The sequence below is a fragment of the Ammospiza nelsoni genome, chromosome Z, assembly GCF_027579445.1.
Source record: "Ammospiza nelsoni isolate bAmmNel1 chromosome Z, bAmmNel1.pri, whole genome shotgun sequence".
NCBI lineage: Eukaryota > Metazoa > Chordata > Aves > Passeriformes > Passerellidae > Ammospiza > Ammospiza nelsoni.
Window position 1 is genome coordinate 69,916,829 of NC_080669.1, and position 576,716 is coordinate 70,493,544.

Here is a 576,716-nt window from a genome sequence, read left to right on the forward strand (position 1 = left end):
GACTTGCAACTCAGTATGCAACTTGGTAACTTCCAGAAGGTGAATTCAACTTACCTGCTGTGAAAATTATTTTAATTTTATTTACCTACAACCATATACATCTGGAAGTATTTTTTGCATACTAGACCACTGCAACCAAGAGCACTGAACTATGCTGATATCTGCAAGAATTTATCAGACCTTTTATTTCATGTTTAATCCTTATGTAGACCTAGCAAAGTAGCATCCAATGGTCCATGACATTCCCTAAACACTTCAAAAAGAAGTGATGTGACACTGTAAACTTAACAGTAGATCGAAATTCAGGACAAACAAGGGCTCTGTTCCTGGCTGACAACTGTGAGTATAAACTGATGTTATCAAACAAGCTGTTTCCTTTCCTACTACTATAAACTCGTTTCAAGGCACACAACCCTCTTAACGTGCACTTTTGTGAAATACAGTAGAAATGAGTAATGGCATACGTACTATCAGGTAATACCTTTTGAAGTGCATCATGACACATGTCTTGAAATATGAGTTGGTGGAAGGCAATATGAACTTGGAAACTGAAACTTTCATAGTGGGTGGCACAGGCGAGAGCGGGACTACAAAGCACTGGGCGAAGGAAGGAGAGAGCGGACACTCAGAATAAGCTGAGTTAGAAGGGATTCATGAGGATCACTGAATCCAGCTCCTGTTCCTGCACTGGACAGCCCAAAGATTCACACCATGTCCCCAAGTGTTGTCCAAATGCTTCTTGAATACGGACAGCCTAGGTGCTGTGACCACTTCCCTGGGAATCTGTTTCAGTGTTCAGTGGCATCTGTGTGAAGAAATTTTTCCTTATCTTTAACCTGCACCTTCCTTCATGATAGCTTCATGTTGCTATCTTGTGTCCTGTCACTGGTACACAAGAATGAAGAGGTCAGTTCTCGCCCTTCTGCTTCCCCCTGTGAGGATGCTGAGGACGTGACAAGGTCGTCCCTCAGTCTCCTCCAGGCCAAACAGACCAAGTGATCTCAGCCACTTCTCATAAGGCTTCCCCTCCAGATTCTTCACCATCCTCATGGCCCTCCTTCAGATTGCTAATAGCTTAAATATCTTTTTGATATTATGGTGCCCAAAACTGCACACAGTACTCAAGGTGAGACACCCCAGGGCAGGGCAGAGCAGGACAATCCCCTCCCCTGAGTGGCTGGCACTGATGGGCCTGATGCCCCCAGCTGCCAGAGCACATTGTTTACTGATATGCAGCATTGCACTAACAAAAAACCCCAAAATCCCAAGTCCCTCTCCACAGCACTGCTTCTCAGCCTTTTGTTCCCTGATCTGTACACACAACCAGGTTTTTCCCACTGAACTGAATAACAGAGGAATTTGGGAAGAGGTGGCAGGATCCATACCAACAGGAGCACCTAAAAAAGGCACAGCTTTGATATTTAAAGCAGATACACTGTAAAGGAAACAAACTCTCACTGAAGGATGAGCTTATTCTGATTTCTTAAAGACCTAAGTATTTTTGAACCTGAAGTGTGCAGACCTTTACACATTTTTCTAGTAAAGACATGGATTGCTAAGTAGTCCTGGGTTTGCTTTCCTAGTTGCTTTCTCTTGTGTGCTTACCCTCAGGTTAGAAAGCACTATTCTAAAGAACACATACTGAAAGCTACATAAGAACACAGTCCTGATCAAACCTACAAATTCCCTGTAGAGTTTTAGAGCTAGGTGTTGAGACATGCAGTTTTTAAATAGTCTCAGAGCAGGAGCTTGAAACTACTTTTCCCATAATTAAAGCTAAGGTCAAAACCTGACAGCATGTAGAAAGCACAGCTGTTTGGTACCAAAAATGGAAAGAACACAGTTGCATATGAAGAGCTTTCAAACTTTTCACAGAGCTTAAATATTATCCTGAAGTGGCATAAAAGTAGGCCAACATTGCCTAGAGCAATTAATTCTTTTGGATTTAACTATGGAGCAAGACATTAAAACAGTTGTTCTTTCTTCTCTTGGTCTATGTCACATTCTGACTGTACAGTCTTGACATTCAGTATCCTCCCAGAGGTTAAGGTAACAGCTACAGAAGATTTGAGCTGCTTCTTCTAAAGTTTTCATACAAACTTCACAAAACTTAAGTGAATCATTACATATGACCACCTTATAAAACTTGAAAATCAGCAACATTTTCTCCCCTAGAAGTCAGCTTCACAGTCATACTGTAAGTCTAGCTCCATCTACCCATGGTTACCTCTTGCACTTCACCAGAGTGAGTTTCATCTAGGATCTCCTTTACACCCAGAAGCTGCATCACTAGAGCAGGCAGATAGACCTGTAGCTATTATAAGAGTTAGGATGTTCCTGCTTGAAGGCACTCTGCATTTTTTTAGCTGACCAGCCTGATATAACTAGTTGCTGACCAGCAACTCAACAAATTATTTCAAGACTGACACAACTGATACAGCTTCCCTGACAATATCAGTGCTCTGCTAAGTGTTAATAAAAATATCCCCAGAGAAATTAAATGTATAGGTATCTATAGATATCTATAGATATCTAAAGCATAGACGTCTTTATCATGCAAAAGCTGAAAATCCTGTGAAAGAACAAGCTCTTCCAGAGTTCTGCAATTGAAAATAAACATATTTTATAAGAGATGCTTGATCAAGGCAGTAAATCTACATATCTGTTTTTCAAAAAACTCATGCTGAAAACAAAGGAAAATACTTCATCTTTCATGGAGACTTTTAAGATCACTAATGGAAAGTCGACCTAAACATTCACAAGAGAAAGGTGCACCAACTTGTTTCATCACACATACTGACTAGTGTTCTGCCTAAGCACTACTTAAATATGTATTTATTTTGGTCACATAGTTGTCAAAAAACATTTTCTTCACCACTCCTTGAACAAAAAACAAGTCAACTAGCTACCATTTTACTTCCTTGTTGTAAAATGTCTGCTTGATTTTGGAGTTTGCTCATTCTTTTTTATGGAAACAATAAGTTCAGTGATAATTCAACTTCATTCTGCTGTGCAATAAATTTTGTGGTTTTTTTCAAGCCACAAAAAAGAAAAAGAAAGAAATGGATACATACAGGTAGATTAGCTGTAGCTTTAATTTCAGCTACATGAAAATGGCGGGTACAAAAGTTAAGAACTGAGAGCATAAACCTTTGCATGTAAACTAGAATGGCAAGGGTGGTTCTAATTGAACTAAAGCTGCTGAAGGTTTTATTTTTAAAAAGCTTATGATGAACTCATTGAAACACTCCCCCTATTCCAATTTTTGTCTTCTTTTTAACAATTAGTACCATTCTTTGAATTGCAGCAACTTACAAGTGCTTTATAAACAACCATCTGCCTTATTGTATCTTTTCCGCTTTTCACTGTTTATCAATTTAAAAATGTAAAACACATTTATCAACAACGTAACAAACTCCCATCTGGGTTTATGAGATGCTCATCATTTCTTTCAAAAATCATGCTAACAATAATTATAAAACTATCTCTGAACCTTTCGAGAACTGTCATGTTACTCTGATGAACCAACGTACTGCCAATTGCTGCCTGCAAACTAGAAGAGTTCACTGAAGCACATCTGACATAATCATGCCACTAAAAAGTCTTCACAAACACCAGATTTTGAAAGCTGATTTAGCATATGCAAATGAATATACTGCATGTAATGAAGATTCATATTTAAATTTCCGTAGGTACTGTTAAGTAGTCCTGAATCCTAGCTGTCCATTTACTTCACTCAGAAAAAAGAAATGCCGAAAATTAACGAACTGTTAAAAGCTCACATCTTCAGAAAATTACAAAGACTGTACACATATTTAATTTAAATTTTTTTCAGCTGCCTCTTTCTCTGTTATCAGAAACATTGATTCAAAAATGGGAAAAGACTGGAACTTTCTAGAAACATATTACTTAGAGCTTAGGAACTACTATTAGAGAGAAATTCCGTATTATGCCCCAATTTTAATTGTTTTACCTGATTTGTTTAAAGTCTTCTTTGCCATTTTTCTATTTCACACTTACCTAGCAAAAATTGAAAAAAATCGAACTAGTATGAAAAAAAGCCCTATAACACATAGGGCATGGATTCCTAAAGTACTGCATTTATAACTGCCTTTGCTGTCCATAAAGTGATATGGCTCATTCAGGCTCTTCCTTCAGCTGGTATACTCAAGATTCTCTGTTCCACATAGATTCTTCTCTATGTAGTAAGAAATGAGATCACACCTTCACATATTTTAAAGATCCTGGCTATCTCTCTCATCTGCCTACCTTTATACTTCTGTCCAAACATTGCAGCCATAAATGTTTTTTGTGGCATTGACTCCACATCAAAATTTTGTTAAAGCAAAAAACCTTCTGCAATATTGATTAGTAGATGGGTGTCCTGGTCTGGCAAGAACAGAGGTTATTTTTGGCAAGAACAGAACATTTTTGCAGTAGCCTGGAAGGGGCATGGCTGGGACCCAGGCTTTATTCTATACCAGCTCACATCATTGCTGTGCCATCAGAAGGGGACTCTCCTGCTGGGAGAAGGGGTCTCTTCTGGTTAGGGTACCATGGCTGCCAAGGGGTCAGATCCAGCTACCTAGTGAACATTTTACATGTAAATCATAATACTACTGCTGTTATTCTATATTTAAAAAAACCAAACCAAACCAAAAAACAGCTGTTAATTTTTTGCCTGTCACTATTCAATTTCTTCAATAAACTGTTATATTTTTTCCACTTACATCTACTCATACTAATTTCCCCTTATTGCTTAAGTACCTTATTTTAAGTGTCCCTCTTAAATTATCTTAAACCAAGACAATAATAACTAAATCAGCTACATATCTGCTTTTCATTACAACAAAACTGTTCTAAAATAAACTTACTTATATATACTTATAGACACTGATGTCTCTGTCATTTCACTCAAATCTGTCCTAAGAGGATCTATCAGCAAGAACCTGCATTACCCTCACCTTCAAGGGCAGGTTGTAATAGAGGGTATTTCAAGGACCCCAAAAGGCCATTGGTAGGCTTTTGGGAGAGCTGCTGTGGAGACAGAGAAAGTCAGACAGCTAAGTACCTTGCCTGTTCTCTCAAAGGATCCTTCTGCTATGGGACTGCTAAGGGTTGAAGAACAGCACGTACCAACCACTACCAAAGGAGTGCACCATTGATAGCAGCACGTCAGCCAGGACTGTGAACCCCAGCCATGAGATGGGCTCTGGAGAACCACTCTGGTGAGTGGCCAGCAAGGCTCACTCACCCTTTAGTAGTCCCATATGGCCAGTGTGTAAGTGCAGTGGAGACTGACAGTGGACTATCATGGCCTGAAAAAAGTCACACCACCACCGAACACTGCTGTGCCAGGTGTGCTGGAACTTCAGTATGGAGTCAAGGCACCAAAATGGTGCCACCACTGACATTGCAAATGTGTTTTTCTCCGTATGTTTAGCCATGAGTGCAGGCCACAGTTTGCTGCCATCTAGAAAGGGATAAAGTACACCTGGAACTGGATGTGCAAGGGTTGGAAACCCAGGCCCACTATTTACCTTGGACAGACCCAGACTGCACTGGAAAAGGGTGAGACTCCAGAACATCTACATTGATGACATCACCACATTGCTGGGGAACATAGCAGAGAAAGTTTGTGAGAAAGAGGAGAACATAATCCAAATCCTTCTGAAGGTTGCTTTTGCTGTGAAGAAAAGTAAGATCAAGGGATCTGTCCAGGAATTTTTTTTTTTGGGAGTAAAATGGCAAGATGGACACCATTGAACTTGAATGGACATGGTCTACCAAGTAGCAGCTATGTCCCTGCCAACCGTCAAGAAGGAAACACAGGCTAAGAATAGATGCTGTGGGTTTTTGGAGGATGCATATTGCAGATTACAGTCAGATTGTGAGCCCTCTCTAGCATGTGATCTGGAGGAAGGATGATTTTAAGTGGTGTCCTAAATGGCAAGCTTTTTAACAAATCAAACAGGAGATTTTTCATGCAGTAGTTCTAGAGGCAGTAAGAAGAGGAGAGGATATGAAAAACATGGTCTACACTACAGTCAGGGAGAATGATCCTTCCTGGAATCTCTGGAAAAGTACCAGAGATGAGGAGGATGAACCGCTGGGGTTCTGGAGTTGGGGATACAAAGGATCTGAGGCCCACTACATTACAACTGAAAAAGATTCTGGCAGCTTATGAAGGGCCTTGAGCTGCTTCAGAAGTGATGACCACCGAAGCTCAGCTCCTCCTGGCACCCTGACTGCCAGTGCTGGGCAGAATGTTCAAAGGCAAAGTCCCGTCCACACAACATGCCACCAATACTATGTGGAGTAATTGGATAACTCTCATCACACAGAAAGCTTAAACAGCAAATGCCAGTGCCCAGGGATCATGACTCAGCGTGAAGGAAAAAATGTGGATTATCATTAGAAGAGGAGGAGGAAGTTACATATGCTGATGAGGCCCCATCATATAATAAGCTGCCAGAAAATCAAAAGGAATATGATCTCTTCACTGAAAACTGAAAGCAGCTGTACATGGTGAGTCACAGAAGCTACAGAGGGACAAGGTGCATCAGGTCAGGTCACAGAGCTGAAAGCCATCCAGCTGGCTTTAGATATCGCTGAATGAGAGAAAGGGCCAGTGCTGCACCTCTGCACTGACTTGTGGATGGCAGAAAATGCACTGCAGGGGTGGCTGGACCAATGGAAAAAGACCACTGGCAGGACAGAGGTAAACCCATCTGGGCTGAAGAATTGTGGCAAGACATCACTACTCAGGTAGAGAAGCTGGCTGTAAAGGCATTTAATGTATGCAATACATGCACACAGGAGTCAGGATACTGAAGAGCATTGCAAGAATGGACAGGTGAATTGGGCTGCCAATTAAAGTGCCTCAGGTGGATCTTGACTGGCAGCATAAGGGTGAATTATTGCTGGTTGGTGGGCCCATGATGCCTCAGGCCAGCAGGGAAGAGATGTAACAATACAGATGAGCTTGTGGCTTAACTATGGGGTGGATTTAACGATGGACACCATTTCCCAGCTGATCCATATCTGTGAAACATGCACTGTGATCAAGCAGACCAAGCAGGTACAGCCCCTGTGGCGTGGTGGATGATGGCTGAAATACAAATAGCGGAAGGTTTGGCAGGTTAATAATTACATTGCCCTCACCCTAACCCTGTGCCTCACAGGGAGCTGGAATGATAGCTTGGGCCTCAGAAAGCAAATCCTATGGCAACATGGCACCCCAGAAAAAATGGAGTTGTACTGATGTTTTGCCTTTTCTTTTATATACCTCTTATATAACCTTCAAGTATGCTCAGTATTTTTAGCACGCATACTTGTAATTCCTTATGTCTGGTAACTTAACATAGCCCTAGTATTTTGTTAGGCCAGGAGACCAAACATCGTAGAAGCGTTATAGGAGGAGGCTGGAAAACCCTACACTATCTGGGAAACAAAGGTTTTCTCTAGAACATATCCTGCAAACTAGAAACTTGGCCCATCCAGGGGGGAATTCCTAGAATGGGGGAATACCATGCCATTCATCCAGGCCTTCCATTGGGACATATTTGTTAGGTATGCTAATTAGTAAAGTCTATAAATTGTATACGCTATCTATAGCGTGTGTGCTTTGCGGCACATCCCACCTTGATGAAATGGTGCACCACAGCATTCTTATTAAACTACCGAGGTAAAAACCCCTTATCCATCAAGTGTGTCTGGCTCTCAATTTTTTAAGACCAGGAAAAGGCATCAGTACAATGAGACTGGTTCCAAAAATAGCCTCATAGACCACATGCCCAGAGATCACAATATTGAGTGATTGAGTGGGTATCACGTTCCCTGTCATGCACCAGCCTCTGGTGGTTGAATGATGCAATGGACTATTAAAACCACATTGAAAGCAATGGGTGGTGGAAACTTCAAACACGGGGATCTACATTTATTTGAAGACTACCTGGTTAGTTAACACTACAGGCTCCAATCTAGCTGGCCCTGCCCAATGAAAACCCCTACATACCACAGAAGGGACAGAGTTACATTGTGCATATGAGGAATCTGTTAGGGGTGACAGTTTGGATTAGTTGGCCTCCAACAAAGGCAAACCCATCAGTGGGATTGTTTTTGTTGAAGGACCTGAGTGCATTTCATGGGTAATATAGATGGATGGGGAAATGTGATGTGTAGCTCAAGGAGAGGTGCAATTGTAAATATTTTTTGTGACATTGATTCCACTGTAAAATTTTGCCAAAGCAAAAAGACTTCTGCAATGTTCATTAGTAGATGGGGGCCCTGATTCTGATCAGGACAGGGCTCATTTGCACAGCAGAGCAGGGGCATAGCTAGGACCCCAAGATTATTCTGCACCTCCCACAAACAGGGAAGGGCTCACTTCTGGAGCAACGGAGCCTGGCTGCATGGATCAGACCTCCATGGTGAGCCTTTTGCATGGAAATCACTCTTTTGCTTTTGCACACTCTTTGATATTAATATTTTTGCTGTTTCTGCTGATTTTCTTATCTCACTGCTGTTTCCAGCAAATTGTTCTTATATCAACCCATCATATTTACTTTTTTTGCCCCCAGTGCTCTCCATCCTATCACAGGGGAAGAGAGGGAGGGGGAAGGAAGGAAGCAGCACATGGTTTGGAGTGCCTCAGTGGAACGACTGAATTGAAGAGTACCACTCCTAAACCACCAAAATGGGGCATAACTTGCAGAGAAACAGCACTATCAGAGGAGATCACACAAACCAGAAATTAACCGCTTTCAGAAATCAGGACAGGGGAGATATTTGAATTAGATGCTTTCACTCTCCCTCTGAAACAGGAGTTTTAGAAAACCTTTTTACTACCTCCATGGAAGTTCATCCTTATTTGGCCGTAGAACAAGACACTGAAAAAATTCAATTCACAGACACCCGTTAAGTATTTGGTATCTCATCTCTGAACAGCAAAACCTCTTCAACAGGCCAAGCCAAGCAGGCATTCCACAAAGGCAAATGTTCATTAATCCAACAATACATTACATCACTATAAATTTATTTCATTGACTCAGTAAGAGTTTTTCTAAATACTAAATAAGTAAGAGCAAATCTGTTTTAAGAAGTTGAGGTACACATGCAATTTTGCTCGATCATAGTGTGAAGCATGTACTTTATATCAAAGTGTTGCTAGCCAGAGAAAATCTGGAATGTTCAATGACAAATTGCAAAGAAACTGAAACTAAGAGTGTAAGGATTTCTACTAATAATCTGCACATTTTATTTGAAACTTGATCCTGAAGCCCTTATTCATAAGATCAGACCTATTGAGTTTATTCACATGAGCTTTGGCTGCAAGATTGGACCTTAAGTACTATCAGGTGCACGTGCAGCCTATCATCAGATTTTGGGTTATTCATGCAAGAAGCTACTCTTTCAAATGCAGACTACTTAATGCTTCCTTCTTCATTAACTTACATGTCCTCTTCTGCTGCTCTATGCTTTCATTTGTGCTATGTAAATAGCCTCTCAGTCATCAAAAACAAATAATGATCTTTGCAACCAAGGAGGAAATTAGTAGCAGGTGAACACTTATTTTTTAAATCATGTTGAGACCAAGCTGTTCTTTAACTTAAAGGAGATCTGGAAATAAAAATCCAATTTTACTCCCAGCCATCTGAATTATGGGTGTCAAGGTCATAATTTTACATACTTATCACACGCACACTAATCAAATATTAACCTTGATGGCAATCTACTTTGTGATGAGCTGGATCTAACACTTGTGACATACTTTAAAGCAGTTTATTTAGTGGAAGAAGACTTCTTTGATGACATAAAATTAACTGTATCTTATCATACATGACACCAGGAATTTCTGATTTAAGTGTTCCATTTCTTTGTTTAACGTATCTGTTCTACATAAATACAAAATATTATACTACGGTGAAAGCAAAAAACCATCTCAATTCTTTTGCTACTACCTGCCTACAGGCAGGTAGATCCTTTTGCAGGTCAGAACGGCTGCAACTGCAAGACATGGCATTAACTTGAATAGGATCACAGCAGAGATATTTATGTTAATGTCCACATTATAATCTACATATTTACAAATCCTCTTTGAATTTTCCAAGACATTGGTAGAGAAGTAAACTGTCAGCACACATAAAAGTCTCTTCATCAGTGAAGGCATTCCCAAAAATATTAATGCCAGTGTTCAATGGCCTCCAAGTAATCAACAAATTATAACTGCCTTTAGGCTGTAAGATACATGCAAAGCAACAGACAATATCTACCTTCTGATGCTAGGATACTCTGGATATTACATGAGTATGAAAGCAGAAAGTCAGCAAAAGCCTGCAATAACTAAACTGTTGCACAAAATTTTTCTCAATCATACTTCAAACTTGCCACAAAGATTAATCATCAGTTCGAAGCAGCTGCAACACTATGTTCTATGCACTTCTGCTGCCATTTTAATTTTTAAAAAGCAAATGGAGAGGCTCTCTACAAAATTCAATGCCACAATAGCAATGACTGAACCAGAATCACAAAATTATTAACAGTTCACTAAATTGTCTATTAACAACACATATCAAAAGGCTGCAGGAAAAAATTGTGTGCCTGAAATAACTGATCAGTGAATGAAGAAAAAAAAAAGATATAAGGAGAGGAGATGTATGGAAACCATTTTGATTTTTGAAGAACCAATTTCCACACAATCAGAAAAATGACAGAACATCACAGACAGTGTATTCATGATTTTTATCAGCAAAAAAACCCCATGGATAACCAAATTGAAATTTATTAATGCTCAGAAAAGAGAGAATGATGCTGGTATTATAAGGCCAGGGAGCACACTCACTTCTTAAAATCAATAAAACACATTAAAAACACTCCACAACAAACAAATATATATATATATATATATATATATATATATATATGTATATATGTATATTATGTATATGCACAGTAAAAAAAAGCTTTCTTGTGCAAGATATACATATTCTTTAAAAATTAGAAAACCAGCATGCAATGACTGAACTAACAATGGAAACACTGAATACATAAAACAATTTTGTTCAGTGATACAAATATAGCTACTTCATTATCTCACTGGATGGCAAGCTACATAACTGAACCCTAAATGCACATTAAAGAACTCCTACAACCAAAGGATGATGTTTCAAAGCAAAGGCCTAAGGCCAGATTTTACTACATCACTTTACAAATCATTTGAGTGACTGCTTCTTAAGCTACCACAGTTTGCTAAACACATCTTCACCTTAGACTACAAAACAGCTTATCAGAGGGTGATACACCACTCCAGTATTATTCAACGTTTGCATCAGTGACCCACTAATTTATGGCGCAAAACAAGATTTTATTTATGTGAATAATTACCAAGGAACAGCACCTCCTGTGTTCCCAAATAACTACATCAAAACCAGACAATGGAGCAACTATAAATCTGTGGCTTGTTCAAACAATTATGTGGTACTGAGCACCTAGTAGAAAAAGACTGAAAGACATATTAGGGAGTTTTTTCTCTAAAAACACAAAGCAGACAACTTAGAACAATTCCCTGTCAGATATCTGACCTTAAGCCTTCCTTGATCTTTACCGACCAATATAAACAAAGTGCATTTTAAAAGATCATTCAAACTGGAACATGGAGAATGACTATAACTAAGGAAAATGTACAACACAGATCACACACACAAGATGCCTGGTCCCAGAAAAAGTGCACCAAAAAAAAAGTCACAAAAAGCTTTTCATACTACTGTGGGTTGAAGTACACATACTTTTCAGATGCACAGAATGCAAAATCCGCCATGTATTTCCAAATATGCATAGGAAAGTGTGGTGACACAGGAAGCCCACACTGATCTTTAGAGTCATGTCTTGTTCAACTCACTCATTTGGAAAATGGAAATATTTGAACAGTGCAGACACACAAAAACATCCATACACACAGGCCATGCAACAGTATTTTCTCTCAGAAGAAGCGTGTATCAAGACACAGCACTACCCCTTATTTGGAAAAGTATACCAAGCGAAACATGTGAGAAGCACCTGCAGTAGCCCCACTCACTTTCTACTCCCTGCCACAGTTCTTGGCAAGAATGATGAGAATAAGGTAAAAAGCAAGCTTCATCAATCCCTGGCAACAAAGCTCTGGCAGGACAAACAGCTGGGCAGCTACAGCAGAGAGCCCAGGCTGAGAAAAGCTGAGCAAGCAAGCAAGGAGCACCCCCAGAGGGCTGGAACACCTCTCCCATGAACCAGGCTGAGTGACTTTGGGCTGCTCAACCCAGAGAACAGACATCACCAGAGAGGCATTACAGCAGCTTCCAGTAAAGGGGCTCAAGAGAGCTGGAGAGGGACTGCTGACAAGAACATGGAGTGATAGGACAAAGGGCAATAGCTTCAAACCTAGCAAAAGCAGGTAGCTTTAGATTAGATCTTAGGAGGAAATTCTTGACTGTGAGGGTGCTGAGGCGCTGGAAGACTGCCCAGAGAAGCTGGGGATGCCCCAGCCCTGTCAGCCTTCAAGGTCAGGGCTTCAAGTACCCTCATGTAGTAGAAGGTGTCCCTGCCTATGGCAGGGGGTTGGAACTAGATGACATTTAAGGCCCCTTTCAACCTAAACCCATTCCAGGATTGTACGGATAAGGCACTTTTCTTCCTAAGGCACCATTATGCACAAACAAGCCCTGCTTTCCTGCAAATGGCTATATATCTGCCCGCTGATGTAAAGAAGTGAATTGATTTCTTATTGTGTGCATAGCTTTTATTTTACCTATTAAACTGTAACTCAGCCTGTGAATTTTTCATTTTTACCCTTCTGATTCTCTCCCCTATTCCACAGTGAGGAGTGAGCAGGTAGTTATGGGGGGCTGAACTGCCTAGAAAGTACCAGTAGCATCCAAATACACCAACAGATAATGAAGCAATTAATCTTCAGATTTCTGTTTTATTTGGTTCTTGGTATCTCCTAGTAACATGAGAAAATCAACCAATGCATTTATCTTCAGCCAAAAAGAAAATTGTCGCAGCTTTTTAATCCATGAGGTGACTAAGGTTAAAGAAAATACTGTACTGTGTAATCTGACTTACATAGGTAGATGATATTCTATTATGAAGATATACTAAAGTCAAACAGTAATCTAAATCACCACATAAGCTATATAGCAAACAATAGAAATTACTGTTAGAGCATTAATATGCAGTAAATCCTGAAATACTTTATATTAAATGACTGGAACCTCACTAAAACTTTATTAATGTATGCAAAAATATTGCATCTACAGAGAAACAGAACAAAATCCATAGCACATGAACACACACACATATATACATACCCACATATACATCCACATACACACCTTTATATGTACACATATACACATATATACGCGCACATATACTAAATGTGTGCATATATTTAAATGCTACACAGAGGGATATATACATACATGCATACACCCACACAAATTATGTACCTCTCCGAGGGCTTCATAGCGCTTTTGGTTCCATCTATGCAAATCTTCACGATAATTAAAAACAAATGGCTCCCCAGTTTTAATGTGTCTTAATTGCCCTTCTGTAAAAGAAACAAAATCATTATAGTTAATATACTTCATTAAAAGTAAGACACACTCAATTGCTGAAAATTTTAAATGAAGTCTACATCTAAAAATCCAGCCATTATGAATTCCTCCTCATTTTTGGTTATAGGCTTTTTAACAGAAAACAATTGTAGCATAAAAAATTGCACTCCCATTTTATTGTATACACTGCTAGATTACACTAAACAGAAATTATGACAGTGAAATTGCACACAGATATCAAATGCCAGAGTACTTCACAAGACATATTTACATCTCAACTGCTATGAATTAACAGTGAAATGTAAACATTAGCAGTTAATATTTGATCTGCAGGTGATTGAATTGTAACTACAAATCTTCTAATTCAAAACTAACTGCATTATAAAGAAATGCAAATACAAAAGGGAGCTGGAACCTGGTAGTAAGGGAAATATTTATCTTCAAGCTTAACAACTTTCTAAGCTAATCTGAAAAGAACCATGTCTGCAGTTAGGGAAAATATCTTAACCCCAAGATGAAATCAAGTAAGACCTCCTAGATTTAGGGTTCACTGAGACTACAACAGTAGAATAAAGCAGAATGCTTGTTCAGAGCAAAACTACATGCTACTTTTGCTCTCATTGTAACTTCCTGTAGTTGACCTTGTTTATAGCCAAAGTTAACGCCAAACACAACCACTTGCGAAGTCATGGACTGTGTTAAAACAATGATAATAATAAAAAGGCAACCAGTAGGAAGCCAACTACAAGAACAAATATTTTACCAACAATGTTTCAGCCTATCAGACAAAACACAAGTTATGACAGAAAACTGCAGTATATCAGTGAAACAGTGATACGTGCCAGTAAACTCTCAAAGCTGAAACAAAGGTTCCTCTGTATTGTTTCCTCTTGGATAGAAAAAAATTACTTGGTTCATGTATTTACAGAACTTTTACACTTTGATTCCAGATGCTTTAAATAAAATGTTTAAGATCTTATGTCTATGTTATGTTATCTGACGTCTAGTAGTTATGCTTATCTGCTGATTTAACTTTTTTCCAGACCTGCCTTACCTCATGTACTAGATACCACGGAAGTATTTCTCCACAGTTTCCTACCCCTGTGTTGGGTTCAAACATCCTCCTTCTCATATTTGTCATAATAATGTTACTTTCAGCTGCTTCTTCTCAGATACATACTCTTCAAATATGGCATTCATGAACATGAACTGACTCTTGCCACAAGTAACAAATATCTGCTGTATTTTTCGTTTTGACTTTCTGGAACCCCTGCCTCATTCAGATTTAAATAATCTAACAAAAAACTTCTGTACTTTTCCACCATAAAAAGAAGCATGATTAAGACATAAAAATACATGACTGAACATTTGAATTAAATATATAAAAGCAAAATGGTGACTTTTTTGCTTTGCTGACCCTTAGCATATGTAATAGGTTTTCCCCCATTCTATGGAAGTCACTCAGGCTGTGAGGTTTAGTAATGGAATATTCAGTAAAATAATTCATTCCCCAAAATTTAAATTTCAGCCCTTTTTATCAGCCACATATGAACCATTAACTCTGAAGTCAATACGGAAGACAGACACTGTGCAGATCTAAAAATAAGGAGCTGAAAAGTGACAGAGCTGAACTCCTTCCATCAAAGAAAGAGCATCACTTTCATGACACTTTTAGTCTCTAAGTACCTACCTGTGAAAGCCATCAGGGTATTAAAAAGCTAAGTGTTGCATAAATGACTATCATTTAAAGGAAAGCTCTTTTTTTTCCTTTAAAAGTGGAAGATGTGAAACAGGCAGATTTAGAAACTAAAGTTCCTCTGTTCACAGAGCAGGCACTGCAAAGAAGTAAAATTGTAAACATTCCCATTTGTTCTACAGGTTTTAAACAATCTTGAAAGAGTCACTTCTTGCAGTCTGGTATTACTTTAGTTCAGAAGTTTGTTTCTCACCTGGATTTTAAAATGTATGCACTGGAAATTATAAATACTAAGTCATTTAACACAGAGACTGAGCTAGCTGGAAGTACTTGCTTGCAGTTGTCAACACACTTGGCTGCAATGTAAAATTATGTTCCATACCAGAAGAGACAGTCTATCATATTGCTTATTCTTCTATCAACATACATAGGTGTTTTCCAATTGGTATTAATGGAATAGCTGGGACAAATTATTATCTAAAAAACAACTTCTTCTGTGGAAATGAAAATTTATCAGGAAATAAAACATTCCTTAAATGAGTGACCAGTCTTTAATTCTGATTTTGAAATGCTACAGAAATTACTTTCAGAATTTTTGTATCAACAACATTTTTGTAACAGAAAACAAGAAGTCATAAAAGTAGGCCCAGTACAACTCCACAACATTGTATGAAATGAGGGATTTTTGTGATAATTGTATGAAATAAAAAACAGGCCTCAGATTTACAAGTCTATCAGCACTAAAGTTTAAAATTTCAATCCTAACAGGAAAGTATGAAATTTTAATAGGGACTTATAAGGTATAACTCAACTTCTGATAACTGCTCAACATTATTCTACATTTGGTCTTTACAAAGCACGTATGACTTACTTTCATTAAAAATGTACTCAAATCCTTCCAAAGTATCAGGAAATTCAAATGGTGGCTCATCTTTTTTCATTAGTTCATCCAAGTCTATTCTAGACAATAAATCTAAAAAAAGGAAAAGAAAAAATACATAACACATGCTGTGTCTTTTATTTCATTTGTAAAACTAAAAACATGCATTTGCTGATATTTGTAGATCTTACAGACAGAAGAATATCCCAGTATTACTAAACACAGGACACTGTTATGGAAATCCTGTTCAAGGTTCAAAAGCTGGACTTCACTTCCTGTATACATACTCATTTATTTACTTATTTATTTACCTACCTATTTATCTCTATGTTAATCTAAAAATGTCCAGAGGAAAGGGAAGCCACCAAAGACTTAGCGATTTGTTTCAATGATTCATTACCTCAATGTTAGAAAGTAAGTCTCTGAGGTATGCATCATGGTTTTAACATAAAGTTCTCTAGCTTCAGTTTCAAATAATTGATAGCATCTTAAAGGCCTTCTTGAGGAGTTCAGATTATCTGAGGACATCATCTCACTGACATTCACCAGATGTGTGACCACACCAATCTTCAGCCCCTCCTTTGATACCCAGACTGTTAGGCCTAAATCCTTCGCTCAGCCACCCCCTTTAACAGCCCTCAAGGTAGAGAAACTTCCATCCACTTTACAGCAAGCCATGGCATACACATGCTTTTCAGATTAGGACTGTATGGCCTGGTACAGCCTACATACAGTCACCAATGCAAGTACACTAAAATTAGCATAATCTACATTCTTTACCCTAGATTTAAGGATTTACATTTAAGCAGAGGCAGACTTGTGGAGACATCTTTGCATCTACCAAACAATTACTGCTACACAGGTAATAGTGTACAATGATCTCTTCTCCATGCATATCACCCACACAATGCAGTGCTATGTGTCTAACATATTTTCTAATTATTAATTAAAAAAAAAAAAAAAAACAAGAAACAATTCAGCAGGATTTCACCAAAATACATTTTCCTACTTGTTCATTAGATGAAATTGAAGACCACACAAACATTCTGTTCCAGAGTGCTAAACTGACTTGAACTATAATTATTTCATAAATCAAGATACTGTGTTTTACCAAGGAAATACATTAAGTATTCCTGATGTTCTAAGTATATGGATTTTTACCTTTATTATTATCCAACGCTGTAGCTCAAGAAAAAGAAAATTGTTTGAAAAGACTAATTTTCTTTAAGTTTCATTCAGCATTAACTATGTTTCCATCTTTGTATTACTTAAAATGATTATTTTTATATTTTGTACCACTATTTTTGCTTGGTCTTGCTGCCAGTAGGCTACCCACATTACCTAAACTTAGGATTGATACATTCAACACTTTGGAATTTCTACTGTTTAAAATGTACTGAAAATTATCTTTAACATTCTTGAGAGTTCCTTGACCTGCACTTCTACAACTCTTCACTTTACATTTATTCCAGCATCCATGACTGTCACCAGCTCTTCCTTCTGAGTGATTCCACTGGGCAAAGCTGGAGGACCAAAAGCCATCTGGTATGGTTGTTGAAATTCAACATCTCTCCAACAAGTATTATGGCTTCTCAATATCTCTGTAGCATCTAAATGTCTACATAACACCAGATACTGATTGGATGATTCTAAATCTGTCTTTGTCAGCCACAGCTCACTTTTACATCACATCTGTTTAACAGCAAGTCCCCTGAAATCCAATTCATGCAAGCAATAACGTGTTTGCTCTTGTACACTGTCCTTTGGAAGTTCTGCAGAAGCTCCCTTGGTTCTCAACCAAATGATTTGGAAAAAGAAAAGAATTTTGTCAAAGTCTCCCACAACAGGATGTAAAAAATGTGTCCTTTCTTCCTTTGTACTTTAACAAGATCAAGGTAGCAAGTCTTTAGCACATCTTTCTCTCCTTGGTGAGGAGACTCCAGTGACACTGCATCCCTAGAATTTAATTTCACTTGAGTTTCCATACCATCTTACCATGATCTATTTTGAGATGTATTTACACAGAAGTGTCACTTACTATACAAAAAAAAAAAAAACAAAAAACCAAAAAAATCAATCTCCTGAGTATCAAGGACCATAGTATATGAGGTATATTATGCTTATTCACAATAGGTACAGCTTGTCATGACTTACAGCTTTCATCAGTCACTAAGGAGAACTGCACCTGTTCTGAGCTGAAACCACTGACATGTTCACTTTCTTCTTGTGCAACTTTTCAAATTAAAATTATCTAAAGTGTCTTACAGCTTGGCAAATCTTTCCAAATCTGATCTACCATTCTTACCTAAGGTCTTGGACTTTCTAACTCAATTTGAAATAGTTCAACAGAGTTGAAAACTGAGTGATCTGCAGGAGACCTTCTATAGCTAAATGGAAAATCACTCAATCACATCATTAGCACTAATCCTTAAAGATAATTAAATTAATGCCATGTATAAAATGGGAGTTTACTTCCAAAGCTGAACTATAGCTTCCTCAAAAGATACTAATTGGACAGAATTGGCACAAAGTATTATAAAAGCACTACATGGTTTTCACCAAATACTTCACAAAAACTCAGTTGCAACTGAAGAAATGCCATCTATCATCACATGTAATGGAACACTGCTTTCTAATAATGCTTTGATAGAAATCCAGGATGTACACTTGAGTGGCAAACTGTTATTTTTTCTCCTTTGAAAGACAGTTTAGAATACAACTGTGTGATGCAAACACTTTAAATCAAGGTTTGGTTAGTTTACTTGTAGGTCTTACCAACTTCCTGTACTTCCAAAGCTGAATGCCACTATCTAAAATATGCTATTTATGTAAATTATTTTTACCCCTAAGTCATTTAGATGTGTTTATTTTTTAAAACATACAATGGAAACTTTATTAAACCAATATGGATATCAATGTCCTGAAAGCCTTTTCCCTTTTAGCACTCTAGTCCGAGAGCTTTTTAAAAGCTGTAATATGCTTTTAAAAACAAAAGCATCACGCAAATTAAATCAAAACTTCTGAAAACTAAGAACATAAAAGTCAGTCAACTTTTTAAAAGGACAATTATGAACATTTTGAAAAGCAATGAATAGTTTATTCTGTTACTCCTTACCATATATCATTATGTTTTATACCATCTTACGAAAATACTGATAAATGGACACACTGTTAGACAATAAGCAGCATCACAGGTAGACTAAGAGTCTCTTCTAGTATTGTAATTCCCAAGCTCTAACTTATAATCATGTCATATTATTTTCCTTTCCTAAACAATAATTTCTGAAATGTCAATATATGTAAAAAAAGGCAAGAAAGACTCATACCCTTTAATGCAGTGGTCTTCTCTTTTTCATCTGGACCTCCTTGCTGGGGCTGAGCCATCATTTACCCAAACTATGAACAAACTCTGAAATACTGAGGTAACTGTAGATTAATATTCAAAGGACGACCTAAAAAAGAACAAGAGTTGGAAATGAACAAATTTACTGAATTGTCCTTCAACAGCTCTTGTCTTCTACTGTTTACATCATCAAAAAATATTCTTATTATTATAAGCCCAAAGTCTGACCAAGTTTGGGTAAAGATTCAAGTTCACAAGAATGAACAATATCTCTCACTAATCCTTAAAGTACTTCTACCTAATCAAAACTACTCCCTTCATGATTCTATGTATCATCATAATCAATAAGCCTTTTACAGAAGTGCAACACCTGCAAGTCAAAAACAGAAGATACAAGAAAAACAAAAGACAATCAACTGAACTTCCACAATCTTTATGGATCTTCTTCCTCAATAACTCCACTTTGTTGTCATGACTATACTACATAGTTTTGTTTTAGTAAAGGTACATGAAGCACACAATTTTAAGCCACTGTGATTTCCACAATACATTACTGGTATTGAAATGCATTTGTATTGTAAATGTATTAAAATATAAAGCTACATTTGTCCAGCTACAGAACAAATCTCGGTGTATTCAAGACAAGACTTTACATACAAAATCTATTTCCAAATTTCTCCTTCTGAAGAGAAGGCAAACCAGACATTCAAATCCACAAACTCTTTCATCTTGAGTCTGACACCAAGGGAGTGAACTACCAAATCACAATTGCTTCTTCCTTCCCAATAAAAAGACTTCAGAGCATTGAACTCTTATTCCCTTAATCTTTTTTTGGTTCTTTGTTTCATGTGTCAGTCATTACCAACTTGTTTTATTCTTCTCCCTCATGTACTTCATCATTGATGAGCTTGTATGAACTCTATTGTAACTTGTCAAAACAGTAACAGGATTCACCAACTGTACTATTGGATCCCTAACACTTAGACCTGCAAGAAGGAACGCCAAAATGATTAAGTAACAGTAGTTCATTCCATAGACAGCACAAAAAACCCAACAACTTAGCATAATAAAGACTAGTTCTCTATTCTACATAGACAAAACCTATTAGACATTTTCTTGTATATTAAAGGAGCACTTGTATATTGTATATTAAATACAGCAATTTAAGGAGGTGTTAGTTATTAACTAAGGAGAGGGTCTGAAGGATTGTTGTGATTTGGTCTTTTAAACTTGTGGGTCTAGAAAATCCAATAATCCATTTTACAAGTAGGAACTATGGCAGATTTTGACACCTTCCTTTGTAAAGGTTGTTCAGACAAAGCTGATGGGAAACAGCAATGCACTTGACAAGAGTCTTTATAAGACATAACTTCTAATGAGTTGGAAAGGAAAGGTCTGTTTATACTGAGTACTTCATAAATTATGACATGATTCCGTTAAAATGTGCATCTTTTGTCCAACCCTTCAGTGACCACTCATAAAAGCAATTACAAAAACAACAGCAAAACCACTGAGATTTTTTGTGCATTTTCTAACCTATAATGTTGTCAATGTAAATATTAATAATTCTTAATTATTATTAATATTATTATGTAAATATCTGTGATTCAAAGGTTGATTCCCAGATATGGATGGTATTAAATATTTTCCTCAGATGCTTCCAAGCAGTCATAGAAAAAAGACTACCAAATACAAAATCTTGTCCATCTTGTTTGTACATTTGCAACACAAACCCACTATATTCTACATAGTAGTATATTCTAATAAATTCCAGCATATTCTAGTAAAGCATATAGAAAAGAAAGTCATTTCAGTTTAAATTATTCAACATGCTAAAAAATGACAATGATAGTGTTTTGTAATAACCCAGATTAAAATTACTCTAGTCATATGAAATTGAGTGTTTCTCCCTATACAACATTCAAAAATTCATAATTTGGTATAAGTAAGTTAATGCAGTTAAGAAAATACAAACAGGTCCTCAAATATTTGTTGTTAGCCAAGGGAAGAAACATAAAATCTAAATTAAAAAATTTACCTTGGAAAGTGAGACCCCACCCCCTGATCAGATAAATCAGTGCAGAGACCAGGAATCTTTGCCATTCTTATCTCTGCCAGGGATACCATTCTTCTGCCTTTATTAGATGAAGACCCTGCCACTGAGTAGATAACAGTTCAACTGCAAAGCTGAAAGCACCAGAGTAAATAAATCTGAATTTAGCTTTGTGAGGCAGAATTTACAATTCTTTTTGACAATGTAAAAAACTGTTACAGCAGCCACTGGAGGCAGGACTTGATATCATAATGAGGATGGAACAAGTACACAGCACGTTATGCATTGTTTCTGTGAATACAGGATGTTTTGGAATCCCTCGGTGATACTTGTTTAATTAACTAAGAGAATAAATTACTTGAGAGAGTTGGAATTCTGTTCTTTGACAGAGAGGTGCCAAATCCACTACTGATGGTATAAAAATAAACAATGGAAAATTATGAAATTCTGAATGGTTCCATATAGGCAAAGCAGGAATTGTAGGCATTCATTTCAAACTGCAGTTTATTCTAGTTATTAATTTCAAATCCCAGATCTTCAACTGTATATACTGACCACTTAACATAATTCCTAAACGCCATCAAGTTTCTTGCAATAAATACAGACTTTAAATGTGTTATGCTTAAATTTTTTATGTTCTTAAATGTGTTATTCAGACAATTATTTAGATTAGTCTTTTGAAAGCGCCTCTATGGAGTTTTTTTTTATTAGCTACATACAGCTACATAAAGCTACATACAAGTTACACATGTAACTTGTGCTTACTAACTTGTGCTTAGTAACTTCCTAAAGCACAAGTTACTATTTCAACTGAAGAAATAGTTACAGCAAATAAGTTTAGGTATATTTACTTGTATGTATCTTGTTTATGCATGAAAACTTACATATTCTGACACAAAGTATCTTATACACATTCTGTGCCTCTTTAACTCCATCCGCTGCAATACTTAAAAATAATTTGACACAGATATTATTCTTTCATGGTTTCACATGAGCCAATAAGGCTGCATTTTCATTATACCCCTGCTTATGTCATTACAGAAACTGGCAGACTCAAAACCAATGGTCAAAAAATTAATTTTTTAAAAACACACACATAAGAGAACATACGCATATTTCATATTGTTGCCCGTAAAGTGGTATTAGAAGCTTGGACTACAGACCTTGTGATGGCATAAGTTGTATTTTTTTAAACCAAACTGATACCATATGACACCATATCATATCCATACACATAGTACACATACGCAGGTTTCAGCATACTTAAAATACTCTTCATTGTGCAAATGCAGACATAAGAGTGACAAAAAACATATTTTGCTCTAAATTAGCAATACCTGAAGCTAAGTCAATATGACAAATACTCCACAGAAAAGCTATAAATTACTGTAGCATTAACAAGACAGAAATAAGAAAAAAACCATACAATTATCTTCAAAAAGCACGAGTCCTTCAGGCTTATCTGGATACAACGACGAGGTGTTATCAGAATGCTTCTTTGTACTGCACTCCTTTATTAAAATATAATAGTATGAGAGTCCTATTCTTGTAAACTGGCATCCCAAGCAAGCTAGGAACAAGTATGGGTTAGATCTGTATAATGTGGCTGATGACGGATTAAGACCCAATTCTTCTGTAAAGAGATGACTGGGTCACAGTTTGCCTCAAGTCCCTAGTTGGTATTGTCTCAATAAAGCAAAAAACCCAATAATTTATCTTAGCAGTATTTTCTCTCTAATTGGATTTTCTTTTCCCACTTTAAGGGCACTACACATGGCATCACTAACTGCATCAATTAAGGCTGTACATCACTTTCCCTCACTTAAAAGAATGTATTTTTAAGTGCTTACTGGTTTACCCAACCCAGCTCTGAAAGGCTGTTATTTCCAGTCTGCTTCAGATTAAATGGTTTTGAAAATGTCTACCTCTAGTATAAGAAGATTCAGAGACAGCATCTTGTGGTCGGTTCTGATGATGTTAATGAGCAGCTACAGCACCTCCATGTTAAAGACAGGATTTCTATGTTTGAGATCAGAAATTTAGGATCAGAGGACCAGCTTAGTAGTATGTACTTCTTGCCATTAACTACCCTTAAAGCCTGTCCTGCTCTGTTGAAGTTAAAATGGCCTTTCTCACGCATTTAGCACAGACTTACTAAGTCTTACCAGAATTTCAAGAAACTTTACCTAGTTGTCCAGAGCATGTTCCATACCACTGCAAAAGGCAGAGGAAAGATGCACAGGAAGGGATTAATAAATGATAGAAGGGCAGAAGTAACCACTTAAAATACAAAGAAACTGGCAACAATCCTTAAGCCCCTGCATCTCAGTAGATCTGTGTACACTACCAAATGATGGTAGAACTTGCTAATAAAGTACACAACAGCAGTCTGCTCTAACGTTTGATATAGTAGCACAGCAACCACCTTCCAGCTTTATTTACCCCATAAATTCAAACAACGGATGACCAGGAGCCATGTGCATTAGCAGGATGTGTCAACAACTCATTACACCAAGCGGAGTCAACCCAACTCCACATATTAAGATTTTAATGATTTTGGTTTAACTTCCTTGAAATGCTGAAAAACACCTTCATAAGAATATCCATATTAACACAAGCAGGAGAGTCAGTTTTCTTCATAGTAGCTTGCAGGGTTTGGATTTGTGCTGAAAACAGCATCATTAACACTCTGAGCAGTGTTCACTCAGCATTCAAGGGCTCCCCTGGCTTCCATGTGCTGCCCTACCAGCAGGCAGGCAGGGGTGCACAAGAAGCTGGGAGGGGACACAGCCAGGACAGCTGAGACCAACTAACCACATGATGACACACAGCAATAAAAACTTGGAAAAGAAGAAACTGGGAATGTGTGGAATGATGGTGTTTGTCTTCCCAAGTTACCATTACATGCGATGAAGCTGTGCTTTCCTGAGGATGGCTGAGTATTTGCAACTCCTTGTTCTACTTTGTTGGTGTGTACAGCTTTTACTTCTACAAAATTGTCTTTATCTCAATCCATGAGATTTCTCACTTTTACCTTTCCAGTTCTTTGCCCCATCCACTGTTTGGACACTGAAGGTGCAGCCAGAGAAGGACTTGCCCACCTACTGTGGCTAATTCACAACATCACAATACAGTACTTTCTTAAATATGCAAACTATCAATTATCAGGTATACAGGACCCTACTTCTGTTGACCTAAACAGACAATTACCTAATGAATCAGGCCATCAACTCTGCGGACAGAAAAAGTGACCCAGCAGTAGGGTGGGAGAATACTGCCCAGAGAATCCTATTCAGAGAAGAAATATGCAGGTGACTTGTACCCAACGCCTGAAAGATAAAATGTTTGCAGATAACCTCTTTGTATATTTCTCATTTCCTGGGCAGGAAATTCAGCCTGGATTCCTGCTTTAAGAAATAAAAAGAACCTTCTTTAGCTTTCCTAATCTCAGCACCTGAAATGAATGGACACTGATGAATAAGACATTAATTTCAAGATGCCTTCACCATCACCTTCCTCTAAAAAGTTGAAAGAAATCCTTCACAAACAGCAGATGTGAGGGAAATTCCAAAGAATTAATGTTTATGAAGAACTAACATCCCGCAATTGAAGCATCAGGAAAAGTCCATGTAATATACAATAATGCTATAATTAGTGGGTGATTTCCTTTCCATTATTTAATGGGCCTATATCTCAGCTGATAAGGAAAGTAAAAAAAAAAAAAAAAAAAAAAAAACAAAAAAAACCCCCAAAAAAAACAAAAAAAACCAAAAAAAAAACCAACAAAAACCAAAAAAAGAGACAATAAAGCAATTTGGAAAACAGTTGTGTGCCTATTTGTTTATGCTCCTTATTTACAGAATAAGGTTTTCCAGGCACTGTACATTACAAGGAGTTATGAGGACTTGGTAGAACATTACTTCATAACGTAACTGAAATTGCCGTGTGATAGTTTATAAAAAAACTGTGTTTGGATGAGATTTAGATGCTTGTACTTTGTATTGCTGGTTTAAACAGGATTTTGACTTGAAAGATGGAGTGGAGAAGACTGACTCTCAACAGCCTCATCTCTGCACATAGTAAGCAGTTGCAGGACAAAGCCAGAATTTTTTTTTTTTTTTATTGTCTTTTCTCAAGAAATCCCATGAGTCAGTTGGGAGAGAAATATGCCTCTGAACAGAGAAAAACTTGAAGACTATTAATAGAGTCTTCTCTTATGAGAGACACCAAAGTAATCTTCCAGAGTGCCAGAGAAGAAAGAGAGAAAAACTGGAAAACTCTAGGGAAATGGTTTCTGCTCAGGCCACCACCAAAAGCTGCTAAAAACCCCTAGACATAGGCCTATATGTCTAGTACTGTAAAATTCCTTTTTTTCTCTCTCCTCCTTTGCTCTTCAGTAACAACACAACTTTATGAAGGATTGTCTGCCATGAACTGAAGACTCCTGAAAAGATCACATGCAAATCAGATGGAAATGCAGTGCATCCAGGTCTATAGCCCAGATCTTTATAAACAGCAAGGTATTTGTGATTCTGCCTCAGACTCTGTGCTGAGAGGTGCAGTAAAGGAGGTAAAGAAAGGTAAGAGGCACATTCAGTTTTCTACAACACATCTGTTTCCTCCAACATCTTCTGCAATGTGCAGATGCAAATATATATCACCACCTCACCTGACTACTCTGCATCTAATGCAAATACTGCAGATGACACAAAAATATACAAAACAGCTGAACACTATGCAGAATCAAATCATACACAACTGAAAAGAGCATGCAGGGCACTGGAGACATCAGTTCATCATCAAGTTATCTTATTTCAGAATCACACTAAAAAGCCCAAATCCCCATAGTGTACATACCTCTTCTTTGTGGCAACGTCTGCCTCAAGAGATCTGCCGTACAGCTCTTCCCACAGCTTTTCTTCCTGTAGAACACTTGCTTCTTCTATGTTTATGATTTCTGCAAGCTTTACTAATATAGTACCTCAACTGTCTTTGCTCTGCCCCCTGCCTGAGAGGCAGCATGTGCTATATGGCCAGTTGAACCAAGTACTGCTTAATTTCAACTACCTGGCAAGCAAAGCAAATAGCCCTGTGAAACACCTGCAGCCTTCAGATTTGCTTCTGCTAGATTGTCATAATATAGCACTACAACACAGATATATATACATATATTATATATAATTTTAATAATATAAATACATTATTCCTTTTAGCTCAATATTTAAATAATTTGATATTTTAATTCTGACTGCATCAAACTTGCATTTTTAGCTGTCTTCGATATCAGTACATATTTTCTTTCACGTAACATTAAAAAGAACAAAAACATAAAAGCAATGAAAGTTTTATTTTCTTTACTGGTTCAGCTTTAAAAACTAAAAATATAGTATTTATATAAAAAAATATCCCATCAAGTACCTGTCAGTAATTCTAACCACACTTATTTACACAGTTTGCTACTGCCTGATCTACAATCTTGCTATCTCTGTCCAGAGCCAAGCCTGATGAAAAAGTTGTGACCAGAGCGTCATGGAGTAGTCCAGGCAGGAAAAGATATTGGGAAATTATCTAGTCTCCAACCTTCTCTTGCACCTTATTTCACTAGGTTTTAACACGGCTTTAGATTAAGTAAGCTATGGTGCTGCCAAGATGAGCCTTAAAAATGAGGGAGATTCCACCATGCTTTTCAGAAACTTACTCCAAGATTTCCTTTTCCCTACGCTGAGATGAAATTTCTGCTCTCACTATTCATCCCTTTGAGCAGAAAACAGCTTGTCTTTCACAGCTTCTCTATCTTCTATGTACTGGATGACTGACGAAACCTCTCCAAGCTGTCTCTCCAGTGAGGTGCTGGACCATGTACACACAAAGGCAGCGAAGCTGGTGAAGGGTCGGGAGCACAAGTATTATGAGCATTGCCTGAGGGAGCCGGGCATGTTTAGCCTCAAGAAAAGAAGGCTCAGGAAGGCCGCCTTGCTCTCTACAACAATGTGTGGGTTGGGCATTTCTCACAAATAACAAGAGAAAATGGTCTCAAGATGCACAAAGGGAGGTTTAGATCAGATATTAGAAAAAGTTCTTCTCTGGAAAGGCTGTCAAGCACTGGAACAGGCTGCCTGGGGTAGTGGTAGAATCACCGTCCCTGGAGAGATTTACAAGATGTGTGGATGTGGCACTTAGGAACATCATTTCAGGCGGACTTGACAGAGCTGGGTTAACAGCTGGACTTGAAGATGTCTTTTCCAACCTAAACAATTTTCTTGAACTTTCTCCAAATGTTGAGTTCTCTAACATGTTAATCATCCTTCTAACATGCAAATCATCCTGGTGGATACCTGCTTGACCTTCTCCAATTTTTCATCAACATCTCTCTTGAAATCAGGGGACAAACCAGACACAGCACCCTAGCACATCTCCTACCAATACCAGAGAATCGATTTGACTTCATTGACACAAGGGCACATTGTTCAGTCTGCCATCCAGCAGCACCCCCAGCTTCTTTTACACACAACACCTCTGCCAGTTGTACCACAGCCTGCTTGCTGTTTGGGAATTATCATTGTCACAGCACAACTTCACACTCTTAACTCTGTTAAACCTTATGCAATTCCTCCTGGCCTAGTCTTCCTGCATGATGGATTACAGGTGTCCACAAATGCAGATGATAATTATGACAATTATCTGGCAATTTCATTTACACCTTTGATTTGAAAGCCTGAAGGAAAAAATGTGGACCAAGTGCTCTCTTTTTATTTTCAATCCTTTTGCCATACATAGTCATACTTTTACTTTCCATGCTATAAAGCAAAATCCTTGAAGAAATCAAATTCTACTTGTTTGATGAACTACTTCAATGAGGCTATACAGATGCATCTACAGGACTGGTTTAGCCTTAAGCCTAAACACTCTGTCCTAGCAGTAAGCACTAAAAGACATGGGCTAAAAAAACTTGAGTCATTCTAAACCAACATTGCAAAATTCTTTGTCCGTTTTGTTGAAAGCACTGTATTTCCTACCAGGTTGAAGGAATCCCTACTAAGGAGAAAAACTGTCGTTAATTTTTATAAATGCAGAATGTGATTGAGCAGGGATCAGCCCATGTACTGCCTAACACAAAGGTACAGATAAAAGCAAGAGGAGAAAGACACGGGGAGATGCAATCTAGTTTGGGGGGAAAAAAATCATTATAAATTCCCCATTTTTTATTGGAAGGCTCACAGTTTTAGGCCTGACAGTCCCTCAAAATCAAATACATCCTCTTAAACAGAGGCCTTCTATTTTCCTCAGCTACCCGTCTCTAAGACCAGTAATTTATGTTTAACTACAGCAGTTCTTACAGAAAGTCATCCATGGCAAAATTCAAGTTATTAAGAGCTAAACAGTCCATCAATTGCTGTGATTTCCGAAAGGCTAGTCACTGTCCTTTGTACTTTATTTCTGGCTTCAGGCTTCAGTCACTAATTATTGCTACACCTTTTTATGTTATGTTTTCTATGTTTCACTTACATGATTAGACACCACAGCCAAGTCTTATCTCTTTCTTTGGCTAAACTAAAGAAGCTTAACAGTCTCTTTCTAAGAAATTTTGATCCTAACCCAAAGTAAGTTTTTTCCAGTTTGTCTGTTCCATTCAATTCTTAAAATCCCCACTAATTGCTGTTAAACACAACTTAGAAATTAGAGTAGCATGGTAGCTGAAAAATAAAGTAACTATAACAGTGTTTATTGTTAAACAAACTGTAACTACAGGAAAAGAGTACAGAATGCATTGAAATTATTTTACCTCTAGGTTATCTTTTGATCAGATGGATAATGTTTCACCCTAAGAAGTCATGAACAATACACATTTTTACTAAGGACTAATGTTAAAATTCTTTACGTCAGTCTCTATAGCAGCTGATCATATTGATTCCCAAGAAAAAAATTAATACAAGAAAAGGAGAGATACATTAAACAGTTTCCTGAAGGAGAAGAACACAAAGCAGCATCAGCTCCACTGAGCACAACGGACTCCTGAAAAGCATGTTGCAGGCAATATAAACATTTTCTCAAATAACTGACAATTCTCAAAATATGTGCTAAAATAGCACTACCTATAAAGTATCCTTATGTAAACAAGATTTTTTTTTTTTTCTGTAATTTAATTAATGCTGTATTGAGCACTACACAGTCACATTAGCAGTATGCACACAGGACAAAATGAATGTTCAAAGGAAAGTACTATATCAACTACAGAACAGCAAGCAAAAATATGCTGCAGACATGCACACAATAATGTAGCAAACCCTCAAATATTTTACATGTTTAACCTACCTCAAAATGAAAGTGGAAGAAACATTTCAGTTGCAACAGCTTAAAAATGCGACATAGGGCAAAGAAGCAAAAATCATCTGTCCTAAATTTCTTGTGCTAGAGAAGAAGGAAAAAAGGAAAAAAACCTCTTAGATAAACCAAAACTTTCAGACTCACCACGTTTTGTTACTAAATGCTACTGTATAAAGACGGGTGGAAAACAGATGAAAAATACTTTGACAAAAGCCTTACACCAAACAGCAACAAAACCCCAAATCTTGTGAATAAAAGACCAGCAATGCTAGACAAAATACATGCTCCCTTGATGTACACGAAGTTTAGCAGACTTTATAGAAATTTGGAAAGTGGATCAAAAAATCTGATGAAGATTAAAAAAAATGGGAAAAGGAAGAAGAAAGAGAACATAGTCCTCAGAGACAATCAAAGCTAACAGAATCCCAAAATGTAACCAGAATAGGTAATTATTTGAACATAAGACTCGAGTGCTTTAAAACCAAGCCCTGAAAAGCACAGAAATACTAATTTTATATTTCTGGTAAAGTATGTCTTAACTAGCCAGGTGTTTAATTACCCCAAGGATAACGTACAAACTAAATGGAAAGCAATTACCTACTTAGGTTGATATGTAAAAATTACTCTGCTTCAAAATATTCCTCACTCTTTCAAGAATCAGCTGGAGCAAATTTCTTCCCTCCAACAAATACACCTTTTCTCTTACTGTCTCTGCAACTTCACAAAACACAATACTATTTCAAGCTAATAGAGCTTGGAAAGGGAAAAATCCAAAATGTAGAAAGAATAGGAAATATTTTCTAGACTATATATAATGTTTCCCAGTCGTTTAAAATGACACCTGAAGAAACAAAGCAGTGAAGATCCCTTCAATGACATCCGCTTTAGGAAAAGCATTGCTTGTAGGTGGAGGGACATGATCCTTTTCCTCTACTCTGCACTTCTAAACACATCTGGAATACTGTGATGGTTTCAGATGTTCCAGGCGCAATACAGACACAAACATACTGAAGTGAGACCAGCAAAGGGCTGCAAAAATGGTTAAGGGCTTGGAGCATCTGGTATCTGAGCACAGGCTGAGATAAACAGGACTACTCTACTAAGATAAACTACTACTACAGGGAGAAAAGTCAGGGTGGAGTAGTAGGAGCATAATCAGTATTTATTAAACGCCAGAGGAGACAGAAGACCACTGAGCTAGTCTTCCCATGGTTGTTCAGTGAGAAGGTAATATACAACTGGACATTCAAACATTAAGAAAAACTTCCTTAACCTAATGGGGCTCAAACACTGGAGCAGGCATCCAGACAGGTATCAGAAACTGAAATATTGTAATTTATGGCGTAAACATTTTACAAAGGATTTTTGTCCATTAAAAATGTGTAGTGAAGCTGCATCAACAAAGCTGCAGCAACAAAGCTGCAGCAAAGACCACTGCATCCTGTCTGGGCTCCCTAGGCTGAGCCCCTAGACGGTAAGGTAATTTAAGATAAAAATGATACTATTTTTAGATCTGGGCTGGGGGAGAAGAATACTTCCACAGGAGGATGAAGCCCAGCAGCTGTCTTGTGTACTGAGACCAGGTTTGTACCGCCCCACCCACCAAAGAAAGGAGGAAGAGGTTTTGGGTGCATGGTGAAAAACCTCTGGTCAGAGGCAACACACACCCATCTTCTCACTCAAACTGGTTCAGTCATAAAAGCCACATCTATGGGACATTCATGTTAGGGGCTGCTCAGGGGGTGTCATGGTCCATTAAATGCTCCCTTAATGGTTCCCCAGACCCCGCACCAGAGCACTGCATGTGATGGAAAATCATGCAACTGATACACAGTCCTGCAAGGGACAGGGTAAAACTTGCCCCGTCAGGGTAAGTACCTGGGCACTCCCACCTGACCCAAATGTTTATTAATCCATTCTTTGTCAGAGGGGGACCCTCACAACCTAGAAGACCAAAGGATAAATGAGACATCAAGACCCATGGAAGAGTGATATGTTTCTATGTAACATGTGTCTGTCACTCTTCCTGTCCTCCCACCCCTCACCTCTTTTTCTCTTTACTTCTTTTCTATTAAATAAAACATTAATTTTTGTTATCAACATTTAACCTCTTTTGGTTCTAATCTTGTTTTGGGGAGCATTCAAACCTTTGGGATTCTATCCACAATCCACAGAGAGCTCACTTTGCTCCTCTGTGATTAGAGTGGATCATAAAAACAGGTAATAGAATCTCTGTCCTTAGAGAGATTCAAAACTCATTATACTCTGCCACAAGTAATCTGCTCTAGCTAATCCTTCTCTGAGTACTGGGATTGGACTATACAATTTCCAGAGGTCCCTGCCAATGTCAACAACTCTACCATTCTATGAAGATAAGAAAAAGCAAAAGTGCAAACCAAACATACAGACAGAGTGCATGTGTGTGTGTGTGTGTGTGTGTGTGTGTGTGTGTGTGCGTGCACACATCAATTTACAAGTTAGTTACCTCCCACAACAGCAATGACCGCACAAGGAACATGAGAATCATTATGAGCAGTGTCTGGTTGAACAAGAATTAAGAGCTCATGGTCTTAGGGGTCTGTTTTCCGTTCTCAGGAATTCCTTTCTGATTCTGAGTAAATCTGCATGAAAAAGCCAAAATTTGTGCCTTCCTTACCCAAAGGCACAGTACCAAAGCAATGCTTAGTCTACATATACCAGGGAATACCAAAATTAGGACCACCTGCACAAAAAAGGTTCAGCACTTGTGCACCAAAAGTCCAGTCTCATACAAAAATTAACATGGAAAACACAAAGAGGAAAGAAGTGATCTCTATTCTCAACCACTTCTCTAAGGTAGTGTCATCTATGTTTCTCTCCAATACAGTCTTGGGAAGCACCATCCTGCCCCTCTGTGAATCTCCATGGGTTGCAGGGGTAGAGCCTTGACCAGCAGCAGGTGCATCTTGGAGTTGACTGGCACTGGGTCTGCTGGACACGTAGGAAGCTTTTGCAGCTTCTCACAAAAGCCTGCAGACCTTCTCACACCCGCACACCTCAGCAACTAAAACCCTGCTGCACAAACCAAATACAGAAAGCATACTCACATGATTTTTTCCACTGCACTTCTGCCTTTGTCAATGCACTGAATGAAGATACTCAATAAGAAGCCACTCAGTATTTTGTCTAACCTTCCTGAGTTTGAAGTACAACCCTCATGTTTCTCCCAGCCCCAGTTCCTCCCTTTCCACACTTAGGTATCTTTCAATCATCCTCTCCTATTTCTCTCACAAGCTCAGTGTCTTATTTGGCCTCACATTCTATCCTGAGAGTTTCTAGCGCCATTCTGTTCCCTTCCCAAGTTCTCATTTGTCTTTTCATATAAAGAGCTTTCACAGAGACACTGCCAACTCAAGTCCTTGTTCCCAAGCTCCCTTTGTCCACACTACTCCAGTCCCCTGGTTTCATTCATCCTGCCATTACAGAATGAGTACAGAAATGACATCGCCAATTAAGAGCTTTCCTCAGACCACACTCCCTGTTGTCCACTGGCAGCATCCATCCTCACCACAGCCCTGTGGCAGAACAAGCAGAGTCAGTTGTTCTGTGGTGCTGGCAGGCATGCCCAAACAAGGACAGCACAGCATGTCTTCTACAGGTGGAATCGCTGGAGATTCTTACACACCAATTCTGAGGTTGACACCTGGCGCAAAAGTTGACTGTACCAACCACCTTCCTAATCCGAAACACAGCACCACGTACATGGTAAGGTATAACTTGCATGCATCTATACATACCTTTGGAGGTCAGCTGAAAAGTGTTACCAGAATGTGCTGCTTAGGCACTTGTCAAGTTTTGAAGATGTGCAACAACAGTGATTCCACAACCTCTCTGGGGCCCACTCCCATGTTTGACTACCCTCACAGTACATTTTTTGGGGGGAGGTGTATCTACCACCATTTTCCATAAAGTAAAACATTAAAAGTTATTTATCTGCTGTCCTATACTGTGAAAGATAAATGCAATTTAGAACAACCAACCAACTATGCTATCTACACCATGCTCCTCTTTTTGAAAGCTAAATAGTTAAATATTCTCATAGAAATAAAGCTGTCTTATATCTCTGTTAGTAGCAATCTCTAAAGACCATGATTCTCCGGAATTCTTAAAACAATGTTCTTGAAAAGGTTGCCTCTGGACATCACTGGGAAGGCAAAATCAGAGCTTCTCAAAATGAACACACTACTAGCTTTGAAAAATTCAGTGTCTGAAATAAACCAGGTAACAGTTTTATTTTTCATCTCAAGAAAATGCAGGTAGGGGTTGACATCATTACAGATTTGGAGTTTCCATCTCTGTATATTTCTATTCCTTCATTCCTGCTGCAACCAACTACCTCAAACAGGCAAAAATTCAAGCTTCTGGGTTTTTTGGTGTAGTCCTCTCACAATTATTCCTTAGGGAGTTACCCTAATTTTCATGACTACTTAAATATTCACCAGAAAGGAAGACAAGGATAATAGGACTAACAGAACAAAGAATGAAAAGACAAAAATTTTTTAAAAATCTTTAATTGCCCAGAGAATTATTTTGAAAGATAATGAACAAGAACTTAGAGCTCTCCTGCAGGAACATACATGCAACCTATTTGATGTTAGTGAAGTTGATAGGATGATTCACATGAATGTAATGCTACAATTCAAGAGATATAACCTATTTAGAAAGAGCAACAACAGAGAACAAATGGTACTGTGTGCCAAAAATGTCACCGTCTGTTTCTGAGTCACTGACAATAAAAAATCATGTCTTAATAAAGAAAGTACAAGTCAGGATACTAGCTGGGGTTTGCTACAGATACGAAAGCTCACACAGCAAGGTGGTTAAGCACATATTGCTTCTTGATGGAAATAAAAGTTTCATTATCACAGTGGACATAACATAGATTGAAATAACCTGGAGTCTTCATGCTGCTATTATCAGAATATGCTCAAAGTTTCTAAAAATTGAGGACAATTTCTTACACTGAGAAATGTTAAATCCAAACCAAGGGAATGCTATGTTCAACTTCATCCAGGCAGATAACAAGTACCCCACTGTTTCACAGAGAGCAAATACAGAACAAAGACCCTTCCTGCCCCCAGGTCTTAGAATCAAAAGATATATTCACAAACACACCTTTGCAAAATGACTTTAGCAGTCCCACCCCCTACCTATGCTGTCCCCTCAGCTGACAGAACTGTTTGTAGCAATGCGCAGAGAACCAGTTCAGGGAATCATATCTGAGTTAAACCAAAACAGGGGCTTGATCTGAGTTAAAACTACCATCCTTTCTTGCTTTTCCCTCCCCCTCCTCTTTTTTTTTTTTTTTAAGAGGACGCTTTTAATTTATCAATTTTCACCCAGCGCAACTGAGGTGACAGAACTGGGATACAGTTGCTGCCTAAAAACTTTTTAGCCTGATTTGCCAACATGCCAAGAAAGAAATATAGAGAGCGCAAAAGAAGGACTCAAGCAGTGATCACTATGGTAGGAAGTTTATGCTTCCAAAATTCAAACTCTGCTATTCCAAAATGCAAACATTTAAAATTAAGTACAAGGAAACCTCCACCAATTTTTTTACTTATTGATTAGCACGTATCAAGAGCAAGTTTGCATTTATAGTAGTTTTGATGGCTATGCTTGTTCTGAGATCTTCCCCTTAGCCTTGCAGACAGGCTCCGCAGCATGGGAGATAACAACGTACAGATACAGAATTCTCTTTTCATTCAGACTTTATTTCACAAGATTGAATCGTATGCTTCAGTGGGGAGATACTGTGTCAGTACAATGATAATTATTCAAGAAATACAGACTGTGTGCCTGAACACATCTATTTTTCTCTCATTTCACCAAGTTTTAATAATGATTTTATATAATGGCTCTTTCACTGCCAAGGCTTCCTGTAAACTTATTTCTTCTTTGAAATACTTTCCTTTTGACTGTGGTGCCTGTATTTATTCAAATCTAGCCCACTTAACATTTTCCCCCTTGAGGTGTGTCTGTAACACACGTTCTGAAGAGGAATGCGATGCCCATTTGTTAGGAAAAAAAGCAAGATGTTTTCAAGATTTGCTACACATTGTGCATAAAAAAAAGAAGGAAAGATGCAAAGCTAGTTTACCATCTTCTTAAGTTAAACAAGGAGACTTAGATTTGCATGTATTGTATGCCAAAACACGACAGCCACCCAAATGCACACTTCAAGGCTTTATATAGCCTGGCCTGCAGAACTTCAAAAGAAACTATAAGCACTACATTATTTGTACGGTTTAGTCTTCGACACACCATTGAAGACAAGCTGGAGAGTACCTGGCACTCTAATAATGTGAGCAATCAGAATTACTTTGTCCATATTCTCAAACAAGCCATTATTACTCCAAAAACCAAAACACAGAAGTATAAAACAGCTCCAAAGTACAATCATCCACCTTTCTTTATACACCTAAAACAGAACAATGAGGGGGTCCACTATGCCCATTTCTAAGAGAAAATATACCTCAGTCAAGGGATGACAAGAAACCAGAGAGCCCACTTTTTGCCATGTCCCACCAGCAGCTTTCACTATAGACCAGATACAGTGAAGAAAGCTCTACAGGTCAGCAGAATATGTATCTTGCTGCTGAAATGTCCAGAGAATTCAAATTAAGTTCCTTAAAAGATATACTGCAAATGGCAAATGGCAACTTTATGGAGCTTGTAATTCAGACAAAGCCAGACTAGCTATCTTGGGAAATAGTTCACCATTTCCAAAGCTATGTCCCTATTAAATTTCATACTTTTTACCTACATCTTGGAGTTGCTTAGGGATACTTAAGAGTAATCAAGAATACTTTTAATACAATCAAAACATTTTCATCACATCCATCTTAAAAGAAAAAGAAAATTAGCCTAAACTTTGACCTGAAATTTATAGTAAAATCCCTTACTACCAACGATAATTACCAACACTAAAAAAAGCAGAAACTGGGAAAATATAGTATGATGGGTCTGACTTTAAATGCACAAGCCTCAAAAAACATAAGCACTAACATTACTGGTGCTTCAGACATGGGACCCACTTCCACTCAACACTGAAACTGGCTAAATTTGCAGTACAATTGACAACATACACAGCTAATTCTTATTTGAATCATCATCTCTTTTTCTAGACATGCAATATAGAAAATTCTTTCATCTGCCTGCCTGAGTGTCCTGGTTTTGGCTGGGTTAGTGTAGCTGCCTTTTGGATTTGGGATGAGAATAACGTTGGTGGATGGTTCAGCTGTTGTTAAGTAGTGCTACCCCAAGTCCAGAGTTTTCTGCATCTCATGCCCTGCTAGTGAGCTGCACAAAAAGCTAAAGGCAGCAGAGCCAGGACAGGTGATGTGAACTCGCCAAAGTGACATTCCACACCACACAACATCATGTCCAGTATATAAACTGGGAAATCTACCCTGAAGGGGGGATGGTGGCTCATCAGGGATGGGCTAGGTATTAGTCAGCAGGTGGTAAGCAACTACTGCACATTACTTGCCAGACTCAAGTTTTCCCTTTCTTTCTCCTCTTCCTTACAATTACTATCATTAGTAGTATTTAATTTTCTTTCAGTTATTATACTGCTTTTATCTCAATGCACAAGTTTTACCTTGTTTTCTCAATTCACTCCCCATTCCACTGGGGCAGAGGGAAAAGGGAAGGGAGTGACTAACAGGCAGTATGGTACTTAGTCAACTGGGGTTAAACCACAACACAGAATAAACTGCTTGCTGACCGAAGAGTTTCTTAAATTAACCACCATACCAAATATATTGATTCAGCTAATAGTGCTTTTGCTAAGACAATACTTATTTCACCAATGCATTTAAAATCAATACCTATAACAGCCAAATATCTATATAGCAAGCTTTGCACAGACTGGTCTCCTGAATTTCTGCTGGCCAACAGAACCTGGAAGAATACAGAAACCACAACAGCAGAAACACCTAAAATTTGTCCGATAAAGTCTTACGTGGTTTATCTTTCCTCTTTGGATACGCACTCAACAGAATACAAACTGCAGCACCAGAAATGTTCCATGCAGATGGAGGTCAATACTCTTCAGGAGAGTGTAACAGGATTAAAAGCAGTGAAGACTTGACTAGACCACAGAGCAGGCGACCAGGCTCACCAGCAGTACCACTACTAATTAACTCACTAGAAAGATTGCTCAGAAAAGTGGCTGAGAAGCTTTCACCACAGTAAAAGTACAAGGTGACTCAGGATGCAGCTCCACGATCTGCTGTAGTCTGTACGATACACTTTCAGCCCTCCTCCTACTTCTAAATTCTCCACTCCACTCCTACATCATTTCTTACAGACTCATAAAAGCATCTGGGTTTTGAGACACATTGTAGTTTATCTAGTTCAATGACCTGCCATGGGCAGCATCACCTTTCACAAGCCTAGTTTGCCCAAAATATTTGTCTGGCCTTCCACATCATGGCATAGGGCACCCAAAGCCTCTCTGGACAACCTGCTCTAATGTCTCAGCATGCTTGCTGTAAAAAATTTCTTCCTAGTAGCTAATCTCTGTTCAGTTTAAAGCCGCTGGCCTGTGTCCTATCACAACTACTTGTAATGGCATTCATGTCAGTGAGCAAGCTAAAGCAATAAGAAGCATTTTCTACCTCTAGTTTTTTATCAGCTGGATCTGGTTCTTTACCTGGCTCACTGTGCAGCCAGCTGACCTTCTGCTTGGCTTGGAGAGATGAGGCAGGAAGCAGAGAGGAGTGCTCCCCATTCCAGTAACAGGGATCTAATGTGAACAGGCTATGAAACTGCACCCTGGGCACTTTTTTTAACAGAATGGGTCTGTAGCTGGAGGTAAATAACTTTTGGTCCCACTCTGATTCATAGAAACACTCAGGCATAGAACAAAAATCATTACCAAAACCAGTGTACTAATAAGTAACTGACAATTAGCTAAGCAGAAAGGTAAAGATGATATAAAAGCACGTCTTTTCACTTCCTAATAAAACTCAGTCGCATTACAAAAACAGTGTAAGGAATGCTGTGAGTACTTAAATATTCAGCTCTCTGTCCACACAGCAAATGAAATGCTGGAAAAATAACCATGAAAAATAACAAATTTAAGCCTATTAAATTGTATTCTGGGAATTCCACTCAGTACAAATCTGTGAAACTCATCTGCAAGCTAAATAGATATATGTACAATGATACCTGTGAAGAGAAAAAAGTCCTTCTAAAGCACCAAACAAATTCACAGAGCAGTATTAAATTTCATAAGAGGATGTTTTTATGTCCATTGTTTGTTTCAGTAAGCTTGCAGAAAAAAAAATTTAAAAGATATCTATTCATTCTTTGTATGTATGCTTTACTTCAAAGAATTCCAGTAATCTATTGTAAATCTAAAAAACTCCTCAGTCACGACAGCACATTGTTCCCCAAAGGAACAGTGGTTCAGATTCAAAGTACCAGCAAAAGAGTTGTATTCAGGACTTTTTCTATAGAGCCTGGAATGGGCAGAACCTCCAGAGTCAGTGCTGAGTCTTCAAGGGAAAAAAATAGGGTTGTGAACTTAAAAGAAGAGATTCTAAAAGATAAATCCCCACTGAGTAATTATAAGGAGAAGCTCTCCCAAACATTTGCTAACTAGTACATAAAAGGCAATTCAGTAAAGACCATGGTCAAATCAACTTGCTGATTTAAATATAGTCATAACTGGCTACAGTCACTAAAAAGGTAATCTCAAGAAGACAGACAAAATCCAGGCACTGGTGAGAAAACTCCAATAATTAAAGGTATTTCACTAAGAGAGCAGTCTGAGCGTGCAGTGTGCCTCTGAAAAGATGATGCCCTTGTCTGCCTCCAGCTGCTCAGTACTGTTGGCCTGCTGGAAGTTTTAATCTTATTCCTATGCCTACCCACATCTGCTAACCTACTGCAGACAAAAAGAGTCAGGTCAGCTTAGACACAATAAATATTACACCCGTCTTAACCCACCATGTTCTGACAGAGGTGGGCTGGGCAGTGCCTAGACTGACAGCAGCGGAGGAGGCACAGCAGAGCTCCAGCTGACAGGCAGGCAGCAAGCACCGGCAGTGACTTCAGCAACAGCCCTCACCCGGGGCTTCTAGCTGGAGCTACCCTGTGAAGACCAATACTCTGGTCAGCAAATAATATTTTTTTTTTTCTCTTTTTAAAGAAAGTGAAATAATATCTAAAACACTCAGAACAGCAGACTTAACCAATTCTAAACCCAAATGAGCATATAAAGACATTCTTTCTGCATTTTCACATTGACTGCACTGTGACACACCCCAAGCCACTATCCTCAGTTGTTAAAGTTTTAGTTTCCTCTACACAAGAGTTTTTTCACTTTTTCCCATGTAGTTACAAAATACCTATTTTTAAAAACCTGTGGGCATTCTGTAACCAAGATGCTATCACAAGACTGCTTTACTGTTTGTAACAGAACACCACGCCATTCTTTCACCCTCTGCCTCTTTAAGGATGCCAAGAAAATACTAAGGGTTAGTAAAAGGACACTACCTTTCTGCTGTATTATGGGTATTTATTCTCCGTTAAAGGCAAATACTGTTAACACCCCACTCTTCAGTGTCACCAAATCAGTGCTGCATTAATATCAAATTTATCCAGTTAGCTTTGTAATTGTTATTACTTTTACAACACTTTTTTTGCCAATGATGGTATGTCCTGAAGAAGGTCTGTTACCTGCTCATGCAAACTTATTACTTTAGCCAAAAAAACTTCATGCAAAAGAACTGTAAAGTGGAAGACGCATTTTGTGACAAGCTGGCTTATGTGGTTCTGAGCAGCTTGGCTTATATAAAACCAGCATAAAAAGTTAGGTACCTGGAAGAAAACCAGTTCAGTCTCTCTCAAAAGTTTCAATATTTATCCTTGAAACAAAAACGAAGGAAACAGTTCCTCAAAAAGCAAAGAGAGTGGGTTTTGGAAAGGGACTATACATGCCCATTCTCTCTTGGTTTAGTATTACAAATTTTGAGTTTTCTCCCTACCAAACCAAAACCAAGTAAAAGTAACAATTTAAACTGAAAAATTAATCTCTACATTTGGATAAGTCAGAAATGGCAAGTATTTCATGCAGCTTTCTAAGCTGCTGGAACAACTACAAGAAACTTAAGTCTAAAAAGAAGTATTCAATCCCACCCAATTAGAAGAGCAATACCTGGAATGAAAACCATCACTCAAACCCAGCTATAGCATAAAGTCAAAAATCACGCTCAAATGACTTTTTATCATTTATGGCTACACAGAAAGCTTGCATTAGGCAGCGGGGAAAACTGGCAAGTCTCGTTTGGCAAAAGCAGCTGATAGCACCAAAACCTGCTGCAATGACTGTAAGGATACATTCGGAAAAAAAAAATCCCTTCGATTTTATGTAGAAAACTGAAATTATAATTGTCAAATGTGGAGCGGCAGCAGGCTCAGCGCAGCGCTCGGCAGCGCCTGGGGGCCAGTCCCGGGCAGTGACACCGTGGCCATTCCCCGCAGCCCCGGTGACACGGGCACACGGGTACTTCCACACCCGTTCCGGCAGCCCACACGTGGGCAGCGCGGGCGGCTCGGAGGCAGCCGCCGCCGCCCCGCCCCCTCCCGCCGCCGCTCCAGGCCTGACGCCAAGCACACGGGACGCCCGCGGGCCCGCGGTCTTCATCCCGGGGCAGGGCTGGAGAGGCTCCTGGGCGCCGCCCCCCCGACTGGCCCGCCGCGGGGGCCGGCCGTGCCCCTGCTGCCCGAGGGCCCGCGGCCGCCGCTGCCCCGCGCCCCTGGCGGGCGGCGCTGCCGGGCCGGGCCGGGCCGGGCCGCCGCACGTACCTGGCGCTGCCGCCGGCGGAGCGGGGCGCGTGCGGCGCCGTCACGGGGAACGCGCGGCCGCTCTGGGCCTAGTGCCGCGCGCGGCTCCGCCCGCCCCCTGCTGGCTCCACTTCCGGGGTCCGCGCGCGGTGATGTCAGCGCCCGGGGGCGCGGCGGGGAACCCGGAAGTGGAGCGCAAGGGGCGGCGGGCGGGCGGGGCTGCCCTGGGAGCGGCCCTTGAGCGGCTGTGTCGCGATAAAGTCACGGAGGGAAGGACGGGGCTGCGCTAAGAGCGGCCCTTGAGCGGCTGTGTCGCGATAAAGTCACGGAGGGAAGGACGGGGCTGCGCTAAGAGCGGCCCTTGAGCGGCTGTGTCGCGATAAAGTCACGGAGGGAAGGACGGGGCTGCGCTGAGAGCGACCAGGCGGATACCAGCATCGAGATACCGGGCTGTTGCTGGTGTGCTGGTAGATCACGCTGGGAATGTCATGTGTCCACTCCCAGCTTTCCATTTTGATCGCTTAGGAGTTTGTAAAAAAGAAAAGACGATAAAGTTTTTCGTGTTAGATGTTTCAGGCCTCTTTAGAAATACATGAGGACTGTGTCGCATTGGCCTACAGTAAAACACTGATGACCATAAGCAGTCCCAAGACGTTTGTACTTACACAGTGAGAAGCACCTGAGCTTGGTTTCAAGGACACAGTGTGTTCCTTGAAAAGCTCTCCGGAGTTGCTCAGACGATGCTGACAACCCGCACCACGCCAATGCTCTCATGGTTCTGCCAGCACAGGATGGTTGTGAGGCGTTCCTGTTCCAAGGACGTGTAAAACTGCCACATGCCACGTGTGCAGCTGAAATGATTGATCCCCTCTTATACCCCAATCATGACTGACAGTAAAATTCAGCAAACTAGAGCCATGGACAGGTAGGTGTCTACGTGGAAGAAACGTTTTTAATCGTTCACTCCCAGCTGCTCTCTCTGTAATGACCCAAAGCAGCAACATTGTATTTTTACTGTCAGTGCAATAGTTTGGGTAGGAAGGAGCCTTTAAAGGCCATCTAGTCCAAGCCCCTCAGCAATAAGCAGGGACATCTTCAAACAGATGAGGTTGCTCAGATCCCTGTCCAGCCTGACCTTGAATGTTTCCAAGGATGGGACACCTACAACCTCCCTGAGCAACATATTTTTGTGTTTTCTGCAATACCTAAGGAAGGAGCAAGTGAAATACTTTTCTTCTTTGGTGTAGAAGATAATCTAATCTCTTGGAGAAGTAGTATGCTGACATTTTAGAAATTATGTTTGAGCCTCTCATATTGAGACTATTTTCCCTGTATTTCCCGTGTTAGAAAAATGTTGCACTTAGATGTAGGTCTTTTGGTGAGACATTAGGGATACTGTTGATGTAAGCAATCTTGTCCTCCCATTTGAAGTTCATTCCATCTCTCTTTGCAGAGATGGAATAGCAAGTACTGCTAAATGGCAAAGTGAATTAGGTTAGTATTGACTCACATTAAAAGTAGGTGACGTTTTTTATTGGGGTTTTAATCTGGTTCACTATCATTCTTCATCTCTTGCAGTACCCAGAAAAAAAAAAACCCACATCCCAAACAATAACTAAAACCAGTAGAATATAGAAGTCTAGATCAAGTTTCAGGAATAGTTATTGTTAAGTAGTACAGCTAAAAATGTGCTGTGTCTCTGATCTTGATACAGCCTTTTGTAATTACAGGTCCAGGGAAGGATTTAAGGAGGGCAACTTTATTGAATCAAGTCAGAGGATGTTGTAGGTTTGGAGATGCTTGACTCACAAAGAGATGTTGACCACAGATTTGAAGCTCTTCAAAACTTCAGAGCTCTACAAAGAGGTAACAGTTTGAAAGGGCAGGTTTCCAAGATTCGTAGGACTGACCCTGAAACTCCAAATATCCTAGTGAAAAGGAACCAGAGGTAGTGTGTAGTTAATAGCCTTTTGCTGGAAGCTGAGCTTTTATCTTCTGTTTGCATGCAGAACTGTGAAGTTCTGATACCTTCACAGACTACTGTGAGCTACAGTAATACCAGTAATAGACTAAAACTAGCAAAAACATCTGCATGCCTGTTAAATGCCAGGTTGGATAGGGCTTTGAGCAGCCTGGACTAGTGCAAGGTTCCCTGCCAATGGCAGAAGGGTTGAAACAAAATCATCCTTAAAGTTCCTTCCAGCCCAAACCATGTTATGAGTTTCTGATTCTATGCATGTCTGGTAAGGTTCTTGAGCTCACTTTTTAGAAATACAAAGTTCAGCCTGTGACCTAACACCACCCATTTAACTAGACAATGGCACTGCAGGGATGGTGACTTCACCACCTCCCTGCGCAGACCATTCCAATGCCCCATCACTTCTTCTGTGAAGAAATTCTTCCTAATGTCCGGCCTAAACCCCCGGTGCAGCTTAGGACTGTGTAGTTTTGTCCTGTTCCTGTTGCCTGGGACAAAAGACTGAGCCCCATCTGCTACACCCACCTTTCAGGCAGTTGTGACAGTGACAAGGTCTCCCCTGAGCCTCCGTTTCTCCAGGCCAAAGACCTCCACTCCCTCAGCTGCTCCTCAGGACTTGTGCTCCAGAGCCTTCACCAGCTCTGCTGCCCTTCCCAGGACACGCTCCAGCACCTCAGCATCCTTCCCAAACTGAGGAGCACAGGAATGGGCGCAGCTTCAAGGTGCGGTCACACCAGTGCCGAGAGCAGGGGAAGATTGAGTTCCCTGCTCCTGCTGGCCACACTGTTCCTGATACAGGCCAGGATGCCATGGGCCTTCTTGGCCACCTGGGCACACTGCTGGCTCTCACTCAGTCTGGCACTGTCCATTTCTGTCAGGGCACTGGGCAGCCAGTCTGTCCCCAGCCTGTAGCTCTCCAGGGGATTGTAGTGGCTAAAGTGCAGGAGCTCACCCTGGGACTTGTTAAACCTCCTATCTTTGGATTTGGCCCATCTACCCAGCCTGTCCCTTCAGAGCTCTCCTACCATCCTGCAGATCAACACTCACTCCCAACCTTGTGTCATCTGCAAATTTGCTGATGGACTCAGTTCCCTGCTTGAGATCATCAGTAAAGATACTAAACAGGACTGGGCCCAACACTGATGCCTGGGACACAGCAGGTGACTGGCCACAAAGCGGATGTGGCACCATTCACCACCACTCTCTAAACCCACAGAAGAATGTATCTGTCAGTTGTCCAAGATTATTAAAACTGCTTTCATTTCAGTTCACAGTTTAAACAAAAACATAATTTTCTCATGTGGGGTAAGTGAAGGTAAGTTTGAAACACTCATGGTAGAAATTAGTTTCATAGTCTTAAAAAACTCAGACTTTACCCATGTCTGGTAAAGAGAGCCGCATTTCTAGAAATGTAGAGGAAAGAATGTGGTTCATGAAACAACAATCCCCTACAAAAAGCATATGTGACCATATAACTAAAACTGTCTTGAACTGCATTTGGTAAATGACTGTCAATGTCTCTAGTCTGTAGAAGGCTACAGACCTAGTTAAAAATGAAGAGTGAATTCAACAGTGGTTACATTGTTCTTCATAGACATAGATGGCCTCTGAGACTGTCAAGGAAATGTAGGGAATATGACAAGGCTAAAACTGCATAACACATCCTTTTTGTATTATTTATTTCCAAATAAGCTGGATTGAACCAATTTATATTCAGTCACTTCCCTTGGCATGACCAGTTACTCCATACGAAGCATATATGAATAGAAAGTGTGATAAACTAGTTTTGGCTGGATAGTTAATCTTTATCTTAGCTAGTATAGTGTGCTGTTTTGCTCGTAGTATGAGAATAATGTGGATGACACACTGGTATTTCAGTCATTGCTCCGTAGTGCTTACCCTACATCCAGGACTTTGCAGTTTATCATGCTCTGCCAGCAAGGAGGTACACAAGAAGTCATGAGCGGGTATGGCCAGGACATACTTTTTTAGTATGAAAATTTAGTAGAAAATCTAGTAGACATCTCTCTAGTATGAAAATCTAGTATGAAAATCTAGTATGAAAATCTAGTATACATCTCTCATTTGTTTGCCTGGACTTGTTCCCTAAAGGAGTCCTTTCTGTTACCATGTCTTTGTTCCCCCTCCCCCCCCAAAAATATAAGTAATAAAACAAAGGCCAGACATCTTGTTCCTTTCCCATGAAATAATTAAGAAATTGGATTTGAAAGAGGGTGTCTCAAAGAGAAAAAATGTCAACTGCCAGTAGTATGAAATAATGGCAACACTGTACTGAAAACAGCATAGAGGGCTAAAAAAATCAAACCCAGAAACAAGACTCAGATTTTCAAGGAAATAATTAAAACAATACTTTGGAAGGAAGGGTCCCCGGGATGCACTGGGAATGTGAAATAAGCAAGCCAGCCAATTGATGAGGTTGCCAACTGACCTGGGCAAGTGGCTTTGCCAGTGTGTGTCTGCATCAGGGAAATGAGAAAAGCTGTTCTAACTGAGGGAGGCAGCCTGTATAACAGAGCATACAGTTATCAATGCTGTCAGTATGAAAATTTTTTTTTAATTTAGAGCAAAAAATTGTAACTCGAACTGTATGAAAAATGGGAGAGGTTACTTTAAGACTTCATCATATCTAAAGGGAAGTACACCAAGGGCGTAAGGTATTTGTCAATAACAAGCAATCATGCTCTGAAAACAGTTTTTAGAATAACAAATACTACTGTAACAAGGATTATTTCAGATGCCTGAGAAAAGACATCTCATCAACTCAAAAAACTGAATGGAAAAAATGAATGAAAATATTGTGAATGAAACAATTTTAAACCCCAATATGTGAGCTTCTGAAGTTTAATATTGTAGCTCAGTGAAAACAGGGAAGAAGCTCTTAAGGTCATGAATATATGCAGGATAAATAGAAAAACATGGAATTTTTTTCCAAGAAAACTAGGAATTATTTCAAACTTATGTGAGATAAAAGTCAAAGCATAAAAAGGAAAAAGCTGCAATAGGCACTATTTTTAAATTCACATTCTGCAATGCACTTTATGATGTGTTCTTTGTTGTCCTAGATCTTATTTGTTTCAATTTATTTTATTTATATTTTTTGGGTTTTTTTAAAACTGCCTGAAGAACTTCAATCATCATGACAATGCTGAAACAGAAGGTGAGATAGGATGAGAAATTTGGAATGCAGAATATTCCTTGTCTGTGGTTTTGTTGTTTTTTTTTGTTTGTTTGGTTTTTTTTTTTGTTTTTTGGTTTTTTTTAGTTAATTTTTGTTTATTTGTTGGGATTTTTCTTATACCATCCACTCACAATTAAAACTTTGTCTACTCCAGATAACACAGTAAAGGTGGGCAGGATTTTAGAAGCAGCTGATAGATGATTGTAGCAAGCAGGGTGTCTGATTTTAATAGCTATCCTGCAATGCAACTTTGAGCTGTAAGGGCCTCCTGTAGCGCTCAATGCCCATAGAACACCACGATCCTTTCTGCAGAAGTCCCAACATTTCTGCTTTCAGTATCTGGCACTGTGAGTTACTAACACTGTGAGTCACAGTTCTGCTTGTTAAGGGCATGCTAACCCTGGCAAACAGCTCACAACAGCGCTGTCTGACTGTACTGCAACTGGTCACTTTCTGGTTGTACAGGTTGGATTTACATTTGCAATAAATGTGATCTACTTATTCCACTTAAGCTCTGCTCTGCATCCTGAAATTGAAGGATGTGATCCAGTTTAGGAATAATTTTCTTTGACAAAAGGACTCAAATGATATCGGACTGGAGAAGAATCATACTGAAAACTGCGTTGTCATTTCACTTTGCCCTATGGACCATCCCATGTCACCTGCTTAATGAATATCACAAGACACTATTTAGTGCTGAGCAATGTGTTTACACAATATAAGTCTCCCGATGGAGCAACTTAACCCCAGCTCTTGTCAAACCTCAATCTGGAAAAAAATAAAAGTTTTTAGTCTTAAATTTGCTTTGGTTAATGACAGTTCCTACTTCCAGAGATTAAAAAAAAAAAAATAGTCTTGTCAAAGTGCCTTCTGAATCAAAGCTCAAAAGAAAAGAGAGTGCGAGAAAAAGTAATTTTCTTTAGAATTGCCTTTGCAGTTCCTTTTCATTTTCTGTTTTGGCTTGACATTGATGGAATTGGCTTTTTGTGTACAATTTATAGTGCATATAGAGAATGCATTTAAGGAAAAATAAAAATCTGTTAGTTTTCCTGACAAAGATAATGTTTTACCTTTTCCAAAATACTTTTAATAATAGTTGAACTGGAAACTTTAGAGAAAAAATCGAAAAACTAAAAAACTCATTAAAAAACAACACTTTTGTTGAGTGCTCTGCATGGCTGGAAAACCTCTTTTTTGGATATAAAGATTTCTTAATTCAAAATTCTTATTTAACTTGTTGTTTACACTCTGAATCTGTTTCTTACATCCTATGCCTGGATAATTTATTTTGGTTCTTGCTATTGTGCCAAAAGAATGATATATAAATATTCTTAAATTCATCTTCAGCAGTTTTTGCTGAAAGTTGAACATAGATAAATCTGTTGTGACATTCACTCTTATGCTTCATTATATGTTCTGAAGAGTTTTACAGTCTTTTATGTCTTTGTTTTTCACTTACTGCTTTTGCATTTGTTGTAAAGATTAAATATATATGATATATATTTCAAGTTACCACTCATAATTCTTTGGTCCTGTACATAGTTTTTAAAAAAATGCCAGACTGATATGAAAAGTTTTGGCGGAATGAAACAAAAATTGAAAGCAACATTCATGACAGAACTTTATGATCTGTGTTCTACTACCTACTCTGTAGATATATGGGTTTATGATGCAAACCTTGCAAAGTTATTTCACTGCTCTTATATGTGCAAACAATTTAATTGTATTTTGAATTTTGAAATATTTGATCTTAATATAATATTACATGATTTATTTTTGCAAGAATGTACTCAGCATACCTATAATTTTTCCATTCTAAACTACCAATCCCTCAACTCCACAAATGATTTTTGAATAAATTTTGCATTTTAAATACTTTAGATGATTGTTTCAGGGTATTATATAACTTCAAAAAAATTGTACAACTGCCATCTAAACATTTCTTGTGTACACAGAAAATGGAAAAGCAATTACATGTGCCTTTTCTGTTATGTACTTTAAGGGCACCTTTTGATGGAGGTGCACCTTACAGTGGAGTTATCTATGTGCTGACACCAAAGTCTGATGGTGGTACAGCCAGTAATTATACAGACCCAACACAGCTCTTGGAAATAAAGAACAGACTGCCATGTTCTGGTTAAAGCAGGCCAGATGACTAACATTACACATTTGTGTTGCATTAATGCAACAACCTCTCTCAGTTTCTTCATTCATAAAGTGGAAAGGTGTGTGTGAAATTTGGGAAACTTAACTGAAATTTATTGTTGTTTGAAGACATCTCATCCATTTCCCTCTGAAAAAAAAATCTTCACAGCACTTGTTTGGCCATTAATTTCCTGAAGTTAATCCATACCTGCAGGTGGGATTTCTGTTAACAGAATTTCATTCCCAAAGCCATCTGCCATTTCAATCTCTTATTTCTCCAGTGTTTGCACATTCTCTAGAGAAAAGCATAATCTTAATCTACATAATAAAATCCCTTTAAAACATATTAATTATATGGAATATGTATATATTTATGCATATAAGAAGTGTCCTGTTACAACTCGTTAAAGATTAAATTTCTGAATTTTACAGACAGGTGAATATCCAAGTGAAAATGGCTACTGCATTTCTTGAATGATAACCTTGCAGGTGGTTGGTCTCAATTTTACATTTATTGAATTCTTGATTCGCTAAGACCCTGTATCAAGTTTGAGAAGGCATAGGCTTTACTGATTAGTATTTAGATATTTGCAGATTGTGAAAACAGATGTGCTACGGATTTCCAAGGGTGAATTTAAAGTTCAGAGAAATTAAAGAAAATAAAACCTGAATCAAAGTACATTAGTCACTAGCAGCACAGCAGCCACTATCCCAGATAACAAAGGTAGCTTAGAACAATGCAAGACCATATATTCATGTGGAACATTAGGAGCAGAAGTGTTCGAATCCTAAACCTGAAAATGATTCTCTGTGTAGGACCCACACAGCTTTAGGTCTGTAAAACAATCAAGAAGATTAAATATTTGTCCACGTATAACTGAGTGGCAGCAGTACTCACTCTGTAAATTACAGCAATACTAAGAAACCAGTAAGTTTGTCAAGGATGCCAGTAAGGCAGTATTGAGGTGGAAAAAAAAGCAGTCAAGCGGATCCATGAAGAACAATGTGACCCTATTTCTTTATGGAATCCAAATATTTAAAAATTATTGACTTTTTACCTCAGAAACACAGATTATGGGAAAAATTATTAAATTTTTGGACATTAAACAATCACAAGTGTATCAAAGTTACTTGTATAATCATATTCCATTCTCTAGTGAATTAATCTAGGGACCGAGTATACATAAACGTGTCATTAACAGGTATTGTAAAGAACATTCCTGGGAGCATTGCTAATCATTCATCAGGTGTTTTCTAATGACTGAGTGCTTGTATTTACTGGGAAAGCTGAAAAGATTTTTTTTTTTTCCTAAAAGGTTGCCCTAAAAGAAAGAACTTATGTGCTGTTGCAGCAAACCTCCATCATCAATGAAGTTTGAAACGTGTATGGTATGGCAGACATGGTATTCTGTTTGACATAGTAACTGGAAAAAATCAAACCTGTTGAATAAGATCATGATTATGTGGGCTTTTGCCTTACTTCCAGATAGAGTATGGATGTAACTCAGGGCAGTGCAAACACTGAGGCTGTTGTCAGTGAGAGCTTGGATCAATTTACTGCAGAGACTCTATAATCATGGTGAAGGCACCAGCCCTGGAGGGACTGAAAAGATGTGCAAATGTGGCTTGGCATTGCTGGGATAATCATTAGACTTTATGCTTCTAAAGGGAAAGACAGAACTGTCCTACTGTTACACAGTGGATTACTGCTGAATTAATGTATCAAGGAGAAAACCTAGTGAATGGGACACAAAGGTCTTGTTGTGTTCTTTTTTTGTGTGTGTTTGTTCTTTTGGAGGTTTTTCTTTTTGTTTGTTTGTTTATTTTCTGGTTGGGTTTTGTTTTGGTTTTGGTTTTGTTTGTTTGTTTTATTGGGGTTTTGTTGTTTGTTTGCTTGGTTTGTTTGTTTGTTTGTTTTCCCAGTGTGACTGTTTAAAGATTACAAGGTGTGTGAATTTAAAAGACAACAGCCCATTTGGAACAACTCCATGTATGGACATTTATATGTAAAAGTAAGTGAGGGGGTTTATTCTGTTTTAGATCGTTTCACTTGCAAAATGTATCTTATTCATAAGAGTTCCCCAGAAGAGAAGGTTTTTCGCAAAAGGTATTTCAGTCAGTTTTACTTCATAGGCAGAAAATGTACAATGAGCGGACACTTTCTCTGGTAGGACATATTACTTTGCATCTTTTAAGAGATGCTTGCAACCTACTAACAGCTGACATTGTCATGGATATTAAGGTTTTCATCCAGTAGTGAAATTCGTACCAGCAATGATTTCAGTGACTTCTTGTCAGCTTAGGGATAGTTGTCTGTTAAATTTAGAAACACGGTCTTAATTCAGAAGAGCACGTTGCTCATTAGGATTTGGTAATTGTCAGTTCTTCCCGAGATACTTGTTATAGAATCACTTTCTTCAGGGGAAAAAAAAAGTATTTGGATTTATTTTTACTTCTTTGCATGAAGCCTTATATTTTAGAGTGTTTTTATGTCAGCACTGTATTGTTTCACTTGTTGCAATAATTAGTAACAGTCTATTCTCAAATGATGCTGCCAAAGAGGAATAATCTGGTTCCTCTATCATTTTACTGATGGATATTAGCTCCACCTGCACAAGACCTTGCATGCTTTTCTTATATTGCCTTCCTGGAAAAGTCAGTCAGTTTAGTCTGCATTTCAAGTGCTGGAGTCCAAAGGTAGATGATAAAGTAAGCTCACCTTTACTCACTACACCTAGAATACTTTTAGAGATTCTGCTTCCCTTCATAACGTTGTTTACAATATGGAAAATTGCTACAGAAAAGTGGCTTTCCTCCAACAAGAACCTCCTCAAGATCTATCTAGTCACTTAGAAATCTCCCTGTTGCCATCAAGTTATTCTCTCATTTCATGTCTAATTGGGCAATGGATCTAATTCTTCTGTCTTTCAACCGTTGCCTTGGGAGTGTGAGTAGTGTTTGTCACTAGAAATGATTGCACAGATTTTAGGGAGCTCCATAAAATAATATTATATAATTGATGTTTTACTGTACATAAGACTCACTAACACTTTGTGAAGACCTTCCAGCTGAGAGGGAAATTGAATATTTCTACCAGCAGAAGCTAATTGGAAGAAGCCAGCCTCATGTCGACCATGCACTGCTGTGATGATGTAAAGTTGAGAACATCCATTTGCCATTGTGCATTTTTCCTGGGCAAATAGCATAGATACGCATCAAATTCCCTCTCCTAGAATAAAGCATGTCCTATGGGAGTCTGTCAGGACAGCAGTAACAAGAAAAGAAGGCTGTAAATGTTAAGCTGTTCCCAAAATATCTTTCTCCTCTCTTTTTGAGTTCCATTATTATTAATGCAATTTCAATTTTGCCTTGCTTCTAATTTCATTAATTACCTTTCAAAAGATGAAAGATGTTAAGAGTTGGAGCATTCTGAAGGGGACATTAAACAAACCTAATTAGAGATATTCCATGCCACGAAGTCTCCCATTGAAGCCTATTTTGTAAAAGTAGCTAAGTATATTTAATTGTTAAATAATAATTAGGTGTGAGCATTAACGATAATGTATAGTTAACCTAGTTTGTGCTATCTGATCCAATTAATTTCTATAAATGCAATAACTTCCTTTTGAGCTAATTCAGTCGAGATACTGAGGCCAGCTCTTGTCCTCTCAGAAAGGTCTATTGTACACAACAGACTCTACTTTTATTTTTTATCAACTTTACAGGAGGAATTAACATGATCAGATTGCAGTAGTTATGAAACTTGGGGCACACACTGTAGCCAACAAATCTGACTTCTGTTGCTTTCATTTATTTAGGCTAAACATACATGTGAGACATTCCTGGATCAGTAAGTAGTGTCAAAGAGCCAAGACATTGCATCATTCTTAAAAATTAATTTAATCTTAAATCAGTATTAGAATCAGCAGAACTTTTTAAAGAATATAGAACTATTGTTTTCTGAAGAAAAGCCATAGAAAGCAGCAGTCTTACAGTTACAGAAGTGTTCCTAATTTTACACTCAAGCATCTATGGAATACATGTACACAGTGGAAAAACAGTCAGCTATTTCAATTTTCAATTAAGTGTTTACATCTAAAGCAAACAGTCCTGATAAATTAATGGCATGTTACTTAGCAATCTTGTTACTTAGCAAGTTGTACAATTCTTATTATTACTGTAATTTTATTGAATAAATATGAATGTTGTAGAAGTGTGTATTCAGCATAAAATAATATTGCCAAGGTGATGTCCCTTTTATACCCTTAAGGTTATTTGGAATGGATATATTGCCAGCAAGACCAAAGAGGAATAATCTGGTATTTCTCAGTATGATATTTCTCAATTCTGATATTTCTCAGTAAGGATTGTGGGTCAAGTAGAATTTAACATACACACTTGTTTGCACTCAGATACCATAAAAGATGCGCATATAGGTTTGGGTAGGAAAAGCATCCAAATAAAATACTGTGCAAAGGTTCAGCTTTTATGCTGTTAAGTTCTTGTGCATGTTAGTCATTGGCCAGTCAGAAGTGGGATTCCCCAAGGCTCAGTATTGAAGACAATACTGCTTAATATCTTTATCAATTTGTTTTTATCTTTATTTGGACCAAAGACTAGAGGGCATCCTCAGTCAGTTTACACATGACACCAAATTGAGCAGGAGTGTTGACCTGTTGGAGAGTTGGAAGGCTTTACAATGGATCTGGACAAGCTAGATCAGTGGGCTGAGGCCAGTGGAATGAAGATCAACACTTGTACTTGGGTCACAAAAACTCAAATCAATGCCACAGGTGTGGGGCAGAGTGACTGGAAAACAGCACTGCAGAAAAGCTGCTGGCCAACAACCAGCTGAACATGAACCGGAGTCTGCCCAAGTACTGAGAAGGCCAATGGCATCTTGGCCTTTATCCGAAATTGTGTGGCCAACAGGACCAGGGAAGTGACTGTATGGATATTCCCACTTAAGTGATGGGTTTTATTCTCAATTAGCTTATTCACTTGCAAAATTTATCCTCTTCAGAGTAGGTATTTCCCAAAAGGGCAGCATTTTCACAAGAAGTATTTCAATCAGTTTCATCACATAGGCAGTTTATGTGACTATACAAAAAGTTAATTATATATAATAGATTTTGATAAAATAGCAGAGAATATTCTGAACTCCAATTTCCATGTACACTAACACATTATTTATATGGCTTGGAATGTGTCTGCCTCATTTGTCAAAATACCAAACCTGCTTTCATGGAAGAACCTGTAGACATGTTTTAAACCTGAAGTCCACCATTAATCTTTAAAGGTGAAATACAAGGCAAAAAAAATGGTTTTCATATTTCATCACTTCCTTTAAGATCTGAAATTACTACACTGGCAGCAGAGGAAAATGTCTGCTTCATTTTTTAAATAATGTTTTTAGCATTTTCTAAGATACAGTGCCTCACAGCCCTTTTGTGTTGCTGTGTTGTAACAGGATCTTTGGAGATTTGTAAGATGCAATTGTCCACATTTTAATTTTAAATGGTCTGATGTTTTATATGGAAAGAAAAAAGAGCAATTAAGAGGAGAAAAAATAGCATTTCAGATAAGACCTTAAATCAGCATTAGTAATATGGTTACCCATGATGTTGCTGAAACCTTTAGGGGAAAAAAGCATGCCTTCATCCTACTGAAGTAGTCTAAGTTATGTCCATAATAGCATATGTGTGAAGATATGCTGGGAACATAAATAACTCTGCTCAGATTGTGCCCTTAGCAAGATCCTGACAGAGTCCTTCATCAGGTAGAAAAAGTAGTTCCATTGGACTTCTAAAGAAAGAAACTTACAGAAAAATTATGTATCATTTCTGTACAGCTAAAGAGATACAAAGCAGACCTTCTGTATTAAAAATGTTGATAGTTTTAACCAGTGTGTAAGAAAAATATTTGGTATTCAGAAAATTTTGAATATCAAACCAGGATTACTTTGAATATGAAATTTTACTTTATTTTTTTTTTAAATTATTTATTATTTTCTCAATTCACTTTTAAGATAATCCTGTGAGCACTACATGCAAAAAATTATTTTAAATAAAAATATGCTTCTCAAAACTTCTAAAATTTCTCTATTATGAGAAATCCAGTGTTTTTTAAGCCATAAAATACACTGGATGTTAAGTAAGTATTTGTGAATGCAGTAATGCTGATACATTTTTGATTTGGAACAATGGCCAAGCATACTCATCCTGGAGCAACTCAAAAAGGACTGTAGCTATATAGTCTATACCTTTCCCTTTCATGTATTTTTTTGATGTAATAAACAAGCATCAAAGGAAGGAAAAGGTCCTTGAGTTACACAAACTGAAGGCAGGCTGACTCCAACTACAAAGTGGTGAATGGAAACCAGAAACATTTGCTTAGCTTGTGTCCTAAATTGCATTATTTTCAGAGTGAATCTTGTATTTTTGAAACAATTCTTAGTTTGTCATTCAGGTTTTTGCCTCTGCAGTACTGAGATACAAACTCCTTGTTTGTGACACTGACATTTTCCTGTACTGTTCCTCACCTTATGCATATGTGAACAATTGCTTTCTGGATAGGGTGACCAGACAATAACAAGGGAACACTCTCTAATTTAAAACTTTTTACTGAAGATACATATTTCTGAGCTTTCTAATGCTGTGAGTTATGACATTAACTTAATCCTGTTGAATACAGAAAAAAGGTGCTACCCGAAACCTGTCAAGGTAATTGTTCTTCTTTGTCCTCTGAGACAGGAGTCCTTTGTGTCAAATAAACATTTCTTAAGTGTTCTACCATAATGTGCTCCTCATCTTCAAGATCTGCATCTTCTTTCATCTCCCACCTGAAAGAAAAATCATTTTATTAATTCCTAATGTGTTTTAAACTAGTCTTTAGAACAAGTTAAAAAATACAGAACTTGTTTTTATCAATTCATTGCCCTCCCCAGCCATGGTTACTCCAGCTGAGATTACTGAATCATGCAAAATACAACCCCCAAAAACCTTGCCACACAGAACTTGGCATGGGCATGAAGCAATTGACACAAATTGTCAAAGCTACTACAAAATCTTATATTTACTGCAACAGTATTTTTTTTTCCATTTTTATGTGTCACACATACATTAGTAGAGGTGGAAACCTTGTAAAACTTGCAGAGAAAAAGTGGAAGAGCTAACAAACATTTTGGAAGTTAAGCAGATGCTCTCAATACTCTCTAAGTTTGCAGTGAAATATGACCACATGAAGTCCAACCCAAATATTTAATGTGAGTTGTCATAATTCTCTGGCATTGACAGTACTATTTCACAAAATACTACAAAAGTGACTGGCTCTTTTGCTTCTTTAACCATCAAGCACAACAAAACAAAAAAATAGATTACATCAGATTCTTCCTTCCCCATGTGAATACTCATTTCTAGTTTAGGATTAAGAGCTAATGTCACTAAAACTGCAAAAGTGAAGGACTGTGAAGATGCCTATTTTTTTATTAGTAGTAGTCAAATATAAAACCTTGCAAGTCATGCAGTATTTTGTTAAAGATAATTAGGGTAAAAAAAGCAGCAAGAGTGCTGATACGTAGTCAGGTAAACTTTGTATCATTGCAATTACGCCTACACAACGGTCACTTCTTTTACAAGTTCTGTGGATATTTTAAGAGTTTCATATCCCTTTAATATTAATCTCCTTCACTTCTAAGTAGATAATAGAGTATAGGCTCAAAGTTCAGACCACTTGAAGACAAGGTAAAATACCAATACTAGAAAATAATAGAAATCACATTATCAAGTATTAAAACTAATAGGTTGTAAATGAGCCATAGAATGGTGCAGAAAAGTAGCTGTAAAAAATGAGCCAAACAAGGACTTTTGCTTTTAGGAAACTGTCAGGAGCAACACTTTAGTCCTGTCCCCACACTTCTTAGGTCCTCATTCATACTGCAAAAATCAGAAGCCATATGCAAGTTTAGATTGGTGAATAAATCAAATATAATACAGAATGGTGGAACGACTATATTTCATTACCTTATATTTGGAAGAAGAGAACAGCTAATTTTGGCAATAGAGCATGGTGTATACTTTGTATCTATTTTAAAGCTTACTAAAACCAGAAGGAGCAAGTGCTCTGTTAGCACAATCTCATTGTTAAAAAAACAATTAGGAAAAAATATGTTCAAAGACCATACATAAATTAACATATATATTTCACACCTTTACCTTGAAAACTGAACCTGACAACCCATATTACTGCCTGAAGAAGTATCTGAACAAGCAAAGCATACAACGAATAAAATTATAAGCACTGAATGCTAATTATGGTCAAGGTTTTGCCATAATTAGCTTCCTATTACTCCACTCATATGTGACTGCTATCATACTTAACCTTATGTGCATATTAGCATTAGGTACAATTAATTGCTCTGTCTGCTTCATTCTCTGGTTTATGATATAAAATCTGACTGGATGAGCCTTCAGTGCAATCACTTTTACAAGCCTTCCCAGTGAATGGTGTTTAACAGGGTGACTGGTTTCCCCTTTTCCTTTTGGTAATGTATATCTTCTCTTCAAATCTAGGAAGAAGTTGTGCATGCCTTAATTTGAATTTATGGTCCTCAGCATTATTCAGAAACACTACTACATGAGCTAAACTAATTAATTTTAATTAATTTGATTTGTTGCATATTTTTACCTAGAGGAGCTGTTTGCTTAAAGGACTGTCATAGTTACAGAGATAGGAGGTAGAGTGTAGCATGATGTAGCATATTTGGGCGACCCAAAATCATGTATTCCATATCTTCTCTACATCAATCTGTGCAAGGTAGTTTACTATCTCTTTAAGACCCAGAGTTGGAAGCAGAACCTTTGTGTTTTACCCCAGTTCACGGAAAGGGGAGGGGTGATGGGAACAGACACGTGGAGCTCTCTGTTTCGTCCTTTCCAGACTCTTGAGAACGTCAGAAAATGGGGCGCTCTGACAGGCTGCTAGCTGCGGCTTCCCAGGAAACGATGAAAATAAATGACAGACAGCGACCCTTGCCACAGTTGCTATAGCAACCACTGCTTTTGGAGACCGGGGAGATGTTTCTTCCTCTGGACTTTCCGCTGCTGCTGCTCAGGACAGCTGCCTGTCGTCAAGAGTTGGAGCCTCTCCACAAGTTTCCAGCTGCTGAGGGGGTTGGTCCTACATCTCCTGAAAAATTTCTTCCAGTGTTTCAACAGCACTGACTCCTTTAGGAGAAAAATATGTTTTCTAGGTTCTATTTTTCACCTCTTCCATTGTTGCCTGGGACATAAAGCAGTTTTGGAACCATGGATGCTCATTTGGTGTGTTGTTGCCTTCACGCCCTGTCTTGGCCACATGGTGCAGAGAGTGGAATTGACACCATTTTGTCTGTGTTCCCCGGAACAATTCGAGGGACCTCCTCTGCATTTGTGGGTGAGGGCTTAACTGTTTGCCTCTATATTTCCTGCTGTTTTCTTTTAGTAAACTGTTTTTTCTTTTTCACATACCTCTTTGCATTTGTCTCTCCTCATTGGTAGAGGGTATAGGTTGAAAACTAAGGGGAGGGAAGTTATTGCAGAATCTCTCCCCTGTAAAATTTCCTTAAACTAAGACATATTTGGCACCAAGCTAAAAGGAGGTCAAGAGAGAAAGTGAAAAAATAACAAATTTGACCAAATAATTTCTATATTGGGTAGAGAACTCCCTGGTTACCACATTGCTTGGTCTGATCATGGCATTGTGGCACCTAACCTTGTATATGCATCCAAATATGTGGAAGGATCTGCCCATGATAGCGCTGTTCTTCAGATCAGGGAGAGGAACCAAGATACAGTTGATACAGTTTGTGTTACCAGTTTATGGAATGATAACATCAAAGGCAACGAAGATCATTTGGTAAATGTATTCATTGTTGTTTGCCTGTCCTGATCTGGGTTGCTGTGCCTGGGGGTTTATTAATAATCACACACAGCCTGTGGGGGGAAGAGGAGAAGATGATTTTTCCTTTTGCCATTCACCTCCTTCAGGTCCGACACGTTACTTCTTGAGAAAGCTGAATTCCATCTGGATGCTACGGACACAGCAGGAGTTCAACTGGTGGGATGGATAGGAAGCTGGCCTTCGTCAATAATGGAGGCATCAACTTAAGGCTTTGGGGATGTGGAATATTAAGAAATCTAGCTGGGCCACCCTGTTCCAACCCCAAGCCTTAGGGAGCTGAGACAGGGAAAAAAAGAACACCAAGAGGCTCCAGTCCAGCTGTTTGTCTGCTGTGGCGAGGGGGTCAATGCCAGAGAGCCACCGGGTTTTTGCCTCCTTCTGGAGCTCCTCCATATCTACTTTCATGCTGAGGGTATATCTACTACCCTCAGCAGGAAAGCTTGTGCTGTTTCATACTTGTCAGGGAGTTTAGTTTGGAAGTCTCCCTCTAAACAAATATAAAACTCTGATAAGGTAGCAGAATGTTTGAAATAAAATTGCTGTGTCCGTTCAGAAAGGGGCAACTTACTGCTCTGTGCTGGGCTCTAGTTAATGCTTACCTGCATGCTTCTTGTTACTTTACAGCAACAGATACAACCAGAAGGGAAGGAGAGCAAATTGGCAGACAGCACAGTCACTCAGGCTGCAGTTAAACAAGATGAGCAGCCTAAGCCAGTAGCAGTCGCCCCTGTCCAAAGGAGGTGCTAAAAAAGTCCAAATCCAGTTGCCCAGTAAGATGACCATGGGGAGTTCTAGGGAGAATGTTGAAGGGGAAAATCCCTTCAACACATCATGCCAACAATACTACCAGGAGTAAGCAGATTGCTCTGATCACACAGCAAGTTCAGATGAGAAATCCTAATCATTCAGGGATCTTGGAAATTATCACAAACTGGCCTGAAGGTGAGTGTTTTGGACTATCATCTGAAGAGGAAGCAGATTAGGTGGCACATGCTGAGGAGGCCCTACCATATAACCAGCCACGAGAAAGTAAGAGGCAACACACTTTCTTCACTGACAGTTCCTGCCTTATCTTAGGGACAAGTCAAAAATGGAAAGCTGCCACATTGGAGCCTAAGCAGCAAGTCACAGAAAGTACTAAAGGACAAGATGGATCAAGCCAGAATGCAGAGCTGAAAACCCATCTGGCTTTGGATATTGCTGATTGAGAGAAGTGGCCAACACTGTACCTCTATACTGACTTGTAGATGGTAGCAAACACTCTGTGGGGCTGGCTGGAATGATGGTAAAAGGCGAATTGGCATTGGAGAGGAAATTTGTTGAGGCTACAAAAATCTGACTTGACATTGCTGCTCAGGTAGAGAAGCTGACCACAGAAGTTTGTCAAGTGGATGCCTAGATGCCTATGAGTTGGGCTAATGAGGAGCATTGCAACAACAAATAAGTGGATTGGGCTTCCAAAATTAAAGGTAGACCTGGACTGGCAACAGGAGGGAGAGTTATTTCTAGTTTGGTGGGCCCAGGTCATGAGGTGTCTCAAGTCATGAGGGAAGAGATGCAACATAGTGATGGATTTGTGACTGAAGGATGGATTTAACTGTGGACACTACATCCCAGGTAATCCATGATTATGAAACATGTGCTGCATCAAAGCAGGCCAAGCAGGTAAAACCCATTAGTACAGGATACAAAGGGCTAAATATAAATCTGGAGAAGCCTGTCAGATGGATTGTATCATACTGCAGCAAACCTGCCAAGGCAGGCCCTATATATTCACAGTGGTAGAGGCAACCACTGTGTGGCTGGAGAAATACCCTGTGCCTCAAGCCTCTCCTGTGGCAACATGGCACCCCAGAAAGAACTGAATAAGACAATGGGACTCATGTTAAAAAGAACGTCATGGACACCTGGGCAAGAGAACCTTGTAATCAGTGGGTGTATCACATTCCCTATCACCCATGAGCCCTTGGGAAAGCCAAAAAGTGCAATGAATTGTTAGAAACCATGCTGAACACAATGGGTGATGGAACCTTCAAGCAATGGGATCTGTGTTTACCAAAGACCACCATGGATACAGTGTTTGACCTAAGACCTTGGAGAAGGTTTGAAGGTTCAGAATGGAATAGTGAAACCGACACAAAGTAATAAAGATTCATAGTTTAAGCAGAAATATGTTTTAAGTAGATAATTTCACTTATATGAAATATGGCTCATATAAGTGAATAAATATGTTAAACAAGATAGTAGAAAATGTTAAAGTTTAGCAATAGAACTTGTTATAGAGTTAGTAAAAATAGAAGATACAGCAATAAGTTTCTGTAGATTTATATGATGGGATAAAAAGAGAGGCATTGCTGCAAATTGTGTAAAATGCAGCAATTAACAATTGGTATATGAAGATGCTAGCGAGCTTTGTGGAAGAAGCTGATTGGATAAGAAATTTATAAAAGACATTGTAAAATGTAAAACAATGTAAAATTATAACGCCTTCTGATGTACATACAGCTTCGGATGTGATGGCATGAATGGATGTAACAACCTTACAGTCTCGCCCTTCCATGAGACTGATTTTGCAATAAACCATTTTTTAACTCCCTCATCAGTCAACTCTGTCTACTTTGTATCCCAAAAACCAGCCGAGTCTGGCTGAGCTGCAAGGGAATCCAGCCGGGGGCAGGAAGAGGTAGCAAGCAGTAGGAGTGACATCCCAGAGATGCACCCCACAATCACACAGAGGGAACAGGGAAAACTGGCACTCCAGGCCAGGACCTGCCTCAGACAATGACTGCACATCCCATCTCCCACCAGAATCAAACCATAGCCCCCTGCATTCCTGGGGTTTTTTTCTTCCAGAGGGGAAGGTTTAGCCAGGAGAGCCTCTCTACCATCATGTCTTTATACTCTGGGGCACATGAGCTGCCTGGGCGGCAGCCATCTTGTTTTCTTTGTTCTCAGAGTAACCAGCACCTGTGTATCTAGGCATTTTTGTTGTTTTCTTTGTTGTTGCTATTTTCTTTTAGTAAAATGTTATTTTCTTCACTTACATCTTTTTTGCATTTGTCTCTCGTTATCAGTAGACAGGGAGAAGGGAGGTAAATTTCAGAGTCTCTGCACCATAAAATCGTCTTAGCCTAAGACAAGGACAATAACCGAAAATGCTAAATGAAGTACATTCAAATCAGTTATTGGCTAATGGAAGTTTAACAATAAATCAGCAGATTCTTTTTGAAGATCGTGATTTCATACCTCTCAGCATATTTCATTGACTCTTAAACACTAGCATTGGTAAAAATCTTCAATATCATCCAGTCTGGACATTCTCTAGCGTTCACTTTATAAGAGGTTATCCTAATACATTTTCATTTTATCCAAAAGTAATCTATTTTTAAAGCATTTATGCAGATCCAATGATGTGTATTCGCTTAACAGCATCCATGAATTAAAGATCTATGAAATGAGCTTGACCAGCATCTGGTCCCTTATTAATTAAGAAATTTTTCCAGTTTTCTGCTTTAAGTCTGGAATAATATAGTTTTTTAAAAGACTTACTGGACTGTAAGGAAGAAGGCTGTAACACATGTTTATTTTTCTAAATGGGATGAGAAACTAGCTGTTTGTGTTTAAGTGGAAAAAGTCAACGTTTACTAGAAAAATTTTGTCCAAAATAGATTTATTTACTAGCATATCAAAACGATGTGACAATTGTTCTGGCAATACTAATTGACACAAATCTAATTAGCCAGTTCAAGTAATGTGAATATGAATAAAATTACCATCAGGAATTACTTTTAAAATGCAAGGTTCATCAACTGAACAACCAACTTGCACACTTCTATTGTTTCAAATCATTAGTAACACAGATCTTAGAAAAAAAATTTCAAATTCAGAGGTTGTGGATACGGGTTGTGGAAACAGGATATAAGATGAAACAGGACAAAAGGAGCAGCAAGTGTTAGCACATGACCTGTGCAGAGTTCAGCGAAAAGTAACTCAAGTAAAGGAAAGGAGGGATATCCATATATGGTGAACTGTGATGTTATTGGTTAGCAAGACCAGTATGTTGCTATATAAGGCAATGTTTAAGGTCATTGGATGATTGTTGTCTTAAGAGGTCCTATATAAATGCCATGTTGGGCCAAATAAATTGGCTTCTAATCAGTCAGACTCCCAAGTCATCCCTGCCTCTTGAATACCAAAACATATACCACAAGAGGTGGTATATGTTTTATTTCAGTCTGATATATCTAGGAACATTAAATAAAATCAGGATTTTAAAAAGATATTGGAATTATTTGAAGCAACCCATTACCACCACCTACATTTTGCTTAGAGTTCACTTAAACATAAAAAGGCAAATTCAAGTGTCCAGAATGCCCAATTTTAGTATACTATTGATATTTAAAAGAAAGCACATGTTTAGAATAAAATGCCATCACCTTTGTAATCTTTAGGGTAGCACCAAAAATTTTCAAGCCAATAATAACTTGTGAAGGTAGATAATTAAAAATAAATATATTTTCAGAATATGCTGAAATATCAAACAATGTAGGTGACACACTGTGTGAATATGATGTAAATCACTTAAACACTTTTCTCTGTATATTGTTCCTTTCTGTGTTGCATGTGGCTAATCAAGGGGGAAAAAAAGTAGTGTATTTTTCAGATAGATAAAGCAAAACACATCAGCACAGATAAATACAGGAATCATTGAAGTTTTCTGCTTGTCAGCTTACACCTTAGATCATGAGGTCAGAGGAGAGAGCTTCTGTTTCTCCTCATAAATAAGAAGCAAGAGAGGAAGTGTTGGCTTGCACATCCACAAGCTAACAGAGTGCAAGGAAGAAGTATTCAGTAATCCAGGAAGATCAAGTGATTCCAGCTCAGGCTTCCTTAGCAATGTATTGATTGTGCTCTTGTGCTCTCCTTGCTTATAAATAGCATTAATATATCCATTTATACAAATCACTACACTTAACAATTTTTTTTAATCCTTTTGTTTCTTTTTATTGAATTGCAGAAAGTAAAGAAGTTAAATCTGTTTGCAGAGATGCAGAGAAAAATTCTCAGTGTACCAGTAAAAAGCATGCTGGGCGGTCCCCATTATTTTCTTCTTTAGACTAGGCCCATAACATCTACTGCATGCATGAAGTTGCTTATCCGAAATTATGAACTAAGAAATGCGCAAATGCACTAATTGTGCAAATGCATTTATTTCAAATACATATGCATAGAAAATACTTTTTTATACCTATATATACATACATACATACCTATACCCATGCAAGTAACAGAACAACAAAGCAGGCATTCAAGAGGACTGATTTTATGGAAGAATGGGGTCAGTAACACTATGTCTAAGCTAAGTGCTTGGAGGTAAGTACTCAAAGGATTACATCTTTTCAGTAATTTAAAATAACTCGGTTATTGTGGATTGAATTTAATTATTTTGAGTCTTAATTTAAATTTTCAAGAATATCAAAGAAGGAAATAAATTATAATCAGCGTGCCAAAGATATATTCATTTGGGAAATGCATACGACTTACCTGCCTATGATTACACGATAGAAATGCATCTACTAAAAATACCCTGCTCTTCACATGATAAGCTATTTGTTCCCTCTGTTTATACGTCACCTTTTTATTTCAATTTACAAAGCCTTTCCATTATGGATGTTGAAAACCCAATGTAAATATTTTAAAGGATTAAACTTTCAAATATGGTTACTGTGGCATATGTATGTTCTGTAAATACAAATACAAGATATATCTGCTGAGAAGCTATATTTGATAATCTGACAGCATTGAGGCTTAACAGTATAAAAAATTCATATTTTGTCAACAAGAAACTTACTCCATTTTTTAAGCAGAGGCTACTACAATAGCACAAAAAGATCAACATTTTAAAAACGTAAGATTATTATGGCTGTATTATAATCCCCTTCTTAATGCATTGAAATTTTAACAAATACTAATTTTCTTGCTTTTGGAAGGATTTTACTCAGTTCATAACTTGCAGAAAAAAATGTGCTGTGTAAGGAAGAACACTTAGGGGAACCAGGACGCTGACTTGTATTGGTAACAAATGGTTTTACTCAAATTTAAGCAAATGCTAGCTGCTAAAAACATCATTCTTTCATGCCCATTGCTGTTTGACCAGCAGCCAGAAAACTCCAGTTTTTTTGAGGAGCAAAAATATTTATTTCAAAAAGCTCAGAAATTTAGCAGATGCTTCTTATTTTATTTTCAAAAATTGGTACCTGTTTGCATAATCCTGTCTCACTCTTCCTGAAGATTCCCAGGGACAGACTGAAAATGCAACAACTGATTGAAGCAGATACCATCCCAAAGAAGAGCAAAATAATCTGTAGATAAAAATCTACAAGTCCAACAAATAAATTTCAGACTAGCATACTAAAAAACCAGAGAGGAGATGGAGATAGACAAACAGAATCTCTGTCCACAGTAGGCTTCACTATTGGTCATTCAGGTCCTTCACTGCTGAACTGCAATCTTTTACAGAAAGAGTTGGTTTCTGTTAGGAACTGAAAAACTAGCAATTTCGCCCAGTTCATTCCAAGAAAGATGATATTGCCTACATCAGTGTAACTAATATTTACATCCAGAAACAAGAAAGCCACGAAAGCTAAGAGAAAGGTAGGTGAAATGATAACCGACAGTTCTGGAAATTCATCATACAGACTTGAGACCTTGCAACCAAGTATAAAGGGAGAGCACTAGAAAAAACAGCACTTCTGAATGAATTGGCAAAGACCTTTACTTTCTCTGCTTAGTCCAAAGCCACTCCTTAAACTGTTATTAACTGGAAGAAAAAAGATGAATAAACAAAGGTGAATTTCATTTGTTTTTAACCCACTAATAAGAGGGTTAAGACTGGTGACTTTACCGAACAGCATGCTGAGCTCTGGAAGGGAAAAGTGAACTTCTGGAAAGCATCTATAGAAAGTTAACTTCATAATGCTGTGTATTAAATACATTTTAAAAATCATGATGATTAGTTTACTCAAAATGTATACAGATGGAAATTTTTTAACTGTAAATAGTTTTTCCTATATTTCAAGATACTTTATTTAGAGCAGTTTCTCAATATGGGAATGATTAAACAGAAATATGACATAATGAAACAATACATCTCACATATCTTAATATATCTCATATTTACTGTAATTTTTTCCACTCCTCCATTCTTTAGAAAGTTAAATACTACAGTTTTGCTTTAAAAATAATAAGAAAAAAATACTTAAAATCTTGTCTAAAAAATCATAAGGCTCTAGTTTTCAAATTAACTGAGTAGAATAATTTAAATTATAATACTTGCTTTACTAGTGAAAGCAGAGATTGAAGGATTTTCTTCTACTTAATAACTACAAAATGAATTGGGCTATTACATTATTTTTATTAATCTGTTAGGGTTGTGACAGCCAAAACCTGGTGGCATATCTGCAAAAACTCACAAAAAAATTGTGTTTACAACTTCTACTGACTGAAATCCAATTTGGTGAACACTTTTTTACATGATTTTCAAGAGGAAAACACATTTCATAGTTAAAAATCTAGAAAGTACTTTCAGAAAGTTTAACAGGTTGGCCTTTGCCAGCCAAGACCACTGAAGCTTTGGTCAGAGATGTGGGGAGAACAAAGGAAAGTGTACAGAACACCGTCATGCTGCAATAAATTGGTAGAGTAAGGATTTGACTAATTCCTTAATACAGGAGAAAGAATGACTGTGGAATGGTTATATCTTTCTTTGACATGGAAGTGACAGAGAAAGGGTCTCTTACCTACTGGTGAAGTCCCCACCTGCCAGGCTCCTACCTTTGTCTCTCTGCGTGATGAACATTTTCCCAATCTTGGAAAAGGTTGGGAAAATGTTTCTAAATCTCAGAAATCCTCTCATTACAGGAATATAATTTATCTGTCAAGTGTATCAAAATCAGAGACTCATAGAAACATTAATGTTGGAAAAGACCTCTGGATCATCAAGTGTAACCTTTGACTGAACATCACCATGTGAGCTAAACCATAGCACTAAGCGCCACAATTAGTCCTTTCTTGAACACCATCTGGGGTGGTGACTCTACCACTTCCCTGGGCAGTCCATTCCAGTGTCTAACAACCCCTTCAATGAAGAAATTCTTCCTCATATCCAAACTGAACCAACCACAGTGCAGTTGAGGCCATTTCCTCTTGTCCTGTCGTTAGCTGACTGGAAGAAGAGCCTAACCCTACCTCGCTACACCATCCTTTCAGACTATTGTAGAGAGTGATAAAGTTTCCCATGAGCCTCCTTTTGTCCAGCCTAAACAAACCCAGCTCTTTCATTCAAACTGTGACCCTTCTCATATAACCTGCTTCCTAGACCCTTCACCAGCTCTGCTGCCCTTTTTGGACACACAGAGGGACAATCACTGCCCTGACCCTGCTGGCCACACCATTTCTGATAAAGACCAGGATGCCATTGGCCTTCTTGGCCACCTGGCCACACTCTGGCTCACGTACAGCCAGCTGTCAGTCAGCATCCCCAGGTCCTTTCCTCCTGGGCCACTCTCCAGCCACTCTGTCCCCAGCCTGTAGCACTGCATGGGGTTGATGGCATCCAAGTGCAGGAACCAGCCCTGGCCTTGTTGAACCTCACAGCACCGGCCTGGGCCCCTCGGCCCGGCCTGTCCGGATCACTCTGCAGAGGCTGCTCGTGCTCCAGCAGATCAACACTCCTGCCCAGCTGAGTGCTGTCTGCAGCTTCCTGAGGGTACACTCAATTCCCCCATCCACACCAGCAATAAAGACAGGGCTGGAACCCATACTGAGCCTTGGGGATTCCCAGGAGTGACTGACCACCAACTGCAGCACCATTCACCCCCATGCTCTGGGCCCAGCCTTCCAGCCAGTTCTTAACCCAGGGCACTTGCCCAAGCCACAGGCTGCCAGATTCTCCAGGAGAATGCTGTGGAAGACAGTATCAAAGGCTCAGCTGAAGTCCAGGTGCACAACATCCACAGCCTCTTCTCATTCACTAAGCAGGCTACCTGGTCATAAAAGGAGATTAGGCTGGTCAGGTAGGACCTGCATTTTCTAAACCTGTGCTGGCTGCACCTGATTCCATGGTCATCCTATAGGTGCTGCATGATGGCATTCAAGATTATCTGCTCCATAACCTTGCTGGACACTGAAGTCAGGCTGACAGGCCTGTAGATCCTCAGGTCTCACCCTTTTATTGGATGGGCATCACATTGGTCAGCCTCCAGTCATCTGGGACATCCCCAGTTAACCAGGACTGATGATAAATGATGGAGAATGGTGCGAAGTCCACTCTTCAGAAGTCCAAGTTAGAGGCTTTGTTGACAATCCAGACACTAATTGGGCATTTTTGAGCATTAAGGAAAAAAAAAAGTCAAAAAAAAAAGAACAAACAAAGCAGACAGGTGGAGCCTAAAATATCTGGAAAAGAAGTATTATTTAATTCCATTTTCAGCATTTTAAACAGGAACGTTAACTTCTTTGCAGCTGCTCACACATTTCAGGAGAGCATGGCACTAAGCAACAGCATTAGATTGACACTGACTGGATAGGTCTGAGATATCAAAAAGATAAAACCCATAATAATTCATTGCAATATTTGAACTCCTGGTAATGTACTTTGGACTTCTAAAGATCAGAAATCAGCACAATGCTCTGTGCTTTCACGAAAAGTATAATCCCTGCATAAAGAACAGTCAAAGAAATAAAGAAATTAGGGATATTACAATAAATAAGCCAAAGTTAGTGCAATGTTTCTCTTATGAAATTCTAATTTTCTCCAAATTTCTGCTTAAAGTAAACAGCATTCTGGAGCATCATGTGCACTTTATTCTAGGATAAACTATTAAAAGACTAAACAGTTGAAAAGGTACTGGAATAGTTTTAATTATTCAGTATTTTTAATGAGCTTGACATATTTGGAAGTTACAAAAAACCTTAGGACCACAAAACCTACTGTGTCTGCTGCAGCTGGTACCTGGAATGTCTATTTCATCCTAAGCAGCAGATTTTCTGATTTCTAAGTATGTAAACTAGTCACAGATATGGCTGAAACCATGAAAATAGAAGTGGACACTGTGGAAAAGTATTGCTTCTTGTCTAATTACAGCATTTCTTAGTGACCAGGTTACTTCTGATGAAGAGATGATATGTTTGTAACAGCTATTTAAGATTCTTATGATCCTAAGGACTTTTGAGAAGATAAGGAGCTCCAGCACCAATTGCCAGATGGCTGTGGAGCCACCGTGAGAAAGAAAAAGATGTGGCTGCAGATGGAGGCCATGCAAAGGTAGGGCAGCACTTATCCAGGACACATGTCCTGTTCTGGTTCCTGAAGGTAATTACACACAGCACAGCACAACCACAAGAATGAGGCCAAGAAGTGGGCACAGACTGCAGGGGGAAAACAAGGCCACCTGAGACTCTCCCAAGGCCCTCCAACCCATTTCCAGAAAGATCTGAAAGAATGGACTATGCCTGGCAACTAATTCGCATAGGAAGTGAGATAGCTATCATTAGGACGGGAAAAAGCTGTAAGAATGTACCTCCACCAAGCCTGGATGCATGCCACATGTCCCTGGCCTTTCTGTTGGCTACACTGACACTGGAACTGATTGATTGATTGATTGATTGATTGATTGATTTCCCTCCATTCTCCATGACAAGCTTATAATTTATAATAAAATTTGTTGAGTTTTTGTGTACTCTCTGACTTTTATAATTTCTTTTGACCACAAGAATCTACAAATTTTGGGCGCTCCCTTTTGCCTAAGAGTGAGATGTCACACAAGTCAAGCAAAAAATGCTGACAGGTCTGTCTCATTTTTATCCTAAACTTATTCAAATTGTGGTTAAATAAACAGCATACCTACATTTTCTAGCTTAAATAGTCCCTCCTAACCAACATTTAACATCTCTATTCTCTTTTTCAGATGTGGGCATACTGATGTTTAAAACCCAACTGCAGTGCTGCAGAAAACAGACAAGTATAGGAGAGGAAATGTTTACATATACATGTACATTTGTACATTCAATAAGTTTTGTCCATGTTTGTGCCAACCAAAAATAACCTTCTCTCCTTCTCACATCTGCTACTACTGCTGTAAATTCTGTGAATTTAACTATCAGATGTGAGAAGCCAGAAGAGACAGCATCACTGATGGCACAAAATATGGAAAAGGCAGAAACATCGAAACAGACACTCTTAAGCAGTTCCTTTATTTTTGGCAAAGCTGCCAGATTTGCACACAGATCTGTCTTGAAAATTTGTAAACTAGGAATATTTACACATGCAGAGATGTGTGAATATTGATGTGCAACTCCTTGCACAATACAGCATCACCAAGGCATCTATTCAACAGACTGATCTCCCAAGACCGGGCCATGGCTGGGCTAAATAAGTAATTAAAAAAATTTAAAACTAGAACACTGAATTGAATAATATCCCAAGATAAAGCAAAGGGTTAATAAATATATAAATCACAAACAGGTAAATCTTAGAACAGAGAGTGAGAAGGGTATTTGTCTTGGAGGAATATATTAAATGGATGGAAATATAAGTAGATAGGAAAAGTAAATTATACAATTATTTCAAATATGAAAATATTTTTAAGACTGAAAGCATTTTACAACTTCATGGAACTAGCTGAAATTCCCCCCCCAGAAAAGAAGATGTAAAGATAAAAGGAACAAAACCTGTGTGCACAGAGAGCTGGGTGAAACAAAAACAATTATATGAATCAGCACAGATTGTTTGTTTATGCCAGAAGAAAATTGTGTCTGGATTAATAGTCTCAGTATCTGTAAATGGTATTGCAGATCATAAAGCTGTTAATCTTGTAAAAATCTATGTTTGCTAGACAGACATATCAATTATGGAAATGAGTAACTCATAATAATTTTTTACAAAAGTCAAAGAAAAAACAATTAAAAGGCCTATGGCAAAACTGTATTAAAATTTTTAAGTATGTTTCAATGTAAAAATATAAACCCAAAGAAAAAACCACCACAGAAGTTCTAGTAACACATTTAGAACTCCATTTGGTACTACTACGCTACATAGTAGTGCATAGCAAAACAGAATGGGCACCTTCTGGAAAGTTGTGTAGAAATCTGAAAACAAGACTATTTGACTTGGTAATAAATAATGCTCAAAATAAAAAGTTTAAATACCTAGAAGAAAAGTCCAGTTGAACAGACAGAAATTAAAATATCTTAAGCTTTTCCATGTGACAGTACACACATAAGATACAAAGATGACAGTACACAAATGCTATTGTACATGTATCTCCTTGCAAAACGTGAGTGCAAGTGACATTTCTCTTGCACTTAAAAGGTGGGCAGTGAATGAAACAAGAGTAATTTAACAGAACAGAATAAATTTTCATGTTCTTTTGCAAAAGGAAGAGGAGAATTTCTGTACCTAGCACTGCTGACACAAAGCAGGGCTTGTACTGGCTGCTGGTGAAAGCTGCAACCTTCCAATATCCTTTCCTGGGTGAGACACTAAAAACGTTGCTGTCAGGAATGACTACCTCATGGCCACCTATCTACATGCCCAAGGAGATCAAGTCACTGCATGGCAGTTGTTGACACCTTATGCTACAGTTGAGTATTTTTTTTACCCGAACTATCCTTTCAATTAGGAGAAGACATTTGACTGTTTTGTGGTCCTGAGAAACAATATTGGTGTTTGCTACTTTCTTTGGGCTCATTATGCTTATATTAGCTCATCTATTCTGTATTAAAGACTCAGCTTACTATGAGCTCAGCTTTCATTAATAAAAACCACATACAAACACACACAAAGGAAAAAAGCAAAGAAACAACAATTTATTAGGACTTAATGTGTCCTGCTTCTGAACAATGAATTGCAAGGCTCAGCATGTGACAGTTAATGGTCTTCAGGCAGGTTGTGTGATAAAGCACAGGACGTATTAAAAAGCCCATTTTTTTCCCCTTTTAACTGCTAGTTCTATGGCCTCTTTATTTTTCTAAATTTGCTGAGCCTCTCTCTTTCTTTATGTTGTGTAGTGAAGCAGATTGCTGATAGCACAATACTTAGCACAACACATCTTCTTTGGCAATTTTGCAGGTAATATTCTCAAGCACAAAAGAGACAACACATATAGGACAGAGCTGGTCTGTAATTTACTTATGCATAACAAATTATCAATTTTGTCACTCCTCTAACAAAATCAAAATAATTTTCATCTCTTAGATTGATTTTTAACTGTGCTATTGCAATATTATTCAATACAAGAAGTATCATGCATATTTAATTTTATTTCAGAGATAAAACATTTTTGTGGAAGGAAGAGGAGGATAAACTGACAGAAGGTGCAACAATTCTTCATGTTAAAAATATCCAGCATGAAAACATAGTTGCAAGGAAGGTAGATTGTAAAGTATGCATTTATCCAATAATTTTAAATACCATAATTACACTGACTGCTCATCAAAAGACTTCTAAGGCTCATTAAAATCATAAAAGATTTCTAATTAAATATATATTTAAATGAAGTTTCTATAACATATCTGCCTGGTACTTTAAATCAGGCAATGAGGTTCTGGTGAAAAATCACATTGAAGTTTAGGTAAGAATTAAAGCTTAAAGATGGCACAGTGGCTGCCTTTTAATTCAAATGGAATATTACTGTGTTGTATCCATCTTTAGCCCAAACTTGTGCATAAAATAGTCAGTCTTCATAAAATTTCATGTGCCAAATACTGTAGTACTTTTTTAAAACTGAAATAGTAACTTTCCAATTTGATGCAAGTGGCATTTCCTTATGTCTGATTTAACTGATGCTATTAGAAGGGGACAAGGCCTGTGTTCCTATTAGTCAAAACAAGGCTGAAGCACAAGCATCCACCCTTGTGTGTTTTTAGTCACTCTATTTAATCTCTTTCAGACATGAGTGCCTCTTGGCCAGCCAAGGCACAATACTGGAGCTTTGTCCAGTGCACTGAGATGCACCTTCAATATTTCTGTATTAACTAACTGCCCTTCTTTCAGACTACACAATTTCAAGTCCTTGAGAACTTGAAATCACTATCTATCTTCTGATCTCAAATAGCTTTGGTGTTTCTCAGGTTTATCAACAGCATTGCACTTTCTCAATCTTATTAAGATGACTGCTCCCTTTATTCCTCCAAGGATGTCACTATGATGCAAGATTACTTGTCTGCTAAAGCTCTTTATTGTCATTTTGAGAACTGGACCAATGGACTTTAACAAGTATTACAGCCCAGTCTTCAGCCAGGTTCCATAGGTTAAAGCTCAGAATGTATGCAAACATTGTCCATTAGAGTCTGAACTCCTTAAGTGCTGCTCACCATCAGAGCTGGAAGGGATGTATATAAGTCATCTATCCCTGCACTAAAACCAGGTGTAACTATGTTGGTTTGCTCAGGTCCTTGTTCAGATAATCCTGAATTCCTCTATGCACAGAAATTCCACAGCATCTTCGGACACTTGCTCCAGTGTTTGATCCTCAAACTCAGCCTAAATATATGTAGGTATCCCTACCTATTTTCAACCTTTGTGGAACTGTATATCATTTGCTAACTATATTTACTAATTTTTTTTCAAATTTTAGATGTAGCTCTAGCAAACTAGTAAATATGAAGCTGTGTTACAACTTTTTTATGACTAAAAAAGGGAGACTTGGCAAAGCTTGGCATTTTCCTCCATGTATATTCAGTGAACACGAGCAAGTCAATCTGTAGCTTCCTTTAAGGATGCAGAAATACAGTATGGAAGCTCTCACTGGCATTTTATGACATGCAAGGGTACAAAGGCTCCCTCCCATGGTCTGATGAAACAAGGGAAAACTCTCTGTGGGAACACCACCTGCAGGAGGGGTAAGGATATCCTTTTACAAAAAGAACCTATTCAAAAGAGGCTAAAACTCATAGATCTCCAAGGGTATAGAAGTAAAGCATGTACCTAAGATGGTTAACAGAAGATTGACAAATTCACATGGAAAAGGAAGAAGGTTTGTACACAGGTAAGGGCAAAGCTACACTGATATATGAAAATGGGAAGAGAAAATATATGTCTTTCTGTCTTTGAGGAACTCAGAAAATCAGAATGGTCAAAAATAACCCAAACTGCCTCCTCATAAGAGAACTGGCAATGCAGTTTTTGGTCCTCTGTATGGAGATTTCCAGTGGCACAATAAACCCATGCACCTGATTTTTTAATGCCTTATTCTCAAAACAGCCACATAGAGAAATGTATCCCTATTTGCAGACTGCAAAAACAAGAAACAGAAAGATTACAGTGGCCCATTGTTCACAGTCTTCTAAACTGTATTCTGGTTTTCACTGAAGAAGGAAAGGAACAAAATAATCCTTCAGCTCAGTTTTTTCCCTGTGCTCTATTTGTTCTCTTTGCTGCAAATGGTTTCATTAGAAACAAAGAGGCATTACTTTCATAAAGACCATTTGGGGCAATTTTACTCTCTTGTTAAACGGATCACTGAAGAGATGTTTGCTCTGGCTTCCCCATCCCTCCTGGTCAGTGTCAGGTGAGCTCCTCTGCAACTGGGCACTGTTTCAGCAGCAGGTGAAGCTGGTGAGGCAAAGATGCATTACCAGAACTCAGTTTCAAAGGAAGAATATTTTATAAGGAATCTCAGCACATCAGTATTGTGAGAGGTCAGAAGTTTTGTCCATCTTTCCTGGCTCTTGAGAGCCTGTATTCCAGCAGAAAGGGTTCTCTGTCCAGCCTGAGCAAAAAGAGAGGTACCACCTAGCATGTCTGGGCACTGCTGGAGATTCTGTCTTTTCAGACAAAATAGGGTAGCATACAGAGTAAATGATTTGAACTATTTTGTAGGATTTTCACTCTTCATTGTCTGCCAGCTATATGATTGCTGATTTCCTATGGGATGTCTACTATGTCATTTCCTCCTCCTCAGTCCATCCATGTTTGAAATTCACAAACTCATATAGTGGTTTGGGTCAGAAGGCATCTTACAGATAATCTCATTCTACCTCCCATCATTGGCAGAGATACATTCCACAAGACTAGGTTGATCAAAGCCCCAGCCATCAAACTGCTACCCTTGACATTCCTCTTTTTTCTTATCCCCTCTCTTTCTCTTCAGTCTTTTCTCCAAATGCTCAAGGGGCAAACGGCAAAAAGTTAGGCCTGTCTCCTTCTCTATACATATTCTTTTGTGTATGTTTACAAACAGAAGGCTAAGAATGTAACACAAAAAGAGCTACAGATCTGAAAAAACGAAAACTCAGCTGCAATTTTAGCAATCAGCCTACATAAATTCCAGTGTTTACAGAAATACAAAGACCTCCTCGAATCCTCCCAAAGATTAATTAGAAAGTTGGTGTTACAGATTTTTCTCTCATGTGTAGTCATCTTGTGGATGACTTGTGATGGACCATTAAGAGCTAATAAATAAATGGTTAGTCAAGTATAAACTGGTTGATAGCTGGTAAAAAGAGTGATCTTGGGGTTTATGCAAAAAGGCTATCCTGTCATGTTACTTTGGTGGACAAAACAGTACCAAATAAAAGTCAGTTATTCAAGTGCCTGGTGCTATGAATTATTCAGAAAAACTCACTATTGTATTTCCAATATTAGTGCAACAAGCCAGAAGAACAGAGCTCCATACAGGGTACTCTCTTTTCATATTATTTTTGCATTAGCTGCACTAAAAATTTCAAACAAAACCGGGAAACCTACAAAAGCTATAATCTAGTATAAACAAACTACATATACTTTATGTCAAAATATATCTGTATATTGAAAGGTAATGTTACATTTTCACTGTTCAACCATTGTATTCTCAGTATATAAATTCATATCAAATTTACTGACATCATTAATGCTTCCCACCGATTCCCTGGCACATCAAATGTTATATACTGTCTTGCACAATATGATAATAAACCATCATCAAACTTAACTATTTTGTCCACAAACTTCCCAACATAATACACAAAGAGGCAGGTTAAGGCTATCTAAAAGCCATAATAGTTCCAATTCTACCTCTCTGATTTGCATTTTCTCGAGTAAGTTATAATTTTAAGAGAAATAAGAAGAGAAATAAATACAATTTTTACATACATAATCAAATATGCATTTGGTCATTATATTTGAGATGACTTAAACCATATTAAAACACATGAGACCCTTTAACTTGCTCTGAGTAAATAAAATATTATCTTAGTAGACTAAGCAGAACAATTTTTTGGAAGTGTGACACAGGAAAACCGTAATTTTGTTATTTACATATCTTGCAATATAAAATCCTTGCTTGTTTAAGTACAAATTATTTTTTTGCATGTTTAGGCAAAGAATAGGGAGGTTTTGTTCCAGCACAAGCCAGGCGGGAGCGATGCCTACTTTACAACTTTCCTGAAGATAAATGAACTTTGCCCCTCTGGTTGTTTCTTCTCTTTTTGCTTTCTCCACGGTAGTGGACAATATGAAAAGAAAGTGTGAACCTCCACAACAATTGAGGCAATGCCTAGCTTCAATTCAGAGGATTCAAGAACCTCTGCTTAAGAGAATATTTGACTTTAAATACCAACAGGAACAAAAATCATACCTAAAAAAATGAGCAGATTAAAATGTACACAGCATCCTTAGAGTCAGACCTTAACAGTATTTTACTTTTTTTTTTCCTACAGAAATAAAAAAAAAATATATAATTGATAAAATTAACGGGACAGGTTTGCTATATCCTTTAAAATAAAATATCCGCCTGGATTCTGAAATAGCATGGGATGTCAGACACTAAGCACATCAGTGGGTCTTGGCAAAAGTAAATTTAAATAAGGTATGTAGTGTGTCATGCACTGGTAGGAAGCACATGAATTAATTTGACCTGTCAGCTGAAAATGGAAGGGGGCATGCCCAAACTTTGATAAATCCTCATGCTATTTTTATTAATTGACATCTTTAAAAATCTACCCCTACTGAAAGCACCCTTAATATTTTACTTATTTCTTCTTCTAATCTCTTTTCTGTACCTGGAGTTATGTGATGGAAATTATATTCCTGAATTTCTCACATGACTGCATTTTAATCTTTCTTTTGTTTCAATACACGTTTTGACAGCACACAAATTTTGTGAGGAAATGCCTGGGCTGATACTTTGAACCGATTCACCACCCAAGTGGCTACATTTGGGCTAAATGAGGTGTGAAGAGCCTCATCTAGGGCCATCTCTGTCTTTCTTCATGTAGACTCAGAATAGCAGCTTCAAAAAATGATTTGTCACCACCCATCAATAGAAAATAAATTATTACCATTCTCACTTGTCAATGTGCTTGTCTTCACTTTGGCTGGCCTAATGATTGGCAGCTCAAAGGGAACATTTCCAGCCTTGCTGGAGCATGATTATGACTGAGCACACTACTCCTCTATGCATCCTGGCCAGTAAAAACATTCAGGGAAAGAAAATTATTTCAATGTTTGGCATCGACGATTAGAGCAATAGCCATGAATGCTAGAGAAGTTTATATTTGACAGTCAAGACTCTTCAGTTCTGACACTTTTCCTCTCATTTTATTGCCTCTAGTAAGTGCAAAGTTGCAGCATTCATATATGTGCAAAGAATATGCCAGAGCATAATAATATGGGTGAAGAGAACGACTTCAGAAAGATCACAAATCTTTGTGGTACAAGGACAAACTATATGCAAAATGAAAAAAAAAATTAAATTGCTTTTACAGTTATTTTTTCAGACATATAAATATGTCTGAAAAAATATGGCTGCTAACTGTTTAAATGTTTTTCTGAATTTTAAGAAGTCATAGCTGACCTCTTTGGATGAACCCTGTAATGAGAAAACAGCTTTTTAAAATCCCTTTGTTTTATTTAAGACACAGAAAATAAAGTTGTAAGAGTATTTTCAACAATTGCCAACAATCGCCTATACTCTAAAAAAAGACACATATTCAAAATCTCCATTAGGGCATCAAATTTCACTAACTGAGCACTTGGAACTGTTATGGGGAAATAATTCTGTAAATGATGCACTTAACCGTTACTTGGGATATTGGATTATTTTGTTTCTTCTGAAGGTAGCAATTAGGTGAATGTTATGTCTGTATGATACGATCACAAAATGTTTGGTATTTTTGTTAGAAGAGTGGTGCCAGCCTGTAACCCATCAGACATCAAGTGGCACAGAAGCAGAGCATGGAATGCATGTGAGGTTAGCGAAAGCACTCAGTCTGTGATAAGAGATCCTAGCCCTTTCAACGTCTAACATACAATAGATCAGGGTCATGACTCTCAGTAACCATGTTAACTACCTGTCATGGGTTGGGAATGACATTCCCTAATATTAATAACAGAGTGTACAGGACAGGCAAACCATTAACACGGGAGTATGCCCCACGTGAAACCAACACTTGCTCCACTGTACTACCTGACTGGCCCTTTCCTGCCACCCCCTGCACATGATGTGAGGTGGAACAGAATAATCACAGGGTCCTGGCCATGCGCCTCCTGGCCCCTTCTAGCTACTGCAAAAAGAACCCTGCTCTGACTGGAATCCAAGAACAGTCACAGCAAAGTGTGAATTGCCCATGGATCTGTGCTTCTTGGAGGGATGAGACTCTAATAGTTTGCAGGAAAAGCTGAACATGTGTAGACTAAAGACTCAACAATAAGAAGACAAGCTAAAAGAAACTAAAGTGAGCAATTTCTTTAAATCTCACTAGAATTAGCTGTGGTTGGGTTTGTAAGCAAAATAAATGAAGAAATTATATATTAAACCATAACACAAAAGGTAATTCTTTTCTTTGTCTGTTAAGACTGTACAGATATGTAGTCTGTTGCATAACTGGGGATAAAAACTGAGCCAGAAACTATATTAAAGATTAAGACAGATATTATGTGGATAGGTATTAATTTCAAATATGTATCAACTCAACAATTTTAGTAATCTGAAGTTTGCAGTTAGAGAGAAACACGTGGACAAATATATATTAAAGAGAAACTAAATACTTCCCCTGTTTTTACAAATGCTCTTTGAACTGCCTGTCCAGAATATTCAGTGTTCTGATTTCAGTTCATCCTATAAAAGACTAACTCATTTACAAGCGCTTTCCCCTCTCATCTGCTATGACAATGCTACAGTATAAACAGACATGTAAAAATTCGTGCACAGATTGAAAAGCTTCTTAGAAGTTTTAATGTCAGGTATGTGAGAAATGACTGCTCACTTTAGAATTTTAGAAGGTTTATTAAACCTTAACAAATACAACAAAGGACTGAATAAGGGAAACGGGCAGCCCCGGGAGCACTGAACTAAACCGCCACATGCCCACCCACAAAATGGCTGCTCCACCTTCTCTGCCCCTGAGCTGGCATCAGGTACCCCTGGCCCCTCCCAAGGTCTGTCCTCAGCTCTTCTTTGCCATTTATCGATGCAGACTGCTCTCTTGTCACTAGACTGGAGGTCAGGTGTTGCCGTGCCACGACCCTGGCAAAGAGCTTTTCCATCCCCAGGTGCCCCATGGAAAGACATGCTTCCTCTGCCCTGTCCCTGACAGCCCGGGCTGCACCAGCACAGGGCGGGGAAAGGGGACTGTGGGGAGAGCAGAGGACATCTAAACAGCAAACTACAAGAACATAACCATTCATCAACAAAACCTCTCTTAACATTCACACGATATTTATCCCCTAACTGCGAGAGCCAATTATCAGATTACCTATCTGTAACAGGTTTGTAAAAAAGTTTGAAAATATTGGCACTAACAGAAACCATTAATTTTAATAATTAAGTTCTACTTAGTTTTGTCTTTTTGGGCACAGAACAGAGAAAAATCTCTTATTTAAATATTGTATTTTCTACTAAGGATTCAATGAATGACTTTATATTTAACTTACCACACACTTTAAAGCTTGTATTATTATAATTATTATGTATTTTCTCTCATGCTTTCCTCTTGCAGGCATCACTGCCCAGCTGCTTCACAAACACTATGCCAATATTTTTAAAATATTTCAAACTTTTAAAAGTACTTAAAACATTTTAGAAATTATTTAGCCAACATATTTTGAGAGGAATAGACATTACCCTATTTAATGTATTACCAAACTGGAACAAATTTTACTTCCTAGTTTGAGACACCTTTAACACATTATTGCAGAATATTTGGCACCACACGATGGTTTCCTTTCATCTTAGATTGATTTAATCTACTGATGAATGCTCACATCTGTCCCAAGTAACCTATTATAATCCCTGTTTCCAGTAGCCTGATCTGCATACTGCACAAACTGCCCCAATAGTTGGCAAGAGTGGAAGAATTCAGCACCCCATTCAATTTCTAGGATACCACCTCTTTCTGCAGCAGCCTGCCCCTTCACACACTCCAGCCTCAGGAGCCAAGAAGCAGAGGTTATTCATACAGCAGCTCAGTTCATTGTAAATTTCAGTCCAGCAACAGCACAAACCACACTCTTCACAGAGTGAAGGTGTAATTATATGAAAAGAAAGTACTGAATCCTGTAATTACAGTTCTTCTGTGCTGTATGCAGAAAATGCTCATGTGTCAGGGTATCAGCTCTGCAGTACTCTCTACAGATGTATGTATCTGAGGATAATACATTTTTCTTACAAGCATACGAATCAAATACCTAATTAAATATTTGGGTGAGCATTTAACTTTATATGGTAATCAGATACACTTGAATTGGAATTTTATAGCTTCATATAACAGAATTTTCTAAAAATTATCCAGTACAATAATTCTTCTGTCTCCTGACATAACGCACGAAAATGTTAAATATTCTCTTCCTGTTATACTTTCATAATACCTGCTATTGTCATCAGAAACATAATGGAAGGACCTTACTGTGCATACATTATTTTCTTTTGATTAAACAGGTGCGCCAGAATTTAAATAATTTAAAATCATAATTAAATGCCCCATTTTTCCATTGCCTTTTTTATAAACATATTCTGGCAATTAAATTCTGAAAGGAAACTCTTTTCCTCCTTTTGGAAAGTAAGATTTCTAAATAATGAGAATAGTCAGACTTAATTCAATCTGGAAAGCTGGAAGACCTTACACAGACTGATCTAGTTGTACTGTTCATAAAGGGAATGACTTCCACATTATCTGTAGTTTTACTTTAGTCCTTCACTGTATTTTTGACTTGCTTAAAGTTGCTCATAATTTATATGCTTCTAGATCAAATAAAAATGAGGGTTCTAAAACACTCAGGAGAAAGATTAATATCCACATCACAAAGAAAGGGTTTTTGATTGCAACAAAGGAGGGGGGAATTAGTAAAGCATGGCTAAATACTTTTGTGGTAAGAAGTTGCTACAGTAGAATCACATATATTTTAAATAATTTAATATGAACTTAACCCAATACCCTGTATGTCCAGAAATTACTGTAGAACTTAGAAATTCTAAACTATGTTCTAGAAAGCCTACTTTTTGTAGTTAGATGCTCCACATCATTTTCTCACAGGTTCAAAGTAAAGCCTTTTAGAAACGTCTGGAGGGTAACACCAAAAAAATCAACAGAAGGTATTATTCACTTTCAAAGGATAGGCCAAAATGGCAGCAGTCCAAACACAAAAGGTGGGAGCACTCCCACATTAAGATAACACACACTGGCTCTGGAGTGAGCTAACATAACTAATGCTCAGATATTGTGTTCATAAATATGCAGGGTTTAAACACTTGAACAGCCTCTGGCTGGCTTTGTAGTGCTCTGACTTGTGCTACAAAAGAATAAGAAGTTTAAAATGAAATAGCCACTATTGAAGATGTACATATGACAATCTTTTTGTAATTGTTTTAGTTAATGATAAGTACCTTTAATTTTTATCAAAAAAATCATTATCCACCCCCACCAAAGAATAATTTTAGCTTTAAGGTTTAGAGAAAGGCCATCATCTCAGCTTCTTCAATAGCAAAGGCTACTATTTCTGGGTGTCTGACTCTACATGCCACAGGTTTCATTCACCTATCTGCCTTTGGGTACCAGTCACTACTATCTTTTTCTAAAGCACACTAGTTAGCAAACAAAAACAAAAAACAAGATTAAATTGGAAAAAACCTTTGTTCTGACAACACGACAAAGTATTGGTGGGTTTTGTAGAACTGGCATGAGTTATAAGAAGGGTAAATATCCATGAAAGCTTTTGTTCCCATAATTGGAATTCAATAACACATTACAGAGTAGTAGGGTGCATAAGCAATATCACATGATGAATATATGTCAGCAAAACCCATTGGAAAGGAAGCAACACAGGTTATATAGGCATGCAATAATGACCTTGAGAATGGCACTTAAAGAAGCACCAAAAATCATCAATTCACAGTAACATTTAAGATGTTAGATGTTAAGATGTTAATTTTGTAGAAAATTTCAAGTTATGAAAGATGCAAGCATATGTTTATGGAAAAAAAACCCCATAAATTATAATTAGTTGAAAGAAATAAATTACAAGGATTTATTCTTGTAGTATTCAGGTGATTTTCGAATAAATAAGAGTTCACAAAACAGTACACAATCTTAGGCTATTCTGCCGTCAGTATTTTCATAAGTATGATTTTAAAAATAACTGTTCAATTATTCTTTTCCATATGATGAAATTTAATGGTGAACGGATGCCAAATCCCTTACACCCAAAACTGAAGGCAACCATGTTGCTTTATGTATACATCTCTATACATGTACTACAAACATATATTTGAAAAAACACCATAAAACATTTACTTGTAAAAAATACCTTGGGTTTAAAAAAGATTAATCTTTTTTATGATTTGAAAAGGTATTTATAGTGTTCTCAGTAGTTCTGAGCAAAAGCTCAGATATTAAAAGAAGACTTAATCACAAATCTCTTTTAAAGGATAAAACTACCTTCTTTAATTATTACACTGAGGATTTTGTAATTCAACAATATAATTCTACTAATAATTCTGTCTAGAAGAAATTTGCATGTTTGAAATTGGAGACATTTTAAAATACCACAGTTAAATCCTGACTGTAAGAGAAAGTTCATTTTTATATTTATTTCAGCTTCTAGCAGGTGGCCTTATTTTTTCAATAGTCACTAACTCCATGTATCTCATTTGAAGCAGCTATGTCCAACCTATAATTATTTTCTTCTAAGTAGAGTAATTCATGGTTAATTATTCAAAACGACTCTTCTTCAAAATCAAAGCCACTTCTTGCCATGACACTTTTAAAATGCATATTATAAATAAAATACTCCTCAATGCAAATTTTTGCAAGAAGAGAGTGTCTATTTTGCCTTCCTAAAATAGCATTAAAATCTTTGTATAGAAGTAAGGACTCTGAGAATACCAAAATCACAGACAAAATTATTTGCTGCTGTGTAGGTACACATTTTATATGCACATCATCCTGCATAGGATCTGTGTCTTTAACTGGTAGTGACCAGACTAGAGTGTTTTTCTGTGCATAAGATGGCTCCAACAGTAACGAGGAATATCCTGACACCTCAAAAGTACTGCAAGAACCTAGATTTTCGTAACACAAGATTTGGAAAAAATCTCATTCGACTATAGTTTTGCTTATTCATAGTTAATGTAAACTCCATTTCATATAATACAGCCACCCTACCTGACTCAGACTCCAGAGAGATGTCACTGAAGTTCTGAAATTCATAAGTGGAGGTATAATAAATATGACAGAATTTTAACCAAGGCCTATAGTAAAAGGACAAGGGGTAATAGTTTCAAACTGAAAGAAAATAGATTTAGATTAGATAATAGGAAGAAATTCTGTACTGGGGGGAGAGTGAGACACAGGGACAGGGTGCCCAGAGAAGCTGTGTATGCTCTATCCCTGGAAAAGCTCAAGGATGAGGCTCTGAGCAACCTGGTCTTGGTCCAAGGCAGGAGTACAAACTGCTGCTGCTTATGCCAGGGGGTTGGAACTACACGGTCTTTAGGTTCCTTCTAACATGGAATTCTACAATTCCATGATTCTTTGCATTTTGAATTGCTACTGGAAAGTCTGAATAGTTACTCACTGTCTCCAAAAGAATTCTCTTCTGAACATTTTTAAGAATGAATTGGTGTCTGCACTGAAATTATTCCTTCATTTGGCTGTCCCAGTTGGTGAGTGCTGCTCTTCCTCTTCGCTTGAGATGCAATGATGCAATATGAATACTCCAATTTTTTATGGCTAAATCCATCAGATAAATTTGATTAAAACTACCTGAGAATTTCAGGAGCTCTGTCCTGAAGGTTTCAGAAATTATGTGATTGGCTGAATTTTACTGTTAGCCAGTGCATAGTCATCTCTAAATTTAGAAGGATTTCACCACTTATATCAAGAGATAAAATTAGGTACCAATTTAATAACCTTGCTTTGAAAGCCAATTGCATGCTACATTCCTGCAAATTACATTTGGACTGTGTATTGCAAAACAGCATAATCTGCATGACCAGAGATTTGACACCAGTGGTAATAGTGAAACTCAGTGGGATGAGTCTTGTGACTGCAGTGCCTTGATGGATGTTTCCAGGCTCTCCAGAAGGAATATGCAGGGCAGAAGGAGTCACAGTGTATGCAATAGAAGGATTAGGATGTATGCAGCTCACAGTTGGCAATGGCACCAGTGAGAGCCTCTGAGTAAGAACCAAGGGGCAAACAAATAATGATGATGTCATCATGGGAGTCTACTACAGACTTCCCAGGCAGGACGATAATGCTGACAAACTGTTCTTTGAGGAATTAAGGGACACTTGCAAGCCAACTCTCCTTGTCCTTATGGGTGACTTCAACTGGCCAAAACTTAACTGGGAGCATCACACAGCTGGTACAACCCAGGCCAAATGATACCTAAGAAACCTAGATGACAACTTTATGGAATAGGTCCTAAGGGACCTGGCTCAGGAAAATGCCCTCCTTGACCTATTGCTCATCTAAAGAGAGAATTTCATAAGCAATGTGGGATTGGCAGCTGTCTTGGCCACAGTGACCACAAGGTGATTGAGTTTAAAATCTCTGTTGAGAGGAGGAAAAGTGCCCGGAAAACTTCAGCTGTGGACGTGAGGAGAGCAGACATCTGGCTGCTCAGGATACAAGTGAGTAAAATGCCCTGGGAATATTTTTTTGCAGTTGCTGGGGTCCATCATTGCATTTTTTAAACATCACCTCCTAAGGGCACAGGAGCAACAATTCACAGATGCTGGAATTCAAGCAGGCAGGGCAGAAGGCTGGCTTGGCTGAACAGGAATTTTTTCTTGGAAATAGGGCAAAAAAGCAAGCAGAAGCAAGGTCAGATGACACAGAAGGAATACAGAGAGGCTGCTGCCACTGTAGGGAGAACATTTATGTGGCCAAAACACGGAGTTGAAGCTGGTCAAAACTGTGAGGGACAATAAAAAGTTTTTTCAAATATATTAATGACAATAGGGAATATAAAAACAACATTGGCCCATTACAGGATGAGGATGGTCACCTCACAAAGGGGTATGGGTAAGGCAGAGGTGTTTAATGCATTCTTTGGTCTCTGTCTTCAACATGGATGATGGACCAAGGAGGTCTCAGTGCCCTGAGCTGGAGGACCATGACTGTGAGAATGATCCACTGCCAGCTGACCCTGAAATTGTGTGGGATCTGCTGCTCCACCTGGATCCCTACAAATCTATAAGACCTGATACGATTCATCCAAGAATCCTCAGAGCTAGCTGATTTCATAAGAAAACCTCTTTTGATGATTTTTGGGTGGTCTTAGGAATCCAAGGGAGATGTCCCAGCTGACTGAAAGCTGGTGAATGTTGTCCTGATTCCAAGAAGTGCAAGAAGGAGGACCCTGGAAACTACAGGCCTGTCAGTGTCACTTCAGTGCCTGGTAAAGTTATGGAAAAGATTATTCAGGAAGGTATTGAAAAACACTTGACAGACAAGTCACTGGTCAGCATGGCTTCATGAGAGGAAAGTCCTGCTTATGAAACCTGATTTCTTTTCATGATAAGGTAACCCAGCTGACTGACCAAGGGAAGCCAGTGGATGTAATCCTTTCGGATTTCAGAAAAGCTTTCAATGCTCTCTCTCATAGTGCTGCACATTTTATCCATAAGGATAAAATCTGCAGCACACAGTTGGGTAAACCCATCATGGCATGGGTGAGCAACTGGCTCATGGGTGAGGCACAAAGGGTTATGGTGAATGGGGTGACATCACACTGGTGACCTGTCACTGGTGGGGTTCCACAGGGCTCCATCTTATTTTATGGCTGCACAATGACCTGCAATGATAAGGCAAGTATACACACTTTCAAGAAAAACAGATAAGCTCTTGTCCCAGAATTCAAGTGAACGTGTGCTGGTACTTTTTTAAAACATGCTTGAGTTATTGAGCATCTAATACATTACTAAGTCCTATAAGAGTCTGCTGTAGAACAGAATTTACTGTATCTTTTCTTTTGAAGCAAACAGAAATTTGCTCTTTCGTGGCAAAAATGCAGTTAATTTCATTTGGAGACACCAAGTGAACATACTCCAGCACACCTGTTTTAAAATTCTTGATCCAATAAGTTATTTCTTGGCCCATTCCAGAACCTACCCAAAAACAATAACAGCAAAATATAAAGAAAGCTGCCTTCAAAAATTACCATGCCATGGTAATTTTTATACCATTACCATGTATCAGTACAAAGTTTTCCTCAAAATTATGAAGCACAGATAAAAAACGGAGCTTGTAATTCCCATTTCCTATCTTGGAAGTGTTTTTTCATAAAGATGAACACACAAATGATGCATGGACCTGCCTTTGAATCTGGCCCTAAATCCACAGAAAAATCCAGCACACTTTTAGCAGCTTTGTAGAGTAGATGTATGGTACCCAAATAAGAGGATTTGCTACTTATCTGCTACCTCTTTCTGAGAGTTGCAGATCATCATAGTTTTCCTCCAGCCCCCCAAATGCTTGTCTTGGGCTTCTTCCAGTGAAAGATTGCCATTGAGACAGCTTTCCCACAAAGATGGCATCATATAAGCAGCATATTTTTAAAAAAATAATTTGACTTTTTGTTACTAGAAATCAAGTACTTTGAGACAAGGAAAAAAATCACTTTGTTAAGTTTGTTTGCTTTTACTCATGGCCCCTCCTTATCTATGCAGCATCTGAAAGCCTTCCACTGCTATGCTGTATTTGCCACTGCCTCACATTTAGCCTGTCTGAGAAACACCTGTCAGCCCTCCCCAGCTGGCTGACTGGAGCCCTCCAGGCACTCTGGACTTGCCCAGCCTCTAGAATTGTCTATGATACTTATCAGAATCACATACTTATTACGATTCAATTATTGAGAGATGCCTCTGCCCAAATTAAGGTGAAAACAGGACCACAAAGCCAAAGTCAATAGCATGGATTCCATTTAATAGTAAATGTGAGGTAGAGAGATAGAAAGTAATTGGGGTGGGGGAAGGGGAGGAAGAGGAAGAGAGACAGAGGGTGACTAATCAGAAGATAGTCACCACTCCATAGATCCAGTAGCATCCTGTTGGTCCTTCCTCATCCTGGGCTTCCAAGTGGTGGGGGTCCCTGGAGTTGCTCTTCTGGGGCTGCCACCTTAGCAAGTTCCTGGTATCTACAGGGTGTAGACGCTGTTCTCAGAACTTGTGGTGATATGTGTATAAGCAGTTGCTTCCTTTCCCACAGTTTGCCACAAGAGGAATTTTTGCCAGGATGCATTAACTGGGATGCCCATACCAGATCTCACCTCTGCTAGGCCTGAAATTAGCACCTTCCTGCTCCAAAGTCATCTCTTCTGTGCTTACCTCAAGCTCCCTCTGTGGCAGTTGTTCCTATGGCAAATTCCTTCTGTGGCCTTTGACAGTGTTAGAGGCAATTGTGATCTTTAAGTCTCCTACAATATCATGATAATAAAATGAAATAAATTGCCTGTTACTAATAAATTAAAAGGCAATGCCAGACATTTCCAAGGACAGGGAACCAAGACTGAAACTACCAGAATTTCTGCTGTCAGATCTTACTGGATCCTGTCTGTAAACAAAGCTCTGCAACCAAGCACCTGGCCATATTCAGTACTGCTGGAGTCTAGCAATCGTTATGACTAGTGGGCTAACTAAACCCTGGTGTACAAGAGCTGTTTATTTTCTGTTATGCATCATAACACCAGTCTGATGTAGCACTTCTATTTAACAAGCCCTTTTTTGCCCTTTACTCCCACTGGTCCACCCAAAATTGTGTCCTAACCAATCCTTCTCCAGTCTGAAATCTCATCCTACTGTAGCACGTATGACCAGGGATCTTTTAATTTACGTTGGCCTCTGATAAAGTTTTCTACCCTATCAGAAGGGTTTCTCTCAAAATCATACTCAACTCCCAATGCAGAAAGAGATGTAAATCCCTTAAAAAATCCCTACGAAACATAAACCAGGAAAAAAAGAAATCTATGTTTTGGTTCCTTTCTACACCCTCATGAAGGCTGACAGGAACTAAAAATCCCCCAAAATGACATATACAATACATGTAATTTCCAGAATAAAGCAATCTAGACTCAAAGAGAGAGAAACTTATAGAGAAACTCTTCTATCTTTTACATGGAGAAACTGTCTATTTAACAGCGTATGCTGTATTAAAATGTCTATCATTGTTCAGGATATGAAGTCTATCAGTGATAAAGAAAAATCCCCTTATTTTTCTGCTTATTCACTTTTGGGGGTTTTTTTGGTATTGTTTTGTATTTGTTATCTTGCCTTTTTGTTTTTTGCAAGAAGACTAACCCAGGATTGTTTTGCAAGGAAGTTTGACAGTGCTGACATGAACTGCACCAACACAACAGCAGCAGACTCACAGATTTGAAAAGGAGCACATCCCCCAGTGGTGGTCTCCTTACTAAGAGAAATGTTAATAGAATCATATATTCCAGCCTGCAATGAATTGTTATATGTTATCAGTACTATCCACAGTAATAAGCCTCATAAAGAGTGCTTTCAGTCTTGCTTTCTTCTGCATTGTCAAGAGCACTGATCTATAGGTTTGGTAGTCAGTGGTGGTCAGGAAGGCAACACAGATGATTTCTCAACCAGTCCTTTCTTGCTATCAGATAATCACTGCTTCTCACACTCTTTCATATCCACAGAAAAAATTATAATTCTTTATTTTCAGCTACCTGAAAATATCTTCCAAGGATGTTTTTTAAGGCTTAGACTAGTCATTTGAAAAAAGAGAAATGCATACTGATGAAATTAAATCATAGAATCAGTAAGGCTGGAAAAAAATCTCTAAAATCATCAAGTCCAACAACAAGCACAGGTCCTCTATGTGCATGACTTATCAATGTCCCCAGATGACACACCCTTTTGAGCACTTTCATGGATGGTATTACCACTGTTTCCCTGGGCAGCATGTTCCCTTGCTGCTATTTGATATTAGAGAGTTTGGTAAAGGAGTTTAGCAGTGAAATGGAAAATCATGGCAAAAGATTTTGATTACAAACCAAGAAAAATAGAGATACCTGAAAGGGAATGGGCACAAGATTGTCCCTTGCAGATTATCACAAACCATACTTCATGTTTAGAGACTGCAGACTACAAGAGCAGTATTTTAGTGGGCGACGGAGCTTAAAACTGGACCCCAACAAGAGCTTAAATGTAAAACAGGGGAGAGATTCATGTATGAATTGACACTTACAGGCAACCAGGGTGAACAGCAAATCACAGCCTAAGTGCAAGGAGTAGCTTATTTCATTACCCTGCTGACAAACAACACTGGGCAGCAGAGGGACACGAGGACGCAGGCTCTGTAAGGCTCAGTTCATCCCAGGGCGCAGCACAGAGGCCTGCTGGCTGCCCCAGTAAATCAAAGGGCTTCACGCGTGCGCAGTTATCACAAGGCTGTGCTTTTATGATCTCTGAGCTTTTGATCTCTCTCTCTCTCCCTCCCAGGAGGAGGCTCAAGCATGTCTGTGAGCGTGTGTTATCTCTACATAGGAATTCTACTTCTCAAAAAAGGCAGAGAATGAACAACATCAGGCATAATAAACGGACTTTTGCCCCCCTGGTATTCTTAGCATTCCCAGCTGCAAGGTCACTTGAGTGAATTTACTATCTTCCTTGTCACTGTTCTGCTTTTAACCCTTTCCCCCCAGCATTATGACACAGGCATATATATCACAAAATATGTCTTATAACTATACTCAATATCTTCTAGGACCTCCCTTCATAGGAATTTAAGATTACTTTGCTGTATAGAAAATTCCAGTCCTGCTGAAATGACCACTACTTTGTATTTGCTACAAGAATCCTGGATGGCATGTCCAAATTTTACGAGCAACCATAATAACCATCCCTAGATTCATATTTAAATCTACCAAATCAATTAGCAATTGGCTGCTAGCAGTTGGGGTAATAAGTTTCCACTAGAAATGCTCATGAATAAGGAAATCCCACATGACTTTGCAACACAGCAGCTTCTGGAAAATCCCTTCACACACTTCATTAAAATGGTCTTCATCTACCTCATATTCCATAGGCAAGGGTAATCCCACAAGTCCTGAATTGCTTCTCCTTGCTTAGCTGAATGAATCCAGAAGCTGTGGCTCATCATGTAAATTTACTCCACATTTCTTCCCCCTCTCACTTAGCCACAAAGGTCAAGAAAACATGGAGCCAAACACATCTGCCTGTCTGCCATCTTATGACACACCCACGACAGTTGCCTGCATCCATCAGTGAGACCGGTAACACCTCGCAGAATATCTGTAGGGTTTGGTAAGTATTTTACACTGCATCATAGGAAAAATCACAGACAATACTGCTGAGGAATGTTGCAGCATGAACTATCTGCTCACAACACTAAATGTTTAATAATGAAAGTGCTCACCTGATAGATCCAATAATTAACTGATCTAATTATTAGTTTTGCTTGCACAGTAAACTGGTATGTAAACAGTTCTCTTTGAATTTCGGCACTTATAGCAAAAAAAAAAAAAATCCCAATATATATCATGAATGATAACATGAGCTGAGTTCCATGTGGGTGGGAAAATGGTGATCCCTTATCTGAGACATTGTCCAGTTGTAATCCTAAGAGAAAGCTTTACTTGGTTTTGAAAGATGTATAGGAATCAATAAATTATGAGTACTGCACGTTTCACTGTCTATGCACGTAAATTGATGGATCATGAGAGTTAGCAATATTTGAAATCCTTGTATTACTGCACTGCAATTTCTAAAACAGTAAGGTGAGATTGTACATAACCAGTCTGGAAGAAACACAAATCCAAGCCAAAACCAAGATACCCTCTGTTTTCACAGCCACTAGCTAATGCTATGGTGTGGTCACTGGAAGTAGAGAGGCTCTGCAGTCTTCATTCAGAAAGGTTTTCAAGAACAGACTGGATAAAGCCTGACCCCATGTTAACCTCCACAGCTTTTTTCCAACCTGAATTATCTCACAAGTCTGTGAGCACTCCAAGTGGTTCACCTATTATTGCTGGATTGTACAAAACAAGTTTGCTTTTTTGCATTACTTATTTTTTCACTTGCCAGAAGTCTATATTTAACTCATTCTTGCCTTGTTAAGTACGGTGCCAAACAGAAGGCACATCTTTCTATGTTAGCAACATTCATTCTCAAGTACTTACAATGTACTTTAATTTCTTCTATGCCAATTAGCCCACATATTCCGGATTCCAGTTCCAGGTGGTGGGTGCTGGAGATAATGGAATCACTAGCATTTATGAAAGGTTAAGACTGTTTTCTCAGATACTCCAGCTTGCTCCTTTTAAAAGAAAGTTACTGCACAAATAAAAGGTGTTACCATTCTATAAAACATATAAATAGGGAATAAATAATGTATTTTTCCATCTGAATTTTAGGCAAGTAATGAATTGTTGAAGAAGGTTATGTTCAGTAGAGTGTTCTGTCCAAAAATTTATTGGTTTTTTTGTTTTTTCCTGTCATGACTCATGTTCAACCATTGCTTACCAGAATAAATTTTTTCAAAAACAATTGTAGAGATTCTGCCTGTTTTTCTGGATATATATGCTAGGCACATTTTAAAATTCTCAATTAAAGTGGATAGCCAGTAAATTTACAACTTTAGTTTCTCTCTCCAAAACAATGTGTATCACTGAGGTGGTATCTACTCAAAGTTTCATTTTATATTTGAACAAAATTAAAGCATTAACAGTCTGTATTATGAGTGACTTTTACAACACCATTCCATTCGAGCTGTTCCAGCACTATTACAATAAGGTTCTCTAGTTTGTAAAGGTATACTATTTCAAGATGCATTTTGACCATTATGACCAAAAAGTGTTAGTGTTTCAAATACAATTCCAAATCCCGCAACACTTTAGAAAGCTACTGCATTTTCTGTTTCTGACTGAAAATCACTGTGTATAAATTAATTTTACAATATGTCGCATTTTGATTTAGAGAAAGAAAACAAAGGAGGCAGACACATCCTCTCCCTTTTTACAAAAGAAATGTAATAATAGACAACTGCTCCAATTTCTATGACTTTTTAATCAATAGAATTAATGTACCTGTTTCTTAAGAATATTTCTTAAACTGTTCTTTATATTTACCACTACTTAAATACTTCAGTTTGCCCAAAATAAAGGTCACAAAAACAATCTTGAATCTTGACTTAGATTTCTTGACCAACCTGCAAGTTGTAAAACCTTTAACTGTGTTCCATTTAATGCATTTAATAGACGTAAAAGCTCACAAGCAAAGATATGAAGGATAATTTACGCTTGCAATGCATTTTTGTCCAATTAATAGATTGCTTGTGTGTTGCACACTTTGCATGACAAAAGAGCAGAATATTAAACTGCCATTTATGAATGCATGAAATTGCACTTTGCAAATTAGAAGTGCCGAAACAGAAATTTTTCACCCTGTTTAGGAAATAAACAGTCCTTAACCAATTAAATTGCATTGTAATAATTCTATGATTTATTGCAAGTTGTTTAACTTTCAAAAGTTGGCTAACCCATATTAAGGTCACAATCCATCATGTCTTGCTTGGAAAGTCAGCAAATAATGGCTGTTGTAGTAGCTGCTTTTGATGATAGTATGAAAGAAGTATTAGCACTTGTCAACAAAACTGCTTACAACTTAACATTAGCATGCATGGGCTGCTGTACCTATTTATTATTCTGGCAGCTTCACACATATTGTTACAAGCTTATAAAACATTTTGTCGGGTGGAAACTGAATGTACACTGTTTGGTTTTCTGATAGACTGGCAGCATAAATGTCTGGGCTGACTTAGTTTAGGTTAAGTGTAAATAGAGACACAAATTCTTCAGCCTGTTCTCTTATTGATACTGAAAAGTACTGAATTATTCAGCATCCAACTCTTCTGTTTGTGTCTATCACAGTTATCAATTACCCATCAGTCTTCTTGTCAAAACAGAATGGATTAATCTGGCTGAAAACAAGACAAAGAAGTGGATACAATAACAGAGGTGCAGGGTTGCCAAACTGTCAAAGGGAAATCCAGGCAGTGACAATTACCGTCAAAAGTCAGATATCTGGCTTAAGTGAGCAAGTGATTTCCCTTTACAAGCAAAGAATGCACTTAGCTTAATCTAAGTAAATTAATCTACCTACTTTGCCTACTAATGCATTATCAGCAGTGATAGTCACAGTGATTTTGTCAGTCACACTGCTCAGATGCCTTTATAGCTCATGCTCTGTGTGCAAGTTGATACTTAAATATGAATATACACAAAATGTTATTTTATTCATTAAAAGAGAATTACTTAAACACATGAACTTCTGATTACTTGTGTTAGCTTGATCCATTGTGCACATTAATTGGTAAGAGAAATCAAGTAAATCTTTGAACTCAGGCCTGTGAAATACACTCAGCTTCTGTTAGATCTAGCCTTCCATTTTCCTCCCAAGCTCTACACTTTGAAATCTTGCTCAGTGAACTCTTTAGGTCCATTTATTACTCTTGAAAAAGCACGCAGGTGGATGTGATTTCATTTGTATCTTTAAGTAAAATGTTAGTAACACAGCCCCCATCTGGAGCAAAGGTTTGGCACCCACTGAGTCATGTCTGGGATTCTATCAGAGGGTTCTGGTTTCTTTACCTTCTCCACCTCCTCCTCCCCCCAGAGTAATACTATCAGAAAAGACTCCTCTAAACTATTTTACTTATAAAATAACTGAAGCCTTGTAATCATGGCAGAAGATTTCAAGATTTGGGTATAAGCCAAACTTTTCTACTGTATACTGCACTAAAAGCTTTTCTATTCAGCATATTTTACACTTATTTTAGAAACTTATCTGCTACCTGATTTTAATTCTTACATAGACATGGAGTACAACATTCTGGACTTTTAAATGCATATTAAAAATTACCAGTATTTCCCACTATGTACAAAATGATATCAGTATAGCACATTATTCACAAAATCTTGGGACAAAACTTGCACTTGCACATTAAACAGTTTGACAGACCAAAAACTGGTATCCACATATTTCTACATAAATTATTGTAATTCTTTAAAAGTCAAAATATGGTCAAGATTATCACCAGAGTAATAAATTTGCAAAAACAAAAACAAGCCCCCCAACTAACAAAATAAAATCCAAACAAAAACACACACATAGAATGCAAACAAAGAAACAAAAACCAAACAAAAACCAACCAACCCCCTCCCTGAAATTAGCAGAGATATTTTGCAATCATTTACCCTACAGGCCTGACTCACTGCGTATCTCTCTCTAAATATTCACTAAAAATACAGTGAAAGCCATTGTGTCCCATTATTTCAGTAAACTAGTGACATTTATCTGCTCTATTTTAATCTTCCTTTTTTTTTGTCATTTCTATTAAGCATGAACAGTACATGGCTAGTTCTGTTAAGCACTTGGTATCAAGCATCAGGATTTATTGGCAGACATTTAACAGTCAAGAAAAATTTGCACTTTTGTAAAAGTTATTCAGATTGTACAATTCAGCATTGCTAGACATCTGCTCAGTTCTTTTAATAACTTTAAGACTGTAATGTTAGAATTGATAAACAAGATAATATTCCTTGTTCTTCATTTGGAGATATGCTTATTGGGGTCTCTGCAAATTTGTGTGGAATTAGCGTCATGTCCAGGTCTGATTAACTCTCTTGATCCCTTTTAAGTGAAACAGTGTAAAGAGATCTCAGGATATCTTTCAAGCAGACTTTTCCAGTTCCAACAAGGAAACAATATAAACTTAGCTGTTACTTAATTCTTGACAAAACTGCTTTGTTCTCTTGAAAATTAAATCATTTTTCCCCTGTAACTGGTGAGAGCAACCATTACTATTATTATAAAAGACAAAAAATAATTTAAACAGAAGAAATTCGTTGCTTCATGTCAAAGGTTTTAAAAACTAGTTACAGAAATCAAACACTGCAATGAAAAGAAAATTGCAACAGAAGCACTTATCCACTTCAAATGTCAGAGAATAATTTTCATTTTAATATCAGGTTTTTTGTCTTCAAGATCGAGCTTACTCATTTGTTTACTCAAAAAGTTATTAATTATGGCTACTAGATCTATCTGCATGCCTGAAAACTGTCTATTTTTTTCATGTAATGTCCAATGGATTTGCAGAAAAATCAACCCATAAGCTTCATTAACATCTGTCGTATGAGACAATTAGGAGAATAATGTTGACATTACCAATCTGTTGAAACACCAGCCCAGATTTAACATTAAGGCAAAAATTGCACCAGTTGACATAGCTCGTATAACTTCTAAAGATTGTTTCTTATGGTAAACATCTTTCAATTGTAATCTTACTGTGTTTTCCCCCAAAGATAGGCACATATCTGAGGACTAATAGGATTAATTTTTATTTCTAATACCTAATTATATGAAAACTGCTGCTCATGAGGCATTATCTAGGTGTGCATATGAAGCAGCAAAATGGTTGCACCTGTTTAACTTTAATTCTGCAATTCAGAAAAAATAGTTTAACCAAAACCAAGGGTTGAATGTAGGTCCGTCACTATGGTTTTTCTGATAGAAAAGCAGAAAATGCAGAATTGAGAGGCCCCTCCAGTGGCAGGGACTTCAGGTTGATAAGGCTGCTGGAGTTTAATTTGAGACAGTCAGCAAACATAGCCTCCAAGCTGCAGATGGAGAGCCCTGACCAAATCTCAGTATGAATATAATAGTGTATGAATATAATGAAAACCAAAAGTATGCAAGAGGTAAATAAGTATCAGAGCAGTTGGTGGTAGATTAAATTTCATAAAGCATATTGCACTTGATGGTTTCTTGCATTGATTGTCAAATGTTAGGTACACTAACGCACATTCACACTAGCTAAAAAACTAAAATCTAGTATGCATATTATCAAGCAGCATTTGAGGTAATCAAGCTTTTTACATAAAACTGCGAAATTATATTTTGACAGTTTAAGATTATGCAACAATAAAGAAGAGCATTTGTGCAGATTATCATGAGGTTGCAGAGGAATTTTCCAAGCCTAAAAGACAAAACAATACAGGAAATTGAGGTAATCCCAAACCTACCCACAGAACTACAAAGGCTAGGATGCTGCTAAGGAATGTTTTCAGAATTCTTAGTAACTTTCATTATCCCACTTTCAAAAACTAAGCAAAATGCAATTGTGTCAAATTATATTATCTTTGCATGATTTGAACATTTAGTTCAGAGGTAGCTTCTCCAAAGAATTAAATTAATTATGTATAAACTAGTGGTGCTAATGTTAAAAGATTTTCTAAAATGCTGACAGCTCCCAAACAGAAATATTTTGAGTGTACAGAATTTATATAAATGCTTGATATTATTATTATTATTATTTTAATCACAAACTTAGGTTAATAAAACACTGGAATTATTAAGCTGTTCACCATACCTGGTCCTGTTACTCACCTGCTTGTTTCAATATAGTAGAATCTGTCTTGTTTAAAGTATCATGCCAAGCACAGTTATTATCAACTACTTGGCTGTGAACAACATTTGTGAACACACAAGTCCAGATGACACAAGAATTTTCTAATTTCTTTTTAGTATTTCAGTGTTTGATGTGTTACTTCAAGCTAATTCTATGCATTTGCAGAGGGAAAAAACCCAGCAAGTTAAAGAAAATAGAAAATAAATTATTGTGAACTGGTGCATTTGAACAGTGCTTTATCTAATGCAGTCTGTGCAATTCTGCCCTGTCTTCAGATAGGCGATTATCATTCTGAATCATCCATAAAAAGAGGACAAGGATCAGAACTCCCTCTGTGATCACAGCTTATTCCAATTACCATCCTAAAAATACTCATCTCTCACTCTTCAAAGCTTGTATGGAAAGAGAATCCCAAGGGTGGTCTAAAGAACCCCTTCCCAACCTACAGCCTGTTATAAATGATAAAAACAAGACCCTGGCTAAGAAACTGACATTCTTAACTGCAGTAATAATGAGATACATGAACTGAAAATTGCTTTTGAAAAATCAAACTGATCAACTGATCATGGCACTTCAATTGCAAGTCAAAGTATCAGGGTAAGCAAAATTTCCCTTTCAACCCATAACAATACTTAAAGAAAGAAGAAAAAAATTCTGCTGGGTATTGGAACTTTTGGGTTCTTTTCATCAGGAGCCCACATTGGTATTAATAGTGTGGGTTGCATTGAGTCAGAGTTACAAGTCTCGGGAACCACATCTTTGTCAAACTCAATAGGAAGGGCTGCTTCCACCTATTCATGCTTTTCACTTAATGTGTTATTTTGAGATGTTTTATTGGCCTACAGGGGAAACAAATACCAATCTTTCTATGGAGCACTAAATGTTTGAGAATGAAGTGTCTGACAAAACATCATAATTATGACTAACTTGCTTTCAGAACATACTTATGGGCATTCATATACAAGATCTGTATATGTATGCCCATATATACAAGATCTGTCTATTTTTGCTAGCATAGTTACATTTAGAATCACAGAAACATTCCAAATTTTTTCTCACCTTGTCATATAAACCTTATAAAAACATCATGGAAATGAACAGCAGTTAAAAATTAAAATCATTGATCAAAAAGAAAAACACTGATAAAATTAACCATAATTAGTGAGTAAACCTGACACACAACTTCAATGTTTTTAGTGAAAAAATATATTGGTAGAAAATGTTGTTTAAGCAAAAGTTAAATCCTACACAGGGATTTTTTTTTTTCACTAGAATCCTTTAAAGCAGAGAATAGAACTAGTAACAACTCATGCTATTTCTGTCCATTATTTTCATTAAATTGAACTGTTTCATCTTCCATCAGTTCAGCAATCATGTAAGTTTATTGAGCTGCTCATAGATCTTAGATAGACTGTGCATTTATTGAGTGCCTCATATCTCTCATTATTTTTTATGGGGAAGATTTTTTATGCTGCATCTTTAGGTTAGTGTAAAGGAAATTGAAATGCAACATAGCTAACATGCTCCAAATGGAACTTTTCCATTTAACTCAAAATGGAACATGAGCCATGCAAAGATCAGCTCAGAATTGTTCCATACTGAACTGTGTTTGGGAACACTTCAAAATCTTCTGGTTTGGAAAAATAAGAGTTTTATTTTCCAGTGTTCATAAAAATTGTCTTAATAAAGAGTATTGATATCAGAAAGACTAAGCAGGAATTAAATATATAGAAACTCAAAATTTTTTGCCCTATGTGAACTTAATTTTTTTATCAGTAGCTCATAGGCTAATAAGCACTCACATTGAATTCAGTAATACATTAATGTCTGTTTCTATTTTGAAATTTTAAATTATAAGAGAGATGGCTGATTATTTACTTTATTAATTTAGCATTGATTAGGTTTTTTTCTTACCTTTTTCTTATCAAGGTGAGGCTAGCACACAACAGCTAAAACCTATTTATCAATAAACTAGGGTAGGATTATTCAGAATTCAAGAGGTGTGAGAATAGATTACGTATTCATATGTGAACTAGATTTAAAATAGATAGCCTAAGAAGAAATAGAAAACCCCGTTATATAATTCTGGGCCCTAGCAAGAAATAAAAACACAACTGGAGAACCTCAACAACGACAACAACAGTCTGTTGCTGTGGCTATAGTGCAATCAGTGACTACTCAAAGTAGTTTATAATAGCTTAGAATATGGATGGTATACAAAAATATTCTTACTTTGGGACTACAAAGATAAATTTAAAAATTACATGTATTAATATATGCAATAATTTGCATAAACAGAAAATGCTTTGCAGTTTTGGAGAGGAGAAGAAAACAGATAGCAAAAGGTATGAAGAGAACACTGGACTAACTAGTCAAGTGAGACAGGCATGGTGCAAAGCTCTGCTCTGCAGAAAAATACTTTAAAAGATGACAGAAAGAGAAACTTTTTCACAACAAGTTTTCCAGAAACATTTTAAGAGAAAAATTTAGAAGGTAGGCACAGAAAACCTAATGCAGGATGTTGACATCCCTTTCCATTAAATACTTTTCCCAATCACACCTGCTTGAGAATGATGCAAGGCTACCTTTTATCTACCCAGTTTGTGTCTCTTCCTTATCAATAACTATTAAAATGCACAGTTCTGAAAGAACTGACAAGACCTAGCTTGCTTACTGAAAGCGTTCGGTGGAAATTACCTTCAGGCTACTTTTGTGCTGTATAAAAGTATATTTTATACTTGTTAAGAATTTGCTATTTTTCTATTTCCCTTGTGTTGTTTTCCAATAGGGAAACAGAAACTCTGTGTATAAACTGCACATTATCTGCACACACGTTTTCACTGTTTTCAGGTACAATATAAACTTTCTAACCTTGCATGACCCCTTCTGAGCTCTCGTCTGCTTGACTCATTATGGGAAATACCATTCAAAATCAGAGAGCTCCTGTATCATATTTCTGCATTATCCTCAGCATATTTTTTTTTACATACCCTAATTTACTTTTGAGCAGCCTCACTTTTAACAGAAATTTCCATTCTTTCTCTAAATTAATATTGCCAATAGAGTAACAATTGAGGAAATATATAAATACTTCAAAGATTTTTTTCCTCCTTTACTTTGCACTTGATCTGGCACTGTTCATTTAACTTGGTCATGATTCTCCTCTGGACTTGACTAACTCAATCCCTGCCCCCAACAAACCCAGACTATATCCTCATGAACAAAACAAGACCAAAGCCAACCTCATCACCATCAGGTTTAAAATTTGTCATCCAAGAGCTGAATGACAAGGTTGTTTTTAAGTGTCAGCAAAACCAATTTGTGATCAAAGGTTTTTCTGTGGTTGGAGATCCATGGCACAGGAATCAGCCATTAATATCTGGTTTAGGTATTCTGTATCGCCTCAGGGCTACGTAACTCACATGCAGGCACAACAGGACTAATCCTGCTCTTGTGGTAGCATCACTGAAACTAAGCTGGGCCCACCATTCATGTAAGCCACCACAAAGAATCATTAGAATAGCTGCCCAAATTTCAAGGTACAATTTAGACAACAATCCCTTTGAATTATCTCTTTCCCAGATCTCCTGCTCAACAAGCAGCATGCTCTATTTAAGGTGACATAAAAGCCTGGAATCTCATTCTACTGAAATTAAAAACAGGATCTGCTTCTTTATTCCTAAAGGCAGGACATTATCTTTAAACTCTATTGATTTATCTATGTATTTATATCGATCTATATTTTTAAAAAGCTACAGGTTCTAGTGCCAAGACCGTTTTATCTGCTGGGTACTGAACTAGCCATCCTTTAAAATTTAATTTCAAAATAATGAAAAAGCATGTAGCTGGATATTTCCAGACATTATTTCACTAAGTAGAATTCAAGTTATAATCTTTCTCAACAGGACAGACTAAACAATAATATAGACTCTGATTCATCTCAGGTGTTGGTCTATATGAATTATGAAGTGTAACTGTTAAAAGAAAAAAAATGCAAGTTTTATGTGAGAACACACAGTTGTTATACAGCAATAATCTGTTTAAGCATGCTCTGACACAAGATGCACCTCATCTTTGACTAATTAGGAAAGACAAAATTGAAATTAACATACAGTGGCAGAAAAGGTAGATCAGCTTCCTTACTGTCACTACAAAGATAAGTGTTAATTGTGAATTAATTTTCAGATCATTTCAATACATAAAATCCTTCTCAATTAAAAAAATATCAATTGCAGAAAACAAACATTTTCCCTTTGGTTCTTTTGAATGCTCAGATTCTGCCTATTTCAATAGTTTATTTATACTAATTGTATGCACATGTGTTCCCAGGTTCATTTAATAACTGGAATTAACAAAATAAACATAAGCACTAAATGCCCGATGAAATTCAAGATATCAAATATGATGCTCTGTGTGAACTAAATGGCAATGTATTTGCAATTTAAAATATAACTCATCATAATGAAAATGTAAAGCAGTAGTTCTGCTTTATTCAGTATGGCAGGTCAGTGATCCCTGTGAAGCTACATTGAAGCAAAGAGTAGATAAATAATTTAATTTGGTTCAGGACTGTGCAAGTGGGGCACTGCAACATATTATTCTGTAACCAGCTGTTGACCCTAATACGGGTCAACCAATTAGACACCTCTATTTAACTGTTGGTGACCCATGTAAAACTGACTAGGAATTTTTGTTGTAAACAAAACATACAGGCCAAAACCAATCCCAGTTATCCCCCTGGTGGAGACAGCGGGTTTGATAGAGGCTCACAAAGAAGCTCAGCAAATGAAAAAATTGCTAGATCATTTTAGGCTATGTTCTCTGAATGAGCCTTTTTTCAATCTCCCTTGGTGAAGCAACAGCCCTCTCAGATAAACCTCCACAAAGCAAACACCACTCATATGAAGTTATGTTTGCTCCTTGTTATCACAACTTATGCCACTTAATTCATTATTCAATGAATTCAGTTTCTTATTTATTAGATGCAAGGTAGCCACCCATCCCTAAAGGCCATGTATGCAAAAGACTGCTTGTAATGCTGTCACTTCAAACCTCTTTAGGCTTTTACATTGCTTCAAGAATTAGGAAAAAAGGAGCAAACAATTTAGATTTATTCATGCTGATATTAAATCTGTATATGATAAAGGCAATGAAAGAAACATTACATAGCTAGCTTAAAATCTGTTGATAGAGATCAACAGAATATCTTACTCCCTGTAGCTGGGACACTGACTCCTGCAGTATAAAACCCACTAGACAGTATTTTATGTTTTTTAAGAGATCTAATTAAAAAAAAAAGTATTGGTTTGCCACATTCCTTCCTCCCATTGAAAGGTACTTCAGCCTCTTTCCTCAAGTGCATTTGATATATTCAGTCCACCACCACTACCAGAATTATCTGCTCAAGTGCTGAATCCTCATAATGAGCATATAAAAATCAGGGATTAAATGCCACAGATATTGACGTCCAAAATATTTAAAATATCCTTTTGTTATATAATGGACTGTAAGACATATTGCAGCTGAGTTTTGTAACTCACAAATGTGTGTTCTTCAATGTTTTTAAATGTATATTTTGCTAATGACATTTAATAGCACAAAATAAGATCTTCAACTCTTTTTGCACTGCAGTAGCAGTCAACAAGATGTTTCAATTTTACTCTGTAACTTTAGGCTGTTAGAATAATTAAAATGCAAACGAATTACTGAATTAAAAAGACTTCCAATACACTCTTAGCACAATTAATATAGTATAAAATTATCTGTGTAATTACACCAACATTGACATAAGGCATTGTAAAAAGTCACCAATAAGAAACTTGATGTAAAACTGGCAAGAAATTGAACAGGCATCTACATATGAAAATATACGAGGTAGCTTACAGTTAGTACTCCATGTGGCTATTATTACACAGTAGATTCCACATTTCAGTCATTGAAACATTTTAAAAGTAAGCATTTTTTCCTAGGAATTCAATCTAATGATGTATAATAATGTACGACTTACAACAGTTTACAGTAGATATTTTCCTGACATTAACTCTAATTTTAAAATTATACTTAGTGACCTGACATTACATAAACAATTGAAACAATAAGAAAAAGAATCATATATGTCAAATATATTATATAAAAATACTTTTATATATATATATAAATCATATATATATCATATATATCAAATCTATACACCTCAAGAAGTGATCGAATGACTCAAAATAGCAGTCTAATTATAGCAATTTATTGCTAAAGTTGCAACAACAAAAACTGCTTTTTAAAACACTATATTTTTCTAAGAGTGTGTTATATGGCTTGTGACTTTAAAAATATATGTATGATTCTTATTAATCCTGCTCTTATAGCATCAGTTAAACCATCATAATTCAGGAGCTCATCCACCTGAATAATTAACCTTTTATTCCTGCAATAACAAGTACAAGATGTATTGCTTTCCTTGAATTCATAATGTGGCAAGTATAGAAATTCATAAAGTGTAATACAAGACCCAGTTGTTTTCTCTATGTCATGTAACAGTGTCAGTAGCTGGGCTGTGTGGGGAACTGTATTCACATTCATCTGATATTCTGAAGCAATTCTGAAATCTTAGTAGGGAATAATAATAATAATAATAATGAATGAAAACTTTTCTGGTAATATAGAGAGTCCTAACTTTATCCTATATTGTGCAATGTTTGCATTTTTGCACATGGGAGATTTTAAAAGTCACACAGAGATTTTTGTAGTGCGACCGTATGCTAGATAAAGACATTTAAGCTGTCAGTATAAACTGCTTCTGTTTTCATTTTGCATTTAATTTCAATGCCAGACTCAAGGCATAAATTTTTCATCACCTGCAATGGTATGAATAAAAGATTAAAAAAAGAACTGAGAAGAAATTCTAACACATGCAGTGCATGCAGCACATTGTGCAGACACAGTGTGCATAACTACATGTTTAATTTCCATCACTTTTTCCTATGTCAGGAACACTATTATTTAGTTCATACATCATGCAGCTAATTTCCAGGATTTCAACTCTGTGGAATTCAAATTTATCTAGCTCTGGATAATAATCCATTCAACACTCTTGAAATCTGAAGATGATACACGTATTGGTAAATTCACATAGTACTTTCTTAACATTAAATAGAGTATGTCTCTTGCCATCTAGTGTTGGTAAGTTAAGTACTATTAAAATTTTTCAACAGCACATATTCTTGCCTTACTTCTTGAAATAGCGAATGAATAATTCGTTTCCTATGTTCCAAGAAGGAAGAATTACTACAAAATTCTGAGTTGATTTCAATTTCTCGTTAAGGCTCACTTCATATTTTAGCTGAAGGATGTTATCAGTCCCAAGAGGTGACGTCATGGTCTCATTCTGACAGAAGTTTTTTTTATTTAGCACTTAAGAGAGTTTTTAGGAGCATCTTTTATTTAACTGTATTAACACTCGGAGGGGCTTGGATGAAATTCTGTTTATCTCTCTCCAGCAGTCTCGGCGGAATAAAGAAAAGTTCTGTGGAATATACCTTGTTTAGCATTAATGGCAGCCCTCTATTTTTCAGAAAATATCTGAGATTCTTAGTTTGACTTTCACTTAGCAGCAAGCTCTCAGGCATACAATACATTTCAGTCAAAAGTGAAAATATTCGTCACTTTTGCACCGTTTTTAATAATGTACATCTGTGTAGTAATCTCTGTACACTGAAACTAATTTAAGGGGAAAAAACACACTGCACAATTTTAACATAATAAGGTGTCAAAATGTTTCCTAAAAATAAGTTCAAACTGTGGTTTTTAGTGCTTCACTATCAAGAGACTGAAACATCTGAGCAGAGGCAATAATGGTACTACTCCGGCAATAATGGTACTACTCCAGTCCCTGACCTTTTCAGTCTGGGATGAGCACTTTTAATGGGAAAGATACATTTAATGGATGGTGACTGTTTAATGTGATTTATGGCTGTCAGAATCAAGAGGAGGGAACTACAGCATTTTACTAGTTGCTTCTTTGACTTGTAGCAAAGCTGATCCAAGTCACCACTTTTGAAGAACTTCTAGAAAGATTATGTATAAGTTTTCATTTCTAATGCTTTTATTAAGAGTTCAAGCAGATAAAAAGAGGTAGAATATGAATAATGAACTTTTTTCACTATTTTCAGTGGAAAGTTGTCAATTTGAAATAGACTGTGACATACTGCTGGGGCTGTGTGACACCTGCACTTATGACACTTATTTGCATTCATTCTCTACTTCCTCTAAACAAATAAAATTACATTCAGTGTTTGAAGCTGTCAAGGCACAAAAGTGAAATTATGTATTTATTTTTAATGGATCATCACCAGTGGGAGCAATGGTGGTGCAATTTTTTACTGGCAATTCCCTCCTCAGTTCCTGGCATCAGCTCTGCAAGTTGCTAAGTATTTTAGCCTTGATCCAGCACAGATCTTTGCTTTACTTCACATTGGATGAGGAACCATCTCCTATGAGCACCTGAACTCTCTTTTAACAAATGTAACAAATTATAGTCTGCACCACGCAAGTACAGTCTTATCACATGAGACAGTAAGCAAAGGTTAAATATGAAAATTTAGCTTTGAATTTGCAGATTTCCATATATTTAACCTTTTCCTATAAAATTTGTGATAATGATAAGATACACAGTTACATTGCAATCTCATTTTTTAACTCTTTCCAAGTCTACGAGTAACTTGGGCATCTGGCATGGTAATTGTGAACTTGTATACATTCATCCATATTTATTACATATGTATATATAAAACACAGAAATTAGAAAATGCAAAAACAGAAGTGTTGTACTTTAAACACACTTTAAACACACTTAGAAGTGTAGGATTCAAGGAAGTAAATTGGGAGTGGAAACAAGAATAAGAAAATATCTTGTAAAGAATATCTAAAACTACTTCTAGTTCTTTACACCACTGTTTTCAATCAATAGTGAAAATTGAAAATTAATTGGCAGTTAGAAGGTAACATTTTTTCCATGCCACATTCTTTAAAAAACAACTTCAGCATTTTGGATTCTAAATTGTTTCCTTCACAGAAAATATTGCATTTCAGAAATGGGATGGAGAACAGAAAGTTTTTGTTAAATGTTTAGGAAGAGGGATATGAGCAATCAAACAAACTGATCCATTAGACTCAAGGCACTTTCTGTTTGTTATAATTTTTTCTATCCACCAGCCATTATTTTTCCCAAAATGAGAAAGTGTGGTGCAATTTTTATAGCTTTGTCTATGGATGAAGTCACTAAAGGCAGTGGTGCACAAGACGTAAATGTACAAGTTTGTCTTATTCTCTTGTTTGCCTGGGGAGGTTATTTTGATGTTGCTTATACTGTATTCAGTTCTGAATTTTCTAAATATGAAACTGGAAAAGCTGGAAAATTTTAGCCATTGTTTGAGTGTTGCTGTGTAAGGTTTCAGTTTAGATTTAGATGTTACAGATTTATATTCAATATCAATGATACTGAATTTTGGTGTGTAAATAATTATTCATATCATTGAATTACAGCATTAGCACTTAATTCTAAAACTGCAAAATATTATAAAAGTACAGAAAATGTTTAAATTAATTTGCATTGCATCAGCTGGTGAATATCTGCCTTAAAGTTTCTTGGCTAATTGATATAAATTTAGGAGTTACTCTGTGATTTCATTATGAAGTACAGCACAGAATGTGATGGCTTCTGTCATTTTGAAACCAATGCTTATAGTGTGGTTGTTTCATTCACATTTCTTTTTTATTTTTTATTTATTCTAGACACAAGCTCAGGAGACTTCCAAGCTTTGAGTCTAGTAGTAATTTCAGCACAGCAATTCCATTTCTAAAGCTCCACCTATCTCATTGCTAAATTTTACTTAAAATCATGATTTAGTGACAGTTCACCATTAATTTTAATATATAATTAATTACTAATGTATTTTGATAGTATAAATCTAGTTTCATTTACACGTTCTAAAGTACAACATGAAGCTGATAAAAATAATTTTGCAGTATTCTATTTCTGCTTGCCTACTACAAATCAAAGATTTTCTTCTTTTCATAATACACTATAATATGGTTACAAGTGCATTGAAATTCATCTTGTTAGAATGGTAGTAATATATCCCACCAGGACTACTGTTCCTAGTAGCAATTTAAAATAATTATTGTGAGACTTGATGCTAGACATCAGGTTTGCAATAGAATTACAATGAGGGAAGCATATTAGAGACAAAACATTGCTGGAAGAAAACTTCATAATGGTGCAATTTGGAACTAAGCCTCAATTTTACAGTAATAGATTCTCTTTATGATGGCACAAAGGAGTAAATGCACTTAGCAAATTTAAATCTATTATTAATCACACTTTGTCGATTGCAGTGGAGAAAGAAAAGATATTAGGTTTTTAGTTATATTTCTTATATAAAACAAGTTCTGCAATGAAGAGCATTTTAGAAAAATCTCCTTGTTCTAGCTCTGAAACACAGCAAGTCTTCATACCTGCAGAGAGTTAAACAGGTTCAAAAACTTTCTAAAATAGTTTTGTATATCTTCTTTTCAGATTAGAAGTTACTCAAGATGGTACACCCTACATCACCAAAACAATTTCACTTCTAGAAACAAAATATCCAACAAGAAAGTTGAAGTAAATGTGATATTCACGATTGCTTTCTCTAATCACTCTTTTTAAATGGAGGGAGGCTTGTACTAGTCCTGCTTAATTATGTCACAATTTTAACAAAGCAAAGTATACTCATTTAAGTATCTAAGATTGATTCACAGTTTAACAGACCACTGGATGCTTACAGAAAGATATTTCAAAGATAGTAACAGAAAGCAATACAATGCAGATTTTAGAAAGTTGTCATAATGCACTGGAAACATTTCTTATTCTATTATTGTGAAAACGTCAAGTTTTTATACTCTGCATTGTAATTTTACATCTAGCATTAAAATAACAACATAGATTTGGTACCTCTTTTCTATTAAAAATGAATCCCTTTTTTAAGAAAAATAAAAAAAATATATATATATCAATATATTAGACTGGCAGATGAAGAGTTGTTTACATTTTGTTGGTTTGGGGGTTTTTATCACTGATGCTTTCAATAAACAGCTGTCTGATGGAGACAATTCAGATGAAAATAAAACTTCTAATTTCATCACAAAGTAATGTGATAAAGATATCTACCAAAGCACCAGCATATAAAGGCCAATAGTCCTTGCAAATCCTTATTTTAAATAATATTAATTTGACATTTATTTTATAATCAGTAAATAAACATTTAAAAATATATTTAATAAATTAATATCTCTTATCTTTGAGAGGAACATTAAGTTCACATTCACCTACATTTTACTGCCTTTGACATTTGCCTGTGGAGACTGCTTCTGAGACTTTGGGATAGACTAGAGTCTACAAGTGTGTGAAATAGATAATAGAGAATAATGTAGTTTGGTTTTTGTCACAGGGTGAGAAATTTAGAGTTTTGGGATTCTAGTATAGAAGTAGACAGGAGGCAGGATTGAAGATTTTGGGCGCTGTCTCAAGTTGCTTCTTCTTCATCTACTCCATTTTCTGCAGTGTTGGTGGCACGGGGTGATTGGTCACAGGAAGCTGCAGTGCAGAGGTTACGTGGACGGACAAAGGATTAGTTATTGGTAGAAAGGTAGAAATCAAGTATGTTTTAAGAGTTAATTGGATAAAACAGCTTTAAAAGACCCTGAAACTGTACATCTTGTACAACTGTACATTTTTGCTGTACTTTCTTGCACACTACGTCTGGTGCAGACAGCATGCCAAGCTTCTGATAAAATAAACAGCAACCTAAAAAGTCCCGTGCATCTCTCAATCCTGGCACAGCACTGTTAAAAGGAGGTTTTCCCCTATCAGGGGTGCCTCTGGGGCCCAGTGAGAGGGACAACACCCACACTTGGCCATTTACACTGTGTTTAAAATTACTGACAGGCAGATAATCTTCTGATCTTTAATGAATTTAGTTCCATGCATACTCCAGCCATCAGCAGACAATAAATGCACACCTACACTGCAGCTTGCAAAGAATTTCCAAAGCTATTTTTAGATGAGCTGACTTGGATACCAGAAGCACTTCAAGCAGCATAAGCTCATGTGGGCTAATTTACTCTGCTTCAGCAAGGAAAATTAGGCTGTGAGGAGGTCCAGACTGTAAGTTCCTGGTACCCAAGGTACCTCATGCATAATTTCCCCTGTATTATTTCACCTATCCTGCAGTCTGTAGCATAGCCAAGGCTGGAGGAAACCAGTCAGTCCCTCCTTGAGCCAAAATTCTAAAAATGGTTCCATGTCAATGGCTTAACGTGAATGAACATGAATTACCCCCCCTTCTCACATAATTTCCTTGGGGATGCTGCACACTAGATGACCCTAGTAAGGTCTGCAGAATAACACATCTATAACATCACAAACAAAAACTTCAAGTACTCAAACCAGTTTTCTGAAAGAGGAGTTGAAGACAGACAAGCCTACTCTTTTTCTATTCCTTCTGAAGAAGACATCATTTAAAGGAAAAAGGGGACAGAGGGAACTATCTGAATGCAACACCTAGTAGAGGTGGCATTACTTGCTTCCATAATTACTTCTCAAGTCTTTCATAGTTCATTCTTACCAAAGTGAAGAACAACTTTCATTCTTTTTACAAGTAAAAACATTCGACTATCAGCAAAATGTGATACACATCCACAGATTTAAAAGCAATTACATAAGCAAAAGGAAGAAAAAGAAGTCCATAAATTACCAGTATCCTTAGATAAATTAATTACTCAAACAGTGAATGTTTTTTTTATTTCTTTTATTTTTTTATTTATTTCAGAGCTTAACTTAGTTTAAAACTAATAACTCAGCCAACATTTTGGAAGGATGTTAGAAATTCCAAGTTATATCTTCATTGTCTTTTTTATGCAAGCATGTCAATATCAATTGATAATTTTCTTAATGGAAACAAACACTTCCTATAAACAACTGCTTAGCATTCCTGAAAAATATCCCAAACAGCTGAAAATTTCCTAAAACCTCACAAATGGCCAGAATGACGCACACTGAAACCTCAGGATAGTCAGATTTTATGCATCTGACACAGCTTGTTAAAAAATACTGGTAGTACTGTATAAGTCAATAAAATAACAGTTCCATGTTTCAATTATTTCAGTAGGAATACTGTTATAGTCCTATTCATTTTCTTCACCTAGTCCATACACAGTCATCAATTTATAGTTTACAGCAGAGGTGATGATAATGCCTGTGTGTTTATTATAAAGCCATGCCTTTTGACTACTAAATAGAATTTAAGAATGCCTGCCTCTTGCAATACTCTTTACATCTTCAAGAAGTCCAGCCCCAAAGCACTTGTGATGCAGAGCTGGAGCATGGTGTTTCAAAGCCAGCCTGCAGCCAAGGATTACACCCATGCTGTGTGTCACATGAACTCCATGAAGCATCTCTTTTCCAAATGCCATCAAGAATGGCATTGCTCACACATTTTCTTTCCTTTCTCTGAAATATCCTGCCTGATGGTCTGAGGTCACCAAACTAAAATACTAGAGAAAAAAACCAAAATCCTGTCAGTTTCTCAGTATAGTTTATGAATTACAAGATGCTATGCTAAAGAACAAGAAAAAATAAAAAATAAAATATAGTACCAGTTCCCAAGACTGAGGAAAACAATTCTGACAGCATGCAACTTTTAAAGCTGCAGAGCACAATCTGGAATAATACAGTCTAATGGGGCAATCATATGCTTCTAGTACATAGTTCTAAAATTAGGTGGCTCTTGCTGAATGCAGGTTCTTTGCCATGGTGGTTCACGAGCCACATCCTTCTGACAGTTGAAAAAATTTCTGGAGTATTCCCATTACATGTTCTTGCATCTCTTAAGCTATATAACTTGTACATTACAACACTCCCAATACAGCCACTGTCTTCCTCCTACTCGTATCTTCAGTACCGCAATCTGCTTATTCTTCTATGGTATCTTTCCCACCTCTGCTGCCATAACTGCTTTCTACTACTGAATGCTCTTTTCTGCTATCTATATCTGTACCTGTAACCTCTTGTCTCTTTATGTTTTCCACTTCCTTCTTTCACAGCTGTGCCTCTAATATAGAACTTTATTACTTTCAGTATGATTCCTCTGTTATTCCTCTCAGTCACATCACTGAATGCTGACCACTGCCTCTAAAAAACACCAACCCTTGTCCATTTTCTTTTGTGTTTTCTCTCAGTTTGCCAATTTACTGCACCATCCTGAATGTCATGATCTTCTAATTTAGGTTAAAATCTTTCTATCCCCTGTAAAAAAATCTCTCTTCATTTTCAAGGGACTGCCCACACTTATTGGCTCAGCATCCTCTAAATGATACTTGCTATTTCACTGGTCTTCATCCAAACTGCAACCAATTTCTGTCACATATAATTTATATAATAAAAAAAAATCTTTATTTTCCATGCCCACAGTCAAAGCACAAATCTTAGTACATAACTCAATGTAAGAGGACTCTTATGGAGCGATATGTTCCACAGACCACTTTTTTGGAGACAGGCATGAACCTTTTTCACTCCAATGGCCCCCTCCAAATTAGTGTGTCAATGGTTCTCCTAAACTTCAGGATAAAGTGTCTTTACTTCTCCACTCTCTCTCAGCTTTGAGTCCAAAAACCTATGTCTCCTTCCACCCAGCTACTTTTCTTTGATCCTAATTCATGTGCTATGAAGATGCATCTGCACATAATAATGGCATCAGTAGTGCATTAACCCTCTTGGCTAATCCCTTTTTTGCCACATGCATAAGAAGGTCACATTTAAGGCCTTTTAATGTGTTTTCAGAAGCATTTAAAATTCAATTATTTGTATGGCATTTTATAAATTACACTATAAGTCTGTTTTTGTCTGTAAAATACTGTGTTCCTAACTGTTACTCTGTAAATGAGCAGTAAGATAGAAATAGGAACAGCAAAAGAAATCAAACTTCAGGTGAGAAGAGGAAAGCAATGTTATACAGCATAAACATTCACGATAAATCTACTTTTATGGATACTGTAAAAAGCAAGTTTTGGAGGGTTGCTAAGAATTTGGTTTAGCTGGGACCAACCATTTGGTCTTGACTGCAGCTGTGTTCGTGATCAAGATGAGAACAACTTCATAGGGGAATGATGTTGCTGTCTGACCAGAACTGTGACATGCTGTGTGATATGCCAAGGGAGAGCTGACAACAAGGATGCTGTGATATTGGGAGACATAGTTTACTATCTTGCATGTGGATTGGAGAAATATAATTTTGTGCCCTGATGATATGACTGGATTTGTAGACCTGAATCAGCAATTGATTGATGGAGCAGTCTGTTTAGTGGCCCATAGAAGAAACCACCTTTGTTTTGGTTTTGAGCAGAACAACAGATTTGATTTGAAATGTCAAAAAGCCAGTCTATAACAACAGCTACAGTATAACCTTTTTTGGCAAATCCCCATGACCGTGCCTTCACTCAAAAAATGGCACCCAATTTCAGCAACACCAGCTCAGCTACACATGAGGACAGAAAGCTTTGTACACCTGAGATAAGCAGCATTAAATCCATAGAGGCAGTGCAAAGGCAAGGGGCATCTTGTGGGAGGCAGAAAGCAAATGGTCATTTCAGAGAACTGGTACACCAAGCAGAACTAAAAATAATTAAATAGGAGAGGAAAGGAAGTTTCTAAAAGAAAGAAGGAATGATTCTGTAAGTTAAAAATAGTATCCTAAACTGTGATAAATTAGTTACAAAACCCAGGGAGGCAGTCCAGAAGGGAGTTTGAGTAACAACCCAGGCTATCATCAAAAGCTTACAATAGAATAATAGGTTTTCAAACGTTTCAGGAAGAGGTATTCTGCTTGAATCTTCACATGGCTAGAAGAATATTAGTGTGCCAGTGCCATGAGTTTTTTGCTGGTTTTGCTTTTCATGGTGGTGGTAGTTTTTTGTTTCTGAATAAGATGTGGAAAACTTGAGGAAGTTCCTACACTTGCAGTTTTCTTAATAAATGCCTTAGTAGAAAATCTATCTCAAAATAAATGTCTGTAAAAAAATTATGTGAGAAATAGAGGAATAAAAAAAGATGAGTAGCAAAATTCCAGTACCAAACAATACCTGTTTCAAAGCTGAAATGATTAACTGAACAACTAATTGTAGTGTGTGACCTACTACTTAAAGCCTACTTAATTAAGAAGTAGAGAGCAGTAAATGTGCCACTCATCTTTGAAATGTAGTCCAGAGAGTACCTGCAAACAGGTAAGTCTCAAGACTACATCAGACCAGTTAATGCATACTACAATAAAAAACAGAACATATGTATGTATGGATAAATTGCTTATACCAGGTAAGAATCAGCCAATCCTTGGTAAATGGAAATAGTTTATGAAAAATTTATAAATTATTATGTTTGTAAAGGAGATCTGCTCCATATAGTCTATTCCAGTTTTTAAACATAGTCTTTCTGACATACTTTCTGACATAGACTTTCATCAAAGCCTTGTAAAGAAACCTATCATGGTGGAAAAGAAGGAGCTGCAACACAGATAAATCTGGCTGAAGGACAGGAATCAGTCTGCATGGTGCATGCCACAGAAATTCCACAAGGAGCCAAATGTTTCTCTTATTCATGGTTGCTGAGGAGAGGGTGAGTCAAATGTGAAATAAGAAAGTTTGCTGATGATTCAACAAGTGATAAGGTGAAGAACTGATACTGTAAACATCAAGAAAGCCCTTATGACTGAACTCCTGGGCATTAGGCTGGTCAGTGAAACTCAAGAGAAATGAAGTTATATATGCACAAGAATCTAAATTCTTACTGTACTAGTGAAGTGATGGGCTCCGAGTACATTGTTACCAGTTATGCATGAAATCTTGAGGCCTTTAATAGGTCTGGGAAAATGTATGTTCAATGAGGACTAAAAATGGGGGAAAAAATAAAATAAATTCAAATCCAATATAAAATTAAAAAAAAAAAACCAGCCTTGGGTTTAAGCATTTGTATTAAGTAGGAAAATAAGAGTAATATACTAAGCAATCAATATAAATTCATGGCTTGCTCATGTGTTAAAAACCTGAACACATTTCTCATTTCATCCCTCTATCTTGTAGGAAAAAAAAGATATAGTAGGATTAAACTAGGTGCAAAATTATACGTGATTAGCTAAGGCTGGAAAAGACATGTCAGAGCAGGACATAAAAAAAGTCCACAAAATCTAGAGTAGTGTGGAATGAGAAAGAAGGAATCTACTTTTCAACCATCTCTTCCAAATTATGAGTTGGTGGGCCTCAAGCACAGAGAAGAGCATCACATCAAAACCAAAACAATTGCTTCGTGCAAAGTGCAGTAAAGTTATCCATTGCTGAAGATTCTAAAAGTTTACGTGGACTTAAGTGGAAAACGGACAAGTTCATAGATGAGAAATCCTTAATTACCTAGTAAATATATGGATGCTTCCTCTGTTTATAGGAAGCTGTGAGCCAAAAGCTGTAGCAAACTGAATCAGAGAACATTCTGAATTGGAACAGACCCATGAAGATCATTAAATCCAACTCTTAAGTGAATGGCCTGTAGAGGGATTAAACCCACTGCCATGGCATTATTAGCACCATGCTCTGACCAACGGAACTAATCTCAGTGTCTGAGTGAATATCCAGGGATATTTTGATATGTCAACTGGCATTTGAATGCTTGCTACACCAGAGCATTCTTCACTGTAGTAATCAAGTGATGTTGATTATGAAGTTGAATAAACAGACTCTGTTTTTAAAAAGTCTGTTCATTCAGTAATGAGATATTCCAGTTTCTCAGATTTCACAATAGTAATGTATCACTTAAGTTTATTATGCAATATTAAAGATGGCATCTAAAAATGTCTTTTTTATTTTAATTTAATGGAGAGTTACTAGTACCATCTACTGTGTCTGCTCAAGTAATCTAATTTAGATTGAGTCAGAATACTTAAAATTAGTGCTACCTACATACAGGAGCAGAAGCATTTCCAGATAGACCTAAATTAAATGCATAAAGAAAAAAAATTCCATAAATATTCCCTCCAGTGTTACTTCCACTTTACTTAGCATTTCTCGTATATTATTGCTTTCCACATCTATATCTACTCAATTATTAATAAAAAAATTATTAGGATGAAGTATTGGCATTTTTTAATGCCTTTTGTTGACATCTCCATTACAGATCTATCTCAAGGTTAAACAGATTCTAACAATGGCACTTTATGAGAGAAATAAATTGCCCTTCTGTAATCTTTTGCTTTTGAATATATTGTTTCATAAGCTAACTTAAAACATCACCTTTAACAAAATCTTTACTACAAAAATACACATGAAACTCTACCTCTTACATGGTCTTTTCTTTTTCAATAACTTTGCAAATAGAAGAGTGCATCCTTCAGGTTGTTCTGAGGCATATCAATGGCATCACCTACATGGCAGGTATCACATGAAACTACACAAATTATGCTCTACTTGGCATCTGCCATGATTCCAGTTTAAAACAAAGTGCAGCTTCTCCCACATAGCATCCTGATTAAACAAACAGACTATGGCGCTGACTGCAAATGTACACACCACAGTGCAAAAAATTAACAGATACAATGGCCAAATCTCTATTTAATTTTAATTAAATTTCATTCTGTAGCTCAATTAATCCACAACTCCAAATGTCAGCAGGGCTTAGGCAAATGGAATGACATCTGCTAGACTGCATGCTGACTGTAAAACCTTCACTGCATGCTACAGCTCTGGAAAAGTACCAGGAGAAAAAGAAAAAAGAAATGTTCTCAATAAATATATATCAATGTGCAAAAGTCTAATTTCAACAGAACATAGGAAAGGTACTTAATAGAAAACCTAGGAAAATTTCTTTATTTTACAACTCTGGCTAATAGTGCATATCGAAAACTGAATACAGTGTTGTCCATTAGTAGTAACGTATTTACAATGGAATTGCGTTGGTTTTCAGTAATCTTCTAAGAGATACTTTGTAGCATCCTTTTTAACTAAAAGATCATATTGTAAACACTCATGTTATTTCTAATATAGCTATGTATCTGCATAGAAGTATTATCCAGAAGTTTCTGCTCATGTTTGAGAACTGTAGGAAGACATTATTTTTGTCACAGAGAAACTGATGCACATTTTCAACAGCATTAAAGTACTTCAGTGATAATCTGACATCTAAATATGCTTACAGTGCTGGCCACATGACAGGTGGATTAGAAGAGAAGTTGGGGAATTTGAGGGAGGAGAAAAAAAAAGACACTAAGGAGAAAAAAAGACGCTAACAGTGAAAGAAACTTTACAGATTTTCTGAGTCACATAGCCATACTGATATTAGTCCTTCATTTCTTTTTATTTTTTTTTTTCATTCTAAAAGACTGGCCCCATTCTAGCCATAGTTTTGGACTGACTTTTAGGACAAATGACAGATAAAACAAAGTAGGGCTAAGGGATGAGGCCTGTATATCTCTGAGATTAGGGAGAGGTTTCTGTAATAGTGGTTGTGAGGTAAACAACTGATTTTTAGTATTACTACCCAATTCAATGGACCTTATTTAAAATACACAACCAAGGCAAAAAGCAAAAATGAAAGGAAAAGCCTGTGTGCATTTCACAGTACTTTATGAATAAAAATGTATTAAGATGTCTCAATTTTCCAAATGCTGACTGTCTTTGATCAAAAAATATAAAATAATGCTGAACTGCAGGATAATGGATTCTCTGTCAAAAGATCTGATTCTGCAAATACTCAAGTCAGTCACATAATGTGTTTACAAGACACAGCCTGTCATTTATTTTTCAATTTACTGATCTCTGTAATTATGTCCTCCCCCTACTGATAACTACAACATTGAGCATGTGAAAAGTGAAATAGAATCTTCCATGTTTTTTCAAATTATCATTACAAGTCCTTCCAGTACTATTAACTGTGGTTTGTGCAGGTCTTGTGTATTTTCAATGGCTGTAAAACTATCAAGTGAAGCAAGGAATATATAAAATTATGTACTAAAAATTGAACTCCATTCTTCAAACATCTATTTTTTATTCAGGTGGGTAGATTATATGGCTTTAATAAAAGTGCTTATCTATAATGAGAAAAAAATTTTTTAAAAATCCCAGAAGATGCAGACAGTTTTGAGGACTACATTCCTGTCAAATAATCCAATTATTTCTATTCCTTTTGCCCTTTCGTCCATACATTTTGAACTTATTTTATATCAAGTGCCTTCAAAAGATATATTTAAATTTCAATCATGGAACTAAACAACTCTAAATATGATTATACTCAATTTTTATTATCATCATTATATAATGAACTAAAGTACTGTCAAAAGTTCCTAAACCTACTTTTATCTTTCCTTTATTTTTGCTTTAGCAACAGCTGCTTTTGTTGTTACAGAGAGCATTCCTCTAAAATACGAGCCTGCTTTAGAGCTAGTTGTATCTGTTGATATAATTCAACTTAGTTTTAACACATTTAGGATTTCTATCTAATAGAATAATTCAGAATGGCCTAACAGTTCAAAAATATGGCTTCACCATATTTCATTACCTGTTAGCAACAAAAGTTTTTATTTTTATGACTATATGTAAGGGTAATATCTTCACACATTTTAAAGAAGTATCTTAGATACAAACAATATATTCTTATAACTATAAAACTATGCAGAGTATTTAACTATCAGGATTTTATCCTTGAGGCTATATAGAGACATAATTGACAGTTCACAGTATCTTCTATGGAATTCGAAAGACATGGGCCCCAACACCACTGAAATCAATGCTGAAACAGCCATTCATGTCAAAACCACTAAGGTTTGACCCCAGAATCTCTAAGTTTAACTTTCAGGTCTGTCTTAGTCTAATTCTACTATTGGAAAATCTACCACCTCATTCGTACTGACAATGTCAGACAATGGTGCGTTCACTATTGAAATAAACACGATTTGGGTTTTTTGAAGGAAAGGAATGTGATGCCATGAAATTACCAGATGGAACACCTTTGAGCTTAGTGACTGCAATTGAAAACAAATATAATAGAAACACCTATCTTCACATTTCATTCCAAGAAGATCAGGTGACTGTTTCCCAGAATATCCACAAATTCCCCAGCTTGAGCACTTTAGTGTCACTGCATACCTATATCCAACTGGGATCCAGACTGCCCCCTCCCCCACCACAAACATCCACATTAAACATGATGCTTGTATAAAAACCCAGTGCTCAGGAACACTGACTTTATGGAGCACAGTGCGTGTCCCAATACATACACAAAATAAAAGCATTACTGGAACAGCAGCTAAGACAGTTAACAAACCACGTTCATTTTATCTTGTGTCACAACCCTGCAGTATACATAAATTAACATGTTCAGTTATTCAGCCTCCTCTGTGACAGTCAGCAGATTGCTGATTACTACTACGCACCAAGTACAATCTTCAGATGTGTGCCTAGTTGCTCTCTTCCTTAAGTAGGAAAATTGTGAGCTGCCCAAGTGACAGGAAAACCTGGACCATATCCACCCTCGTTGCTCCAGCCATCAGCAGATGTAAAGGAAGAACCTATTAAAGGCTACAAGAACTGCAGTGTCTATTCAAGTGAACACTCCCAGGTCTTCAACTTTTGATATCCAAAAAGCTGCCCCACCACATCTGCTGTTGGTGTCACTGTAAAATTCCAGATAATGAGGTAAGAGGTTAGGGGCTCACATGGGTTCTTTATACACCAAGATGAGGAAAATTAATTTTAATGGTACAAAGATGGGAGTACTGGTACAGACAGCCACTAAACATTTCCAGCTGCTTTACTGTCCTGGAATCTGGAATGGGAATCCTATTATAAACATTGCAAGTACAGACCAGTTTCCTATGTTCCATAAGTGCAAAGTGGGCATAGGGTGCTAGATAAAGAGGGAGGTTAGGAAAAATAAAATAGAAATGAAAGCAAGATACTCCTCTGCAGTAATTGCAACAAATAATACTGCTCAGGGGAAAAAAAAAGTTAATACAAATGCTTCTGGAAAGAAGCATGATAGATTCATCATTGTAATAATTCTGTGCTATTGAGGTCAAATTCCGAAACAGATTTTTGGCTTTACAGCATAATTCTACTTCCTAGTTCACGGCTGATTAGAGAAGATGTAACTTGTGAACAAATACTAATGCTTATTGTTTCTTTTATTTATCTCTTAACTGTTATGTTTAGGCAATGTAGCTCATATAAACTAAAAATCAATATGGAAAATTTAAAATTTAGCATTATATGTTTTCCTTTTTTTGGCCTTTTTTGAACTTGTCTTTTTTTAATGATACAAAGGAATGATGGAGTTCATGGCTCTGAGCGCTTATTTTTCCTAGGTAAATGATGCCTAATATTGATTTTACTTTTTCAACAGAAAATAAAGTTCCCTAAGGTTATTTTGAATGGAATAATTTTATTTTCATCCTTTGTAACAGACATATCTGCGAGAGCTACAACTTGCTACTAGGCATGCAGGTACCACATTGCCATTTTTATAGATAAGATGGACAATTTTACTTCTTAGTAATAGAATTCAATAATGATTTCCAAAATACTGACCCCATTAAAAAATTTCAGAAGGACTACTTTTAATACATATATAAAATTGAATTCAAGTATTAAAAATTTTAATACTTAAAATGTAAAGATCTTTCCAGAACCATGAATCAAATTTTAAGATGCTGGAAGGTAAATATTAAAAGGAAGGTTGCAGACAACAATTCTCTAATTTTTTTAAGGTAAAAACAACTGATTTGTAAAACAAAATTAAAGCAAATACATTTCCTAATTACTAATGGTAACACTTATAAACCGGTTAGAAGTCACATCTAGAATCTAAAAACTACATAAAAACTATAATTTGCCTTTTCTCCAATTCCATCATTATTAGTAGTACAATTAATACAACTGTAGCATCTAACATTTAGTAGGAAAGATACAAATCTTTACAGAATGTAAAAGAACCAAGTATAAATCTCAAGTCATGTAAGTAATCTAAAGAACATAACCGCTAATGTGTAGGCTTTTGTCTGATTAGACTTTACTCCAGATTTTTGTTGTTTAGATTTTCTTTTCTCCAAGGAGAAAGGTGTGGTTTTGATTTTACTTTGTGAGCCATGTTCTAACCCAACAAGTTGTGCATATTTCTAGACAGACCAAGCACTTCTAATCTGCCTACCACTTACTGTCAAGTTTCTGCCACTCTCAGTGTGAAAATCAGAAGGAATATCACAAACTGATGCACAGACAGATAAAATAAAGACCTAATTTTCAGTTTCAAACTCACCATGTAGCTGCCATTATACATTTTCCAAAACAATTTTTTACACTAAATGTACATATGTGAAGAAAAGAAAAAAGGAAAATTATTTTAATGCACTATGTGAAAACTGTACTAAACTATTCACAATAGGATAAAAATATATAACTCTCATATTGACTCTACAAATCATTGCCCTTTATTTCAGGATAATGTTTTATTAGTGTTAGACCTCTAAAAGGGAAATCAACATGGAAAGGCAAAAAAAAAAAAAAAAAAAGGAGAGAAAAGTTTGAAAGGATCTCTGCTCCATAGATACAACAAGTTTACTACTGTTTACAGGCAAATTATATTCATATCTTGCAGACTCTGATAACTTTACTCTTTTCTACCCATCCAGAATTAATTTTTCCTTTTGGCAAAAAGAAAATCAGGTTCAAGTCAATTTTCACAATGGAATTGTGTGAAAAGATGCCGTTCAAAACCTGCACATTTGGTCTTTGAATAACAGTTAACTTTTATGGCGTCTGTCCCTCTTTAAAAATATAGGGGTGTATTTATGTGTGTATTCATACACATACAGTTTGAAGTCAGTTAAAAGGTATTCAAGTCATATACAATGTCTAAAATTACTAGTAAAATGAGACTGTAAGGCACAGTGCTACACATTACAAGAGTCAAAAAGATCATCAGTTTGCAGCAAAAGCAACACCCATAGAACTCGGGGAAGAGTGAAGAAATGCAAAAAAAAAAGATTTAAAATTCTGTCTGTCTCAATGACTTTCTCAGCTTTCATTTTTACTGTTCACTCTGAGCCTTCATTCTTTACACAAGCTTCTCATCATTAAACAATCTGCCTAATTTTATAGCCTGGATGTGTGCTGGAACAGAGTTACCCATTTGTAATTTCATGGTAGAAAATTATGCAGTTTGTTCCAATAACTGAATGCAAAGATGTTAAATGCTGTGTTATAATTATTTTATTCACAGGAAATTCTTATTCTTACCTAACATGGTGCAATATCATCAGTGGATGGTATCTAGAGACTGCTTGGAGAAATTAGTTGTACAGAGCTCAAAATGAAGTGAAACTAATAAAATAATGCAAAAGCAAGGAATTATCACATTAGCATTTTAGTAATGAGAGACGTCTAAAGAGAGAGACTTTAAGTATTTCCTTATCATGTTAGAGCTGTGATCTATACAAAAAACCTGACACAAAAAGACTACCAGTCCAACTGTAGCAAAGTTTTCATTATGAAGAAGGCAATATAAAGGAATTCATGCAACAATCCATTTTTTTATGCACAAGTTCTGAGGGCAAAGAACTTACGAGAACCTCTGTGGCCCAAAGTCTTCCACCAAAGCTATGCAGGCAGACCTGTCCTTTCCCCACATGGAATTTTTTTGGGTTATGAGGATGTCCTTCATGAAGGAAATGGCCAGTGTGAATATGGCTGGCAGACAAGAGTTCTCTCCAGTAGAAAGATTCATAGACTGACTATTATGCCTTTTTTACCCTGTTTCTTCTTAGAAGCTGTTCATAACACTTATTCCAATCTTGAAACTGTTGGCTAACTATGCAGAGGAAGCACAAGTGCTTGTAAAACACTCATTGCAATTCCATGTAAGTACACTGACCTCGCAAGAACATGTTTATTATGGAATAAGTACCTTGCATTACAGATGCTATCACTTGTCCTTATGCCCAGCTGTAAGAATAAAATATTATTCTGTCTCCAGAGGTTTACCTGAAGAATCTTTCTAACAAAATCAGATCCAAACAAAACAATGGATACAATTAAATTCAAATTAGTGACTCAGGACTACAGTCCTTGAGTTGTGTTGGGCACACTAAATGGAATACCCATACTCTTTTACATGAGAAAGCAAAACCTACTGGAAGACTTACTAAGACTGACTTATTAGAACTAGCACAAATTCTTTCCACTGAGGGTCAAACATATACCCTACATGATCAATATGCTAGCTTCTTGCTGGGCAACAACTGAAAAGTAGAAAAACTTAAAGTTTCTTAAAATTGTATTTTTAAACCATACTAAAAGCAAAATATACAGAAATACAAATTTCCTGAGGATTTTTCTAGAGATATAGTTGTTTGGGGCATGATAAGGACCTCATCAAAATACACTCCTTTCCAAATTAATAAATAACTATAAAACTATAATCTTAGCCTCTGAACATGAAACTTGAATTCAAGAACAAAAGAAATTACACTCATAAAAATTATGTAAGGACAAATTGGTTCCATTATATTGTATGCTCAGGGTGACAAAGGATGCCTCAACTGTAAATATGCAGGTTTTATTAAAATAATGAAGTAAAATTATATAAATGTTAGAGTACTTTCAAACGTTATTTATATTATTAATAGCCCCGTGAAAATAATACCATTAAACACAGTATGTAATAAAATACATTTAAATGTCTGAGGTATAAAGGTTATTTCTCATTTATACTCTATTAGATGCTTCCCTTTCTTCCATAACACCGTTCATCTGGCTTACACTTCATGCTCAAGTCATGCAAATTGGAGCTGACTCTCAATTACACAAAGTCTTTCTCCAAAGATGACAGACCAAATACAGTAGAGATAAAATACATCAAGGTTTAAAATAGGTCCGTTCAGCCCCACTGCCACTTCATCATGAAATGATATAATTCACTGATGCCTCTGCCTAGCCTAACATATGTTCTATTCACAGCCTGCGTCACTCTTCATTTGTAATTCTTTCTCTTTTTTTCCCCTCATCTTGTAATACTTTGCTTGGTTGAAGACAAATACTGAAAGGAAAAAAGAGTATTATCATATGATGACCTGTTCCAGGGTGTTAAGTCCCTGTCAAGGTTTGATTTTAACATGGGGTATTGATGACAGTACATGAATTCAGGCATCATGTCTGGAATTAGACTATATTAATTATCACTTGAGTGCAGTAGGCATGAAAGTGCTGTTTCATTGACTAAAAGGATTTGACTGAATAAAATCCATTTCTCATCCGGTTGCTTATGGATGAAGACATTTTTTCCCTTTGCAGTGGATTTTTCTTTATTAAATATGATATTTATAAGATTGAATAGACTGTCTCATTCAACGACAGATATAAATATTTTTAAACAAAAATATTAAATCTATTGTTTTGCTGACAAGTGCTTATATATCAAAGTTTACACTTTGGTCATTCCATAGAAAATATAAAATGTACACACAAAATGCATTTGTATGTAATAAAATATTATTTTAAAACACAAAATTTTAAAAGATTAATTATTCTTTTATAAAAAATAATTTTAATAATGACACGTAGGTAAAAATTATCCTATAATTTTATTTCCACTTAGTAAGAAAATGCATTCTTATACTGGGAGTTGTTCTTTATTTTCATGCAATCAAAAAATTAAGTTTAAATAATTAAAAAAACCCTAGGTCAGTGTAACCTAGTTACTTAGAAACATTTTACTTTTAGCCCTTACTATGTAAACCATAACTTAGTTAGAGAGAAACTGGAAGGAGATCTGAACTTTCAAGAGTAAATATCCTCAAAGATAGGTAAACCAGCATATGACAATATAAAGATACTAAAATATTTAGCAGTGCAATTTTTTTTAATTTATCATTTTCAATTTCCACCCAGAAAGACATGTTTCTCACTCAATGTTACATGCTAGCTGCCTCATGTACTTGCACTGCCATAGCGAAGTGCCAGGAAACATCACCACATGATTGCCATTGCACAGATGTTGCTCATGGTATATAAATTTTCTCTTAGTATACCAGGAATTCTTCATCCCTCTTTTTAGCATCCAGCTGTGCTGGGAGATGATGTTGGGACAAACAGAAACTAAAAGAGTAGGACTCAATGCAGATCGGTGTACTTAACTGCTAATGCCAGATGTGGGTATGCAGGATAATTAGAATTATGAATAGTTTTGTTAGTTATATTTAATCAGCCATGCACCTTGTATCTACCTACTGATCTTTCTACATCTGTATTTATAGTTTTCCTCAGAGTCTCTAAACAGAGGAGAACCTTATAATGCTGTTACTTTTTAAAATCATGCTCTATGATTAGAGATCTGAGGAAATGGGAGAAACTTCTTTCTTTAATAGGTATCAATTAAGTACAGGTAGATCCACCAAGAGCATGCACATTGAAACATTCCAAACCTTTTAAATCTTGCTTAATCACAGTACTAAACTGTCCTAGCTGACCTAGGTGACTCTAGGCATCAGGTGACCCAACATCATGTATTCCATGTTTCTCTCCACATCAAACCATGAAAGTTTGCTGTCTCTTCAAGACCTGCAGCCAGAAAACTGAACTTGTGTGTTCTACCCTGGTTTACAGCCAGGGAAGGATGCTGGGTCCCTTTTAAAATGGGGAACAGACACGAGAAGCTCTCTCTTTTATTCTCTCTGGGCTCTGGAGAGCTCTGCAATACTTCCACCGCTGCTGCCTGCTGTTTGCCAAGGGAGGAGGACCCATAGCTGCCCACCACCATGGATCAGAGCCATTCTGCAGGTTTCAGCTGCTGCCAGCAGTTCACCAGTGCTTTTTTAACCAGTGCATTTTAGAGAGAAAGCCTGCCCAGCCATGACACAGAGCCTGTACCAGCACCCAGCAGCACTGGCTTGTTTTTAACAAATATAGCTCTTCCCAGGTTTTGTTTTTTCCCTGCTCCTATTGTTTTGTTTATCTGGGGGAAGGGAGTTTGTTTTCTTGAACTGTGGAGGTTCATTTGCTCTGTTGTGTCCTTTGTCCTCTCTCTCAGCCCCAGAGCCTGGGCAGGGGCCTCTCCCCCACCTTGTCTTTGTCCCCTGGGCCATCCCGGCAGCAGCCATCTCGCCTCCCTGCTTCCTCAGGGGCCATCTGACCCAGGGGCTTTGTATTTCTTGGGTTTTGCTCTTCTCTTTTTGTAAACTGGGGGGTTTTTTCCCACTTGCAGCTTTTTGCATTTGTCTCTCCTTATTGGTAAGAGGGGAGAGGTTGAAAACAAAGGGAAAGTAACTTATTTCAGTCTCCGTCCTGTAAAATAGTCTTAAAATAAGACATCAACTACAATCAGAGATTAGCTTTAGCTGGTTCTAAAGAATAATTTTAAAGGATTAAAAATTATAGCCATTGAGAGAAGTACACTGAATCATACCTTCCCAGATGTTTCAATAATCAATAAGTTAACGATTTTCTCTAAAGGGATAATCTAGATGATGATGCTGATTAAGGCAGCATCAGAAAGGCACTCACAAATCACAAGGTTCAGGTAGGAGACAACATCTTGTACAGCCATAGGAGATGATGCAGAAATTTTTGCTTTTAAATCAGCTAAGTTTTATGGAGAGTATTAAACCTTCAAACACAGGATCATGTAGGATCAACAGTCAGTGTTCTATATTTGGCAGGAAGGAGTAGTCAGACTATTTACACTTTTTTCCTTTCTACTACTTGACTCTCCTTCCCTTTTCAGGCCACAAATACCAGCAGGGAGTAATCCTATACTTACTCTTGTCTATCAGGTTGTGATTTAGTTCTTCCATTCCTGCAATCCTTTCCTAAGCCCCTGTCTTCTCTCATTCTTACTACTCTAACCAAGGAGCTCATTCTACCTTCCCCAAAATGACTTGCAGACTGTGACTGTACCTGAGCCATGCTGAGCATAGCATAGGTGTGATAACAGTTGAAGCAAGAATGATGGTATCCAAGAACTAAAAAAAATTACCAGATGTAAAACCGTATGCTTGGTCTCTTTCAGAAGAAAGCAAAAAAAAAACCCAAAAAACCAGCCTGTAAATGTGTAGGGCAATGGTTTAGTAATTTTGGAATATCTGCAAAAAAAAAAAAAAGACTGCTTTCCCTTCTGGAGGAGCATAGCAGGACAAGTGGCAGATTAGAATGATTATGCCTGCTCTGCCTTCTCCATTGCATGATCCCTACTAAAAAAAAATTGTCCCTTCCTTTTTCTTCTCCAGTTATTTGGTTTGCACAAATTCTTTGTCTTACAGTTCTTGCACATTAGAAGCCAACTGCTTGATCCCTGCTTTAGAATAGTATCCGCAGAAAAGTATGATGTGAATGAATGGCACTATTCATTCAAGTCAAAAGAAAGCCAGAGAGCATACTGTACAAAATGGAGGTTGATTGACAACAAAATGCTGCATAGGTTATGCAAAATCACAGAGGCTACAATGTGGGAATGAATGAATGGGAGTTGTGCGCTGAATGGGTGACTCACCACACCTACACCCTGCAGTGAGGTGCTTGCAAATATCTTAAGAACAGCCTCAGTAAAACATCATTATGCCAATGGTTAAGCTCCATCAAACTCTAGGAAACTACAGAGATTATTTTAATACTTCTAAGTGTAATTATGGGCATTGTTTTAAAATACTTTTCCTTAAATACCAACTGCAATCTGCTACCTCAGAAAAACTGTCACTAGAGCTCCCTGCTTATTTGGATGACTCAGTAATCAAATGAAATCACATTATCTTTGATCTTTTCTTTACAGTGATGTAATTAAGAAACTTGTGATTTGGGAGCAACATCTTTTAGCTTGCAGCTGTCTTCTATGAATATTTACAACATATCCATCTTTGTATGGATAATATAATCATTGCTTCCTGATGAGAAGTAACACATTTTTGTATCTTTCATGAAGTAAAAGGCACATGGTATTCAACAAGCACTTCTACAGAGGCTTGGTTTGGGGTAAGAAACAAAAGTAAACATCCATCAAGACAGCCTAAAAGCAAACATATTCAGATTGCTTCAAAATGTCTGAACCCAGCACCATTACAGTTACAAAAACATTGAAGAAAAAAAGAAAGATCAAACTAAGAATAAACAAGACCACTAACAACTTAACAATTCTGACGGGACTTGCCCTAGAATTGAATCTGCACCTGAGACACAAATACACCAGATCTTCAGAGCTCACATAAAATGATGCACTTGAGATGCTAATCATCTAGACTGTATTAAATACACTAGTATTGTTACTAATATTGCTATTCAATACACAATATAAAAAAGAACTGTTTACCAGATATATAATGAAAGGGAATATATGCCATCAGTGTCTCTCCCAAAGTACAGATCATAGGACACTTCCATTTGCAAGGAAAAGTGGAGCTGGGAAAGTCCACATAACAAATTTTCTTCTGACTTCTCCTTGATTCTAAAGAAAGTAGATATTACCACTTCCAATGTTTTGCACTATCGGTGAACATTTGAAATTAATGAATCTATATCTATATAGAAGGATTTATGGGAGGGCCCATTGAAGAATTTAAGACTAATTATCCCACTCAAATGAAAATTGCTGGCATGTATATGGGTCTTTTGCCCACAGTATAGTACACATTTCACATTTAGTATATGAGACAGATAAAGGACTATGTTTTTATGAATATCAGATTCCTGCCATGTTTCCCTTCTCATGCTAGAATTACACTTATTTAAAGCTGCTGGTTTTTGTATAGGGTGTTTGAACTTTTTACTGTGATTCAGGACAGTCACATCTCTTCAGAAGCATTTCTTCACTGTGCAGGCAGGTGAATAATGACAGTTTGTAGACACTTGTTCCTCTGACACTTCTGACTTATTAGTATAGTCTAACAATATAAAACTTAAAGAACAATTAAATTATCTGAGAGATATTCCATAAGGCATTAGAAGACTATTGATTTCTTTACTGGCTAATGAGAGGAAGATGGGGATGAGTCTTAAAATACGATTGGTAATGCCCTGGGTAGAAAAAGTGTATTATTTCTAGACCTGATATACTTGAATCTGTAGTGAACAGGCAACATCAAAACTCTTAATAGAAACCTGCATAAGTATGAAATCTACATCAGTGATGTTTTGAATTCCAAAACATAATCTGAGATTTTATGAAAAATGTAGGGTTAAACATTGTACAATCCAGACCAAAATGTCTGTCCTGTTTTAAATTTCTATAATAAAATTATTTCCAAGTTGATACTACTGCTCTCATTTTTTCCTAAGCAGTCCTAATAAAAATGCACTATTTTACTGCTTCACTAGTAAAACTTTCAAAATTTCATCAGTTTAAGTGAAAAAAATGTTGGAAATCATGATGATACTTCAATAGTTATGAAGAGCAGAACAACTGTATAGAAAAAACAAGAACAGAAATCAGACTGGTTATTCAATAACTTAATGCACACCTTTGCATGGTTAAGACTTACAAACTTCAGAAATAACTGACCTCACACTGAGGTAGGAAAATTGCAGCACCAAGATCAGGCTGAAATATCAGATGCTTTTACCTAATCCTACAAAGATTTTGAAAAACAACAAAAAGACAAAAAGAAGCCCAAAAGTATTTCAAACATCTATACAGCTGAAATACTTCCCCACTTTATTTTTTATATGAGAGCATCATGCCTTCTATATATGCAAATGCTTACCATTAAATCATTGATCAAATCAAATATACCTTCAGCCATAAGAGATCTGTATCACTCAGAATGCCAGTGCTGATAAACTGTCTTCGTTTGCAAACAAACAGAACAAGAACTTCTGAAGAAATTTATGCATCTGCATTCTTATTTCTTTGTCTGGCATCTTAAACTTTATAAACTAACTTCTGACTCAAAGCAAGCAGACAGATGAATCTAGATGAATTGCTGATTGCAGAGATCAAGATCCAGGACAGTCCACTCCACCCAGATGAGCTCAGTTGGCCAGACCATGGTGCAATTAATGCCAGGGTTGTGGGTGTGATCCCTCAACAGGCCATTCACTTAAGTGGCTGGACTTCACGATCCTGAGGATGTCTTTCAACTCACAATACTGTGTGGTTCTTTGATCTTCTAAAGAGATTATTCTCTCTCATATTAAAATAACAGCCAAAGAGTATCCTCCCCATGGTGACAAAATTAATTAATGATTCAGGCTTGACCAGAAATCTCATATTTAAATGCATTCATTTCCTTGCTAAAACAATATTAAGCTATTATAAAACAATTATAAACTAGGTTGCAAGAAACTACTGAATAAAGTAACACTGGCCTCAACCATAACCCTAATAACCAGTTTGTATATATTTGGTGACATTTCATAAGTACTTTCTTTTATTTACTGAAATTCTATATTGAAGAAAAATTGTGACAAATTTGTGCATAAACAGCAGAACATCAAAGCAAGGATGTAGTAATTTTCTCAAAAGCTGCAATGAAACTTCATTATAGGGCAAGATTACTTTATATCCGCCTCCACTGCATCTAGGAAAGTCTATATCAAGAAGTTATTATTATATGTTTTTTTAATCAATCAGGACAAGTTTCAGTTTACACCATAGCCAAACACCCACCATCTTGTGAAACGATCACGCTGCTCTGAGTAGAACAGTAGAAGAGTATTGAGGAAATTGAAATTGAGTATTCTCACAAAATTGTTTTCTTATATTCTAACATTTTCAAAATTCCTTACACTAGTTCTTCACATAGTATTGTACAACAGGTTTCAGTCCAGTATTTGTCACCCTTATGTCCTCCAGCTTTAAATCCGGGTAATAAATATCAGCTACTGGTACTGGATGAAATAATGAACATATTACTTCAGGGAAAAAAAACCTTTCCTTTCTTTTTCAAAAATGAAGGATTGCCAGAATGAAAGTCTGGCAAAAATACACTGAGAATATAGTAATTCAAGTTTACTGTGACTGACCATTAACCTTCCCCTTTTCAAGCAAACTCCTAAAAAGCTTATTGAAAAGCCAAAAGAAATTGATCTAATGAATAATGTTATAGGCTCAGTGCAAATGGGACAGGCTAGTGGCTCTGCTGTGTAGTTTTCTGTACTGGTAGAGAGAGGACTTGACATTCATATTAATCTTAGTATGTCTCAATAGAATTAATGCTATTCCCATAATTCATAAAACTATTGACTATAAATAATTATCCCTCTTAAAAGAGCTTCATGAATTCCCAGTTAACTTACTAAAATGGAACGAGTAATTTCTCAGTGTTCCTCCTCTAACAGTAGACAATATACTAAGTTCCAGAACTTTCTGATCCTTCTCATTTCAGCATGTACCACCCGTTGAATTATTTGGGTGAAATACCACAGAAGGAAGGACCAGCAGTATACTGATGATGCTGCAGTGCTACCTATCCATCACCACATACAGCTATATCTAAATACTGTCTATCAGCCATCCAATGGATGAAATTAGATCAGAAGTAGAGAGAGAGAGCGATCTGTGTGACAGGGAGTGAAGAGCATGTCAGATGTACAGAGAAAAAGCATTTCAAAGGATTCACAATTAATGTAAAATTTCCCCTCCTTTAAGGGAGACATACATAATATTGGTCAATTCAACTTGTAGATTAGAATTCTGGCATTCTTCCCTGACACTAAGTTTCAACCATTACCAGGGCCTTCAGTTTCTTGTTGCTAGGAAACTTCTTCCAATCCTGGCGGACGATCATAAGATCATAAGAAAATTCAGGTTGGAAGAGACATTAGGAGGTCTTTAGCTAAACCTCCTACTTAAAGCAGGGTCAGCCATGGGGTCAGACCAGGGCTATCCAAAAATGGCTGAATGAGTGATGTCCTAGCCTTATTACATCCACTCCGTGGCTGGACTATATGCAATAATTGGACACATTTTCATTCTCAAAACTGCCTAGTATAGTGCATTCTTACTTAACAAGATGTGCATTCTTACCAGTAGGGCTTTTAGCTGGTGTATTCTTAAATATGAACATCTCCACTTGCCACAGTGGCTTCCCCTAGAGTTGTGATGTTCAAAGTCTGTACAAATATTAAAAAGGCGTCAGCAGGCTTACCTATAAGACTGACTAAAGCCAGACAGTAGACCTCTGACCTAAAGAAACTCTAAGAAAAAGGAAAAAACATGCTTTGGCATAGTCTGAGACTGCAAAATGCCTTCCCATAGGAACTACAGATCATCAGAAATCCCACCCCAGCAAGTATATGTTCTATTCTGTGATATGGTATTGTTATAGTTAATATGTATACTTATATACACTTCTATATGTAACAAACAGTATCTACATTTACTGGTGCATGCATCTTGCTCCATAAATTTGCAGAGTTTATAAAATTTTTAAACAAAAAAATCCCCAAAACATTAATTTATGTATTTCACTGAACACACATTTCCATTTGTAAAAAATCAGGGAAGAAGCACACTTGATAGCTTAACAGATGAATGACACCAAACTAAAAGACTTTGTTTTGCGTTTCAAAGCCATGGTCCTCATCATATACCTTGATTTTTACTAACTTCCAGATAAAAGTCCACATTCATTAGCCATAAAGATTTCACAACTGAAACTTTGAAATACCTTGGCAGAAATGAGGCAGTTTCCAAAGATAGCCATCAGATATTTAGAAATAGCTACAACAGAAATGCACACTGAAATACTAGCTTTGCCCAACACTAGAGTCACTCAGACAAAGGAAAAACTATTACTATTAAGAAATATACTATATAACTTTGTATCCTAAAGTGTACTGGCTTAACTTTTTCTTTACATATTTCAGTTCTGAAGTCATGTATTCTGAATATGGAGTAAAATAATGTGAAAAATTAATAAATTCCTCAAGTACTGACAATACATGTAGTATGAAATTGAGACTCAGGTTAATCTGTTACCTATGCAACTAATTTATTCACATATTGAATAAAACTACCAGTACAACATGTTCAGCATGTTTTATCAATTTCATGTAATTACCTGGTATGAATGATGACAATTAATTTTTAATTCATATTTCATTTCTTTGTATTTTTATGTGTACATAATGATAAACTCTTTTGCAAACCATGTTGCAAAACAGACAGTGTAATAACTAAAACCACTTCCACCATTATTAAGCATTTCTGCTTTCTCTTCCTTAGGAGCCTTTACATTCAACAAAAATTCCGTTTACTTCAACATCTGCAAATTATTACTGAAGTTTCTCCTTTCTATTGCAAGAGTTATTGTCTACTTACACTAATATTTTTATTTCCAATTATGACAATTGCCAAGTAAAATTTAATTTAGATTGTGGCTTATAAAAACTGAAAATAGCTCAAATATCTGCCATGGATTTTTCATGTTAGCATGGAGGGAGAAGTCAGAATAAGTAAAAATTAATTTGATGCAATGTATGACTTTTTGATGTCATATGTCATCATAAAATGAAAAAATATCATTAAAAACCACATAACACATTCCTTTAATTCTCATTTTCCTTAATATCATAAATTCCCCAAACTGATACTGATCTAACTATGAGATTCTCATTATTTTTTCCTGCGATGAAATAATTCCTATTTAGAAAGAAATTATAAGTATCACAGAAGGTTTTCTAACCTGAGAGATCATATTGTAATACAATAAGAAGATTCTGTAGGTTTTTTTCCCAGAAATCTACAACTGAACTCTAATTTATTTTCAAATACTATAGTTACACTACCACTTTTTCACTTATCTAATTTGTATCAATTGTATATATTGGTTGTCTCTTCTGAATAAGAATACAGATTGACAGTATGTCAGCTTATTTAACTGCTACTTTTCACAGATCTAATTTTTGATTTTAGGTATGACTCAGTGATCTCAATGCATATGCACTTTTAAAGAAATTGTAGATTAAAAATTTTACTACTGGTTTACTTAAATTCATACAATTCCCTAGATCTTATGAAATCTTTCCCTCAGAAAGCATTCTATTATGTTGGGTTTTTTTGTGTGTTGTGAGTGTCTGTCAGTTTAAGTTGTGGAAAAAAAATTCCCAGTAGTCCCAAAGTTTTTGTGAAGAAACAGTTTGAACTGTGAATACCTATACTGGGCCACTCCTTGGTTTTTGGACTGGACTCCTTCAATGGGCAGCTAGGGGGGCATGACTTGCCCATGCTGACATGATGCTAGAATAATGGGGAACTGGTGGGATGAGTTTGTTGATGTTTCTCCATCAAAAACAAACTCTCCTAGCATTTTCCACCTCCTCACTGTCTGTTCAGTTAAAGCTACTGGAAAGACATCTCTTGCTAATTGGTTATGATAATGTTACACAACATTTGCAGGGCTATTTCAGAATTGCAACCTTATTGATATATCCCAACAGACTAAATTCATACTAAAATTTTATCTGGTTAGCACAGTCATGTTTATTGCAGCACATCAGCAAGCAATTAGGGCCAATTTTATCCTCACACAAAAAATTTGTATTTTACTGAAGACTAACTCAATTATAGTGACTTAGCAGAATGACCAAAATCACCCAAAACAAAAATCAAACAAACCTACCCACACAATATTTTCCCTGTACTACTGCGTACAACATGTTGCATACAGCAACAGGTTATGGATGTCTGATCTATCAGAAGACTTTCTGGCATGGAAAAGATTGAAAATATAAGGACACTGGCTTAATTTTAAACCTCTCCTTTGAGATCTCTATGACTTCAGTGGACAGATTTTCTCAAGACCTTTCAGCTCTGTTTTTAGGCTAATCAACAGTAAAACTGGCATATTGCTCATCAACTGAATAAAACATTTAATTGCACATATGTAAGGGCATAATAGTTATTTTGACGGCACTTTAATACTTCTATATGCCTTTGGATGGGCCCTAATTTAACAAAGTAATGACAGTTTAGGTTGCTGTGCTATAGAACAAGCTTCTAAACAAACTCTAACTTTCCTGGAGAGTGATAAAAGGAATTGCCTGTAGCAGGCAGTCTGCAATGCAGACTATGGAATCCTTGTGGGACTTCAGGCAAACACATGCCAAAAAGTCTTTCTGAAGGCCTCTACATATACTGCATACTGCTTAAACAATTAATGAGTTAACACGGTAACAAGCATGTACTTGGATTACTGCTTTTATTGCTAGGAGTATATTTAAAAGCTCAGCGTGCATTTTAAAAGGCTGCTTGCCTTTATTTTTTTAGAAAATCATAAAGCAATTTGGAGTAGCAAGGGTGACCTCCAGTGTGCAATTAAGTTTATGTCATTACATCTTATAAAATATTTTCTTGGCCTATTACTTTTGGTTATTTTCTTGGCCTATTTATTACTTTTGGTTATCCTACAAAGCAATTATTTACTTTCTTTCCTGAGCACAACACAGAAATTCAAATCATTGCCTTCTGCTTTGAACTGTGATTTTCTCACAACATTCTGAGCTTCTCTGTATTATAGGGAATATTATAAAAAATAACTGCCTTAACAGAAAAACTAGAAAATTTCCATGTTGCTCCTGTCCAAATGCAGATTATCAGTCTACACTATTCTTTTAGAATAAGAGTAATTAAAAATGTATTACGGTTAGTGTATTACAGAAGATTTTGCATTTTAAGAATAATAGAACATTACAGGTATTGCTACTACTGTAAAAAATACCTCAGCTCACAATTCAACTCACATGCACTTCATTGCAAACCTGAGAAAATTCAAAAATATTCAGAAATTCTAACAAGTCAAAACTATCCCAAGAACTTTGGGAAAATATGTGTTCATATCTCTTGGTAAGCTAATCATTAGGTACAGTGTCTAATATACTCCACAAATACCTATATTGAATATGACCTATTCAAGAAAAAAGTTAAGCTCGTGTTCCAAAAGCTAAATTCATTATATTGATGAGTTGTGTCAGATGGATATCTTTGAATGAAGCCTTTAGTCAATGGGGTGTTTTTAAATTAAAAGAAAACAGATGTCACATTATGAATTCAAATCTAAGAACATTATTTTTACATAACTTTTCATTTCCATCATTAATACACAATTTAGTTTTTGATTACTAATTTTGAGGTAGTTTTTCTAATAAACTAGGGAGCATTTTTTTTAGCTAACTGCAAGGACACAAAAGATCTATTTATGGGTACCAAATGGGGCTACTATGTCACTGCAAGTGGCATTCAGGCTCTGTGAGTGCTCCTTTTATACACCACTACTTTCCAAGGGTTATAATGTGAAAGTTAAAATTTGGTTCAGGGCTGACTCCTGGCATACTGTGTAAGGTGTCACACTAGATGTGTTTTGGCTTTTCGTTTCTTTCTTTTTACTAATTAAATTTTCAAGGTTAATAATTATAACCCGTAACTACAGAGAAGAAGCTAGTTGAAAACCACACTTTTCTAAATAACAATAATATAAAAGCATCTTACTGCTTGAGAAACTTGAATGCTGCATACTGATTATCAAAATGTAGAAGAAAGACCTCCATTGCAACAATAATTCAAAGCAATTCATTATTAAGGATAAAGGAAGGTTTCATCAATCAGCAGATTACATATTTGTCCACAACCTTCAAAATACTCTACTTTCTAATTCTTTCTTTGGACTTCTTGCACGCTTTTATAAAGGAATTTAACCATCAGCAGAAGTATGCAAATCCTTTTTTAGTATATATCCTACTGTTTACAATGTTCATAAAGTAGACAATCATAAGTTGTCAGAAACTAACTTTCTCTGCAGTAGAAAGAGGTGTGCCATCAGTTCAGGGCGTCGGCACTCGTGCACAGTTTGCGTGCCCACGCCAACACCGGCACAGCACGTGAGGGTCTGATGGTAACACCGAGCGCACGGAGCTGAGCGCCCCACGGCTACAGCACTCAGCAAAGGGGTCACTCAGCAAACAAACGGGTCACACTGCAAAGGGGTCACACAGCAAACAAACGGGTCACTCAGCAAAGGGGTCACACTGCAAAGAGGTCACACTGCAAATGGGTCACACTGCAAAGGGGTCACACTGCAAAGAGGTCACACTGCAAACGGGTCACACTGCAAAGGGGTCACACTGCAAAGAGGTCACACTGCAAATGGGTCACACTGCAAAGGGGTCACACTGCAAAGAGGTCACACTGCAAACGGGTCACACTGCAAAGGGGTCACACTGCAAAGGGGTCACAGCAAACGGGTCACTCAGCAAAGGGGTCACACTGCAAAGGGGTCACTCAGCAAATGGGTCACACTGCAAAGGGGTCACACTGCAAAGGGGTCACTCAGCAAACGAGTCACACACTGGGCCACTGCACTCCGTGTGTTCCATCAAGGTTAAGAAAGGTTAAAATGACAGCATGCAAACAAATCTTTTCTTTCCTTCCAAGACTGACAAACCTACCAGCATCTTCATAATGAAATTATGAACCCATAATATTAATTTTAGTTCAAAGTAATGCTTTTCTGAGCACAATCAGGGCTAAAATATGTTAAAGTAACTGAAAATGTCTTTAAAGTAGCATAATTCATATCTATGTCTTATAATATCGATTTATAACAGTGACCATCATCTCTTTGAGGAAAAGATTTTAATCTTTCACAAAATAGGGGTTTGAACTTGATGGAGTCTTGAACAATAAAATAATCCAAAAATAGCAAGTACCTGTATTTATACTTTGTGTTTTAAAACTCAGAACTGTTTATTTGTTAATAGGATTGCGAATGCAAGAAAACATGTCTTTCTAGTGTCTTTATATGCTAGATGTTGTTTCACCTACAACATCTTGTAGGTTCTTGAAGTGTTCAATACTACCAAAAAAACTGTAATCCAAAGACATAAGACTGTAATAATCCACTGAATTTATATACAGGTTGCTTTATTTTCATTTTAGTAGTTTCTTTACTTTGATAGATGCCACGCACCTACATATGTTCACAACATGAAAGAAGGGAACTGCATTCAGTATCTCACATAATACTGAAATAATACTGAAATAATATGCAATACAGAAAATAATGTTGAAGTAATACATAATACTTTCATACTGAGGACCGGTTCAAGTAATTTTGAGTTGTTTTAGAGCAGTAGTTATGAGATTAGGGGATTTTAATGTAATTACACTTTAAACTTCAGATTTCCTTCTGCATTATCTTAGCACATGCAAAAATAAATGAAAATCAAAAGGTTGCTCAAAAATTTTGTTGGAGGCATATGAAGTACTTATGCTACCAGTATATAAATATCCACAGCAATTTTTGTGCATCCATCTTTCAGAAAAGAAACATTTTTTTTCTGAACTAAGTTTGTGTCTACCCATTGACTTTAACACAACATTTTAACAATCTGCAGGATTTTTAAGTGAGGACCTCCCCTCACCCTCTATCTGTGTATCAGGACACCATTTTAATTCACTCACAAAATCTCAAAGGGACTGGTATGTGTGGTAACATAGGAGGCAATATTGCAGCTATCAGTTTTCATACAGCCTGGCTGGACCTTTACATTAGAGCTGCCCCACATTGATTGTTCTTTCATTGCAGCTGTCAGCATTGCCTGACAGCATATTACGAAATACATGGCTACAAAGTCAGTATCAATCAGGACATGATCATGCAGATAATAGTAGCAGACTATTGATAACAGACCTTAAATCAGATCATCATATATGAGATTCTTAAAAGCCAGTAGCCTTGAGAGCCTTCCTGCTCAGTTCTATCTACTGAAAAACTAACTTACAAAACACCTAAAAACTTCATAGGAATATGTCATTAGCGACACTAAAAATAAGTAACAAAGTCCTATTACTTTCTGCAAATCAAGGGGGGGATTAACAGAAATTTTCCCTAACTGTCTTCTAAATGATGTATGGTAGAAATAGTACACAATACCTGCCATTACACTAATGTTCTTTCCCACTCCACTGGAAACAGCAGTTTTGTTGTGCTTTGAAACTCTCTCACTTCAAAAGCACTTCAACTTGATATGACCATTTAACAAGGAGAACGGAAAATGTGTATAGTTTAGCAGCACTCTTCACCAAACTGAAAGCACCATGTTAAAAACAAAAGGATCTAATTTGTCCTAGACATAAATAATAAAACAAAACAAGAGTTGCATGCAAATTTAGTAACATAAAATTTTAGGTGATAAACAGAATGGAGCCTGGCTTCTTGTTTAGTATTCCTTAGTTATCACCATAATTGCTGAATGTCTGTCATCACCAGGAGAAGAAAAAAGTGTCTCTCTCAGCTGTTCCCCTGCTTGTTTTGTTCACTGTATTCTTGTAAAGTGGGAGAAAATAAGTGTCATTTAATGAATAGTGCTATTCTTTGTCTGACAGCTTCATATCTGTTAGGTGTAGGAGGCCTAGTACTTTCCTTTCTGATAATGTTTTTGACAGTGTGCTAAATTCCTCCCCCAAAAGGCCGGTGTATATATTCTGCTAAAAGAGGCTTCATCTATCCTGAATGAATGCCCTCTTTTAACCCCCTTCAGCTTCTGTTCTTACATTAATTGAGCTGATCAGATTGAGCATATGAATTTGTCTTTGATGTATTCATATGTTTAGTTGATGCTGCTCGCGCTCCCATTGGCAAGCAGGCAGAGCTCTCAGACAAATAGGGCTGTTTCCATAGTAACAAGCAATAGCTAGGGATCTCTTGAAAAATATTTTTATTTCAAAATTCAAACTGGAAAATTCTCACTGGATATGGGTCTAGTTCTAAATGTGTCATATCTAATGATGGATGCAATTAGGAATCCCACCAATGTTTTAAATAATAAATTAGGCTAATTTTCTAGGCCTGGCATGATGACACACAAATACTAGAAAGACATCTTTTTTTGTTATCCATGACAAAAGACTTATTAATTACTTTTGTTTTTAGGATTTCAAAACTAATTGAATGGTGAAATAGTCAACTATATGCCTATGTGCTGTAGAAGAGAAGCCTAGAGGTAAATTCTTGTTTGAAAAAATACTTTAAGCTGCTTCGATATTTGGTTATTCCATGTAAAAGCAGGTGAAAAAAATCATTCTACAAATGCTATGGCAGTTGGTAAATCTCAAAGGGTGAGAAATGCCCATAGCCATTTTTAATTACTGAGCATGAAAAAGGAAAGATGTTGAAAATAAGTTTTTTAGACCCTTACAATCTGAGAATGCCAGAATTCTCTAATAAAATATAATTTGAAATACAAGGGAACAATAAAAATACGGTGGTTGGGGGGGTGGTGAAAAGGGGGGGAAAGAAACGGAAAGAAAGGGGGGAAAAAGGAGAAAAAAAGGGGATTGATTACTGTACTATGATGGTTTGTAATTAAAATACATATTTTGCATTCATCTGTCCTAAAAGTTTTTCCCTGAAAATTAGATGCTTGACACTGGCTTTTAATATACTGCCTGTCAATGTGCAGTAATAGAGTTTCAGGGTTCTGCTTCAACATACTATTATACTACACTGAAATCCATTGATATTATCATCTTGCTGCTTCCAATTAGACATGTTCCATCTTGAGAGGTCAATTATTCATATCTCAGCATTCAGGAAAATTCAGTTAAATGTTAAAAATTTGACAATTCCCTGAGAAACAGGGTTACATTTTAAGTACTTCACTTGAAATCTACAGTGTATCTGCAGTTGTCATACAGGGAAAACAGTTTTAAGGAGTAGAAGGGTCATAATCACATAGAACTAGTCGAAATGTAGTGAAGAAAAACTAAAAATCCTCCACTATATTAATTCTAAGACTCTTATGTATGGATTTTCATTCTTAAGATGTTGCTTATTAGAAGAAGGAAAACCCCTTTTCTGAATCCCCGCTCTTCTGTCCTCTGCTTGTTTTACAGTTAAGGAATTCTATAAATTCTAATGTGTGCTACATTTTCAAAGACATTTTTTACAATACTTCAAATTTTCAAGGAAAAAAAAATCAATCATACTTACTCACCCAAGAGGAAATCATAGCTTTACTTAAAATGGAACACTGTCTTCATTAGACTCACACTTTCTGTAAGGGAATGTCTTTCATTAAATCAAGGGAAAACAAAGTCTGAGACCATTATGAAAGCCCATTTAAGAGGAAAGCATACTGCTTTACCAGTTTGTTGTCTTCTAATCTTGTGAGATTACAAAACTGGGCTCTGGATTTACTTCACACAATGCATTTTCAGCTCTTATGATAATTCCTAATGCAGCTATTTTTTATTTTATTGCCTAAAAAAGAGACAAAAATTATATGATAATTCACTTTGTTCAATTTAATAAAGCGTTGCCTGTTTTAGAAATTTCTGGCATTATACTTCTGATCAGGGTCAATTTAATCTTTTAAACTTCTATACATTGGAATATCTAGTCTGTTGATAGTTTTGAGCTACAAATTCTGCATTTTTTTATAAAATAGGGGTTGCTTTACCTCAGAAAAAAAATGTGTTGTACAACATCATGTACTGTGAGGCAACAGCTGACATGGCTTTCCAATGCATGATCTTTCCAAGCACTTCCTTATCAGAAACAATCCAGTAAGAAAGAAATTTTTGGTCAACACAAACACTAATAATAGTTAACAAAATAAAAGATACAATGTAATTTTTTTTTCACTAGTAGCATTCATCAAATTGGAGGATGTAGTCATATGAGTGGATGATGATCAGAGTATCACTTGGCTGGACGCAGCCTTGAGGTCGATGGAAGAGATGTGTGGACCTGTCTATCATGGGACTGGGGCACACAATCCACCATGTAAAGCAAAGGGGATCTGCGTTCCCCCAGGTCTCATTATAAACCTAACTTGAGATTTAGGAATGGTACCCCCAGTGAGACTCTCCCAACCATACTGTCCTTTTTCACTCCTCCTTTTCCCCCTGCCCATCCCCACCACAACAGGTTGGAGAGAACTGGAGGCACAAATGGCAAAGATCATGGGCTGAGGTAAGAAAAATTTGCTGAAAACAGCAATGAGGTAAGAAAACAAACAGCAATAGTAACAAAAATGACAGAAGGATAAGAAAAAGTCCACATGCAAAAGCCACTCCTTCATAATAGACAATACGAGACGGGTCCCTCAGCCATTCTTTCTTGAGTGGAAGGAACCCCTTTTTCCCAGAAGAAAGTCCCTTTCCTCAGCCCCAGCAATAAAGTAAGGTGGTACAGAGTAACATCCAGGTCCCAGCCATGCCCCCTCCCAGTTACAGCAAAAATTAACCCTCTCCTAGCTGGAACCAGGACAACATAGCTTCACAGTCCTTCACAATCTTAGATAGATCAATACATTTATCTTGTCATGGCACAAAATCCAACAGTAACATTGTTAGCACCTGAAGCCAGGTCTGAAAAAGCACACGAAGCTGCAATTTACTTAATGAATATAGGACTGCATATGTATTTTTTAAGTCTGAATCAGATCCTCTTCCTTTAGCAGAAAATTAGTCTCTCAGTAGGGGAATACCTTACAGCAGTCAAAAGAAGTGTTCAAAAATACATTATGCTAACTATTAGCAGCAATAATTCATTATACTTTAAAGGTATTTTAAATAGGATGGAAAATTACAGACTTATCCTGTACCAATGAAATCTATGTCTACCCTACAAAAAATATGTGGACGTGTAATTAATTAAGCTTTTCTAAACCCAAAGTATTTGGTTCAATTTAGCAGATACAAAAAAAGTTTAAATCACAGTAAAAGTCAAAATAAACACAATATGTACACAACAGAGGATCTGATAATTTGAAAAAGTGTTAGTCCCTGGATAGATGGAGGAATTTAGATTTTAGATAGTAAAAGACTATGAGACTTGGTGATGATTCTCTTTCCAGGGCTTAATTTCTCTAATTTTACACTGGTGTTTTGCTTTAAGTCAGTTCCTTCTTCAACTTTTTGACTGAAAAAAATCCATAACTATTAAAAATAGTTGAAGATATTACCATAGCTGGTTATCATGAAATATAACTGCATAGATAAAAGTACCACAATGTACTTTTTTCCAAAATGATTTTGTGAAGGTTAGAATATCCTTTAAAAGCTGCTATAACTTTTATCTTAAACATGACCTTGTACTAACACTATGCAGACTATCCTATTTTCAGAAAATTCATCTCAACCAATGATGAGTGGATTTTTAAGAGGAACTTTGGACAAAAGCTGTGGTATAATAATTTACAATTAAAATGAATCCAAATCAACATTCAGTACTAAAACGAAAACCAATGGAAACAACTGCCCTTCACGAAGAGTAATCAGTGAAGAACTCAAATCCATAACTTAAATTCACCTAAACAACATTTCACAATTTATTGAGTAAGGAAAGAAATTAAATGACACTGAATGCAGGCTGACAATACAATCCTGTTTAAGGCCCTTTCAAGCATGAATAGGTTATAAAAAGTGAAAACAGACGTTCACTTGGTAAAACAGAGTATTGTGCAAGGCTGAAGGTACTCCAATGAACCATTGATTTCTAATGATGCATAGTGAAAATCGATCAATTAATTAATTCTTATAAAGAATTATATGAGATTCCTAAAGAAGAGATTCAAATTGCCATATTTATTAGAAGGCCACAGAAGTACAGGAGATATAATTGTTAGATGATGACCCTGTAAACTGCTAATCTGCGTAGAATAGCACTGGATTTTTTTCAACACACATTTACACTCAATTGTTTTCTTTCCAATCAGAAAAAAAACCCCTGAGAAGTGCATTCCAAGTCTGCTTGACCCACATTTAAACTTGGATGTTGCTGCTTATTCCAAACGTAGTTAAAAGTATGTTGGAATGAGCAACCAGAATGGACGGGCATAAAAAAAATTACCAGAATTAAAACCATATTTTATTATATGGTATTTTCAGTTCAGTGCAATTACACTTTCATACAATTTACTTAGCACTTACTTTACCTTCTTATGATAACTTTCTAATTTTCTTAGGGCAAAACCTTGGAGTAAACCGGTCAGTTAGCTCTAGGTATTTCTCTTAAACCTGGAAAAAGTGTTGAGATCCTCAATTCAGAAACACATTTTTTCCTGTGATTAAACACACTGAAGTTCCATGTCTGAACTTTAATCCAGAAAATACATCAACATTATTAAATACATGTTTTAGGCTATCTGCTTTACAATTTTTTGGAATTGTCTTACTCAAGCCCTCAGGGGCTAATTAAGTTTTTCCTTTCCATTTCTTAAACTTTCATCCATTTTATGATATGGATTCTCATAAACTACAATGTAACATTTTAAAATCTTAGGCTATAAATAGGCCAAGTTCCAAACAATATTTTAAAAACAGACTGTGTAGCAAACATATGGTTTTATCTTTACATCAAACATTTACTTCCTCAAAAGTATTTCAAGCCAATGGGAATTTTCATTCTAGCAGACTATGCAACAAGCTGTGTACAGACACACTTTGCACTCCAGCTGTAGCAGTAAAATTACTGAAACTGTAATTCTCTTAATATTTAAATAATATATTAAAATTTAATTTTCTGCACCTGGAAGAATCTGTTTGTGTGCCAGCAAATGATGTAGTTGGGCCTGGAGCTGCTATACATATGGGATTCAAAAACAACCTATCACAAATAATTACTAAGAGCAGCTGTACTCATGACACTAGCCATTTAAAAATCAGGTCAAAGTTTCCTCAATTCTTTTTCCATTTTCAAGGATTTCTGCAAAACAGTTGCGTAGTTTTTATATTTTTGTCTTGTTTTCAGTATATTTTTTTAAATTGTTGATTCTGAGATTTTTAGGTTTCCTGATATTCCAGGCATTTAACAGTTGAAGGTTTCATGACAGATTATAAAAACATGCAACGTGCATTTTCCAATACATCTTTCAAAATTGGACAGAAAGTAAATAGTATAATATGAAAGTGCATTTGCTGATATACAACATACGTGTGTTACATGAATACACACATGGTACTAAGTACAATTCAACATACACATAGATATATATAAGGATATATCATGTGGCTCAAAAAACCCCCAAACATTACTTCCATTGTAGGCTTTAATTTATTTTAAGTTGATGGTTTTAGGTAGAAAGTTTTTATTTTAAAAGCATTTGCAAATTATCTTTTTTCAGAACCACTTCATTTTTAACTGATTTCCAGAAGTTGCTTTCTAGCAACCACTACCAACTTCATGATCATTTGTGAAGAAGAAAGCCTATGTACCACCTTTTTCAATCTCATACCTTTTCAAAATGTATTTAGAAAAACATAATATGAGATCACATTTTTAGATAGGATTAATAATGCTTGCACTGATCTGAAAATTTTTAGAAGTTCAGAAAGATTGAGCTAGAAGCCTTTCTTTTATAATTTTAAAATATTCCAACCTGCATTCCTACACATTGAAGTAAAAAGACTCATAATGAAAACCATATATTTTACAATGACATACTGAGAAATAAAACACATTACCCTTCAGGGGGAGAGACCCAAGCATTTATACACTACTACCTTCAATCACTTGAATGCAAGTCATTCACACCACCACTACTGCTAACAAGGCATCCAATTTACGAAACAATGAATAGTGAAATTACATTTAAAAGGTACAAATGACTGTCCAAAGAATGACACTGAAAAATATTAAGTAACAGCTCTACCTCAAGATAAGCCTCACAATTAAAGACTTTTAATGAAGAAAGCCTTCAAAGGCTAAATCAGGAGGCATTGATTAGATTGCTTCTAACTTTGTGTTTTGACACCTTCATCTTTCATGGCATTATATTGTCTCCGTGCATCTTACAAAGGAAGCATTTTACTAAGGCCACACATGAACAGGAGACAGCAGTGCTTATAATAGGGACTGTCAAGGGTGTGAGCCAAAATGGGTCTCATTTGGATTTCAAGTGAAGAAAACTCCTAATGCATTTCATTACAATGTATGTGAACCTCTGAAAAGAACGATGGATTGGGATTCTCATACCTATTAATTTATTGAAATGGATTCCGCTTTTTCTTGTATATCAAGAGAGACCATGTGTTTCAAGCAAGGTAACAATATTATAGTGCCAAATAACTAAATATGCCATGATGACGTATACCCTTCTGCGAGACAAAGAGGATGCAATTTTCTTGATAAGTGGGATTTGAGTTCAGAAATAAATCCTCCAATAGCCTGGCAACAAATAAATGCTCTTTGTTGCTATCAGGTTTAAAAATACGATCAGGAAGCTATGCAATATAGGGATGGATTCCATCTTTGTTACCACAGTATGTTTTTACCACATGAAATTGCATACTCCCCCTTCCCCGTGCCAGACTGTCATTCAGGTATTGACTTTTTATTTCATTGAGAGAGTGAGTGATGTAATTTGGGCACCACCTACATAAGTCACCTTTTATTAAAAGATAACAGAACAGGATGCAGAAAAGTAAAAACATTCAAGAAAATTGTAATACATTGCAGGTCAATGTAGCTATAAAGATATAGCTCTACAGATAAATACTTGCCATAGAAGTATATCACCGATTATCCGATTCGCTGTACAAGAAGTTTATACAAATACTTATTTGTCTTTTTCTCACTTTAACTTGAATAACAAGTTATTATATGCCTATAATCTGCCATTCAAAAACTGTAAATTATGATCTAATACAGAGAAAAGGATACAAAATCCTTCTCTATGCTAAATAATTTTACCAATATAACTACCAAAAATAAAGCATATGTTCTCATTAACCTTAGAAGTGATTGATGGTTCTGCACCAATAACATTCAGTAAGTTCAAAGCTCATCTATTTTTTATGAAAATCTTACAACCTGCTAGTTAAACTAAAGGTTAAATATACATAAAGTCTTAAAATAAGACAAAAGTATTCCATATGTATGTAGCTGATAAGCAGAGTACACAAACACATACATAAATCTGTTCACATTTAAAAACCCAATGCCTTAAGAAACCCTCCATTGTCACACAAAGACTTTAAAGATAAAGAGTTTGCTATCTATGGAATATTAAGAAAATATGTTTGTTAAGTTAGGAATTGCCTCTTAAGTTCCAAACTTAACTGACATAACAATTACAATAGAAAGAATTAATCAAAACCATAATCAGAACTAAAGATATGGTTGCTTTCACAAATCAGTCCTCAACAAGCATTTTATTTGACGTAAGAGGGAAGTCCAGGGCACATTTTACTGGTTTAACAAAAATTATATAAATACATATATGCAAAAGTATGTAACTAATTTATTTTTTATGTATAACACGCAAAAGCAGAAAGGTAAGTGAAGTGTGTATATATATATATATATATATATATATATATGTAATCTGTATAAATTAAAAATTAAAACAGTCTGCAAATTTTAAAGATTTGACTCAATATGATTTTTATACTTGTATATCATGTGTTTAAGTGGTATATGCACATGTGCCTGAGCAACAGAGAAATCAGCAAGAATCATACAAAACAAAATCAAATTCAATCTTAGCAATAAAGATTTCAGATTTCTACATACAACACAAAACCACAAACACATTTATTTATTTTATATTTTAAGAAGAGTCATAATTAAATTAGAATGATGCATGTTCCGTATTTGCTCCGTATTTTATCTTGGCAGCTCCTGCATACTCAGGCAGAGCCCATTAAACACAAGCATATAGCAGCTTAATTGTTGAATTATGTATTTAAAATACTTAAAATTACTAGGGATTTGACTGTGATCTGTACATGAATACATATTTTGGACTTAATTTTTTGCATTGGCATTTCTTCTTCTAAATATACTTTAAATTCTACCACGAACTCAGTTAAAATTAGGTTTTTCCATGACCTAACAAAGGTAATAACATTATCTTTTAAATGTAAGTTTATGACACGAGGAATACACACAACATTTTTTTAGTTGTAAAATTTGATCCATAAACTAAGTGATATACTTATGTTAATTTACCTTTTAAAAGATATTATGTGTTGTTCATTTTTTTTGACATGGCTTCCATTCATACTGAAGACATGTTTAAAAACACTACATTTTCTCTCAATAAGAAAAGTCACTTTATCCACTATCATACTCATTCTCTTTCAATAAAAATATCAATCATCAAATACTTATTTACAAGTTCAACTTGTTTTACTCTGAATTACACATGCTGTTCAAATCAGTTCGAATTCTTTCAAATCTACTTGTTATTCTTGGTACTATTTTTAATAGTATTTGACATTTTAAAAGAGCAAGGAGAAAAAGAAACTTTATACATATTATAAGAAATTTACGCTTAGAAGTTTGTGATCTCGTACTGCTCATAGCCCTAATTTTTTATAAGAAAAAAACCCCACCAAAATTAAATCTGTTATGTAGGTTTCAAAGTAATAAAGATCTGATTGAGCCCATTGAATAAGGCAATTGCATCAGTTGTCTAAATGGTAGCAATGTCAATGTCAGATATGTGGTTATCTTTTCATCTTGGTCTATTCTCAAATGTAAAAATCAAATGTTTGAAGGACATTTCACTGACCTGTTATGGCCTCTTCAACTCTCCAACACAATACTACTATTCCTCATATAAGTGCCACATTTTGGATAAAAACCCACTTCATCCACGATGCCTTTGCGACATCTGGCGGTCCTTATTATACATAAACTTTAATTTTGTTTCTTTGTTGGGTGTTTTCAGTTGCTGTTGGGTACTTTTAGTATAATAATTTTACTCTATTTATTTATTTATTTGCAAATCTACTCGCATGTAAAATTTCAGTCCGAAAGGCTTTGATACCCCCTAGCAGGGGAACAAAAGCAATCTAGTTTGCAAAAACACAAGGTCTACCATGAGTCCATATGGAGCAAAAGGTCACAAATCTTGAGACGCAGTGACATTATGACAATAAGACACTTTTGAGACAGAAGCTGACTCATTTTGAATATAAAAAGGACACTGATCAAATTCTCCCACGCATTTAAAACTATGGAGAAGAATAAGCATGAGAAGAACCTGATGTAGATGCATAACTGAGGAGAGTTAAAACACACCCTTTAGTTTTCACAATTACAAGATGCCACGAAAAACTTGACAAGTCTGCTTCAGAAGATTTAAAAGCATTATTTTTATGTCATTATCGGATGCTGAGAAAATTTTATTAAAGGAAACAACACTGTTCACAGGGTGCATGTTCCCTATAAGAACTCAGCTCTTTTAAAATTAATTCAGTTATGTCAAAGCTTGTTCTACATGTTTCAAACCTATTATTTATCATTTCAATAAACTATGAGAAAAGTATTATAAGCAATAGAAAAATTATCTTCCCTTCTATATCCTTCTTCCTTAGCTATTTCACTGCAGTAGGAAAACTTCATTCTAATTTCTTTATTACAGTAACTGCAGGGGTATTTGACATCAACTTTGTGAAACCATAACTTTGCTATTTCTTAGCCCAGCAGGAGGAACTAGTGCATAAAAACTTCACTTGTTCTAACAATTTTTTTTTTCAAACCAAGAGATGATACAGTAACCAAAGACTAAAGGTGTATTACTTGAGATATAGAGCATCACTTCTTTAAATTCTAATTTGCTGCATCATGGTAAAGATTTACCGTAAACACACTACCGTTCCAAAATGAGCAATATAGTAAATTGTTTGCCTCTATATGAACAGATATGTAGCATGTAGTACTAACATTCAAGAAAAATTTCTAATAAATCATAACTGAATCAAATTGAATAAAATAATGTCTCAAAACTGCTCTTGGCGTAGACTGGATTTAGTAAACAGTCTAATGGTATAGTACACTATTTCCTTATTTTACAACAAAAGATCTCTGCATCATTAGAATATCTAGTAGGTGCCTGTAAAAGCCACCATTCAAATTTTAATTAAAATTTCAGTAGCCTGTGTTTTCAGTGTATGTATATGGACAAGATACAAACTATGCACTGCAGCACAAGCATATGATTCTCTGCAAATTACAGACACATAACCAAATATGTGAGAAATACAGGCCAAAGAAACATTGTTAATTCTAAGTAGTCCTCCCATGCCACAAAACTGCAGGCATACAATCTAGCTTAACATGTTGAATTGAATTTATTGTACTGAATTCACAGAGTCAACTCATTAAGGATGTGAGTGAGCACATTCAGGATTATGTTTTAGTATGGAATGAAAAGATTAATCAGTCATTGAACTCCATGTACAAAAATTTAGCATGTGACAACATAGATTAAAATCAGAAAACTAAACAAATTTAAAAAAACAAATCAGGAAATGTCATAAACTAATGAAAGAATTAAAGTATCATGGTATAAGGAGGAACTTTCCTTCTCCAAAGGAGGATCAATCCTCACTGAAATAAAGATAAATAAGTAAACAACAAACTGACAATACATACTTCTAGAAGTATTAGAGCAATTCCTTTAAGCTGCTATGAACTAAAGCATGGTCTTTTAAGACTTCAGAATCTGTTAATTTTCTAAGAAAAATTTTTACCAATAGTGAAAACACTATGAAAGCCTGATCACACAAACCTTGTTCTGGACTCACGCCTTTCCTGATGAAAAAGTAACAGAAAAAAGCAGCATTTTTTGTCAGATAAGTATCTCTGAATTTTTCTTGCTCAGAAAGTTATAGACTGAAGCTGGTTAACTCACATCGGTTAATATCCAAATATTGAGGCTTGGGCATGATATTGGAGAATGATCTGTGAGCATAACTTCATAGTATATGAATCCCATAGGTCACCTTGAACTATGACAATATGGCACTGAAATTTAGATAGACAGAGATCAATGACCATTCATTTTTAATGTTAAAATTCTGAAACCACTCTATAAAATTTTACTATGCAACAACCATCTATCACTGAGATATACAAAGAATACCAGATTGTCTCTGCATTCACTTAGAGGTTATAAAGCCCACTGTTTCTATTGCATGATCTAACAGTGACTCCATATGAAACAATAAAAAATGAGATGCCAAATATAAGACAGAAATGGACATTAAATTTACTGTTAAGGAGCTACGACATATTTTTAAAGGTTTCTTTTTTACTTGAAAGACAAGAAAACCTTTAATTGTCTACATACCGTTTACAGAGGTTTACCTATATATCATATTAATGCTCTCAGTTTTTATCCCAATGTACTGTTGAATTACCCATGTAATTATCCCAAGAGAAATCATGATGGTTATTTTACTGACTATATTTATTGACTGATATAATTTTGTTAATATGTTTGTGGGAAGAGTTTGGTAGTATTTAAATTCAGCTATCACGCTTTTTATTAGTACAATTAAAAGGATAATTTCTGTATTATTTTAGAGGGTGGGTCTTTTTACAGAGATGTTTAATTGCTGGGATAAAGCAACAACAGAAAGCTAATGAGAAAAAACTTAGACAATAATTTATGGTCAAACATGAAACAAAACTAAAATTGTCCCTGATACCAATAGTGAAATCTCTTTAAAATGCAAAAAATGGTTGTTAAATAACAACAGTTCTTTCTAAAATGACAACATGATAGTATTTGCCTTAACAAGTCCTCCAACAACAAGCAGTAGCACCACATTTGAGTAAACAGAAAAAGTCTGTTACAAATATAACTTAAAGAGATGTTTATTTCAAATATCTGCTGACAGAACCTTGTAAAGGCAAAGCAGTTATAACTTTTGATGTACCAATAATATAAGACCTTATTGCTGCAATAAATGCAGCACCATTGTTTCCTCATCTTTTGTGTGCACTACGATGTTTACTGATTCAGCAGGCACTATACTTACATACAGTTCAATTTACTTAAATTCAATAAGACCAAAATAACTTTGCAACTGGCAACCCTGGAAATAAAAAAAGTGAGTGAAGAATGTGGATTGCAAATTAAAATCTACTTTTGGATATGAAGACCAAAAGTAAGACAGATGTTCTAAAGAGAGAAACAGAAGATCAGACTATGGCTATTAAGAAATTACTCATCCCAGATGATGGTGGGAAACTGTTCTCATCTGACTCAGATTTTAGTGAGTCATTTTTATTATACTAAACATTTATTTTGGAAAAAATGCGAAAACTGGGGAGACCAAGGAATTAGCAAATACAAAAATTCTAACAAATTCATACACTCTGACAGAGTAAAATTAATTTTTATCCATGGGGAATATATCAATTTAAAGATAATCTGAGGGGGAAAAAAATAATGAGGTAGTATCAGACTTCTGACTAAACACTCCTTCATTCCAGGGATGCAGAAAGTTTAAGGAAGCATGATGTGGAAAAAATGTATGGCGATATCATTCTTTGGCTTCTTATTGTGGGTTTTTCCCATCACTGCAGGTGAAAAATTCAGTGCAGGTTGATTAACTAATAAAAATCTTCTAACTAATTTCACTTTAAACATTTTATGACTGTCTACATTGCAGCACTACAGTATGACAGCATGACTGAATCTTTGTTCCACATGATTTTTGTAGTAGGGGAAAGTATTGGAAAATCATTTAGAAAATATCCAGTCATTTATATGCAGAAAATCCCTGTATTAATTTTTTTTTCTGTCAAAACTTCCATGCACATTTTCTGTGTACAGAAATTTATAATATTAAAACTCTTTACATTAATCATTGCAATCAAAACTGTGTTTCCATTTAAATGAATATGTTGTATTAAAATGAACAAAGGGTGAAAACAGTGTCAGCGATTACTTTTGTTTCCTAAACGAAATAGTATTGCTTGGAAAACAAAAAAATATTTTTCTTTAAAATAAAGGAACTCAATAATGAAAACATTAAAAGAGTTGTGTTTTTCAAGTAAAATGGAAAGACAAAAGTTTAAGAATGTTTGTAGATGTGCCTTATTTAACAGTTTTATGTGTTGGATGTGACTTTCACAGTCTGTTGGCTGTTGCAGGAAAGACATCACATCTGTGACTTGGCTGCTGATTAATGAGTCTTTCAATTCCCTGCTACCATCTGAAGAAGGGCTGTGGCATTTCTAAGCTTCACTGATTTACTCGCCTTCAGCTGTAGTCCTACCAAGGTATCTTCCATAAAAAAAAAATCACACCTGGTTAAGGCTAATGAAAACCCTAATATGTCATTTTCTAGACAAGTCAAAAAGCATGTAAAACTAGACAAAAGATGTATTCAAGCAACATGAATGCAGTTTTGTCATAACCTGTCAATCTAAAGACTAACATGAAAAAGCTTTCTTCAATGACATTTTACAGTGTCAACTATCAGAATGACAATTCTTAATTCCCTCTTTGGTATATGAGGCAGTATGCACAATGGTTTCCCACTCTTCCCAAAGACTAAATTTTGTTGTTAGACCCTAGAAAGAAGTTAAGAGGGGAAGAAATATCCCAATCAAAAAGTTTTTCTGGGTCAAATCATGAGTCAGCATCAGAAATGCCCAAATCACTGTGTATAGGCAGATTTTACACTTACTACTCCCTTCACCAACATTGCTGTATCTGCGTTGTGACTGTAAACTTTCCAAGGTCAGTTTGACATTAACAACTCGACTTAGGGAAGAAGCAATAAGACCTCTAGGACTTGTCATCCTTTCTTAAGCAGTGCCAACCTGGCAAGACAGAGGGAAGTACATTCAGGAAAGCCATGAGAGAAGTCAATAACTTTGGAAAGGCCATAGCTCTAAGAGACAACAGTTACAGCTGCAAAGGTCTGGGATCTGCACTGTGGCCACCACCACAGTATGCTTTGTCCTGATCTTGAAATATTCACTGTTGCAACAACAAAGCAAGGGCTTTTTGGTGCAACAGTGAACATTTTAAGGTCAGGAGAAGCATACAGTCTTCCCCATCCTCTTCAGAGAAAAACTAATAGGACTACCACTTCCTAAAATGAATGCAAGGTGATTCAAATTAGATAACCATTAAAGCCTCGCTAAAGCTGAGTCACCTCCCCTTTGCTGCCACAAAGGAACAGAGGACAGCAACAGCCGCCACAGATCAGCTACTATGTGACAGTTTTGTATCTTAAATTTAGTCAAAAGAACTAGGTTCTACTCTTTGCTTTGCTACAGACCAGTTTTGCAGTATAGAAGAAAGCTTCAAAGTGACTTGAATGACCAGATTTTCCATTTGTTTAACTCTCATATTAATACTTCCTCCTCTACCTTACAGGGGACTTGCATGTCTCAGCTCATTACAGCTTACAAAGAAATTGAGATCCCTGTATGGAAATTGAATTACACTACATTACTAAAACTTTGATGAAAAATCCCTTATCTAAAAGTAGAAAAAGGATGAAACAATGCCTTGATGGACAAGACAGACTTTTAGCTTGTCAGCTTGTGTCCTGCAGCCTCTTCCCATGCAGGCGTAGCAAGAAAGTCTATAGATAAGACGAGAAGCTAAGCCACTGTGTACAATCAGGGAAGTCAGTATTTTGAATCCAGTAATTCACATTTATACATTTAGCAATTACACATTACACTTACATTACACTTACAATCACTATATTACTATGTATCTACTAAGAATGGAAACTTGGATCAATAGAGGCCTGAAAGAGGAAAGAGAAAAGAATAGATAAGAAAAATAAACATGCGTATCTCCACTTAAAAATCCCTAGTGAGAACAGGGTTTGAGACAGAGTTGAAAGGAGAGCAAATTATTTACAGATGAAAGGAAATATCTGTTTTTAAGAAAAGCCACCCAAGTCACAGGATAGCAATCACCAGGTTAATTACACAGTGATAAAACAGTGAAGTGCCACACATCCAAGTGATGATTTATAGAATACAAGTACCTAGTTACGAAGACAAGATACATACCTTTAAAGAAACCAATGAATCCTAACAATAAATACACAAATGAATATACCTAGCAGTATTCCCATCAAAGCCATGCTGGTTCCGGGCAGGACAGAGTTAATTTTTGCACTAGCCAGGAAGGGGCATGGCTGAGACCTGGAGGTTACTCTATACCATCTCATGTTGTTTTCTGGGCATGGGGAAAGGTTTTCTCTGGAGCCAGTGGGGTGGAGGGAGCAGTTGGGTGTTATCTCTTGCCAGGGGGTTTCCATGTGAATTGCTTGCCTCTTTCTTGTACCCTCTGTTGTTAGTATTGTTGCTGTTACTACTTGTTTTCTTCATTCAGTGTTGTTTCCAGTAAATTACTCTTGTTTCAACCCATGATGTTTATGTTTTGTGCCTCCAATTCTCCTCTCCACAGCACCACAGGGGAGGGGAGGGAAGGGGGAATGGAGTAAGCAGTGGTTCAGTGGTTTGGAGAGTCTCAGCAGGAGCACTACATTGTGGAATACCATTCCTAAACCAAGAAAAAAGCATATCAAAGGATAGAAAAATGCAGACAAATGTGATTTGAATGGAGAATGTCATTTAAATGGGGAACAAAGATAGTGTGAGACATTATTAGAAGTTTGGATCACAGGTCTCTGCCCTAGCCAACACATTGTGCTTACTATACTTTTGAATACAAAAAGATGTACCAACTTTCTTCTTACAATACTTTCTTCTTTTTCATTCATTTTATTTTCACTTTTTCTAGAAGGCAGGTTTGAGTATTAAAAAAAAGCATCCAATTAGCATGAAACCTTATTTAAGCAATTTTATAGTTGTTAATTAAAGTACATGCTTTTGTATTGCAAGGCTAGCAAAGGCCTCACCATAAAAGACTCCCAAGTATTAAAAAGTAGCTCATATTAAGTAAGGTTAAATGGGATATGGCAATCCTTATGTTTTTTCGCACCTTCTGTTGGAGATTACTCATCAGAGAGTATTTCTTTTTCATATTATTCATCAATATATCTGCACAAGAGAGAGACTGATAACAATCAGAAAAGTGTATTGCATATGGGGAGCCTCTTCTTTAACCTCATTTACTTGTGAAATTCATGCTGTAACTGTATACATGATAGGGGCTTGAATGGCAGTCAAACAGTGTGTAGTACTGTTCCCTTTTGCTTATTGATGTTATGTTCTGCCACCAATGCTTTAGAAGTGCCAGGCAAGGAACTAAGCCTACTTCTGACAGATTTTTTAAAATCACAGTATGGTTTGATTAGCTATGTCAGAAGAGGATAAGCAGACAAAGGATAATCCTTGTGATGACAGATGTGACATATACCTTGTTATTGACCAACTCATTTATGGAACAGGATCCTTGCTTACCCAGAAAGGTCAAAGTGAGATTTTCCACAAAATCCCATTGGCTTTTTTTGGTACATCCAGCACTAGGGTCTAAGCTTGACTTTGTGATTAACCAAAAGATGTACAATAATGGATTAATACCTTTCACCTGCTTCTTTTCATACAGGAGCAATGAGATACTGCCTTTCATAGCCTCCCACGCATTTTAGAAAGTGTGTTATCATATGCATTATAAGGGCATCATTTATAGTAACACCAAGCAGGTGATGATTACTGCAATATTAATGGCATCCTACCTGTTCACCAACCATCATTAATAGTTGACTTGTAACTGTAGCAACAGCATGAATTTCCAACATCCAGCAAATCTGGATACCAAAGATCTGGGAACATCTGCAGTTTGGAAGACAGATTAACATACCTAGAAGTACACTAGATATAAGACTGCTGTCTTCTGCCATGCAGATAAGCTCTCTGTCTTGGCATTGTGTCAGTAACTGCTCTTCCATCATTTGTTTTTTCCACAAACAAAATTGTTAGAGAACTTCCCACCTTTTAATACCCTGGAGGTTTTTTTCACTCATTTCTCAGATTTAGACTTTTGTAAAGTTTTATAAAAAATCTTTGACAGACAACAAAACACATGCAGTTTATTGGCATTCTTTTCAGTTTCAAAACTACATAATAAATTTTTCCACACGTTGATAAACTAGATTTTAAAAGTGCGTTTTCTGGATTTCTAGATAATCAACAACACAATGAATATAAACATTTTCTATAAATAGTTCACCATATGGCTATCATTCTCAACAGATGGTGTCTGTGTATTCACTAGAATATACAAGAGCTATGCAAATTTTGCCCTGCAATCATTCAAAATTATAAACAAGATTTTCTTACTTCAGTTTTATTAAGCTTAAACAAAGTCAAAACACGTAATTTTATCCCTTAGCTCTAATATGGGGAAAAATTGCCACCACTGTATAAACAAATCAATTTGCAAAAGGCAGTACAGTTGAAAGGATTTTAGTAAAGAGACACTAGATACAAGATTTTCTCAATCCTAGGACAGTACTCTGCTGCTAATGATAGTTTTAACCTACCTAAAAAGCTGACCCACCTGCAAACAGTCCAGTAGTTCATCAACAAGAATGCAGTCTGGACTATGTTATGAAAAAATATGTAGTCCAAGGGATCTGAGAGTTTATATCTACTTTGCTGCAAATGTTCTCATATGCATTTGCAATGGCATCACTTATAGTAACACCAATCAGGTGATGATTACTGCAGTATTAACAGCACCCCAGCTCTTCACCAACCATCATTAATACTTGACTTGTAGCTGTAGCAACAGAGCCTACTAGAAAGCCAACAGATTTTATCCAGTGTTAGTAAAAAACAAACTTACTCAATTTTTTACAGTTTCCTGAAAGCCAATATATAAACATCTCCATGTTTTCAACTTTCAGAAGTTCAGAATCTTTATTAACACATGACCAAAAGTTGGCTAGATACTTGGCTATCCTGTTCCAACTTAAAATTATTTAAGCTCATATCACTGTATAAACATTTTCTGGAAAGTTCATCTTGAGCTACACTGGCTTGTCTGTTGGAAATCAAATTCTAATTTTTAGTTTAGACATTTTTATAGCATTTATTATCCACTTGAACAAATATTAATTTCTATAGTTTTTCAAACTTGTTACTATTTCTCACCTGACACACATGGTAAAAGTAACACATTCCCATTCCTCTCTTAGTTATTAAGTTGTTAATATTTCTGTTCAGAAGGTCCTGACTGTTGTTGGCTTTGCCAGTCATGAGTTCTTCTCTATCTATTTCTATAGCTCCCAGCGTGCTCCTGTAGCAGGATCTACATAATTCCAACTAAATCACTACTTGTCCCTGCACAGACACCAGCTCTTAGTGCAACATCCCTAAGCGTAGAGGAGGGAATCTCAGCCATTCCTCTTCAGAACTGCAAATAACTGCAATACTGGATAATAGCTTCACATGTTACAAAAATGTCTCTTTTTTTCCTCCTCTTTATAGTGACAGGAATATCTTTACATTATTGTAAGGTATTCTAGGCACCTGAAAGTCCTGCACAACTGCAGACGGCAGGTCACATCTCAAGAAGGTCATATCTTCTAACCATGTACAAATTGCCAAGATATTCCTCTGAAAATTAATGGTCATAAATTTAAATTTTATATAAAGGAGAGTACATGAACAAGAAGAATAATGCATGGTAGTGTGCTCTGGAATTGTGCCTCAGTGTTGACAACACATGAGCTTTTTGCCTACTGCTAAGTACTTCTTGCTGATTTTCAACACACTGATTTGGTCAGACAATAACAACTGTAAATTTATGAGCAGGACACTAAGTATAAGTCAAGATATGCATAATTAAATAACAATTGCTCTTCTTGCTTTAATATGTGTATTAGAGGTAAGGAACCCCCATTTGTTATTGGAGTAGCTAAAAGGATGGACAAGTGACAAGTGAGTCCAAGACTTGAAAAGGCGTATGTGTGTAGGATATTTTTTAAAACTTGTGTAAATCAAGTTCATAGGTTAGTTGAATGTTAATGGTCTTATTGCTAAAAGATACTGTTTCAAGTATAATTGAGAAATACATTTTAACTTTTATTCTTCCAGTTCAAACTATATACATAATATATACACATACGTATTTTTTATTTTTGAGTAAATTAAAATCAGATGGGTTAAAGTTTGTTAAATTGAATGGCCTTAGAGCTTGCTAAATTGATGTTTTGTCAAATGCTTTTTATTGATTCAATGTTGCTTTTAACTTTTTCTTAAGATCCCTGATTTTCTCAAGTTTGCCAGTTAAGTTTTTACTGTTTTGATTCTTGAGGAGTATTTTGTTGCTATTCCTCTCTTGCATCTAACTCACGGTACATACATAAATCCCTGTAAGCCCCTTTCAGGGACTCAGTGAGAGGATTCCAGAGCCTTATAACCACCACATCTTTAATTTGACAAATTTCCTGGATGCTTTTACTTTGAGGATCACAGGAATGCATGGATTAGATTCCCATCACTGTGTGAAGCCAGCAATGAGTAGTAGACAACAATTCATTTCCTTTTTAACCAGTCCTAAAAGTATTTTACTTTCCCCTAACCACCAACTAATTAATTTGCCTAACACTTGCTGGCTCTGGGACAATGCTCTCATAACACCCTCTCACCTAACTCAGTTATTAACTAGGTTAGGGGAGCACTTCCCTTGTAAATGAGTCCCCTAAGCATTTTCACATTTTTTTTCCTCAAAAGAAAGACTGTGCTTTTAAAATTTCATATGCAACTGACAGTATTTTTTCTTGAAATATGAAAATAAGTAAATAAATATCATTCTAACATCACTGTGAACTGGTGAAAAAAAATTTGCCTGCAGAGACATAACTATTCAGGGAAAGCTTCAGCATGTGTCAAAGGAAGGAGTAATTTAAATATTATGGTGCTCCACTTTATAAAATGATGGTTCTGAAACAGCTCAAGTACTGCCTGTGGTTTTGTTTAACTCATCTCAGGAGGGAAAGAGTAGAAACAGAATAGGTCCACCATAAATGGGAGGTCAAATCACACACTCATTCAGCTTGAACATTAAGTCTTGAGCACAAGTAAGGCTGATTTATACAGTTCCAGAAAGGATCATGAAGAATCACCTAAAGATAGGGCTCACTTGAGTCTTACTGCAAAGCTTGTTCATGTGGCCACAAGAACAGCTAGAATTGTCCTAGTCAGCTGGAATGTATGAGCAGACACACTTAAGCTATGACAAAAATAAAGTCAGATAAAGACCAGGTGTGCTGTCGATGCCAGCTGCTATGGCAGATTCTGGATCAGCTATTCTACTTTTTATGATCACAGTGGATCTAAATGATGTGCTGGTTTGCAGAGTGGTTGAAATAATAGATCCATGCTCTAATCATTAATTACTTGCATAATGTCACTTCTAGATGAGAATTTCCTTACCATGTAGAAGGGCAATGAATTAAGACATTTTCAAATTAGGAAAGATGACAACAATTAGGAAATTAATTAAAATTTTAAAAATAGATGATATGACAAGGATGTGAAATACAGAGATGGAGAGAGGAGGCACACACATGATTTCTTTCTGAGAAGGCACACACATGATTTCTTTCTAACATCTAAAAAGACATCAGAAGAAAAATAAAATGTGTTTTAAGGGAACAGTGAATATGAAATGTCCACACAAAATATTTCCTGTGCAAATCACAGCAGCCCTTTGCTCCCTTTGGCTCATATTGATGACAATAAAATGAAGCAAAGTTCAAGAACCAGTTTTAGTCTATGAGCCTCTTTTAAAAGGACAATCTACTTCATTTTTAATGAAGGACATGAGATAGCAATCAACAGGAGAACCATCAAAATAAAAAAAAATAGTACTGTATTTTCTCTGACATTTAACACAAAAAGTCTGTGAAGTTTCACATTCTGTCTGGTAACAGGTAACAAAGGACATCAAGAAGAGAACTGAATAACAGATTTTTGCTAGCATGACTTTTTGTGCAATTAAATTTTTGCTAGTATGACTTTTTGTGCAATTAAACTTCTGGGAAAGAACAATTTGGGTAGGGAAAGAAGTAATCTTATCCGAATTAAGATGGAAAACTCAAAACAGACTAAAAGTATTTTATATATGAAATGAAGGAAGAATTAAATGTTTAAGACTAACTGCTAGTGATGAATTGAGAAAATGAGACAGAAACCCCAAAACATTTATGACATGCAAATTCACAGACTTTTGAAATCGTCACTCTAGTTTCTAGCTAGATGAACAGTTAGTTCAAAAGCTGACCGATAGGATCTTACTAGGTATTATCAGGAGGATTTAGAATTAAGAAGTGAACGTCTTAGTTCAGTGTGCAACATGTAAGTTTTCACAAGTGACAAATATTAACAAAAACAAATAACAAACAAACAAACAAACCACACAACCCCCCAAACAAATTCTACCTAAATTTTTCTGAATTTAAGAAATTGCAGTTTCTGAATTAAGCAGTTACATTTTACAAGTGAAAAGGCAATAAAATATGACGAAAAGTTTTATTAATTGAAAACTATTAAGGAAACACTTTCTATTTCTAGCTACGCTTGTTGTGCCCCCAACTGAATTTAAGATCCTTTGCAACTTGAGTAAATAGAGCCTAAATTATGTGCTGAAATTTCCCTGAGCAGGTTTGCAAAAGTTACTAATTTTTTCCAAAGCTTCGTTTAAGTGCAATATCAACATATATTCATATACTTCTGTCTCAGAAAGAACAAATTATACACCTCAAAACAGGAATTGAAAGACATCTGAGTATGGATCAAATACTACAGAAAAAATGTGGCTACTTTTTAAAACTATGTATTTTAAAAGAAATGCAGAATTTGCTTTACAAATTTCACCACTAAAATCTTTGTGAATTCACTATTATAAAGTCAAAAATACAAAAGGAAAATGTGATGATTTGCCAAAATCCCGTTACCTGTGTGACAGCAGCACCTTGAAGGCCATCTGATTCAGTCCCAAGTGACCTGGCAGCAAGCTTGACCAATCCCAGTTCCATTCAGTAATGGCTGACTGTTGATACATGGAAAGAAGCTAGTTAGTTATTCATCAGCATTAATATGATCAGTACATTAAAGCTCCAGCTGTGATATACTAACAAAAGAGGGGGGTCTAGAATGAGGACTTAGAAAGATGTTATCAATCATGTCCACAGAAGAAGGTTTTTATTCCAATAAAATGGCAATTAATTAATTAGGGACATAGCCACAGTTTATAAAAAAACAAATCAGCTTTTTTAACCATTATTATTCCAACTGTTGATGGCATTCTGATCAACTACTTTGTCTGCGAGCTTTACTCTTTGTCCAAAAAGCAAAATAGTTGGTAACTTTCTATATAACAGCAATTTGTATTTTCTGCTGTCAGCAAAAAGTTATGTAATGAAAAATTTGGCATAGCTGGAATTCGAGAAGTAACTTGTATCATAATTAGAGTGATTTAATGCTGTATTATAAACAGCATTAAATCTAGAAAATAGGAACATGTATAACTCCACAGTACTTATGTAATAAACAAAAGCAATCTACATCATCAGTGGGCAGACAAGAGACCATACACAACATTCTTATTTTTATAAAACAGTCAATCCTGTTGCATAATGTTCCTTATCGTTGTCAGCAATGGTCAAGTAGTGACTATAATCTTCTTGGGAGGAAAGAGGTACAAAGTATTACAATAAGTATTATTGCCGTAATACTGAAACGTCACTGAGTAGTAAAGAAAAAAATGTTTAAGCAAGTCAAAACAATGAAAATAAACCTAAATAAATAGTAAAGTATAACTTGGAGTGTATCTTTTTCTTCTTACAGACAGCACTTGGTTCTTCTGGGAGAGCAGAATCACTGCAATCCCTCCTATTCCTCCCATCTATATTTCATCACTTTCCTTCATCTTACCTAATTTACTCCCTATCCCCCACCTTTGCCAGGCATGTTAAAGTAAAGTAGAAAAACAAAGGTGAAATACAGAGTACGAAGGGGAAATAAGGGTAACCAGAAAAAAACAAAATACTGAGAAAACAGAAAGCAAATGAAAAAGAAAAGGTTCCTTGTCAGTGCTCTGGCATCTTTACAGGCACTGGAAATAATTTTCATTGGAAACAAGGCACTCAGCTATACTCATCACTGTTTTATAAATGGACAGTCCCACATCACAAATAAAGGTACAATTTAATGTTAAAGGGAACTGAACTATTTAATAACATCATTAAACCTGGAAATAGAATCAGAGGAGAGAATTATAGAATGATTGAGGTTTGAAGGGATCTGAAAGATCACCATGTTCCAACCTCCTGCTATGTGCAAGGCACATCTTTCACTAGAACAGATTTCTCAGAGCTCTGCCCAGCCTAGCCTGGAATGCTTTAAACAGATGGGGCAATCACAGCTTCTCTAGGCAACCTGTTACACTGCCTCACCACACTCACAGGAAATAATTTCTTTCTAATATCTAATCTCAGCTACTGTATGTTTGAATCCATTCCCCTTTGTCCCCTTTACATGCTCATGTAAATTGTCCTTCTCCATCTTTCTTGTAAGCTTCCTTCAAGTACTGCAAGGCTGCAATTAGGTCACGCTGAAGCCATCTCTTTTCCAGGCCAAACAATTGCAATTCTCTTGCCCTTTCTTCATAGGAGAAGTGCTCCGTCCACCTAGTGATTTTGCTGCTCCTCCTCTGGACTGGCTCCAGCACCTCCATGTCCCTCCTGCGCTGGGGACCCCAGATCTGGATGCAGCACTGCAGGTGGGGTCACAGGAGCAGAATCAACTCCCTTTACCTGCTGGTCATGCTCCTTTTGATGCAGCCCATCAAACAGTTGGCTTCCTGGGCTGAATATGAGGAAGAACTTCTTTACTGCCTGGCTGACTGAGGGCTGGAACAGACTCCCCAGAGAGACTGTTGAGTCCTCCTCACTGGAGATACTCAAGAACCATCTGGACACAATTCTCTGCCCCTGTGCTCTAGGACAGCCCTGCTTGAGCTGGGATGTTGAGATGCTGAGATGACCCACCATGGTCTCTTCCAATCTCACCCATTCTGTGGTTCACTGATTCTTGATTGGAAGGTCCCTTCCAACTCAAGCTATTCTATGATTCTATTGATTCAAAGATTCCATAAAGCATGCTTCTCTGGAGTGAGGAGCCTTGAGCAGCCTTGTGGAATTGGTATTTGTCTCCTTTTTCAAGATATTAAGACTTTTATTGCAACAGTACAATGATTGTACTGTTCATTAAACAAGTAAGAAAAACAGCAATATAACTGATGAAATAGACCAAAATAGTCAAAACTGGAGAGATTACACTGTATATAAGCAGGGCTGAACTGAAAAAGGATGCATTTCCACACAAGTCTGTAAAGTGAATTTTGTGTCACTGTGATACCACATCTTTTCAAATACTTGAATTGAATGCTGGAATCAAAAATGCTGATGACATATTAAGAATATATGAGAAACTATGGCATAAGATTTTTTAAGTACAAAAGTGGTATCAGAAACTATCTAGCATTTTGTGTAATGAATTGGTCATGGAGTGCTCCAGCAGAGATTTAGGCAACTAGATCTCTTTTCTTTAACTGTTCCATTATAAGGAAACTAAATTCTAATAAGAAAATTGTAATCCTTTACATATTATGAGGATGACTTAAAGAAAACCAGAAATGTATGCCTTTTGTGTGTGTGTGTGTGTGTGTGTGTGTGTTTTAACTCACTTAGTCTCGCTGTTCTGTAAAATCTCTGTATTTCTAAAGCATTCTTTACTTGACTGTTCAACGTATCTGTGAAAGCCCCACAAGGAAGATTATAAATATGAACTTATAGTTCTGATATTCTGATATGATTTTTCAAAGGCCTAAGACTAACCCTATGTACTATTGCACAGATGTAATAAAAGTTATTGCTATTAGGGGCTTTCCCTTATCATATTGAACGCAGAAAGTGTAAGTATATGCAAATTGCTCTTGCATACAATAATTCTGATCAAGGAAGAGGCCAGTAATGGCTTTTTGAACATCATGATATTGTAAAGGGTACCCTCATTACACTCCCAAGAAATAATATACCTTTCTGCTTCATTAAATGTGAACACACATAAATAAGTCTCCATTTCCATACATTCAGTCTTTATCATTATCATGATCATAATAATACCAACAAGTAAAAATATACTATAACCAAGGTTTCAGATTTTCACAAACCTGATTGAATACTTTTGCATAAGATTGTCTGTACACCTGGAAAGGGTTGAAGACAGGCTGCTCTTCTCTGCCCTTCAGTGTCAAAGGCAGATATTGACTCGAGGTAACACCATCTTCAGAAGAATTCTCACAAGACAGCTGCTCTTTCAAATATTCCTTTTGGAAGAAAAAGCAACCACAGAATAGTACAGGCCACCTAGCTTTCTATGTGAAATTTGCCTACATTTCAAGCAGAAGTTTGGAAGATAAAAGTTCTTTTTAATACAATGGGGAATTAAAAATCTTTTTAAAAAACAGAAACCTTTCTAACAATATCACCCTTTTACAATGAACAAGAAATAACCTCGGAAAACATGCACCCAGCTTGAGCAAAACAGAACAATCTAACCTATTGCTTTGAAATTCTTGTCAATTTATTTGTATGAGTTCTCAATTTATATATACATATATATATATGTACAAGGTGTATGTAGAAGTGAACAACAAATGTTTTTTGAGACTTTTGAATTAAACTTCTTGGAAAACAGTCAACCATTACTATAAATCAATTCTTTGATTAACATCTTGTAACCATGTTGTTTAAACATAGGAAATAAATATTCTCCCACTCTTGAAAGCTATTTTTAGCTGCTTAAACATTCAAGGACTAGAAGCAGTATGATTTGCATTGCAATTTTAGAAAATATACTGTAACAGATGCATTATTATTTTGGACACCATCTTTTCTGTTTTCACTTCTTCGACTACTATGTAAATAAATCATCATTGCAGGCTAATAAAGTGTTTTGATTAAATAGAACCATTTTATGAAGAACTAGATAATGAAACATTTACACATCCATTTGCTGGACTAACTACTGTGAGTAAACAGTTTATTGTTATTAAAATGAAATCCATTACACGGAGAAGTACTCAAGGTGAGTCATTAGGATGGGTGGATGCAAATGCTCCTCTTATTTGCAGTAATGCCGAGGTGGAATAACAGGCAAACTATCTGCCAAGGCATCCTGTGCCTCTCAGTAGGTCTTTCTAAAAGAAGAATTTCATCATCTGTTTAAACTTACCCAATTATGGCCTGACCTGAAAGGCACAAATTCAGTTTCAGGCCACACAGACTGTAGCTGTTTCTCCCTTGTGTTGGCACTAGCATATGTTGTGAAATCAGCCAGGAAAAAAAAAAAGGCTTCATCCAGATAAACAAGCCACATGATTTCTAGTACTAGTACAAAGGGGGGGCCTACGAATGGAAAAGCATGGGGGCAAGAGAAAGAGAAGGACTGTCTCTCTGCTGGTTGCAATCAAATGTCATGTCTGACCAAGAGAATCACAAAATTGTCTTTGTGTATGGAAAATATCCCCAACCAAGCAAAAGAAGAAAAACAAGCTGAGCTTTTTTTCTGCTTAAAACAATATCACAGAGCAACTGGGAAAACATACCCTCTTTTAGCTATTTTTACTCAGCTTTTCAAAAATATCTGGATTTTTATTTCCCCATTCATTTATTCATTCACTACTTTATGCCATAACAAAGATTTCAGAGCCACGGTGAAGGAGGTTATTTAAAAGCTATTTCTGTACATCTACCAAATTTTCATATATGTACTGCCTTCCACGTACACATTTTTACAAAATCTGTAGACTTAAGTAATCCAGCCCTCTGGATGTAACAGAGCCAGCAGAAGCAGATTGTGTTGCTTTTTCAGAAGCAATACTGGAAATAGCTGTCCATGTGTTGCCAGATGAAGAACCATTTGCTCAGCTGGTGGGAAGACACAATGCTTATTTTGCAAATCCAGTAGTCTACAGAACGGCACTATCCGTATTCTGCGGGATCGTATTAAACATTAACAAAGTAACGAACCAGCCGGGGTATGCCATCTCAGCTCCCTTTTTGGAAAGCAACACCAGTTCACTGAACGGGTTACTTTGGGGTCTGGGACCACCAGAGACCACAAGAGGGACCCCCGGGACAGACGAACACACGCTCAAAGTGGGGAGGGCATGTTATGGGTCTCCAGGAAATTATCATTATATATATGGTTCGTTCTGGGAAAATCAATGAATATGTATGTAAAATACAGTATATAAAGCAGGAGGTTTTCTGTACTTGACATGCACAATTCTGGTGGAGATATCCCTGCGGCATCTGACATTGTAATAAAGAATGCCTGCTTCTTAATGTTACAGTGGTGTTAGGAGGGAGATTTTGACCAATTTTGCTAACACCTGCTTGCCAGGGTTCGAAAAATTCAAGTGGTATACAACTGACCTCAATAAAAGTATTTTTCCGTCTTTAATAAAATACTGTGGATTTGCTTTTGATGAAGAGACTTATTCAACAATGGTAAATACATTACATTAAGATGCCCTTTTAGTACTGTAAATATCATAGTCACTGAAAGGGTCGTGTTTCAAAAATGTGAAAATATGAAATCACATCTGTAAACATGTGAACTATATCCTCAGTACACTCACTGGGCATCAAACCAAGTGTACAGAATATTATTGAGCCTGACAGATCAGAAGAGTTATCTCTTTGGTTGTCATTACTAAAAAAATTATTTTAAATTTTTTTTTTTGCAAACACATGAAGGGCTGAACGCTGTCTTGAGTATACAGTAATTGTTAAAAATTTTCATAAAAACTATTTTCACATCCAGCTTCCAAGAACCCATATCCTTTTCCACCTGCTTTTCTAAGGAATATTACTAAGAACAACAATTTTCTGTCCCATCATTTTGTTTTTACACATGATTACCAAGCACTGTAGCATAAAGATCTCTAAACTTATTTTAAGAACACAATCCTGTGACATTCCAAGGAGTCCTTGAAGAAAAGAGTGGACCTTTGAATACAAAATCAAATTTATTTCTTGGTAAGCAGGCACATAAAACATAATTTAGGTTTTGAAAAATAATACTGAAAAGTCTGTAATCATAATACCATGCTAAGCATTAAAATGTTTTGTAATGGTTTCAAAGGCATTTGAAAGTAATACAGCTAAATCCTTCTGTAACTCAAGCTGGTCAGGATCTCTCTTCTTCTTCTTCTCTTTTAAAACAATACAGTTTTTTCCACTGAGAAATGTTCTATTTTTAAAAAGGGTCTTACTAGCTGCAGAAATTCAAGGAGAGACACCTGGGATGTGGAAAGTCAGGCTGAAGTCCCTTTTCCCCCTAATTCTCTTAGCTTCATACCTCCTATTGGAGCTGCTCCACTTTGTATAAATAACCGAATACTCACAGGAGTCAGATCTTAGATCAGGGTCTCCAAAACCCAGGATGTGCATTTTATTCCTTCAGCTACAGTATCATTCTATTTTTGACCCTAAAAGTTACAGAATGCATTTTTACCACTATTTCTACAAGGCAAAACAACTCCAACAAGGGGAAAAGGAGTTCCATGCTGATAGCTAATGGTATGGAGGTTTGGGGAATTAGTTCAGATGTGGGAGATGCAGATTCAATTCCCTGTATAAACCAGGAAGTATAAAAATTTGAGCCTGCATGTGCTGTCCCCTAGATAACTGTCCTAACTTCTGGATTATATGCTATTTTTGATGGTCTTTTCCACATCTCTTTATACCTAACAGTAATCCTGAATGTGCTGCAGGTGAGGAAGTTTGGTTTATTACAGTAATAATTTTCACTTCACTTCCTAAACCAGTTACTCATTCAGGAAATTGAAACTTGAAAAGATTCTTTACTGTACTAATGTAAGGTTGCCATCTCTGCACATAAGCTTACATTGCTTCTGATGCTTCCAAAGGCAGATTCATAAAGGTTGTTTTTAAGCCTCTACTTAGGAACTAAACAGCTGGATCCTATTTTCAGAGGCACAGTGTGTGTACTAAGGTGCTCTCTATGGCCTCCTTACAGACAGAGCTCTCTAAGTCAGAGATTTCTACAACCAGGTTTTCCAGAAGAAAAATCCTGGCCTCTGCCTACATTTGCATTATTTTGTATTTTATTATAAACACTTCTGTACACTTGCAAGGGTCTTAAGCACCTGCTTATGCATTCAAGGAATTTAGTAATTAAAACTAAAACCAGAACTTTCTAAATTAAGTTGTGTTACCATACAATTTAAACAAATCTATGTTTATTTCAGTGAATAAAACCAAAATGCTTTTGGTAACTTGGGGAAATTTAGAATAGCCTTAGAAATAATGCAATTACTCTTTTACATTGCCAAAATTCCATATGCAGCAAATAAATCTGAATTTGTATCTTGTAATTTTAAAAGCACTTTGGCTAAACAGAGTTGTCTAAATTGAGTAAGATTACATTTACTTCCTCAGTACAGCCATAGGGGTTGCTTACTTGTTTAAACCAAGATAGTTAATTACCAAGTGTAATTTTACCTTTGTAACAGTCAATTCTTCAACAGCCTTCGTTGATTTTTAATTTTTTTTTTTTACTGTGCTCAGACTCCTAAAATGAATCTGTGGTCTACAACATGAAACTGAAGGAAGTTTATGAGCCATACTACTGTCTAAGTACCTAAATAAAATCTACAGTGTTTCCTATAACGTAGTCTTTTCTGTAGAAATGCACAAAAGCCTAAACTGAATGCATTCTATTAAAACACAATATAGGATTCTATAGTGACTTTAAGAAGTATTATCACCTCCTTGACTAACCCTTAGCTGTCAGCAGATGTTGCCCCAGGCCAGTACACACCTAATTGGTCTGTGGAAAGGCCGTTTCCCTACCTCATTGAGCCGGATGATGTGATAAATTTGCCTCAGGTACTCACTACCACCTGGTTTGTGGCAGATATCCAGGACCATCATGTTTATATTATGCTCAGACAATCCAAGTGCAATACCTCCTTCCTCTAATGTTGCACCTTTAACTGTGACTGAGGCACTAGAAGACAGAAAAGATACAGTCCTAAGTTAAATTTATGAAGAGCAAAATATTAATATCAACTCAGCTAGAACTACATGTTCAAAAAAACCTCGAAGTACTCAGACGTATGTTGCTCTACATATATCTCTCACATAAGACGTGTTAAATAACAGTATTATAGTAATTTTAATCACCTTAATTGGAAAGATGAACAGATAAAACACTCCTTAAGGATAAAGAAGTAGCAAATATTTTCATTTCCCCTAGAGAAGTATATTTGGTACTAGAAATGGCATTTACATTTGATCTCTTGTGCATTTTTCTTTGCCTGTCACAGCATATATTAAAGCCTAATTAACATGTCAGAAAGGTAGCCATTACTTTAAGTATAGGTTAGAAGTTTTAAATTTAAGTAGTTTTATTTCCACTGCTATGTTTTTAACCATTTAAAAGGTCCGTATTTGCCACGTGTTGCATTTTTTGCCCTATACCATTCCTTGGGGCTTTTTTTGTATTTGTGTGAAACTTCTACCATGAAAATCTGAAAGTGACATTCCCAAATGCCTCCAAAAATGTGTATTCAAATCTCTGTTGTCAGACTCTCTGCATGCAACCACAAGTTACTATCTTAGTACTGCTACTAATGAAATCTAAGAAAGAAGTAGTACTAAAATTTTCCTCAAATACTAGAGCTGCAGCACAGGTATTTAACATGTATGTGTCAAGAACTCAAAAGATTAACAAGAATATATTGTCCTTTCTACAGACACGGTTGGATAATTTAAAATAAACCAAGGAAGCATTATCAATCAATTAAAAAATCAGTGTTGTAACTGTTAAGAAGTAAAACAAAAAACAAATCATCAAAAAAATCCCCAAAATCTGAAAACAAAACCACTGTGGTTGAATTTTAGTGTTTAAAGTGTGCCATGGTTACAAAGTCAGTCCTTCTGAAAGTTGTTGTTTGACCTACAGGCTCTCTGAAATGCTGCACAGCTGCTGGACATTAAAGCCGATAGATATTGCTTCCACATGCAGTTTCAGAATGTCCTACAGAGCAAATAGTTTCAAAATATAAACTGTAATTTTGTTCTTTGCTGAATGCAAGTAAGTGATACTATATTATTATGGTGTACTTTACAGAAAAGCTTCAAAGAAATTGATCTTTAAATTAAACCACATTTAAGGATGATATTTGATGCCACATACAGATACAACCTGAATTTCTTGTCAAAATTCGTAGCAACTAACATTGAAAAAGCTAAGGACCTCTGACAAAGGAATGTATTAGTGCCAGAAGCACCCAAATTGTATTCTTTACTGCCCGTTACTGCGCAGGTGAAGCAGATGATTGGATTCAGGCAGCACTATGATTAATGACTTCCTCTCTGGATTTGGGACTGCCTATCAATCATGTCATTAGCAAGAATGTGCCCTGAGAGAGGCAGACCTCAGCCAAGGAATAACTGCATTCATCTTAATCTGTATATGCACCCAGCCAGCAAGGTCAGGGTCACCATGATGAAAAACAATAATCTTCAATTCGACAAATTACTTTGCAAAGACAGACATTTCTTTTCTTCCCAGGATGTGTGTTTTTTAGAATCTAACGTGACTGTTTACAGCTCTGGTGCTACCATAAAGTGAAGGTTACTTTAATGAATAGTAATACTTTCAGGCAGTACACAAGACAGGTAAAGAACCTTTGCCATTTTCTGAACCTTTCAATGAGGGCTATAATTTTTGAAATATTCTTTAAAATAAAGTTAATATATAAATTTAGACTTTTAATGTAAATAGCAATACTGACAATAATAACATAACATGAAATCAAGCAAGAATTTTTCTTACAAAAACCCACTACACTTCAAAAATGTGTAGGTGAGTCCCAAATAAATTTTTGAAATGTATTGGGTTTTTTCTTGCCTATGTATCTATTAGAAGTCTATAAACATTTACAAATATGTGCGTATATATATATATATGCACATGCATCCAGCTAAATCAGAAAATAATTTGATTATTGAATGGTTACATAGCACAAATATAGTACATAGTATATAATTACAATATAGTAATTTCATTCATGAAAATCATAAATCCCCTCTTGAAAGACTGTTTTAAGTTTAGTAATTATGTGGTCACTACTTACTTTAATTGATTATTTGAATTTCAGCTTTAATATATTAGTTTTATAATTTGCATTTACAATAACATTTATCTCTAGATACCCCAGGTATTTACTGGATCTTTTTTTCCCACAGATATTGACTGATAATATTTGAATGAAAATTGGAAAAACAACATTCATATTAGATTTCTATTGCAGAAATGCAACTGAAGCCAGGGAAGTCAACTTCATAACTGCATCAAATAACTGCTCACTTGGAGAGCAGGCAATGTAATCTTCATTCTAAGCTTAAAATTACCAGACCTAATCACAAGCTAGTTCTTTCGTTGCTGTAAATAAACTGTAGACATACAGAAACATCTTCCCATGTTTTACTTTCCACAATCTGATACCTAACATGTAAAACAGCATTTTTGTGGTATTTTACAAAAGAAAATACAGTAGCATATTAAATTAATATTCTTAGCTTCTGAAGATGTGTAAACTAACTCAAGTTTTAGTTTTTAGAGGTTATCCACAATATTGTCTTCCTATATTTGTATTTTTAAGAAGTACCTATTCTCTCAGTGGCATTACAAACTGTATTATGGGACCACTGTGTTAAGTATCAATGTACAAATTATCATTATGCTCTTTTATTGTACAACTCCGTCAGTCACTGGCATCTGGCTTCAATCTTTTAATCACTGGATTACATCTTGTAAATTAGAATTAAATGGAAATGCAAAGATAACAAAGGTCAGTGTCAATGAGTGTTTATGTGACACTATTACTGCTTACCACATTTATTACTGCTACCACATTAACTGACTGCTCATAGAAACAGGACACTGTCCCTTAAAACCTGTTCAGTGGTATCAGTGACGAAAACCTGCATGAAAACCTGTTCAGTGGTATCACTGATTCCAGCCTACAATCACTATATCCTTTGTTTACAGGGACAAATTCTGACATGACAACAACTGCAGCCTTCAAGAACACTCACGGAATAAACCAGCAATCTTACTTTCGGCGGTTACAATTTAATTCAGTAAGTCATGCTATTCCAATCAATCTAATATGGCAAAGTCGATGAATGGTATTTTTACAGAATGATACATGAATGCAACATTAAAACAGACTGGACTACAAACACACTGACATGTACACAACTCCTTGAAAAATCACTGTAAAGGTCTTAATGTCAAATCTGAAGGAAAAATTGGTATTTTCTCAGAAAGGCACAGCAGGATATTATTCTTCTCCTTTTATGATATACCCTATTTGCCTCAGGGTTTTATATGTTTTAGAATAAAGTATGCTTACTTTTTATTCACAGATGAACACTGAAAATTTCTCACAGTTCCTCTTAATTTAATCACCACAGTAAAATTAAATTATAAATGTATTTAGTACCTGTTTACATTTTGAAAGATCATGGACTTGTCCATATTTTCGATAACATGAAATCTTGTAGTACTATGAACACACCATTCTGATGAAAAAACCATATTTAGTGTTTCAGCAATGAACTTAAATTACAAACCCATGGTATATCAATATTTAGGACTAATCTGTTTCATATAAGATCACTGTTCATCTCTTTTCCTTAAAATTGAGCAGTAGCCATAAACATGCCAATAATCCAGTAAAATAAAGAGCAAATAATAGCATTTGAAAAATACTATGTTCTTACCAGTCTATGCTCAATTTTCTTGCCTTCAGCAACTGGTTCTCAATCCAGTTTGGTCTTTGCTGCTCAATGCTTTGTATAATCTTCTGGGTCACTTGCTTAGGACCACTTTTCTGTTTTCCCATAATACTTTCTAAGCACACACGAACTAAACTGAGTTTTTCTTTGCTCCATCTGTCAAGTGTTGCACCTGTTAAAAATTCTGCAGTATTTCCATCCTCAAATATCCGACATATAATTACAATCAAGTTCCAGACAAGCAGACCAGCTTTCTTCAATTCAGCAAAGTTTCTTGACATTTTTCTCTCAGCCAGAAAAAAGAAGTATTTAACTGGGGGAGGCAAACATGCAATCACTGTAGGTAACTTGCTGATTACAATAGATACTGCTTGAGCTGCAAGCCTTGTGAAGCCTTAAAAATAGAAAGAAAAGATTATATGATTAACATTAACAGTATAGTTCTAACTGCTTCTGAATGTTGCATGATAATTTCTAACTTCCTTTTGTACTGAAAATGGGTAAAAAGCTTAAGTACTCAACACTGTACTGCAGTTTCACTTGTATTATGCTATCTGCACATAAATCCCACAAAACTCAAACAACTACATTAATTAAAAGCTGAAAATTTAAAATTTAGACTGTGACTCTCAGTAATTAGTCCTTGTGTGCACAGTCATTACAAATTCACGAGAAAGACAGTATTCAGGTAGTCTGAATGGTAAAAAGTTGTCTTCAAAATTATAGCATTTTTTCAACTTCACAACTGAAGCATTGTGCTAAGTGTATCAGAATATTACATACATTTATAACCACTAATTTTTTATAAATTCTTTTCTAAGTTTAAAATTACAAAAGTTCAGTTTATCATCTTTCATTTAAACATCAACACTAGATAGCACTGCATTTTAAAGACCCTGGATAATAAAAGTAGCTATAAAAGTAACTACAGAGAAATTGTGTTGCTCAGAACTCAAGACATATATAAAATGAAAAACATAGCAAAAGGTGTCAAGATTAAAAAAAGCACCAATCTCCAAACAATTCAAGAAAACCCTGTGTCACTGCACCTGCATTCCAAATGTTTTTCTTTTATTAAAAAAAGAAACCATATCTGTTCTAGATATCACACATACAAATTTAAATTGTCTTGAAGCCTGGACTGTTACCTCTCAGTTTGCATATCAGTTCACACATAGCAATTAGTCTAAAATAGCCATACAAAAGTTCTAGATTAAAATGAGAGTGCAGTGAAGATGTATGAAAAAAAAAGAATGGATTGATGCCCTGGCTTGGCCACAATCTACATACTCAAAACTCTGTGCCACAACATACTACAGTTTTGAAAATAATCAGGTAATATTTTGGAGGCAAAAATTTATCATAGAATGTTTCTAAAATTTAGCCTTCTGAACCACAAGCTGAAATGACAGATGCTTTAGGCACTGTGGGCTATGGAAATACATACCAGAAATCAGCTTTACATCTAAGCACCTTCAAAACACCTCCTGTATTGTATGATTTCTTTCTTCCTTTACCGTTTCAACAACCAAGCAGCAGCATATTGCACAAAAGTTTCAGTGCTTGTTTTATTCAAGCATAAATTGCTGTGTGGTAAAGTTGGGGTGAATGACAATCCCAAATGAAAATATGATAATGAAAAGGAAAGCTGTTTACAGCCATTGAGGCCAAAGTATAAGCATTATTCTTCACTTTGTTTTGAATCCCATCTGACTACTGCCAGATGCTGGAAACATCTCCAGCATATTATTACCAATACTACAATATTGATTATTTTCAAAATCTTGTTTGTATAATGTATGGCTGCAAGCCTCAAGAAAGAATAACCAAATTTTAATGGAAAGTACTGAAAACACCCCAACCACCACAAGATGTTTAGGAATAGTTTGTTCATTGTAAAGCTATAACACTCACAAAATTTAATTGCCTAGTTTTGGAGTAAATGAGTGAAGGACTTAAAAGTTCTTACGAGAAGCTTATAGGATGCATTGTACACATATATAAATATTATGTTTAAATTTCACCTACATTTGCCAGATTCTTTTCTCTTCATTTCCCGAGGAGTGTAATTCCATTCCTTTGGAACAGTTTTCAGTAAACCTTCAGGAACTATTTGCTTGTGCTGGTATGTTCCATAGTTCTCTGTAGCCTCCCATGAATGCATCAAAGAAATTATTTGTTTCACTATACCCTTCACTGAATTAATCAAAGTCAACTTCAAGCATCTGACAACTTCAGGCTCCGACTCACCACAACTGGAAACTTCAGAAGGAAGAACTATTAACTATTCAGTAAGTGTAAATCTATTTCAGAAAGTGTTTTTAGAATTCTTATGGATAAAAAAATTAACATTATGTCATAATAAATTAGACCTATTTGTCTGTTACAAATTAAGAAAGAGTACAATGCAAAACATATGGCATCTTGGTACCATCTTAATACGGTACTGACAAAAAAAAATCAATTTATTTCCTTAGTTCTCATTTCTCCACTGATATATTTTAAAAATTCTATTTAAGCTGATTGATGTCTTCCTTTTTATACAGAAAACACTTAAGTATTTGTTAGGCATCAATGAGGCAAACAGATATACCTTTTTTTCAACTTTCTTGTCTTGAAAGTAAAAATGAAGTTGCATTTATTACATACCCAAACTGCTATACAACAGACAGTAAAGGAAAAGAAAGGTATTTTGGAAACAAAAATACATACAAATAATAGTTATCAACAGAAACACAGCATGTCATCAGAAACTGCATGTTCAAAACACACCATCCTAAATACAGTTATTGACATTACAACAAGTATCAATCTTCTCCACATTCTTAATATCACAGCAAACTGCAGTTTCTCCATTGTCATGGAGCTGCAATTGTCAGACAGTGTGTTGCAGAGTATTTCAGACAGATGTTTTGACATGTTAGATCTTTAGATACTTTGCTCATACTTTTGCTTCCCTCTACTTTTTGCTGATCTAATCATGGTCTTTCTGGAAGCTTCCAAGCACTATTTCACTGTTTTCCTTCCTCTTACATGTTAAACTTCTACTTTTTGCAATCCCATTTTTCTCTGAGAAGTATCTGAGCACTTTTATCATTGTTTTCTATTTTGTGATGCTCATAATTCTATTTCCCCTCATACATTCTCCCATTTTCATCCTCTTCTTTTGAGCCCTCCTGCTTTTAATCCATAATTTGCAATATCACCCTTCTAAACATCACCGCTCTTTTCTGACTGAAAACTGTTTTTCTAAGGGATAGAATTAGTTGCTCTAATTGTGAGGCCAGCTCTCCCCCTCAACAGAAAATTAAGAGGCTGAATGCCTGTTGACAATAGAAACTAAATGCTCATCAGATTATTTCTCCCTCAGCAAGAGAAGAAGTCCTTCCTTCTCTTTTTCCACTCTTCTCCCTTGCTTCCTCTCTTTTAAATTGTGGCAAAGGTCTGGAGCTGTTGAATGCATAGAGGTGAAGAACCTCTACTGGTTGAGACCTACAAAAACATTCTGCAGCCAGTCTGCTGGCAAGACAAACACTTGAGGTCATCAGACTCCTGGTCAACAACACTGCTCCGGAACCTCTGCATTCTTCAAAATTTTAACCACTCTTACCATGGCCTGACTGCACAAAACCCTTAAATAATACTATAATTTTGAAGTAAACTAACATACTTTCACCTGATTGATCATAAATAAAAATAATACTCACTGCATATCTGAAAATGAACAACATTTAACATCAGATTTGAAATGCTTATTAAGAAATTAATAAATGAATAAAAACCTGTCATATTGTATAAGCAGTTCCACAGCAGCTCTTTTTCCATGTAGGACTCAAAAGCAATTCCAAGAGATTTGGGTGATAAAGTGCAGTAAGACAATACTGTGAAGATTGTTTCAATCAGAGTAGGCTCTTTGTTATTTTCCTGTTCCAAGAGAGAACGCTGTTCACCCCAATTTAATGCTTGATTACCTTCAAAAGAAACAAAAACATGGTTCCAATAATTTCCAAGTAATTTAAGGTCTCAGTAATGGATAGTATTATTCAAAACAAACTGCAAAGTGTATCTGAATAATATTTCAAACAATAACACTTACAGGTACTAAAATCTGATCTTTCTCTGCCTAAAGACAGTTGACTGTCTTCCTGAATAATGTGTAACCAATAAAAAAAAGAGACTTAGGCATGTTTTCAAACTATGAAATATGCCTATTTAATTCATAATTAAATTGGAATTGACTGTAATTAGAAATTTATTATTTACTGAAGATTAATAATTAGATTCTAAACTGCAGAATCACAGTAAAAAATCTATTACTGCTTAACTCTTCCTTATATAATAGTCATATGAAACAATAAAATCCCATTTAGATATAAAAAAACTAAGAAAACTAGCAGCTCCATATTCCCTACAATGTGCTTTTTTTTCAGTGTAAGATGAAACTCAGAATAAAACAGTTCCACAAAACAAAATCTCAGCCCTGCTAAAATACAGATTTTAAAGACAAGTAGTGAATATCATAAAGTGATATTAATTTCACCAAATTCTAGGGGGAGTTTTGCTAAGATTTCAAGTACTATGTAAACTTACAAATATTTACAAATACTTCTGACAATCATTATAACACAATCTCCCTCCTATAACACATAAGGATATGTTCAAAACTCCAGGAATCAATGCAATTCAATAACTTTGATTTGTGCTACTGTTGAAGACCTGAGCTTCCCGCCTGTTTGTGAAATATGCTTCCAACTGTGAGAACCAGAGCCATAACCTGTTAAATACTCTTAATTTAAATTTCTAGTTTGCAAAAACACAGCTTTCTCTAAAAAGTGTTTAGATAAAATTATACTATAAAATGTCATTGCTTTCTGCCAGTTTCGTTGTCTTTACCTTTAGCAACCTGTGGAGGAGAAAGATGGGAGTCTTCAAAATCTACCATAATGGAAAATCATTGCTTTCAACTCATCTTTGAATGAGTTGAGAACTAAAAAAAATCTCATTTTACTCTCTTCTGTATTCCTACAACCTAATTCATGCATTACCGTAAATCATTCAATCTAGGTTCAATTCAACCTTAGCAGAAACAGAAAATGTAGAAAGCTGAAAAACATGATCACTAATTTCATAACCAACAATATGTGGCTTTTTTTCTCCAAGGCAGCAGACAGATCTGCAAAAAGACAGGTTTTTAATCAGCTTTCTTTTTCCTATGAGCTGAGTGAGCTGATATACATTGTTTTCAATTCCAGATGCTTCTAAGTGAAGAATCAAATGGATTCCACTTATTCACTCAAACCAGGTATATGTATGACAAAGACCTAACCATCAAAGCAGAAAAAGCAGTTCAAATGGTGAGATGAAAATCTGAAATGAACTTTGATTCTATTACTGTAAGTATTTATTTTTGAAATTAATTTAATTAATTTCAAATTCTAGGGGGAGTTCTGCTAAGATTTCAAGTACTACGTAAACTGCCTTTGAAGTACATGATGGGGAATTGGTTTGTTTAAAGGTGCTCATGACTTGAAATTAGGCCTAAATTTGGTTTATGACAATGAAAAGTTTAAGTCACAATTTACCAATATACTAATTTTCAAATCAATTAATGCTACCAAAAGATTTAGATAAAGAAAAATGAGCATAAAAGAATTGTGTAGAAAGGGCTATAATACATCTTGTTATAACGACTGTATAATGCAACTCTTGTGCTTTTAAGCAAAGATCTGCATGAATCCATTACTAAGTCATTCTGTGACTAAATATAACAAGGCATGTAATTACTCATCAGCTTTTTCTTGCTTTACGCTGAAGTAAATGATGTCCTTGTTGTGACAACCTGAAAGCTCAGGTTAAAATCAATTTTCTTATTGATAAGTAGGCATGGATCATAGAATCACAGAATCCCTTGGGTTAGAAGGGACCTTAAAAGATAATGTCATTTGAAAAGTTTAGCTAACAGATCAGTATAGCTGGTTAAATATTATGAATTAGGAGTCTACAGAAAGATATGTTGATTTCTCTTGCCTTAGAGTTTTCCTTTTACATTTATTAGTTCACCTGTCATAACATTAAATATTCATACCAGTTTGAACTCCAATGCAGTCTTCTTGTTAATTATTACATGGAACAGAATTTATATGATAAGTATTTTACTTACTGCCCTGTGATGCTTCCCTCTATTTTTTTTCACTGACTGCATTTGTACAGCAGAAGCTAATTTGTGAAGGGAACCTAAAGCTCCCATAGGCAGCTCAAAGGAGATACTTCCATATTATTTCAGCAAGACTTAGCATTCATACATAAATGTGGCTATATATTTATCAAGATACCTGCTAAAATAAAAAAATCAGCTGTCTGTTATTTCCATATAGCATGACGTTCTATATGCACAAAATATACAAAAACATATTAGAATACTATTCTTTTTAATAAATATCTCCATAAGAAAATTATATATCTATTGAATAAAAGCTATGCCCTAACCATTCACAATGAATCATTCTTCCTATGACAAAATAATGCACTAAATCTCTTGGGATACTACCATGTATTTTAAAAGCATAACTTCAGAAAGGCAGAGTTACAAGTACAATTCATCCACATTTCTTTCTTACTGATAGAAATACTACCCAGTAATTTGCCAACATTATCACTCATCCAGCACTTACCTGACTAGTCTAGCCATGAAATGAATCTTGCTGAATTCAGAAAATCCTGTTACTGATGCTAGACCTCACTCTCCCCAGCTAATCCATACACGTCAGCCAAGATACAAATAGTTATGCTGTCTTTTTTGACCAAAAGAGGTAGTCAAAACTCAAATGCATACATGCTGTTTCACTTAGGAAGAAGAATTGAAGATGGGAAAATTATTTCTGATACTGGTCTTTAATTTGCAAGGAGCATGAAGATTTTGCCTTCTTTATTGAATATAAATGTTTCTTTAAACCACAGTAACTGATCAGGATATAAAGAATGCATAAAAGGATATGCTTTATTTGTTTATAGAATCAAATACTTCAGCAGGCAGTCTGCAGTACACTACATTCTCAGTGCTGCTTCTGTCACTGACTTTTTGTCTGTTCCTTACTGTATCTGACCTGGTAGATCATTTAACTTTTCTTTCAGAGTTCCTCCTCTCCACTGACAGCAAAAACTCTATTGTAACTTTGAACATGGCTTCATTTTGGCAGGTAGTGTATTATTTCAGTTTTCAATTCCAAGGAGAAATTTTAGATTATAGATTTATGGAAGAGTCAGAGAATACTCTGAGTTGGAAGGGACCCACAAGGGTCATCAAGTCCAACTCTTAAGTAAATGGCCCATATGGGGATTGAACCCACAAGCTTGATTGCTAACAGCACCATGTCCTAACCAACTAAGCTAATCTCAGGATCACATTACTCCTATTCTGAATAAAACCCAGATATTAAATCTACCTGTTTCAATTTAATACATTCCAAATAATAATAAACCCTGTATTAGTTGCTATCTATGAATCAAATAAATCCTAAATTTATGACAACCATAAAGCTCAACATGCCAAAAAAGCTTTAAAAATGCTTAAATCATCTGCCCATAAATTATTAATATATCAGCAAACTACTTCTGTAGGTATATATTTATATGTCATCAATGCCACAGCATTTTAATTTCACTCAACTGCATTTAGAGTATTTTCTCCCTAAACAATTTATTTTCAACTATCTGAGAAGAAGTTTCCATTAAGGAATTTCTGAGTTAGTGATTTCTGTAGAATCTATCTTAGATAGATATATGGCCAATAGAAAAAATCCACTACTGTCAGAATACCTCCAGTACTGATTTTATGGGATAGTATGCAGAAAGTAAGACATTCTGACAGCCAAAATTTCATAAGGCAATACTGAATGTAGTCCTATGGCCACATTAGCTCCCTAGTGTTTCTCTATATATTTGGGTAGATACTAAACAGCTTACCTTCTTAAAACTTACTCAGTCAATATCTCTACTATAGCAAGAAGTTCCTACCAGAACTATTTCTTTGAAAAGCTAACCATATGACCATATATCACAGACACCAAGACTATCACACATGTATCAGACACTATCTTCACACTCTGTCAAGAAAAGGTAAGGTATTCACAGCAGGGGTCCACTGCAGTCCAAATCCTGTCCAAATCCAATTCAGAAACTCCATGTTTTCCTTAGCTTATCACTGGAAAGTCACCAAATGGAACAGGATATCTGTATTAGGGTCCCTTTTTTACTTATCTTCCAGCTACAAGTATATCACTTCAGTACATCCTTCATTCCTTATGCAGGTACAGAATCCAATAAGCTTACTGGTCAGAAGGACCTTTTGAGGAGGTGCCTCTTTTAAAGTAATCTTCATTAGGCTACCATGATACAGACTGCTATCACAAAGAGGTACCCACAAGCCTTATATTGGATGATCCACAAATACCAGGAGGAGAGATCCGTCTCTGAGCAAAGATATAAATTACTCTATGAGATTTACTTCTGTTCACCTTATTGAGGGCAGGGTTCAGATCAACATCCGAGTTTTGGGACCAAAATCTGCAAGACTACTTTTCCCAAAATGGTGTGTGGTTGAGCCATGGAACTAGAACGGTTGCTAGTTTTTTCACTTATGTGATAGACCATGACAGGATTATTAAATCCAAGGAATCATCAAAAGAAAGTACAAGAAAGTACAATGAAAGTACAAGAAGAAAGAATGCCCCTCAAGAACTTGAAATAAAAACTGTTACAGATTTTAACAATGCCAGAGTTTTGATGGAGCTGGTAATTCATGTAAGGCATGTACATTTTCTTCTGTTATAACTCACTATTGCCACTAGTAGTTCAGTCAATGAGGTCAACTAGTGAAGCTACCACTTTTCAATGTACTTTTAGGGTAACCCATAAAAAACATTACTATTTACTTTCATGTGTCTAAAATGTAATGTATTAAATTTTATTAAAAATTAATTAGTACTTAAAATTTACCTTACAATGACACATTATACTTCGTGGCAGTTAGAGAACTGTTTCAAAGCAGGCAAAGAACTGGAGTGAGGAAAAAAATCTTTCAATTCTACAAATACATTTCCAAGTTCTCTTTCCAGAAAAAGGGGAATAAAAGAACAGTCTTAGGAAACTCCTAATATCTATTTGTGTCTAGAAAGCTGTAAAATGGTCCACCACACAATTGTATTTTCTTGGTGGATATCTTCCATCCCCCAACCTTCTTATATGTGCAAGGTAATTGATCTCTTTTTGAAGCACATCACATTTATTTAGGTCCAATTTCAGATTTGCAGCCTTAGACTTATTACAGAATATTTGTAAATTACTATCAATTCTTAATTCAAAATTTTAGTGGGGCCCAGAATATCATCTAGGTTGAGATGTACAGACTAAAAAATATTGTCTTCTAGTAGTTTTTCAAATAGCAATTGTGAAACCAAAAACATTAGGTGAAACTGCCAACAGCATGGTCCTGCTGTGAATACAGATTTCTTACAGTTTATCTCCACATGCCAATATTAACTTTAAGGTTGTGTATAGAAAGACAAATTAAATTTCTGTAACAACTGAGGTCTCAAGTTTTTATGGTAATCAATAAGATTATTTTGAAAATTAAAAAGCAATATATTGCATTTTATGTTGTTCTTCATCAACTTGACACTACTATCTCTTCCTAAACAAATGTATGAGACCCAAAGACTGACTGAAGGTCTAGAATGTGCCTTGTTGACAATTTCTCAGTGACAATTTCTTAGTGACCACTGTCTTATCTGCTATTCATAAGTGGCCAGGTCTACTGTCTGATGGGGTCCCCTCTGACACATATTAATCCTGTGTTGGGCCAGTGCAATCCAATAAAGCTACAGCTGTTTGTTTTACTGTGCAAAGAAAACCCCCTGATTCCTAGAAATAATGATTATCAAAAAAGAAGTCCCAGACTGTTCAACTGGCATGATGTGTATTTAGAGCAAATCTAGCAGAAATTCTCAGAATTCACTTATATCCTTCACTTTTTGACATCAGCATCTTCTGGATTCATCTGCTTATTTTATAGAGACACCACTTCCTTTTTTCCTCTATTATCTTTTGCTTATCAAAATAATAAATTTCTATTTCACATCCATGAATAATAAGGCAATATTGGTTTAAAAAAATCTGCCAAGTAAATTGCAAAATAGCTTATTTTGTCAGAAAATTAACATGGTACCAGCTACCTTCACTATTTTTCTCTAAGGTCTCTGCAAAGCCACAGCAGAGACCTTAGACCCTTTACTCACTCAAGAACATGTCTTGAACAAAAAGTTGCTGGATGTTGGACCTATTGAAAAAAACCTCTGAGATTATATAGGACTGTAATTTAACACACCTAGGTTATTTAGACTCACAGCTTGTTACAGAGGTCAAATACGCAAATCAAATTTTTCAACCATCTTTTCAAAATTGCCTCTATGCAGTAGCTATGCGCACTAAAGACAAACAAAAGGTTCTGTTCTGGTTAACCTGATTTATTACCTTTAGTACTTTTTGATGCAATAACATCATATTTCCATTATTTTAATTTTTATGTACATTTCACATATCCTAACGCACAAAAAAATTACAGAAGTGCACTTTTTTAATCTCCCTGTCCAGATAGCATATAATTATATGCATGGAGTTTTAATAGCTTCAACAAATATGTTATCCTTCTTATAATATTTAGCAACATGAATCATGCCCAGATAGCTTCTCTACAAATACTCTGTTGGCATTCACAACAATACTCCCTGCTATGATGGGGAATATACATTCCTTCTCAACCTCCCTGTGGTACAACCATGAGAACAACGGGAGAAAAATGAAAATTAATGTGTTTGAACGATGTCTACTTTGAGCATCCCAAAGTGTTAAAACAGTACAGGAAAATTCATCAATACCTAAGATTTTTTGCCTTTTGGCCTGTTTTTAAAAGGAAAAGGAAAGATTGAATGTAAAATATGTGAAAAGGCTTTTCCTTCTTAAAAAATTCTTATGTAATTAAATACCAGGGAGTCTTGTTATCACTAGGGCAAATTGCTCAAAAACTATGGTATACTTGGCTGTATACAAGAAGGAATAGAGAATATATATTTTTTGTCATTAGACAATTAACCCCATTGAAATTAATTTAGATGATATGGATCATCACAGATATTGACTTTATCTAAACTGGAAGCTTATTCATCCCAATATTGAAGTTACATAATGTGTAAATAACACATTTTGTAATTCAAAGTCACATGGATTTCTCTAAAGCTTAAGAGGTTGGTCAGTCAATAGACTAATACATTCTGTCACTTATTACCTGTAATAATTTAAACAGATAGTAAAACTCAATACTGTATAACACTAGGTTAAGACTCTGACCCTGATCAAACATTTGTCAGCCTTTGTAAAAGATGACATGTGTTTGAGTAGGCAATTGTATGCACTGCAGATCTCAATGTGTGACAGAAATAGATGTACTCCTGACAAACATTAGACCATTACAAAATGACAGAACTAAATCATGTTATATATAGATAGATAGAGAGATAAATACACATAAACATAAATATAAATATATACAATATGATGTGGAGGTAATAGTTTTTTGATAAATAGGAAGAGTTTGTTTGCAAAAAAATAAAGAAACCAAGACTCTCATATTCCTGAAAAATTAAGGCAAATAGGTGATTATACCATTAGCTATTCAACAATATGACCATTTGATCTGCAAACGACTAATGGGAAAATGTCATAAATGTCATAATGGGAAAATGTCATTTGTTGTTGCTTCAAACCCAATGCCATCAGAAAGCAACTAAAAATTTGTAGAAATATTCTTTTATTTATTCTACTTTCAAAACAGCACTAATGAATTAACAAGCAGAAGCATATATATGTAATTCTAGAATGCCAACAGCAACAAGCATATAATAATATCAACAAAACATCTAGGAAGCTTTCCACTGCTCAAATGTAATTTTGAAAGTGTTCTTTTAGACTACTGATCCACACTTTTAAAAACCTGTGTACAGTAGTTGCGGTATCAAAGCTCCATAAAGTTCAAATTAATCTTGACTCATTTGCATTTATGATAGCAGCCTATTTTATCAAATTGCAGTTTGCTTTGAAATTATTAATACACTAGTTGAGTGTATTATGTAAATTCTCACTCAAAAAGTGATGATTTTTCTATCTTTTTACCCATTCAAGAAGTGTCCTACTGGTAAGTAAATGGGTACTTAACCCTCAAAATGGCTGTCAGCCTTCCTCCAGTATTTAAGTTAAAAATGAATTTGTGTTTCTCACTGATAATCTTATGTGGATTGAAAATATCAATACTTACTTGAGCTTCTCAACAAAATTTTCACTAAGAAACAATCATGGTGTAGCAATGTTTCCAAAAGCAAGTTCAAATTACAGTATGGCTGGGATAAGAGCAGCTTCAGCAGACCTTGGGATGCCATTTCTCTGGCTGACGGAGTCCTTTCAAAATATAAGATAAAGACAGAAAGAATAATAAAATTAATTTATCTATGAAATTAATATCTTTGAATTGCAGATGTAACACTAAATGCCTTAAGTGTCAACTCCTCCCAGATTACTCTGAAAATGCATTCATGCTTCCTTACTTTAAGGCAGCTCAGAGAAGGAACTGCACTTAATTTCAACTAGTTAAAAGGAAACTGACATTTGTTACTCTGCCACAGTTAAATCTGGTACAAAGCAACTGTGTTTATCTCTTTCATGGAACAGTACCTATTTTGTTCTTCTAGGCAAAAAGGAGGGGCTTTTTTTGCTGCAGTTGAATAAATATAAGGGTACAATTTTTTAGTTTATTATTGCAGTAATTGTTGACTAAGACATCTGCAGTGTCTCTCCTTGATGAAGTGTATAAAGCTCTTAAGTAAAAGGCAGTCAAAATGCTCAAAGGGGTTGCAAAATTCCACTTTAGGTTGAGCAATTCTTATGTGTTCTGAAAAATCCACAAGAAATATTAGACTGGTTGTTTTACTGCTTCACCAGCAGGGAGAAGTGAGAAAGCATAGTACAAATTAATTAGCTTTTAAAAAGATGGCAGTTTATTTTCTGTTTGTGATTTCCATGTTCCGCAAAAATTGAGGTTTACAAATACTTTTCCAGAACTTCCTCTGAACACAGCCAGTGACCCAACACCAATCACTGAACTCACACTACAGTTAAATAAAAAATAAACAAATCTGTCCTGCCAAATGTTTATCACCTATTGTATTTAGTATTTTCTTCTTGAAACATTTTTGAAAACAAGTTTTTAAAATTGGATTGTGGATATTTTTTTTCTTTAATGTGTAAATTTTTATTAATTTGAAGGTTTTTTGAAAATAAAATTTCAACTGATGTTTACCTGCTGTATTTACTTTTTTGGCTACAAATTTATACAATAGTTGATAATATTGAAACTTTATACACCTCATAAACTTCTATGCACATGAATTTTACATGCGTTATTTTAAGGACTTCATATGCATTGACTGGGCAGGTATAAATATTACCTGCCAGTATGCAAAAAGCACCTTCAGCATCAGTTAAAACCTTCTTCATAGGGAGGTTTTCAATCTGACATTTTTTTGTCAGACTAGACAAGTATTTATATGCCTCTGCTCAAACAATTTACATGCCATTTACACATAACTTTTGGGACAGAACTAAAATGGGCTCATGATAGTTCTACCAGAGGGGTACCTCTCCATTAAGTTGCATGCTTTTACAACCTCTGACTTCGCCAAGGGTGCCACCTCCCAGCTATGCTTGAATACACACACAAAAAACCCCCAGATAACTGCACAAGTATTTCACTGTTGAATCAAAGCTGCTATTTATACAATATACTCAATACAAACCTACAAGTCCTGGAAAAGAAAATGTCAGCTGATACACTCCTCTACTTTAGTCCCTCAGATGTCTATGTTTCCATTACCATAAAAAGCAGTATGCCACATATCTTGCAGGGCAGTCTTGAAGCCATCTAAGGAAACCATAGCACTGTCTTCCAGCAGGGCCCTTACAGTCCACTGTTATTACAAAACTCCACTGTAATTACTAGTAATTTTAGTAAAGGAACCTCAGCCTTTGCTCTTTTAACACTACAGCAAATACCTCTAACTTCATGAACAATGTCTTTGCCAGGAAACCTTAGGCACAGCTTTTGTGACTTCCATCTGGTACTTTATATATTTTGTCGACAGTGTAGCACTGACTCTACAATTATATTTGAATATTAGCACATATTGGATTCAAGCAGTATTTATCAAAAACACCTACACATAAACATTTCAATCTTGATAGAACTTGCAGTCAAATTAAATTCTCCATATTTAAAACACATACTTCATTCAGATATTAGGATTTTGCATTCTTAAAATAGCTATCCTAATTTCTGTATGTTCAATATTAGTCCTATATATATAATCTAATGCATATATAATCTATATATAATCTAATCAGTAGTTAGTAATTAAAGTTAAAATTAAAATGGTTACTATATTCACACTAGAACTAATGCTATGGCTGAGAGCAAACTCAACTCTTCGGTAATTCAGTTAAAACATTCAGGCCAGTTTAATTTTTTTTCTCTTCTTTTAATGTCATGTTATCCTATCTAATAAGGTCACTCATTGCCTTCAAATTAAAAGATAAGTGACAATTTGAGTCAATTAGATTTATGAAGAATAATATTTTAAATTCCTATAGAAATAAATTATATTTTTAAAGTATCTGAATTGAAAAAAAAACCTGTCTGTCATTGACCAGATGGGAAGTTATCATGTTGTAATATACACCAGTTCTTGGCTCTTTAAGCATCTTGCAAATTGAAATGTACAGTGGTGTGACTCACTTAGAGGAAAAATAAAATATAGCAGACATTCCCTACAGCCATGAAGCTAGCACCAATAAATGCACTGAGAAGTTTTGTAACGTGCATATGGAGAGACATATGTTCTCTCATCCTCTTAGCTCAGTACTAGTGCAAATAAGACTAGCCTCATAAAAAGTGACAAAAGGTGAAGTACATATAAATATCACACATATAAATGTCCTGTTTTGTACAGTAGAAGGAAAAATCTCTAACTTTGATTTGCAAATGCTATGATTATAAACCCCAAATGAGGCAAAGAACAAATCACAATTAACACTGAAGGAATCACAATTACTAACTAAATAAATATATCTAAATAAATAAATAAGTTAATTATTATCACTAAAAGAACTGAAATATAAATTATCAGTAACTCTTTAGTTTGATAACCAACTATATTATTTTGGTTTCTATTCAAAATAGAAAGAAAGAAAATCTCATGTTCTAAGTTCAAGATGTTATAAGGCAGGTAGACATGCTAATTCATGGTAACAATCTTGACACTGATTTTGGAGTCAAATTGATAAAATTAAACAGACTGTAGCCATTTGCAGCAATGAAAAATAATGTAGGAAATCATGTTACATAGTAAACAAAGTACTTTCAGGAACTAGCAAAACTTTTTTTCTGAAATAGCAAGCTTAGGAAGACTAAATACTTAATAGCTAAATGTATGACAGGTTAGTGTTGTCAGTTCAAAATCAGGTGGCCACAGTTGAGAGGTATACAATGGCCTGTGCTTCCAATTTTGTTACAGACAGTGAACATATATTTTAATTAGATATAAGATGCAAAATCAGAAAACAACCCATGAATAATTAGGATGCTCTGAAATATAATTTTCTGCAATACTTAAATATGATGTTTCTTTATAATATTCTCAAGGCAGTATTTGAAGGGGAAAAATGTTTCATTCACATAGAGTATAAAACCAATGAAAAAACTAGAACACCTCAGAATTACTCATTAGATATAGAGCCCTTAATTTTTTTTCCTGAGCAGCTGAAAGGTGTGTTGTTAAAAAGGAACAATAAGTATTTTACCAATATAGTTTGCTCATTATCACCAGGACAGTATGCAAGGCTCTCTCTATATTCAGACTTTTCTCACAAAGGTACACTGACTGGATCTTCTCGGAGATGTACTTTCTTTTATACTTAGCATTTTCCTGTTTGGTGACTGAGAAGTAGGGTATTTTAGTAACTTTCTTCCACAGAAAATAAGTGCCTACTACATAGCTCTGGAATAGTTTTCTGCTATTTATTTTTATCTATCTTAATTTCACCTCAAAAAAGATAATTATGTTAGACCGAAATGGTACCAGCATTTCCTTTATATAATGTTACACAGTATAGGGTACTCAGTCGCAAAACCATCTTCCAAAACTCATACTTCACGGTATAATTTATATTTTGAGATCTGGTCGTGCATGAGGGCATCAAAAAACATATTGTCTTTTCCACAGTGAATACTTAATGGAGCATAAATTTTCCAGAAATGGATGACTAGATTCCTTTCTAATGCAGTCATTCCCTCTACTGTATCCATCCTTCTCCTTTTTCTCCCACCATGCATAACTTAAAAAGTGACTGACAAAGTTCCTTGGAGCTTGATAAACACACATGATCTTTCATGCTTTATAAGAACTTAAATTACTATTTCAAGCAGGACATATTCTGAATTCACAGTTATTCAACTCTGTTTGGCATGTAGTTAGCAAACCACATGTTTTTGATGCAGTGACAACACATATTGTCTCTGGTTCAGCAGATATCAGAGGCACTAGGGAAGGAGAGAAGAGGATTGATGACACGTAGTTAGGAGTGGAGCCTATGGAGAGAAATCAGCATGTTTTGTGTAGTATGGAGCAAAATTATAGGGAACATATTTACATATACAAGGTAAAAGATGCTGTGTGTACAAGGAAAGAGGTAATAAATCCAAAGCACATGGGTCATCCATAGGTCACCAGTCATTTGATAATGTATTCTTCCAAAAGATAAAAATACTTTCTTGGAAAACACAGTAACATCTCACAAAAGCAGCTTTTCATGAAAATGGAGAGTGAAAACCTCTCAGGAAATAACCTTGAAAAGGAGGAGAGGGAGGTGAAAGGTTAGGAGAGGATCTACACTGGTGTGGGAGTGCTTCTGTTTCAAAATTAGAAAGCAAACAACAGCACAGCTGGTAGCATCTATCTTCTATGTCACTTGTCCTTATATGCAGTGACAGAGAAAAGTTAAGCCTTTGCTTCTAATCATTCAATAATCTCCAAAAAATTCAACTACAATCAAGCAGCATATTGTTAAATGAGTTATTTATGAACCAAATATTTATTTTTATACAGCAATCCTAAACAGAAAGACATACATTCTTTATCTCCCCTTTAATTATAAGTCCTTCAAAACAGCAACTGTGCTGAACTTTTGTTTTATCAAGAACTATATAGTCTTTAATTAAAGCCAGAAAACCTTACAGATAATTCAAATCTCAAACATAATTAATAGACTAACAAAATACAGTGCTTTCAGTGCAACTTTTTCTCAGGCTTTCAAATATTAGAAAAATCTGTAATTAATTAAAAAATCCTTCTATGACTTTTAAAAATTAGAATATTAATTAGACATTGATTCAGATGTGCTCTTCAAAATGTAACAATATTTGACTAATACTGACTTCTTTTTCCCATGGAAAATGGCCTGCGTTTGCGGCCACTCGCCTCGGCCGACTGGGCCGTGTGAAGCCAGAAATTGGCAAACTTTGCTGGATTTCTCCAAAACTAAAGCTGCCAGCAACTAGGACCCTGCAAGTCCTTAAATCCCCAAATGCCACCTTTAATCTGATACCCAGAACCTGGGGAAATGACTTCTTTTTCCCATGGAAAATGGCCTCTGTTTGTGATCGTTTTACAACAATCAACTTTTGATACTCACTTTTGAAAGTAAAAACAGGATGACGGTATGCAAAATAACCAGTGTAATGGATGATAAAAGATTTTTGAAAAATCTTGAGGAAGACGTTCATCAGAATTACCCAGAAATGTCCTGAAAGAAAACAAATACTTCCAAATTACTAGGGAGACTGAAAATCCCCTTAGAACACTACTATTAATTATGTCTACATGAACAGAAGACAGAAAATACCTTATGATAATACTATTAATATATGTATGCAAACACATTATTGCAACTCTATGTACTGTAAAAAATAAAATTCTATATTTTTATTCACTTTCACTCTTTGAAACTCGGTATCTAACAACTGTTATTCAAGTTTTCTTCATATTTTTATTCCTATATAATACATTTCAAACTATGTTTGAAAATGCATTCAATAAGCAAATTTCTCTTCAGTCATTCATTTCTACAACTCTTTTCTTCCTGCCTAACAAAAATGCATAGTATTTTCAACACTTTTATAATAAGGATATGTAAAGTATCTTTTGAAATTATACTGATTGACATGCAAGTGCATATGGACTTTGGATCATACAGGGCAAAAATTTGAACCAGAAGCTTTGGACCTTCACTGGCTTGAGAGAAATGGAATACTGGTTGTTTTCAAATATAAAGGACTAGAGAAGAACTAGATTGTGACTAGATGCTACTTTTGCAATACTTTACTTACTTAAATGATGTGAGAGGCAAAATCTATGGATACTAAAAATGAAATATTTTATCAATTAATTATATGATAGGATTACAGATGTGTGTAAGAACAGGATTCTATAATTTAATATTTGCCTTTAATTATTGTATAGTAATAAATCATTACTAAACAATAAATTATATGTACAATATATAATTGTAATAATATAATGTATAAATTATTAATAATATATATATGCATATATATTATAATATATAATAATATATATGTATAAATTATATGTACAATAAATACATATATGTAAATAAATTATATGTACAAATTTCTAGCAGCCAATATGATTCAATAATGTGTGATAGTAATGGATGCCCCTTGGCATCTTCCCTTTTTATTTTCATTTACATTGTCTACAATTCCAGCAGAGAGGAATTCCAGCCTGTTACATGTATCCTCCATTAAATATAAACAATTATCACTTCACAAGCACCTTACTTTTCATCTTACTATGAATTTTTTATCTTTCATCTGAAGTAATTCAGAACTACAGCTACACGTCTATTAGACTCAGATGAAAGAAGAGAGAGAATTATAGTTTTTCAAAAGAAAGGTAGCTGTTTCTGCTCTTCTCCAAAAGACAGGCTGTTTTATTTGGAAAGCACCCTTACTAATAAAAAAAAATAAAACTAATTTAGTACAGATCTTAAGTAAGCAAAATCTGAGCAGAAGGATTAGCACAGTCAATTTGTACTGTTTATGAACTCATGAAAACCTGAAGATTAAAAATAGAGCTGAGATTCTAATATAGCCAAAAGAAGACTGCCAACTTGAAAAGAATTCTTTTAAGGACAGTAATTTCAATATTATGAAAGTAAAAAACAAATCTTATTGTCTCTCATCCACTGAAATATTTTTTCTGAATATAGCAAAGTATAGAGCAAACATCCTACACAAAAGTGTGATAAATACATCTTGGTTAGCAATCTAATTTTAAAAAAGAGGACCACATTTTGTCTATTACTTGTGTAGGAACTGTTTGACAGAATTCTGGACTAAAGCAGCTTGCTAAACATCACTTGGCTGTTTCCTAAGGAGCCTTAGCCATATCCTGAGGAGAAGCACAGGGCAGATTTTTGGATTCTGACTTACTTGCTTATACCAAAATCTCTACAGAAAATTTTAAAGTGAGGTAGAGATAATCTAAGCGTTTTAGAGATTGTTTAAATATTAGAATAGCTTCAAATACTATTAAAAATAAAGTGTCTGATGATAATACAGTAATTCTCATGACAGCATTTTTTAATGTCCAATGCTGGCTAGGTAATTCTTACCAGGAAAAAAACAACTCTGTGCCAGACTGTTGAACTCAACTACTCTTCTGACAGAAGTATAATAACAGCTAATAGGACATTTGGTTTTGCTTCAAGTTATGCTAAACCAGCTGCCTATTATCTCAAAGCACTGGATAGCTGATTTAATACCAAAGCAAGATTTCAAGTTATAGTGGTTTTATTTCTCAGTTGAGTATGACAGGGTGAGAATTGACCCGTAAGCCTGAGTGCAGGTGTGAAGAAATGAGATGCCAGCAAGGTGCATCCTAACACTATTTCTTTGTAGATTGTATGATTTCTCTCTGCATAACCAATAAACATTACTAAAAAAGCAACTTCATGAGTTATAACTCATATATTAAAGAGAAATGTCAGTCTTTAATAGCAAATAACATTGAATTTACAACAATAGAGAACAATTTTGCCAATAAACTCTCTATATTATTCTCTCAGCATTTAAATATTTTACTTGATTTCTTGTTGAGAAAATAAGATATAACAATTCATACTATGAAATCACAAAAAGGTGCATCCACCTTCCTCTTTATATTCTACCTTTACAGACTATCGTCCCCTACTCAGCATAAAGACTAAAGCATATCAGAACAGGCACAAGAATGGATCTGCTCCAAATTGAGCAATCCGGAACCCGAGGCAGAAGAGAGTAAGGCCCAGGTAATTTCCTCCTCTACAAACTTACGAGTAAAGAATGGCATTGGACTCTCCTGTGTGTTCACAGGCAGCACTGAAACTGTGTGATCCTCTACATGAAACCCCAGCTACTAGAACTGAGTAACTGACAACAATCTTGTCCGCAAGTAAGACTATGATGATTGGAAATTCAGAATTATGAAAATCCTCATATTTCAGAGCTTTGAGTAAGCAGCAAGAAAATAGCAACACTCAGTATATTTGAGGAGCACATTCTAGAGACTCACTGTTCATCAGGTCCTCAATAACGTGGACAAAAGTCAACAGAGAGCAGATTTGCTTAGCAGATTTTCAGGTGACACTAAACTGGGGGAAGCAGACCCAGTAGTTAATACAACAAACAGCTGAGTGCCCACTCATGGACACCTGGGCCAACAGAAATTCACAAAACTGACTGAGGTAAAGAGCAACTGTTTGCTTCAGCTACAGAATTACAATAACCTAGGTTGGGAACTGACTTGTCTAAGTGCCACTCTACCCAGCCACAAACCTGGGATTTATGGGCAATAGGTACTGAAGACAAGGCAACAGTATATTATCACTAGAAAAATGCAAACCACACACTGGGCAGGAACACAGCAACTAAAACAAAGATAGTGATTTACTTCATCTGCTTGTCAACAGTTTAAGCCTTACCTAGAATATTCTGTCCAGCCTCTGGGCCTACAGTTCAAGGAGTATGTGAGAAAACTGGAGAAGACTAAACTGAATCATGTGTAAAAAATGTTTGAGGGCCCTAGACTCCTTTACTCGGTGAAGAGGTGGCTAAAGTGTTGATTCATGTAATGGCAGCCTACAACCACCCAAACAGTAATTACGAAGACAACACTGACCAACTTTACCCAGTTATGCTGACGTGATACAGCAAATTATGGCCAGCAGCTTTGAGGGCTCACACTTGATATGAGGCAATATTTTGCACTAAGGCATTGCAGCTGCAGAGCAGGCCTCACAAGAAGTCGGAAAACTTCAGTTCCTGGAGGCTGGCATGTGTCAGTTAAGTCGGTCAAACACAGTCGTGTTTGACTGCTCTTGGTGATTGTTCTGCTTTGAGGAGGAGGCTAGATTAGACAACCTCCAGCAGTCCTTTCCAACCAACATTTCCATTATGCTAAAGATACTTCAGGAAAGCCACAGAAGGATGGAGAGAAAATGAAGCACAGAAAAAACCCATAGAAAAAAAAACATTAAACCTAGATGACCCAAGAGATTCACAGATGAATTTCGGACCAGATCTAAGTAACCTTGTCATACAGAAAAGAAAGTCTAGATCACAATATTAGGAATGAGAAAACAGAATCACCTTATCTGAAGTTAAGGATATTACCAATTTCTCACCAGCATTATTGTTTTGATCAATTTCCACAAAATAATTAAGAAATTGAAATTATTTTAGTTCTCTTAAGCAATAGAGAATACAGCCTCTCTAGTAAGTCGAAAATGAACCAGTCATATTATTACACAACTACTGAAAAACAATGTTTCATCATTGCCACTTTTCTGATTACACAGAATTTCCCTGAAAAGTCTAAAGACTAATTGACTTCTAGTCACTTGAGGGAAAACTTCCAGTACAAAAAGAGAGCATGATAGATTTAAAAGAAAAGATTTCACTTCCAGTTAACTTTACCAAAGGTGTGAAAGATATAGAGCCAAGACAAGATGGAAATTGTGATTATACTATATAATTGCAGAGAGAAAGAAAGATTGATGAAAGATTAATATTCCTTTAAAATCAGGTGTAACTTTTGAATTTATTATTGATAGATTCCGAATGTAATGAACTATGCATACCCCAGTAAACATTACACCTAGGTACTTTACCTAAAATTCACTATATCAAGGTGTTTACAATTGAATATAGTCATTTAAGAAGCTGATTGGCTAAACCACTTTCCTCTTTGTACTCTGAATACTGGACTAGGTTACTTGACAAATATTGACTGCAATTAAATATAGAATATAAAAAAATTGTTTTGATAATGGGGGCCTCACAGATTGTGAAAACACAAGGTCTGAATAGAAGTTAATAAAAAAATACAATTTTACTTACTATAAAACATGTATAATCTATATGGAAATGATCTTCAGTTAATATTATTTTTGTAACTATGTAACAAAATAAGACAATTTTTTGTATTCTCTTTAAACAGAGCTGCCATATTTTGGTGGTGATTTGCACAGTACTTTGTAGTAAATGGAAGGAGCTGCTACATTCAGCACATGTCAAGGTTTTGATCTCCAGATAAGCAAATTCAGGTAATGAAATTCACACCCCTAACTCTGCAAGCTATATGACCAAGATGTTTACCTGCAGCATTTTACATAAAATAGAAACCAAGCTTTTCATGGGCACTTTGTTCTGAAACTCTGTGAGTTCTCCAGCAAGCACACATTTTTTGTCATGCTACGTATACACAAATATGTAAACAACACTGATCAGTGGAGGAGACTAGAATCGCTTAAAGGAACAAATTATACTACATATTTACTAGGGTCTATCATTTTAAGGCCTTTCATAAAAGAAAGATGAAATGTCAAAAGTGACAGTAGAAGCAGTTACAGCCACTGTAATCCTTTCTTGCCTCCATTTCTACTGCCATAGCAGGACTACCTAATCTGTTTCTGAGCCACCTTCGAAATTGCTATCTATTCATAAGCCTGTGGTATATAAGATCAAACAATCAGGTACAATCCAGTTTTGCATGTTCTTTAGAGGCCACAAATATTAAAATGAGCCCACACATGACAAAAAAAAAAATTAGTTAAAGAGGCTTATATGCAGGAGATCTCCACCCTAGTACCACCTAGAATTTTTCTTATTTTGAATAACAAAGTAAAAGCCAGTTGAATAGGATGTGGCTTCATTAGTTTGGGGTTTTGTTGTTCCTCTTTTCTAAATTTGTGATCTCACTTTGCATTGTCTCTTACAGCAAATTTACAGATGAATTTTATCAACAAAAACTCAGACCAAATTTCAGTGCAAGTTACATGTCATTTTTTACAGTTGTGACTTGTGAAACCATGATTTTATAAGTATGGGCCCTCCATATTCTTACATTTTACTACATTTGCTGCAGCATACTGGTCGTGTAACCAGATGATCATTTTAGTAAATTACCTTTACATTCCAATGCTTCTAGAAGATTGACAACATGAGGGATTTGACAACCTGCTTGCCAAAGTATTTGGTACCATAGTAGTAAATGTTTTCAGATCAATAAGACCATATTTAAAAAGAAATATGTCCTAACTGGAAAAATAAATTGCAAATTTGGGGCAGTAAAAATTAATTAAATTCTACTGGTTTTCTCACAGAGGAATTAAACCCAGACATTTACTATGGTCTATGTTATTAACAGAAAAAAAAAAAGTACAGCACCAGAGTTTGATCCAAAGCTAATAAAATCTCAGCAGATATAACTGGGCTTTAGGCAAGATCACAAATATAAGTATGGGATCAAACTGAGAAATAGTCAAAGACTATTAAAATGTGCCAATACTATGCATTACATTTGATTTCAACACGAAAATTCACCCTTCTAGATCTATCCAGGTAAGCTCAAGAACCAACTTTATCTCAAATTAAATGTTTACTTCATACTCACTCATACAAATTTTTCAATGGTGAAGTTAAAATAGCCAGCACGGAGATCAGACTATTGCAGTGGCTATGTATTTTATAGATCTTGAGATTTCTGTCTTTGTGTGGATTCAGAAACTCCTGCACAGAACTACAAATTGACCAGAGCATATCTTCAGTGGACATCAAAATTGCTGCAATATCAACTCTGTAGGAAAAAAAGCCCAAGAATAACATTACTTAAAACATCTTTATAGTGGTAAATTCCAATTAAACAGACATTTTCTCTGACAGCATAAAACACCAAAATCATAGCATGGACTTTTTAAATTTCCTGTTCAGTGACGCAGAAAGTCTCCATCCACTACTCTGTAAAAATCAACTCTTTCACGGAGAAGTTGTTACTGAAACTAGTAAAAAGAAGATGTAAAAATTTTGGAAATATCCTTTCTGAAATGACAGTGTCACTAGGTATGAACAATTTACTTCCTAAACTACAAGTAAATAAATATTAATTTTGTTTTCTTATCATTAAAATGCACCTACTATTTTCAAATCCTGATGGGGCAAAAAATAGGAATAAAGTAACTTAATCTTCAATTTGCAAAACTAACTCCATGCAACATTGTACAATGTGGAACATTTCTGAGTCAGTAATCTATTGCTTGTTGATACTGGTTGGCAGAGCACCACATGTCATTGGTCTGAACAACAGCAAGAACTCAAACTACAACAACACAACAACTATGACATACAATGCAGAGGAAACGTGAATAACACAAAAAATATGGCAGGTATGAGGTTGGACTTCAAAAACTACTTAAGTACCTAAAAGCCATGGATCCACCTGCGATCATATGCATTTTTAAGGAATATGTTATTTTCGAAGAATCTAGACAAACACACGTAAACAGACATTTGTCCATATCATACATCAGTTCTCTACCATTTGAAGAATCACTGGGAGAAAAGATACCCCCACAAACCACAACAATATTAAATCAAAACATGTAAAGAGTCTGTGATAAAAATGTATTGAGTATTTTTTTCCATTCATTCATGACTGGATAGTTCAATTTACTTAGTGAAAAATTCAAGAATCACACTAACGAATATACAACTTTTCCACAAAATGACAGCATAAAAAGCTTTTTCTTGTTCAGTAGTTTGAAGTAAATTCATATAGAATTCACTAGTATGACACTTTGGTAATATTGCATTTTTCATATTTCATATGAAAAATGCATATGTGGGGAACTTTTTCCCCAAAAAAATTTCCAGGCAAGTTTTCAGAAAATCTCCTTGTACCAAAAGTTACAGAACAGCCTAATTACAGTGAGTAATTGCAGGAACAGAGCACACAAATAGGTACATAGTACAAAATTTCATTTTTTCCTACCCATTTTAAGAATGTGATCTTATGCAAGTTACTTGAGCTTTCATGACAACACTCCTTTTCATAATAAAACTTGAGATGACAGCACATAACTCTTAGTCACACAGATCATGGACCTGGTAAGTGTCTCCAGCCTCTAAAACTGCAAACTCTTTAACTCTTCTAGGTGGTGCTGTGCAACAGTACTAAAGGCAGTGGCCAGAGATTGTGCACAGGAAGTTCCACCTGAATATGAGGAAGAACTTCCTTACTGTGTGGATGACCAAGTACTGGAACAGAGTGCCCAGAGAGGCTGTGGATTGTCCCTCACTGGAGACATCTAAGAGGACTGTCTGGACTTGGCCTTGTGCTATGTACTCTGGGATAGCCCTGCTTGAGTAGGGAGGTTGGACCAGATGATCCACTGTGGTCCTTCCAATGCCACCCATTCTGTTAGGAGAAGAACACCTATTTATTCAGTAAAACAAGACATTGGATAGAAAGGACAAAGGTAGGGTTAACTTCCACTTGAAGACACCTGCTTTAGTATTTCTAAAAAAGACCGTACTCTCTGGCAAAACGTAAGAATTGCAACAGGAAAAACTTCCCATTTCTTATTTTTTAAAATGACAGAAAAAGGAATAGCCTCTTTCTCTTCTCTCCATCTGCACCACTGGCATCTACTACAAGGTCACATCAAAACAAATGTTGTAGTTCTTTCACTTGAAAAGTTCTATAAAACCACAGATTCTACGGGAACTCATTAAATTTTCTTAATAAATCAACAGCTTGATTTCTAATCCTGACATTGTCAATTCTATCCACATTTTTGGTTGCATCACCAATCCTCTATGAACTTTCATTGTGAGGCTTTCAAACCAATCAAGCAGTTTATGGAACAATTTGACAGAATTGCGAGGCCTTCAATTCTGCCCAGTTTGCAATATAACTACTAAATATACTTAAATACACAAAGTAAATTTTATTAAAACAAACATCAAAATGCATAGATTCAGTCTATCCCCTCTGCTGTGTTCATTAACATTGAATTTGAATCAAAGCAGTAAATAACAGAAGACTAACATTTACTTCTCTAATCCATCAAAATGGTGTATTAAATATACAACCATTACCTGATTTGTGGTGTTCTTTTGTAGCTGGGACACACCTGACAATATCTGGAGCATAGAATATCCAAAGATCGCTCTAGTACATCTGTAAGAATCTCCTGGGCTGTCTTTGGAGGTAGAATAGTCCATAGATCATGATGAAGAGCACAGCAGAAGTAATGCCACATCTGGACAGAGAATGAGCATCTTTCCCCCTATCAAAACCACCACACATTACATAAAAAAACCACCCCTTCCAAAATGTCAATTTAACTCTTACAGTTCTATTTAATTAAATCTGAAAGGAAATAGCTAAAGAGTTCCAGGAATAGGATGGCCAAAAATGGTGCTTGAAAAGATGTGAGACATCTTTATTTGCAAGGAAACAATGTTGCATTTCAGTCACAAAATTACAGTGCTGCCACAAAATAAAACCACAGCATTTGAACTTTTATATCCTGAATTATATTCCTTTATAATCTCAAAACCCATAGTGTTTAGTTTAAAAACATAGACAGTATTCTGTACACCACAGAATAGTCAGATAAACTTAACATAGCAGTTTTTTGTCTGCAAAGAAAATAATTATTTAAATTACTTAATCATTTTTATTTATCCAGATGCAGAAATGCTATGCATAACTATGACTATAAAACCTTGGTTATATATAATAGGTATGGGAGAGGAGAGGAGAGGAGAGGAGAGGAGAGGAGAGGAGAGGAGAGGAGAGGAGAGGAGAGGAGAGGAGAGGAGAGGAGAGGAGAGGAGAGGAGAGGAGAGGAGAGGAGAGGAGAGGAGAGGAGAGGAGAGGAGAGGAGAGGAGAGGAGAGGAGAGGAGAGGAGAGGAGAGGAGAGGAGAGGAGAGGAGAGGAGAGGAGAGGAGAGGAGAGGAGAGGAGAGGAGAGGAGAGGAGAGGAGAGGAGAGGAGAGGAGAGGAGAGGAGAGGAGAGGAGAGGAGGAGAGGAGAGGAAGAGAAGAGAAGAGAAAAGAGGAAGAGAAGAGAAGAGAAAAGAGGAAGAGAGAAGAGATAAGAACAACTGAACTATTAAACTGACAATATGAGATATCCAGATTGCTTTACTAAGATATTTTTTCATCTTGTAATTTGGATGTATTGAAACCAAACATTTTCTAGCAAGGAAACATCATTGGCATTAATATTTCATTGTCTAAACAGATCTATCCCATTAAGACACAGAAAGAAGTATGCAGGAGTCAAAATCACAGCAGTTACTCCATAATAATTCTAAAAATTACCCAGGAAATATGTTTCACATTTAAATATTTCAACTAATACCTATTCAGCAAATAGCATCATCATGAAGCTTTTTTGAGAACAGAGACTTCAATCTCCAGTTCCCACATCCCAAAGGAACTGAAAAATATTTTAAGAATTTATTGATATTTTGGCATTATTAGAAATATAAAATAACCCCCCAATTTTTGCAATGCTTTTAGAATTTGATAGGCATTCTTTAACAATAAAATAAAAAATAATCTGGCTTTTTAAAAAATATATTAGCATGAGCATTAGCAAATTATTGGAAGTTGTCACTATTTAGTTTTCCTCTGACACAATACTTGAAGTACATTTTATATTAAAAAGTGGCAAAAATTATGACAAAGAACAAAATAAACAAGCTTGTTGACCAGTTTTGCTTTTTAACTCTGTAATTATAAACACAAATTGTTTCACTTTCTCTGCTTTGGTTTATTTAAGTAACAGCTCTTTTCCCCTTTTTTAGTATTTTACCTCTACTGCAGAAATAACAATATCACTGAAGATTTTAAAAAGATTCACTCCCCTTTTCTGACCTGTGTTTCTATTTGCTGCCATTTCTGGACAATTCCACTGATAAACATCTGCTATTTTTGCAGGCTTCATATAATAAAAACAGATGGGAGCTTTTATTTAGCTTAAATATGAGGAAACAAGCAGCTGTTTTATTACACAAGGCACTCAGCATTACCTCTGAACAGACAATTCTTTATTCTTTGCCTGTTAGAGAACGCAAGTTCCCACAGCTACAGCAGATGCCTGCTACACTAAGAGCTTCATTCAAAAACATAATCTGAAGAGCTGGCCCAGTGGCGCACTCTTCCCGCTGAGCTCCTACGCTGGAAGAAGCCACCTCTCACTGCTGGAAGTTTCAGCAGGGAATTGCCTCTGTAACAAGCAATAGATCTTAATCCAATCTCTTCCATTTAGGATGCCTACAAGAGATCAACTGAAGTAACATCTGCTCTGCAGTATGCCTCCTGAAGGAACTCAGAGCAGATCACAGTCCAGCCTTGGGCCATCTCCCATGGACCAGTAAAAAGAGGAGTGATGTAAAATTATATACACCTCAAATCCTGTAAACATACAGAGCTGAGACACCAGTTTTCCTCACTCCTCCTACACACATCAGTTCTGCTCAGTAATGATCAAACTGTTTAGCTACTCCATATTTTTTCTGGTGAGACAACTGGTAAAGTTACTGGATCACCAGTAAACAGGGCACAGCACCACAGGCACTACAGACAATGAAGATCATACCATGATTCAGCAGTTGCCAAAACCCACTGCCTTATCATCTATCATTCAAACAAAACTGAAATGTTTATTTACTTGTCTTTGAGAGAGGGACATTTTGACAAATTACTCTATGGTTTGTATGCCCTGTCCACCAAAGATTTTGCCACTGACTGAGCAGCTTCTTATATGGTAACTGTAGATTACATCTATCAGGTGGAATTTTCTCTCATGTAAGAATTCTAGAAAATGCTTAACAGAACACACTAATTGTCTAACACAGAAAATTATATAAGGAAGGACAAGACTTTGTCTCCAGTAGATTTTAGTTATTATTGATTAAAAGTCCATGTAATACATCACCCTGCAATTAAGTGAAAATATTTCAAACAGTGTATGTCAACCTATGTTTGTATTTAACTAGGATGAAGGAAAAAAATCCAATAAATGAAATAATTATCTTAATTTTTTTAATCAGAATTATAAGGATTATAGCTATAGATCAGACCCATTACTTCAAGATGCAGGTGAAATGGCACTGGCTATTTCAAAAATATATTGCTGAATGCTTTAGGTAACTATATTGAACGTGTTTCTTTGTTTCACCCTTTACTCACAAAAAGTAAAAAGGGAAACAATTGAAAATAAAAATCAAAGAATCAGATAAAAAAATTCCCCGAAAAAGATCTTCATATATCACACTTTCTAAAAGAAGTGCAAAGTTCTTAGAGATTAAGGTGATGGTGTCCTCTTTACTGAGTTCTATATAAACGTCTTGACACACAATGAATATTTTATGAAGTAAATGACACAAACATGCCATGGTAACAATCCATCTCATCTTTAAATGACTATGTTTTCCTACATCATCTCTAAATAGACACCTGCCTGCAATAATAGATATTTCAAAATAGTGCATTCCAATAATCCTTATGTATAAACAATGCTGATCTCATGCTTCTGATTAGCCAGTGAGCTGGCAAACACTAAAACACATTTTGTAAAAGGGAGCCATAGTAAACTTAACCTCATACCTCGTAAAAAGCTTTGTAGTCATCCCAGCAGTGGCTCTCAGCATCCTGTAAAATGCTCGTAGCACAAACTCTGATGCAGTAGTTTGTAACTTGAAACTGGAGAGTGTTGATAAATTCTTGACATTTTTGGATAGGCACTAGGAACAGGGGTCTGTTCAGAGAGAATCATTAAAAAGACAATGAATGAAAGGCTATGCACTAGGAGGTAACAATCCCTAGTACTGCAAATAGTTTTTATTAGTAGGTATCAATCATTCATTTCCTCTTGGTCCTGAACCTAGCATTCAGGTTTGTAAATTTTTGTTTCAAAAGTTCTCAAAATATGTCTGCTTGTCTATAACTTGTCATTTAACCAATCGCTGAGAAATAAATTACTTCATCCTATTTTCTGAGACAAGTACATTTGACATTCACTTATTTGGAGTTTTTAATTGCAGCATTCTTGCATCAGCAATTATTACATCAGCACTGAGTGTGACAAAAACCACGTAAACACAGAGTACAGAAATTGCTTTTGGTAGGTATGTACTAAAACTCTTTGATAATACATCTGAGTAGAATTATTGAGCAGTATTTTAGGTCAGACTTTCCACTCAAAGTGATACACTTCATGCAAGAGACAGTAAAACATCAGAGGGAAAGCAGCTCAACAGTGCATATACCCACTCAGAAATCATACTTTTCTTAGAAATTGTGCTGTTTCAGGGTCCCTCCCCAAAACCACTGTTTCTACTTCTAAATTGCACATGGCTGGAAATATGTGGACCAACAGCCTCCTAGTACAAATGAAATGTGTAAGACAAAATCTCCTAAAAGCAAGTGCAGTTGTATTTCCTCCCAGGTCAAACACTGCCTTTGACTTTACACTCCGACTTCATATCTGCTTTAATTTTTTTTCTGCCTGTAATAACAAACTAAATTATAAAACTACAAGGTATTGTATGCATTATATTGTATGTATTTCTTCAGATGTCTGAATACACATGGTGTTAAAAAGAACGGAAATGTATTTTTATATTGTCCTCTATGACTGCTATGTCCTGCAGATCTTATGAATACTAGGCATTGCAAAGGTCAGAAAAGGAAATCAAGGCCCTAGTACATTCAGTTCCCTGGACAATCCTATTTTCTCAAATTTAATCATTAAAAAAAACCCAATCTGCAAATCAAATGCAGATCCTACACATAAATAATTTGTCTTGCAATGGCTGCTGTGGACTATCAGGTTGATTCAGGTATTTCCATATAATAGCACACATACTGCATGTGCTAAAAAATATGATGCAATTTGGGTAACTACCAGCACACTGTATCACCAAAATGGAACGAACTCTCATATTATTTGCATTTGAATTACACATTTTAAGTAAAAAGGACATACTTTTTGCTTGTTTCTCTCATTAAATTGCTGTACATTGTAAAATGCTGAAAGACATATATCGCCGTGGAAAGGGCAGCATACAAGTCTTGCAGGGGAGCCTTCAAGGGAACATCTTTGCTTTTCTCCTCTAGTCTTGCCAGAACAGCCGTTGCCACTTTGCTGCAGGCCTCTACAAAGTTTGCTCTAATTTCCTGTAGAGAATCATCTCTGCAGGCCAGAGCCAATGGAAGCAATGTGTCGAGTTCTTCCATGATGTCAGAACAAAACTGAGAGAAATAAATGTGGCACCAAGTTATTTGTATTCTGACAGTACTGCTTAATTTATACACAATAAGGTCAGATGATTGAATAATGAAATTGGCATGAAACATAAGTATATTGATTCAGCTTTACAAATATTTTAATCTGTTAAACAGAGGAGTAACCTTTTTTCAAAGTAAATTAAATATAGTTTCATTCCTTCCTGCTTTAAAGCTGCATATTCTATATCAGGGGAAAAATTAAAACCATCTTATGCTAGTAATGCATTCCTTTGGTTTTGATGTCACTAAATGCTCATTCAAAGCACAAGGTTAATTCCTTGTAAATAATGATAATTTTCTAAACTAATTAATTTTGAAAAATACACAAACACATTTCTTTACACTGATTTGGAAACAAATGTGTCATCTCTTCATAAAGTCATACATTAATCTCCTTAAAATTATCTCACCAATGCTCATGTGTTATTTCAAGCAAGCATTCATTAACAGCATTCCAAATCTGCTAGCATAGTTGTAGATCTTACTAGAAAAAGTCTTTCAAACATACCTTTCCTTATAAAAGGAATTTAGTTAATAAATGACCTTTCAGCCAAATCAAATAACTCAAATTTTTTTTTTTTAACTGGTTATGCCAATTAGTTGAATGGCATGTCTAATGATATGAATACAGGAAATCCCTCTATAGCCATATTTCAAAGCTTTCAAGATTTTCCCATCTAACCACTTGGTAACAGAGCAGAAACTAATCAGAATGCTTTAGAACTTTTTGTCTGAAAAAAAAATGCCAGTGAAGTTTAAAAGGTAATGCTTTCAAGTACAAACTATAGGCTATTGTATAAAGCTGTGTTCAGCTCCACATTGTAATGCCTCTCACTTTCTTTTTAATTCCATTTATATAAGATATAGAATATTAATAGTACTGTAAGTACTTCAAAGTGTAGATGGCAAACAGCCTTGGCATTCTGTCTCCCTTCAAACTTCAGATCTTTTGATACCTGCCTTAGCAATTCGTTTTGGTTGCTCCTCCTGTTGGACTGCTCTGCAGGACTCCCTCATTTGCTGGTTGTTTACAAGACTCATTGCACAGCCTGCAGCTGAAAACTCTTCTTTCTGCTCATGTTGAAGAATTTTAGATGAAAAATCCTCAATTGCTATTGTTATACAGTGAGCCACAGAAGAAGACAGGTCTTTAAATGCATTTCTCCAGCCAAAACTCAGTAAAATAGGCTGAAACACATATTAAAATTAAATAACTCCAAAGTCCTTATTGAGTGTTAATACAGTCTGAAAATTAAATGCACATCCATAATTAAATTACAGGAAACCATCACATTTTGAAATTTTATTTAAATAATTTAAAATATAGTCCACTAGCATTGAAATCATACTAAAGTAATATTTACACTCAACAAAATGCATAGCAACATTAAACATGTCATCAAATTTTTCGGAAAAAATGAATCCTGTTTAAACAAAACAGCTTTTATAACAACATGCTTCATCTTTATTTAATTGGTAATCTTTAACCGACTCTACTTTAAAAAGTGAAAGAATTCATAGGAATTTTCAATAGTAATAATAAAAAGTAATCTAGCAATATATACCCTGTAACAATTTTCACTGCAAGTTAACAACTGGAAGTTACTAACCATGAATCTCAATGGGAAACTCTTAAGAGAAGCTGTACAGCCACACTGTATTTCACTTCTCTAGAACTGGATTTAGAAAAGATTAAAATGTTTAAATAGAGATTTGTAGTTTTAGGCCAAGGCTGGCTTTGGCTGTGGTTTACATCAGTTCCTTGCCTTCTTTAAACACAGACTTCTGCAGTAATCTGAAGTGTAAGAGTTGCCATAAGAAGACACAGTAGGACATCATTACTTTTTGACTTATCTGACTTTGCATTGCTCTTATGACTTATATCAGACTTAAACCTTTCCAGAAATGGCCATTTGAGAATTGCACCACTGTAAGAGATATATTTTAATTACATAAGATGATATTCAGTAAATATCTCCACCATGAGGGCACAGTAGGAAAATAATAAAGACAGATTTCTAACTATTCCTGCAGCTATAATACTAAATTGGAAGAGAATTAAGGGCTACAAAGTGAAGCCCTTCCAGTTTACTTCAATTTAAAAGTTGTGTCCTCCTTCCTCTCCCTTTTCCCACTAGCAACATCCAGCTCTTGTAAGCACAGGGGCAGCCCCCATGGATACACACTTTTACACTCCCTCAATTTTTTTAATGGGGATCAAGTACATCCTAATCTACCTAAAATATTCTTCTTTGTAATACATATTAGTTTCACACATCAATCCAAAGCACATTTTTTTAAAATTTCAGCATCAAAATGAGGCCATTAAGAAATTAAATTCCACTATTATAAAATATGAGACAATTGCAGCATTTATGTGCCACCAAATCAATAATAAAAATGTGTTTTGTAGTAAATGAAAGCCAGATAAAAACAATCTTGTATGTACATTCTACAAAGCACAGTGCTCATTACACAGTAGTTTGTTGGCATCAGAAAAACTAGACATTGTATGACATCTATACCTCTAGGAAGAACCATTATGATCAAATTCTAAGAACTTAATAAATTTTCTTTAAGGTTCTTTGAGATGATTTGTATACTACTAAGAAACCTATCATATTTAACTAATTTTTTTCCATTTTGTTAACAGTTTTTTCTGTTAATAACTACTAAATACCAACCACTTCTTTGAATGCCATAAGATTTTAATCCATCGAAACTGAAACTTTGCACATAGAAGTAATCACAGAAGCTGAAGTAATGAAACTAAAGCAATAGGTGTTTATAATGAACATGGTGAAAGCCTACACTGGAGACACAAAAGAAAACCCCACACAAAGTGTACGACTCTTTTCACACTCACCTCTTCTACCTGAAGTAACTGCTCAGGAAGCACGCTGGTTTCATTTGCTCTAGTTTCTCCTATTAAAAGCTCCCCACTAGCTCTCTTCAGAACTCCTGCACAGTATGACAAAAGAGATCAAAGTTTAGATTAATTCTGTAGAAAAGTCAGCAGCCTTCAACATCTTCTCATATATCAATATGAAGCATAAAAAAATCCTCAAGACGATGTAGGGGAATACTAATGTTATTATAAAGTCAAATTCAAGTTATATACAGTTTCTTTTACATAACATGATGAGATCAACATCTGGTGGTATTTGTATTTTATACAAATGCACATATAATGTGTAAAATATGGTTTCTTCTGTCATTAATGCATTTTTATACTGATTGTGAAGTCATCTCTTCTTAAGGAGGATAAATAACTCTAGATCAGCTGCATAGTAATGAATTTCTCCTCTTTGTTCAAAGAATTATATCAATTGAACACTAATATATTTTTACTTATTTGGAAATAAGAATAAAAAGGTAATTAGTACAGATATTATAAGCAAAATAATGGCTTATAAAAACATAAATAACAAGAGAAGCTCCTTAAGAAGGGCTGGTACAAAGCTCACTCATAAATCTTAGAGGGATACTTAACGGGATATTGCCCCAGTTTTGTCAAGGACAAACCAGTATCTGGGGTTGATATCACTTTTCTCAGTGATTCAAGAAATCTGGGTTCCTGAAATGTACTGATGATTCCACTTCCAAGTGATACAAGCACAAATGGAGGTGCTTGTTGGCGATTTGAAAATCAAGGCAGCCTCGGCTGCAGTGACCATGACATACTGGAGTTCCAGATCCTGAGAGCACAAAGGAGGGCAAAAAGCAAATCACAGCCTCAGGCTTCAGAGAAGCAGAATTTTGCCTCTTCAAATATCTGCTTGGAAGACTCCCGTGGGTTAAGGCCCTCGATAATGGGAACAAGAAATTTGATTAAAATTCAAGTTTCACCTCTGCTAATCTCAAGAGAGCTGAAAAAAAACCAGCAAAAAGCCTGCATGCATGAACTAGAAGAGCCTAGCCAAACTCAAACACATAATGAAGCATATAGAATGTGGAAGTAAGGATGAGTAATGGGGAGGAACACATAAATAACTCCTGAGCATGGAAAAAGTTAAGGAAGATAGAGCTCAAATGCAACTAATTTTGCCAAGGTTGTCAAGGACAAGAAAGGCTTCTCTAAGTAGACGGGTGATAAATGGAAGACTAGAGAAAACATGAGCCCATTGCTCAACAAGATGGGGGACCTGGTAACATAGTTATGGAAAAGGTTGAGATAATGAACGTCTTCAACTCAGTATTTACTATCAAGACCAGCCTTCAGGAATCCCAGACACCAGAGACCAGGAGGTAAGTTTGAAGCAAGGAAGATGTACTCTAGGTGGAAGAGGATCAGAGGACCTCAGAGGATCATCTGAGAACAACTAAGCAAACATACTGAAACCCTTGGGCTCTCCTGGGATGCACCTCCTGGGATGCACTCACACCTAAGTGTGGAGGGAGCTGGCAGGTGTCATTGCAAGGCCACTCTCAATAATTTTTGATCAATCATGACAACTGGGAGAAGAGCCCAAAGGCTAGAAGAAAGGAAATGTTATTCCTATTTTCAAAAAGGGCAAGGAGAAGGACTCAGGGAATCAGAGTCTTGTCAACCTCACTTCAACCCCAAGGAAGGTAACAGAGGCATTTCCAGGTGCATTAAAAGAATTCATCAGGAGCATTCAGCATGGCTTCAGTAATGGGAAGTCATGCTTGGCCAAAGCATAATAAAGTTCTATGAAGAAATGATTGGCCTGGTGGATGAGGAGACAGCAGTGGATGTTTTCTACATGGACTTCAATAAAGCCCATAGCATTGTCTCCCATAAGATATTGTTAGAGGTCAAGATGCAGACAAGATGCAGTCCACAAGATGTGTGGATTGGACAAATTGTCAGAAAGATGAGTAGAAAAGTGGCTGAATAGCCAAGCCCCAAATGCAGTGATCTGTGGCACAAAGTCTAGTTTGAGGTCAGTAATTAGCAATCTATCTCAGGGGTCAATACTAGGTCCAATCCTGTTTAACATCTTCATTAATGATCTGGATGATGTGGTACAGTGTACCCTCAGCAAGTCTGCAGCTGACATCAAACAGGACGGCAGACAGCCATGGTACCAATCCAGAAGGACCTCAACAGGCTGGAGAAATAGGCACATTAGAATCTCATAAAATCCAAGAGGCAAAGTCATGCATCTGGGGAGGAACAAACCCAGGCATCCAACCCATGTTGGTGTTCTCGCAGCTGGTGCGAACCTTTGCATAAAAGCACCTGGGGGTCCAGAAGTACACGAAGTTGAACACAAGCCAGCAAAAAGGTTGATGGTATCTGGTCTGGATCAGGCAAAGCATTATAAGCAGGTCAAAGGAAAATATTTTTCCTGTCTGCTCAACAGTGATGAGCCCACCTGGAGTGGTGTACGGTTCTGGGTTACTCAGTACAAGAAAGACATGAACATACTGGAGAGTGTCCAACAAAGGGCCACAGAAGATGACAAATGGAGTGAAGACAGGCTGAGAGCCCTGGGACTGTTAGCCAACAGAAGAAAAAGGGCAGGGCAGGATATTTCACTAATGTATATAAATACCTGAAAGGAGAGTTCAAAGAGGTCAGAATCAGTCTTCCACAATGACAGAGCCAGTGGTCACAGGCCCAAACAGACATAAAGCCAGGAGGTTTCCTCTGAACATCAGGAAATGCTTTTTTTACTGTGAAGGTGACCAAGCACTGTAAGGCTGTCCAGAGAGGACATGGAATCTCCATCCTTGGAGATACTCAAAAGCTATCTGGGCATAACTGTGGGCAATTTGCTCTAGAGGCCTTGCTTGAGCAGGGATTGTTGAACAATATTAATACCAAAGATCCCTTGCAACCCCAACCATTTTGTGATTCTGTGAGAGAACAGAACAAAGAGATACAAGGATAACACCAAACAATATTTATTTTAAAAATCTGTCTTGTAGCATAAACAAGACTGGTGCAAATATTCCTAAAGTTATGTACGTTATATGAAATTAAAAGACATTTTAAATGACCGGGTGCTATCAAAACATTGTCAAAGATTATCTTCCAGGCATAACCTTGGAGGTCTTCAGTGATCTGAAGCTACCAGTAGTACATGGCCAAGGTTTAAAGAGCTTTTCTCTCTCTGTGAAATTTCCAGCATTGGGTTTAATTTATCCAAAGTAGATTTAAGCTTTCCCTTAATTGATTTGCATTCTGAAAATAAACACTGTTTTTCATACACTTATACAACATTGTAGAGCTTTGATGTTTTTGTGGGGTTTCTTTGTCTGTTTTCGGGGTTTTTTTCCCAAACATTAGGAGTTTTTTTCCCAAATACCATTTTTGTTTGCATTTTCCTAAGACATTGTCAGATTTATGCTGGTGTAAAATGAAAGATAAAATGGTAGAACATAAAACCAAAAGATATTATCCAGGCCATCCAACTCCCCGATACTCATCATTATAGACAAAACCAGAAACTTACTGGGTTTTTTCCAGCATGTTTTAATGTATTTTATGATAAAGTTTCTAACAGTTTTCTTTAGAAATTGAAAAAATTTCCAGAATTTAAAAAACCCAACTAATAGTCTAACTGACTGGATATTTTTCCTATTTTCTATTTTATATTTCCTATTTTCTAAGGTGCTTTCTATCTTAAATTTACCTTTTTTTCCTTTCAATTCTCCTTTTTTATAGATATAACATCTCATTCTATCTATAACCACAAGTAAGCTTCTATACATTCATATTCTTGTATTATTGTCACCACTTAGATCTGCTATTTATAACTTTTCATGTCAAGACTTCAAAGAAAACCTTAAACATTTAAGCTGAAATCCTTGTGTATTCACAGAATTGCTGCCTTACTTGTTAAGTACTCATAGCTGAGATAAATAGGTACCTAGCTGATGGTAGATTTTTGACTCCAGAACCACAGGCAAAGATCCAAATGATGCTTACACGCACACCAGTCATTTAACAAGCTCCTTCATTATTAAATTAACGTGTTCTACTAGATTATCCCACCTCCTTTTCTAATTAACAGTCTGGGCACTCCTGCTTTATACTCATATGTATCTATACTTGTGCATTTAGGCTTACACACATCAAAAATTTCACTGATCTTCTCAAAGATGCCCCAGGTTCAAGTCTCCCATATTTTACTGACTTCCTTTGGTTTCTCAAGTTTTTGATTTCCCCAGATCTCATCTGGGTATGGTTGGCTAAGGCCATCTTCTTCCTTGTTTTAACCTCCAGCTAGCAAGGGTCACCTTCCCACTTTGTATTGAACATCGTACGCTTAGCCACAGCCCCCCGCAGAGCCTCTGCTCTTCAGGTGCTACTACAACCTTCCTCTCTAACACTATGTCCTCAGAGACAGATAACAAATTACACCCTTCCTGTCCTGTGAATTCTCCACTTGTGTGAGAGACTGGAAGGAATGTTTGCTCAAAATGTTTTGGGGGTGTGTGTGAGGGAAAGTGGCAGGTCGGGCCTTGTTCTGGTGAGCCAGAACATTCCTCCATATACTCCACCCCCCAGAGCCTGTATCCCAGTCCCACAGTGACCACCAATCCCTAGCATTGCAGACAATGCTCCACACTCAGTCCCTGGAGCCCCAGTTCAGCCCCAGAGTGGCCAGATGACTCAAACTCCCACCTGGGGAAGGGCCCAGGAAAGCCAAAGGGTGTTTAACCTGAAACAAGGTCAGCATGTCTTGACCCTATCTACTCTTCGAATCTCTATGAGAGATTCATACCACTCCGCTGGAACCTGGAGTGGTAATTATGTTTGTTCTTTTCTATATAATTTCTGCCTTTCTCTCTTTCTTCTTTTAATTCCCTCTTCTTGGAATTTTTGAGTAGCTTAGAATTGAACAGGCTTAGAGCTTGCAAAGTCAAATGAGCTAAGTTAATGCTTTGAAAAGTGTTTTATGTTGATTGAATGCTGGCCTAAACGTTTTGCCAAAGTTCCTTGATATTCCGAAGTTGTCAGTAAAGTTGTTTTGACCTCTTGAGAATATCTTGCTGGTATTTGTCTCTGTGTCTAACCATGAAAAACCACAAGCCCTTTCAAGTGTCTCATCAAGTAAGGATTTTAGGGCCTTACACCTTGTCTTCTGACTGTCTTGCCCTAATCAACAAACTCTCCTGGGAAAGAGAAGCACAGCTTTATTTAAGGTACATCTGCTACTCAGCCCAAATTAGCTTGCCACTGCAGAGAGAAAGACAGGCATGGGTTGGAGGAACCATACCTACCTAGACAAATCCTCTGACTTCTCTCTTTAAATAGCACATATTAAACTGCTTTTGCACATAGAAAGAAATGCATGTGATCCCTCTCACATGGGAGAGGGATGCTTTCTACCTTAAATTTACATTTCTTAATTAAATTAAAATAAATTTTAAATTAAATTCCTCATACATGGGAGAGTGTGAGAGTCTGTCAGAATTTTCCCTCATCTGCCTCACAATCATCCTTGGGAGACCACTGAAGAGAAGACTACCCCCCTGTCTATATCTGGCTCTGAAGGAGAAAAGTCACACGCCACCGGCCCTGAGACCTGAAAGCTCAGTGTTGAGCTATTGTTTTCACAGGAGTGTTTGCTGTATGTTAAGAAGAGGGCACCGTGCCCCGTTTGCAACAATAGCAGCTCTGGAAGCTGTCCCACCTCTCGGCCTGGCTGGACTTCTCCTGAGTTTCAGGTGGTCTCCCACAGAAGACCTTCACCTGTTTTACAACCACCGTGACAGACAGACGGAGATGTGAGAAGCTTCTCCATGAAGGACTGAGACATGAAACTCCTGAAAGGCCCCTCTGCTCCTTCCAAGGACTGGGACTGAAACCCCCAGCCCGGGGGAGGTGTGTGGGGAGGCAAGCTGACCGAAGCGAGATGTTTGCCTGCAGATTGTGACCACTGGAGCAAGAAAACAATGGCTCTCATCTACTGCTGAGAACATAGACTACCTGTTACATCTGTTCCCTATTGTATCTGTTTCCCCCCCCCTCACAATTTTCAGTAATAAAATCCTCTGAGCTAGCTAGAGCCTTTGAGATCTCCCCAGCGTAGCAGGCGGACCCTCGGCTGGACTGCACCAAAGGACTTCGTCTCTGCGTTGGTAGCTATATCCCCTCTCTCTCTCCTCTTTCTTTCTTTCTTTCTCTCTCTTTTTCTCTCCCTTAATCCCTCTATCTCATTTTTGATGTAGTTATTTCAATAAAACCACATTTTATTTGATTATCACTGCAAACCCCCTTGTACTGTGCTGGTCTTTGCACTCTGAGATCATTCCTACGAACCATCAGGTCATCTGTCCACTAGGACAGACCCTGACAGAGAGGGATCACTTGTTTAGAGAAAAGAATTTGCAGAAAGAGAGCTGAAAAAAGTGAATGTTGTAAAAGAAGATGGTGGCTGAAGAAAAACATAATTTTCTCATATTTGCTTCTTTTCCAGAGCATATTCTAAACCTTCAGCATTCTTGATTATTAGGAAAGACTGAATTAACCACAAATCCTTGCTTTGTCTTTCTTGAAACCGATGTTCTACAAATATCTAGTCTTGATGGAATGCTCATAATTTCTGTATTTTCTTTAGTTTATCAACCAGGCTGTTTTAATAACTTTGATTGTACATCATGAGAACAAGATTATAATATCCAGTGCTACACTTAAAATCAAAACGCTTCAGCCACCTTTCCTTGTGTGTATTAAAATTTGTCTGGGATTACTCTTCTCTTCAAAATAATTGTTTGCCTAGGTCCCCTTTATCTATTTATTTCTTTCTCCAATTCAGTAATTTTCTGGTTTTGTAATGGTGGTTACAAAGACCAAAGAATGACAGTGACACCTCTTGCATTTTAAAGATACTTATTTTTACTTTTTATAAGAAGTTCTATTAATTTTTTTTTCTATAGAATTCCACAGCTTTCCTACTTTTATAGCATTTAGGGCTATAAGAACCGTCATTGTGACACTGTCTTGCATGCAGCAGAGAATAGCAAAGTATCAAGGAAAGCTTTTGTATGAACTACTCACTATCTGTGTATAAGCTAAGTATCAGTGCTAGCAAAGGAGCTTACAAATTGGATTCAGCCAGCTCAGTCGGAACTCTTATTGAAAACATGCTGGAAATAATACATCTTGCAGAAGTAAAAAGAACCATTCCTCCAGAAATATAAATAACAATTAAAAAATCCCTGACTAACTATGGGTCAAAAACATCTTCTACTATCTATCTTCAATAATGAACTTTTTACTTGTTGTACTATTCTGAGCAAACTGTACTAACCCAGATGCAGAAAATGTACCTCTGAAATCATATTGTCCTCCTAGTTTAAATTCATCATCACTGTGGATTGATTGAAGCTGTATATTTGTAAAAGAAGATACCTGAACATCTTATGTTGAGACCAAAGCAAAAATCACAACTTTTTTTAATCTACAATTGCAAATTTTTCAATACTGCAACTTTGCAATAAAAGTCTGTTAGGAGGATGTACCTCAAAAATTTTATTCTACATTCCTTTTATTACATTTTCCAGAAATGGATATAGAGTTAAGCATTTTTCTTTAAAGTGTGAAGGAAGGACCTCTGCAAATCTTCCCAGTCCCCTGCGACAGAGCTTGTAAACCTAAGGACTTGACAACTTCACCCACAGTGTTTTCAAGCACTCCATTGGAGAAAGCCTTTCTTGGTGTTCATTGTCTGATCTGTCCCAAGTTCACCTTTCTCACTGAAATGGGGAACAAAAAGTGAGACAGATGAAAGCACATTAGATATTTTTGATTTTTTAGAAGTCTTAACAAGAGGCTCCTGAAAACCCAAGAGGAAAGAAAAATCTAACTTTAAGATGGAAAGAGAATGCTATTTGTCAGAGTTCAAAACCCAAGTCTCTTGCTTAACACTTGATTGTAGACAATCATGTTCCTGATTGCTTCAAAGAGAAGCTATGATGTTGGAAGTACTAGGTATGTTAGAAATTCTCATTAATTTCAACTGAATGTAAACTACTCAACTGAAGCAGACTATCTCATCACAGTAGGTACGACAAGATACCAGCAGATGAAAGGGTTAAATAGTCCAGAAAAAAATGGGTATAGTTACTCCTATAATTTTATGAAATCCAATGCCTGTAGTGGAATGAAGTTATGCATCATTGTGAATTAATGTCCTGTAAGCTATAGAAAAACCACAGATACCTATTCTCTGAAAGGCAGAGTAGCAGTCTTGTCCAGATGTCACACTACTGTTAAGGGGTGGAACAAAACCATACCATCACTTGTTTGTCCAAGAACTTTGCATGATTTTCTCCTTATTTTGATTTAAAGGAAAACTTGAAGAACATATCGGTAGTAGATAAAATGTGTATTTACACTATCTTTTAAAAAACCTCTGCTTAGATAACACAAATACAGTTTTAAATCAAGCTCAAATCTTGATGTATACATATTAAGGAACACTAAGTTATTGCTGGTAAAGTCAAAAAATAAAATCATGAAGAATTGGAAAGAACAGTGAAAAGAAGTTAGAGTGGAAAATGCAATTCAGAGAATTTTTTTCTCCAATCTATGCAAAGTAATTTGTGAAAATGAGGATTCTGAATATATTCCAGAAGATGCCAGATAAAGAACTCAAACTGAACTCAGAGACCTATCTGTATCACCTAAAAACTCTCTACATCCATCTCCCTACAGAGTTCACTCTGGTTCACTGTTTCCTTTGGTGCTATTGTCTGCCATGGGGTTACCATCAGAGAACACTGGTAGGCAGTACTTCCCTCTAACATCTATTTTCAACGGCCTAAATTGGTCTTCATAGGATTCCATTGTGCACGCTGCAAAGAAACTTGTCTTGTTGCCAGCTAGAACTCTGAACTACATGTCTTTCTTTTCTTCACTGTTCTTTTTTTGGTTCACAAGCAACCTCCTACCAAAAGCAGAATCTGCAGAAGAGACTACATCCAAGCAATAATGCAATGAAAAAGTAAGAAGAGAAGCCCAGGTGGCCACCTTGCAAATTTCCAATGTGGAAGCCTTCGACCTCTCCGCCCAAGAAGCAGCTATAGTCCTAGTGTAATGAGCTTTACAAACCCTGGGAGCCTCTTTACCCTTAACTACATACGCCTCTCTAATACAGTCCCTTAACCATCTAGCTAAGCAACTCTTAGAAGCCATTTGACCCCTCTTAAGACCCCCTAAGAGAACAAACAATCTGTCAGAAGATATGAAATCTTTGATTCTTCTGTGATAAACCCTAAGTGTTCTTCTTACATCCAATTTATGCAGCCATTGCTCTTTGTCATTGCTGGGTTTAGGGAAAAATGAGGGCCAAGAAACCGTCTGGTTTAGATAAAACTCAGATGCCATCTTTGGGACAAAAAAATTTTTATAAAGAGGAACCATCCAAAGAACTACTTTGTTTCTGATGGAACTTTATACATGTTCTAAATATCAAAATTGAAGTACTACAGAATATAAAACAAAAAATCAATTGACATTGAAACAGCTATTCACATAAATACACCACTTGACACCAGCACAAGAAAAAACCATTACTTTTGTTGCACCTCTGTGTGAGCTACATAGATTGTCTCTCATGAATACTAAAAGCAACCAAAGCATAAAGGAAACAAGTACAAGGCTTCTGTCTGTGCATTGCCTAGGGAAACTTTAGGTGACTTGGACATTCACCTACCTTTTATGAATTGGCCATCTTTCCTCAGTTTGCCAGCAGTACTACTTGCAGAGCACTGACACCTCAGATATCCCTCACTGCAGACACTGAGGGGTAGGTTGGATATACCCAACCTAGCCTGAACCCATTGAGAGTATGGGTAACTTTCTAGCACCATCAGCACTCCATTCAGTCTGGGCTAATGCACTCTGCTTCTTAGGCTGGTTCTGCAGCCGGTGCTGCACTGTGAACCTGACCTTTGTACACAAGCTAATTTAAAGTTGCTTCAGACACATCTACATCTTGACTCTGCCAAATTAAACAAGATTTCTAGTAATAAGGCTTCAAAATAAGTACTGAAGATGGCCATTTTATTGTCTAGTCATATGCTACAATGTGTTCTGATGAAAATAAAACAAGGATTTTAACCAATACTTCTTTTAAAAAAACTCGGCCATCATCAGTGAAAAAAATAAAATTATCAACCCAATACAGAATATTAACAGGGAAAATCTTAAACTCTTTTAGGTAACCTGGAACTACTGGGAACATAGCTTTCATTCTCCCACATCAAATCATCTTTCACTTCACTACAACTGAGATTTCCAACAATATGAAAATAAACCTTTCTTCTAGTCAGACCTCTTGTTAAAAATTTCTCTGGACATATCTTTCCACAAACTATCGGTAAACATATAATGGAGAACACTTCCGTGAATAGAATCACCTGATCACAACAGCAACTCTAAAAACAAAAGTATGTCTGAGACTTCATTAAAAGCATCTGAAAATATTTACCCTCACTTGTTTTTCAGGGTAAAATGAATTCTATGTTTTTTTCTGGAATGGACCTTTTACCTGGACTGCCTCCTACAAGATCTAATAATATTTCGCATTCAGATTTGAGATTTTAAGTAGAGGTACCAATTAAGAATAAACTTGCTATAGACATGATTACTCTAAAAGAATACTTCTCAAAGAAAGCGGCTTAACACTCTTTGGAGAAATAGTCTGTATGAAATCAAGCTTGGAGAAAAATTTATTAATTAATTAAGCAGGATAATTTTTACTTCCAGGAAAGCAAAATCTTTCTTGTTAATCTTGAAATTGTTAAGTCCTCTGAATGACTGGAGACCACATGCCTTAGAATATAATCATATAAATATCAAATAAATTTCCCATTTGAGATGTCTTGATTTTTTTTACACACTCTCACATAATACAGTAATAAAAAGTACATTTACCATTGTCCTTACTGAGTGCATACCCTGCTCAACACATGAGGAAAAGTCTACAAGTTTATTTTAAAACCTCTTTGTAGAATCAAGTCCATAAAACATAAATTATAATGTATAATAGCGTAACATTTCTTGAGAATTAATAAAACTGAGTGAAGGAGGCAGAAATACATTGAAGTCACTGAAGTCATTGAAGTCAGCAAAAATGGAATTTGAATGCGTATTTTATTAGAGCTTTGACATATATTCTAAAAATATATAGGTTAACCTGTATTTTTTTATTTTGGAGTGTCAATATTACAGGTGAAGAATACAACAACAAACTGTGTGCCTTAGAACTCATGTTATTTAATATTTTTATTTTCGTCAATGTAGTATTCTGAGACTAGATCGTTCCCAAAACACCTTTCTCCTCAGCCTGCAGCTTGACTATAGAGATAGTGAACATTTGATTTCACCTATCCTCTCTCCCTGAGCAGCCTGGCCTCATTTCTGGTCTGATATTTTTCTGCAATAAAATCAAAGCTCTTGAAACCACTTCTCTCTCATGGCTTGGAGTCTCCACTGGCAGAAGCAGCAGAGTAGAACATTTGTGAGAATACTCCTGGAAAGGGTTATTCACCTGAATTTTCACAATACCTGGTTCTACTGAATACAATTAGATAAAAAAAAAGTGAGCTTTGAACCTATAGCAAATGCAAACTTGAAGCTGGATCATTTTACTGATGTAGAACCTCCTTCTGTAACATAGCCACTGAAGCCAGTGAGATAAGCATGCTAGTAAACATAGTTAATATGAGTAAGTGTGAGAAATACAGGTTAAACATGGACTATATCCTTTAGCAGTTAGTTTCTGAACTAACGTGAAACTAACTGCTAAAGATCAACTAAACTGATATTAACGTGTTTGCATTTCTCTCTTGAAAAAGGCAGTTTTCAAGGACAAGTTCAGAAAAAGTCAGTTTCAAAGAATTCAGACTCTGAGTATTGTTGTGTCCTATATGAGACATAGGATTTTATAGAGAATCCAGTAGGAGATATCTTGTTGCAGTGTTTGATAGTTTTTCATCATGGCTCTCCATCAATATCTACAGTTAGTACATCACAGCTTTATACACAGCAATCAGTTCTTTTCTACAAGTCATTGTGCTCAAATGTAAATCTGCACATTTCAAAAGCTTTTTCAGTGGGTATGGAAACACATTTATTTGAAAAATATAAATATATAAATATATAAATATACACAAATTAGGTAATTAATGTTGAAAATAGCACAAAATTATTCTTTTGCACAAAATAAACCAATAAATCAGGACAATCATTCATTACCTTGAACATTCTTATTCCTCTCTGTAAATGAAGGCAGCAGCAGAAATTCTGTAGAGAGCTCTTCAATTTTTTCCTCCATTAATAAGAAGAGTTTGATAAGTTGAGAAAGACATTTGAGTTGATATAAGGTTAAGCAGAAGTTCCGTCCTTTCCTGTGGTATTCCTGGGAGGCTATTCAAGTAAAATTATAAAATAGCTTTTATTATAGCAGAAAAAACCAAACAATACTGCAAAACTGATTATGTAAGACAGTGTAATACATCAAGCAATTTAACTTTCCTTATAACATAATGTATTTTTTCTCATAAAATACTGTTTAATTATTTTTTCCTAAGTCTTCAGAACTTCTCAATCATCTGTGAGACTCCAATTGACTTCCAGGTTTTGTTACTCATTAACTAGGAATTTTTCCATGCAATGGATTTACTCAGGAATGTTCTCACCTGTGTTTTACAGAAAACCCACTGTGTTGCAAAAGCCGAAAGGCAAAAAAACACATCATTACTGTATTTTAATGGTTTGGGACATCACATCACTTGTCACTCTGCAAGTCACCTTGTCTGTTTAACAATCTGCTAGCACAATACAGTTGATGAATATGACATTTGAGTGAAAGAAACATCAATCTAACACTCCACAACTTTAAATATGTGGGGTTTGAAAACAAGTGAGACTGTCAGTGAGCAAATATCAGCAAGTATTATCACTATAAGCATTTGGTATTTAAAAGAAGAAACCGAACATTTTATTTTGAAAGGTTAACACATGCACTCATAACATATAATCATGTCACATCAACTAGGGAACTCTGATTTCAGCACAGTCAGACTATAAATGATTCCAAGACGTTTCCAATGCAGTATTACCAAACCACATGGGTTTAAGTACTTTAATTTTATAATGTCTATAAGTGTAACAAATTTGCTCTTCTATGCAAATTATGGTGAGCTGATACCATAGTCCTACGCAGTTCTGTTGCAGATGTAACACCAGCAGAAAAGTTAATCTGGAAAGTGTCAATGGGAAAGTCAGAGTAGTTTGAAAGGGAAGCTCTGAAAGATGAATACAAAAAGAAATTGATTGAAATGTACTTTTATGTGTGAAATCTTTCTGACCTTTGCAAATTTTAAGTACTTAGTACCTTCCTTTTCCCTCAAAGTTTCTAAATATTTTTTAGGCATTTACAAATCACTTTTAAATAGACTTAGATCTAAGTAGAAGAGCTAATTCCATAATATGCCATTCCAGTTTTACAGCATTAGCGATTGGACTGCAAGTTTTGCATCCACATCTGAATTTCTTCCAAATTCCAAACAGATGTATTCATATTACTTCCTTGCATTTCTAAGAATGTCAAGAGAGTTATGCATAAATGCCTTTGTTAGTGTCTTTCCTCTCTGAATAATGAGTAAACAGCAAATCTATCACTGGATTTCTAATTTTAAGTCTTAAACATACAAAAAATCACATTCACAGAATTTTACTCCTTACCTGAAAACTAGAGAATATAATCTGAGTTTAATTGACATGAAAAGACTGCCTGAGTCTGCAGTGTAAGAACCACAAAACACATCCTAAAAATGAACACAACATTAGTTCCACCGCCTATAATTTCAAAACTTTGTGATATTTCTGCCCTGTCTATGGAGGAACAAGGAAACAGTCCACTTATTTGATTCCCTCAAATGATATTGTCCTTATTAGATTGAAAGCAAGTGGGTGTAGAAAACAAAGGTATACCACAGTAATGCTGTGCTTAGAATACATTACCAGACTCAGAAAAAGTAAAAACTTTTAATGATCATTCAGAATATATTTCAGTTTTATTGTTTCTCAGAAATGACAATTAATTTATTTAGGGCTTGATGCTCAAGTAGTGTGCACACACCTGATTATCCAAACTTTGACTGAAAGGCCTTCTATACATCCAGATCATTAGGTTTAAAATACTGATAGCAGCATTTAATTTTGAAGAACACTGACCAGCCTGCTTGAACAAGCACATCACTGTCCATTTTTTAGCGGAGTAGAATGAAAAGGCACCTCTTTTCTGACATTGTTCTGATTGGACAACCACAGGACAAAAACCTTTAAGAACTGTGTGCTTCACCAAGAGCAAGGCAGCCCATGCGATGACATAGAGAACACCTCATAACAGGTTTATAAACTTTGCAGAAGATTGTCATGAAGAGAACATGTTTCCATGTGGACAGATGTGAAATAGACATGAAGGCTGTGATATATGTTCAACAAAACCTCAGTGACATCAACCTGTTTGGAGGAAAATTTGCCATATTCACAAAGTGGAGTATGCTTACTCTGAAAATGTTACCAAATGGATCATGACTTGGAGGGTTAGGTCAGAGAACTAATATAACTCATTTAGCCAGGTGACACTGCGCACCCCTCCATTATGAAAATGGTCTGAAATTGTTGTTAGCATTCTATCTAATCCAGAGAGGACAATACACAGTGTGGCTGAAAGTCCATGAAGCTGATCTCAGCCAGCGGCAAATCAGCAAGAAATGGCATTCCAGTCTAACTGCAGTGTCACAAGACATCTTTTATAAAAAATCCTTTCCTTACCATTTTTCCTCCTGAGAAGCTGAGAGGCCTCAGGATCAAAATGTAAACAATGATTATCTGCTGCTGTGGAATGGAGCAGGTGGATCTTTGATTGGCCCATGTTGGTGGTTTCTAATTAATGGCCAATCACAGCCCAGCTGGCTTGGACAGCCTTTGTTATCATTCTTTCCTATTCTATTCTTAGCTAGCCTTCTGATGAAATTCTTTCTTCTATTCTTTTAGTATAGTTTTAATATAATATATATCATAAAATAATAAATCAAGCCTTCTGAAACATGGAGTCAGATCATCATCTCTTCCCTCATCCTAAGACCCCTGTGAACACGGTCACACTGAAGGATAGAAAAGAAATGGAGAAAGTTACATGATACAAACCAGCTTCCTTCCTGAACCACCTGCAATTTACTACTATCATTCTTCTAAATTTGATTTTTTCTGCATGTCTGACTTTAATTCATGAAGTCCCTGTACAAGGAAATAGCTGCAGCAGGATCTCTGAATACAGACAAACATAAATAGGACCTCTTAGTACCTCCTAACAACAGGATATGTTGGCTTTCTGCTAAAGCAATACCTGGAGAGAAGAATTTCTGAAAAGGGACAGAAAGGCTGGTACAGAGGCTATAGAGAGGTAAAGTGCATTCTACAGCCTTGGCCAATGTGCCAATAAGCTGATTTACAAATATTGCTCAACAAAAAAGTTGAGATCAGGACCTAAACAAATACAGAGGAGTAAAAAAAGGTTCTGAGCTCCTGAACATAGCCCCGGGCTTCCGTCTCTGCAAAACAAGGATCACACCAATACTGCTGTACAAAACCAATGCCTATGCTGATAATTCCTAAACTGCTCTGGAGGCCAAATCTGCTAGCAGAAATATCCTAAGTCAGGAAAATGAGCTATCTTAAACTACAACAGAAAAGATTCAAACCAAGCACAGTGTCAGGGACCACTGAAGTCTGGCTGCTACTTGAGGAACAAGCATGACAATACGGCCAGCAGGACAGGCTCCTTGCCAGCCAGGGCCCAGTCATGCAGATCCTAAGTAAGGCAGATCCTAACATGATACTGTTGGCTTCAACCAACAGTCCAGATCATCAGCCAAGTTAATGGTGATGACACAAATCTGAGGTCAAATCAGGAAGCTAATTCACCCTTTTGAGTCTGGATCTGGTCTGGTGAAGGTAACCACAAGTCAGGGAGAGTTCAGTGAACACTCAGTGGAACCATGGTGATAAGGCAGGTTCAAGCTCATGGCAGGAAAATTGAATCAACAGTAGATGAACACCAGGACATCTGTGACGTAGTTCAAGCAGAGACTGAGGACTTGGGTGCAGCTGAAATAGATCTCATGGGCAGGCTGTGGTGAAGGTCCCTGAAAAGGCTGGTCAGGGTCTTCAGGCTCACTAATGCATACAAGGCTTTGCTGCATAGCTCTTAAGGACTTGAATTTTCAGACAAAGACCTCAGAAAAACTGGGAAACTGTCTTTCTGCTTCATGGAGGATAGAACAACTATTTTGCTAAGAGGAAAAAGAGAGTACTTGAAGTTTCTGCAGTTCTTTCTGGGGGGATAGGAGGGAGAAGACTAAAAGATTATTTGAATTAACATGAACCTGCACTGCATTGATTGGTAGCAAGTAAATCAATCTTGACAGTTCCTTATACAAAATTGGAATTAAGCAAAAGAATAAGTTCAAAACTTTCATGCAATTTAGATAATCTGTACTCTTGAGTTCCAACCACATAGAGGCAGAGGGGACTCAAAGGATATTTAATTTCTTCAAGCATGCTCATTTACTACCCCAACTATCAAAAAATGGGCACCAGAATTCTGTCAACCCAAACAATATTACTCTTAGAGAGAGTTTCTATTTTTCTAATAGAAAAAGAATGCCCAAAAGAAGGGTGTCTATCAAGGTTCGTGTGCTGGTGCCAAGGCAGCTGATGCAGTTATACAACACCGGAGAAACTAGGGGTACTATTTTCAGGTTTGGCCTTTCATTTTAGCAGAATTGAAGCTGAAGAAATTTTCCTAAGATCTGAAGGACATGTCACCCTTGTCGAAGAATAAAGCTGTCCATTTTACCAGAGACCATTTGGCTGGATGTAGCTGGACAGATGGTATCATAGAATTTCACTTCACCAGTGATGAAGTTGAGAGGTGCCCATATGAATTCTAAGGCAGCTAATAAGTAAATTAAAGCATTTTTCAAGCAACATAAAGTGAAAGGCATTCTATAAGGCACTTGATTATTGTACCTGACCTTCTCCTAAGTACCTAAATTCAGTAGCAAGGTATTTGCCTTTATCTTAGCACTTTAAAGATTTTCCTCATCTTTGAAAAGAAAGATGCATAAGAAATAAGGCTGAGCTAGATCTACATGACCTGTGTATATCTGCTAACTTGTGATTTTATAGCAAGTTTCAGAAGTGATACTTTCCTCAAATCTGTAGCTCTTGAAACCATTAAAAAAAGTGTTCCAACTCCCTTGGTTATAGCCTGGAGGCACTAAAGATCTCAAAAGGCATAAGAAAACATGTATGAATGAGACTAATAAGCTAAATGTAACTTTCGTTATTATTTTATCTTCATTTTTTTTTAAATGAGCATGGCACCTCTAATGTTTTAAATAACTTTGAATTTACCAGATCTCAAAAAATGAGTGCCTAATTCTGATAATTTCAACTCCTCCAGGTATCTGACACAATAAGGTGTGGCACAGAAATATCTGCATCAGAAGTGAGCTGGCTCTAAGTGGTAAAGAATAACTACATTATGACAACGTTGTTCTCAGATTAATTAGCCTTTACTACTCACTCTGCAGGGCCACATGGCTAAACTGCTTCTGAGACTCATGGTGGAATCCTTGCAAAGCAACCTGATGACTGTTTTCTTCAATGATTGCAGCAGGGATTTCTCTGAGCAGGAGCCAAGGGTCTAAAACCCTCTTAAACAATTATACTATAACATGCTTTCCCAATACACAATACATTAAGTATCATTCATCTGTCCCCATTTCTAAGGCTTGATTTCATGTAAGATAGATCTACAATATTGTTCTGCTATGGACACAAGTAGGCAATGTCAGGGATTTCATTCAATAAAGTTATATAAGGAAGAAAATAAAAACATCAGAAGTGCAATATTAAATTTAAAATCTAACTACAACCTCCATACGTAATAAATGGAATTACCATTTTGCTAAAATCCAGAAAAAAATAGCCTAATGAAGCAAAACAAACTTAGCTGCTGACAGTCACTGTATATAGGGGTGTTCCAAGAGGTAAATTTTCAAAGCCTTGTACAGGGAGTTACATTCATAAATTCCATTAACAATAATGTGTTCCTCAGGTGTCAGCGATATTAACTTTTAAGTGATGCCATAACTATTATAAGAACTTTGGATTTATGACAGCGTTCATCTGCACACTATCTCCTAAACAGAGCTTGTACATAAGTTGTATTCATTTGCATTTAGTAAAGATATATTCCATTTTTATGGACATCTGCTCACAGTTTTCTCAAACTGCGTGTTGGTATACAATTTTTAATGCAACTGCTAGGTTTAAATAATTGGTATTGCTGGATATAATCGTTAACTTGCTTATACTGTAAAAGGCAACTTAGTATTTCTCCATAGCAGATGTAATACACAGTATTGCATGGAACTAAATTATTACAAACAGTGCCAGCAGTTTTCTATACACAGTACTTACGATAATTATAAAAAATCATCTTCATTACTGCAAGCTAGCATTTTTTAAACAGTTTAATTTGGATATGTTACAAGATACATTCAAGTCACATGCATACAATTACTGCAAACCCAAGAAGCTATAAAATGTTCCTAAACAAATCCCTTTGACCCTGTTAATGTCTGTTTCTTATTAATCTAAGGCTACATTGTCTGTAGCGTGAATTTTTATGGAATATGAAAAAAAAAAAGGAAATCCCTTAACAGTTGTTATTGATTCCACCATTTACTCACTCAAAGATAAGTGCCATTTACAAAGCAGAACAGATGCAGATGCTGACAGAAATGTAAACAATTGTTGCATGGCTTACTGCCAGATTCTAAGCCAATACATTAAATTCCAAGTGAAGCACATTTCCCCTATAGATTGCACTTATTGCCACTTCATTTCCTATGTGCTTGCTCTCTCTATTGCTGTGCCTGGCACTAAGCTATTTTCAGTTCTTTGGTGACCCCTGAGGCCTAGTCCTACCTCACATAGCCATTAGAGAAGGGAATTGCATGTGTCTGACATGGTCTGAAACCAATTATTTGATATTTTCTTCAGAATGATGCCCAACTCTGTTGGGAATGAGCAATCATGAAATAATTTACCTCCTGATTTAATTTTTTTCTGCACAAATTAGTTGTAGCCTGAGCTAGCTATACACAGCTGCTTGTATCTCTGTCTTATCAAGACTCTACTTGAAACAGTGAAAAAGGAAAGGAGAGAGTAGAGTTGAACAGAATAGATTGGGGAATCCTGTTTTAAAAAGGCATTAACAAGTTCATCAGATATACTGATCACATGTGTGCTCTGCTGATTGAAACTGACAGACCTAGAAAGAACTATTAGTGATGTAAACTGTTATCTGAGCCGTTAAGGGTTTTTAAACACCTGTCTTGCTTTGCAGCTCCCTGTTAGTTGCAGTGAGACCTATGAGTTCCAGGATAAACTGGTAAAGCTGCCTTCACAAAGAAAATACACATTGGCATTTTTTGTCCCTTTAAAAAATAATAGGTTACAGATCTAAAAATGGTGAACATTTTCTTATTAGATACCACCATTACCACAGGACTTTCATAAATGCTTATACCATATATCCATACTGTGCATGTGGCAAAAAAAATGCAGTGAAGTAAGGGAACTCAACTGATGTATAAACATGATAAGCATGCATAAATTTGCATAGATTTAATTGAGTGTGTCTGCCACAGAGCTGTCACTGCCAGCTATTAAACAACATCAGTGAAAACTACACTAATGTTTTCAAAGAGATTCACTACACATGCAACTGATTAAAATTAAAATTAATTTAAGGGGTTTTTTTATTTTATTGATTAAAATTTATTAAAACCTGCTCCATAATGTCTTCCTAGTAAAATGAGATCAGCTTTGACCTCATAGTGAAGATTGATTCCATGTCAGGTTGCTAGATGTTTGCCACCAAATGCTAAAGTCCTTTGTCAACATTGCATGGGTAGGTCTGCCAAAATGAAATCTTTAATTGTAAATCATGTTTACTGACCAACTGATGAAAGAAAAAATAGACCAGTGCTGGAAACACAGGATGGAAAACAAGAACATCGAATCACACTCTGACTTCAAATTTATATTGTTATCTTAAACAAATTATCTCAAAAATCTGACTCCTTGACAGCATATAGCTCCTTTACAACCCTGAGGAACAGACCACAGAGACTTCCTGAAGCACACTGAGGATGAAGTGCCTTGTAATCATGCTCAAGAACATTACTTCATACACAGATACCTATCTCAGTTTGCTCTGAAACCAGAGACTCAACCTCCTCCTTAATTCTCAAAAGCATGCATAGCCTCTAATCAATTACAAGACATTCCTATCATACACTTCAATTCCGGATAGACAGTAACACTTTAAACAATTCAAACATAAACAAATTATTTCATTTCTGAATTAAAACTAATTAACTGACTTGTCCATTTAATGAAATAAGCATGTGACATCCAATAATTTTTTTTTATAATTATCAAAATACTGAAATAGTGGGCATTTTTTAAACATTCCTTCAACTAAAATGATTTTAAAACTTGTAGACAGACAATAGTTGCAGTTGTTTCTAGCAGTTAAGAGTGGGGTTTTAGGTGCTATTCTACAATTAATAATTTCTTCTGAAGCAGTAACTATTACCAAAAAGTCCTTTCCGAAAACTGCAAGAACTATCATATGACAAAATTATATTCTTAGTAATATTTCTCAGAGATCTGAAACAATATTTGGGCCTTGCCAATGACATAAACTGATTCCACATGCATTCTTTGATTTCTCTTGCCTACACTGTGGGCTGAGGGAGTTATCACATTCTCTGAAGTCTTCACACTCACATACTGAAATCACCAAAGTAGAATGCTTTAAGAGAGCATAGAAACTAAGAAAGCCTGCTGAAAATAACTGAAAATAGCACCTACATTGAAACAGGAGATCTTGAAGAACTCTAAAAGTTGATCTTCCTTGGTCTTTGCTGAAAGATAAATTAAGGACTGCCAGGTATGTCAAATCTTCTCATGAATTCTAACTTTGACAGGACTTGCATGTGTTTCTCTGCAAACCATTTTATAACACTTGGCTGATAAAAGGCAGTTCTAATGAGCATTTGAAAACACAGTAATCAACATATTTATTTTAATCTGGCTTACATTTCTTTAATGCCTGCAAATGTAAAAATTTCTGCTAGCTGAATTTCAATTTTCAACACTCACAGAGGTTAAGTCTCTCACAGATTGGTTCATTACACTGGAACTACTCTACTCAAATTAGATTGCTAGGAACCTTCAACCAACCAGTAATTTCTATCACGTGTTGATCATTCCTTTCTGTACGAAGGAATATGCATGACATTAGATACTACTACTAGTATTTCCTTTAAAAATAGATTTAAGTGTCTGTGTCACTTCTGCTTCTCTTACTCCAAGATATAATACAGCCAGTTCTAATTTGTTCAAATAATATAAAAAATAATGGCTGGAGCCAATATTCTTATTTTTGCTTCCTGTGCCTTTGTATTTCAAAACCCTAGTTGCAAAGTCATCACAAAGTTCTCATGATTATTTTTCCAAGGAACATAAACATAAAAAATAAGTCTAGGCAGACAGCAAAGAGGGCACACACTGCCATTTAAAAACTTCTAGTGAAATGTTTCAAAATTCCTACTTTGTAAACAAATGTATTGTAGAAAGACTAATATACAAAAGAAGGATTAATCACATTTGTGAGTAAAGATACACGTTCCTACTCACTGAGCTGAGATTACACAATTAAAACACTTCTTTACACATGGTGCATAACAGAACATGTAATTTCTGTGTTACAGAACTTGCTGGAATTTCCCAGCACATGAACAGAAAGTCACTACAGTGTCCCTTGTGCTAGAGGATGAAGATCTGGTTCTTAGCCAGAGGATGATCAGTGTGTGAATCTACTCTAGGCAAAGTAAACTCTTCTGGAAAATCTGAGACCAGTAACTGATCTAATTTCAGACAGTCCACAATATTTATGGGCACTAGGTGCTAGATTTCTAATTAAGAAGTTGTACTGGGTTTTAACCATTCTTATTCTCTCCAGGTCAGATGGACTGGAATGAACCCATTGCCTTGCTCTGTTCAGTAGATGTAGTAAAAAGTACTATAAAATGACTGAAAGCTCTGTTTTTCAAAAACTCAGCAGATACAGTGGCCCTTTAATTGAAGAGAGAGGGATTTTTAAAATTGTAAGACTAAGCCTCAGTGAAAAGGACATTAATATCGTAATTTGGCATGTTACAACCATTTTGGGGGCATGACACTTCCCTCTAATTCAACCAAATATGTTATTTTTCAAAACAAACTATTGTGACAAAAATAATTTTGACTTTTTGCTGTACAATTTTATGACAGAAGGGGGTTCTCCATCTTGGCAAAAATCAGTCAAGACCATCTCACTGACTTGTGAGTAATGATGGTAGATGCACATATTGAAAAGACTCCTGCAACAACTTTCTTTGAATCAGTTGTACAGGAACATATTTTAAAGACATTTTTAAAGTGCCCTCTAATCTGCTGCAGTCCTACAAAGCCTTCTTCATGCAGGCCCATATTCTGAAGTAAAAGAGAGACTTCCATCATAATTGTCCCTCAGATTTTGTCATTTTTATTACTAAAGAGAAAACTAGAGTATATAAATGTCAGATTGACTTCTGAAAATTCACAATATATCAGACTATAGAGTAAATCAGTCTTCATCTTTTACACTTGGGAGGAGAATGAAATTATTAGAGAGCACTGTGAGTTAAATGCTCTGTTCATTCTGAGGAAGAAAATGCAGGTATGCTGTGAAAACACAAAGGAAGGCAAGTAGCTAGTACTCGCTAATTGTGAAAACATTTTGAAAAAAAATTTCCAAGAACGAAACCATGTGCCTTTCAGGATAATGGGAAAGAGCTTCAAATTGAAAGAGGGTAGCTTTACATTAGATATTAGGATGAAATTCTTGATTGTGAGGGTGATGAGGCACTGCAAGAGGTTGCCCCAGAGAAGCTGGGGATGCCCCATCCCTGGAAATGTTCAAGGTCAGGTTGGATGGGACTTTGAGCAATCTGGTCTAGTGAAAGATGTTCCTGCCCACAATAGGGGAGCTGGAAGTAGATGATTATTCAGGTCGCTTCCAACCTTACAATTCTGTAAATATATGTGCAGAGCAGCTCAAGGGGTCAGCAGTTGCAATGGTGACTTGCACAAAGGCACCATTCTTTCTGTATCTTGTTTTATATAGGTCCTTAAAGCCCTGTTCCTACAAAAGTTATGTTGCCAGGCACTCTGCAATGGGACAGAAAGGTCAGAAACAAAAGACAGAAAGATATGCCAGGCAGGCAGCAATACAATGGAAGCACATAAAGAAACTGCTGGTCATGAACAAACAGAAGCAAAACAATCATGTCCACAGGAGGGGATGAACAGGATGTTGCAGGTGTCCTGAAGTAAGGAAAAACAAGAAGAGGGACATGCAAGGAAGCAAAGAGGACGAAGTTACAGTTTTTATTGCAACTCTCTTATTTTTCTCTTTATAGTGTCTAGAATTTACTAACTAGTCGTGGGTCTTCGAATACTGAAGTTAAAATTTATGAAAAAAAAGGCCAACTTCAAATAATTCCATAATTAAGATTGCAAACTTTGCAATTCTAAACATGCGTCCTTAGGGATGCATTAGACATTTAACTGAAAGCTAGCTTGCACCAGTCCAAAGATTTGGACAACAGAATGGATTTGATCTGCAGAAGCAGGACGCCATACTGGATATTATCATCTGTAATCCATATGCATTACTTTGTATTGTGTGCCTTCTCAACACGTAAGAAAGATGCAACAGGACTTTCAGGACTGAACAGTAGCAAGTCAAGTGACTAAAACACTTTCCCCTTTTACTCTCATACTTGTTGAAAAACAGACAGTAGACTATGGGCAAGAAAAGATGGTGGAAAACCAACTGTAGCCACAGCACAAATACTGTAAATTATCTGCAATAAATTCTCATAGCAAAACAATTACAAAGATATAAATATTTAATTGCATTAATCCAAGTTTGGAACTCTTCAATTTCCAGATATAAATGGAAGATGAATTACATTAAAGTTATTGAGCTGAAATTATTCCTAGATGTGAACAGTTGGTGTATTTTTAATCATGCGGTTGTTAAACCAGCAAGTATTAATACTATTTTAGGTATATTTTTGATAGAAAAGACAAAAATCATAGAAGACTTGTTTTAGGCCATAATGGTGGCTATTGAGATCGCAAACCAAGTGAAAGTAAATTATACAGAAGGATAGAAACAAATCTGAAACTAAAGCTCTCAGTTTCAAAAAGAGGAAATTATAAACGAGGGGGAATAAAACCATATGCACATAAAAATAGTAGAGAAGTCAAATTTAAGTTAAATGTGCAAAGCCCAAAACTTTAACTCATATCTCAAGTTAGCTCTTCAGCAAATTGCTGAGAATACATAAGTATAAGTGAGCTCAAAAGTGGTTTTTCATACCAAGTACTTTAATTTAACATTCCAAAGTTGTATTCACTTCAACGAGTTACTCCAGAGCCAGTTTTTCTTCTTGTTCTCATCTCCACTGCACAAATGCAGCTCCTGTACATGGTAGTGAGTCCTTCTGTTCAAGATTAGCTATACGCCATATTAATTTTAGGTGATTAACAAACACAACATATTCTGTAGGAACTCATGAACATTTAAAGATAATAGATTTAAAATATAATAATTTAAATCACAGTTTGCATTTGAATATATCTTTATAATAGAATGGACATGGGTTATATTCTGGAGAAAGAAAAGAGAAAGGAAGCCTGCTGGACATTTAACTAAAAGGCTATGTACTGGGATAAAAGTGTAACACATTCATATTAATATTATAGTATATCTCTGAAGGTATTTTAATTATTTCCTACCTAAAAATGTACTTAGTTAAATCTTTATCACTTTAGATTACCTTCACTTTGTGATAATATTTTTCTTAAAAATGACAAACTATTGATTTTTAGGAATACAATTTCTATTGCCTCAGATTTTAAAAATGAATTTCAGTTATGATTTTAAATGTTTAAGGGTCTCTGGTAAGTTTGTGATCTTAAAAAATATTAAGCCAATCAATTTGAATATGTCAGAAAAAACAAAACTTAAAGCTCCAATCTGTTTTATTTAAATCACAGGAAATTAGAAAAAATAGCTGATTAGTCTATATAAGTATTTATACTCTGTTTATACACAAAAACTATATAAATAAAGCCAAAGAAAACCTTCCACTAATACATCAACTGTCCATAATTCCATGGGGTTTAAGTTTCTTTGGTAGATGCCTTATCATCTATAAGAGTAGCTGTTTCCTCATCTAACAAATGAGAAATTAATATAAATTAGTCATGCCTGATTTAACCAGCTTAATATTTTTGTAAACAAAGGAACACAAAAAAGGTCCAAAAGGTAAAACTACAATACACAGACTTAACCCAAGTAATCTCTGAGAAATACCACCTTGGAAATTGAAGCAAAAAATCACAAAAAAATCTCAGCTGAAAACCAGCTGAGATTCTTTCCATGCTAAGTATCGTCAACAGATATCTTTGTATACTTTTAAATACCACAACATTACATAAACTTTAGAAAGATGGAAATGATTAATACGATAGAAAGTGTGAAACAACAAAATCCTATTAACAAAAAAACTTGAGGGAGTGGGTTGGGAAACATTCCTTGCACATTACTCTAGCAAGCTGGAAACACTATGTTCTGAGAGTACACAGAGAAATTATAATTAATGTTATACAAAAACCTTGTACAGAACAGCCCAAATACTATTGGCCGAATTCTGCACCATTAAAGGTAATAAGAGGCACAAATGTAACAGGTAATAGGATCAAGCTGTAACATAAAAGCACCTGCTTCCACTAGAGCTGGCAACCCAAGATGCTGAGTTCCAAAATTTGCCTCTTTTCACATGCCATTTTGACAGCTTCTCTGTCAAGCCACACACTTCCTATGTACTGATAAATGGAAATAAACTCTTTATAGTACTTCCAAATAATTGCTCTCGCACAGAATGAAAAGAAAAATGTTAATTCTTTACTGCTCAAATAGATTATTATATATGGAATATTTGAAAGATAACTCTGTTAAAGATTGTTTTAGACTACCTCTATTTTCCCAAAAGAAATATGTTGTCTATACAAAGTTTTCTGAGGTTTTGGCACTACTTTATCATTTTCTGTTATTTTTTTTCCCTATGCTGTATAGAAGGATCAATTACAGCAGTTCTTATGAAAAAAAACTCACCACAAATATAAAATAAAAACCACATTACCCTGAGGATGGACTAAGCAAACACAAACCCTTCTATCACCTCTGGGATAACAGTCCCAATTGAATGCCCTAGATTAAATTATTCTGATATTCTCAAATGTGTTGGTTTGAGGGCTCCCAAAGGGCAGAAGCAAGACACATCAAAAAATAAGACACACATCTGTCTTTCAGCTAAGAAAAAGCCCTTCTCTTTCTGTCCTTCCCTCTATATTTATACATTAGGTTCTTTTAATACTTGGCAAACTGGGTATCACTGTAAAGGTAATCTATTAAAGCTGTCTTTTAACCTAGCCTATGTTAGGTTGGGAAAAATAAATTTCTACTGTGATTTGTGGGAGGGCAACAAAGTACCAGAATTTAAGAGTTCCAAGCAGGAAAAGTCACTTGACATTAAGAACTTGTCCACTACTACAAATCTCTTAAAATATTTCCCAAATAGTTATTTCACTGTGAACTGCCTTGTGAACATTTTAATTCTAAAGGAAAAAAAAAATGCCTTTATATAACTTAGTGTGGTACAAATGTAGTATATTCATATATTTATAGAAGAGAAATCTCTTTCCAAAAAAGACTCTTCACATATGAGCTCATATATAAATAAGTTACACAGCAGTAACTGTTTTATTTATGATACAAGGATAGCTTTTGCTTGAATTGATGAATAATACCAAATAGGCTATGACACATCCAGAAAATGAAAAAAACCTGAAATCACACTCAAAACTTCACAACTCTGACCACATATTTTGTTTTAGCCTGATTTCACTACTGGTGCCTTATGGCTTCCCTGGCTGAAGTGTGTATGAGCAGTTTTCTGCAGAAAACTAGTAAGAATAGTAGAAAACCAGTAGGCAAATCAATACCCATACTAATTTCTTGAAGTAAAATAACATGAAGACATGACTATGACAGCCCCTGTGAAGAAAGTAATCCTGAGAATTAAATTATATTAATGAACAGCAATTCTAAAAACATTTTATTGGTGTTAAGGAGACAGCTGCTGTTTCCGAAATCTGACATTTAATGAATTTTCAATAAAAATTAAAATCTGATCTAATATTTATGAAATAGAGAAATTATATTTTAATTAATTGCAGAAAATGTTTTAAAATTTTAAAGCAAGCAAGCAATACCTAAAATTTACTGTTTGTTTTCACCTTCCTCTGTGTTTTTGACCGTGCAAAAGAAATGTGCACTGGAAATCTGTACCGATAGATGTACCAGGCACAAAAACATGCAAAGTCACATCCTGCGGCAAAAAAAATGCAGGCAGAGGAAGTACTCTATTAACAGATTGAATGATTGTTTTCTCTCGTCTTATAATACAGAGTTGAAGTATGATTTTTTCAGAGAGACATGTTTGTGAGCACTTCAAACTCCACGTTTTAGATGTAAAGTGGAGATAACTGAACTTCCCCATCTTCCTGAGCTGTTTTGAGACTGAAAGAAAAATTAAGTTACAAACTTCTGTTCACTCCAGGCAATTTTTTTTGTCAGTGAATCCTTTCACTGACTCACATCTCACCATGTAATTCAAAAACACATTTCTTGTTATTTCATATCTCAACAGTACTCTGACACTACTTCTTTTCATTGTTTCCCACCAAAACTGAACTTCTCATCCTTTCTATTCATCTGCATGCCTTCTTCCTTGTCTTTCACACGTTCCAGTACTCCTCCATATTTCAGTTCTTGTTAAAAATAATCTTTGCATTTCTTCCCCTGGAATTTTTAGTTGACTAACACATATGCTGACTTTAAAACTCAGAAGTATGTGATTTTCTTCTGTGTAGACCTGACAAATCATCACCTCACTAATCCTTTCTTTATGCTGCACAATTCAAGACCTTCTGTTTCTGTATTTTTCACGATTCTAAATTTTCAATATTTTTTGTCTTCAAATCACTTCATGGAAAGCTATGCTTTAAATAAACAGCTCCTGCACAGAGGTGTGCTCCAACAACTGCTCTGAAAAAACAATTACACACAATTGTGCAATTATGTTATGGAAGTTTTGATTCTGTATTTTTTTTTTTCAAAGCATTGGTTCTTCCCTTTGGAAATTAGCATGTCAGACTTAAAAACTGCAAAAAGAAAATACAGGAAACACTATATCAACAACAGACTCTTTTTCCTCTTGACATTTCTTGGAACAAGAAAAAATGACCAGGCAGTATTAACTTCAACCTACTGTATTTTCACAAGACTAGAAAATGTAAATGGGTTTTCTGTTTGTTTCTTAGTTTCAGAATTAGAATTGGCAGAGTAATCTTTTGGGTCAGCTCTGATGTGTGAATTGCTATCTGTTTTATGGACACATTACTGTACTGTCTTTCCTATAAACTCCTTTAAATGTCTGACAATTAAAAAAAAAGTGGGAGTAGAAGACACAACGGTTTGTGTTTATATAAATCTGGATTAAATAGTTTTTATTCTAGTACATATTTCAGTAGCTGGAATAAAACAGGCTGAAAAAAATGACTATGACATCACAGTGTTATCCAATGGATTATACTAGGATTTTGTTTAATTACATAAGTTACTCTCTCTTACTTTTGCACCACAATTCTGACACAGTCTAGAGTTCAACTGTGGTTATATGTTTTAAACATAAAGCTGTAATTACTAATTTCAGGTCTCTCTCTTCACAGAAAATAATCAAGTCTATTTTAAAAAAAATAGCATCATTAAAGTAACACCTAACTACAAAGAACATAAAATAAGACTACTAACCCACAGCGTGAACTCTTCCTCCATGCTTCTTTGAAATCTTGTTTGCTTTAACTATGTGTAGAGCATTTTCTTTGAACTGCAGTTCACAAAGTCTTTCAAGAAGAACTGTCATTTCTTCAGTGATGGTATCCAGGTAAGTTTCATTAATAAATTTTAATGACGAAGATGGACCAATTGTCCCACTTAATATATACAAATCCTCTTTTATCATTGTGCACAATCTGGGTATGGAACTTTGGTAACCATGGACCACCTTATCAAAATTTGTTTCACCACAACTAGACAAAATACAGTTTTGTAGAAGATCACTAACCAGTTTATTCTGCATATTTTGATACCTCATTAAGACTTCTGATTTGGGATAAAGAAACAAAAGCTGCTGCACACACTGAGTTTTAAACTCCATTTGTTGTTGAGAAGCATTAGTGTTTGTTTCTTCTTGACTTTGCAGTCTATTTACTAAAAATTGTCGAAGATGCAATCTCACATCATCCCAAAGAGATTTCACATCCACAGCCGAATCATCCTGAATTGTATGAAGCGAGGATGTTATCTCAAAAGACGTCCCACTTGCAGTACAGGGAAATGAGACACCACACTGACTAGACAGATCCAGAAGGAAGTGAAGTACCATTTCTTCTTGATTCTTCTCATTCTTCAACAAGTTTTGCTAGCAAAGGTAAATCAGACAGTACTTTAGAAATTTTTTAAATTACGGTTCATTAAATGAACAGCTTCATATTAGACTAAAACCAGTTTCTTATACTAATTATCTTAACAGCAAGTAAGATATGTCAGCAACAGAAATAATGAAATCTGTGGAAAACAGGATTTATACATGAATGAAATTTCTTGTCTACCTCTGCCAATAACTCACACTCATCTTCTCATCTTTCTTATATCCCCAACCTCTTTTCTCAATCAATTTTAGACCACAGTTCAAAGGAAATGCTTGGCAGCCTTTTTCTTGTCACAGCATCTTTTAAAGAAAGCGATATGAAAAAAATTACTTAAGATTTACATAGATAATGACTGGTTTTTCTCATAAAACCAAGCAAGGAATTAATTTATAAAATGGTCACCTTCTAAGGCTCAGCAGGCAATCATCAAAAAGACCATTCCAAGGATAAAAAAGTCATCCCAGGAGTCGCTTAAAGACGTAAAATCGAAAACTTGTCAAGAATTAAGGAGTCTTAGATGACACAGGACAGAAGAATAAAAAGCTGCGTAACCCATCAAACCAAGATGCAGACTGATATAGTAGTGATCTCCATGTACATCTGTGCTGTATGGGTTGGAGAAGGCAGTCAGTTAACAAAGCAAGTGAAATCACATGGCTGCTGCTCCTTCTTCATTCAAGTCTGAAGAGCTCTCTCTCAGTCTGGGGCTAGGATCTCTGACCTTACAGCTGCTTCAGCTCCAAGAGGTCATGCAGCAAATTGCAGCTCCTCTTGTCACAGCTCAATAGTACCATCACAAGAAAACTGAGTGGAATTGGTGGTATTCTTGATTTTCTTAGTTTCAGTAGGAAAGCCTTAAGTGGATGAGAATCTAGAAGCCCTCTCACTTATTCCTTCATCTCCCATTGATTCTCCCCAGCAGAGAAAAGCATTGTGGCAAACCACCTCAGGGGGCCTCATTCCAGTCTGTCCTTTACCTGTTATAGTTCCACCCCAGCTAGCAACCAAGCCCCAGGCAGCCACTTGCTCACCCCTGTACCACCAGGACTGAGGAGTGAACTGGAAGGGTAAAAACCACAAGAATCATCGGTTGAGAGACAGACAGATTAACAAGTAAAGCAAAAGCCATGCACACAAGCAAAGCAAAACAAAGAATTAATTCTCTGCTTACAATGGCAGGCAGGTGTTCAGCCATCTCCAGGACAGCATCACTCATCACCAGGTCATCACTTCAGACATACCTGTTTTCTTTCTTCCCCATACTTTATATATGGAGCCTGATGCCACATGGTCTGGAATATCTCTTTGGTCAGTTTGGGTCACCTGTCCTGGCTGTGTCTCCTCCCATCCTCCTATGCACCCCCAACTTCCTCACCAGTGTCACAGTATGAAAAGCAGAAAGGCTGTGTGTACACCCTGCTCAGCAATAATAGAAAAACCTCTATATTGTGCTGTATGTTCAGCACAAATCCAAAACATAGCCCTGTACTAAGCACTAGAAATCAGCACAGTCTGCAAGGCATACTCCATCCTATAAAGCAAGGCTGGTAAAGAAACCTTTTCTACCTTCCACCTTCAGCATTGTTGATTTATTTAACTTACAATATTTGAAGAAAATATTGGTTTTATTTCTGTTCCCATTTTGAAGGGCAGGTAAATTATTCAAGTTTGACTGTGGTATTGCATAAACATAACCATTTTGGAATGCCAAGTACTAAATCCTTCCTCTTCCTTAGCAAGATTTTTCCAATAGATAAGTACGTTTTAGAGTGACAAAAATTTTTAAATTCAGAACTCTTATTCTTTGTTCTGGATGTTTCAAACTTCTTACATACCTTAGAGGGTTTAACCTTCTTGTTGCCCTCTACTATGACCAGAGCTTCTTGAAAAAACCCATCAGTTTCACTACAGTACCTAATTCTGAATAACAAACTGGGAGCATGATTGCCTCTTATGAAGAAAGTCTTAAAAATAACAGACTACCTATTTTTCTTCCATTTTACATCTTTATTTCAAAATAATTCTTATTAATTCTTCATACTTAACAAGCAGCAAACATGTGGAAGACAGAATAGTAAAGGAAATTATCCGTTGAATATCATCCTACAAAAGCATGTGCACGTAATAGGAATATGTGCAACTGGTTCAAATCTTAAGTCATATATATCAAAGTGCATAATACTGATCCCATTTTCTTTTATTATCTGCTAAACTATTCTATAAAGTTTAGTGGCCCCAAAGAAAAATGTGTTTCAAAGTGTAAACTGAAACCCGGATTACTAACCACTGTGTTGAAAGGTTGTCTCTTGGCAAGTAGACTTCTGGACTTTAAATGTAGGGGTTTTTTTATGAATCATGCTCAAATACTACATTCTGAAATGTACGAAGCAAAAGAAGCTATCAAAACAGTGTATGCACCTGATGCCTTCAATGGTGAATCCAAATGATCTTCCAAGCAAGTCTCTACTGCTGCTTTTAAAGGCAAAGCAGAAATATTTTTATATATCCAAGGACTGTTTCAAGCCCTTTAAACTATAGCATTTAAGCTACAGCATTAAAAATAGGAGCTTGCAGATGCTATTTTAGATGTAGGGATAACTCAGAAAGAGTACCTGAAGTGAACTGTGAAGCTCTAGAAAGTGTTATCAAGTGTCTCCACACATTACCTATATTGATATACACTTTTTAATTTAAAAATTAACCTATAAAAATATCGCAAAAGATGATGCCAGCACTATTCAAGAGAAAAAGATCCAAATTAGTATCCAGATATTTTGGAGAAGCACAAAAAGTTCCCTTTTGAGCACAGAAAGTTAGTCATAACAATAACATACAGAAAACCAGTTGCAATTTACCAACCAGAATACAGCACAATATGCACAACTACCTACCATATCAATACACAAGTACAGTAAGATGACTTGATTAAAAAAAAGAATCTGCCATGATTTTATCAGGAACAGAATTTAATGACAATTTGTTAGTGCATATATTCAGCTTTTAAATACTGAGTTACAGGACAGTACAAAGAATGACAACATTTCACATAATTAACATTTTCAGGCTTTATGAAGAAATTATTGGTATTTTCATAAAAATTTACAAACGTGTGATAATAACAATAAACCTAAATATAGCACCCCAGGCAAAGCCCAAAAAGAACTTTGTACTGTTTTTCAATTGTCCAAGCAGCTTTACACAAAATTCCTAACAAAATAAATACACATAATAAATTAAAACAATGAATAAGGATGTTATCCTGAAGTAGAAAGAAGGTTCCTGTTACTGAATATGAATTATATATATTTAATTAAAAGCATGCAAGAAGAAATTATCTAATTAGTTCAATGGATAGAGATATATATTTAAGAAAGTCCGTTCATAATAATCTCATTAATCCTGAATATTATTGAAAATAGTTGACTGCAGATGAAAGTAGCTTCTTACAGACAGACTGTGGTACAGTCAGTACTATAGATACAGATAGTACAGATACATTTTCATCTGTAATTCCATCTACACAACAGGCTGGATTATCTAAGAAGCCATAAGCCTGGAAATAGTGATGTGAAAGTCACTGAGCTCCAAAACTGTTTTTATGATAAACTGCAGAATTGAGACGTCCAGGCTTTTCACTTTGCTGTCTGTTTAGCAGCCTGCCACAGAGCCATTTTCAAGGCTTAACTGGATACTACAGCTCACAGCAAGACTGTCATGCAGTTGGTAAGCTCCCGGGAAGTTGGAGAGCTGGAAAGCACATCTTATATAAGATGGAGACATTTTTGTGTTTTCCAAACAAATGCCGCCACCTGGTGTTCAGGCATATGGCTTGAATAGACCTTGAAGAAGGAAGCAAGCAGGGAATGGACCCAAGTAAGTCATCATTGCCATGCCACATTCTGAGGGAATAAAGTAAGGATCTACGTGGACTAAGAGGAATAACAAAAGACTCCTGCAAGCAAGAACTTCATAGTCAGCTTTTTCTGGGATTCTCCAATTTCATCTAGATCAAGTAAGACGTGTGGCAGCCTCTGACATCCTTGAATGGGATGATTTTTAACAGCAACATTCATACTGATCAACTTTGCCAGAAGAGAACAAAATCACTCTTCACCACATGAACATTAAAGACTTGGCGTCTCTAAAAACTAACTTCCTCATTTGATACAGATCCATATTCAGTGGAATCAATGGTGACTGAAAGAGCAACAAGAATCATATACATTAAAAAAAAAATATTGCTTTCATCAACCATTGATTTTATCAAGCTTGTGCTCTAGCCAGAGAAAACACTTCCCTTCTCTAAATTCACCTTCTGTACATTCCTGTTCTCTTCCATTACAGTTAATCTTAGCCTAAAGTTGTTCATGGTCTACAACTAAACCATGACATGGAAGTGACAAAGAATAATCACTGGATATTGTTTATGTGTTTTGATTTTATATATATGTATCATATCAAATGCATACATATTGTTTATATATAAACTTGAAGACCATCATTTACTGAGGGATCAACCTTCACTTATCTTGCCAATTCAATTTTCCAGACTTCCATTTCCACATGTGTATCCAAATGCAAGCTTTCAATAAAAATTTTGGATAAAAATACTCTCTAATACTCTTCAATTTCATTGAAGTGGAATTTGATTTCTGGTTGCATCTAGTTGTACAACTTGGTAGAGCAAAGAATGTTCTACATTTCTCACTGGGAAACACAGAATCATTTGGATTGGAAGTGACTTTTTAAAAGGTTGTTTAGTACAATCCTCCTACAATGAACAGGGACATCTTCAACCAGATAAGGCTGCTCAGAGCTCAGTAGTACTTGGCCTTGAACATTTACAGGGATAGGGCATCTATCACCTACCTCTTTAGCCACACAGCAGGTAGGAAGTTTATGCTTAAATAATGCATAAAGGACAGTAACATACATTAGATGAGTTAAATTCATACTGATAAAAGTGAAGAACCTGCAGTAACACTAACAGCCTCAGTGTAGACAGTAACTTCCAATGTTTTTTTTACCAACATGTGTTTTATAAAACAATCCAAGCAGTGCTGAACATATAGTAGCATCTGTGAAAAGATTTTGTTCCAAGTTTGTCTGTTTAAGGCATGATCAAGAGGAAACATAACGCCCTGCTGCGGACATGGATTTATGAACTACCCTCACAACAGTAAAGGCTGAAATGAAAAAACGAATTGAACTCATCCATCCACCTCTCCACCTCCAATTGTATAATCAACTTTTCAACAATAAAGTTTTTAATAAACAATTTTTACCAAGGTCTTAAGGAACTCCAGCAGCTCTCCATGGTCTGTAGAAGAAGGTCTCAGAGAACTAAAATTGCAGTTATTTAGCCACTGAATGCAGTCAGTTGTGCTTTGTAGTACTTCGTCAGTACAGATTTCATTTATGTCCAATTGCAGGTCCTTAAGACACTTTTCTATGCTAAAAAAAAAAAAATCACAAGATTTTTCTACATTATTTGGAGACAACAGTATTTCATACATGCCATATTTTAAAAAGAAAACTACTCAAATTTAGGGTAACTCTAGTCTTTCTTTTTCACAGATTAGGCTACACTCACAAAATAAGACCTGAATTTGCAGAATTAACAATTAACATTTAAGTGCTGTTGAGCTGGAGCTAAAAAAACTTTCCTTCAGGCCAGATTGTACCATCCTCAGCCAGTGTATGTACAACTTCACCTTCAACCAATCTTATTCATTTTAATAAAGTAGTTAATGAACAAGACATTAGCCAACCTAATATCTGGTCTTTGGTGCTTAATTAGCTAAAGCAGAGACGATAAACTGAATCAAGTGCTGCATTCAAAGCTGAATGTGCAATTTTGCTCCTTTAGCAATCAGCAGTTGTTTTATAAAACATAAGATATATTAATAACTTCTTAAAGCTTCACTGACATCACAGAAAATGTTGAAAAGAATTTCAGAGCCAGTTGTGCTGAGAAAGCAGATCTTTTCTTTCTTGTTTCGTCATTAGAATATTTGAAAGAAAACAGACTTTTTTTTCAAGGAGCTGATCCATTCCTTAACATTCATCTAGAATCATAACTCTTTTTATGAAATCAGATGTGTTGGTTACGTTTTTACAGTGATTTCATTTGCAAAGATCGCAAGAACAATTGAACATCCAGAATTATTTTATTTCTACTTGTGTGGACACTTAAGTGAAAACAAAACAAAATTTAAAAAATCCAAAAACAATCTAACTCTATTTATTTTCCTGCAAAAACACCTTTTTGGTATTGCATTTCTACTTTTATTTTTCAAAAGCAATGCTTAATATTTCATACAGTTTCAGCTAGAAAAATAGAATTTAGATCCTGGCAAAACTGGGTTTAATAGCCCAACCATGAAGTCCAATCCTAAACTTGACAAAAGATTGGCAAGTATCTTTTTAGTTAGTGAAACCTGTTCTCAGGACTATGAAACGAAACACCTTCTTCATACACCTTGGCTCTTGGGACACTATCAAAGGCTCTTATTGTGGAGTGCTGATGTATCTCAAACATACCCAAATACATTACAGCATTGTGCATTATAAAAGACACTACTATTGTTAAATCTCTGCCAATCTACTACTATAATGAGTGAAGTTTTACACTTATCTTTGACATATGAATCAGTGACCAAGCTAATAAACTACAAGCTTTGAATAAAATACAGCCTTCTCAAGACCAGACATGTTGGTAATTGGTCCCAATACTAATAAGGGGATTAAATGGATAGATTTCAGTGCCATTCCCCTGCTCCTTACCTTCCACACAAGTATAAATCATGATAACTATGTTCATTTTAATTAATCCTTTTATCCTCCCAAAATACACATTTAATTAGGACTAAAGCTGGTTTTGATTAAATAAACATATTTTCGTCATGTTTATTTACAGCTTACAGAATACTGTAGGTAAACAGGGTTTTAAAACCACTGCTGCATCTTGCTAAGAATTTTGTCAACACTCAGTAATACAAGAACATGGTTAATTATAGTTACTTACTCCTTTACATTAATTATATTAATTAAAAACTTAGGAATTTGGTTACCTTAAAAAATAGTCTATTATCTGAGTTCAGAAAGCAGCATTTTAAGTTAAAAAAAAAATTATTCTGTTAAATATTATTAAAATTATTCTCACTACCTAAGCTGGTATCAGAAACTTTATCATTTCATACCACGTAGGTAGAATAAGTCTTTGATTTCCTGGTTTAGAAATTTCCTAAAGCTTCAGCAACTGCAAGCAAAAATGTAATTTTGATGTGAAAAATATGCTTCATGTATTTCATTAAAAGTGCTGGATTCCTTTTTTTCCAGTAACATTTTTTAATTAAGTGCAAATGTACTTTTTTCAAGTTCAGAGTAGCAAATTCACTCCTTCTTTGAACATACTGAGGCACTAATCCAGATGATGTCAACTGACATGATATAGATACTATGGACCTGCAAATTTAATAACCCTCAATAAATTTTTTGTCCACAGATGACTCAACCTTTTTTTTGGAAACTGTGGAACTCTTCAGACACAGAAAAAAACCAGTCACCAAACTACTAAGGAAGGAGTGGAATGTAAAAGCTCAAAGAAAAAAACATAACCTTTCTCTGTAGCAAAGAAATCTGATAGTTATGCTTTCACTTTTTTTTTTTAATTGACTGATTTTTCAAGAAACAAATCTTTAGTCCCACACAGGCAGTACCCTGAGCCTTTGTGGGCACATATTTTTTGTGGTTAGTACTCCTAGCATACCATTATAAAAGTGAAAATGATGTGACTGAAATAGCTTCTCCTCCTTACAGGGGAAAGTGCCTGCAGTTCTTTAACAAACCAAAGCCAAGTTGTGTTATATTATCTGTGTCCACATTGGGGTCCTTTTCTGGAAAAACATTTGGTAAGTACTCATACTGCAGAGAGACAATCTCAATGTAAGAGCTCTTAGGTGCTCTTATTTATTAAATTAATGATAGTTTTTACAAGTAACCTAATCATCTGGAGAAAATGCTTTTAAAGTGGGTTCATCAATGGACAAACAGTTTAAAAAGTATTGTAATGGAACTGATAGTGTAAGCACTATCATACTATCATACAATGTCACACCACATTATTTTGAAACTTATGGTATCAGAATAAGGGTTGCCCCCTCCATGTATCATTTTCCATTGCCTAAGATTACTATGAGTAAGTTGAAGTATGATCTTCTAACTCCTTTCAATTTCTAACAAGCACATTTCAATTTATTTCATCTAGCATAGGGAGCAACCATAAAATGACAATGACATTGGTTAAATTAAACAGCTAAGCTATAAAGTGAAATTATCTTTTAACCTCGTATTCCTTATTCTTACGATCCTCACATTCATGGAAACACAGCTTTAGAATCAGTTTACATATCTTTCATTCAGAACAGACTGTTTTAAAATAAATAAGATCAGTTTTCACTGCTGTTGAAGAATTAAGCAGTGTTAGAAAACTACTGTTATTACTCACTAAAAAGCTTGACTGCTAGAGGTATAGGACATTCATACAAAAAAATCTTATCATTTGGAAGACTGTGTATCAGAGGACCTGCTGTGAGCAGTAAAAAAATTTGCAGAAAGACTTTTAGCAGTGTAATTCACACTGACATTTTCATTGTTAAACTTTCTCTTGATCTTGAACCCAAAGAGGTAAACCAAAGACACAGCACCTGGTTCAAGGACTTCGAAAACTATTGCATATCTCTAATTTAGCCCCTTACAAAACATATCCACTCTTAACTGTAAAGTAACTGTGTCGTTAAAACCAGAAGAAATAGAATGGTGATGGCTTTGCTACACTTTAGCAAGAAAAAAGTACTTAACAGCTTAACCATATATGAACAGTCAGTTCTAACTGAACCACTGCCTGCCCACCTTTAATTTCCATTCTTGTTTTAAAGGCTCGAGATATTTCTGTCACAAGATGCAAGCTTTGTCTTGGTAAGTTATTTCAGAAGACAGGCAGTGAAACATGAGTTTTTCAACTCCATTGACTAAAACATGACAGTGACAAATAAGGGTTCAAAACCCATCATCTCATATATGCTCATATGAAATGAAATGGGATACTTTACAGGGCAGTCAAAAATCTGATTACAGCTTCTGTAGATGTAGATGACAGCTAATTAACCACCTAAGGTACTGACACAGTGATAATCACTGAATATTCAAAAAAAGAAATCATGTGTCAATAAAACAGCCAATTTCTGAGCAAGTGTGCTGCCCAGCTAGCAAGTTGCTGTGGAACAACTCACCCAGATTCAGGTATTATGCACAAAGGCAACACAGTCTGCATAGGAAAAAAAATAACATTCCTTTCTCAGTTTGTTTACTTATTCCTAGCAACTGGTCCAGTAAAGTGATTAGACTAGACAACTACTATTCTGACAAAGTTTTTAATAACATTGCTGTAATATCTTTACAGGCATCAAATTTTCAGGCAAACACTAAAGTAATACATTTGTACAACAAGCCAGCTACATTCACCCAGAGTCAAATTACTTTTGAAAGCTGTGATAAATATTAAGTCCAAGTAAAACTGATAAAATGATAACTTTTTTCCTCTACAATTAGCCCTCATTTTGAAAATCTCCCAAACACTCAATCACTCTTGGGATTTTGGTTGAAAAAGCCAAAATTTTGATAAATCTCTTGACTAACAGGAATATGAGGCATAACTGCTTCCTGAAAATTCCTGAGCAGAACAAGCAAAGATTTTCTTCAAAATAAGATAGCAAGATGACTCCTGCAGCACACCTTAGTTTAAAAACATATAAGCCCTTTTACACGTCAGTTCTGATACAGGATAATGGAATGAGATAGCTTGACTTAATATCCTGTTTGAAACTCCTCCATCCCTTTGTTTTGACATTGGTAAGCATTTCTTGGCAAATCAGCAAAGTTATGATCAACAGCTGGACCATGTCACACTAATATCCTTACTGAGACACCTTCCAGGTCTACAATTCAGAAGATCTTGTTAGTTCCCAAATAATAATCATAATTTTATAAAATGGTGATGGGAAAAGATGCAATGCTCTAAGCACTTAGTAGCACTGACCTCATTGCAGCCCTTCAAAATAGACCTTCAAAATCCTTATGAGTAAACTACTGTTAATTAGGTCAGGTTGAAGTCTGTCGTGGTTTGACACTGGTAAACATGCCAGGCAGCCATGAAAACCAGAAAAAAGGGCTCATGAGTTAAGGACTGGAAGAAAACACTCTAAGGGGGCAAAACAGGCTCAAACTTAAAGGCATAAAGTAAACTTGTTACTGAGTCAGAAGAGGATAATGAGGAGTAAAATAAGCCTTTAAAACACCTTCCCCCCCACCCCCCTCCTCCCAGCTCTTCTCTCCTTCCCACTGAGAGTGCAGGGAGACGGCATGGGAGCACTTGGTCAGTTTGTCACTCAAAACACTTCTTCAGTTTGCTTTTAGGGAGAGGAGTCTCTCTTCTGCTGTGCTATGGGGTCCTTCCCATGGGAAACAGTTCTCCAGAACTTCTCCAGTGTTGTTCCAATTTCACAAGTAGCAGTCTCAGCCAACCTCCTGCTGTAATGTTAGTCCCGCCCAGCGGCAAAACAGTCTTCCCGAAACTGCTATGGTGTGTGTCACTAGTTCATGAGGTGTAGTCCTTTAAGGATAAACTGCTCTAGTTTGGAAGTAAGGGCCCTCTTTTCTCTGTCTCAGGAAACAACGGCCTCTCTGTTCAGGTCTCCCATTGGATTACAACTATTTTTAGCATCCACCCACTCCAGCATGAGCACTTTCCCAACAGGCTGCAACTGGATCTCTGCATCCCCCCAAGGACTTCATGGATTACATGGAGATAGTTTGCTTTATTATAGTCCATGGCTTGCAGAGGAGTATCGACTCCAATGCTTGAAGCACCTCCTCTTCCACTTTCTTTTCACTGATCTAGGCGTCACCATGTCGTCTTTTTCCACATGTCCTCACTTCCTCCTCTTTCTCTGACTGGGAAAAAAATCTCCTGCTCTTAAGTACTATTGCCAACAAATGCTACCTTTTTAAAGATATCTGCAGGATCCTGCAATGATTTTGTCTAGGTTCTGTGCAGGGGAGTCACTCTCTATGTTCCCGTTGCCAGTCATGCAGCCCAGCCACCGCCAGGCACGTGGGACCATTCAATGCTTCTCCTCATGCGGGCTACCGGGGAGGAGAAGCTGCAGTCGCCAGCCCTGCCCTTCTGCCTGCAGCACAGCTGGCTAGGGGCGGCCAGGCAGGCAGAGCTCGCCGTGGGCTGTGGTGAGATGGTGGCGGCAGCCACACGGCTGTGCGTGCAGCGCCGAGACGGTCCCAGCCCTGGTGCCTCGCCACCCCTGAGAAAAAGCTGCTCCTGTGAGGATTTTCTTCTAAAATGTGCCATCACAGAGGCATTGACAACTTCTCTAACTGGGCCAGCAGCATGTCCATCTTCAGAGCCATAAGCGACTGGGTCTGTTGGACATTGTAGAAACTTCTAGAAGCCTCTCACAGAAAGCACTTCTGTGCCTCCCCCCCACCCCAAAAAACCAGGCTGTGTTAAACCAACACAAAGTTTATCAGATTGAAGTCAAATTAGGCTTTTGTGAAAAGACTCACAAATTTATAGTTTCCAGGGATACAGAGATACAATTTGCAGAGATACAATTATTATTAAATAATTGTGTTGAATTCTAAGCAATTGTTCTGTTGATGAAGACATACAATATCTCCTACTGTCCTACAGTCTCACAAAATCTTATAGCTTTATCACAACTAAAAGGTAGCACTCACTGAAGAAAAAACTGAATACAGAAATAAAAATCAACTGCTGAAGAGACCTCATGCTTAGCAATCACTTCAAGTTATGAACTATAGGCTTGGTTTCAAGCTCTGTACTGTATTTCCTGCTTAGAAATATTAAATATAAGCTGCAAGTTTAATCTGTGAATTGCTAACAAGTGAAATGTCAATAATTATTAAACCACTGATTCAGAAAAATAATCCAAATACTCAGTTTTGATGAGCAGTAAAAGTCAAAGTAAATGTGAAAGGAAAGAATGAAGACAAAAGGCCAACCTGATTAAACCTGTAAAACTTCGCACTTGAGAATAACCTTGAGATCACCCCTGTAGCCAAAACTGGCCAGCAACGATGATTGTTTTGAGAGTTCATATTCACCTGCTTCTATAAACTGCTGTAAAAATCAACTTAACATTCAAGTGTAATAAGAGTTCTATTACATAAAAGTGAATGAATGAGCCACTTACTACATTTTTGCAATGTCATTTGCAAAATTTGCAAATAACACAATTGCACACACATGACCTTTTTTTGTTGTTGTTACAGCACCAAATAGAATTGGTACAGTACAAAACTACTGAAGGTAATTCAACAGCTAAAAACCATATCTGATTTGTCATGTCACACAATTTTATAAAATCTATTCAGTTAGAAGCAATAAATTAGCAGTTGAATGATTTATACACTCTTGCCTCATAATTTTTTACGCAATGTTTTATTTTAAAATATATATATATGTGATGTATACTATTATGTTTATTCTCTGTGGTCTAATAAAAGCATAAATCTATTTGATGAAAAATGGATTGTATTTCAATTGTATCACTGTATCACACAGAGCTGCTCTTATCATACCACTTACAAAGATCAATGGTAACTTGAAAATTATTACATTCTATGCTACCTCTAATATATTAGCAATAAAAGGACTCTTTTTAATTTAAAATTCACATCAGCTGCTGTCCATCTTATTTTAAACTCTTTCAAATTCTGAAACTGACATACTACAGGAGCAAAATAGCACCTGGTAACTACAGAGCTACTTCCTCTTTTTCCTTGTGAAAGTAAGGTTAAAGCTAGCTTAAGTGTCAATTCAGCAGAAATTTTTCCTGACCTGCATTGCTGTGTATCACATCCTAATCCAAATTCCAGCTCTCCTTTAATAAAATATCATTTGGATCTCACAAAATTTACAGTAAAAATTCCTCTAATTTGTAAGACTAGGCAGGTAAGACAGTGACAATCAGCCTCCTTCAAGACATACAAACACTTCCACTGTGATGATGTTAACGTAAAACGTAACATAAAATGCTAAGTGGCTATAAAGTACCACTTAAAAGAAGGAACAGCTGGCTTCTCTTCCCATAGTCAAAGTTTTCTCAACAAGCAGCATACATTTTTCCACATTAGAACAAAAAATAGTAGTGAAGCATTCATTCTAAAGCTTCATTTTAAGAATCATCTTCCTAATTCTCAGGATATCTCTAAACAAGGACAACAAAATCACTTTTATTTGTTAGTTGAAGAGGTGACAACAGTTATGCTAAAAACGCTGATGCTGTTTCTTCCAGATATACAAGACCACAGACACAGGAAACTTAATTACCTGTGTAATTAACTATGTTATGACATAAACAAATCTCTAAGTATCTACATTTTGCTCATGTCAACACATGGAAAACTCTTAACATTAAATTGTATTATGCAGTGGTCCATAACAGCATATTTACCAGATCTTCAGTACCATTGCTATCATGAAATTAATATTGCAAGTACTTTAGTAAACCCTAAGTTTTAAGTGCAAATGGGAGGTAAAACTAATAGAAATACCCCCCCAAAAGAACCTCTTAGCTCAGCATAACCAGTATGACAAAAACTGAGAAATTATCTAAGTCAGTTTCCAGTGAGGTATGGCAATGGTTTATTTCCATCCTTTCAGAAGCTGTTTGGGAGCAAAGACCTCTGACAAACGTGGGCTACATTAAAATGATACAATCTTAAAAAAGATGTCATGATGGATGCTCCTTGAAATCATACTTTAAGAAGCACTGTTTATACTTGAAGATGCTCACAAAGGTGAGCATTTTCAAAATTTAGTATAAAATCCTATCATTTGTTATATCTCTGACTGTATACTTATTTTTTTAAATGGACGAAAACTTTATTTGCTTAAGAGCATCTTTCACTGATGAAAGTATTACAAAGGTACTAAAGAGTTAAGCCACAATGTTTAAACTTTGCCTTTTGTCAAATTCTGTAGTTCTTTTAGTCAATAAAAATGTATCTCATTAGTAGGAAATCCTATCTCATAAAAATAGAAAATACAACTGTCATGAGAATTCACATTTTCTTCCTTCACTATCATACCTGCTGCAACAGAACCTAAGGTGAAGATGATACAATTGTTAAGAATACCATAGAGAGAAAGACTATAGCACAATAATTATACAGCATTAAAAATCTCTTAAATGCTCGAGTGGTTAAAATAAAATTACTGCTGAAGTATTTATCAGAATTTTAACCTGCCACTAGAAAAGAAAGGTGAGTTAAGCCACATTTCTTCACAAATGACTTTCACTAGTATTTTGGATTCAAATAAAATACTCTTTACCTGGAGGAGTTCTTCTTTATTTTTTCATCAAGATCACTAAGGATTTGTCTAAATTCCAATTCTCCAGGGAGGACATCTAACAAACAGTCTAAATTGGAAGAATCAAAAGAATACTCTCCTCCCCATTCCATTTTTAGAATCTGTAAAATAAATACAGAAAAATGGTTAAATAATGGAAATATGCAGACTAGAAGTACCAAAATACACAACATCTTGTTCTTTGGCGATTAGATTATATAATAATATAAATATTATATTATTATGCTTCTGCACAGACTGGTACAGAGGGAAACCGGGAATGCAAGTATTGATATAAGTTTCATAGTATCTTGCATTTCTTTAGTTTAGAGAAATCAGTTCTTTTACCTTAATCACAGCAGTAACCTTTTTTTAAGACTTAGGAAAAAATCTCTTATAATATAATAATAATTTTATATATCTATATATATCTATATATATATATATATGTGTGTGTATATGTGTATATATATATACACAAAATTATATATATAATTATAAATGGAAACTAAAAGCAAACATATTACAGGGTAAACTTATTTTCTGTATACTTATAATTTCTGTCCAAGGAGTGACTGTCTTCTGGAAATTCAGCACATCATTGCAAATACACAAACATAAAAATCCAGACTAAACCAAGTTTTATCTTGCTTTGTACTCCTTTTGACTCACATAGCATTTGACTCACAGGTCAAATCCATCAGCCTATTCAAACTAATACACTACCTTTGTGTCTTTATATCAGAAACGAAGCATTAGCAGGTTTTTTTTTCCTGTTTTCTATTTTTTTCTGCATCCTCTTGTGGGAAAATAATGATATTGATTTTACCATCAGTGATGACTTACTAGCAATTATGAAAAATATTATATAAAAACTGGAACCTTCTTAATAATCAGTATATTTCATGTCTACTATTTAGTATGTCATATTTAATACTATCTATATTGCAGCAACAACATGAGAAACAAACATAATATTCACATGCACACAGTTTGGACAACGAAATATAACAAATACTTTATTTTTCCTGCAAGCAATATTCTTTTATAAAGCAGCCACAGTGTTGGTTGTTATCTAGAGGCACTACTAGAAAAACAAATTTAATTTTTCTAAGTGAACTGTCAGCAAAACACGTTTAAAAAGAACATCAGATATTTAATATGCAAGGTCAAGATGATTGGTTTTGGTCATAGGTGTAGACTTAAGAGTAGCATAAATGCACATGTCTGGTTTTGCTCTTCCAAAGCAACATTTAAAAAAAACATGGAAGTTCTCTAAAGCATAATATCTTGCACATATCAATTAACAGCACACCAATATGAAATATTTAATGGATAAAGTGTTTTCTTAAATTCTCAGAAGTTACAGAATACCCCTTTGCAAATAACAATTCAAACACTTGCAGCATTTTGGGATGTAGCTGAAACTCAATCACTTGCTGGATGTAAATCAAATATATCTCTTAAAGCATTAAGGAAATGTCAGTCTTTTAATCTAAAACTTAACAGATGTTACTACAATTAAAGACACTAATTAAAAGTAGTAGTTAAATAGAATCTATTAAACAGCACTTTACAGAACTGAGATAAAAGGCATACTGAAAATACAGCGCTTTCCTCAATTATGATACTACTTACAATAGACTTGGTCACACACACCCTTTTCTCTTATAAAGGGTTTACACAGAATATAATTTTAACTCCATTCAATATCTATAACTCAAAACCCATCTTTTATTCAACTGTCTTGTAGAACAATCAATGATTGGTGTAAAATGAACTGTATTTTATATACATACATATATATATATATAGCAAAAATACTAACATTTTGGAATGAGTCTTCATAAAATAGCTGCAGAATCAAAATTATGTATTTATATTTAATCCTAACTCTTTACAGCCAAAAGAAGCTCCTTGGGAAAAAATATCAGTATATTTTACAGACTAGTAACTGTTTGAAAAATTCATCAAATGAAAAAAAATCACCTTGTAAACATGACAGCCTAGTTTTCATGCATGCATTCCTGTAAGACTTCTATGTCATACTTCTTTGGTTCACTTGTCAAAACAAAGCAATTATTCCTTTCAGTCTTGGTTTATGGAAGAAAAGCAAAATTTGATTATTCAGTTTTTAAATACTGTTTTAGATGGCTAATACTAATTTCTTCTTCTGAAAATCTAAACCCAAAAATGTTTCAAAAGGAAAAAATAAGAGCATCAAGACATAAATTAGCACAATTGAGGTGAAACTTTACTGTTCTTTAGCATAACCAGAGCCAGGGCCTTCAGTGCACCAAAAGACTCTAAACAGAACTCCACTATCAGCCTGCTGCCTGCCCTCCCTGTGTCCCCTGGGGGCAGCAGGATGGGTGTCAGCTAGCAAGGGCCATCCCCTGTCATTTGGGATTTTCCCCGCCTCTCCTGTTAATGCAAAGAGCAGACAGTTGTTGATGCTCTCAAAGAACCAGTGTGACACAGCTCTCCTCTAAAGGCAAAACCCTCAATGTTTGTTTTTTTAAGAAAGAAATCCATTTCTTTCTTAAAAGAGAAATGGGAGAAGAACTCAGTTTGGAAAATCTGAATTCTGTCAAAGTACTTTAGACATTAATAACCCTCTTTTTCTGTAAAGGAAATTAATTTAAGCTTTGTTATTAAGCTGCATAAAAATATAATTCTACCATATTTCAATTTTCTATTATGATGAACTATTGTATGTTTTAGGACAAATGGTCTTAGAGAACATGTCAGGTGCAACTTTTTAAGCCCCTATCTTCAAAGACTTAGTTCTTTTCAAAACATATTAGAGGACTGTTCATCAACATTAAAATGATGTAGCAATCAAGAAACTTAACCAATGTACAGTTTAGCTTAGAAATATTTTTCAGGTGTCTTATTTTAAGCCACGGTATCAATGAAATTTAACATCAATGTAATAATTTCCCACTTCTAACAAGTGTAAATTATGAAACTTTTTACCAAAAATCTTTAGGCCTATTTAAAAAAATACTACAAAACAATCAAGTTAACACCACAGATAATTCTTGCTTTTAAAACTCACAGGTTTACCATTGAAAAGCACTTTTTGTGTGTGTGTTTTCTTTTTCAGTGTCAATTAAATGGAAGAAATCTCCTATAAAAATTATATGTAGTTGCAATTGGGTATTTCTTCATTCTGATTAAACAGTTAAGTTAAACACAATTGTAAAAGCCTTCCAGTACAAACATACATCTGAAATTCCATGGAATTTCTAAGATCAATTTGTAATATTTATATTTACTATAATATGCCTTTGTTCTCAGACATAGAGTTTGTAAAAGTGGCATTTAGCTAAATCTTGAACAGAATCTTATGAGCACATCTGTTGCTTATGCACATCTCAATGTACCCATAATTTGGAAAAAGGGATATGTCAAATTGCAGCACTGAAATATAGAGAATTAGCCAAATCTTTGAAGCTTTTTTCTGTTACTGCTTCTTATCTTACAGGAGATATCTCTTTATTGCCCTAACATCCTTGCAAAACTAAAAGGGAATGAGAGAATTGACAAGATTTTTCATCACTCAGCTTATGCTTTCAATAAGACCTTAACAGTGATTTCCTTTATCTAGCTTTAGTTGTGTAACTGCTTCCAGCCGCTTTACAGCACAGAAGATGTCATCTGCAATTGCACAGCAGGCAGCAAGAGCAATGGCAGTGGCCTGAGATACTACAATTCAATGTGAAATTCCTATTGTTCTGTATATTTAAATAGTCTGAATATTTAAAATTATTTTGAAAACCAAATAGAGCGTACAAAAGAAATCCATTTAAAAACTGCAATTTCTTCAGCTCTACTCTGACATGGCAAAAGCTTTTTACCCAATTTTCTGTGGCAAAAATCCTTTAAAATTGTTTACTGTTTAAAACAGACTTGTAAAAGAAAAGGAAAATTTAAAATTCTCTCTATAAAAGAACATGATTCATTTTTGTTTCTGCTCATATGTATCGAAGATCCCTATCTAAATTTTCCAAACTGCCTTTCACCTATTTCGCCCACTTTGCTGAAGCCTACAAAACATTTACAAAAAGAATATCATATTGTTCCAGTAAAAAAGACATTTAATGCATACAAAAAAAACTCCTTAACAAAACAGAACCACCAGTCTTCATTATGGTTTTATTTACTAAATATTTTGAATGCCACAAATAACTTTGAAACAAGTTTACAAAAATAATCTTGCAATGCTCCCCCTGCAGACTTTCCACATTTGCTGTTGTCATAAACTTTTACTTCAATGTTAATTTTCTATTTGTAAATTATTATCCACCACACGCTTAAAACATTTGCCTTTATATTTTTTGAAGATGGATTCTAAGTATCTATAATTAAATACTCACTTGTAACCCTTTTGAACACAGCTTTCTTCCAAATTCTGCCGTAAGAGTCACCAAATAAAAGAATGGTAATAAAATATAACTAAAGAAACACAGTCCTCACTATGGATGAAACAGAAAGCTATACCTTCCACCTAAAGCTGTAATATCAGAATGCAGTGCTGCGATCTAGGGCAGCTATATCAACCCTTAAATCATAATATTGTCAAAAAGGACTGTGAAAATGCACATTTCTGACAAATAGCATATGCTACTATTTTTAACATCTGTAGTTTTTTCAAACTATATAGCTTAGGCCTGCATTGTAACCATATGTACATGCCAGAATTTGTAACTAAAATCTGTGAGTTCTCCCTATTGTCTCTCCCCAATTCTTTGAGCCACAGAAAGTGAAATGCTGCGAATAGAAAGGAACCAGCACTGCTTTTTAAGATTTGTTACTACTTGGGACTGGTAAAAATGTTCAAAGACAGGAAAGAATATTCATTTACATAAACTTAATCAAACACTATTGGTGTGACACTACTGTAAAGGCAGTGACTTCAAAAGAGGAACATGCCATCTGGAGTTACAAGGAAACTCCTGAGTAGTTATGTCAGAAGAAAGGAATAAAGGATAATGTGATTTCATAACCTTCAGTAAAGAAAAAATGGCCATTTTCTGAGTAGCTCTTGGGACAAACAGTCCTATATCATCTTTAGCTCTCAGCTGGTTATCCTGCAGCTGCAATCCTGCAGTGTATGATCCAAGGTTCGACATTTATAAACAAGCCACCCTTACAGAAGAAGCCTGCAAGCATTAAGAATCCTACCTCTAAATCTAGTGGCTTTCCCTACCTCCTTGTTAGTCTATATGGTTACTAAAACCATAAGTGTGACAACACAGAAGCATGTCTATATACAAGTGCAAGTAATTTTTTTTCGTTTTGGTTTTTTTTTTTTGGGTTTTTTTTTTTTTTAAGCTCCTATTTTATTTCATAAGTTTGGGACTTTTTTTAAAAAGGATAAATCTGGTGCAATGTTGTCTTCTTTTTATATGGTTTAAGGCCTTACAAAAATTAATTTACTCATCAACTCTTCTGCCAATGTCACATACAAACACAGGACAAAATTACTCTGGCACTGTCACCATTTAAGACTACATTGATTTAGATTATGTCACCATTTAAGACTACATCAATCTCATTGTCAAATTATTATACTTTATGAATGATGGATGCTTTAAAATAATTTTAAATTAAAACAATAATTACCAATCAGTACAGTAAAGTAATCATCAATGCATAGAAAAGAGATTCTTAGAAGCCTATTTGGAAATACCTACTCAATATTTTCTTTTAATCTTCTTAGCCAAGAAACTGCAAAATAAATAGAATCATTTCAAAACAGATTATAGTACCTAATTTATTTTCTCCTGCTCCAGATGAGAGTTATAACTACTGGGTAAATTTTGCATAGAGGTATGAGAAAATATCTAAGACCAGTAATTTTCCCAGAAAAACTGAATGGCATTGTTTTCTTCCTGAAGAACAAGAACACAAGACATATCTTACGAGACTAATGGTGCATCCTCTGCAGAACTGTCTATCTAATTGTGGCAATAAGTACTGCTATTTAGGTATAATATTTGAGTTTTGTCATTTTGTGGCACTTACAAACTCAGAAAGAAGAGGTAATACTTTATAAAATCCCCCCCCAAATCCCTCACAGAACCATGTTCTGAAAAGCATCTGCTATGCCATTCCTATCTTGCAGATCATTAGTGTCTAAAACTGCACAGATTTATAAGGACTGTTCTGAAAGAACTTATCTTTAAGCACACTGGTAAAGCACCAAAAGTACACTATTTTCAACTAAAAACCTTACAAATACCCACTAGCTACTTCTAAAAGACTTTTCTTGTTTATTAGAAAAATCTTCCATTGTAACACAATTCACTTTAAGGACAATGGTATTTAAAAGACAGAAATTTCAAGACCTTTAAGGTCTTGTCGTTCAGTAGATCAGACAGAGTTGCTGGAATTTTAACAGGAAATAGCCTTCCAATGAAACTATTATATTTAAAAAGAATTACAAAAATAGTCTGTGACCACAGCTTTTAAAAGGTAGGCTGCATTTCAGCTCCTTCATTCCCACACACTCTATTTTCTTTCATTACTACTCAATTTAAAGCTGAGAGCATGAAAGATGTCCATTTTATAAAAATGAAATACAGAAGCTCTCCACAGAGATACCTCTTAAATTGGCCCAAGTTTATAGTCGCATTCTTAAAAGTTTGTTTCGTAGTATAAATGTAATGGATTTTGGATTTTTTCCCAAATACTATTATTACTGCTACTGTAGTAGTACTACACAGGATCATGTGAAACATTTTATTAGCCAAGAAATTTCCCTTTTTTTTTTCTTTTTCATCTTCTTTTTAATGAAATTATTACTTTTTTCTGCTGCCATTGCTCAGCTTGTAAAGCTTGAAATGACACTGCTGAATGTACAATGCACCACTCAGATTCTACGGCACAATACGGGCTCATATTCTTACTCAGCTATGTTTTTCACCTTCAACAGCACTGCTAAGTATCTGTTTGCCCCCCCTTAAAGAAAAAGACACTTCATAAGTAAAATAATTACAAGCTAACTATTTTTACCATGTTGTTATGATTTAGGAATCATTACTGAAAACACTCCAAAGCACACACTGGTTTGGACACTCCCCCTTTCTCCTCCCCCACTTCCTGAGGCAGGAGGGAGAGGAGAATTGTAAAACGTAAAGCTTACAGGTTGAGAAAAGGACAATTTACTGGAAACAGCAATAAGATCAAAAATGTAACAATGTATTTCAGGAACAATGTTACCTGAAATACACAAAAGTTGTACAAGAAAGGAGATTGATTCATACATGGAAAAGCCCACTACCCAGAAACCTGTCCTGAGCAAATGTCTGCCACATTTCCCACAGCCAGAAGGAATGCCCTCCCCTCACCCTCAGTGATAATGTGACATGGTAAAGAATAACCTCCAGGTGCTAGCCATGACCCATCCAGGCTGCTGCTAAAAATAACCCTGCCCTGGAAAAAAGCAGGACATTATCCACCCCTTATTATGCACCCTATAATTTATGCTCAAATCCTACACCTTCCACCAATACACACATAGTACATATACACAAGCACACATATACACATCAGTAGTCATTCCTCCAACATATCTGTTGAGCTCACTGAGCCCATGACTGTGGGTTCTCTGTCCTAGATGCCTTCCAGGGCAGGAGGGCTGCTGTGCTGTCAGGTTGTTGCAAGCTGCATCACGAGCTCAGGACCAGTGTATCTGGAGCAGTCCGTACTCACTACCCATGCTAGTTATGGGATTCAGCTACTAATATTATACAACAAAATATTACAGACTGCTCTCACCTAAAAATCAAATTCCCTTCAGGTACACATCATATTTCCCCATCCAACTGCATTAGATACCAAGTACACCCGGGTCATTGAGCAAAAACAGTCCCACAGACAGGTTTGTCTTAGCTTAAACCTGGACTAATCCAAACTGTCTCCCCTAACATATTCCTAATGTGCATCACAGGAATTTTATCCCCCTCTTTGGTATGAGATTTGATTGGGTAGGGCCAGGTCGATTCATGGAGCCTCCCTCTAGTGTTAACTAACCAAGTGGGCTTTGCTAAGTGCGGACCTCAATGTATGAAGGTCCAACCACCCATTGCTTTCAATGTGGTTTTAACAGTCCATTGTATTAACTCAATTTTCCCAGAGGCTGGTGCATGACAGGGAACATGATACTCACTCAATACCATGATCTCTGGCTATGAGGTCTATGAGGCTATTTTTGAAATGAGTCCTATTTTACAACTCCATTTTTTCTGGAATGCCATGTGGTCACAGGACTTGCTTTTTGAGGCGCAAGCCGGTGTTCCAGGCAGTGGGGTGAGGCACAGGATACATCTCCAGCCATCCAGTGGCGCTTTACACCATTGTCAGCACTCAGGGCCTGTCTCCCAGGCTGTGGGAGAGGGATGTAATTAATTTGCCAAATCACTCCATATTTATATTTCGACCATTGTCCACCACACCACAGAGACTTTACCTACCTGCTTGCTTAAATGCAGTGCACATTTCACTTCTGAATAACACGGAGAAATGTCCATAACTGAGTTGTGCGCCCCTCTTTATGCTGCATCTCTTCCCTGATAACCTGAGGTGTACTGAGCCCACTGACTGGAAATAATTCACCCTTATGCTGCCAGCCCAGGTGCACCTGAGACACTTTAATCTCGACAGCCCAATCCACCTGTTCATTGTTGTGATGTTTTCCAGCAGCCCAGCTCCTGGGTGCATGTGCATCTGCATGATGTGCTTTTACGGCTAACTCCTCTACCTGGGCAGTGAGATCTTGCCACAGTTCAGGAGCCCAGATTTACTTCTGTGCTGCCAATTGGCCTTTTCCCATTGGTTTAGCCATCCCCACAGGGCATTTGCTGCCATCCACAGTACTCCACCACTACACAAGTCAGTGTAGAGGTAGAGCACTGGCCATTTCTCTCATTCAGCAATATCTACACTCTATGCCACTGCAGTCTGGATAAGTCCAAGGCAAATAGTGGTGCTGTGTTTCCAGCCCTGGGGCAATTGATTGCAGGCATACTAAATACCCTCCAGGTGAAAGCAAATTGTTGCAGGCAGTCTGCTGCTAAAGGAATGGAGAAAAACACATTAAGTAGTATTAATGATGGCAGGACTTTGCTGCCTTGGACTCCAGTTCATACTGAAGTTCCAGCATATACAGCACAGCAATGCTCAGTGGTGGTGTGACTTTCTTCAGACCATAATTCTGTCAGTCTCCACTCTCTACTGGAGTTATGCACTGGCCATAGAGGGCTCTAGAGGGTGAGAGTCTCACTGACTGCTCCTTGGTGCTGTGATCCATGAATCATCTAATGGATGGAAGTCATTGAGTCCTGGTTGGTGTGATATTGCCAACACTGCACTGTTGTGGTGGTGACCATTACCTGTTATTCTTCAACCTTCAGCAGTCCTACAGCAGAAAGGTCCTCTGAATGACCAGGCAAGGCTACTTAATGCCCTCTGTCTGTACAGCAGTCTCATTGATTGACACTGGCTGGATGCCAGGCACCCACCAAAGCCTCTTTATCACTCCCCTTTGCAGCTGGACAGGGGACAGAAAATATAACAAAGGGTTCATGAGTCAAGGATCAGGGGAGATCATTCACCAAACATAGGCACAACAGGCTCAAATTAGACATTTATTGAATTTATTACTAACAAAATCAGAGCAGGATACTGAGAAGCAGAATAAAATCTTAAAGAACACCTTTTCTACACCCCTACCTCCATCCCAGCTGTGACTTACAGGGAGACAAGGAATGGAGGTTATGATCAGCTCATTACAGACTGTTTCTCCCTCAGCTCAGGGAGAGAAGTCCTTCTACTACTTCCACAGGCAGTTCCTCCCACAGGAGACAGTTCTCCACAAACTTCTCAGAGGTGAGTCTATCCCATGGGCAGCAGTCCTCCCCAGACTGCTGCAATGTGGGTCACTCTTGCACTGGGTTCAGTCCTTCAAAAACAGGTTGCCCCAAAATGAGTGCCCCATGGGGTCACAAGTCCTTCCAGGAACCCTGCTCCAGCATGGGCTCGTCTCTTCACAGGTCTGCAGATCCCTGTCAGATATCCTGCTCCAGCACAGGCCTTCCCCAGGGTAACAGCCTCTTCAGGGGATCCACCTTCTCTGGTGTGAGTCTACTGCATGGGCTGCAGATGGATCTCTGCACCCCCATGGATCTCCAAGGGCTGTAGGGGCACACCTGCTTCACCATCATGTTCACCATGGGCTCCATTGCACAAGCTGCTCAGCTTAGGCACTTGGAGTATCTCCTCTCTCCTTCTCCACTGATCTTGGTGTCTGCAGAGTTGCTCCTCTCACATAGTCTCATTCCACTCTTCTCTGATTATAATAAAAACTGTGCAATACTTTCCTTTCTTTTCTTCTTCTCTTCCTTCTTGTTCTTCCTCTTCTTCTTCATCTTCAATATGTTATCACTGAGGCATTACCACCATTTCTACCTGGCCCAGCCTTAGCCAGCAGCACATTCATATTTGGATCTGCCAAAGATCAGCTCTGCCAGATGCTGAGGAACCTTCCAGCAGCTTCTCACAAAATCCACGCCCTATGGCCCCTGCTTCCAAAAGCAGGTCATGCAAACCCAGCTATCCCAAAAGTCCAATGATGGCCTTTTGAGTCCTTGAAATATCCTCTTCCTGAGGTAATCTATGCCGAGGATGCACAGGGCCTCTGGGCCAGTCACAGTGGAGTGCGTTTGCTGTTTGTTCCCAGTCAGCTTCCAGCACAGCCAGCTGTCCAGCTCCCCGTCACCTCAGAAACAGACGGATTCTGCCCCTATATATCTTGATGGCATCAGGGTACACTGAACATCTGTGTCAACTAAAGTTCTTGTGGGTCTGATGTACCAAGCCTAGGATCCACACAGTCCAATAGATTTGATTGTCCCTTTCCCCCACCTGGCTAGTCAGGGCCTCTCTAGGTCTGGTCATGGTATTCATTGATATTTCTTGTAAATATGAACTGGAGATCCCTTCAGGATTAGAAGTAACATCAGCCCTTCTATTCTGTCTGAGGACTCACCCACTGGAAACTGGAGCTGCATTTATCCTTGAAGAGCTTCCTCTGATGTTTGTTCTTCCTCCCAACTCACGTACCTGTGCTGCCAGAACAAAGGTGGGTTTTTCATCCTACTTCCTTACATCCCCTCTGGGGTGACACAGCAAAAGCCACAGGTCACCTTGTGGTTTGTACCCTCTCTCTTGAGCAGAGGGTACTTGCTCCCAATAGTTTAGACTCTGGTCCACACTGGAGGGGCATGGGACATTTCCTCTCTAATCTGATGAAGTCTTTTGAGTCTGTCTGCAGTCTTGGACAGTCTTTCCACAGACAAGGTGCAGGTCAGTAGGGAGGAAAAAAGATGACCATCACATGGCTGTAGCTAGGTAATCACCTAAAGCACTTTGTTCCTCCTCCTGTCATGGACATGGATGCCAGAGAGTTGGTGTACGATGATCATGTGCTCCGTACAAACTTCTGCCACGTGGATTGTGCACTCTGGACCTCATCCAGGTCTACAGGGGACTGCACCTTAATTGAATCCCTAGAGACTACCTCCAGAACACTCATTCTCCCAGGTACTGGATACCTTTCTCCATGGTGCCCCACCTGCCTGGGTGCACTACTAGATCATCCCTGAGAGAGAACCTTTCTCTCACGCTTGACAGGAGTCACCTCCAAAGGCTGAGAGCTTCTGTCCTCTTCCCAATGCCCTCGTCAGTGCCAGATCCTGGGACAGGGATCCCAGCTCCTCAGCCTCATTACCACCTAGTTTCATATCATGTGCCATGATATGGCAGCACTGGAGCAGCCAGGTCAGACTGGCAGCTCAAATCTTCTTGCACACCCTGCAGCTCACCCAGGGACAGGGATCAGTGATTATCTCTGGATCTGCCTTTCCCTCCTGTTGCATCGGCATGGGCTGTTCCTGCAGCTCAGCTGCAGCTTGAGTGGCCACAGTGGCTGTTGGTGTGATTTCCTCCTCTTACCCCTGAGGTATCTACTGTCAAGCAGTAGTCAATAAATAGGAGCCAAAGCCCAGCATAGTGCTTAACTGCTTGCCTCTCTGGGACTGCCACAGCATTTTTCTTTCAAATATTCTGCTACTTCATCAGGGTCCCGCAGTTGCTCAGAAGTGAACTTCAAAGCCATTGGAACAGAACAGAGCTCCAAATGCTGATCCACCTTCTCCTAAATTCCATACCACTTATGACTAAACACCCTTGGCGTAGATGGCCTTCTTAAAAATCTCTTTCTTGACTAAACATGGTGAAAATCATGCTGAAGAGACATGGCAGGCATAGCAGTATGAATATGCTTTCCTTAACATCCAAAGGGAATCAAAATTCTCAAAAGCTGTTGTAACAGGTATGAAGGAGTAAAAGGGGCTAAAAAGGTGGGGAAAATCATCCTTCTCTGTTCCCATCACAGGGTGGGTATAACTAAAGAATTCCCAGAGGTTGCACCCAAGGCCAGGGTAGGAGCAGAACACTGAGCACACATTCCAAATTACTTCCTTGCCCTTGATGTTACCATGTAACTGATATCACACACTACTGTAACCAAGCCATTCTGATCTCCTTCTCTGCTCTGAAAAAAGAACACTGTGGTGGACACAGTGTCCACCGAAAGATATACAAGGTTAGGTACCATCCCCACATGGACAGATCACAGCATAAGCAGTGATTCTGTACCTAATAAAACAAATGCTTAGACCAAATTTATTTCAAACCCACTCTAGTCAGATGTACTGTTATCTGAACCCTTTGACCCTGTGCTGGACACCAAATAAGGTTGTTGTGGTTTACGAATGGTGTTCCCTAATTTAGTGCTCCCACTGAACCACTTTAAACCAAGCATTAGTCACTCACTTACCCCTCTCCCTGCCATGAGATGGGCAGGAGTACTGGAAGCACAAAAGATTAAGGGTTGAGGTAAAGTGAAGATTTTGGGTTGAGGTAAGAACAATATACTGGAAATAGCAATGAAGTTAGAAACTAACAGTAACGGCAACAATATTAATAACAGGGTGTACAAGAAATGATTCACACACAAAAAAGTTCATCACATAGCAATCTGCCAAACATGAATCACCTCCACACTACCCTCAACTGGAAGAGACACCCTTTCCCTGCCCATGGCAATGATGAGAGATGGTAGAGAATAACCACTTGGCTACTGCAAAAATTACCCCTGTCCTGTCTGTAACCAGGACATAAGGTGTACATACACACTGGAGTACACACAACCTAAAATGTGTCAGGTATTTTCAAGCTTGCAAGGCAAGTTCTTGTTTGAATTACTTGCTTGCTTACCCCCTACACCACAACCAGGAGTAGCTTCCTAGTCAGCCTCTACCCAAACCTTCAAAGCATGCAACAGATCAAATCAGACTTATCTTAAGGACTGAACTCATAAGAAACCTTCACTGCTCTCACTCAAAGTGCACCAGCAAATTCATGATGAAGCCCAGAAAAGGCAAAGTCTTTTCATTGTGAATATTTGATTACACAGAAACTGTACGAGGATAGCAAAATTGACTAAATAATCTTAAAGGCATCTGTATCACTTCCTTTCAGAAAAAAAGCTTTTCATCATGGCATAAGTGACATACTACCTACAATAACACCTTTCTCCTCAGTGTTGACAGCCTCTTCTTCACAGCAAAACTGTGAAATGAAGTTAAATTTTAAGTTTCCTGCTGTTTTTTATACCAAACTCTTTCTATTTAATTATTTAATTGCCTTCTTAACTTCCATTCTTGTACTTGACTTCTTCTGTATTCCTGCTTCTCAGTCAACTTTCCAAAGAAAATGAGGCTTACACTACTATTGCCTGGATTTCTTCTCCAAACTGCCTCAGGCACACCCTCTTCCCAATGCAAACAAGTTTTACAAAGGGGTAAAAAACTCAAAACTAAATTGTTAAAGGTTTTGAGAAAACAGTTACATAAATGGAAAAGAAAATCCCTGCAACAGACTCTGCTAAATTTAGCCAGATTTTGTAATCCAATACAAGAGACAAAGTCTTAAAATACTAGGTATTCCTAATTAAAGATGCAATCATACTGTGATGCTGGACAACATGGCAAGTGATCACCACTGAGCCATCAATGTCAGAGGCAAGATGAAGTTCACAAAGTCCATGAAGATGAACGACTAGTATCAGTCCTCCTGGAGGGATCACAATAGGACACACAGCTGTGTCTTGATTTCAGCTTTCAGTGACAACAGTCAGTACCATCTATGCAGACAATCCCATTCTTTGATTTGTGCTATCTGGAGGTCTTGGAAAGTAGGGAAAGAAGGCCAGTCCCCAAATAATTTTTTACAAAAGAGAACTGGATGAAAGGAGCATCAGTCTGATAATAGCACAATGTCACTTATGGTAAAGGCACCTACTAGTTAGGGTCTGCAGTCATCTACATAACAATTTGGAAAAAATCTTATCAAAAATAAGGACATATTAGGCTCCCTATTGTCCCAATGCAGGAAATAAATGGATTGTCCTGGGACATCTGAATTCACACAACACACTTAGTGTTTGGCAGATGAATCACATATGAAGTTTTTTAAATAAAAAATACCTCTGACAGGCAAAATCAGAAAAGGCAAATAGAAGGAGACTCTAGGACACTTTGGGACCATTTATACTTGTCATGGGTTGATGATGGCTGGATGCCACACACCTACCATAGAATTCACAAAATGACTAGGTTGGAAGAGTTATTAAAGATAACTCTTAAGATTTAAAGATAAGATAACTCTTAACCCTTAAAGATCATTGACCAACCCGTGGCCAAAGCCACTCACTCCCTCCTTTTGGCAGCTGGACAGCAGAGAGAAAATCTAATGAAGGGTTTATGGGTTCAGATAAAGATTGGGAAAGATTGCTCTTCAAATACCATCACGGGCAAAAAAGGCTCTAATTAAGAGCCTTAAGAATTGAGTTTATTATTAAGAAAACCAAAGCAGAATAATGAGAAGTAAAATAAACCCTTAAAAATACCTTCCCTCCATCTCTCCCTCTTTCCCACCTCTACCTATCCCAGTGGTGCAAGGAGACACGGAGTGGGGGTTGTGATCAGTTTATTAGGCGTTTCTTCTGCTGCTCAGGGAGAGAAGTTGTTCCCCTGCTGCACAGTGAGGTCCCTCACACAGGAGACAGTTCTCCATGAACTTCTCTCATGTGAGTCCATCTCATAAACAACAGCTCTCTGTGAACTGCTGCAACATGAGTCCATGCCACAGACAGCCATCCTCCCCAGACTGCTGCAGCACAGATCTGTCTTCCACAGGTGCAGTCCTTCAAGGACAGGCTGCTCCAGCCTGGCAGCAAGGCCTTCTGTCCATTATCTTCCCATGGGGTCACAGCTTCCTCTCAGACATCCACCCACTCCAGTATGGGGCTCTTCCATGGGCTGCAGAGGCACAGCTGCTTTACCATGCTCTTCACCACAGGTTGCAGAAGCATCTCAGCTTCAATGCCTGAAGCACTTCTCCCCCTCCTTCTCCACTGACCTTGGTGTCTGCAGAGTTGTTCCTCTCACATGCTCTCACTGCACTCTAGTTGCAATAACAACGTCTTGGGTGTTTTTCTTCTTAGGTATGTTACCACTGAGGCATTGCCACCATTTCTAACTGACCCAGCCTTGGCCAGTGGCACATTCATCTTCAGTGCCACCAGGAATTGGCTCTGCCAGACACTAAGGAAGCTTCGAGCAGCTTCTCACAGAAGCCACCCCTGTAACTTTCCACTCAGAATGTCTGCTGACAGAAACAACAAGAATCCTGCAAGAGCAGAGTCCCAGGAAGGATTTCAGGACTCAGATTATTATTAAACACAGGGATATGGCTTTGTTAGGCACTTTGGAAGCCTCACTCAGAATAAGAAGCCAAGTGACTTGGCACACAATACACTAGTCAGAAAGTCACTTCTCCAGTGAATCTCAGAACCACATCCACCTTCCCTGTCTTTGTTTCTGAAGAACTTCTCAAACCATCTACTTGGACATTGCTGCTTTATGTTGCACAAGAAATCATGCAGAAACATGATGCAGAAGACAGAAAAAAAATAAATGAAGAAAAAAGTAATGAAAATTATATGAAGATATGCATGGATTCTTCTTGAAAATAGTAAGTAAAATGCCAAAACCACAAGAGACATGAAACTCACGGCTTGAGAACAGCATCATTGTTTTAGATAACTGAGAGGAACTGAGGCAATGCCAGCTGCAGTGGCCTAAATATTATTAGATAAAGTATGAGAAATAGGAGGGCATAACTCCCATTATGCCCTCTCATTTCATAAGCAAGTGATATTCCCTTTCATTACTGCCCTCCAAGTCTTACCCACAGAAATTCTACCTCCTTCAGCTGACAGCTAAAAAACAAACCTGGCCTGCTTGGTAAGAAGTGTTGACTCAAAGACTTCTGCCTAATCATCACTGAGCTTGAAAGACACATGACAAATAACACAAGCAAAAAGAATGAACTAGTGAAGGCCTATGTGTTCTTTATTATAGAAATGCCTGTGCTAAGTTGGAGAACATCTAAAAATTAAAATGGCATCCTGTGACAAAGATTGTTTCTAATTTTTCCACAAGGTTTAAATGAATAATCATATTACAATTCTTAGAACTGTGAATTGACATGCTCATTCTTGGCATACAAGTAAGATCTTGAAAGTAACATAAAAGATTCTTAGATTTGCTCTATTTTTTAGTATTACTAATTAATAGAAAGTTTTTTATTACCAAACCAGAAAAATATTTTTTCACTTTTACTTTGAGAGTTTGTTACTAAAAAACATTGTTTACTCCTTAACTTAGATATTTGTAATTAACAAGTATGCAAGATGGGAAATGTGAGAAAGGGAAGAAGATGGGAAGAAAGCTTGACATGGTTTAGGAATGGTACTCCCCAAGTCAAAGCCCCCACTGAGATTCTCCAAAACCACACTACTGCTCACAGTTGCTTCTTCCATTTTTTCATTCCCCCCACAGCAGTGTGATGAGTTGAGAACTGGAGGAACAGAAAGCAAGGATCATGAGCTGAGAGGAGAACAATTTAATGGGAAGAACAATGAGATGAGAAAACAGGTAGTAAGAGCAATAATACGAATTTTAAAAGTGTACAAAATTGAGGGTGATTTACATGCAAAATGCTCACTGCTGAGCCATGTAAGTCTAATCCAACTTCAGCCATGTTTTCCCAACGAGAAGGAACCCCTTTTCCCTGGAAAATAGAGAGTCTGCTTCCCCACTCCTGGCATTGACATGAGGTGGTATACATAGCCTTGGGGCCTTGGCTGTGGTACTTCACAGCTACTGCAAAAAATTAACCTTTTCCTGGTCAAAAGTCCTTCTTACTTGTTCATGTTGCTTTAATTTTTCCCCATTTTAATTAACAAATTTTTTAAAACCTACATTTAAATCATAGTATAAAGGCCATACTTTGTCACCGTCAAATGTACTGAATCCAGTGTTGATGATACTGGGAATGTTTTATCTAATACTTGGCACATCAAATTAGTTTAAATATTCCAATTTTGCTCTATCAACTTTTTCAATTTCCACTTTTTTCACAAAAGAGAAAAGTCAGGCACTGAGAGATATTCTTCAGATAAAATGCCAGACTATGATTGCTATGGTATAAGAGAAAGTAATTTTTATAACTAGCTCATCATGAGAAATTAAGCTGGATGTTCCTGTGCCGGACTTCCAAATACCAAAAATTCATTCAGACATAATATGGGTACAGCATTTATTAGGGAAGAAGTAAGAATGAAGAAAAAATTAGACTAATTACATAAACTACAACTTTAAAAAATGAATACATAGCTTTTAGAAAGACAATTACATAGACTAAACTTACTAATAGTTTACAAGCACACACTTTCTTAAACTTACACAGTTACGCTTTCTTAAACTAGGCAAATTAAAGATACAAAGAAATAAATTTCTGCAGCACTGATAGAGTTTTTAGAAATTCTTCTATAAACATATCTGTGTGATGTTCATGTTCCTGTCGGATAATTTCAAACAGATGACTAGAACAAATAGCTATTATTTCCACCTTGCAATAGCTGCTGAATGACTTTATCTCAAGATTTTTGATAGATGATCATATACTCTTATACTCAATCAAGCACAACTGGAATGATTGCTCAACAAGGGAAGACAACACAATTCCATATGTAACTTATATTTGTTTCCTAGATCACAGAGCAGTTTGCAGTCAATAGCTTTTCAACCTATGTGCCTATTTCAGTTTTGGAAAGTACTGCAATAAGACATATTCTAAAACTGACTACTCTGAAGAACACAGATGTAGAAAAGACAGCTCTTGACAAATCTTACTAAAACTTACCTTACTTATCAAAGAATCAGAAAACATTAAGGTTGGAAAAGAGCTCCAGGACAAGCAAGTCCAACCTTTTACTGAACACTGCCACAGCAACTAAGTCACCAAGTGCCACATTCAGTTCTTTCTTGAACACTTCCAGAGATGGTTACTCTACCACTTTCCTGAGCAGCTCATTCCAATACTTAACAACCCTTTCTGAAAAAAAATTCTTCCTTGATGTCCAAACTGAAACTCCCCTGACACATCTTGAAGGTATTTGCTCTCATTCCAGTATTTAACAACCCTTTTAGTAAAGAAATCCTTTCTAATGTCCAAAATTAACCTTCCCTGACACAGCTTGATGCCCTTTGTTCTCATCCTGTCACTAAGTGACTGCAAGAAGAGACCAACCCTATTTCGATACAGCCTCCTTCCCCTTTTCAGGCAGTTGTAGAGAGTGGCAAGGTCTCCCTGAGCCTCCTTTTCTCCAGGCTAAACAACCCCAGCTCCCTCAGCTGCCCCTCATATGGCCCTGCTCTCTACACCCTTCACCAGCTCTGTTGCCCTTCTTGGACACATATTCCCACACCTCCATGTCCTTCTTGAAGTGGAGGGCCCAGAACTGAACACAGGACTTGAGCTGAGGAATCAGCACTGCACAGGGGGACAATCACTGCCCTGATCCTGCTGGCCACACCATTTCTGATAAAGACCAGGATGCCATTGGCCTTCTTGGCCACCTGGGCACACTCTGGCTCACGTACAGCCAGCTGTCAGTCAGCATCCCCAGGTCCTTTCCTCCTGGGCCACTCTCCAGCCACTCTGTCCCCAGCCTGTAGCACTGCATGGGGTTGATGGCATCCAAGTGCAGGAACCAGCCCTGGCCTTGTTGAACCTCACAGCGCCGGCCTGGGCTCCTCGGCCCGGCCTGTCCGGATCACTCTGCAGAGGCTGCTCGTGCTCCAGCAGATCAACACTCCTGCCCAGCTGAGTGCTGTCTGCAGCTTCCTGAGGGTACACTCAATCCCCCCATCCACACCAGCAATAAAGACATTAAGCAGGCCTGGAACCCATACTGAGCCTTGGGGATTCCCAGGAGTGACTGACCACCAACTGCAGCACCATTCACCCCCACACTTGTTACTGTACAAAGCTGGCTTGTACTGATAAAAAAGAATTCCAGCCCAGTTTCATAAACTGGGCCGTGAGTTGAGACAGGGAGTTTCACCAATTATATTCCATCCTGGGCTGCAGATATCTCACTGGTCAGGAGCTGGCCTGTGTGAGGATAGGACCTGTCTAGAACCAGGAGTTTTGAATTCCCTATCTCCTTGAGGCCCTAGAGCCTAAGTAGGCTCTCAACACTAAAATACACTGCTTGTCACATGGACTTTTGAGGTGTCTGTGTTATCCTTGTCTCCAACCACCAACCCCATGGAACACTTGGAATGTGTTCAACATAGTACAATACACACTCTGGGCCCAACCCAACCTTCCAGTTCTTAACCCAGTGAAGCGTGCACTTGCCAGAGCCATGGGCTGCCAGCTTCTCCAACAGAATGCTGTGAGAGACAGTATCAAAAGCTTCACTGAAGTGCAGGTACACAATATCCACAGCCTTTTCCTTATCTACTAGCCAGGTCACCTGGTCATTAAAGGAGATGAAGCTGGTCAAGTAGGACTTGCCATTTCTAAACCCATGCTGGCTGGACCTGATCCCTTGTTAGTCCTGTATGTGGGATGTGACTGCACACAATATAATCTGTTCCATAACCCTCTCTGGTATTGAGGTTGGGTTCACAGGCCTGTAGTTCCCTGAATCCTCCTTCCAACTCTTTCTGTAGTCATGTTGGCCAACCTCCAGTTGTCTGGGACCTCCCCGGTTAACCAGAAGTCATGATAAATGATGAAGAGTGGCTTGGCAAGCTCTCCTGGCAGATCTCTCAGTACCCTTTGGTGAATCCCATCCATCCCCACAGACTTGTGAATGTCTCAGTACCACAGCATGTCACTACTTCCTCCTGCACTGCAGGGGGTCTGTTCTGCTCCCTGTCCCTGTATATCAGGGCAGGGGACTCATTGTCCTGAGGATAACAGGTCTTTATGTTAAACACTGATGCAAAGAATGCATTAAGTACCTCAGTCTTTCCATCATCCCTGGTTACAAAGCTTCCCCCTACCTATCCAATAAAGGATCATTCACCTGGCCATAGTACATGCAGATGTTGTGTCCCTGCTGCCCTCTGGTACCAATGCCGGGCTTTAACACTCTCTGCAGATGGAGATCTGGACAGCTGTATGTTTCTGAGGGAGCTCTCTGGGCCACCCTGCTCCTTCCAGCAACAGCTTTGAACCATACGGAATCCACCGTTGGGCCTGTTCTACTTGGATGGGCAAAAACCACCAGCAGAGCTCACCTGAGGAGCTGGGGAGTGCCTGTGCCCTCCAACAAGCCCTGCTCACACAACCAGCTGCGACAACTGCTGCGCCTCACCTCAACTGATGTGCTTATACCGTTGCCTGAAGTAACTGTATTTCTTAATACCACATCACACATAGTTTCAGGCTGCCATTCCTTTCTTATTATGCAAGTCCTCACGCTTGCATCATTATAACGGATACCAGAATAGCTGTCAGAAAATAATTCTTTCTTGTTTAACTTGCTAAAAAGACATACCTAGTGAATCTGATGTTATTCATGCTACTGCGGCTGAACATAATTTAGTAACAGATAACAGATTTCTCTGGATATTAGTTTTAAGAGCTACTCAGCATCTAAAAAAAAAATCTCAGTTAAAAAATTACTCAGTATTTTTGCATAAACCTTCTGACAGATTAAGGAGTCATAGATAAAAATAACATAAAGGTCCTCTGTGGTACAAAAATAATTGTAGAACACTAACAACTACTAGAGGAAACATTTAGTAGAGAAAAATACAAAATCCTGTTGCTTCTCATGTACTTTTTCATTTAATTTCAAGTTCATTTATTTTATGTGCCTTCTGAAATGTAGAAATTTATTTAACTTTGACATCCTGTTAAGATGTTTTAAAACTACTGAAAATGCTTATTTAGTGCAACACCCCTTTTTTTTTTTTTTTTTAATACATAATTTTACTGTTCCAACAAGCTTTCAACAACAGGCAGAAGGTTAATGTGTTACTTCACCAAAATTCAGCATTACTTTCTAGCTGCAGTGGTTCTGGGAACAAAAGCCATTACATACTACCAAAACAAGTCATCACCTTACACAAAACATTGACAGAAATGTAAAGAAGAGATTATCCCTTAGAAATTAACAAGAACTGTTTAATCACCCTGTGGACTAGTTTTGAGTGACATGGCCTGCATATAGGCCCAAAACCCTTTGGCATCCCTCATTTCTTAGGAGATGTCCTTAGGGAAAGATTCCAATCACTTTCCCTTACATTTATATGAATTAGACTTTGATGGGAGAATGGAAAGAAAACTTCTGCTAATCACAAATACTGGTGCTACATCGTTTCTTTAAAAAAATTATAAAGACAAGCCTTTGCCATGACTGAAGGCTCTGCTCTAAAAATGAATTATACAAGGAAAGGGATATGAGATGAATTACACATCTCACTAAGAAATGAAATGTTAAATTACATTTTCACAGATTAACTTATGCCAAAATGTTAACATGTGCTCTACACCTGCAGTAAATGCAGTAAAAATACTATATTTCATAAATTGTGAAATGCATTTCTGTTGTTTACATTAAGAAAAAACCTCACTACAACTATTACATGATAACACAAACAAGCAATCTGAAATTAATTCTGGAACTATACAAGATAATCAACACTCACTGTTGCCAGGTGTAATCCCTCTGATCTGCCATATTCTGAAGCTCAAAACAATTATCTTACTTTTTGTACTTAAACACTGCAAACACTGAAATGCTAGGTTTTGAGTTTATTATTTTCCTCTTCTTACTCTTCAGATTAATTCCAAGGATGGCAAATAGTAGGAAATGTAGTTTGATTCAATTAATCTCCCCTTTGATGAATACTAGACAACAAGGAAACACAGATGGATTTCAACAGAACAGGGATATTCTCAAAATTATGGGAATTAGGCTAAATACATGGTAAAACCTGTGTATTCAGGAAATACAGCTCTCCCACAACCCCAAGTAACCTAGAGTAAGTTTAACTAAGTCTAAGTCTGAACTGAATTTTAAATGTTCTTCTATTTTAGAGTACTGTAATTTGTGATTTTTTTTTTTTTTAATTTCTGCACTTGGAACTAATTGTGTACACAAAGCATCTAAAGAATACCACTGAATTATAGAATCTCTTGAATTGCAAAAGACCTACCAGATTCATCAGTTGAACTCCTGGCCCTCAGAAAAAGACACTCCAAGAGTCACCAATGTGCCTGAGAGCGCTCTTGGAACACTTCATGAGCTCAGACAGACTTGGTGCAGTAATCGCTTCTCTGAGCAGCCTGTTCTAGTGCCCAACCATCCTTTGACTGAAAAACCTTTTCCTCATGTGTAAACTAAACATTTCCTGACTGAGCTTCATGCAACTCATTTCCTTGAGTCTTGTCAGTGGTCACCACAGAGATCAGCACCTGGTCCTCGGCTTCTCCTTATGAGGATGTTTAAAATTGCAGTGAGGGGTCCCCTCAATCTCCTCTTCTGTAGGGTGAATAAACCAAGTGACCTCAGCTGCTCCTCTTAAGACTTTCCTTCCAAACCCTCTACCATCTCCTTTGGACACTCTTGAATCGGTTAATGTCTTTCTTATAATGTGGTGCCCAAAAGAGCACACAATACTCAGGGTGCAGCCCAATCGAGTGCAGAGCAGAGCAGGACAACCACCTCTCTTGACCACCTGGTGATGCTGGGCCTGGTTTGCCCCTCTGCCCATCAAGGCACATTACTGACTCATATTCAACTTTCCATTGACCAGGACCCCAGTCTCTTTCCACAGCACCGCTCTCCAGCCTCTCACTCCCTAGTCTATGCACACATCCAGGGTTGCCCCATCACAGGTGCAGAATCCAGCACCTGACCTTGTTAAACTTCACACAATTGGTGACTGACCATCTCTCTAACCTGCTGAGGTCTCTCTGCAGGGCATCTCTGCCCTCAAGGGAGACAACAGCGCTTCCCAATGTAGCATAATCTCTAGACTTACTTTCAAGTTCTGCATCCAAGTGTTAATGAATATGTTGAAGAGAACTGAGGATGGAGCCCCATGGAAGTCCACTTTTGACTGAACACTAGCCTGATGTCACCCTATTCACCATAACCCTTTGTGCCTGACTCATGAGCCAACTGCTCACCCATTGCATAATATGGTTATTCAGCTACAAGCCAAACATTCTGTCCAAAAGGATACTCTGAGAGGCAGTATCAAAAGCCTTACTGAAGTTCAAAAACATTACATCAATTGGCTTTCCTATATCATATAGATGGGTTACTCTGTGATGACATGGATACAGGAGTAAATATAAATATATAGATGACATTTACTTCCCTGTAAGATTGTCTTTACATATATTTTTTTTAATTTTAATGTGGCTATCTGTGTTTCACATTTCCCCATACAGCCCACATCAGCGGGCTTTCCTTTTACATTGGGTTCTGAGTTACCTGAGCATCTTTAGCAGTGTCTCAACTGTGTTTTCACCATCTGTTCTCATGGCAGTCCTTATTTTGCAAGTTTGCAAACAACTCTGTGCAACCTCTTTTCCCTCAGTCAGTCATTCTGCTCCCTTATCCCTTCTGTTCTACTAGATGAATCACTCTGGATGCTAATATGCTGCTCTCTACTGTAAGGTAGGTGAAGATGACATGCTAGCATGGCTTAACTGTTCAAATGTTGCATGACATTGTTTGAAAGATATGAAGGTATGGCTATGCTAAATAAGAGCAAAGGCTTTCATGTGTCACCTATTTTTTTTTAATTCCCTGTTTTCCTATAACACTGTAAGACTCTACAGCTAAAAACTCCCAAAATGCAATTTTTCACAAAGTTCCCATACCGGAAAATAGAAAAGGAAACCAAATAGAAATGACAGCACTCTTCAAACTTAACTAATCAGATGTCTTACTTTTGCACTAACTAGTCTATTAAAAAAATGAAAGTTTACCTATACAACTAAGATTAAGAAAGGATTAAGATTAAATAATACATTGTATATCCACTAGACACCAAAAGATGCATACAGTTGGTAGTTAATGTATCTTCAGCAATTAAAAATTCAACTATATGAATATTGCAATAATTTAAGTTTCTAAATTATTTATCTCAAAGTGGCAGAAAATATCACTATTTAAAAATAGCACACAAGATGCAAGTGATGAAAAATTGATGTGAAATAGCAATCTAAGACTTGAGCTCACTTTAAGCAAAACTATTAATGCAAAAAAATTCCCACCAATTTCAAGTCAATGCAAAAAGAAATTTCATGGCCCATGGCCCATTCCACCAATTCTTAATTCTCAGTTTTATTCTCTCTGAAGTATACTAGCAAGCTGTATAAATTCCAAAAAAAAAAAAAAGATAAATCAAATCACAGAGGAAAAAATTAAATTCTTTCTGAATCACTCCCTTATACCTTCTGTTTCCCCTTCTAATCTTTCATTTTCTGCTACACTTCCCCTCCCAAACATCCAAGTGAAAATAAATGTCGGATGGTGGTCTGTTAAGACAGAAAAATAATCTCTAACTGCATTTTACTGTATTAGCTGGTTAATATAACTCCACAGCGAAACTAACATTTAGAATCTATCATATCAATGTAGTCATCATGATCCAAGCTGCAAATAATAGTGTGTCACTGTCAATTTTGCTTTCTCACACTTTCTTCCCTTCACTTCATCTGATTTTAATAATCCCTGTCAAACCACAAACAGTCCAAATTACCTTCTTGACACAGAAGCTTTCAAGGAAGAGACAGAATCTCAACTTTCATTTAGTGACTACAAAAGCAAGCTGTCCGACTGGACAAATATTATTTTCACTCTTGACAATCTCTGTAGTAAAGCATGCTTTTTAATTTTCACTGAAGCTGCCAAGGGTTTCAGATAAGCTTCTTGTTCAGCATAGACTAACTCACAGGATTAACAAACCAACAACTGTAATTGTGTTTAAAAAATCCAGCAGTTTTGAGGGGAAAAAAAAAACCTCAAGAAATGACAATCACATGTCATCAGCTGAGTTAAGAAAAAGATTATACAAATAATTTCAATTTAGTAGATCTCATAGGATGTTTCAAGATCATTTTACATTTCAAAGATTGACCAAATGGCTGTTCCTAACAATGTAATATAAATCAGAATTTCAAGGAGGACAAATTTATATCCAAAGACACTAACAGCAATACAAAAAAGGTTATCATTTGACAACAGGAAATATGTTCAAGGAAAACAAATTCCACAGAAGAATGTCATCTGCAACCATTTTCCACTCTGTTGGCTTGTCCTCAAAGTAAGCTCAAGAATATAACACTCTGCTTCACCTGTATCAATTTAAAACTAATTGACTTCTCTGATGAGGTACAGTATTGTATAATTAGCATTATGGTATAAGTTTATGTGAATCAAAGTATAATACATTTTAATACAAAAATTTTCTTCACATAGACACACTGGTCTCTAATTATCTGAATCTTTTAGCTGAAAGCAGTAATCAGGTTTTGAAATGCAACTAGATGCAAAAAAAGAAAACATAATAACCAAGATGCTTCCCATCAGAAGACTCATGGGAAGTATTTGTTCAAATACCTCATAAGATTGTCCAATGCATGAACTTAATTTAAGCCTAATCAAAACCATTTTAAAATATCCTTTGACAACTAGTCTGTATATACCAAAACAATAAAAGCCCATCTTTGATGAATCTCTAAAATCACAACAAAATGCAGAGACATACGCATAGATGGTGTTTAAAGTTCCACAGCAAGAGAATTATGCTTTCTACTAATACAGAAGCCTTATAGTGCTCTTACAACAGCTTGGGCTGGTAACTGGCTCCTCATGAAGACTCACTCATCTTCATGGCCAGATATCTTCCTGCTTGCCTTCTAATTCTGTTTTTCTTCCTAGAGAAGAGTGAGAGTTTCAAGAGCTTACTGTTTTCCTTTAGCACAGCTAGTTAAAGCACAGTCTTGATACTCAGCAGTGTATTGATTCTGCTACAGGTCTGCATCAGATTGATCTGTATATTTTTATTCTTAAAAAACTATCTGTTCAAAAGATCACTTAAAGGAGGAAAAAAATTAAAAAACACAGACCAAAGGTATTTGTCTGTTTTAATTAAAAGGACATTGATTTAAGCCTCTTTATGTGAAGTGCTTAGCCCTGACTATGACTCGACTTCTAGTTAATTATCAGTTTATATTCACAGCAGAACTCATGACTGCTGCCAGATACATTAAAAATCCCACAGATTATAGATGATTTGGGGTGAAAAACTACTGAAGAGAATAAAAATAGAAGATACAAAAGACATCTGTGGAACACTATATTAAACTACAAATATACTGACTGACATGTCTACACCACATCTAGTTAGTGATTATCAAACTACACATTGTGCCTAACTGCTTTTCAGTTCTGTAACTATTAGGGAAAATAAAAAAATCTTAAGGCAGAGCCTTCTCACTAATTCACAAACCATACATAAATAAGTTTTCCATCTAGTTTCTCAGTGCTAGCCTTTATCTTCCCAGAACACTCCCTCCATATTTCAATTCAGTTTTGCTACTTGATAACTTTACAACATTATAAGATCTTACATCTCTATTTCTTTGCAGGATGAACAAGTCATCTCAACTATGCTGCTACAATAGCAAAATGACACACAACCAAGTGGCAATTTTAAAAAATATTTATCCTCAATATTTTTCCATTCCTGTTGAAAAGAATGAAAGGAAAATAAAGGAATAGTTACAGTTAAAGGAATTCCTTCTTATCAAAGACATTGTAAACAATAGCTTTAAGCTCCAGCCTAAAGCTCCTTATCATAGAGCAACAAAGAGTCCCACAGCTGTCAGCTCAGGAAAGAAACATACTGTATTCATGGTGAAGTTCATTTACCTTTATACTGTTACTACATATGCCATGGAAATGCCACACGGTTCAAGAACACTCAGAGATAGTTCTAATACACTCAGCCATCTCTTCTGGGAAGATGCTGTGTCAAGAATATTATTTCAAGGTATGATAGAGGCAAGAGCACAAAAAGGGAGAGAAATAATAATTACTAAATGCATTCACACTGGGAAAAAGAAATAATTATTCGGAGCCAGACCAGGTCATAAATTACTGTGCAAGAAGGAAAGACAATGAGCTGATTCGTGATGCAGAAACGGCTTCGTCCTCCCTATCTTAAAAAATCTATTATAAAATTTATTTTAGATTCTTTAGTGCCAAAACCACTTAGCCGTTGGTTTCATGATTAAGAGGACAAGTGTTCATAAATATCTTGTAAATGAATACCATGCACTCCATAACACCATGTATTATTTCTTACATAATTACAAGACTTAAATGACTTGTGCAACTGGACAAGAAGTGGAACTACAGTGTAAACAATGTGTACTACTTGCCTATTACATCATAGCAAAGCTTCACTGAAAACTAAAAATCAATTTTTGGTCTTTTGAAGGAAGACTACATTTCAAGTTTGTAGAAAGACAGGAGGACATCACAAACCAAAGGTGTAAATTTTTTTTCCAGGGTCACACTAACATTTTAGCAAATTTCTTTTTCCTTATATTAATTTCAAAGAATTTTATAACGTAAAAAAAAAGCAGCCATGTAAGATTCAAGGAGGAAATTTATATTACAATCAAATTTTAACTGCCTAAATCTGTAATAACTAAATAATAATAAAGTAATAACTTTAGCAGAATATCCTTCAGAAGCATGAGTTGTCATCAAATCTATTTTTATATAACAGTTCTATAGTGAACCAGAGATTTAATTCAATTATTTTAACCTGTAAGATAAACTATGCTTGTTGTGACCCAGCCAACAGCAAGTGGTCCCAAACAAGACTCTCTTCACTGGTACACCACCATGAAGCTGTTGGAAGGACATCACCAGAAAAACCAAAATATCCAATGAGAAAACTAATTAATGGCACATAGTCTGAATAAGGAAGAAAGTATTCAAAGATAGAAAAGTGGGGTAGCATTTATAGAAATGACATTTTTCCTAAGTAAGCTGGTAATAAGTGATAGCACCACACACTTACGCTAATCTTTAGAGCTGAACATTACTTGAAGTACTTGTTTCTGAAGAACTCAGAAACTTGAAGTTTGTTCCAAATAAGTTTTAAAAAAGTAAATAGCTTTGCAAATGTATATCAAGCAAGGGTATTTAACAAATAATTTGATTTTTAGTATCAAAGCAGACCAGAATGATTTTTCCATTTTTTTCCCCTCTCACAGTGTGCACCAGGGATAAATTTATGAGAGTATAAGCACAAAGAAGGTTGTACTGCTCACCATTCCCTGGCACGTGGCAGTTAGTTATGTGAGACAGCACACCCACCAAACTCTGGCTGAACATCAGTGAACACTGAGCTTTATTGTTTGGTGCTTACTTTTACAGGAAATTCAAAACTCCCGGGTCTAAACAGCCCACGGGTTCATATTTTACGCCCCTAGACCTTGAACCAGTGACATGCTTGCACCTTAGGAAAGATGTCATTGGTTGAAGACCCTGTCAGTCAACCCAGGGACCAGTTAATAGAACTGGGCTGGGTTTCTTATTTATAACTGGATTAATGCTCAGTACAAGCCAGCTTGTAATTTAATGTGGCAACAATTCCCTATATTTACATTACCTGACATAACATACATGTACCCAGTCAAATGGCATCTTAAGAATTTAAAATATTCTAGAGACTACTGTTCTGATTTCAAACAATACCTGAACAGAAAGTTCTATTACATTTAACAGAAAAAAAAAATGGGAAAGAATATGTAAAAAATAACAGAAACTCCCCTGTTTATCTGCTTTTGTTTCACATATTTAAGTAATTAAAAATCTTCTTACAAGCTTTCTGTACACTCCTGGTTTAGGCAATAGTATTCAATAAAATGGAAGTGGTTCTTTATGTGGAAAAGAACTAGGAATTATCAATACTTTGTGGGGTTTGAGCTAAAGTACTTCAGGACTAAAATTCTCATAATTCGTAAGTTCCATAGAAAAATCAATAAAGACATAAGCAAAGGAAGTTTGAAAGACCAGCATAGAAGTTTGACAACAGGATAGCGTTCTTTGACCAATACTCTTACATTTGTGTTTTATATTAAAAACAAAGACAGCAAAGCCTTTACTGTTTCCACTGCTTTTATTATTTTTCTAAAAACAGAGGTTATGCAAAAAAACCGAAACAAAATAAAACAAGCCAAACAAAACAACAAAAAACCCCACATAGAAACTGACAGTAAGGTTATAACTCCAGCCCACAAAAGCCAAGAAATTTAAAGTTACTCTGACATTCAATCTTTAAATCATGCAAGGGTGCTTCTTTTTCTTTTTTTGAAAAATGACAATGCAAGGTAATGACAAGTTGTCAGCCCTAACTTTGAATTGCCTGAAGTTTGTCATTTGGTGTTTGTGTCACAACCTTAATGTTATTTAAATGTAGTTTTTAGTATCTATTATTTAAAAAGGTCTACTTTATGACAGCAAAAAGCTTTGATGGCATAAACCTCAAAGTACACTGTAGTGCTGGTATGCCACTTCATTAGAAGTAGTGCATAAAACATATGCTGTTGACAAATCTAATTCATTAAAGTTGAGGTAGAAGCACTTTAAAGCAACTGGATGGCATCATTAGCTACAGCTCCTTTCATAAATTATTCCTCTTTTTTCTTCTGAATGATTTTGTCAGTGTTTCCTTTTCAGACTGGGAATGTTTTTGCCTTAAAGTTCAATACCGTCAACATGTTTGGTCAAGTTAAATAACTAGCTTATTTGCTAACACTGAAATTGTAAGCTGATTATTTCACCCATATTAACTAAAGAGGAATAAAGTAAAGAAACAATGTATAAGAGTTTCAGCCTTATCAAACATAAAATTTTAAAATTAAGAGAAATAGAGATTATCTAGTACAACAGAATAACATTGTGGCAGCATTGTTTTATGCCTCCAAGAATTGCAGCAAATCGGGATCTGGAAGCATGTCTCAAACCAGACTGATTTGCTGTAAAAGTTCTTTGAGAGACAACATACTGTCCATTTCTAGTTCTCTGTGCTTGAATACACAAATTTCCTCTTAAAGGTCTGCAAATGCTCTGCTGAATATGCCTGATTAAGTCATCCTGCCAACTATGCCCCTTGTAGCAGTGTGGCTGAGAGAAGACTTGGTCAGGCATGAGAAATACAACAGTGATTACGCGGATGACTACGATTAGAATTAATGCTAATACAGTACCTAAATTTGTCAATCCACTATATAAGTGGGTCTGAAGAGTTGTAATATCATAGGCTTGGCTAGAAACATACAAGTTTACAGTCTTTGGCCTTAGAGAATGAACAGTTACAAAGCAACAAAGTATCTATGGAACTACTTTAGGATTTTATCTCTGTATGTGGCTAGATCTTACTGCCTTTTTTACTCAAACCTCCAAAAGTCAGTTCTCCCTGCCTTTGAGTTGGACGTACCCTGCAGGCATCCCTGCTGGGGAGCAGAGGGAGCTGTTTCACACAGAAGCTGCCTGCAGCCTCGGGAGACCAGTTTGCCCAGTCTACAGCAGCATTTTGTACCTTTTTGCTGGCCAAGGCACATCAAAGTCAATCACAATAATCAGAGCTCTCCCATCTCTGGAATACATCAATTATGCAACTATCCAGACAGTTCCTTCTGCAATTCCTACCTGGTGTTCTTACCTTAGGGTAATTCCCACCACATGTTTTTATCTTAGGACAAATCAAATTGTCTGTTAGAGACAACCAAAAGGGAGGAGGTGTTGGAGGTGGGGGTAAGGGAACTGCACACGAAAACATGATTATCTTTTGTCAGGTCACATTTACCACATTAGTCATTTACCAGTTCCATCAGAAGATTAATGACACATATGTCCAATATGCTACACATAAAATTTTCCTAATTGGTCTCTGCATTAATCCTCATTCTGCTCTTTTTCCATTTTGTTCCCTCTCCTGCCATACTGTCTTTACATGTATATGGAACAAGCTTTGCACCACCAAAACATGGGAAGACTTACCTGCAGATGGGCAAGCAAGATTTGCAAGATCTGCTGATAACAGGTCCCTTAAGGGACAAATAAACAGTTACAAAGAACCTCTATGATCCTCTGTTAACCACTCAAACTTCTACTTAGCCCTTCCTGAGACACTTCCTGGAGCACTGGATCTAGCTCTGGGACTCCTGACATTAGAAAGGCATGGGCCTGCTTGAATAAGTCCAGAGGAAGGTGACAAAGATGATCACAGTGCCTCTGCTATGACAACAGGCTGAGAGAGTTGGGGCTGTTGAGAGTGGAGATCAGAATGCCCTGGAAAAGCCTTATCATAGTCTTCCAATACTTAAAAGCGAGGTTGTAGTGGGCTGAAACTAGATGGCCTTTAAGGTTTTTTCTAATCCATCCCATTCTATGAATTTCACCTTAAGTGGCAAGTCCATGTCTGATACCTATATGTTGCAATCTTATATTCCAGTTACATATTAATAAGAAAACAGAATTGTAACATTCTGGTAGGTATTTTGAATCTTTCTTGCTCTTGTTGCACCTTCATTATCTACCCTATAATAACTAATGCCATGCTTTCTCCTAACTTTTCTTCAGTATTTTTGTCCTTCCATCCACAATCAGCTCTACCTTTTCCCTCTATACTGATCTCAAGTACAGCGAACTGCAGAGAAGGTAGAAAGTGTACAAATAACACATTACCCCACTGACTGTATCTCATCTAACTTAATTTTCTAATGTCTGTGACCCAGGGTTCATGTTTATCTGCATTCTGATCATGCTGTTGGCAGTTGCCTAGCCAGAAATTAAACTGAGGGGAGAGATGTGTTATTGCAGAGAATAAACCATTCTGGAGTATTCATAGTATATGCAGATTGTACTCAACATTCAGTTATTAGCAAAAATTTGCAATATCTTCTAGCATTACCTATATTTACCATTTTAAATGCAGTTACTTAGAGAAGAACAAAATACCAAAAGACAAACTAAATGCATTTTACAGCCCAAAACCCAAATAATCAGCAAACACAATGTCAATCAACTTATGGGCATTCTCAAAAAACAAAGAGAAAAAGAAGATGATGAAAGGATTTTGATGAATGAAAAATTGCTGATCACATCAGAATGGATCACCTGTGTAGGAAAAAATATTATTAGAAGGCCACCAGGGAAACTACATCACTTAAGTATTCCAGGCAGGTATATAGCACATTTAGGACAAGGCAGAAGAGCAATAATATGATTAAGAAGGTCTAAGAAGCAGTGATAGATTAACTCATGTCACACAATGAAAAGAAACTTGGACTTTATGTGGTAGGACAGTTAAGTATTAAATGCAAAATAAATCCATTTCATAACTATATTTTAAAAGAAACAAACAACCAAAACCTTAGTCCAAGTCTCTCCAAGTGAGAGACTGAAAGTACGCTAAAAAAACACAGTTCACTAATTCATTACTGACTTAACTAATCAACATAAACTCACGTAGAGAAGAGTTACAGAACAAGCTGTTGAACACTGTTCTGTGCTCCCTATGTTTGTCCACTGATCCACTGACATACATTAACAGAAAGTGAGCTGGCAGAAAGGCAGATGAATGCAAGGAGATGAGAAGATGGGCAGAGCTCATAATAGTCATAAAAATAAATGTTCCTTGGAACAAAAATGGCTACATGAAAGAAACACAAAAGATATGTCCTGAGAAGAACATGGAGATGTTTTTAAAAATAAGTATTAAGTTATGATAACAGAGTTTATATTATCAGTACAGCTTGAGGAAAAGCAGGAACTTTCACAATGCTTGTTCTGCCTTTCCTGTATTCATTAGCTCATGAGAGAAACTACGGGTATTTTTATAGAAAGGTGATTACTACTAAGAAGCTCCCGTAGCTTTTGTGGATTTATATTGTATTATTTCTAATCCTGTAATCCCTTATCACTACAGAAGAAAATTTAAATTCCTTCAGTTTCAAGGAGCCAGAGACAGTGTTTCGTACTGAAGAAAAAAATGGACTTTAAGTGGCACAAAGTTAGATTTTTATCCACATGAAGGCAGTGTGGAGACAATTTTATGACTGGCTTTTCAGTGTAGTTTCACGATTGTTTATTTCAGAAAGCTGTGATTACTAATGTTTGCCTATTGCATTACAAGTTTCATTTTAAAAGTATACATATTATGTTTAGACTGAAGAAAAAATCTCCAGTGAATAATTTTCCTTAATAAATCAACTGATAATCTTGTTTGCATGATGGCAAGTATTTTAAGCACATACTACAAAACATATTCCACTAATAAAAAAATCTGTCAGAATTATACTTCACAATGGAAAGATGCTTTTGCGTGGACTTGATCACTCTCAAAATGTGCAAGTAATTACGTAAGGAATTCACACACAGGAAGTCAAAAAGCTTATGTGGGACAAATAGTACACACGAAAAAAGATCAAACAAAAAAAAAAAAGAAACCCTAACTTGCAAAGTAAAGGACAAAGTGGCAGAGGCTTTGGGAAACAGACTGAGATTTACAGACAAGGATCAACAGTGATAACATAGAAAGCAGCAGCACCAACAAGGCCTGAAGAAAGATAACCATGTGAAGTAAAATAGCTATTACTGGGAAATGCAAGAAGTGAAATTTCAAGGCAAAAGACATAATGGTAATATAAATATGCATAGAACATTAAGGAAATAAAAATTTTAAGGCAGAAAGCCTGAACAGCGTAATGAAAATGAAAACTCTTATTTTCTCTCTAGGTATAAAATTAAAAAAGGAGGTCTGAAAGAGATGGACACCTGATACACTGTAAATAAAATCTTTCTGTGATAGGAGGACAGGAATATTTATTTTTCTGATCTTGCTTTCTTAACGAACTGGACATGAGAGCTGTACAGCCATTCTTGATCATCCTTAAAATGTAGTTAGAATGTTTATAAGTCAAATACCATGTGTGTAGTACAGAAAATTGCTTCCTAAATTTTATTGAACATGTTACAGGTACTGTAGAGCAAAATGTGTAAAAGTAGATACTATCTAAAACCCAGAAACAAGCTGCTAAAACATAATTTATAATACTGAGCAACTGAATTGTATACTTGACAAGTACATTAAAGAAAACTAGAGGGACTTAAAAATACATCAGTTAAAAAGCCTGCTCCCTATGAGACCTAAGGGACACTTAGCTACCTTAATGACATCACAACAAGGAAGGAAAGGAAGAAAATATTTTAGACTTTTAATGAACGAAATAATTGAATCAGGCAGTAAGTGAATTCCAAACTTAGCAGTCATCACTGAAATAATGGTTTAAAAACGTAATTCCTTAAAGCTCCATTTTGGTAACAAATTGCATTTTTGGTAAAATTTTGAAGAAAAAATAGATGTGAAATGTTTGAGAGCTCAGTTATTTTGATTACACATTATTTTATGTGCCAGAGACATGGGGAAAAAAAAGTTAATTCTTAAAGGCAAGAAATGGTCATCATATAAGTATGAATGATTGAATCAAGAATATCCTGAGTTGGAACCACAATCATCATCAAAGTAAAATTCCTGGGCCTGCACATGACACCCCAAGAGTCACACCATGTGCCTGAGAGCATTGCCAAGCACTTGGTGAATTCTGCAGGCCTGGGACTGCGACCACTTCCCTGGGAAGCCTGTTCCAGGGCACAATCACCCTCTGGATGAAGAACATGAATCTAACCTCGGTCTGTCTTCCCTGACAGAGCTTCACAGCTTTGCTCACTAGGAGTTAGTTTAGACTATCTTATGCTGAAGACTTCTCCAGCCTGTTAATAATCCTGTGACATAAAACTGCTGTTAGTTAGCAGTCAAGTAATGAATAGTAGCTAGTCCTAGTTAGTAAGAATTAAACTGTTTAAAATAAAGCAAAAGTTTACAAGAATTAAAATCAATACAATCCTGACAGTCCTTTACAGTCCTGATAAATCAATAGTAAAAAGTATAAAGGTGCAACAGGTACAAAATAGAAATCTTCATTGTCAATAGACAAGTGGAAGCAATAACTGTAGTCCGAATATTAACTCTAAATATTTAAGATTTTTTTCACTGTCATTTTTGCAGAAAAAGTAGTGACAAGGATTGTTGATGGTAACTTCTTCATGCAAAAAAATAACTGCAATGCTAAGAAAACAAGAGATAGGAAAAGCTTCAGTAAGCATTAAGGGTACCAGAATACTTTTTAAACAGCAAGACAAGAGATATCTGTGGCCCAGAAGAACTGTTTTTCTGTTTTGATATTCTGGGAAACTCAGATTTAAACCAAGTGTCCAATTTGCTGCCAAATTTTAGATGTCTGCGTCTAGGTGATTTTGGTTTTTGAGAGATACTTATGTTTTATAGCCGTGGTGAGCTCAAAGCATTGCTTCGATTGATCTAAGCTGCAGTGACAAAAACTCAGCACTTGTGAGTTTTCTGGTACACATCTCAATTTACAGGTCTTAAATATGAAAGAGTATCTGAAATACCTCAGTGAGTACAGGGTGACTTGACCACAATTCAGTTCTCTAAAGAGGTATTTCAACCATCTTTTTTTAATCTTTTTTCTTGAACGCATGTATTCTACTCTCAAACTGTAGAAAAAAACAAATAAAAGTGTTCTACAAAGCTACCTCTATTTGCCAGGAAGCATCAACAGAGTTCTTGTGCAGTATCAGTTCAGTTCACTGCATGAGAGAGAAATAGTCAGAAGTCATCTCTCAAACCCAGAAGGGACCAAAATAAGGAGTGGGACACCAAAAAAAGTTTTATAAACAGCAAATCTTGGCATTTCTACATTTCTGAATTCTACACTGAGTGCCTGAGGTACAAGATGAATATTATTTTGATCTTTTTGTATTGTTTTGTAACTGAAAAAAAATCAAGCCTTGACTCTCGTAACCAAAACGTTACACCAATCTGATCAGGGGGGCAGGAATGCTTTCCCTTCATGAACAGGGCAGAAAACCCTTCCTAAAAATATGTGCCTTGATTATCTGGCTGTAGCACTACCTTCTTACCTGCCCATGTGGCTTTGAAACGTTTCTACGAGACGTTTGAGAAAATGGCTCTGAGGGTCAGAAATCTCTGATCCCTCTCCTCATTCTTACAGCCAGCCTGTTCCACAGGCAACACACTTCAGCTTGCGTACAGACCGACACACCTCCCCGCCACACCGCCTCCCACAATTTCAGCTCCCCCGAGCCACAGCCTCGCCGATTTCCAGGCTCCGGGAGAAGTCAGCGCGTTTCCCAGCTCGCCCTCCGCCCCCGGCCCGCCTCCCTGCGCCTGGCAGGGCCCCCTCCTCTCCGCCGGACGGAGCACCGCCCCTTCCCGCTCCTCGCTGCAGCCAGGCCTGGAGCGCCACGCCGCCGGGACCGCCTCAGACGGATTTCAGCGCCGCCTTCCCGCGGCAGGTGCCAGCGCCCATAAGCGCCTCGGAGCCCGAGGAGCTCGGGGGCTGCGCAGCGCCCTGCCGTGCCGCACGGGAGAGAAGGCGGCCGCGGGCAACGCCGCTGCTCCGCGGGCGGCCGCAGCGGAGCCCGGCCCTGTCCCGCTCGGCGCCAAGGCCCGGCCGCACGGTAAGCTGAGGGGAAGGGCAGCCCCAGCGGGGCCACTTACCCGGCCGGGATCCCCCCGCGGCTCCGCGCCGGCGGCCCCGGCGACCGCGGAGCGTCAGTAACAACGTCCCGGAACGGCCGCTCCGCCACATCCGGGGGCGGGGCGTGGGAAGGCGGGAACCTGCCGGGCTGCGGCGCCTGGCGGGCACCGAGACGGATCGGACCGAACCGAACCGAACCGAGGCATCGTCAGCGCCGGCACATTGCCCGCTCCCGTAGCCTCCGTACGTGAGCGCTGCAGGGCTCCCCGCCGCAGCCAGGGCCCCTCGCTCGTCACCTCCGGAGCGGGACCGCGGCCGGCCTGCCGCTCCTTGGCGGCGTGTGCCTGTGGCGGCGGGGTTCCTTCACCCGCGGGGCGATGGGAGGCTGCACCGCGCTGCCGACAGCGGAGCAGGGGTTCCAAGGCCTGAACTTCCAGGCGTTTGGGTGCAGAGCCAAGATACCGCACCTGGCGGGCTCGGCCCACTGCAGGCTGCAGTTTGGGGTTCGTTCTCAGGCTTCGTTCGTTCTCAGGCTGCTCCGGTACCGCCTGTCAGGTGTCTTTGCTGTGGCAGGCAGTGAGAGCTTAAAATGTGGGGTACCAGCATTCATTCCTTTTGAAGTGTTTTCCTATTTTATTGGAAAAGAAGTGCTAGTCAGGCCTTGCAAGCAACTTCCCATGGTGTGTATTTTGTGTGTTAATGTTTCCTTTTCATTCTTCTTTCAACAGATGGCAAGTTACAGCCAGAAAAGGATAATACAAATAACTGGATTTAGAAAACAAGAGAAGAAGGCACTGCTCAAATGCCTGTCCAAGCTGAACTGTGTTTTTCTAGAGAGTAAGGTATTGTTCATTACAATACAGCAAAGAGAATTAGAAGTGGAAGTAAAAATGCAAGTCTTAGAAGAAAGGACTGTGCAGTAGGTTAGTTGTGTATAAATAGACAAAGAATTTTAAAATTTCCAGTGATACAAAGTGTGTTGTTTTGTTTTGTTAGAAATACAGAAATTGTACACATCTTATAGCAAAAAAGCTGTGCAAGAGTGAAAAGGTCTTAGCTGCCTGCGCTGCTGGTGAGTAAACGATTTGCTCTTTAATTTCATAGCATCACAGCATAAGTCTGGAAAGGACCCTTAAAAGGGTTTAGATACCTGTTTTTATTTTGTATATGAACTGTCTTACAAACCTTCATTCTTCTTGTTCCATTAACCTTGATTTTTAACATAGTATTATGTTTAAGTTACGATGAAGTCCACTTTTTTGTTTTTTTTTCCTAAATGATATGCCTGCTATTTCCCATTCTTGGATCTGCATCTGTTCCCAAACAGAACACTTTGTTATATGTTAGATAATAAAGTCATGCTCAAATTATTTGGATGCTTAAAAGAGGGCAGAGGGAGTATGAACACCTGTAGTCAGCTTGGATTTTTGATGATAAATGTACATGGAACATTCACTGGCAAAGGTCACTGTAAGTTCCTGTTTATGCAGCAAAAGAAAATTCCAGGCTGTTGCCATTCTGACAGAAGCTACTGGTCTTTCCTCTTCAACTAGGGTCTGGTGCTGAAATCCCATGCATTAGCAACTAAAATGGTTTTAGAAGGAAAACACTGTATTTTAAGGTTTCTTTATAGACTGATCACCTGTCAGAATTCTTAATGCGGTTTGAGTATCTTGTAGTTATGAGATATCACAATATCATTTTTAAGCATGGTATTTATTTTCCCTGTATCATATTGCTCTAAAGTGTTAAAGCAGTTGTTAGGATGGATAATCTTAAATTAAGAGATAATAGAAAAATAACTAAACATACATTTGGGTTTAAAGATATATTTAAATTCCTTGATTTCTATATTTATATATATGTATGTATTTTTCTTTGTACTAAAATAAAATTCTGGTTGCAATCTTACCTAAAATTAGATAGACCAAAAGTTTCCAAGAGGGGAAAAAATATTAAAATGCATCTAAGTTTCTGGCACAGCACTTCATTTTAGCAATTTTAAACCTCTGAGTTAATGTTTTCTTACTTTTTGAAGTTTAAAATTTGAAGATATTGTCTTGAACAGAGTGGAAACGGTACATCTAGTGTCCTCATGGTGATGCAAAACTCTGTCATGCTTTGATACGTGCAAATCTTTTCCAAGATCATCTAATACTTCTTAATCCAGAAGAGGTGCTAATTTTGCATAGTCATTGCTCTTACTCGTGACGGCAGAGACAGTGTATTCATTCCTACTGTGTTGTTTTCCAGGTAGTGAAGAAAGATAATGTTTAAACACATTTGGAACTCCATAGAGTTCACCAGAAATACGGTCAGGGATACCACTTGTCATGTGCTTTCTACCTGGCAGAAGTTTTGGGATGGAAACTTCGCATGAAAGTGGTTTTAACATCCAGGTCATGCACAGCATACCTTTTCCAGTCATAAATCCACTGGTACCTATACGAGGTTTTGTAGAAGTGCCATCTGTGCTCCTGCACTGAGACATTTTGTCAGTCAACCCTGCTGTTCTGTGAAACCAATTAGGTTCACACAATTCAAGTCAATTTCTCTTACAGTGTCTTCTGTAGGTAGTGTTTCAATACAGGAGCAGGGTACTAACCAGTGCTCTTGACCTGAACCTGTAAGAAGAGAGAGAGACACAGAAAAGGGGAAGATCATTACATACTATATCAAAAGCATACATGTGGAAGATGAAAGAGAAGAGGCGGAGGAGGTGGAGCCAAGGGATGAGAGAAAAGGATGTGAAAAGAAGAAAGGGGAAAGAAAAAAGTCTAAAACTGTGTCCCCCGAATATTGATATTCACTACACTAGCAGTGCAAGTAATATTAAGAATATATAAGAGAAAGAGCTTACATGTTAAATGTCTAGTTCCTTTAAATCATAGGTAGTAAAATATTTCTTCATTTTAGTACATTTGTAGAAGTGTCAAATGATATTAAAATTAAAGGACTTATCAAGGTTCTGTGAAAGTCCTAAGAACAAAATCTGAGAAGCTGAGAAAATGTATTTTATATTTTTGAAGAGATAGAAAAGTATTTCATGTAGGAAGGATAAAAAGACACTTAATCATTAAAAGAAAGCAAAGCAATCATTTTCAGTGGCATTGTGAGATTTTTGGTTCTGGAGTCTGAAGTGGAGGACTCTTGTAATAGGAAGAAGTTTTTTAAAAGGTACTTATAATTTCGTCTTTTATTTGGACAAGAAATGTTTAAGTTAATTTTATATTAATTCTTCAGTTGATTGCCATTTGTCTCCACAAAAAATCTTTTGTGGTTGACAGTTCATTTTCTTTTTAGGAAAGTGGGTACTAACTAAGGAGTACATAATTAATAGTGCTGAAAGTGGCAGATGGCTTGATGAAACAACGTACGAATGGGGATATGAAATTGAAAGAGACACCCATTATTCACCTCAAATGCTATCTGCACCTAAAAGATGGCGTGAAGAACTGACAAACTCTGGTGCTCCAGGGGCCTTCCACACATGGAAAGTTGTCCTCCTTGTTAAGAGAGGTGATAAACGAATGGCATGTATTGAAAGGTAGGAGTTCCATCCCAGTTAATTTGGTCCATAACAACCTCCAGCTATCCAAACTCTGAATTATTTTCATTATTATATTTCCATACTTTTATAATGACTTTAAATCTAACATCACTGCTTTTCTTGCCTTCTTTTAATATAGTGTTAAAAATAACATGCATACGTTTTTTATCAAGTAAGCTGCTAACAGAAACTTCCTTCATGAGGCAAGATACACAGATTTACAGTTTTTATTTTGTGTGTGTGTGTTATATTCAAATAGTAGCTGGAACTGTATACTTTATTTCACTTGACTAGATGACCTGACTGTCTCATGGATCTGGGCACCACTGCTACTGACCTGATGAGTGTTTGTGTCACATTTATGTAATAGATTCTTCTAGTTCTGAAGATGTAATTTGTTCTAAGACAGATTATTCTGATATATGATAAATACAGATAGTTTAGAAAGTGAGTGTAGAGAAGTAGAAGAGGAATGAAGGAAAAAAAGAAAGATAAGGAAAACCAAAGTGCAAGAATGCTGAGAACAAATGTTTCTTTTCCATACTCGTCCTACACATTTGGTTTCATTACTTTAAATTCTACACCTGAATTTAAATGAGTGCATGTTTAAGTCCTATTTGTGTCTGGTACAGTAAAAGGAACATCTGATAGTTTCAGAGCTTTCCATTCATTCAGATACTGTCCAACTTTCTATTGAGATCCCAGTTAGTTAGCACTGCTCAGGTTTGAGTGTGCCACCGATCCCCAGTCAAGAAGGGAATTGCAGTTTGTTGGATCATAGTACCGGGCTGTATGCTATGTCACAGACTATCTGTCTGTCTGTACTTCATAAACACAAAGTGGGGGTAGTTGAAGTTGTTATCTTCTGATTTTGCCAACTGAAAATATTTTAAGTATGCTGTTTTTTGGCTAAGTGGGAGGATTTACTGTGTCCTGCTACACTTGTGAAAATGCTGATTCTTTTTCCATAAAAACTGCTTATGTAGATGTTCATGATAGCACTGTTGAAATGATGTCTTGCACAATGCTGTCTGTTTCTATTTCTTGCAATAGAAACAAACTTTTACAGGAACAACATCAGTAAGACAGGTTAACAAATTTTGAGAAATATGTTTTTTTTAGAGAATGTTTTCCATGCACTCAATTTTTAGTCAGTCATAAAACATTGACATGTAGATATTTTTTGGCTTCAGCAGATACTGCTTTCAGTCATAAAGGACACTATAGCTTTGGGGAAAGTCTCGGTTTTTTCTAGTATGTAACAATACTGTGCCTTTTATCCCCTTTCTATGCTCTTCCTGCCTTTAGTGCCTAGCTGTTGGATGGGTAAGTGTGTAAGACCAGCACCCTTTTCTTTTTATGTATCTGGATTATGAAAAATAAAACCTATATCCAGAATGTCATTAAATCTTATTTTTCTACGTTTTCTTTTGCCTGGCATTTTTTTCTGAAAAATAGGAGCACTTGTAGCTTAACAGGTCTGGAAATTGTCCCTGGGGAAACTGTTACACATGATGGTGCCCCAAAAACAAGCACATCTCTTTTCTGTATGTGATACTTTCATGATACTGGACAGCACTAATGCTGCAAATGTGTATTTCTGTTACAAAAATACCATACTACATTTCAGAAAAGCAGTCTGCCATTTTTTGTTAACTGCTTAATTTATAGGAAAACTTAACCAAAAGATCATTATTTTGGGATAGATCATGCAATAAATTATAGTTGCTGTCATCAAATTTGATACTTGGAAAGGTACAGAGGTGAAACTATCTATCACATTTATTGGAGGTGTACATTTATTTCAATAACTAGTGTTAAATTTTGAAGAGACTATTTTGTTAAGTGGATTCTTTGATTTTCCAAAGACTATTAGGTGCCCTTTTATCTTTCTAATGAAGTTTGTGCTGTGTCACACATCTAGAAGCCTTATTCAGTTCCACTTGCATGCCTGTATTTTGTGAATGTTATTGTAGCTTTAGGCAGTGTTAATATAATATAGTAAATACATCTTTCTGAATATGTTTATTTAGAGTTCTTAAAGCTGGAAAGGCAACCATATGTTCATGTGAAAATGCAGAGCACAATATAACTCATGTATTCATCGGTGGTAAAATTTCTCCTTTACAAAATAAAAAGTGTCTCTCAGAAGCTCAATGCTACCCTTTGCAATATATAGGACATTACCTTTTTCAAGTAAGTAAACTAATTTATTGATTACTTTAAATAATGCAGTGTTAATAATGGAGGGGAGTATAATCAGCCAGAGTGTTTTGTGATTTGATTAAAGTTAAGACAACTGTCTGATTCTGGGACCATATATCCAAAAGATAGAAAGGCTCATGAATATATACAAATACCTGAAGAGAGGATGCATAATAGACAGGTAGGTGGTTGTCTGTGGTGCCCAGTTACAGGAAATTGAGTACAAATGTAAAGTCAGGAACCACTTGGGTTTTCTTGCTGTGAGGCTGATGGAACACTGTACCAGGTTGTCTGAAGAGGCTGTAGAGTCTCCAGGTGCCATATGGACATAGTCCTGTGCCTAGTGCAGAGTTCACTAGAACCAAAATTTTGTTTTACTCTTTCCCTTAAGAGGGATGCCCCATGTTTCATACTTGTTTGCTTACCAGATGCACTGCTCAGAAGTTATTAGTATTTTGGTCTGTAACTATTCAAAGGCTTCAGAATATTAATTTAGATCTCAGACTCTGGGGTGACTTAAATCAACTGCTAATTGAAACGACTACCTTTATAAGCAAGTAGGAGCTAAAACTGTGTGTGTTGCCATTTGTAAATCCTTTGGTCTCTTCTGATCAAAGCACTTAGCTCTTTGTAGTAAAGGTATTACAGGAGGGTGAGAAGGTTGGAAGTTCTTAATGTTTACATTCTGAACACATCAATGTGGGCTCTTACTCTAGTCCTTACTCTCTTAATGAAACTTGTTCAGGGAAGTTGCTCTCATTTAAACCTTTCAGCTAAGATGAACATTTTCATAGGTGAATTAATGTAAAAGCTTTATGGCTATCTCATCTTTTATTGATCTCTATCAAAATCATGTGTTTGTTGCTATGCATCTTGAATTCCTCCCAGGTGAGATAACAACTTTCCATCTTAACGAATCCATTAGCTTGCACATCTTTTTTTGCTTAGATTTCATTAAAGGAACTCACCTCAGAGACCGAGAACATTAGCTTTCTGTTTAAGTGAATCCGAAGAACTCAGGAAATAGCCAAGGCTCCTAGTCTCTTAAAAGGAAAAGAATAAAACATAGGCAATCAAATTGCAGCCCTTGTCCAGATATATTAAGCTTTATCAAAGAATGTTATGGACATGCTCTTTTCTCTTTGTCCCAGAAGTACTTGACGTGTTATTCATTAGATTGTTCCAACTTCATAAATTTATAGTCATGCTATCTGACTGCTACTTCTAGCAAATATAAATCTCAGTCCTCCCCTAAACATCCATATATGTGTCTAGATGATGGATTTAGCAAAATAACATTATATTCTTTCCAGGGCAACTGAAACTCCACTGATGTTCAGAGTATTTTTGGTGTGATTTTTTTTAACTAAGTCTTTTCTTCATGTTTATATTTCAGTATCTGTTCTTATTATCTTAACCTTGTAAGTCTACTATTAAAATACTGTGTGAGATTGCCATTGGTTATATGATGTTATAAGGCATCAAATTGATTGATTCAGGGTATTAAAACACATGCATGATTTTCTTTTAGGAAGCTAGTCTCATAATTAAACAGTGAATTTAAAAGCTTTTTTGGATGCATACTAGAGTTTCTAATTTTTTTACCAAGATTGTACTATTAATTGTTTGAATATAAGTGTTTTAATGAGTGTGTTGAAACTAACATGCATGAAGGGCCATAAGAAGGCTAGTTAATACATCAGAGTTCAGTTATCCATGCTCATCAAAAGCTATTTGGAACTCTATTCTAGTTACAAAAAAACTTCATTCTCTTTTGAAATGTGCAAGAAGTTCTTCTTCTCAATATTTGTTTAGAGATACATTATGCATCTGCCAAATATGTTTGTATTGAACAATGCATTTAAGGGAAAATCTGAAAATAGGTAACTTTTGAAACTTTTTCATAAAAACATGGAATTATAAACTTATTGCACCCTATCAGTGCATGCACTACTGTGTTTTTTCTTTACTGTTATGTCCCAGACTCAATTCACCCATCAGATTCAAGAGTTTGAATTATTAGGCAAGTTACACCAAACCTTCCACACCTGGTCACAATAAGAAATGGCCAAGGCAATGTTTCACTTGTGTCTGTCTCATGATTCTTAACTCATCACACTGCAGGAGGAGGAGTCTGGTTTTGTTTATTGACCTTAAACAAACATGGTGTTTTATTCTTAACCTGTGTATCTTTGATGAAAAGCATGCATTGAAACTCTTACTGAAATGTATGTTCTCAACTCATTCAGTAAATTCAAAATATTTTGTATAGTTATTTTTTTCAAGCAAAAGTTATTTTGTGGTGTTACTGAGAGTAAGCAGTTGAGAGAAATTTGAGAAATGCTTCTTCATTCCCTGTGCTGAAGAAGTGGCTGAAAATGATAGGTGGACTCAAGAGAATTAATGACTATACAAACAGACAAAAATATAAAAGAAAAAAAAGACAGTAAAACATTTTAATTTACTAATTTTACATTTTTAATTTACATTTTAAATTACTAATTTGTTTCATGTTTATAGGCAAGAACTGAAAAGATTTCATTGTAGTGGTCTATTATATGAAAAGACAAATTGAAGAAGAAATGCCTTATAAAATCTTTACTATGTTTTGAACCAGTTGAAAATGTGTGAGCTCTGGTTTTAGTTTTTGAAAAGTTCTGAGAAAGAATCTGTTATGGAGAAATGGTCTTTGTTTCAGCCACAGAGATTGTGACTTACCTGAAGTCAGTTAGGAAAAATAAATATGGGGAAGCTCACCTTGATAATTTATATGCTGTAACTTCGTACAACAACAGTGGTTTGTTTCCAAACCAGCAGCTCTTTATTTGACATATGATATGATGACATAAACATACAAAGGCACATACAGTTTGCAGTACAATACATAGAAGCACATAAAAGTTGGTTAGACCATTAGCTTTGAAACAAAGTATTATTTTTTTGCTCTGCAGAATGGAATACAAAATCCCAAAGATACACAGATGAACCGTTTCCTGGCTGCACAAGAAACAGACCAAGTCTTGCCTAAAATGCAACTTGGTGAAATGAAAAATGTTATTATAAAACATATGTATTTTACTGCGGTAAGTAACAGTTGATACTTTGTTATAGCATTATATATTTTATATACATACAATTTTATATTTTTTATATTGCATGAATTATATTAAAAATCTCTATCTTTCATTATAGTATTGAGCTAATAAAGTAGATACTTGACATAACTTTTAACAGGCCTTTTAACCTGCAATATGTAATAATCCCATATTTACTACATCTACCAGTAGTTAAAATAAAACTTAGTCATGGCAATTGTGGTAGCTAGAGAAGAAGCGCTGCAGAAGATGACGCGATGTCACAGAAAGCCAGGACCCTCTGTTCCCCATAGATAAGACCCTCAGTTACTCATAAATAAGAAATTAACATAGGAATGTGGCCCCACTAACAGTAAGAATGTTGCCCCACTGAAACCAGTAACTTTCCACTCCTTACCCAGTACTTTTCCATTCCCTACTAACCATAGGTAAGAAGGACAAACCCCTTTTTGACGTAGAGACCCCCAAAACTATAAGACCCCAGAAGAAGAAGTAATAAACGCCATTTGACCGTCCACCACATTAGTGTCTGCGTGTGTCATTGGCCCGAACGGCCCTAGAGAGTGAACTGTCGAGCTGTACCTCAGAACCAGGTCGCCTGCCTTAGCATAGAAAGCAACAGGCAATTCATTGGCATGGGTGTGTAGAAGACATAGTTTACTACTTAAAGCCTTGGTGTAATAGATGAGGTAAATAGTAGCAAATATTGTTGAACAAGATATCTGAATTACAGTCTTTCTGTAATTTTCCTCTTAGCTAGCTAACTTATATTAAAACACTTTTCAAAACGTATTGTAGAGCCAGTGTTTTGTTGACTGACATGAATGTTTTTTATTACAACTCAAAAGTGGAGCTAATGCATTCCTGTGGTTTTCTGTTGTCACAGATCTAATCCTGATAAAATTGCTACATTAGTAGTTAACAGCTCTATTTCAAGTCAAGAGAAAGCAACTGAATACCTTGAGTTAGGATATATTATCTCTGTAAGCTACAGCGAATGCAGATGATGGTGTCGAAGTTTATTTGTAGGAGCTGTTTCATATGAAGCATTGTAAGTTTAGTAGCGGAAGAATTAAAAACTTTAGGTCCTCAAAAAGTACACACAGTGTTTAAACACAAGATTACAAATAGAAGACTCATGCTGGTTTAATCTGTGCATCATCATCACATGCCGCATCTTTTATCAGTGACATTTTTTCAAGGCCATACCCCCCAGACATTTAAAAAATACATTTGTTCTTTTTATGTATTTTACATACAGCAAATGCTCTGGTTCAAATTATTATATAGCAGTGTGCCACTGGATTAACCCTTCAAGGACAGTCTCTCCTAAGAATATTTTAGTAAGGTGTTGTAGTAACATTGTAATACTATGCAATATCTAAATATGGCTATAAGAGTAATACATTTTTGCACCTATGACCATATTTTTGCATGCAAGAGGAATCCATAGTTGGCATTTTGCCACAGAAAAACTGGAAATTTTTAGTTTATTAATGTCTAATCTAGGAACACTGTCCTTACAGAGCAACCACATAACAACAAAGAAACAAGAGAAGGGGAAAATGGGAAGGAAAATTTGGCTATATTAAATACCTTCTAAGTCATTAGTCCCCTATTTCATAATTTACCCATCCAAATGAAAAATCTAAAAAGACCAGTCTAAATGTTAGGTTGTGCTTGAACTACATTTAACAGAAGTTGTCATTTGGGAAGTATCATACACTATTTGTTGAATATATTGTCTGGTGTCCAGTGTGCAGCTTGACTTTATTCTGTTTTACAGACTACTAAGTACAGACTTATGCAAACAGACCAGCTGAACAAATGCAATCCAGAGGTAAGAATTATTAAAAAATAGGGCATGTTATGCATATGGAATTTTATTACAAAGTTAGGAAAACATACTTTAAGCAAAACTAGTTATCAAAAATAGTTTTAGATTTTGGCTATCCTAAACTCTGATAAAGTTATTGTTGCGTTAAAGAGCATCATCTGGTCTTGAATGTTGTTTGTCCCTTCTAGTGATACTTCTAGTACAGTCTCTGTTATTACAAAGAAACTGCTTAATCCTGCTGGTTAAGAGAACCTTACTTATTAATTTTAGGAAGTCAAAAAGGAAAGATGTCCTAATGCGATTTAGAGCATCATAAATTACTCAAGCACTGTATTTATGCAGTAAAATAAAGAGACTGTACACAATTTTTAGCACTGCTTTTTCTAGTAGGGACAGATTTTAGCTGAAGTCAGTTTTCCAGAGTCAGCTGAAGTACAGATTGCAAGTAGAATGCTTTATGTTTTCCAGTCCTGTTTTCATAGTCACTTTGACTTAATTCCTTTTTTTGTACTGTACTCTCTTTTTTATTTCCCTTAACCCAAATAAATACTGTAAAAGAGGTCAGCAATAGATTCTATTAAGTCTTTGTTATAAATACCTGAAGTAAATAAGAACTTTTAAAATTTTGCCTTGTCTATCTATAATACTAAGAATAAATCTATAAATAATGTTGAAACATTGCCTCTTTAGTACTCAAAAAGCAATTTATACACTGGCCATGAGCTACTAGTGCATTTTATATGGTAACTTGTGTTGCTTAAAAGTTAAAAAGGGAAACACTTAAAGTATGTGTTATCTTCCTGTATTCCTTGGTAACTGAAGATCTGGTATCTTCATGAGCCATTCTACATAAATAGTTACTTGAAACCAGTTTTTTCTGATTTTTTTCTATTGACAATAAGGAAGGAAGGAGAAAAAAATTATTTTGAAAACATGAGGAGTAAAATACTTTTGTCATGGTCCAACACCATCACTGATCTGTAAAGTGCTATGTGTGTTTCTGTTTTGCAAGAGGTTTGCGTTGAAATTTAATCTTAGTGTGTAGTTTATTGAATTAATTGGATTAAAAATTACCTCTCTTAACACATGTAAGCTGAAATTGTTTTTCTGTACTCTTAAGAATAATATCATTTTTTGCTTGGAAATTTTAAGCCTAATACTTCTCTTACTGTTCTGTCACTTTTATTGCTTTATGGAATATCCATTGCTAGCCTTTATATACTATGTGTCTTCTATCGTAAGTATATTTATGACTTTTAGAAGCAGCTCCAGTAAACATTTCCAATAATACTAATGAAGTAAAATCAAACCTACAAACTAAATGAACATGTTAGATACGCCTATTGTATTTTGTCATATCAGTTTGCATCTGCTAGGAAGGCTTAGCACAGCTAAGTGTTCTGTTCCATCTTCATCCCAAAAATATTTATTTCTCTTTTGTCAGTTTTCATATTCTGTCAGTTGTTATATTTCATTTGTTTCTGCTCAAAGTGCTAATGATTGCACCAGCAGTGCTTCACAAGAAACTCTGATTCCTCATCAGAGTGCAAGCCAGTGAAGCTCGGACAGCTTATTGAGAATTAAGTCTCTTCAATAACAGGTCTCCTGATACTGACAAAAGTTTATTGCCTCAGTTTTGTATCATCCTTCTTTACCTCTTAGAAATGTGATGAACCAGTCTCTAGTTTCTCTTTGATTTGAATGCTATGCAAAATGTACCTCAGTCTTCCCAAAACATCTTTATTTCAGTGTATTTTCAAAATAATGCATCAATGGTACTGTTTCTTCTAGTACAGAATTTTCAGTAAATAAAAGTTTCAGTCATAATATATAAAGCTGGATCATAGTGTGATCACCAAGTGAAGGTCAGTGGTAACATGCTTGTACACCCCCAATATACAGTCTTACATCCTAAATCCAGGTGGCCAAGTTGTTCTTTTCTGACTGTCATTAAACAGTTCACAATTGCTCTTTAGATGTGCTGTTTGCATGTAATTAACATTACAAAAGTATGAATGCAACCTTTATTTCCAAAGGAAATTTTAGTGGAGATTTTAATAGTTAATATATGAATGAGAAGATTGAAATAAATGTGAGTTGCAAACACCAGATGCACAAAGACTTGATTAAAAGAAAATTGTCTACATGAGCAGCTTTATTTATTGTTAATGTAACAATGGCTTACATTAGGAACCTGAGATACGAGACATTTGCAAGACACAAAATATCTAATGCTAAAGTGGAGTTTATTCACTGAGATTTTAACTGTGATTTAACCATGATTATGATTTATTTCTGAATTTTTTTCATGTTTGAACAGAGCTCCTAGTGTTTTTTATCTTATTACTGGAACATTTTTGGTAGCTATCTAATAACGGTATATTCTTAGACTTGAAATCTACAACTGGACTCAAAATCTCTGTCAATTTAAAATATAAACTAATATTAAAACAATTAGTAAGATATTTAGGTTGGATAGTAGGAAAATTTCTCCCTGCAAAGGGTTGTCCAGCTCTGGAAAAGTCTTCCCAGAGCAGTAATGGAGTCATCATCCCTGGAGGGATTTAGAAGATGAGTACAAGTGGCACTTAAGGACATGGTTTAGTGGTGGGCTTGGTAGTGCTGTTAATAGTTGGACTCAGTGTTCTTATAACAATTCTATCTGAACTGTTCTATTAATGTACATTAGGAGAGAGGATTTTTGGCAGAGATCATGAAGTCTACAAGTTACCAGAGATTAAAGCAACAATAAATTTATGTAACTCTTTAATTCCCAGCAGCCCAATCAGTCTGACCCAGCTTTTCTCAGCTGTGCCTCTTATCTCAGAATTAGGAGAAATTTGAGTTTACCAGAGCCTCAGGCTGTATGGTCAGACAAAAAAGCTGTATTTCAAAAGAGCAGTTACCTGGCAGAAGAAAGTCGTGCTTCACTCAGCAGTACAGTTGCAACTTGCTTAGGCATCAGCTTTGGCTTGAATCTGAACTAGAGGAAAGATGTAAATAGCAATGTACCTGAGACCTTCAGTAGCTCATTAGTGTCATTAATTCGTGATCTTTGGAGAGCTGAAAGTACAGATAGAAACAGGGAAATTGCAGAGTGAATACAGCATCTTATGGAAGCTATTGCATCTGTCTGGGTTCTCCTAAAGCTGTTAGGAGTTTTGCTGTCATGAGTGGCAGAGTATAAGATGGAGGTCCTGTGCCAATAAGATCTTCTTGACTGGAAGGACTCCTTCTGCTTGGAAATGAGTCCCTTTCCCCCTGCCCTGGCAGGGATGTAAGGTGGTATAGAATAACCTCCATGTCTCAGTCGCATCCCCTGTGGCTACTACAAGAATAAATTCTGTCCTATCAGAAACCAGGATATATAATACCAACTTTTTAGTTAGGGATATCCTGTGTTAGTTAACTTGGTTGGTTAAAAGGTTTTTTTAATGTAAGCTTTTTTTTTTTTTTTTTTCACAATGATATCTCATTTCTAGGTTAAAAGTACTGGCTGGTCCAGGGGCACTTGGTCTATACTTCAAGGACTAGTGGAAGAGGACTTACTTCAGGATGTAGTCACAGAACTTGCTGCAGGCCAAATGTACAGTGCACCTCCTGTGCAACTTCTTCATCCTCTTCTAAAATATGTCCTATTGGTGAGAGATGAAGACTAAAGTAGTATTAAAAATAAAAGAAATAAGTGGAAGTATTATGATCTTTGCTTCTGACATAGTATTTAAAAGTTCTTAGGGATCCATTCACCCTTCTTTTTGTGCTCATCAATGTGTTTGTAAAAATAAGAAAGGATTTTAAAAAGGGTTTTTTCAAATTAGTATTTATTTGCAAGCCAAATGAATGTAATGCTCTAAATATTGTGGAAGGCTTGGCCAGAAATATTTTTTGTTACTTTTAGAAACAGCACTATGCTGGTACGCTACGGATAGAGAGATCGATTGAGAACAAGGTTTGCTCTAAACAGTGGTGCATTCAACTAGCATATCACACTAGAGCAAGTTCTCCCTTTTCTCTTCCCTATTTTTTTTAAATTTCACTGTGTATTTTTCTCCTTGGAGTTGTGCATTAAATTGGATGTTATTTTAGTGATTAAATGTGGTCACTTGAGATTGTAAAGATTAAAGAAAATAAATTAACTCTTAGTGAATATAGATATAGGTCTTTGGCTGGTCTGGAGCCAATATTATTTTCTCATTTTTTTACAGGGAAACACTGATACAGTGTTTTTTGCCAAACTTTGTCATGTTTTTTACCTTACTCTTCATTGTGAACCTCCCTGGAAGTCCCCATCGATGTTGAAGTATTACTTAGATCTCCTTCAGTGTCCTATCTGTAAGAAAGGTACATGGTCCTTGATAGAGATACTTGTAAGGTAAGGCAGATTAATGAGGTACCAAATGCAATAGTTATGTTACTCCAAACCCAAGGAAGCAGAGGAGAGAGGGCATTCTATTGCAACGACGTGCTGTTTTACAACAGGACATGTTACCAGTATGTGACAGTCTAGAATTGTAACGGATTTGGTCATTTCACATTTCATCACAGGCAGATGAAATTTTTTGAAAGAAAAATAAGTACATTTTCTTAGCTTTACTAGTTTTTTAAAAATTATTTCTTACACTCTTTACAGAGTATAGTTATCTGTATACTCTTGCTGCTGCTGTGTGTATACATAAAAACATACACACACACATATATCTGCAGTTACAAAGCAAACTCAAGGCTTATCTTACCAAATGTGAAGTTTCATGTTTGATTTTAAACATAACCTTTGCCATCTTTTTCAAGATGTCTGATTTTTATCTTGTCTACATCTACAAAGACAAGTTTGGATAGTTAGTCTCTGCTTTATCATGAGAACTTACTTTTTGTAGCTTGCATCAACAGAAATTAATTCTTCATTTGGAAAAGAAACTACAGCTCTTCTTGTGGCTATGATAAAACCTCACGTAATATTTAAATACTTTGATACAACTATGATTACAGATGTGTGAATGTGTGTGATCGTAAGCAATTTTTGAAGAACATGAAAGACGATTTGTCTTTTAGATGAAGTATTTTGTCTTTTAGTACTTCCTGGAGAATGGGAATACCCAGGAGTTGTATACCTGGTTCTAGTACTCAAAATTCTGGACAAAACTTATGTTTGCATGTTACTTCAGAATTATCTGCATCATGTTTGACAATCTGTAGTCATGTCAAGTAGTATATATGAACTATTATCTGAACAGAAGTTTGTAGGATGTTACCATGTCTACAAAATACTCCAAAATTATCTTGTATTTAAAGGATTTTAAATAAGTTATGTTTAATATAGTAATTGTACAATATCTCGAGTAGAAAAAGAAAAATGAAATCCAGTTAAATTATTTTGTTTACACTATAATACAAAATGTTCAGCTGGAACACAGAAGCTCAGTCGCAAACATGTTGTTGTCTGTTACTGGGGAGCAAACTATTTCCTTGTCAAAACAGACCAGATTCAAAGCTGACTTTTTTGCCAGTAGATTATCTGTTATTTCTGTCATACAAATAGAATTTTTCATTTTTTATTTTTTCAGGTCTTGCCTTTATTGTGAAACAGTTTGTCATACGGTCACAGTTTCAAGGACAGAAGATGAACTGAGGATAGTTCATAAAACATTATTGAAGTTTTTCTTTGATTTAGTAAAAGGCGAAGTAGAGTTTCTGACAAAAAGGTGGGATTTATAGAATAATACATGCACTTCTTTATTTATAGCAGCTTGTATCCTGATTTGTATATATCCTTGATAAGATACTGTTCTAGAAAGCAGTTTAGCAATTCTATTTATATTTCTCAATTCTTAGCTTGTTTAATTGTAAATTCATAGGTTTTTTTATAATCATGTTTTAAGACATGTTTCTTTTTCCAGGTTGTTATTCCAGGACGCATTTAATTTTGCTCTTTAAGTGGTACTTCTAGATTTGCAGTACTTTGCTATTCATTCTTTAATGTAGACAAACAGCATTTTGAATATACTGATGTATATGTTTGATTTTTTTAAAAAATTCGATAACCATTATCTCTCTGTTATCTTAGGGAGACTATTACTTTTCCTTGGTTTATGAAGTATAAAAGAAGTCTAGGTTTTGCTTTGCCTTTCTATAGAAATGGTGGCCTTTACTTTATGTAAATAGTGGCACATTATTAGAATTCCCCAGGTCTAATAATTATAGTAATAGTCATCATCATTGTACTTACACTGCATCAGAAATTATATCTGGTTCTTCCATAGTTAAAAATTGCCAAATCTGTGTGTATTTTGAATGAAGACAAGGTTTCTGTGTGGTAACTATAATAATCAAAGTGACATAAAGCTTTAGGTGTTTTTCACTTTGTTTTTTTTCAGTTTGGTTGAAGGAACAAATTCACAGCATCAACAAGCCTTGCCACAGACAGTTCTTCTGAAGACATTCTTGCTTGAAAGTGGAACCGCAGTGCTTTTTACCAAACACATAAATATTCTAGCAGATTGGGTCATATTTTCCCATAGAGAATTAAATGGAAAAAATGATGTGAGTGTGAATTTTATACTTTAAAATAATGAAGACTGACATATATTTTTAAAGGCATCCCTTTGTTCATTCTTTTCTGAGGAATTATATGTAAGTATAACAGCTGCTTGTTATAGCGGCCTTTTGTTGTGAAGCGTGCTGGTTTTTGCTCCACTAAAGAAATGAATTGATCCATAAGATTCTTATATAGATATGTAGAGAAGAAACGAGTCCTGAGTAGCTTGTTGGCTACATTCAGATGTTCACATGCCCTTACCAGCAGGTATTACTGTAGTTATTACAGACACCAGCTTGTTCTCTCAAACAATGTGGTGTAGTGAAAGAAGTGATTATCTTATTTTACAGTGACAGGATTCAGGAAACGTTTGAAAGAGAAACCTAACAAAACTAATACTTTTTTTGTTGTTGTTTGCTAGGTATGCATTGTTTTATTGTAATAGAATGCCCTGGTTTTCTTCCTAAGTATTTTAGTTTCATTTGGAATATTTCCGAGGACTTAGCAATAAAATGGAATTGAAGCAACTTAATTGCTATTCTGTGACCTGCTGACCAGCAGGACATTGACCTGAAAGATACTAAGTGTCCTCTATACCACCTATTTCTTTTCAGAAGCAAGAGGCCTTGTAAAACATCTTTGACTTCTAGATTCTCACATAAAATAAAAACTAACTGCTGTCTCTGCATTCTCTTTTAAATTATTGTGAGAGCAGAGAATAAATAGGTACTCCATTCACTTTTCCCATACAGTAACAGAACAATAGAAAATCAAGTATTTCAGGGAGAAAAAAGCACTTTAAATATAATACCAAGTAGTTATTCATTATGCTATGAAAGCAAAAAGATTAAACATAATGAGAGCTTCAATCATCTTACCTAGCCAGACCTCCTACCTTTTTTGAGGGCTATCAAAGCAAGACATTGTGAAACAGTGCTGCTTTTTATCCTCGGTCAAGATATTTAAAAAGTGCCTAAAATCAGGCTTCTATACCCATATTTATATTTAAGCAACCTATCTTTTCAAAGGTACTGAGCAGCAAGCAGGCTTACATGCAGTTGGTGTCAGTAGCCATTCTGTTTCTTTGGAAAATGACACTGCTTTCATATTTTTCCTGGTTTTGAATCTGCAGTTGAAGTGGAGGTACCATTTAGGTTTTTTTGCTATGCCTTCCTTTTACAGGTTCCAGCACTGTAAGCCATGCCTTTCTCATGAACCTTTCTTTGCATTGGCAGAATAATCACTTCTGTCAGACTGTACTACATATATGAAAAATATAAGCTTATAAAATAAGCTTAATCTCCACACACAACATAAACCACAGAGATCTGCCTCTTGTTTAGATTCTATTTGATCTATATACATATATATCAGAATTGTTGTTTCAGCACAAATCATGGATGTCTGCTGATTTCTTACTTTGATCTTACGCACTGTAGTGTAAACTATCCTACAGAGATGAATTCTAGCCTTAAAAAGCAGCTTGTTGTCTCATAGTATTGGTAGTGTATTATGTTCTTTCTAACAGCTTTGTTCCTCATATTTATTTATTTATTGCACTTTCTTTCCCATTGCATTTTTGGCAGAAATAAATTCTAAACCAAAATACCATATTTTTATAATCCAACTCATTTGTCCCTTCAGTCACTCTCAATCTTGTAATACTAAAGCTTGATGTTTTTCTGTATTTTCAGACTAATTTTAGAATTCCATTACACAGTTTAAACTGTCTTTCAGAAAATCAGAAGAGTGAAACCTCCCTAGCTGTGCAGACAGAACTGTGTTTTCTCCTTCCTTTTTCTGTAATTTCATAGATACATAAATAAATACACAGTATTTCCATGTCATTAGAGGTAGCATGCAGGGTGCAAAATTGTCCTTCCTGTCTTCAGTTTGAGGGTGTGAGTCATTGTTACCAGTTTTGTTTCATAAAAACTGTTTGTTTAAGAGGTAACACCTAGACAAGAGGCATGTAGGGCCATTCAGAAAGCTAAATGAAAGAAATTATTTTGGATATTGTTACTCTCTGCGTGTAACTCTCTGGTTTGTGCTTTTGCACATTGCAAACGGGTGAGGACCATATTTTTCAGTGCACCTAAGTGTGTTAGCTTTGGGAAGAAACAAACATCCATCTTTTGATATACCAAACTTCTGTACAGTTTTTCAGTGAAAATATCTATAAGTGGAAACAGATGAATAATTTTAACTAAATTCTTTCTTTGAACATATCTAATACAATATTTTCTAACTGGTAAAATTAGAAAGAGCAGTTATTAATTTTTTTAGCTTTTTGGGATCAGATTCTCTCTTTTTGTGATTCAAAGAGGTTGCAACAAAGAGCACTGGAGTGCAGGGAAAATATCTGTATATGTTTCCTCTCTTCTAGTGCTGAGTTGCTGCAAAATTATGTATGTGTGTAAACATACCATGTAAAAAGAGCAGTCCAAAACAAAGTGAAAAACAAAACATAAAGTTGAGTGCATTTGTTTTCTGGAGTTAGATAGAATATGCTCTATTTTAGAAGTAGCAGAATAAAAATAGTGACAGGAAATTGGATGTCCTCACTGGGTTAACCTGTTTGGACAACATGGTGGAATAATATTGATAGACTATTCTTGTAGTTAAAAAGGCGCTGCCAAAGAACCTAAAAGATTTCCTATTATTTGACCTCATCAAATCAATTTTTAATACAATTCTAAAATGAATTAACGTATATTGTTTGTTATATTACTTAAACAGGTTTGATGGGGGAGCTCCTGGTCAAAGTTCCTTGAATCGAATTTCTTAATTCAGTTTTAGATTTTACCAAGGAATGTGTATTTTGCTTATAACACTTCTAGTTGCATTGAGCTATTGCATGGTTTTTCACAATGTCACAGATGGTATCAGAAATGCTTTTCATCCTTGAAAATACTGGTGAGGATTTTTTAAAAAAAGCTGTCTTACATAGCCTGACAAAGAGGTGACAAAGGCATTCATTCAGGTTTTTAGTTGCATAGTATAAATTTGTGTGGTGTAGAACCAAATGTCTTTCTGGTCTGTCGCTTGCAGTAGTTTTTTTGGAAGTATGTTTTAGGCATTTGTGGAGTACTACATTTACAGCACATGAAAAAACCCTCTTCTTTAGAGTTCTAAAATAACTCAGTAATTCAAAGTAAAAAAGTTGAAATTAATTTTCCCATAAGAACTTTCATGTATAAAAACACACTGTGAAACTTCTGCCACCGTAGCACCGTATTTGACTTGACAAAGCATTAAATGGAACCACAATGTAGGAATTGCATTTGCTAAGCTAACGGATATCAGTTGAAGTGATGTGACCTTTGTATGCTAACACAGTCAATAGCTTCTTCCCACTTCTATGCTTTTCTTAGTGAGATAGCTTTGATTTTCAACAATAAGAACAAGGAAGAGAATTTTGAAAAGAGGTTTCACTGCATATTACTTAATTAGCTGTACATGGTGTAGTGGGTCAATTTCAGCTGGCAGGTAAGTCCCCACCCTGCATTGGGTTGAGGGAGAGAGTCAGAAGGACAAATTTAAAAATGCATGACATTATATAAAGAGAGTTTAATAAGTGAAACAAATACTTAACCACCAGCAAAGCAAAATAAGGATTCCATTCAGTGCTTCCCATCAGCAGGCAGATGTTCAGTCACTTTCTGGAAAGCAGGGCTTCATGAGACATGGCATTTGCTAGGCAAGGCAAGCACCATCACTTCAGACATTCTCCCTTCCTCCTTATCCCAGCTTTTACTGCTGAGCACAGTGTTCAGAATGCCTTTGATCATTTTGGGTCATCTATCTCAGCTGATGCCCCTCCCAGCTTCTTGATCTAGGAGCAGAGTGGGGAAAAAGAGGTCTTGGCACTGTCATACATGGTAGCAAATTCCAAGTTTAATGGAAATGCTTGGGGTTTTTTTTTTCCCTTTTTAATATTACATATGTTTTCATTACTGTGTATTGTTATTGCATATGTTTTCATTACTGTGTATTGTTTTGTGGTTGAAATTGAAAATACTTCTAACATGTTAACATTTAAACATTTTTAGAACATATGGTCCTTTCAGGAAATTAGACGGATTTCCCTCTCTCTCATTTGTAGCATTGAACTATTTATTTTAAATACTGAGGAGAAGCTCTTGGTTTGTCCTACTATTCTTTTGCAAAAATGCCAACCAAGCCTACACTAGTTGGCAGTATCTGGCTTATCTTGTCAGCATGCGGAGATACTTGGCTGGGCAAATGTAGATGCAGCTAGAGTACCAGCTGCATTTAATATTCACTATATATCAGACTGTGAAAAATTATTAATACTTGCAGTATTAACAGTAATTATTTTAGTCTGTTCTCTCAATGTCTGCTTTCACCCACACCCTTTTTTTTTAAAGGATTTCATAAAGGAATTAGTTAAGGTAGTGATTTAGAAACCATAAAGAGAATGTAAATACTTGTGTTTTACATCCCTATCTACCTCAGATTACATCTATATGTCCTTGATCCTGTCACTTAACTTTTGTTAAAATAGTGCTTATTCACTGTGTTTGTAAAATTTATTTCCAGTAAAGAACTATTGGTGGAATTATATTACTTACCCAGTATTTCACTTTGGGATCCAGTAATAAAGAGATATACATACTTAAGGGAAATTTAAATGCATTTCAGATATTTTAAATTATTCTTCAGCTTCTGTTCCCAAATCCTCAGAAGATAGTGCAAATGCACCTTTTTAAATATTTAAACTTTATTTTAAAAATTATACTTTCAGGTTTTTGACATGCCATATCTGTGTTCTCAGGGTTTTTTTCATTATGAGATTTCACAGTTCATCTATATTAAAGTATTACGACATAATAAAGGAAAGGACAAACCAAATCAAGTAGAGTTTAAAAAACTAGGAGGAAGTAGGCCTGGAAGCAGTCTCGGAGATGACGTTCGTAACAGACTTTGTCCGGCCAGTCTTAAAAACCTGGAGTGATGGAGATTATACTTTCACCCCACACCATGTTTATTTGTAGTTGTGTTAATTTATTTTCTTTTGAGTGACAAGTAACTGTTAACTGTAGGGACAGTATTTGTGTAGTTTTCAACAAATTGCTTTATAATATTTTTATTATTATCTATGTCACCATCTCCATTTTTCATATGTATGTCTGTTTGATGTATTGATGCTCAAACTAGTTTTGGTGCTTTTCAGCTCCTAAGGAATCCTAGTAAATTATTTTAAACCAACCTTGAACATACTTTGTTCTCAAAGGAGTATCAGACAAATCATTGACTGTAGTATGTACCCATTAAGTCTGGCTTGTCTCTTACCCAAAATTGTCCAGTTTCAGGTACTCATTATCTTTCACAAGATGCCATATGTCAACTGGTGCTCTAGTGTAACAGTAGTAAATCTGTGGTAGAGCCCTCAGTCAGATTAATTTCATGTGTTCCTACTATGGTGCCTGTGTTCTTTCAAGCTGTGTGCTTTCAAAACATCTGGTGGTACATGTGATCAGAGGAATAACTTATCTCAGAGTAAATTTTATAAAGTATTTCTGCTGTGGCTCAGAAAGGTATGTAGATAGATATGGCCTTGCAAAGGCTAACTCAAGCCTTAGAAGCACTGCTTTACCTGACCAGTATTGATTAAATTCTCATCTGGGTGAAAAATGCATTCATCTATCTCAATGGGGTGTCTGGATAGCTAAATTCCTTGTCTTGATGCCTCTTGAAGAAAGTACACTTCACCTTTCTTTACTTGTTTATGACCATTTTCACAGAATCACTGAATAAGCTGAGCTGGAAGGGACCCATAAGGATACATATATATAGATATAGACTCTCTCTCTCTCTCTCTCTCCTCTCTATCTATCTCTCTATGGTTTTTTTTGTGCGTGTGTGTGTCTGCCTGTTCAAGGTAGAAAATTGTATAGCTAATATTCAGAAGGATGACTTTTTTCCTAAATTTGCAGCTGCTCATCTTATTGAATTTTTTTGGTAGCTGAAGAAAGTTTCTTTTTGCAAAGTGACTGCCAAAATTTCTTCTGTGGAGGAAACTGACATTTTGCATACTTTTCCCTTTTGGCACAGACATACATAGTCACAAAAAGAGCTTTATTTCATGATGAAATCTTCAGAAAAAGGCAATACTAATAGAGCAGTTGTCAATTAAACACAAGGTTCAGTGGAATAAGTGCAGTACTTGCAATCTTATGGTTAAACAAAATCTAATTTAAAAAGAAATCACATTGCAACTGTAAGTTTTCCCACCATTTTGCATATACTTGTAGATGATTTCATAGAACCTGGTTTTCTCCAGTGCCAAATCCTAATTGATATGGCATCAGTGACACTAATTTTGGTGATCTGGCTGCAATAGTTAGCTTTTAAGCAGAAGAAAGGCCAGTGAACATGGCAGCAGAGTGAGCTTTTATCTAAAAAAGTTTTCTATGTTATTTCTAGTATATTATCAGTCTGAATTTTTTATATATTACAGATCAATAGATACACCTATGCTTTTTTCCATTTAGCCTTTCAGAAGTGAAGTTGCTGGTCTATTAAATGCAATTCTTGGAACTGTAGTGGACTATTGGATCATCTCAGGTTTGCTTATGGACAGAAATATGTTTCATCAAGTGCCTGATTTGGCGCATTACCTTGCCATTTCATGTGATGGTGAGTGTTTGCAAGGCCTCTCAAAATTCTTCTAATCAGATGCTAAGTCCTAATTAAAATCCTCGGTTTTTAGTTTTTTACCCTGTTTTGCAGCTGTGCACTGCATGGTGTGTACATATGCAGGAAGCTATTTTATTTTGTATCTGTCTGTCAGTGTCAAGCAAAGATCAAATAGAACAGGTTTTCTTATTAAAATCCCTTTTAAATAAATGGCTAAATGTTGGTGTGAAAGCAAGACCACACAGTCTGAGGAAGAAAAAAGTCTTTGGAGCTCTCTTGTCAGTCTAGGAGAAGTTTAAGCATATCATAATAAAACTTAAATTCAGACAGGCAATTGGAGGCACTTTACTTAGCTCAGGCAAATTTTATCATTCCAGAAAATGAATAGCTTGCTAAAGACACTTCAGTCATAAGTCTAAAACCTACAGTGAACTGTTTGACTCCTACAACTTCAATTGAAACATTTCAATGTCTCTTCCAAATCCTTGGACTTAATGGAGGGAATGGAAGAAAATTCCATTGAGTCCCATGAATTACTGTAGTTCCTCCTCATTAAATAGACTAGGTAAACAGAAACATCATGACTCAAATAACCATTATCATTTAACATGGAATGTCAGTTGAAGTATCTGTACTTTTAGCCGCGAGGATTTGAGGAGCTTGCAAGACAAAATTATCTCAAGAAAGTATTGAATTATTTTAATTTAGTTTTCAAAATTAATTCCTACCAAAGCTTCCCCTGACTCCTTTTTCAATCATCACTTTATGTGGTAACAGGTATATGTAAGCTTCATTTAAATTGTGTCTGTCTTCTACCTGGACACTCGGGAAGAACCATAATGAAAAGAAACTACACTAAAATCTTAATCTCTGGACAATTTGTTTCACTCCAGTTTTACAGAAAGCAAATTATGAGAACTTTTATAGGCTGACTTAGTTCTTAGAAGGCCAATTCAGTTTGAACTTCATGGTGTTTAAATTAGTGGAGCTTTTAATATGTACCACTTCAATGGATTTTGTAGCCCTCATATAATAGGTAAAATCTTGGATAAGTATTTCTGTGAGACTTCATTAATTTCCTGTATACAAAAGGGAAAACAAGAATAGGATTCAGTCTGTTTATAGAGATTATTTGACCTGTGCCACTTGGTACAATCCACAGCACTCAAAGCAAAATTATTGCGAGTTTTTCTAAATTCAGTTATACGTACAGTAGCAAACATCTGTATTCTCAAACTTGGGTTTCTCTTTTGCTTGAGTCTACAGATCAGTTAATTTATGAGCACTTCTTAGCAGAACAGAAGGTTCCCCCAATACAGTTAAGATTTCCTTCCTCACTGCAGGTCTTACTTTCCAACCATTTTGGTTGTTATTTTGACAAAATTATTTTCTTAGAATCAAAATACAAATTCTTACCACTGTAAGAAAAAAATCAGTCTTTCTGTCTTCTTTTCCAAAACAGAGGTAGGTCAGACACATGCCTGATACATACTGATGTATGTTGTATGGATATGTAAGTTTCTCTGCCACTCTGTGGGGCATTTTTTTAAACAGTATAAGCAATTTGGTACATTTGAATGGGGTTGCAGTTTCCTTATGGTGACTTTTAATGTAGAGCTTGTAGGTCACCTGCATTATTTGCAGATTTCTTGTTCATGTGTTATAACTCTTACCTGAATTTGTGTTTCTTCGAGTTTTAGAAGGTGAACACTTGTAGAACTTCACAAAAAAAAAATTTTATTCTCAAAATAAAGCCATAACTTTTATAACGTTGTATTAAGAGCATTTTTAAAAGTTTCACACAAAAAGGGATGCTTTGTCTTCTAAAATATGTTTAACATTCTCTCACTATCTTGTCATCTTACCAGATGATGGTTAAAATCTATTTTCATGTGAAGAATTTTAGTAATTCTTGAGTAGAATAAGTTTCTGAATCTGCAATAGGAGCAAAAAGCTTGGAAGATCTATCTTCTAGATAATTTAGAAGTAGTGTGTAGATTTCTGTATTTTCATTTTTAGGCTTACTTATTTTTCTCCAATTACTTTTATCCAGATTTTTCTGTATGTCAATTAAAAATGTTTCTTTGTGCCATACCATCCGACTGGCTTCAACTGTTTGTTGCCGAAGCAATTTTCAAACAAATGTGTTTACATAGGGATATTATTGTTTCTACAGAACCTCTTTCTCTTCAGAAAATAGTAAGTAACTCCTTAAAAATTTATCACACTTCAGTATTTTACAAGTAATTTGATTCATAAAAGTCTTGAAATATATCTTTTCTTTGTGGTCTAAGGTCATGCTTGTTGCCTGCATTGTCTTTCCATGTGTTCCATGCATTTAAATTTCCCTTTGCCTGAGATCTGGATCCAGAGCAATAGTAAGATTTTTCTTGCCAGAGGATTTGTCACACCTGGTATCTGTTTATGTGCAGTTATCATGAAAGTGAAAAAATGCAACAACAGTGAAAGCTTTTAAAAATAATCCCTGATATAATGATTGCAGTGTTACATTTGTACTTAAGGAGAATGCCAAAATATAGTGTGATTTTTCTCAGCTACCTTTTCCTTCAGGGTTTTTGAAGAGATAGGTCCAGGCAATTGTTACATTGAAGATTTTCTCAGTGTATTCCCATGAAATTCCTCTCTTAGAAATTTTCTCCTACTTGCAAACCTTTGCCTGCCTTCAAATCACAATTTGTGATAGTTGGTGAGGAAAAACATGGTAAAAGCTGCAGAAGAAATTCATGACTGCTGGCAGGATGCAGGGAAATCAGGGCAATCACATGGTAATGTCATGCCCTAATTTAGAGTCTAATTTCAGTAATCTTCACACTAATGACTAAACAGAATATGGAATCCATAGCTGTTTGTCTGTATTGTACTATTCTACAGGAAGAGTCACAAAAAACCAAATTTATACCTTTGTACATTTCCCATACATAAGTTTTCCTAAATTTTTCAGGAATTTATTGTGAAGAGAGGTCATTGTTTCTTAATACAGCACATTTAAACAGAGGTTGAAGAAAAGACTGTCAGAATTCTTATCATAAACCAACTGCATACTAATATTTGATGTATATTGCCTCATGCAGGGTAGAATTGCTACTTTCAGTATCACCATGACTACTGATCACTCTCTGCAACTACTTAAATATTGTTGCAGTGCTTGAAACAAGTCTATGTGCTTTTTGTTGTTTTCCTTAGTATGACTAAGTCTTCTTTCTCATTCCATACAGTAAAAGCGTTTCAGTTTTTCCAGTTCCTCTCATACAGCATCTTATCTGCTTGGCTTTTCTCTGAGTTCAACAGCTCCCTGGTGGTAAATATGCAGCGAAGGTGCAAGTAAGGTGTTCCTCACCTACTGTACATTGCTTGCAAGATCTACAGTGAACTGCTAAATACTCAAAGCCTTCCTTAATACCTTTCTTCAAATATAATCATTGAGTGTTTGATGAATCCCTCTCACTGGCCTTTTTTTCTTATGCTTTTGCCAAACTGCAGAAATTTAGATGACTTTTTAAAATGACCAGGGTAAGTGGATTTGAAGCTCTGTGTTACTGGAAATAAGCTAACATCTGCAACAGCCAAGGCTGTCCTAATAGAGAGCACCTGAGGGGTAACTGGCTTGCTGCCTTTGCGATGCTCAAAGACTTAATCCAACCCCTCATCTCAGAAGAGATGAAGGAGTGGAGTGAGTCTGTCTTTAACCAAATTGCTCCCTGGGAGTAGGAAGTCTGTAACTACTTTGTTTTAATACATGAAAGTCAGTTTACTGTACTCAAGTCTTATATCCAGCTAAAGAGATCCAGGTTTTCTCAGCTGCCACAAACCTGAGAGAGGCCTAGAACTTCCCATTTTCTTTCTCAGACACAAGCCACTCACTGAGGCCAGTGTAAAGAGTGAATTACAAAAACGTCAAAAAGGAATGCAAAGACAAACTGAAACAATCTAGATGTACAATCATTCAGGGATCAGATTTTAAAAAACATATATACATCAAGAATATAGATGGATACATGTGGATAAAGATGACTGCTTTGCAGCAAGAGTAACAAAAGAAAATTTCTGCATTTATAAAATGTTACTTTTGCAACAGGTCTGTTCCTATTCACCTGCTTTGCGAGAGATAGGGATGCGTGAGACAGAGGAACACAAAGCAAAGAAAAAGAAAATAGGGCAACAGCCATGCCCTGAGTCTCAAAGGACATTACAGATGCTAAATGGCGATAAGCAGAACCAAGTCAAAGTGCTGCCTGATCTACCGTAAGTAATACCTATAACATCACCAGTTTTATTCTGCTTTGGGGGACAGCTTCTGACCTGACACATTTCTTGAACTTTATGTGACCTGTTTTGTTGTCTACAAATTACTTCAGCTGACAGAAAGCTCCATTGTAAGCCCATAACACCTTTGGGCTGGGGCTTCCCCTTTTCTCTTTGATCAGCAATTTCAGTGTATATGCAGTCTGATGTAGTTTTATTTGCCTAATATTAAATTTATAGGGTATATACAGAAGTTCATTGTTCATGGAATTACATTTAAAAAGAGTTTAAAAGTGGACAATCCTATTTGATTTCTATTTTAAATACAGTTATAATTCAATGTCACAAAACTTACGTAATTAAGACATTTCCAATATGATGCTGAAATGGCTAAATCTAAGTATCCTGTATGTACGCATTTAAAACCATTAAGTACACATAGATTAAGTATGAAATAGTGATTTTAAATGTGTCCCCTTTGGTTTCTTTTCAGTGACTTAATCTTTAATAAGCTTAGAGCAAAAATAGAAGTCCAGACTGCACAGACCAAAGGGAGTTCTTTTTTGGCTGAAGAGGTACACAAGAGAAATATTAAAGGTATTCTACATATCTAATTTATGTTAAGAAGTTTAAAGTGGTTAGAATTTATAGCTTCATGTTTAAAAACTTGTCCTGATGAATGCTGGACTAAAACGATGGCTTATGCCCAAGAATTATTTTCTTATGGTCCACATTTCTCTTTTACAATGTCTGTTTAAAAGGAGCAATTTGCATATATGGTAAAATAAAGTTGCCTTTTTCATTACCCTCCTCCTTCCATACATTAAATACAGTGTACAGTTTGTGTGAGCTCATTCCAGTCTTGCCTGCCTTACTTTGCTAATCCACCTCAACCTGTGCTTGGTAGGATCAACGTCTTCTGATTTGCAAGTATAATTCAGTCTTCATCTCTCTGAGTCCTAGACATTTTGTGAACAAAGACTGAGGAGTATGCTATGTTACATAGCTGTTTTAAGCATATGGACTGTTTTCTTCCAGGCATTCAGCCCAAACTATGAAATGCACTTGGCTTTTGTTTTTTACTATACTGGAACTCATGTACCTAAGGAATAAAACAGCACTGCAGTAATTAATTCAGTTCCTATTTACTACACAAGTTTAATAATTGTACTTTGCATGAGGCTTGCTGTACTTACAGAATTGCTTGCTGAAACTACTTTTTCATCTTCATCATCAGAAATTTACCTACAACTCTTATTAATATGACTCCCAGGAGAAAAAAAAAACTGGCAAAAGCAAGCTGGAGTTGTTAAAAAAATTAAAAACAGAATTATATCACAAACAAAAGAAGACCTCACCCCCTTTAAAGGTTTAAAAAAACTTCAGCAACAGAGTCAGACCATACATTTTAAAAATTTGTTCCCTTTGTTTTTATTGCTTTTGCAAGTAAAATTGATGTGAATTATTACATCTGATTTCTGCAAAGAGAAGTGAACTGAAAGACTTGGGCAGGGGGGGGGGGGGAAGTGGAACCAAACAAACCAATCCTGCTTTTTGTTCTAGTCACCCCTGCTGAAATTATAAGTAGTGTCTTCTGTTGAAAGAATGGGCTGACAGATTTATATAGTAAAGGTATTAATATAACAGAATGTTCCATGTAAATCTTACTTTAAAAGCTAAGAGATCTACCTTAAGGTATCTTGAATTTCTAAGATGTTTGGTTCATCATCTTTACCTGGTATCAGGATTTTCCTCTGGCTTTTGTTCAGAGCTAATCAATTATTGAAAAGAAAACAGCATTTAGAATGTGTCTGAAGTTTTTATTGCACAGAAGCTAGTGGTGTCTTTACATACATAAGCAGCAGCTCTCAGTTGTTTGCTGTTTAATTTTTCACACTTATTTCAGCTGTACATGGTACTACGGTTTGGGTTTTTTTTCCCCCCAGGGTCTACTACTAGTAATAATTTTATTATTATTAATATTGGTATTATTATTAATTTCCCTCTTTCTCCCCTCCTTCTTTACTGTAGCCAAGTCAGAGAGTCTATTGAGAAACAGAAAACCATCTGCTAATAGATTTGAAGTTTTGATTTATACTTGAGTGTGTAGAGGTACTTGTGCTTAGCCAGAAACATTCATTTGAATTAAGCTATAAACGCTGTGTAAAAAGAACCATACATCTTAATGTAGGTTCATGAATAAATTTAAGGGAGGGCAACTGCACTCTAAAGTTTTACTGCTTCAAAACCCAGTATTTTTTGGTGTTTTGTGATCACTTGGTGCTTTTATAGTGTGATTGAAGCTTTAAACCTTGAACTAGAGGGGAGATAATTCCTGTGTTAAACCATTTGCAGTACAATTTCATTGCTGGATCTCTGGTGGAACAGAAGCTCCATGGGGTTTTTTTTCTTTTAAGATGTTTAAAAAGGATAAAGGAAAATCGTACTCATTATTGAGTTTTCTGGTACATAACCAGGTCTCCTAGTTCCAGACCCTTTGATTATTTTCTTTAGTTGCTATCTTGTCTAGTCTAGTGTAATCTATTAATTTTTTATGGTAGGAGAGACAGCCCTGCATAAAGCTTGCAGAAATAACAAAGTGGAGAGATTGATTCAGCTTCTCTCTTTGCCAGGAATAGACATTAATGTTCAAGGTAAGTTATTCATTTTCTCTATAAAATTTAAGAAATTAAGACACGTAAAGAACTATATTAGTATCTGTTTGGTAACAGATTTTTATACAATATAAAGCTCTTTCTTTTTTAAATAACACAAAGTGAGGACTTTACAGCAAACATTAAGGTAAGATGGATTTAAAACTGAAGTGTATTTTAACATCACATTTTCTACTGATTCTTAAAAATGCTATTTTTTTCAGATGTTTTTCAATAGAATTTCTTGTTTTGAAATCACAAGCTGCCATTCCAGCTGTAATGAGTACTATAAAAGTAAAGTGTTTTCCTGTCTAATGAATGACATTATTAACATTTCAGTACTACTTCTGCTGTTTTAAAACTTCCCTTGATTTATAATTCAGATTATGCTGGCTGGACGCCTTTGCATGAAGCCTGTAACCATGGTAGCACAGTGTGTGTCCGTGAAATTCTGGAGCGTTGTCCAGAGGTAGACCTGCTCAGTCAAGTGGATGGGGTGACTCCTTTGCATGATGCACTGTCAAATGGACATGTAGAAATTGGCAAGCTGCTACTTCAGCATGGGGGTGAGTGCATTTATGCTAAACTAGTTTAGGGAAATTACCCTCTGTTCTGAATCCATATGAAGTTCTCAGTGCTTTTCTTGATAGTTTTCTAAAATACAAAGTTATTATGAAATATTTTAGAACTTTTTAGGCCTAGCTGGTTTGTTTACAGTAAAAATAATACTATTTTCACACTTCCCTTGATCAGCTGAATATGAAATTAACCAGGATTTCCACATGTTTTTCTAATATGTTAGTGTTTTTATCCTGCATTTTACACCATATGCATTGCAACTATATTCTCCACTAATGAAAATAAAGACTACCTAGTCACCAATCAAGGCTAAGTATTTTCTATTGTTTTGATCTATTTTTACCACAACACAAACCCAGATTGGCTAAATCTCTCTACATTCATGTATTTCAACATAATTTTTTCAGCATTTGTGAAAATTGATGTGATGGTCTCTGAATACTGTTAGTTGAAGAAAGTAATTGATATTGTAATCATGATAACTGCTGTTTAGGGATAATAGTGAGAGAGATGCCTCAGTTTCTAAAAAAAGTACTTTGCCCCTTAGGCAAGGATACAATGTTTTAAACAATACTTTTTGTTCAGATTTGTATCTTGAAGTATGTACTGTACCAATGTATTTAATTTAGCATGTTTTAAAAAAAAACCAAATATCCACAAAGAATCATCTTGGATAGCAACTCTTCCTTATTTAAATAATTTACTAAAATGAGTATTTGAAATATTTGTACCATTGCCCTACTGTGTCACTGTAAACTGTGTTTTATGTGCCAAACCCAGATTTTTTCAGTAAAAATCATTCTGTGCTTAGTCATAAGGCAGAAGAGTGTATTTAGGCAGCCTATTAATTAAGGTAGAGAAACTAAATTTTAATAGATTCTTGCCATATGACCCTCTGTATTTACAGTCTTCTCCTGCCCCCTAAAGGCTGTGTCTGTGTCTGTTGTGCAAGCACCAGATCATAATCAATACATTCCTTCTGCAGTTCTGTCTCTGTTTACTGAGTCTCAGTTCTGTAGCTCCCAGGTGTTTTATATCTCTACTGTGCCATGTCACCTTGGCATCTAACATGCCCAACCAATACCTGGGCTCAGATCAATCAGCTGAAGTGATGCAATGGCAAATATTATAGTAAGCCCAGTTCCCCAACTGGAAAAGGCACTGCACTAACAGATGTGCATTTTTCCTAGGCTGCTGTGAAGAACAGGTAATGGATGATCTTGTTATCGTAGGGGAAGAGCTTTACTTGCACTTGCATTCATCAAGGTTTTCTGGCAAGTGTAAGGCTGTGTGTGCCTTTGTCACATTCTGAGTTATGGCCTGTCAAGTAACCGACAGGCCCATGGTAGAAGGCGTGTTAACTATTCGGTGTGAATTTACTTAGCTCAATAATTTAGAACACAGAAGTTAATGATCACTAATAATAATTATAATGATAATACAGCTTTAATCTGAGCAAAATTAAAATATCTATTACTGATACAAAATGTGGGAGTTCGCCTTTTGTCATTAAAATGTATTTCTGAAGAAGCATTCATGTTAATATGGTATCATTACTTTAGCACAGTAATACAAATTTATATGAGATTCCTGATGTGTTCCTATTTGAAAAACCCTTGTAGTATCTTAACAGCCTTCATTTTTTCTTACTGATGCATCCTTTCTTAAACTTCCCAAGAGGTGTGTAAGCTCTTTATATATTAATAGATCCCTTGTACTTATAAACAGGAAATACTAAAAGGATTTATTTGTTCAGACTAGCTCTGAACAAATAAACATTTCCTATTTACTTACTTTAAATGTATTTATTAGAGTAATTATGTTTTGTGTTTCAGAAATCTGTTAAGATCAAATTTTTAAACTCAGTTGTTGGGGAAGGTTTGGATTCCTACCCCAATAGTTTACCTTGCTGTACAGCATAAGGCAAGATTGGCTACACCATCCAGAAAAGTAAAATAAAGACCATCATAGTACCATGCCTTTAATTTGAAGTCAATGTCAGCAAATAGCCTAGTCTACAAAGTACTTAATAGAATTTTACAAAAGTAATAACATTCTATTTTTGCATACTCAATGCAAGTTAAGACAATACTGTAAAGAAATTGTTACAAAGGGTCTCTACAGGTTCTATCTTGTGTTGCAAATGTGTAAGTCATCAGTTACATTAACATAACTTGGTAAAAAAAAGGAACTTAAACACCTGGCTTCTGACAGTAAGCAACCCAAAAATCTTGTTCAGCTGCCAATTCATCACAAAATGTGCTGTTGTTATTAATGTTTGTGTTTTTCCTGAAGGGCCAGTCCTTCTAGAGCAAAGGGACTCCCATGAGAAACTGCCACTGGATTATGTTGAGTCAGTCACAGCAAAGGAAGAACTTCTGAATCTTGTTCATCCAGGAGAGAGCATTGAAAACTTCTATGAATGCAGAGAACAAGATTTTAGTAATCAGAAGAAAGAACTGTGTTTGATTTCATTTACCAAGATGCTGATTAATTTTTGTTCTCTTTATAATTTGTCTACACCCCTGACTGTAACTCTGCGAGCAATAGGTTGTTCAAATATACTCCCAGTAATGGTTTGTGATACTTCTAAGATGAAAAATGCATTTTCTGGACATTGGCTGGTGGATATGTATTGTAAAGAGCTGGAAACTTTTGGAAAACTACCACAGCTTCTTCAAGAAATATCTGAAAGCATGTTATTCTTCCCTGGCGAACAGGCGAATGCCTTATTAGCAGTTCTGGAAACTATGGTAGAAGCATGTCAGTTCCTAAATCCTTCTAGCAGTTAAATTCCAAACAACCACATTGGCTGAATCTTGAGTGTTACTACCTTCTACTTGCCTGACAAGTCTAGATGTGTGTGATCTTAGGAATGTGCTATATAATTTACACTCTGTTAAACTGTCTTGCAATTTTTTTTTATGTGCCTTGTGCCATATTTCTCTTTGGTTTTCAGAGGCAGCGACCCTAAACTTAAACCAAGCAGTTGATTTTTATTTCCTGGGAAAGGCTTGTGTCTATGTATTTTGTTATCCCTTAATAAAGCTAATGTTATAAATATGTCTTTAAATAAAAACATAGAGAGATGCAAAGTCCTTCTATCCATTTTTCTTTTACTTAACAAAAAATAAATTATATTATATAAATTAATTGCATGTTGCAAAATTCAACAGAGAAGGCACTATATATTTATAGAATGAATATTTAACATGTCCCATGTCTTTGACAGAATGCTCACACAAAGACGTGGAAAATGTTGTTCTTCACCAGCACTACGTTGCTTGTAGTCTCATTTATTTCTGCAGTGAAGGAGAATGGCTCAGACACTTGGGTGATCTGCAAAATTGCAGTGCGTACCACTTGCTGCTCCCCAGGTCAATGATGCTTTGAAGAACTGAATTCACCCTCAGCAAAACTTAAGGCTGTCCTTGGCTCTGCTCCAAATCGTACTGGCTTGCAGTGATTTGATAAACCCATTACTCTGGCATGTAATGATCTGGTATCACTCCTGGGACTATCTCAAAAGAAGATGCCGGTGGAAGCAGTGCCAGAAATCTAGTTATGTTGGCAGAGGAATTTACAAAGGATAGAACAAGAGTTTAAGTATATACTTAAAGTATATACTTCATCATACTCTGAAACTAAGAATGGATATCCTTAAAAATTATGCCTGACTTCATATGAAACTTTCATTCTCCATTCTCTGAGTATATGCAAACTATACATGATAAACCCTCTAAACTAATGCCCTAACCTAACTGTTTAGGATTGCATGCTGCATATTTTATCAGACTTTTAAATTAATTAAGAAAAAGAGAAATTCCCATGCTGCTCTTTAAAAGGCATTGAAGGCAAGGCAGCTGAATTACCTACTTGTTCTTAGGGGTTTGGGGTTGTAGAAGAGTCACATCTTTTGGGGAGCCCTTACTGCTCATTTATACAAAAACAACTACAGTTCCTGTCCTGCATCTCCGTAGAGATCTAAGTAATTCCATACTAGATCTGGAACAGAGACACTCAAACAGAAATTTATTCCTTTCCCTTTCAAGCAAAGAGAAATAAGAGCTGCTTTAGAGTGAGGACATGTGATTTATTTTTTTCTAACAGATTCAGTAATAGATTACTTAGAAACTTAGCCTTTAAAAAGTAGGTAGGAATAAGCAACATTCCAAATTCCAGTTCTTCTGTAATAGCCATTTATAATATTTTTTTAAAAAGAATAAAAAACAGAACTGGTGTGGAGTAGGAGCTGCTTAAGTAACTAATCTTGCTAGACTAGAAGGATTAAATTCCATTCATGCATCTGGCATGTGGCACATTAAAATTTCCATTTAGCCTTTCTGCAGCTGAGGTATATGATCTTACAGCTATCCAAAGAAGACGCTCAAACCAAGCTGACTTTGGAACCAGTCCTTCCTTACAAATGTTCCATGCTTATTAATGACCTATTATTATTTTTATATACATGCAGGCAGAACAACCTGCTCTAAGAGAATAAAGCGTCAGTGCATGTTGGATTCGTTTCTGTTTGTGCACTTTTAATTTTTCTCAAGTAAGAAACACTAAAGAAACTTCTGTCATATATGACTAATAAAACTTCAGTATTTCCTTTTGTAGGACAAAAAGAAATGTTATGTGTTTACTTTCTAAGGGGTGCAAAATCTAAGTTTACAATAGTAACATTTGTTTTTAGTCAATAATTTGATGCATAATTGTGAATTATAAGTAAGTAGGACTCAGGGGACGCTGAAAAAATTCTGGTGGGTCTTAAAAAACAAATCCTTTAGAATATTCAGAATTCTAACATACCACTGACTGAAATAAAAGCAGGAAAAGCTTTCATTTCATTCATTTTGGCGTGATGGTAATTCTGCTTATTTAGGCAAGATGTGCTTGCAATTTTTCATTATTATTTATATCATTTATAAAGAAAAAAACTGCACATTAATAATTTTAAATTCATACTGTACTATTGAAAGTAATTTCAAGTACCTCCTTCCAAGATAATGTAGGTAACATATGCTAAATGAACATAATTAACATTGGTAAACAAAACAGTGAAAAGTTAGCAAATATGTGAATTATGTTCCAGAAGAAGCCCCAGCTAAAACACTGTGCACATCATCAGTGTATGGTATCATAATTCTGTTTTAATATTATCTTAGTTTAAGGATCATACATTCAAAGTTTTCCTGTTATTTCCCAGTTCTTGTAGTTCAGTTTTGCATATACTCAAATTTGTAGACTTCATACCTTTGAAAAGTTTTAAGCATATCTGTCAAATTTAACATAAAATAATATGCTTTATCCAATTTATCAGAGTACCTGTTCTCTTTCAGTATAGCAAAACTTTCCTGTAAAAGTGATATCTATTAATAAGTGATTGCTTTTTAAAATCTCCCAGGGTATGCAGGGTACCCTGTCTTAGCTAAAAGAGCAAACAAAATCACCATTCTTCTCCAAATGCCCACATTTCACACACTGACATACTTCAGAAGCACAAAGGTATATCTTTCCATATATGATACAGAATATAATATACAAATATGATAAGGAATATGATTCCCTCAATCCTATTTTTCCTAAGCCTTTAAAAAGTTCTTAATTATTTTCCACATTCAGCATACAGGTGGAGAATATATGTACCAGATGATGATGCTGCAATGCTACTTCCCAGTCAGGTGAACAACAGAGGTCAGCAAACTTGACAGCAGCCAAACAAACGGTACAGGACACTGGGATACACGAGTCAGGAATTTTACTTGCACACGAAGATGTCGGTCAAGCTTTGAAAGTTGCCCAAAAAGTTGCATTAAGCATTAATTCCAGTGTTGTATACTCTCTGTGTCCCGTCCCACTAGAAAACAGGCAGTGGGGGAGGATTCTTTCTGATAGATTTCTCAGACGAGAATAAAGCGTAAATGCAACAACATTAGATCTGAGACCCGTTTACCGATAAAGAAGAGTAAGCGTTCCTACAAAAGCGAGTTGGGAAAATGAACACAGCGGGAAACCGAAGACAGGCAGGGGCAGCGCTACCGCAGGACCCCCGGCGCTCTGTCAGCGCCCACTTGGCAGAGGAGCGTGTGTGCCGCGAACCGTGGCGCGTTGGCACAGCTCCCGTGGCGGGCTGGGCGCGATTTCCGAACAGCAGTAGGCGGCGTGTCCCCCCCGTCGGCAGGGAACGGGCTCTCGTGGTCCGAGCGCATTCCTGGAGCACCGGCGGGCTCCCAGGCCGGGGCGGCGCGGTTGCGGGCGCGGCCGAGGGCAGGCGGCGGTGGTAGCAGCGGCAGGAGGCGGCCAGGGCCCGGGGACAGGGACCGGGTGCCGGTGCCAGGGGCCAGGGGCCGGGGCCGGGGCCAGGGGCCAGGGGCCGGGGCCGGGGCCGGGGCTAGGGGCTGGCGGCCAATGCCAGGGGCCAGCGGCCTGTGCCAGGGGCCGGTGCCAGGGGCCAGGGGCCAGGGGCCGGGCCCGGGCTAGGGGCCGGCGGCCAATGCCAGGGGCCAGGGGCCGGTGCCAGGGGCCAGGGGCCGGGGCCGGGGCTAGGGGCTGGCGGCCAGTGCCAGGGGCAAGGAGCCTGTGCAAGGGGCCCGGGGGCCGGGGCGGGTGCCAGAGGCCGGGGGCCAATGCCAGGGGCCAGCGGCCTGTGCCAGGGGCCGGTGCCAGGGGCCAGGGGCCGGGGCCGGGGCTAGGGGCTGGCGGCCAATGCCAGGGGCCAGGGGCCTGTGCCAGGGGCCCGGGGGCCGGGGCGGGTGCCAGGGGCCGGGGGCCAGGGACATTGGCCGGTGCCAGGGGCAGGGGGCCGGTGCACTGCCGGTCAGTGCGGCGGGCAGCGCAGGAAACACAGCGACTGTTAAAAATAGCTTAGAAACGTTTGTAAAATTGTTCATAATTGTTAAGTATGGACTTGTTACTCGGGAGAAGAGACCGACCCCCACCTGGCTGCACGCTCCTGTCAGGCAGCTGTGGAGAGTGATAGGGTCACCCCGAGCCTCCTTTTCTCCCGGCTAAAGACCCCCAGCTCCCGCAGCCACTCCTGATTTGACCTGTGCTCCAGACCTTTCCTTAGCCCCGTTGCCCTTCTCTGGACATTTTTCTTCTCACGAGGGACCCAAAACAGAGCACAGTATTCAAAAGTTGATGATGGGGATGAAACACAGTTTGGTACTTTCTGCAATACAGCGAATTAACTGCAGTCAGACTTGTAGATGGTGCAGGAAGAGCTGCAGGATTACTCAGATTGTTTAAAGTGAGCTCAGACTCTGAAGTCTGAACCTCTTCTCTGTTAAAATTTACAAATTTTAAATGGTTATTGAAGCTGCAGCAATATTCAAATTTCTTATGCTAAATCTTGCTTCCATTTAAAATACACCAACAGCAAAACTTTTGAGGCCAGACTGATATTCTGACAGTACTTACTTCCCAGTGTGTGACCATTTTGAAATCAAGAAACACTCTGCAAAACTTCTTACAAACAATTTTTGACATGATGTACTTCCTATCTTGTAATACAGTAGGATGAAACAAAGAATATATGACACAGTGAGAGAGACCAATTTTATTTTTATTTATGCCTCAACATATGTTATGAGCACCCAGTAAATTCAAAGGGATCCAGCTCCAGCTTATTTTCCAGTAACAACAGATTTCACTCTGTGATCATTTCAAGATCAGTTATTTTTCCCAAGTGAATAAATTTTAAAATCTGTCAAATAATTCAATTTATAATCTGTTAAATGCATATAAAGTGATTACAAACATCCAATTGTTATATATAAAGATCCTTAGAAATTCCTAAATTTGTCATCATATTTATTAGGATTATGAAATTATGCATTTTTAGGAAAACAGTTCTAAAGATAACTTTGGAAAATATTCATCTCTGTGCTCATATTCACATAAAGATGGGGAAGTGCACCTGATTTATCAACCAAACTTGTAATCTTGAAGGGGAAAAAAAGGAAAAAAGGATTCTGATTAGTCTAAGAAGCTGGTTTAAGTCATGCTATCAATAAATACTATTATAATAGCATATTTTGGGCATCTGAGTAAATAAAAAATGCCTTTTGAAAAAAATGGATGATCTCAGTAGACTGCCCAGCAAGCAGGCTCCGAACTCCTGTAGAAGATACGAAGCAATAAAGCTGCAGAGCTCCAGTAACAATATCTACACAGACGTCTGTGAAACAGTGTTTGGAGACCACAATTAAATTGATTCAAAAATAATTAGAAGTATTAAGAAGCAATACATCAATCTCCCTATAGCTGATGATAATATACATTTTTTAAAAAGGGAAATTACACTGTTTTGATGATTTTCAACGACATCAGGAAGTACTCTTTATTCACATTCAAAGACACTGCTGGCTGGAAAGGGAACAAAAGGAAGAAGAGAGCCCAAGTTCAAGTCCAGCTAAGAAACTGAGATCCCGTTTCGGAGTTCTTTCAGTGCAAATTTCTTTTGTCTTTTGGAAGAACTATCTAAATGATGCTGGAAATTTGCCAATAATCTTGAATGTAGCAGAAATGAAAATAAAACAGTCAGAGCTTGAACATTCAGCCTATACCAGTTGTTAAGAGTACTGACATGGAGAAGTTTACCTCTTGTGTTTTTCAAGGCCTAAGCTGATGTTCCAGGTAGTAGAACAGGGTACATCTCCAGCCATCCAGTGGTTCTTTACACCACTGTCAGCACACAGGCCTGCCTTGGTGGGTTTGTGGGAGTGTGATTATTTAATTTGGCAGGTAATTAACCTGCCAAACATCCCCATGTTTATATTTTCACCATAATCCACCACACCACAGGGGCTGTACCTGCTTGGCCTGCTTGATCACAGTGCATGTTTCACAGATATGGATCAGCTGGGAAATGGTGTCCATCGTTAAATCCACCCCATCGTTAAGCCACAAGCCCATCTGTATTGTTACATCTCTTCCCTGCTGGCCTGAGGCATCATGGGCCCACCAACCAGCAATAATTCACCCTTATGCTGCCAGTCCAGATCCTGAGGCACTTTAATTGGCAGCCCAATCCACCTGTCCTTTCTTGAAATGCTCTTCAGTAGCCCAGCTCCTGGGCACAGGTGCATCTGCACGACACACTTTTACAGGCAGCTTCTCTACCTGGGTAGATGTCTTGCCACAATTCAGCAGCCTGGTCCAGCCCCCCCGGTCCAGCCACCCCTGCAGTGCATTTTCTGCCATCCACAAGTCAGTGCAGAGGTGCAGCACTGGCCATTTCTCTCATTCAGCGATATCTAAAGCCAGCTGGATGGCTTTCAGCTCTGTGACCTGACCTGATGTACCTTGTTGCTCCACAGCATCTGTGACATGCCATGTAGAACTCCATACAGCAGCTTTTTATTTTCCATGTAGCCTTGCAACATGGCAGGAACCATCAGTAAAAAGAGTGTATCATTTTTCCTGGCATCTGAATATATGGAGGGACTACCACAGCATATGTCACCTTCTCTTCCTATGATGATCTGAAATTTTCACCTTCAGGCCACTTCATGACGATTTCGAAGATCCTTGATTGTGGTTTCCTGTTTGAGCTAACTGTATGATTGGTGCAGTCCCCTTACTCTCTGTGGCATCAGTGCCATGGTGCGTGGAAGGGTCTTCTCCTTCTCACATCCAGCCCAGCACTGGCAGTCAGGGTACCAGGAGAAGATGTGCTTTGGTGCCAAACACTTCTGAAGTAGCTTGAACTCCTTCAGAAGCTGCCAGAATCTCTTTTATTTAGTTGGGGTGTAGGCCTCAGATCCTTTGTGTCCCAGACTCCAGAACCCAAGAGGTCATCCTCTAGTCTCCTCAGTTATTCTTTCAGAGACTCCAGGAAGGACAATTCTCCCCATCTGCAGTGCAGAGCCATTTTTCACATCTTTGCTGTCCAGACTGGCCCCAGGGCTACTGCATCAACAATCTCCTGTTTGATTTGTTTAAAAGCTTGTCACTAAAATCATTCTGGGTCACATGACAAAGAGGGTTTACAATCTGACTCTAATCTGGAATATGCATCTTCCAGAAACCCACAGCACCTAGGAAAGCCTGTTTCGTATTTGGTGGTTGGTGAGGATACAGCTGTTAATTTATTGATCACACTGGAATCTGATGTCTTCATCTTGCCATTTTACTCCTACAAACTGAATTTCCTGGACACATCCCTTGACCCTGCTATGGTTTATGGCAAAATTATTCAGAAGGGTTTCTATTATCTTCCTTCAGGCCACAATAGTCCACTGTCAGTCTCCATTCTCCACTGACTTACACGCTGGCCACATAGGGTCATAAAAGAGTGAGCAAGTCTTGCTGGCCACTCCCTGACTCTCCACGAATCATCTCATGGATGGGGTCATGGAGCCCTGGCTGGTGTGGTGTTATGAGTGCTGCACTGCTGTGGTAGTGATGGTGTTCTGCCCTCAGCAGTGCTGCAGCAGAGGGGGAGAGATCAGGCAAGGTGTTCAGCTGCCTGACTTCCTCTGTCTCTACAGCTCTCCCAAAAGCCCAGCGATGCCCTTTTGAGTCATTGAAATACCCTCTCCTGAGGGTATTTCCCAGGAGATCCTCTGCCCAGGATGCACAGGGCCCCTGGGCCAGTCACAGTGGGGCGTGTTTGCCATTCATTCCCAGGCAGAGTCACTTCAGTTTCCAGTACAGTCACGTGTTGGGATCCCGCTGTCACCCCAGAAAAAGAGATGGATTCTGCCCCTCAATATCTTGATGGCATCAGGGTATGTTGTGTGCTGGTGTCAATTAAATCTTGATAGTCCTGTGGGACTGACATGCCAGGCCATTGGATCCACACAGTCCAGTAAATGCTGTTGTCCTTTTCCTGCACCTGACTGGAGGAAGGGCCCCTTTAATTATGGTCATGGTATTTGTTGCTCACTTCTTGTAAACATAAAGTGGAGAATTTCAAGAGGATTGATCAGAAAAAACATCAAACCTTCTACTCTTTCTGAGGACTTGCCTGCTGGAAAATGGAGCTACATTTGTCCTTGAATTTCCTGCGGTGCTTATTCTTCCTCTCAACTCACATACCTATGCTGCCAGCACAGAGGTGGGTTTTTCTTCCCATTTCCTTACATCCCCTCTGGGGTCACACAGCAAAAGCCACAGATTACCTTGTGGTTTGTACCCTCTCTCTTGAGCAGGAGGGTACTTGCTCCCAATAGTTTAGACTGATGAAGTCTTTTGAGTCTGTCTGCAGTCTTGGACAGTCTTTCCACAGACAAGGTGCAGGTCAGTAGGGAGGAAAAAAGATGACCATCACATGGCTGTAGCTAGGTAATCACCTAAAGCACTTTGTTCCTCCTCCTGTCATGGACATGGATGCCAGAGAGTTGGTGTATGATGATCATGTGCTCCGTACGAACTTCTGCTACGTGGATTGTGCACTCTGGACCTCATCCAGGTCTACAGAGGACTGCACCTTAATTGAATCCCTAGAGACTACCTCCAGAACACTCATTCTCCCAGGTACTGGATACCTTTCTCCATGGTGCCCCACCTGCCTGGGTGCAGTACTAGATCATCCCTGAGAGAGAACCTTTCTCTCACGCTTGACAGGAGTCACCTCCAAAGGCTGAGAGCTTCTGTCCTCTTCCCAATGCCCTCGTCAGTGCCAGATCCTGGGACAGGGATCCCAGCTCCTCAGCCTCATTACCACCTAGTTTCATACCATGGGCCATGATATGGCAGCATTAGAGCAGCTGGGGCTGACCCAGCTGGTGGTGAATTCTCTTTGCAGATCTCACAGCTCACCCAGGGATACAGATCACTCTGGCCCTGCCTCTTCCTCCTGTTGTGAGGGTCCTGCTGCCTCTTCATACCATACTAAAGAAATTGATTTGACTTCGTATTTCTTCTTCTTTATAGGGGCAACTTCTGCTGGCACTGGGTTGTTCCTGCGGCTCATCTGCAGTCTGCGTGGCCCCACTGCCTGTTTTGCTGCTTTCCTTCTCTTCCCCCTGAGGGTGCAGTTTAGTATCACATAGTGTCCAATAAACAGTAGCCAGGGTCCAGGCATACTGTAGAACTTCCCTCCTCTCTGGAATTGCCACACCATTTTTCTTTCAAATATTCTGCTACTTCAACAGGGTCCTGTAGTTGTTCAGGGGTGAATGGAGACCCTTCCACAAGAGACAATACCAGACAGCTCTCTCTGCCACAATTTCTTGACTGAAAGAAACCCCTTCTCCTCAGAAGAGAGTCGTTTTTCAGAAGATGCAATGGCAGGAAGTGATACAGAATGGCCTCTCTGTGCTAGCCATTCCCACTCCCAGCTACTGCAAAAATTAATCCTGTTCTACACAGAAACAGTGGGTTTTTTGGTTCAGTTTGGTTTGCTTTCTCCACAAATTAAAAAAAAAAAAACAACTTTCAACTGCATGCTGTACCACAGAAGTACCAGGTTTAAGACATGAAGGGTTGCTTTTGTACTATCTTGTTTGCCTACAGCGACGGCAAGCCATCAATGAACAATACTCTGTGCTTCTGCTAGAGGGCTACATTTTGGGCTGCCCAAGTGGAAAGAGCAAAAAAACTTGCTTTGCATAACAGACTACAAAGAGACAATCAGGCTGTTGTTTCAAATATTTGCTCTTTATAAATTTAAGCACAAATTTTGTGCAGGATTTTGAAGTAAAGGCCTGTAAATAAAAAACAAATGAGTTTTTAGCAAGTGTCTATTCCAAAGGAAAAGTTTCAGGTCCCCTCTAGGCTTCTATCTATCTAGACACTGGGGGAGAGAGGTCCCTACAAAGCAGAATGAGAACTTATATTTCAAAAGTGTATCCTTCCCCAGAAATCTCTATAGGCCAGAGTATCTTCAAAGGAGAAGACTTTTTTTTTATTCTCCTGTTGGGTAGCATATGTACACTCTTTTTTTCTGCAATATCTTCATGAAAATTGCGTAATTTTTTGCTGGTTATATTTCCAAATTTTTCTGTTATCCATTGAGAGCCTTCAAGGCTGCAGCCCCTCTCTGCCTGTGTGTCTCTTGAAGAGTCAGTTCTGGATCTTCTTCTCTACTGAGCTCCAGCTGCAAAGAGCATTGATTCTCTAATTGACTAGATCCACTGTCCCTCTTCCTTCATCTCAGCAGCCTCATGTCTACCAGAGCATCATGGGTTTGAGTCCACCCACACTGAACAGAAAGTAAAACTGCAGTTTCCTGTCTAGGGCAAGTGCCATGCCTCTACACTTAAAATGAGGAGCTGCAGCAGGGGAAGCTTCACATCATCTGAGCTGTGACTGTCACAATCACAGCTCTTCCTGTCTGTACCTGCCCTCCAGCAGCCTTGCTGAAAGTGACCTCTGTCTTCATTTTAGACAAGCTACAACGTAAGAGTGGCTTTCCCATCTGTTTCCTTTGATGAGTGGGAAGCTTTGATGTCACCTGCTCATCCTCCTGACCCCTCATCATGTTTTAGCAGTGGCTTTGGGTGGTAGGATGCTTTCAGTTCTACTCTGAACATAAACCATGCCAGTTTTTAAAGCTGTATCCTTCTTCCATCAGTCAAAAGACACTCGATTTTTGAAAACCTGATACACATCCCCACCCTCCAGCAAATCAACTGCACCATTCAGCTTGGTGTCACCTGCAAATATGTTAAGAGTATGCTTGATCCCACTATGTCATTGATGATGATACTGAATAGTATTGGTCCTAGGACACCACCCTTATCCACACCACTTACTACTGTTCTCTGTTTTGACATTGAGCTGTTTGTTGGCTGCAGCATTTTGGGTGCAGCCATCCAGCCAATTCCTTAACCATCAAATAGCTCACCCATCCAACTTCCTCCATTTTATTGTCACAGGCCTTCGAAAAAGACTTGTCCACCTGATCTGTGTCCTCTGGCTTAAGAAGCCTGCTTAGGAGTTAAGATTGAAAATTTATTTCCTCATATAATATCAGAGTCTATTATAGAGAGTCTACACATATTATATGTCTGCAATTCTTTCATGGCCAAATGTCTGCCTTTGGTAACCGGTTGAATAAGGCTGAAATTAGGAGAAAAGCTGCCAGCTGCATTAACTCACTGAACTTCTGGACTAAGGAATTAGTTTTAAAACATATTATTTGTAATCAGAGTTTACACATACCTTATTATTGAGAGATGTGGCCTTTCCTTGTTTTATGAATGTGTGAAGTAAGTGGAATGGCTACTGTCCAGTGTCAGCCCACTCTGTGCAACAGAACTGAAGTTTCAGAGTGGGAACTGTGGTTTCTAAAAGCTCAGGACTTCTCAGTTAGCTGCAGTGATGTATGACACGTGTCCTCAACTGTGTATTCATACTTGAAGGAGGGTTTAACATTCAAAAATTAAGTTTCTTTTCAAATGCCACTCTTTGTTATGAAAATGTCTACTCAAAGTGCAGCCTACACATTACCCTGTAGAGAAGGAACCCAAACTGCAAAAATCATAGTTCTGTATTTAATTATGAATCAGAGGATTTTACAAAGAACAGTAAACTGCATAGTGAAAGCCTATTTTCTGTGATGGAGAATACATAAAAACAATCCTCTTCAACCCCAAGCAACCCATGCTTGCTGCAATTGCTAATTTTAGACACAAACTTTATAAACTACAGGTTTTCTGCTTTGGCATGCTTTTATATGAATTGTTTTTCCCCCAGATCAAATGCCTTCTATGTCTGGATACAAATCATGCAGAGGTCCAAATCGTTTAACTGGATCAGAGCAAAACTGCAAGCTCAGACATTTTAGAGGCCAGTAACCAACAGCAAGATGCATGCATATTGCAGGAACAGTTATACAACTTCCAGAAACTTCCTTTAAACTTAAATTTCCTCGACTATTCTTTTCTGCACTATCATAGAGAACAGCTTCAAAATATGTCACCACCAGGGGGTGAGGAGTCAACAAAGTCTGAATGCCTGAGGAGGTTGGTCTAGATGGGAGTCACTACAGGTCCAAGAGAAGCAGAGCTGATGAAATACAGGTATGTATGACTGCTTAATGTAGCAGTGAGAAACCAAACATGGAGCTTCAGGTAGGAGGTACGTGAGGGAAACCAGAAGTGCTGGCACGAAACCAGCAGCTGAAGCGTTGTAGCCTTATTGTCAAGGAGTTGTACCTATAAAAAGGTGAATTAGTTAAAGAATGTGGGTGAGGAAAAGCAGCCTATCAAAAGAACAAATAGGGAGAAGAAGCAGGAAAGGATGACATGGCAAACAGTTTCTAGTTAAGGTTTAATTGTTAGTATCAGTGGTGACCAGGAAATGAAGAGTTTGGTCATGTAGAGAGTGAGGCTGAAGTGGACAAAAGGAGAGAGAGACCCTTGACATTGAGAGGTGTAGGGCCACCTACATGGGATGCCATCAGCAGTGTCTGAAGTTGGGAAGAGGTGGGGAATGGGGTGGTTCTTGGAACTGTGTGAATGTAACTGTGGTTTTGAGCTGTCATGAGCATGTCAGGGGAAAGTATGTATCTGCATTGTGAAGAGAAAACAGGAACAGGCTACTTCCAGCATTATAATCCTTTATAGTTCTTCCCCAATTCTTTTCCAACCCTGTCTTCTCAAAACTGTGCTCTGCCTCAGCAAATTGCAGTGAGTGAACTTTCTTCTAAGAAAGAAAGATACTTCTAGAAACATAGTGCAGAAAGACTGGTCTTTTACTCAAATCCCAGTCCTTAAAAAAAACCAACAAACTTGCAAGAATTTAAGATATACTTGGTAGTTACCCAATTTTTCAGGAAATACTTTATTTAAGCAATCCTTCCCAATTTCTTTTTCCCTTTTCCCAACAGATACGTTCAGGAACACTCAGCCTGAATAATACAAACACAGCATAGGAAAGGTCTTGCTTTACTCTCCAGGCTCATTTCTTTTGATCAAGTCATTATCTCATGACTGTAAACAACAGACTCCTCCTGATACAAGTACATTTGCTTGTTGAGCTTGTTAAATGTCCCAAGGCTAGAAATCCTATGGGGAAGAAAAATATTTTTCTTTTTTGTTTAGCATATTTTTTGAAAAGGCAGCAAAAAACCTCCTTTTATGAGTGTAACTCAAGGATATACATGCTCTGCAGTCTGCTTCTGAGGCCTACAGTTTTGCAAGTCAGAGAAATGGTCAGTGCACCAAACTGCAAATCAGCAAGGTCAGTGCTTTAATGTGGCAAAAACACCACTGGAAAAGAGATATTTTTGTTGAGTACCCAGCTCAACAACAAGCCAATACCTTTTGCTGTTGCCATTCAGTGAGGAGGTGGTAGAGGCTTGGAGCAGACTCTGGGAGTTGAGGTGCAGATGCAAGTGAGTCAGTGTCACCTGAAGAGTTTCTGCCACAAAGCACTCAAGCTCTGTGTGAACCACAAGTCAGTTAAACCACTGGTTGGGAACCCTGCCTGCTGAGCAAAGAGCTGCAAAGCTTTTCATTATGTTTTGTAACATGTGTAATCTAACAATGATGAAATAAATAAGTTTTCCTTTACCTCCTTTGCTTCATGCTCCTGAATTATCTTCATATTAAAATAATCAAAATAAATTACCTTAGCATCATGCAGTGCATTTGCTGGCAGCTCTTCCTCTTGTTGGTGAAGCCTATGCTCTAGGGGACCAAATTAGCTGATAGACTGTATGCAGACTGCTTAATTATTTTCTTATTATTCCACTGTTGGTTCAATTGCAATAGAAAAAAAAAAAAACAAACTCGAGGGTTATTGCACTTGGATTTAAAATACAAATACAGCAGCTCTTCCAGTTAAAGCTCATTGCTATTATGAAAAATACATAGGTGTTCCTGCAAAGAGGAACAACGGTAAAAACAGGGTAAGCAAGTTCTGTACTGGGAGTTATCAGCAGGAATGTAACAACAGCCTCTCAGATTAATCAGCCTTAGTGAATTCTGAGTGCTCTGACATCCAACTAAACTAATAATTTTCTATGAACTCACATGAAGTTAAATTTTATTCACTGAGAACAGAGACAATTTCATGATTGTGAGATGCCTTATTCTTTTTTGGTTGTTTATGAACAGACAAGTTGCTTTCAGAATAAAGCCTGCCAAATCCAACAGGTTAAAAATGGACTTCAGAATCAGTCTGGAAAAGGAAGATATGTTGGAATATTCATGGCATAAGACAGGATTGGCTCTTTACAGAGGCCACCTACACAAAGCAGCATAGACAAACTGGAAATAGTGAAAAGGGGTTCACTCACAAACTATTTTAATTGTGATTTTAAATTGTCTTGTTGTGGCAGGAGAATAATATTTAATCAATAAGCGTTCTTAGTCTTGTCTCTGTGTGTTATATTTTCAGTGAGATCAATTTTGAGTGGCTGAGGCATTTAAAAGGAGTTCACCATTTTTCAACAAACAGATGTTTGTTGTCTCCCTTCCCCCCGACCCCATCCCTGCATGTTAGGGAACTTAAAGTACTGGAATCCTGCCCAAGGAAATTCACTTGCCCCTCACAGCACTCATGGAAAAACGACAACATAGGATTTCAAAGACAGAGGCTTAAGAATATCTAATAGAGTGATGCTTAGAAGTGTGTTTAATTCTGGAAACATGCATAACCAGCTCAGATATTACCACCAAAGCAGACATTTGAAATTGTGTACAAAAAGAAAGACAACAAGAAATCACACGCAGGCTGGTGGGCAACGTTAAGAAGGTACAAGGCTTGCAGTGTATTAAAGAAATGTGCAAAACTGACAACAGGCAACAAACATTCACATCTTGTTGATTGATCACAAATTTGTTTTTTTAAAACAAAATAGGCTGACCAGTGCCTTTAATTTCACCAATAGTATGTTGCTCTTCAGGTAGGATACAGCCAAAAGGTTACACAAGCTGCAAAGTTAAACTCTTACAAAGTCATGATGTAACAAGAGCTTGTTTAAGTCCATGGCTTTCAACAGACCATTCATTTGATTGGCATTCTTTTAAATATACAAACAGAAGGATCAAAGTAACTGTCACATAAGAACTTGGCTATCATCTTATCTGCAAAACAAAGAAATCCAGGATGATCCTTCATAAGCAATGCAACTAACACGTATTTCTTTGGACAAATACATATTCACATGTGCTTGCAAAGTATTTCTAAATAGACTTTTCAAAAAGTATTTTTAGAGTAGTGCAATATAACTTTATCTGCAATTGCAACCAGTGAGAGGTAATCCACAGAGGACCACAGCCCCCCTTGAGGATGCAGTCCTGTCATCCTCCCCTGGGCAAAAAATCCCCTTTAATGTCACTGGGAACTAATAATGAGGAGCTGTGCACAGGTAGTCCCTCAGGAATGAGTCTCTGCTCACTATGTGGGGAGCTGAGTGTGGAAGTCTGCATGCAGCTACCAGAATATATCCCCAAGTACTCGTTATGCAGTGGCCACTAAGACATTTGAAATGTAAATGTTTCTCATCTATGTTCCATGTCATTTATAAGATAATGCAGTTTCCATGCAGTAGGGAAAGATTGTATCAGAAGAACCGACATTATTAACTAAGGAAAAAACCCTGGTGTATCAGTTTTACCATAACTTCATTTTTTTTCCTCTACACGGTATTTCACATTGGTAACAGGCAATGTTATACCATAAAGCATATTAATATGATCTTGTGATTTGAATGAAAAACCTTTTCTGCAAGATATCCATATTAAAATAGTTGTGTGCACAAAAACATGTTCACAGCATGACACCCAAAGCAGTATGGAGTTAATTTTACCCATTAGAGCTAAGCTATGTAGTACAAATGAAGACTACTGGTACATGTAGAAAAATATGACAGGCAATCAGTTACAAACCTGGCAGTATTTTGAAACAGAGATTTTTAGGTCTTACAATGGAATGATAAAGACAGCAGGAACTGCTTTTGGGAGCTCCACAAAGAGATTTGCACTTGGTGTTTCTCACTGTCTTATAAGCAGCCCTACCACATAGAAAAATGTTGCACCAGAAGTTAACATCAGGGTCTGAAATTTAAAAAAATCTACTAAAACATAAGTGCAGTAGGCTCCACTACATTGCATTTCTCTTGCAATATATAAAACATAGAAAATTGTGATGATGACTAACTGGATAAAAATATGAAGGCTCACAAATAAAATATGAGAAATTTCTGAGTCAGATTTAGTGTTTTGTATATTTAGTTAGCATGATTTTACTATCTCATGTATCTTTGACCACCAAGTAGCAATATATATTCTCCATTTTAGATTGACTCATTTAATGTGTTATATTATTTCTAACGAGGCTTTAAAATGACAAAAACCCTACTTGAAACAAATGTCTTTACAATGAGAAATAGATTTTCCATGAGAAATCATTTTCCACCTTTTAATACTGTTACAAAATCTCCCCAATAGATAAAAAGGCAAGATAAATAAAAATCTTAGAGAAAGGAAACGCTTCTTAGGCTTGCTCTTTTATCTTCCCCTGGCAGATGCTGGTCTCCTCAACACATGAAGTCGGCTAGGCAAGATTGTTTTTCTTTCTCTTGCTTGGGCTGTGAGTAGGATCTTGTTTCAGTTCATGGTATTGCATCTGTTTATAAACAAAGTTCAGAAAGAAAGTTGTCAGGTGGCACTCAGGGGATAAAAGGTTAAAAAAAGGAAGATTTTCCCCTAAAAACAACACAGGATTTGCAGATGTGATTCACCAACACCAGAATGACAGATCTAGAATAAGAAGAAAAACCAACACTAGGAATATCCTACCAGGAAATAACACTGCATGCTGATGTAAACTTAGAAAAGACTAGGGTTTTTTTGTTTCCTCCATGAGCTCTAGCAGACAATAAACATTATCATCTTGACCATATTGGATACCATTCTTCATAATGTTTCTCAAAAGCTTGGTTATTTCTAAATGCCTACCACAGAGGGTATCAGATTCAGAGAGAGTGTTTGCACCTGTATCTCCTACCTAATACCAGCTCTGAACTGAAACTAGAAATATGGGAAGTCTATAATCTTCGTGACACCGGATGTGATTTATGTGCTTGATGCTATCTTAAATCTTGCATGCTCTCTGGGGATTGTGTACTGCATCATAAAAGCTTGTAACTCACAACCAGCTTTTTTTGGGATTTTTTTTGAAAGGAATTTATGAGCCCAGTGGAACTGTATTCACAGCAAAAGCTTTTACCCCTTGGAAGGCCAAAGTGTTCTCAGAGTGCTGAGCAATGCTGTCTGTCTGCCTCTTCCATTATTTGACCTTCCTGTTCCTTCTCTGCCTTCTGAGAGCCACAGCTGCAGTGTTACCTATACAGTGCCTTATCCCAATCAGATTCACATCATGCTGGATGCTGCTTAATACAAGCTCTAGCTACCATCTCACAAATACTTGTCCTTCTACTGATTTTTTCCAAGGATCCTAAGAGGCACAACCAATGCTGGAACTTTTTTCTCATTGGATAAAGATCTAGCAGCCTCCTTCTGGTTAATGGACTATCCTCAGCTTGAGTTTGCAGTTTCTTTCTGCCAAAGAACATAATAGTAAATCAAAATAACTGCTTTAAAAATGATAAAATAAAATAAAATTATTATACACACCACTTGCACATCAGAAGGGACTCTGGACAGAAAGTCAAGTAGCTCGTTGTTATCAATTGCATATGGATTTCGAATCTTCTTTGTAAATTTATTGATGCCTGCAAAAGTGAAAGTTCAAATGTTACTATCATAAGATATATGACATCAAAAGATACATACTTTTGTCAAAGTTTTAAAATAGATTTTAGGATTCATTCTGAATCCTGACAGTAGCACTGAATGAATGTATGAATTGTAAACTTGGGCTCCAAAGGCACTCTGCTTCAGTGGTTCCCTGTTTCAAAATGTGAAAGTTCTAGGGACATTTTCAAATTCCTTCAATATATTTTTTTGGAAAGTCACAGAAACTGTGATTATTATGAGGAAGTTGGGAAAAGCAGAGGCATAAAAAGTACTTAATTTCTGAAACAGAGAGGATGAGCAGAATTGGAGGACACAAGATTCATATAAGATTCAGAATATTCAAAGAAAGTATTTTTCATGCTAAGGACAATGAAACATATGGGAAGCATGAAGTCTGCATCATATGAAAGCTTTAGAGGAGTTTGCACAAACCTCTGTGTGAGAATGACAGATAGAGACAAGCTGATGGCAGTGCAGAGGAGAGAGGATATGTCTCCTTTAGACATCATGGTCTTATAATGCCTATTGAGAATTAGTATTCAGAAGCACCAAGAAAAATCATCCTCAAAATAATCAGGAAGCAGGCTTTTAAATTAGATATGTTTTCTTAATTACATACTGAGTCAGATTCATAGACTTTGAGTACCTGGTCTGTGGGCTCTGGGAACACATGTCTAAAACATGGACAGGAACAGTGCAAACTGCATTGACTCTCATGTGAGCAGGAGAAAGCCAGGACGTTATTAAAAATATGCCTTTCTATGTAATTTATCCAGGCTCTATCAGATATAAGATTACATAGTTTATGTTCCACAAAGTCTTTGGTGCCCAGACTTTTCAGAAAGTTTTAGCAAGGATATAAAGCCTTTGGATAGGACATGCAAGATTCAGTGTTGACAACACCCACAGCATCCCACTGCTAGAATCCTCAGTTCTGCAGTGCAGATAGGAGATGCTGCCCTCCCTTTACATGGTGTTTGATAGTGAGTGTTCAGAAGGAACAGCTGACCTTCAGACACCTTTGTTTAAGAAGAGGTTTTGCATCAGGAAGTGACTGCAAATTTAAGGTTGAACACCACTGTTCATTGCACCTGGCCACTGGACCACTCATGGGTGAGTGCTGGTGGTTTGATCCCACTTTATCACACCTGATAAAGAAAAATACCAGTCAACATGTGAAACCTCAAGAAAGGAAAAGCGCTGCACAGATGAGAGGAGACACTACAGGAGAAGTAGAACAGAACAAGGAGACTGGTCTTTTCCAACAGTTTGAAAATTTTCAGATTAAAATAATTCCAGTTTTTTTTCCACCTTAACAGCTGTAGCTGTTACCAGGACTCAGCACTTCATCAAATGGGATTAGGATGGAGAGGTGGTTTCTGCTAACACACCACATCTTCAAGGACTGGTAGTCTACACTGGGAGAGACACAGCCAGGAAAGGATGGAGAATTTCTTGCTAGGGCAGGCTGAAAGGAGCAGATCCTATGGATGCACAGAAGAAAGACAGCTATACAAAAGATGTATGTAATATGAAGAAATTTTAATTTAAAAACTCTGCCTTCCAAAGAACAAAATTGACAGATGCTGCTACAGACCAGCTCAAACATTCCTATGGAAGTAAGTGAGAAAAGAGAAATCAAATGGCTTCCCACAGGCAGGATGGATGAATAGGTTGAAGAAATATACACAGGAGAGGCTAGAAACATGCAGTGATGGAGAAAACAGGTAGGTGTTTGGAATACTGCAATTTTTGAAGGAACAGATGCTCAAAGCTGTTCTCAGCATAACAGGGCTCTGTGAGAATTCATTTCACCCTGAGGAGGTCTGGATTGTGGGACCTGCACCTGTGCAGTACCTGTCTGGTCTCCTGCCATGATGCAAGAGAAAAAGATTCCTAAAGAAGGGATCAACATACACTTTCTGAGTAAGAAGTCACCTGAACTGAAATGCAGGAGAAAAATGTGAAGTCAACACCTCTAGTGAACCAAGGGGCTTGAAGTTATATATTTGTAGCCTACGTAACTTGAAGGCAGGGAGAGAAGAGATGCAGAGAGTGCAAGGTGCATTTATAATAATTTGTGCTTACACTATTCATCCATGGTTTGGGAGCCTTGGGAGTTGAAACTCTGCCTTATCTGAAACAGAGATATTTCTGTGGGAGTGTGACACTTCCAGGGGTATGAGTCATGAGCTTTTCAAAGAACAATTCTGGCTCTACAGTTATGTGGATCTTGGAGGGGTATTATAATCTCAGATTATTGTACCAAACCTGATGTAAAAAAGCAAGATGTCAGACCTGTCTGAAAAATGACAGACAAATACTTTGAACTTCCTGTGTGCATGCTAGAAGAAATGAAATTTTGGGAACAAACTAAGAGTCTAGGTTACACTTAAGTGATGCATGGTATGGGGGAAGAAGTAAAAGCCAAAGAAGGAAAAGAAAGGAAGCCCATATGCTTGCTTTTGTTCATTCTGTAGAAATACTTTTGTTCATATCTTCTTTATTGTTTCAGCTATGATAATTTGGGAAAACATTCTAAGAAAATTACTAATACTGACTGATAAACAAAAAAAAAAAAAAAATTCTTTGGAGTCAGTTCAATGATTTTATGCTGTCTCCTGAATTCCAAACTTTTTCACAAAAGAGTGACTGGTATTCTTCAGAAAGAAAATCTGACCGCCGTGCTCTTCATAAGTCTGTGTTACTGGCTACAGCAGCTGGTGGTGTAAGAAGTATGAAAAGATATACAAATGAAAATCTGGAGCATTATTTACAACAGATGTGGTAACAGTAGCTTTTTAAAATCAGTATAAAGAATAGATATAAGCACAAGTAGTGAAAGCTTGGATCAATCATAATTCCATCCCCCTACATGCCCAGAGTTTCTGTTCATTATCAACCAGCCAAATACCATGTATTCCTTTCTGTCTAACTAAAGGTGACCCCTTAAACAGGTTTCTTGCTGCTATGTTTGCATACACTTACACAAGATAAAGCACTGCAGTAAAAAAGGCGTATTGTCCTAAAGCACTATATAGATTGAAATGCCTCTGATTGTGTGTAAGTGGTGAAAATAAATCAGAGTAATATCTAGACAAAGCTACACTTTGATATACAAAGAATCCTCATGGCTAAATGTTTATAGTATGATTAAGTCTAAAATGTCAGCCAAGAAAAATGCATTTTGCAGGTGGGCCTAAATATTTACACTGTTGCTGTTAACTAACATGCCTAATTCCATTATAGGGTAGCTTCATGACCATAAATACCAAAAAGTAGTGTCAGTGTAAGTCATCCATTAAAAACCAGGTTTTTAAAGCAATACAGACAGTTTAAAAGGGCTTTACTTACCCCAGACAAGGACAATGTATCTCAGTGGAATGAAATACAGGATGATGGTGAACACAGAGAGGGCAACAATTGCCAGCCAGCTCAGGAATGGGACAGTCCAGTTGAATGTACTAAAGAAAAATTAACAAAAGTCAGAACTGAGGTAGGCCAACAAAGCCAATAAAAGAGGAAAGGACAGTGGGAGAAGTGTCAGTTTCCATCAGGAAGAACAAACTGAGTCTACTAATGAAAGCATGGATGCATTTGCCATTCATCAGGGAAAGCCTGGGCTTGGATCCAGTGTCAGCAGAAATGAAAGGAGGTCCCACCTTTGCCCACTTGCCTGCTGAGTTTCACCTCTCCCGGCCCAGCAGTGCACATCTGCCAGGGGAATCACTGCTCTGCTTTTTGGAAATCTCAGTGCCTAACCCCAGTTTCAGCCCCAGGAAAAACCCACAGAGCTCCTTACTCTCCAAATGTACTCGCACATGTAATCTCCATTCCCTTCTCAACACCATGGTAGAATAGGATACAACAGTTGTCATAACTACTGCTAAGGCTTTCTTGTTTTATCTGCTCCCTCTTCCACTTTAAGGATAGCACAAGGAGTAAAGGCTGAACAGGGACATTCCCCTCTGTCTGAGGTACAGGGGCACTCCTCAGCCAGGTGCCTTCCAGCTCTGGGGGAAAAAGAAAAGGCAAGTGCATGGCTATGCAAAGGTGGAGACTCATCCATGTGCATAAGGAGAGGGCTAGGGGGGAAAAAAAGAGGAGGTAGAAAATTTGGTCATGAAGACAGGGATAATGCAACAGCAGTGGCTGAGGGAACAAAAACCCCCTGGATGTCAAAAGAAAAAAAAATATTCAAACAACCTTGAAATAAGTAAAGGTTATTTTTCTATGAATAAAGGAAGAGAATTTCTGGGATCCCATCAGAGTTCCAGGATATTACCTTTCCAAAAAAAGTCACAGAAAAAAACCCTCATGAAGGGTCCCAGACTCTATTCTGATAAAACTCTGCCACAGTTTGCAAAATTGAGGTGTGAGGGTGAGTTAATGGATATTGGAAAGGGTGCTGTGGGTCTCCAACTCCTGTGTTCACTGAAGAGAGAAAGACCAGATGATAATTTTATACATACATCCCATAGGAACGTTGGTTAAGGGGAGCCTGGCTTGGCGTATTTGTGTCTGTGAAGGCATTGCCATCTCAAAAGTGTTGCATGACATATATCCAGAAGGATAATGTGGCTTTAAATCTAAATAGTTTAATGATACACTTTAAAGTATTACTACTAGCTACATTCTCAATCAATGTGATTACATAATTTTGGCTTCTCTCAATATATAATTGCAATTACCTGAATTGCAAGCCATATTTTTCATTATGAGCTCTGGCTTCCTGTGTTTATTTGTCTTCTTTTTTCCTTGGCAATTTTGATATGTCTCCACCAGCATTATGTCAGTGTCACTTAGTGCAGGATGCCTCCCTTTATCCTCGGGGGACACCTGCTCTTTTCCCCATTTCTGTAGGCATTTGGGATGAACAGAAGGTTGAGGGTCTGCTCATGTTCCTGTGACTCGGCTTTGTGCAGTGATCACAGACACACCATGATGTGTGGGAGCACTGGCTCCTCACTTAGCAAAGCTCCTTATGGGCTGTGTTAACACAGCATTCAGTACAGGTTTCCCATTATAGTTTTAGGAACAAATTACAAAGATTTATAGTCTCACTCAGTTTACAAAATTCTGTAGCTCTCATCTGGTATATAACAGAACAAACCCTACCTTCAAAATGCACAATTAGAACTACTTAATCATCAAGACAACTTCCACGAATAGCCTCTTGATAAAGGACATTTTTCAGAGACTGGTTCATTTTTCTAACTGGAGAACTTGTGTGATACAATATGCTTGCATCTGCCTCCCCTGCTGTGAATACAGCCTGCCTGGAATTGTCCCTATGGGAACACTTTCCCAGGCTTTCCTATTAGGAACTTTGTTTTTAAACAAATACATGGCAATGTCCATTTCATCGAGACTGAACAGGACAGCCTTAGAGATGATCCTCAGGATTCCTGCAGACTGACCTCCACCCAAGGCATAGGTTTCCTAAAATTCACTTCCAAAAGTAAATTGGGTAGTGGTGAGATGCTCTTGGCTTTTGAGATGCAGAACACCAAGTCAATCCTCTCCATTTTTTGCAGCTGACGCCTGGAAGGTGTCTCTCTGGAACCTGTCTGACCTCAAGTAATAAACCTTGTGCTGCTGTCCATTGACCATGCCAGAAATACACCAATACATTTCCTGTAGTACTCTCAGAACCTCTCTTTTTAATGTCCAGATTTGTTGGCAATTTTTATATGTTATGTATTAGGTGTTACAAATTACAAATACTCTAAAGGAAATGTTTTGCTGACCAATAAATAAAACTTCTAGCAAGGGAACATATTTACACCCTTAAAATATGAAACTCCTATTCAGTTTTGCTTATTTCCTTTATCAAAATTGCATTTTTTATTATTGCTTTTAAATAACAACCTCACAACAACATGCTCTTTCTCTTTTACTTAAAACCCTTACTTTTTATTTTTGACCCAATTAATATAGTTCTAAACTCCAGAATTAATGTAGGAGAATTTCCACTGAGTGACGGCCTCCGCAGAGCAAAGTAAATATAGGTGAGTTTGAACAATGGACTCCCCTGGAATAAGTAAGTAAAAATCTAACACATCTCAGCATGAAAAAGATGTTAAAGAGTATTGGAGAGCAGTCCAGCACCTGTGTCAGCACTTACTTCTTGATCCTCTCACCAAAGGAAGCAATTTCATCTAGGATATTCTGGACAGTGACACACACCTCCTGGATGGCATAAAGTCTATTCATAAATCCTTTCTTTTCACTGTCCTAAATAAAAGAATAGGAGTAGTTGAGTAAAAGAATTTCTGACTGTAGGAAAAGGATTTTGTAGCTATCAGTTGATTTTCAAAAGGTCCTGTGTTACAGATTCATGTAAAAGAACTGGTAAAACCTGGCAATAAGAAAAGCATTTCTTGTCCTGTAAACAGTGCTTATTGCAACACAAATGGTTTAGTATATATGGTGAGCTCCACACAATTTTGTCTGTCACTGCATTAGTTTCTAAACACATATTTGAATAAGCCAGGTCTCAAGGTTTTAAACATGCTGAAGGTGCCAACCTTGTACGTTGTGTGCTCTTTCAAGTGACAAGAGTCATAAGGTGGAATAAAGGCAGTTTTATTGAAATGCTGATTCTTGAGCTGATGTAAGCAGAGGAAAATAAATATTTCTGGTGGAAGGCATTGAGCAAGAAACCAGAAAAACTCACCTCCTATAGAGAGCTGTTCTTTTTCCCCCAAATATCTATCTCTAAATCTAAACATGTTTGCAGCATCAAATCCACTAACAATACTGTGTTAAATGGGATTAAAATGAAGTATCACCATGGAAAAAAAATAGTTTCTCTTCATTTTTTTCCAGACCACAGATAAGACAAAAGGTTTCGTTCAACATTTCCAATGGGTTGCTGCTGTATTACCCTAGCAAGTGTGAACATGATTATTGTTTTCTGAAAATAAGAAATGGAAAGAAAATTTTGTACTCTGAGAACAATATTTCATTAATGAAGTTCAACTTTTTGTAACCACAAACCACATGATACAACAGTCTCTGTCATTGACTCCAAAGTTCAACATCTAAGAAATACATGTTGCATTTAATTTTTCTTTTCTTCCCCTGATGCTGTAACTATCAGACAGAATATCTGTTCACTCATTTTGTTGACATTTTTGCTATCTTAATAAATTAGATTATCATTTAATCGTTTCAACATCACTGGTTCACTGAAAATGGTGCTGTCAAGATTACCTGTGAAGATGTTTGAAAGTATTTAGTTAGAGAATACAGGTTTTCTAAAAAACAACCACAAGAGAAACAGACAGAGATGAGAAAACTACTTTCAGTGATTCAGTGTAACTTATAAACCAAGCACTTCAGACAGAGCAAAACCACCAGTTCCTTAGGCAAAGTGAAAGACCTTATATTTCACATAAGAGTAATAATTATTATATCACAAAGAATTATTTTTGTTTTCTGAAAATGACCATAATGGATCAGAACCAGTGATATCAACTAGATCCAATGCTGCACAGCAACACAGAGCCATTTATGTAAGTTATTTCCTTAATCTTTACTGCATTCTTGAAGCCTTTGCAATGATGCCATTATTCTCCTCAGGTATACAGCTTCTGAAGATGTGCATCATATATCAGTGTGCTTCATTTGTCATCAGGAAATAGGCATCTGCTCTATTCCCTCATGTAAAACACATACTTACAAGTATAATGCTCCCTTGCACAGCAGAAATGAACAATAATCCATACAGGTATTTTTCTGCTTTCTAAATATGAAAATTGCCTCTTGCCTCTTCAGTTTTAAGAGATTCTGCCCTCCATGTAAATTCATTTTGGTTTATAATTAACTTGTGTGAAAAAAGATCTATGTCACTCTAACAAAACCTGTGTCATATCCAGAACTCAAGTGGTGTTACATTCAAAGGTCGTGAGGCTATTTTAATTTATAAGTGTCTTACACAATAAAATTGTACCTTTATTCATGTCATGATTTAGGAATGGCACTCTCCAATTTAGTGCTCCCACTGAGACTTTCCAAATTCTGCTGCTGCACGCTCACTCCCTCTCCCTCCCCACCCAGTACTGGAGGCACAAAAGATCGTGGTGGAGGTAAAAACAATTTACTGGGAACAGCAATGAGATAAGGAAATGAACAACAACAGTGACAATATCAAAAACAAAAGTGTACAGAAGAGAGAGTGTGATTTACATGTGAAATGCTCACTATAGAGCCTGACCCACCCCCAGCCACACCACCATGGCCAGGCTCGAAGGCAATGCCACACTTAGTCAACCTGAAGGAACCCCTCTTCCTGGAAGAGAATCCCTTTTTCCTGCCCCTAACAATGATCAGTGATGGTAGAAAATAACCTCTAGGTTCTAGCCATTCCTCCTCCTGGCTACTGCAAAAATTCATCCAGTCCTAGCCAGAACCAGACAATCAAAAATATATCAGTTTTAAATCACTTCCCACAAATACCATGAAGACAGAATGAGAGAGAGAAAGGATTGCTATTTCCAACCCACTGCACCTTCTGCGCTTAAAGGAAATTTGTTGACATTCTCTGAGGCATGATTAGACAAAACAGCACAGGAAAGAGGAGGCAGTCAGAAAAATCATGGTTCATCTTTGCTTAAACTATTTCAACTATTCCCACACATCCCACAACTATTAACTGTTTTTTATTTCCTGCTCATCTTTGCTTAAACTATTCCAACTATTCCCACACGTCCCACAACTATTAACTGTTTTTTATTTCCTGCTCCAAATATTTGTGTAAAAAATAAGCTGGACTAGGGAAAAACTGCACTTATTTTCTTCCAGCAAGATGCCATGTTATCAAATACAATACATGAGCTACCTAGAGTAAACCAAGGTTCTTAATAATTAATTTTTCAAACACTGCTGGCATTTCCTTTCCAGAGAAAGATGGTGTGAGAGACAGGAGGAGATTGGTGGCTTGAAACATTTCAGTTGCATGAATGGGATAAGGGGTAAGACAAGCCTTGCCCTGGCGAGGTGGTGAGTTGCTCCATCCACCCCACCGCCCAGAGCCTGTACTCTGCAGGGGCCACAGCAGATGAAATGTTCCAAACCTGCCCCTGGAGCCCCTCACCCGGTCCCAGAGTGGACACCAATGTCCCACCTGGGGGAAGGGCCCAGGAAAGCCAAAGGGTACTCACACTAGAGCATGAGGCAAGCACTTGACCACTGGAACCACCAGTGGTAGTTATATTTGTTCTTTTCTATATCTCCTCTTTCTCTTTGTTCTTTTTCATCCAATTACTTCTTGAAATCTAAGTAACTTAAAATCAAATGGGTTGGAGTTTGTAAAGTTGGATGGACTTGGAGCGTGCTAAATTAATGCTTTGTGAAATGCTTTGTGTTGATTCAATGTTGCTTTAAACTTTTGCCAAAGTTCCCTGATTTTCTGAAGTTGTCAGTAAAATTTTTGTTGTTTTGACTCTTGAGGAATATTTTGTTGGTATTTCTCTTTTCTCATCTAACTCTGGGTAAAAGAAAAACCCAACCCATAAGCCTCTTTAAGGGACTCAGCAAGAGAGGTCTGGGGCCTTAAATATGGGCCGTGACTGGAATTGACTGGAATCAATTTCATCATTTGCATGACTACAGCTGTCAATTTTCTGGACATAATTGTCATTTAAATAGTAGATAAAATTTATAATACAAAGCTAACAAAGCTTAATACAAAGCTTTATTACTACTTCATTTGTGTGTTTTATTTGTTTGCAGTAGGCTTAAGGTATCTGAAAAGCAAGAGATTTGCTAGGGCATGGTTGTGAGCCATGAGAGCTTTTCACAAACTGTGAAAGCAGAGTCAAATTGATACTGATAGTATGACCTGAATTTTAAAAAGGGTATGAACCCAAAGTAAAGTCTGCGAAGATGTCCTACTCCTCTTTCACAGTAAATTGGAAATTAAAGGTTAATATGCTGTTTGCTGAATAGTAGTACTTAACATTTACATACTGATTTTCAGCCAAAACTGTATTTTCCTTTTGGTGAAAGCAAACTAAAACAAAGTCAATTACTAGTTCTAAACTATGTTGAGCTAATTTACACAAATCCCTAAATAAAATCCATGTTATGTGAGTCTTTTTATTCAACACACTGTTCTTCCAATCCCATGACAAAATAGGTTGATTTAGGAAAGGATTATACCTGTAATTCTAAACCTCTCTCCTCTCCAAGTGAAAGTGCATTTGAAAACCAAACATTTCAAATGACTGGGAAAGTGAGAGAAATAAATAAGCCTGACTCAAAATTATACTCTGGTAAAGGTAATGGGTTTAAGCCAGAAACGGCAAAAAAAAAAAAAAAAAAAGAAAAAAAGTTTTAAATACAGAGAATAAAACTCTGAACGTTTTATGGTGGATAACTGTCCTACTAGTAACTTCTAATTTGGAGAGAAAGGCACAGATCATAAGAAGAGAGTTTTGAGAAAAAAAGGAAATGCTGAAGGGCAGGATACTGTCTCTTACGAGTGGGGAGTGTGGGGCAGTTCACTGCCCCACCGAGCAAGGCCTGACCCCTTCCCCTACACATGGGCATCCAAAAACACCTTGAACATCAACCTTTCTAGGCTCTGACACCTGTGGCTGCAAAGGCAAAAGTATAGCCCTTCTACTATCAGTGAAGAACCCCTCTAATCATCTTTGACTTGTAGTAACAAGCCAAAAAATCCCTATTGCTTAAACAGAAGCTTCTGTGAGAAAACTCTTCAGATTATTTCAACTAATAATTGGTGTCCAAAGTAAAGTCCATAAATAGGCACCCACATCACCCCTCAGCAGGAGACTCTGGGCTCTAACACTGGGGCAGACTTCCTTTGTGGACTGATGAAACAGACCCAGAAGTAGTTGGTAGTTAATGCATTAGTCCTGTACTGGCAGGAGTCATTAGTACTGCCCAGAAAAACATACAGATACAGACCAGCAGGTTTTGGTGTGGCCACTGCTCAAAACCCCACCTCAGTAATTACCTTCCAAAACCTAACCACTGCTGTCTGTGAAGCCCACAAAGAAGAAGACAGTAAGCTAATACTGTTTCAGCTCTGGAGGCCTTTGATCTCCCTAAAGTCTCCTGAATATCAAAAGGCCACAGATCTGGTGATGGACACCCAGTTAAGTTTTTATTTTTTCAAATGTGGGAGACAGAAATCCTATTCACTTCTGGTTAGCAACACAAAGCACTCTGGGAAAGGTTCAACTTGTGGAGAGGTGAAAAACAATTCCTATAAGCAGGGAACAGGTTGCATGGCTGGCATGTGGTTGCTGTGTGTGTGGGGCAGTGATTGCCTGGGGAGAGGCATGGACACTGCAGATCAGAGAGCTGCTTGGGTAAAGGGACACATGAACAGTGACACCGCAGTGCCAGGCAGCCAATGCACGCTGCGATTGGTTAAGTTTAGAGCATAGAGAGGCTTGGTTTGCTGCAATAAATAATCTTCTTCAGAGCAAGCAAGAAGGTCTGTGTGTCTTTGTTACCCATTGCTACAATCAAATTCTCAGGTAAATAGAAGGAGGACAGACAACCATGATGATACTGTTATCTTAAAGCTGACTGTGGAAGCAGGTCTTGAGGTAAAGCTGAATGGTCTACAGGATCTGGAGAGGGGCATGATGTGACTCGAGACTGGCCTCCTCATTACATCCTATAATGAGCTGAGGGAGTCAGGTTATTTTAACTGTCTTTCCCCCTTGCAGGCTATCACTAACAGAGCAGCTTAACCACATTATTCTTCCCAATTCTTGAATTGAAAAGGTATGGGAAGACTCTTGGAGATATTAAACCTTCTGAATGGAACCTTAATGATTCAGAAGTCCCCACCCTTTCAGTAAAACAGATTGTAACTCTTGAGGTTTTCACCTATTTCAAATAGCATGTCCAGCAGACAGGTACCTGCATATCTTCTCTTTTCAGCATCAGCAAAATAGAAAACCTGCTTGGTACTCCTTCCACTCTGAAAAGGACCAGCAGGAACAGATTTCCTTAAAGCACTGGCACCATTTCACCTCAGACATCAAATCTGTCAGTTACGTAGATAACCAGAAATGAGTTTTTAAACTTGGGTCCTGAACTTCACCCATATTACTGGGCACCACACCTTAAGTGACCACATTTTTCAGATACTATCAGCTGTCTACAAATGCTCAATATATCATCTTAAAAATCTTTGTGCTAGCACGTGTCTTTATGTGTGCATGGTGATGAGGTCTGAAAATTAGGCTCATGCCTAATTGGAAATCAGGCTGAGGATTATAAAATACAGAGAAAACCACATAATAATTAAGAGTAGAGTTTTACAGAGAGAAATTATATTTGTGGTCATGATTATTAAATATAGAAGCCAAAAAATGTTATTGACTAGTAAGAGTCCATATTTAAAATAGCAGACAATAGGAACAACAGAAATTATATAAACATGTGGAAGACAATACTGAAGACTCAGTAAAGGACTGTTAAACAGACTTTTTTCACCATTGCCCAGCCTTTGATAAGATCTGCAGTTGAAGACCTGGTGTGATAAGGGGCCATGAGCTTTGACAGTGGCAGTGAATGCTGCTGGCCCTGCTGTTAAAGGTAAGTGAAGTGCAGGGCCAGCTAACTATCACCTATCACGGGAATACCCCGTGAATACCGTGTCCATGGTCCCAAGCTGGAGTGGAGCTGCCCAGCTGCTGCCATAAAGCACCTCTTAGCCTCTATGTAAGTGAGTGCACAGCAAGTTTGTCAGAGCCCCCCTCACCAACAGACAAAGGAAGGAGGATCTTCACAGGATGCCACAGATTCTTGGTGGTAATTACCTACCTTTCTGTAGTTCTTTGCTTTTTCCTACTTTTCTGTTTTCTTTCTTGCTCTTACTTTGATAGTGAGTAAATGTGTATTATAATTTTGATTATCAACATTTGACCTCCTTTGTGTCTTAATCTCACTTGGGGTCTCATTTTGGAATTCTGCCCTCCCTGTGTCTGCAGCTTAGGACACATTTCCAGATTGGGACAGAATCACTGTTTATGAAGACACACGCCTATGAGCATGAATAACATGCTCTTAGCCGTGGGGTTGGGCTAGATATCTCCAGAGGTGCCTTCCAACCCTGAGAATTCTGTGATTTTGTCTGAATATTACAACAGTCTGTTCTTCTCAAACATTACACTGAGAGTTGATAAAAATAATTTTGAACCTTCTGTGACTTTTTGGCAGTACCATCTATGTAATGAATTAAATTTTTTTCATGGACTACTGCAGAGCTAGAAGATAAATTTAAAATTGGGGGGAAATATGCCAAAAGCTACAGTAATAATTCTAAAGAAAAAGAAGATATTGCAAGCTTTCCAGAGCAAAGAAATAACACTGTAAAGGCAATTATGTAAATTATGTTTAAATTGAGATTTTTGACTAGTACTCTTTATTTTCTCTTTCTTCCTATCACATTACCCAGTGTTGCCCAGTGCTTTTTTTAAAACATGTTCCTTCCTGATCTCTCCTTCACTGCACATTTGAATAGTGTAAGGACAGCACTCCAGATAAAAGGCAGAAACATGGAGGCAATAGAGCCAGTTTATAGAGCAACGAGCAATTCCACCAAAGGGCCATCCAGTGGGGAGAAAACAAAATATAATTTTCGTTTCATGATACCTTTCTGACTAATATGAGACTGACTCATAACCTTTATGAAGTATTTATTTAATATATACTCTAAGCAAATATATTACTTGAAAAGGGTGAAACCTTGTTTGTTCATGGTGATAGATTCAGGAGCAAAAAGCCAACAAAAGGCACAAATTTTGTTTTGCTTTTCTTTGCCTTGTTTTGGAAGGAAACTCATAAAACTAAGGCGCTGTACGGTTGAGCACTGGGGGATACACTCAGTGAATGTGCTTTAGGTCAATGTTTTAAGTACCTGAAATTCTTCTTTTGGATGTCTTTTTCTTCACCCCTTTGACTATGCTTAAAGAAGGGAAGACAGAATATCTTATGTGAGTCAGAACAGCACTGGAGCTTGACAGTGATCTCATTAATACTTCTTTTGTACCCAGCCACATCAATGCAATCCAAAAGAGGCAAACACAGAAATCATGGTATATTGTGCATCCGCTGTTTGCAATAGTTAATTTAGTTAGAATACAGTCCTGGTATTCTACTAAAGAACAAACTTTGGCCATGATTTTACAGTTGAATTTGTAATTTCTAGTGGTTCTAATGTTTACCCTATGCTGAATGAAAACTGCAATTAATAAGGTGGTCATAAATGCAGCTCTTTAAGTTCTGTTATACAAATGCGAGGGATGATAGACACAAAAGTTAAATCTCAAGGGTCTAATAACCCTCAAAATGTAAGGAAAGAGCCTGCTAGTTTTATTGGAAAGAGTTATTTTAAATAAGAAGAATCTTGATATGCAAGAGCCTGGAAGAATGCTGCAATGAAAACAAGACCTACCAGCTAGCATAAAAATTCTGCATGCAGGTAGGGATGAAAGAAATAGGCAAAGAAACCAGAAAAGGAATGCTGAAAGACTGAGCTTAGCAAAACATCTGAATTGTTGAGATCATCTGTAATGATTGCTTATCTAAATAGCACACATACATTTTTGTTGTCCACTCATTATCTATAAGATAATAAAAAATAATCATCAAAATAATACAGTACTCTGTTCTGAAAGTTAAAACTAGCCTGAAAATTTATCTTTCAGTAAGGGCCTACACACATGTCACTAACTGATATGCAGGGAATTGATATGCAACAGTACTGCTGGAGTTAGTAATCTAAAATTTCAGTTACAATTCTGAAATACACTTTCTTGGATGTAGCAGAAGTAAAAGTTAATTTGATATTTTAGTGTATGTAGAAAGCAATTTTCATTTTCTCCTTGTAAATATTACAATGTTAAATGTGCTTTTGCACAAAGGACAAAACTGACTATTCAAGATGACCTCCACACTGGGCTAGGACACTCTGCATCAAACTCTGCAGATTTAGATTGACTGTCTCTGGAAGTTTTCCAATCCTGTGTTGACAAGATATTGTGATCTTAGAACTCCTAATGTGCCATGCACCTAAACAAACAGCTCTGTTGTTTCTCTCTCAGACCCCCCCTATTGACAACATCTTTATATCAAACACAGAAAAAAGTAATTTTGTATTTCAAAATTCATGTGATCACATCTTGGACTGCTCATGTTTTTGGTTCACAGAAATCACAATACATTCCCTGAAACTTCCTTACCTAACTAGCACAGTATGGTATGAAATTGCCAGGGCCTGGTCAAGCAGACTGCTGAGCAGAGAACTACAGAAATGTCTTTACTGTTGGTGCATACTGCCCAAACAGTGCTCCTTCGGAACAACTAATCCAAACTTTTTAATGTCTGTTTTAGATTTCAGTGATTTAACTCAATGGCATGTTGCTATGGGGAAAAAACCAAACAAAACCATTTTCCTGGGGACACTATTTGTAAAGGGCAACTGCACAGAGAGATAAAATTCTTAGTGGCTACATATTGTCTCATATTCTGAGGTCAACAGAGCACAGATGTCCTACACCAGTTCTAGAGTTTGTCTGAAGAACAAACTCTAGAATCTTCAGCACTTAATTGTTGTCAGGTGATCAATCATTAGGAATATGATCTGGAAAAGAAAAGTACCATACTGTAGCTCAGCTAAACCAGCAAGTGTAGATTATCCTCAATACTTAATTCCAAACATGAAGACAAAAATAGTAGTGTGTGAAATCTGGCTGGCATTGTTTTTATGAGTTGAATGCATAAGGAAGTAATCTTGAAGGCTCTTTGGGATTGAAAAGGATGGTCAAAACAACCATGAATATTCAAAATCAAAAAGAAAAATTACATTATCATAATCATTGGCTCTGTTATTTTAGTGAGGAAGAAATCCTACAATGTCTAGAGCAGGAAAGATTACATGATGTTCTAAAGACAGTGGATATATAAATACACATTTCAAATAGCAGGCAGAGTTATCTAACGAATGTATCAAGCTGATAAATTGATGAAAGAAAGAAAACAAGCCATTCAAACACACTCCTTTTTTACATGATTCCCCTGGATAAATGTTCAAACTCTGCTTTTGGAAAATTACATAGTGAAGAAAAATAGTTTGGCATTTGAGGCTAAGCAATATAAAATGGAAGAAAACAGCAGCATCTAGAAAATAACCCTAGGAATGTACAGTGGGCAGGGAATGATGAGTGAATCAAGAATTCTAGCATATAGTTTAAGGAAATCTTGAGAACAACCTGAAAGCACTCCATTGCCCATTTTCTTTCTATGCTTACTTCACTGAAATTAGAAAAAATACCCCCAAAGCAAAACAAAATAAAAAAAAACCAAAATAATGACACAAAACCCCCAACCCAACAAAGAAACTCCACAAAAACCCAAGAAAGTCCCCCCAAAATCCCCAACAGACACACAAAAAACCATATGATGGAAAAAAACCCCAAAACCACAAACCAAATCCCACCCCTTTTAATTTGTTAGGAATTACTGACATTTTAGAAAAGACCTAAATCTCAGCCATGTAGTGAAGATGGTGGTGGTATAATGAATATGCAAAAATCAACCCAAAAGCTAATTTGTAACAATGTTATTTTAATATCTGCCCATTACAATAGTCTCTTCTACATTCGTTTTAAATATGCTTCAGCATGCTAATTTCTCAGAAGTAAAAATGTACATATTTATGTTGGACCACAATAAATCACACTCTGACTAAAAACTGTGAGAGGCGCTCACATTCAGCTGATGTACTGCAGACTACAATATCAGGAAGAAAAAGAGTAGCTCAAAGGCATTTATTTGCTCAAATGTCTATTTTTTCCCAGAAGAGCAAATATTTGTAGCTTAGGGAAAGGCTTTCACTGTGAACTGCATGGATGTTACTTCACAATAAAACATGTAGAAAAAGCTACTAGCTTGTCTTCAGTGACTTAAAGTGAATTTCCTTCTAAAATTGAATAATAAGATTTGCTGACTTGAACTAATAATGAATGGAGCTGCTTTAGAAGGAAAAAGGAAAGCAAAATGTTGTTAAAATAAATACAAAAAACCATATGATTACTTCAATGTTGGAATGACAGTTGAATAAAACAAATGGCAGGAAATACAAACAGCTGTCATTCTTCGTGAATGACTAACTGGGCTACTGAGTACTCATGACACAGGAAGCATACTGGGTCACAGGTGATACTATTTATACTAAATCTTGCAGCTAAAGAAGAAAAAAACCCTGCAGAGATATACCTAACATAAGATAAAAAATAAGCATCAAACAGAATTTATATGTTTTCCTGAAGAAACAAAGGACTTTAACCAGTCACCATGTGACATGCATTTCCCCAATTTGGCTTTTTTCCCCATCATCTCCTAACTTGCATAGTGCCTATTTGAAAACTTTAAAGTACCAAGATCAACAGATATACAAATGCCATATGAGGAGTGCTGGGAAACCTGCAGCTGACAGCAAACTAACAAATCATTGCTTTTTAACATTCAGAGTGAATACTGGACATTAAGGAAATGAATGAACGAGACAGATTCTAGAATGAGCAAAAAGGGGCACCCAACAGCACTTAGCCTGAAAAGCTGCAAAAGAGCTGGCATTCAACCCATGATGCATCCCTGCTCAAAGGGGATGCTTTTGAACACGGAATTATTTTCAGTTGAGAAAACAGGAAATTGTAAAGAGAATTGAAGACCCTCTCTCCATTCCTAAATTCCTGAGCCTTTTCCATCATTTTCACAACTGCCAGGGATCCATGTAGGAAGGCATCAGCTTCAAAGGTTTGCTGGCACCAGCTGTCCACAGATGCAGAAGCACTGTGCCATCTCCTGCTTCTCCAGCTCCACTACTGCTGCTCTGATGGTGCATGTTGTATAGTGCATCATCCCTAACAAGGTGCAAACTGTTTAGGATAGCTTATTTTATTCACATAGGCCTTTTCAGCAGAGAGGACAAATTAGCCCTCCATACTTAAAAAGCTTGTTTCTTCCAAAATTTTAAGCTCATTGCTTGCTTTTGTGATACTCAGAAAAGCAACAACAACCAGCCACACTGAAAGAATTCAATGACAGCTCTCTTTGTCAATTTTCAGTAGTCTTTGTATTATTTATTTTCTAGTAAATAAAGTTGAAAGGCTTTTCAACCTTGGCTGCAAACTGAATACCCAGTTGCAGTCCAACAACAGCAGGGAATAAGGCTGCCAATGTAAAATATCTTTTTTCCTCCTTTGTGACTGCTTTCCGCAGATTTCATTATTTCTCCTGGATCTGCGCTTTGTCATATCTAGGGCACAGCAATACTAAGTAAGCAGGGAGAAGGGATGTGAAATTTTTATCACAGAAACAACTGGCTAGGAGGTAATACCATATTCAAGCTTTTCCCAGAGAAAACATGGAGGGGAACAAGTGCCATTCTTCTAGAAAACTGTGCTATTCTAGTCTGACAGTTTGGGATTAAACATACAGACACTTGAGGTGCTTAGACTTTGTGGCACAACAATTATCTGAGAGGCTATAATAAGCAACTCCACTGGATTAAAACAGCTTTTTGAAAAGTGGCAGCTTTGTGTGATACTTAAAAATAGCCCTTTCTATTTTAGCACAGTTCTTTGCTATCAAACAGATGGAAGGATGGCTCACACACAACACGGGGTGGACTTGTGCAGAAACAGAACAGCCAAGAGAAATGAGCACACTAAGGTCAAACAGTTATACCAACTTCTCAAAGTATTTCTCAGACTTTCAGAGAATGGTGGGGCAGGAGTTTCCACCGCTGTTTGTTCCAAGTTACTCTCAATGGCTTTTCCTTCCCTGAGTTTGCCCACTCTTATGTTGGACCTACATAAGCTACAAGAACCCACACCATTGTTAGTGTTTCAACTATTTCCCTCCAGGTTCCTTCAGAGCTTTTTTAGGCAAACATCATCCAGTCCTGATAATTTGTTATTATTAATTCTGTTGATTTTTTTCTGTAACTTCTTTTACCAAAACTGGATTTGAAGCAGACAAACCCTAAGGAAACTTCACCATGGTCTTCCATAATGTATACACACGCAAGAAATAACCATTAAATCTTAAATCCAAGGTCCATGGGTAGGTTGTTTTGAGTTCCTAGTACCATACACTGAAATTTGCAAATTAGTGATTACAAAGTTCTTGAAACTTTTCAGAATTTTAAAGCAGTCAAATAAAACAATGAGAAGGCAAATGATAATTTACATTGTGCTTAAAAGAAATGTTAGGCTGTTGCTAAAAGAAAAAGGATATCAAAATAATTATGCAAGAAGAAAGAAGTAAAAGAGCATATTATATATATATATGTACACTGAACAATTAATTGTAAAAATAATTGAGATGATGTTTAACATATTTATAAATCTAGATCAAAAAGAAGGAAGGTTGAGATGCCCAGTTTGGAGCTGACAGAATTACTTAAAGATGTGATGTCAAACTTCTGAGGAATATAGTGAAGTTAACCGAATTACTAACACTAGTAGTTTACTGAGTGCCATTGTATAAGCCTAATAATTTTAGCTAAAGTACTGAATCCAAATTAAAAAATAAAAATAAAAAATCAGATTCAGAAAAACAGACATGATATTTGAAATAATGAAAATTATGTGAGGAAAATGAAGATGATGAGCAACAAAAAGTACTAGGACATTTTAATTTACAAAGAAGATGAATGAATATAATCAAGATACTCAAAATAATGAATGGTTTAGAGAGAGTAAATTGAGACTCTTAATTACTCTTGTAAGACTGTAGGGAGAAATGTTCTAACAACTTGAAAGGCAGAAATAAAGCTGATAAAAGTGCATTTCTTTTTTCCATTCAATGAAAAACCCACCAGTAGACCTTGCTGACAAAGCAGCATTAGTATGAAGAACTTAATAAAATCAACAGCAGAATTAAATGCATATGCCATCATTTTCCTAGTAGGAAAGGTACTAGGTAGGACAACTATCCATCATTTCACACAAAAATATGGCACTTCAAAAATATCTTTTAGAACTTGAACACAAGTTTCAGTCAGAATACAGAGCAAAACTTACTATGAAAATTAAGTATAGACAATATACACATGCATGATCTTAAACATCCTTTCTGACCTAAACTATTCTATATGATTCTATGAGCTGAAGCCTTTCCTATTTACTATTTGAGGCACTTGCACATCTGTTAAAACATTTCAGAGGAGTAGTAGTAGAACAAGAAATCAGTAGGCAGAATCATGAAACTTCTGACATTTTAGCCTAGACAAAAATACCGAGAAGTACTGTAGTACACTGTTGTGTACTTTCTATAGAAGAATGTACAGATATGAAAACACCTTAACCTTATAGTAAAAATAAATTTCCTATGAACTTTCTGAACAAACGGGGTCACAAAAATGTTTTCCAGTGACAACACTGATTTCTTTTAGAAGGAAAAAGCCTTGCAAATAGACTTTCAGCTAGCCATTCCCATCCTAGGTGAATAAATATGTAATTATATTGTGTATTTTTTTTCTGGTTACAAAAACTGAGACTAAGAGAACATCTGACATGCCCATGATTGCAATACTAATCACTTGTACCAATCCTGATGTTGTAAGACCTATTTTATGTTTCCTTCAGGTGAACTCTGCCAATCCATAGCTTGAAATAGATTCATTTTTACTATACAGTTGTATAACAGTATGTGCAAACCAAATACGTAAGAAGAGCTCTGGTGTTCTCGGGGAAGAGAAGAAATCTTAATACCTAAATATCTTCAATCCTATCTCAAACTGAAAATCACATAAGAACCTTTGTTTTACATATCAAAATACAGAAGTGGGGAGGGCAGGGGTGGTGGTGGTGCAGGGGTGTTTGGGGTTGCTTATGTTTTAGGTAGAAATCAGCTAACTACAGTACCTCTGTACTGTGCAGTAATTTCTGCCTCCTCCTGAGATATTAGCCTTCACTCAGACTCCAAGCTCTGTAGAAGCTGGCACTCCTGAGCACACAACTCTCACCGGTCACCCTCCTGCACTGCCTTGGCCCCAAAATCTCACCACCTTTGTTTTGACTTTAATGCTCTTGATTCCTGTGCAGCTGAAAATACTAATGTGGTAGGAAATATTAATATAATGCTACAAGGGAGACAAACCAAGAGAGTTCACTAACCAGCCTTACTCAAAACCAAAGGAGCACAGATGTGTGTAGTGTGCAAAGCATTTCCCTCCAGCATCTGGAAGACGCCCCTCTTGTGTTACAATAATACAAAGGGAATGTAGGGAAAATCCCCTGACTCCTAAGGAAAGCACAACCTGACTGGGCACCCTTCCAGGGCTGTCTTTGAGATTGCTCCCCACCACAGAGAGATGGATAAAGCTCTTTATTAGTAGCTCTATTGACAATTAATTGACATTAATATGTAATATTATTAATATTAATAAATAATTACCATCATTAAGACTTTTTTTCTTGTTTGTCCTAGGAAGGGAAGGGGGCACCTGACAGAGCAGAGCCTGCTGGGTCCCAGCATCCCCAGAGGATGAGTCTACCTTGAAACAGGGGGCAGAAAAACAATTATCTTCTCCAGAGGAGATGACTCCAGCGTCAGAAGGATTGAGATCTGCTCAGTAGCAAGAGGCTATTACCTATTACACCCTTCTGCATGGCCATGTGTTTCCAACTCTTTTTATTTCCCATTTATATTGTATAAATCCCCTGGCTGATTTCAGTGGCAGAGTTGCACTGAGCTTTCCCCTCCCCACCATGACTAATCTTATGGAGCAAAACAGAAGGTTTGTCTTTTGCAGCACTGTGTTTTAATCTCATCCACACCACATTCAATTTTCCTTACAGTTACTACTTTCAATCAACATTTTAAAAACCTCAGCCACCACTGAAGAGGTTTAAATAAGCATCTCAACCTGTAAAACAACTAAATGCTGTGAAGTATATGTAGTTTATGGTAGAGATAATTTAGTGTATATATTCAGAGTTTCAATTTTCTCTGAGAACATAAGAGTAGGATGAATTATTTGGGGGAAAAAAAGGCAGAAATAGAAGAAAATAAAGCTTTCCTAAGCACAAACACTTTTCAGTGTCCCAAAAGCAGGTAATGTGTTTAGCATATCATACTTTGTAAGCTTGTGTCAGAACTCTGGCTATGCTCCTGCCTTGTGTCCTTAGATGTTTTTTGGGATACAACTCCAAACAGTGATATTGAGACCTGAAGAAAAGTATAATGCCTGGGTGTTATCAACATCTCTAAAGGGAAAGAACAACATTTCAGGAAGGCCAAGGTAGTATAGCAGTGTTGCAGTGCTCCCCATTCTTGACTAAGCCCCCTCCACCTATGATGGGAAAAGCAAAGTAGGATATTGTAAGAGCATGATTTTAACAGTGTTCTGCTGAAACTAAAGTCTTATCCTTGATTAAATATATCCTTTCTAACTCCCTGGAAGCCATTATAGACATCATCCTCAAAATTACCTTTTTCAAAATGTTAAGGAACACTGAAATAAGAATATGGTGTAATATGTCACATACTGCAGATTCTTTTGTTTTAGGGTTTTTTAAAAGGTAATACTATTTTTTCTGAATGTTTTTCATGTTCAGATTATGAAAAATTAATTACTCCAACCCTACACAATTATTATCTATACTTGATAACTACTCTGATTTGGTAATCCAGAAAAAAAAATCAATTTTTTTCATTGTATATTGTTCTACTTTTCCTTGCACTGTATTGCTGACCTGCTTTTAATAGCCAATGGTATGTTTACAAACTCAATAGATAGTGTTTATCTGCAGTGACAACTGAGGTCCTAATCAAAGCATTAATTTTGAATTGCGAAATTGGCTGAACTTTCCCTATATTATTTTACCAGCAGGCTCCCAAGGAGGGTGCTGTCATTTGACCACATTCAAAAATATACATTCAAAGATTTGTAAACAGATGTGATACTCACCAAATTCTTTTGGGGAGTTTCAACAGTGTGATGTGCGGCTTTTCAATCTGATAGTTTTTGATTGGACCTTTTTGGCATTATGGTAGTTCTAAAAAGTCTAACTGACATCAGAGGAAAACATGGCCACAGACCAAACTGCTGTGGGACCTTTCAAAGGCAGCCAGTCTCAAAAACAAAGAAACTCCAATGTTCAATGAACAGACAACATTTCACTGGGGGAAAAAAAATCTTTAGCGCTTTCAGGGAATGACATTTCTGTATTTATGCATTAAGACTTCAAAATTCAGCATGAAGTTCTTCTTTCTAAAAACATCAAGGTGTTAAAATGCATTTTCTTCTGAATTTTTATATCCTGAGGTAAATGAGTGAAAAGGATTACACAACGTAAGAACTGCTTGAAACAATTATTTAGTGACAAACTGACTCTTATTATATAATGTAATTTTTGATAATGCAGCTTCAAGCACTCCCTGAACAGACCATAAAATCTTAATCTTAATAGGGTATACAGTAACCACAACTATTACTATGCAAACCATTCTTCTATCAAATGCAGAGGTGTGTATTATACTTCAGAAAAATAGCTGAGTAAACTGTTTCTTGATCTTCACTATATGCTGTGTATTGATCTAAAATATTCAGTCAGCATTAGTTCTTTGAGAGTGGGAAGGAAAGTAGTCCTATGAATACAGAAAATACAAAAGAAGATGTTTTGTTGTGAACATATGCACAAATTTCAAATTTGCTACAAATATAAAAAATCCAACTACAAATTAGCAGCAGGAAAGAATTTCCATCTACTCTTCTTCTCCTGTTGGTATCTAAATTTTTACTCAAACAGTAAGTAAAGGTCAACAAATGGCTTTTCCATAGTTAATTCTGATTTACAGATATTACCGTGCATTAAAGGCATAGCAAGGCACTGGCTACATTGAGGGTAAAAGGAATTGTACCATTCTTTTGTGTAAAATACTAAAACACACATCTGCTGAGCAATTGATCTTAAATTACTATTTCTGATTGCAAGAAAGCTTCAGATTAGCAATACTGTTCTGACTTATTCACTCTGCTAAAGACTAGCCAAAAGCAATACTTTTTCAATAGAATTCTTTTCTCTCAGAGCTCTCTGTTACTCTGGCATTAAAGGATCTATGACATCATGTAAAGGAGTGGTATCCATTTTGATTTTCTAAAGCTGTGAGCCTTCAGAACAAAAATAGTTTACTAGGATAACTCTGTAATTCTGTTTTTCCCATTCTGGACTTAGTTACCTTAGCACCTCAGCAGGCCAAGAAAATATAGAAAAGAGACAGGAAATATGAGAAAGAGAAAGAAGAAAAAAACAATACTTAAATCTTTATTAGTAATTTTTCCTATATATATTTTTATATGTATTAAAATAATCCATATACATTTCTCAGCTCAATTACTTACAAATAACTTATCTGCAGAATCAAGGAAATCTCTCAGCTGTGGAAGTTTATTTTTCCATGTGCTATCTTGAGATAAGCAGGTCTGTAATATTATATTTCCACTGACATAATTGTGCATGAATTCTGATCTGATTTAGTATTACATGGTGCAAAAGGTGACACATTTTCTTTAATACAGCCCATTAGAAAAGGAAAGGAATTGCCAGTGTATGAAATCTAAAGAGTTTGATTGAAAGACTCTGGGACATGGGGGTCAACTCAGTGGAAAAGTAACTTGCTCAACTACCCCAGGCACTGAGCACTGTGACAAGCAAATTTAATACCCTGGTGCATTTACTGAGACAATCAATAAAAACACTGCACTATCAGACTGCTACAGCTGTACATTAACCTACCATTTACCTCAACTTCTCCTGAACCAGTCAAACATGCATTTGCTGATCATGCAGATAAAACTGATACCTCACTGGTCCTTAAGTCACATTTAATAGCAAGTCAGAGTGCTAAAACAACCATTTATTGCTTTTCTATATGCCATAAATTCTAATTTTCAAATCTATCTAAATTGTACACAGAGGACTATATTCAAAGAACTACTGAGATGATGAAGCCAACTGCTCTGAAATTAATTTCTGGGAGATTCAGGGTACATTCCTACTTGAATGTTCAATCCACACCTGTTACCCCAGCACACCTGCACCTGGGCTTTGGGGCCTCTCCCTGCCTCCTTGCCTTCTCCTGATGCAGGTCTCAGCATCATCATGTCCTTGCCTGCTCAAGGACTGGTCATTCCTGCTCCCTAGCTTGTGTGTGTTTATTTATATCTTATTTCTCCTACTCTTTCTCCCAGTTCCAGCTCTAGTTCCTGCAGACTCCTCAGCTCACAGCTGCTCCAACAGGGTTCATGGGTGGGCATTGGTACTTCTGCATGCAGCTCAACAGAAAAATCAGTAAATCCATACAAAAACCAATGCCCTTCTTGGCAATTGGTCCCAGTGCTTGACCTCTTATAAGTCCAGGCAGGAGCAGTCTGGACATGCTTCCTACTTTTGGAACTTTCCTAGTAGTTATCAGTAAATGCACAGTATTCCTACCACAGAAGAAAACAGAAACAGAACAAAGCAGTATGCAGTATGCACTATTTGTCCAAAATCTTTATGCTAAATTTGCCTCTTAATCTGCCAGCAGATTACATCTGAGTACAGACAGACTCCACTCTGTATCATGTGGATGTGTCCTAGATGCTGCTGCACAACACCAACTTTTTAATTCCATACCACATTGCTCTGGGATGAATTTGGTTCTTGAATACTTCAGGCACAGGTGCTTCTTTCATTTTGTCAGGATTATATTTTGCCTAGATGATCTGTCCTGCAACTTTATCACTAATCCACACATCAACATAAAGTAAACAACATAAAATTTTCCACTGACACACAGATATTTCAAACTGTAAACAAAATGCATGTTGCATATTGTTTGCATAATCTTGCAGTTTATTTTCCCATATTCCTATATTTTCCTCCATAAAGTACAGCAAAGCCTGATCAACTGTCCTGGCAAATTTTTGTAGCTGAGGTTGCAATTTTCTTCAGAAGCCTACCTGTGAAGTCAAAGACAAACACCTAGCTTAAGCTGTGGAATTTCAGCTGTGTTGTAGCGCAACCTTCGGGAGAAAATCTAAGTTGAAAACCCGGACTACAATCCAGCATCCACTTGCACATAGTTGAGCACCCTCTTCTCCCACAGCATCACCTCTGCTGCTCATTCATTCTCATCCACGTACTTTGTGTCAACCTTGCTCCACTGGGAACTCAGTCCATGCAGCATTTACCTCACACAAGCAAATCCTAACCCTCACTTTTCTCTACAAGGCTTCCAAAGTTGTATTTACTGTAATGTCTTTGCATAGCCGGGTTTTGGAAGGGGTGGGCTACAGAGCTGGCTTCTATGAGAAGCTCCTGGAAGCTTCTCCTGTGTTTGGCAGAGCCAATACCAGCCAGGATGAACCCAACACTGGCCATGGCTGAGCCCACCAGCAGTGACAGTAATGCCTCTGTGGTAATGTAGTCAGGAAGGAAATAAAATAAAAAGATATTGCACAAATGTTTTTGTGGCCAGGGGAAAATGAAATGAAAATATGTGAGAGGAATAGCTTTGCAGACATCAAAGGCAGTGGAGAAGGAGGGGGAGAAGGTGTTCCAGGAGCCAGAGCTGAGATTTCTCCGTAGCCCCAGATGAAGACCACGCTGAAGCAGCTGTGCCCCTGCAGCCCATGGAGATGCCACACCTGCAGCCTGGGAAGGAGACCCAGGCTGGAAAGGGTGCATGCCTGAGAGAAGGCTGTGATTCTGTGGGAAACCCATGCTGGAGCATGGTCCTGGCAGGGACCCGCAGACCCATGAAGAGAGGAGACCTTGCTGGAGCAGCCTTCCTGGTAGGACTTCTTAACCCTGCAAGGGACCCAGTCTGGAGGAGCCTGTGCCTAAAGGAATGAACTCTGCAGAAGAGTGACCCCCTATATTGCAGCAGTCCATGGAGAATTGCTGCCTATGGGATGGACTCAGGGTAGAGAAATTTGTCAAGGACTGTCTCCTGTGGGAGGGATCCCATGCTGGAGCAGGGAAAGGACTCTTCTTCCTGAGCAGTGGCAAGGACAACCTGTGATGACCTGATTGTAACCCCCATTCCCCATCTCCCTGCACTGTTGAAGTACTGGAAGTAGAGTTTTGGAAGGAGAGAAAAGTGGAGGTAGTTTTAAGATTTATTCTACTTCTCATTATTCTGCTCTGATTTTGGTAGCAATAAACTACATTAATATTCCCAAGTTGAGTCTCTTTTTCCTGTAATGGTAATTGGTGAGTGATCTCTCCTCCTCCTGACCTTAACCCATGAACCCTTTGTTATATTTTCTTTCCCCTGTCCAGCTGCAGAGGGGAGTGATAGAACAGCTTTGGTGGGTGCCTGGCATCCAGCCACAGTCAACCCACCACACTTAGACCTTACATCTCTGCTTCCTGTGGGACTCAGAGGATTTGTTGCGTATTATGGGCTCTACACTTTGCTGTAGAAAATGCTCAAAAGGGATCTCTCCAAAGGTGTTTGGGGCTGTCCTTTGGAAGAATAAAAAAATGGAGTTATGAATAAACCTGAAGAAACATTCAGGTGGCTGGCAAATCATGGCTTGCTTAGAGTTGCAAGGGGTTCGTTCATGGTAGTAGTTTAAACAGAACTCAGATTTCATGATTCTGTGTGAAACTACTTCAAAGAAATTCTGTTAGAGAATGAAGAATGGTGATTGTCCATTCTCGCCACTTTTGAAATCACATGGAGCTAAAGTATAAACTAACCCGCACATGTACGAATTTTTCAAAGCAAACCCAGCAGTAAAGGGCATTGGTTGTTTCCTTTCACACTTACTACTTCTCTTCCAAGTCATGGAGAAGACCATACAGATGTTTTTAATTAGACCCTAAAGTTACTTTTTGAGGACCTAGGTGAAACAGCTTGACCTCATAGAATTTAAATCTGCTTAGTTACATTAAGAAACAATATTAAGTGTAGAGGAAAAAGTATGTCCCATTCTTAAATAGCTAACATAATTTAGACACATTCTTTATTTGATTTAATAATTTATTGAATTATACTTGGATTGCTTCATGAGGAACATCACCCACACTATATTGGTCACCATGTACAAGGGTAAATGTAATTCATTAAACAGTTTATAGAATGTCCTGGGGTAATCCATAATGTTAGTACATTTCACATCTTTCTGCGTCCAAAGCTTGTTCCCCTATCTTTAAGACCCTTCAAACGAGGACCTTGTGTGTGGGGAGTGCTTTAGGAACGTTCTTAAAACCTGCCTTTTGCCGTGAGCTGTTTGCTTGTCGTTGCTCAGACAGAGGTTTTGTTCCCCTTCTGGGTTCTCTTTTCGGTTGTTTGGGTTTTTTTCCCTTTTTTCTTGTCTCCGAGAGGCTGCCTTGGGGCGATTTCCAGGGGCTGTTTCAGTTTGGGCCGGGCCGCGCAGGCCGCACCCCGCAGCAGCGGCCGCAGCCGGCGAACCCAGCCCGGCCCAGCCCGGCCCGGCCCGGCCCGGCCCGGCCCGGCCCCGAGCAGCACTTGGCCTCCCTGTCCTGCGCCTCCTGCCGCAAGGAAGGTGAAGTCCCTGTCCGGGTTCTGGCCCCTCGATCCAGAGAACACCAGCTGTCGGGGAGATAAGCAGAGCCTGGAGGGGGCAGGAGGAAAGCTGACACCGCCTTTCGCTTTGTCCTTCGAACCATGCATTCGACTGCAGAGCGCCACCTTGGAGGTGTTGGGATGTCCCCAACATTTTTGGGCCTCTCTTTATTCCCGAGATATAGCAATTTTGCTGTTATTTTTTGCCTGTTGCTGTTACTCTTGTTAGTAAACTGCTGGTTTTTTCACTTATCTCTACTTTCCTTCATTCCTTAGTGGTGGAAAGGGACGGGTTAAACCTATAAAGGAGAAGCTCATTCCAGAGTATTCTTTAAATTGTCTCAAATTAAGACACAGACCCATGGTCCCCCTGTGACTACCCCTCCTCAAATGCTGAACTTCAGCTATTAGTCTTAGATTCTGATCTCATTAATTCTTATTTTACTTCACTGTTTTTGATAGCATTTCAAGACTGCACCAGGACAAAGAAACCTGATCTCATTAAAATGAAACCTCTCAGAAGGCTGTCCAAGTACCTGTTTTCAAAGATGTGTACGTTAATGATGAAGACTATATGATGTCCCACTACAAGGCAGGATGAAAACTGCTTTTTTGTGAAACTTTCTATGCAAAGGCTCCACAGGATCTAAGGTATATCCAAGCAAAAGTAACTTCATGGCTGCGACTTGGGGGTGATCCAATGATCAAAACCAGGTGATAGTCCAGAGCACAGGCTGAAGCAGTCTACACTATCAACCCATACATTATGTACAACTGTTAATAAAACTACATACCCCTTATCAACATCTCTCCATGAATAACTAAACTGAGCTGAAACCAAACTGTACTGAGAAGTATGACTTCTGCAACCGTGTACTGGAGATTGCCCTGTTGTAGAGATTTTTTTAAGTAGACACAGTTTTATAAGCTAAGCTTTGAAAGGATAACAGATTCATACATAGCTACAGTTTTCACTGGAAGCTGCTGTTGATTTTTTATTTACAGTTAGTATTTAGATGCTATGTTCATGTAGAATATAATGGTAGAATCAAGCTATAGGTGGACCAATAGATTTACTTGTTCTGGAATTTTAACTCCAGTCTCTCTGTATCATTTTTATAGAAAATAACTGCCACTGTAATAGATTACAATCTTCTCTTTTATAGAATATAAAAATGTAGGTTACATCAGAGCTATCTTTCTTCCTCCTCACGATCTCCTCTCAGTAAAAATGCAAGGAATGCTTCTGAGACAGGATACTGTCTTGGCTTGAGAACAGTTGATACCTCTCAGCAGCAATGATTAGAAGCTTTAAAATACATTTTATTTTGATTCAACTATAATTCATTACAAAAACTTTTAGTTATCTTGAAGTGCAATTTCATTGACTGAGAACTGCAAATAATTTTTCGAAGAATGAAAGGATAAAGAATAACCAAAACCACAAATGTTTTGAATATTTTTTCATAATAAAATGTTAAGATGAAGGTAAAACAAAAGTGTTGATAATGTGCATCTTCCTCTCTTTATGCCTGCAGTGGCAGCAGTTTTCAGTGGCCTAATTCTGTGGTGTGCTGAGGGCTTCCAGCAAAAGGCTGACCTGAGCAATCTTCGAGATTATCTGAAATCTTACCTGGAGTTTGTTAAAAGAATAAAGCTACGTGAAAAGCATATATAAAATTCTTAAAAACTAAATCCTAGATACACAGACAAATTCTAGATACACAGATTATCCATATTGACTGCTACATTATTATAACATAACTGCACAAAAATCCTTTTGATAGCTTATTGATAACTTGACTTTATGTAATTTAACTGACTCATATTTGCTGAGGTATTATATAAGCCTGTGTTTGGGAAGGAACCAAAAGGAAAAAAAAAAAGGAAAGAAAAATCAGATTAAATTGTAAATCTGTGGTTAGCTTAGGTTTAGCAAACATTACAGAACATACAGAATGCAAAATCCAAAGCTATTTCTTGAAAAATCTAGTATTAAATGCCTGAGCCAAACAAATGACATCTTTTAAAATTCCTAAATACCTAACAGGACAATGAAAAAAAATCATGAGAAAAGTGTTCCACTGCTAAGCACCACTTTGTAACCAATACAAGTAGCATACCTGCTGTTTTAGTTCATTATTCGTATTGCAAGTGAAGATGAAAGTTAAAATTCTCCAGTAAAAAAACACATCACATGGCCTTAAATTAACAGTCCCGTCTTGACTGCAGCAGAGGGTGAAAAAAGTTACTAAAATGCAGGACATTAGAATGAGACATGGTAGTGCAAATCTATCTTGTCAGACTGCTCTCAGTATTACACACCATTACTAATAAAATGCATTACATTACCTAATTTAATATATTTTGGCATTCATCATCCTCAGTTTACTACTTCTATAACTGCAGTTTGGGGACATCGAGCCATATCTGTCCATGACATAACCTACATCAGGGCATATCCACACCGAGGTCGTCACGTAGCAAGTCACTGATACCCAAATCAGCTCTAAAGAAAGGCACTTTTCATAATCGCCCAACAATCTGATAAGACAAAACATATGGATAGGTTTAGGTAAAGCCTGCAAGGAGCCTTTACTAAATGGAAAACAGGTGCTCCAGTTCCATGCCATGTAATACCCTATTGATCATAAAGTCCAAAGGTTACAGGACTAATAGCTTCCTTGTGGTAATCACGGAGCAAAGACACTGGCCATGGTCAAACGGCTGGGGCATATTTTACATATTTGCAACATATGCTTCAGTTTTAATGAAAATAAGGGTTTGGCACATTTATGAATCTTGTAACTTTCTTTGCATAACAAGACCAATTTTCCTGAGTTTTCTATTATACCACATGAAAATAAACAGAGAAATAATAAAAGCCAAAGGCTACTACCAGCTGGTGTTGCAAAACATGCATTTGTTTTCTCACAAAAATTCCTTTAGCATACAGCTTTAAGAAAACACACACAAACTAAACACAAAACTGCACACCTCCATTTAGTCAAAAGATGTAAGAGGAACAGCAGGAGTTAAGAGAGTACGTCTAGTGCACCAGAAAGGAAAAACAGCTTCTAACAACAAACAAATTAATCCTAACCATGTGCTTACTATTTAACCTAGTGCAAAATAACGCCCACTGCAAACATCTTGAATAAACAGAGTAGTCTATACATGCTTGTTCTAAAAAGTGCAGGGTTTTTTTTCCAATTCAAACAGCATATTTAATCTTGAGAGCTCAAAACATTTGCAATAATGAAGACAGCTTTGAATTAATGAAAATCAACCTTAACACCTTCTCTATAAAAAAACAGCTCTTAAATATTCAATAAAAGGGTTCACTGAATGCACAGTAATGTCAGTACTCACTTTAATTCAACCTTGGTAACTAGATCTAAAAAAATGTTTGAACTCTGGTGTCAGTTTGAGAAAACTGAATATTAGATCATAACGTTGAAACCTAGAGTGATATTTCTAATTAGGGGTGTTTGCTCAGAGACTCACCAGAGAACTGGGGGGAAGGAGGGGCTGACCTCTGCCTTCACCTTCTCTTTTAAAGGAGTTTGTTTAGCAATTTCCAAAACCCACCAAGCAGTAACTACACAGGCTGGTTTAATCTACAAGCAGTCAAGTACTATTCTTTGTGAACTAATCACCGTGGTTAAAATATCCAGGAATACGCACACTACTGGTATGACACATTTGCATCAGATCTAATAATAAAGCAGAAACAAACAGGAGAACATGGCCTCAAATGGATGGTGAATCAGTGTCTATCAGAAAACAAATGATGACTCAAAGCTAGCATATTGAGATAAAATTCAAGCCCTCCATAACTACATGATGGACTTTTACAATCAATCATATATTTTATTGCTAGAAATGGATGCTCACATAATTTAACATCAAAAAACATCCCATATGTGTTTTGTAAAAGATTTTGTTAGTACAGTGTTATGAGATTATGTAGCTAACAATTTAGGTGACGTACAGAAGAATTTCTCATATAAATTGTAAAGTGTTTGACCTGGCAAGGGAACAAGGAAATACTCTTATTTTTGTATCATCTCTTACATCTTAGGTGTTAGCTAACAGAAAAATAATCATTGAGGGAATTAACTAATTATAGTGAATTTTCTGACATTTCAAATGCTGCTGCCAGCATACGAATTCTTACAGGGGTGTATAAATGTACATCTCAGCCAGAAAAAAAAGGTCAAGAGCATAAATTAAGATGCACTGTTTCTCTCCTCTCAGAAAAAAAAATATGCTATATTACAACAGAAGTGGGGGAACATCTGTGAAGGTCAAAATAATCTGAATTTTAATACAGAGTTGTTGTAAAACTATCTATATTCTTTCTTTTTATTTTCTTCCACAAATATAACCCTTCTGATAGGAAAATACCAGCAAGTATTGGGCTGTCTTCACTCATCTCATCAGAAGTGGTGCAAGGTCATTCAGATTTATTTTCTTTGTTTTTTCCCTCTCTCTGGGGGACAACCAATCCGAGAAGCCCCATGGCTTGGCTCAATGATATGTGGAAATGAGTTATTTACTGTGGTTGCAATCCTCAACCTAGCTGGCAGCATCTAAACTGAATCACATCCACTCAAACAGATGAATGATCTGCTGTGGTTTCCCAGCTTGCAGGGCCACAATGCAAACTTCAAATCAAAGGGATATCTATGAGAATTGTGATTATTTAAATGTCATATTCCAAAACATTCTTCTATCCAGCAATTCTTTGAAAATTTTAGATGCCAATATTCCATCCTTAACCAGCATAGAGTTCCTATTTCCACACCATTTTCCCCTTGAAATGCAGCCCTATTTGTAGTACTAAAGGCAGGAGGAATTTTTGTACTTCAAAATCTGTTGTCTTCACAAGAGCTATCAAGTTCCAGACTGGCAGAGGTACCTTGTTCCTAGCAGAAAAAAAAATATTTGATCCAGCTTTGGACCAAGAAAAGGCAAAAAATAAAAAGGAAAAGGAAGAGAAAAAGCAAAATTAAGAAGAAGAAGAAAGAAAAAAGAAAAAAGAAGAAGAAAGGAGAAGAAGAAGAAAAAGAAGAAAAAGAAGATGATGATGAAAAAGAGGAGACGAAAAAGAAGAAGAAGAAGAAAAAAAAACAAAACCAGAAAAATAAAAAGAAAGCAGGATTTATAGTCCTCTAACCTTTCCCTCAACATGCTATACCTATTATTAGAGGATGATAAACAACTCTGTCCAATTTTCTGGACTAAAACACATCAACTCCTTTTTTAACTGTCGGTAAAAACAGTGTCATGTCTAAATTCTCCGATCCCCAGATACCCAAGTGCTAGGAAAGATAATTACCTTGTCATCTCTGTCATCCTCTTCTTCCTCGTCCTCTAGCATGTCCTCCACTACCTGCAGACAGAAACAGTAGTAGTTGTCATCATTTAAAAAGAAAGAGTTTTGTTCTGTCAATTCTAAGCCTTTTGTAGATGAAAACTTTATTAACATTTGAAATAAATGCACAGAGGGAAAATGTACAACTAGGAAAAAACACTTGATCTAGTGATTCAAATTTCGGAAAGTGTTATAACTTTAATTGACCTACATTGGGGAATTATATACTGAAAACCCTTCCTTTGCAAACGCTTGCTTGACAATTTAAGTATTTAAAAGATAGTTCAAAATTCAGTATATGCCAGCTCTAACCAAAGGAGTCCTTTGTCAGCTCCTCTGGTGCCCATGCAGCACACAGATGCTCACTTCAAATTTATGGTTACCTACATAAAAGGTCAACACTTTTAACAGAATTTACAGTATTCACCAAGAGATTCTTGAAGAATACAAAGCCAGAAATAAATCCACAGTAGTTTATCTCCATATCATGTTCAACAGTGATATACACCATATGCTCTATCAACATTAGCCCTCTGTTTCTTTAATAATAATTTTGTACAATCTGTGCATCTAACTTTATGCACATTAATTGCAAGCTGCACCTGCCACACGTCTGCATCTACGTATTTTTCCATATATAGTTTTCCAGTCCAACACCATGAAATATAAAAATACATTAAATTCTTTCTATGAATATTAATAATTATTAATCATGCCATCAGCATGAAATAAACCACTAAGTTTAGTTTACAGAGAGATCAAATGATTTTCCAAAGATGGACCATGGCAGATTCAGACTTAAATATCTCTCTCTCCTCAACACTGTGATCAATGACACTAACAGGAGGAGTCTCTGTTGATAGAAAGCAAGCTGTACCTCCTTATAACCAGAACACAGTTTGCTTCTTTATATCTTTATGTATATATATTTGTAAGTACCTATTAGGATACAAGAAAATCCATAATTAAGGTCAGCAAAGATCCAACCAGCCCAGTGTCTTATTATGGGTGCAAATATTTTATACTATGTATTATAAAGTATGCATAAAGAGGAAAAGTGGAGTGGAGGTAAAACTCACTGATATGAAACAATTTTTGTGATTCAAGACAACACACTAAAATTAAACTTCATAGCCACCCCCTCAGACAATGCTGCAAGGGTGTTCACACATCCACGTACAAGTATTTAAGGGATTTTATCCAAGAACTAAATTCAGGTAAAAGAATAACTGAAAAATAAAAGCACGTGAATCTTTCTACTTTCCCAAAGTTAGCTGTACCTTCACAAGGTCCCAATTAGCCATGTTACATGGGCCCATGCAATGAGTAAACAACATATGGTTTGATGTAACATGCCCATCTAGTAGAGCACTGTGCATACATGAAAGTCACCCACACAGTTCAAAACATTTGCAGTTTCAGCTATTTCTCCTTGTTTGAACCCTGTAACAACAGTAATTTGGAGGGGAACCTCCAGTTCTGCCTACTTGCTGCCCTGTCCTGGAGGCGTGAATGAGATAAAACTAGAAATGCAAAGAAACCATAAAGAGGAAGCATGTCCTAAAGCATGAGAAGGAAGCATGACTTGAGAAATGAAGGAATTATTCTTGAATTCTTCCATGCCCAGAATAACAATTTTAGCAGGAGGAGCCTTACTGGAGCCTGACTGCAGCCTGGCACCAGCCTATTAGCCTTTTAGGCCAACTCTGCTTCATCTGTCAAAGAAGGGGGATCAAAGACAGTTTTGATCACAGGGAAATGTTGAGAGCATGTTGCTGAAACAGATGTAGCTCCTGCTTAGTTCAATATACCTTTTACATCCCATTTAGAGGTGTCTGAGTGATCCAGTCTTCACTGACCACTGACCATTGGAAACAAAGGCATTTTCTGTTTCCCATGCACCTGCATCATCTTCTTGTTCCTCTCCTGATTGCTCATTGCTATAATCCCTGGGCTGTTCAAAGTCTTTGGGGAGCTGAGCTGTAAACTGCATCACTGGAGTAACTGAGTTCTTCAAAAAAACACATTCTCAAACCTTTAATGCAGCTGGTTCCAGTGACCCAGTTTACTGAGCAGCTTCACCAGCTCTACAAAGAAAATGGTAAACTGAGAAAGGAGGAGAAAAGCAAGCTTTTAAGGGCTGCAGCAAGACGGAAACTCTCTTAGATCAGTTTTTCTGCAAAAAAGCACACATGCAAAACACTCATTTAGCTATACCATTAGTTGACTAAAGCCCTAGATATAAATCAGATCTGTTGACTCACACACTGCCTAATGCCCAGAGCTCACAAAGTCAGTAGGTCTCTCACTTTTCAACATTAATATTCCCTAAACACTTAAACATTTCTTTTATGTACATCCAAAAATTCCTTGTCTTGGGAAGGTTGAATATCCTATTGAAGATGCCAGTCTCACATTAGCATTCAAATTAGCATTGTGACAATTAGTTGAATGGAAATCTCTAAAATTGTTGTAAATGAGGGCACCTCACAGAAATAACTTCATGACAGTAATTCTAAATTATTCAGATAATAACACTTTGGATTTAGGTGCGGGGTTTTTTTTCCCACATCTAAGGATCTCAGACTACTCTACAAGCTTCTGTAGAGAGGCAAAATGTTAACTTCTTCAAAGGGCATAAAAAGTCCTTTGAAATTACATGAAGTTAATTACATGAAGTTAATTACATGAAGTTAGACCAAGCCTTGACTTCCATCTCCTCCATTCCATTTTTTGCTCTATTTGCTCCTTCTATGCTCTATTTCTAGTTTAGCCATGCTATCAGTTACCTTTAGATTTGGAGTACTGAATTGTTTGGAAAGAAAACCAGAATCCAATATTTGTCGCAAAATAAAATGCAATGAAAATGTGCCAATACCCAAGATGCATAAATAATTCTTTGAAGTATATGAAACACAGCCCACGCTTTCACTTGTCTTGAAATTCAAAAGAAAGGGTTAAAAGAAAAAACCCCAAAAACACACAAGCATTAAGGCAATATGGATATGATAACACAATTCATAAAAGCACCAAAACAAGTGTTGGCCACAACTTAAAAGAAGGAAAGCAGATTCGTCATAATCATATAACATATGAATCACTGGAACACTGAAGCCTTACAAAAGCTGTGTACTGAAGTAAAGTCTAATCCAGAACAAAGCAAGGCAGTTCAAGAGAGGTACGGTAGATCTGAACACAGGTTCCAGTTTAACATTGTATTAAGAATACAGTAGAAAAAAAAAACCCACAATGGATTTTTTTATCCTTTGATTCTACCTCATTTCTTTTCAAATAAAGTGCACATGCCACTCTGTTTGGAAGGAATACAGTAGTTATTTGGATCCTTATGTCAAGCATTATACATGGAGGAGGTATAAGGGAGAAAGGGACATGGTGGAGAAGGAGGGAGAGGAGAGAGAAGGTGGGCAATAAAACACATAAAGATAAAATGCAATGTTACATTTATTTTAATAAAAATTCTGTGGCAAAAATCTTACATTGCCCTTAGAACATTCACTCTAAATGATGCCTTCTGATAACTTGTTTGAAATCAAATAGTATTAGTCAAACTATGGGAGGGCACTAGGGAAATCAAGGATCTAATGTAAGCAGCTAAAAGTGACATCACTTGTCACAGACTTATATGCTGCATACTGGTAGAAGGTCTTGAAAGAAATTTCTTGGTACTGTCCCTTGAATGTAGTGAGAATATACATGACATTTTGAAAAAAACACACATAGATGGCCTCAAATACAACACATAAGCTACTTCACAGCCAAAGAGAAGGAGATGATGTTTAAATGTTGAAAAGTAAGTCCCTTCCTCTGCAATACATCCCTATTAAAAGCTTATAAATCAGAAGCAGCCTGTAATCTAATTCCTATGTACTGCCATTATTCCTGATCCATTCCCAACATCTTCAAGAAATGCAGGTCAAAAATACCGTACAACTCATAATCCATATAAGATTGGAGAACCATTGGTCTGTCACAGCAGATGCCATAAACCAGGTCACCAGAAGGAAGCACGACCATCACATTTGCACACCAAAGAATATCTCAGCATCTGTGGGCTAACATGTAGTCTTCTGAGTAAACTGGCATTAAATACAAATTGCATTTATTGTAAAGATCTACTGACTAACAAAGAGGATAGAATTGCTGAGAAAATAATTCACTTTGACTTCTAACCTCAACACCTGCAAAGCAGAGTTAGATTCTAGTTATTTACAGGCATGTTAAATCAAAGCCCTACAGCTGTAGAGGACTTAGAAATACCTCCTAAATCTAAAGAATCAGTGACAAAGTGATACACTGAAACTTAACACCACCTCTAATGAAAGATCCTTCTCTCTTAGCATCAGCCTGTCATTTCTCACTGTGTGCAAAGCATCTATAGTTGTCTATGTTTTTCAGCTGATCAAAAAAAAAAAAACCTGCACATTAGATACTCTGATGTCTTTACATGTTAATAATAGCAGGCATTTTCTCTGCACTGAGATGTAATATAAAGAAAAGGGGAAAAAAAAGGGCCCTAACTGCAGAAAGCCATGATGACTGTTACCTTAATACTTCAATGCCCCTCATTAGAACTTCTCTAAATCTGCTTAGATCTTTCTTGACATAGTCCTTCAAAGCTAGGTAGTTTCCAATAAAAACAACACCAAATATCTACATATGATTTCAAAATATCTGCGGACATTTGTATATTCATACATAAGTATTAAAACTATAAAAGAAATCAAAGTGAGGTTGAAATTTGGTTCCAAATTGCATTTAAATGTATTTTAGGTGTGCAATAAAAGTAGTCAGAATTACCCTGTTCAGGACTGTTTGGATTTCATATTGTCCTGACATGAAATGTACTGTAAGTTTGTGAACCATGCAACTCAGTGTACAGCTGTAAATGTAATATAAAATTATGCAATTTGTATGGATTAAGAAGGATGCATAAAACCACGGGCTTTTTCAGATAATTTCCTGGTACTTAATTTGAAGGAAAGATATCCATTGTCCACAAGCTCACTACAGCAGCAGTTATGTGCTCATCTTCACAATATGACATCTGCTTCTTTTATGGAATTGTCAAGGAGAAACTTTACAGAAGATAAATCTTCATAAAAATGTCCAACTTTTATACCACATTTTAAGGAAAATAAAAATCAAATTACCAGATTCTGATTTAGGAGTGCAGTGTATCTGTGTCCAACCAGATTTATACATTTTGAACTTAGAATAACTGAACTACTAGATGTGATAGTTAGTGTGATAAGCTCCTCAGTAACATTGAATATATTGCAGTACAGAAGACAGAAGAATAAAAACAAAAACATTAGTACTTTTCTACTAAATTACTTTCTATTTTTTACATTGGCACTCAATTATTTCTTCTACCAGAATGCATTTCGTTAGTTTATTCTGGAAAGGGCTCATAATGTAATTTAGTGTGATTCTTAATAGGAAATGAGACTACTATGGCTAGTAGTAGTCTAGGCCTTTTGATGCATGCTGCTGATTACACTGAGTTCTGTAATGCCAACAACGAATTGTTATTTACAATATAATACATTTCTTGGGAACATGTTTCAGTCGTAAATACAGTTGATTATACAAGAACATGTAATCTTTTTGCTGTTGCCAGCTTGATACACCCTCAATATTCAATTGCCAATGTAGTTAAGAGTAAGTAATTTTTAACATTACTATGGTACAAGTACTATAACATTTCTTTCATTTTCTTTCAATATTTGGTTCTCATTTATTTTAGCTTTCTTTTGTATTTACACAATGCACTGTGAACTGAATATTAGGTGTTTATTTGAAGTATGTCTCCATCTAAAGGTTTCAATATGCACTGTACACTTGAAATGTCAGATCTCTCAGAATGCAGTTATTTTTACTTCAGCAGAATAAAAACAACTGCATTCTTTGCTTGGCTAAGTATCACTGAAAGATTACTATACAGGAGTATTAAAAATAACACCTTCACAAAATAATTGTAAACTAGAATTCTTAGGCAAAATCTTATGATAAACTATCTTATAAAGAACACAATGTCTCATTATAGGTTGTTATTATTATTTCTTTTCAAATATATTGTTTCCAGATTTGAGTAGAACCAGATATTCTTCTGTCACAAAATAGCATTTGTCCAAGTTATATAAGCTTATGGATGTGCTCCATTACATTCAGATTTGAAGCTAACTTTTTGGTACAAAAAATTTATATTTCATGTTTTAGGTGAAAATGTATGTAATACACATATTGTAATTTCAGTTAGCTATTTTTTTGCCCTGGTATTTATATATTTCTGTAAATACTGTAAAATCCAAAAATCCTTAAAGTCGTGGCTCTATGAAAATGTGGTGAAGTAATAGAAAGCCAAACAAAAATGAATAAAAATCTCACATTACTATGGGAATTTTTTCTAGAAACTAAACTGATATTAGGTTATGTAGTACTGATTATTTATAATAGCCACTACAATCTGTCTAGGAATCTTGTTGCCATTTAAACCTTCAGGCAAATGCAAAAAAAAAAAAAAATCATTATAACAGCCTCATACAAAAAATGCTTCCTCTGTTCTGTGAACTTCAATTTTTATTTTAGATGCCAGCAATACTGAAAGACCATGGAAATAAAAAGTGGTAAAATTTAAATTAAAAAAACAGCTGTTTTTTGACAGAAAAAAAAGATCCAATTTTAAAAGAACAGGAAAAAAAAGATCTAATTTTAAAAGAATGCTGGAGATATTTAGAGCAGGGTTTTGGTTTTGGCCTTTTCAGATTGCCAAAACAAGCCAAGGCTTTCCAATTCTGTAGTGCGTTTGGGTTTTGCAGCTGTTGCTGGGGTAAGAACAGGCATGTAAAGTTTTACCAAGGAGTTTACTACGTACTCTGCTACTGTGAGCAAACCTCTGGCACAGGAATTATGGCTGCAGCATGGACAGCCTCTTTTATCTGTAGCCCAGACAGCCACTTGGAGCACCATATTTTTCTGTTATGCTGCAGAAGAGAAATGCCTACTGGCCAATGTAGATCTTTACATAGTGTACTGTGGGACTGTTGAATTGAATTGATGCCCAATGCATTCAAAATATTTATAGTACCAACATTTAGTTAAATAACCTTTATGTAAGATTTATGTTGATTTGTTCAAGTCTCATTTAATGGCAAATTATGGAGAGGATGTTTCATAAAGATAATTCTCCATTTAAATGCAGCAAACATTATGATGCACTCTAGAGCAAATTTGTCCAGCTTCAGTGATTATGTGTGGTCATAAAAATTAGACTTGATCAACAAAATTTAAATGCATGATTAAGCTGACATTTTCATGTTTCTGTTCCGATATATTAAAAGAAAACCCATCCTGTCCCATTGTGGAGCGCTACATTATATATTTACTTCTTGACTATATGGATCACATAGAAAAAAACCTAAACATCTGTGTGGAGACAACAATGATTCTTAGTGGATTATATAATATTCAGTCACATTTTACCACATTTTCTTCGACAGCACCCACCTTGCCCACACATACCGATTACAACTCATCTGCAAAAGCCCTTCTAACTTATTTTATTGATAATGAATGAAGGCAAAGTTTATGATTAGTTAGGAGCTAGAAAATACAAGGTAAAATCAGTTCTGCATAACATTGAAAATAATTTTATAAAAACAATCATGCGTTTCTTCCTTAGAGTCATAAATCTGGCTAGCTTCACACACATACTGTTCTGTGGCTAACTGTGTGCTCCCAGCAGCCCTCATGCCCGGGGGTGTTTGTGGCTGCTGCCATTGCTATCATACCAGAGGCAAAACTTCTCAGGAAAGTACAGTCAGAAGGCAGGCAAGATGTACTTGCTCACCTGACAACATCCTTTTGTATCTTTTGCAAATTACATACTCCAGACACTGTCTAGCCAGAACACCGGGGCAATGACATTTATTTTTTCCAATAATTCACAAGAATTATTTTCCAATAATTCAGCAAGAATTTAGTCTGCAGTTAGAAATCTCTGCAGATTCCCTGGCAGAACAGAATTTCTGGACTTGAAGCTCAAAACCCCAAAGCACCACACTGGCAAGGGATCTGAAGCACTTGGTGTTTGTCCTGTATTCATCGCCACATGAAAGCCTTTGAATGTAGGGACCGTAAGGTCACAGTCTTTAACCTCATAAAGTGAAAAATCAGGAAAAAAAATCAAGTTCCGGCTTTGTTAACTTACCTGGTAACTCAGTTTTCCCCTTCTAGGAAAACAGCTGATTAAAGTCAGGCACTTTTCTGTTAGAGCTAATTTATGCATTGAATGCACTGCAAAGTGGGAATCTGCCCCAAACAGAAGCAGCAACAAATGCGCCTGACAGTGCTCTGACAGACACTGTTGCCTGGCTCCTAGAACAAAGTGATAGGATTCTAATCAGAAAAAATCTCCTATGGGGAAGTGAGCTGGGCTTCTATGGCCTACTCAAGCTCATTGTGCTGATCACCTTTTCTTGAGTGAAGAAAAAGAATTCACTGAGATGGATATATTCATAAGCATAATTCTTCCCATTTTCACTTTTGGTTTTTTTTCTAACTTGGCAATTTCCAGAACACACGTGAAGATTTGAGTTGTCATATTGGAGGACTACAGGAAAGTACTCAGACAAAACTACTTAAAATCTTAGAATAAAAGGCTGTCTTTAATAAAATTATTTTTCTTCTGTTCTCAAATCATCAAAGTCTATGGAGGAGAAAACCTACAATAAAATTAGAAGATGCCTTGTCACTTTATATAATTCTTAAAAGATATTTTTTTATATATATGCATAAACACTCTACTATGCAAATTCATAAAAAAATTGTGTATGGTGCATTAACTCCCAGCTGTTTAGCATAATTTGCTATGCAATGACATGCGCATCTCATAAATTCAAGAGGAAATTGGCTACTTAATATTTCCTTAAAGGTTCTAAGTATTAACTATCCATGCAAGATGTGAAGTGATCACTTTTCCATGGGAATATATATGGGAGAAGAACATTCACGGGTACCTTTGAGAATGTGCATTATTCTTCTATTAAATGTTAAATTACTTTGAAAAATAATAGACCAAAAGGAGAGAAATATTAGTATCTTCAGTTGAGAGAATATCAGAGTGGCAGATGTTGGCAGGGCCATCCTATCCTCCCTAATCAAGCAGATATCATCAAGCCTAACTTCCCTAGTCAAACAAGGTCACCTCCGAGGATGTTGCCCAAGACCATGTCCTGAAAGGTCTTGAATATCTCCACAGATGAACACTTCACAACTTGTCATGGCAATCTGGCCCTGGTTGTCACCACAGTTACAATGAAAGTGCTTTCTTGTGTTCAGATGAATTTTCACATATTTTGGTTTGTGGGCATTGATAGTGTCCAGTGATGGAGCACCACTGAGAAGAGGCTGTGTCTCTCTCCCACTCCCTTCAGCCATTTGTACACATCATCAAGAACCTTCCTCCATGCAGAACAGTTCCAGCTTGCTTAGCTTCTCCTTATATGCTAGATGCTTTGATCCCCTCATGATCTTCCCTTTGCTGGAATGAAAAGTAACTCCCACTCCTCACCTTCCCAGCCTGTGCTGATAAAAAGCCAGAATACATACACTGTGTAATGGACATGACAGCAATTTCACCACGTCTCTGTGATAGTGAATGAATGTAGCTGCGCGTGGACCTCTGAACTCCTGCTGGTTCCTATATTGTGCACACTTTTGTACCTAATGTGCACACTAATATACTTCCCTCTGACATGCTGGTTCTGACAGAGGGTGTGAGAGACTTTTCCAGAGCCACTTTCTTATTTGTGTGCCTATACCTGGCCTGAGGGGCACATCTGTCTTGTTGGACTGGTTTTGAGGGCTTCCTTGGCCATTCACCCTGCACCCTTTTCTTGCCAACTCAGACCACCAATTTCACAACAGGACAAGGGGCAGTAGCTTCAAACTGACAGAAGGCAGGTTTAGATTAGATATTGGGATGAAATTCTTCATTGTGAGGCTAGGGAGGAGCTGGAACAGGTTGCCCAAAGAAGCTATGAGTGCCCTATCCCTGGCAGAGTTCCAAGGCCAGGTTTGACAGGGCTTTGAGCAACCTGGTCTGGTAGAAGATGCTGCTCCAAATCACACTATTCTGTGATTCCTCATTTGATGAATCACTTTTATGGGTCACCATCACCTCCCTCCCCCATTTATTTTTAGTTCAATGCTTTCCTCGTCAGGTTGGACAGCTTCTGGGAAAGAAGATTTTGCCCCATGTGGTGAAGTGAATATCTTCCTAGTAGTCTTCAGTCCTCAAAAAGTATCCCCCAGTTGTAAAAACCAAGTCCCTGCTGTCAATAAGAGCTGTGCAACTGGTTGTTGTCCTCCTGGATGTGCACAGTCCTCCACAGGCAGGATGGAGGAGAAAATTACCTGCACTCCCTGTCTGCAACCTATTTGGTCATGACAAGAACAGTGTCACCAGAGGAGATCCACTGTGCCTGTTACAGCAGTTAAGCATTATGGATCAACAGCTGAGAGATTGTCACAGTTTGTCCTAATTGTGGTACCCAGGCTTATGTACACAGGGTAAAAATAAGATTCATAGCTATGCAAACTGTGTTTAATCTCCCTATGACATGCTCCAACCATATAATACACTGTTTCATCCCAGGGAAAGGGACAAGAACAGCTGAATAGTGGGAACATTTTAAATCACTTTGAGAGATTATCTGACCATTCCTCAAGTTAGGCAGCTCCAGCAGGCAGTCAGAACATAGCCTGAAGTAGAAATGCACAAGTAGCAAAAAAAAAAAAAAAAAACAAACCAAAACCAACAAAACTTTTTCCCCACTAACTCCATGCAGTTATAAATGACTCTGACTTTTGCTTAGAAATAGAAGATTGCAGACACCAGACAGAAGCGCTGCTCTTTGCTCCAGGTTGCAAAGGTGAGGGGCTTTTTTTGGTGTATGTGAAACCATCGAAGTATTAAACAACTTCTTAAAAATACTGAAAATAAGCTTTTAAACTGACCATACTTTTTGTTAGTTTGCAGTCAGTCACCATACCATGCTCTACTGTGTACAAGGGCAGCACCTCTCCCCACCACACAAATCCAGCAATGACAAGGAGCAGCAGGGAGTGGTGACAGAAACACAGTAGTTGATAGCTACCCCACAGACGATGTAAAAAAGATGATGGAAAAAAAGGCAGGAGAAGAAAAAATCCCAGCCTTGTAAGATTCACTCAGTTCTAATCTTGTGCGTTTAGGTGATCATGGTTTAGTAGAACAACAGCTATGCTAAAAATAAATTATTTTGTGAGATCAGATACTCAGGAGTACAATTATAAGGAAGTGTAAGTATCTTTGGAGAAAGCAGCAGGATGTACTTCAGGCAAAAATGTTATTGCAGAATTCAGAAGGCGGCCTTAAGAATGCCATCTTAGCTATTTTTTCCCCGCCTAATACCGTCAGATTTTTACACCTGCCACATGACTCAATGACAGAAATTAATTTGTTTTAGTTCTGTTTAGAATTATCCATTAAGTTTACATCTATCTACAGTCACTTACACCAATGTTTAATGCAAGAGTTCCTATTTCATGAGAGCATATCTTTCAGAAATACAACTAATCTTGATCAAAATGTACAAAAGATAGGGAATCCAATGCTTCTTTTGGAAATTTGCATCAGTGTTAGACTACAACCACAATGATCATCAATCCCACAAGGAGTCCAACTGAATCTATGGAGATATAGTACACTGCTTCACCTCTGCTGGGCATTCCAATTGACTTATCTCCTACTAGGAAATACAGTTGGGCCTTCCCCTTGCCCCAACCATATTGCACCTTGAATTCAAGAATGGAATTCGCATATATTACTTGTTAGGAGTAGTAATAAATGGCAAAATAACTGTACCTGCATTCAAACAAGAAGCACAGGTTCATGTTATAATAGAAGAACCCACATCCTTGCTTGGCAGGTGAATTTCTCCATGAGGAAATAAGTTTCAAACTACTTCCAAAAAAACCTGATGCCCAAAAGGAAAAAGCAAATGGTATCTTATCTAGAGAGATGGTCAAACATGGATGAGTTAAGGCTGGTCTGTGTGCAATATCCAGACAGAAACTCAGTGTAACCAATCATTGACCAGCAGAAGTGTGGTCCCTAGCACCTGACTGATGAGACAATTGAAAATTGATTTCTCAAAGAGATATTACAATGGAAATCAACTCTTCTGCGCTGCTTTGCATGGTCCCAAATTTAAGTATGTTCCATAGACATTAAACAAGTATAGACCATATACAATTTTTAACTATGCTTGTCTAATGTTAATCAGGTAACAAATACACTTATCTTTGTGTCTTATCATTAGCCTTAGGATTTCAAAGCAACTTCTGAAGTTAGATGATATATCTAAGATAAATAGCAAATTATTTCACAGAGACACACAAGGAATCTCTGATGACTTGGAGAAAGAAGTCAGATCATGTGAATGCTGAAACATTCTCTAGCCACTAGGAAACATTGCTTCATTAATTTAGATAAAATTTACACTCTGCACAGGAAAATGTAGGTATTTTAAATTACTCCTATTCTAATGATACTGAAGACTCATGAGTTAATTAGAAAGGCTTACAATAAATCTGCAAATGACTTCACCCAAGGTAGATGCTCAACAAGATGATAACCAAACTTAAATTATTATAAAAACAAGGCCATTAATGGCACAGATACCAAATATTTGGGATCAACATGGTTGCTTGATAATAGGCTGTATTAGCTTGGTATGAAGCACTCTAAGCAAGAGGAGAATTTTCGGAGAGTCCATTCTTAACTGAGAGTCCATCACTAGCTTCATTAGTTTGTTAGAAAAGTTACATGATCAGATAATCTTCCTAGGCAGGTGGTACTTCAGAGAAAAATTAAAAGTATTTGTATGCTCACAAATAAAATTTCTCCTTTCACCAGGGATTTCAGGTACTCATGAAATCTTCAGGTTGAGAAGCTTTAAGCATTTCAGCCATCAGGAAACAATGGGCTGTATTTTAAGTATTGCATGTTTTAAATCTTGATCTTAAGCTTTTTCCATAAATGTAATCACATTTGGGATTAGGGAATACCTTCATCATTCCCACCCTTATTTTTAGATGATCCTTGGAAACATAACAGTCTTAGTGATGCAGACAGGTAGCAACAGTGTTGGGATCAGGGCTGTATGGGTTCTAATAACTGCAGTTGCAATACATTAGGGGATCATTCAGGCTGGAAGGGATTTCCAAGCTCCTGCTTAAAGTGGGGTCAGCCATGAGGTCAGATCAGGTTCCTCAGAGCTTTACTCAGTCAGTTCCTGGAAACTTTCTATAGTAACTGCAGTTTCCTAAGCATTCTCTTCTACTGCTTAACAATTCTCATAGCAAAAAAGGTTTTGTAGTCTGAACCTCTTTTGTTTCAAATGAAGTTTGCTGTGTCTACCACCACAGATCACTTGTGCAGTCCAGCTCCATCATCTTGTTAACCTCCTTATAGGGCGTTCCAGTCACTAAAAGCCTTTTATTTGCCAGGATCTTTCAAGTCCACTTCCCTCAGCTTCTCTTCAAGGGCTGGTTGATGAGGGCTTAAGCCCCTGATCATGTTGGTAGCCCTTCACTGAACTTGCTGAAGTCCGTCAATGACTTTCTTGAACTGGCATGGCCCAAACTGGACACTATCCTAGATGCATTCTGGCAAGTGCTGAAGAGTGGAGATAACCACTTCCCGCAATCCACTACCTGTGCTTCTGATCACCTTGCTGCCTTCTAAGACCCCTAGGCCCAGTTCAGACAGCTGCTTTCAGACAACCAATTCCCACTCTTTATCACTGCAACAGGTTATTTCTCCCCAAAAGCAGGATTCTTCCTTCTGAATTTCATGGGGCTCCTATCAGTTCATTTAATCAACCCACTTCGATCTCTTTGAGTGGCAGATCCAGAGTGTCAAATGGTCCCACACAACTGATGTAACCCAAAAACTTGATGGGGGTGCACTATCATCTCCTAGACATCACTGGAAGAGATGTTAAACAGGACCTTGTACTGTGGTAGTCCACTTGTTACTGACCTCCATTAACCACTGTCCTCAGAGATCAATTATCTAATCTGTTTTAGATTTTTCTCCTGCCCATTCAGTTATCTATTCAGATCATAAAGTAGTAGACAACATGCTGCTCTTGGGATACAAAAACTAGTACAAATATCAAATTCATAAGGAAGGCTTAGCAGTACAGCATGCAAAACCTTTTAACTGCCTGGATGCTGGAAAATTTGTACAGCATAGAATCCAACTTCAACTTTTGATATGTACTTCTGAAAATTTAAACCATTTTAATATTGTTAATAAATGCCATTTATTAGTAAATGTTTCCTACATTATATCCCAACTACATGTTAATTAAATGATGGCATTAAATGAGGAGAATAAGAAAAGGCTAATATTAAGCTCAAAGAATATTAATGATGAATTGTGAAATACAGTAAAATGTGATACATTCTGAAACTGTTAAGAAACTGGAATAATTTTAATTTTTAAATTCAACGTGTTAATACAAAATACAACATAAGGACTTACTTAGCCATATAAAATAATTTCAAAGAGTTTGCCTTTTCCTCAAATAGGAAATAAGCCTCTCTGCTCCCACACAAAACAGATTGTCTAGATAATGCATGTTCTATTGTATTTTTAAACGACATCTCAACAAAATCAGACTCACTTATATTGGACAGCCAGAATAAAATTAAATTGCAGGTGGGAAAATTGTCCATCGAACATTGTGAAGGGAGACATTTTGAAAAAGATATCATATTTAACCCAGTTTAAAAATTTTACCTAGTTAAAAAAAGAACATATATGCCCTTGAAGTAGAGAAGACTTACTGTATCATGTTGCCTGTTATCTTTTCCTGATACGATCAAGAAGTAGTTCCATGCCAGCAGCAGCAGCAAAGCCAGTGGTATCATGTAGAGCTCAAAGTTCCAGACCACAAAAAGAAAAAGCTAGAAGACAGAGCAGGAAAAAAAGTGATTGAAATCAGCATTAAACTCTTGTGCAGAGTTAAGACCAATAAACTGAAACAATTCTAAAGAAATCCACCTCTCCTTGTGGAGTGTTGTTCAACCACTTTGCTGACTCACACTTACCTCCACAACATAACTACTTCCCTTCCCAATCCCTCCTACTTAATTCTTGGAAAAGAAAAATTGATGTACTGTCATCAAGAAGAATATTAATCGTTCTCTCATAAAATGATGCTTTTGTGAATAATGCAAAAGAGCATAAAAATAAGATTGCATTTTAAGAAAGGTTAGTTGCTTTTATGAATCATAGAAAGGCTTGGGTTGGAAAGGACCTTAAAGGCCACCTAGATCCACTCCCCTCAACACAGCAGGGACATCTTTCACTGGATCAGACTGCTCAGAGCCTTATCCAACCTAGCCTTGAACACTTGCAGAGATGGGGCATTCACAACTTCTCTGGGCAACTTGTTCCAGTGCCACCATCCTCAACAGTAAGGAATTTCTTCCTAATATCTAATTTAAACCTCTCCTCTTTCAGTTTAAATCCATTATCTCTTTTATCACTACATACGCTAGTAAAAAGTCCCTCTCCATTTTTCTTGTAGGTCACAGTGATATGATAAATTTAAAGAAGACCTCAACATGTTATTGAATCTGGTTATAGCTCTGAAGCAACCCTCTAGCAGTGTAAAGATGGCACAAAAGTTGATTAAATACTAATCTGCTATTTAGAAAAAAAGAACATCGTCATTTTGTACTAATGTCATACAAACAAACAGAAGTAGCAATCAGAAATCTTTTGGATGGAAAACTAGCAAGAAATCACAGTAAAAGCTAAAATCATATGATTATTTTATAGAAAGTATAGTAAAATAGAACTGATTGTGGATTCATCAAAAATAGGTTTAAGAAGAATGCTGAGAAGCCACCTAAGTCCACCACTTTGAAAACTTTGATTTATTGCAGTGTTAGCTCAAAACAGCTCAAGTGCTCTGTGACCAGGGGCTGCCAGAAGCCTGGTTGGGTTACATCTCCTAGAGATATGTGCCTAAATAACCGGGGCTGGCCTTCAGCATGGGATCAACTTGGTCATCCCACTGCCGGAGAAACCCATCCCACCACCAGCTCCATACACCACTGTCTAGACATTGTTCCTTACCAATGCTGCTACAAAATTAATTGTTTACAGGAAATAACAAAAAATAATTGGACTACAGGACAAACTAAAGCCATTTTTACCTCCAATTTTCCCTATCAATGAACCTGTAGCTGTAGCCACAACCGGGGTTTGTTTTCTTCAAGAAACAACACAAAACAACAACAACAAAAAAGTGAAAGCAAATTGTACTACATACTAGAGCTGGATAAACATCCAGAAATCTTGATAAGCCTTTTCATCCAAATGGTAAAGATTTTGGATATTATTACTTTTAATACCTTCTAAAAGGATTGAAGGTGTCGTGCTACAGAACTCACAAACCTAAAGCAATGCCAATACCTAGATAAACCAAAACAGAGCTCATTTTCCCAAATTAGCCATCAAGATATATGTAAAGATCAGTAAGAATAAAATGCAGATTTTAATAGTCCTCAGCTAGATTTTTTGTTTGGAGTCTTCTGCTAGATTTTTGTTTGGAGTTACAACAAAATTATCTTATCAAATACAAGCACCCACATAGAAAGCAAAAAAATAGTTCTAAATCTTAGGTAATCTTTCTCAACATCAGGTAACTTACCTCACCCCCATACTTTCTACCCCTCTTTACTATGTATATGCAAGCCTATGAAACTTCAAGACAAACATGATAATTACTAAAAGAACTGAAAAGCAGTGTTTTTGATACAAAAACAAGGATATTGGCATTTCTAGAAGTTTTACATTTGAAAGAAAAAAAAATTAAGGTTTTTTAGTTTAAAAGAAAATCTGTTAGACATGGTAATGTCTAAGAAGCTGTGTTGGTTTCAGCTAAGGTAGAGTTAATTCTGCCTAGCAGTTGTTTCGGATTCAGAATGAGAATGGTGCTGATAACACACTGATGTTTTGGGTTTTTTGCTAAGTTGTGTTTATCCAAAGTCAAGGGCCTTTTTTCAATTTGCCTCATGCTCTGCCAGTGGAAGGTATTCAAAATAAGCTGGGAGGGAGCACAGCTGGCACAGACGACTGGAACAGACCAAAGGGGTATTTCCACATCACAGAGCATCATGTTCGGGATATAAACCAGGTGGACTTGCCCAGAACGGTGGGTAATGTGATTTCAGGAAGAGGGGTCTGACAAGGGTCAGTAGGTGGTGAGAAACTGCATTGCATTGTTTTGTTTGGGTATTTTTTATTACCATTTTATTACCATTTTTATTTCCCTTTATTATGGCATTTCACTTTACTTTCAATCATTAAACTGTTCTTATCTCAATGTAGAAACTTCAATTCTCCTCCTCATTCCACCAGGATCTGGGGGAAGAGAGGAGACATTTGAGCAAATGGCTGTGTGGTGTTTCATCTCCAGCTAGGCTTAAAACCACAATAGAAGCAAGCAACGTCTCATCTCATTCAAGAACTGATCTGTGACCTTGCTGAATATAAGAGAGTGGCAAATCAGATGTAACCAACTTGCAACAAATTTTGTGTCTCAAAAGAAAAACAAAATACCCTTGCATGCTTTAACCCCAGAAATACCGAGTCAATGAATGCACACTGAAGGATGCTCTGGAAGCCAGCAAAAAGCACAAAGTACCAAAAAAGTAAATATTAGAGATTACCTGTTGAGAAAAGGCAACACATACAGACTTTATCAGGGCCCCAGCTGAACTGTGGTTAAAAAGTGGTTAAGAAATGAAGTACTATTTAAACACTCCCTGGCCCCAGAGGAAAAAAGCCAACAATCTACACACAGTCTCAGGAGACATGGACCTGACTAGAGTCTGAGGAACATGGCCATCATGTGCTCTGTACTCCAGAATATTGATGAATTCCAATTCAAACACTTCTCCCTTGAAGTTTCTAAAGGCCAAATGACCTTCAAGGGCATTAATTCCTTACAGTGCAGCCATTAAAACATATTAAGATATTACCTTTTTTACAAATTGTAAGGACATGCCATTCAAAATGTTGATATTACACCTGCCATCTCCTGAAGACGATTTTGCTGACCTGCCACCTTAATTTCCATCTAGTCTGTCTGAATTTTAACCAGTTCCTCCTTTTAGGCAACGGTGTCAGCCAGGCACTACACAAACATTGCAACACAAATGATATGTGTGCTGCATGAGACCAGTACAGTTATGGCCCTCTGACCTAAATGGCCTCATTATTCTTCCCAGACAAGAAATGCACTCATGAAATGTGTATGAGAGAAAACAAGCAGATTTCCAGTATCAGGCAAAACTTTTAAGTAAACAGGAGCAATTCCAAAATCTGGTGCAGAACAGCAAGAAAACTCCAGGACTCAGTTCTTATGGATGAAAGGCCTGATAGCGGACGTGAAAGAGAAGAAGGAAGCAATATGTACAAATCTTCATGAAAGGTGGAGAAGTAAACCAACATTCCATTAAGCAAGTATAGGCCAAAAAGTCCCATACCCAAAGCAAACCAGAAAAGCTAACAAATAAGTATAAAAGAACAGTTCTGAGAGTTGTCCATGTCTGTAAAGCATCTAGTGGATGGTATCTGACATGATAACTTCCAGGAAAATAATGGCTCTGTGTGTGTAAAAAAAGGATGGTCATCACTACTGAAACAAGCTAACTATTTTGAGAGATGAGTGTGAGTCTCAAAGGTTACAGTTTAATACAACTGCCATTTCCTATACAGAAGAATATAAGAAGGGCTTTTTTCATCTCTCCCATGAGATCAAAGTTTTCAGAGTCACAGGCATGAACTGGTCATTTTCAGTTGACACTCTTAGTGAGAGACACGCATTAAGTCATCATTCAGAGAGACACATGACACTATCCCTAGTGTACAACACTTCAAAAATTAATTTAAGTTAGGATATTGAATATCCTATTCTTTTGCAAAATACAGTATATTTTAAAAAGAAATCTTATCCAAAATTATTAACGCTTCCTACTGTTGAGAAAAAAAGCCGGCCCTTTCAGACTAGCAGCTGTGGATCATTAGCTTTCCAGTGATGAGATGTGTTTGATGAGTATTTTTTTTTCTAATTAATAGACGAGATTCTCTGTTTGACTATCTTCTGACAGAAGTGAAAAGAAAGATTTCTGCCTTTCTGTGGAAAGGCCATATTCTACAGAACAATTATTTCAGATTTCTTTTTATCTACCTCCACCCAACCTCTTTTCATTTTTAACAAAATCCTGTTTGCACCCACTTCACAGCAGTAACCCCCATTTTTCTCAACTCTTCTCCTTTTTTCCTTTTGCTTCTGTTTTGACTGCTAGCAGGGAAGAGCATGTAAAAAAAAAAGGATCAACCCTACAGGGGACACTGACCTCATCCTCAGGTACAGAAGAGACCAGAGGACATATTGAAAGAGGGCTGCAAGAACTGCTGTTTGAAAGCTTTATGACAAAACTAGAAAATGTTAATTCCACAGAAATGCCTGAGTTCAGTGGACCAGATACTGGCACTGGTAGCACCCAGAGCCATGAGCTGTAATGTGTTGGGAGTAAAGCAAACCACAGACATCCCCACTGCCATTATCTCACACAGGGCACAACACTCATGCTGCAGTGTCCTTCTCAAATTGTGGCTTTCCTTGATCATTTTCACAGAACATCTCTACAGCCTTATTTACGTATTATCTATATCCTTGCCTTATATTTGTAACCAATCTCTTGATTACCCTGGAAACACAAAAATTGGCTGCACAGCATTTTGGCACAATCACAAATAGACAGTATCTGCAGCTCGAAATACTGCACTCCAATCACAGGATCTTCCATTTACCGTTTAAGCTTAAAATGACAATTTTATCACCTGAGGCTTTGTCCCTTGATGTATTCTCACAGGACTAGAAAGAATGAAACAAAACCTGTATCTGCTTGATACAGACTGTACCAAGGACTGCAGGTTTTAAGGTTCCTGCATGGTGTTTTATACTATGAAACACTGGCAACTACTTTGTATTGTACTTTAGATAGATACTAGCTTCTTCCATTATGAAAGTAGTCAGTTACTTCTAGCAATCACAACTCCACTGATCTTATACAATACTTTTATTAAAAAAATTAGGAAGCATTTCTTTTAGCTGCAAGAGATCTCAAATACACTACCATTAATGTAAACACTTATAGGAATCCACTCCAAATGCACTGCCTTCATTCAGGGAAGTCTGGAAGAAATATGCCTTTTAAACCTACTCTAAAGTATACTCCAGCAGTTTTTCCTATCAGTCTTACAATTTTAGTTCCAATTACCTGAGTGCTAGGAAGAGGTGCAGTATGAAAAATTTGAGTCTGAAAGGCATTATCTGTTACTCTGTTTTTCTGTACACACAAAAAATTTACTTGAAAATAATAAAAGCATGCAACATGTAAAAAATACAGAAAAAACCCTATAAAATTCCCACCTGCTTTATTTTGGCAAATTTTCAGTTCAACCTTGGATTAGTGTTGGTTGTCTTTTTAAAGTGCCTGAGGTCTTGGGAGTCTGAGAAATGTATAATAATTAGTAATTTTATTCTCTAAGATATTTTCCTTTATCTCAGAAACTAACATGGATTTGTTTGAATTCTTTCTCTCTTTGCTGGAATTAGAAGAACTGAGCTCACTTTAGATTTAGTTCCCTGAGTTCAATTTAGATTTTTATTAGCATTCTTTCTATTTGTTTCATGTAGAAAGCGAAAAAAGAGATACATTCATGACAAATAAAACAAGAACTTAACAGAACAGATGAAGTATTAATTAATGCCAGTCCAAATGGGGCTTTTGATGTATTCTGATGTATTGAAAGCTATATATTAGCTTGATAGAGCACTTGGTCCTGCATCTAGAAGAACATACCAAAAGAAAATTTCAGTAAACAACGGCATTAGATGACAAGAAGAAAATAAGAAAAGGCTAATGTTAAGCTCAAAGAATATTAATGATCAATTGTGAAAGACATTAAAATGTGATACATTCTGAAACTGTTAACACACTGGAATAATTTTAATCTTTAGCTTCAATATCTGAAATTAAAAAAAGCAACATAAGGACTTACTAGGTAGGACATTTTTCCTCACAGGTTTTCCATGCTGGGAATCTGTACAACAAACCCCAGGCTCTATTTAATCTCACTCTTTTATCCATGTGTAGTGTATCCACTTGTTACTAAAGCAACAATTCTGAAAACTAGATGTGACTCACTTGATCTGCATCAAACCACCCAGTTTGTTTGTGAAACCATTTACAGCCAGAACAACCTTTGCTTTGCGCTGATACTGCTATCCAATCACACCATAATGTATGTTGCATCTCTACAAGATTGTCAGCACCAACAAAATGTTTTATTTAAAATTCCAAAATTTTTATTTAATTATTTGCTTACAAATAATTATTTTCCTTACAACTTCTAACAGATGTTTCAAAATCATTTTCCAGAAGTACCACAATCTTTACTTTGAGAATATCAACAACTTCAAGAATGCAAAACTCAGAGCCACGAATGAAGTGCCATTTTAAACAGCACATGGATTACAGACATAAAATTGGTACTGCTGTAACAAGTTGCTAGTCTATCTACTAACAAAAGTTAGGTGGAAATAAAAATTATACTACTCAAAAATATTTTTAAAATGTGGACTCTCTTGTGTCATTTTTTCCCCCTTCATTTAAGAGTTTCTGAGCTGCATTATTACATCTGGATAGCTAGTATCCAGGCTAAAATTAAAGGGCAAAATATAGTTCACTAAGGGAATTCCCACACAAACAGCCTCCTGCCATTCACAGGCCGTTTCAAGATGGATTTTTTCTGTCAGACTGCAAAAATGCTGACAAACTATGAGAAATTTCTATGAGCACTGACACCTGGCATCAATGACCAACTAGGGTACATAAGATCAAATGCACATCTAAGAATGTGGCTATTAGGGTCACTGAACCTCCATCCCATCTTAATACCACATTTTCTGAACAATACCCAACTGTTCACTGAATGGCCCACATTTTGTCTAAGTGACATTACCTAAAAACTGCTCTACATATTATTTTCCAAGTAAAAAACTGCTTTTGATGTTCTCAGATTGATTTTCACAGAATCACAGAATGGTTAAGCCTGGAAGTGACGACACTGGGTCATCTGGTACAACCTCACTATTCATGTAGGGTCGTCCCAGAGCATGTGGCACAGAACTGTGTCCAAACAGATCCTGAGTATCTTCAGTGAGAGAAAGAATCACTTCAGAAGAAAAATCTAAGGTGCTGACTTTGTGAGAAGTGTAAAATCATAACATGGATCATGCTAGATAACTACAGATATTTATGCACAATAGACTGATGATCTTAAGAGCTCTGTACAGTTTTAAATTTTGTTGTGCTGAAAAGGATCGCATGCAAGCAGGGATCTACATATTCACATCTATATTCCTTCATTATGTAGGCATTTTATCACTTCACCCGGGCATCAATTTTCTGTCATCTACGTCTTGCAATTAAATATGAAAAATGTAATTTCTTCAGACAATCCAGGAACAAAATGTTATCATTGCCCTCTTCCTTTCTTACTGCCTTATGAGACGCTGATGTTCTTTGAACCGGCCTCCTGTCCTCCCAAAAGGCTGAAGATTTTAAAATTAAATTGTCCATCAAAAGTTATTAAACTGTGTATAGAGAAAAAATATTTAGGACCTTCTTCAGCTTAATTACACTTCACTGTACATCTACCAGAGTTCAGACAACATACATACTCCCAAAACACCTGTATAGAAGTTGTTAGAAATAGTTTTTAATGAAAAGTAAGTAATTTACTTTAAAAATTGTGAATATGAACAACATAAACTTCACAAATGCTTAAATTGTGCCCTTATTCATTGGTATGTCAGAAAACCTAAATAAGCCCTCCTCACTATTCATTCATAAATAACCACCATGAAAATAAAAGGATCATTAGGATCAAAGGATTTTAGGAAGCACAACCTTTGATAAAGTTAAGTCCTTTGGTTGTAGGAAAACTGACACTTTACCAACTGTCAGAGTGAAAGCAACAGCAATAAAATTTAAACCGTATGAATGAGGACTAAAACCTTGTGGCTGAAGGTGTTAAAGTAGACTGTGATTTCCAGCGATAAAATGCAAAAATTCTGTGTTTTGGTTCGGTAACTACCAGTATGCCTGGCTTCCCTATGGAGAGACACTTCCATAAGCTGAAGTCTCATTTCACAAACTTGAACAGTAATGTCCTTGTTATATTGAAGAAATTCTGTCCAAGTAGGTCTAATTATGAAATTATTTCAACTTTTCAAGACCATCAGTCAACTTCAGTGAGTTCTCCAGGCTGATTTTCATACTCATGATTTATGACCTGCTTCATCATGTTCTTTTGTGATGTCTGGAGTATTGGTTGAGTATAACTGTATAAAAACAAATAAATAAAAAGCCTAGGATTTGTTCCGCTATTACTGACCAGCTTTAAAGTACATAACCTGCAATTTGTTCACACAATGTAGGAAAATGTTTTTCTACCTTTTAATGTACTTATTTGTAAATAAATTTTAATAAATTCATTTCAGTAATTAACTTCAGCTAGCTTGCCATTCATTGTAACTTGATCTCCCAGTCTATATCGTACTTTAAAAAAAAATTCTCCTTCATTGATCTCAAGACTTTGCCTCCAAAACTTCATTTCTCAGTGTTTGCTGATATATGTGTCTGCTCTGTCATATACAGCTATGCGTGCCTGTTCCTATTCACAGCTCTAATGTTAATCTGGGGCTGACATTACCAACTCCTTCTAGTCTATTTACAGTTTTTTTCTCTATGAACATCCTGTAGATTTGATGACCCCAAATGATTTGTTTGAAATAACTTTGATGCCAGAGATATCTACATGTTAGCATGTAGGCTATGTGCTTTTCTTTAGTCTTTAAATTTTTCTGTGCAGAGTACAATTGTACGTTGCAGAAATGAGAACTTAGCAGAAAATAATAGTTTAGATCACAGAGTGAAGCAGCTCCAGGTGTTTGAACAACCCAAATCCTGTACTTGTAAGTCTGTCCCCAGGCTGAAGTCACTGAGACAAGCAAGTATTTTTTCTTCTCTAGTATCACAGGTGCAATTATATTCTGCAATGCTTTCTTTAAACAAAATGCAAAACAAAACTCTCCAAGGTCATTTTTAGCTGACAATTTCTTACAGCAGACTAGAGCAGGTCCCAAGAAAGCTAAAGTATATTCACATACTTTTGTGTAAAAGTTAACAAATCGCACTATAAAGAACACAATGACTTTTGCTATCAGTACAAACAGTGCAAACTCCAAATATTTCAGTGAGATAAAGAGAAGGTAGAAGTTAGAATGCAGTTCATGAATATGTACATCCTGTACATTTTTGTCTCTTTTTATTGTAAAACACAGCACAAAGGAGTGGGAGGACATCTACTTACAGTCACTTCACAATTTGTTAGAATCAGTTATGAATTATTAAACAAATGTAATTTATAACATAACTAGCATATTTACTAGTGTATCACCACTCTTTCTTCTTTGGTTGAGTTTACTTCTTCATGCCCTTGCTAAACTTCTCTGTTCTGCAAAGCTCCACTCAGGTGCATTTGAGAAATCACATCAGACTACTACAGCTTTTTCTGGAAGAGCAACTCCTGATCTGCTGGGAGTTGTACAAGAAATGGAGTCAAATACCTGGTTAACAAATACACTTTTCATACCTTAGACTGATGCACTTTCAGTCACCTAAAAGATTTCTCTCAATGTCTACATAAGTTACCTGTTTAACGAGGACAAGCACAAAACTGACATCTTGGAAAAAACCAGAGGTGCTTCATGGGAAAAGAAAAAAAGGGAATATCAGAAATAGACTTACCAAACAGAACTGAATTATTATGTTAAAAACTACAGAAAGCCGCCTTACATTTTGGTTAAAGTTAAGTAACCATTCATATAAGGTGCTGGAAAGAGACAAGAGAGGTGAAGGCTGAAAGAGAAGGGTGAAGGTGAACAGTATTCAGAAGTTCACATTTTTGAATCACATACTTTTAAGCAACAGTAAGTTCTCTGGGCAGCAGTAAGTTGGATAGGGCATCACCTATCCAAAACAATGAAAGACTATACCCTGTAATTGAACAGCCTGCAATACAGTTTTTTGTATTTTTAAATCTGATTTTAAGGTTCACTCTTCCAAGATATATTGAGAAATAAGATTTTTAATCTATAACATGCAATGTAATTTTTCAGAACAAATAAATTCAACAATGAAAAAATATTTTCTTTCTTATGATCCTAGAAACTGTCTTCTGCTGCTTTCATTGAGTGATGTTTCTGCGGGAGAAGTATATTTTCATGTTATTGATAACACCAGTTGTTTTTCTGTAATAAATTTAATTATATCTGTATTTTTACAAACTACATTAAATCATATTTAGCACAGATATCTGTGTCCTGACAACTACCATATTGTTTTTATAGTTTATCTTTCCAGTCAGCAAATGCTAGAACCCAAGCTGTATTCCTCTCTCTACATTTGCAGGAAGTAGTGTTGTAGACTCCAAATATATGATGTTTCATAGAATCTACCTCAGTAGTTTTTTGTTTCAGCAGAATTAAATTTCTTTTATTTAGATGATTGCCACTCCAACATGTTTAGCCATACTTGAATGTAGAAATGTTTCACAGCTCTAAAAAGCATTTTTTGAGCCAGGACCATCATCAATAACACTTACCAACCACGGAAGAAGAGCAGTACATTTTATAGATGCTTACTTCAATGCACATCCTTAAAATGTGAATAGGGAAATGCAGAGTATTTTAGTTTGTTTGTTTGGCTTTTGTTTGGTGGGTTTTTTTGGTTTTTGGGTTTTTGTTTGTTTTTTTTTGGGGGGGGGGGCGTTATATAAAATAACATAGCAATGAGATCACAATCAGTGTGTTTTAAAAAAAGCAAGTTTAAGCACACATACAGATTTTGTATGTGTGTTTAAACTTGCTACATATGGCAGGAAGCAGAGAGTTCTCCTTTAAAGGACCAAACTCTGAAAACAGGTATTTCATAAATTTAAATGAGCAGGGCCCAAGACTTGGAATTATACCCATATGGATTCTGTACTTTAACACTGTTCAAGTCTCAAGATCTTTCAACCAAACCAAAACAGCCAAATATTCTATTAGAGAATAGTCTATTCTATTAGAGAAGTCTCATTATTAAGTTGTCTACAATTTAAAAGAGATTTTTTTAAATTTTATACAAGATTGAACGCATTCATTAATCATAAAAAGTCTTTGAAATGCAACAAGAAACTGTCCTTAGCGCAAAGGAGTACAGTTTCTTGCTCAAACCCTGAATCACTAACACAGATTTATGCACATGTGAAAAACTTCTCTACTCACTGTTGTGTTTCTAGCAAGTCCAAACAAAAATGACGTTTAAAATTCAAGATGGAGGCTTGATCTTATGATTCTCATAGTCACAATGGATGAGGTATGTACAGCATAATTACTAACCATGTATTTTTTATTAAAAATAGAGCAGACTTGGGGTTTTAGCAAACTGTCTTTTCCATGTCACTTCTCCTTCTCCAACTCCCCACTATCTCCCTTCCTCCTGAGCTTTGGGTGACACCAAGGAGAGGAAGGCAGGAGTAACTTCACCTGGGTTTTTAATAAATCTATAAAGTCCTGTGGAACTGACCTGTCACACTGAAGCAGATTGATGATTTGTGAGCAGACCTGGACTCTTCAGAGCTGCAGCTCATGTCTACCATTCGAGGTAACTCTCAAAATGGCACTGCTTTGTCAATGTCTTCACAACAGCATCTGGAGAGGGGGATAAATGTTTTGCTGATGCTCAAGAAAGCTTTTTGCAAGACTCAGGAATTCAACTACCTGTTCTCTAGGCAAGTATATATTCCAGCAGGTATAGACTCCTCTACCCCTCTGCTCACTCTCACCAGACCTCTGATTAGCTCTGATGGATGTCCTTTCCTTGCTCCCTCAAAGATGACAGAGTCTAACCTTCGACCAAAGCAACCGTGTCAGCTAAACCATAGCACTGTCAGGTCCAGCCTGTTTTAAATACATCCAGGGATAGTGACTCTATCCCTTCACTAGGCAGCCTGTTCCAGTGCCTGACCATCCTTTCAGTAAAGAAATTCTTCCTAATGTCCAACTGAACCTCCCCTGACACAGCTTGAGGCCATTTGCTCTCGTCCTGTCACTAACTGACTGCAAGAACCAACCCCATCTTGCTACAGCCTCCTTTCAGGCAGTTGTAGAGAGTGGCAAGGTCTCCCTGAGCCTCCTTTTCTCCAGGCTAAACAACCCCAGCTCCCTCAGCTGCCCCTCATATGGCCCTGCTCTCTACACCCTTCACCAGCTCTGTTGCCCTTCTTGGACACATATTCCCACACCTCCATGTCCTTCTTGAAGTGGAGGGCCCAGAACTGAACACAGGACTTGAGCTGGGGAATCACCACAATCACTGCCCTGATCCTGCTGGCCACACCATTTCTGATAAAGACCAGGATGCCATTGGCCTTCTTGGCCACCTGGCCACACTCTGGCTCACGTACAGCCAGCTGTCAGTCAGCATCCCCAGGTCCTTTCCTCCTGGGCCACTCTCCAGCCACTCTGTCCCCAGCCTGTAGCACTGCATGGGGTTGATGGCATCCAAGTGCAGGAACCAGCCCTGGCCTTGTTGAACCTCACAGCGCCGGCCTGGGCTCCTCGGCCCGGCCTGTCCGGATCACTCTGCAGAGGCTGCTCGTGCTCCAGCAGATCAACACTCCTGCCCAGCTGAGTGCTGTCTGCAGCTTCCTGAGGGTACACTCAATCCCCCCATCCACACCAGCAATAAAGACATTAAGCAGGGCTGGAACCCATACTGAGCCTTGGGGATTCCCAGGAGTGACTGACCACCAACTGCAGCACCATTCACCCCCATGCTCTGGGCCCAGCCTTCCAGCCAGTTCTTAACCCAGGGCACTTGCCCAAGCCATGGGCTGCCAGCTTGCCTTAGTTTAATACAGTTATACAAAAGAGTGACTCAAAAGTGAGTCACTCTTATTCCCCTTTAGTCACTCTTATTTCCCCTTTAGTTTTAACCACTCCTCTTTCATCAGTAAGGAAAAATGAATGTAGGAAGGTCTAAGTGAAAAAATAAAAGCTTACTAAAAAGAAAAACAGCAACAACCAAAATACTATTTTTTGTCCAAAACAAATCAACACTGCTGGGATGCTGGAAGAAACTTCCCAGCTGCTGCAACACTGACCACCCTCAGGGGCTGGAACTCATGGAGAGATAGATGGTCAAGCTTCCCAGCACAGCACAGCAGCTGCGGGCAGCGGCTGGAACTCATGCAGCGGGTTTGATCTCCCCTGGCCTGGTGCAGCAGCTGGAGAGAACAGTATTGTGAGATTCCAAAGCCTCAGGAGAACAAAAGAAAGCTACCTTGCCAAACAGCACAGCACAAAGCAGCAGCAGCGAAAAGTTGTTGCAAAGTTCACTGTGGAGAAGTTTTGCATTGCAAAATACAGCTTCTTGGTGTCAACTCAGAGATCTGCCCCATGTCAACCCCTAGATAGCCAGAAGACAACAGAAGAAGAGCTCCACACACATTTGTTTCTGGTTTCTAAAGGGATCCCCCTTCTGGGAACCCAGTGTAAAACACACAAGTTCAGTTTCCTGGGTTGCTGAATCTTAAAGTGACAGTTAAAACAGACTACATGGATTAACATAGAGGAAATACAGAATACACATTTTTTTGGTCACTCAGGACACAGCTTCCTCAGCAGACTGCTGGGGGTGACTGAAGTCCAAGGTAGACAACATCCACAGTTTTTCCTCATCCACTAGGTTGGTAACCTCAGCATAAAAGGAGATCAACTGATCAAGCCGGATCTGCCCTTCCTAAACCCATGCTGGCCAGGCCTAATCCCCTGCTTGTCCTATTTGTGATATATGAAAGCACTCAAGATATCTGTTCCATAACCCTCCCAAACACCAAGGTCAGTTTGACAGCCCTCTAGTTCCCTGAATCCTTCTTGTAGGTGGGCACTACACTGGCCAACCTCCAGTTGTCTGGGACCTCCCCGGTTAACCAGAAGTCATGATAAATGATGAAGAGTGGCTTGGCAAGCTCTCCTGGCAGATTTCTCAGTACCCTTTGGTGAATCCCATCCATCCCCACAGACTTGTGAATGTCTCAGTACCACAGCATGTCACTACTTCCTCCTGCACTGCAGGGGGTCTGTTCTGCTCCCTGTCCCTGTATATCAGGGCAGGGGACTGGTTGTCCTGAGGAAAACAGACAGGTCTTTACGTTAAACACTGATGCAAAGTACACATCAAGTACCTCAGTCTTTCCATCATCCCTGGTGACAAAATTCCCCTCCATGTTCAATAGAGGATGAAGATTCTCTTTGGACCTCCCTTTGTTGCTAATTTATTATAAAACTACTTTTATTATTTTTCACAGCAGTGACCAGGTTGATTTCTAGCTGAGCTTTTGCCTCTGATTTTCTCTCTACATATCCTAACTATATCCTTGTACTTTTCCTGGGTTTCCTGCCCCTTCTTCCAAAGGTCATAAGCTCTTTTATCCCATGTTCCAGCAAAAGTCAGACCAGTCTTCTTCCCTGATGGCTTGTCTTTCAACAATAGAGCATGCTCCTATGCTTTTAAGATTCCGCCCTTCCTGATCCCTTTACCATCAGGGACTCTTTCCTATGGGACTCTCTGTGTCCTGAACAGGTAGGGGCTGGGTTAACCCCACTCCTTACTTCATGAAGAATCAAAAACTCTATCATTTTATGGTTGCTGTGCTCAGGATGGGCATTCTCCCACCACTTTCAGTTCATAAACAGCAGGTCTAGCAGGGACCACACCTGGTAGGTTTCCTTACCAGCTGTGACAGGAAGTTCTCTTCCACATAATCCAGGAACCTCCCAGACTGCCTTCTTTCTGCTGTGTTGAGTTTCCAACAAATATCTGGCAAGCTAAAGTCTTCCACAAGCAAAGGGCTGGCAATTGTGAATTATCAGTCAGCTGCTTAGTGAATAGTTCACCTGCCTCTTCATCCTGGTTGGCTGGTCTGTAAGACTCCAACAAGGATATCTGCATTGTTAACCTTCTCACTAATTCTCGCTCAAACTTAACAACACTATCCTTCCTTACCAAACAGGTTCTAGCTTCAAATCAGGATCCTTATTACTTTTCTTTGCCTGGAGAGGAGAATAAAAATACATGGTATTTTCTAGTTAGCAGCTCCTGTGTAGGGATCTCCTCCACCTGGGACCATTTGCAGTTCTTGATGCTTCAGGACAGAGCATCAAGGCTGCTGGGGAAAAAAAAAATCTACAGAAGATGGCAGCCAGATAGACACATTGTACACTTTTGTGGGATGAGATTTTGGTAGTGGGTGACTGCAAGTGTGGCTTCTGTGAGATGCTGCCAGAAGTTCCCCTTTTGTCTAACCTAGTCAATGCTACCTGGCTCCAGCAAGGACTCACCGCTGGCCAAGGCTGAGCCCATCAGTGCTGGTGGCAGCATCTCTGGGATAATGTACTTAAGAATGTGAAGAAGAAAACTGTACATCTACAGTCAGAGAGAAGAGTGAGAATATGTATATGTGTAAGTATATGTAAATATACTCTGCAAACACCCACGTACATGAAAAAGCATGAGGAACAGGTACTCCAGTTATATATGTATGTATGCATGAGCAAAACTTCCCCTGCAGCCAGCTGTGAGGCAGGCTGTCTTTGAAGTCCGTGGAAGTCCACAGTGGAGCAAGTATCCACCATGGAGGACCCTACAGCAGAGCACTTCAATACCCAGGGAAGGGACCCATGCTGGAGCAAGTCTGTGCCTTGGAGGGCTGTACCTCTTGGAAGAGAGCCACACTGGAGCAGTTTGTAAAGAACTGCAGTCCAATACCCTGTAGTGGGTTGACTGTGCTGGATGCCAGGCACCCACTGAAGCTGCTCAATCACTCCCTCTGCAACTGGACAGGGGAGAGAAAACATAACAAAAGAGTTTGTGGGTAGAAACAAGGTCTGGGAGAGATTACTCACAAAACATCATCACAGGCAAAACAGACTCAGCATGGGGATATCAATATAATTTATTACTAACAAAATCAAAGTAGGATAATGAGAAGTAGACTAAATCTTAAGCACACTTTTCCCCACCCCTCCCTCCTTCCCAAGCTCCACCTCTTCCCCTTCAGCAGTGCAGGAAGATGAGGAATGGAGATTGCAGCCAGTTCATCACAGGTTCTGTCACTGCTCCAGGAGAAGAGTCTTTCCCCTGCTCCAGCATGGGGTCTGTCCCACAGGAGACAGTTCTCCACAAACTCCTCCAGTGCCTTCCCACAGGCACCTTCACAAACTGCTGCAATGTGGGTCACTCTTCCACAGGGTGCAATCCTTCAGGCACAGCCTGCTCCAACATGGGTCCTCCACAGGGTCAGAAGTCCTACCAGGAAACCAGCTCCAGCAAGAGTTCCTCTCTCCATGGGTCTGTAACTTCCAGCAGCTAATCATAGAAGCCACCTCTGTAGCCTGCCCACTAAGAAAATCTGATCATATCCAGTAGATTCACACTGGAGAAATTTGTGGAGGACTGTCTGCTGTAGAAGTGTGAGGAATTAAAAAGAGTGTGAGCAATCTTCTGCTTAAGGAGGAAGGAGTGGCAAAAATCACGTATTATGAAATTACTGCAGTCCCTATTCCCATCCCAGTGGAGCAATTTGGGAGTGGAGTTGAGCCCATGGAGAAGGGAAAGGGAAGGTGTTTTAAGATATGCTTTTACTTCTCATTAACCTACTCTAATTTAATTGTCAATAAATTCTAATAAAAACTAATTTTAGACCCTAGTTGAATCTCTTTTGCCTGTGACAATAATTGCTTAATGATGCTGACCCTTGAGCCTTTTGTTATATTTCCTCTTCCATGTCCAGCTGTGGTGGGCAGTGATGGAGAGGCTGTGGTGGGCGTCTTGGGCCAACGTAAAATCTCTGAACCATTTAGGTCACCTTTAAGATCATCACGTCCAACTCTTAACCCAGCACAGCCAAGTTCACCACTAAACCATGTACCATAGTTAGAGAGGTGCCATATCTACATGTCCTTTAAATACTTTCATCAGTGTCCTGGGCGACCTGTTAAAGTGTTTGAGAGCCCTTTTTTTTAAGCGATTTTTCTAATACACAATGTAAATCTCTTTTGGTGCAAGCTAGAGATATTTCCATATGTGCACAAGCAGAAAACGACAGGCAAAACACCAGCATTTGATTGATCATTTTTGGAAGTCCTAATAAATTTAAACATACAGGAATACAGTGTTGCAAATATTTTAGGATAAGGACATAATTTTATGTTTGTATGTTAGAAACAAATTAACCACATGACTACACTGAATGCAACTCAATGAAGTTTCAACCTCAGAATTCTATGACTCACAGAAGACATAAGCAATTGACAAAAATTATAGACAAATCTTAACTGCAGACAGCATTTCTGAAATAATCAATGATAAATATCAGGCAGAAAAAAGGAATTTGGGTATATAACCAGAACAGGAATTTAGTTACTGGAAAAAGTCTCTATAGAGATTTGAGACAATCACAAAAGCTGTTGTCCTCTTTAAAGGGCTGTATGGTTCAACCAAAAGCAAAAAACTATCAGGATTCTCTTGTCTCTTTTCACATCCTAAAAGAATGAAACTTATTGGATCTTTGAAAACACTTAGGGAAATTTTACCAGTAAAGACATATTGGTGTCTTAGTCCACAATTCCTTTTTTTCTAAATACCGGTGATGCGGAAATCACCATAACTGAAATAAACACGTAATAGCACCAAGAGGAACGCATACCAATCTGAAAGACAAATGAAAGAGCTCCAGATAAAAAGAGAAATATACATTATGTGCACAGTTTATATACACATTTAGGTACAACTCTTTGATAATATAGCACAGCGATCTCTGCTACGCATGTTTTTTAATTCCATTTATACACCTTTACATAGGTCCTTTGGGCCACATATATTCAGCAATTGGATGAGGTTTCATTCCTCAGTTCTTCCAATTGATTATTTACATCTTTTCATAGAAATGAGACAAATTATCAAATCTATCTACTACTTCGCATTTTTTTGCCTAGGTAAAAATAATATATAACATTTACTCATTGAAAGTAAAACAACTCTCCATTTTACAGACGGGGCTCCTTTTGCTTTTTTAGGGTATCCTTCTTTTTCCTACATAATTTTGGAATGCATAAAATCACATTAAGAAGTCATGGCAGTTTTGTTTTCGCCCTGTATCTATGGTTAACTAACTGGTGGTTAAATTTGGAAACTTGTACGAAAACTTCATGAGACAGCATGTCATGAGCCTCCCCTCACCATCAAATCACACAAGATATGGCTACACCTCAGTGTGTCTGATTGTATTTTCTTCCACACTACCACACATCTTTACCATCAAACCTCTAAATACATGCTAATGTACAGTCTACTGTAGATCTATATGCTGGAAACCCTGACTATGGAAGGTAACAATTTACAGTATGAAGACTAGCAAGTTATCACAGAGCACAATAAAAGACAATGTCCCATCCCAAAGTAAGGATGGAGGGGGATTCCTAAGATTTCTAGGGTGAAATTAGACATAAGCAAGGTCGATATCACACCTGTGAAAAGTGTATTGATCTGGAGAAAGAAATTGGCCTCATTTGTGGAGACAGCAGAGGCAGAAGCAAATGAAGGGACCAACTCCACGAGTGGCAAGATGCTCAGTGGGTGACGTGCTGTTTGGGCAGGACAGAGGCAGGAAGGGCGGCAGGGCAGCCATGGGCAGCACGGTGGGCAGAGGCACCAAACAGGGGGGCAGCAGGGCAGTGGGCAGGGATGATTACATGGGCTACAGGTGGACGAGCACAGGCAAGAGGCAAGGGCCAAGGGCAAGGGCAGTGTTGTGACAGCAAAGGCTGGGCAAAAAGGGCCAGCAAGGAGTGAGTGAGAGAAGGCAAGGCCCGGGGCCGGGGTGATGCTCTCCATGATTTCTTATTTACCGCACAGCCCCTCCCACAGTCCAGCTGTCCAAGGAAATCCTTGGGTCGTCTGGAGAAGCTCCCCTAACAGCAGGAAGGAGTTCTCTCCACCCTTGGGGAAAGTGGCCTGGACAAGTCCTGCCAGTGACAAAGGTTTTAAAGGCTCTCTCCAGCCCAGGAGGCTCCCTGGGGAAGCACTCCGAGAGACAGAGCTCCTCTCCACCCCTCGGTGTGGTAGCCTGCCGAGAGACAGAGCCCCTGCTCACCCTCCTCCTGCCGCACCAGCCACGGGTGCTTGCTGTGCACGTGGGCACATGCTGTTGCTGCCAAGGCATGTGCACATTTTCTTTTCCATTTAAACAACAGATTTTTGAACAACAGTTCGGAATAAAATCCAAAGTTGAGACATTTTCACTCTAACATTAATGAGTCCCTTGCAAGTAAGAAAGAGAAGAAATACAATCTGAAACAAAGGAAGGCATCTCATGAAACAAAAAAGAGAAGTAGCACCAGTGAATATAAAAATATGCTGAAGCAACAGATGTTTTGGAAAGCTGTGTCTACTCCTTATGTTCTAAAACTGATTAATGCATGAAGTTAAAAAATAATGGGAGTGTCCAAACCTCACCAGATAATTATATAACTTCTTTCATTCCTGTCATTTTATCACATAATGTTCAATACTATTACCTATTATTCATTATTTGTGAAACAACATTAAACTTGCTGAGGTATAACATATTTAATATACCTCAATTATGGGATACTCTCTTTAATTATCTTTAATATAATTCCAGAGCAGGGAGTATCAGAAGGTAAAGAAAAAAAATATTTTACATATACGTATATACACCATCTACAGATTCACACACACACACACACATATATATATATAGCATCTACACATAGGTTTAGTTATATTTCTTCATACAAATAGCAATTTTGGTTTTAAGAATAAAAAGACAATTGTTTGAATTACTGAACTGTGATGTCAGTCTTTGAATACGTAAGTAGGCAGGTGTTTTCTGTTGTTTTTCTTCTACACACCACTAACATGAAATTGTTATTCCCATCTCAAGCAGAAAAAAGGAGCAGAATGAGTTTTCTAGTAGTACATTAAAGTAAAAAATAGTTTGTTTATAAGGATGCCTTTTTAAGCCCCCCAAATGCATTGTGAATGATCACTAGCAGAGAAGAAAAGATTTATTGAAACACAACTTTAGCCTACTGATAGACCATGATATCTAAAGAAAAACAATTCTTGTAAAAAAATCAGTAAAACAGTATTTACTGTCTATATGAATTCCCTGTATTAAAATATCTTTAATACCTCTATTCATATGTCTGGAATTTATGTTTCAAATTTCTTATGAAGAGTGACTTTTGTACAACCTGACTTTAAATATATAAACTAGCATAACTGAAAGCTGGTTTTGCAGACTGGGAAAAATGTCCCATTTGGGACAACGATGAATCTCCTCCTTGAGTAATTCCTTTCAGAAAGAGGCATGTCTGCACACAAAGACTAAGAAGGAGGGAGTGCTGTTGTGCTCTGCTGTGCCCTTGACAGCCAAGACAATTTTTATTTCAATGCTTACATACAGATGTTGGTGTCCAAGTACTCACACTGTGATTACTGCCCTTAAAAAGCAGAAAACAGCTAATAGCTCTTCAGCTACTCCCAGTTCTTTCAAAATTTGTAGCAGCAGAGAGAATTCGTGTAAGTCACGAAAACTGTGACATATCTGGAGAAAGTTCTATATGCAGTTGCTGGAATATCATTCACTCTGACTGTATTTGCTTTGAACATCAGAAACCAAAAGCTTATTTCCTATGCACTTGCTTTTTGCATGAAACCCCAAGTGCTGTAGAATTACTTTCAGTGTCAATTTCTTGTTTATCACATTTTCCACCCTCTATGTTTTTAGTATCTGGTAAGTCTCTCTGGGATCTAGCTACATCTCTGATAAAGAGCTGTTTGACAACTCATTCTTGATACAAGATTTCTCACTCATTTTAACTATATACTAATATACAGAAAGGGTTTATACGTATTTATTTATAAGTATAGGTTGCAGTATCATATTCAAACACATAGAGAGTAAATGAGCACATGTGCTCACACATATACAGTAAAACAATGGGATTTCCATGGGGAAATGCAAAAGTTATTGTTAAAATATGTCATCCATGTAAGAGAAACAAACATGAGCTGGGCATTAAATTTGCATACAGCCCCAAGCACAGAGGTTCCTGCATGTGTAGTGCTCTCCTGCTCTTGAAGATGGGCATATCTGGCAGGGAGAGTCTGTCAAGATTAGCTCAGGAAAGACACCTGCAAGGAGCTAATTTGAAGACACTGAGAATTTGCCTCAGTATGTGAAAATAAACACAGCTATGCATACTGAAAGTTACCACAAACACTAGGCCACACATCAGGGAATAATCTAATTAACACACAGCCATACATCACACTGTGAAAAATGGTAGCCACTTAGGATTGATTTAGGTCTTGCATTGCTTAGATTAGGAAAAGAAAGGGCTTTATAAATGCTCAGACTGAGAAGAAAGAAAAAAAATTATATGAAATTAAAGTAGTTGTGATATAAACAGGCGCAGATTCACTTGATGGCTTAGTGAATAACAAGGCAGCATAAAGAAGTGAATGCTTCTTTATGAAAAATAATCAAAAGGTACAGTTCCTTTCTTGATTTTGAAGCTGCTTTTGACAAAGTCTATACTAATAGACTCTGCTTCAAGTTACAATCAAGATTTTTTTTTTTGCATAATAGGTTAACTTGTGTAAATAGAGTGGTTCCTTTACCAACAAAACTGGCTGCTGAGGTATAAGTTATTGTGATTTAAAATTCTGGTAGGAAGCAGATTGGCATTACTGCATGTGATTGGTATTTTTTTAAAAATTATATAATCTACATGTGAAAACAATTTGACCTGAAACCATCTAGCATGTCTTTCCTTTCCTCTTCTTCTCTTTTCCCCAAAATTAATCCTCTTTTTCTATCTTTTTTGTTATAAGAGAAACCATGATGCCATTTCATAGTTTATTCTTTCTTAACACACACAGATATTCAAACACAAGGAAAATAACTCATCATATCAAAAGTAGGACAAGGAAGCATATCTCCAAATGTTCACAGCTACATGTCTTATGAGTCTGTACTACTTTTAAATAGTAATTGAAATTACTCCAGAGATCTCACACATTTCTGGCCTGCTAACATGAGTTTAGTTATTTCATTGACAGTTCACAGATACTACTGAAGTGTAATAAAATAGATATACTGGAAAAAAAAGCAGCTGAAGATTGCTCACACACCCACAAAACGTTTTAGCCCAACTGCAAACCAAGAATATTGAGAAGGGGTCACTGAACTCATCCAAAGAAAACTGAGGTAGTATCTGTGGCACTTTCGGAATGTGCTCAGCTGGTGTTGGCCTCTGCACCTTCAAAAAGTAATAGCTACAGAAGTGTGGCCACAGTTTGAGCCAGCTTGAGCCAGTCTGCAGGCACCTCTCTTTCAATGTTCAGCAGCATTGCACTCAGCCTGAGCCTGCTGTCTTGCCAACAATAGTCAAGGTGCCTGGCACTCACTTCAGGCTTGAGACCCCAGCAAATGTAAGTGTATCCTGTGCATTTTTTGGGGGGGAACAAGGAGAACAAGACTGCTTACTGAATAAGAATCTAAAAAAAAATCTAAATCTACTGAAAACAAAAATCTCATTACTGCCAACGCTCCTGAAATAAAAAGTGCATCCTTCAACATATATGTGTCCTGGGGACATCTCATAAGAATAAGGTATCCCAGATCCCCCAGGCCCCAAGATTGTTACTGAATGTTTAAGACTCACAAGGAGCGACCTTGTGTGTGGAGGCAGTGGGGGAAGCTGGCATCCCTCTTCCCCCCACGGTTCAGGAGGATGAGCACACCACCTGAAAAGTTACCTGCTCTGCCCGAGACTTCCCCGGGTGTGGGTCTGTCCTTCCGTCCTGCCTTGCTCCCTTCCGCTGGGTGACTGGGGTGTGCTGCAGAGGCTGTGTGCTAGGCCAGGGATATTGCAGCGCTGCAGCTCAGCACTACAATCGCATCTGCCTGCCTTCCCCAGCTGCTGCTGCTGCTGCTGGCAGTGGTGCTGAGGTCACATGCTGCCTGTGAGTGAGCAAAAGGTGCCATTTTCCTTCCTTTCCCCACACTGGGCCAAGCCACCATCGCCCTGGGAATCACCACGTGCCACAGGGAAATCTGCATTAACTGGAAACTCCTGGGTCTATTTTGCTGCTCATTCTGCTCTGTTACATACATATATAGTCTAGTAAAGAACTGTCACTATTGTTTTCTATGTTTTTGCTGGAAACCTCCATAATTTCTGAAGTAAGAATAAATCAGAGGGAAGGGTCTTCATTCCAGGAAGGTTCCTTGGGAGACATTTGTCTTTTAAACCAAGAAATTAATTAGCACCTAATGTGTGGTTCGAGAGAAAAGGTTAAAAAGAGGATAACAGTTCTTGGGTAACCCATTTGTGTACTTGTTACAGCAACCTCATTAGGAATCACGATGGTCCACCTTACCCCAGTTCAGTTGGCAATTGATCATGTTCATGTTTTTTCCATTTGCAGATCCATTTGCAGATGGGCCCCAAAACTAATGCCATTGTGGCTCTCAACAAGTTTGTAGAATAGGTCAGTTTGGTGAGTAATGCAGTGCTTGTAAACCTCTTTTGGACTGTGTGCATGTGGCTATCTAACTACCACAGCCCAAGATGCTGGCACTGGGGGTTCGTGGTACTTGTTTTGGGGGTGGAACGCAGAGGGGTGTTTTCTTCCAGTCTTTCATCCACCTTTTCAGGCCAACCACAAGAACTTTTGACGGGTTTAAATTCCCCACAGATGCTAAAGATACCATATTCTTGATGATGTTTTTGCTAAGTTTATTCAACACGGTCCATTTAGTTGCCTTGGGTAGTTACCCCAAAATCTGCCCCAGAGGGAAGGGATGCTGCCCAGATACCTGTGGCAGAGGCAAGGGAAAGTCCCCAAGAGCACCACCCGCAGTCAGAGGGAAAGGTGGGTAACGCAGCAGTGCAACTGACAGATGTCACGGCCATTCTAGCTCCACACAAACCAGAAGGGCAGCCACAGCCAGGAGCCGTCACCCCATTGAGCAGGCCAAGAGGGCAAAGCCTCTGTGGCAAGGAGAGTGGTGGAATAAGTGTAGGTATGGAGAGGTCTGGCAGGTTGCTTATGTCACACTGCCACGAGAGTTGTTGGGGCTGACCCAAGACTTGGCTGGGGGTTAGGGCTCCCTTCTTTCCTGCCATTTGGGCATCAAGCAGAGTGGTCACTACAGGGGTTTTGTGTATGCAGCTCCATGACCTTGCTACGCTACAATTCAGCACTCCGATAGAATTTGCCTGCTTTCTCTGCTTCTCCCTGCTGCTGCTTGGTAGTGCCAAAACCAGTTGCTGCCTGTGTGAGTTTCAGGGGAATCACTCCTCCGCTCCCTCTTGTCAGAGGCTGCCATCGCCCCTGAGGAGGTTCCATGCTCACCCCGGGGTGCCCGTTCTGGGCAGGAGTGAGTCACTGCAGCATCTCTGCAGCATCTCTGCAGCACCTCTGCCTTGCCTGAGCCCCCAGCACGGCCTGCCAGCCGTGGTCACAACCGCACCAGCATAGAAAAAGAGCGTTCAACACGTGGGAGGCCTCTGTTACTGTGCTCTTGTTTGTTCTTTTTTTTTTTTTTTTTCCTAATAAGAGCTGTTATTTCTTTTCTTATATTTTTGCCTGGAAGCCCCGCGATTTTCAAAGTATAGTAATTTGGGAGGAGGGGTCTTCATTCCAGGAAGGTTCCTGCCTTCCTTGGGAGACATTTGTCTTTTAAACCAAGACAAAGTGGTATAAGAAAAGCTTTTCACATAAGAACTTGTAGTAACCTGTAAGATCTGTGATGTTTTTCAAATAGGTGAATATTTTACAGTAGGGGCTCTTGGTTAATAGCCTTCTCAATAGAGATGGGTTAAAGAAACCTTTTGTTTATGAATGCAAAATTAATTGGATAGGATCCAGCTATTTATATCTATACATTAATAGCTATTTCTATCTCTCTCTCTCCCCCTCTGTGTGTATATATATATATATATATATATATATATATATAAACACACACACACAACAGAAAGCAAAAACCAGAGCAGTGTTTACATCCCACTCTAAAACCACCACACCAAAATTAACTATTTCAGGTGACAAAGAATTGGCTGTAGGCCTCTTCAGTTGTCTTCTCCCGAATCTTTAACTCACAACTCTACTTCAGGCAACAGCACCCCAACAGCAGGAAATGGAAACCCCTTTCTTAGTGGGGACAACAAACACAAATGACAGAAAGGCATGTGGTGGTGGAAACCCAGCCACGCCTTTCCAATGACAGGAATCCAGAAAGCAGTGACTTCAATATCCTGTCAGAACCCTAAATGAATGAAAGCCTCATTGCTGAAAACATGTAATTCTTTTTCCCCAACCGTCAATCTGCCCCACCAAACTAGCCTTAGCAACAAAATACCTAAAATTTGATTTAAAAGGGTGTAAGCGAGTCGAGAATCAAACACAGGCCAATCCTGAGGTAGAAATAGCCTTATGAGAACATAATTCAGCTGTGGGTTTTTCACATAGGAGAAAAAAGTAGTACCAGTAATCCTCTAAAACACTATGTCAATAATGTTTATCCATGTCAGAACTCAAAAAGAAAAATACATTAAAAGAAGGACTACAATACCTCATGAAAGCTCATGATTGCATTCCCATTTTTTCCTTCAAAAATTTGATGTTATGTCTTGACAGTGACAAATTGCATGTTGTTTGCTCAGTGGACTTTCCTGATAATAGATTATATTATTCCCCAGAAGAAGGTATATTTCAGGTAAACACATTCACATGTACTGAGTCTGTCCTTTACTAAAAAAGAGTTTGCTCTAACAGGTAAATGTCATCATGGAACGGAAAATTTTTAAATCGATTACCAGGTAAACTTTAAATTACTTCAAACATTGAAAATGCTTATTTTTCTTAAGATACTATTCCTAAGATATTTATATCTGTGAAATGTAAGTTTTGCACTGTCATACCACATGCTACATAATATTTATCTTCTGAATAATTCTTAAAGACCAATCAGTTCACCTAAAAAAAGCAGGAAGACAGAATAGAAAAGAGCAAAATTGATCTATTGCCATTTTAGTGTAAGTTTATCATAAGGTAATTGTTTATACCCTTGAGATTTTAAAAGTTTAGGGGAATCTGTTGTAGAGGAATATATATATATATTTCTCTGTAATCTTTCCATCACAGAATCCAACAGATTTCTATCTTTTGTTATCTAACTATGAAAAAGTTAAAAAATAAAATTTGCAGCTCATCCTCCAGACAAACAGCTGAACAGTTTCTATCATGCTTAGGTAGGAAATAAATGTAGCCTCATTCTTCCACATGGTGAGAACTGAAAAAGAGAAAGTAATATAAACGAAAAAAACCCAAACCTACCAGCCATGCCTGTGTACACCTGTAATTTTTCCTTGCTACACAAATATATAGATGCATACAATCTGCATGTAAAATACCTGATGTAAAAATATGTAGAGTTGTGAGGATGCAATAGCAAAGTAAAAAAATAAACTATTACTAAACCAAGATTTTTTCAAATTTGTATTAGATGGAGTTGCCTCCTTTCCTTGGGTTAATGTTTTTCCTTCTCGTGTCTATGCAGTATATGCTCTGTTTTGACAACAGTCAGTCATGATGTGGTCCTGCTTTCCTTGGGTGCCCCAAGCTGGGATATTACTCCCTTGCCTTATAAGTTACAATAAAAGCATTTGCTATGGACAGCAAGTGCCTTTCTAACTTGGCCACTGACATGACAAATTGAAGCAGGGCCTTCAGAAACAAGTCAGCTTTCCTTGTTAACCATGCAGCATTTGCTCAGGCAAAACAACTGGTAAAATATACTTTCCTCTCTGTTTTTATTTTTTTTTAAATGCATGCTTGGATTCCTGTAGCAATTTGAAAGATGAAAAGGTTTGCATTTTACAAAACAAAACAAAAACCCAGCCCAGACAAAGAGTGGCTCAGTGCATGTGGGAATTCAATCCGTGCTTCTCTCATCCACAACAAAAATGCCTTCTATTCTAGTGAGAAAGGGAAAGGCTGGAAACTCCCATGCTGATAGTCCTGATGTTTTTCTGCTGCTACAGTGTGTCAAAGGTTAGTTCCCTCCCACCTGCATCACACTTTGCTTCTTCTAATACACAACCAAGCATTCAGACAATAAGATTAAAAATCATCTTGCTCATGGGAGTCTCTCTCAGACATTCTGTGTTCCCTTCTCAAATATCTCAGTCCAGCACACAGATAAAATCATTAACTTGTACTTAATAAGAGCTTTGTATGATTTTTTCTTTTTAAACCCTATTTACTGACTCTCACTAAAATTAGGCACAATCATAGTAGAATCAAATAATTGTCAGCAGTTTTATTCAGCATACTTGTGATCATGGGTAAGGGTGATAGATAACCAGACTTTCTTTGTTATGACCTCTTAGGAGAAAAATAATAAACTTAGTGGCATTCTGCATTATGTGACCTAAGAGTAGCTCCAAAGGAAAACAAACTGTCATTTTAAGAGATGCTACGCTACCAGTGGGTTCTAGAAATGGAAGCAGTGATATTGAAACATATACTTGAGGGGGGGAAAAAAGAAATGTTAAACTCCAAAGATTTTTTTGCAGAACAGCTTCAGATTTAAAAATGATGCCTTCGTTAAATTTTTTTGATATTGCATATTGAAGTTGAAGAAGCAAGTAATAGAAGCATTGGTAATGAGTCACCCCCCCAGCACCGACAGCAAAGTTGGTGTTCTTGTGGGGTAGCTTGATCCTGCATTGCAGTAGTTTTGGTGAAACTCCCTGACCATCAAGGCAGCACCTCTAAGGTTAGCTGCTGACTGTTATTAGTCATGGATCAAGCCCAAAGGATGAACAGAGTTTGGTTAAATTCACAGAGTTTACCTTACTCAGCAGATAAAAGAGACCACTAGTGTCATGTAATTTACAGAACAAAAAAAGAAAATGTGAAATATAAATGCAGAATTATGCTCATTTATTAATAACTGATGGACAGTACATTAAAACAAATAATTATGAAAGAACGTTGTACCTCTGAGGTACCTCATCAGAGTGATCTGCTGTATTAAGATCACATATTGTCATCAAAGTCTGGAAATTATGCAAATAGTACTAGCTACATTTAGAGGTCTGCACAAGTAAAGACTTTCCCACCTAAATAGTAATTGTCTCTCAGGAAAGGCAATGATTTTTGTGTGATGCAAAGGTGCTACCTACAGGCTTAAGCAGAGAATGACATGCAGGGAAGCTCAGGAAAAAGGATCCCATTATATGAATAAATAGAAGAGAATTAGCATTATCACTAAACTAAATACCTTTTAATTTCAGACTAAAGAACACATTTTAACAAAGTTTTAAAAATTCAAAATATCAAAGATTTTCAGTTAACCTAATTTAATTCTAAATATTAAAATGGTGTCTGTATTTTCCTGGGTTTCTTCATTTAAATCAGTTACCCTACCACAAAAAAAGAGATGCTTTCTTTTTTAATCAACAAACATTAAATAAGCTGTATGCTCTTCTGATACACTTATTTCAGGCATATTTTTATTGACAAATAAACTTGGCCACAACTATCAAAAGATCACATCTGAAGATCAAAATTAATGTTTGGTCTTACAAATACAGTTAAGTGCCAGGCAGGAAGTATTTGTATCCTATTAAATGTACATCTATCCTATACCTCTTGTGTAAACAATATTTCATTCAATACAGCGCAACTGTACTGAGAATCACTTGCCTAAAAACAGCAGCATGTCCAGTATTTTTGAGATCATGAAAAAATGCTTGGGAAAGTGCTTTAATCTAAGAGCATGCTTTCTCTTCCTCTGCATCTTTTACACATTTGTACCCCACCAGATCAGATATGGCAGATATTTATAAATATATGGAGATTTACTGGTTGGGGATATTCCTACTGATTTGAATGAACTCAATTATGAATGTAAAAGCACAGGCTCTGTTAACTTTTAGGAACAAGGGTATCTCCACCACCCTATACATGCCACTGCACTATACATCCAACGCGTAATGGTAACAGCAGTAGCAGCAGTGTTCTCTTGCATTTACCTTCAGCTAAGGCAAGCAATGCAATTGAAAACTAATATATTCTGCCTTTCAAAAAAATTCTAGTATCCTTTTTCCTTTTCCACTTTTGAGGGGGGAACAGTTTCAAAAGTAGTACGAAAATAGAAAATAAAAAGATAAATATTATTAAGTGCATTTTGTATTATATAATAGAGTAATAATTGAGAATATTTTTTTCTTTCAAATGTATAATTCAGCAGTTCTGTATTTAAAGGCTGTATTTTTCAAATCTATAGTGACAAAAAGACAGCACCCGTTCACAAGCACGATTACATAAATTTTAGAATCCCTACTGTGCTATGAAAGCATGAATTTTAAAATGAGATTTTCTTTTCTGTCCATTTGTCCAATTCTGAATTTGTTTTAGGCAGAAAATGTCCACATAATTTTTTAATTTGTATCAAATAATTGTGACATTCAGAGTCAATTATCTGATGAGCTGAAAAAGTGCCTTAGTTTACTGTCTCAGATGAACAGATAATCTAGATTAAACACTTTTCTGAAATAATTGGGATACATTAGTAGCGAATTCCAGCTTGTCTAAATACCCTATTCCAAAGAAATTGACCACAACATAAACTTAAAAATATATAAAAAATAACCTCAAAAAGAACCAATGGTACAGATGTATGCTATAGAACGACAAAAAGAGTGTTCAGCAACAATACGTATCTTTTGCTTTATTCTTAAACTACTAAATCTCTCTTAAGAACAAGATCCTATTCATACTGCTACTGATTTTAGATTCAAATTACTATGCAAAATATCCAATTATTCGTGATTTTCATATGAGATTTCAAGAATGGTGTGATCAAAACTCATCAGCTATTCCTATACATATTTTTAGAAATTGAGTAAAAAAAAAGTTTACATAACTGTAACTCCACATATACATTATTCTACATACAATATAATTACATCACAATTAAATAAGTCCAATGCTATTTTATTTATGAAAATAATACTGAATAATTTTAATAGAAATATCATTATAATTAAACTCTTCAGAGTACATTTAAGTGACTGATGAAGAGAGAACCACACAGGTGGCAGCATGTTCCTAACAACTTTATTGTGAAATTAAAATTTAACTCATTTTAAAATAAAATTGTCTGTAAATTAGTTCAGGTTGCCTTTGCTGCAGGTTGAATTTATTGATATATTATTGTATTCTGCCAATTTTCAATCAGAACGTCTGCGAGCAGTTAGTTGTAATGTTCATGGGTAGCTGGAGAAATAGCAGTAAAGTTCCTAATAGATTTCTCATTATGGCAACTAAATTTTCAATGACATGCCCGTATCCTTCTATTAATAACTGTCCTGTGACAAACTAATGCATCAAAATGTAATGCCATTTTGGTGCTGTCTATTATTTCAGATGCAAAGATATTTTTTCTCCCTTGTTAGATTTCTTAACCCGTAGCCACTATTAAATTCTGCCAAAGAGTGGGGATAGCAGATGTCTATAAACCCTCCCAGTTTCATAACAAAAGGAAAACAATGGCTTGTGGATTACTGCAAAAATATTTTTGATAGGGCAAAATTCAAAATTATTCAGTTACATGCAATTATTCTTAATTTTGCTGCATGTATATGCAATACAAACATTTCCAACTTTTAAAATCCTACCATGATTAGATAAATCATAGCTGACTTAACTAAACATTTATACCCTGCTGTAGTTTTTTCTTTGAATGCTGTAACAGAATTTACATGAAGTTCCTTCCAGGAAAAAGGCTATTATTTTTTTCTTTGGAACTTTTCCCTGAAATGTTCACAGAGTTCTTCAGAAAATCGATCAAAACTGAAAAAGTAAAATAAAATAATTTTCTTTATGAATGCTTGATGACCTTTGGCACCATTCACTATTTAGAGGCCCATAAAATAGCAGATAACATATATGACTCACAAATTACCAATTATGAAAAATTATCTGGGGTAGAATGCTGTAGTAATGCAAAAAGATGGATTACTTGTCATAAACCAACATAACTTTTGTTTGCAAATCCAGTATCTCACTTCTTTCTTTCATGTTGGGAAACTTAAAATTATTTTTAAACAGCATTAATTAAAAAAAAATGCAGCCCATCATACAAGTCAACGCTGACCCAGAATGAATCTGTTATTTTTTAACCAATATATATTTTATATTTTACTATCTGTTCTAAAAATCAAAATTCAGCAGAAATAAGATACATCACACAGCAAGCAGATAGTCCTGTACTTCAGAGGTATTGGGTTTGCTGGTTCTACCAGCCATACCTTAAAGTGTTCTCAGAGAAGTGGTGCATTTGTTATTGTCAGGTAGGCAACAGCATTTAATTAGTCAATAATCACATTTTAGAGCACAGGCATCCCCTATTTTAAAACACTCCTGCATTAGAAATTCTTCAGAGTTTTGGATTTACTTTCTTCTCTGCATCTTGAGGGAGACAGACTTTTCAATTTTTAATAGAAACAATGTGAGAAAGAATTAATGTCTGCAGAAAATAAAATAAATACAAGCTTCAGAGTACCACAGTGCAGTGCCATCAGTGTTGAGGAGTTACCTACGAAAAACTCTGTCTGGTGATGCAGCTGAGCATTCATTACACCCTCTGACTGGTAAATGACAGGACTGCTCAAATCAGAGATAAACCAAGATGAACTTTTTTTTCATCCAGAAACCAAAACCCCCCCTTGTCAGCTTTTTGCCTTCCCTGCAAACAGTGAACCCATTGCTTTTGGCACAATGCTGAGAGAAAAATACCAGCAGGAATGCTTCTGGTGCTTATGCAAGTAAGTGCTGTATCTCCCAGCTCCAGTTTAAGCGCTGACTCTTTTTTCACATACAACTTTTGCTCTGCCTGTGCCAGAATCCACACTAATCTTTGGCTTACTAACTTTGGCCAAATCGAGAGGGGACACCTGATTCATAACACCGCCAGTTACAGCTCTTAACTGTCTTGCACTGTGAGAAACAGTGGAATGATTTAATTAAAATAATTGCATTCAAATCAGACATATTAGACATTGTAAGTAAAGGAGCAGAAGGGTGAGCGCAGTGATCTGGAGACAATGAAGCATACTAACCAGAGTTTCCCAGGTTCAGATCCCAGGTCAGATACATACTCCCTGCTCCCAGCTTCAGCCGAGAGTGTGCCCGGAGGTGGCTGCCGCTGCTTTGGGGAGAATGGAGGAGTAGGCTTGTGTGTCAGGGTGGGGAGGAAGGGGGGATTAGTTGCATTGTCACTCACTAATGACAGCTGCCGGATGATTAGAAAGCACATTAGGTTCTTAACTTTAACTTTGCTAATCGCAAGATCAAACTCCTAACACCAAATTGAGGTTTTTTCATATTTAAAAAAAAAGAGGAAAAGAGAGAGCACATTTGCTGCCTAATCTGGATGTAAGGTAGTGAACAAGCATGCAGTTGTAAAAATCAACTTCGATGGAATAAAATACTTGACTGATTTAGATAGGCCTCAACAGCATCATTTGCAATGGCTATGCATACAGGACTAAGGTTTTAAGCAGAATTATTTCTTCCTATGAAATTCTGACATTCAAGAATCAATCAACAAAAGGAAAACTGCATTCAAGCATTTTGAAATTATATTTTTCAAGAAGGTGGCACTGGAGAACAGCACAGCTCTGCTACATTTACTGTAAGAAAGCAAAACCAAACCAAAACTTGCAGAAAAAGAGCTGAGTAGCCTTTATCATGACTATTCTCTGAGTAGGCTGTTGATCAAGGCAAATGTACATTAACTTCTAGGAAATGTGCAATTTTACTATGTTGTCCATATAGACAGAAATCTTACTTCTTTAACACTATGTTTGAAGCGGGTTCAAAATAGATGGTTAATGGTAAAGCTGTAATGAATGTATTTTCTTGAAGTTTGGTTGGGGTTTTTTTGTTTTGTGGTTTTTTGGAGGTTTTTTTTGTTGTTTTTTATTGTTGTTGTTGATTTTTTTGTTAGGGTTTTTTGTGTTTTGTGGGGTTTGGGGTTCTGTTGTTTGCTTTTTTGTTTTCATTTGGTTTGGTTTTTTGGTTGTTGTTTATTGTGTGTGGTTTGGTTTCTTTTTTCTCCCTTTCTTTTTTTTACTTAACCTATGGCTTTGATGCAGCTGCTCTTGGATATACAATGGTTACCCAACCATTTTATGGCTTTAACAAACCCTTACTTTCTGCCTCTCATTCTATACAATGTAGCCTCTATTTGCACCCAAGTGCTACTAAATTACAGATAAAGTTACAGCAAATTTGTTTTCTCAAAAAAGCAGCGAGGCCTAACATCCCCTGAGTAATAACAGCCTTGCTTTTAATTCAGAAGTAGAGCTGGAATAATTTTCCCTCAGAAAAGGCAACAATAGAGCTGTTCTTGCAGGGCTGAATGGGGCATGTCTCAGTTTGCAGGTGTGCAGGTGCGGCAGGGGAGAGGCAGAGAGTGCCTGACCTGGGTGGGCAGCCGAGGCTCCGGCAGGTAACTCCAGACTGGAACACCATCTATTGGATGGGGCTGACAGAGCTCTCGACTCTGAAGCAAAGAAATATGCTCCAGTGAATCAGTAATTTATAGAGATGTATCTTGTTCATACTGATGAAATCAAAGTAGCTAATAAAAATCTGAAGCACTCCTGAAGCAAAGCAGAAATGTTAAAACTCCATAAAACACAGACAAAGCGATTCTTGAATGTGAAAATACTACATTATAAAGACCTACCAATACACTGCAGTTATTTTCCAAATGTTCCAGCTAATAGACTGTGATGAAGAAATAACTTCTTTTTAATGTGTTTCACTGGAGTTGTGTTAAAGAAGCTTAATATTCAGGATTAAAATCCCTATTATGGCTGATGTGAAGCTGCAGTGCTATGAAGAGAGTGATATAATACAGAAACAAAGCTCAAATAAGGCATTAGTTACCTCTACTGTAAAATTAATCACCCCCATACATTTCCATGTTTACTTGCTGCAATATTATGATACTATTTCCAAGAGATGAAAATCAAGCACATTTAAGGAACAAGCATTAAGGGCTGTTAATGTGGTCTTATGCTGGTAATCATTGTCTTGGGAAAAGTATATTGTGTTTTACACACTAATGCTATGACGTGTTTATTAACTCAGAATCCTTCTGCTAACAGTGCTTTAAGCAAGTAATAATAAGGTGGCAAATATTAAAAAACCTACTTTTAAATTTAACTCATGTTAAAGGAATAAATTATCTGTGGGTATTATTTCTTCTTCAAGACAAAAGTGCAACAAGAACACTACGTATGAATCAAAAATTACTCAGTCCTTCTTTTTAAAGGCAAACATGCTTTAATAAACACTATTGGTATCCCTTACAGTATTGATTACCCATTTTCAAAGGAACTAGTTAGTTTTAATTTTAAAAAACACACTTTTCCTGGAAAATTAAGGATTTGTCATTGGAAAATAGATTCAAACGCATGCAGCTGTGCCTTCTGGTCTGAGATAAGGAAGAGATTTTTGTCTCTGCCTTGTAAATGAGCACCAGGAAGAAGAAGAGCAAGAAAAGCCTAACAGACACAAGCATGTAAGAACTGAGGAGAAATGTAAGGAAATACCAGAAGTTCCAATTATATAATATCATTTTTAACAGATAACTCTGCAGTGCTAATAACAGCTGTGAGAGTAGTGGTCAATCCCAAATAAATAAGACTAAATTACGTAATTTTTTTTATTTTTGAGAATCTATGTTCCCCATAGAATATTCGTACACCTGGAAAGCAGTTGGTTTCTTGCAACTTCAGAGCAACAGTAATAGCGTAGATGTTAATAATGAAAATGTACAAACTCACAGATCTGCCATAGAGTTGTAAGTCTATTCAATATCACCAGCAGCCATTTGGCTTACAGCTATTAATTTTTTTTTTCTTTTCAGTAACAATTGGAGTCACAACATTAGTTAGTTCTACTGGTAAGTGTTAATACTTACCCTGAAATAAATACAGTCTGCCACTGAATCCAAAATAAATAATACTTTTTAAATTATGTCATCTTGTTTATTGCAAAGTATTAAACAGATTGCATGTATAAACATTTTTTTTTCTTTCTAAGAGCAAATAAGGTGAACAAAAAAAACAAACAATAAAACCTGCTTTCACCAAACAAATGGTTATGACATTTACACGCTTTTTACTTCAAGGTCAACTGAAATTCTTCTTTCCTGCAGAAGTTAAATCACCTCAGCATGATACTTGGTAAAAATTTAACATTCTGTCCACACAGTTAAATGTTCCACATATTTAAAAACTATCTAGATGACAATGTTTCTTGCATAAAATGATCTTTAAGGCAGTTTTTGCTCCTCTTTATATTGCTGTGACCAGTACAAGAAGTTACTGTGCAAGATAGGCCATTGCAAACATGCAGGCTTTACCAGTGATGTGGCTAAAGCTACAAGAGTATTTTCTTCATAAAACTGCAACCACAAATTTGGCCTGAGAAATTTAAGAAAACATTCTGTCTGGACAGTAATCTGCATGATTCACCCTTGTCACCAAGATCTTTAGGTGCTGCCTTGGGAGGGATAGGAGAAAAGCACATAAAAAAGTAATTCAGGAAAGCACTATTTTTTGGAAAATGTTTTCTTAATTTTTCAGGGATGGAAAACAACCTGAGTGGCAACTTCATTAACCTTGACTGACACTATAAAATAAAAATTATGCTAATAAACTTCTGTATAACTCATACATAACTTAGAAGAAAAGTAAAAATATCCACCCTTTGTAAACTTCGTAAGTGTTTTTCTGCAACAGCGCCCTTCAGAGATTTGTCCCCTTGACATTGAAACTGTCTGCTCAGTGCACAGACTGGTTATCCCAAGTAAGGAACAACTTCTAGTGCTACAGCTTTTTCACACTCTGTCACAAGGAAATTTCCCTATCTCTGACAAAAAACAATTGTAAAAGACCACTGCTTTCCCAGGACTTCCCTACATATCTCAGTGGAGTTCCACTGGAAACAAAGCTTCTTGCATCGCAAGTCCCCCTTCATGTGGGGTATCATCATCACCACAAACAGCATCACGACCCACCAGGGATTTACAAGAATGAAACAAACACTTTCAAACACTTTCCAGGTCCAAACCATACATTAATAGAATGGTAAGCATGCAGCAGCTCTCTTTTGCTAAAAACATAGGATAAAGCTAGGTGTGGCAGACGCTCCCTCTTTAGGAAAAGAAAAACTTCACATGTAAGTTTTGCAATGGTTACTTAGGGTTGTTTTTTTAAAAGGCTTTACTTACATCACTAATAAAAGCAATTACTGCTAGTCATATAGCATTATGTGTCACTAGTAGACACAACATATGCTCTAAGGCTTTTTTAATGTTAACAGCCTGGATTTCTCATTCAGCTACTAAAACTGAAATTATAAAATTGTGAGTTAAACAATATAGGCAATAGAAATGCATATCTGAAATGTTACAAAATGGTCTAAAATGTTTTCACTTCAGTAAAATCTGGCACATTGAAAAGAACTGGTTTTTTTCCTTAATTCTTCCACTGAGACACTTATGTCATCACCTAGCAGCTACATACCTACTAAAGAAACAACTCTACAGGGATAAGCACACTGAAGATTCCTTAAGTAGCAATAGGAAGAAACTGGTAGTTTAATTTCTGAATTTAATTTCTGTCCTTTCTAAGTCTTTTACACACTGTATTTTCAAAAGCTTTGAAAAAATTGCTTCTCAGTCTGATTTACCTTACTTGAGCTTTTCTTACCAAAACACAACATATCTGCTTCTTTTGTTACTACATTGCAACTTTTGGCAAAACCATGACATTACATTATTTTAACTACTGAATGGCCCAGAGAAATCAGTGTGTTCTACAGTTCTCTCACTTCAAAACAAACCTTATAATACCCATTGCTTCTAAAATAAAAAGGAGGTAAAACACTCTGTAATGCGACTTTATAATGTGTTGGTTCTCATAACACTTATCAATAAAAGGTGATGAAAAAGATATAACTCAATCATGTGCAGTATCTAAGTCATGGAAGTTTAAATGGCCAAGATCTTCTGAGATAACTGTAAAATAGCACCTCAGGGAACCTGAGGATGATAGGGTACACAACTACCTTAGAACACCCAAGCTACTTATTAATTATCCAAATTCAGTGTCAATGATGTCTGAATTCTTTCAAGTGCTAATTTTTTCATTCAGTACTGTGTTTTGCACTGCAGAAGAGAGTACAAGTAAGAATTAGTGATGCGATGTAAGTCTTTCCTGGGGGCCCGATGGTCCACTCTGCAACCCTGCCCAGTTACACCAGGCAGTGGGGGATCAGAAACATTCTGCAAAGTAAGACTGCAACTCACACTAATTGGCTGCCCAGATTTCTAGTCACATCACAGTCCTAACAGGAAATCTAAGCTTGCTTTTAGAACTTGTTAGGTAATGCTAAAAACAGGAGAATGAATAATAGTTTTTGTAAACTTCCTCAATTTTTCATCAACCACATTTTCATCCATCAGACTTCTTGATGTATCAAGTTACAATAGCATTCAAAAAGGTTTGGTAGTCAAATATTTTCAGAATACTGTCAGCTTTCAAAGGAGAATATATGGGGAAAATGGTGTAATATTGGAGGAAAAGTCTAAGACATGGGATACCAATGCTTTATGCTGCTGTGTATTCCTGTTCGATAAAACACAAAATAAAGAAAGTAATTTCCCATGCAGCATAGGTGTTTTCAAGATTTAATGCCTTAAGATTATGAAGAAACTCAGAACAGCATCCAGTTAGGTACTAAAATATATATGCAGGTAAAATAAACACCTATGGGAGCAATTAAAGTGCTTAAAGGTAGAGCTAGTGACATTTTCGACACCCTTGGTGGGCATCCCAGTCACCTGGATGGTGATGGCAGAAATGACAGAGAACCTAAGACAGACACATACTCTTCTGGGACAGTAGCTGGACAGCACACAGGATGCTCTACATTACTGAAAATGGCACAGGTCTGTGCTTGGGCAATAAATCTCACTGCTAAACTGGTTTAGCAAGTATGCAGTCACTCTGTGAAGAAAGTAAAATGAAAGTGACTTTTTATACACAAAATAAAGTACTTAAAGAGGCTTTACATATACAAATATTCCTGCATCTTTCTTTGTATCAGATTTGCAGACACACAATTTGCAAAATAAAAGATATGGACTGATGACAGCAGGTTTTCCACACCAGTATCATTACTCATTTGTTATAGTTAAGAGCTGTATTTTTAATCATAGCTGGTGCTGGTATGTTCTTTCAATATTAATAGCTAACGGATCTCTTCGGTCCTATATACCAGTTTTTTCTGCTATTTTTTTCTTTCCTATTCCACCTTCTAAAGCTTGGCACAAAGTATAGCTAAGTGTTGTAAAAAGCTTAAATTCCATTGTAATTTTGAAGAGGTCCAACATTAGTTCTGCTGATAATATCGAAAATTAGGAGGAGGGGAAACAGAACTTAAAACACTTTTCTTTTTCTCTCCTTTACTTTGGAAAAAAATGCCACCAAACCCCACAGCAGTCTGGTCCACCTATTTTTCTAAGTTGTTGGTGTGGATACAGATTACAAAAAGCTGAAAGACTCATATACATGTGTGCAACATGCATCAGAAATTAATCTTGTTCCTGGCCTTGCCATTACCATGACGCTTTACCTCTGCAAATCTTTTGAGAATAGGCAGTTTTGACAGCATCAACAATTTTTGGAAAGGCTTTTTTGGGGAGATAAGAAAAGCTTTTCCAACTACCTAACCAGCACTTATTCAAATTTCAAATTCTAGACAAGAGATGGCAAGGAAAATTTGACGATACGTTTCACCCAGGTTTAGCAAAAAAATCCTATTTGAAGGTTGTATCTTCAGTAATAGTATCCATGATGGGAACATCTACAAGTTTTTTAATATGTGTGAAATTCTCATTCTCTTACAATTACAGTGTCAAAAACAAGGAAAATATGTAATAATTATGACAAATGCATTCCAACCCTTGATGGTATCATACCAAATCTCTCTGGCAACATAACCTTTGTCTTTCTTCTTTGAGTGACATTGCTTCCAAATACACACAAGTGATTGTTTCCCTTTTTACTGAGGAAAAGCTCAGTAAATTGATGAAATTTCTTTCTGTCTCATATCCTTCTAGGAACCAGTTCTTTTAAATCCTGTTTCCTTTTCAATTAATTAATGTGACGCCACCAGAACTAAAAAGCATATGTGCAAGAGAACTAACACTTAATCAAAAGCTAGGGACGCTATTATGTCATTTTCACACATGAATTCTGTAATGTTAGAAAACAAGTGAAGGTGAGTTAGACCTGAAAAATGACTTGGATGCAGGGAGAGTCATTTTATCAATATTTGAGAGGCTGAAAAAGAAAGAAAAGTATCTTCTCTGTGTGTGCATGTACACATATAGAATAAATAAAAGGAATAAGAACAGGAATAGGAGAACGTGCTCATAAGAAGCTTTAATTTGAGGCTAACATTTATCATCACATGAGGGCACTCTGCTTCCAAGTGAGAAACAAAATAAGTTTATTTATGAGTAAAATAATGAGCTCATTGCTCAAGTAGGCAATTAAGTACCTTACCGAAGCCATTTTGGGATACCAAACACTTTGAAGATTATATATTCCCTCATGGTCCACAGTGAGTGTACTTCTTTGTAAAGAATGGTTCTCTTTAATTACTCAGTTATGAAAAATACTTTAAAAGCAAGGGAATATTTTTGATAATGCCCATCTTAAACTTTTCATTAAACTACCAAATTTAAATTTTAACTTTTTGTGCACTCTGACATTTTTGTCTGGCATTTTCATTAATTTTGCAACATACATAGCTGAAATGTTAACTGATCAATACTTTGTCTCTCTCCTGTAGCACTAGAGCAAAGCTCCCTGAGGACCATGGAGCACTACAGAAATTAAATGTGTATCAAATGTTAATGTTAAACACAGCAGTACTTACTGTATAATGACTGAAATGGTTAAAAGAATTTCAAATGGACAGATGGTAGCACAAATTATTTACAATCCCATGTCAAGATTAAAGTTTGTCCCATAAAATAATCACTGACTCACACTGAAGTGTGTCCTTTTACTGATAGCCCCATTGTCCAATTATTTTTCTGCTCATTATAGTATTGCTAGAGAATTAGAGAATTGCTAGTATCATTAGAGAATTTTTAGTTCGGAAAAAAAGAATACACACCTTTTTCCCCTCAAGTTGCACCCACTGACATCTATAAGAACAGAAATGTCTGGTTAAGAAGCTGATGGAAATTAGGCCAAACTTAGGAGACATTTCAGGGCCCACAGCAGATTAATCTGAAGAAAAAACATCCACTTTTGTATACTTTACTAAAGTTCTTCCTCCTACCATATTAATTACCAAATAGTAATAAAAAAAAATTAACTGCTAAAGACTGCAAAGGTCTGTTTTAAACAGAGAAAAAGATGTGATTTTATAGCAAATGCTCTCTACATATTCTGTTTTTCCCCACTGTATTTAAGTCTTAAGAAGCATAAATATAAGTACATAACACATTCTTTATCAGCATAGACATGGGACATAATAAAGCTGTTATGGAACTCAAATATTAACTTAATTGCTATGCACTTCCTTTATTTAACAGGAAATAAATACAAAAAATCAGGAGGGAATATAGAATTTCATAATTGCTCTAAGATAAAGTCATATGCTAGCAAGACCAACCTATCATTCATGAGCTATTTATTAGTATCTTTAAGTATCTGAAAAATAACAGCTATTAATACATCACAGTTATATATATATATATATATATATATATATATATATATATAAATACACACGCATGTATAAAATTTTTCTTCTGCTGCAAATTACCAAAGCATAAGAATAAGAAATGGAGGGAAAATTCGCAGCTATTCAAAAAAATCCCCAGTGAATGTGATGAGTTTATGAAGTTTATCAGAAACAGGTAAAATAATGTTTAGTTGAGGAAGTGCATAATCTAGAACATTGAAAATGTAACTTGGAGTTTCTGTATCATTGACCTGATGCCTTTGAACAGATTTTGGAAAGAATCATCCTAAATCTTCAGTACAACATTTCTGTACCTAAAATGCCCCAAATAATGTAAAAGTTTGAGACAGATAAGCTCAGGAATGTAAATAATCAGCAAGCCCTTTCAAGCCTTGGTGAGTACCAGTGTGACTTTCCAAGGAGAATGACTGTAAAAAGAACTGCAGTGAAGAGTGCACAAAGCATATGATGTAACTTATTATAGTTAACATATTAATCAAAGTTTTCTGTAGGTTTCCAAGAGAAGTTTTCCTTTCCTAATCAATCTTAGAAATTACATTTTTGGAAACTGAGCTATTCTGCCAGAATTTCTTCACCTATGGTCCCCCATATCCCCATTAGAAAGAAAAGTCACATGGTAAAAAAGTATCCATTACTGTAATGCCAAGAACACGGGGCACTGGGAGATACACAAAATCAATCCTTACACCAATCCTAGGTGAAATAACTAACTCTGTATCAGGATGCACCCATCACAGCATATTTTCAAATCCAATAGGATAGAAGAAGTGGTTAGTTTAAAGCTTTACTTCTCATATGTTGTTTCTTTTTCTGGCTAAAGAGCTGAATACCCCCAGAACAGCCTGTTTCTCATCTCCTTTCTGGAACTGACATTTCAATGTGAGATTTTCTAGCCTCTAGAAGACAACTTCACAAGGAGATATAATTTGTATAATAGTGAAGAGAAAATGAAACATATACATACATTAATTTTATACACTCTATTAAATGCAAATGTAACCCTAGTGCAAGTATAATTCATCATAACACAAGCAAGTGGATCACTCCCGAGATTTCAACAGCCTATGAAAGTCTAGAAACCATCTAAACCCAAAGCTTATAATCATGATAAAAATTCACATATATTTGACTTGGCCAGCAAAGACTTCTTCTGCCTGACAAAGGAATGATTTGATCCTTGGAGAGGATAATATCAGGTCAAAAAGCACAAGGATGCATTTTGGATGCAGAAGTGGAATACATCTGTACAATCACAGCACTGATATAATCATAAAAATTTACTGCAACACCTACATAAGCAAAAAAATACTGTAAGAAAACCAAGAAAATCAGATTGTTTAAAATATATGTCTCCCTATATAAATAGGGAGAATAGGTATGAAAAATATATAAATAAATATATATTATTTTATAGATATGTTCATATTTTTCATACCTATTTATATATAAATACATAAATAGGTATGAAAAATATGAACATATCTATAAAAATATAACCAGGAAAATGTTTCTACTGCAATACGCTGTAACTATAATAGTAACATATACTGATTATTGGCCTCCCTACTTAAATTCTGTTTTACATACTACTACTACTACTTATTATTATTATTATTATGACACTGATTTTTTTCTATGACCAGAAACAATTACATTTTAACAGCAACCACTACTTCCACAGCCACAGAAGTGTGCCAGCAGAAAAAAATTAATTTGCCAAAGAACAGTATGTCTTTCCATTTTCCTTTCTTCCACTGGCAACAGTGTTCCATACCCATATTAAAATCTGACTTAGAGTGATGAATACTTACTAACTGAAGCAGTTATAGCAACATGAAACATTTGAGTTTTATGTTGAAACCTGTATCTTCCTATGAAGTGTTGATAACTGTTAACTGAAATAATAGATCACGTCTCTATAGCAAACAGCAGCAAGCATATTTTGTCTTTCCACACAGTGCCATTACTACAGACACTGGCAAAAGTACAACCCCCTTTGAATAGCACTTGTATCTCCTGTACTCCCAATGAACATGGCAACCAAGGGTTTAACAAGCAACACAGTAAAAACAGAGCCCTGCTAGGAGAAACTTTCTGCAAAACAGCATAATTTAGGGACAGACCCAACCACCCCACCCCATTTTATTGCACAGCCAACTACCAAAGCCTGGTTTGATTTCTTCAAATTTGAGGCACCTGACCTTCAGGCACCCAAGTAAAAAGTACTGTCACAAGATGATGTCTATAATTATTCAAAGTTATACTGAAACCCTTCCCTGTTCATAATCATAGTGGAACGGCTACTAATCTCAGTATCTCTCAGCTAATTAAAAAAACTTTGAAATTCCAGAAAGTATGTCCATTCATACATTTCTATTCTGTAATGAAAAAATAATGGTTTTGTTTGTAGCTCTTATGATTTTAAAAATAAAGAGGTATTTATCTGAGTAACACAATGCAATCTAGAATTGTGCTTGTAATTCTTAAAATTTAATAGAAAAATAAGGTTAATAATAATGAAGATAATATTCCTGAAGAAACAGCAATTTTGTTTAAATTGCTAAAAACAAATTCACTTAAAACCATTCACTAAAAACTATGACCAGAGCTTGCTGCCTAAAAGGTACTAATTTGTTTGCATTTATGTTTTTAAAGTTGGGTTTGTTTTATTTTGGTCGATTTTTTTTCTAGGAACACCACCTTTGAATAATTAGTAATCAAAATACTTTGAGAGTCATTATTCAATATGCAGGGGGATCTAACAAATTTTAATGAACATCATTTGTGAGAAGCTTAAAATATATTATCCATAGCTCACTGGCTCTATTTTGATTTGCATCACCTGCTTGCGACTTATAAAATCAATTACTTTTTTACTATAAATATACAATTATAAATTTTAAAAATCATTCTATCTTGTTTGTGTGACATTTTAAACTTAATTACTTTTTAAAAAAACTGAATAAACGTGACTGATGATATTATCATAATGCAAACTTCTAAATAAATTAAAAAGAAACCACCAATCTACACAGTATTGTAGAGCACAAACACACTGGGATGATTAAAAATAGTATAAAGAAGATCATACCAAAAAAGCAGCTAGACTTCTTGGAGGAGAATCCCAGTCAAAACAACTGCTAATATAGCAGACAGCAGTAACGAGCGCCATGATACAATGCTTCATCCGGATGAAGTTCCTTAACAGCAGCTGTTAAAAAGATGAAAGACTGAAAATATTTCAAAACCCCCAAAAAGTTTCAGGAGAGGCTCACGCTAACAATACTGTCATTCTTAATTTGGGTGAAAGGCTGAGAAAATATTAAGCTCTCTACCTCCTAAATTGAGCAAGTTAATGTAAAATCTGAAACTTGGAAGAAGGAGAATTTGCTAATTGTATCAATTGGTATTTGTTGAATTTAATTCTAGATTGTACAAAAATTGTTCAGCATTCAAACACCACTTGCAAAATTTCACATATTATTTTATTAATTAGATTTCAGTTTCATTAAGCCTTTAACAAATGTTGGCCATTTTTAATAAAAAGATGCTGCAGGACACTAACCTGAAACTATGCAACACTACTGCTCTAATTTAATTAAGATATCTGCACCATTTAACATTTTTAACAAATTTGTCTCTCTGATTTATTTTGAAAGGATTGTTTTAAGTATTTACCAAAGTAATCTACATATTTTCAAATTACATATATGTAAGACATAACAACTCTAGGTTTTGATTCTAGAAAATGTACTTAAATCCTCTAAAATGGAAACACACCTCACAACAAAAAGTTGGACAAACCAGTGAATGATATGTGTACTGAGACACATAGAAAATGGTCACTCCTGCCATCTGCAAAAGTTACAATGCCATTTTCATTCATGAAAATAGGAAGAAGAATGAATCTTGAGTAAAAAGCTTTGTTGCTTTTTTGATGGAAAAGTAGTGCAAAATTCAGCTTTAGTAACTGCATTACTCAAAATTGCTAATAAAGAAATATTCTGCCTCTTGAAATGTTTTGTTTTATGAACTACATCATAAACTGATATAAAATTCATCCGGCAGATAATCTAAACCATGATTAAGAATGCAGGCTTTCAGAAACAAAGAAAGCAGTTCTGAGACCTTTGACTTTTCACTGAAAACAACAAAAATCTTGTTCCCATAGTCCAACAAATTCTCTCAATTTAAGACACAACATTTGTGGAATAAGAAAAAATGAGGCCAAAGTAGTTTGAGTGCAGAAGAATATGTGTATTTAAATAATTTTTTACCGAAGCATTAAAACTGTGTGTAGCAAATATATTCAGAGGAAAAAAGAGTCAAGACATTTCCTATTCCTGGGATTCTAAAGAATTTCAGTCTGCTATCACCTTTGATTCAAACCTTAGTCAAGTAACTTCCTTGAAATTTGGCTAAAAGAATGATGACTCTTTACCTTGCAACAAATGGAGAACTTTCAGGTCGAAGTTAACAGCAAAAATTTATGCAAGACTTATTTTACATGCACCTGTGCAATAATCTGATATGTGTGAAACCTGATGGTTTCAACTGTGTTCTTATTCATGTATTTCATGGAAATTAGGCAGCAATTTATAGAGGAGACACATTAAACCTGTGTATTCCATTTCTGACTTCTCAACCTATCATATTCTTTTGTAAATAGGTAATGAAAATGTTATTCTTTACTCTCAGCAGTAGGATACCAGATATTTGAATGCTCACACTTGATATTAAGGATTTTAGAAGGGATTAGTGTTTCCTTACTCTTTACCTGTTTAGACAGTCTGTCTTCCTCTTCAATGTACTTCTGTTCTTTGGGCATTAAGGTTCGTATGCTGGCTTTCACCTATGCATTAAAATGCATGTCAGTAATTCAAGTTTACTTGCTCCTCACTAGTTACACAAGCTTCAATTCACAAAATTTACCAAGTTTCAAAGTCATGGCTGCCAAGCTCGGGACACATAAGCATACACAGAGACAAGAGTTGCTACTCTGTACATTAGCAGCAAGACCAGCAGCAGCAGCAACAAAAAGAGTGGGTGTGCCAAGCAGTGGCAGAAGAGTATTCTGTAGTATACATCAAGGCTTAGAGAAAATGAGGAATGACAGAAATTCTCTACAAATCAGGAACAAAAGCTTTCATGAAACTGAACTCTTTAGCAGTACAAAAAAACCCAAAGTTAAGACTTACAGCATTAAAAATCACATCTATTTCAAGATAGATGACCCCCTTTGTTGGCCCTGTCAGCTGCTTGTTTTTCAAGACGTAGGCTTTCTGTTCACCATTTTGAATCTGCAGGAAAAGGACATGACAGCCGTCTGTCTTGCGGTCTCCGCTGAATACACCCCCCCGGTGACCCCTGACCCCCAGCTGCTGAAACTGACAGAGAACCCAAAACAACTGTGGCAATTCTGACAAGTACCTGTTCATTACCAGGACCGAGTCTGTCAGGAAAAATTAACTATCATGGGATTCAACATGGCCGTGAATAGAGTATGTTAAAATTTTAGTGTTCTTATTACAGACCTTGGTTGAGAAATGACAGACTCAGAGCTGCAAATTTTTATTTTTTTTTTTTTCTCTTTCCCTCCTTCAGCAGGAAAAATTCAGAGCAGTATGTCAGGTGAATGAAGCTTACAGACAGCAATGGTATAGCAACTTTGCCTAGAAAGTCAGCGCTTCGATCACGGTCTTCGTCGTAAACTGTCACTTCAAGCACTGAGTGGATGTCCTTTATATTGCTACAAAGAGAGAAGTACACACAGAAGAAAGAAGTCACTTACACCAGTGAGTACCAAGGACAAAACTGTAAAAGGTTAACACAGATACCCATCTGTTTTTCCAAGCCATGGAGGAGAACTGAGATTAAGTGAATGAGACATCTCTGCATATAACCAAAATGATTTCTAAGGGCTGCAATGATTACTCTCTCTCTCTCTCTCTGCAAAGCTTTTTATGATCGAAATTCTTTCTAGGGACCAAAATGCTTTCTAATCACTCTTTCTCTCCGAAAGGCTTTTCCAGCACAAGTTTTCTGAAGGACGTTGCTTTAAATCTCCTGCCTGGGGTTTGCACTGCATGACCTGCAAGAAGCAGCACTGGGGGATTTATAGCACCAGCAGAAGGATAGAGAGCTTTTAAAAGCTGCTCTAAAACACCGCTACCCTTGTGGCAGTTCTTACTGCAAATACAATGAAACCTGTAGGTTTATAAATGGAAATAATTACAATCTACAAGAGCTTATCCTTGCAATAAGAACAGATTCTTTGTTTCTGAATTTCTCATTTAATTACAAATATACAACAAATTACAGCAAATAAAGAACAAATAATATGGAACAATGCATCTCTCAGGTACAACTGAGGAAAAAAGACTGCAAGCTATTAAACACTCCACTGCCATGCACAGGATATGTCACTCTACATGTAAACTTTTGGGTGAAAAATTCATATTCCTTATTTGAATAAAAAAATTACTTGAGAGAACTCATATTTGATTGAATGGCAGATCCAGGAAATACAAATTCAAGCAAAGCAGTTCAACTTCAGTAAAATATACTCCTCCAGATGAGGGATTGCTAGCCCAAAATTAATTAAGAAATCTGAATATAAATGCAAATGTACATAGAAGAAAGGCACTGAAAGCCTTTAGAGGTTTTCTATTCGATTTCTGATTAGTCTTTTGTCCTCTACAAATCTAGGCAATTCCTTGTGCACAGAACATTGTCAAGAAGCAGACGATGATTAGTTATTGGCTCTATTGGTAAATAACTAGAAATATATAATGAATTTTAGCATGGTTTTGCAGATACAGAAATGTGAACTACTATAATAAGCTGTTGGAAAGTACAACTACTGTGAGATTTGTTTCTTTTGCTCTGAGTTAATTTCTGAGACCTCACTGCAGGTCACAAAACCGATACTAAATACATAAATGATAAATCTAGAGGGGAAAATAAAAATTAAAATCAGACTGAGTTTTCACCTTAAGGGCAAAATATAGCATTTTAATGTACAACAAAGTGAAGTAAGTGTACATTAAACTAAATCTTCTACTGCTTTAGCAGAGGATTGTTACTGATTTCAGCAGCAGTGATCAGTTTTTTCTACTCACTGGTGTCACATTACAGTCAGACAGACAGAAGGGAGAAAAAAAAGGCAATTGAGCAAGGCAAACAACACGGATTTTGTCTGTGGAAGACCTTTTTTCTATTTTGTCAAAGCCTTTAACTGTCTTCAAAATAACAAAAGGATAGAAGAACCAATCACATCACTCCTCAATCAATTGTTTTAGACTGCATTTTTCGCAACAGCTGTCTTGTACTAGTATGATACTAGATGGTATTGTGAGAAGGGCAGTTAGTAAATGGAGACAAGAAGAAATTATTTAATCATATTTCAGAGAAATATAAATGCATGAGGAATTTCTAACTGTATGTACCTATCTAATGTTTTTTACAGTTAACAACCATATTTTAATAAAGGTCATATTCACAGTATCTTTTTTTCCCCATTCAAAACTTCAGGGGCAAATCCATCACACTGGATTTGACCCTTGAAACTCTTGCTGAACCTAACAGGAGCCTGGTGTGCATACCATTACTCATACATGCCTTCCAAGAAACAGTCCTGGCATTTTTATGTTTAAAATTATACCACTTCTGTATTTGTTTTCATGTTTTTAATCCTCAAAACGTATTTGAATGTTTAGTTAAGAAATATCAGTATGTCATCACTATTCTCCTTTAGAACTACCAGTAAGTATTTTTGTTCCTTCCTTCTCCAACACCCTCATCCCAAAAAACTACCCAAAACCCACTGTCCATCCGCTTCCCCCACCTAAATCCAAACACCTACAATGTGAAGATTTTGTTCCATTCTGGATTGAGGTTCCTGTAGACAGTATGTGTCAGCAGTCTGTCATTGTTCAATTCAACTACACAAAATGGATCACTTTTACCTGTAAGAGAAAATTTAGAACTAATTTTATGAACTAAGAAAACACATGATGAGCAAGCTTAAAATAAAACAAGTTTAGGGGGCTGTTTCTTACTTTCTGAACTTCACTGTAATGGTCTGCACTATATTCAGGATATTCATAACACACTACTCATCTCCATAATCTATTAACGTTCTTTGCTAAAAGAACAATTCTTTTGCTTTACAAAAAAGGGGGGAGGGGGGAGGAGACAAAAAAAATCACCATACAGACTCTTCTGATGAAACACAGCATGTTCCTAGAAGTTGCCAAGCACCCTTGTGAGACAGTTAAGAGAACTTCACTTCAATGGTACCAATGACCCATTCACGTTAAAGATAACATAATGAAAGTATTTTGATATGAAGGAAGTGTGTTATTCTGTATTATTTGTAACAACACAGCACCTATGAAAATTATACAAAGACCATTATGCTGTATTATGTTTCATACTGTACAAATCCTCTCCCCTCTCCCCAAAATCAAAGAATCTTGATGACAGACTCATATAAAAACCTAACACAAGATAAAGCGGGCAAGTACAATTAAAGAATGAGATGGTATGGGCTGGAATTATGGGCTGTAGTCTCAGCACAGCAGAAATGCAAACATGGTTGATATTTTATTATACATTAAAGCACAAAAAAGTAGTTTTGTACATACTTACAAAGAGATCCCTCAGCATGAAGGCCACCAAAAGAGAAAGTATGAAGTTGCTGCTTGGAAAATGTATTATGTTGATAATTGAAGCATGATAATGGAAATGGATATGAAGGTATATTTTTTCCTTTAAAGAAAAGCAATGGGCAAAGCAAGTGTGTGCACATGCGTGTGTGGTGTGTATGTGTGCATGTGTGTGTGTGTCCTTAAATATTAAACAAGCAGCTTACAGGAAAACACTGCAGGCAAGCAGTGCTTAGATACTAAGGAAAGCGCAAGAAAAATGATCAGAACTGCAAGTTTAGGGGTAGAACATGAAACTGACACTAACCCGTTTAAGGTTTTATTTTGGAAAGACGTTGTGGTTTATTTTAAGCTCACCAGGAAGTTAAGCTGCTCCCCCTTTCCCCAGCCCCTCTTTCATGTGAGAGAAACTAAAAGCAGAAATTATGGGTTGAGGTAACAACTAACTGGAAATGGCAATGAGATAAGAAAGCAAACAGTAACAGTGTATAAGAGAGGGTGATTATATGCAAAATGCTCCTGGAGTCTGACACACTGTCTCCACACATGGTGTGCCACCCCATCATTCCCTACACCATGTTTTTTCCCACAAGCCTAAGACAATGAAAGATAATGGCACTCCAACTTTCCACACCTGTACTTTTTGTCCCCAAGACCAAGAAAACAAAAGAACCCACAATGTTGGACAAATCCTCCAGCTGGAATCAGCACCAAGCCACCACTCCATTCGCTGCACACTCCCAGAAAGGGAGAAAATGGCTGCTGCACCTCTGCACTGCCCATTTTCCTCCACCAGAAGCCATGACCTCTTCATCTTGGAAGAGAGACTCCCTGACTCCTACATACCAGCAATGATTTAAGTACATAGAGTAACAGCCTAGACAAGCCCACACGACTCTAGGCTCTACCCTCACACATCCTTGGCCTAAACTAGGACAAAAGGACAAGAAGAAAAGTAGACGCCTGAATCTGATACTTAAGAACAGCTTGGCTATCTGAAAAAGCAGTACTCCAAAGTGGGATGGGAGAAAGCAAAAGGTGGGTTTAGTATCTTCAGCATTCCTGAAATTACCTAGAAGGTTAAGGAGGGGTGGAGAGGTAGACCTAAGGAACAGCTATGATGGGAAGAACACTAATGAAAACATGAGGGGCATGGTGGGAAGACCTCTTTCAATAAAGAGGCAATAAAGGGAAGAAATCACATTTTGGGCTAAATTATTTAACTCTTATTTCAAATTATGTCAGTAATGATAACTGCTATAAATCTGTCGAAAACCAGACATGCTATCCTGCTTTTACATTTTTATTTTCTCTAATAACTGGAAGGAGTGATCTTTGCCTTTGGCACAGTACAAGAGTACACATTATTTTCATGTAAATAGAAAGCTGAACAACAAATTGCTGCTCCCTGGACCCAGGGGAACTTTGTCTAATGTAAAGGAACACTTGAGTTGCATAGTACCGCATGACTTGCTCTTCTCTTCAGACTTTCTTTGAGCAGTAAACTGTTCAAAATATATTGAATGTTGGCATTGGCCCTCCATAATTAAATCTACCATACTAGGCAATTGTGTTTCTCAATGACTTAATTAATTCTGTATTATTTTTTCATGCATTATTAGAAACCATAAACTGAGTAGCTACAGTAGCTACATTAGTGGGGCTACAGTAATGATATTAGGGAAGGCACATAATTTGTTTCATACCTTATACAAATGACAACAAAATCAATACTTAGACAAAGCTGTCCAGGGACCACAACTCCCAAACTGCAGTATTGATTTTGACTACACCAAGGGTTAATATGCATATTATGTGCATATTATTAACATTAATGATAAAGAATAACTGTTTTAAACACATTGTGAATTATAGTTAATTGATGTTTACCTCCTCTAGAAAATAATAAACTGCTGAATATTTCCCATTATCTTGAAAAATGATACAATTGATTAGTCAGCAGAAATGGACGTACCACACATCTAAAGGTTCTTTTATTTCACAATCTAGAAGGTGATAGGAAATCTAAACCATTTATATTATTCGTTCTTTAGCTTTCAGTATTTGAAAAAGAAACACACAGAAGACAGTTAAAATAACAAGGCAGCACTGGCACAGCAGGTGGACTACTGTATCTCATTTTTTAAGGCATTATCAATCATATTTGCATATGATGGTACAATGTGAGTTGAACATATTAAACATATGCAGACACAGTAAATGACATTGAAGCATATACATGCCATTTTCTATTAAGAAAGAGAGGGTGTTTACTACATTTAATTCTCTTCTGTGCCTCTTGGCATGCACTTTTTCAAAGACTCTTCTTACAGATTTACATGGATGTCAATCAATAATATGTAGCATTAATTGTAGAGCTCCTCAGTCAAACCAAAGACAACCGGTTTTCAGAAATGAAAAAATCCCTCACTTAAAGTCAACATTTCACACCTCCTTTCTCCTATCATTTTAAAATGCTACAAGAACAAATTTGAATAGAGGCAATATCATTACACGGTTCAAGGGTAGGTTCAAATACCATGGCTGACAAAGAGAAGTTTCCCAGCTTTGAACATCTCTGCTAAGGAATGTTGGTTTTATCATAATTACTTGTTTACAAAGTTTCCCCATGCACCTTCACCATTGCCTATTTCTTACATATGCTGAAACACTCATAGCCAAGCTGGGCCTCTGAAAGGCACCACTCATTGCTAACATGCTCAACATAAGATATGTGCAAACATTGTTAAGATACTAATCCAAATTAGTGAATGTGATCCAGAAAGACAGAAAGAACAACGCATGAACACTTGGTGAAACTTGGTATCTCTCTGTCATCTTTCAAGTTTTCATTATTAGAAAGAGTAACTGCAATCTTAATTCTCACTGACAACCTTGGCAACCTGCTGCATTTCAAGAGTGTTCAAAGTAATGAGATCATTCCCAATGAAAGCCTTAAGAGAGCACTAAAATAGGAAAAATTGTACTTAGGTCTCCTTGGTCTCTAGGAGGACCCAGAAGATTCAACAACACTATATTCAAAACCAGTACCTTGAGCACAACACACCCGAACAAAGGCAGCCTCAGATAATTTCTGTCAGCTAATGTGATTAGCTATTTCAAATATGAGATACAGAAATGGTTTTCCTTATTTTTTAGAAAAGAGCCACACATATTCAGAAGAGTGTCTGAAGAGTGTGCTCTCCCTCTAGCCCTTCTAAAAGTACACATAAAAAACTCTGATAAATCTTGTGCTGCCTATGCTCAGGCATTCCATATTACATTATCATGAACATAACTCCTTCCACTATAAACTAAACCACAACTGTTGTATACAACTGTATATAACCTGTCATGCATCAATAAATTCCACTAAACCCTCTGTATCTACTGAGGATCTTCCAACTAGCAATCCCTGCTCTGTGCACTTTGTAGGCCTCCAGCTACTAGTGCAGTGATTTTAGAGACATTTAGCTATTGATCAGACAGACATCCCCAGCAAACTTCTCAATACAATCCTAAGCATGTGGTCAGCAGTGTACAAGAATAAGACGGCCACCAGCTGCCTAAGTACGCATTAAAAGTACGCTCCCAGCAGCACCAACACCGACACTGAAAATCTTGAGTATCCCATGACCACAGTGGGGCTGTTATCAGGCCTTACCACTAATTGCAGGAATTCACAGTAGAAGTAGGTAGTGAATAAACAAAGTACACCTTCCAACTTACTGAAATGAAACCTGCAGAAAACCTCAATACAAAGTTAAACAAATATAATTTATCCATTCTTTTGCTGTAACAGCTCATGCTTTTTGGTCTCTACTTGTACAGTCTGAAGGGCTCCTGAAATTTTAGAAATAAACTGCTAATTTACATAATATTCATAATTGGAAGGAAAAGCAACTTCTCTTTTGACAGATCTCCCTCACCTGTTTTCTTCCTTTACCCAGTACAGAAGTTGACTATCTGAGAATGAACTCTTGGAGTCTATTTTGTAATGTATGCCACCAGTAAAAAAAAACCTAAAGAGCTACCTATCTTTTGAAACTTTGAATTCTATCTTTATTTTTATCTTTGAAGCTTCTGAATTTTAGGACACGTGTTGCATCTAGTTCGACAGATATCCTTGTTTGCGCTATGCTACGTCTTTAGACAGTGCAAGACCAGAGCACAAACTCAGATTACCTCACTTAGAGCTACGAAGAGGATTTTACTTCAGTCAGCACTCTGTCCCTCACATTGCATATGATGCACACAATAATTTAAATTAGTCTTTTGCTTGTCACCTTATTTCTCAGAACTTCCATATGTCCCCGGATGAACTGTACACCATAACCTGAAATCAGCTCTCCAAAAGGAGCAGCAATGAGGAACTAGAGATGTGTTGCTTGCTGTTTTTGTCAAAACTCAAAGTCTCCCAAAGCCCAGGAAGTCCTTCACAAACAAAGTCAGTTGGCAGCTCAGATTCATTATCTGTTTTGGCTGGTCACCTAGACATTTTTCTCCAACAACAAAATATAAAATGCACTTTTTCATGATGGAAAAGAGGCCAAAATAGTGATTGATAGAAGCAATCTTAAAATATTTCAAAATTATGCTTCTCAAAATATTTAGAAAATCATAACAACAAAGCCTCAATCTCCACACAATTTCAGCTTCCTGGATTTTCTTCTCAAGTAGCCATAGCACCACACAGCCTGTGTTTTTTCTAGTGGAAAAATTTGAGAAAGGCCCATTCCATCAGTTAAAACACCACAGGACTTTCATCTGGCTCTCTGTTCTGGTACTCACAAGCAAGCACAAATGTATTAGGTGACTTGTGAACCCTTGTATCTTGACAGTCCCACACACACCACTGCAGCCCATCTTCCAGGCTGGAGGCGAGCTGGACTGTCCAATCTAGGGGGCAGCTAGAACAACAAACCATTGGGTGTCATCTCAAATTCACAAGAGATGGCAAAGACATGTGACCAATTCAGATGCAAGGATCTTTTATTTGTCTAGTTATGAACTTTACCTGAGTGTTAAAACTGTCAAACTGCAGTATGATGTAACTCATATTTCTGGGCAGTTTATATAGGCCTTCCTTCAACAGTCTCCAAGGTGAAAATGATCCAACATAAAATTTTGATTCTTGGCAAATTGTTTTCAAGCAAAAATTATTTTTGGAACATAGTATTTCTTTCAAACAGAGACTTCAATTGAATATAACTGCACTTTCACACTCACTTCCTAGCTCCACTCGTATACAAAGCTGACTTTGATAAAAAGCTGTCAAATCTTAAATTTGAACAACTTGCTTGCCATATTTTGTACAAGTTCAACAATGATTTTTTTAATTTTAAAACTCTATTAAATGCATGCATTTTTCTCCAGAAAATTGCATATCATCTGCTCATTATCCACTTAATATTGTAAAATAGGAGACTTTAGTAAAGAGAAATATGGAAACATCTATATTTTATACAATAGGATGATCCTCTGGTTTAGAAAACACTTGTGTACAACAATAAAAATGCTTCTCTATCATCAAACACTGAAATTCCAGCCTGTAGGAATGAAAATGAAAAATCATAAAGGACAGCCACTATAGAAAGGTTCTTACTCTCTTAATTAAGGCTGCCATGGGCCTTTCCTAGGAATCGCCATTGATATAACTGCTCTTCAGAGTATATGCCAGCAAGAGAGCACATGGCAGATCTAGCTGTCCTCTGAAAAACTTATTGCATTTCTGAAATATTAACTCACAAGGGCCAGCAGATAGCATTAGGCCTTCAGAGATACTTTTGCCATTGCTATGGAAAACATACCTTGCCTCAGTATAACTCCAGGGAAACAAATAATTTCATAATTTTACCATTTCACAGTCCACTGAGTTACAAAAACTGAAAAAAAGTCAATTTCAGCATTAGCTAGTCCATGAACCCATTTTCATCAAATCACTAGCCTTATTCTAAACTAAATATTATATTGACATTACATTACAAAGCTGAACTAAAAATGCTTTGGACAGTTTGAAAACATAATAAGGAATTTCAACCGCATTTTCTACATTCAAAAGTAAAGTTCTCAAAACATAACTTCATGAAGTTCAACCAACTTTAACATGGCTATAAAAGGCAAAATATTTTTAAAATATTACATAGGCTATTATGATTCTCTCCTACCTCTGGCCATGCCTATCCATTACAGATCTAAGTCCCCACAGCAAAAAAGGCCTTTATTTTTTCAGAAGACAAGACAGCCAGTTCATGACTCTGGGGGGCAGTGCCACTCATGCAGACACTAATGTCACTAATGTTGTTCCAAGCTCCCTGCCAGCCAGCTGCTTGCAGCAGAACAGTCAGTCTGACCTTTGGCCAGGAGGAGGAATGGCTCAATAGCATGAGAAGCTGCCTTATCTAATGGATTAAGTACAGAACCCAAGTGAAATGCCACCTTTGACAAGGCCTTGCTCTGTTGGCCTTAGCTGAGTCAGTTAACCTTTCTTAGTTTTCCATCTTTAAAATGGGAATTATAATTCTACTCTATCTGTGATGATGCAAACATGTTGCAACACACTGATACCATGAATGCTTGAGTTATCTTACAAGGCAACTCAGTGTAATGCCATAATCAAGTTAAACTCATCTCCACAGACTACTTTAGAAAGAAAAAAAATCACAAGCCATCGTTTCATTGTATGTATAATTATAAATGTTACGGTTAACAAAAAATGTATTTTAATAAAATATCTTTCAAAAATATCTTTTTAAATCCTGTTTTTTCTATTACTAGCTAGAACTGGTACTTAAAAGCCAGTACCTTTCCTGTACATGATACTGGACCAAAGGCTTCAGGTGACCTATATGACAGGACTTGACAAAATGTTTTATCTACCACAGAATTCTGCCCACCTACTAGATTTTTGTACTTTGTGGAGATAGCTCAAGTGTATATTGAAATCTGTTTGCACTAATTGACAGAGCAAATTACTTTTGGAACCGTATTTCCAAAGAGCTTCTGAATTTATTCCTTCAATTTTACACGCATGGGCTTCCATACCTTTGTGAATTTAATGTTTGTGTTCATCACTCTGACATTTCCTAGCATTTGAAGAACCATTTCAAAGACCATTTTTGCACAAGTGATGTTAGAACAGTTTAGCAAGACAGATTTTAGAAAAGACATTTACATTTAGCAAAATTTTAACATAGACTTTTCTTAGAAGAGAGGCTGAATGCAGACATAAAACTGAAAAAAAAAGGAAGAAAACAAAAATCTGACTAATTTTCTATGCTTAGTTTCTCTTCTTTAGAGGAGGAAAAGCCTGAAAAGCTTTTGAAAACAAACCTAAATAACACTGAGCTCTTTAGTAAAATCTCTCAGACATATAAGGTTATGAAATCACAGTACTCGGAAAAAACACAATTGATTGATAACGAGGACAGAAATACAAATAAATTTACTTCTAATGAAGACTGAAGACACAGTAATCAAAGTGTTAAAAATTCATTTCATGCACATTTCATTTGCCTCTCAGCTGATATTTATCACGTAATTCTGTGAGAAAGTGGAGGCCTAAGATGCTCCAGATAAATGTCTCAATTAATTGTACAGAGGTAGCCCTCTTTGAGCTGAACCAGAGCTGTGAGCTCTTTATTAAAAGCACTATTCTGTAGCCTGTAACCTTGTTCCTTGACTCCTCTCTAGTTTCCAATTTAAACAAGTCCCCATGCGGCCCACTCTAAAGGGCTTTGTCTCCCTGTCATTGTTATGAGAGCCAAGGCATCCTGGAAGTGTGAAATCAGACCTCATGAGCTGAACGGTTCCCCAGGGAACACAAGACCTCGCAGAAGGTCAAAGTCATGGGCTGGACCATCTGAAAGCGTCTGATCGCTGGTCTGTGACACAGCAAGAAGGGTGGGGGCAGGGGGAGAAAGAGCCAGGGGGCTAGAATTGAACACATCTTAATTAAAGCCCAAATACTACAAAACAAGCTATTTTCTAGTCAGGCCATCTTATGGAGCTTGAATTTTGCTCTTGCTAATGAATCGGAGTTCCTAAATATTATTCCTTAAAAGCACAGCACGTTTGCTGAAATCAATCAAATCTGTGGCACACATTTTCCAATCTGCTTACTTTTCATGAATGATGAGGCAGAGATTTTGAATTTTATTTCATGACACAAGGAGCAATGTATCTGCCTCAGTAAAAGAGATGCAGACACTGCCTTGCAAAGCCAGCAGCCTTCCACAACTACCCACCATCTATACCTGACTACGCTGCAGAAGGATTAGATATATCTGACTATTGCCTAAACCTAAACAATGTCACAGTGAAGGGCTTATTGTTTTACTACCTGTAATTTACATGGATTAGGTGAAACCCATGTATATAATGTCAGAAGCCAACTGTCATGATGAGTCCATTATACTTTAGGTTTTACTGAACCACCAGAAAATCTCTTCATATCAAAGGATGTCACTGTAGGCACAGCACCTATCCTTTCAGGGCTCTACAAGCAGCCAAATCCTTGAGAAAGTCTGCCAGAGATTTCATGAGCAAGCAAAGACTTAGGGAAACAGGAATATAATTCTTTCTAACTCAGGATTTAGGGAGAAAAAAAGTCATGCACTGAATAGCTAAAACACAATGGAAAACTCAATTGGAAGGTTCTTCTCAGACAGAGAAGGAAAAATTAAACTTCATTCTCTGTATCTTCTCATTCATTAGATTACACTTTCAAAGAATTTATACTAAATAATACATCATTTCCAGAAAGGTGTATTTGCTGTGACCACAATTTCCAATAGAATATAATTTTGCATTGGTGGAATCCCTAGAACTGTGTATTTATCATGGAACTACACTGTTTTTCTGGGGGAAACAGCCTCAGAGACCAAATAATTTTCCCAAAGGCCCTGGTCCTGAAAGATACCCAGTTTTTCAGCTCTTGTGAAAACCAAGTTAAGCTTTCAAGCACCAGTGGGGAGTCTCTCAACCCCCCAGTGGTTCTTCCTCTCATAGATCTCCTGGCAAGTGGGTTGAGTGAGAACTCTGACTGTACTTTTCTGGGGTATTTTTAATATCCACTTATGGAATGTTCCAGCAGCACAGCATTTCAAAATTGGTAAAGTCTACTTGCTCCCCTGCCTACAACTTAACTGAAATTTCAGCTCATCCTGGCACATTATTCTTTGCATGTACATGTGAGGAGGGTTGTAAGCTAAGACCTGAACCATCACCCTTAATCACTCTCTTTAAAAAAAAAAAAAATCTGTACTAACCTTAAGGATTTGAAGCACACTGTCCAACATTAGGCTATTGAAAGTGAAGGAAAAAAACTGCCCTTGGCTATCAACTGTTTATTAAGGGCTTAGCTAAAGTGACCTACTAGCATTCCACTAAGGGAGGCTATGAGCTTTCTGAGGAAAGGAGTAGAACTGGAGGTTTCATTAAAAAGTAATTTGTGCTTTTTACTCCTTCATTCAACATGAGTCTCAACTGCTCTTTATTCACACAGAGTTAGTACAGTATTACAATGCTGCTCAATGCATGGGACAAAGGAAAAATTTCACATTTTGAAAAGGGGAAAAAATTCCTTGCAATCATAGCAGGACTGATGGCTACTTAAAAGATTACAGAAATCTTTTTCTCTCTGTGCTTATGTTTAAGAATGGAATATTAAGGATTTTAAAAATCTATTCAGCTCAAATTAATAAATTTTGATTTACTACCTCACATGAAAAGATTTCTGGAAGTGAAATGGGGTATGTTTAGCAGGAAGGAAACAAGAAGCAAAAACAGATACTATACAGTTGTTCCAGCTGCTTTTCAGACTCAGGGGCAAAAGATTCTGAAAACTCATTACAGAAAGATGTGCAAACTAGTCCATAGCTTTTACTCATAGAAGCAATCCTTAGTGGTGCAAGTAACACCACCGATGACAGCACACTAATCACTTAGTTGAATAAAGGTGGGTCAAGTTTTTACACAATTTTTGCAAACATGATTCATTGACAATAACCAAACACCTACTTTATTTCTCACTATTACAATTTGAAGTTTAATTTTAAATGAATGACCCGTACATAACTACAAGTTACTAAAAATAGCTATAAACTACATTAGCAGATAATAAAACCACTTCATCTGCTTTTCAAAATTCTCAGAATTTTGTCCAGAATATACAAGATTTCTGTCACATCTGGAATGTGCAGCCATCTTACATCAATGTGTATCAATGCTTTTTCTTACTAACAAGGGAAGATAGTGAGTGTCCTTCCCCATCTTCCTGCCTGTCATCCTAAATACAATGTCTGAAAATTTTTGGTAGCTCTACACATCTTTAATTGAATCAAATATATATCCAAAAATAATGTTCAACCAGCACAAACAACATGCTGTTTTGGAAAAGCTGAAGATTGAATCAGGTCAGGGACTAAATTATACTGTTTGCCCCAAGTAACTTAATCTCTCTCTCTGTTCAGCAAACATTGGATTATAAGGTCAAACCAGACTTTAGAAGCATTTCTACAACCTCACCAAAAATAGAATCTGTTATTTTGTGTGTCACAAACTGGATGATCAAATGTTTGCACTGATAAAATGTTTGCACTAATACCTTGTCTGAAATACTGCTAGTCATGTTAGTTATCACAAAACTACTAAAAATTGAGTAGGTTGCTCTATATCTGCTCCTTTAACAGAACATTTATTCTAGTTTCCTTTTACTTTCTTCCTAATTTTTAAAATTTTCATTATTATTTTAAATCCGAGATAGCTATTTTCTGACACAGATGCAGCTCATTTTGCTCCATTCAACTCAGGCAGTAGGAAGGTAATCACCTAGAGCAGATGGACATTTCTGAAGAAATATGGTCAGTATGGCTGAAATACTTTTTCTTTATTTTGCAAAGCAACGTGTCAAATTAATTATTCAACTTATAAAATAGAAAATGTGAAAAAAATATCGTATTTCCCTTATCTTATAAAGATAAGCAGTAGCTACAGCAAATTGCATTCAGTTGAAATGCCTGAAACCAACAGCAGCTCTGCTAAATATCTGACAGATACCAAGTGGTTCTTTTGGCAACAATTTTAAAGTAGTATCTAAGTCTGGAACCTTTTATTTGCCTTGTACCTTGGAATTTAATGTTGATAATTTTGTATGGTGTCATCTACTAAAATAAAAGAAGTTTCTTCTATGTAATATTTATAGGATGTCTGATGGAGAAAAATTTATATTTCACCTTTATCAGAAATAAGCTACTTAGGGCTCTGCTAGCATTAGAATAACTTGCTGCCTTACTTACAAAACTTTTGTTTGTGTTTAGATTTTTTTGTTAATGAGCAGAAGGTGGAAGTGCACAAACAGAACATAACCTGTAGATGAAGTTTTGTTTTTAGCATTTTTTTTTCCCAGTTCTAAAATCACCAAATATTACTACGGTATTCAGTGTCACAGAAATTAAATTAATCCTTGCCTGTGACATCAGCTGCCATCAATGCTTCTGCCCTGATGACCTTCACCTGAAGAAATCCCACATCGCTGATGTTATGGAACATCATCATTGGACTCTAAAAAATAATAAAAAGAAAAATAATTCTGTATTGCAAAAGAGACAAACCAAAAGAAATATTAATACTCTCCTCCCTCGCCCAGATGTAAGTTACTGTAATTCTGCCTACATACTCAGACTTTTAAATATTATTTGCTGAAGATTGTGCAGTTGTTTGCATTTCTTCCTATATTTTGCAACTTTAACTTATCAATGAAAATTACAAAGGAAGAGTTAGAATATGATTGATTAAATGTAATACAAATTCTAGTGAATTAATCCCCTAATACTATGGAAATAACTGTACTTCAAAATTTGAAATTATAGCAGTATATTAAGAAATTAAAACAAAAAAAAGAAACAATGCCTCTCCCTGAATTATTTTGCAAGAACTATGTTCACATTTTCCCTCTGATGGCTCCAATATTATCTTGAGCAGTGACCTAGGGACGATACAGATTTTTGTAGTTGACTATTACATGCAAGCTTGCATATACCTATATACAAGCTTGCATATACACCTATAATAAGCTTGTGAATAACATCAGCAAAAGCAATCAAAAGAGAATAACAACTACTTAATAACTGTCATAATAATCACATGCAGAAAAGGTAAAAAAATAATTAAAATATGTTTCGATTCCACAGCTCTTAACAGAAATCATTATATTTTTTGCATAAATTTCTTCGATATCTACATGTATTAAGAGGAAGAAAAAGAGTTCACTACACTAACACTTGCATTTATTCATCCAACACAGATTTAGAAAGCTTATTAAAAACTATGTACCACTGCTGCTCTTTTTTCAAGTAACTAAAACTAACAAACTGGGAGTATTGCACTAATTAGGTGTGACATGCTATGATTCTCAAACTCTAGTTTTTGGTATTACTTAAAATTTGTGGAGTTTTAAATGATAAAACATTGAATGCAAATTTTGTTCATAAATACTAGCCCATACCTTTATTTTGAAATATTTTAAAATTCGGACTAATGAATTTAGTGCCTATGGTCCTCCCTAAAATTGTAATGTGGTGAAACTTTTTCCACCGCCTATGAAAATGTCCAGATTTCTACAAAAAGCAAGCATCAGGGAAAACATCAAATCAACAATTACTTAATTTATTACAGAAGCAAAATTTACTGTTATGGGAAACAAAAATAAATTTAATCACTGAAAAACCCATAGATGCTGCTTAAATGAAATACTAAATGTCAGCTTGCAAAGCTAGTTACGCTTTTGCACAGAAAATCTACCCATTAAGATGTTAGACATACAATATGCATCCCTGTCTTTCTAATTAATACGACAATTCTAACAGTTACATCACACTGATACTAATTTCACAAATGCAAGCTGACCACTTACTGTTTACAGTGAAGATTTGACCTTGCAACATTGAACTTAAAAATCCAATTCAGTGTAGTAGCTCATATGTTACATACATGCATTGTGTTAAAACAGGGTAACAGAGAATAAATTTCTACCAATTTTAGTAAGATAATCATCATAAATATTACTTCAAAATACTGGTGGTCAACTTCAATCAGCACACGCTCAATCCCCTGCTTATGTGCTTACAAACTGAGGGTAGCAGAGATGGTATTACAGATAGCACTGGTGTAATTCAAAAGCATCTTTGCATCCCTCATTTATTATAATGATGATCAGGGTTTGGAAGCTTCTTATCAGAACTAGTCCCAGAACAGCGATAATTCTGCTGTAAATATGCATGATGAAAATTACAGGACTTACAGAAATGTTTCTACATTCTACCCAAGTTTCCCAACAACCAAAACAAACACCAAGATGTAGAAATAAAACCAAGCAAAAACCGAATACAAAGCAAGACAAGCAACAGCACCCACTTCCTATGATGCCACACAGTCCCCTTTTCCCAAATTTCATCCTGGTTAGCTCACTCTTAAGGGTGCCAGTGCTGTATTTTGCTTTGCCACCTTTGTTAGAATCCCACAGAATTTTTGAACTTTTATTTCCAGAAAGTAGCTGGCTTAGATTCATTTACTGCACATAATGACTGGGGAGACTGATGAAAATGAGTACAATGCCACGACAGAGGCTCTTGGAGAAGCAAATTACTTTAACACATTACTTTAAATACATAACTTTAAGCAATGATTTAGCAGACCATATTCTGTCTTCTTATTTATGATTATTGTTGAAGGTATCAAAAATCCACATAGTTTCTGAAGCCTAGAATTTTCATAGCAGAGGAATCTGTGATTTGCTGGGAATCTTTTCAGCCCTCAATAGATGGGAGAAGATTGAAATGCTCTGGAGATGAGTCTTCTTTATTTTTTTAATGAAAGGCTGTATAATATATTTTCTGTATGGCTGCAGCAGCTGTCAGGAAGAGCATCTCAGTTCAGCTCTATTATGGGAGAAGCAATACCCCATCCCATGGCATTGAGATACACTGAGGGGCTAGTACTGATTGACAGCTTGTCACCATGACGTCTTATTCCATCTCTGTTATGGAGAAAATTAATGTCACACCACCAGCCTCATGACTCGCTGTCATCTTAGAACTGCTCACCTTTTATCAATGCTCTAAATAACATTTCAAGCCCATCGTCTCACAGTGGACAATCTGGTCAAGGGACATTAAATCGGATGACTGTGAAATGTCATAATAAAAATGGAATGCTAACAACTTCTCTAAACTAGCTCCTCTGGTTTTTAAACTGTGACAAGGGGGACCATGAGTTCAGCATACCAGTTCTGAAAAGGTCATACAATCTCTCTTGGTCTGTACCCATTAATGTGCCCCCCTCCTCACCCCGAAAGGAATTAATCTTTTCAGACAATCGTGGTAAAATAATGGTTCAAACAGTAATGCCTATTTAATTTGTAAGGCTCTGATGTTCAGCTACAAATGGTTAAGTGACAGTAATAGAGTCATTTTCTAAGGCTATTTGATCTGATGGCAAGGTCAGCTCATTAACTGTTTTTGGCTGTAGAAAGGGTGCAAAATATATTTCTCAAATAGAAGCTAGATTTTTTTAAGAGGAAATAAATCCAAAAAAACACCCACTCAATAGGGAACTCTACATCTTGCTAATTACACATGTTGTCTTTGTATTAGTTCTGAAGTGCAGGAATGAACACCGAAGTAAAATTTAACATCAGTGAAAATAAACTACTGGAATTAAGTTAATCCTGGTAATTTCTTTCTTCTGATAGTATTTTTATAGAAACAGTAGAATTTATCAAAAAAGTATGTGAATGCCACAATTTTCAGAAACACATAATGAGAAACTCATACCTCTGCAATATGAACATCTTTCTATAATTTAAATGTTTTCAAATGCATACACCACTGTAAACGTATCCTTATATTTACAAGGAAACATATCCTTGTATACAGGAAACAGGAATAAACCAGATCAATCTTATGCCACATAATTATGCTTTACACTGGGGACAAAAAATTGAGGATTTAGGAACAATTATTAACAGTACAGTCGCAACACATTTCTATTATAGCAGTATATTTCTATACTGCTACTGAAATAATCAAAACCATCAGTATCACTTGTCTGCCATATCATCACACAGAATAAGCCACAGAAATATGTTACTGTTCCTGTTGGTAGCAGGAACTATGGCACCTCAAAAACATATCCATCAAAAAATTATTCTACTTATAGACATCTATTTTGACAACCACAGACTGTCTTGGTGGATTCCAAAATGTACAGTAACTCTCTTAATTGTAATTATTTTTCAGAGATGGCGGACAATACCTTAGCCTTCAATTCATTTTGGAATATTATATTTAGCTTCACTAAGTCACCTCTATTAAATTGTGTTTATCATAATAACACTACTGGTGTATGAGTTGTACAAGCATTAGCAGACAGCTGATTCAGTGGAGATAGACAGAATAAATTTGCTGAAGCACACATCCTGCTAATCTGTTTGAAGAATATTGTACAGCATTAGTACTAGGACTTCATGTTATCTGCACAGCCTGATAAGGTACATCTTTATTAAATTCAGTTATTGAAAGGATGTCCGTCATGGAATAGGAATATTTTAAAATCTCAAAAATAAATTAAGCAGCCTCTTTGATAGTCAGAGGTTGGTTTAATGGCTGAGTGTCTAGAGAAGCCCTTCTAAACACCTGGCAGCATTGTACAATAAAAGCTTTGTAATTGCAAGTGGAAATAGCATTTTTTTTCTTTCTTTCTTCATGTGCAGTGAGACAGTTACTTTTAGTGATTTAGGTATTAGCAAATGCTGGAGTAAGAGCTCCCCTCTCTGTTGCTTTCATAAAATTACAAAGATTCTGTGTAATGTAAGGATGCTGGGAAATTAAAATAATCTCCTTCAGAATATTTTAAAATGGAAACATTGTTTGAAATTATTATTTTTATGTGCTTCAATCTCTAATATTAAGACAAAAAATAAGTTTTCTTGCCCTTTAACAGATGATCCCAAAAAAACCCTGAAAACCATTAGCACATCAAATTATTTGGCATAAACAATCAGTAGAAACTGCTGAGTTGCTGAATGATCCCTTAGCCACTTTGTACTTGGTAAAAATCATCTGCAAGGCTGTAAAATTACTTTCATTATGTGACACCTTATCAAACCGTTCAACTACCATGTAAAAAATAACATCATTGTACGAAGAGCATTTGTAACCTTCTTGATGTTACCTGTTCTGTCTGTTACTATTTGTATATTAATAACTAGTTTAAATGATTGTTATTGGCTAGGTGTGATTAGAACAGAAGAGATATTTTTAGATTTTTTCCCCTTACTATAGTTATTTTTTATACAAGCCAACATTTTGCTAACAAAGGATGAAAGAAAACTTCATACATATCTCTTCAGAATCTCCTCTCGCTCCTTCTGGTCCTCCAGGGAGTTGATGGAGAGGTCAGAGATAGTGACTGCAGCTGAGGCTGTGAGAGTGACCAGCAACACCAGGTATCCCTCTCCCTCCTCTAGCGGCACCTCCAGCTTGTGCGTTTGCTCTTTACTCAGGGTAGACAGGTCAATCTGGCACCTAGAAACATACATTCTCCATCAGCATGTGGTTTTTCTCACACCAAACAAGAGCACATTGGCTCCCTTGTATTCAAATGGACAAAAAATGCAAGTAAGCAGAAACTCCTGCCCAGCTTCTGAAAAAAAAATTTAATTTCTCTTTAGCTTTAACCCATGTCCTTTGGTTTTTTTTTTTTTTTTCAGAGCTACACAAACAGTTTTGAAATGAAAAATCAATATTAATAAGAATGTAAAGACATTAGAGACAAGGTTTAACTAATATGCCTTACTCAAATGCAGTTAAAGGAAATTTTTAAAAATCCAGCTCAGAGGCAACTTTTACTTTTAATTACACCTCGTATACATGGAAAATGTAAGTTTTCACCTAACAATAGTAAAAGAGTTTTCACCTAACAATAGTAAAAATCCCTTTCTAAAAACTAGAATTCTACATGGATTTAATTGTGATGGCATAAAGACTGAGCATAGAAAAACTCAACCTCTGCAATTCCTGAAAGGCTCAGCTCTCATGCAGTAAGCTGTGTGTGGGTCAAATCCTCATGCTGGCACCCATGGTAACATCTGATGCCACAACCCCCTATATAATAAAACCTCTCTGGCTGTAATGAGCAGGGACTGCATATAACTGTGCAGAGTGTGTGCAGAGTGGCTGAATCAAATCTGCCCTGCTTGATCCCCTTCTGAGTAACTCTGGCTGTACCATACACTGAACTAATGAAGAACGATTCCATGCATGCCAGACAGTAGAAACAGCTTTGCAACAGCTTTAGAAATTTAAGGTACAGAAAGGAAAAAAAGTATCCCTGCTACCCAAGAGCTGAGTAAAAGTATCTCTGCAACCCAATAATATCTTTGCATCAATTAGTCTGTGCATAGCTTAAATGTTGTAATACTTTAATTTGTACAATGCACAAGTCTCAACTTTCCTAGATTGCAACTCTGAACATGTATTGAAATTCATTGTCTGTGTCAAGTGTAATGCCAGTTTGTATTGGACAGGAATTTCTGTGAAAAAGCACTATTCAGAATCCATATAGCATCCCAAAATGAGTTTTGCCAACTTTTTGCTCTAAATAAAACCACCAATACTACTGAAATAAAACAAATGTATATATCCTATGTGTAGGTTAGCCACTCTACACTCTACTTTCAACAGCGATTATTTACTGTCACAAGCATATGTACTATATGCCACTAATTCATTAAACTAAACATCAAGCAAACTCTTTTCATAAGATGTCAAGTGATTTTGAAGACAAAGACAATATCATCACTGCAGGGCCAATAAACTAAGAAAGACATGAAAATATGGCCATTTAAGGATAGGAAATAGCCAACTATGAGAATAAAAGCAGCTTCATAAAATGAGTATTGTGCTATCACAGGCAGATCAGATTTACTACAGGAAAACTGTCTTTTGTTTTTTCAGAGACATTTACTACCCGCGGTACAGCCCATGTTAACTAGTGCAAAGCTCATACAATAACAAGGTTCAATTATCTTACAATAAAAAAAATTCTAACTCATGTAGCATTCTGAGCTTAATGGTTTTTTTCTCCTTTGAACTCTTTGGATAATAGGGAGTGAGAAATTAAATTAGCAATAGTAAGGAAAAATAAAGCTGTTGCTATCAGTGCAGGCTGATAGTCAAAACAAGCTTCATACATGTACATAAACAGTCAAATTCTTATTTAGGATGCAGTGGGAAATTTAAAGCCCTCCTTAAGACAACAAATATTGTAATTAAACATTCAAAGCTGTAGCAGGTTAAAATACCTCCAGTATTAAATATTCTTCAATAATTTATTTCAAAAGAGATACCCCTCAAAAATAGGATTCAGCAACAATATTGAGTTTTCAACCAATAAACATTTAAAGAACCAGTCTAAACTCCCTTAAAATCAGTAAAAGACTCAGAAAGTCAGTATGACACTAATGGAGAAATAATCCACCCCTCACTCAAAAATAGGCAACAAAAGACAAAATAAGCAACAAAACCTACCCCATATATATCCATCAATAAAAAAAAGAGTGTAAAATTACAAGGTCTACATCAGGGCTACTAGATCTAATTTCTTCAATTCTTGAAGCTACAACATTTTAACAATATGAGTAGTCCCGTTTTTTTATTTTGGCTGAAAGAAGAGACTGGCAATTTGCTTTTACTTGTGCAGCTTTCCTAAAGAAATGAAATATTTCTAATACTATCACATCTAGAAGAGATTACCTGAGAAATATATATCTATCACCTGCTTGATAAATATTCATGAACAGGCCACTACCAGCTTATTATTTCCTAAAATCATACAAAGATAGGAAGCGATGTGGAAAATTTTTTCCAGTAAAAAACCTTAACTATTTTAAAGGAAAATTATTCTCTCAGGTACCCTCAGAAAATTTGATAAAAATGTAGGGTTATTCCATTAAGGACTGCCATCTTTGCACCTTAGAGAAGCCCAGGTTAAAAGCATCTTTATGCACACATGGTCAGGTGAAAGCAGATTTCTCATCATATGCCAGCTGCTCTGCCCTGGCCTTCAAGGAGATGCAGCTTACATGGGCCTAACTTGAAACTGCCCAGGTTCAAGGAGCACCCAGCACAAGGGGAGCCTATTTACAACATATGCACCTCAGTAAAATGGGAAGAGTTTCCAATCTACAGACACAGTAAGGAAAATTGCAATTTTTTCCCATTGATAGCTGATTTTTTTGTAATGATAAAAAATCAATTTTGTTTGATCTTGTGCCAAATTATCCTAAAAAAAGAAAAAAAATTGAATTATTTTTTGTTCATTCTTCTCTGTACTCATCAGATCTTTGTATGGGACCAAAAAAAGTGAAGGAAGTCTATTTTTTAAGGTATTACCTAAACACTAACCCTATCCAGAATAATCTTGACAGACTCTAACTGGACAACCATAGAACTCCTTTTTGTACTACATTTTTTTAGAAGGACTGAAGCTAACAAAATATTTCCAAAAGTAAGCATCTGTTTGGAAAGTATGTTTTCCAAATGTAAATATCTTTGGAAAGCTCAATCTGACAATGTCCTTTTATATTTTACTGAAATTATATTCAAGTATTCCAAGCTTTAAAGCTTTAGCAATGCTGACTTTTGCACCAGTTCAGATGTTCTCTAAAAAGACATTTGTTTCCTACAACTGTGTCTCCAGGGAGAACAAAGATGCTTTGAGGATGAAGGTGAAATTGTATGTTACCAGAAAGTGGTGTAGAATGAATGAGAAATTGTGTCCTGTATTTTCATATTGAGGATCATGAAAAATTACAGCCATTTTGAGAAGGCCATAAGCTGCATATGACCTGCAGCTGTCACACTGGAAACATGAGAAATTATTAACTTTGTATAATCCTGTTTCTTAAGGAATTATTATTTACATGGAACTGGTAAGGGCAAAGACTTTTTCCACCTGTAATGAGATCAGCCTAAAGAATTATTGAAAAAAAATCTGCTGTTAACTCCAAAGACAGATTTCCAAGCATGACTATGAATCACATTGCAGGTATCTGCAGTTTTTAGTGCAGTTTGAGTTCTTTTGTATCTTCCATGCTGTATGGCCCCTTCAGTGCACATGGGTTTCAGCACTTCAAGTGGTGAGCAGGAGCACTGGAACAATTTCTCTGGCTGGCTGGCCTTTTGGAAAGTGTCGTAGGGGCACAAATCCCACCTATCAGTTCTGCATGTGAACACTACCAGGCACCACGTGTAGCTGGATTTTCAGGACTTGAGAGATCAGAAGAAAGAAAAACCACAAAGTGCAACAAGCTCATGTGCCAAAGTTATCACAGATTAATTGCTCAAAAACAGGGTACAGCTCCCATGGAGGAAGATTTGAAGGTTCAAGGGGAATCTACCACTTGTCTGAAACTGTGTTCAATGTGTTAATCACACAAAATTTTAGAAATATATTTCAGATTTATTTTTAATTTGAATATATCTGGCCTTTGGTTCTTTTTATGCCTTTCCGTACCAGTTGAAAAACCCTTTAGTGTTTCATGTTTTCTTCTAGTGAAGGAACTCATACACTATAATCATATCTCTTCTTGATCTTCCTTTTGATATGCTAAGCACCTTCAGCTCCCTATACATTTCCTAGGAACATATCTCCTACAGCCCTCAAATGACTTTTTTGTAACTTTTCTGATCCAGTGAAATTCTCCTGCATCCTTTTTAAAGTGTGGAAGGCAGAACTATATGTAGTATTTTATTATCAGCATGTCTAACAGGTAAAAATCACCTCCCCTCTTTAGTTCTAACAGAACCTGGAATGTAAGACTGTGTTGGCACCCTGGTGAAATATTCTTGCTAATGAATGAATTACAAAGGTAGCAACATGACATAGAAGGCCTCTTAAAAGCCAGGTGGCCAGGCAAGTGAGAGACAGCAGATAGTGGAATCGTTTTCTCACATGACAAAATAAAGCATAAAAGAGGAACTGGCACAATCCTAAGTGATAGGGACAGAAAAGCACCACTTGGCTACAAACCAGGCAACTTAATTACCATCATGACTTGTTCAGGAACACAGATTTTTAACTCCACTGTGATCCAGGTCTATGCTGCTCCAAAGGATGCCAAGGAGAGGAAACTGCGTGATTCCACAATTAGAACTGAGCTGGACACACATCAGAGGCAGCAAGGCATGAACTGCTACAATTTGTGAGACTCCATACCCTTTATGAGCAGATTAAAATGTTCCAGTAAAACCAAGAAACAAAAGGAGAGGGGAAATTTTGCAAAGCACTAGCAGAAAATGACACATCTCAGAAACACTGAGTGTTGACTGCAGTAATGTGAATTTCTTAGAAGAATCGGAGCATGACATTTTTAACTGTAAAGATAATGAGAAAGAAATTAAATTATGGACTGCATATGATGTTTATGGTAAGTGGTTGATAGAGGTGTTAGATTGAAAATCAGGGAAGCTCCCAAAGGGGTAGGAGACAGTATCTCAGCTAAGTAGGACATTGACTAAGGATGAGAGTGGTGCTCAGCTGGGGAAGCTGGAGAGGATCCCTGGGCAGCTGGGAGAGGAGACCTCAGCAGGACTTGAAGAACAGGGCTGTCAGTTGCCATGTAGCAACACATGGAAGGCAGGAAAAAGCCCTGCAGTTTGGGGTAAGTCAGTCATGATAACAGAAATATGAGAGCTCTATGAAATACTATTTTACCAGTCACTAAGCAATGCCTGAATACAGAATTACTGTTTATTGCTTGCTGAAAGAAATACAGTCCATGCTACAATAACCTGCTGATGGATTTTGAAATGACAGATTAATTTTTTCCTAAGCATAGTTCTTCACTATAAAATTACAGATTTACTTTTGATATTGCACAGGCAGAAATTACTTACAATTGGTTTCTGATGTGATATTTCCTAGATTGTCCCCATGGCACAACCACATACTACAGACTGTTAGTTCTGTTACTGGAGCAATTTCTCTGCAGCAAAATTAACACTTTCATCTGCTAAATCAGTCTATTGTTTTGATAAATATTATGTCTCCCTACATAGTTCTTTCCTCACTAGTTGGCCCAAGAAATTTTGCAAGAGCTTTCACACAACTGCAATCTGTGCCTTTCATATATCGTCACAAAACCCTATTTGCACTCTTCACTGTTTTCTACACACTGTCATGCTCCTCATGTCTAAACTGGCCATTCCATATTTCCTTCTCCCTTCCTCTTATTTTGCCACTCTTCAAGAAGTAAACTTCCATATGTGAGAAGACAGAGGGTCAGAAGAAGGATTCATAAACAGCCCAGATTGCATGGAGCATTCTGTATCTCAGCATACGTTGGAGAATGCTATCAATTTTGTGTCAGAACATGACAATAACAACTGTCAGTAAGAGTCGTAAATAATAAAGTATCTGGTAAGAGAAAGTTACTGAAGATTTGTGTAAAAAACTGAAACTCTTTTGGCTTTCTAGCAGAACAGAAAGAACACTACTAACTCCACATTAGTAGAGTGAAGACGTGCTGAGATAGGAATAAATAAGCTATGGAATACCTAAAGGCAAAATTTTGAGACACAGTATTACATGTGTCTCCTTTTGACAACAATCAGAAATTGGCACAATTTGGCAACAATCAGACGGCTTGGCACATCACAGGATTTTTCAAAGGCAGACCTGGCAGTAGCATTTTTAGATTTTAATGCTTCAGACATAACCTTAATTTTACATCAAGAAATGCATCTGTAATTAATTGTTCTTTAGTCGTCACGTATAATCAACAAACAATTATACACACAGACTACTGGTTGTGTGCTCTTCGCTGTTTGCACAGAATTGCTGTGACTCATGTGCACAGAGTTCAAGTCAAAATTACAACAGCACATTGACCATTATGTTTACATTTTTTATATAATACATCTATTCAAAGTTCCACATGAACAAATTTTCAAACTGCAATGCAAAAACCACATTTGAAAGACCAGCATAATAAAGTACTATTTCTATTTCCAGAAGAAGCCATCTTGTTTACAGAGTTTTGAAAAATTGAGAAAACTTCAAGACTCTGCAACTTTAACATTAACATGGATTTCACAAACACTATTCAAAACCTTCTTCCTGGGCAACAGAAAATTGCCAATATTTCAATATAAATCACAGCCTCCACAACACCTCTAGAAAAAGATCTGGGAAGAAACACAGTAGCATATTTAGAGTCCTTCACCCAGCTTTACATGCATGTTGGACTATTCATATACAATTCAGTTCTCTATGATAATGCTCAGTCCCCCATAGCAAAATTACAAAAACATCAGTGAGGGAAGAAAAATCCCAAACCATAAATAATTTATCATTTTTTATTTTTAAAATAAAATCTCACTTTAATTTAGAAATTCGATATCATATTTCCATGCTTTCAGACCAATCAGAGAATCACAGCTTATGTACACCTGAAAACCACTCTATGGTTGTTTTACCACAAAAAAAGAGTAAACAGACAAGGCATAGCAGATTAGGTATTATAAACTTAAATAAGTAATTTTTAGTATTTTAACTTTTGTGTTTCATAACATGAATGCTCACAAAATCTATCTATTTGCATCAATATTTATGGGATTATGGGAAATCCCACTTTCCTATAGACAAAATTAATACACAGCCTTAATGAATTTGCTACATACAAGGTCTTCTCTTCTTAATTTGCATCAAATGGGAAAAAAGACAATAGTATCTATAAATACTTATGAAAATAGATATAGATGAAGTCAGCAGTAATTTCCTGGCACAAAATAAATGCAAAAGTCAATGTCATTTTAAAGATAAATGTGCACTTTTCCCTAACAATTAATAATGCTATAAATCCTGCTGCACTGGATTGCAAATAACTTCAGCTGGATAAAACTGCATGACATGGGATTTACTTATTCTCTATGTTCACAGAAACAACTTGTTCTCTGACAGCGCTCATTCTTGGCAATTTATTGCACCTGTCAGCAGCCCATTTGTTCAGATTAGTGCCATGCATAAAGGTGTAACAGTCATGAGGATTTATTAACTGATTATCGTAAAGGTGACAGTCAGAATTGCCTTCAAAAACATAAATGATAAGAAAGCTAAATAATTACATGATGATTAAAATCACCTTCATTTTATTCTTAGTATTACCTACATAAACTTAGTGCAGTACGTTTTTAATCACAGGAGCATACTGACTCAACATAGTACATAAATTATTTGCTCATAGCAAAAACGTGAATATTAAATATATTCACACTGAAAAATACTTACACATACATATTTCTACTTATCAGATGAAGCAATAACTAATGCCACTTATGCAAGTCTATACCTTTCTTTAAATGCAAGAAGATGGCCCATGTGGCTTTAGTTCCTGGTGCCTTCCATAAAAAGAACTCTAGACCTCATTTTTTGGTCCTGGAATGTTGATTGTTTTTTAAAAAACTGTATTCAGAAGGATGGGAGAATTTATCTCCTGTAAAATGCATCTCAGTTCTAGTCAAGTATAGTGTTTTCTCACATGAATCTGCACATGATTTGAAATATATTTTCCTCAAAGCTCTACATGAGGTCTTTTCCCAGGCTTTTGAAATACTGAAATACTGAAATAAACACTGAATTGGTTGTAAGGTTTGAGGCTTTTTAGAATATTCTGAGACGGAAGTTCACAAGGTGCTACAACCTTTAAACTCTCATGGAGAATGCACACAATTGAAATTCAAATGTATTTTATAAACAAAATGCTCCAAGTTAAGAACAGAAATCAACCAGTCAGCATTTCATTTCAGACACTACCATATTGAACATGCTGGGGCATCAAGATGAAGACAGAGTTGCATGCTACTTCTGTGACAGACGTCTCCTTTCACTCTTCTGAACTAGGATGTCATGCTGTCACTCACCCTCTTAACACCTTCCTCCCTCTCACAGGCAGATCTTACAAGCCATCCCTTCCACTTCCATCTTCACCACCTCAAAACCAAAATCTCACTTCCGCATCCTCAACCTTCTCGGACGTCTTTGCTGTATTTTTCTGCCCTCAGAAATGGATTGCAAGCCCAACTCCTTGCATCATTGCTACCATGTCAGATTCACAGCTTTCACCTGCCCTTATTGTGCTGCAGCCCAACAAGGACAATAATATACAAGGGCCACAGAAGCTTATGTTCTTGATTTCCCACTTTTATTTCACAAAAGTGCAGCTGAGACATGGTATCATTCTGGGAGACTTTACAGCATTCTGGTTTGGAATAGAATTCGCATGTAATGGAGCTTAGCACAGAAAAAACCAGAGGTTTTCTGTGCCGTTTGCCAGGAAGATCCCAGAATTTTTCCCTTCTACCTTCCACCTGGGAAACTTTTTCTCAGTTTGGTCAGTTCTTCAATTTAGTGTGCCTTCTCCCTAGGCATATTTTGTCCAGGCAGGACATCTACAAGAAAGAGTTGTTTTCATTTGCATTTAATAGAAATATTCTTATATAACATTACAGCTGCTGCTTGCACATTATTCAAGCAAGCAGGAAGATCTCTGCAAGATGAAATGGATTATCCTTCATTCTTGAGCAATAGTAGAATGCTACCAGGAAGTCTTTTGTTTCCCTCCTACAGCCTCATTATCATGTCTTCTGGAACGTGAATCAAGATATTCAACTTATTATGTGTATCTTGAAAGCCACAGAGCCTTAGTCATGGCACACGATTCAGTCGTGCTTTTGAAAGCTAATATACACTTACCATAACACATTCACAGAGCAAGTCTGCAGTGTGTGCACCAAAATATTTCCAGCTTTTAGGAACAGCCTTGAAAGGAGAAACTGGGGAAGAGGGGTCAGCATTAAGTGGAGCTGTCAGGTGTTGGTGATTTTTATCTGCAGTGACTGGAAAAGAATACCAGGGAGGGGGAATATTAAGACCTATTTTCATATTCAGATTGAGCTTGACAAATGACAGTTTTTCATTGAAATCTCCTTGGAGAAGAATTTTTTTGCAGGTTACATTACCAGAGATACAGTACCAACAGAAGGTGAAATGAGAGAGTGTCTGCAAGGACAAACTGAAGAGGGATTATATGTACACTGACAGAGGGGTCAAAAAAATCAAGAGCAGCAAGACTTCAGCAAGTGGTGCTTGGATGATGATACTCTGAAAAATCACTCATGAAAACTTAGAATCTCACCAGATTTTCCTAAGAATGTTAGCATGAAAGAGAAAACTGGAATAATTTCCCAAGGTATATAAAATGTTGACATAGGACTAAATTAGTACATTACTTCAGAAAAACACTGATAGTTATCGTACCATAATAAGTGAAAGTGGTAGTGAAAGCACTGCCAATAAAAACAATGAAAATATACAGGATTAATAATTATTAATTATTAACTCTATTATTATGAGTGTGTGGCTATCAAGGAAAATATGAAGTAAACAAATATCTGAGCTTTCCAAACAGCACCTAATTTGTAGTAGCTATAAGCACAAGACATTTTTTCCCCTCTCAGCTAACATTCTGTAAAATGGAGCATAGCCATACAAATATAAGCTATTTCTTGAACTCCCAGACAGAATACTTTTCCTGAATATGAAATAGGTGAATAATTCTTTGTCTCAAAATATGTGTGTAGTCCTTCAACTCTATTTTCATTTACCAAAAAAAAGATTGGTACATAAACTTGGTCTTATGCATCAAGTCAAGAGTTATTTGTTCTCCAAACTGGATGTTGCTATATGGAGCCTCCTGCACCTTGGTAATTGCTCTTAACAGGGGATTTTTATAGTTGAAAACCTCAGTCTATCAATTGGTAAAAGCTGCCACCTACTGGTCAATAAAAATTATATTACATCATCAATGTAAAGAATTACAGCAATGCAGCAAATTGTACTGTAACACTGCAGAAAATCCTCCTCAAACTTAAAAAAAAAACCCAAACAATAAACCAAGAACAAATGGTCATAAGAAACAGTTTCAATGGCAAGACTCATTTTAATCATCCTCTCTCATGGACTTCTCTCCTCCCTATGGACCAAGAGGGCTAAAATTGCACAAACCTGCCAATGAAATCATCCTTTTTGCCAACATCTTTGTCCCACACGGTAATATCAATAATTCCACCTCGTTCTTCATAGAGATGAAAGTCAAACTGCTCCCTCCACTGAGGATTCAAAGTTTTTGGAACAATCTAAAAGGAGAATAAAACAAAAGTTGTATTACATTGCATAGGCATACATGTTCTTAAATTGTAAATTTGATCATTAAAGTCTGTTCAAGAAGCTTCTTTTATCTGCATCAATATCTCAAGCAGTGAGAACTAAAAAATGGTAATTAGGAAAATCTACTAGCCCGTTCTCTCAAGCCTCTCTGACGTAGCAGCAACCTCCAAAATCCTGCAACTTGTCACCTTCAAAAGCACCCAGAACAAAGGATTTGTCCTGGGAATGGAGCCATTTCTCTGTAGAAAAATTATGTCCTCTGTGAAGTGACAGTTTGCTATAAGGTTTCTGAGCCCAAAGGTAAACTAAGCACCTGCAATGACACATAGATGGTGACAGTAAGTACTTAAATAAACAATTGTATCATGTCCTTTTTTCCCAGCTGCAATAATATTGGGAGAAACACCACACTACGGCTTACTTTCTATGGAGTAAAATCAGTTCACTTCCAAAACCGTATTTTACCTCCTTTCCTTTGAAACGCTGATAAAAGCACCTTTCTTAATAATTTCAGTCAAAATTTCTGAATTTTCTGCCATAATGCAAAAGCAGCATTCACTGTCCTGAGCAAGAACAGAAGACCCCAAATATCTTCCCTATTTAGCAAACACTACTCCCTACAACCACCAGCTCTACCGGCTAGAAAAAAACGAAAATTCAGAAACGATTATGAAAATTTTTTAATTCACAAAAGCATGAAATTTTATTTCTTCTAATTTCAGATTTAGAGGCCCTAATGCAGGCCCAGAGGCCTACAAATATGACAAGAAAATGTTTCTGCCCTCTTCCTCAATTCACCCTTAATCTGGCAGTGATTGTCATGGCCCATGCAGAGAGGAAGGTCATGTGCATCATCAACAGTCACAGCATCTTCCCTAAACAGCAATTTTCAAAATGGCAGGGACCAAGAGAAAAAAAAGTAGCAACAAAGCCAAACAAGTCTTCACAATAATTATCTCCCCTCTACGTGTGAAGCTCATACATGAAGAAAACTTTAATGAATCTTGTTGTTAAGGACATGAAGAGGAAAGTGAGTTTATGAACATGACATGGTTTGAGACTAGAACAATGCAAAGAGTCCAAGAGGCACCCAGCAGCAAGCCAGGAAGACCTTGTCAGAATCACTCTGCATCTCCTCCCTGCCATGAATGACTCCTAACAGTAAATAAAAGCCAACACAGCTCCTGTATGGAACATTAGGTGCGCCCCCCTGCAAACCCACATTTCTCAGTGCTACATATTTTCCCATCTAGAACTACTTTTGTTTACAAAGAAACAAAAAGAAACATTTAAACAAAGCTCCAGGTGCTCTGACAGGTAATTATTACAACAATAAATTTTCATCACCATCGAAAGTCATACAAGCTAAAAACACCAAACAGGAACAAAGCATTTAAAAAAAAATTTTGGTTTCACCTAAAATTACCTTGCTCTTGTACTTCTGATGCCCCAAACGAAACTTGACGTAAGGATCGCTGAGCCCATTTGCATCCATCGCCTTAAGTTCACGGCCTTCTATTAAGGTAACACTAACTATCCCTCTCCATAACTGAGACTTCCTGTGCAGGTCTGAGAGACGTAAGCTCTGGGTCTGAAACTTTATGGAAACAAAAGAACAGATTTAGTTAATACAAAAATTTCCAAAAATTTCCCCTGCCTTTAATGTTCTTTTTCATGTAACTATGAATCTAAAACAACCACTGAAGAAATTCTGAAGCTATTTGACAGTACATATGTAAACTATATTGCAAAGAATTATTTGGAGAGTAATAAAATTGTGACAATTATGCGGGTAATGTCATATGCTGCTTTTGCAGAAACAAGCAGAACAAATGCTGCCCAAGGAAAAATACTGGCCAAGGAAAATTTTTAAGAAAGGGGTTTCTTTCTGCTTCACTTCTTCCTCTGTTGATAGAATAAAAATAAATATTAGAAAGTCTCTTCTATTAGTAGCATATGATTGAATGAACTTGAACAAACTCCATGTTTATAAACATAAAGCCCCATTGAGAATATAATCTTGCCTTAGAATAACATAATATAAAACCACCATTATGTATCAAGGAAAAATAATTCAATAAACTCCTCTATCTCTGCCTCTGAAATGATATGGTATTCTCAGAAATACGAATTGCTTACCAGCATGTAAGCTCAAGATTTTGGAAAGAACAAAACCTCTGTTCAGAATTGTGTAGAGACTTGTGGACTTGTGAACCCTCAGCCACTGATTCTGGGGGTCAAAATCAGATTCACACACACAAACCAGGCAACTACAGTTTTCATCAATGCACTCCACTGGGGGTTTGAGAGCAGAAGTATATAAACTTGCGTAACTTAAGATAATTTCCAGTTTGCTCTGAGCTACAATGGGTACAAGGTACCAGAACTGGGGAATCTCCTTTGCACTCCTAAGGAAGACAATCGTGTCTTGAGTGCATCCAAGAAGCAATGTTGGTAAAGGCTCTCCCCTCTATTGTGAAACTTTATTCATTAAAGGCTACCTTATCTATAATCAGAACTATAGCTAAACTATATTTAAACTTGAAAATTATTTTTTCTAGGAATCAAAAAAACAAGTCTGCATGTATAGTCTGCTGTAACTATAACTTCATTATGCAATGTAATTTGAGCAACAAAGGCTTTGTGGGCTCAGCAACATTTGTGGGCTCAGCAACCTGCACACATGCAGGTCTTGCATGCCTGGCTTCATCCCTTGCAGACCTCTACTATCTCTGTAAGAGGGCTTCAGTGAAGTTTTTTCATTTTGAGTCTTTTAGATGGTAAACTCAGCTCGATGGCTACAGCCATGCGGGTGCCCAGGACAGGGGTTTTACTCTACTACCCAGAGACAATGATAGAGATTACACAGGATTATTATCACACTCACCCAAGCTCCAGAGAGAATAGACATGAGAACTGTGGCCACTGGGCTTGGAGCAAATATGATTAACATACTTTTTGCAGTATTTCAAGTACTTTTGGCATGCATTTGTGTTTTCTAATGGTGTTTCCCTTCAAGTAGTGTGGCTATTCCCAAAATATTTCACTATGTTTATTAAAGTTTTCTCTTCCTGAAGTGAAGGATTTGACTGCAGAGAAACTTCTCATGAACTTGCTGTTTCTACAAAGGCAAACAAGGAACTGTGAGTGGAATAATCTTGAACTTAACCTGCAACATGAAGCAGCAGTGGGACATAAGAAAGCAGATCTTTACAAAAATTAGGGCAGAATTGGGAAAATCAGTTGCCAGAAGACATTTCATTTATCACTTGGGAGCATTATATAAACTTTTTCTCAGCAGAAATACATCTCTCATTGAGGGCATACAGTCATCACTGTCATTAACTTGATTTGTGAAGAAGTGGTAAATTTTTTTATTGCTCCAGTTTCTTAGAGGGCTTAGAGCAAAACAAAGACTGGATAATAAATAACTGGCTCTGCCCTGACTACAAGATGATGAGAGATACAGAAAGAAGACCATATCTGTTCAGGAAAGGATTTAATACTGGGATATAACCAGTGGTTGAGATTTCTGCAAAGAATATACAGTTCTTGGAGGTGTTTTAAGAGCTGAATGGGTGATGATTTCCAGAAGTCTATCATGAGCTTGCATTTACAACTTTTTTGAAGCAAATCTTAAGCACACTGCATAGCTCGCTTCTTCTTTATCACTGAGACAGTGAAAAATTTAGAGAGTGTACTTGATCTAAATTCAGTATTTTCAGCAGCTCTTATAATAATTTGCTGCACTAGAGCATCTGCCCCATCATCAAGCAAGGTTTGTTTTTTTTTTTTTTCCTGACCAGTCAGGAGTTTCATCAGTGGGGGTAATTTCCATACAAGACAGCAAGGTAAGATCTAGATGACCAAGAAGAGCTGGGTGTAAAATGACAGACAGGAGTTTACAAGAGTCAGGCAGGAGGCTGGAAAGCAAGTGTTCATGTGATGCAGGAGGAAGCCCTCCCAGGTCAGAGCCACATCTTGCGCTCAATGACAATCAAAGCTTTATGCAGACCCTAGCGGCATCTTGACTGACAGTGAAGTTCCAGAGACTATGTCTCACCATGCTGGAAGAAAAGCAGCCATCTGATAAAAAGAGGTATTGATTGGTTGTGGCTGTTTCTTCCTCAAGGTAGTGAATGTGGACCACAGTAGTGCTCGTTTCTGTCTTTACTGGTAACATACAGATACATAGAACAGCAAAAGGGAGAGGTGCTGAAAGAGTCAGAGCATAGCTCACCAAAGCTAAAGCTATTGAGATTTCCTGGACATGAAAAGCATAGCCTATGTGGCTTTCTCCAGCAAGAGTAACTTACAGCTGGCACTTTTCTTGTTTCTAAGCAAGACTGAAGGGAATCCAACACACTTTTCTTCCAGTCAAAACTACACTTATTCTCAGAAATTACAGATAATTTACTGACATAACCTCTCTTTTCATATAATGGTTCTTGTGGGAAGAAAAACAGAAAAAGAATGTTCAGATTTCAAATCAAATATGACAAAAAGTTGAAAAAATGGGAAAGTAAGACTGATTTCACATTTTAAAGTTCTTTCCTTATGAATTTATTTTCACAGCATGAGATAGGCACATTTCTAGGTACATTTCTGGGTACCTAAAAAACCTGTAAAATTCAGCCCACAGTGAGATACAAATTCAGAAGGGTAACTGTGAGAATAAAACAAAGAAATGAGCATGTGTCTTTCTCCATTTCTCCTGTGAAGGACTCTTTCTCAAGACTTATTCTTAGGCAACTTGTTTCCCTCAGAAAGCACGTAGTGAGTATTGCAGCCTAGATTCCCTCTTGTGCCACAAACATGAAAAACAAGAGAAGAAACGGCACAGCTTTTTATTTGTCTATAAATAGGTGGGAAGTTACAAATTTCATATAAAATGCCACAATTTGGAAAAAAGCAAGATCAAAATCTCAGTCCAAACCATCATTAATGTGAGACTATTGTTTACATAATTCACAGTTTTGTGCCGGATAGAGGCATAGTGACATCCACCTGACGCATCCTAAAACCCCCAACGAGAGAGGGTGGTGGAGTCTTTCACACCAAAGGATGCTCAAAACTACCTGTGAAAGAAAAACCCACCTATTTTCATATCCACACACTGCTTTAATGCTTAAAAAAAGCAAGCAAACTCAGCACTTTTGTTATGTGAAAAACACAGCTTTTATTTGTTTTCCACCTATTCTGTGTAAATGTGATGTAGTGAGTGGGCTAGGGGCATCAAGAGAAAAGAAACTTCTGACAGAACTGCACCCTCTGCTAGATGTGATTAATACAGCTAGCCAAACACCAGAGCTGAAAGATGATCTAATAAACATGACCTAATATTCTGCATGCATTCAGGTATTTCTGGGTAACATTAAAGGACAGGAAATCAATAAGGCTTAGTCAGAATCTGGGCATTAATCCCAGGATAATCAATACCACATTGTTAATGAGCTATTGTTATTTTTGTCCAAAGAAGAGATGCACTTTGTTGGTATTTTTTAAAATCCCCTTGTATTTTTGTTTATTTTTGGGTAACTAAATGTCCTCTGAAACTTTGGTCCATATCAAGCAGGAGAAACCACACAGATTGTCCTGTCCCAGCCCAATCTCATTTCTTCATTGATCAGGCCACATGCCCTGTAAAGTACCACCTCTCTCCCTGGCATGTGCTTGTGCAAATAGACTCTGCTTTTATTAAATCTCCTCCTTATTACAGACACCCCTAAGACACACTGCTCCTCTGAGTCCTGGAACAGAACAGACAGAAATAGAAAAGTCTACCACAAACTTATTAATTTTTTAAACAAGCAAATCAATAATGCACTTATATGACCTGCGGAGGCACTTCAATCCAAAAAATAACTTTGGTTTCAAAGCTCAAAAAAAAAATATCAATCAAGAAATTAGTGAAAAATATAGAAAAGAAAAATACTTCTCTCCACCACTTAACAGAGCACAGATATAGAAATACAGCAAAGTCAATCAAAGTCAGTGTTGCAAATTACTGCTGTAAATTCATGTAAACAGAATTCCTCTCCCCCAGTTTCTAGGACGCTTGCAGAGCTTGGATAAACAACGTAAAATAAAGATTGAGAACTTCAGTAGATACAACTGCTAGCTCTATGCACAAAACAATGAAAAAATCAAGAGACGGTCACATACATTTGCAATGCTTTTCCTATATTAGAACAACAAAAAGTACAACCTGAAAGGTCTATTCTACGTAGTTCCTATACTGTGTGTCAGAATAGAGTTTGAACTGGATTGAAATATTTTTACATTATCACAATGCAAAATACATAAAGTAATATTTTTAAATATCCCCATATGATTTTCTGATTATACTAGAGTTCTAAACTTATAAAATCACACATTTAGTATTATATGTAATAGCTGCAAGTCAAAAATGTTAGGAAGTAGACCTTTTTAAACCTTGAGGTCCAGCTGTGTGTTTCCTGAACAGTGTTTGGCGAGGGGAAAGTAGGCTGGGTCAGCCTGTGTCCTCAGTCGGCCTCTACAGGTTCTGAGAGAAGGAGATTTCTCATTCTCCTTCTACCGTGGGCAAATAGAAATTGAAAAAATGGTTTGAATTCATCAGCATTATAGACACTGAGCTACAGAAATGCCTTCAATGAGATCATGATGATTCCTTCTTACTTTTTCCTTATTGTAACTAAGAAAGTTTTCTAAATGGACTGCTATTGATAATTATTGCAATACGAAGTAACGCTTTCCTTAACTTTTTATCGACTAAATTTTAGATTTTAGGCTCTTCTAATTCTAGTTGCAGCTAATAAAAATTTCTACAGCTGAAAAATTTACACTGCCCTACACCCTGAGTGTTTTAACTGCCATGTTAAGTCTGGTTTATGGAATTTGCCCCAACAACTGGATACTGCTTCTGTACAGCAATGCTATTGTGACACTACAATATTTGTAATAACAGCTCATACTTTTGCAGCATTCCACATATTTTTGTGGTTTTCTAAACTGAATAATTTGACATTCTATTTAAGTGTACTTGCCAGATGCAGCTCAGGTGTAGTATGATGCAGGCTGGGGCACCCACTGTGACTTGGATTTTCTGTAACAGGGTGAAAACATTTATACAGTATGCAGGACAACAGTATGCGGAAGGATTTTGCAGAGAGGCTGTGTGAGCATAATCCTAACCGCCTCCATTCTCTGTCCCTGTAATTCCCCTTGGAAACTGTGGCTGCAACACATGAAAGTCAACAGGTCTCCTAATGATCCTGTTATTGTCTGGGATAGCCAACGTCACCACAGTCCCAAAGCTGACATGGACTTGATACACAAAAAGAGTGGCAACCAGAACTTGATGGAAACTTCCCACGCTTTTGGAAATGTCAGAATGAAACCCCCATGACAAAATGCTACTCTGCTGTTTTTGTTCTTAATCAGCTGTTATCACTCACACACAATTATTCAAATATAAGTCTCAGCAAACATTTGCATCATTTTTATAATTAGATGTCTAGCAAACAGGCCTATCTATTCTGGCTGGTTTTTACTTCCATTTTTTAGAAGCTTTCCTTCAAGCACTATTTACAGCTGCTAAACTGATATCTAGAACCTCATGGCTTACAAAACACATATGTTTTCCTCAGTCTTGAAAGATTCTTCAAAGAACTCAAAATGCAGTAATTCTACCATGTATTCTGAAATTCCTTAGAGTTGTGGCTCACAGATTCTGATTGAAAGATTGAACCAACTGTAAATTCCTCCAATTAAGAAATATCATACAACTCTATGCTTATGTTTGTCCTTGCAATACTTATACCATGATTTGCTATTTCCAGTTTTATTGTCTTCTCAAGAGGCACCTCATTCCAGGGGAAAAGCATTTTTTTTCACTTTTGAAATAGAAAAAATTATTTTGATATTAGGAAAATGCAAATCAGGAACCACAGAAACGAAGTATTTTGAGTTGGGCATAAAACCATCAGTTTTTAAGATCATAGGTTTTGGAACTTTAGTTTGTGGAACTGGAACACAAATACTTTTAGAAAAGCTTCTAAAATAAATTTTAAAAACAGTCAGCAGTTCAGACCTGAAAGCCACTCATTTAACAATTCGTTCTTGTTTAAAGTGTTCGTAAGTTCTATTTTTCAGTTTAAAAGTACATGCGAAAGCTCCTAAAGCAAAATTAAGGAAATATAGTTACCTAAATGCAAAGAAAAAATACTTTAATTCACTTGCTTTAGGCAGTAAATACACTCTTTCATCCCCAGTTGCAACTAATCAGAAGTAGCTTCTCAGTTGTAACAGAGGCCCATGCAAATCTCACAGAGTGCAACAAAGCAAAGTGCAACATTCTGCACCTTGGTCAGGGCTAAGGCAAGCACAATTTCAGGCTTGGCAGAGAATGGAATGAGAGCCGCCCTAAGGGGAAGGTCTTGAGGGGTTTTCTGGATAAGCAGCTAAACATCACCTTCTCATATGTTCCTGCAGCCCAGGACACAGATGGCTCCCTGGGCTGCATCGAGGGAAGTATGGCCAGCAGGTCAAAGGAGGTGATTCTCATCCTGTACTCTATTCTCCTCTGTTGTGACCCCAGCTGAAGAACTGGTTCCAGCTCTGAGATTCTCAATATAAGGACATGGACCTACTGGACTGGGTCCAAAGGAGGCCACAAAGATGCTCAGAGGGTGGAGAAGACAGACTGTGAGAGTTGAGGTTGCTCATCATGGAGAAGCATCTAGAGAGAGCTTAGAGCCCTTTCCAGTAACCGAAGGGGCTACAAAAGAGCTGAAGAGGCACTTCAGACAAGAAGATGGAGTGATAGGACAAGGAGAAATAGCTTCAAACTGACAGAAGTTAGCTTGAGACTGAGCTTGATGAAATTTTTGACTGTGGGGGTAGTGAGGCACGGGAACAGGTTGTGCAGAAAAGCTGTGGATGCCCCATCCCTGGAAGTGTTCAAGGCCATATTGGATGGGGCTCTGAGCAACCTGGTCAAATGAGATGTGTCCCTGCACGGGGGTTGAACTAGATGGTCTTTGGGTTTTCAACCCAAACCACACTGCGATTTGATGACTTTGGGATGACAATGTATTTTTGTCTTCGTTCATACATGTTGCAAAACATACTAATTGATCTTCATTTCTGGTAAGAATGGACATTTTGTCCTAATTGATCATTGTCACTCAGAAATATATTAATAGTAATTAATTAATAGTATTAATAGAAACTCATCATATATTAATAGTATAAATTAGAGTAGTTCTATTTTAGTACGTTCTAGTGGTCTCAGTTCTAACCTACCATTGATGATATGAAACAGAAGAAAGGATATAAGAGAAGAAGACATATTACCTTTTCCTCCAGATTTTACTGGGATGATGTTACTTGAGAAGGCACAGCAGATAAATCTTACATATATTTTTCCCGTAATATGTTGGCTAAAACTGCTAAACCCCTTGTTTAATCAGTTTGTCCTCAAATTAAAGCATTTACAAAGTTTTCCTGGTGTTTCCTTAATGAGTTATTAATCTAAGAAATTTAACATGGGGTCTGATCATGTTCAAACTCAATTTAATAGCAATTCTTCAACAGATGTAAAAATGGAAAAAGTAGACACTTACTCAGAAGAAAGCAATTTTCAGTGAAATAGATGTTTCTGACAGAGCTCTCTGTCCATATACTTTGGCTAAAAGATATTGCCTTCACTGAAATAGTTGTAGTCACATAGGAGAACATCGCATGCAGTTCATGAACACAAGCAACACCATAGTGATCTGTATTGCTACACCTTAAGTTCAAGCCATCTATGTTACAAAAAAAGGCAGGCTTCAAGGACAAACCTTAAAGTCAAAGAACTGTGCCATAACATGTAAAAACAAATTAATTTATTAGAGGTGTACATAAAGTCTAGACAGACCAAAAATTAGATTTAGGAAATTTTATAATGGTATCTTTAAAAAATTCTAATAATCTGCTTTTTTCTCAGCTCTCAGAAGCACAAGACAAACACTTCCTGAAGAAGAACCATTTCAAAAAGCGTGCTTTCTCTATTACCTAACAGGGTTATATACCTACATTGAGACACCTTTTATTTTAATCTGAAAATGAAATAAGAGTCCTATTTAATATTGATTACCCTGCACCCCAGAGAACAACAAGTCTTTTGAATGAATTCTTTGTAAACAGAAGATCTTTTAATTTGTTTTTCCTGAGAGCAAACCAAAGATTTGGAATGCTGGATAGATTCACAAGGCAAATTATCTCCTGTGTTTTAAATGACATCCTTCTATATATAAATCATTACCAGAGCAACACATGTAAGATATTGTACATGCATTACACTTCTAGGTTAAAATATTACTTCAGTTAAGACAACCATAGAAAAAAAATGCAAATTTTAAATCATACATTCACTTTTTGCCTAATATTCTTATATGCCAGTTTGCAAAAATGCCAGCTACTGAATGAAATGCTATCCAACAAATGTAACAAAACAGAACAGGGATAAATAACTCACTTGAAGACCTTTAAAGAATTCTGAGCTCTCAGGCTGCGCTGTTCATTCAGAATTATTGAAGCTCACAGTTTTGTCAGTTTGCAATGCAGACAACATGCTACCCAAAACAGTCAGCACATCAGGAGTTAACACATCACCTATATGATGCAAACGAGTTCTACCCCTCAACACTTTCACAGCTCCTCATTATCTCTTCAGTTTGAGCATCTTAGATATTTCTTGTAGTTACATGAACCACATGAGAATCAAAAATCTACATATCATCACTTCACCATTATCTTAGTTTCATAAATTTTGCAAAGGAAACAGACTGAGTATTGCCCTGCATCCCAGAAGCAGACTGTGTGAAAAACCCACCCATAACCCGAGAATTATGAATACTGTTCTCTTTTTTGTTTCAAGGTTAAAAATACAAATATATCTAAAAAGTGCAAATATTTGTCAAATGAGCACCATATACAACACTGTTTATTAATAATCTCCTATTTAAAGTTGTGCGTTAATATGCTAGAAGAGTAAATAATTTAACAAAATCAGTGAATCACCCCATATAGCTATTTTTTTTCTCATTTTAACATATTTACATGGTAAATTCTATCGACTCCACTAGCTCAAGTCTCTGAAAAATTTTAATTCACTCACTTTAGGCAGTAAATACACTCTTTTTAACAACACAGAGAGAAGAAAAAAGGTAAATATTGGTCGCATTCCACTACAGTCAAACTCTCAGTCTTTCTCTCGTGGAAAACAGCACACACTGCTCCATTTTTATCACATCTATAACTCCTAAGAGGGGAAAAGCTTAGAGAGCTCTAAAGAGCTCTGCGGAGTCCACTATTCTCTTGTAAGGTCTGGCTATGACTGCCACATGCACACAACCAGTGCTAGAGGAAATCGGTCTTCAAGGACCTTCACTGTGAAAACTTTACACTCAAAAACGCAGATCAGTAAGAGAAGTACATAACAGGAAAATAAAAGACACTCTTTGGCATGAATTCTTTGTTCACATTAATACAGGAAATTGTTTACACTTGAGAAATTAAAGGTTTTAGAAAAGGAATCAGGACATGTTGGCCGCTTACAAGAAGTTACTAGATGGCTTCCAGATAGGTTAAACTGCTGTGACAAAGCTGAAAGGTTGTATGATTACATTAAAAGAGGAACTATACCATGATGTTATTTAATGAAACAAAAAACGCTGTCGGTTAAAACACATTTGGAAAGTCAATAAATCCTGTGCTAGAAGTTTCCAGTCCTATATGGCATGCTTCGCAAGAAATCATAGTTGTTCTAAAAAACAAAACAAAAAACCAACGCCACCGGCTAGAAGACCACATGCTAAAAGTTACAAAGTTACCTTACTTGATCTTTTCCAACTCTTCCTCATTAGCATTGTCTGAAAATAAAATAGAGCATTTTTATTACCTTTTCTCTGCAATACAGAAAAGGAGGCCAACAGTCTCAAACAGGGCAATTCACATTTAACCACCACAACAACTGAAGCAGCAACATGTACATTCCAGCAACAGATACACAAAAGACTGAAATAAATCCAGACAAGTAGCAGCCCTGTGCATACCCAGGCATACTTTTCTGGGTGGTATGGGTGTCTAATTTCTGGAGACAATGTATCACATAAACTTGTTAGAAAGAAAAGACATAAAGAACTAAATTAAAAAATGAAAATAAATAATTATGCCATGATAGATAGTTATTTCAATTCTGACTGATAATTGAATATTTATTTATTATTTCATAATAATACAGTACTCCAACCTTTTTGAATACTACTGTATACCTTACTCACAGGTATAGCCACAAAAGAGAAAATCTGCATGATGCTCTTTTGATGACACAAATCCATTACAAAATCCTTAAAGTTATCACTGCTTGCTCATTTCACAGCAGTAGAAATAGTTCTTTGGTTTGATAATAACATAATGAAATAGAAAAAAATAGTTATATCTTCACCCTTTGAAAAAGCCAAATCTCAGTTTTCCTCCCATTATCTAAACAATCTGTAAAACCTTGGCACTTCTAGGAGCCCAAGTACACACAGATTCCTAATCATTAAATAAAAGAGACATTCTGGTCAAGTAGGTTGTGGAAGGTTTATTTGTAAACACAACTGTTGCTTAAAGCATTTCTGTGGAAATGCAAAGAAATTATTTTATACAACTTTATAAAGTTTAGCAGCCTCTTACTGACACTGAGCAAGAATAAATCAAAGGCCATTAATTTCTATTGAAACCTTCACCATGGAAAAACATAATTACAATTTTTTATTAAGCATTTAAAAAATACTTGCTTTTTCAGATAATGGAAATAAATTTTGAAACTAAAATATTTTCCTTGCTAAGAAATTAGCAAGGAAATATTTTGGTGAAAAAATTCAAATGATAGAAAATGTATAGGGGGTTTTATTTCTGAAATACCCAGAGATTTTTTTAAATAGACATAGGTTTTTGTGGGAAGAAAAATAACTAGCCGCTGAGGAAACTTTTTTAATTGCTATGGACAGTTAAGTCCTAAGTGCACTGCAGTAAGTTAATAATTGTCGCACTGTGCCTTTGGAAAATATACTAAATGTTTTATTAAGCTAGAGAATGCCATTTACCTCATTTTTCTAGAAAGGCATGTAAGAATTTGACAGAGTGAGGCTCATGGTAGGCCCTGAAGAAAATCTGAGTTCCTGAGTCCTGTTCAACACAGCACTGCTCCTCCCTTCCTTGTCATTTCTGAATCCTACACAGCTATAGGTCAGAGCACAAACTCAGCTTCAGACCAGGCTGTGAGCAAGGAACAGAGGAAGTCCTGACAGATTAATTAACTAGACAGGTTTAGATTAGATACTAAGAAGAAATTCTTCACTATGACGGTAGAGAGGCACTGGAATTTGTCAGCCAAGGAAGTTGTGGCTCCCCCATTCCTGCAAGTGTTCCAGGCCAGGTTGGATGGGGCCCTGAGCAACCTGATCTAGAGGAAGAGGTTGAGCGGAACTAAATGATCTTTCAGGTCCCTTCCAAACCAAACCACCCTATGACTCTTTCAACTGAGGAGTTCAGAAAGGTACAACCATCCTTACTGAGTAAATGGCATCATTAGCAGCTAAAGCAGGATAAGCTGAAGCCATAATAACCATCCTTAAAAGCCAATAAAATAAATATATAGCCTGGGGATGATTTACATGGAACTTATTAATCTGAAAATATTCCATGCCCTGAGTCTATTGCTGGTTTTTCTCTATTATGTTAATGTCCCTCTGGCAAATAAATAAATAAATAATGCAACACATGATTTAAGACAGCAAGCAAACTGACAGAACATTAGTGTTAATAGTTTTATATGAAGCAAAAAAAACTGAGCATCATTTGAGACAGATTGTTTTAGGAAAAAAACCAATGCCTTAAACCTTAATCTCAAGAAATAACAATATTCAAGTAAAACTCATATGTTCCCTTTTTTTCAATTTTCTTTGTTTGTTAGGTTGCTGGCAGTGATGAACTGCTGTCCCCAGTCACTGCTGGTCCCCAGGCAATGCTTCGTACCAAGCTACCGACTCTGTCCTTTCCTATAGCTGAAAACTGCCTGTTAAATCCCAGACAGGGAACAGCCGTGGTAGTGAAGAAATGGGTGACATGCAGCTCTGCAGAACTTGCTTACTGCAGGTGGGATCTGTCTACTGAATGCTGATGGAAAAAGAGCCAGAAAAACTCACATGCATTGTGGCACCCATGACTACAACACCAAACAGAATGTCCAGGAAGTCGGTACACATGCATGAAATCACAAGAGCACACTGTCATACACAGCACCACATGTATCCAAAAGGAAATAATAAACACTGTAGAATTAAAGTAATAAAACAAGCTTTGTTGGAGTAGGTCTAAGAAAAAAAATCAATTGCTACTTTTGACTTCTTTTAAACTGGTCATCAAAATGACAAATTAATGAAAAATACAGAAAGTACATCATAATCACATTATTTTTATTAATAGAGTTAAAATTAACAAATCTTTAGAGCTGACATGTTTTAACATTTTTATATACACATACTTCTCTCATATTTATTTGTTTTATGTCTTTTTAGTTTGCACTGATTAGCTAAGCTATCTGTTCTCCCAAACAGTAAAACTGAAATGAGGCATTAATATAAAGGACAAGTAGCGCTAAACAGGACAAAGCAAACACAAATTAATTGTTGGAACTACTGCTACTTCAACTTACTGCATTAGGCTGGAAATAGATAAAACTTCCCTTGAACACTAAAAAATTTCTAATTTTTATAGTAACATAGAAATAATTCATTAATTAATTTTGATTAATGATTTATGTTTTTTCATAAATCACAACAAATCAATTGCCTTTACATGTCAAAAATCAAAAGAACAGGCCTTCTAATAACTTTGGATATGCTATCCTTCTATTTATGTATATAGTTTGAAGAGAGATTACAAGATTATTACTTTAAATATTCACATTTTAATGCCTTTAGGACAAGCACCAGGTAGCAAATGGCAAAGATACAGACGAGATTTTCTAGAAATTTTGATTTATCTACCTATACTCTTACAATAGTATTCAATAACTGCAGGCTATTTCTGCATTTTGTTCAAATAAAATGTACCACAAAAATAAAATAATGTGTCCTTATTTATTAAACCGGTTTACTGAATCTCTTTGTGATTGAAATTATGTCCACTATCTTGTACTGAAAAAACACAATTGTAAACTACTTAAGCATTGCTTTTCACAGTTCATTAGGACACAAAGATAAATAATCCTTTTTCCTAGTCAGTGTAACATAGTTTTACATACAGTTATATGATTGTATATTTAAGTTAATATTCTTAATTGATATCTGAATCCCAAAATATAATGTTTTTATCTGAGGAAGTGGGGCTTTCCAGTTGTAACTCTCAAGATCATCTCATCAGTCAGTACACACAAAATCTGAATTTCATCAGAATCTTTTTCAGAAAGATAAGGGAAAAAATGCTCCTGTGTGGACCAAATATCTCTATAATTTCTTTTCAAGCCTCAAGTCTTCATCCAAAACAATCTATTACTGTGTCAAATTGGCTGCATATTTTTAAACTCACTTGCGATAATAACCTCTCTCACAGACATGTGGCAATATACAACTAGGCCCTGAATTTGTCCCATTTAATTTCAAACTTGCACTTGGAGTATCTTATCCTCCAGAAGCGTCAATATTTCTTAGGCAGTGTGAGAGGATGTATTTTCCAGTAACATACAGCTACATTATTTTGAAACACCAATAAAATGCTTTGTGAGACCTGTCCTCCAACAACACATCCTCAGAAGACTTTTCCTTTACCTGCACATCAGTGCATGACCTCCAAAACAGCCTCGCTGCAGTTCAGGCAGTGAAAGGATCTCTTTGGAAAGTATAATCCACATCAAAAAGTTACCAAAAAACACATCACAAACAAAGTCTTGTTTTAAAGAGCTCAATTTGAAATGTGGCTAGAGACCTGCCCAAAACACAGGATCAAAACACCATGTGGTTTCTGTGGCAGCATGGGAAATCGAACACTTCTTGTTTTAAAGCTGTTCTATTTTTGCATTTCCCTTGTGGTCTTAATAAACACTCATTTTAAACATATGGAATTATAATAAGTGCAATTTAAGTACTTCCAGGCAATTTCTGTAATCTTCAGCTTTACAATTTAACACCATTTATGTATGACAACACACACCTCACGTAAAGTGGTAAAGTATTACCCTAATTACATAATTACTTGCAACTCTCAATTGCAAGCAATATAAGAGTTATCACCTGAGCAAAATAAAACCTATTCAGGAGAAAATTAATATTTGAAATGTATGCTATATAGGGATATCAAACCAACAGGATTTAAGGAAATTTGCAATGACAGGAAAACATTACACATGATGTGAAGAGACAGTGTATCTGTGTCTTCCATGCATCAGTCATTTATGAATACTTAAAAGTGCCCAGGTTTTTATTTATATATTTCAAGGATACTCAAATTACTACCTGTATAGAAATATCCAAGTAGAAGGGGAACATCAATCATTCAAGCAGCATGCTACACAGACTGGGAATGTGGGGAGTTGCTTTTAGTGCTGCTTTATATGTTGGACATTTTCAAGAGTAGACAAGAACTAGTCTTAATCCTCTAACATAACATTTGAAAATATATTGACCTCCATCCCTTTCATTTCAATAAAAACACCATCATTATTACAAAACCTTTCAAAACTAGCCAAAGATGACAGTTCAACTGGAGTAATAGATTTTGTAATATACTTGTTCCTTCAACAGTAAATAAAAGCTAATAAATAATTAAGCACAGGTAGTAACAGAAAAAAGCTAATTGAGTCTTGAACTATTAAACCCTTAACACATTAAACACACAGCAATTACATATTAATTTTGTAGGTCATCTTCCCTGCATTGTGACATAATTCTCTGATTTTATTGCCACTTCACCAGAACTGCTCTGTGATCCATATCTTGGGAAGACTGGTTTCCAATAAATATTAAGCTTCAGATTAGGCATTTGATTCTTAATTGGAATCTTGGACATTTTCAGACTGAAGTTCTATATAATAGTTTGAATGGGAAGAAAATCTGGTGACTTGAGTTAAATTAAAAAATCTAATAATGAAATGTGTAATAACATAAACCAAATTCTTCATCCTATTATAACCGGTCAGTTGGATATCAAAAAATTTGTTAACAAGAAACGCTACAGTCTCCCAATAGTTTCAACATTCAGTTGCTAATTTATGAACACCCATATGAAAAACATGTTACACTGTAGTGACTTCATTTTACTTTCTCACCTCTAAACTCCTGGAACACTTGGTAAACTAGCAGAAAACAGGAGGCAGCCCAGTAGCTACCCTCTCTGTATGATGAAGAAAGGAAACCTGTGCTGTCCACATAATGCTATGTCACATAAAAATACAGCGCTTCTGTGTTGCATGATTGAGGATTACGGCAGGATAGTGTCAAAGAAACTTGGAAAAACAGGGCAAGTAACACCTGACTCCAACTGGACTGGTCTTATCCAAATAAAAAAAAAAAAACCAAAATTAAATTAACTTCTTAATTTAAGTAAAAAATACTCTTGCAGTGTAAATTTGCAAGATGGAATTCTGAGCTGCATGGACAAACATATTGCTAACAAAAAAGGGAAAATACACTCCTTATATAAGCTAGATGCCCATTACCACCATATTTCATTATTTTTATTAAGTGCTAACAGAATGCCATGAGGAAAATTAACAGAGGATAAAGTAATTTCCAAAATTCTACATCTTTGCATTAGTACATACCAGACACCTAGCTCCAGTAACTGACTTACTAGGCTAGTTCATACTAGCTTAGAGAAAAGTGTAAAAAGACACTAGCAGAATCTGCCAGTAGTCCTGTGCAACAGGATGTCTCACACTGCAGCATACAGAAACATATATGTTCTTACAAAAACCATGCAGCTGACCATATCCATGGACACTTTCATCAGAGTAATGCTTTTTCTTGGCCTCTGCTGCAAACCCCTCTCTGAGGCAGGGCAAACAGGTTCATTGTTAACGGATCCTTAGAGGTGGATAAACCAAAACAATGTTAAATAAGAAATGTAATAAAAAATTTTATTAGAATAAATGCTTTAAAACCATAACTGGTGGGGGAAAAAAAGTGTAACACTGGAAAAGCACTTCTAGGTGTCTTAGAGTGTATGATCATCTTAAGAGTGGAAAATTCAAAAGAGAAAAAGAAAAAAGAAGAAACAATAGAAGAAAGATACCACCACCCGTGGCTTCAGTGATGCATGGGTGATCGTGGCCCATGGTTGTGATGTACAGTCCATCAGAGGTCGTTATAACCCTGACTCTTCTGGTAAATGCTGCAATACCTCCTGCATAAGCTCTGGGCATCAAGAACAGTCTTCCTCCTGGAGGATTCTGAAAATTAGGCTGTGTTGCAGGTGCAGGAGAGGGTTGAGTGCATGTGTCTCTGTGTTTGAGTGCCTGGACAAAGTTTGTGAGTAAACTGAGTTTTGTGGCTGCACAGTGGTGGCTTACGGTGTGGGAAAGAGACTGGCATAAAAAATCCAACAAAACACTGCTCCAATCTCACAGGTTCCATTGCTTAGTGCAGTCTTCTCCTTTAATTGAAAACAGCATGTTTAAAGCAAAATTTAGCTGCAAGGTCCAAATGCCGCCCTACAGCGTAGCTGAGGCCAAAGGAATCCTTATTATTTTACAACTTCTCATAGTAAGAATAATCTCTTCTATTTCTGCCATAGTTCTACTGTTCATGAAAAGTCATAAATGCTAGTAAATTATTGTCTTAGGTTGGAAAACGCAAGATGTGGCTGGGGCTGTGCATTCTATTACCATGTGTTAGAGGTGGGGCAGTTATCTAGTTATCTTCTGTTAATTGGGCCACCTGTTAAAACCAGGTGGGGCAGTTTTCTTTATCTCTTCCACAACCCATCCTCCCTCAGGGGAGATATCTTCTGTCCAATGGCCATTGAGTCTCACTGCATGACTGATAAAATTACATCATCCTATTGGGAGATGCTCTGCCCAGAGGGAGGAGCCAATTCGTACCTGGATATAATCTGAGATTTGGAACACCACAGGCAGCCTTTTCCCTCTCGATTCCCCGAGGAGCAGCTTTCTTTTCCACTGGACTCCCAGAAGAAGACCAGGCCCATCTATACCACCACTGGACCTTCAGAAGAAAACTACACCCTTCTACAGCATCACTGCTCCAACAGAACCACATCTGTCATTCCAGGATCAGACTGCTACCAACACCCTGACCCACAGGGTGTCAGGCTGTATTCTGACTCTGTCAGTGTTGTCCTGTATTACTGCATTTTTAAAATTTTTTTCCTAATAAAGAACTGTTATTCCTACTCCCATATCTTTGCCTGAGAGCCCCCATAATTTCAAAATTATAGTAATTCAGAAGAAGGGGGTTTGCATTTTTCATTTCAAGGGAGACTCCTGCCTTCCTTAGCAGACACCTGTCTTTTCAAACCAAGGCAATTATAATAGAGTTTGTCACAATTACGAGTATCTAGAAACCTGGAAACTATTTTCACTTACAGCTATGCAGCTCAGAAAAGTAAGATGAAGGAATTACAATAAACTTAGAAAATTATACAATTTTGTAATTGAAATGTAAATTCAAAAAATTGTAAAGCATCAAATAATCCTTTAACATTAGGTGCCAAAAAGCAGAAACACTACCTTTTTCAACTTAATTTTTCACATGGAATATGATTCAAATACTCTTATCTAGAAATAGCAGACTAGGTCCAAAATTCTTTAACCAATGGTTTACTGATGTTTCTCCATATTAATCACCATTATTCACCTACAACTGACTTTATCTGATCCATCTGAATCCCTTCTTATTAACTATATAAGGGAGGATTCAACTCAGGTGAAATATGCTATATTACACCAGAAACATCGCTCAGTGTTATCTAAAGAATTAGAAAAGTCAAATTAATCTCATAATTTGATATTTACTCTTGTGCTTGATGTCATCCAACCAGAGATCAATCACAGGAGTGATGACATTTATTAAAATACATAAAATTACCGCTTCTCGCTGGTCTCCTGGAGCCAACAGGACTGACAGGAATATACTTCCCAGATCATGGTCAGGGTAATGAGGATCCTTCAGACTCAAAGTAACATCTGTTTGCCTAGGAGACAAAACCTATGCATTAACTTGGATTTCAGACTCTCCGATAATGAAATTTCTCAATCATAAGAATTGAAAGCATCTGAATTAATACAAAGCTACTTGGAAAACAGTGGCACAAATTTGCGCTATTTCTACTTAAAAGTATTTCTGCTGAATTCTTATAAAAAAGACTAAATACTTTTACTCTGCATTTAAGTACTGTATTACATGTACTGAAGTAATTAAATAAAAAATGTAACAACAATGGGTCAAAAACATCAAAAAATTTCAAACATTAGGGGGTAATGCTGTGAATGAAGCTAATAAGAAATCAAGATTAACATGATTGTAAAGCCAACCTCTCCATAGACACTGTGAAAATGTGCATAATCAGCTAATAAATTAACATTCATAATACAATAATTTCTTAAACATAAGTGGTTTTCTTTAGTTCGTTTTATGCTGTGTAGGTTTCTGTAATTATTTTTTAGCATAATGTTTTACTTACAACTCCACAAACATGATATTATCAAATAAAAATATATAACTATTCCATAGGCTTGTTTGTGCCATACCTGTTTAATTCCAATGATGTGAGATCCAAATATGCTGAACCAATGAAGTCATCTTGAAGTCCAAAGTCATAATCAAATACCTATGATGCACAAAAGCATTATTTGGTACTTGAAATATTTCTTTCTTTAGAGCTTTTCTGACTATGAATCATTCTTGAAACTCTTTTTCCAGAGCTGTAGCTTCATGCCTCTCTCTTGTTGAATCAGGACTACCTGAAAGTAACTTGAAACTTTCTGGCCAGAAAATCAAGTCTGAAACTGCTTGTTTATAAATCAGACTGCATCATATAGAGACACTAGTGTACAGTTCGCATGTGAATGACAGCAATTAAAAAAAAAAAAAAGAAAAATTTTTATAAACACAGACACTGAAAGAAGGAAGATCAAAACAATTAATAAAGCTAAGCAGAATCACTGATTTCTTATACATTGTTTCCTTTATGAATCCTGCAAAGTGGAAGCAGGAGGGTAGGATATGGTTATGGAAAGTGCTTCCACTTTTATTATAACACTTGCATCAGTATTTGAAATAATATAATTGTACATTTTGAAGGCTATGTAATTTTCAAGGGTTAGAAACATTACAATCTAAGATTAAAACTGAAGGGGTATGTGTAAAGAAACAATGACAATTAATACTTTACTAGGAGAAGTCTGTCTCTTAATTTGCTACCTAAAAGAGAGAATACTTTGATAAATTTACTGACATCCAGACATGAATCTGGCCAGTACATCAGAAGGTATTACTTGAGATGGGTTATAACTTCCTAAGTCTGAAGAAAGGAAAGCAAATAATCCAGAGGCAGTTATTGCAGGGAAAAAAAAAAAAAAAAACCAAAAAAGAGGGACAGCAACAAAGAAAAGATACAACACAAATTTTAAAAAATCCAAAAAAAGGGAAAAGATCGATTATCAAAGTCAACTTCTAAGGTAAATTATCTTTTTTGGGTAAATATGAGGTTTTCTGAGAACATATCTTCAGCTAAGTAAGAGTGTGATGTGTTAAGGAGAAAATAGAGAAAATAGAGAATATGACAGGACTAGATTCAAGGTCTTCAACTCTAATATAAGTACTTCTACTATTGTACTACAGAAGCTATTCCTGAATGCAAAACAGTTGATCTTCTGCAAATAACTTAATATGGACAGGGTTAAGATAGTAGTAACAGAAATCCTTTGGACAAAGGCTACAGCACAGCTGCACAACTCCATGGGTTGGATACAAGGATGTGAGCACAAGTCTCTCACATGCATCAATCTGCCTGAGTGTTCACCCTTGCATTTTCTATATCTGTTAGTCATTCCACTGGGAAAAGAAAACATAATATGAAATCTCAGTTTATGGTGCAATGTCAAAATTGTTTACTCCTTCTCTCTCCCTCTACAAATTATCATGGTAAAAATACCAAGTAAGTACTTTTAGCTTAGTAAAACTCAATCATGTCTTAAAATATCTGAATGAGCTATAAAACCTAAATTACTTCACACACTGTGTTTAGAGTGCAAGCATGCTAGACATACCACTTGACACACTTTCCTAGGGAAAAAAATACAAACCCTACTGCAGGGCTGATACTTGGCATAAATAAACTAAAACAGGTGGCTACATTGCAAGTCTTTGCATCTTCCTCTCTCTTTCACCTGTGCATTCCTTTTGAGCCACTGAACATAATAAAGGCATGAAAATTCCATTTGAGGATTCTGTTTAGCTTTTAAGCTTTTCTAGTAACTATGTACTTTATGTGAGCAGCATGAAATGTAATATTGATTAATACCTAAGAGAGGTTTAAGTGGCATTGCTCTACAAAAAAAAAAATCTACAATTTGGCATTTCAGTTTAAAATTCTGTCATGAATTTTAGATTAAGACTGATACTGATCTAAAACATCATGTAATTTCAGATCAACTAAGAGAATTATATAGGTAAGCCAAGTTTCCATGCTTCCCATATTATTTTCAATGCATGCATGTTTTATTTTGAATCCTAGCACTACTGATTTCTAAATACATTTTTGGGAAAATAATTTTTATCTACTTTGTTTTACACAACTAAGAATCACTTTTGCATCACCATAAACTACCAGGACAAGAAAAGCACCTTTCTCTTCTGTGGGAGCATAAAACAATCATCACGGTTTTTATGGTTTTCATCCCAATACCAACATCTAAGAAATACCAGTGGCTCTGCTGCTTATTAGTCAGGACATTGCTGGCCACTTTTTGATCTAAACTCAAGCAATCTGATATTTCAGAATAATTGGTGCCTCGAATATGACAAAATCATCCTCATCTGTGATTTACTAGGAAGAGCTACAATGTAAAAATTGTAAGAGAAGAAAATGGCATGAAACATAGAAGCAAACTCACTGTGTTCCACACAAACTGAAAAATTAGAAAACTTCGGAGGATCAGGTACACATCTCAATAAATTCTCAAAAACTGACCTCAGCATCGAATTGCTTTTAATGGGACAGATTATGGTTCATATCATCATTATGCAGTGATATTTCCATAAATGAAATGGGTCATGAAATACAGTTTACTTTCTCTGTTCTTCTGCTAAAATCACACTAAAGAAATATAAAACAATTATGACCTGAAGTTAACAAAAATGCCTGTATTTGCCACTTTTAAAAATGTTGGCATCATCATTCTATAGACAAAACTTAAATTATTTTCACTCTAACTAGTCTGTAGTCTTCACTATTGCACAATAAATTTTCCAGTATACAGAAAATCACAAAGCCTGAATTCTTCCAGTAATTCTTCTATTCTAATTTATCAGACATATGTAAGCTGGTGTCTTACCTTTATATACAATGGTTCTCTTAAGTTATCTATAAGAATGTAAGCCTTTTCTTCCCACACAGGATTGAGGTTCTTGTGTACTGTTTTACTTCTAAATACTTCTTTTCCTCCAAGTTTGAACTTGACATATGGATCACTTGTTCCTGGTAAAGACACATATCTATACTGTTAATTCTGTCTTTGTAATACAGAAAGGAAATGGAGACTAAATTACTTCAAACAGAACTAAATTTCTATAGATAGTCAAATTCAAAACCACATCAGTTGAATAGACTAGTTTATTGCCACAATCTATTACTTTCCAGGGTGTCAATACTCAGTTAACTGACTCCATTAACATCAAATGTGCACTTGCCTCACTTTCTGTTGTTTGCAATCTATTCTCAAAGACATCATGAAATACTGGCAGTACTTGTTTTAGTTAACAGAATTATGTCCTATACTAGGGCTAGTATATTATATTAATGCAACAAAAATTAGATTATAAAGTTAAAATTTCTCCTGTAAAAACATTAAACTAATTATGTTGTGCCTTTGAAAAGGCACATACTCCACCGATGCCACCAGTGTAAGTCTTCAATTACTTTATTGTGTCCAAGCTTTTCTTCTCCATATAGACTCACTTCCTACAGCACTCACAATGAGAAAATTAACTCTAAAGTCTGTCCACAAAGCCTTCAACATATCTTCTGCAATAATCACCTACTCACCAGAGAGCACTGTACAAAGCCTCTTCAAACAACTGATTAACAAGTGTGATCAGAAAAACAACCCTGATGGGTATGACAAAATGTTAAATATGCCATATGAATGCCATATGCATAGGACGTGTATGTGGAAGCGTCACAAGGACTGAACCACCTGTGAGAGGAGGAGTCTCAGGGTCGGTGGGCATAGGGACTTGCAGTCATCCAGGAGTGCATGTGAAACTAACTTACCAAAGACTATCTTAAAATAAACAGTAACTCCAGCTTCAGTCACAACTGCATCATTAATAGCAGCAAAATTGTAAGACAAGGCTTCTTTTTTTCCTTTAACTTTTAGGGCTTTTCAAGAGACCAGCAGATTTTAGAACTCTGCATTCGTATCCACTGGAAAATACATCCAAAAGAAATACCTTTTTTTAAAACTGCAACACGATCTTCTAAACATAAATTAGAAGGGTTATGAGCAGCATTCTTTGCATTATTTCATCCAGCCACAAGATGTCAGTACTCTTTACCTGAAGTTAATATCTCCTTGTTTCAAAAAACTACAACAGCGGAAAAGGGTGGTCTCGTGTGTAACCTTCATTCACACCTGTAATTCCTGGGGCAGAATTTCAGTGGCCCAAAAACATTTTGTCTAGCACAACTAATTTGTTCCTTGGTTATTCAAACAGTGGTGATGATTTTGAAGTCAAAGATCATGTATTTAAATTAATCCTGTGTATGGACACTACATTATGGTGTGCCCACTGCCCTGCTCCTTGGAACCACTCTACAACCTCAGGAATTCTCTTAGGTCTTGACTTCATGTAGGCAGTTTGGCAATGAAGCATCCCTTGACTGTACCAGGAACTTCTGCATGGTTAAGGTGGGAGTGGCATTGAGTTGAAAGACAAGAGAGGGAAAAATCAGTCTTTTGCTGACAGCCTTGGAACATCTAAAAGAGGAAAAATGGTTCTAGCCTGTGAGTTGGAAGGGTTGATTGAGAGTGCTGTAAAGTAGGTTTGGAGGGAGAAGGGGATAAAACATTGCTCACTAAATATGAGCCCAGCAGGGCTCACACCAGTGTCAGAGTTGAAATTGATAACATAGCTAAAGCAGATGACCCCAGTAGGGATAACAAACAGGAGGAACGGGAGGTCATTCTGCAGTAGAAAAGCTGTGAGACAAGTCACCATTACAGAAACATGGTAGAATGACTTGTTTGACTGGAGTGCTGCTGTGGCTGTTTAGAAGCACTTCAGAAGGGTCAGGCGAGGAAGAAGAGGTGATAAGGTGGCTCTGTATATCATGGAGTGTTTCAGTGTATACAGCTCAAGAATAGTGATGGTTAAGTTTGAGTGCTCAAGATTCAGGGGGAGCCAACAAGGCAGACATCCTTGTGAGAGTCTCTTACAGACCACTAAGCCATGATGAGGAGGTGGATGAAGCATTGTATAGGCAGCTGGCTGACATTTCCCAATTGCTAGTTCTTGCTCTTGTAGCAGATTTTAACTGGCTGGATGTCTGCTGGAAACTCAACACAGCAGAGAGGAGGCAGCCTAGGAGATTCTTGGAGTGTGTGGAATTTCCTGTCACAGCTGGCAAGGGAGCCTACCAGCACTGAGATTCCACTAGATCTGCTCTTTGTGAGTAGGGAAGGAATTGGTGAGAGATGTGGTGGTCAGAATGCCCATCTTGGGCATAGTGACAGAGTTTCTAATTCTTGGTGAAGTAAGGAACAAAACCTCTGCCTTGGACTTCTGGAGAGTGGACTTCAGCCTGTTCTGAAATTGGTTCAGAGAGTCTGCTGGGAAATAAAGAGGTCCAGGAAGGCCAGACACAGTTTAAGAAGAAAATATTATAGATACAGAAGTCAAATGTCCCTATGCGCTGGGAGATGAGCTGTCAGGGAAGCCTTGTCAACAGAAAACTTTTGCTGGAACTCAAGGGAAAAAAAAGGGGCTTATGACCTTTGTAAGAAAGGGCAGGCAACTAAGAAAGAGTCATTATGTCATGTAAAGAGAAAATTAGAGAGAAAAAAGCCCAAAATCAATCTGTCCACTGCTGTGAAAGAAAATTAAAAGTGTTTTTATAAATTATTAACAAGAAAAGGAGGGCCAAGTAAAACCGCAATCCTTTTTTGAATGCAAGGGGAAACACTGTTTCCAAGGATGAGAAAAAGGCTGAGGTACTTAATGCCGTCTTTGCCTTAGTCTGTAACAGTAAGACCAGTAAGACCAATTATTCTCAGGGAAACTAGCCCTTGAGCTGGTAGACAGGGGTGAGAATAAACATCTTGTAATGCAAGAGGAATTAGTGACTTGTGAAGCCATTTGGGCAGTCACAAGTCTAGGGGACCAGATGGCATTTACCCAGGAGTACTGAGGGAGCTGGTGGAAGAGCTCACCAAGCTGCCCTCTATCATTTATTTATCATCAGGTCCCAGATGACTCGGGATTAGCAAACATGTTGCCCATTCACAGAAAGGGCTGGAAAGTGGATACAGGGAACTACAGGCATGTCAGCCTGACCTCAGTACCTTGGCAGGTTATGGAGCAGATTCTCTTGAGTGTGATCATACAGCACATACAGGACAATCAAGGGATCAAATCCAGACAATAGTGGTTTAAGAAAGGCAGGTTCTGTTTAACCAACATGATCTCGTTTTATGACCAAGTGACATGCCTGGTGGATGATGGAAAGGCTGTAAATGATGGAAAGGTTGTGTACTGGTGGATGATGGAAAGGTTGTGTACCTGGATTTCAGCAAAGCCTTTCTTACTGTCTCCCACAGCATTTTCCTGGAGAACCTGGCAATCCATGGTTTAGGCAGATGCCCTCCTCACTGGGAGGTTAAAATGGGTTAGGAACTGTCTGGATGGCTGGGCTCAGAGCATGTGACTGCATGGTGTCACATCCAGCCGCTGTCCAATCACTAGTTATGCTGCCCAGCATATTTTAATTTCAGTACCCACATATAAATTTACCCAATGAATATGCAACTTCCCAATTATTAAGGCAGTGTTCACCAGCTCACTTACCTCCACGGTCCCGAGCAGCTAGATTCTGTCCTCTTCTTAGTGTAACATCCAACTGGTACATTCCAGGGTCCCCAGGGGGGAAATCTGCATTACTAGTTCCAAATGAATTTGTTCTCTGGAGAGGAAAAAAAATTGCAATAGCTAATGTTACTAAAAGTTTCATGTAAGGTATATATAACATCATACCTACTGAACTAAGAAAAGGCCACATCCCACTCCCCCACCTCAGACCTACTGCCCAACATCAAGGAATCTGGCCCTTGATGTTGGATAGGAGCTCAATATGACAATTTCAGTATAATAATTACCAAGATTCCTTTAAGAACAAAACAAAACAAAACAAAACAAAATACACAAACAAACAAAAAAATACCAAAAACCCCCAAAACGACAAAAAAACCAAACTGGCTGAAAAATAATTCTTTCATACAAGGGGGTTGGAAATTGATAGTCTTTAAGGTTCCTTCCAATCCAAATTACTTGATGATTTTAAGAATTACAGTTGCAATTACATTCATATCTAGTCCTGGCCCACTAAAGCAAAATAAGTAAGAAAAATACAAAGCTGGACCTTATAGTATTGTTTGGACTAGCCATTACTAGCCAATCAATCCTCTGTTGATTCAATAGCTATAACATATGCATTGAATAAACATACATAAATTAAGATTTTGTGCTCTACTGCTGTACTTTGCAAGCTATGTGGATTTTTTTCCTGAGAGTTTTGAGGGAAGCTGAGGCAAGAAAATCACCATAAAGACATTAAATGCATCTGTAGTTCTGTATGCCAGGGCAAATATTCTTAGATTAGTTATTTGCATAAAATGTGTCCTAAGAAAATACAGTAAAGGAAGTCAGAATGCAAGAAACTCCCCAGCCCTCTGGAGTTCATGAACAATAAACACATTCCTGTCCAAAATACAAAGTAGAGTAATTATATTTCTTAGTATACACAAGCTTTTGCAAAAACGTTTTTAACATATCTCTCTATGTAGGATCCAATTACAGCACACACTTGGAACACCACTTATAATTTTAAGACTCGAAAAAGTAAATCAATTATACATTCACAGTAGATACAAAAGCTTAATCTCTTACATACTTTGAACACTGTATTTACATACGCTCATGCTAGGAGCTAAATCTTTTAAGAGTAGTGCTATTAATATTTTATTATGTGATTATGGGTCCTCTGCAAGAAAAAAAATATTGCATGATGGAAATATCTCAGAACATGTATCCAGTGCTATACCATTTCAACAAGAAACCAGTTTTATCTCTTTCTTCCTATTAAACCCTTTCTTCTTTTTAAAGTAATACTAAAGCCAAAGCATGAAGACACAAAATAAAGGCATTTCAATACCTGGTTTATTCTTGTTATTTCAGAGTCATAACTTCAAGCCCTAGCACATTAACTTTTGCTGCCACACATAAAATGCTATCCAAAATGCACACTGGCATGTGCATTGGTTCCACAGCATGAAAGAGGGACAAAGAATGTCTGGCAGTAAAAAAAAAACAAACAGAAGAGTTTCCAACAAATTGCTCCTCTTTCCATCTGCCTCCATATCCTGATTTTGGAGCAAGAGTTTGCTCTTGCTCCAATTATTGATTTAAATACAATATAAAATTTTACTTTTGCAGCACCACTTGCAGAGCCTAAGACAGTACAGCAAAAGTACAGCAAAAAAGAAAATAAAACCAAGTTCTCCATTTCTCCACTAAAATGATAAACATTTTTCAAGAAAGAAACCACAGCTTCCTTGCCAGTTCTGCTACATTGCTCTCTCCACCTTTCTCCCATGTCATTATCCTCCCTTGTTTTATCACAAATTAAAAACTCTCTTATGTTCTCTTCTCTGAAAAGCAACTACTGCAATCATGCCAAATCCTTCTGGGTTTATCAGTTGTTTCTTACAAACACAATGGGTCACCTACAAACAATGAATTGCCAGCAGAGGGATTTAGACTCTAAGTTTTCCAAGGACTGAAGGAAGTAATTGTCTTATTTTTACACTTCTTTTCATCCTAGAAATATATTGCCCCAACCTGTTTTTATGGGGTTGTGTAACAGTTTTTTTAATGAAACCATTTAACCATTTACAGCAACTGAGTTCCAGAAGAAATTAATATGGTTACTTCTGTTACCAAGAAGTAGACAAACCAGTCAGTGTGCAAGCACTCGCCAACATCTCTTAGGATTGTACATATGTGCAAAGATGTAACCCCCCTAAAGGAACAGGACACTGAAATCAGAACTTCTGTTGGAAATCACACACAGTGCACTCAAACACTTCATATGAACCAAAGTAAACCATCCTTGGCCAATATCAAATGGAACAGGATGTTATTGGATATGTGGGAATAAAACTCATAAAGTGTTGCCCCTAGGCTGGAAAGGCATTTGTACTTTCAAAGCCTTAGTCCTTAACATAACAATAATTGATAAAGACCAGGTGCCCACAGGACTATGGATAAGAAGCTATTTGGAGTGCATAAAATGCACCTTAAATGCCGTAACTGAGCGACCAAGAGCAGAGCACTCAAGCTACTGCTGTGACAACATTCTATAGCTTTGTATGGTGGTTTTTAGCCTGGCTAGGAGTAAGTGAATTGGAGAAAACAATAATGGATTAAGAAAATTTTCTTTATATAAAAAGATATACATATAAAAGATTAAAAAATTTATATAAAATATATAGAGAAAATCATACTATAGATGTCATTACTGCATTGCAGAAAGAAGTTAAGAGCTTGTCACATGTCACTTTACAAAAAAAAAAATGGCACTAGATTTTCTCTTGGCATCACAAGAAGTATGCACTGTCATTAACATCAGTTGCCCTGTATATATTGATCAAAATGGTAGAGTGTCTACAGATGTCCAGGAAATCTGGAAACAAACACAAATTTGACAAAGCACAGCTCAAGATGACACTTCCTGCGGACACTTCCTGGGGATCTGAAGAAATCTGGATCAAACCTACTTCATGGTTACCCACCTGGACTTTTAATACATGTTTGTAATTGTCACCATAATAATAACAAGCAATAACAATTGCTCTGTGTGTTTTAGTCTGCATTGTGATTCAGCTGTTGTAATGTTGTACACATAAAATGAAATACAGATATTAGACCAGCTCCCTTAAGGAATTTAGTCTCCAGAGAAGGGGAGACTTGATAAGAGCAGTGGAACAGAACAGCATTTTACTCTCATAAGGACAGTCAAACAGAATAGCACAACACTGGAGAAATAGAGAAAGGATGTAACTTAGGCAAACAGGAGTTGTGCAAAACACAAGCAGGATGCCAGCTCAGCTCTGCAAGGCTGACAAAGCAGAAGTTATACAAACCAACAACACTGTGCTAACTCAAAAGCTGGGTATGAGGAAAAGCCACTTAAAAAGGACACTGGACATTAAAGACCACCAAAAAAGACCTGAGAAGGGCCACATAAGGACTTTGACAAGGGGTGTGGTTTGTAAAATACAGTAATACATATACATTAGGTAATCAGGGATAGGTGATGAATATGTAATCATTGTTCATGCTAAAAGCTCTGTTTACCTGACACTCAAGGCACTTGATTGCAGGAAGGATCCTCTGAGTGACCAGCAAAACGCTGGTCACTGAGAGGATGTATGCCTGATTTCTAATACTCAAAATGGTGTTAGAAGAACCTGTGTTTCTATCTGGCCAATTTTGGTACCAAGAATGAGCCACTTTACCCAGGCCAAACACTGGAATAAGTTGCCCAGGGAGTGTCTCTGAAGACACCTGAAAACTGCTCTGACATTGTCCCAAGCAATCTTCCTCAGAGCAAGAGGTTTGACTGATCTGTCTCCAGAAGTCCCTGCAAACCTCATCCATCTTGTGATTTTTTATTGATTTGAAATGTCACAGTAAATAAAGTATATGCTGACCTTAGCTACCTTTCCTCGATGCATTGTTTTGCCTTCCACTTTGTCATGGTTTGAGTCTGGCACAATGCCAGTGCCCCAGTGAAAATATATGCTCCCTGGTGTCTGCTGTGAGATGTGAACAGGAACAAGCAAAGCAGGCCCCCACTTAGAAATAAAGAAAAGAAAACTTTATTAACTAAACTGCAACTTTAAATAACAAGAAACACACAGGGAAAATGAAAACTTCCCAAAAACATTTCCTACTCCCCCCATCAAATTTCCAATACATCTATCCCCCAAATCACCAACTCTTGGTCCATCACCACCCTTCAGACAATCAATTCTCAGTTCATCAAGAGGAGAGGAGTCCTTCTTGTGCCAGAGGCTTCCCCAGCAAACACAGTTGAAACCTCGTGTGTTTCCATGTCACTCATGGCACCACCCGGAGATCATCTGTCATTGTGACCTCTTCCTTCCACGCCCAGTGCTCTCACCACTGCACATGGACCAGAGCTGCTTCTAGGGTTTTCCTTTCAAGGATGCTTTGTCCCATTCCAAAAAGAGCACAGTCTCTCACCTTTGGGACATCTGTCCCCCCCAGATTTCACCCCCTGGGGCCAAGGGGTACCAACCCTCTTGGCTCTGAGCCATTGATTCCCCCTGGATGCAGTCTCTGTGTCACAGGAAACATGGTTCTGTCCATGGTTATAACAAGAAGAGTCCAGCTAAGGCCACTCCATCATCTCTTCCCACCTAAGACTCTCCTCTACTCTCCCGACATCTTTCACTTTCCCAGACCTTCACACTTGCAAATTTCCTTCTTCCCTTTAATCTCTATCTCTCTTCTAGGAAAGGTTAATGTTCTGCAAAGCCTTCATTGTCTGAAAAAGGGTTAAAAGCTCGGGCTCTGCTCGTCCAAAGCTCCCACAAGCGGCCGGACACCTACTCGCTGCACACACACAACCCCCCCCCCCCCCCCCCCGCTTCTTCTTCTCGACTGCGCTGCCGGCACAAGTTATCGAGTTTCAAGATAGCACAGTCCCAAGCACAGGCTGTACTCTCTCCTGGGGGGCTGCCCGATGCCTCCTGGTGCTTCTCCCTCCCACCCTTCCATCCTCGGGGGGCCTCTTCACCTCCCATCGCTGTCCAAGGCCCGGCCTACCTCACCCAGCCGCATGGCTTCCCCTCCCCTGCCCAGCCGGTAGCAGCTGAACGGGGGAGAGATCCGAACTCTTTCCTCACCAGAACCCAAGAGAGCTTCCCCCAGGAGTGCTCTGCTTTTTAACCCCTGTGTTCTCAGAGGTGTATCCAATGTCCCCAATGGCCACACCAGGTGCCAGTATTAAAATCTGAACACCTATTGGTGACCACATCATATCCCGGAAAACTTCTCAAACCACGACACGCTTCTAGTTGCCCTCATATGGCAGTGCTGCAGTTGGCATTCAGAACTACCATCCCCTCCAACCCTTAAGAGAAGAGTATGTCCAAGATACAAGATGCACATAAATATTTTTTTCAAAATAAGCTTATATATATGCTTTGCATTTATGCTGCAGTGCTCATAAAAGTTGTTACCATTCCCTGGACATTTCAGTCGTTCTCTGTGAAGCAACCCATTACTTTCAAAGGCACATCAAGCCATACTATGTATGACTCAACAAACATGAAGCCTCTTTCTACATGTGCTTGTAGAAAGCAAGTTGCCCATGCTCTCAAAAATCCCAAATATGATCTTTTTTCAAAAATGAAAAAAAGCATAATAAATTTAAGTCATCATGAAACAAATCAGATCTGACTTTCAGAAGAATAATTGCAGAATTACTCCGTTTCCAAGACAAGGAAAGACTGAGCAGTTCTGTGCCATTTTGGTTTTAAGATTACTAGAACTTACACGGCTTGTCTGAGTACGTTTTTACACATGCACTTGCACTCACAAATACATGATGCATGCACAAAGTAAAAGGGGAAACAGAAGCAGGGTCTAAGGAGATGAAAATAAAAAACCTGAAAATACAAAAATTACGTATTTTTTTCCTGCCAAAATCAGACTCCCAATTTCCAAAATTATTGAATTGCTAAGCATTAAAATCATTCCCGCATTTCCTTTTTCCTATTTTTTCCAAAGACTAAGTCTCAGACAGATGCAGTACTATTCCACTTTCTGGCAGCTAGCATTTCTGTTACCTCTAGAAAAATTTGCACTGTCACACAAAAAAATTCTCTCACTTGCCTGAAGAGTGCAGAATTACACAGCAAGTGATGTCAAACATGAGAGATGAAAGATAATTCAATTAGGAATCAGAGAGAGGTGTCACTTCAAATCAAAGATGATCTGTGAACAAGTAGCTGTCTCCATTTCAATATAAGAAAAATACCTGAAGTCAACATAAATGCCATATACCACACTCGCTTGAATAATCTCCAATCATTGTATTTAAACTTAAATCATCCATGTTTTCACTACAGAAAACAATTCTAATATATTCCTACCTCAATTTTACATATTAATAATCCAAATTATTTATATAAATACATATAAACACATTCTACATAACATGGGTTATCCAGAATTAGTTTTTTTATTTAAATTATATGACAAAGTTATCTTTTACATTAGGAATTGTATCAGAATTTGAATTATAATGAATTTGTTTTAAAGTAAATATAGCAATAGTATCACAATCAGTAAAACAACACTAAACTGCTTCTAAAATGAACTTCCCTAGTGCTTTGTGTCTCACGAAGATATCTGCAAATCTGAGTTAGCCTTCTGAGCTGGCAACTGCTCAGCAATACTGCTCACCTCCAGATGGTAGCAATGGCTCTGCACAAATATCATTTGACTACTGCTCCAAACTGCAGATATTCAGAATGAAAGTAACCTAAATCTCGCTTCAATTTAGCTTGAAACTGGAATATGGAAAGTGAAAAGTCTTTCCTTAAAATCTCTGTGTATCTACATTTTGCAGTCATTTCAGCTTTATGGATTCAGAAATCACACAAACTGGCACACTAGCCTTGGTCAACCGTACACCTTTATTGTAATTTTATCTATGTTTATAATTTCAAAATGGTAGAGTTAAATATCCTTCTGGCATTCACTTCAAAGCTAAAAAAAGATAAGATAGTAACAATAATTTTTTTTAAATCACTGATAAAGAAAAAAGAATATGTATCAGAATCACTCTCCTCAGGAAGAAACAATGAACAATGGTTTTGGAAGAATCTGTGTATTTTTGTGTCTTCACATACCAGATACTGCCCATACCCCTCTCATTTAATCCCTCTAGGCATCATTTTTGACCAGTGGAAACAGCATAGTAATTCCCCCTTACTTTGCAGATGAAAGGCAGAGCACTCGAGTTATTGCTGTGAGAGGGTTCACAAAAGGACTAGCACATTTGCTGTCTCCCTGACTGCAACTCCGGAAAACAATTAATGCATTTTTAAGTATCACATACATTGCTGTTCTCGTTTAAAGGCATTTTCAAAGAGCCTCACTATTTTCCATAGAGAAAAAGCAAAGATGTTTGTTTGGAGAATAAAGATATCTCCCTTTTGACTGATGCTTCCTTAACTCCACATCGTCCAGTCACTTCCAGGCATAATTCTCCTGGGCCCTCATGCTGAGAACCCGTCCTAAAGCCACTCATTACTTCTCTTCCATGATAGAAAAAGGGCAAAGCAATTGAGTATGGACTGAGAAACACCATAAAGAGTGATGCTGATGGATGCTTGGATAAAGATGTATTATACCAAGAACTCCACACTACAGCATACACACAATGTTGACACTGGCCCCAACAGTGAGTCTTTTGATTTCCTTTTCTTTAATTTTCATAATGTGCCTGTCTCCTTAGTTTCTAAAGACAAATGATGATGTATGTTACACTAAAAAAAGTTTTGTAAATTTGGTTAGTTCAAACCCTCCTACTATGGATAAGGGATCGGTTATTTGGAAGGTAAACTATGTCTCACAGCACTTCATTATTCACAGCACATAATGAACGTGTGACACTGAGTAAGTGTGCATAAAATGTGCATTTTCTGCCAAAGTTCACAAAATAAAAACCCTTTCTGCAGAATCCATGTGCACATTTCAGGTAGATTACCTCACTTTTGAAACAATCACCTGAAAAAGTTCATTACCTATACCAAGAAATAACAAACTGTGGTTAAATATACCTCAGTCTGTCCATTTGAGTAAAGCATTGCATGTTCACCTGAAATACTGGAACAATTTATTCCAGTTATTCCACTTACACATCTGAGGTGTTATTTTTCTTCAGAAAACTATCCGCATGAGTAGCATCCAGTTTCCCAGAGTTTGCTGCACCATTCAAATGAAAAATACCAGCTACAAGAGTTTTGTAATGCTGCTTCCTGATTTAACACTATAAAATAATATGGAATTAATGAGATAGGTCTTGTTAGCATTGGTATGATTAGGGGAAAATAAAATAAAAAAGCAATTGATGAAAAAGCAATTTTAACACCGCAATGTTTGATTAGGAGGATACAAGCATACTACATTAAATATTAAAATATATGTGCAGTATTTCTTTTAACTCAAGAACTCTGTTTAATGGGATATCTTTTTTTTTTTTTTTAAATTTCACAGAATATCACTGCTGGTGAACTACTCATCACAGGCAAATTTATCAGCACCAGGGCTGTTCTCTGTGCAACAGAGCAATTTTTCAGGCTACAGGTAGAAAATGCCACCAGACCAGTCCTCCTTCCTTCCTTCATTTCATTGCCAAGAGATAGACTGGCAAGAAAAATCATTAGTGACAACAGTTAACCAGAAATAATGGCACCAAAACTATGACACATCTTTGAAATAACTGAGGTGAGTTAACTTACTAAAATTTCCCTATACCTTGATCAATGCCTCTGGTTCTTCTCAGCCTAATGACAGAGTACTTAATTCTCTTATAAAAAGTTTTAATACAAAAAGTTGACCTTGATTGTTCACTAAATGTTACTGGTTTTGATACTGGTCTATTTCCTATGTGGTTTAGACTGTATTGTGTTTAAGAATCTACCATTAATTTCAAGACAGTGCTTTAAACTTTTGAGGAGAACTGGTATGTAGTATTTCATAATTTAGTAATTTTTGTCAACTTGAAAGGTCAACTTATGTGTAATTTTTTTGTTTTTTAATCTAGCAAAAATAGCATTTATGGCAACTCAGTACCAGAGGAACAATATCAAAACATAATAAACTGAAATTGCCCTGTCCTATTTTTAATTCTATACATTTTTTCCTGTGACCAGTATAGATGTACTAAACTGTGAAGAGTCATCCTGGATTCATATCTGACATTTGCTGCGCTATAAGAAAGTGAAGCTAACAGCAATTGTATGCCTCCACTGTTTGCAGAAAGCGAGCAGATAAATAGAATCTACAGGAAAAGCTGTCTCCACAGCAAATTTCTGCTTTCATTTAGATGGAAATGTAGATTCTATCATTTCCATCAGACATAATCTTTTCACAGCTTCATGTAACTTAATGTGTAAGCAGTTTACAAAGGAGACAAGGGAGTAACACAATAGCACATTCCTCCTGAAGACAAAATTAATTTTTGCTCAAACTCAAAAATATGTATCCTACACCAAAATTCACATTGCAAGCAGATGCACTCTAAAAAGAGTCACCACGTCCCAGGTTACTCAAAATGAAAGCATCTTTTCCATCATGAAAATTGCACCTGTTCCATTAAAAGAGCACCTGCTGAATTATGCAAATACAAAATACATTTTGATACATTTAAAACTTTAGTCTAAACAGGGCAGTGCTGAAATTAATGAAGTGCTACTTATTTATTATCTTTTTAAGATTACATTTAATTACCCTCAATTAGGAATTTAGTTTCATTGCTCATGCACTGTAGAAGATGATAGAGTATTTATTCTCTACTCCTGGAAATATTCCTCCAGCCCCTCCTGGATTACATGCATTTAAACCCATTCTAGAGCTTCATTACAAAATCAGTTCCATTCATATCTGTGAAACAACCAAATAGGTCTTTCAGTGATTTTGGTTGCACTGCTACCCTGCTGTATAAACCAGGCAATCTGCTCAGTGTGCCTACAGCCAATGCAAAAACCCCTAGCCAGCCATGAACATCCTGGCTCCCAAATCAGGTGTTCAGAACTCAGCACAGATTAACAACTCATGCTAACACACATACAAAAGCCCCTCAGGCTTAAAAATGTAATTTCTAATGATCTCTAGAGCTCTACAGTGACATGTAAATGGGAGGAGTCAATTCAGGACAATACTTGCATTTTTTTTACATTCCCATGAAGACATTCTTGGGACTCTCAGTCATCCCGCAAACTTGGTTAATACCTCCTTTCACATCTTTACACAAACGGGATAAGGCAACCTCATCATGTGAAAGATCTGGCAACATTTCTGGCAGAATGCCATTTCCCTGGGGATTTTTGTTCCTGCCCTCTGGCTTGGAATACTTACAACACACTATTTTTCTTGTCATTTCCTTTGGGTAGATCTTCTCTGTGTATTTCTTCTCCCTACTCTAATATGTCTCATGTCATAAAAATTCTTGACAGAAGAATTTTGATAACAGCATGCCAGACATGCTACTGCAGCTCTTTAAATTTACTTCAGCCATTCTATGGAAATTACAGCTTTCTTCCTGTAATTGAAGAGCTAACTTTTTTTAGGTGGTTTTGACAGTCAGACCCCTAGGTTTTCCTCTGGCAGCACAAGTCACAGGATTTTGCCCTGAAGACCTGAAAACATCAGTCTGCCCTTTAGTAGCACAAGTGGAAACCACAGCTAACATGCAACAACACAAACTCAGATTAAGTACTTGCTCTTTCCATAATGAGAAGCACATATTTTATTTGATATCTCTACCTCTCTTCCTGTCACCTACAACATATATCTCTTAGCTCAGCTGAGTAAAATACCCAGAGATAACACAGTAAAGAGCTGTTGAAATGGAAAAGGTACTCCTGGTAAAGAATAAAGCCTAATACAAACACTATATAGAATTTATTGATTTTATTATATGGCCCCAAATGAGATTTTATCTTACTAGAAATTCTAGTTCTATAAACACAATCTTGAACACCATTGATTCTCACTTTTAAAACTCACAATTTTGAAATGTATCAATAAATACTTTGAAACCCTACTGCAACTCCCAGTACCTGATGCATGAAGATGGGATTCAAGTCAGTGCAGAAAATCAGAGGACGCAAACCTGTGTAAATGTACACTTCTGACAATTTCTTCTTCCTAACCTTAAGTCCTTATTAACTAAGGACCCATTATAGATATCACAGAAGAGAATTTTGTACAAGGCCGTACATTTTACCTGAAAAACAATCAAGGATTCTGAAATAAGTATGCACATGAGAGACTATCCACTCACAGTTAGTTAGTACCCCTACATACTTAGGTACTAAGGGAGCTAGTGTAAAGGAACACATCTAGTGTAGGTAGCTCAGGCTGTAAGCTGCAGACATAGATGCAGGATGAGCTCCAGATGGGAGTCCAGAGAGACAGGAAGCCATGAACTGCCAACCTTCTGCATAACAAAGAGCCCAAACACTGGCGGCCAGGTGAATGGACACGAAGAACACTCACAGGCACCTGGACTGTGAATGTGAAAAAGCCCACAGATTCCTTTGTTCACACTCCTCCAAGAGGCAACTACTCGAGCCTATTCTGTGTTACTGTCAATAACAGATGGCTTTACAGAACTAGAGATATGAACATCTCCTATGGGAAACCCGTGGTCAAACCAACGAGGAAACCTGCTGTGACTGCATGTGAGTGGAGTGTGTGTGGGGGCCAAGCTCCAGTCGGCTCACCGGAGCAGCTTGTTGTGAAGGGGCCTCAGTCGCAGCAGCTGAAATCTCCACACTGGGAGTGTGACTGGCAGAGATTGACTTGTGAATGGTCAGAGTGGGAAGTTTTCTTAGTGGCTGTCATCTTACTAAGTGCAAGTGGACTTTAACAAAAAGCTCTGTAAAGAACAGAGCTATCTTGGTTTACATTTGCAGTGCCAATGCAATGTACTTGCTGAAGACACAAATTTGGTGTAAGCAGATTCCTGAGAAGTGAGACTGGTTCTCAACTCTTGTTTTAACCACTAAAAATGCATCGTTTACTACCTTCACAGGCACAACATACAGTTTCTGTGTTTGTGCAGGTCTCTTATCCACTATTTAAAAATACTATTAACAAATATAATGGCTGAGAGTACATTTCAGATGCCAGCTAAAAGTGTCATGACAGATATTTGCCTAAAATAGAATCCTAAATTAAGAGAGAAGTAAGAAGAACCAGAGAGTGACAAAACAGGTGATACTTCACCTACAAAAAATGCCACACTGAAAAAAGAGAAGTCTATGCTAAAGTAAAATAGCCAGAACTACTACTAAAGCAACTAAAAGTAGAGGAGTTTGAGTAGGTTTATAGAATTGCATACATCCTCTGGTAGAACACATCATGCTCACCACAGATACTGTTTGTAAACTTTAACCAGTTCTGGAAACACAGCTGTTTCAACAAACACCTCCGACAGCAGAAATATCTCCTTCACCTAAGGTGCACCTTCATGTCTCTTGACTTTATAAAGAGGGTTAAACTTTGACCCTTATTCTAAAGCTGTCTTCTTCAATACCTTAAGGACATGACCACCACAAAAATATTTCAGTTAACCTTCATCACTCACCTTTCATACCCACAATAAAGAGGAATTAAAGCAGGGGCACAGACACTAAACAAAAAAGGGACAAAAAATTGTTGGAAGTAATACAAAATTCATAAAGATAGTTCCTCTAAATCAATCTGATACCAGATCTTCATCTTTGTATTAAAGTGCAACATTCTCTGTAATTTTGAGTGCAATTTTGACCACGGAAGGCCATTATAGATAGCACTGTATTGCACAGAGGTAAGGAAGGAGATAGGTGAGTGTATTCCTTTGGATGCAGTAATTTAACTCTTTGGAAGGAAGTGCAAGAGGTGCCCACTTCAGACACAGCATGGGTTTGTAAATTCTAAGGACACCTGCCTGACATTCAGCTCTTCTGCCTGTGGAGATGCAGGATGTTAAATTTCTTGTGAGGAAGATATTGACAATGACATGCTAATATCAACAAACAGGTTAATACTAATTATTATATGTCTTGCTACAGTCACCTGTGTTATACAGAGTGCAAAAATGTGCCACACAGGACTGGTTTTTATATCAGGCAGGTACTTCTTGAATTTGATGTAAACATTCCCAGGAATCTCTAAGTGCTAAAGTGATTTTTGAAATCTATGTGTGCTGTTTAACTGTTTTAAAAACTATTTTGTTTAAAAAGCACCAGAATCAGAACTGTTAATCTTTCACCTATCATATTTCAAGTTTTAGGGACAATGGGAACAATGTATGTGCAAAAACATAAAACTAATCCACCATTAAAATCTATTTTCTGTACGAAGTCTTACTCCTGAAGAACGGAATGGGCATTTTCTCATTTTAGTAGCTTGCATAATATTTATTTTTAAAGAATTTCTCTATGATTCTCTGTGGTTTTTCCATTTATTTGTTTGGTTTTCGTTTGGGTGTAGGGGGTTTTGTGTGCTTGTTGTTTGGAGGGGTTTTTGTTGTGGTTATTTTGGTGTGGGTGGGGGGCTTCTGGGAGGAGGAAGGTGGAAGTGTATTAATTTCCATAATGGTTTCTTTAAAATAGGCCGACCGCAGAATTAATTCTGAGCTCTGAAGAAAGACTAGACCCAAGAGGTTTCAATAACTGAACAGACTAAAGAAAGCTTTGATTTGCTACTATAGCCATTTCCCAGTCTGGTAACCTGAAGAGGAGCTCCTTTTTCTATTAATGAAAAATAGATTTATGAAGAAGATTTCCCCAAGCTTCTTCACAAATCTGTGCTTGATTTAGGACATCTTTATAAATACAAATATTGATGGCAGACTTCAGCAAATATCAACTACACAAAATAGTTGCTTCAGTGTTTTTCAAAGTGCAGTAATTGCAAGGCACAGCATGCTTTCATTCACTGGAACACCACAGACTTTCCAGGAAGAGAAGAGATTGCAAATCCTCTTCATCTCCTCTGGTGATTAAAGCACCTTGGAAAAGGGTAATTTTAATATGCCGTATTTCAGGAGCACATTTCAACTTGTTCTTTTAGGTATGAAGGCACATAATTTGTGCAAATAAAGAAAGAAGTCAAAACTCAGGAAGAAGACAGCTTTTTGCTTAAATGCACTAGTAATAATTTTTAAAAAGTCTTTTAAACATGTAATTGAAAGTATTTGCATTTTGCTTGACGAGATCATAGGTTTTATTTAGAAATAAAACTTTCCTCCCTAGTCTTCATCTCTCTTCATGCTCTAATTAGTCAACTAATTTCACAAAAAAGACTTAGAATATATCAAAGGCCAGCACAGGTAGTTTGTTTTGTGGTCACACGGCACACTTAAATTTGCACTTGCAAATAGAAGATTTTGCTCAAGAAACAGATCAAACAGAAAAACAAGCAGAATTCTTGCTACAATTAGCAGTTAGATACTAGACAAAATAAGCCTTAGGTTACCTACAACACATAGGAATTTCCTTTGGCCCTAAGGTGAATTTAGACCTTGCATACTAAAGTGCATTGCAGCCTGATGAGGGGCCCTCCAAATCCTCCAGATCTGCCATCTACCCCGAAACGTACCTCCTCTCAGTTCCTACTACTGCTGTTCTTTGAGGTAAAGATAAAAGCACAGACCTTCTTACTTGCTCTGAAGACTGTGCTGTGCCTCTGCAACCCAAACCCAACACACCTGACAGTGTCAGAACTCACTGAGCCTTTGGCTTTCACAGAATCATTTGAAAAGTGAAGCATGTGGCTGCGATGACAGGAACTGCCTTTCATAACACCATCACCAACAAAGAGAGACACCTTGGCTCATCCACAGCGTCTGCACAAGGGACTCCAGTCCCACAGTTCTACCCCACAGATCCTGCCCCAAGGACCACCAGTGCCACGTCCTTCTGCAGCAGCTGTGCAGGGGAGGGAAAGCAGCTGGCCACGGCCTGGTCCCTTCTCTCTGTTTTCAGCTGTCTCCTCCAACTTACTTAAAATTTCTGTTCTGGGAGACAAGATTGGAAGTCAGGGCTACCTTCTGAAAGGCACACCACTCTGTCCTTGAGTAACAGCATCATGCCTTCTCGCTTGCACTGTTTTCCCCCACAACCTCAAGCCTCTTTTGTATAAAATGAGATTGTTTTGATTTAAACTGGCAGAGGAAATTAAGAGGGAGAATGATATTATAGGGAAAATTCAGATAGACGGACAAATAGATAAATATAGTTCTTCTATATATAAAGACAGAGACACTCTCACTGCACCCAGTAACTCAGAGGGATGGAGCAACACGTCTTCTCTGGACAGCCTGTTCCAGTGCCTACTACCCTCACAGTCAAGAACTTGTTCCTAGTATCTAATCTAAATGTACTCTTTGTCCCTTTACCCCTTGTTCTATCACTTCATGACCTTCCTAAAAGCACTCTTACAGTGTTTTTCAGAATGTAAATGCACCTGTCTTCATGCAATAGACCTTCACAGAATAATGCAGTGGGACCAAGAATGTAAATTCAAGAACGTGACTAAATCAGTTACACCCTAAATCCATTTAGCTTTGTCACAGAAATCATTTGCCCCCACATGACAACTGACACTGCTAAGAAATGTGAGAGAATAGCAGTTTTTTTTTTCCTCAAAGAATGCAGAACTAGAAACCATCAGGTGCCAGAAATATTTCAAAGAATTGTGATTTCTTTAACAGAATTCACTAATGCATGCTGTGGACATATTTTATATTAAAAATAACTAAATAAAAATTGGAATGTGCTTCTTAAGTTATGATTTTGTTTATTCTTTTGGTAAATAAATCTTATATGAAACATATACTGGAACTACCAATATTTCATATAAGCTATACCAACTCACAGTAACAGTCAGTTACTAATGCTCCACTAATGTTAATTTGACCAAACCCATAGTATTACTACCATTTCTCTACTCCAAAAGGCATAAAAGGGGCACATTTGATTTCCTATAATTTTTTTATTACTTAAAAATTAAAATTATTTTCCTCTTTCTATTCCCACAAAGTAATTTCCTTGGAGAATTATTCCCAATGTATGAAGAAAATACCCAAGAAAAGTTGAAGTGAAACTTAAATTCTTGTTTTACCTAAAGCTTATACTGGCCAGCCATACAAAAAATCACCTTAGTATGACCAATAGCTGTCGAAATACACAAGGAAAAGCACACAGTAAGAGTCCTGGCAGTCAAAACCAATATATGCACTTAGTAGTCAATATAAGCAGCACTTTGTAAAACAGAGGCAACAGTTGTCTAAACGCTTTCCAAAGAATACACAATTCTAGACATCTAGATACAGCCATTAGTGAGATTAAAAAGAAAAATCAAGGAGGAGAGATTTTATCTATATTCCAAATAACATTGGAATTTTCTTAGATGGGAAAGCTGAGTTTATTTCAAAGTTGTTATGATGGGAAGGAAATAGATAAAAATGTTTTGATGGACAGATAACAACAACAATAAGCAACCTTAATGACTCATTCCAGCCTTTCATTAGGGTAAAATGAAGTGGACAGTTTGGCATAGGTCTACATTTGCTTCTGTTATGCTTTCAACATCCTTTCTCTAATTGCTGCTCCACCTCAAGCCTTTCAGGCTGTCACTCACCAGGCTTACATTTTATAGCATAAAACTGGGCAAAAGAAGAAAAAAAGGTAACCTATAGCATCCCTTATCATTCAGCTTGACAAAAAAGTTCCTATGGTTTTTTGTATTTGCAAAAAGCCTATGCGTACTTGACAGAATTTAGAAAATTACAGTATAAATGTAGAATGGAATACCATTCTACAAAAGTTTGTGCTACTTTTTGGGTTTGTTTGTGTTTGTTTTTTCTTTTTTACTCTCAACATTTTCTGGACATCCAGAAATCAGTTTTGCTGCTTTTTCATAGCAGCAAACCAAAATTTTGCACTATCCATTAAAAATTTTAATACACGTGGCAGTAATTTGTTCATCACTTTCTGTACCTTTCATTAAAGCGGTAAGACTTTTATAGCCTGACTAAGCAAAGAAAGACTACATATATAATATGCTTCAGAAGCACAGTTTAAGAGATGTATCTATTTCCAGTGACAATCAACCAATAAACAGGTTTGCATCACATCCTGACCTCAAGTTCAGTTCTCAAAGGCGAACAAGTCTCACAGAACTGATCTGAATTGTCTGTATTAAGGCTGCTTATAGTACTGGAGAGGAATGGCAGGAAAGGTACAGCCAAAATCCAGAAAACTCACAGGAAACTGTTAAAAGAAACAGGAGTCTAAGATTGCAGTGCTAACAGGCAAGACACCCATTGGTTTCCAAAATGCTACTCAACAAATGGCTTTTGTTTTCTATTCTTTCATCTGGAATACAATTAATGATCAATAGAAGCTGCTAACAGGTAACATTTTAGTTTGATCTTGTAACTCACAACATGAAGACTCACTTTAAAAAAGTAGGCTGGAGTCTACGGGATCTATCAGCCAAGGATTGAATTTCGACTTCATCTTTAAATATAAATACAGAAATAGTATCATGCAGAGAAAAACAAAAGCAGAGACTAATTCTTTGCAAGGATTACTTACAGTACTACTATTTCGACACCTTCATTTTGTAACATGTTGTTAAAATTTCTTATTTCAAATAAATGCATGTGCACTCACACAATTCCATGCAGTGTAACACATTTCCAGAAAAGCTGATATATTTTTCTTGCTTCCTATTATTATGTACATTCTAAACCATGCTGCCTTGATATTAGTATGTGCCACAATACCCTCTCTGCAGTAATTTCATTTGGACTTTTAAAAAAAATTCCGACATTTCTAAGAAAGGGAAAAAGTCCATTTGGACAATCACTGTCCCTTAGATTTACAGTAACAGAAGCATAACACTTATAGATGGAAAGTACACACAGTGGACAAATAAAGTACATTGAATTACTCCACTATTTTATTTTGTATGTATGAAAGCAGCTAACATACAAATAAACATAAACTGGCTTCCCAGAATATTGAGGTTATGGGGAATCTTAGTCCAATGCAGATATTTTGCATCTCCTTTAAATAAATGCCCAGCTCTGCAGAAAGTTCCACAACCAGATGCCTCAGTCTACATGTGGAGAAAATTAGTCTACTTGACTAAATCTTGTATGGAATGATAGACCATAACCTAGGTTTCATTCTGCGGAGTGGATTTCATTCTGCAGAGTACTGAGAAGCAGAAGTTATCTCAGCAGTTAGAAGTGAGCATCCTCCATTGCTATTATGCATTAGTGAAATCTTAATTTATTCCATGGCAGTAACCTCCTCTTAGAAAATAAAAGTCATAAAGCTATCACTGAGATGACATTTATTTTAGAGTACCAAAAAGAATTTCAGATGTCCAGCAAGAAAATATGCCATATATTACAACTATCGAAACTTTTATGATACTTTCCATACTAACGATATAATGTGCTACAGAATTTGGAAAATATTGTAAGCATTTTTACCTTTGACATTCTCAGTGCTTATTTCTATTCCCTCCTTTAAAAGTCTAACCTTTTTTTTCCTCTATGTATTAGGAAATAGAGAATAACTGCTCTAAAAATGAACATCTGAAATGAAAAATAAAGAAATAAGATATACCAGAGGAGGACTGCCTTCTAATAGGCCTCAGAAATCTCATGCTTAAATTAAAATAGTATCTATAAAAAGGGATGTGAATCATTGAAATGCTATTTCCCATGTAGCTTAAATCATCCACATTTTTTGTCAGTCAAATAATACTCAAATATAATGATTTTTAAAGAAAAAGGATGCAGAATGGCTCTTTAACTTTTTAAGTTGCTATTCAGGGGTCGTTTCTTCATCTGCAGTTGAAGTTAAGAATGAAAAATGTGAATGTCAAAAGTAAGTAAGCTTACATCAAGATTCTGGAGATCACTTTACTAGAACAAGAACATGCAAATAAAACCATAAACCTGTACACCAAAAATTTATTACAGTAGTCTTAAAAATCTGAGAAAAACTGAAGTGTAAATTTAACTTATGCACAGAAATTATTCAGTGCATATATACATATACACATACTTAGCTGATACTATACTCATTAAGTAATTACCATACAGTTGTTGACCTCGGTGCCCAACAAATCAACGGCTCTTTCACTGCATAAGATTGGTTAATTTCTTCCATTTTGTCTTGCCTAAGAGAAGAAGAATCATCAGGCTACACCCCAGCATGTTCTATTTTTATCATCAAATTACAGAACTCCACACAACGGGGAGACTTTATTTCTGTGCCTTGTTCTGTTTTCCTCTCAACATTAATTCAGTAGCATCTCAGTAGTCACTCATGTTAAATCATTCACATCTGTAAACTCTCAGCACTATAATATCACATCCTAAGCCTCTAGAATCCACTGGATTCTCATCTTCACTGTACAGAGATCAGAAAATCATTAATTATCTCAGACCTTGGCCAAACGACTTCTAGCCAATTTTCTTGCTGCAACTAAGATCAAAGATGAGTAACAGTCTTAACACTTTTCTGCAACTGCTTCATTATTTCATATTCTTCTCCTGCATTGCTCCTATTGACAGAAACACTTTCTTGAGTTTTGGAGACGTTTATTGAATGAAAGTGAAAAAAGTGCATTATTTTGCAGGTTTTTCTTGAACCCAACAAGCACATAAAAAGAAGAAAGAAATTATAAGGGAATGGTACTTATTTTAATAATTGCTTTAAATATTTTTTCCTTCTGTATAAAAGTCTGCAAATCATTTAAATACAGAAAAAAGGTAATTTAAACAGAACTTGTTTTTAAACCAGTCCATTATTTCAGAGTAGACAGCACAGCAAATAACCAAGCAGCATCTTACATTTAAGATGTTCCAGAAAACAAACAAAAAAAGATCTCTGTTTCCAATGGTTTTCCATAAATTCCATTATTTTGCTCCCTAATTTTGCTATATACCTATATAAGATGCGATAATTAAAATCTCTGAGAATAAAAAATTATGTGGGTAGAAAATGCTAACTCATATGCATCCAATGCTGAGAATACTCTTTAAACTTATTAACAGGAGAAAATCTTCTCACGAGGCAACTGTTAAATCAACTATGATCCTTTTCTACCCACACTGCATTTAATGAAGTTATTTAAAGTCTCGATGAAAAATCGTGAGGAAGGATCACCAGATTTCACAATTGCTGCTTCACTTTACCCACTCACTGTATCCACAGTATACCTCCTCCACTCATCTCAAGACCAGCATCAGAGTCAATGTCCTGATCTGAGATGCTCCAGCAAAGGCTAGGACTTGAGCTATTGGGCAAGACACCTAGAGTGTTCCAATATTATTTACAGCTTAAGTATATTTCCAGTTTAAGAAATAGAGTCAAAGCATATACTCCTATGACCTAATATATCCCATAATTCCTATTACTCAGGTTTTCTTCATGGAAAACTGACTACATGTCAAGTCCAAAAAGGCCCATGGAAAACCATGCCAATAAGAGGCCATACTAGAAGTCCTGCAAGAATATTAATTCTGCCTTTTAACAGATAAAGCAGTAACAATGCACAGGCAAAGCAAAACAAGGAATCAATTCACCACTTCCCAAGGACTGGCTGTTGTTCCCCATGTCCAGGAAAGCAGGACTCCATCATGCCTAACAGTGACTTGGTAAGACAAGCACCATCACTCTGAATGTCCTCCACTTCCTTTTTTCTTCCTCCAGCTTTATGTACTGAGCATGAAGTCATATACTCTGGAATATCCTTTGTGTCACCTGAGGTCAGTTGCCCCACCTATTTCCCTCCCAATTCCTTGTGCATCTCCAGTCCAGTTCTGAAAAGAGGAAAGGAGAGTTTTTTCCCTTGTCAGACCAAAAACCTCAGTCACTGCTTTGGTGCTGAAGGTCTCTATCTAAATAAAAAGTAGGCTGTAAGTTACAAAATTATAGTAATGTAATTCAGTAAGTAGCTGACATGCTGGTTTCAACCTGCCATGTTTCTGTCTTGAAAGAAAAATAGAACTTCATAGCATTTTGATTTGCTGCCAGGTACTGGATGTGTCATGAATAATGCTGAGAGAGGATGCCTCCAAACCTGCAGAACTTGTTTTTAAAATGTTCTAAAATAGTACTGTTCTTGTAAGCCACAGATGCTTACACAAACCCTGAGAAATACTCTCCAATTACAAATTACTTGAGTATTTTGTTCAAGTGTTTTGAAACAATCATCTGCAGTGTTCAAGTTCCTGTCTCTCACAGTTACATTCACAAAATCATTGTTGAGAGTGCAAATGATCTTTAACTGTATACTGTGAAAATGTCAGTTTCCAGGTGAATGTGGTTTATGGGATGTTCTCACAGGATGACAGAATTGTTAGGGTTGGAAGATGATGAAGGTTGGAAGAGCTCTCTGGAGATCATGTAGTACAACCCCTCTGCCAAGGCAGACTTAATTCCAGGTGGGTCTTGGCCTTCTTCCTTATATCCCTGCATACTCTGACAATGTTCCTACACGGTCTATTCCCTTCTCTACATCCCATAAATTTCCTTCTTGCATTTGCTTCCTAGGAGCTTCCTGATCCATGCTGACCCATGCAGCTCTTTTGGACCCCCTTCTGTCCCAGAGCTCTATTCCACAGGATTTCTCTGAGTAGGTCTTTGAAGAAGCCAAAGTTGGCCTCTCTGGAGGGTCCTAGAATAGTACTGCTTTGCTTCTTCCATGCAGGACCCTAAGTTCCACCATCTCATGGTCACTTATAGACAAGGCTGCTCCCAATCTTTACATCATCAGCCAGTTCCTCCTGGTTTGTTAGTACACAGTCCAGCAACACACCTTTCCTCTTTGGCTCCTCCACCACTTGCATCAAAAAGTTACTTCAATAACTGCAGTAACTTCCAGGACTGTGTGTTCCAAGCCACGTTGTCCCTCCAGCAAATATCAGGGGGGTTGAAGTTCCCCAGGAGAAACAGGGCCTGTGACCATGAGGTTATTGCCAGCTGCTCATAGAAAGCCAATCAACTCCCTCATCCGGATCAGGTGGCCTACAGCAAACATCCACAAGTGTCACTCATATTAGCCTGCCCCTTAATTCCTACCATAAACTCTCAGATCATTCATTTGTCCCAGGGTAGAGCTCAAAGTATTCTAGCTGCTTTGTCATTTAACAAGCAAATCCACCGCTTCACCTGTCTCACCAGTCCTTTCTAAAAGTACATGTTGTCTATGACAACATTTCAGTCACGTGAGCTATCCAACCATGTCCCAGTAATTGCAATGAGACTGCCTTCTGACCACACACATATTTCTAGTTCTTGTTTATTGCCCATGCTGTGTGCATTTGTATACAGGCACTTCAGAGAGGTGATCATGCAGCCAGATGCTCTAGAAGGTATATAAGAGGATTCACCATAACCATAAACACTCTTGATATGTTTAGCCCTATGATCCTCATCTAGAAAGGCAGTCAAGAATTGTCTCTCATCTGTTGCTGCAGTGGTTTGTATGACCTATTCCCCAGGAGGAAGCAAGGGCATGAGCAGTACCACTTTGGATCCCACCTCCCAAGACCTTTAGTTTAAAGTCCATCTCACCAAACTGGGCAACCTGCTGCTAAAGATTCTCTTGCCCTTTTTAGACAGGTGGATCCTACACCTCCCTAACAGGCCACAATCATTAAAGCACAACCCACTGTCATAAAAGCCAAAACCTAGATGGCACCAGCCACAAAACAACATCAAAATCTGCATTATTTATCTGCTTCTGGCTGTCCCTATTTATCTAACCAGTAGGATAGATGAGAACATGACTTTGGGACCAATATTCTTCACCTGCCTCACCAGGGCTTTATAGCCCAGCCTTCCTTTATCCTATTTACTTTTTGGCTTGCAGCCTCATTTGTACACACATGAAAAAGTAAGAGGAGGGACTAGTCTATGCTCTTGACAATCTGGGGTACCTCTTGGTATGAGCTGCCTAGGAAAGTGCTAGAGTCACTGTCGATATAATCCACTGCATGCCCAATAAAGAATGGAAGTTGTCCTTGCCCCTCCATTTGCAAAAACGTTTTTTATTATCCTTCACAGAAGTGACAAAATTAGGTTGTAATTCGGCTTTTGTCTCTCTTATTTTCTTCTTGCATGACCTAGCAATATCCTTAAAACAATCCCTGAGTTGCCTGCCCCTCTTTCCAAAGGTGATACATCCTCCTTGTCTCCCTTAATTCTTTCAAAAGCTTATCAGGGCAATCATCTTCCCTGTCAGCTCATCTTTCAGCACATAGGGATAGACTGCTCCTGTGCCTTCAAGATTTCTTTCTTGAAGTATGTCCATTCTTAAGGGCTGTTTCTCAAGGAACTCTCTGAATCATTCTTGTCAAAAGACTGAAGTCCACACTTCAGAAGTCCAGAGTGGAAGTTTTGTTGATGCCCACTCTTTGTTTCACCAAACATTAAGAACTCCATGGTCACTGTGCCCCAGATGGCCTCTGACCCCCACATCTCCCAGCAGCTCCTCTCTGTTTGCAAACAGCAGGTCTAGCAGCCCCACCCCTGGCAGGCTCACTCACCATCTGTGACGAGAAGCTCTCCTCTGTAAACTCCAAGAACCTCTACACTGCCTCTTTTCCACCGTGTTGAGCTCCCAGCAGATACCTGGCAGGTTAAATGTCCTACAAGAACAAGGGCTGGCAATCTTGAAACATCCTCCAGCTGCTTATACAATAATTCATCCATCTCTTCATCCTGGTTGGATTAGACTTCTGTTTAAATCCACAAATTACACATTTTACAAGCCAAATTTAAAATATTGTAAGTATGAAGAGGAGATAATTACTCACTGAAGCATCAAGGCTCAGCTTCTCACATATCTTACTTAGCTGCCATGATAAATATAAATTCCTCATGTGAGAATTACATTCAATATCCCTCAATTCAAGGTATTGCAGGAGGTCCAATTAAAAAAAAAATCAGATCACTGAACTTAATGCATTGCTGTTGATACTGGCAACATATGTTCTCCAGCATTTAATCAGGGTACTACCAGTAACAGTGATCCTAAAATTTGGATTAGGCACAATAAATTATTTTAACATAAAAACATTATTTTAATCAGCGATGTTAAAAAGCATTGTGGAAGACTGAATCTGTCAAGAGCATGAATGAGTAACTAGAATATTCATGATTCAGAAATTAAAATAACACCATCGCTAAATTTAGAATGTAATGTTACTATTGCATTTTCACATGGACTAACTCTGCAGCTCAAATAAACTGTGCTGAGGTTACACCTCCATTTAATGGAAAAAAAAAAAAACCAACCAACTTTTTAAGCACAGGGTTCTTAAGTTAATTGTTTCACCCTAGTGTGTCTTTGTGACTTTTGATTAAAAGAACACTGCAGAACAAGAGCTTTTTGACTTTGGAAAGATACAGGTAGCTGAAAAATAAACTGAAAAAACAGGCCATTAGATTTTAGTCTTTATTTGAGGTCCTAATGAAAAATGACAAAAAGTAATTTTCTCTAATATTTATTTCTTCTGTTACTTCATGGCCCATACTCTTCCAGACAACTTAAACAACTATTTCAATCATTCCTTAAGCATAAAAAGTTTATAATGGTGTGCTATAAACTTTTTTTTTAAATATTTTTTTAAAATATGGTTTTTATATTATGAAAAAATCTGATTTCACTAGACTGTAAAAGGCAGAGAGCATTATTTAAGGAAGACTGTCTGAAAAATCTTTTATATTCACTATTACAGAAACAGAAATTTAATTACACTTGTACTGAAAACACGAAGTCCCCATAGCTCATTTATTCTGTATAGAAACCTGTATCATTTCTACAGAAATCAGCTTACCTTGTAAATTTTATATTGCTAATCCATTAAGTTCACATGGCAGAGTAGGTACAGTTTCATAGCCATTAGGGATTCATTTATAAAACTGACAATTTGGCACAGTCTGTACTCAGCATAACCAGGAAAAGTTAGAATAAAAATTGAATCAAGTTCAAGTCAGTGAGGATAAAGAATACTGACAGGACAGATATAATGAACAAAATTTTTTCAGTATCTGGCTTAGAACTCATCTACTTTGTTTCAACATTGGTATCTTTAGCATTAAACACTAAAATGTTTTTTCTATCTAAAGAATTATAAATCTTCTATTTAAAGAGACATTTAAATGGTGATGGTCACAGTTCTGAAATACCTAGAATCAAACAGAAATTTCCACACACCTACACAAAGTTCTTGGAAAAAAATGCTTGCTTCAGGAAGACTCACCAAGGGACTTCAAAGAACAAAAATTACACCTTGCTAATTGGCCAAAACCAAAGTTGTTCCATTATAGCAAAGAACACAAAATGGAAGCAAAGTCAGATGGATGCATTTGACAATGTAACTGGCAGCCCAGAACTCAACTTCTTTTTCACTTAAAACCTCCAGATACATACAAAAAACAGAATAATTTGCAGCTTCAGCTAGACAGGAAATTCCAACCCCTCCCAGATGGCAATGGAGATGAGGCAAAGGAGACAGGCTTCATCTGCTGCACTTCTTAGCAATGTTTAAAAATTTCATTTTGGCTTGAACTGATTTTTGGGCCATCATGTTCAACTATCTGTCTGTTTATAAATGTACTTTACATTGGGAGGTCCTACATTACCTTTACATATGCAGCTTATTATATTGGGGTCCTAAACTTTTCTCATTTATTTCTCACAACAGGTGAAGAAGATCTGGCAAACAGTGTAACACTGATTCAGAAAGCACCTATCAGCCAGATGCTCTGTGTGATGCAGTAAAATGTATTCTTTGAAAGAGTGACTGTTTTAGATTATTGTGGAAGATGGTATGAGGAGTAGTATAATGTACTCCTCCTCAGCTCAACCATGCACTTCATTAATATCCTCCAGTAAGAAAACATTCATTCAGTTTGCTTTTACCTGTTTCCGAACTGTCAGTAATGAGGAAAATGACACAGTGGTGCAGCACCTGAAATGGTGAAGCATCAGGATATGTGCAGCAGGATACATGCTTCAGGACAAGCCTTCCACCTTGGTAACAAAAATGACTCATCTTGGGAGTGTACTTGGATTCTGATCTTTTTCCAAAAAATCATGGACAAGCTACGATGATTATTTTTAGTAATCTGTATTAAAATTAAATTTGAGAAAAATTTGGAACAGCAATAAATAGGAATGTGAAGTATTTAAATATGAGTAAGATTTATTTTTTAAAAAGCCGAGGGATTTCCTGACAGGAAATCCATTCCAGAATATTGTCTAATAAACTAGTCTTGGTGAAAAGTATTTAATAAATAGTTTGAATATAATGTTTTATTATATTAATAAAACATTAATATAATGGAGACAGCTGCTCCAGAATAGCTTCTTGGGAAAACCATGCAAACAGCTGTGCAATATTTTTAAGCATTTTGAAGGCATGAAAGAGGTGAGACAGGAGCCTAGTCTCCATAGACATATTAGCTAAATACGTGAAGCAATGTGGGAACTTCTGCTATGCAGTGCTGCTCTGCAGCATTTCTGCCCGAATTTGGCACAGAAAGATAAAATTCCCTAAATTATACAATACCTAATCCTGATATTATCATAGCAGGAAAACAGCTTTTGTATCATTATGTTTATGAATACTTTTCTTTCTCATCATGATCTGGAAAATGACAGAAGACGTGCAACTAGCAAGAAGCAGATGTGTCCCTACCTTCAAGCAGCAAAGTATTTTAGCAAAAGAGATGACCAGCTCATGGTACAACTGTGGGTTGACACAGCCTCAAATCAGTATGTTCTCACCATTTAACATTTAATATTTTCAAAAGCAGAGTATCTTCCATGACATGGATGTTCTATTCTAGACAAGGGATAAATGTCACATATGACTTGCCAAGTAGCTGTCAATATATCCTACATGACAATGCTTTCTCCACTTTCATATTTTGTAATGAGCACATCTGACATATGCATCTCACTTGCTCTACTTATTTCTATGTTAGTCTCCTCTACTAAGAATATTCTACTATCCTGCTATGTTCATTTCATAACTGAAAATTCCTAGATCATTTCATTGTGAGTGACGGCAATGATGTGAATAATTATTAGGAGAAACTGGATCATAATAATACATATGGGCATTTCAGATTAATGCCGTTTGAAAGGCTCCATCTGACTGGACTGCTGCCTTTGAAAGTGCTGTCCCACAGCCACATCACAAGTGCCCCTGGTCTCTCTACAGATTCAAGAGACAAAAGGTGACACACCTGATATCTGAGCTGCCCTCTGGGGAAGAGGGGCACTAAAAACCACCCTCTGACGTTATTCAGTGAAATAAGCAGAGAGCAATGGCTGTATGTTGTATCAACAATGTTTATTGAAAAAGGAACACGGACTCCACAGGCTGAGCAATATCACCAGGGAAGTTTGTGGTCCTCTAGACCAATCAAAAGATTGGTCATATTTCTAGTACTGCCAGAACCCCCCTCCAAAACATTTACCCTCATCTCACTGTAAGGTTTTCATATGTGATGAGTATTTTTACCAACATAAATGAATCTCTATTCCCCCTGCCTTGTCCCCTTAAAATTTCTCAGTGATAAGTTGCTGGTTTTGATATTGAATTACTTCATTAATTTTTGAAAAATATGCTAATTTCATATTCAAGTTTCAAAGGCTCCATATACTTCCATGTATAAGTAACTCATCTGCAGCTGTTTAAGCACTGAATATATCAGTCACTAAACATGAGACCAGTTTATGTCATATATAACTTTCCTGTTCCTAGTCTAATATGTTCAATTAGCAACCAGACCAATTTAGGGTCCATATCTCTTTTCCACATTAACTTACTTGAATATTCCTTTATCTTTGATATGAAAAATAGCAATGGATTCAATCTCCCCTCTTTTTTTGTATCATGCATTTTTTATACATTTTTTGGCAATTTTCCTGTTTAACATAAAAGGACAGACATACACTCTCGTTTGATACTGCAAACATTACATAATCAGAGAATTGCAGAATAAGCTGAGTTGGAAGGGACCTATAAGGATCATTGAGTCCAAGTCTAGGCCCTGTACAGAACCATAATGAAGTCACACCATATACCCAAAAGCACTGTCCAAAAGCTTTCTGAATTCTGCCAGGCTTGGTGCTGTGACTGTTTCCCTGAGGAGCCTGTTCCAGTGCCCAACCACCCTCTGGGTGAAGAATCTTTCTCTAATATCCAACCTAAACCTTCCCTGACATAAGTTCAGGCCATTCCCTCAAGTCCTGTCACTGGTCACCAGAGAGAAAAGATCAGTGCCTGCACCTCCTCCTCCCCACAGAAGGAAATTGTAACTCTTTTTCTCCAGGCTGAGCAGACCAAGTGACCTCAGCTGCTCCTCATACAGCTTGCCCTCAAGGCCCTTCACCATCTTTGTAGCCTTCCTTTGGAAACTGTCTAATAGCTTTGTATTTTTCTTGAATTGTGGCACCCAGAACTGCCCCCAGCACTCAAGGTGAGGCTGCCCCAGAGCAGAGCAGAGCAGAGCAGGACAATCCCCTCCCTTGCCTGGCTGGCAATGCTGGGCCTGATGCCCCCCAGGACACGCTTGGCCCTCCTGGCTGCCAGGGCACTGCTGGCTCATGTTCAACTTGTCACTGACCAGGAAACCCAGGTCCCTTTCCATGGTGCTGCTTTCCAGCATCTCATTCCCCAGTCTGTCTGTCCATCCATCCAGAGTTGCCCCAGTCCAGTACAGAATCCGGCACTTTCCCTTGTTGGACTTCACATGGTTGGTCATTGCCCATTCCTCTAATTTGCAGGGCCTCCATGCCTTTGACAGAATCAACAGCTCCTCCCAGTTATGAATAATTTGTGAACTTGAGTAGTTTCCCTTCCAGTCCTGCATTCAGGTTGTTAATGTTGACACTGAAGAGCACAGGGCCAAGAATGGAGCCCTATGGAACCCCACAGGTGACAGGTCACCAGTCTGATGTCACCCCAGTTGCTCACCCATGCCCTGACGTGTACATTCAGCTCTGTGATGCACATTTTCTCCAAAAGGATGCTGCGAGAGACACTATTGAAAGCTTTTCTGAAATCCAAAAAGAGTGCATCCACTGGCGTCCCTTGATCAAGGGAGCCCATAGGGAGAGTTACTTTGTCATAAAAAGAAATCAGGTTTGATAAGCAGCACTTTTCTCTCGTGAAGCTGTGCTGGCTCTGACTGAAAGACTGCATTGTCTTTCTGGTGTATTTCAATACCTCCCTGAATAATCTCCTTAAGTTTATCAGGCCCTGAAGTGAGACCAACAGGCCTGTAATTTCTGGGGTTCTTCTTACCCTTCTTGGAAATCAAGATAACATTCACACGCTTCCAGTCATCAGGGACCTCTCCGCTTTTCCAAGACCAGTCAAAAATCATCAAGAGAGGTTTTACAGTGCCATCTGCTAATTCTTTAAGGACTCTTGAATTAATCCCATCAGGCCCCATAGATTTGTAGAGATTCAGCTGGAATAGCATATCCCACACATTTCTAGGGCCAACCAAGAGTCAATCATTATCATAGATATGATCCTTCAGGTCAGAGCAGAGACCCTCTTGGTTCCATCATTTGTGATGGAGACAGAGACTGTATTAAACACTTATGCTTTGCTCATGTCCCTGTTTTTGAGGTGAACCATCCTAATCCTCTAACAGGACAATGCTATTTTGTACACTGCTAAGTGACAATATACTTGAGAAAACCTCTCTTTGTTGTCCCTCAAAATTCCAGACAGCTTCAGCTCCAGTTGAGCTTTGACCACAATGATTTTCTCTCTAGACTGGCAAGCAGCATCTCTGTATTCTTCCCATGTTGCCTGACCTTGCTTCCACTGGGCATACACCTTCTTTTCTTGTCTTATTTCCAAGACAAGACTCCAGTTCAGCCAGGCTGGGTTTCTGCCCTTCCTGCTTAACTGTCAACATTTGGGAATTGCTTCTCCTGTGCCCTGTGGAGGTGGTATTTAAAAAGTGACCAGCACTGATGGACCCCAGCACCTGCAAAAACATTCTCCCAGGGTAACGTACTAATTCCCTGGGCAGCCTGAAGTCTGCTCTCCTCACATCCAGAATTGAGGTTTTGCTGGCACTTTTCTTTCTATCAACAGTGATTTTAACCTTGATCATTTTGTGGTCCCTGTGGCCAAGGCAGCTGCCAATCTCCATTTCGCTCATGACATCCAATCTGCTGTCAAGAAGTAGATCAAAGAGGGCAGCTTTCCAAGTCAGCTCCCTAAGGATCTGTTCCACAAAGTTGTATTACAAGTTTTTTAGGATTCTTCTGGCCTGGGTTGTACCACCTATGTGATTCTCTCAGTTAATTTCTGGCAAGCTGAAGTCCCCCACAAGGATAAGGGCAGTTAACTTGGAAGTGTTCCTTAGTTCATCAAAGAATAATTCCTCAGTATCATCATCCTGGCCAGGAGCCAGGAGGTCTACAGTAGATCATGAGACATCATCATTATTTGTTTGCCCCTTGATTCCAGAAGCTTTCAGTTGTTCCATTTCCAACTGTGAGCTCCACGCCTTCTAACCCTTCTACTACAGATAGTACCACTCCTCCACCTCTCTCCAGAAAAATGAATTTTACCTAAAGAAGTCCTCTTTGTAGCACTAGAATATGTAGAACTGAAGTTTAACACACAAGAGAAGAAAAAAAAAAAACAGCTTGGGAAACAGCAGCATAGTCGACCTTTGTAGCAGTTTTGGAGACAACTGAAACATTTTTGAAAATTAAAAAAATCCCATTAATTAGGGAAGAATATCATATAATGCACTTTCAAAAATGCCATGGGTTTGACTGGAAGATGGGTGTGACACTAAATTTATCTATGCTACAAGAAGCCAGCTTTGAGATTACGACCATAACGCTTATAATTCACATAATGGTTAAATTATTAATTTCAACCATAATTTATTATTCATTATTTAAATTATGCAGGGGAATGCAGAACTCAGAAATACTGTAAAAAACTGAATGTATTTTTCTAAAGAATCTAGAAGTTTAATGCTACAGAACAGAAGACTAATGCAGGAAAGACTTCATCAGTTACAATAATTCAGATATTTTCCCAGAGAAAACAGAAATCAAGGGTTGAACTGGACAGCATTCAGTAGCCAACCAACTGTGGAGAATACACATCCTTTTAATAGAGTAGACAGCACAGCCCAAAATCTTTTGGGATCATACCATAGCTAACTATCATGGATCAATATAATGGCACTGGAAAGTTATTATCTAAATCAAATAGATTTCTACAGATGCCATTAGGAGTTTTCTGCACCTCTTAATGTACTTCCAGCACTATTAGGGCAAAGGATTTTTTTCAGTAACTGTCTTTACCAGATAAAATGCAGCACAACTGAAATGCATACACTTTCCTCAATTTTGAAGGTCCCCTGTTTCAAAGAAATAAGCCTTTAAATTGGTACTAGGAACTACTTTAATTCATGCCATTGTGTGTAGTAAGAGAATGACATAAAATTACCTCTATATCTAGTAAAACTTAGTAATTTCCTATAGAGTAGAAAAAATTACATTACTCATTGTATAACAATAAATTTTTTTTAAAAATCCATCATGAATAGTTAGCTGAAGACATTAAGCTAGAAAAAAGCAGGTAAAAGTGTAGATAGTCCTGTCAAAATTATCAGATACCTATGAAGACTTTGATGTTATATAAATCTCTCAAAGCAGGGAATGGCCAAAATAAAATGCCTGTTCAAATTTATACTTTCAAATTTACTTCCTGATAAGTATGATTCCATATGCAAATGATAACTTTTATTCACCATGTTATTTTATTTTAAGAGAAATCCTGTGAAGAATCAAGATATTCATATTTTATGGATAGAGTTTTTCTGGAACAGGGAACCCTGTGTCACCAGTGCAAATCATCATCCAAGTACTCCAATTTCAGCACCCTCTGGGAACACTGCAACAAGGTAAAAAAGTAATGTAATCTCCATGTCAGTATTTAACTACTTTAACCTTGTCCATCACTCTCTTCCTGACCTCCTTTTCTCATTTGCTTCCCTATGCCATTTTTAAAACAGATAAAGGAAAGAATTTATTTAAAAAGTCAATCATAGTACCATCAGCTCATTTCAAATAACTTATTGTGTCTTTAGTAAGTATGGCATGATACCACAATCAAAAAATACAAACACAAGACTTTGTACCTAAAGACACTATAACTCATTTTTGAATGCTTGACTGAAATTATTACTATTCTTTAGTCTTTTAAATGCTATAAAAATCAGTTGTGCAGTTGCAGAACATGCTGTATTTTACCATACTGGCATCTTTATGCACAGTTACCAACTATCAAAATGCTTCTGATAAATACACTTATGGATTTTGTTAGAAGCACAGAAAAATGTAGCCAGAACATAAAAATGGATTGATTTTATCGAGTATGTGCCCATAGATGTTTCATTTTTAACATTTTCATCTTTACAGATATACTTGATTCTTAGTGTATTACATTCCAATTACCACATAAAACAACCCAGACAGCAATGCTGAAACAACAAAAACACCAGTGATAGTGCAGAGTCTTGTTATTAAACAGCAACATTTGACAGCTCTTAGAAAATGCTATAAAACCTGCGGTATCAAAAGTCATCTTACAAGCACAGTGCTCTATTACTTTTCTTTGTACGAATGAGGATATTCCTGATATAAATCATGCTTATTTGACCTATGTGTACAGAAACAATCAGCTTGTCTCTCTTCTCGACAGCAAGGCTGCCAGAGGCTTACAAGATAGAAAAGTGACTGTCAATCAACAGATGAATGTCTGAAGAGAATACTTTTCCAGAAAGTAATAAATAAATAAATAAATAAATAGATAATAATAAGTAGTATATAACAGGCAATACTATTTCCTGAAGAAAATCTGTGCAGGGCGCTCAGATAATCTGCTTACATTGAACACCTTCCATATCTTGAGGTTTTGAGCATATGTAAAAACTGTAATAAGCAATCTGTATTTATGCAAGCAGCCTAATGACTTTTAAAATAATCACTCCACGCCAATAGGGAGAAAAGAAACAAAGGGTTATATAGCATGGAAACAGATAAAGTGGGACTGCCTTCAAAACTTGTAGCTCAACGATACACTTATTGCTATATAGAGGTCTCATTTCCCATTTTCTAAATATGTTAGTCAAATTTTTCCTTCCTGATGAAACAGGTCTGAATCTTGAAGCATTTTTGTTGAAGTTTTAATTATGTGATAAAGGCTGATTGGGATGAAAAGGCTGTGAATGTCTCTCTGGGGATGAATGTTTCTCTGTGCACCAGTGTCTCTGTATGGGCTCAGGAGGGAGATGGTTCACCAAGTAGACTAACACTCACAAAATAGGTATCACTAGGCAGAAAAAAATTCTTGAAGTTATAGGCAGAAAAAAAATTCTTGAAGTTATATTCAGTCTTTCCTCACCACATAGATGTTGCAGAATCTGCTTAAATATGAACAGGGACAGAAGAGGCTTGACATTTTTATTTGTTTTAAAGGGAGATTTAGGATGGCCCTTCCTTTCCCCAGAGGTGAGTAATGATTTACTACTACCACATAATGATGTAAAAACCAGCCAACTACTCTCCTACAAAGCTGATATTTTTCTTCTACTTTCTTTCAAAAAAATGATGATTAACTAAGGACTATAATTATATTCTAGAGGAACACTTTCCAAAGATTATCTGTTCCTGAGCTTCTTGCAAAAGTGGATAGGAACATTAAAAAGCTTTGTTGTCCTCACATCTTCCTGGTGAAAAATAATCCATAATATTTCTTTCATATTGCTCTCTCAAACTTGAGCCAAGTCTGGCAGAAGGTTCTAGAAAAAGACAGGCAACTCATCATGCAGCTATGCAACAAAAATTAAAACCTTTTTTAAAAGCCCAGCAAAACAAAGCATAGACAAAGAAATTAACCAACAATGCAGATGGATACAAAACAGCCTAAAGAAATTTAAAACTTGCTTGTAGCTCTTGGTCACAGTACAAGAATTGCCAAAGTCTGAGGGAAAAAATAAAATTGTTTGTAGAATATAATTTTTCATGGAAACAATTGAATGAGTAGAACATAAACACGCCTGGAAAGGACTCTGCTCCAGCTTTCAGGCAGCACAAATGAGATGGACAGACAAGTTGCTGAGGCAGTGATGGGATGCTCAGTGTCCAGTTTCCTTAGCAGCTGTAGGCACCAAGGCAACTGCTGATGTCCTGTGGAAGCAAATTTTGTTCTGGCGAAAAAGGATTAAAAAAAATGCTCAATGCTTCTAGACCAAAATACTTCAGACTATTAACAGCAAAAAAAAAAAAAAAAAAAAATCAAAGAAAATAGACTTCTGCCAGGCCTTTTTCACAAAGTGAAATTTTCTTTTTTGAATGGCCCTAGGGTCTTCTCTGTACTTTGGACTCAAGTTTCACGTTAGGTAGATAAGTGTCTATTTTCCAGCTCTGTTCATATGTTTATATTTAAGATAGATCCCATTCCTGCTTAGTAAATTCCTCACTTCCACAATCTCTTGATAACATACATAGACTGCTACTAGGAACATCTATAGTAACTGGTAATTTAAAAAAAACCAGGTATTTCCACAGAAGTATTAAGTAGCTGAATAATATAAATTTTATTTTTTCATTAGCAGTCTGGCTACTTGCCTTCTTTCTTTCTTTTTTTTTATGCCAGCTGAGCTTTTTGAATAACAATTTCATCAGTTGAAGGTGAGATGAATAATAAAGTTTGGTAGTACAGAATTTACCCAGTTTCAGAGAGTACAAAGCTAAATTACTTGTTAAACAGTACTTTAAATCACCAAAGATGTAACAAAACCCTATCCTCTTGAGAAACAGACTGCTACACTTCCATATTCAGAACAAATTTTCATTCATCTTTACAAACCCCATCTCCTTATTAGTTCTCAGTATGAACTAGACCTAGAATAAGACTTTCATTCAATAATAATTAAGTCTTTAGGCCAATTACAGTGCAAGAACCAAGCAGTGCATAAAAGTGTAGTGCAATTGTCAACACATAGAGAAGATTCTTGGCTGAACCTAAAATTCATCTGTTAACCCAGTGCTTGACCTCCCTTAACATGAACTCGCCCTTGGAAGTGATTCTCTATTTTCAGTCACAACCTTTTAGCTTTCTTACAAGAGCTCTTTAGCCAGCCTCAGGTAAAACTGCCTCATCAGCCCACCAGAAGAAGTTGTCTCCTCATTTACACAGTATATCTGTGACTAAGTGCGCACAACCTGCAATCGCTGCTTCTGCCAGCCGGAATGCAGGGACATTGGTAGTTTGGGAACAACTAAATATCAGCGATGCATTATACTGCATACACCCACTTTGTGTTAGCCACACCTATGGCGTTAGCCACAATTCAGTAAAAGTGAAATATTTCTTTCAAGTACTGCTGCCAAATGCCAGTCCACACAGAATTAAAGCCACCTTACAGGGTAAGATTTTGTATGCCTTCAGAAGAACTTCCAGTTAATTCACCTTCAAATATTCTCCAAACATTTCCCCCAAGCTAATATACAAAAATTCAGAAACAGTAACATTCAATCCATCTTGATTTCCCTTTGAACAATGGGGCTTACACTTAATGAAAGAAAATAAGGTTTGAAAATAAAAACTTCTGATATATTTATAGACTATAACTAAACTTCTGATATATTTATAGACTATAGCTAAACTTCTTATATATTTGTAGACTATAGCTAAGGTGTCTTAATTCATAGGGGATCAGAAAAGCCTCTTAACAAAACTAGTGCTTATATTCTGGAAAAAACAGTAAGGTGAAACTTAAAACTCTTACTTGTGCTTCACATTATAGTAAAAGAAACATTATCTTGATTAAAACACAAACTGTACAGACTAGCTGTTCTGAAAGTTCATTATCAAACAGTGAATTGACTAAAAGTGGTATTTAAATTAATACGTTTCCTTCCTTTCAGCAGTGAAACACTGCATAGAGAACAACAGTGCCCAAACTGCCTCCAGTCCTGGATGCATACAGCAGTGATTCCACTGACATATGTATCAGCCCTGCCTAAACATACAGATTATTTTAAGGTAAGGACACAGTAACGCAAAAAGCATGCAGAACCACTCCGCAGCACAGTGACTGCTGCCAGATTGAGATGCACCAGGGCCATGGACAGTGATGGACTGGAGCCTTCCATGCACAGGAACAACAGCTGGAGAGTCATTTCCATCCTGCAGCTCACACAGCAGCAGGGCTTTGCTCTAAAGAGGCTGATTGATTTCTCTTGTTCTAATTCATTCCTAAAGTCCGTCTGGAGGTAGCCTTAATATGAGTAGGGGGAGGAGGACTGAATGAGTAGAACATAGTTTGGAGTTTCTCAATGGGAACACTATATCAGGGAGTGCCATTCCTAAATCACAACAGCCTTATGTGGTGCATAATGTGTGGCACAAAGGGCTGCAGTAACAGCAGTAGCCCAGAGCAGACTGGACATTACTTTGGTCTAGGTATTTGTTGTATTAGGCATGGAGCCACTGGTGACATTGTTGCCTGGTCTGTTCATGTGGCTGTGGGACACCAACCTGTATATACTTCCATATGTGCAGCATGTGTTGGTATTTTTCAGAATGGGAGAGAGAGCAGGATGGCTTTGTTGATGTACTGCGAGATATCAGTTTATGACACGATAACATCAAGGGCGATGAGGGTCGTATGGGATGTGTGTTCAGTGCTGCTCTCCTGCCCTTACCTCAGGCGCTACCTTTGGGAGTCCATTAATAATCTTACCATGTCAGTAAGGGGGAAACAGGGCAGGATTATTTTCCCCCCTTTCACTCCAATTTCCTCTTTCAGGCCTGCTACCAGAGCTTTTAAGAATTCTTAAGTCTCTTTGTATGTGAAAGAAAGTATGTCCTTGCTCCTAAGACTACCAGGTCTCTTCAGAGCTGTCAACATCAAGAAGTCTACATCAGAGTAAAGAAAGAGATTTCTAGGAAAATTGATATTCAGAGATCTGACCTAAGGGTGGATAGTTATGAGTGGCATGGAATGTGGGAGAAAAAAAGAGGCCACGTTTTAAAGCACTATTCTTCTCCAATGGTTTGAAAGTTCACACCTGAGTAACTATGGGACCCTGTTAAAGTGGCAGAATATTTGAAAGAAAAATGGTACGGCAGTTCCAGAGAGGAGCGAAGCTCTACAGTGTGGCTGAACCTTGGTTACTATTTATTGAATATGGCCTGATACTAGACAGCACCCTCACTGGGAAGAGGAGGAAAACAGAGAAAGATGCACTGTGGCCACTCAAACTGCAGCTGAACCACAGAAATGACCATGCCAGTAGCAGTTGCCCCTGTACAGAAGAAGAAATCCAAGATAAAATCAGTTCACTTAGAGAGGGATGAAGAAGTAGAGCCCTTACAACAGGAGGCAGGGCCAAAGATAATGACCTAATTCCTGACCCCAAGACAGCTGTGACACACACAGGATTTCAGTCAGGTGAGCCCTTGGTGACCTGGCTGCTCCAATGCTGGCACAACCTGGCCCACTATATGAAACTACATGGTAAATAAGCCAAGCAACTGGGATTCCTGTCCTGATAAGGGTATCGGGAAGAGGACAGTACATTACCATCTGGAGTCACGGACAAAAAGGATCTGAAACCTGCTACAGTCCCAACAAAAATGAGATCCTTGCATTTTATTAGAGGGGCTCAAGCCACCTCTGAAGTGTCTGGCACCAAAGCGCAGCTCCTCCTGGCATCCCAGCTACCAGTGCTGGGCTGAATGTTGAAAGGGACAGTCCCTTACACACATCATGCCACCAATGATGTGCAAAGTAGACTGCACTGATCAGATAGCAAACTCAAACAGGAAAACCCAATTGCCCAGGGATCATGGAGCTCATCATGGACTGGCCCAAAAGTGAAAATTTCAGAGTATCTGACTACCAGACAAGGAGAAGGAAAAGATGACACATGGTGAGGAGGGCCTGTCCACCACTTAACCAGCTACCAGAAAACGAAAAGCAACATGCTCTCTTTAGTGATGGTTCCTGCCATAGTGGCAATGTAAGGATGAGTTATTTCTGGCTCAATGGGTCCTTGACACCACCAATCATCCGGCAAGAGACGGGCTCACGTCTGAGGGGTGGACTTAAACATGGACACTATTTCCCAGGTGATCCACAACTGTGGAACATTCACTGCAATCAAGCAGGCCAAATGGGTAAAGTCACTGTGGTAGGGGGGATGATGGTCAAAACATAAATATGAGCAGGTCTGGCAGATTAATTACATCACACTCCCACAACTAATACCAAGGTAATAGCTACCTTGATATTCATGTAAAGAACCACTGGATGGCTGGAGATGTACCCTGTGCCTCACACCACTGCCTGGAACAGCATCTTGGGCCTTGAAAAGCAAGTCCTATAGTGACATGGCACCCCAGAAAGAACTGACTTGGACTACAGGACTGTCCTGGTTCAGGGCAAATTTTGGAGAAAACCCTCAGAGAGGCTCCTCTAGGAAAGCAGATTCAATTGGCCCCTCCCCCCAACCAGTCCGGGAGAAAATAGCTCCTTAGAGAAAAGTGGAAAAAACCTGTTTATTAAATGACAAAACTTAAACAATATTAAACAATAAAACCCCTTACTGCTCCAAAAGAGATGACAAACTCAGAAAAGTCCCTTCCCCGGGTTGCAGCTTGGCTCACTCAGTCTCTGATCAGTCTCTCCAGTGCTGGAAATGTCACGGCTGAGGCCCGGCCCAGTGGGCCACGGGTGCGAGCTGCTGGTGCTCTGCTGGGTGTTCAGTCCAGGGCAGGTTTAAACAGGTCCAAAGAAAAGGAAAAAAAAGAAGAACCCACAGTCCAGGGAACTTCTTTACCTCAGCTAGCTAAAACTAACTAAAAAAAGGAGAGCTCTGTCCTGCTGTCCGGTCATCCGCAGACAACACAGTCCAGGAGCAGGAATGTGGAGGAGTGAGCGCAGTGTCTGAAAACAAACTGCATACTTCTTCTCTCCCCACTTTGCTCTCTGGAAGTCTTAAAGGTGCAAAACTTATTATTCAGCATAAACAGAACAAGTCAATTGGGGATAAAAGCATCATATAGCCGACCCTATGGACAAGGACTCATTTCAAAAACAACCCCATAGACGCCTAGGCTAGAGAGCACAGTATTGCGCAGGTACATCATACTCCCTGTCATGCACCAGCACCCAGTAAAACTGAAACTGTGCAAGTTTCCACTGATCCAGTAATTTCAGATCTTGAGACTTTACAAGACTAAGAAATCACACACATTGATCTCCAGCATACTAAAGTATACTGATCTCCCACTGTCCATCACATTGCTTGTGCAAAACAGATCCTCTTGAGGTGCAAAGGAATGGCAAGTCTGCTGTGCACCTGGATAAGTTGCTCTCAAAGTTAAGCAAACTAATAAATGTAAGTCAGATGTCCCTTTCTCCATAACAAGAATCAAAGACTTGATTGACGTCCCTTAAGATTTATATAATGCTGCAGAAGCAAGCAAAATACTGTCTCACTTCCACCTGCTCTCACCACTAGCAATCCTGCAGGGATAAACCAAATGAGAGACCCTATGTGTTCTCTTGGATAATAATCCTCCTCTACCTTTGTTTAGGTAAATTGAATACTGATCTCAGGTTTTCTTTGATCAGCATTTTCTTCATCCATGAATTGTATAACAAGCCATGACTTTATTTTTCAACATCTTCCTAAAAATTCGTACAGTGTGTGCATTTTCTCATGTCCCTCTCAGCCATTTATTCACTGGTGAAATCAGCTCTCTTCGCAGTCAGAAAATGAAGTTTTAAAGATTTGGAGGCCACTGTAGACGATTTTGCTAAAATGTTGTATTAGGTTCTCTTGCAGAATTGCTTGTTAATTATGACTTCTAGATCCCTTTTATAGTTTCTCCTTTTGAAATACTATTCTACTCTTACAGAGATGAGACTTGCAATTCTCATTGCTTGGTATACAATCTATTTTGACTGTACTTAAAAACTGCCCTTTATTTAAATGAGTTTCATTTATAAATTTTTTCAAGTTGCTATCTGCGCCTTTCTGCAACGTGACACCTGCCCATTTTATTAACAGGAAATCTATTCATCTCTAGGTCATAAAGTATTGGAAAGCATTGCATGGAACACTCTGAAAAACTGCAGTAGAAATATTTCTGTTCAGCAATGCTAAAAAAATTACCAATTTTTGTGCATGACTATCTTAACATGAGTTTGAATAAGAATTAGCAGCAAAAAGAAGTAGCTGTAATTGTACAGTGTCACACCAGCTCCCAGTAATGCTGTCACTAGCACCAAAGTAGAAGGCCAGGTTTATGCCCTAAATCTCCCATTCGTGCCCTGAACACAAACTGACTAGCATCCAGAGCAGGACAACAGAGCTCCTTCTCTGCCCTGCCTCCTCTCTCCCTCTCTCCTGACACACATGCCCTCCGGTATGGGCCTCCTGCTCACTCAGGCTCACCAGGCTGGCTCAGGGCAGCTGCACACTCAAGCACAGCAAGAGAGCATTGCAAGGTATGACAGACACCCTGCTGTGCATGGAGAGGTCTACACCTTCCATTCTAAAAGCACACATTTCAGCGCCATTTTCAATAGATGGCCCTAGCATTCACAATTCCTCTTCTGATATGCTTCAACAATATTACCAGATGTATGCCAACAAGAGCATCAGTTATGGACTTCTATTCAGTCTGCAGCCATAGGCTGTACTTAAACATATAATATTTATTATATGAAGCCACTAAGTTTTTTTCATTCTTATTTGAATAATATACCTCAAGAGAACAGTGAGTCAATGTTTTGTCTTTGTCAGCACTATTTCTTATACAATTTTTTCTTTAGCAACTGATGTGTTTAACTGTTTCTGCAATCCCTTGCTCCTGGACAAAAATACCATTGGAATAAACCACATTATCTTATAAATCTTATATTAGTTGCGTCCTCTAATGAGGACATATTCTAGAGTCAGAGCTGAAAATGTTATAGGCCATCATTATCCAGTTATGAACTCCAGCATAACATGTGGAGCACATTCAGACAAATCTATTGCAATTCTTCTCAGACTATTTCCCCGTCACAGGCATTTTTTTCTTATTTTTACAATTCATCAGTGACTCTAACAAAGACTTATCAAGGCCTCACCATGACTGTAAGAGGTTATATCTCCCTCTACAGAGAAAATGGTGAGCAAAACTGGGTCAGTAACCTACAACTGGCCAAACAGGAAGTAGCATCTGCTTTGTAAGAAATGAGAATGGGTAATTATCACAAGCACAGATTTGGATTTCCTATACTCATCTAACAAAATTATTTTTAAAATAGCAATAATAATAATAAAATGCCTCCTCCCATAAAGATAACCTGAAGAAGGAGGGGAGAAAAATGAAGCTAGAAACACTGTATTAAGACTGACTAATATTAGTCTTCCATGGGAAAAGATGAGGTCAAACCAAAATGAACACACAACTCCAGAACATCCTGCAAAAATCTGCAGTCACCAAAACCCAAAACTTTCTGGGATTAACCCCACTTTGCTTTTGGCTCCACCTGTACCATCTTCAAGAAACAAGAGCCCTGATAATTGCAGTGTAAATGGAAGATGACAAATTGGAAAACTAGTATTAGGGAATAGGGCAACACGGCACTCCATGGCCCAAAGAAAATAACCAGGCCTGAAAGAAAGAGAGAGAATTTGAAACTGTAAGACCTTTTACCTAACATGAATCTGTGACTGGATGCTACCAGTACAAATCTTGCTCAGAAAATACGTATCCAGGTACAGGACCATTCACATGAGACTACTGATATTGCAATTAAACACCGAATATATTCCAACCCAGAAAAGAATGCAAAGACTAAAGAAACTGACCAAAACCTTCAGAGGGAATCTGCAGCAATGAAACAGGCAGAAAGTGTTTAGACTAACTTACATTCACTATCTTAAAATTCTAGTTATGATGAATTTCCTATACAAATGTAAGGTGAAGCCCAGATCTTTACAAATCTAATATGCCAGCTGGTGCTTCAAATAGTTGCTTAATAGTGCCTACCAGCAAAACATTCAATGCAAGAATGCAATCTGCTTGTTTTGTTAAATCCATGTAAAAAAAAAAAAAAAGATGAATAAGTATAAAGTAAATTTTAAAATCCACAATCAAATTTTCAAGATTAAGTTATATATTCTTCTATCAGGTACTTTTGAATGTCTCATCAGATCTTTTTCCTAATTTTCATGAACATTTCATTCATTTATCTCGTACTCTAATCAGACTTAAGACTTCAAGAATCTCTTTGCAGGCTGGTTTCCATCTATTTCAGATATTCTAATTCTATTCTTACATCTCCTTTAGGTATTGTTATAGCCATTTTGATTTTTAAATATAAATAAGGAACACAGTAGAAAAAGTCAGCAATTACAGCAGTAGTCCTTGAGACTCCACGACTGCTTTCAATTTTCACAGGGGATCAAACGCTCCTCATCATAGGAGTAACCAAGTATGGCATCTGGCTAGCTGGCACAGGCTGGAAGGCACACACAGCCTCACAGTCATTTAGGACTTCAGTGGGCACTTAGGGAACAACTTCAGTTATCTGAAACATCACTGAAAGACACAGATATTTACAATATTCACTACTGATGCTTATTAAGGTACAGGATGACATTTCTGAAACTGTACACATTGCCAGTAAAAGCACTGTCATTCACTTATAAATAACCACTTAAATGACCATAAAAATAATTTAAAAGCCAAAACCAAAATAATAAAATAATTCATTTGTTATAAAGGATGGAAACAGTACAGTTCCAGTGGCAGCATCATACACTTTGGAAGGATTAACAGCTTGGTTTAGTGACTTCTATTAGTATTGTGTTCCTCTTCCATCACTGGGCAATAGTCTGCTGGGTCATGCTGTAGGGTTACACAAAAAGCATGTTGGAAATATTTTCTAGAAATCTAGCTTTTCTCCTTTGACAAGTAACTAGTACTTAATTTTACTGATATTAATTTCATGTGACTGGCAATATAAAAGAGCTACTTATAACCACTCAAAGAATTATTTATAGACTTCTAGTAAATTTAATGAAAGAGATAATTAGTATGAACAAGCATAATTTACATAACACACTGGTGTTTCTTTCAGAACAACTGCGTAATGATACAATTAAATACAACTGAAACGATAAGAGTGTATTCACATACATCACTGCTCCATTAGATCTCCATCTCCCTCAAACATGCTAAAAGGCAAGACAGCAAAGCAACAGCTGAAAATCTTGCCATCACCACAATCACTGGATTTTACCTACAGAATTGAGATACTTGCTAACTGGTAAAATAAATGGCATCTACCTCAGAGTTTCCTTACTATATTAGAACTGTTGAAAGATTTTTTTGTTTTTTTCTAGATATATATGAAGACCAGGTTTAAAACCTGCCTACTTAACATGGTTTCTTTTCATGACATCCAGTTTCTGAGATGCAGAAAGCCAAGCTCTTCTCTAAGCTCCTCGTTTAATTTAAGAGGGCTCTTACAAGAGTACTCTGCCGTCATCCACAGGACCATCTGCTCAGGGACACACAGAAAAAGCAACCTTCTACTTATATGTCCAGTTACTCCCAGCGTATCGAGTGCCACTGTTCACGGAATCTCTGAATCTAGCCAGTCTTGAAGTTGTGTCACTTGTTCTCATGCAGAAAGGCAACAAGTTAACCAGTTGCTTCATTTGCATGATGAGGCACTATTTTACCACTAAATACAACCCAACCGTATATTCTTAATATATTAATTCACATTTCAGGACAATATGCTGCTTGCATCTCCTCTGCTACATCTGAGATACATTAAAATGTTACTGGTGAACAGAACACTTCTGACCAAACAGAATAAGGATTTGCCAGAATGTCAAAACTAATCCCCTATAGGACCAGGGCTAGGCAAACACAGTACTTAATGCATGAAAGTACAGTACTGCATGAAACACAGACACCTAAATTACACAACAGAATCAGTATCAGCAAACACCTTAGTGTAAGACAGAAAAACCTGGTGGTATGTGTCACCGGTCCCCTGGCATTACACGAAGCATACATTCTCACTCCTCAGTTCTGTGATAAACCATTTCCCTTTGTCACTGCACAAAAGATATTCAGATTCAGTTTGACAGCAGCACAGAAAATAACCATGAAACTGCCACTGAGAAGAGACACATGTTAATGCCATGTTAATGAAGTGCAGTGACACGTCAAATTTCTTTTATTGCAGCAATGATGTACACAAATGACACATATATTATGCATACTTCTGCACGTAAACATGTCTCATAGGACGAGAAGACACAGTTGTTAGCTGCACCAGAGAATGTTTAGGTTTGTCTTTAGGAAGCTCTTCACAGAAGGAGTGATGGGGCATTGGAATGGGCTGCCCAGGGAGGTGGTGGAGTCACCATCCCTGGAGGTGTTTAAGGACAGAGTGGACACGGCACTTAGAGTCATGGTCTAGTTAACAAGGTGGTGTTGGGTCATAGGTTGGACTTGATGACTTCAAAGATCTTTTCCAACCTAGATGATTCTATGACAAGAATGTACACATACACTTGTTTAATTATTCACACAAAAATCTTCACATGGAAGGTCCAAGAATCTCTCAGTGGAATAAATCCAAACTAGGTGAGGTTAGCTAGCAAATAGGTAATTAGGTACCTGGCTTTCAAGTTCAAATATTACAAGAGTACTTATTTATAGTACATGGTAAATAACACAATAGTACACGAGTACTCACTCATATTGCATGAGGAAAATTATTATTATTATTATTAAAATTATCCATCTGTTTAAATATGTACATAATATTAGGCTAACATCAAAGACATACATTAAAACTTCTACAGTGGAAGAGTTAGCTCCTTTAAGGAAAGATGGTTACTTTTTAGACTCTGTTCCACCTAATGAAGCAAATTTGTACTGCACTTCATTTTGGATGACACAACACTACAAAGCGCAGCATTTAGTATCACTTAAACCATAAGCTGTACAGTTTTCCAAAAGCAGAATCATGCCTCCTAATTATGGTCAAAATAGTGTCTGTTTTGGGTATCATGTATCTTGGTGGCTGCAGATGGCTGAGATTTACTTCAAGTCACCTACGTAGCTGAACTGTGGAGCTAAATTTAGCCCGAGCCAGATAAACTGCAAAGAGAACCTGCAACTGTAGGAGTCTGGTTAACCCAAGCCAAAATCCTTACTGTTGAAATTACAATACTAGATAGAGAAGTTGATGTTTACTAATTAAATCACCTTTACCACCAGGACACTGATGAAAAGTATAGTATTACCATAGAAACTGAAGAGAAAGACAAGACTTGGTGAAATCATTGCAGGGAGTTTCCCAGCAGATTTCCCAGAATGCTGGATTAGCATCCCTTCCACAGAAACTTATTATCTATTAACAGAGGGGCCTTGATGCTACTGGAATCTACAAACCAAATAGGACTGGAAACCACAGGACAGGAAAAGTGCAGCAGAAAAATATTTTTAAAATAAATTTTAAAAACTCTAAACACCAAAGAGAAAGCCAGTTATTAAATTATTAAGTTACTTATGATGAGGAGTATTCTGACAGAAAAGTTCCCACAGGCTCTCATCAGAAGCAGATCATGCAATTACTTCAAATAACCCATTAAAAGCACTTACTCTTTTTTGTAATTCTTTTTCTTCCTATGTTTCCTTCAAGCCCCAAGAATACTTCTGGAAGCACACATGTATTTGTACATGTTCATAACACAGCTTCTTCCTTCACACACTACTCTTTTCAGGTCTAAAGTCAAGGTATATACTTTCGCTTTTCTTGTAAGCAAAAAAACCTAAGATTAGCTTAAGCCTGTGAAATTTACAAATATAATCCCAGCACTGTCTGAGTGCTGGGAGTATATTTGAAAGCAAAGCAGGCACAAGCTCTGCCATTCACATTCTGTGCAGCAATCAGACTTCCTACTTTGGTCTGGCTGCTCCACATCAGCTGTGACCTTCAAATAAACTCAGACTTCAAATATACTCAATCTGAGCATATGGAAACAGGAATTCAGGCACATAAAAGCAGTCTGAAAATGTAAGAGGAACTTCCAATATGATAAATATCTGTTTATATCACCCATAAAAATCTCTCAGTCTTCAGGGTCCTAAATGTCTCATGAAAGTCTAACTACCAAGGGATCATTTGAATTCTTGATTTTGCTGTTTGGTTCTTCTGAAGGTTTCTTTTAAAAATATTAATGTAAAAATTGAGAAAACATCCTTTTTAAAGCTTGGGGGTTTTTCCCCTTATTTTGTTTTTCTATGTGTTGATCTCAAAAAACAAACCAAAAAGAAAATACATGAAAAGTGTTTCAAGTTTGCACTTTCAATAAAGGGTCAATGGCAAGTAGTAATTAGTCACTAATATGAAAACATTATTTGCATATCAAAATTCTAAACTTCTTAACAACAAAAGCATTGTCATGTTTGGAATCCTCTGACTGCATTTATCTGTACAAAAATGTGCAAAATATAATCTCTTCCAACTTATTTTATGTTTTGACAATATCAGATTTTAGTCATAGAAGTTGTGAGGAGCCACGTTTTAGAAAAAGTTACTTTTTTGTAACAGCTCATTTGAGTTTAGGGTACATACTTTTTTCCTGAGTCTATCATATCAGATTTCTTGTGCTAAATATGCTTCAATCTATTCATTTTTAGTACACATATTTATTTTTAGGCATTTACTTTCAAGTACAGGAGTCCTCCTTTCTTCTATTTCTTCCAGAAATTTCTTCCAGGATTTAATAATGCACACTACTGAAAGGTATTGCAGAATTTTTGATTTTCAATTTTATCAATATTCCAGAATTAAATAATAAATGGTACTATTTGCTATTAAAAGATTCTTTCTCTTTTCCCATCATTTAAAAGGAAGAATTCTCACATTTTTCTATAAAAGCCTTCATTTTTTTTCTTGAACCTAGATTTTGAATAGATTGTGGTAGACAGGAAGTCAATCTCCTCTCTTTACTTACGTATCCTACACTGCAAAAAAATCCTGCACTGCCAGATTGGCTGTCTCATTCACTGGTAAAATAAATCCTGTGGATTTCTGCTTCTTGCTCAAGTATAGTGTAGGTCATAAACTTATTTCAACTGGTTTTGCTTTTGGAATTTTTCTTTTTTTTCAGCTATCTCCTTCAAATCCTTCAGGACTACCAGCAGGTCTCCTGAGGCTGCACACAAAGGCCCCTGTCTCAACATTACTGAGTTTCTATCAATACTGCTTTTGCCTTTGCTGCTCTTCTTTCTTTGCATTTTCTCTTATCAGAAATCTTGGTCTCATTTATTGTCAGGACTTCCTCTGTAGTTTATTGCTTTTCCTTACTAATCTTGTCTATGTAAAACTTTCAAACAAAAAACTCTTTTGTGTTGCATTAGCATATCATTAAAAGGTGACTCAATTTGAACCCAACCTTTATCTAGTTCAGAAATTTCTGCATCAAAGTTTAGCAGAAACTAAGATTTGACTAAAATCGATTGTAAGCATTCATTTAAAAAATCAAAGTTCTTTATTCTTATTTCCTTTGTCTTGCCAAATGATAGCATGAAAATATTATAGAGAGTTCAGTTTGTACTGTAAAAAACAACCAAATTTATTCTCTAAATCAAGGTCAGAAGCAAGATACCAGCTGTAAAAACATCTTCCAAGAACCACTCCAGCACCTCTCCAACACATCCTGCCCATAGTAGTTATGACATATAGTGGGAGGGTCAGCAACAAATACAATTCAACACACAATTTAACATTACAGACTGTTCTCAACCAAGAATCAAATCTCCTTGGAGTGCACATTGTCTTTCCATGACCCTCTGCATCATCTGCCAAGTGCACCCAGGTCCCTGAGCAAAAAACATCCCATGGAAAGAAGGCAGAACTAATCAAAACTGTTTCCCCTAACACATTTTTATATGTACCATAGGGACTTCATATTTTCTACAGTATGTGGATGTTTTGATTGGGCAGGGCCAGCTCTATTGGGTGTTAACTAATCAGATTGCATTTGCTAAATGTAGATCCAACCACCCACTGCCTTCAGTGTGGTTTTTAACAGTCCATTCTATCATTCAGCTTTCCCATAGGGTGCTGCATGACAGGGAATATGATACCCACTCAATACCATGCTCTCTGGCAAAGGTGACTCTGAAGCTTTAAAAGTCTAAAAACTCTGAATCTTTAAAATTAGTGTCATTGTTCAGCTAAATTCCTTCTGGAGTACCATGTCACTACAGGACTTGGTCTTCAAACCCCAAGCTAGTGCTCCAGGCAGTGGCGTGAGGCACAGGCTACATCCCCAGCCATCCAGTCCTTCTTTACACCACTGTAAGCATGTAACAATTGCCTTGGCAGGTTTGTATGGTCTGCAATGTAATTATTCTGCCAGGCCTCCTCATATTATATTTCAACCATCATCCCCGCTGTACCACAGTAACTTAACCTGCTTGGCCTGCTTGATTGCAGTGGATGTTTCACAGTTGTGAATAACCTGGAACATACTATCATTGTGCAGTCCACTCCTTGATCACAAGCCTATCTCTATTTTGCCACTCTTCCCTGATAAGCTGAGGCCCATCACGCAAGAAATGATTCACCCTTATGCTGCCAGCCCAGGTCCACCTGAGACACTTTAATCTTGGCAACCCAATCCACCTGTCCATTGTTGTGATGCTCTTCAGCAGCCCAGCCCCTGGGTAGGTGTGCATCTACATGACGTGCTTTTACAGCCAACTCCTCTACCTGGCAAATGAGGCCTCAACACAATTCTTCAGCCCAGATGGGTTTACCTCTGTCCTGCCAGTGGTCTTTTTCCATTGGTCCAGCCACCCCTGCAGTGCATTTTCTGCCATCCACAAGTCAGTGCAGAGGTGCAGCACTGGCCATTTCTCTCATTCAGCAATATCTAAAGCCAGCTGGATGGCTTTCAGCTCTGTGACCTGACCTGATGCACCTTGTCCCTCTGTAGCTTCTGTGACTCACCATGTAGGACACCAGAACAAAGCTTTCTATTTTCGATATACTCCTATAACAGAGCAGGAGCCATCACGAAATAGAGCATATATTATTTTCATTTTCTGGTAGTTGATTATGTGGTGGGGCATCCTAAGCAATTTTCACCTTTGGGCCAGTTCATGATTATTTCCAAGATCCCTGAGCGATGCCTGTTTCCTGTTCAAGTTCACTGGGTGGTCAGAGCAATCCACTTACTCCATGTAGTATCAGTAGCATGGGAATCCCCCTTTGAACATCCAGCCCAGCACTGGCAGCCAGAGAGCCAGGAGGAGCTGTGCTTTGGTGCCAAACATTTCTGAAGCAGCTCAAATACCTTCAATAAACTGCAAGGATTTCATTTTTAGTTAGGATTAGCAGGCCAGATCCTCTGACTCCAAAAACCCAAGGGTCACCCTTGAGTCTCTGTGGCTAATTTTTACCAGAGATCCAGGAAGGACCACTCTCCCTGGCTGCACTGTAGAGCATGTTTTTACATCTTGTTCTATCCTAACTGGTCCATGGGCTACTGCATTATCCTCCCCTGTTCCACCCCTCTAATGGGGCGCAATTATTAATGAATTCCCAGGCGTACCACCCCAGGCCCAGGCATAAGGGCAGCACTGAACACACATGGCAAATGACCCTGATTGCCCTTGACATTATAATGTCATACAGTATATCACACAGTACAGCAACAAAGCCATTCTGATCCCTCTCCCCATTCTGGAAAAGAGAACTGTGAGGAACACATACAGGAAGGAATGAGTTAGGTACCACATCCACATGCACAGATCAAGCAACATTGTCACCAGGAGGATCTGTACCTACAAAATATGCCTAATCAAAATTGTTTCTGACTGGCTCTGAACAGATAGATCTGTTGTTATCTCAATCCTTCTTTTAAACATTAGTGTAAACTCAGCTGGAAATTAGGCTTTACGCAGACAGTAAGAGAGGGACAAAAGGCAGAAGTAGGTTGAGATAATCATTTGCTGGCCAACAGCAATGTGATAAGAAAACAAACATTAACAGCAACAATACTAATAGCACCACTACATGGAAAGGGTGATTTACATGCAAAATGCTCACTGAGTTCAACCCCATGTGACTGTACCACAGTTAGAGCTGGAGCTGCTCCACCACCCCATTCAACACTTGCTCCCAGGAAAAAAGGAACAAAATGGTGGTATTCCTCCATGTGGTGCCTTATTCTTCCACCCAAAGCCATGTTCCTCTTCTTGGCAGAAATGTAAATCCCTTACTCCTGCCCCCTACGATGACATGAACGGCATAGCACAACACCCCCAGGGTTCTTGCAAGGCTCCAAGCTACAACCCCTCATGGGAACTGTCAGAAAATTAACTCTGTCTTCAGCCAAAATTAGGACAACTTGATACACTCTAATCCTGCTAATTCAATACATTACAAGATGTATTATACTAATTTAAAAAAATCCCTTTGTGTCAAATTATCCATGTAACCGTACTTGTATCCATTAGTTTATAAGCCATAAAAATGATCCTTCAGGTCCTTCCAAAGCAATCCACTCTGTGATTTTATGATTTTATTGGCTCAAATGACTACACACAAAAGCAAATCAATAACATCCATGCAGAGCACAAAGGAACAAGACTGCTCACCATCCTTATTAATTACCTGACTTGATAAGACATAGTCTTTCTCCTCACCAAAAGTCACTCATGTGAAACATGAGGTGCCTTTACTGACAAAAATCCCAGTACTGCAATATTTTTATCCCCAGATCTCACGTCTCACACTGAGTCTGAACCTTTCAAAACTAGACGTTTTGACAGCGATGGTATATCACTGTTCCTAAGGCTTTGAAATACGAAACCTCAGGCTTGCTGGCAAGGTATGAATCACTGTCGTGGTTACAGGAGAAGAGTGCCCACATGGGTGTAGTCAAATCATGTCGTCCACACCCACCTAGGTTACTCTTGATGAATGGTGGATCATTTGCAACAGCTGCTCAGTGCACACCCAACGCTCCAGGCTGCAAGCTGGGTGTTAAACCCTGAGTGGCAGGACAGCATTTCTTTGTCTCCACATATTGACTCGAAGTGATAAGGACACCCAGCCCAGAGGGGCCATCTCTGCCAGTGGGCGGTAATGGCTCAACAGCCCCAATGGGCAGCACTACCAGCCTAGGTCATCAAGGACTCCCCAAAACATCACATGATTTATACCAAGGCTTATACCAATCCTTTGTGGATTTCCCCACCCTGGGAAAGGTCCTGAACATTCCTGCCTGAATCTGACCATATATAACCTGGGGTTTTGGAACTGGGAGAACAACCACCACAAATGGGCATCCAGAGGGGGAAGGAACCCAAATTTCCACAAGACCGCAACCATCATTTCAGCAGCCCTGCAGCTACTGCTTAAATGGACTGCAACCACCATCCCTGACCAACATGGGCCAGGTAGTACTCTGACTTTGTCTGTTTAAACCAGTGTTGCTGTACTTTCTGCCTTTATTGTAATTTTCCTATTAAATTGTAACTCCAACTTGAAATCTCTCACAAGGTATTTGCATAGAGTTAATTCCTCCTGCTAGTTTACCTTCAAACCAGCACAGTCACCTACCACATAAGACTTCAATATATATAAATACATTCTGGTATTTGTGTATTTTACATATACAAGATAATTCTGGTGCACTTGCTATGGTTTGTCTTCAGTTCACAGTTAGAGAAATATACTGAATGGAACATAGACTGAGAAGAACAAAAACTTCACATAAAAAAAACCTCCATACTGGACTAAAGGTGATCTAATTTGTCATTTCCGTAAATTAAGTCTACCATAGAAAAAAACTGGGGGAATTCTGCCTTCTCTTACAAGGAAGAGAAGATATTTCTTTTTTAAACTTAAAAGCTCCAGGGATTACATTGTAGCTACCCTCTTAAAATTACCTAGAAGATAACACTTGTAATATCCAAGATCTAGGATACATAGTAAGATTAGACAGGAAAAGGCAAATATAGTCTTCAGATCAATGGCAAATTCTTAGTCATCTTGCCAAAGACCAGAAATTTATCCAAGAAGAAAAAAAAAAAAAAGACACTTGGTTCATTTATAACAGATAAAAGATTCATTTATAACATAAACAAAAGACAAACATATAAACATAACACAAGACAAACCAGTTAAGCTAGAACTTCCTAAAAAACTGGGCGCTAAATGACATAGTGGCAGTTTTAAAACTGGTTTTTTTTGGTTTTTTTTTTTAAGGCTAGAAAGTAATTCTCTCTGCAACAATATAGTAACTGATGATAAATCTTACAGGAATGACTAATTTTCTGCATTCAACATTTCAAAAAGAGGGAAGGAACCTTTTTCAGTATTTCTTGGGAAAAAAAGAAAGTCTAGTATTATAACCAAGTTTCTATTTCTGTAACCAAGTATTTTTAAATTTTTTAAGTTCAAGTCAGTAGGTTATGAAACACACATATGAAGTACACTGAAGTAAGAGTTTTGACACAGCTACTTGAAATCCAGATAAAACCCCTGAAACTTAAGCACTTCACAGCAGAGTCACTTGTAACTAAATAAACATTTATTTGATCTTTCAGTGCAAGGACTGTGTCAATTTCTATCATCCAAACATCTATTATTCTTAATACAATTATTTCACAATAAGCACTTTTATACACAAGCAGTAAATGCAAAGGGTGTGGAGAAGAGGAAATAAAGTTTAAATGAGATCACAGATAAACAGCCACTATTAGTTCACTTTGAAATATCTAAATATTATACATGAGGATAAATGCAAACTGGCCAATACTGAAAAATCATGTAGGTCTCTGAAAATTCTGCAGATCTTTATGTAATTAAGCAGATGTCTTTCACGATATAATTAAATACAACTCTATTGTGCCATATCTTGATTTCTCTTCCAGTTATATATATACACGGTATTAAAATACCATAAACTGACAGTCTGGTCAGATGCTGACAGAGCACAAGAAACAGATTAGTACATCTCAAACTGCTAAAAGATTAACCTTTTATTAGAGATTAATATAATGAAAAATTGGGCAATGAGAACATCCTTTAACAAAATCAGATGTCTAATTAAACTCTTGAAGAAACAAATTGCTTTGATCAAGTTGCAACAGCTGCCTTACAAGAAACAAACTTCAGCAACAGCTTTTTACTCTTGGTTGTTATTTCTGTGTAATTTAACCAGCTCCACGGTCTTTGCACCCAGCCTAAACATTGTTTCATCTACTCATGCCCTGTGTGTCACTGGCCACATCACTAAAAGCAAGTGTTCTTCTGCTTTCTAAAATATTGCTCTCCATTTTCAGAAATATGTTGCTCTCAAATCATGTTCCAAATACCTGTGCAAAATAGCTCTCTCCAACTCTATTTGTTACCAGCATTGTGTCAGGAAAAGGTAATTAATCCTTGACAGCCAGCAGTTTTCAAATTTTCTCACCACCTTCATCGTTCTCAGTGAAATTAAAGTAGCAATTAAGATCCCCTTGGGTGACATTATCTGTGTAGCTTTTCATTGACATTTCAGGCTTTTGTCTTTTCTTGTTTTTTTTCCTTCTTTGACTGAATCAATTACATATGCCAATTATAACAAACAAACAAAATTTTTCCCTTGTGTAACTTCACTGACTCACACAGCTCTAAACCAAGTACAGATTCATTCTGGTATAGACAGAGAAACATGCATGGTATGCCAGTCTGGTCTTCATTGGCTCTGCATCCCACTCCACACTAAATTCAAATTTCCCTCTCTTCTCTTCAGGCTTCTTCCCAGCTCAACCTGTACTTACTCCTTTCTACTAACTAAGATTTCCTTTCTCTTTTCCAGCGTCCCAGTACAAGACAATGCTCTTTGCCCTGAAAGTACAATGTCTCCTTATACAACCTAGCTCACTAAACTCCCCTTTTTTCTGCAGGTCCTCCTCCTGTGCCACACAGTTCACCCTCCTACATCAACTTTATTGACTAATAGTTATCTTTATTTGTAAGATAAAGACCCTGTATCTGGATGCAGCTCCAGTTTTTCACTTCATCTCATCTCTCATCACTCTGTATAATATATTCTAGATCACTGTTTCCCAATCCCTGCTTATTAATGAAACAAATAGCTTCATGTGTCACAAAATTAATGAAACTTGCTTTCTTATGGCTAAGAAATTGCACGTTGAGCAGCAGAGCTAGCCAGCTCCCATCTTCCCTCTGCAATAACCCCAGTGTTCTTCCACACCTCTAAGTTATTCACATAGCCACTCACAGAACTGGAAACATTGATGGAAGGTGTTAAGAACCTGTCCACTCTTTCGGTGTAATAGATCAACCTGGACACATTTTAAGAAGTCATGAAATTACAAAATTTGTTGTTATCAGATTCATTGTTATTTTTGAAGAAAACACACAGGAGAGAAGTGCCTGCAAGAGCTCTCACTGTGACAGTCAGACTGCAGTCTGGACATCCCTTCAACCAAGAACCCTCTCCCTAAGCCCTCTCTCTTCATGTTCACTTTTGATTCAATATGACATGACCAGATCCATGTTCTTTGTTTAAGATAGTGAAACACCTGTAGGGTCTCTATTACTGCAAATCTTAAGACAGAGGGATATTTTCACCCTCCTGGTTTTTACTAAATTACTGTGACAAAATACAAGTGATATAAAACTTTTCATGCAAAGCTATGTCTCACATTAAAGAAAAAGGCCATGCTGGCACAGGCACTGTCAGATAAATTCACGCTCCACCTGGCATGGAAAGGAAAATTAAAAGGGACAAGTAGAAAAACCCTTGCCTCGATGCCTTGGGCCATGGCAGCACACTCAGACACTGGAAGCACTGTGAAGCATTGCTCCTGGAGTGTTGTTGTCATCTCCGATCCAGGGGACACCCCAGGAGCTTCCGTCACCATCATCTAAGTCCTTCAAGGATGCAGCACACACGTGGCTCTCAGCAACATGACAGTGACTGGCTGCCATGTGGAAAGTTATGAAAAGTTTGGCCAAGGAAACCTGCCTCATAGTCTTTGGAAACTGGAAGAAGGATTATGTATAATTGCACGTGTGTTCATTTCTTTGTCCTAAAAACACACATTTACATTTCAGTTACTGTTTAAAAGAAACCTAAGTTTCCTGTCAATAAACACTTAAAATGCCCTTTCCAGAAATATTCACAGACAGCTCCAAGAATATTCAGTCTTCACCAAAGAACTAGGTTAGTATTTAGCACTCAAATATAATAGGTATTGTTTGCATAAGACTACGCTTCTATTTGTGCCATTCTGCTCAAACCAAGATACTAATCCTATTCAATGCAACAGAAGCTTTATTCAATACAGAAAAAACTAGATCTCTGCTAGACTGTCCATGCACAATGCAATAGTGTTATATCACACTTTAATGAGTTCAAATAAAATTCAAATTGCTTGATTATGCTAAATATATGTACATTTCATGATAACATTTTACATTGTAAGTCTTCCCACCCACTAACTCATGCTCCCTCTCACTGATGACAACTGACAACTGTCTTATTTCAGCTTAGAAGCACAAAAAAATTGACTTATTGCGGGATTTTATTTCTCTCCACCATCTCCCTTAAGAAATGTAGTCAATCTTTTAGCGTGCAGATTTGCTAAAGAATTCAACAGTCTTGATCCAAATGAGGCAGTAGCATCTGCTTGCTCTCTATTTCAATAAAATTTTACATATGTTTTAAAAGAAGTTGCAATTTTATGTTGACTTACTTTTAGGCAATTTAATCTCATTTTAATGATTCTGATATATTTTTTTTAATCTTTGGGCATGTAGGGCGGCACTGAAAGACAATGAAAACCCAGACACTGCTGTAAGTCTGTGCTGCTGTGTCCTGGTTACAGAAAAAAAGGAATGGAGCTTTTAATGCTGTTTACTCCATACCATGCACATCATCTCTGTGGTCCCAGCAGGAGAAGCCAAGGAGCAGCAGGGGAAGTGCACCGTCTTGCCTGGCTCTCTCCAGGGAGAAGGGATGGGGGTAAGCCAGGTGGACTCTCTCCACTGTCAGTCCCTTTCCCGTTCCCCTGAGCTGCAGCTTTAAGATGTGGTGCTGAAGGACAGCAATGCCGACTCCAAGACAACTGCTCCAGGGAATATTAGAAAAGAGAGAGAGAAGGGGCACAAGCTCAGCTGAGCCATTCAGAGCCCAAGCCCCAGAAGAGCCCCAGTGAGTGCAGAACATGTTGGAGCGGTCTGAGGTGGCAGCATGGCGCAAGATTCAGAGGGGTTTGCTTGTCCTACTTAGACTGGGCTGGGGGATGAGAGCATTAAGCCACCAGAGCTCTCATGGCCATATTGCCTTTGTCTGAGTACATACCAGGCACTGTCTTTGGGAAGCAGTTTTTCTTTTGTTCCCAATCATAAACACCCTTTTGTGGGTGGGACACCGTCTTTTTATATACTTTTCTCACTACTGATATTGCTGCGGTTATTGTGATTTCAGTAAATTGCTATTTTAACTCGTAATCTCTTACTGTCCCTCCACTGTCAGAGGGCACAGGGGGAAAGGGAATAGCTTGCTTGGAGGTTGGTTCCCTGCAGTTGTTAAAATCAGCATGTGGTGTAAGTAAAACTTGGGTTTGAAAAATGAAAGTTATTCCAAAGTCATGCTACCAGATGTGTAAACCCAAAACCTCAGAAGGGTGTAAAGGCCATGACTGAGATTGGGCAGGGACTTGCCCTGGGGTACAGCCTGTAAGCATGCAAGACTTGACTCCTGAGGTACACTGAAATGGAAACTCCAGCCGCCCACAGTGGAAGGTCCTTGCTCTACTAACACTGTGCAAATAACTAACACTGAAGAGTACCAGACATACTTGAAGACAAACAACAATGCCTTATAGTTGGAGTCTTCCCCAAACATCCTATAACTCAATGAAGCTGGTGAATTAAACTAGATTTAATAACCCAAGTGACATTATACTTTAGACTTGAGAAAAGCAGTGAATGTGCTTATTATGAAATAGCAGAAAAGCTATTCTGTTTCGGATCATCGCTCTGAAACAAACACAATCAGCAGCTCTGCAAACTTCATCAACACACAAGCAAGCTTTTTTATTATCGAAACCAGCATGTCTGGTATCCAGGCACAGCCCAAATCAATACTAGAAAAAAACTTGGACATCGGTCATAATCCTGCTAATTAAAAACAAGTGTTAGAAAGCCTAAATTGATTTGATTTGGCAGTATTCTTTCCAAATGCTATGACTGTACCTTGTTCTAAACAAGAGTAATGCCCTCACAACTAAAAACCATTTGACATGTTTTATAAACAAATATTTACAATTCTTTACTAAACACAACAGCAGAACAACACTGAAGAAAGTCACTCATTTTCATATTGCTAGATGCAGCAGTCTTTAAAGCAGAATAATGTCCTGCTGTCTCAAAAAATAGTACCGAAATACTTAAAATATGCAATACATTCTTGTAAACCAGTGGTTTGGGGAGGAAGGGACACTACTGCATGCCCACTTTAGAGACACCTGTCACAATAATCCCGCCTCAATAAGCAATGATCTAAACCCTTTATAAGCATTATACAAGAGATAACCCCGGTAGTTTCCAATTAGGCCAGTGATTACAACCAAAGCAACTCCGTGACATAGTCACCTCTAGGTCAGTCCCATATTTGTGAAGACGAACTCCTTTGAATTCTGCAGAGGGACGTTACCACTGACCTCAAGGTACACTTGCAAATCGCTGCAGAAGTACTGTCATCCTTCATTAGTATAGGTACCGCTCTGGCAGCAGCCAAATGCATTTATACAGCTTATTTTTGACAACACACAGAGCACATCTTTTAGTTCAGCTACTCATTTCTCCCTGATTATGACCTAAGACAATTCATAATAATATACATTAGTCAGTTATTCCTAAGAAAGGTGGATGACTGCTTAGAATTACACAAGATCCAAAAATACTCTTATGTTTTGCACTTTTCTCACAGTAAATTTATTCCAAGATTCAGCAGTCCCTATGAACAGTAGCTTCACCGCACAATTTAAAAACTGACAGTTGGAAGAGTTATGGCTTTGTTTACTGCCTTCTCCCAACAACCAGCACGAGTCTCCCAGACTGAACTGACAGCTGCATGAGACAGTACCCAGCCAAATAATTACCTACAATCTATTAAATGTGTGCTAGTGGTAGTCATTTGTGTGTCTTGCAGAAATCAAAAGACATAGTAATTCAAATATGGATAACCAAACAAGCAAAAAAGCCGAGATCACCGGAGGAAAAGCCATGCCGCGTGTGTTAAGAGCAGACACCTGCAGAGGCGGCCCTCACAGGCCTGCGAGGCGTGAGAGCGAAGGAAGCCTAATTCCAGCCCCCGAGACACCCTTCCTCTGCATGGTTTATGCAATGAAGGTCTGAGGGAGGTCGCTCCTGCAGCCGAGCAGGAGCACGGCTGGCAGCGGTGCTCCCCGCTCGGTGCCCGCGACAGCGCCTGTCACGGCGTGCTGGGGGAGTGAATGCAGGGCTCCGACGCGGGATGCGGGCGGGACCGGCGCCGCTTCCCGAAGGGCTCTCTTCAACAGCGGGCGAGCGGGAGGAGGGCTGGGACTCAGCCGCGGCTGTCCTTCGCCTCACCTCAGCTCCCTTCCCCAGCGGCCGCCCTCCCACCTCTCCTTACCTCAGTTCCCTTCCCACCTCCTCTCCCCTCCCCAAGGATTACCACCCCTCCCGCTCAACCTGCCGACCCGGCCCCGTACGCAGAGAGGCGACGCGGGCCGGCACTCACCGCGCTGCTGTCGCCGTCCTCCGTCCGCTGGTCCTGGATCCTGCCGGCGGCGGGCGATCCCTGCAGCAGCTGCTCCAGGCAGGCGGTACTGGGCAGCGAGGAGCTCTTCTGGTGGGACAGGTGCGCCCCGGGCCGGCGCCCCTCTCTGCCACCCGCCGGCCCCTCAGCGCCGGCCGCGTGCTCCGGGCGGCGGCCGGGCGGCGGCCCCTTGCCTTGGGGAAGCAGGTGCTCCCGCAGGCGGCGCAGGGCGGAGCCGGACTCGCCGGCCGGCTCCAGCGGCTCGGCGGCCGAGCAGCATAGGTTGGGCTGGGAGGACGAAAAGACGCGGTCTAGCACTTGCCGCCGTCGCTTGAAGCCGCTCCACTTGCCGCCGGGCTGGAGGTCCCCCTTGCTGCCGGCCGGCGGCGGCGGGGCGAGGGGCTCCGCAGTGCGGCGCTCGGCTGCTGCCCGCCCGCCGCCGCTCCGGCCCTTGCCCCCCAGCTGCAGGTTCTTCCACAGCCGGGCCTGGAAGGAAACTGCCGGCTCTGGTTCGCTGGGCTTCTCCCCCGCGGTCACTCGGGGCTCCTTGCCCGGCTCCATCTTTCTCCTCCTGCGACGGGGGCGGTGGTGGCAGCGGCAGGAGCAGCAGCAGGAGCAGCAGCAGAGCCCGCCGGAGCCTGCCGCGCTCTCTCCGGTGCGGGGCGGACCGAAACGGAGCGGCGCCCGCTGCCGGAACGAGCGCAGGGCTCCGCCGCACCGCCCCCCGCTCAGCGTGGCGCCCCCGGGGGAGGATGGTGCTGCAGCCGTGATGTTGAACAGAAAGGGAGGACGAGGCTGCCACCCTGGCCCATCTGGGCAGAAAGTTTGCCACCTAATCCCACAACCACCCTGGGTGCTCCTTCGGTGGCGGCGGGCGGCGCGAAGCCTGGCAAAAAAAAGTTCTGGGCGAGGTGCAGGGGGAGCAGCGGCTCGCACGCAGACGGCGCGGCAATGAGGTGAGGGCCCGGCAGGCGGGCTGTGCCCTGCCCTCCGCCCCACCTGTTCCTGCGGCCGGGACGGGCTCCCCTTCGGGAGGGTGGGAGGCCGCGGGTGGCGGGGTGTGGGCGCCCAGCTGCTGCGCTCCCCACGCGGCCGGGAAACATCCAGATCCGCGGGTGAAGGTGGGAATGTGAGGAGGCTCCTTGTGCAGCAGGCATCATCCCCGACCCGCAGTAGCTTTGTGGAGGGAAGGTTCAGTGGGATTTCCTCATACCTGTACAGAAAGCGCTGGGGAAATGCGGGCCTCGTCACTGGCTCTGTCCTTGGGCAGCGGCGGGCACTGAGTGCAGGACCCGCCAGGTATGGTGGAACAAACCCTCAGCTCCTCTGGCGTTCTCGTCTTTTTAAAATAAAGGACAAAGTTTTCTTATCATAGCATGCTGTACTAGCAGCCCCATCATTGCATTTTTGGATGTTTCTTTTTTAATTAAATTATACCAGCAGTCTGATTTCAGAACAAATCTTTTGTGTTCCATGAAGCAAACAAGCAAAAGAAATCTTTTTGTGTAGAGTGAGCCATACCTTTGTGCAGTGTACTTTCAGGTTTCATTAAAAAGACACTTCTCACAATGGAGGATTTGTCCTCCTTTGTTTAACTTCCCCAATAAAGTTTGCAACCAGGCATTTGGCAGTGTAATTTTTGCTGAACAGAATATGAGGAAAATTAAAAATACTGAGATAAAATGGGTCCTTCCAAATCATCAGGGCTTTGGGAATTCAATCTAGAGCATTTGTGAAAATAGCCTAAACAACCTCTGAACCGCTGGTGGTTATTTCTGAGGAGTCCTGCCAATTAAGTGACATTTTAGAACCAAAACAAAAGTCATAGATAGTCATAGCAAAAAGAACAAACCAAAATGTTTTAGGATGGAAAATGACAGATAAGTAACTGACTTTGATCCTTCACAGCGAATCCAAATAATCAGCTTCTAACTACCTGAAAGCAAAAGCATGAGGTAGCAAAGCTCAAATGGATCAAGGTCTGGAGCAAGTTTATGTGTCCAAATATCTGAGTTGACATCTTTAAATCAAACAAGGAATTTGCTAAAATGAAAACTCTGTAAGTTTCTTGTAAACAATGAGTTTACTCAATGAACAGGAATCAAAAGAATAAAAAAATAATTTTGTTCGCCAGCTGCACTGGGGACAGTGAAAAAGGCTGAAATATATTTCAATATATGTATCTGCCTTGTGTTTGACTCCTTCTATTTCCACCTTATACTTAAAACATAAAATAAGCAGATTTTCAGATAAGTCTTCTGTTAAAGTGATGATGTTTCACAAAACCAGATACAGGAAGACTACAGCAGTGTTTTCAGCAGATCATACTTTACTAAGTATACTGAACTACTCTCATACATTTAAATTACAGTTATTTTAACCAGTGATCACATTTTCCTATTAAAAAAAAAAAAAAGGACCAGAAATTTGTGGTTTATATAGACATATTCCCTTCAGCAACTAATCTTGGAAGCACATGGAAGTTTGTAGTCTGGGAGTAGTGTACACAAGCCTCCATGTGGCTTGTGCTGTGTTTTTATGATCCGTGCATTGAGTGGTTTCAAGTACCATACTGACAGGCCTCCTAATTCTTTATCCCCAAAAGCCAGCATAAACTTTCCTTACATTAAAATTGTATCATTACCAAATCTGTCCAACCTGCCTCCTTTTTATACCAGCAAATAGATTTGCTTACAAAGAAAAGGGTCAAAGTATCTTCACCTGTTTAGTTGCAGAAACACTAATTGTCCTCGGGGCAAAATCTGTCTGGGCTGACAAGACAGTAAATGGGTAAATGGCTATGCTGCAACAGGCAGTGTGAGATTATTCTAAAATTAATTCAGATCAGGTCACCATAAGCAGTTTTATAGCGCTGTGAGTCATTCTCCACATTGAATTACTTGAGCTAAATTCATTTGTTAAAGTTGAAACAGAATTTGGCAGAAAGATCACAGCAAAACCTCAAGCTACATTCAAACAGAAATCTCAGTACTTAACAATACCATGGATTTAACACCTGTACAGGTGAGAACAATACTTTTAAATATAAAGATAAACATTTATTAGCCTTATAAACCAGGGTATCTGAAAATATTTCTTTGTGCCATATTTCATCAATATTTTGAAAGCAAAAATAGAACAGGACAACAGTGACAACAAAAAGAATTATTTGGTATTTCAAACAGAAACCCCAGGAGATCAAGAATGTCTTCTTTATTCCAACATATTAACTATACATGTCAAAAAGGAAGACCATTTATATATATATATGTGTGTGTGTATGTGTGTGTGTGTGTCATTACTCTTAGTAGTTTAAATTTATAAAACAAATGTGCTACTCAAAGCTAAGCACTGTGTATTTTTTTAAAAATACTCTCTAATACTTTTGCAGCCTATGACCCGAAGCCCCAAATTTCTCCAGTGTTTTAGATCAAATTAAAATGTTAGATTTGGTTTTGCTTATTTCTTGAAAACAAAGTTACTTTATTGATTCTGATATTTAGGTCATTATATATGCGTATCTATATTTAGAAATATACTTCATTGTTTAACTCCTCTCTTTGAAACACCCTTCCTTTTCCCATCATTCAGATACAGCAAACATGTTGATATTTTGCAATACGTACCAGACATTTATGGAGATGATATTTGTTTAAAGATGGCCTTAGGCTCAAAGACTGAGCATGATTGTGGTCTTTTCAGCCTGGAACCACATTTTAGCTCCATTTGCACATTAATTTGCCTTGTTCTTTCTTAATGCTTCTTCAGACTGAATCATTATGGATTTATGTTCCCTTTTTTTCATGTGAGTCATGTTTCAGATCTATAACACAATTTTTAAGTATAGCCTCAAATGTTGTGTTTTGCTTGTTTTTTCTCCACAATAACAATGGAACATTGGCATCCCACTAATGAAATTCAGGTCTTAGCATGATGAACAGTATCTCAGATGACTTCTTCCAACCTGTTGTAAGCAAGTTTCACATTTTCAGGACAAACATACGCTGTTTAACTCTTCTTGGCCATGGTTTATTTTTACCTGAAATCTTCTAACTGAGTTCAGCTTGAGACAAGAATTACATTACAATATTGAAGCCAGAATAACTGAGAACTTTGAAATTTTGAAAGTATTTAAAGTGTGTCATATGATCTTCAGGTAAATTTAGCCATAAACAGTATTATAAATCCTATCTTCACCCACAAGTACACAATAATGAGTACATTTCTTCTTCAATTTTATACAGATAATTTTGTTCCTGCCACATAGGCCTCCTCTAATGTGATTAAACATAGCATCTCACAAGGCCAATTGCAGCTTAGCTCTGCAAAATGCCTTAATGTAGTTTTGAGTATTTTTAACCAGCTGTCAAATTTTTTGGGGTGTAACAATGGCAATATTGATTCAGCCATTAATCTAGGATAGTTCAGGCTTCAAAATGCTTTTGTGAAGCAGGAGGACCTTTATGGGAAAGTACCATGAAGATTATAAGTTGCACATTATGAAAAGTTGATTCAATTTACTGGAGATTGACTTCCTTTCATACACATATTTGTCTAATATTTTAACCATATTGCTAACTTTCTTCTCATGTTCTGTAGCTGTTTGTTTGACTGTTGTTTTTGATCCCTGACACAGTTCTTCCAATGATATTTACAGGAAGGTCTACTGCAGCTTCTGGGAATAAAGGAAAGAAAACCAAGTCACAGCGCTGGTCTATATAAGCCATGTGCAGCACTCCAAATCATGTAGTCAGCCCACATGCCAGTCCACACACAATGGTGAGAAATCCAGCAAGACATTCTCACAGCTGAGAAATAGGAGGCTGCCCCTAAGCATCAAGATCTGCCCCTCCTTCTGATGTTAGCTGGCATTTCACCCTCAGAAAGGGAGTAGTGGCTTTGAACTGAAGGACAGTAGGTTTAGATTAGGTATTAGTAAGAAATTCTTCACAGGAGGAGGCTGCTCAGAGAAGATATGGATGCCCCAGCCCTGAAAACATTCAAGTCAGACTGGAAGAGGCTCTGAGTAAACTGGTCTAGTGGGAAGTGCTGCGCAAACTGGTCTAGCGGGAAGTTCCAACTCCCTGCTCATAGCAGGGGATTGGAACAAGATCAGCCTTAAGGTCCTTTCCAGCCCAACCATTCTGTGAATCTATGGTTCAGATTGCACCACTGAACGTAAAGCTCTTTTTTTAAAAAATGAGTTTTGGCCCAGTTTTTCATCATCAGTATTAGTACTAAGTGCCAGTAATGTCAGGTTTAAATTACAGTATTAATTTAAAAGTTTTCAGAGTGAATCTTTTTGGCAGTAGTCCCAGCTTTCATGTCTCTGTTGGAGCATTACCAATGGTGAACCTTTTTCCATTCCTGCAATTTCTTTCAAGTGTCTCCTGTTGACTCTACAAAGATGTATGAGGAACTGAATATGTACACCAACTACTGCAACACCCAGAACATTTACTGATCTTTATACTTAACCTATGTTTATTTCGACTGCTACTGAATGAATTCAGAGAGAATTATTTTTTTTCCTTTCTTAAACTTTTACTTAATCACAGATTATCTCTGCTTAAAATAATTTCCCCTTCCAACAGCATTCCATACTCTCAATATGCCAAGGAGATACAAGCATTATATCATTTTTTCCATTAATATTGCTGACATTTAACAGTGCCTCCCGATTCTACAAGTGGCACTACATTGCAATAAGCAATTTCAATTCCATTTGAAATGGAGGACTGTAGAAGAATCATGTGATCTCCTTCATTTCCTCCTCATCCTGGCACTGGCATAAGGAGGAGCAGGAAAAGAAAAGGTTGATTGGAGAATCATTTGGAGCTTGCATGTAAATATATATATATATATATATATATATAATCTGAATGACGCTGTCTCTTCTGTTCTTTCATCAAACTGTTGAGCTCCTTTAAGTATAATTTCGTATCAGCTTCTACGTTGGTTCCTTTCTATTCAGGAATTAGTGATAAAGTATGAATACAGAGCAATACATTCTTTATTAATATAAAGAAAGCAACCTATATAAACATACATTATGACTCTTTCTTGTTTTGAACATATTATATATATCTTTGTGTTAGATTGTCTTTTCTTAAATAAATTCTTCTATAGACCATAGTAATTTCAGGCACAGGATGTAAATATTTCATTTTTCAGTCTTTGGAGTTCATCACATGGTCTTATGTTACACATTATAGTAGGCCAGTGAAGTTTAGTGCATTTTAAGGAATAAGCAATATTTTTTGACTTCTAAATTTCTGGAGTACTGTCTTGAGATACAATTGTGTCCATTCTAAACTCAGTTATTTTAATGAGTTCAGTACTATGTCAAGTTTTCCCTTCTAGTTTGACCTCAGATTTCTCTCTTTACTGCATTTCAATCTGAACATTCCATGATCTGACATTATACTAGGCCTGGACCTGCCTTGTTTATGTACCCATCTGCTCTGCATCTCCCAAAGTTAATTGCAGCCTTTTTCCTAAAAAACCCTTTAGTGCTTCCTTATGGATACTCAGGATTTTCTAAGACAGCATTATTATTTTAAATACATATTTTTCCTCTCCTCTGCAAAACTTCTGTTCTTGGAAAATCGTTGTCTGCATTTCTACTGCTTGCTATTGGCACATTTTGAGCTTCTTCAACCAGGAGTGAATTTATCAGCTACATGGTATGGCTTCTACCAACTATAAATCTAGTTGTGTATAGCTGGCTGATTTTTTCCACTGAGTCATATTCATGAAGCTGTTTCCCTGTCTGAGGATATTGAAAGCTATCTGGTATGGAATTCAAAAATACCTCGGTTCTTAATTTTAACTATTTTATCTGCAAGTTCAGCTTTCTTGTTATAGCTGCCTGTGAACTTAGCCAAATAAAATATCACTTGGCTGTTTCTGTCCTTATTTTTTTTCAATTTGGCTGTCTCCATATTTATTCCCTTTTTTTTCCCCCAAAATTTCTGACAGCACCGAGAATCAGAAGAGATTTCTGTAACTGTATAACTGTGCTCTAATTGCATATCCTCTAATAAGGTTTTTGCTTTGATGTATCCCTTCAACTGCAATCTGATTTGACTGCCACCTTTCAGGCTTCGAGAAGCTTTGTTTCAGGAGGCCCCTTATTGGCGATTGAGAGAGACAGGGACAGGTGACTGGTGATCAGAATCCAAATTTTCTGTGGCCTACATATGCTTCTATATCATTCTAGGAAAGCTAGTAATTTTTTACCACAATGATTAAGTTAATCATCACACAAACTAACATATACATTTTGAAACGTCTCGTCTACTTGCAGAAATTGATTCAAGCTTCTTCCCTGTTGCCAGTTTGATCCAATCCTCTTGTAATCTTCACAGCTCTGCTTGTTCTTGCCAAGGCCTTCTGATTATCAAATCTTTTATGCCTATCAGGTCCAAAGTACTCTCTCTCTTTGCAACAACCCCTTGTAGCAGTCCTAGAGTAACAAGATTTTAACCATAGCCCCAATATTCTGATATTTGACATGACAAATCTACCACTTTCTCTTTATCTATCATCTCCAAAATCCTTCTCAGTGCTAGAACCCATCTTTGTAGCTGTCTTTACTAGTTTATTCACTACTAAGAGCTTCTCATATTTTTCTTTTTTTTTTTCCTGCTTCTTCTTTAAAAATATTTGAGTATTGCTTTATTTTATTTTATTTTATTTTATTTTATTTTATTTTATTTTATTTTATTTTATTTTATTTTATTTTATTTTATTTTATTTTATTCCACTTTTATTTTATTCCACTTTTATTTTATTCCACTTTTATTTTGTTCTGACTCTCAGAACAATGACTAGCCCTTGGCAAAAGTTACTGGTGCCACTTTGGTATTGCCATTCACATAGCCACAGAGCCTTGGGCATTTTCCTGAGTTTACCTTGTTGCTTTTCTGTTCTCCCCATTCTTTACATCTTTCAGAGCTGCTGATCACCTGCATGCTGGATAAAATAACAAGACCATCTGCTGCTCTTCTTTGGTCTGCATCCCTTGTGGCTGCATTAATCCAAACATAAGGCACATTTGGGAATGGAGGAAGGAATAAAAGAACTGTTCCTACCAACTAAGTCACCACATCCACTGATCCACTCAGTCCCTGTTGCTATCACATAACCTGTGAATTTGGAATGATAAAAGGAGAAATAGCTCTGAGCATATATTCTGCCCCCAGAGACCAGTGAAGGCAAATGATAACTTTATTCCTTTCCGTTAATGCTCAAACAGTAACAAGAATGCATGCTGTCTCTCTCAGCTCTGCTGATACCATAGTGGACAAGTCAGCAGTGGCACAGGTCTGGGCCCTTAGACCTGAGACGTGCTTTTGACTGCCCTCAGTGTCCCATATTCATGGGCAGTGCCATGTGGAGCTGCTTCTGGTGCACAGGTTCCATGCCAGCAGGTGCCAGCAGTGCACACTGTGCAGAACAAACAGCACAGGTTCAAGGAGGCTTTCATCCAAAGGTGCTCCACCTTGCCCTCCTACCTGCTAATAAATGTACAGAATGGACCCCAGACTTCTTAGTCACTGCTTTGCTCTGTGATCTGCTCATCAAGGAGACTGTCTTCCTTCCACAGCCACATTATCTATCAGCTTGTTCTTCCCACACTGGTCAGGGAGTTGGAAGCTATGGGAACGGGGAGGCTCTCTCTTCCTAAACTCCGGTAACTGAGAGAGCTCAGCCTCTCCCTGCTTTGCAGCGAGCATGTATTGTAGGTCAAGGTGGACATTCTCAGAGCAGGTCCACTCCCCACTCCTGCCGTAATCCCTCATCCTTGGGCGCTCCATGCCTAAACAGCTTCACTAGGAATGTGCCAAGACTGCAACGAATTTAGAGATAACTAAACTGCTTCCTCAAGAAACTACAGAGCACATGATACTGGAGCAAGAACAACTTGTCAGTAGTTCAGACAGCACCAAATGTCAGATGAACAAACCTCCAACAGCCTGTAGGGATAAGAAAAGACAGTGCTTCTCCTCCTCTCTCGTCACAGAGAAGACAACACCTCTCGTGTTTTCTGCGCCTACTCCCACACATGGTTGCCTTCTGGAAATCCTGTGGTTATTCACAAAACTGTGAAGTCTTTCTTGCACCTTGGGTTGTGGTTTAGAGCAGGGAAATTGAAAATAACAGTGTAAATAAATATCCCTAGGATGCCTGCTTTTATTTTAGTAATGGAACTGCAATTAAATATGAATGCATGTTCCAGTGTAATCCCCAGAGAATGAAATCATAATTGGTAACTCTAAGTTCTAAGAATTCTCTTTTTTTTCCCATCGGTAAGAATTGCTACACAACTGCTTTATGATTTGAGTTGTTTTAAAGGGTTTATGAAAGTGATTTTTTTAACCATTATTTTGCTGTGGGCCTTGATTATCCTGTTGGTATTTTGGATATTTAAAATAAGATGTGTGAATTGAATTTCTAGGAAAGGTAATATGAAAGTAAGATGTGTAGATATGTCTAAAACAGTACAGCCTCTTTGGGAAGAATAACTTTAGTCACAGATAATTAACACTGGCATTGCTTTTATCTGTCGTGCCAGGATGTTTCTGGGAATAGCAGGGCACCTGAGGTGGATGGAGCAGCTTCCCACTGCTAATTCCCCCTTATGCGTGGGTGGAGAAAAGACAGGAGTACACTTTGTACACCGAGGCTGTGTTACACACTCAAAATATATATATGTATATATGCTTACTTTGCATCGATAGCTGTGCAGACTTGACAGGTGATTATTAACAGTAAAATGCAATGAGCTTGCTTTAAGCCTTATGTAATTTACCTTAAAAAACTGTTGCTTGTTGGTACAAGGAAAAGGACACAAAAAACCTGATTTCTGTTACCTTTTTGAAAAATGTTCCCAATCTATTTAGTGCCATATTCCACAGATTTGCCCATTCCTGAGCAATAGACACTTAATTTGATAAAATGAACCTAATTTTTTGGACCAAGCCTATATCCCCAGTATTCATTGTGGACATAAAACATAGAGCAGCAGTGAAAAGTAAAACTGATCTAGATATAATTGCAGTGGGCAGAGTCTTAAAAATACAATCCTAAATTCATTGTGATGGAATGCACATGTGGGAATAGATAATTAAATAGGTGAATACTAGTGCCTGCATCCCTACCCAATGTAAATTAGGCAATGTGAAATGTAGGTGCCTATTCTGATAAAGACAAATTGCAACAGGTGACAAAAAGATGGAAATTGTTCTCAGTGATTACGTAGATTCCTGGAAAGCAAAGACTTTATGGTCTTGATGGACCAATTCTATTTTCCAACTACATTGCTAGATTTTTCCCTCAAGTATTGTCTGTATTTCCTATCTCTAATTTATACCAAGTACTTTAAAAATACTCATTATAGTTTCAGTATACTTTGAGTGGCCAGAGACTCTTACAAATAATAGGTAATTTTCTTGTACATAATATTGTCTAATACAATTTTGAATTTCACTTTTCTCATTAACAGCTTCGATAAGAAGCTCATAGCAAATATACATTTGTTTATACCTTTGATTTGTTCTGTTGCTTTTACCATATATTTTCTGATGCCAAATTTTTCTAAGTCCATACATGCATTTATTAAATTGAATGACAGAGGAAACCTCTGATTATCAAAAAGGAGTAAAAAACATCAAAGGCAAGCTAGAGTGACTTAACACAATACACATTTTACAGCATCGATAAAATGCATATTAATTTGTGGCCAGCTACTCGAGAGCCAAGTTCAATAAAAAAGCCATCTGGTGCACAGGATTCTGCACAAGCCCAAACAAAACTGATTTTTGAGGTCTTGCAAAGTCACCTACAGAGCAGAATCCAGATTGCAAATGTAATGTTCATCAACAGACAGATTTTCAGGGCTGTGAGTGCAAAGTCATATTTTCTCAGTACTCTTTTGCATTTAATTTTTAAATGACAGATACAAGCAGCAAGTTTGCTATGAAATTATCTGCATGCACATGCAAACTTCAAAAAAATATTTTACTATTATGTTTTTGATTTGAGCATTAAAAATGCCAGGCTGGTTGTTGATTGGCTCCTATTTGCACACGCTTTATTTGCCTGTGTGAACTTCCAAACAGCGAGCCACACTGAGAGCTCAACACAAAAAAAAAGTCTCAGAGATCTGAAAAATTAAGTCTCTCTTGAGCACCAGAACTGGTATGATTTGGGCAATTTAACAAATTTTTGCAATCTCACAATTTGAAGAAGACTTCCGATGAGAAATAGGAGAATTTGTAGACCGTTATTAATCCCATTATCTGGTTATTAGCTGGAGATTGATTATGCATAAGTTCACCTAAAGTAAGTTTTTTAAGTATTCCATATTTCTTAATATTGAAATGGTTTTGTATGTAATATCTACATTGTATACTTTGGAAAGTATGTGTCCTTATCAGAGCAGAAATAATTTTTTTGAGCATCATGAAGCCAACACTAGTCATTTAAATCTCATACCACAAACAAATTTTTCTCCCCTGCTCATCTTGAGAAATTGTAATCTGAACATCTGAATCTCTTATTATCCAATTAGGCATGACTCCTGGGATTTTCCCACCAAACAAAAATCTCAGTAAATTGATCAGTGCTGTGGAAGTGGCCTAGAGGTGATTGAGATCAGTTGTGAAATCTGTGTAATCCAAGGTGCAAAATGTGCGCTTCATCTTACATTTTGAGTCCTGGGTATGTGCATTCTCGTGTGAGCTTCTTTCATAACTGCAACCTGAATACCTTTCAGCATGTTAACCTAGGACTTTGTTGTACACAATCAGGAAGAACAGGTACCTAATAATTTTCAGCATCTGTTTTCCTTGGTGTGGCATTAGAACTACAGCTTATCCTTCTTTATACTCATTACTGATCTGAAATGACTTGTCAGGCAGGGCTAACTTCTTTTCTTACTCTAAAAGGCAAAATAAAAGACAAAACCAAAGCAATTGTGTCTAAACAATTGTTGTGGTTACTGTAGAATTGTCTTACATGGAATGAAGAGAGCAGAATTTTTAGATCTGTGAATACATCTGAGACAAACTCTGAAAATGAAGCTGAATAAACATTTTCGCTTCCGGTCCAACAATTTTATGCACTAGGGAATACTTTAAAGCCTCAAGAACAAGCATTTGAGCATTCCTGAAAGTTTTTGGCCCCTTCACATCTGTTAAATTGTGAAGCATCATGGAGCTTGGTTGGTGCATCGTAGGTCAATCACTGGGGCATGTTGCAGTTGCAGTAACTCACATTTACTTTGCAGAAGGTAATTTGATGCTTTTATAAGGTGATGGAATTGATTGATCTAGCTGTGTCTGACATTTTCGTGATTGCTTTTAAGTATTTCAGCAGAACACACAAATAAAAAATTATTTTCTACTTCAAAACTTCAGCATTTCAGAATTTCTGTTGTCCCTGGGAGCCAATATCATATCTCTGTATATCTGTTTATATCTCTGTATCTGCATAGCTGACTCATTGCAAATGAAAAATCACAATAAATCTGATGTTTTTCTTGTCTAGTTTGTGGGGGGTGGAGCTTAGTGCTGTGTGGGTGTGGCTAGGTTGCTATTCTATACCATTCTCATCATCACTGGGGGAGTTGTCCCAGGGGAAGGAAAGTGAGCACCTCCCTCCGTGGGGAGAAGTGAGCTATTTTGTTCCATTCTCCTCAGTAGGAAGATTGTTGCAGATCCCATCCTCCTCTGCTGCTGCCCATCCTCTGCCTGTCCCTTCAAGACGTGGCTCTAAGATGTGGTGTTAAAAAGTGGCAACGCAGCTCCAAGATCTGCTGAAAATCAGCACCAGTGTGGGAAGTGACGCATGAAGCCAAGCAGCGAGCCCAAGACCAGCTGAGCCTGACCAGAGCCAAAAGGAGCCAAGCTGAGCCGAGCTCAAACTGCTGAGCTAAAGGGAGCTGAGCAGAGCCGGGCAGAGAGGTCAAAAGCAGCAGTGCCAGAAGCAGCCACATGGGATTGTGCCCATGTGAAGCCAAGTGCCTCACAATGCGTGCTATCCAGCTCTCAGGGGCTTGTCCTGCAGCTCTTTCCCCTGTCATGGACAGGTGCAGCCAACCGCAGGAAGCAGCTGCCATCTTGTCTTTATCCCATGGGTGATACGGACACAGGCCATGGCAGGGCCCCTGCCATCTTGTCTTTATCGTACGGGTGATACGGACACAGGCCATGGCAGGGCCCCTGCCATCTTGTCTTTATCCCACAGGTGATACAAACACAGGCCATGGCAGGGCCCCTGCCATCTTGTCTTTATCCCACAGGTGATACAAACACAGGCCATGGCAGGGCCCCTGCCATCTTGTCTTTATCCCATGGGTGATACGGACACAGGCCATGGCAGGGCCCCTGCCATCTTGTCTTTATCCCAGCAACTACGTGAAACCAAGCTGAGGTGGTGAACACCTCTCCTATATGTAAAACACCTTCCACCTTTGTATTAAAATTAATATTTTAATGAATTTTACTTCTGTTACTAGGTGTTACTTGTTCCTTTTTGTATTGCATTTAAGAAATTATCTCAGCTAGACTATCTACCAATAAGAGGACCTAATCTGGCAGCAGCCACATAATTCAATTCAGGTAAGCTAATTTTCTGCAGAACATAAAAATAACTTTACTTGCAAAGCTATTAAAAGCAAATTTGTCAGTTACACAGCAGCAGAGTAAGTATTACCAATCTCTGTCTGTTACTTTGCAGGGCAGCATTCTTACTTTGATCAAATAATTTAAGAAGTACGCTTTGTCTGGAAAGTTATGATCAGAGAACTTGAGTTGGAAAAGCAGAAATTTAGAAAAAAGTAGAATAGCTGAAAAAAAGGTAGACTATATCAAAACAAGGAAAAAAAGTATGTGTAAGATGATTTACTTGGTGTGGTGGTCTTAATTGATGTCATCTCTAATGAGAATATTCTCAAGTGAAAAAAAAGGTAATATAATAATGAAAAAATCACAGTATCACAGAATCATAAACATAATAAATAATGTTTATTTTTAAACAAAGACCTTTAAAGATGCTTTATTTTCCATTAAGAATGTGAAATTGTACTATGTATGAATGTATATTTTTGCATATACAGATGAAACCTGGTTAAGAGGGTTCACTTGTGTTTTCCCACTTTGTACTGTGTTTTCTGCTGGACAAGAACTGGTTCTGTAGAGAACTGAAAAACATAATGGTTGTCTGATAGCTGTGCTGAGAGTATAAAGTATCAGTCCCACATCTTTACCTGCGTAGAGTCACCCTAATTGTCCCTATCCTTTATGGCAGGTGTTTGGAATTATATAACAAGCCAAAGGATCTAGCATTGAGGAAGCAAACGTGGATCTTCTATTCTAGGAGCAACCCAGCTTGGTTGTGCAACATGCAAGAGGCTTCCTTAGCACCTGGTCTTTTATGGAATTTGTAAGGAAAACAGAAATCACGGTTTTACTTGAAAGATTTTCCACACCTTATGGTTGCATAGGAAGGGTTTGGTCTTTCAAGATTAATAGACTGCTGCCCTTGCTGTTCGATGCAGGATGATAAACTTGCCCAGTGAGATTTGTTCCTTCTCTGGTCCCCATGGAACAGAATAGTGAATATTTGTTTGTCTTCTTTTGGGTCATTGTGTGCAGAATGTGTGATATAATAGGCATTCAAGTCTACATATTTGTGCTGAGTTATACCCCTCTTCTAGAGCATGATAGGACTTCAAACAGGATCCTAAAATAAGGAGGGTGGGCAAGCTGCTTTTATCCTCTAATACCCAAGTTCTTCTTGTGATATTTCCTAATCACGTTGCAAATGCTCTCACTGCCCAAATGACCTTTCCATCATTTCACTTCAATTAGTCTTTTCCAGCACTGTAATTATCCAGCTCTGCCTTTTTCTGTTTGTTCTTATCTGTGTTATTTAATCTCCTTAATTCTTCTTTTGACTAGTTTGCTTTTTCAGAGTTATCTTTGCCTTTTCATTTCAAGTGAAATCAGAAATTCTGTCAAAATCAGTTGCACAGTCTGTCATAACACATTTCAACTCTGAGTACCAGATATAAGTTCAAAGTGTCAGAACACTTTAAGGAATATTATGATACAAAGTAAAAGTTTCAAATTGATTTAATCAACATTTGAACATTTCCCTGCTTGCTTATGTTACCTAAATATTTAAAGATTTTTTTCAAAAAATACTTCCATCGTTTCTTACTTAGGACAGATGTGCTTTTTCTGCTGGTGATATTTTCTCCATCCTTGAAAGTATCCATGAGAAATACATTCATTAGCAGGAAATTAGGAACTAGGTTTAATGATTTTTCTTTCACAATGAGCTCTTTTTGTCTTTATCTCAAAGAACCAGTGACAATAGCTGGTCAAAGAGTTAATTATGCATAGAAGAAAAACAATTTTGGTCTAATGAAATTTATGGGAACATTTTCAAATACATCAAAAGGGCTAATGAGGGATGTTGTTGAAAATCATTTGATGTATTATGCATCCCAGAAATGGAGACTACAGTCCATGAAACAAATTAATTTAAAAGTATTCATTTGTATTCACTTAAAACCACAAATAGCTACAAGTGAGGAGCAGTGACAACTATCTTAGCGTTCACAGTTTTATATACTCTTGGAGGGTGACGGGTGTGCACTGTTTAGCTATTGGTGGACAGAACTATGCCGTGAATCCCTGATCATTTGATCTTAAGGTATTTAACTGTACACTGGCACATAGAGGAAACTCATACAGACTATGAGTTTTGTCCTACTTCAGTAGGACAAAAAATAACTACAGGTAACAGGAGCAGTCCTTCTTTTGTTCCTTTTTACTCCTTGTGCTGCAGTATTGGTTGGATGTATTTATTCTTCAACACTGTACTTTTAAGGGGTTTAAGAATGCGGCATTTTTCATCTCTGATGTTTTGGATTATTGCTAACACTACTTCAGGCGTAATGCTAGTGACCCAGAACACCTTAGATGCAAGATGCTATAGACTAGTACCATTCCTCTCTAAAAAGTCCCTTGGCAAGTTGTTCAATTTGCCTAAAACCTGCATAGGAAAAAAACACCATAGGAATAAATAATGTTCTTTATCACTGGTTGTGAAGGCTGGGATGCTGAAGTACGCCTATTCTGTCACAACCCTCCCTGCTAGCCTTCAAATTCCTGTTTCTGAGACAGTCGTGTTTCTAAACACTAAGAACATGTAAAATTCATACTCCCTGGGATATGCATGATTTTTGATTCTGGAAAAGAAGCCAACATGAATATGAAGTCCATAACCTTCACTTTTCATGTAAGGTTTACAGTAGATCTTTCTAATTTGCACTTTCTAGTGTTTTATTACTGGCTTTCCAATGACAAATGATGGTGTGGAATAGAGTCCATAAAAAACATTTCTCTGCCTTTAACTTTCAGTGCTGTAATGATCTGGTGTGCAGATCCATTTTCTTATTTGGTTTCATTAACACAAAGAAAGCTGGCCTGTATTTTGTTTACAAGTAGAAAGCAATGAGTAATGACAAAATACTGCCAGCAATTATTTTGTCCAAAATAAATGGCAATGCCTACTGGGAAGAGGGCAACACTTTATAAGAAATAGAATGTGAGTGCCATGATACTGTATGAGGAGATTTTCTGTACACTAGCAAATTCACTTCTGCATAAGAAATTCTGCACCAGGACTCCAAATTCACATTTTTACCACCTGAAACAGCCCTGTGGCACTAGACTGAGACTGGCAATAAAATATGTGGACAAGGCTGCAGGTTTTGTTTATTTAATAAAAGCAGACTGTCACATGCTGAGAAAACCTGCTGTCCACATCCATCATTACCACTGCTTTGTAGCTCATGTAATTAGAATTTACAGGGGATTGTCTACTGTGCTGCTTCCTTGCAGAGACCTAAATAACCTGCCATCCACCAAGATCTCCAGACTGTGCACCTGCGTGGATGTGGGCAGTGAGCAGGATAATCCCCTTTCGAACTAAGTGAAAATGACATTTCTCTTAGCTGAATTCAGGCCAACATGTGTTTTAGGGTTAAACCAAGGTGAGGGACAATAAAGATAGCAATATTCTGAAGGAATTTGTAGTCAGGCTTTCTGTTCCTTCTCTCTTGTTGCAGTCATTGAAACCCTCTTAGTCATCTTCAAGCAATCATCTGAATTAATATATGATAAATGACATTTTAATTCAGGACACATTCTCCTTAGTGAATATGCACAACAGTGCTCAGTGTATTGTTATGTATAGGAAGATAAAACCACCACCTGACATCAAGTGGTTTGGGACAGCATAAATACACCCTAGAAATGACATATCCAGTCCTTTACAAATTTCCTGTGTAGAATTTTGATCAAATTGTAAAGATGTGCTGAAACAATAAAGGAGTTAATTAGTAGTTTTCTGCCTGGAATACACCAATATTCTCCACCATCATAACTTTGGAAATTCGCTATTGGGTAGGAAAAAATAACATGGCCCTCGCTGCTGTACTTTGCACCTAGAGTTAGTTACCCTAGATGTTCTAGCACTGCTTACACATGGGAGTGGGAATATGTCACCTCTGTTCTCTGCCTTTGGTTATGCCTTGTGTGACCTTCTGTAGGACCGACATGAAAGGGTCACCACGTCAGCAGTCTGCACAAGCTCAGAGGAATCAACCATCAACATTTTTTGGAGTGATAGTTACAATGAAATGTTGTTTGACATGTGCTAAGTAGATTAAATATCCTAGATTTTAGGGAAAAGTGATGGTGAGATTCTTATTTAGTAATTCATCTGAATTGACTACATAATCTTCCTGATGTTTACAAGCTGATGATCTGTCATTGACAGGGACTTAAGCATTCTATGCCATAGGAATGCCAGCTCATTTGAGGTAACATTATCTTCGTTACACTGTGCATTTTATACACATGTTCATTCTTTTTTTTACAATAAAAGTGTTCATGTATATTTACATATTCCATCAGTTTAAACAAAAGTCAATTAAAAACACAGGAAGTTGTGAAGCAGTATTTATGAGTACAGCAAACCTTCTTATGATTTTCATAGGAGCTTTTATTCTGTAAATAAAATTGCATAATTCTTATTGGGCATCACAATGTTCAGCCAAAACTCTCCGAGCTATAAATGGAAGAATGCTACAAAATCAGTATACTCAGAGTTGTTTCCTAAGAGACTCCTAACAGTCATTTTTGAGTCATGAGGAGTTTATATTTTTGATAAATCTAACTCTGGTATTTTAGTATTCTGGAACAGGGATGGGATTTGAAAAGTCTTTTTGCTTCTGTATTCATCCAGCACAAAGGCAATGGACAGATTCCCCTTTTCTTTGGCAACTTTTATATTTTTCATAGGCAGTACTCCTAGACTCCCTTATGATTATTTTTCTTTATGCTTTTTTCCATCCTGGAGACTGTGCCAGCTTCTATCTAATTTGTTTCATTCTATTGACAACAAAATATTCTCTGTTTTTTGATTGAAACATATTTGAACCAAACATATTTAATTCCTACCAACAACTGCAAGCCAAATTTCTTCCTTCAATTACATCCCACAAAACATTTCTCTGAGTCAACTTTTGCTTCTTCCACTAACGAAAATAAACTTGCTCATGTTGACATTTTCTGTGTCTCAAGACATTTTAGAAGAACACTGACCACGTCTGCTCTCTCTGTGGAGATGACTACATGCATGTATTTCAAACTTTAACCTACATTAGTTGTTCTTCTCCATGGCTACCAAGAGAGTAATTCTTCATGACTGAGAGAGACTCAGAGTGACTCACTGGGTCTCTCAAAGACATAGTACATGTCTATTAAAGTCATAGTATGAGTATCTTGCAAAGGTGTGATGCAAGTAAAGCGCTGACCAACAGAAATCACGCTAAAACTGGCTCTGCCTCAACTGCAAGTACTGAAATTTCTAAAATAGTTGTGATACCATTCTTGAAAGAAGTAGGAGGAATGTAAGCAGTAAGCAGCCTAACAGCTGAACTGAACCGTGTAGACAGCATCTCAATGAAGAGTTGTCCTCATGGAACACCAGGAAGCCTTGAAGGCAGAGCCATTCGTTTCCCACTGAATGATTGTCTGTGTGATGCTGTTCATTCCCAAAACTGCCTGCCATGAGGACTAGCAAGAGTTGGAAGGGTTAAATAAATTGGTGTTTTTGAAAAGGACTTTAATTCACTGCATTGAATCACAATCACAGAAGTTCAAGGCTGGAAGAGACCTATAAGATCATCAAATCCAGCCGATTGAGCTTCATTATTTTAAGTGCTTTCCACTCCTAAGCAGACTGAAACAACAAATTATTTTGAACAAAACATGTTCTGCTCGTCATTGAAAAATATGATGACAATATGACAACTGAGATAACTGAGGCAGCATTTCCTACTCATGTGGAGCTAATACCCTTCAGATAGGAAGTCGTAAAGTCTAATTGGAATAACTGTCTAGTCATTCAGTAAATAAAAACCCAGTAAACGAACACATCTCACTAGACCTAGTAGTCTGATGTGTAGGAATAGCTATATTATCTTGCTATTTTTTTTCTGTATGTTTCATCAAAAAATATCATGAGCTTGAAGCTCCAAAATGTTGTATTTTACACTGTTTGACTGTGTATGCACATATATACAAACTACTGCACTAGCCTCGCTGCTTCCCCTGACACCCACCCTCATCTTTTCTATTCTTGCTGCATACACCTTTTTAGCTCAGTATATTCAATTATATAGTGATTCTTGCTAATGGAATCAAGAATTGCCAGATTTTGCACTGAAACATAAATAGCAGTAATTTTAATTGCTGAATGTGAGAGAAAAATCTCCAACCACCGCCAAATCAGAGTTCATAGGGCAGGATTGCTCCCAACAGAAGTGTAATACACTGTCTTCCTGTAGAACAGATAAAAGCATGGTGATATCCATCTGATCCAAACAAACAAAACAAAAAGAGTTGAGAATGATAATTGAAAAGAAAAAAAGGATAAAAAATAGAGAAGTAAATGTCGTATGAAAAGGGGAAGCTTCCTTGACCCTTAGTGTGGTAATACTTACTGGACCCTTAGTGTTTGATTTGTCTGTCAGCGTCCCAGGAAAGGTGAGACCCTTGTGCACTCTGCCAGTGTCCCGGGGGCAACCTTCACTGGGCAGTCCTGCTGGGTGGGAAGGTGGTTCCACTGACTCAGTCAGGGAAACCAGCAGTGTAAGGGAGACCCCTCAGCAGATCTCCCTCCTTTGGACTGTGTTACCCACTGCCAGCCACTGCTAGTGCCCATGAAGGACACACACCAACAGTTTATGGAGTAACACTCTTTATTCGTGTAAAGTTGTGACAGCTTAAGGTTCAAAGGCTGTGGTGATAGTGCCTGACTGAAAAGAAATGTGTTCAAAGGAATCCACAGACAAGCTGCAGTCCCCAGTAAAATGTGCCCAGTGAGGAAGGGTGCTTGCCCCTTGGAGGTGAGTAATTTTGGTACAGAGGTGTCCATTAAGATTATTTTTAGGCTTTAATGAACCAAGTTCATCTGAGAAGAGTGATTTAGCCATAGTTGCTGTCTCAGCAGCAGGACATGTTTCCCTGTCTCCTCTGGCTGACAGGTGTTGTGCATTTTATCAGCTGCAAAATACCATCCAGTTCCCATCCATGCTAACTCCACACAGCTCAACCCTCCACTCCCTTCCCCTTAGCATATGTGTGAATGGGGAATCACTGAAGAATTGGTTTCAGGTCATACCAACTGCATTCCATCCAGGGAGTGATTCATCCTATAATTTCTATATTATTATAACCCCTTTTAACATACCGGTACAACTCCTCAGTTTCTTTTAATTGTGTCCCTAGTTACCTGTCCACAGGGGCCCCAGACATTTTCCCACTGTAAGAGTGTGTAAATTTTTAGATTCTATGTGAGAGACTCTCTCTGGTGTTTTCTACTGAAGTTTTCTCCAGAATCTCTGTCCTGACCCCAAGGGTAGATTCCTGCTGACTTTGGGAATCTTGGGGATCAAGTAGCACAGGGGCCGCACACAGGGGCCTTGCCATCACATTGCCCCCACCAATGGCCCCCCTGCTTTTCAGCGGCATCTCATCTGTCCCTGTGCTCCTCCCTGTGGTTAACTCCTCTGTGCCCAGCTGTATTAAAATGTCATTAGATTATTTCATTATGTTTTCTTTTTTTTTTTTTTGTGGAATTTTCCTTGCACAGTGTTTTCTGTCCCAACTTGCAAAAAACTGGGGTCCACCTCTGAGCAAGTCGTACTCTGTTCATGTTTGTGCTTCTCTGAACTTTGTATTTATTTTCCACAAATGAGTGGATTGTTTATTTTCCTTTTCAAATCTTCCCACTTTATAAGCTGTCTTAAAATAATATTGGAATCATTTAGCTGATAATTCATATGGGTCACTACTGAAAAGTATACTAAAACTATGTATTTTTCTTTTTGTTCTTACTGACTTTGTGGCCTATGGAAATATATCCAATCTGCCTAAGCTGAGCAAGAATTTCTTTACTGTGGTGTGTGGGTGACCATGCACTGGAAGGGATTGCCCAGGGTGGTTATGGAGTCTCCCTCACTGGAGACTGTCTGCAATTCCATGCAATGTGCTCTAGCGTGACCCTGCTTGAGTAGGGAGGTTGGACCAGATGACCCACTGTTTTCTCTTTCAACTTTCCCCATTCTGTGATTCTGTTATAAAATTACTGAAGAATAAAATACCAACGTAAGTCTGAATGACTAGAAGAAATTGAAACAGAGGTACAAGTTTAGGATGCCACATGCCAGAGCAGACAGAGAACACAATGATATTGTTGAGAGAAGTTTCTGTAAATGGAAAGCTTCCAAGAAACTTGATTTTTGAGCATCCCACATTCCCATTAGAAGTGCACCATCATGAAAACACAGCATGGAAAATTCAAGCATGTCTTCCCTGAGAATTGTGCCTGTCTCCATTTAATCCCTGTCTAGACAAGATATGCATTATTTTCACACATGCTGTGTAAGCAGCCCATCTGTTCCTCCCCACAGCAAACAGTGTGCTGGATCCTGCCATGCAGGAACTTGCTTCAGAAACACATGGTTATCCAACAGCTCTAACAGCTCCCCAGATAATTTTCTAAGGTACAAGATATGTGGAGCCCATCTATCTGAAAATACAGCTTGCCATAGACACCATAAGCAGCATTCTTGGTCTGACTCCTGGGGAAAATGGAGCAGGAGGGCTCATTGGGCAGTGCTGGGTGCCAGAATCCCATCACTTTTGCACTCACTGGGGCAACAGTGAGTAATAGGTAAGAAGAATGATATCCTCAAATTCTTACTGCTTACTGCTTAGGAATAAAAAAATACACTCTATATTGGAAAATACAGAATTTTCTAATGCAACATAAGGCTTTTCAGTTTATTGTCAAAGTGTGATGAATTTTTTCTTAATTCATCTGTTTGAGAAAAGAATTTCTACCTCGAGCAATTTTTGGCATGAAAGAAAGATCAGCTGTGCAGACAAGATAATTTATTATTATATTACTTCAAGTTTTTCTTACTCTCAGAAGCTGAGATTTCCTGATCATCTCTACTCTCTGCTCTTTTTGTAAATTGTGTCTGAAACCAGTGGGATCCATTAACATTGCAATAAGATGAGGACATATTCCAGAAAGGTCAAATGTGTGTCTTGCTACTAGTGATTCTTAGGTTCATTCCTGATATTCATAGTGCAACATCTATTGCTACATTTCATACTAGTTTTCAGTTTCTGTTTTCTCTTTGGATTGCCCTGACAAAGAAAAATACAAGCTTTTGGCTAGGTTTCATGTTCTTTTTTTCAGGTTTTTATTGTGTTCTGTTTGTCATCAAATACTGTTCTTTGGGGTTAGATTTACTCCAGGAACAACCAAAACCAAAACAAACACCACAAACAATCCAAGAGGCAAAGAAAGAAACCGCTTGTGACAGTCTGATTCCATGTGAAAACTTCTGCTCTTTCTCTTTGTTTTTAAGCAGGATGCTGTGCCAGGAATGGGGTGAAAACAACTCAAATAATATGGTATTAGCAAAGCCATCAGTGGCGAATGAAGAAATGAAGAAGGGGATCTCGTATGGCTTTTGGTGTTGAAGAATGCTGGGATCAACCCCAAAGTTAAACATCCTGATAGTGAAAGGAAGGTGTGGCACATATGAGAAAGTACTGACTAAAGAAATAAAAAGTTACA

The 576,716-nt window shown here is 37.2% G+C and overlaps 4 protein-coding genes across 10 annotated transcripts in view; 1 reads left to right on the forward strand and 3 right to left on the reverse strand.

Annotated features, from left to right (window-relative positions):
* Window positions 1-41,896, reverse strand: part of ARB2A (ARB2 cotranscriptional regulator A) — a 254,631-nt gene extending 212,735 nt beyond the window's left edge. For 2 of the 3 annotated variants that reach the window (XM_059493028.1, XM_059493026.1), the window contains exons 1-4: window positions 41,752-41,896; window positions 19,498-19,623; window positions 16,163-16,264; window positions 13,488-13,588 (exon numbers count right to left, since the gene is read on the reverse strand). In XM_059493028.1, coding sequence (XP_059349011.1) covers window positions 13,488-13,588; window positions 16,163-16,264; window positions 19,498-19,558 — 264 coding nt within the window. In that variant the 5' untranslated portion in view covers window positions 19,559-19,623; window positions 41,752-41,896. Of the gene's footprint in view, window positions 1-13,487; window positions 13,589-16,162; window positions 16,265-19,497; window positions 19,624-29,880; window positions 29,977-41,751 lie in introns of all 3 variants that reach the window. The other variant, XM_059493027.1, reaches the window with a different exon arrangement.
* Window positions 41,897-52,681: 10,785 nt separating this feature from the next.
* Window positions 52,682-288,910, reverse strand: KIAA0825 (KIAA0825 ortholog). Its single transcript, XM_059492425.1, has 21 exons — window positions 288,876-288,910; window positions 253,654-253,757; window positions 251,647-251,786; window positions 242,498-242,666; window positions 236,533-237,202; window positions 219,603-219,773; window positions 207,285-207,379; window positions 205,379-205,606; window positions 204,117-204,382; window positions 202,736-202,886; window positions 199,211-199,401; window positions 196,728-196,910; window positions 190,405-190,515; window positions 184,922-185,061; window positions 176,340-176,528; window positions 174,586-174,819; window positions 172,543-172,951; window positions 168,598-168,754; window positions 163,884-164,039; window positions 160,606-160,700; window positions 52,682-55,893 (listed from the first exon to the last, which is right to left on the reverse strand). Exons 3-21 carry the CDS (start codon window positions 251,775-251,777, stop codon window positions 55,770-55,772), a joined length of 3,870 nt encoding a protein of 1,289 aa, XP_059348408.1. The 5' UTR covers window positions 251,778-251,786; window positions 253,654-253,757; window positions 288,876-288,910; the 3' UTR covers window positions 52,682-55,769.
* SLF1 (SMC5-SMC6 complex localization factor 1) lies at window positions 288,706-323,328 on the forward strand. 4 transcript variants are annotated; one of them, XM_059492426.1, is made up of 18 exons: window positions 288,706-288,835; window positions 289,584-289,697; window positions 289,852-289,927; window positions 292,159-292,402; window positions 294,439-294,601; window positions 297,562-297,693; window positions 299,492-299,545; window positions 303,025-303,183; window positions 303,748-303,914; window positions 305,104-305,241; window positions 305,914-306,079; window positions 312,593-312,737; window positions 314,791-314,936; window positions 316,834-317,000; window positions 317,494-317,597; window positions 319,562-319,654; window positions 320,038-320,220; window positions 322,529-323,328. In XM_059492426.1, exons 2-18 carry the CDS (start codon window positions 289,584-289,586, stop codon window positions 323,023-323,025), a joined length of 2,748 nt encoding a protein of 915 aa, XP_059348409.1. In that variant the 5' UTR covers window positions 288,706-288,835; the 3' UTR covers window positions 323,026-323,328. The 4 variants fall into 4 exon arrangements, with proteins under 4 accessions (XP_059348409.1, XP_059348411.1, XP_059348410.1 ...); XM_059492428.1 differs by having other exon boundaries at window positions 288,771-288,835; window positions 289,584-289,692; XM_059492427.1 differs by lacking the exon at window positions 288,706-288,835 and adding an exon at window positions 288,988-289,098.
* A 14,540-nt stretch (window positions 323,329-337,868) lies between these two features.
* MCTP1 (multiple C2 and transmembrane domain containing 1) lies at window positions 337,869-554,048 on the reverse strand. 2 transcript variants are annotated; one of them, XM_059492829.1, is made up of 22 exons: window positions 513,600-513,684; window positions 511,942-512,002; window positions 494,457-494,571; window positions 490,727-490,869; window positions 487,919-487,998; window positions 487,257-487,362; window positions 478,998-479,036; window positions 468,563-468,733; window positions 466,975-467,105; window positions 456,248-456,434; window positions 451,320-451,413; window positions 439,047-439,149; window positions 436,829-436,931; window positions 436,381-436,482; window positions 435,960-436,034; window positions 434,274-434,393; window positions 389,786-389,905; window positions 374,828-374,881; window positions 347,024-347,133; window positions 344,251-344,360; window positions 340,774-340,871; window positions 337,869-339,763 (listed from the first exon to the last, which is right to left on the reverse strand). In XM_059492829.1, exons 3-22 carry the CDS (start codon window positions 494,515-494,517, stop codon window positions 339,692-339,694), a joined length of 2,079 nt encoding a protein of 692 aa, XP_059348812.1. In that variant the 5' UTR covers window positions 494,518-494,571; window positions 511,942-512,002; window positions 513,600-513,684; the 3' UTR covers window positions 337,869-339,691. The 2 variants fall into 2 exon arrangements, with proteins under 2 accessions (XP_059348812.1, XP_059348811.1); XM_059492828.1 differs by lacking the exons at window positions 511,942-512,002; window positions 513,600-513,684 and adding an exon at window positions 553,455-554,048.
* Between the last annotated feature and the right edge of the window lie 22,668 nt (window positions 554,049-576,716).

Bases quoted from the DNA above. Each gene is read 5' to 3' on its own strand.
- KIAA0825 (XM_059492425.1), bottom strand. From the start codon at position 251,777: ATGGAATGGGGAGGAGAGTATTCTTTTGATTCTTCCAATTTAGACTGT. The intron at 202,887-204,116 runs GTATGTCCTTTT...CTCTCTGAACAG, and splicing joins ATGAGAGAAACAAGCAAAAA to ACCCCTGTTCCTAGTGCCTA. The intron at 172,952-174,585 runs GTAGGTGAAATT...TCTATTTTTAAG, and splicing joins GAGAAAAGAATCTGGCAAAT to GCTTCACAAGGCTTGCAGCT.
- SLF1 (XM_059492426.1), top strand. From the start codon at position 289,584: ATGGCAAGTTACAGCCAGAAAAGGATAATACAAATAACTGGATTTAGA. The intron at 297,694-299,491 runs GTAAGTAACAGT...TCTGTTTTACAG, and splicing joins AACATATGTATTTTACTGCG to ACTACTAAGTACAGACTTAT. The intron at 317,598-319,561 runs GTATTCTACATA...TTTTTATGGTAG, and splicing joins ACACAAGAGAAATATTAAAG to GAGAGACAGCCCTGCATAAA.
- MCTP1 (XM_059492828.1), bottom strand. From the start codon at position 554,033: ATGGAGCCGGGCAAGGAGCCCCGAGTGACCGCGGGGGAGAAGCCCAGC. The intron at 347,134-374,827 runs GTAATTATCTTT...TCTTTTATTTAG, and splicing joins AGGATGACAGAGATGACAAG to GACAGTGAAAAGAAAGGATT. The intron at 339,764-340,773 runs GTGTGTATAATA...GTTTATAAACAG, and splicing joins TCCCTTCTGATGTGCAAGTG to ATGCAATACCATGAACTGAA.